Source organism: Mobula hypostoma, chromosome 15 (assembly GCF_963921235.1).
Source record: "Mobula hypostoma chromosome 15, sMobHyp1.1, whole genome shotgun sequence".
NCBI lineage: Eukaryota > Metazoa > Chordata > Chondrichthyes > Myliobatiformes > Myliobatidae > Mobula > Mobula hypostoma.
This window is the reverse complement of record NC_086111.1, coordinates 22,746,253-23,281,134: the sequence shown is the minus strand read 5'-3', so window position 1 is coordinate 23,281,134 and position 534,882 is coordinate 22,746,253. Positions and strand designations below refer to the sequence as shown.

Genomic DNA, 534,882 nt, shown 5'->3' with positions numbered 1-534,882 from the left:
GACTGAAATGTTACGAAAGCCTCATGGAGATTTTTAGTTACATGACCAAATACTTACTAAAGGATGTTTTTAAGGCACACCTTAAAATGCACGTCGATGCTTACACGCTTACTCATTCCTGGTCCCAGATATGTAGTATTTCATCTCCAGAAGAACACTGACTCTGAGCCATCTGAGGAACCAAGATCTGTTTAAATTTCAGTCTTTAAGACGTATTCTTTCCATTCCATGCTCCCACAAAAACTTTCCCTATCTATTCACACCAACATTTTCTATTTGTATTATCATACATTTAAAAAGAAACATTAATCAAATCCCCCCTCAAGCTTTCTATGTGAGATGGGTGGTTGGGGTGCAGGGGCCGGGGGGGAGGTGGTGGGGGGAATGGGGAGGAGGTAGAAAAGAACAGCCCTCCTGATCTCTGATAATTTAGTTGTTCCTCTCCAGTGCATCATTCTCAGGAGATTGTCTGGGAGTGAAGCCACTGACAACCTGAATCGATGATATAATCTAGAAGAGGAAAGTGGAAAAAGAGGAAGGCTTCCACATATATGAAATATTACTGTGTGTGCTCTTGACTAAATATGATGCCTGTAAAGTGATGTCATTGTAGGCATACAGCTTGCTTGCCAATTTCAGGGGTTAGACAGTGAAGCTGGTCTCACTAGACTCCCTAAATTAGATAAGGCTTAGCTCTAGTGAAATAAATACTTTACAATGCCCAGTGATTTTCAAAGCATCGCATATTCCGGCACCAATATACCATGCCCACCATTTTCAGCAGAACAACACAAGCAACGACAATAAAAACAAAACAACAATAGCAAAACAAGCCTCTTTCCCATGCTCTGACACATACAGTCAGGCCTCCAACACCAGAACAGGTCGTCTCTGGGCTTCTGCCCACCAGTTCTTGGCCCTGGACCCTCAGACTCGTGGACACTGTGCCTAAAACCTCCAGTCTGAAGACCCTGAACCAGGAGAAATATGATCCCTTCATCAACTCTGTTAGGCCCATTAAGAATGATCCTGGGGACAATCTTAGAGAGGCGTGGAGAATATTGACTTGTGCGCTTGAGACAAAACATTTGAAGGTAGGTCAAACCATTAGACTCAAAAAATACAAATTTAAAACAGATACTGAAAAGGAATTGCTTTCCTTGCTGAGCTAACATGAGCCCGTTATCAGGGATAATTTATGTAGCGGCTGTGGGTAGACATGTCTCATTATTTACCCTTGAGTCATTAGCAGTAATCAACCATAATGGTATTTGTTTAACCCCTTCTCTTGCCTGTCTTCTGACACCGGTGCAGTACAAAAATATGGTTACTTCATCTTTGCATTCCCAAGTAGTGAGAATTCAGACATGGACACACACACACTTTGGAATGTATTATTTAGTGAATTATCTTTTAGAAAAACTCATTATCTCTACTATAATAATTGAGTGCATTGTCAGGTAAGCTACGCACAAGGCACAATGCAAACATTAATGAATTCAGTGAATGTCCAGCACTAACACTTGAATTCAGATTTTACAGAATACTAGCATCATGCAGTTCAAACCATGAACAGCCTGTCAAGCTTAGGAACAGATTCAGCAGTAATTTTCAAAAGGGAATTGCACAAATACAATATGGGAAAAATTATTGGAACTATGAGGAAAGGCAGCAGCAAGGGGACTTCGTAGATAACAATACCAAGACGGCATGACGGTTTCGTTCTCCAACCCATATTGAATAATTTTATTAGCTTTGCAGTAGCAATTGTAACACAGCTGAAAAAGACAATGCTTCACAAATGGAAGGTTTTATTGCACATAATACATTCAATCAATAGTTTATCCCTTTAACATGCACTGTAAATCTATCCAGGCCATTGTAAGCCACTAAATTTGACAAATGCATTGTTCTGGCTATTTGACATAATTTAAACTGCATGCTTGATTTGGTGAAGTACATTGAGAATGGAAGAGAGTCAAGGAATCACCAAGTGATGTCACTAGCAGAGTCATAGTTTTTAAAATGAGTCCAGTATTTGGAAATACTGTGTGTCCATATCACATGTTCTGTATATAATCAATTGGTCCAGACCCTTCTTATGTTACTTGGATGTCCTGGCTTTTATTCCATCACATCATAGAGTTATAAAGCACTGAAACAGGCCCCTCGGCCCACCTCGTGCATGATGAAATATTATTCTGCCTAGTCCCATCGACCCACACCTGGCCCATAGCCCTCCATCCCCCTTCCATCCACATACTTGCCCACACTTCTCTTCAATGTTGAAATCAAACTCACATCCACCACTTCTTCTTGCAGTGTGTTTCACACTCTCACCACCCTCTCATGATCCCTTAAACATTTCACCTTTCATCCTTAACCCATGATCTCTAGTTCTAGTCTCACCCAACCTCAGTGGCAAAAACTTGTTTGCACTTATCCTATCAATATCACTCATAATCTTGTACACCTCTATCAAATTTTTCCTCATTCTCCTACACTCCAAGGAATAAAGTCCTAACTTATTCAATCCTTCCTCATAACTCAGGTCCTCAAGTCCTGGCAACATCCTTGTAAATTTCCTCTGTACTCTTTCCATCTTATTGATATCTTTCCTGTACTGGAGTTAGGTGACCAGAACTGTGCGTATCATTGAGTTGATCACGAATCAGAACCCGAGACTATTTGGACTCTGTCAAAAGCTGTTTTAACTGATTACAACACACGCTCAATTCCCCAAGTTTATACTAACAATTACAAGAAGGTGAAGTAGTGGAAAGAAAGCTGGTGTCTTTCACTCTTAGGCTATAAAGTGATACTGTATGTATCTTGAGCCCCTGGTGAAATCAGTAACTGCACATTTCAAACTCTCTGGGAAATCAACACTGCTGTCCTTAGCTTAAGGTATGAAGCAGGACTAATCAGGTTGGATGCAAAGTAGTTCACATCCCAGGCTCCACTAATATCCCCCTGCCAAAACCACTTCCAACTAGCCACCCCCAATCCAATCCCTGCACACATTTCCCACCACTCACTTTTTCTCTTCCTAGGCCACATGTTTGATGTTCTGAGATTTATATGATTGGACTGTACTTTAAATTGGTCTCCTTCATTTTCTTGGCATTTTCGTTCTTGTGGTCAATTGGCGGGCGGGTGATCAGTTAATTCTTTGTGTGTGAGGGGGGGCGCGGGGTGTAGGGGTTTTTTGACGCTACTGTCACTATTTTTGAGGGGGTCAGAGATCGTCATTGTCACTTTTTTTTCTGTTGGGGGTGATTGGGGATGTGTTGCTATTGTGCTATTTTTTTCTGCAAGTGAGGGGATCAGGGACTATATTATCGTTGTTTTTTTCTGTGGGTGAGGGGCCGAGGATTGTTATCATCACCATAACAGGTGGGGAATTCTGGGGTCTATGAGTTTTGTTTCTTTTTCTTTATCGTGTGTATTTCATGGCTATCTGAAGAAGACAAATATCAGAATTGTATCGTATATGCATACTTTGACAATAAAACGAACCTTTGAACATATCTGCAATACCAGTCATACGTTCTCTCCAAATACTGCTTCCTCACCGATTCTGCTTCTCCATCTCTATTTTGATCCCTACGCTGCTCTCTTCAGGTTTCTACTCTTCCTGGGCCATAATTCTGCTTTGATCTCCTTCCTCATGTTGGCTACGTTTCATGGTTAGCCTTGAAACTCATCACCATCCTGGTCATGCTCTGTTCTTTTGTTTCATGGAGCACCAGGGTCTTGGAGGAACGTTGTTTCATTTTTACTGTGTACTGTACCAGCAGCTTATGGTCAAAATGACAATAATCTTGACTTGACTTCTTGCTGTTACCATCAGGAAGGAGGTACAGGAGCCTTAGGTCCCACAAAAGGTTCAGGAATAACCGTTCCTTAAACCTCAGGCTCCTAAATCAGCATGGACGTCTTCACTCACCACAACACTGATCACTGAACACAACCTATGGACTCACATTCAAGTACTCTACAACTCAACTGATATACAATCAATATTAGTAAATTAATTGCTTGATTGATTAAGTAGTTCTTTTTTTGTATTTGCACAGTTTGTCTTCTTTAGCACATTGGTTGCTTGTCAGTCTTTGTGCGGATTTTTTCATTGATTCTATTGTACTTCTTTGTTCTACTGTAAATGCCTGCAAGAAAATGAATCAGTCTAGTACGCGATGATATACTGTATATGTACTTTGATAATAAATTTACTTTGAACTCTAAAGCTGCATTTCTACTAGAAGTTCAGAAGTTTGTGTAATGTTCACTTCTTCTGTTCCTCCATTACCTCTAAATCTATTTTGCTTTATTTTTCTTCATCATGTGAGCAGTAGCCTGCCTGACCACTCCAGAGTATAGCTAATCTATGATTTTACTCCATATACCTGCTATTGTCCTAAATTTCAAGCCTTTTGGTAAACACCATGTCAATCCTAAAGTCAACAATGACCCTAGCATCAACTGACATTGGTGGAGAACAATTCCAGATTTTACACCACTTTCACTATCCCAACACTTCAGATGTGAAACTGTTTGTTAACATCTCTCCTGAAAGGTCTGGCTGTGATATTTAAAGTATGACTGTCTCCTAAGTTGAGAGTACCTATGAACAACTTCCATTTCAGCAGACCTAAACATCACAAGGAAATTCACTAAAGCATGGTCGAACGAAATTGACACCCTCAAGTATGCACATCTGAAGTGCATCTTAAAGGATGAAAGAGCAGCGTAGAGGAGGCTAAAACTGAAGCATCAAGAAATTGGAGCTTGGTAGTTAAAACCTAAAAACATGAGCGCATGTTCATAGTCTTCTGCTGCTGTAGCCCATCCACTTCAAGGTTCAATAGGTGTGTTCAGTGATGAGTCTTCTGCATACCACTGTTGTAACGTGTGGTTAGTTGAGTTATTGTTGCCTTTCTGTTAACTTGACCAGTCTAGCTAGTCTCCTCTGAGCTTTGTCATTAACAAAACATTTTCGCCCACAGACTGCCACTGACTGAGTGCTTTTTATTTTCCACACCATTCTCTGTAAATTCTAGACAACGTTGTGCATGAAAACCCCAGGAGATCAGCAGTTTCTGAGATACTCAAACCATGTGGCACCAACAATCAATGCACGGTCAAAGTCACTGATCACATTTCTTCCCCATTCTGATGTTTGTTCTAAACAACTGAACCGCTTGACCACGTCTGCATGCTTTTATGCATTGAGTTGCTGCCACATGAGTGGTTGAATAGATATTTGCATTAATGAATACCTTCCCTCTCCTTCTTGTAAAAACTCACACACATCTGTTAGCTGAAATTTTCACTTCAACTTTTTTTCTCTCCTCTCCCGTACATATTAATGGTAATGAGGCAGAATTGGTTGAGGGCTTCATGTTCTGTAGTGTATGTACCACCAACAGCTTGCCCTGGTCCAAGACTACGGCCAAGAGAGTACACCAGTGCTTCTATTTCCTCATAGGCTTAAAAAGATCTTCAGCATGTCCCTAGTAACTCTCACTAGTTTTTACACTTTATGGTAAGTGCTCTGCCCAAAACTACAAGGAAGTTCAGTGAGTTGTAACACCACTCTCCCCTCCACTGATTCTGCCTACGCTCCCTGCGAGGTCTGGAATACAGCCAGCGTAATCAAAGATCCTTCCCTCCCTGGTCATTGGCTCTTCTCTTCCATCAGCCAAAAAAAAATTCAAAAACTTGAACCCACGCACTATCAGGCTCAAGAACAACACTTGTCCCACTCTTGAATGGAACTCTTGCAGGATAAAGATAAACTCTTGGTCTTTCAATCTACCTCGGCATGGCTGTGGCACCATATTTATCTACCTGCACTGCAATTTATTTGTAATGTAAATATATTCTGCATTCTGCTTTCCTATTTGTACTAATAATGTGCTTATAGTTTCTTTTAATATAATTTTTATTGAGTTTTCAAACTTGATTACATGGAATAGTAATATCTACCCTCCCCCCCTACCTAAAAGAAAGAAAAGAAAAAGAAAAAAAAAGAAAGAAAGAAAGACTGCTTGGATATTGGAAGGTCTCCACATGCTCCATGGAATTTGAAATAAATTTAATATATTTATTTGTTACTTTCCCCAAAGGACCAACATCTTTATCATCGGAGCACCTAGATATGCCAACCTATCTTTTGTAAATAAGGGCGCCAAATATTCAAAAATGTATCATATTTATCTCTTAAATTATAAGTAATTTTTTCAAGTGGAACACAGCTAAAAATTTCATTATTCCAACGATCCATACTTAAATACGAATCCGATTTCCAAGTAATTGCTATAGCCTTCTTGGCTACTGCCAATGCAATTTTTATAAATTCTTTCTGGTATTTATTCAATTTCGTTTTTATCCCTTTAATGTCACCTAATAAAAATAATATGGCTTTGTGAAGGGCAGATCATGTCTAACAAGCCTGATAGAGTTCTTTGAGGAGGTGACCAGGCATATAGATGAGGGTAGTGCAGTGGATGTGATCTATATGGATTTTAGTAAGGCATTTGACAAGGTTCCACACGGTAGGCTTATTCAGAAAGTCAGAAGGCATGGGATCCAGGGAAGTTTGGCCAGGTGGATTCAGAATTGGCTTGCCTGCAGAAGGCAGAGGGAGTACATTCACACTGGAGGATTGTGACTAGTGGTGTCCCACAAGGATCTGTTCTGGGAGGATCTGTTCTGGGACCTCTACTTTTCGTGATTTTTATTAACAGCCTGGATGTGGGGGTAGAAGGGTGGGTTGGCAAGTTTGCAGACGACACAAAGGTTGGTGGTGTTGTAGGTAGTGTAGAGGATTGTCAAAGATCGCAGAGAGACATTGATAGGATGCAGAAGTGGGCTGAGAAGTGGCAGATGGAGTTCAACCCGGAGAAGTGTGAGGTGGTACACTTTGGAAGGACAAACTCCCAAGGTAGAGTACAAAGTAAATGGCAGGATACTTGGTAGTGTGGAGGAGCAGAGGGATCTGGGAGTACATGTCCACAGATCCCTGAAAGTTGCCTCACAGGTGGATAGGGTAGTTAAGAAAGCTTATGGGATGTTAGTTTTCATAAGTAGAGGGATAGAGTTTTTAGAATCGTGATGTAATGATGCAGCTCTATAAAACTCTGGTTAGGCCACAATTGGAGTACTGTGTCCAGTTCTGGTCACCTCACTATAGGAAGGATGTGGAAGCATTGGAAAGGGTACAGAGGAGATTTACCAGGATGCTGCCTGGTTTAGAGAGTTTGCATTATGATCAAAAATTAAGGGAGCTAGGGCTTTACTCTTTGGAGAGAAGGAGGATGAGAGGAGACATGATAGAGGTGTACAAGATATTAAGAGGAATAGATAGAGTGGATAGCCAGCGCCTCTTCCCAGGGCACCACTGCTCAATACAAGAGGACATGGCTTTAAGGTAAGGGGTGGGAAGTTCAAGGGGGAAATTAGAGGAAGGTTTTTTACTCAGAGAGTGGTTGGTGCCTGGAATGCACTGCCTGAGTCAGTGGTGGAGGCAGATACACTAGTGAAGTTTAAGAGACTACTGGACAGGTATATGGAGGAATTTAAGGTGGGGGATTATATGGCAGGCAGGGCTTGAGGATCGGCACAACATCGTGGGCCGAAGGGCCTGTACTGTGCTGTACTATTCTATGTTCTATGTTCTATATAGACTATGTCTTGACAGTATGACAAATACAATAAATGTTCGACTCAGATTAGTACAATATAATTTTTTACACCAATTATATATTACACCGCAAAAAATAAATGGATTAAATTCAAACTTATCTGATCAATGTTTTCGGTGTAATCAAGAAATTGGTACTTTTTTACATTCTACTTTGTCCTATTCCAAAATTCAACCTTTTTGGATAAATTTAAGAGTTTTATTGGAACAAATTACCGGAACTCAACTTCCACATAACCCTATATTATTTTTATTAGGTGACATTGCTTATAGTTGAGATGATCTGTCTGGATGCCATGTAAAAAAGGCATTTCACTGTATTAGATTAGATTAGATTAGATTCAACTTTATTGCCATTGTGCCGAGTGCAGATACAAAGCCGATGAAATGCAGTTAGCATCTAACCAGAAATGCAAAGAACAGTGTTATTTACAAAATAACTGCAAATAAAAAGTAAGTGCTATAGCACACAAATATAGAAGTACTAAGACAGTACAATATGGGAGCAATACTGCTTAGCGCTGTGATGTGAGGTTCAGCAGTGTCACAGCCTCAGGGAAGAAGCTCTTCCTGTGCCTGCTGGTGCAGGAACAGAGGCTCCTGTAATGCCTATTGGATGAGAGGAGAGTAAAAAGTCCATGGTTAGGGTGAGATGCATCCTTGATAATGCTTTTCACCCTGCCCAGGCAGCGTTTATGGTACATGTTCTCGATGGTGGGCAATTGGGTGCCGATAATCCGCTGGGCAGTTTTCACCACACGCTGGAGTGCTTTGCGGTCCGATATGGGACAATTGCCATACCACACTGAGATGCAGCTGGTGAGTATGCTCTCAATGGTACAGCGGTAAAAGTCCGTCAGTATCCTGGGACAGAGATGAGCTTTCTTTATGCTCCACAGGAAATAAAGGTGCTGTTGTGCCTTTTTGATCAGGATGGAGGAGTTCAGGGACCAGGTGAGATCCTCAGAAATGTGGACACCAAGGAATTTGAAGCTTGATACATGCTCCACTACAGCTCCGTTGATGTAAATGGGGACATGAGTGTGGCTCCTAGCATGCCTGAAGTCCACAATGATCTCCTTGGTCTTCTGGGTGTTAAGGGCCAGGTTGCTGTCAGCTCACCATGTGGCCAGGTGCTGGACCTCGTCCCAGTAGGCCATCTCATCATCCCCTCTGATCAAGGCAACCACCGTGGTGTCATCTGTGAACTTGATTATGGAGTTAGAACCATGTACAGGAACACAGTCATAGGTGAAAAGGGAGTACAGGAGAGGGCTCAGCACACAGCCTTGAGGCACGCCGGTGTTCAGGGTGACAGTGGAGGAGGAGAGGTTGTCTAACTTAACTGATTGGGGTCTGTTAGTCAGAAAGACCAAGGTCCAATTGCAGAGGGATGAGCTGATACCAAGCTGGTGAAGTTTGGCGATCAGCTTGGAGGGGATCACAGTATTGAATGCCGAACTAAAGTTAATGAACAGCATTCTGACGTAAGAGTTGGGGCTGTCCAGGTGGGTCAGGGCAGAGTGAAGTGCCGTGGAGATGGAGTCCTCTGTTGACCTGTTGGTGCGATGGGCAAATTGATGGGGGTCCAGGGTAGTGGGCAGACAGGATTTCAGATGTATCTCAGTACATGTGACAATGATACATCAATTACCAAAGGTTTTGCAACTCTATATGAAGTCATATACAAAGTCATACTCTCCATTTAGCTATTTATCCTAATTTTTAATTATGTGGAATAAAAACAAGAAAAAATAGTAGAAATACTTAGGTTTTCAATCACCTCACACCTTTATTTCAAGCTTTCGCAATGTTTCCAGATTCACAACTGCAGTTTTAACACACACAGTTAATATCATTAATGGCACACTGGCACAGTGCCCAGCAGCTGTCTCACAGCTAAAGCAACTTGGATTCAATCCTGATCTCCAGTGCTGTCAGTGAGGAGTTAACCCATTCTCCATGACACTGTGGAATTCCACTGTGTGCTGAAGCTCCCTCCAACATTCTAAAGATGTGTGGGTTGCCCACTGTAAATTGCCCCTAATATGTAGGTAAGTGGTAGAATCTGCAAGGAGTTGATAGGAACGTGGGAAAATAAAACAGAATTAGTTCAAGTAGGTGCTGGATGATCTGTAGTGATCTGATGGGTCAGTAAATCAGCGGTCCCCAACCACCGGGCCGCAGAGCAAGTGCTACCGGGCCGCGAGGAAACGATATGAGTCAGCTGCACCTTTCCTCATTCCCTGTCACACACTGTTGAACTTGAACATAGGGTTGCCAACTGTCCCGTATTTGCCGGGACATCCCGTATGTTGGGCTAAATTGGTTTGTCCCACTAAGGTAGAGAGTTCCTATGAAACCTTTCGTTCCGAAATGGCATGAAGCGAAGAAGCAATTACCATTAATTTATATGGGAAAAAGTTTTGAGCATTCCCAGACCCAAAAAATAACCTAACAAATCATACAAAATAACACCTAAAACTGAAAATAAATAACACTAACATATAGTAAAAGCAGGAATGATATGATAAATACACAGCCTATATAAAGTAGAAATAATGCATGTACAGTACAGTTGGGAAGATGAAGGCAAAACCGATTTGTGGGAAAAAAGTCGGCACCTACGTGCATGCGCATATCACATGCGCACACAGGTGCCCATGCAAGGCTTCATGGTCATGGTAGTCTTTCCTGGGGTAAAGTGTGCTGGGATTTGACTGCTACTTTTGCCCCTTATTTGGGAGTGAGAAAGTTGGCAAGCCTAACTGTAAAAGACATGTTGAGGTGAGTTTAACCCTACTTGAACACCCCCCACCTCCCGGTTGGCCGGTCCACAAGAATATTATCAATATTAAACTGGTCCACAGTGCAAAAAAGGTTGGGGACCCCTGGTCTATATGACCTGTGGGACAGAGGGAGTACAGCACAGCACCAGGCTCTTCAGTCTGCCTTGTCTTCACCATCCATGACACCATTCTAAGTAATCCCATTTGCCTACACGTAGCACCATTCCTCCATTCCCTGCCTGTTCAAGTATCTTACCCAATGACTGTATGGCTCTATAATCCTTATAACTTGTGAATGGCCAGATCACTGACCACGACCTGCTTAATTTGAACCACTTCACCTATTAGAGTTAGGGCATAAGTCAGAAACTATCCAACATTCAAGAGAACAGACAGATGGACGAAGAGAACGCGCTGAAACGATGTGGAAACTAATGACAAAGACACTTTGATTTCATTTTCAAGATATGTGCATTCTCGGAAAATCCATTATTGATTGCATATGCCCAGTTGTCATAAAAAAAACTTTCTTGAAGAGCAGTGAGAATACTTTGATATTCTACTGCACTCAAGTAGATGTATCAGATGGACACTCTAGTGCAGTACTCTAAACTCTTGCAATCAAAATCAGAATCGGGTTTATTATCACTGATATATATCTTGAATTTTGTTGTTTTGTGGCAGCATTACAGTGCAAGACCTTATATTAATTAAAAATAGTAAGTTACTATAAAAAATAAGTAAGTGATGCAAATGAGGAACGGTGAGGCAATGTTCGTGAGTTCATGGACCATTCAGAAATCTGAATTCCGAAGGGTAAAAGCTGCTCCTAAAACGATGAGTGTGCATCTTCAGGCTCCTGTTCCTCTTCCTTGATGGCAATAATGAGATGATGGATCTTAATGACGGACGCTCCCTTCCTGAGGCATTGCCCTTTGAAACTGTACTTGATGATGGGGAGGCTTGTGACCGTGACGGAGCTGGTTGAATCTCCAACCCTCTGCAGCTTTTTTCGATCTTGTGCATTGGAGCCTTCATACCAGTCTATGATGCACCAGTCAGAATGCTCTCCACCATGCATCTGTAAATATTTCCTAGAGTCTTTGGTGACACAGCAAATCTCCTCAAACTCCATATGAAGTATAGTCACTGGTATGCCTTCTTCATGATTGCATCAACCTAGTACACCCAGGATAGATCCTCCGAGATGTTGATCCCAGGAACTTCACCTTCGTCAAAGGCTCAAGACTTTCCCTTCACCTTGATGGAGTGAAAATGTGTTGTACAGGAGTGCTGCCGAAGGGTCTCGACCCGAAACGTCGACTGTACCTCTTCCTAGAGATGCTGCCTGGCCTGCTGCGTTCACCAGCAACTTTGATGTGTGTGCCCAGGAGTGAGGCAATTTTAGGGTTGTGGTGTGGCCAGTGTAGGTGCTAGAGATCTGATAGCTGTCAGCCAATTGGGACCTGTGCTATAGTTGGTGGGGCAACGTGGGAAATAGGATCATGCCAGTGTTGTGACTGAGTAAGTGCAGGAAAAAAAAGGGCCTTGTCCAATGATTGACCAAAGATTCATAGTCCAGATCCATAGTCTAGAATCTGGAAGAGAAGCTCATGATCACAACCAAAGATTGGGAGGGGAGCAGAGGGTTGTACTGTATCTTTGGGAAATAATCCAGTAAGGAAGGAGATTGAGAAATGGTTGAGGGCAAAGAGCAAAATGGTCAAGAGGATCAGACTGGAGAATAGGAAAGTTGAAGCTTGGACAGGGCCTGTTTCCAAATCTAGTCAAAGTGGTGAAGCTGACACACATGTGAAAGTGACTTTCAAATTTTAAGAGAAACATATAATGGCTTAGAAATTGCCATTGTTGATTCCACTTCAAACAAAAGTTAATTGTCAACTGGGAAATGCTGAAAGAGTTATGATTGTTTGGGAAACCTGCTCTTAAGTAATGTTTATTTAAGTTTAAATACTAGTTCAAAGGCATCAAAGAAGGTACCATAGTTCATGATTATTTATATTAATCTTGTGGAAAAATAGAGGCTAGTTTTATATCCTATGTAAGGATAGCACCTTTGTGCTGCACTGCTAAATAGAATTTAAGGTCAAATATCTGGAGAAGAGACTCAAACCTGTAACACATTAACTGCAGTGGCATCTTCTCTCTTCCTTCCCAGTCCTGAAAAAGGGTCTTGGCCCAAAACATCAACTGTTTATTCATGTCTATAGATGCTGCCTGATCTACTGAGTTCCTCCAGCATTTTGTGTGTTGCTTTGGATTTCTAACAGAATTTCTCGGGTTTATGATTAACTGCAGTTTATGATGTATAGCATAATGGAAGCTATTGTTCTCAGTGCAGTGTTCCTGTACTTATATTAAATACTTGCACTTTGTTTTACAGGTGACCTAATGCTCTTTCAAGCATCAAAGTAAAACATTTGGATAGCAGTTCCAAGCAGTAACTCATTCTGCTGCTGCCATCTGCTGCCATTGATCCACAATGCAGATTTAGAAGCCATATTTCAACATTTTGTAGAGTCATGGAACGAGATATTCTTCCACTCAGATAAATATGCTAAAGTGCTAAACCTAAACCTGGATTTTGTTATACAGGTTTCCCCTGCCATCCGAAGGTACAGCGCTCCTATGAAGTGGTTTGTAAGCTGGAATGTTGTAAAGCGAAGAAGCAATTACCATTTATTTATATGGGAAAATTTTGTGAGCGTTCGCAGACCCAAAAATAACCTACCAAATCATGCTAAATAACACATAAAACCTAAAATAACAGCAACATATAGCAAAAGCAGGAATGATATGATAAATACACAGCCTACATAAAGTAGAAATACTTTTCCATAATCATTACTGAACTGTTCTCCATAGCGAAAATCTCACGCTAGCGCTCTTGGCAAAAACACGGCGCAAGCGCTCTCCAGTAACCTTTAAGCTATGAAGCTGCCAAATCATACCAAATAACACGTAAAAATACACAGCCTATACAAAGTAGAAATAATGTATGTACAGTGTAGTATCACTTACCGGAATCGGGAAGACAGCGCCGAGCACACTGATGATGGTGTGTTAGACTGAGTCGTCGCAGGTTGGGTGGTGCAGTGGCCCCCACCCTCCAGGCCGCCGAGCGATACATTGCCGCGAAGAACGCAGGGGTGCAACGGTAGCCAGGAGGCACACAGCACATCTTTAAGAAAAAAGCCGAAACAAACATGCTGATTAATTACATGTCAGTGGCACCTAATTAATTAGCATGTTTATTTTGGTTTTTTTCTTAAAGATGTGCTGTGTGCCTCCCGGCTACCATTGCATTCTCCGCGAATCGGTATCTGTCCATGGCCTGGGGGTTGGGGTGGTGGGACACTGGGGTGTCATCTCGTCATCGTCTGTTTCCATTAGGGCAGGCAGGTCATCTTCTCCTATGACTGCTTGCCTTGATGTCGAAGGTCGAGGTTCGTCGTCTGCTGTGGCTGATGTGGGAGGCTTGCTTGACTGCTGAGCCTTGCGCATTTTTCTATCACACAGTTCTTTGTAAGGACTCAAACCATCCTGCAAATATCCCCTAAACCGACGTACCCTTTCAAAATTAAAATCATACTTTATCATTACTCATTCGGTTTCGATTGTTATCCTTTTTTCTTCCAATTGCATCAGCTCTTCATCTGTCAGTTCTTGGTCATGGGATGCCAACAACTCTTCAACATCATGTTTGTCAGCTTCCACAAGCCAAACTCAGTTTGTCCTTACTTCGTTCACCACGATCGAAGCGCTCAATTATGTCTAGTTTTACTGTAAGTGTAACACCCTTACAAGCTCTTTTAGGCTTTTCCGATACCGTAGAACTCATCTTGCAAACGGCTGCTCACAGGCACTTGTTAAAGCAATGCCGTTCCGAATCCGGGGAGAGCGGCTGCTCGGGGCGCGTGCTGCCTTTTATCGCGCGCTGCTTTTTTTTCCATAATAGTGAAAACACCTTCTGAAAGCGAAAACAGGGTACTAATGTAGGTCTTTCGTAACAGTGAGGTTTCGTAAAGCGGACGTTCGAAAAGCGGGGGACACCTGTATTCCTTATGCAAACATGTGTGTATGCTTAAAATGTATAACATCTTTGAGCTTCATTCTGGCATATGAAGTTCACAGTTCAAAGTCAGTTTTATTATCAAAGTACATTTCTGTCACCATATACAACTCTGAGATTCATTTTCCTGAGGGCATACTCGACAAATCTATAGCAGTAACTATATCAGGATCACTGAGAGATCAACTAGTTAATTCAGAAACAAAGGTTCTGAACTTAAAGAAGGGTAACTTTGAAGGTATGAGACGTGAATTAGCTAAGATAGACTGGCAAATAACACTTAAAGGGTTGACGGTGGATATGCAATGGCAAGCATTTAAAGATCGCATGGATAACTACAACAATTGTTCATCCCAGTTTGGCAAAAGAATAAATCAAGGAAGGTAGTGCACCCGTGGCTGACAAGGGAAATTAGGGATAGTATCAATTCCAAAGAAGAAGCATACAAATTAGCCAGAAAAAGTGGCTCACCTGAGGACTGGGAGAGATTCAGAGTTCAGCAGAGGAGGACAAAGGGCTTAATTAGGAAGGGGAAAAAAGATTATGAGAGAAAACTGGCAGGGAACATAAAAACTGACTGTAAAAGCTTTTATAGATATGTGAAAAGAAAAAGATTGGTTAAGACAAATGTAGGTCCCCTACAGACAGAAACAGGTGAATTGATTATGGGGAGCAAGGACATGGCAGACCAATTGAATAATTACTTTGGTTCTGTCTTCACTAAGGAGGACATAAATAATCTTCCGGAAATAGTAGGGGACAAAGAGTCCAGTGAGATGGAGGAACTGAGGGAAAAACATGTTAGTAGGGAAGTGGTGTTAGGTAAATTGAAGGGATTAAAGGCAGATAAATCGCCAGGGCCAGATGGTCTGCATCCCAGAGTGCTCAAGGAAGTAGCCCAAGAAATAGTGGATGCATTAGTGATAATTTTTCAAAACTCTTTAGATTCTGGACTAGTTCCTGAGGATTGGAGGGTGGCTAATGTAACCCCACTTTTTAAAAAAGGGAGAGAGAAACCAGGGAATTATAGACCGGTTAGCCTAACATCGGTGGTGGGGAAACTGCTAGAGTCAGTTATCAAAGATGTGATAACAGCACATTTGGAAAGCGGTGAAATCATCGGACAAAGTCAGCATGGATTTGTGAAAGGAAAATCATGTCTGACGAATCTCATAGAATTTTTTGAGGATGTAACTAGTAGAGTGGATAGGGGAGAATCAGTGGATGTGGTATACTTGGATATTCAGAAGGCTTTTGACAAGGTCCCACACAGGAGATTGGTGTGCAAACTTAAAGCACACGGTATTGGGGGTATGGTATTGATGTGGATAGAGAATTGGTTGGCAGACAGGAAGCAAAGAGTGGGAATAAACGGGACCTTTTCAGAATGGCAGGCAGTGACTAGTGGGGTACCGCAAGGCTCAGTGCTGGGACCCCAGTTGTTTACAATATATATTAATGGCTTAGATGAGGGAATTAAATGCAGCATCTCCAAGTTTGCGGATGACACGAAGCTGGGCGGCAGTGTTAACTGTGAGGAGGATGCTAAGAAGATGCAGGGTGACAGGTTAGGCGAGTGGGCAAATTCATGGCAGATGCAATTTAATGTGAATAAATGTGAGGTTATCCACTTTGGTGGCAAAAACAGGAAAACAGATTATTATTTGAATGGTTGCCGATTAGGAAAAGGGGAGGTGCAACGAGACCTGGGTGTCATTATACACCAGTCATTGAAAGCGGGCATGCAGGTACAGCAGGCAGTGAAAAAGGCGAATGGTATGCTGGCATTTATAGCAAGAGGATTCGAGTACAGGAGCAGGGAGATACTACTGCAGTTGTACAAGGCCTTGGTGAGACCACACCTAGAGTATTGTGTGCAGTTTTGGTCCCCTAATCTGAGGAAAGACATCCTTGCCATAGAGGGAGTACAAAGAAGGTTCACCAGATTGATTCCTGGGATGGCAGGACTTTCATATGATGAAAGACTGGATGAACTAGGCTTATACTCGTGGGAATTTAGAAGATTGAGGGGGGATCTGATTGAAACGTATAAAATCCTAAAGGGATTGGACAGGCTAGATGCAGGAAGATTGTTCCTGATGTTGGGGAAGTCCAGAACGAGGGATCACAGTTTGAGGATAAAGGGGAAGCCTTTTAGGACCAAGATTAGGAAAAACTTCTTCACACAGAGAGTGGTGAATGTGTGGAATTCTCTGCCACAGGAAACAGTTGAGGCCAGATCATTGGCTATATTTACGAGGGAGTTAGATATGGCCCTTGTGGCTAAAGGGATCAGGGAATATGGAGGGAAGGCTGGTGCAGGGTTCTGAGTTGGATGATCAGCCATGATCATACTGAATGGCAGTGCAGGCTCGAAGGGCCGAATGGCCTACTCCTGCACCTATTTCCAATGTTTCTATGTTTCTAGAGTGCAGAAGAGAACAAACTGTAGAAATGTAAATATAACAAAACAGCAATAAATAACAAGAATATGAGATGAAGAGTCCTTGAAAACGAGTTCATTGGTTGTGGGAACATTTCAATGATGGGGCAAGTGAAGTTGAGTGTAGTTCTCTTTTTGTTCAAGAACTTGATGGTTGTGGTGTAGTAACTGTTCTTGAACCAGGTGGTGCGAGTCCTGAGGCTCCTGTACCTTCTCCCTGATGGCAGCAGCGAGAAGAGAGCGTGACCTGGGTGGTGGGGGTCCCTGATGACGGACTCTTCCGCCGCTGATGCTCTACAGTAAATAACCTGTTTGTCCAAGCTCTCCTTCTAGCTCATACCCTTCAATCCAGGCAGCATTCTGGTAAACATCTTCTGCACCCTTTCCAAATACTCTACATCTGTCCTGCAATGGGGCAACCAGAATTGCACCTAATATTCCAAATGAGGCCTAACCAAACGTTAATGTAGCTGCAATATGGCTTTTTGACTCTTACACACAATGGTTTGACCAATGAAGGCAACTCGCAAGGCCATTTTCAGTGATGTACGGATGCATTTGGAGAACTAAATTTGTGTGAATACTCTTGCAGCTCTATTTTCTTACCATTCTCCTTCCCGTGAAAGCAGCAGTCATACAGGCAGGCACTGAGACTGTTTCCTTGATCGCTGTGGTGATGTGTTGCATCAAAAATAAGGACCCAAAGACATGTGATATTGAGATCCAATGTTGTTGCCTCTTACTGAAACACAATCTTGAGTGTGCAGATATATTTCTCAGATCCTCCTAAAGGCAAAGATGGCTTCACCCATCCTGATAGTGAGCCATAATGCCTAAGTACACAAATTAGCTAGAAGATTTATCAATAAATCCCTTATAAATGGAAGAAAGCATCACATGCTCTGAATAATTTTTTGAGTACTTATCTGACATCTAATGGACACAACAAATTTGTTTCTTTTTGCCTTAGTTTCAAAGGCATGCTTCAGGAAATTCTATGAAAACCTTGTTGAATTCAGATTCTGTTTAAAATATTGGTAATTGAAATATTCAAATCAGTTCAAAATACACTTCATTCTTGAAATAATTCGGAAGTATTATTACAGAGCATTTAAGTCAGCAATTTCATTACAAGTCAAGTTACTCATTTTACTTAACAGTTGCACATCATCAGTTGTCATTCACTTACAATCAAAGCTAAATAATTCATGGGGTTTCAACAAAGATTTTAACTAAATTGCGTGCAAAGTCAGGAGCACCTTCATCATTTTCTCTTGCAATGGCTGCCTAAGTTTTAGTGCATTCCTGAGTTTCTGAGTGCCATTCCTCTAATCTAAGAAGGCCATGGCAAAGCACTTCTGTAGAAAACTTTGCCAAGAACAATCATGGTCAAAGACCATGATTGGCCAAGTCATACGACACAGCATCTAATGATGACGATCTCTAATCTACCTCTCTTGCCAGCTCTCCTGTACGTGCTGCTCTTCAGTGTTCACTCCCTGAAAGAAAAGCTGGATTGCCTCTATCTGCAGCTGACCCAGCACAAGACAAGAACTCCTGTGTACTTGTTCTTGCAGAAACGTAGCACCAGGACAACCTCCTACACAGCATTAATCTTCAGGGACTTGTAGTAATATTATTTTGTGACTATGTGCTCTGTTTTGCACTCTTGCCATGGAGGAACAACGTCTTGGTTAGCTATATCCATGGGTTTGGCAAATGACAATTAAATTTGAACTTGAACTTGCGGTGGTGGGACACATGCAGCCAAATGCACTCACGTTCATCTGGAAGTTGGGATGTTGGAGCTTGCCTCTGCAAGTGCTGATATTTTTAGTAAATTGGACTCATCTGCTGGCATGCACGCATTAAATCCACAAAATGGACCTCACTTCATCCCACCCATCTGAAGAGAGGGTTTAAAAGTAAGAGTAAGTCTAAAACATATTCATTTTATGTAAGTGACATCATCTCCATGTTCCCATGACTGTGAAGGAAGCGACATTTTGACATGTCTATCCACGTCCTCCTCTACTGTAAAGATGAAGCCACACTCAGGTTGGAGGAACAACACCTTATATTCCGTCTGGGTAGCCTCCAACCTGATGGCATGAACATCGACTTCTCTAACTTCCGCTAGGCCCCACCTCCCCCTCGTACCCCATCCGTTATTTATTTTTATACACACATTCTTTCTCACTCTCTCCTTTTTCTCCCTCTGTCCCTCTGAATATACCCCTTGCCCATCCTCTGGGTTCCCCCCCCTTGCCTTTCTTCCCGGACCTCCTGTCCCATGATCCTCTCATATCCCTTTTGCCAATCACCTGTCCAGCTCTTGGCTCCATCCTTCCCCCTCCTGTCTTCTCCTATCATTTTGGATCTCCCCCTCTCCCTCCAACTTTCAAATCTCTTACTCACACTTCCTTCAGTTAGTCCTGATGAAGGGTCTCGGCCTGAAACGTCGACTGCACCTCTTCCTAGAGATGCTGCCTGGCCTGCTGCGTTCACCAGCAACTTTGATGTGTGTTGCTAGAAGGCAATACTCCAGATGCAGCCCAACCAGAGTTCTACAAAGGTGCAACATACCTTCCTGACCCTTCAACTTAATGGCTTAACTAATAAAATCAAGCATGCCATATGCTTTCTTTACCATCCTATCAACTTGTGCACCACATTAAGCGTGCTATGGACTTGGACCTCGAGTTCCCTCTATACATCAAGGTTGTTCAGGTCCTGCCATTAACACTGTACGTACTATTCCCTTACATTTGACCTCCCGAAGGGAAACCTCTCACACTTGCCCGCATTACACTCCATTTAGCATTCCTCCTCCTCTGCAGATGATCCATATACTGCTATATCTTTTGGTCATGTGTTTAAGAACAGCACTGCAATGTTATGAAACATGTATTTTATTATTAACAAGAGTCCGTTAGTAATAATGGAGCATTCAAACCAACGCACCCACCTAAATCAGGTAACCAAGCCCGGCTTCGCCCGCACCAACGTCACATCCTGCCCACCGAGCGGAAGTTGTTCTTCTGTCAGGCGGCTGCGTAGACAGTTCCTGGTCGCAGGTGGGGTCCTTGTGACTGGCGCTGACACGAGTGAGGAGAAGGGGAACGACAGGCGGTGGCGGCCCCGGTTCCGGCCTCTCCCCGCACTCTGCCCGTCCCCGAGCCTGGCCGCTGGGGATGGTCTCCCGCTGACATGGGCGGCAGCAGTTCCAAAGGCCGCAGCTTCTGGCCCTTCGGCTCGGGCGCCGTCACCGACACAGCCGACGGCGAACGCCAGCAGAGCCTGGCCCGGTACCGCAGCGGGCGGCTAGGTGCTACCCCCTTCGTATTCAGCCGCAGGAGGTAAGGGGTGGGGGGGGGGTGGAGAGCCGGGGTGGGTTGGGGCGGGGTATGTGGCTGTGGAGACTGATTGGGGTGGGGAAGGCCTCGGGGTGGTGTGGAACCCGGGAATTGAGTGGGGCGGGTGGGTGTGGGTGTAGGTGTAGGTGGGTTTGAAGGCTGGTGCGGGAGGTTTCTCTTGTGTAGGCAGGTGTGAGGCTGGGCGATGTACAGACAAAATATTACAAGCCATATTATTCAGTGGTTTGCATTTGCTACTCGGGTGTTATTAATTTGCACCACACGATGTTTTCAGTCTTATTTGGTTAGTGCTCAGTTTTGGTTTTGCATTCTTGTAGGTGGATCGGTACTCAGAAGTTCGCTCGTTGCCATACTCTCCTGTTTATCTTTCTTTTAATTGCCGCTCTGATGAATTCCCATTGGAGACCCTATGAACCTGTAGTTAATTGGGAGGGAAAGTGACTCTGCACATCTGGCTGTTATGGTAGCAACACTTTTCAAGGCTCACTAAAGGAAACAGTTTCTTCAAATTACTGTCACTGTTGTTCTGTGTAAGTAAACTCAGTGCCCACTTTATGAGGTACACCTCGTTAATGCAAGTACCTATTCAGCCACCACTTTCTTCCTTCTAAACTGCGCAGCATCACAGTCACTACAACACTCCCGTACACATAACCTTTATGGCACAGCTGGAATTTTCTTTTTTATGATAATATACAATGTTGTGCAGTTTTCAAGCCGTGGAAAATGTCCTGTTCAGAGCAATGCTTGGTCTGCATTGCTGTAAAAAAAATTTAGGGGGAATGTTGTCAGCCAATCAGATGGCAGCAGCTCAAGGCATAAAAGCATGCACATAATGTCAAGAGGTTCAGTTGTTCAGACTCTACATCAGAATGAGGAAGAAATGTGATCTAAGTGACCTTGACTGTGGAATCATTGTGCCAGACGGGGGTAGTTTCAATATCTCAGAAACTGCTGGTCTCCTGGGATTTTCACACAGAACAGTCTCTAGAGTTTACAGATAATGATGTGAGAAACAAAACACACTCAATGAGCAGTTCTGTGGGAAGAAACACTTTGTTAATGAGGGAGCTCAGAGGAGAATGGCTGGGCTGGTTCAAACTGACAGGAAGGCAACAGTAACTCAAATGATCACATGTTAACGGGTGTGCGGAACACAATAATATGTTGAATCTTGAATTGGATGGGTTACAGCAGCAAAATATCACAAATATACTCAATGACCACTTTATTAGGTACCTCCTGTACCTAATAAAGTGGCCACTAAATGCACTTATGAGGATTCCTGTTTGCCACAGCACACATTGCTTTGCACTTACAAATATAATGATTTCAAAATCCAAAGTAAATGTATTATTTAGGTATATGATTGTTTATTTGTTAAAGACAACGTTAGTTCTGGTCTTGAAAAGGTTAAAAGACTTATCTAACTGAAAGCTTGTACAATATCTTGGCTGTTTAAAAAAAAATCTGCCTACTGGCAGGCAAATAACATTTTAGGAAAATCATCAAAAATCGCTATCATTCCTTGACTAGTTCTGAGGGATTTGAGGTGTGTATCTGGCTTCAAAGATCTCAGATTTGATTTATGCAGCTATTGATTCATACATTTGTTTCCATAATTAGTTTTTGGTTCATTTTTATTATAACTTACATTTCTGAATAGTCTGTCTACCTGAATAATTTAAGACCTAGCTTTCTGACAGTGCAGTATTGCTTAGTAGTATACTGGCTGTGTTCTTGAGCGCACCAAAGCCTTTTAACTGTACAGGGCTGAGCAAAGACTGGTTTGTGTGGAGGCATCTCAGCCTACATGGTCATGACTTGAAAGTAAAATTGAGTGCATTTGACTGAAAAGCAGTTTACGCATGTGAGAATGCTGACAAATTAATAGTCAAAGGTCAGAAAGTGTGAAATTAAGAAGAACATTGGAAATTAAGTCATGAAAGAATACTGCAAGAGGAAAAATTAAATCCAAAGATCTTGTTTTACATAAAGAAAATCAGGACAACTATCAGAGATTCAAAGTTTCCATTTACCTCTGTCTGGAAGTGGAAAAATATTAATTGGGTTCTTAATGAATATGTCTTAGCTGTCTCCACAAGGAAGATGAAGCCTAACGGGCTTTGACAAGCTCCAGTTGTAGGTTGATCAAAAGTCCATTGTATCCAAAAGGAGAAGGTTATTAATAAATTTGCTCAGTGGCAGGTAGCAGTAGGTAGTTGACACATTTTTAATGACTGGAAGCCTTTTCTTTTCAGTCGAGTTCTACAGGGCTCTTGTGTTTTTTTGTAATATGAGTTATGGAAGGTGCATTACAATGAATGTGCAGAGGGGAAAAAAGCTGGCAAGTTGACTTTAAGCAAGAGAGCTTTAGATAGTTGTTGAAGTATGAAGCAGCACACAGTGGTGGAGAAACTCTAGCAGGCCAATCGGTATCTTTGAGGAGAAAGCAATTGTCATTGTTTCAGATTGAAACCCTGCTCCACAGTGACTCAAGAAAAATGACCTTTCCAGTAGTACCTGTCAGCAGGTTGGGAGATGCTGTTGATCTTTAGTTACTTGCTAATTGCTGTGGGTGCCAGACTTTGGCAAACCAGATTTAATGTAATTTGCATTGCTGTTTTGTTGGCCATTTAAAATTCACTTGTTTGCTCGGGTATGAGCCAGCTTCAATTAACCCAGATACTGCCAGTGGTGAAAACAACAGTTGCCATTTTGGCCTCCTCTACTGTAAAGATGAAGCCACACTCAGGTTGGAGGAACAACACCTTATATTCCGTCTGGGTAGCCTCCAACCTGATGACATGAACATTGACTTCTCAAACTTCTGCTAATGCCCCACCTCCCCCTCGTACCCCATCCGTTATTTATTTATATACACATGTTCTCTCTCCCCCCTCTCCCCCCCCCCGACTATACCCCTTGCCCATACTCTGGGTTTCCCCCCCCTCCCCCTTTTCCTTCTCCCTGGGCCTCCTGTCCCATGATGCTCTCATATCACCTTTTGCCAATCACCTGTCCAGCTCTCGGCTCCATCCCTCCCCCTCCTGTTTCCTCCTATCATTTTGGATCTCCCCCTCCCCCTCCCACTTTCAAATCTCTTACTAGCTCTTCCTTCAGTTAGTCCTGACGAAGGGTCTGGGCCTGAAACGTCGACTGTACTTCTTCCTATAGATGCTGCCTGGCCTGCTGCGTTCACCAGCAACTTTGATGTATGTTGCTGGAATTTCCAGCATCTGCAGAATTCCTCATGTTTGAGTTGCCATTTTGGGCCAACATAAGAAAATGGCATGGGGAAATTTTGACCATCAAATGACAAGATTTTTCAAATAATAGAATTCTAGTTCTGAAATATTCTTGTCCTGAATATTTCTCCACTGATGCTGCCTCTTCTAGCATTTTCTGTTTCTGTGTTGGATTGGCAGTTCTTTGCTCCAAACAGTGTGAGCCATATATTAGGAATTTTGATATTTTTACTTTGTAACAGTTTGATCCTTTTGGATTTTTGATCCTGTCTGAAAATCATTTCAAAATATTTTAATTTCCATTACCCATTTTCATTCAGCAATAGTAAATCCAATTAATGCATATTTGTAACCTTCCTGTTCACAATCCAGAACACATTTTCTATGTGAAGCAGTGATTTACCTATGCAATATTCAGTCATTTGTTCACAATGTGGCTTCTGTATTTGCTTCAGTCCACAGTTGTGGCCCTAAGCTTCTAATCAACTGTCACTTTAATTCTCCATCCCTTTTGTACTTTGATCTGTTTTTGGCCTCCTACATTCTTTCATCAGGAATAACACATTTTTTAGAAATTCAAATTAGAGCCTCCTCTAATATAATTTGTAGCATTCCTTCTGTTGTTTTGATAATTTCAGAATATTCTACATTTACGCCTTTTACTTACTATATCATTCCTCTCATTTACATCTTTCCTCTTTCTAATCATACTTTCCCTCTTCACCCCTTGCCCTTTCTGTATCTTAACCTGTTTCTCTGTTCCTTGTCCTGATGAAAGACCATTGAACTGAACTCTGAATTGTTTCTCTCTTCACAGGTGCTGCCTGACCTGCTGAGTATATACAGAATACTGTTTTTATAATTACATTATTATTCACCTAAGGATACTGGCTTGTATTTGATCTTCAGAAAATATCTATAGCCCATATTTGAGCCTTGGCCTTTAGTTTCAATTACACATTTACCCATAATGGGAAATTGTGAATGGTTTTAATCCTCTTGCCAAGAATCCCACTTCAGCTTTGGAAAAGGACAAGTCAAACGAGCTATAATTGGTTTGTTGATTGGCAGAATGTCAAGTGCAGTCCTTTGGTAAAACCAGCTTAGTTATCATTGAATGAGAATTGAGCCTGTGCTCCAAACACACACAAATCCAGGGAAGTTTACTCACCTAAAGAGCAGTATTCCAAATTGTATCAGTCATATACAGTGGATTCTGGTTAATTGGGCCATCAGGGGACATCTCTTAAATAACAGAACCAAATTGAGAAAATAGCCTGGATTCCTTTTGTTTATTTGGGACTCTATGCCACTTAATTGGGACAGGAGACTGTTGCTGAAGTTTCTGTGCATGTTGTGTTCCTGTCAGAGATTACACTGTGTGTAGAGCGTACGGTTTTTAAATAGTGCCACCTCTGTGTGTTTGTATTTTTAAAAAAAAGTGTTTTATGTCACTGATAGTTGGCAAGTAATAAGCAGTAAGACAGTCTAGAACTGTGTTACTCACTATGGTTTCAAGCAGTCCAGCTCGGAGATGCCAGAAACGGCCAGGCATGAAAATAAAACTACTTCACTATTTCAAGTTAAGAATGGCAAAGAATTTGAAGGTATCAGCAATCATCTTGAATGTTACTATGAAAATGAAGATTTGGAGGAGGTAATCGTCGAAAGTATTGTTTGAAGGCAGTCCATTATCTGCACTAAGTGTCTGTGCTGAATTTGTGCCATTTACAGTCAATCAAAAATACATGGTTGCATCTGTGAATATTAGAAACTAAAGCACAGTTTTATAGTACTGCAGTAGTCTTGGTAAAGTTCTAATTTCTTCTGTATTTCATTTAAACGGCAGTTTGTCTTTTTTGTACTTTTTAAATTATTTCTGTGAAACTTCACCTAATTGGGGCAGCCACTAATTTGGCGACAACGTACTGGTTCTGCTGTCCCAGTTAACCAGAACTCACTGTAATCGCAGATCAAAATAATACATCTAGAGTTGGGTCAAATTATTTAAAAACTTGAAATATAAAAGTTTAGTTTCAATGTTATTTTCTGTTTCAACCTCATCTTAATCAGTCAAATTTATTATCACTGATATATCATGAAATTTGTTGTTTTATGGCAGCAATAAAAAATGGTGCGAAAGAGAATGAATGAGGCCTAGTCAGAAGTCTACAGAGGGGGAAAAACTGTTCCCAAAATGTTGAGTGTTTTTAGGCTCCTGATCTCCTCCCTGATGGTAGGAATGAGAAGATGGCATGTCCTGGACATTGAGGGTCCGTAATGATGGATGCTGCTTTGAGACGTTGCCGTTTGAAGATCCCCTTGATGTTGGAGAGGCTTGTGCCTGTGGAGCTGGCAGCCTCTTGATCTTGTGTGTTGGAACCTCCATACCAGGCTGTGATGAAACCAGTCTGAATGCTCTCCAGCATCTGTAGATATTTGTTAAAATCTTTGACCTAATAAATCTACTCAAACTCTGAATACATACAGCCACTAGCATGCCTTCATGATTGCATCAGCATGTTGGACCCAGAATATATCCTTTGAGGTGTTAATGCCTTTGAAAATGCTCACCTTTTCCACTCCTGTACCTTCAATGAGGGCAGGTGTGTGTCTCCCAATCTCCCGTTCCTGAAGTCCACAATCAATTGTTTGGTATTGCTGACTGACATTGAGTGCAGGATTGTTGTTGCGACACTGCTCAGCCAGCTGATCTGTCTCACTCCCGTACACCACTTCGTCGCTGCCTGAGATCCTGCCAACGACAGTAGTGTCATCAGTGAATTTATAGATGGTATTTGTGCTGAGCCATGTAGTCATGAGTGTAGAGAGATGAGAGCAGTGGGCTCAACATGCAACCTTCAAGTGTGTTTGTGTTGATGTCAGCAAGAAAGCAATATCATTACTGATCTGCACTGACTGGTCTCCTGATGAGGAAGGCCCAGGCTTTGAAGCTTGTTGATTAGTATCACTATTGAGCGGGGTGATGGTGTTAAATGTCGAGCTGAAACACTTTTTTTCATTCCTACAATAATCCAATCATTGATGCAGTTATTAAAAGTGTAGTTAACCAATCATCTGGTATTCTCTCCTGTTCCTACCCATGTGAAATTTCCCTCAGAGTATATGAACTCCTTTATCCTCTGTTTGATCTGTGAAGGGGAATCTTGACCCTCAAAACACGTGTGTTTTAATTATAAGGTAACTTGCATGGCACAACTGCCGTAGCCGAGAGAGGTGTGTTTATTTAGAATTGGGCACTTTTTTTTAAACAGGCGAGGAAAACTTCCTGAATGTTTACAAATCTAAAAATTTGAGACCATCCTGTGTTGGTTTGGTAAGCATTTGCAGTACTATGTAAGGTTTCCAAATACACTGACATTTTTTTAAATACTGATCCAAGCTTGTGCTTGTTCTCATATCAAAGTGAGAAACTTAGCCAAATTCCTGGTCTTACATCTGCTGTGCTGAGAATCAGGTGCATGTCTAGCAATGAGCCTGTCTGTGTGGAGAAGCTGCTTCTGAGAGCTGGTGCCATCATTGTGGATTAATGCTGAACATTGTTGAGCTTGTTACTATGGAGAAATCTCTGGGCTGGGAGAGTTGTGGAGCCACACGGAAGGAGGAAGAAGGCAACTGAAGTTCCCTCCAAAAAGGTGATCAATACACGGAGGAGATGCTGACAGTCCCATCAATGATCTGCACTCATTGCTGTTCTCAGTGTAAAATGGTCACATTACTCTCCTGATCCACCCAACACTGACCCTCAGAGACGACCTCTCCATAAAAGGCTGTGGTCAATTCATTGCTGAGGCAGTATTGGCAAAGGGCAAGATTTCACACCAGCTATCTGGTGCAGCCATGTAAAAAGCAGAGTTCCCAGCCAGTTTTTTTCAGCATGATCTGCAGTTTGAGCCAAGTCGTCTAAAATAATGCATGGCTATTAAGTAGCAGTCGTGTTTGTCGTGTTTGTGCTGGAGGACCATAAGCACTACAGTGAATCGAGTGTACAGATGGTTTGGTGTTGAGTTCTTCTAGAGGTTACTGCTTTGCTTTTCTACTTAAATTGATTCTGTAGTGATTTTATAGTTGCAGAGTACATTACATAATGGATGTCTGCCCTTTATTATTCTAGGGCTGAATTGCTATGCTAATAAACAGCCAACTGCTAATATTCACTGGCAAATTATTACTCTGATAGCAATAAGATTTCAGTCAAATTTTGGATACAAGTAGACAAGCAGAACTGGAAAATTAAGACTAACTAATTGTTGCACAATTCAGGGAATGTTGCCAATTACTTCTGATGATTCAGAGCTGCTTAACGGTGATTTGTTTGCCCATTTCTGATTCTGGATGCAAAGGTCACACATTGACCAAGTAATTGGAGTTCCAGATTCTGTTTACTGAATGATACTGATTTAGTTTAGTTTAGTTGAGCTTTATATCTATATTTTTTCAACATTCATGAAATGGTTTGATAGTTAACACCGTAAGTGCAAAACTCTTAAATGTGCAAAAAGATTCGGTTGATGTGAGGTTTCAAATTAAGTTCAAAACTACATGGCTAGTTGTTTTTTTCATACCTAATTTTCAGAATGTAGGAAAATTATGAACTTTCTGTGTTAAATATCTGAGTTGAAAGGCAAAATAACAGTGGTGAAGGACTTATTTATGTGAAGAATGTGTATGTATTAAATATGAAAGACAAGCAGCATGAATTACAGTCAGGGCATTTAATATTAATGGTTTCTGCATAGCTGCCCACCCTGCCCCCCTTTAATTATTTTCATTTTCAGAATCTGAGTGTTGCTGTCAATGTGAGGTTCATTGCCTATCCCTAATTGTCCTTTAGAAACAGGTAGACAGGCTGACTTAAACCACGTCAGGCTTTTTTTGTGAAGATTCTCCTACAATGATGGGGAGCTCTTAGAGCTAGAGATTGTTTTGGGAGGTGCTGTTGTTGTAGCCTAGATGAATAAATGGTGCATTGTGTTTATGTTGATGTACATTCGTGGTGGTGGTGCACAAGGTACCAATCAAGCAGGCTGCTTTGCCCTTGTGGTGCTGAACATCTTGAGTTGTTGGAACCTCACTCATCCGGGCAAGTGAAGAGTATCCTCACTGCTTGCTAATGCCTCAGGATGTAAGCTGTCAGAAAATTGGGTCTCTGACATTTTGAAGCCATTATTTATGTGAATAGTCTATTGCATTTTTTGTCTAATCATAATACCTAATGAAATGTGTATGGGACAATATAAATAAGTTTCTTTTACCCTTCCAAAACTATGTCCTGACCACTTCTTGCCCTTCCCAACCACATGAGAATGAGTGCAAAAATGGTAAAGCTCAGGATAAATGAAGTTCTTAGACTTTTTGTATGCAGTAGTTAAAACAAATGGCCTGCTGTAACTAGTCAGCTGTGTGTGTGTATGTGTGTGTGTGTGTACGTATATGTATATATATGTGTGTGTGTATATATATACATACATACACACACACACACACACACACACACACACAGAGTTGAGAAATACAATTTGAGACTGTAGCACCAAAAAGTTAAAGGTGAAGTTTATACTTTATAGGTTTTTGTTAATTCGTTCTGGAAGAGGTAGCCTAAGGGTACTTGTTTCCAATGTATTTTGATGTAAGACATTGGACAGTCAGCGTCTTGTGTACTTGGTGTTAGCTGAGCTTGGCAGTGTTCTTCCCCTTATATGGCCTGGTTGCAGATAATCTGGGACAGATTTACTTGTTTTAAGCAAATGTTTTGTCAAGTCAGGTCACTTTTTATTGTCATTTTGACCATAACTGCTGGTACAGTACACAGTAAAAACGAGACAACATTATTCAGGACAGTGGTGCTACATGAAACAATTCAAAACTACGTAAAACAACACAAAACTACACTAGACTACAGACCTACCCAGGACTGCATAAAATGCACAGAACAGTGCAGGCATTACGATAAATAATAAACAAGGCAATAGGCACAGTAGAGGGCAGTAGGTTGGTGTCAGTCCAGGCTCTGGGTATTGAGGAGTCTGATGACTTGGGGGAAGAAACTGTTACATAGTCTGGTTATGAGAGCCCGAATACTTCGGTGCCTTTTCCAGATGGCAGGAGGGAGAAGAGTTTGTATGAGGGGTGTGTGGGGTCCTTCATAATGCTGTTTGCTTTATGGATGCAGCGTGTGGTGTAAGTGTCTGTAATGGCGGGAAGAGAGACCCCGATGATCTTCTCAGCTGACCTCACTGCAGGATCTTGCGATCTGAGATGGTGCAATTTCTGAACCAGGCAGTGATGCAGCTGCTCAGGATGCTCTCAATACAACCTCTGTAGAATGTGGTGAGGATGGGGGGTGGGAGATGGACTTTTCTCAGCCTTTGTAAAAAGTAGAGACGCTGCTGGGCTTTCTTTGCTATGGAGCTGGTGTTGAAGGACCAGGTGAGATTCTCCACCGGGTGAACACCAAGAAATTTGGTGCTGTTAATGATCTCTAAAGAGGAGTCATCGATGTTCAGTGGAGAATGGTTGTTCCGTGTCCTCCTGAAGTCAACAACTATCTTCTTTTGTTTTGTTCACATTCAGAGACAGGTTATTGGCTCTGCACCAGTCTGTTAGCCTCTGCACCTCCTCTCTGTATGCTGACTCATTGTTCTTGCTGATGAGACCCACCATGGTTGGGTCATCGGTGAACCTGATGTGGTTCGAGCTGTGTGCTGCAGCCTGTCGTGGGTCAGCAGAGTGAACAGCAGTGGACTGAGCACACAGCCCCGGGGTGCCCCCGTGCTCAGTGTGATGGTGTTGGGAGATGCTGCTCCCGACCCGGACTGACTGAGGTCTCCCAGTCAGGAAGTCTAGGATCCAGTTGCAGAGGGAGGTGTTCAGGCCCAGTAGGCTCAGCTTTCCAGTCAGTTTCTGAGGAATGATTGTGTTGAATGCTGAACTGAAGTCTATGAACAGCATTCGAACCTGCGTGTCTTTTTTTGTCCAGGTGGGTTAGGGCCAGGTGGAGGGTGATGGCAATGGCGTCGTCTGTTGAACAGTTGGGATGGTATGTGAACTGCAGGGGGTCTAGTGAGGGGGGCAGCAGGGTCTTGATGTGCCTCATGACAAACCTCTCGAAGCACTTCATGTTGATGGATGTGAGTGCAACGGGATGGTAGTTTTTGAGGCAGGACACTGAAGAATTCTTCGGCATGGGGACGATGGTGGCAGCCTTGAAGCACGTAGGAATGACGGCGCTGCTCAGGGAGATGTTGAAGATGTCAGTGAGAATCTCTGCTAGCTGCTCTGCACATCCTCTAAGCACTCTGCCGGGAATATCATCTGGTCCAGCAGCCTTCCGTGGGTTGACCCCGCACAAGGTTCTCCTCACGTCGGCTACGGTAAAACACAGTGTTACATACCTCGTGGTAATCTTGTGACTGTCATATGACCATGATGTAATTGAGTATCTTGTGAGCATGATGTAATGGTCTTGTGATGGTGGGGTGATATAATTTCCCTGCCAGTGTGAGGTGACGTGATGACATGTTCTCAACAGGTATATGTTGTTACGCAGTCGATTCGTTGTTTAATTCATCAGTTACTCCATTATGCTGCGTATTCGTCTCATGACGCAGTTTTGTTTTAAAGTGGAGTTTTACTTTCTATTTTACATCTAGTATTGGAGAGTGAAGACCTTACTAAAGTACGGGAACCTGAAGGATTGAGTAAAGTTGGTGTCGTTCAGCAGTTTCATAAAGGATCGACCTTATTGGATCTTCGTTCAGGAATAGTGACCTGCATCTGAGATAACCCCTGCAAGATCAGGAAGGTTTTTGCAGTGTTCATTCGCCAGGAAAAGTTCAGTTCCTTTAAACCGTTTTACTTCCTTCGTCATGAATCCTTTGGCCAGAATCAGCAGTAACATCATGTCTTTGAAGAAATCCGTTCCCAGAGAAGTCTCTCCTTATTGACTGTGTAAATCACTTGGACTTCGAATTTACCCTTTTAAGAACTGTTCCAGAGTTGCCGTATAGCAGTTAACTTCCAGTTAAGTTATTCATTTGAATACTTTTCGCTATTGTTGAGCAGAGTTTAATAAATGTTTATGTTTGTTTATAAAACTTGACTCAATTGTATATTCATTGTTGCTGATGACGTAACAACAGCACCTGGTCGTTTGGAGGAGGGGTGGTCTTCCTCGCCGCCACGTTATTTTCTGCCTCAAAACAAGCGTAGAAGTTGTTCAACGCATCTGGGAGGGGGGCATCACCAGCACAGACAGGTGGTGTTGTCTTGTAGTTGGTGATGTCCTGAATGCCCTTCCACATGCGCCGCTGTCCTGGAAGTGGCTGTGGATTCGCTGGGCGTGTGCATGCTTTGCCTCTCTGATGGCCCGGGACAGTTTGGCCCTTGCTGTTGTTAGGGCTGCCTTGTCACCTGCTCTGAAGGCGGAGTCAGGGGTCCTCAGCAGCGCACACACCCCCACGGTCATCCATGGCTTCTAGCTAGCGCGTGTAGTGATGGTCTTGGCCACAGTGACGTCATCGATGCACTTGCTGATGTAGCTAGTCACTGATGCCGTGTACTCATCTAAGTTGGTAGAGTCGTCATCGGTTGCAGCCTCCCTGAACATGTGCCAGTCAGTGTGCTCAAAGCAGTCTTGAAGAACAGAGATGGCTCCTGCTGGCCAGGTTTTCACCTGCTTCTGAACTGGTCTGGAGCGCCTGACGAGCGATCTGTATGCTGGGATTAGCATAACAGAGATGTGGTCTGAGTAACTGAGATGGGGGCGGGGTTCCGCCCAGTACGCATTGGGAATGTTTGTGTAAACAAGGTCCAACACGCTCCCCCTCTCGTCGCAAAGTCCACGTTCTGATGGAATCTGGGGAGCACTGACTTAAGGTTCGTGTGGTTAAAATCTCCAGCGAAAATAAACAGTCCATCAGGGTGTACGTTCTGCAGTTCGCTAATAGCCCCATACAGTTCACAGAGTGCCTCCTTTGCATTAGCGCTGGGGGGAATGTAGACACTGACTATAAGGACAGTGGTGAATTCCCTTGGTAAATAAAATGGTCTGCATCTAACAGTCACTAACTCCACTAGCGATAAGCAGTATCTGGAAACCAGCACAGAGTTCTTGCACCATTCTGTATTGATGTAAACACACAAGCCACTACCATGAGTCTTGCCAGAAAGAGCTGCATCTCTATCTGCTCGAAACAAAACGAGCCCGTCCAGCTGAATGGCGGCTTCTGGGATTCTGTCGATGAGCCACGTTTCCGTGAAAACATACGCACAGCAGACTCTGTACTCCCGCTGAGTATTTCATTGGAGTCGGATGTAGTCCAATTTATTGTCCAGGGAGCAGACATTGGAGAGCAGAATGGACGGGAGAGCCGGCCAGCTAGGGTTTGCTTTTTTCCTGGCATGGACTCCTGCCCACTTGCCTCGCTTCCGCTTCCTTGCACACCGCTTACGACGTCCCCACCTCCGGCCCCCAGCATTAGTCAACTCCAAGGGCTGTAGGCTCGATCATCTCAGCAAGCTGAGGTCGAGTAATTTAACCAGCAGGTTTGTTTTTGGGTGGTCTCTGTATTGTAGCAGTATCTGGTGATGGTAGGTAGTGGCTCTGTTATCCATGTGCCCTAATCAAAAATTGTGCCTTAAAATTAAATTAAAGTAACACCAGATCCGAAAGGCTGCTGCTGCCGTGCCATGCCGCCTGTCAGTGGCCTGTCATTTGAAAAGGCAAAATGTTTAATATTACACAAGGTATGACTTGCTTCATTTTGTTCACTGCTTAACTGTAGAGTGCTCTAACTCTTCTGGATATGTCATGCAATTAGTTCCTAGATTATTATGAAATGTGGAGCTTATTTAATAGGGTACATAAAATGGTGTTACTCTTGTCTGTCACCTTTCTAATCATGCTTTTACTATTTTATTACCTTAGCTGTCCTTTATTTGTCGATACCTATTAACGACAGGTTAGGATTAAAGAGATTTGTCAGGAGAAATGTCTACCCTGTGCAGAAATTCTAATGGTGAGTCTTTGTGATTACTAGAAAATACTCATTATCCTGCAGTTTAAATTCTGACTCTTAATTGCCGAATCATGAGGCTAAGTCTTCTAGGAAGCACTGTACTCAAAATATGTTAAAAATCAATGAAGTTCAAGGTGGTTTCAGAAATGCTGAGCCTTGGCACTAGGCAGCATTTACTGATGGAACTTCAGGGTTTGAATTTGGGATGTGCATTCTCTATGGCAGTGGCAACACATAGTAAGTGCACCTAGACATTGAGAGTTTCACTTCACACCAAGTGATTTCTAGCCTTTTTTTTTGCTTTAGGTAATAAGTTGGTTGGAGGATCTATGCATCAACATAGTTTGGTCAGATTTTAGAATAGCTCCTTTCATTTTAAAATCCTGTCTCACTTTTTCTTTCATTCATAACTGGGGAAGGAATACAGTGAATTCCAGTTAATTGAGACATCAGGGCCAGACATTTTTGTCCAATTAGGTGGCTGCCCCAATTAACCAAAGATTCATGGAAATTGTTTTTAAAAAGTATTTTTTTAAAAAAAAGGCAAACTACCATTTAACGGAATAGCTGATTGTGTATTTAAATGAAATACAGAATAAATTAGAACACTACAAAAACTACAGTATTACTGGTTCCTGATCGTTATCGATTGAGGAATTCATCCAGTGTATGCTGCTGTGTTCTTTTGTTTGACAGTAAATGTCCAAGATAGTGCAGGCACCTAGTACAGATAATGGACTAACTTGATACAGTGCTTTTGACAATTGAATATTCCAAATCTTTGTTTTCATTGTAGCATTCAAGATGATTGTTGATACCTTCAAATTCTTCATAGTTCCTAACTTCAAGTAGTGAAATTGCTCAACTTTCACTCCTAGCCCTTTCTGACATTCCAAGCCCGAATGCTTGAAACCGCAGAGGATAAAACAGTTCTGAATTGTCTTGCTGCTTACAACTCACCAACTGTCAGCGACATAAAATACTGCTTTTTGAATATAAACGCACTCAAGTGAAGGTATTTAAAATTGTTAGCTCTAGACACGGTGTAATGCCAAATGACTACATGATGTGCACATGACTGACATTAGTTAGAAAATGTTTGGCAGCAGTCTCCTGCCCCAATTAAGTGGCATAGTGTCCGAAATAAACTAAGGGAAACCCAGCTATTTTCTCGATTTGTTTTTATTATTTAAGAATTGTTTCATCTCAACAGCTGCCCTGATGAACTAATGGCCAATTAACCAGAACTGTATATAGATTAAAAAATAAATTGATTGTTTTAAGTGTGCAAACAACCACTAGTGCAACATGACCCAAAGTTATTGAAATTCTGGGGTGTCTATTAGGTCTTTTGCATCTGTTTATCACAATATTTTGACTTTTTATTTAAGGTGTTCTTTTGCATAATTTTTCCTCCCGTTTTCTTCCCTTCTGAAGGCGCTGACTCTTGATGGGCACGGTTCCATGAGTGCTGGCAGCCATCACCAAAGTGGCCATTCTTCATGTGTGAGCCTAGACAGTGAGTGTTCCAGGCTGTTCAATTGTGGAGGGTATAACAGGCAAACCTGATCCTGTTCTCATCTGGCATCCAATATACACACTCAGTATAGGTAACTGGATAGCTGTTGGGAGCTGAAAGCTACCTGATTTATTTTACTCCTCTTTCCACTCCTCCCTCCTCACGCAACAGTAGGCACTTTGAAACCAATTATATTGCTGAAAGACAGATGTGGAGATTAAACTGGGACATTCTAATTGTTATGTCAGTTACTAAAGGCTGTTTCTTTGATTTTATTCAGTTGTTTAGACTTTAATTTGGAGTGACTTAGCAAAGTATGGAAATGGTAAAGTTAAACATTAAACTTTTAATTTACATTTCTAGCATTAATGAAATTTTCCATAGGACAAAAATTCAGTTGGGTATCCAGCCTTTACAACGGCTGATTGGATGATCTAGTTACAGATACACATACACAAACCTAGCAAGTCCACCACCGTTTTCTTTTATAATTGAGCTGGCATTACTGAAAGATCATCAGGAGAGTTGGTAATATTCTCAGGGAATCAGAACTTTTGTTTGGGAGTTCACCCCAAGAGCTGTATATCAATAATAGCATATTAAACTTGATCTGAGTGGGCACTTTGTTTTCTTAGCAGTAGATATTTGGATGTAAAACCCCTTTGAAAGACAAGCCCCACAGTTCAATAAAAGCACCATTTTCACTTAATTAGATCATTTGGCAGAGAAATAGTGAAGTTTAGATTTTTCAGCTGCAGCAGCCACTTAACAAATATTCATATAATAAAAGATGGCTACAGTTTTGCCCACAGAGCAGAAATATAAATATTCACAACTTAGCTAAACATTTATTTTGCCCATGCAGCTCAATGTACTATGATGAAGATGGCGATTTGGCTCATGAGTTCTATGAAGAAACCTTTGTCACAAAAAATGGAAGGAAAAAAGCTAAACTGAAAAGAATTCATAAAAATTTAATACCTCAGGTGAGAGAGCCAAGTTTTATATTGTTGGTTCATTTTACGTTCTTGGGGCGAAGGACTGATTTAATTTTCATCTTAATAAGGAATGGGTACATTTAGATGATGTGTATTGAATCCCTCAAACTCCTAAATCTAACAGTTTGGTTGGTGACTGGTATTGTATAGGTTAAGCAGAGTGACCATTGCATACAAGTAGTGTGCCACCATTATTGAACCATGGCACTGGAGTGTCACATGGATTGTGTTCGGTCCTGGAAACTTCAAATTTGAGAACAGTTATGTCGGTATCGAATATGTTGCAGGTCTCTGTATAGTATATAGTATTTGTATGGAGCAGGAAGTTTTTCCAGTTTGTTGCCTATTAATTGCTGAGTTTTCCATTCTCAGCCTCTTATATGGTAGTTGGGCTTTAACAATCAGTCTAAGTTGGACTAGCAGGGAGACTAGCTTTACCAGAAGGACAGGCTGTGTAGAAGCTGCTAAAGGCATTAACTAAGATTGAAGCAGGCTTGATAGATTGAGAGAGATTTTTAAAAAGAGAAACTGGGACTTCTTACAATTATAGAAGTGATAAAAGTTCACAATATTGAGTTTTAACCATGTAAGTAAAGAGAAATGCAGCTGGGTGATACTGTAGTTTAAACAAAAGGGTGAACTAAATATTTACATAAAGGTGTTTGGGATATAGAGACAAATGATTTAAAAGGGATGAGTATTGTACAGTGGTAATACATGTTGAAGTCCTATTGTTTGGAATTTTTCATGAGCCTATCAGTTATGTAAAACAGTATGCACTAATTCAGTCTTCCTCTGCGGGAGGGTCCAGAGAAGATTCACAAGAATGACCTTGGGAATGACAGGGTTAAATTATGAGGAGTATTTGATGACTCTGGGCCTGTACTCGCTGGAGTTTAGAAGAATGAGGGGGATCCCATTGAAACCCATCAAATATTGAAAGGCCTAGATAGACTGGACATGAAGAGGATGTTTCCTATAGTGGGGAAGTCTAGGATAAGAGACAGTCTCAAAATACAAGGATATCCCTTTAGAGCAGAGATGAGGGATTTCTTTAGACAGTGCTGAATCTGTGAAAACCATTGTCACAAATGGCAGTGGAAACCAAGTTTTTCAGTGTTTTTAAAGCAGAGGTTGATAGGTTGTTAATCAGGAAGGGTGTCAAAGGTAACTGGGAGAGGGTAGGAAAATGGGGTTGAGGGATAATAAATCAATGATGAAATGGTGAGGCAGACTTAACTAGCTGAATGACAATTTTGCTCCTATGTCTATTTTGCATGACTTTTATAGGGCACACTGCAGCCTCTTTTTTTCATGTAAAATGTGCTAAAACTGTTATAGATTTGTAGCCATACCTTCGTAAATCGGGTATTCTGCCCACACCAATCAAAGGGATCTTTCTTGTAATAATCCCACCTCCTGCACTACTTTGACTAGGCAGTTTAAATGCTTTTGGTGACTCTGCTTTCACAGCCTGACAGTGGTGAATTCCAGGTTCTTGATGCAAAAGGTTGGTTTGCAGGTGCAGCAGGCTTTCAAGAAGGCAAATGAAGTGTTGGCCTTCATTGTTAGAGGGATTGAATTTAAGAGCAGGGAGGTTATGCTGCAACTGTACAGGATACTGGTGAGCCGCACCTGGAGTACTGTGTGCAGTTCTGGTCTCCTTACTTGAGGAAGGATATGCTGCCTTTGGAGGCAGTGCAGAGGAGGTTCACTAGGTTGATTCCAGAGATTTGGGGGGGGTGGGGTTAGACTATGAGGGGAGATTGAGTCGCCTGGAACTGTTCTCGCTGGAATTCAGAATGAGAGGAGATCTTATAGAAACATACAAAATTATGAAAGGGATAGAAAAGATAGAGGCAAGAAAGTTGTCTCCACTGGTAGGTGAAACTGGAACTAGGGACATAGCCTCAAGATTCGGGGGAGTAGATTTAGGACAGAGATGAGGAGGAACTGCTTTTCCCATAGAGTGGGGAATCTGTGAAATTCTCTGCCCAATAAAGCAGTGGAGGCTACCTCAGTAAATATATTTAAGACAAGGTTAGATAGATTTTTGCATACTCGGGGAATTCCAAGGGTTATGGGGGAAAGGCAGATAGGTGGAGATGAGTCCATGGCCAGATTAGCCATGATCTTACTGAACGGCAGAGTCGGTTCAATGGGCCAGTTGGACTACTCCTGCTCCTGTTTCTTATGTTCTTATGACACACTCTGGGTGGAAAAGGTGCAACCCCCCTGAGATCTCCTTTAAATCTCTTGGTCTTTGTGCCAAATCTATGTCCCCTGGTTTTATGACATGGGGAAAAGTTTCCTGTGGTGTACCCTGTCTATGCCCCTCTTTTTGTATACGTCCGTCATCTCCTTTAGGGAAAACAGACCTAGCCTCACCAATCAATCATTTCTCATACCTGAAATGCTCCATCCCAGTTAACATTTTGGTGAATTTTCTCTGCACCTTCCAATGTTATAACATTTTGCCTATTGTTCGGTGACCTGATTTGGCCTTTGTCCTAGTTTTATAAGGTCTTTAAGCAGAGATCATTGGTTTTGGGTTAGGTGCAAGAACACTGGTTGTTACTTCGTGTAAAGACAAGATTGACTTTTAGTTGCAATCAAATTTGAAATTCTAGAAACCTTCCAGTTTCTGTAAGTGGAAAGGGAGATGCCTTCACAGTGAAGACCCCATTCGAAGCTTTTTCTGGTGTTTTGTTTTAATAATTAAAGTCAAAGCTCTTTGTTTTTGTCATAATTCACTGCCATAATGTTCTCATCTCTGTCTGCACCTTCACACTTGGGCCATCAAATGCTGCATTACACATGTGTTCACATCTTTCAGTCGTGCATTTGTGGCACTGGTCTTTTGAAGTTCAAATTGTGTAACAGCTCTTACAGCTTAGAAGCCATTTGGATAATCATGCCTATGTCAACTCTTAAATGAACTAACCATTGAATTCAGTACTAAATAATGCAAAAGATCACACAAAAAAAACTTAACACTACTGAAATAAAACTCACTGGTTTTGACCTCCCTCCTCTCATTGGTTGATCTATGTTCATTATTTTCACAGGGTATGGTTAAGCTGGACCATCCGCGAATCCATGTGGATTTCCCTGTCGTTTTATGTGAGGTGTGACCGGAATGGAAGTTTCTTTCAAAATAAACCTGGACTATAGCAGTTTGCCAGATGCTGAACCTTTGATGGTCCTGTATGTTGGTGATGGAGACTGATCTGACGAGCGTGTGGCATCTGTTTAATTTCCGTGTAGTTTTTAAATGCTAAGAGCCAAACACTCAACGTTTCCTCTGTATGATTGTCTATAGAGTGATCTGTTAAAATTGAATTCATTTATAAGAACACAGTACAGATGTACACTAGAGCTCCAGTGCTATTTCAAGTAATTGTGTTAGATTACTGTGACATATGTTTAAAGACAATGTAAATAGTAGCTTTAATTTAATGCAGTCATTAGGGGTGTTTAAACATTTTGAGTTCTGTATATACACATCTGCACAATATTTGGCAGTAAATATAATGGCATATCTATGAAAATTAGTTGCAAGGTTTTATTTATGAGTGACTGTTTTGTTTGTTAATTTTCTCATACTATATAATAAAAGATTCCACAAAGTCTTTGAACTTTGTGCTACTTGAATGCCACATGAAAAGGAAAGCGCTTGAAAATACAAATGCATACTCCTTCTCTTCCGAAAGTACAAGGTAAAAATGGAAATTTATAGCAAGCTGAGAAAAAAACTGCGATAGTAACTTGGCTGGGAAGCTTCCCATTTCTGCAGGTTTGCACATTTTCACTGGTGCAGTGGCATAATAGGTGGTTTTCCTGTGTCTCAGCTCTAGGGATCCATGTTTGATCCTGATCTCTGTTTGCATGGAGTTTGCATATTCTCACTGTGGCTGAATGAGCACCCTAAAGACCTGCTAGTATGTTTGTTGGCTACTGTAAACTACCTTCAGATGAGTAGCAGGAGAATCAATGATGGGCACAGGAGACATCAAGTTATGGAGATTAGGTGGGAAAATAAGATTTGACTTAGACCTTGATGGGCTTAATGGATTATGGCATAAGGAAATGAGCATGATTAGAAAAAGAAATCCTGGTTTATTTCATTCCTTTGCAGCTCTTTAAATCCATCTGAGCTGAATTCAGCAAATGCGTGATAGATTGTCAGTCAGATTTGTAGCGTGACTTATTTGTAAACCAAACACAAGAGAATCTGCAGATGCTGGAAATCTAAACGACACACACAAAATGCTGGAGGAACCCAGCAGGCCAGTCAGCATCTATGGAAAAGAGTAAACTGTCAAAGTTATGGGCTGAGACCCTTTATCAAGATTCATGAAGGTGCTTTTTAAATATTGAAAATAGTTCTGTCCCTGATGAAAGGTCTCTGTCCGAAAAATCGACTGTTTACTCAGTTCCATAGATGCTGCCTGATATGAGTTCCTCCAGCATTTTGTGTGTGTTGCTTACTTGTAAACCATTCTGATTTCTGTATAACTATCAGGCGGGAAACTGCTTGACCACAGCTACAAGTTTTGACAGTCCTTGTCATTGGCAGCTAATTTTTTCAGACAATGAAATAAAATACTTGCAAATTTAAATATGGTATTAAAGTGGCAAAAAATAGTATTTTAATATCTTGTAAGATGTGAACATAGCAAGAGTAATGTTATATTTCCATCCTATATGTGTTGAGAGGTGAACTGCCATTTTAACTGTTGTATATCATGTGCTGAATATGCTCTACATATTGCTAACAGCTACCGTGCAAGCACTTTGACCTCAAGTAGAAATATCCTTGCAGCCGATCAATTCCCATACATCTACTAATCTTAGCTGCTAGAGGTTGTGGGTTTGGAAGGTTTTGCCACACCCTAGCAAAGTGTCAACTAGGGGTTAAATTCTGTTGGCTAACTGCATTGCAGCAATTTATCCCAGATGAGGAAGGGAAAACACTTTTTACCTTGTGAAAAGTAAATGAACGTGATGATAAAGAAGAGTAACTGTTCACTACGATGTAGCACTCAGTTCAGTAATAAGGAGATTGGATCGGCTGCTTTGTGGCAGAAGAGGTTGAGCGGTGACCTGATAAAAGGTGCACCTGATGTGGTTGGAGGTAAATATTTTTAATATTTAAAAAGCATCGAGAGAAGTATTTGAATCATCTAGGCATGGAAGACTGTGGATATCTGTTTAAATGGGGTTAGTGTAGTTGGGTACAATGGTGGCATAGACATGGTTTATTGAGGAATATGGCTCTGGGGAGCAACTTCAGTGTGCATCTGGCTATTCTAAATTTATGCAATAGGGCCAGACGAGTTTATGCCTCACCAGTGGTCAGATTCCATTGCAGAGTTTCCATAGTCATTCTGAAGTGTGGCATTGAATTTGCAACTTTAATTTTTCATCCCACTCCGTCAGTGACTTTTTCTGTGGCCTGCTCTGGTACCGTCCTCCCTCCTATACCATGGTTTTAAAGTCCCATCATATTGCTCTGGCATTTGGTCTACTGCAGGGTTCCCCAATTAGTTTCCCACAAGGGCCAAATTATGTCAAGCATGCCAAGCCAAGGGCCAATACGTCCAGGTTTTTTTTTTATTGCGCCAGTAAGTTGTTTTATGGGCAGATGTTGTTGCTGCTATTACCATTATTATTAGTAGTGGTAGTAGTAATACAGAAAGAAACACACACACACTCACTCACTCACTCTCCCCCTCCCCCTCCCCCTCTTAATTTAGCTATGTAGCATTTGAAGTATGAAGTGTAGCTCTAAATGAAATTCAGTATTATTGTAATATTATTGTACCACAATAAGATGGACAAAAATAACTTGATTCACTCACCTTGTTGCCATGTTAGTCTAGAATGGCACCCGTCTTTAATAGCTTTACTACTGTTTTCTTGGTTTTCTCATCATAACTTAAAACTTTGCCAACCATATCAATTGCACACGTTTTAATCAACTAGGCATCAGCGAATGGCTTATCTTTGGCAAGGTTCCATGACACACGCAATGATGCAGCTGTTGTGCTCTCTTGTGCAGATGTTGACTTACAGATAGAAACGGAGTGCTTGTATAATGTTATCTTATTTGCAATTTTTTGTTTGTGTTGATCTGATTTTGCAGGGTAGTTGGCATTAAAACTGGCAGCACGCATAGTGTTGAAGTGCGGCTTTAGATTTTCTGATTTGCAGACAGCTACGGACTGCATGCATATTGAGCATGTTGGTTTAGCAATGGTGTGGTCCGGTAAAATAAAACAAAACTGATCAGTCCGGTCAGATTTAAACTGACGGTTTTCCTGGTCGACTTCGTGCTTTTTTGCGCAGGCCATGTTGTTCTTGGTTTAGGGTCTGTGACTTACTACTGGTAACAATTCGCTTAGATGACAGATTCGCTTCTTAGATGACAGACGGGTAGCTGGTGCGTGCTGCTGTCTAGTCGAGGACTATAGAGAGCGCGCAGTAGGTCAAGTGTACGGTGTGGGATGAGGTTAAAATAAATTAGAGCAGTGCGCGCTTTATTTACATGTTACGACAAGGGCGTTCACGTAAGTGCCAATGGGTCGGTGCAGTCCAGACATTTGGTTCTCGTGGTCTGGACCTGGTCCGCAGTCCGCCTATTGGGGTTGTCTGGTCTACTGCCTTACAATCTCTTTTAATATCAAAAGTTGGTTTCCAATGCTCTTCCAATGTACCTGTGGTATTTGCTTTGTTGTAGACAACATTTAATACAAGATGTTACTCTTTTTAAAAAAAAAAAGGATAAACTGCAGTTCAAGTATAGGAAGTCCTAGTTGTCAGCAACAGCTATAACAAGATGTTCAGACTCTAGAACTTCATGTGGACTTTTTCATATAATATTTATGCCTGACTAATCAGCTCAAATCAATCACAAATTTTGGCTTATTCCAGATGAGCTAATTTGCATTGGCACAAATCAAGCAAAAGTTCTCCTGAGAATACTCAATGTTTTCTTATCTTAATTGTGTGTGTGTATGGTTCCTGAACTCTAAATCAGCTAGTACCAGTGTACAAAACAGAAAATGCCAACAACCCAGGAAAGCCACTTTTTTTGGTGATGGGTGGTGGGAGCAGAGGTTATGTGCCCCTGGACCTGTGATTTCAGCTTTTGATAACTGATGAAACAGCAAAATGAGCTTGCTGGATCCATGAAACTAGGTAGTCTGAAGCCCTACGGTTTATTTCCAAACTGTAGTCCAACTGAAATCCAATAAATTCATAACTGATTTGAACTAAAATCTTGTGTTGATTTTTCATGTTCTTTTGCTAGAACTGTAGGAAATCCAGATTTTTTTTTTCCATGAAATCAAAATTCCATCAGGTGAATCCTCCCAGGTTTAGAGGATCAGGCAAAGAAAGCAAATTCCCTTAATAAATTTTGCTGGATAATCTCATTTTATATTCACCATTACTGCAATCAGTGTTACCCTTCGGAACAGTTAATTAACTAAATTTTAATTACTTACCGTGTCTTCTCTCTCCAGATCATTAGGTACTTGTTGACTAGAACATTAGAAAGTTTTTGACAAGAACAGGCCATTCAGCCCAACGAATTTTGCCAAATTCCTATTCACATAGTGTGTTGAAATAACTATCAAGTTTAGATTTGAAAGCCTGTAAGGTACTATTCTGAACTGTGCAACTAGCTAGTTTGTTCCGTGTCCACAACTCGCTGGGTAAAGAAATACTTCCTGATGTTAGTCTGAAATCTCCTTTTAACTAGTCTCCACCTATGGTCCTGTGTCCTTTTTGATGGATTAACTTTGAAGTAGCAGCTGGCATCCACTTCACTTATATCCTTAATGATTTTGAATACTTCTATTATGTCTCCTTTCATCTTATGTCTACTTAGGATAAAAAGATTTAATCCCGTCAGTCTTTCTTCATAGCCCATACCCTGCAGACCTGGATTCTGAACTCTCTCCAATGTCTTCACATCCCTGTCAGAATATGGAGACAAAAATTGAGCACGCTATTCAAGGTGTGGCCTCACAAGCTCATTATACAGATTAAGGAGAATGTCTTTAGAGTTGAACTCCACTGAACGCATATATAGCCCAACATTATATTAGCCTTCTTAATTGCTCTGTGCATTGTCTGTCCAGATGTTGATAGTGATGAGTCTACCAGGATGCCCAAATCCCTCTCATACAGTGCATTTTCTAACTCAAGACCCCCTCAATGTTTGTTTATATCTAATACTTCTACTTGTATATAATATTTTACATTTACTTACATTAAATTTCATATGCCACTTATCTGACCACATCTGTTTGTTTAGATCTAACTATTGATTCTGCTGCCTGAATGTCATCAGCCCATTTCCCCCTAATTTTGTCATCAGCAAACTTTATTTGTGATATACTTATTCAAGTCTTTAATGTAAATTATAAAAAGCAGCAGCCCCAAAACCGATTCCTGCAGAACCCTACTTTTAACATCTAGATGTGAAAATGGTCCTCTCACCCTAACTCGTTTTCTGTTTTTGAGACAATTCTACACTCATTTGCACACTTTACCCTGAATCCTTGCCTCTAATTTGATTATAACCTCTTGTGGGGTACCTTGTTAAAAGCCTTCTGAAAGTCCAAGTAAATGATATCAACCACTCTACTGTTATAATAAATTTTAGTTGACTCTTCATAGAACTCCAGTATAACAGTAAAACATGATTTCCCCTTTCTGAAACCATGCGGGCTTTCTGCTAACATGCCTGTTCTTATTAGCTGCTTTTCCATATCATTCTTTATTGGTATTTCCATCATCTTACCTACAATATACATTAAGCTTATTGGTCTATAGTTACCAGGATCAGCACAGTCACCCTTGTATCCCAGGACAACGTTAGCCCATTTCAAGTCCTTGGAGATTTCATCAATCTAGACTAATTTGAAAAATGCATGTTAGGTGTTTGCATATATAATTACAGACCTCTTGAAGTACCCTTGAATATATGTTGTCTGGCCCTGGAGATTTATTAATTTTCAGCTGAAGCAGAACTTTTATTTTCTAAGATCTCCAAGTCACTTAAAACAACCTTATTTTTCTCTACACTTACTGGCATATTACTAACACCTTCACAGATGAACACTTTAGCAAAATATGAGTTAAGAGTATTTGCTATGTCCTCTGCATAATTTAACACCTCATTATTATTCCTAATTTCCTTGGGGTCAATCTTAGCATTATTAGCAATATCCTTCTCAATGTGCTTTTGGCCATCTGAATTTCCCTCTTGACTATAGCTCTCATAGTTTCATATGCCCTATAGTTAACATCTTTACTATTTTTTCTGTATTCCTTATACAGTTGTCTTTTCAATATTTTTAATGTATATCTTTATTCATCCATGCAGTTGATTTATTGCTTCTCCCGACCATTTCCCGCACTGGGCATATTCTTTAAATTGACCCCATTGTTCCTCAACTGGCTCAACATCAAGCAGTTCCTTCTAGTTTACCTTCTGAGGTCTTTGCCATATCTGCATAAACTTTGCCTTTCTGAAATTCAATTCAATGGCTTTGGTTTTTACTGATATACTATCCCAAAAAGCTTCGAGACCAACAATGGTATGATCACTTATTCTTAAAGGCTTAACAACTTCCATACTCAAAATTCTATCCTGATTGTTACAGAATATCAAATCTAGATAGGCCTCCCCTCTTGTTGGTGCATTAACATACTGGGTCAAGAAACAATCGTTCCATAACTCAATTAATTCACTTTCCTGTAATCCATTAGCCACTGGATTCTCCCACTCAATATTTGGGGAACTAAGGTCTCCCAAAACTATAACATCACCCACAGAACTTGCTTTTTTAATATTTTGATATAGTTGTTTATTAAAATCACTGTCACCAGCATTAGGGGGGCTATAACATACATGCAATGTTATTCCTTTGTCCTTATAGCTTTCAATTCTCACTCAGATAAGTCTTGATTCATCTATCATAAGCAGCTTCACATTTAAATTCTCTCATGTATATGGCTACATCACCTTCATGATCATGCCTATCTTTCTTGATAGTTTTCTTAATGCTATATTTATACTTAGTACTTTAATACTATATTTATCACCATCCTTTGAGGTCAGTCAGATTTGTTACTGCTACTGTATCACTTATATGCACTTGTATATAATTCCAGCTCATTTATTTTATATGGGCCATCTTTAATCTATTACTGATGTTTTTCATCCTATTGGGACCCATTTTTATATTTTTTGAAGCCTATAATTGGTTTATATCTTAATGTTATTCTCCACTATGGTGTTTAGACAGTTGAGCCTGTCCTGTTCTAAGTTCCCTGCTCTCCCCACCCCCCCCCCACCCATTCCTCAACTATCTGAAGCATAAGTCTGCCCAGTATATTAGTGCCCCTCCGGTTCAAATGCAATCTGTCCCAATAATACAGGTTCCATCTGCCCCAAAAGGTGCCCCAATGTCCCCTAAACCTATGCCCCTCTGACCTACACCATGATTTGAACCACGCATTAAATCTTGTAATCTCCATCTTACCTGGACAGGTGTGTGGCACAGGCAGAACTTTCGAGAAGACCACCTTGGCAGTTCTGTCCCTAAGCTTCCCACCTAACTCTTTAAATTTGTCTTGCAGAACTGATAGCCTGGTCTTACCTATGTCATTTGTTCCAATGTGGACAATGACTACTAGATCCACCCCAGCTCTGGCCAGGAGCTTATCTATACATCTAGGGAGGACCACTTACTTGTGCTCCTGGTAGGCAACACACCATACGAGACTCCTTGTCAGTAGACCTGATTCTCAACCTCCCCCTACTATCACAACTTTTTACGGGGTTTATGTTTAGGATTAGAGATGGTCCTGTGGGGCTCCTCTGTCCGTCCTACCACCTCAGAGGTTTCATGGTCATCGTCGAGCATTGCTAGATGTTCAAAATGGTTGAATATTTCTTCTCTGGGGTCAAATGCCCCAGGACAGTGTGAACCTCTTACCCTGTGCTTCCTTCCCACGGTCACCCACCTGTCTCTTTCCTGACTATGTTCTTTGTGGGAAAAATGGACACAGTTAACATGGACTTCATAGAATTCAGAAGCTAGCGAACATGGGGCAGGAGGTGATTGGAAAAGACCTAAATTGCCTTTGAGCAGACAAACTCTTCATTGAGGGTATCATCATAGCATTGTTCAATATACTCAAACATCAACTAAAACACTCATAATTCAGCAGTTACAGTAATCTTCTCTGTAAGAAGCCGTTTGTTTATTTTGTGCGCTCATTCACTAGAGGGTAGTGACAATGATAGAATTAAAATGCTTCATACAAGTGCTCATGTCCTGAAAATTTCCCTATGTCTTCCCCTTAATTTCAATGAAAAGTAAATAGTCAGTCTACCCAATATTAGAAGAAAAAGGAAATAGTTTCTTGCTTACAAATTCATTTTCTGGTTTTCTCAAACATCATATGACATAGATCTGTGCCATCCATGGTGTGTGTCCGAGTTGGCCTCGTAGAGCTTTAACGTTGTGAGGAGTGACTGGAAAAGCTGTCTTTTATACCTAGAATTGATAGGTGAAGGGGGTGATGAATGAGGTATATAAAACTAAGTATATATCAGAATCCCCCTTAAAAAACCCTCTAGATAAAATTAGAGTACATTGGTTTAACCTGGTAGGGGAGAGATTCAGAGGGGATATGAGAGGGACAACTTTCACCAGTGTGTGATGTCTGAGACATGCACTGCCTGAGAAAATTCTTTAAAGTGTGGTCACTGTCATGAAGATGAATATTTGAATCACAGCAGCATTAAAAGGCTATGCAACAAGTGTTGGGCAATGTGATTAACACAGAACGGTGCCCACTAGTTGGCGTGGACAAGTTGAGTTCAAACAGCCTGTTTCCATGCTGTATGATCCTATAAATCTGTGAAATTGAGATGAAGGTCAGATAAATTGATATATTTAAAGTGGAGATGATAAACATTTGAAAGATTGAGGAACTGGGGGTTATGTGGAGGCCAACATTGACTAGCCACGGTCATATTAAATAGAAGGGCAGGCCTGAGAGACCTGGTAGCCAACTTCTGTGGTTTTGTTGTGTTCTTGTGAAAGCAACTGAAGTGACAATGGTGGATTATCTTTATTTAACTATGCCTTGACAGGACTAATGCAAGAGCAAAATATTACAATTCAACTCGTTCTTAGCAAACTGATGCCCACCGCTGCTGAGAAAGCACCACAAAATTTCACAAAAAAATGCAAGCAACACATTAGTCATGAAGTAGTCTTTGTTCATCCTCATCACCATTGTTCAATGTGTTCAACACCACTGAACCAGTTAAAATTTGCACTCTTATCAGTTTACATTTTGAGCTTTCTTTCACTCTAGTGATGAGAAACAGCATTACATATGCCTGAATATGGATTCTCATTTATTGCAGGAGGAATGCTAGATATTCTGTTTTTCATCAGAGGTTTTAATTCTTATTCACCAAAGAACCTGCTTCATTAAATAGCATGCTGACCTGTAATGCTTGAATATTGTAATTTCGTCAAATTATCTTTATTTCATTAGAAATATAAACTCTCTAAATTGTGAAGTCTCAATTACAGGAAAACTATTTCAGATTAAGTTCAACATGATTCCCTTCTATGAGCTCATTAAAATTGGTTAGGATTCCATACCCATGGGCAAATGTTTTCCTATTGGATCACATGATTATTTTTGGCATATGAACTATCATGAGAATACCTTTAAGGTAATTAAATCTTTTGAAATGGAGCAAGGAAATTATTCACAACTCTCTGTCACTTGAATCAAAGGAGTTGATTTAGTTCCACTTTAATCATAGTAATGTGAGGAATACTGACTTAAGACTGAAGTTTAGATGTTATGTATATATTGAAACATAGAGCGAAATGCATCATTTGTGTAAACACAACAAGCAACAGCACAACAGCAAAACAAATAGTAATTTTAGGTCTTGGGCTGCATTCACTTAATATGGTTTGTCCCAGTCCATTACACCAATGAAACCCCAGTAAGTGACCAGAAAATGACCAAACAAATTTTAATACATAGGTAGCCAGACTAAATGTTCTCTTGACTTTGACAGAGTCCTATTTATTTGTGCTTCATCATAAGGATTTGGTGAATATTTAAATGTTTGCTCTGCTCATTGCCAATCCATTCTGATTTGTTTTACTTCTTATCAAAGACATTTAGAATTGTGAACACATGAGATTTCCACCTAATCTTTCTTCAATGGGAACAATGTCTGCTTATCCATCTCTCTATTAACTGAAATCCTCCATACTTGGAGCAGTGCCAGTAATTGCTGAGTATTCAGTCTCATTTTTACCAAACAGATTGGATTGTTCTCTTAAAATAAATGTTATCCAGTATCTTGTGAGTATTTGCTGTTGGTCCTATTCTTTGGTGAATTTTGCTCAGGTCATCATCATGGTTATTTGATGCAACCCTTGGACTGACTTCAAATAGAAATGTGATGAGTATTCCCTGGAACACAGTAAATGCAACAACAAGGAACAAAATACTCAACATTGTGAACTAGAGGGAAGCTGTTTTGTCTCCATTGATGGGAAGAGTGCCTTTCAACACTGCTTGGAGAAAACTCTGATTGTGTGGGGAATGGGCAGTTCTATTGCAAGTTCAAGTTCAATTGTCATCCAACCATACATGAATACAGCCAAATCACACAGCATTATTCCAAGGGCCATGGTGCAAGACACAATACCAAGTCATTCACAGCACAAGGCACACATACTGTCGCACAGATAAAATATCAGTAAAATCCAGACACAGAAAAGATTTAAAAAAATATAGTGCAAGGGCACTATTAGGGAGGTGTGGCATGACATGGAAAAGGGTAAACACTACTTTGCTTTATGGATGGCAAAAAAGAATAATTCTGCCTTGAATAATTTTTACTGAATGATCTAGTGAAGGAACTTCCTGCTTGTAATCCACAACATATAATACTTTTACAGGGAGTCTGCTGGTTTTGGGGTTCAGAGCAGGTTCAGATTCAGATTTATTTATCAGATGTACATTGAAGCACACAGTGAAATGGGTGGTTTGTGTTAACAACCAACACATCCAACAGTATGCTGGGGAAAGCCCAAAAGTGACCCAGAACATATCAATGAAGCTAAACGAGGACCCTGGTTGATGACCCTGAACATTAGATTAGGCCTCAGATGCTCGACTCGCTGATGACAGGGCCTGAACACTAGGCCTTGAACTCTGGTCTCACGGTTTTACATACCTGGGGGGGTCACCGTCACTCATGCCTTCCGACCACATGGATCTCCAATCTTGGAATACACTGACTATTCCTGGTCTGCCAGGAGACCCAGTAGTGATTGTCAATAGAAAATCTCCTCTCCCAAAAGAAAATGTCCATCACAGAGATAACATCAGGAGGACACAGTTATCAGAAAAGTGCTGCATTCAATAGAACAAGATCCCTTGTTCTGAGCTGAAAGACCAGGTTGGGGGTGGGGGGGAGCGAGGTAACACTGAGAAAAAAAAGGCCATCTCCCATCTCTCCATTTGACTGATCTTCTCGCGAAGATGACTCAGCAAGCTATGAACACTATTGCAGTGCCAGAAACCTGGGTTCAGTTCTCACCGTTGAATATAAGGAGCTTGTATGTTCTCCTTGAGACCATGTGGATTCCCTCTGGATGCTCTGGTTTCCTCCCACCATACAAAGACGTGCAGGTGAGTAAGTTAATTGTTACATGGGTCTAATTAGCTGTACAGTCTCTTAGGGCCAGAGAGGGCTGTAACCGGGCTGTATCTCTGAATAATAAAACAAAATCATTGTCCACTCAAGTAAGTCGATTCAACTGGGCTCAGAATGTGACTTAACAATGAAGTCTGGATGCAGGTATCTTTATGAAGCACACACCTTCTTCAGTCTTATTCCACGCCAGGAAACATTCAGGGTCTGGGGCTGCAGAAGCCCTTTAGAAGCTACTTTGTACGTGTGAAAATAAGCAAGGCTGGCAAGTAAGGCTTAGTTTGTGAAATTAAACGTTAATGGTTCCTGAGCAGCCGGTGCAGTAATGAAGATGAATGGGTGCTTAATGTATTTTTTGGTTACTGGATAAGATGGTCAGTTAATGAAAGGCAGCATTTTCCCAACCCACTCTTCACAGACGTGTGTTATTTACTTCGTTAGGTATGCAAAAAGTACTAAGTACGGTATTTATCTTATTTCCTGGAAGTTAAAGTGAAATTACTCTTGATAATGATGAACACAAAAACACGGTACACTATTGTTGTAGGAACCTGTCCGGTTCACTAATGTCCTTCATGGAGGAAGTCTGTTGCCCTTGCACTGTCCATGACTTAAAGGTTTGGAATAAGGCTGAACTCTGAAGTGATTCAGCAAGCCAATCATTTGTATTATCATTAACACAATGAAAGGGCAAAAGCAAAAAGCCTGGCAAACCATATGCATTAACATAGGCACCAATTTCAGACATGTTTGCTCTCTGTATGAGATCATAAGAACATAAGAAATAGTAGCAGGAGTAGGCCATTTGGCCTGTCGGGCCTGCTCTGCCATTCAATAAGATCATGGCTGATCTGACCATGGACTCATCTCCATCTACTTGCCTTTACCCCATAACCATTAATTCCCTACTATACAAAGATCTATCCAACTTTGTCTTAAATATTTTCACTGAGGTAGCCTCCACTGCTTCACTGGGCAGAGAATTCCACAGATTCACCACTCTCTGGGAAAAGCAGTTCCTCTTCATCTCCATACTAAATTCACTCCCCAAATCTTGAGGCTATGTCCTCTTGTTCTAGTCTCACCTACCAGTGGAAACAACTTTCCTGCCTCTATCTTATCTATCCCTTTCATAATTTTATATGTTTCTATAAGACCTCCTCTCATTCTTCTAAATTCCAGCGAGTACAGTCCCAGGAGACTCAATCTCTCCTCATAATATAACCCCCTCACTTCTGGAATCAACCTGATGAACCTCTTCTGCACCGCCTCCAAAGCAAGTATATCCTTCCTTGACTAAGGAGACCAGAACTGCGCGCAGTACTCCAGATGTGGCTTCGTCAGTAACCGCTAAAGTTGCAGCATAACCTCCCTGCTCTTAAATTCAATCCCTCTAGCAATGAAGGCCAACATTCCATTTGCCTTTTTCATGTCCTGCTGCACCTGCAAACCAACCTTTTGCAATTCATGCACAAGGACTCCCAAGTCCTTCTGTACAGCGGCATGCTCCAATCTTTTCCTATTTAAGTAATAATCTGACCTTCCATTTTTCCTTCCAAGGTGGATGACCTCGCATTTACCAACATTGTATTCCATCTGCCAGACCCTTGCCCACTCACTTAACCTATCCATATCTCTTTGCTGACTCTCTGTATCCTCTGCACGATCTGCTTTTCTGCTCAATTTAGTTTCCTGAGCAAACTTAGATACACTACACTCGGTCCCCTCTTCCAAATTGTTAATATATATCATGAACTGTTACGGGCCCAGCACCAACCCCTGCGACACACCACTCACCACTGACTGCCAACCAGAGTATCACCCATGTATCCGAACTCTCTGCGTTCTATTAGTAAACAATCCTCTATCTATGCATCCTTATCTTATGGATAAGTCTTTTATGTGGCACCTTATCCAACTCCTTCTAAAATCAAGTACATAACATCCATCTGTTCCCCTCTATCCACTGCACTGGTTATATCCTCAAAGAACTCCAGTAAGTTTGTCAACAGGACAGGCCTTTACTGAATCCAAGCTGCGTCTGCCTGATGGATCCATTTCTTTCCAGATGCCTCTCTATATCTTCTTTGATGATAGCTTCAAACATTTTCCCAACTACACATGTTAAACTAACTGGCCCAAAGTTGCCTGCCTTTTGCTTACATCCTTTTTTGGACAGTGGCGTGATATTCACCTTCTTCCAATCTGCCGGAACCTGCCCGGAGTCTAGAGAATTTTGGTAAATTATCACCAAAGCCTCTACTATAACCTCTGCCATTTTTTTTCAGTACCCTGGGAAGCATTCCACCAGGACCAGGGGACTTGTCTATCTTCAGGCCCACAGGTTTGCTCGGCACTACCTCTTTAGTGATAGCTGTTGTATCGAGGTCATCACCTCCCACTGCATCTTCGAGATGTCAGACATGTCCTCCACCATGAAGACCAACACAAAATAGTTATTCAAAACCTCGGCCATTTCCTCATTACTACTACTACTACGTCGACTCAGGCCTAGGGGGCCGGCGTCGGGCATGATGATGGACTCTCCACTTCTCCCTCTCCCTCATCAATGTGTTCAGTTCATCTACATTAGCCGCGCCACTGTCTTCTAGGAGCGTGTTGACCATAGTGTTGGAAGGGCGCCCAGGGTTCATCCTCCCATGCTTGGGCTCCCATACAATGACCAGGCTGGCAGGTACCTCGGGATGGTGTAGACAGTGCCCCTCTCATTGTAGTCTTCTCGCTTCGATTTTAGTGGTGAGCATCGGTAGGTCGTTATAGAGCTCGATGTTCGTCATGTGCTGTTGCCAACTCACATCAAGAGCCATCCGGAGCATTCGTGTATAGCAACCATCTGGAGACTTTAGCATAGTCTTGGTGAGTGTCCACGTCTCGCATCCATACATGAGAATGGACTCTATGACTGCTATGAAAATCCTTTTTAAGCCCTCTGGTCAGGTTCGACTTCCAGATTTCCTTCATGTCGTTCATAGTCCTTCACACCAGCGCCTTCCGTATCTTTATGTCCTTCTCCGAATTCATCATTCTTGACCTGAGGTGCTTGTAGTCAAAGACTTTCTTAATGGTATCATTCTTTAAATTACCTCATTTCTCATTACCCTATATCAATTCCCCGTTTTCATCTTCCAAGGGACCTACGTTCATTTTAGCTACTCTTTTCCACTTTATATAATTATAAACACTTTTACTATCCGTTTTTATGCTTTCCTTTCCCTTTCTTTATTGCTCGGCTTAGTGTTTCTTTGTTGCTTTTTAAAGTTTTCCCAATCTTCCAGTTTTCCACTATTCTCAGTGACTTTGTACACATGAGCTTTAAGTTTGACACCTTCCTTTAATTCCTTAGTTTTCCATGATTGGCTCTCCCCACCCTTACTGTCCTTGCTTTTAACTGGAATATACTTCTGTTGAGCACTGTGAAAAATCTCTTTGAAAGTCTTCCATTGTTCCTCAACCATCCACCATATAACTTGTATTCCCAGTCTACACTATCCAACTCCTCCCTCATCCCATTGTAGTCTCCCTTGTTTAGGAATAATACACCGATTTTGGATTGAAATATTGCACCCTCCTTTTGTATGAGAAACTCAGTCATACTGTGATCATTCTTTCCAAGAGGATCCCAAACTACAAGATTGCTAATTTTACTTTTCTCATTGCACAGGACCAAATCCAAGATAGCATGTTCCCTTGTAGGTTCAGTAACATGTTGTTCAGGAAAGCTATCACGTATGTATTCTATGCTGTCCTCAAGACTGCCTCGACCAAGTTGATTCACCCAATCTATGTGCACGTTCAAGTCCCCCATGATAACTGCTGTTCCATTCTTACGTGCCTCAGAATATTTCTCGATTTATCGCCTGTGCCACTGCAATGTTATTTTTCGGCGGCCTGTAGAGAACTCCCAGAGGTCACAGACAACTCCTCCTTACAAACGTCTGGGACTGGTGCTGAACTGAAATTCCTGTCCAACAGCCTGGTCAAGCAACACCTGATATTGTACTCACAGAATCCAGGTGTGTGTAATATGCAACTCCCTATTTATTACAAATTACTATAAATTGCACTTTGCACATTTAGACAGAGACGTAATGTAAAGATTTTTACTCCTCATGTATATGAAGGATGTAAGTAATAAAGTCAATCCAACTGCTCCACCACACTCCTTGAGAACATCACATCCCTACCGGCTGAACTGGTCCATCAGAGGAGGAGACACAATGAGGCACAGGAAGGATGTCATCAGCAACTGCAGTTGATGTAGTCTCGTGGCTTCAGGTAAAGCAAGGATAGTGAAACCTCCTCCTCCTTCTCCCTTAGCTGATGAACAAAGATTCAGGATTCAGATTTATTTATCATGTGTATATTGAAACATACAGTGAAATGCTTCTTTTGCATTAACGTCAACACACCTGAGGGTGCTCTGGGGCAGCCCGCAAGTGTCGTCACACCTCCCGACTCCAATATAGCATGCCCACAATGCTCGGCAGAACAACACCGAACACAACAAGCAACAACAGAGAAAACGAGCCCTGTTTCTCCCTGGCACACTGCGCACATTCACAGTCCCGTAGCCCCAGCACAGGTCTCCAGCTCCGGCCTCCACCAGACACAGACTCACCCTACAGACACCGGGCTTCAACCTCCCAAGCAGACATCCACAGGCTCAGCTCCAGCAACCGGGCCTCAACTTGCAGACTTCCGATTTGTCCTCAGGTCTCACTCCTTGGCATTGATCCCAGGATATGCCCATCACCAAATACCAGGCCTTGAAATCAGGAGTCCCCAGTGGTGGGAACCCAAACACTATGAATCAACACCCCTCCAGGCTCCTCATCATTCATAACAGGTACTGTCTGTAGAAAGAACACAGAACGGACTTTAATATCAATATCTATACCACGAGCGCATAGAAGCTGACCAATTCCTGAACATAGAACATAGAATAGTACAGCACATTACAGGCCCTTTGGCCCACAATGTTGTGCCGACCCTCAAACCCTGCCTCCAATATAACCCCCCACCTTAAATTCCTCCATATGTCTGTCTAGTAGTCAGGCAGTGCATTCCACGCACGAACCACTCTGAGTAAAAAACATTCCTCTAATCTCCCCAATGAACTTCCCACCCCTTACCTTAAAGCCATGTCCTCTTGTACTGAGCAGTGGTGCCTTGGGGAAGAGGCGCTGGCTATCCACTCTACCTATTCCTCTTATTATCTTTTTCACCTCTATCATGTCTCCTCTCATCCTCCTTCTCTCCAAAGAGTAAAGCCCGAGCTCCCTTAATCTCTGATCATAATCCATACTCTCTAAACCAGGCAGCATCCTGGTAAATCTCCTCTGTACCCGTCCCAATGCTTCCACATCCTTCCTATAGTGAGGTGACCAGAACTGGACACAGTACTCCAAGTGTAGCCTGACCAGAGTTTTATACAGCTGCATCATTACATCACGACTCTTAAACTCTATCCCTCGACTTATGAAAGCTAACACCCCATAAGCTTTCTTAACTAACCTATCTACCTGTGAGGCAACTTTCAGGGATCTGTGGACATGTACCCTCAGATCCCTCTGCTCCTCCACACTACCAAGTATCCTGCCATTTCTGCCTGGGAGTTTGTCCTTCCAAAGTGCACCATCTCAGACTTCTCCGGGTTGAACTCCACCTGCCACTTCTCAGCCCACTTCTGCATCCTATCAATGTCTCTCTGCAATCTTTGACAATCCTCTACACTATCTACAACACCACCAACCTTTGTGTCATCTGCAAACTTGCCAACCCACCCTTCAAGCCCCACATCCAGGTCGTTAATAAAAATTCCGAAAAGTAGAGGTCCCAGAACAGATCCTTGTGGGACACCACTAGTCACAACCCTCCAATCTGAATGTACTCCCTCCACTATGACCCTCTGTTTTCTGCAGGCAAGCCAATTCTGAATCCACCTGGCCAAACTTCCCTGGATCCCATGCCTTCTGACTTTCTGAATAAGCCTACCGTGTGGAACCTTGTCAAATGCCTTACTAAAATCCATATAGATCATATCCACTGCACTACCCTCATCTATATGCCTGGTCACCTCCTCAAAGAATTCTATCAGGCTTCTTAGACATGATCTGCCCTTCACAAAGCCATGCTGACTGTCCCTGATCAGACCATGATTCTCTAAATGCCCATAGATCCTATCTCTAAGAATCTTCTCCAATAGCTTTCCTACCACTGACATAAGGCTCACTGGTCTATAATTAACCGGACTATCCCTGCTACCTTTTTTGAACAAGGGGACAACATTCGCCTCCCTCCAATCCTCTGGTACCATTCCCATGGACAACGAGGACATAAAGATCCTAGCCAGAGGCTCAGCAATCTCTTCCCTCATGGAGCAGCCTGGGGAATATTCCGTCAGGCCCCGGGGATTTATCCATCCTAATGTATTTTAACAACTCCAACACCTCCTCTCCCTTAATATCAACATGCTCCAGAACATCAACCTCATTCATATTGTCCTCACCATCATCAAGTTCCCTCTCATTGGTGAATACCGAAGAGAAGTATTCATTGAGGACCTCGCCCACTTCCACAGCCTCCAGGCACATCTTCCCACCTTTATCTCTAATTGGTCCTACCTTCACTCCTGTCATCCTTTTGTTCTTCACATAATTGAAGAATGCCTTGGGGTTTTCCTTTACCCTACTCGCCAAGGCCTTCTCATGCCCCCTTCTTGCTCTTCTCAGCGCCTCCTTAAGCTCCTTTCTTGCTACCCTATATTCCTCAATAGACCCATCTGATCCTTGCTTCCTAAACTTCATGTATGCTGCCTTCTTCCACCTGACTAGATTCTCCACCTCACTAGTCACCCATGGTTCTTTTACCCTACCATTCTTTATCTTCCTCACTGGGACAAATTTATCCCTAACATCCTGCAAGAGATCTCTAAACATCGACCACATGTCCATAGTACATTTCCCTGCAAAAACATCATCCCAATTCACACCTGCAAGTTCCAGCCTTATAGCCTCATAATTTGCCCTTCCCCAATTAAAAATTTTCCTGTCCCCTCTGATTCTATCCTTTTCCATGATAGTTATAAAGGCCAGGGAGCGGTGGTCACTGTCCCCCAGATGCTCACCCGCTGAGAGATCTGTGACCTGACCCGGTTCATTACCTAGTACTAGATCTAGTATGGCATTCCCCCTCATCAGCCTGTCCACATACTGTGACAGGAATCCATCCTGGACCCACGTAACAAACTCTGCCCCATCTAAACCCTTGGAACTAATCAGGTGCTAATCAATATTAGGGAAGTTAAAGTCACCCATGATAACAATCCTGTTATTTATGCACCTTTCCAAAATCTGCCTCCCAATCTGCTCCTCTGTATCTCTGCTGCTACCAGGGGGCCTATAGAATACCCCCAATAGAGTAACTGCTCCCTTCCTGTTCCTGACTTCCACCCATACTGACTCAAAAGAGGATCCTGCTACATTACCCACTCTTTCTGTAGCTGTAATAGTATCCCTGACCAGTAATGCCACCCCTCCTCCCCTTTTCCCCCCTCTCTATCCCTTTTAAAGCACTGAAATCCAGGAATATTGAGAATCCATTCCTGCCATGGTGCCAGCCAAGTCTCTGTAATGGTCACTACATCATAATTCCATGTATGTATCCAAGCTCTCAGTTCATCACCTTTGTTCCTGATGCTTCTTGCATTGAAGTACACACACTTCAGTCCTTCTACCTTTACACCATTTATTTTGCTTCTCTTTCCTCAAAGCCTCTCTGTATGTTAGATTTGGCTTTACTCCATGCACTTCTTTCACTGCTCTATTGTTCTGGGTCCCATGCCCCTTGCAAATTAGTTTAAACCCTCCCGAACCATGCTAGCAAACCTACCTGCAAGGATATTGCTCCCCATCGAGTTCAGGTGCAACCCATCCAATCTGTACAGGTCCCACCTTCCCCAGAAGAGATCCCAATGATCCAAAAATCTAAAACCCAGCTCCCTGCACCAACTCCTCAGCCACGCATTCAACTGCCATCTCCTCCAATTCTTACCATCACTGTCACGTAGCACTGGCAGCAATCCTGAGAACGCCACCCTTGAGGTCCTGTTCTTCAGCCTTCTGCCTAGTTCCCGAAACTCACACTTCAGGACCTCATCCCTCTTCCTGCCTATGTCGTTGGTACCAACATGTATCACGACTTCTGGTTGCTTTCCCTCTCGTACCAGGATGTCGTGCACCCGGTCAGAGACATCCCAGACCTTGGCACCCTGAAGGATGGAGATGCTAAACTGTCTGTGGTAGGTATTGAGAAATAAATCTGCTTGACTTCACTCTCAACAGGTCCTCCCAGGTGGTAATTTCTGCATTGCTGCCTGTGCCATGACCCATTGAGACACAGGATGATTTGGCTGATTAATGTATGGCAGAGAAGCTGGCGCACGGGCTAGTGATTCAGGTGCTTGGATCATTGAGATCTCTTCTGGGGGAGGTATGACCTGTTCAAAAGTGATGGGTTGCACCTGAACCCAAGGGGAACCAATATTCTCACAGGCAGGTTTGTTAGAGCTGTTGGGGAGGGTTTAAACTATTTTGGTAGGGGAGTGGGAACCAGAATAAAGGGACTCAGGATAGGACGGATGGTAAAAAGCAAAGATAGCATACAGTCAGGCTGTGTGGAAGGGCAGGCAGATGACTGGACACAATTGCAACCAGCAGGGTGAGAACCAGTTCACTAGGGATGCAGAATCAAAAAGGGTAGAAATTGCAGCACTCAAAGTGTTATATCTCAGTGCACGGAGTATAAGAAGTAAGGTGGATGATCTTGTGGCTCTATTATAGATTGCCAGGTACGATGTTGTGGCCACCACTAAATCGTGGCTGAAGGATGGTTGTAGTTGGGAGCTGAATGTCCAAGTTTACATGTTGTATTGGAGGGATAGGAAGGTAGGCAGAGGGGGTGGCATGGCTCTGCTGGTAAAGAATGGCATCAAATCAGTAGAAATATGTGACATAGGATCGGAAGATGTTGAATCCTTGTGGGATGAGTTAAGAAACTGCAAGGGTAAAAGAACTCTGATGGCAGTTATACACAGTAGCTGGGATGTGGACCGCAGATTATAATGGGAGATAGAAAAAGGCATATCAAAAGGCCAATATTATGATAGTCATGAGAGATTTCAACATGCAGGTTGAGTGGGAAAATCAAGTTGTAAATGGATCTCAAGAGAGTGAGTTTGTTGAATGTCTACCAGGAGCACAAGTAGGATATCTCCCTGGAGGAGTAGATAAGCTCCTGGCCAGAGCTGGGATGGGTTTAGTAGTCATTGTCCACATAGGAACATAAGACATAGGTAAGGGTAAGGGGGTATATTTAAGGTGGAAGTTGTCTTGCAGAACTGACTGCCTACCTAGGAGTTGATCATTTCCTGATCGGTTGGGGCATCAGGGTGAGAAGGCAGGTGTATGGAATTGAGTGGTATCCAGGTTTAGCCATGATGGAATGGCCTAATTCTGCTCCTATATCTTATAGTCTTATTTACAAAGCTGCTCAATTTAGAAACAAAATTAGTCAGCTTAAGAGCTGATCAAGAAAATATTGAAAGTGATCAGTTAGTGACTGGATAAAAGCATAAAAATCCAGACAATGACATTCTGAAACTCCCTCAATTTGTAACTGTCTGAAAAATCTTGCTGTGGTATTATTAACAGTGTTTTCATTGACATAATTTATGGTAATCATTGTTTCCAGTCTAATTATAGGAGACTATCAGACTTACTGATGGAACTAGTGCTACGTTCATAGCTCTCAAAACCTAAGCCTTCTAGGGGGTCAGCTATATGGATTGGGTGTTATAAATGAACTGGAGGTGATTAAGGAGCTTAAGGTAAAAGAACCCTTAGGAGACATAAGCACAATATGATTGAGTTCAACTTGAAATTTGATAGAGAGAAAGTAAAGTCTGACGTAGTAGTATTTCAGCGGAGTAAAGGAAATTACAGTGGTATGAGAGAGGAGTTGGTCGAAGTATATTGGGAGGAGATGCTGGCAGGGATGACAGCAGAGCAGCAATGGCATGAGTTTCTGGAAAAAATGAGGTGGATGCAGGATAGATGCAGGATGTATTCCAAAAAAGAAGGAATACTCAAAAGGCAAAAAAGTACAACTGTGACTGACAAGGGAAGTCAAAGCAAATGAAAAGGCAAAAGAGAGGCTACTCAGCTCCTGACTTCAACACCTCCTTGGCCCAAACATGGACCAAAGAGCTAAATACCAGAGGGGAGGTGAGACAGATAGCTCTCAACATCAAGGCAGCATTTGACCAAGTATGGCATCAAGGTGCCCTAGCTAAAATGGAGTCAATGGGAATTATGGAAAAAACGTTCCTCTGGTTGGAGTCATACCTGACACAAAGGAAGATGGTTGTGGTGGCTGGAGGTCAATCATCTCTTCCTCAGGACATCACTGCAGGAGTTCCTCAGGGAAGTGTCCTAGGACCAACCATCTTCAGCCGCTTCATCAATGACCTTCCTTCTGTCGTAAGGTCAGAAGTGGGGATGTTGCAGATGACTGCACAATGTTAGAAACATAGAAAATCTTCAGCACAATACAGGCCCTTCGGCCCACAAAGCCGTGCGAAACTTGTCCTTACCTTAGAACTACCTAGGGTTACCCATAGCCCTCTAATTTTCTAAGCTCAATGTACCTATCCAGAAGAGTCTTAAGAGACCCTATCATTTCCTCCTCCACCGCCACCGCCGGCAGCCCATTCCACGCACTCACCACTCTCTGTGTAAAAACTTACCCCTGACACCTCCTCTGTACCTACTTCCAAGCACCTTAAAACTGTGCCCTCTTGTGCCAGCCATTTCAGCCCTGGGAAAAAGCCTCTGACTATCCACACGATTTGCACCATTCATGACTCCTCAGATAGTGAAGCAGTTCATACCCAAATGCAGCAGGACTTGGACAATATCCAGGCTTGGGCTGACAAGTGGCAAGTAACATTCAGGCCACACAAGTTGCAGGCAATGACCATCTCCAACAAAAGAGGATCTACCATTGTTCCTTGACATTCAGTGGCATCACCATCACTGAATCCCCTACTATCAACATTCTGGGGGTTACCATTGACTGGAAACACTGTGGCTACCAGCGCAGGTCAAAGGCGAGGAATCCTGCGGCGTGTAACTCACCTCCTGGCTCCTCAAAGCCTGTCCACCATCTTCAAGGCTCAGGTCGGGAGTGTAATTGAATACTCACCACTGGCCTGATGAGTGCAGCTTCATCAACACTCATGAAGCTTGGCACCATCCAGTACAAGGCAGCCCACTTGATTGGTACCCCTTCCACAAACATCCAATCCCTCCACCATCGATGAACAGTTGTAGCAGTGTGTACTATCGACAAGATGCACTGCAACAACACACCAAAGTTCCTAAAGCAGCACCTTCCAGACTCACAACCACTCCCATCTAGAAGGACGAGAACAGCAGATACCTGGGAACACCACCACTTGGAAATCCCCCTCCAATTCGCTCACCATCCTGACTTGGAAACATATCGCTTTTCCTTCACTGTTGCTGGGTCAAGATCATGGAATTCCCTCCCTAACAGCACTGAGGGTGAACCTACACCTCAGGGACTGCAGCGTTTCAAGAAGGCAGCTCATCACCTCCTTCTCAAGGGCAACTAAGGATGGGCAATAAATGCTGGCTCAGCTGGTGATGCCCACATCCCGTAAATGAGTAAATTTTAAAAAAGAGAGGGCATACAACAAAGCAAAATTACTGGGAAGACAAAGGATTGGGAAGTTTTTAAAACCCTACAGAGAGCAACTAGAAGAATCATTAGGAGGGAAAAGGTGAAATATGAAAGCAAACTAGCAAAGTGGGTAGTAAAAGCCTTTACAAGTATAAAAAATAAAAGAGAAATGAGAGTGGATATAGGACCTCTAGAAAACGAAGCAAGAGAAATAATAATGGATGACAAAGATATGGCAGATGAATTAAATGAGTATTTTGCATCAGTCTTCACTGTGGAAGGCACGAGCAGTATGCCCGATGTTGTAGTGTGTGAAGGAAGAAAAGTGAGTGCAGTTACTATTATAAGGGAGAGGGTGCTCAAAATGCTTAGAGACCTAAAGGTACATAAGTCACCCAGACCAGATGAACTGTACCCAAGGTTCTGAAAGAGGTAGCGGTAGAGATTGTGGAGGCATTAGTAATGATCTTTCAAAAATCATTGGACTCTGGCATGGACTCTGCCAGAGGACTGGAAAATTGCAAATGTCACTCCACCCTTTAAGAAAGAAGAGAGGTAGCAGAAAGGAAATTATAGATCAGTTAGCCTGACCTCAGTGGTTGGGAAGATGTTGGAGTCAATTGTTAAGGTTATGGAGTAGTTGCTAACACAGGACAAGATAGGACAAAATCAGCATGGTTTCCTCAAGGGAAAATCTTGCCTAACAAATCTGTTGGAATTCTTTGAGGGGATTACATGTAGGATAGATAAAGGAGATTCAGTGGATGTTGACAAGGTGCCACACATGAGGCTGCTGACCAGGTTAAGAGCCCATGGTATTACAGGAAAGTTATTAACATGGTTATAGCATTGGCTGATTGGTAGGAGGCAGTGCGTGGGAATAAAAGGATCCTTTTCTGGTTGGCTACCAGTGACTAGTGGTGTTCCACAGGGGTCGGTGTTGGGACCACTTCTTTTTATGCTGTATATCAATGATTTAGGTGATGAAATAGATGGCTTTGTTGCCAAGTTTGCAGATGATACACAGATTGGTGGAGTGTTGAGGAAACAGGAAGGCTGAAAAAGAATTTAGGCAGATTAGGAGAAAGGGCAAGAAAGTGGCAATGTTGGAAAATACATGGTCATGAGCTTTGGCCGTAAAAATAAATGTGAGAACAGACTATTTTCTAAATAGGGAGAAAATCCAAAAATCTGAGATGCAAAGGGACTTGGGAGTCCTTGTGCAGAACACCCTAAAGGTTAACTTGCAGATAGTAAGTGGTGAAGAAGGCAAATGAAATGTTAGCATTCATTTCAAGAGGTCTAGAATACAAGAGCAGGGATGTGATGCTGAGGCTTTATAAGGCACTGGTGAGGTCTCACCATTTTGGGCTCCTCATCTTAGAAATGATGTGCTGGCATTGGAAAGCGTTTGGAGGAAGTTCACAAGGATGATTCTGGGAATGAAAGGATTATAATATGAGGAATGTTTGAAAGCTCTGGGCTGTATCGCTGGAATTTAGAAGGATGAAGGGAGAAATCATTGAAACCTTTCGAATGTTGAAAGGCAAGAGTAGATTTGGAGAGGATGTTTTCCATGGCGGGGGAGCCGAGGACAGAAGGGCACAGCCTCAGGATAGAGGGGCATCCATTTAAAACAGAGATGCGGAGAAATATCTTTAGCCAGAGAGTGGTGAATTTGTGGAATTTATTACCACAGGCAGCTGGAGGTGAGGCGAGCTTGATAGCTTCTTGATTGGACACGGCATCAAGGGTTACAGGGAGAAGGCCAGGGAGTGGGGCTGAGGAAGGAAGAAAAGGATCAGCCATGACTGAATGGCAGAGCAGACTCAATGGGCCAAATGGCCTAATTCTGCTCCCATGTCTTATGGTCTTATGTCTGTAGAGGAATGCTCTGACTGGCACATTCCAGGCTGCAGGAGTACGTGCAGAGGGATGCACTGAAGTTTGGTGCAGCCAATGCGAAGCTCTGTGGGGAAGGACCACAGTCTGGGCTCCTTCCACTATCACTCACAGAGGGGCAGATTTGGGTGGGGAAGCCCCTCGAACAATGAAAGGTGTGTCACCTTGGAGCCAGCTGAGTGGCAATGTCATGGTCTGGTCCGTGAAGTCTGCATTCCGGTTCACAGTCCGGTCCATCGTTCCTTATTCCAGGTTTTCCAGTTTTCCCTTGTCCTGTTTTGCACCTTAATTGAGGCACATGATTCCCATTTTGGGCTGGCTACGTAAACAGCTCCTCGGTTCAGCTTCAATTGCTGGACTGTTCCCCTCCCTTCCTTTCACCTTCCTCCTGAAGCCTTGCCTGCAACCTCTGCCTGAAGCCTTGCCTGCAATCTTGCCTGTATCGCTGTCAAGTTCTACTACTGGAGCAAGACCAGAGCCTTGCTGTGTCTAGACAAGGAACTGTCTTTTGTTGTTTGGAACTGTCTCTTTGTGTCCATGCCTTCGCTCGGTAGGTCCGGCCGTTTGCCGCTACCTTGAGTTGGGAACCATCTCTGTGTCCATGCCTTCGCTAGGTAGGTCCGGCCGTTTGCCGCTACCTTGTGTTGGGAGCCGTCTCGTCATGTTCAGCATTCTGTTTATGAGTCCCAGCCCTATGTCCTGTTCCCAAGGAGGGGTCCTGGCTCTGTATTCCATGTTCCTGTCTCCCAAGATTACCAAGGCTCTGTGTTCTGCGTTCCTGTCTCCCAAGGTTACCAAGGCTCTGCATTCCTGTCTCCCTCAACCAAGTCAAGGCTTCATGTTCTCATCCTGTCCATGTGCCTCGCCCAGCCCAGGAGTACCTCACCCAGCCTGATGCCAGAGTTCCTTCATCCTGTGCTACGGTTCCCTCGTCCTGTCCAGGAGTCTCACATCCAGTCCTGTTGCCGCTCCTCATCCTGTAGCTACGTCTTGTCCTTGCTTGGATCTGGGATCCGAGCCCGAGTCAAGACCTAGGTTCCGGGTGCCTGTCCAGTCTTTGGCTCGGAGTCCTTGTCCAAGTTCTAAGTTCCTAGTTCCTCATCCAGGTCCCACTTTCCTAGTCTAGTCCTAGCCCAGGCCCTGTATCCTAGTCTCGTCCAGGGCCTGTGTCTTGTCCAGCGTTGTTTCTTCCCCACTTCCCTTGCTTTCCTGACACACCTAGTCCTGTTCCTAGTACTTCAGTGTCCGTGTCTTGCATTTGGGTCCACCACCAGCGCCCCCCTTATGACAGAACAGTCCAGCCAAATATGGACCCAGCGACACAGACACTGTCATTTTACTCTTGCCACCTGGGTTTCCCTTCTGTTAACTACCCTCCCACCCGCCTGTGTTGTCCTTAGTCCTGGAGTCCTGAAGAGCCTGTTCGGTTGCCAGGATGCTCCTGGGGGGGGGGGGGGGTGATACTGTCATGGTCCAGTCCATGAAGTCCACATTCCGGTTCATGGTCTGGCCCATCGTTCCTTATTCCAGGTTTTCCACTTTTCCCTTGTCCTGTTGTGTGCCTTAATTGAGGCACATGATTCCCATTTTGGGCTGGCTTCATAAACAGCTCCTGGGTTCAGCCTCAGTTGCTGGACTATTCCCCTCCCTTCCCTTCACCTTCCTCCTGAAGCCTTGCCTGCAACCTCTGCCTGAAGCCTTGCCTGCAACCTCACCTGTATCACTGTCAAGTTCTACCACCCGAGCAAGACTGGAGCTTTGCTGTATCCAGACAAGGAACAGTCTTTTGTTGTTCGGAACTGTCTCTTTGTGTCCATGCCTTTGCTAGGTAGGTCCGGCCATTTGCCGCTACCTTGCGTTGGGAACCATCTCTGTGTTCACACCTTCGCTAGGTAAGTCTGGCCGTTTGCCACTACCTTGTGTCAGGAACCATCTTGTCGTGTTCAGCATTCTGTATATGAGTCCCGGCCCTACGTCCTATTCCCAAGGCGGGGTCCCGGCTCTGTGTTCCATGTTCCTGTCTCTCAAGACCAAGGCTCTGTGTTCTGCATTCCTGCCTCCCAAGATTACCAAGGCTCTGCATTTGTCATGGTCCGGTCCGTGAAGTCCACGTCCGGTCCATCGACCCTTGCACCAGGTTTTCCTGTCTACCCTTTCTGTTCTTGTTGAGCTCTAATTGAGGCAGCTGATGCTCATTGGGGCTGGCTGCTTAAATACCTTCAGAGACCAGGGCGTGGCTGCTGGATTGTTCTTGTCCTTACTCCTTGTATCCCTTCCCCTGCCTTCTGTTTCCTCCCCTGCCGGTAACTCTCGCCTCGCCTGAAGTTCTCGTTTCGCCTTGCAATGCCTGAAACCCTGCCTCGTCTTGCGGGTAACTCTCACCTCGCCTGAAGTTCTTGTCTTGCCTTGCATTGCCTGAAGCCTTGCCTTGTCTTGCTGTCTTGTCCTGGAGCCACCCCGTACCTAGCTCCCTTCCTGTCCCTTGCCTCCGTCGGGTAAGCCAGGCCATCTTGCCGTTACCTGCCGTTGGTTCTGCCCCTTCCTGTCCCTTGCCTCCATCGGGTGGAGATCCATGCCCTGCCCAGGAGGAGCTTCCAGTCTCCTGCCACCAGCCTCCAGCCTCACCTCGCCTCAAGTCTCCTGCCTCCAGCCTCCAGCCTGCATAGCCTCAAGCCTGAAGACTCCAGCCTCCTGCCTAGCCTCAAACCTGAAGACTCCAGCCTCCTGCCTAGCCTCAAACCTGAAGACTCCAGCCTCCTGCCTAGCCTCAAGCCTGAAGACTCCAGCCTCCTGCCTCCTGCCAAGCCTTGCCTCAAGTCTCTAGCCTCAAGCCTGAAGACTCCAGCCTCCTGCCTCCTGCCAAGCCTCGCCTCAAGTCTCTAGCCTCAAACCTGAAGACTCCAGCCTCCTGCCTCCTGCCAAGCCTCGCCTCGAGTCTCTAGCCTCAAGCCTGAAGACTCCAGCCTCCTGCCAAGCCTTGCCTCAGGTCTCTAGCCTCTAGCCTCAAACCTGAAGACTCCAGCCTCCTGCCTCCAGCCAAGCCTCGTCCTTGCCTAGTTCTGGGGTTTGAGCCAGAGGCAAGACCCAGGTACTGGGTCCTTGTCCGGTCTCTGGCTCGGAGTCCAAGCCCGGGCTCCTAGCTCTCTCGTCCAGTCCTGTTCCGGGTTCCCGGTTTTCGTGTCCATGTCCTTGCCCTCACCCTGTATCCTAGTCCTGTCCCTAGTACTTCAGTGTCTGTGTCTTGCACTTGGGTCCATCCCCAGCCACCTCCGTATGACAGCATTCCCTTCTCCCTCGACCAAGTCAAATCTTTGTGTTCTCGTCCTATCCATGTGCCTTGCCCAGCCTGGTGCTGGGGTTCCCTCGTCCTGTCCAGGAGTCTCACGTCCAGTCCTGTTGCCACTCCTCATCCTGTACCCACGTCTTATCCTCGCCTAGATCCGGGGTCCGAGCCCGAGTCAAGACCCAGGTTCCGGGTCCCTGTCCAGTCCCTGGCTCGGAGTCCTTGTCCAGGTTCCAAGTTCCTAGTCTAGTCCTAGCCCAGGCCCTGTATCCTAGTCTCGTCCAGGGCCTGTGTGTTGTCCAGTGTCATTTCTTTCCCACTTCCCTTACTTTCCTGGCACACCACGTCCTGTCCCTAGTACTTCAGTGTCTGTGTCTTGCATTTGGGTCCACCACCAGCGCCCCCCTTATGACAGGCAATGGCATTTTGCTTAAGTTTTTCTCTTTTCTCTTTAAAGTTTACACTACTGAATGTACAGAACACAAGTGTATTGTTCCTTTGAATATATTTAATGAATTTTAAACAACTTCACGAATATTAAAATTTATCAATGAACATTTTATTATACAATTTTATAATGCATGCAGTGTACTTTTGATACAAACAAGAAAGATCCTGGATTTGGCTGCAATCCCAGCCCATAGTCCAGATCCCTGGCACTGATGACACACTCCATGCACACTCAGAGCTGAGGAGTTCATCAGACGTTGAACTATCAGAATTTTCAAAGAATCAGATGCTGGGTTATCAGAGCTATAATCAACAAACAGTGCAGATCCTCTCTGAGTTACAGACACCTGACTTTGTACGAATGAAGAGATGTTTTAGAGACATCGGGATGGGTGGGATGGATTTGCCAGCTACTGTGGGTCTGCAGGCATCTTCTGCCGTGTGGGACGGGGCATTTCCATGTACCTTCTCTCCTCACACCGCACCCCTTCCCTGAGCTGCAACAGTCGGGGCTGTCTGGAGCCGAGCAGGGATGGGAGTCTCTGAGTTTGAAGAGCTTTGCTCTGTCCCTAAAGACTCCAGCACAATTCTACAGATGTACGGTGGAGAGTATGTTGACTGATTGCATCAACGTCTGGTACGGAGGGCTCACTGCACAGGACCGGAAAGTGGAGAGGGTTGTAAAATCAGCCAGCTCCGTCATGGGCACTAGGTTCCCCACCACCGAGGATATCTACAAAAGGCGAGGCCTCAAAAAAGCAGCATCCACCACCCCGGACAGGAGCCTGAACGGTTTAGGAACAGCTTCTTCCCTTCTGCCGTCAGATTTGAACCCATCAACACTTCCTCACTTGTTACATTTCTTATTTTATATATTTCTTATCGTAACTTACATCAATTTTTATGTATTACACTGTGCTGCTGCCGCAAAACAAACCTGATACTGATTCTAAATTCTGAGCGTAAAACAGACTCCCTCCCACACTCCCGGAGTTGCTGAGGCTGGCTGGCGGCAGTTCTTCCCGCACCTGCTCCCTCTCCCATCACAAACGCTTTATAATCTTTTCCCATACACTATTTTTGTTCATTTCTGATTTATGAACAGTCCACAGGAACAAAGTCTGGCGTGAACTGGGGCCAGCCTATATTCATTGGAGAGTTTGGCTGCTAATTTTTTCCACATGAAGTGACTGCACTTCAGAAGTACTTCACAGGGTGTGAAGTATGTCCCGAGGCAGTGAGTACAGCTGTGTAAAAACAAATCTGCTTCAAATTAATTCCCTCACGTCAGCCTCAGCCAATCCTGGATCATGTGTCATATCTCCTCTTTGCCAGGAGATGGCGCTACAACCCCATTCTGCTCAGCCTGTGGATCAGCCTGAAGCATTGACCCAACGAGGAGAAGAGGGTCGATATCCATTCCAAAGCCTAATGGAAAATATTTTGATTTGATTCCCAGCCTTTAAGCGAGACAAGGGATTGGAAGAGCCTTCATCCCACAACCAATACTTCAAAAAGGTATAGGTTAAATATGTTAGGAATACCATCGACAATGTCAAGAATATGGGTGGTGGGCAGTGATAGATTAAATTTGAAAAGTGGCCTAGATTAAACAAAGCATTTTAGGATCAGGGAATATCTTTGTGAAGCATTCCCTTGGAAGGCAATGGGTGAGTTGCATATAATCTATAGAAAGTCTAGTCTTAATGGGATGAGACTGTGGTGTCTATAGTTCCACTGAGGGAGAACTTGGGTGAATCATGCAGACTATTCAGTAGAGAGAGACTTCTTAATGTTAAGCTACTGTTAATTTATTGTGTTGTTTGCTTTCATTTTTAAGGTTAGGAATAAATATGTTCATTCCATCTTCTATGTATTAAATTTGAAATGCAAAACATGTTTGCAGCTTTAAGTTGAAGTTGAGGACTTGGTTAATGACCACTTAACCTGGTCATCTACCGTTGCACTTTAACTCTGTTATGGTTTCACTTGCTTCTAATTCTCTTCTTTGCCAAAAGGCTGCCTAATTAGACATTCTGGTGGTCTTGCACATTGGTGCAATGTTGCCAGTTAATTTTCTCATCCTCCCCAGCACTGGCGTACAGTGGTGTGACAGTGATCTGAAATCTTACCATGGCCCAAAGTAAAAATGAACATAATTTTATTGATTGTCATAAAACCAATGTATATCGGGGCTAGATACAGAGTAATATTTACAGTCTACAATTTCTTTTATAGTAGAAATCCCTTAATGCCCACAGCATGACCCTGAGTATACTCATTACCTATCTCTGTCTTCAGAGACTAATTGGCAGCAATACCTTACAGTCACCACTTGGGGCACCCATGAGCCCATTCCACTTCGACCATGTTTTAAAAAAAGCAAACCTCTACAGTAGACAGTGTCGTGTTGGCATAAAATATCCCCTTTTTGTAGTGTTGTAGTTTTGGGAATGATCCCTCAATCAAGACTTAAAACAAATCATTGATTACTGCTCTTGCTGTGTAGAGCTTGAACACCTAAATGTAGTGTGTAGGTCATTGGTGAGGCCACACTAGGGTTAGTGGCACAGTTTTGTTTACCTAGTTATAGGAAAGAGTACAGAAAAGATTTATGAGGTTGTTGCCAGGACTAGATGGCCTGAATTATAGGGAGAGATTGGTGAGATTAAGTTTCTCTCATTGAGAATGAGGGGTGGCCATACAGAAATGCTTAAAACCATAAGAGGCATAGATAAAGTGGACAGTAACTTTCCCCAGGGTAAGAGAACCAAAACTAGGAGGCATGGGTTTAGGGTGAGAGGGGAAAGATTTAAAACGGACTTGAGGAGCAACTTTTTACGCGGAGGGAGGTGAGTATGCGGGATGAACTGCCAGAGCAGGGGGTTGAGACAGGTGCAATAGCATCAGTTAAAAAGCAATTGCATAGGTACATGCAGGAACGGGGCTCAGAGGGATATGGGTCAAACATAGGGAATTGGAACTGAGTGTCATACGTTCCAACTGTGGCTCCTTACCATCAAAACTTCAGCTGTGCTTCCTAATTACGTTTGAAACAACGGGGAGACCAATGAAAGGATTCATTTGTTAACACCAATCTGGTACCTCGTAAGGGGATGTGGGAATGGTTAGTGGACATGGGTGGTACATAGAGATATCGCATGGAAATAAGAGGCAAAACTAGAAGATACACTGAAATCCCCTAATCCTAGTAAGAGATGTAATGAAATGAAATGAAGTATCTTTATTGTCATTGCACAGTACGATTTGTCATGCACCAATACAGCGAAAATGAGTTTGCAACTCTCGTACTCAGTGCTATGAAACAACAAATAAAATAAATAAACAATAAATAAAATCAAGTAACCAGCCAGCACAAGCGATGTTCAGCAGTACAATAGCGCAACTCAGATGCATGACAGCCATAAAACCAGTATTAAAGTAGCAATATAACAAATTTATGGATGATGCTTGATCGATTGGTTCAGAGCAATTATAGCTCTGGGGAAAAAGCTATTTTTCAGTCTAGAAGTGCGGGAATAGAAAATCTTATAACGTCTGCCAGATGGAAGAAGTTCAAACAGATGATTGCATGGGTGTGTATTGTCCTTACAGAAGCTTGTAGCTTTCCTTAGGCAGTGAGAGCTGTAGGTGTCCTCCAGGGCTGGGAGCTGAGTCCTGAGTCCTGATGATCTTCTGTGCACTAGAGACGACCCGCTGAAGTGTTTTCCTATCAGCTGCTGTACAACTGCGATACCACACAGAGATGCAGTATGTTAAGATGCTCTCTATGGTGCAGTGGTAAAAAGTCACCAGCATCTGGTCAGGTAGATCATCTTTCTTCAGCGTCCTGAGGAAAAATAAGCGTTGCTGTGCTTTCTTAACTATTGTAGTAGCGTTAGAGGACCACGTAAGGTCTTCTGAGATATGTATTCCCAGAAACCGGAAACTGGACACTCTCTCCACTATGTCTCCATTAATGTAGACTGGAGCATACTCGTCAACCTGTGACTTTCCAAAGTGGATTATTAGCTCCTTGGTCTTTGCTGTATTAAGAGACAGGTTGTTCTCTGAGCACCAGCTCACTAAGTTCTGTACCTCCACTCTATACGCTGATACGTCTGTTGGAGATCAACCCGACCACTGTTGTGTTGTCTGCGAATTTGACGATGGTATTGGTGTTAAATGCAGGTACAAACAGTCGTAAGTGAAGAGGGAGTAGAGTATGGGACTCAATACACAACCTTGTGGTGTACCAGTGTTCAGGATAGTAGTGGAGGACAGGTGAGGGCCCAGTCTCACTGCCTGAGAACGCTCTGACAAGAAATTCAGGACCCAGTTGCAGAGTGATGAGCTGAGGCCTAGCTGGTGGTGTTTGGAGATGAGCTTGCTGGGGATGACGGTATTAAAAGCAGAGCTATAATCAACAAACAACACCCTCACGTATGTGCCCTTCCCCTCCAGGTGTGTCAGGACAGTGTGAAGAGCTAATGAGATGGCATCCTCCGCGGACCTGTTTGCTTTATAGACAAACTGGTGTGAGTCCAGTGTAGCAGGGATAGTGACTTTAATGTGGGAGAGGACCAGTCTCTCAAAGCACTTCATTATTGTTGGTGTGAGGGCAACCCCCTGGACGATAGTCACTCAAATTGTTGATGTATGTTTTCTTCATTACAGGCAGTATGATGGCTGACTTCAGGCACTTGGGGACCGTTGCCTGAGGTAGAGACAGATTGAAAATTCTCGTAAATACATCAGCCAGTTGTTGAGCACAATCTTTAAGTACCTGTCCTGGACCCCCATCTGGGCCTGCAGCTTTTCGTGTATTGACCCTCTGCAGCGTGTGCTGTACATCATGTGTGCTCAGTGTAAGAACCTGTTCATCCTCTATGGCCGGGATTCTTGCACTCCTCCCATTGCTGTTAATCTCAAACCGGCAAAAGAAGGTGTTGAGTTCATTGGCCAGTGTGACATCACTGTGGGGACAGACAGGGTTACTCTTGTGGTCAGTAATAGCCCTGACGCCTTGCCACATACTCAGATTGTTAGCACTATTAAAGTGGTCCTCTACCCGTTGCCCGTGGATGTCTTTGGCCTTTTTCATGCCTTTTTTCAGGTTTGACCTGGCAACACTGTATGCTGAGGCATCACCAGATTTAATAGCAGATGTATAAGTGAAAGTCGGGATACTATGTGACTCTGATTGTATTTGTGGTTAATCTAGTACAGGTTGTGTAGAAGTAACAGAATACTCTACTGAACTGAGTCAATAAATCAATAACCCACTTCTTTGTGAGCATCAGAGCGACAGAGATAAATAATATGAATATACACTCAGTGGCCACTTCATTAGATCCCTCCTGTAGCCGATAAGTTCATGGTCAAGTTCAGTTTATTGTCATTCACATATATATCACCAAATAAGACACTGTCCCTCTGGACCAAGGTGCACAACATAGTACACATATACCTCACACACATAACAAAAGTAATATTACCACAAACAAATTAACAAATAATAAGATGCATATGCGATACAAGTTAGAAGTAAACAGTATAACTCTTCTGACGCTTCATACGTGATGACACCTGGGAGGTGGCAGGGAGGTCAGTAGCCTTATGGCCTGGGGGAAGAAGCTGTTTCCCATCCTAACAGTACTTGTCCTAATGCTATGGTACCTCCTGCTGTGATGGCGGGGGGACAAAGAGATTGTTGGAAAAACGGGAGGGATCACTAACAATGCTAAGGGTTCTGTGTATGCAATGCTCCTGATAAATATCTCAAGACGGCAAGGAGAGACCCCAATGATCCTCACAATCCTCTGTCAGAACTGTGGTCAGATGCCTCGCAATTCCTGTACCAGAGGGTGATGCAGGTTGTCTGGACATTCTCGCTGGAGATCCAGTAAAAATGGTTAAAATGGGTGGTGGGGGGGGGGAGCCTCATGCACCTCAATCTCCTCAGGAAGTGGAGACACTGCTGTGTTTACTTGACCAAAGGAGCAGTGTTGAGGGACCAGGTGAGATCGTCCATTATGTGCACGCCCAGAAACTGCTTCTAACTCTCCCCACAGAGGTCACTGGAGCCACTGAGCGTATGTTCATGGTCTTCTGCTGCTGTAACCCGTCCACTTTATGGTTCAACATGTTATGCATTCAGGAATGCTCCTCTGCTCACCAACCTTGTGATGTGTGGTCATTTGAGTTGCCTTCCTGTCAGCTCAAACTAGTCTGCCCATTCTTCCCTTTCATTAACAAGGTGTTTTCTCCCACAGAACTGCCACACACTGGAAGTTTTTTTTGAATTTTGCACCATTCTCTATGAACTCTAGAGAGTTTTGTGCGTGAAAATCTTAGGAGATCAGTAGTGTCTGAAATACTCAAGCCACCCTGTCTGGCACCAACAATCATGCCATAGTCAAAGTCACCAAGATCACATTTCTTCCTCATTCTGATGTTTGGTCTGAACAACAACTGAACCTCTTAACCATGTCTGCATTCTTTTATGAGTTAAGTTGTTGCCAAATGATTGGCTGATTAGATATTTGCATTAACGAGCAGATTTACAGGTGTATCTAATAACATGGCCACTGAGTACATAATGCACTCTTTACAAAAATGGAAAGTGTTGTAGTATATGTCGATGTGTGAACTATGTGTGCTGCGTGATTAGTGAGAGAACAGAATAGTCATGTTAATTGCCACATGTCTTATGGACAAGTTCATATACACACTGGCACAATGAAATACATTCTGGCAGCAGCATCACAGGCTCAGTGCATTAGAGACACAAGACTCTAAATAAAAATGGAAATTAAACATAAATTGTACAAGTTATATGTAACCCTGGAAATGGTTTCACTGCTATTGTAATGGTCTTTCTGTAGCAGCAGTGTTTGGGTTATGGCTGGAGATAACGGGGGCTTTGAAATGTACACCGTCCAATGAAGGGAATGTTTTTTTCTTTGTTTTTTGCCTGAGAATGAGGAGCTGGATCTTTTGTTTGGCAGAAAATGGGGAGAGAAGATGCCAGAAAGGAGAGGTCATAGACACCAAACAGGAGTGGACTCAGAGTGGGGCCGGGAGTCGATGAAGCCCGGAGAAATCGATGGAGGACCGGCGGAAGGGAAGCCGTGAACTTGCACACATTGAATTGTTTCATTAAAATGGGCCCTTTTCTTTTTGTTTTCCTTTAGTCAAATAAAGAATTATAAAGCTAAATCGTTGAATTGCATATGGCGCGCTGTCTGTTAATTTGTGGTACTGGTTTGTAACGGGGGAACAGATCACACAGCATCCACACAAACAAGAAGGTTTGCACCTCAGATTTCACACGTTTGGTGGGGGCAGAAAATGTCTCCCCTAGACTAACGCCGCCGGCAGAACCTGAGGGTTACGTATACAAGAAAGAACTTAATTGGAACAAAAATTAAACAAAGTATAATGAATCACCATGAACAAGGGAAACTGGTAAAATTCATGTGCATCATGTTTCTTCAGCCATCAATTACTGAAACAACCTACACAGTAGTAACACTGTCACCACTGTGCTACAAGGCTCTTGGCCTGTACTCACTGAAGTTTGGAAGAATGACGGGGGATCTCACTGAAATGTTTTGAATATTGAAAGGCCTAGATAGAGTGGACATGGAGAGGATGTTTTCTTTAGTGCAGGAGTCAAGGACCAGAGGGTAAAGCTTCAGAATACAAGGACATCCCTTTAGAACTGAGATGAGGAGAAATTTCTTTAGCCAAAGTGTGGTGAATCATTGCCACAGACAGCTGTCATTGGGTCCATTTAAAGCAGAGGTCGATGAATTCTTGATTAGTAAGGGTGTCAAACGTTACAGAGAGAAGGCAGAAGAATAAGGTTGAGAGGGTTAATAATGGAACAGCAAAGGAGGAGACTTGATGGGCCAAATGGCCTAATTCTATCCTATGTATTATGGTCCTATGGTCTAATATTCACTGATCCAAAGAATGAGAGTTTATAAATAACTTTACAGCTTCATGAAGTAAGAACACATGGCTGGGAGCTAACCAGAAACCCTGGATAAACCAAAAAATCTGCAACCTGCTGAGCATTCAGGTCTGGTAACCAAGTCCAGGTACAATCTCTGGTGTAGCAAGCTCGCAGGCGAAGTGACAATTCCGGACCAAAGTTGAATCTCTGAAGGATGCTCGACAGCTGGGGCAGGGCTCGACTGCTATCACCTCCGACAAAGTGAAACCAAGCAACAGAGGCGACAACAAGGTTTCGTTCCCAGATGAGCTCATCCTTTTTATTCTCGCTTTGACCGTCAAAGCACGAAGGCAGCTTCATGAACTCCCACAGCCCCGAAAGACACTGTGATTTTTGTCTCTGAGACAGACATGAGAGTGTCCATTAAATCAATGCAGATTTTATATCTATTTGTTACAGTGCCTGTAATTTATTAATTTGAAAGTTCTTGCCATATTGGAACAGGGATTAGCAAAGCAATGATCTATTTTTATTACAGAAAGTGCATGAATCATTCCCAATGACCAGCTGCCTCACTACGGGCAGTACTGTCTAACTAACAGCATTTTAAAACCTCCTGTGCCGAGATTTCTTAGTTCAGTAATTTAACAGAACTATTATCACAAACTGCTGAGGTAAAAGGACATTTCTTAAGAGGCTCCAGCACGCACAATGTTAAATAGCATACCCCAGTTAATCCGGTTAAAGCAAATTATGTTAATATTATTTCCTAGCATTAATTAAATATCTAATGACATAATGAATGGAGACAGGTAATTATGAATCCTTGTTTTGCCAGTCACAATGTAATATGGGTCATTTTCGTAGTGAGAGAAGACAGTCCCCTCAGATATGTGTCTTTTTATGTCTGGATGTTCATTACAGGATGACGGATGGGTCTGCTTATGAACAGAAATGAAAGAAACTAAATGATTTAAAATATCTAAATCTAAGCTTTTCATTACCGCTCTGACATGCTTTCCGTATTTCCCAGTGTGTATTTAAATGACATGTCCCTTGCCTAGAGCAGCAAACAAAAAGTATTGGGTAAACTCAAGTGCTGAAGACTCTCAATGTGAAATGTTGACTGTCCATTTGTCTCCACAGATGCTGCCCGACCCGCTGAGTTCCTCTGGTGTTTTTATTGCTCCAATTCCAGCATCTGCAGTCTTGAGTGAGATTTATCCAGACGGTGTTTCATGTTGGAGGTCTCCTCAAACACGAGGAGATCACCTAGAAAGTTAAAAAGGTTTGGTAGGTCACTGAACACTAATAAACTCCCCCATATTTATCGTTGAAAGTGTCCTCACCGATTGCATCGTGGTCTGAAAAGACAATTTTGAATGCACAGAGACATAAGAGATTCATGGACTCAGCCCATCACATCCGTCCCCAATATCGTAAATATCTATGTGAGCTGCTCCTTCTAAATAGCAACATCAGCAGGATGCCCACCATCTGGAGCATGCCATCATCTCAAATATACCATCGGGCAGGTGGCACAGAAGCCCACAGGTGCACTTCTGCACATCATTGTTGTCCCATCTGGTAATTTGAGTTCCTGTTAGCTTCCTGTCAGCTTTCTCTTCTAACCTTTCTCTTTAACAAGGCATTTTTGCCCACAGATCTGCTTCTCACTGGATTTTTTGTTTTTTGCACAATTCTTTGTAAACTCTAGAGACTGTGTGAAAACCGTAGGAAGTCAGCAGTTTCTGAGACACTTAAACAATCATTCCATGGTCAATCACTTAGACCACAATTCCTCCCCATTCTGAAGTTTGGTGGTCTGAACAACAATTGAACCTTTTGACCATGCCTGACTGGTTCTATGCATTGAACTGTAGATATTGCGATTTCTTTGTGTTTGATGCTACAGAAATATTTTAATATGTGGCATCAATGTACATAAAATGGGAGGGTCGCATGTTTGAAAATTCTGATGGATCCATTGATTTATGGAATGGGATTTATAAATTCACACACTCAAGACAACTTCACAGGCATATAAATACTGTATTTGTAATGCATAATCATGTCATGACATAGCTCAAACAGAAATGGGATAATGACTAGTCATCTGTATTTGTGATATTGTACGATGGATTGCCCAAGAGAAAATTGATCTATTCTTCCTTAATGGAAAACGATTAGGACTTTATATCTACAGGAAGCTGATGGGATTTCATCCTGCTTTATTTAAAAGGGGCCACGTCTGACATTACTGCAGTGAGAGTGACATTTAGTTTACGTGTTTGGGTTCTAGATGAGGCTCAATCCACATAGTTTTGAGTCAGTCTGACATTACTTCAGCTTTTGGAGAAACATTCTGTGTTACAAGGATGTTTTGATTACCATTATTCATAAATCACAGTCAACTTAATCTGGCAAACCACTGACAGAAAGACAAATGTTGGATTTACTAAGCTGAAGTGGTTTATAATTATCCATTCTGATTCCCTTAATAGAAAAGTCAATTTCAATTTTCTTGCCATTCTGACTCTTATCGATTGACTTTTACTTGCAGGTGATTTATGCTGGTTTGGACTTTGTTTCCCCAAGTTGCTCCTTACAGTTTTCTTTGTGTGGTGTGGTGTTAATGCCATTAATAATTAATCCTTCAACATTTTTGATGAGCATCTAATTATCCCATTTCCACTGCCACCCAGTACAGAGTACCGTCTTCAGCTGAGATATTAAACAAGGGTTCCACCTGCTGCCTCAGGACAATGGAGAAGATGGCAGACTGGTGTTGTGGTCGATATCTTTCTCTTATGGTCAGCAAAGAAGTTTATCTGGTTATTGCCACAGTGTGATCTTGCTTTATGCAGAGTAGCTGCCTTATTTCATATATTACAGTAACGACTACATTTGAAAGAGTGCTTCATTGACTGGGAGGTGCTCTGGGGATGCCTCAGGCTGCGATATCCCAAAATCTAAAGGCAAGACAGACTTTTCTTTCTGGCAAAACTAGCGTTTTTAAGTGGAATAGTCGAGTAGTGTGGTGGCAGTGTGAGAGGAGGACAAAATTCCAGTAGGAAGTTTGGTATTAATGAACTGTTTTAATATTGTATTAATTCAACGTATGTTGAAGTAATTCATGTTACTCTGCTGGGCAAGTTGCATATCTGCACAAACTGAATCAGAATGGGGGGAGCATGCAGATCTTTCACTGGGACTGTGCATGTCCCATTCCTGTAATCCAGGAATTTGGCTGATATATATTGCTCAACAAATATCACCAAAATGAGTTATAATAGCTGTGATAATCTGGTATCTGATCTTTCAGAAATCCTGGTGGTTCAGCCGCTGAGTCACTCATTAGTCAGCTGTGCAGCAAAGCTCACAGTCTGGAGTGGTTCCAGAATCAGAAATGTGGGCTGGATGCATGGATGGGGTTTGGAACACCTAGTTTAGAATCGGAACCAGTGTCATTTAAAAGGCATCTCAATATGTACCTATATGGACAGGAGGGGTTTAGAGTGCTATGGGTCAAACATGGGCAGATGGGACTAGTTCACTGGGCAACACAGTTGGCATGTGCCAAAGGCTATGTATGACTCTAGGATTGAATATTTTTTAAAAGGCAAATAAAAGTTGTTACAAGAGATTTCTGTCCAAAGGATCATGGATATGACTCTTCAGCAAATGGAGGAGATCACGGATGTCCTGGAATGAACAAATGTGGCAGAGACAGAGGAGATGAGAGAAGGAGGGGATAGCAAATGGCTGGACGGGAAAAGGTGCAGTCACAGTAAGTGGAAGTCAATGGGTTTATAAAAGATGTTGGTAGATAATCTGTCTCCAGAGATGGAGGCAGAGAAGTCAAGAAAGTGGAGAGAGGCGTCAAAGATGGACGGAGTGAAGTGGAACTGGAGGTGAGGTTGATAAAATTGATGAGCTCTGTATTCACGTAGGAAGTGGCACCAGGGCAGTTGTCGATGTAGCAGAGACGGCGTTGCGAAGAATAACCAGTGTAGGTTTGGAACATGTTCTGTTCCTCATATGGACAAAAGGCAGGCAGAGCTGTGGCCCATGTGAATGCCCATGGCTTCATCTTTGTTCTGGAGAAAGTGGGAGGAGCTGAGAGAGAAGTTGTGAAGGTTATGAGGTTATGGAGGGCTGACGGGGCGTTGCTTTGTCAGAGGTGCAGCTTTTTGGATGAGACACTATGTTCTCATGTGGACATAAGTCTGAAGAACAGCAAGACGTATCTTAGTCAGTATTTATGCCTCAACCAACCCCCTTGAACAGATTGCCCGATTATTTATTTTGTTTGTTAGACTTTGGCAAACTTAAATTGACTATTGCAATTCCTAATTTACAGCAGTGAATACTCTTCAAAACCTTATTGGTTAAAAAGCCTCAGAGGGAATTATGAGAGCATCAAGAAATATTAGTAGTAGTTGTGTGATCACTCAAGTCGAATATGATGTTCTCCAAAGAGCTAGTTTATTGGTATGTCCTCAAGTGTCTGTAGATCCGGAAATCCACATATCCAAGATTCCCTTAATGGGGAATACCTGTGCGTGACTTTGTTTAATGTGGAGAGCCTGATGCATGGGCAGCTACACACAGCCCTTGACAGATCAGTGTCAGGATCCAGCGATGTGGGATGCAAGACCACTGGGGACCCTTCATTGCTACAGCCTTCCTCCACTTCACTGCCATTGTGGATGTGTTATTATCTTATTGGAACACTCCTTGTCTGGAAACTCCCCCTTGACCCTTGACCTTACCATCGTGGGTCATCCTACCAGGAGCGAAGCGTCAGATGGCTAAACTGCAGATCATATCACTCTTGGGATCTCAGGAACTCACAAGCTTCTCCACCATGACAAGGTGACAATCCTCGTAGAAGCAGAAGACATTATTGCATGTAAGTAAAGGTACCTTCTTCACACATACAGTGTCACATTCCAGTTCATTACAGGATCTCCACCCAGGTTCTTAGACAATAATGAATCAGTAGAATTTGTTGCATTGCTACAAATAAATTCACAGCTTGAAAATATTTTCTTAATATTTACTTGCTAATATATTACACTGTTTGTGCATGTCTGAGAAAGTAATTAGGCAGAGTCTATGGTGTTCTCATAGAATCAGCACAGAAGGATGCCATTTGATCCATCATGCCTGTCTAAACTCATTAAAAGAACAATCTACGACATGTAATCCCAATCTCCTGTGGTTTTCAAGTAGCTCAGTAAAGTTATTTTCAAATGTTTATCTAGTTTTCTTCTGATCACTTTTGAATTTGCCTTTACCATCCTTCCAGACAATGCTATTTAGATCATTGTTTGAAACTTCTTCCTTAAGGCACCTCGGATTCTTTTGCCAATGATCTTAACTCTGCCTACCAACACCTATGTCATGAAAAAAAGGTTTTTTTCTTATTTGCTCTTTATGATTTTAATCCACTCTATTAAACCTCTGCTTAACCCTCACTTCTCCAGCAAGAACAAGTCCCAGTTTCCTTTGTTTTTCTTATTAAGTGAAATCTCATGCCCCTGATCCTATGCTGACAGATCTGGTCTGACCTGGAATTTTTGTTTGTTTGTTTGTTTGTTTATTAGATTATTATTGAGAAACAGGCGCCACCCAACAACCCCCGATTTAAACCCAGTTTAACCACGGGACAATTTACAATGATTAATTAACCTACTGACTGGTATATCTTTGGAATGTGAGAGGCAACCAGAGTACTTGGAGGAAGCCCACGCAGTCCCGGGGAGAAGTCTAAATTCCTTACAGGCAGCAGTAAGAGTTCAACCTGGGCTGCTGCCACTGTAAACTGTTGTGCTAAGCACCACACTACACTGATATTCTTCCCAAAGTGTGTAGAACTGCATAGGCCACACATCTCTTGCAGTGCCCTAACTAATGTGCATAATTTATGATAAGTTAAATTACGTTTGTCCTGATCTTGTAATGTGTTGTGCTGCTGCTGGTGCAAAAAGCTAATTTCCTTGGCATTTTTACCCTGACTACGTATGCCTGTGACAATAAATTGGAAGTTGAGCTGGACTGGAACTTGCTTACTTTTGGCATATTCCTCCATTTAAAAAAAAATATATTGTATGCCTTTTAAATAGACTTCTCACCCAAAGCTATCACCTCAAAGATGTAACACACACAAAATGCTGGAGATACTCAGCAGGCCAGGCAGCATCCATGGAAAAGAGTACTGTCGATGCTTCAGGCCTTTTATATCTACTCCTCATCCTTTTTTCTCTGGTCCTGCCGAAAGGTCTCAGCCTGAAACATCGACTGTTGGAAGTAGGTACAGAGGAGATATCAGGTGTATGTTTTTTATGCAGAGAGTGGTGAGTGCATGGAATGAGCTGCCAGTGATGGAGGTGGAGGCGGATACGATAGAGTCTTTTAAGAGATTCCTGGACGGGTATATAGACAGCTCAGAAAAATAGAGGGCTACGGTAATCCTAGATAATTTCTCATGTAAGGACATGTTCAGCTTTGTGGGCTGAAGGGCCTGTATTGTGTTGTAGTTTTCCTATGTTTCCAATCATAGAATCATAGAGGGGATGTGTTCCTTCAGTTTACCGAAGTAATGCCAAACATCAAACACTCATTTATACCAAACCTACCTTCATCCCTTTGTTTGCTTTCATCGCATCCTCATCAATACCCTGCAGGTAAATTGCTTATCTTTTGTTGTCTTCCCACCAACTGCTCTGCTTCACATTTCTCTCCAGGTGACAGGCCATTTTCCCAATCTACTTATGTTCTTAGACCATAAGGTCACGAGACAGTAATGCATAGGATCAGAATTAGGCCATTCTGCCCATCGAGTCTGCCCCACCATTCAATTGTGGTTGATTTATTATCCCTCTGGCGGCTGTGGAGGCCAAGTCATTGAGTATATTTAAAGTGAGGGTTGATAGGTTCTTCATTGATAAGGGTGTCAGAGGAAACGGGGCAAAGGCAGAAGGATGGGATTGAGAGGGATAATAAATCAACTGAGATTTCCTCCCATAAGCTCCAGTTCCCTCCCACAGGCCAAGGACATACCGGTTGGTGGTTAATTGGTCATTGTAAATTGTCCCATGATTAGGCTAGGGTTAAAAAAATGGGGGATTGCTGGGTGGCGTGTCTCGAAGGGCTGGAAGGGCCCATACTGTGATGTATCAGAATAAATAAATAATCTGTCTGTCTAGGTACCATATCCGATGCGGACGTTGGTGACCATGGTTCTCCATATAGATCTATCCCTTGTTCTTTGGATGACTTCCATTTCCTCGATGTGTAGCCATCTGGCTAGGTTTCTGATGTACATAAGCTGAGATCTTCCTCTAGGTTTGCTCCCCTCAATCTTTCCAGAGAGTATGAGTTTTTCTAGTTCACTTTTCCGCATGATGTGTCCTAGGAATCTGAGTTGTCTTTCTCTTATTGTTGGTATGAGTGATCGAACTGCTTGGGCTCTTCTGAGAACTTCTTCATTTGATGTGTGTGTGGTCCATGATATTTTTAACATTCCCCTGTAGAACCATAATTCAGCTGCTTCTAGTCTCTTTTCCATTGCTGGAGAAATGGTCCAGCATTCATTTCCATAAGTCAGGATAGAGTAAATGTAGCACTGCTGTATTCTGTTTTTAGTGTACATGCTCATCTTTCTGTCTGTTAATATGGTCTTCATTTTTTAATTTCAAAAAAATATAATAAATAAATAAACAAACTTAATGACTTGGCCTCCAGAGCAGTCTGTGGAAATGAATTCCACAGATTCACCACTCTCTGGCCAAAGAAATTACTCCACATGTCTGTTGGAAAGGGCCAGCCTCGTTTTCTCAGGCTGTGCCCTCCGGTCCTAGACTCCCCCACTATAGGAAACAATCTGTCCAAGTCCACTCCATCTAAACCTTTCAATATTCAATAGGTTTCAATAACCCCCCACCGCCCCCCCCCGCCAATTCTGCCGCTGCTTCCATAACAAGCTTGTTTTACCAGTCAGGGTTGTCGGCCCTGAACTGAACCCCCAAACCTGGAAGACCAGTGGACCACTCTTGGTCTGGCCTCTACCCTTTGACCTGCTAGGCATGGGTGACCCTACCAGGAGCCAAAGCATAAAGCTCTGACTCCAGCCAGCATCGCTCTCTGGGTCTTTGAGGGATGCAAGCCTCCAAACCCGGCGGCAAGGTTGTGGTCCTCTTGGAGGAGGGCTGCCTATCCCTGTATTGAACTACCTGCGCTGGGAAAAATATCATCTACTCTGTCATGCCAGCAACAATTTTGTCTGTGATCTGTGGACTAGAATATACATACAGATCATGTCACAGAGATCCATTCTACACCCTCTGCACTCTGACAGGCAATCAGTAAGTACCCCTGCTTGCTAAACAGAGGAAGGGATGGAGAGTTTAAAGATAATCCCCAGATTACATGTGTGAGTACAGGACTATCGCTGCAGTTTCTGTCCCACACTTCAGTTATATCCTTTACTTTCACTGCTCATGAATTATTAAATTGAAAAAAATGAGTTAATATAGTTAGAACTGAACAAAATCATGAATAGCCAACAGATGCCATGAATATTTTTAGAAGGTGCGCATGATTGAGATGTGATCACCACAGAAATTTACAAAAATCATCCAGGGTTTTGGTTAACAGTTGATTTTCCAGAGGCTGGGTTGTCTAGAGTAAGGGAGGGTAGTGACAAGATAAGGGGTTGGCCATACGGGACAAAACTGGGAAGATATTTTTTCACCCAGTGGGTGGTGTATCTTTGGAATTCTCTATCCAAGAGAGCTGTGGAGACAAAGGTAGATGTTTGGATATTGAGGCTATTAAGGGAAATGGTTTAGGATGGGAAAGTGCTTGTGATCTTATTGAATAGTGGAGCAGGCAAGAGGGAGCAAATTTATGGCTTCAAAGGCATCAAAAAATGTAAAAGGCGACATCTTCCTGGTAAATAAATGAAGTTATGAATCACGGTGGCATTAATGCACAGGTCATTTGTCAGGTTCATCTGATGAAGAGCTATTTGATGAGTTGCGCACCTCCAGAGCTTTCTGCTTTATTAAATTTCCTGCAAAATTTTCATTGAGCCGGCAGCTCATTTAATGATGCTGACAGTTGGGTTAATAATTAATACTCTTTAAATAATGTGATACTTGTTAATGGAATGCAGATCAATGTCCTTGGCCTAAAGAGAGAACAATTTCAACTCGTACTATTCACCAGTATAACATATAGGGAAGGGGCGCAAGCTTACGAATGTTTCAATCACTGCCTGACTTTAAAAGGTCAGAAATGTAAACATTGGTAAATGCTAACAAAAGGCCATTGCTATTTCCCCTTTGGCCTCATTGCTGGACCACACAACTGAAGATGTCGTCCTTCAGACGGTTCATGAAACTACTTTTGTGTCTTTTCTTTCTTCTTCTTTCAAATATGACTCTGCTACCACTGGAACCTGTGGTTTACATTTTGATGACGTGTATTCAGGCCGATTGAGCGACCTGGTGCTTTGCTGTCTCTGAGGGAGTTCGGTGAGGTTTCACGTGGAGTGTGCAGCCTGGAGGACAAGAAGACTGGAGACGGGACGCGACCCCATGATCGACTCCATTCCTCGCCGATCTCACCTACTGAAACGTTGAGCAAAATTAAAATCAACAAGGACAAGAGCAGAAGGCAAGCGGGTGTTCTGCGCCATCTGCCTGCGTTTGACCAGTCTGTCTCTCTCACTCTCACTTGCTGCTGCTGGCTGAAGGTACCTGAGTGTGACTGCTCTCTCTCTCTCTCTCTCTCTCGCTCTCTCTCTGTCCCGGAGGAAGGCGCATACATTTGGCCAGTATCTCTTGAGACTACTGCAGGATGGTGCCAGAATTCTGGGTCTTGGGCAAGATTTTATTGACGCGGTTTGTGGATTGGACTCTGTAGTTCATGCTACATTGTGTTTTTGGTTTCTGGTTAAACTTTTTTAATTGTTTTTTGTTTGCATGATTTTGATCAGTGCAGTCCAACTCTGCAGCCTGCAGTCAACGAACGACAGAGTGCTAGATTGAACTGAACTGAACTAAACCAAACATTTCTAGACTTTCAATTACTTTGCACTTTGATGTTTTATTTTCTGTGTTTTTCACTCGTGTTTTGCCGTTTTTGTGATTTGTTCTTTTTCTTTTGCATGTAGGGTGCTTGATGTTTTCTTTAAACTATGTGGAATAAGTTAAATTTTGTTCTCAAGCCTGACTACCTTAGTGTTGCTCAAGGCTTGGGCCATGAGGGCATCAGGATACGATGCAGATCCTGCCTTGCTTCTGCAAGATAACAGTAGCTAGCAATACATCATGCCAGTGATGAGGTATTGTTAACCTTTGTCTGAGATTACCCAGCCAATAGAGGAACTGACTGTAAATGTGCAACTCTAATTTTGAGTATCACATGGGAAATTTTGTAAATTTGTTGATACCTTATAAGTGCTTCATGAAATCGCTGACCAAGTATATTTAGCTATTGGCTGTTGCCCAAAATTTACTGTATAAACTTGAGATGTAACCTGATATTGGTGGAGTTGTAAGGCAACGGCTCCCCGTGATCACATGTACTGAGGTCTGTGTCTTTACTTCTGTTCCCTGATAGAGTAAATTCTCTCACAATAATTTGGTGACAAAATTCTTTAACAATAATGTACAGTAAATCAGGGTAAACTCTTCAACAAACAAGTTCCATGGAGTTTCTTTGTTTCATGACTGTCTGTGGGAAGACACAACTCTGGGTTGTATACTGCATACATAGTTCGATAATAAATATACTTCAAACTTTGAACTTTAATGTGACATGGCTAGAATGTCAACCGACAAGAGACCTGCCAACCAGAAGTCATCCGGTGACAGTGTTTCAAGTAACATGGTGGCCTCAGTTGCGTACGGTAGATGCATTTGCCATTCAAGGCCAAAGCAATCCTATCAAACAATCATATTAACAATAAGGGAACCTTCCACGACAAATGTGCGGCACCGTATCATAGTGGTTAGCGTAACACTATTACAGTGGCAGTGACACGGGTTCAATTCCCACCGCTGTCTGTGAGAAGTTAGTATGTTCTCCCGGTGCCTGTGTTGGTTTCCTCTGGGTTCTCCAGTTTCCTCGCATATTCCAAAGACATCCAGGTTTGTAGGTTAATTGGTCACATGGGTGTAATTGTTCACGTGGGTGTAATTGGGTGGCGCTGGTTCATTGGGTAGCAAGAGCCTATTATGCACTGTATCCCTTAAATAAAAAGTAACAACGTAGCAAAGGGCTGTGTGAAATGAAATAGAATGTCCAGTAAGTATTTTCCTATCCATTAATACTGCTTGTCTGTATAAGGGAAATTATGTAGACCGTGCGCACTCTTATTGCAAATTTAATCAAAGTTGTCCCACAATGTAGCAGTGGATTGCAATCTCCTAAACGATCTGCGTGTTGTAGTTTTATGTTGACATTACTCGTACCCCAGCTTTCTCTCAATTCTTCCACTGGCAGACCAGGAAAAATTGAGTGAATGCCACAGATGTAGCCCCTCAGAGACAATTCAGGGCTTAGCGTTGCTTGAATCCAGAACTGGACGAGGAACTGGCAATGGACCTGTTATCACCCAGTTGACTGAAGAGAAACTTTCTTCAAAAGAGCAATGGACAAGTCAATTAGCTGTGAGCCAGGGATTAGAATCAGTGGGGTGAATGTGTAAAATATCAGCTGACTCAGAAGATCCAGCAGGTAAATCATATCCATCTGAGAGAAACTAAGGTGCTGTGTGGATCAAGGTACAAGATTCAAGTTTGTTACGTGTACACAGAAACGTCCAACATCCAAACACCTATATCCCACGTCTGCATCACTGGTCATTGATGACTGACCTCTAAACCGGAACCTGACCCCCATCTCCCCTCTCTGTCCCCAAAATCATCCTCATGAACAATTAAAAATTAAATAATTAAACAACTAAATCTGAGCTGCGATTCAATGGAGATTGCAGCTTGGAGCCATCTTGGCCAGATTGGCTGCTTAAATCTGCCTTCAATCTGATGCTTGAATCAATAGATATCCCATTTATGGAATGACAGGATTTTAGCCAGTGGCAATATTTTTCTAACATTTGGTCTCTTCCTACATCGTGACCTCCAGTAGCTCCATAGACCTTAGCAAAGCATCTGGTGCCCAAGATTGCTAACAATATTAACATGGAATATTAGGAGTCAACTTTTAGGGTAGGAAGGTGTTCAGAAGTAAGCGTTATATTTGGCATAAAACAGAAAAAGACTGCCGGGAAGTAATGCCTGGTGTTCCCCAGTAATGAAGCTGGGACTCCAGCAATCTCCCTATAGCTGGATTGGGGAATATAGAGAGAATGATCAAGTTTAAAATAGAAGAAAAAGGGGAACAAAAACTCATAAGTGGACAGTGTTAGGCCGAGCAGATCAGCTGATGTTTTACAGATATAATTTATCTTCACCCAATGTGAGCGAGCATACATTTGAGGAGAATAATTTAAATGTGAAGACTATCCAGGAGAGTAGTAACACACGCAAGGACACAGATATCCTTTGACTTGTGTCCAACATGAATCTTCACTCCATCCAGTTAATTAGCATCCTATCCACAACCTCAAAAATTTACACCATTCATCATCCATGCGCTATAGCAACAGAATGTTTAATCTAAGTGATGCTCCACAACAACTAATTAAAGGTTCTTCAACAGTGCTTCCCAAACCCATAATCTCCACTTTTCAACAAGGATAATGGCTGCAGGCACCTGGAACACCTTTCTCTCTCAGTCAACCATCACCATGACGTGGAGCTATGTCAATGTAATGACGTTGTCTCTTATTCAAACTGTTAGGAAAGCTACTTTTGACTTATGTTGTGTCTTGGCAAGTCTACCGCACCAGCGTAAAACTGTCCTAATGTGTTATAAATAGAACTGTTTCAAATATATAATCCAAAATACAATTCACTCCAAGTGACATTCCTCTACCTGTTTCGAATACACTCATCAGAAGGTGAAATCTTTCGGCTATCTGTGGTGTGTGAACACCAAGTTAAGCAATGTTCATAAGATCTGGACAAAATAAAAATCCTCTGCCAAAGGCATCAATTCATTAGAAGATATGAAATGCCTTTCAGTCTAAGGAATGACCTTGAATAAGGACAAGGGTCCATTGTTATTTGTCATCTATACCAATGATCTGGATGATAATGTGGTAAATTGGATCAGCAAATTTGCTGATGATACAAAGATTGGAGGTGTAGTAGACAGCGAGGAAGGTTTTCAGAGCCTGCAGAGGGACTTGGACCAGCTAGAAAAATGGGCTGAAAAATGGCAGATGGAGTTTAATACAGACAAGTGTGAGGTATTGCACGTTGGAAGGACAAACCAACGTAGAACATGCAGGGTTAATGGTAAGGCACTGAGGAGTGCAGTGGAACAGAGGGATCTGGGAATACAGATACAAAATTCCCTAAAAGTGGCGTCACAAGTAGATAGGGTCGTAAAGAGAGCTTTTGGTACATTGGCCTTTATTAATCGAAGTATTGAGTATAAGAGCTGGAATGTTATGATGAGGTTGTATAAGGCATTGGTGAGGCCGAATCTGGAGTATTGTGTTCAGTTTTGGTCACCAAATTACAGGAAGGATATAAATAAGGTTGAAAGAGTGCAGAGAAGGTTTACAAGGTTGTTGCCGGGACTTGAGAAACTCAGTTACAGAATAAGGTTGAATAGGTTAGGACTTTATTCCCTGGAGCGTAGAAGAATGAGGGGAGATTTGATAGAGGTATATAAAATTATGATTGGTATAGATAGAGTGAATGCAAGCAGGCTTTTTCCACTGAGGCAAGGGGAGAAAAAAACCAGAGGACATGGGTTAAGGGTGAGGAGGGAAACGTTTAAAGGGAATATTAGGGGGGGGCTTCTTCACACAGAGAGTGGTGGGAGTATGGAATGAGCTGCCAGACAAGGTGGTAAATGCGGGTTCTTTTTTAACATTTAAGAATAAATTGGACAGATACATGGATGGGAGGTGTATGGAGGGATATGGTCCGTGTGCAGGTCAGTGGGACTAGGCAGAAAATGGTTCGGCACAGCCAAGAAGGGCCAAAAGGCCTGTTTCTGTGCTGTAGTTTCTATGGTTCTATGGTTCTATTTAGAGATACAGCACAATACCAGGCCCTTCTGGCTCAATGAGCCCACACTGCCCAACTACACCCACGTAACCAACTAACCCACTGATCCATCACTGCCCAATTACACCAGCGTAACCAACTAACCCACTGATCCATCACTGCCCAATTACACCCATGTAACCAACCAACCCACTGATCCATCACTGCCCAATATACTAACATAACCAACTAACCCACTGATCCATCACTGCCCAATTACACCAACGTAACCAACTAACCCACTGATCCATCACTGCCCAATTACACCAGCGTAACCAACTAACCCACTGATCCATCACTGCCCAATTACACCCACGTAACCAACTAACCCACTGATCCATCACTGCCCAACTACACCCACGTAACCAACTAACCCACTGATCCATCACTGCCCAATTACACCCACGTAACCAACTAACCCGCTGATCCATCACTGCCCAATTACACCCACGTAACCAACTAACCCGCTGATCCATCACTGCCCAATTACACCAACATACCCAACTAACCCACTGATCCATCACTGCCCAATTACACCCACGTAACCAACTAACCCACTGATCCATCACTGCCCAATTACACCCATGTAACCAAATAACCCACTGATTCATAGGACTTTGGAATGTGCGAGGAAACCAGAGCACCCAGAGAAAACCCACGCAGTCATGGGAAGAACATACTGACTCTTTATAGACGATAGCGGGAATTGAACCCGGGTTGCTAGCAATGTGATATTGTTGTGCTAACCACTACAATACCGTGCCACTCAGGTAAACGTAAAAGATCTCATGGGATTTGTCCAGGAGGTGTGACTGATATTCACCACTTACTGACCCTGGGAATCCTCGACATTGACTTCAGCACATGTTCTCATGTGATCAGATCAAACTTGGAAGGCTGGACGATGACAGGTGGAATCGAAAAATGATGGCTGGGTGAGGGGCATGGATGAATGGCAGATGGGACAGGTGGGGTGGGAAGAAAGGGAAGGGGTGGAAAAGGGGAAGCAAGCTGGCTGTTGGCTGTGTGCCCAGAGACCTGAGTTGTTTGGGCACAGTGCTCGGAAAAAGCGACACAGCAGACTTTTAACGTTGTAAAAGTTGTTTTGTTATGTCTCTCCTCTCACTGCGAAACAGGCACGCCTCTTTTTCCCTTATTAGGGAGAGAGAGCCTATGGTATGTCGAATTACTGAGTGAACAAGTAGTCTCTGGGGTACTGCAAGTCTATATCTTTATTAATGCTTTGCTGCACGCTTGAGTGCTCGGTGGAGGGCACCAATGCTTTTTTTGCTGCTGGGGAAGTGGGGGAGGGGTTGTTGCTCAGCTGCTTCTTATGCGTGGGAGGGGGGAGATGGGTGGGCTTTGTGGTTCTTATATTTAACTGTCTCTCCTCTGTTTTAGTGGATGGTTGCAAAGAAAAGGAATTTCAGGATGTATATTGTATACATTTCTCTGACATTAAATGTACCTTTGAAACCTCTTAGCATTAGGTTGTAAACTATCCAAGCAGAATATGAGAAGTTGTGCTTTCAAGTTACACTTTGCCTCACTTTAGTGATGGAGAATGGTGTGGGAAGGAGAGTTAAAATGGCATCCAACCAGAAGCTTGAGCTGGCCATTGTGGATGCAGCACAGGTTTTCTACAAAATGGTTGCTTAGTCAATGCCTGGTTTCGGCAATGTAACGGAGGCCACAATGTGAGCACCAATGACAGTAAACCAGGTTGGGAGAGATGCAGGTGAACCTCTGCCACACATAGGTCTGTCTAGCTCCCTGGATAGTGGTGAGGTTGGAGGTGAAGGGACAGTTGTTATACCTGCTTTGGTTGCAGGGAAAAGTGACGAGGGATGAGTGGACCAGGAAGTCATCCTTCCTAACTTCTGGCAACTCATTTAAATGTTTGTTCTTAACTTGGACCATGTCAATAAACTGCTTCATGAATATTTCATGGTCACTCCCGATTATACTCTTACCCTTATGAGCTAGGTAGTCAGATGGGAAGATGCTGGCTCAGCTTCCCTTCTTCAACTCAAGCCTGTAAAACTAGTTCAGTATCTTAATCTCCACCACAGCATGATCAACATGTACAATACAGGCAAGGGGTTTCAAAAGCTTGTCTTAGCCACTTGTTGCCTTAAACCGTGGATCCAAACCCTGAGAGCATAACGTTATCTGACAGAGAAATCCCTCACCCTCACCCACATTTCCTCCATTTCCCGAACATCCATCTCACCACATCTCCCCACCACCTCAACAGTGATAGAATTCCTCTTGTCCTTATCTACCATCCCATCAGTCTTCACATCCAACACATCATCCTCTACAACATCTGCCATCTCCAAAGGGATCCTACCACCAACCTATCTTTACTTCTGCTTTCCACAAGGATTGCTCCTTTCATAATTCCCTTATCCATTTGTCCTTTCCCACTAATCTCCCTCCTGGCACTTTTACCTGCAAGCAGCCAAAGTGCTCCACCTGCCCCTACACCTCCTCCCTCACCTCCATTCAGAGCCCCAAACAGTCATTCCAGGTGTGGCAGCACTTCACTTGCAGATCTGCTGGGGTCGTCTACTGTGTCCAGTGCTCCCAGTGCAGCCTCCTATACATTGGTGAGACCCATCGTTAATTGAGGGATTGCTTTGTTGAGCACCTCCACTCCATCCGCCAAAAGCGGAACTTTCCAGTGGCCAACGTTTTAAGTCTGATTTCCATTCCTGTTTTAACATGTCAGTCCATGGCCTCCTCTTGTGCCAAGATGAGGCCACCTTCAGGGTGGAGGAGCAACACCTTATATTCCACCTGGGTAGCCTCCAACCTGATGGCATGAATTTTGATTTCTACTTCCAGTGAAAAAAAATCCCTCCTCCTCCCTTCTTATTCTATTTCTCACTCTGTCCTGTTTCCTCTTCTCACTTCCCTATCACCTCCCCTGGGTCCCCACCTCCTTCCCTTTCACCTATGCTCCACTTTCCCTTCCTATCAGATTCCTTCCTCTCCAGCCCTTTATCTTTCCTACCCACCTAGGTTCACCTATCACCTTCCAGCTATCTTCCTTCCCCTTCCCCTCCACCTTATTATTCTGGCATCTTCCCTCTTCCTTTCCAGTCCTGAAGAACGGTCTCAGCCTGAAATGTAGACTGTTCACTTCCACAGATGCTGCCTGACTTGCTGATTTCTTCCAGCACTTTGTGTGTGTCACTGTGAAATCCTGTTGAATGCTGTTGTATCAAATGTGCTGTCTGTTGGAGGGTTCAATTATTCCTCTCAAATGAATACAAGTGATCTATTGCTCAATAGTAGGGTGTTCCACATTTACAGAACAATGCCATTTTCACTATTATTTGTAGGACCTTACAATGGAAGAATAGTGCTGCTTTGGAAGTAATTCACTTATATCCCAATATCCAAGGATCAGGATCAGAATCAAGATCAGGTTATCACCAACTTGTGTAATGAAATTTGTTGTTTTGTGGCAGCAATTCAATGCAATATGTAAAACAGGCTATAGATTACAATAAGAAATATACAATTCGTGCAAAAAAAAGAGCAAAAATAGTGAGTTAGAGTTCACAGGTTCATGGACCGTTTAGAAATCTGATGGCAGAGGGGAAGAAGCAGTTCCTAAAAAGTTGAGCGTGCATCTTCAGGCTCCTGTTCCTCCACCCTGAGAAGAGGGCAAGTCCTGGCTGGTGGTGGTGGGGGGGCGGTTCTGTAATATATCAGGTTCACGGGTCTAGCAAGTGAAGCAGGAAATGCACGGACTTCGAAGAGGTATATTAATCATTTATTTACAAACAGTAAAAATTTGACCAAACATTCATGTTCCCCAAGTTACAGACACTAGAAAGCTGAATATTCAATAAACGTGTGTATATTCAGCAAACGTATTTAGTTAAAAGAGCACGCACATCATACCTTCCCAATGGTCATGTCTTAAACAAAGCAAGAGGGAGCAAGCCCCTTCCATGTGCTTCTTTATACACCCCGACTATTTGAAACAGGACACCAGGCAGTTATCCAATGGGAAAAGCAGCTGCAGCTTCTAAACTAACCAATCACAGCGGAAGCCCCTTCCACGTGCCACCAGGCAATTATCCAATGGGAAAAGCAGCTGCAGCTTCTAAACTAACCAATCACAGCAGAAGCGACTTTCGACAAGCAGAACAAGACGCGCCCCCGCAGGATCGGGTCCTTAGTGATAGGTGCCACCCTTTCGAGGCATCACCTTTTAAAGATGTCCTCACCGTTGGGGAGGCTGTTGCCCACGATGAGGTTGTTTGAGTTGATCACTCTCTACAGCATGTTCTGATCTTGTGCATTGGCCCCTCCATACCAAGTGGAGATGCAGCCAGTTAGAACGTCAGGGTGTGAAGGATATTTGTTGCTTGTAACTTTAGTGCTGTCCAATTCAAAAGAGGGCGCATGTCAAATGAATGGAAATAATTCTCATCTATACACAGCATCAGATAATAAGTAACTCGAGTTTAGGTGGGAATAGAGTGGAGGCTTACACGGCAGCATGGATTATAGTTGGAAATTGTGCTTGATCCCTAGCAGTGTACAAAAACATCAGCAGGACCCTCTGAACACCACTTCCAACACTCCTATGGGAGCCAGTAATTTAGGAGTAGACCATCCTTCACCCTGTAGCTCGCCTCATCAGGGAATGGAATCATTTGATGATTTGTGCAGCAAACAATCCTTCACACACATTTTCATAAAAAAAAGAAATAATGATCACTCTGCGTAATTGGAATTAGCAAAATTATTGGAAATGTAGTGCGCTTATGAGGTGCTGAATTCATCAAATAATTATGAAGCTCTCACTAATAGTGTGTAAATAGCTTTGAAATAATACGTGATGTCTGCAGCAATTTCACCTCCTGGTCACAATCAGGAACAAGTTCCTAGCAACTACTTGTGAATATGGCTAGATGACAAGTTATCTGAATTTTACACTCTTGGCTACCAGCAGAATGAAAATCTAGGAAGTGCTAATTGTTATGGACAAGAGGGATTTTGCTATTTTGCAAAGAATCATTTTACAATTTATCTGGATCCAAAATGCTGGGAGGTTGATAATACTTGTTTATGAACTGGTATCACCATTGAGTGAGATGAACCTGAGTATTAAACACAGTAACATGCTGAGAAAAACTCCCTTCATAGGGTCATATAATGAACTCCCAAGAGAGGTGCAGTGAGATTAAATTGGAATGTTTATAGCAAATATCAGCCTTCGCCAATAATGTGCTCTTCTCATATGCCAATGATACAACTACTTCCTTCATTGGATTAATCAGGCTTGAGGGTTCTCCTAGCAACAAAAAATCTCCTGGAAGAGCTCAATGGGTTGAGGCAATAAATTCTTCCAGCAGACTGTTGCACCTACAGTTTCTTGTCTGTCCCTTGATGGGCCACTATCTGCCCTCCTACTGCACGTTTGTTTGTGCCAGAAGATGGCAACCATGTACCGAGTACAGTCTGGAACAACGTCAGTTCAAAAGGGAGAACTAGCATATTGTACCGATGCACCCCTGTGAAAATGCAGACCAGTAGCTCAATAAAGTACCACAAAGTTCTGCTGATGCAGTGCGTCAAATGATTATCCAGATTCAACAATTCCTTAACAGGCAAAGAATGAGAAACCACTATGGCACAGGAGCCTGATATTGGAGCAAAGATTTGTGGCTTTGTGTAAGCAGCCTGGTTGATAGCCTGCATAGCCTCAATATCCCAGTGTATAACCATAACCATATAACCATATAACAATTACAGCACAGAAACAGGCTATCTCAGCCCTTCTAGTCCATGCCGAACTCTTACTCTCACCTAGTCCCTCCGACCTGCACTCAGCCCATAACCCTCCATTCCCTTCCTGTCCATATATCCATCCAATTTAACTTTAAATGACAACATCAAACCTGCCTCAACCACTTCTGCTGGAAGCTCGTTCCACACAGCTACCACTCTCTGAGTAAAGTTCCCCCTCATGTTACCCCTAAACTTTTGTCCTTTAACTCTCAAACCATGCTCCCTCGTTTGAATCTTCCCCACTCTCAATGGAAAAAGTCTAACCATGTCAACTCTATCAATCCCCCTCATAATTTTAAACACCTCTATCAAGTCTCCCCTCAACCTTCTACGCTCCAAAGAATAAAGACCTAACTTGTTCAACCTTTCTCTGTAACTTAGGAGATGAAACCCCGGCAACATTTTAGTCAACCTCCTCTGTACTCTCTCAATTTTATTGACATCCTTCCTATAATTCAATGACCAGAACTGTACACAATACTCCAGATTTGGCCTTACCAATGCCTAATACAAATTCAACATTACATCCCAACTCCTATACTCAATGCTCTGATTAATAAAGGCCAGCAAACCAAAAGCTTTCTTCACCACCCTATCCACATGAGATTCCATCTTCAGGGAAATATGCACCATTATTCCTAGATCCCTCTGTTCTAAAGCATTCTTTAATGCCCTACCATTTACCATGTATGTCCTATTTTGATTAGTTCTACCAAAATGTAGCACCTCACATTTTTCAGCATTAAACTCCATCTGCCATCTTTAAGCCCACTCTTCTGTCCTAAATCTCTTTGCAAGTTTTGAAAACCTACCTTATCATCCACAACACCACCTATCTTAGTATCATCTGCATACTTACTAATCCAATTTACCACCCCATCATCTAGATCATTAATATATATTACAAACAACATTGGACCCAGTACAGATCCCTGTGGCACAACACTACACGCCGTCTCCAATCTGACACACAGTTATCCACCACTACTCTCTGGCGCCTCCCATCTAGCCACTGCTGAATCCATTTTACTACTTCCATATTAATGCCCAATGATTGAACCTTCCTAACTAACCTTCCATGTGGAACCTTGTCAAAGGCCTTACTGAAGTCCATATAGACAACATCCACCGTTTTACCCTCGTCAACTTTCTTAGTAACCTCATCAGTGTGTAGACATCTCTCTCTTCTACTTATCAATCTCCTTCTTCTATTTATTTTCCTAAACTTCATTATTTCTTTATGCATTAGTTGGAAACAAGATAACCAATTTTGGCTCCCCTTTTATCCCTTTTCTTCTCACCTGCCTATCACCTCCCTCTGGTGCCCCTCCTCCTTCCCTTTCTCCCATGGTCCACTGTCCTCTCGTAGCAGATTCCTTCTTCTTCAGCCCTTTGCCTTTTCCACCCATCACCTCCCAGCTTCTTACTTCATTCCCACTCTCACACCCACCCATCTTACCCCTCACATGATTTCAGCCAGTTTGTACGCCTTCCCTTCTCCCAGTCTTTTTAGTTTGGCTTCTCCCCCCTCCTCTCCAGTCCTGATGAAAAGTCTCAGCCCGAAACATCAACTATTTATTCATCTCCATAGATGCTGCCTGACCTGTTGAGTTCCTTGAGCACTTTGTGTGTGTAGGAATAAATAATATTGGTCTTCAAAGTGAAATATTAACACTGTTCTCTTTTCTTCCTACTTGCAGTCAACCCTGTGAAACAGATTAAAGGACATTGTCGAGAAGGATGATTGCTTCTTGAATAATTTACGCTGTAAGAAATTTCATAGTTGTTGGGTTGTAATAAATCAAAATGAACTAGTATATAGAATATCACAATATTAAAATTGGGAAGAATTACATATCTGTCACCACACACTTTCAACCAGTATGCAATTTGTTGTGGAGCAGTACTGAGCTTCACAGGGAATAGTTAGCATCTGCAGTGAGTTACTGTCTGATCTCAATTGTGCTGATGCTCTGTATGCCTCCAGGAAGTGACCGAAACGAGACAGAGGTTGTCTCATACAGAAAGTGAATGAGTTCACATGGTCCAAGGGATCTGAATTCCTTCTCAGAATCTGCGAAAGGATTTCTCTGGTTTTCCTTCCTCTTTTTGATCTCTGTATTACTTTTGTGCTTATTATTTGTTCTTTAGTAAAGTATCTGAAAATGAATGCAATTTACTATTACCAGCTGTTACATCGGGGTTCAATTCCTGCCACAGTCTGTAAGGAGTTAGTGTGTCCTTCCGATAAATGCACGAGTTTCCTTTGGGTGCTCCAGCTTCTTCACGCATTCAGAAGATGTATGGTTAGGGGTAGAGTTCATAAGCTGTGGGTGCACATTGTTGATGCCAGAACTGTGGCAACACTTGCATGTTACCCAGCACAAACTTTGCTGATTCGATGTGAGACAAATGACACATTTCATTATATGTTTTGATGTATATGTGACAAATAAATCTAATCTTTAAACTTTATTTATGTTTTTAAAATTAGTTTTATTATATTGATAATATAATCTATAATGTCTTCTAATATTTTTAAGTATTAATAACACCATTCTTTTTTTTTACAAAAGCTGTTCTCTAAGTCTGAAAACTCTTTAGTTTTCAGTTACATAATAATGCCAAATAGTTTTTTAAAAATTAAAAACAGAAAATGCTGAAAACAGCAAGTTCTTTGGAAAATGAAACAAGATTAGCATGTCAGAGTGAAGACTTCTTCAAACCTATCTTTGCTGTTTTGATATTTCTTTGTATAGAATAACATGTTGAAATTAAATTCTACACTCTTACACTGGGAAGATTGAGTGGTTATGATGCTCCATCCACCATAGGCAATATAGATCTGATGGACTATCTCATTTGTCTCTTTTTTATATCATTTTTATTCACATAGTGGCCATATCACTAGCTACACCATAAGACCATAAGAAATAGGAGCAGAATTAGGCCATTTGGCCCATTGAGTCTGTTCCGCCATTCAAATATGGCTGATCTTTTTTACCCTCTCCTCAGCTCCACTCCCTGACCTTCTCCCTGTAACCTTTGATACTGTGGCCAATCAAGAACCTATCAAGCTTCACTTTAAATACACCCAACAATATCGCCTCCACAGCAGCCTGTGGTAATAAATCCCACGAATCCACCACCCTCTGGCTAAAGAATTTTCCCCACATCCCTTCATTAAATGGACGCACTTCTATCGAAAGTCCTAGACACATCTACTCTGTGTGGACACGTCCTTTCCAAATCTCCTCTGTCTAGGGCTTTCAACATTCAAAAGGTTTCAATGAGATCCCCCCTCATCCTTCTAAATTCCAGTGAGTACAGGCCCAGCGCTGTCAAACGTTCCTCTTATGATAACCATATCTTTCCCAGAATCATCCTTGTGGAGCTCCTCTGAACCCTCTCCAATGCCAGCACACCTTTTCTTAGAGGAGCAGTCCAAAACTGTTCACAATACTCAAGGTGCGGCCTCACCAGTGCCTTATAACAGTGGTCCCCAACCACCGGGCCGCGAGGAAACGATATGATTTGGCGATATGAAACGATATGATTTAGCTGCACCTTTCCTCATTCCCTGTCATGCCCACTGTTGAACTTTAACGCACGCAAGGTCATCAGTGACATAAGACGCAAATGACCCAAGACGTGCAAAGGAATGGGTCCGTGACCCATTTGTGAATGTCCCCGGTGAATCTTCCATGTCAGTGTGGGAAAAAGATCAACTCTTCGAGCTTGCAAATGACGGTGGGCTGAAAGGTATGTTTGACATAACATCTCTGCCGGCATTCTGGATCAAAGTCAAGGCTGAATATTCTGAGATAGCCACGAAAGCACTGAAAACTTAGCTTCCATTTCCAACATCATATCGCTGCTAAGTGGAGTTTTCTGCAATGAATGCAACGAAAACTAAATTGCGGAATAGACTGGACATAAGGAACTCCCTTCGAGTATCGCTGTCTCCCATCACCCCTCAATAGGACCGTCTTGTTGCAGGAAAACAAGCCCAGAGCTCCCACTGATTCAGCGATATTGGTATGTTGCAATGATTTTTAAAAAATTTTTATTGAAGGAATGACACGATACAGAATATATAAAGGATTACATTTTCCTCCATTTTGCTTTTATATCGTACCCCCAAACAAACCTCCCCCCACCCGCCCTCCCCGAACATATCATGGCAGCTAATATATTTACACCACAGTTCACAAATACAAGTACGGACATTTCACAACCATACCCCCACACTACTTCAAGATGACGGCTCACACACATCTGCAACATGTCAGATGATCCAAAATACACTCACATTTACAATTCATCAACCACCCTGTGAGGTAAATTATAAGCGTGTTAAATGGGCGGCAACTTCCCAAGTACAATCAAATGCCCTCAACTAGTAGGTAATTCCTTAAGACTCCCAAAATATGACAAGGAAGGTCCCCATTTCAAACAGAACTTTTTCACAGACCCCCTCAAAGTGAATTTAATCTTCTCTAATTTCAGAAAAAACATTACATCTTCTAACCAAGCAGCAGCAGTTGGGGGAGTGGCAGATTTCCAAACCAGCAAAATTCTCCTACGGGCCAATAGCGATGTAAATGCAATGATATCCGACTGGCTTGCATTTAAACCCAAATCATCATTTGCCACACCAAATACAGCTATAAGCGGGCAAGGTCTCAGTGTCACCCCCAAAACCTCACTGATAATTTTAAAAACCAGTGCCCAATAGTCATCAAGCCAAGGGCATGACCAAAATGCATGTACTAAACCAGCCGGAGAGAAGGAACACCTGTCACAGCCAGCGTCTGTCCCAGGGTATATGTCTGCAAGTCTGGCTTTACTTAAATGTACCCTGTGTAAAACTTCAAATTGTATGAGCCCCAGTCTAGCACATGATGATGAGAAATGAACCCTATTCAATACTTTTGCCCAATATTCCTCAGCCAGATCCATACTGAGGTCATCCTCCCACCTATTCCTAGTTTTGTTTAGATCTTGAACTCCCAAAGACATCAGCTGAGAGTATAGTTCAGAGATCAGCCCTTTATTGTTAAAGCTAAGAGTGAGTTTTTCCCATAACGTAGCAGGTGGTAGATCAGGAAAAGAGGGAAATTTTTCCTTGACAAAGTGGCGAATCTGCAGGTATTTAAAAAAATGATTATGCGGAAGGCCATACTTACCGCGCAGGTTATCAAAACTATCAAATATGTTATCGGTATACAAATCCTCAAAGCACCTAAGACCGTTCAAACCCCATTGTCTGAAAGCTGAATCGAATGTGGAGGGAGGAAATAAATGTTTTTTATGAATGGGGCCCAGAACTGAAGCTGATATGAACTTATAGTGGCAGCGAAATTAATTAAAAATGTTGAGGGTGGAGAGCACGACCGGGTTAGATGTGAATTGAGAGGATTTCAATAGTAAGGAAGAATACACCAAAGCTGGGAGAGACGAGGAGCGGCAAGACTGTGACTCAAGCAGGCACCAGATTATATCTGGCCGGTGGAGCCAAAATAATACTTTTTGAATGTTTGATGCCCAGTAATAATGAATAAAGCTGGGAAGACCCATTCCACCTATGTCACGACCTCTTTGGAAAGTGTGTTTATTAACCCTTGGGACCTTATTTTCCCAAATAAAGGAGGTTATAGCTTGGTCGACTGATTTAAAAAATAACTTAGATAAGAAAACTGGCAAACACTGAAACAAATAAAGAAATCCAGGAAGTATAGTCATTTTCACTGTTTGAATTCTCCCAGCTAATAGTAAGGGGTAAACTGCGTTATCTCTCAAAATCAGCCTTCATTTGGCTAACCTGAGGCCTGTAGTTAGCTTCAAACAGAGACGTAAAAGAACGAGTAATATGTATTCATAGGTATACAAAACCATCTTGAGATAAAGGAAAAGGCAAAGATTCCTGTCGGATCTGTAGGGCCAAGTTATTAATGGGAAAGCATTTGCTTTTTTGAAAGTTCAGTTTATAGCCAGAGAAGGCTCCAAATTGACCTAATAATGACACAATAGCAGGACTACTACCTACAGGGTCGCTAACATAAAGTAAGAGGTCATCAGCATATAGGGATACACGGTGTTCCATGTCCCCTTTTCTAACACCCTGAAATAATGTAGTTGACTTAAGTGCAATAGGAAGAGGCTCAATTGCAATTGCAAAAAGAAGAGGGGACAATGGGCAGCCTTGGCGAGTGCCACGTGTTAATGGGAAATAGTCAGATCAAAAATAATTTGTCTGTATACATGCTAAAGGTGAGTGGTATAATAGCTTAACCCAAGCTACAAATATTCTGCCAAATCCAAATTTCTCCAAAACACTAAACAAGTATACCCATTCCACTCTATCAATCGCCTTCTCCGCGTCCAAGGAGATAACAACCTCTGGACTTGGAGAATCACTGGGTGAATAAACCACATCAGCCAGTCGACGGATATTAAAAAAAGAATGGCGATTTTTAATAAAACCTGTTTGATCGTCTGAAATTATCTTGGGAAGCGGACGTTCTAAAATGGCATGCAAGCACTTTAGCCAAAATTTTCACATCTACATTCAAAAGTGAGATGGGGCGATATGATCCACATTGAGTCAGGTCCTTGTCCTTTTTAAGAAGTAGTGAAATAGCTGCCTGTGAAAGAGAAAGGGGTAAGGAGCCATTCTTATGAGCTTATCCTTAAATTTCTTATAAAATTCTATTGGATAACCATCAGGACCTGGGGACTTACTGCTCTGCATAGCCATAATGGCATTATTAATCTCTTCCTGCCCAAGAGCCTGACCTAGGTTCTCCACCTCCTCTGGTTCAAGAGTTGGTATTCCCAAATTATCTAAAAAAAGTTCCATATTTGTTTTATCTGAGAGGAACTCTGAGGCATACAAAGAGGAATAAAAAGCTGCAAAGATGTTATTAATCTCTTTTGGATTGCTTGTCAAGTTCTGGTGCGTGTCTCTTACCTGAGGAATAAGTTGTGATGCAGCTTGATGTTTCAACTGATGAGCCATAAGCCGGCTCGCCTTGTCACCATATTCATAATAGAGGCCACGTGTCTTAAGAATTAATTGTTCTGATAGGTTTGTAGATAGAAGATTAAAGTTCACTTGCAAATCAACCCGGCTTTTATATAATTCCGCAGTGGGTGCCTCAGAGTATTTTCTATCCAGGTCCAAAATAGATTACAATAACACTTGCATTTCCTTCCTACGCTCTTTATTGGCATGTGAAGCATAAGATATTATTTGACCCCTCAAGTAAGCTTTTAAAGTTTCCCAAAGTAAAGAGTATGTTACCGACTCAGTTTTGTTAGTCTCAAAGACTGTGTCAATGTTAGCCGATAAATAACTACAAAGTTTCTCATTAGAAAGCAAAAGGGGGTTAAGTCTCCACAGAGGCCGTTCTCTAACGTTTAAAGGAAAACATAGGTCCAGTTTCACGGGCGAGTGATCAGATATAACTATAGCAGTGTATTCAATTTGTCTAATCATTGGTATCAAGGAGTTATCTATAAAGAAATAGTCTAGCCTGGAATAGGAGTAGTGAACATGAGAGAAGAAAGAGAATTGCCTAACTGATGGATTCAAAAATCTCTAAGGATCCATATAACCATTTTCTTGCATAAACATCGAGAAGGCCTTTGCCATACCAGAAAATGTTCCCCTAGGGCAAGACCTATCAAGCAATGGGTCAATAGCACAGTTCAAATCTCCAGAAAAGATTAGTTTATGTGCATTCAGGTTAGGTATTAATGACAAAACCTTATTTGTAAATTGGACATTGTCCCAATTAGGGGCATAAACATTTACCAAAATAACAGGTATCTGAAAGAGAGAGCCAGAGACTATAATAAAGCGATCATTAGGGCCACTGATTACATCAGATGCTGTGAACTGCATTCTTTTGGTGATTAATATTTCCACCCCCCTGGACCTACTATTAAATCTGGAATGAAAAACATGACTAATCCATGCTTTACGAAGTCTACTATGGTCCTCCACTCTTAAATGTGTCTCTTGTAGAAATAGTATATCTGCTTTTAATTGTTTCAGATGAGAGAAAACTTTAGCTCTTTTAACCGGACCATTGAGCCCCTTTACATTCCAAGAAATAAACCTCACAGGGTGGCCTCCATCAGCTGCACTCATGTTAACCATATCAAAAGGCACACAGGGCCTACAATCCAAAACAATGCGAGAGCATAAATTGCACACAATAACGCACAATAAAAAGAAAGTCTGATCAATCGGTAACACACAAAAGAATAAACTGCCACGGTAATCCCCCAAAACACTCCCCCCACCCCTTTACACAAACAACAGAAAAACCCAATTAACCCCCGAAACCTAGATCTACCTCCCCAATTGAGGATGATCGCAGGCAGTACCCAACAAAAAACTTCCAAGGTGTTCCCCATACAGCTCAATTTTCAATCTAATCTAGGGTGGCTCCCCTCCTTAACATTTATCCTATCACTTATACTACCTTTAATATAACATATAGGCTAAAGATGACACAGGTCAAGCTAAGCATTAAAAACAAAAAAAAAACACTAGGCAACTTAAACACCCGAGATATAAATCCCAAATATTTACATTTTGCTGGTTGAAAGTTTTTGTTAATCAGTTTCGGCAGCATAGCAGTTCGACCCGATCGCGTTCCACAAATTAAACTGGAAAAAATGAACAAAGAAGTGGATTATGAAAATTAACAGTTTGCTTCGGCATGAGGCCCCTTCAATGCTGCACGAATAACCTAAAAAAAAAAGTCATTGCTCTTCTCGTTCTTGTTCTCCCCAGCGTGAATGGTAAAACTCTTTGGCCGCCTCTGGTGTATCGAAATAATGCTTTTTACCTTCATGTATGACCCAGAGCTGGGCAGGATACAAGAGGCCAAACCTGACCACTTTCCCGTAGAGCAAGGATTTCACCTCCTTGAAAGCTGCTTGTTATCTACCCAGCTCCGCACTAAAATCTTCATTAAAAAACACCCGGTGTCCGCGGAAATACAGCTCCTGCTTCCGTCTATTGATGATGCGTTGCTTATCTTGAAAGGAGTGAAAGCAAACCAGGAACGTTCTTGGTCTTGTTTGCTTGGCTCCAGAGACACCGGATGGTTTATGTCTGACTTGGTGAGCACGCGAAAGTACGAACGGCCTTGGGAAAAAATTTGTCCCCAGCACTTCGTCAAAAAACTCGGTCATAAATTTAACAGGGTCCGAGACTTCCAAATTTTCAGGAATGCCGACCACTCTCAAATTGGATCTCCGCGACCAATTTTTGAGGTCATCTAGCTTTCCCTTCAGACATACGTTTTCGCTCTGCAACGTTGCAATGGCAACTTCGACGCTCACCAGTCGGTCACTGTAATCATTCAGGCCGTCTTCAACCCCACGAATGCGTTCGTCGTGCAACTCGTAAGAAGACATAATTTGTTCCATGGTAGCATTCACTGGTGATAAAGCATCTTCAAGTTCTCTTTTTAGGGCAGAATGCACCGCTTGCGTCATGTCAGTAATAAGTACTAAACGAAGCCTCCCCTAGTCATTAGGTAGCGCAGGTCTGGGTCCAGCTCCAGCAGCGTGCAACGGCGCCATTACTGCAACATCAGCCTTCTTGCTTGAGGCTTCGCTATCTTTTTCCCCAGTTTTACTTCGAAGGTACATTCTACTTGCCATTTCAATGTCCAGCTATGTCCCGCGTTGTTCACAATGGTAAATATTCAGTTATCTCGAGCATAAGGCAAAGATAAACAGGTAGATTTTCAATAAAAATCGGGAGCCACACTCACACGCACCGACTCATGCCATACTCAACCCCGGAAGTCCGTGTTGCAATGATTTTATATGTTCATACGGGGAAAATATGCGCTGTGTGTTTAATATCCAAACGTTACTTAAAGTGTTATGATGCTATTGACTTATAAGTGACTTATAATTCAGTTGTCCCCATCCTCCGGGCTGCGAAGAATGCAGTGGTACAGCAGTGGCCGGGATGCACCCAGCACATCTTTAAGAAAAAAAGCTGAAATCAACAAGCTAATTGATTAGGTGCTGCCCGGCACGTAAATGTCGGCCCAGATCAGAGGTGATTGCCGATTGCATATAGGTGACTTATCACGTATATTCCGTTCGTGATTAACACACACCACGCACCGTGCCCCCCCACCCCCGGGCGGCCAGTCCACAAGAATATTGTCAATATTAAACCGGTCCGTGGTGCAAAAAGGTTGGGGACCCCTGCCTTATAAAGCCTCAGCATCACATCCCTCCTCTTGTATTCTAGACCTCTTGAAATTAATGCTAACATTGCATTTGCCCTCCTCACCATCTACTCAGCCTGCTAGTTCACCTTTAGGGTATTCTGCATAAGGACTCTCAAGTCCCTTTGCGTCTCAGATTTTTGGATTTTCTCCCTGTTTAGAAAGTAGTCTGCACATTTATTTCTTCTATCAAATTGCATGATCATGGATTTTCGAATATTGTATTTCATTTGCCACTTTCTTGCCCATTCTCCTAAGTCCTTCTGCAGCCTATCTGTTTCCTCAGCACTACCTGCCCCTCCACCAATCTTTGTATCATCTGCAAACTTGGCAACAAAGCCATCTATTCCATCACCTAAATCATTGATATACAACATAAAAAGAAGCAGTCCCAACACTGACTCCAGCAGAACATCACTAGTCACTGGCAGCCAACCAGAAATGGATCCTTTAATTCCCACTTGTTGCCTCCTACCAGTCAGCCAAAGCTCTAACCATGCTAGTAATTTTCCTGTGATACCATGGGCTTGTTAAGCAGCCTCATGTATGCACCTTGTCAAAGGCCTTCTGAAAATCCAAATATACAACATCCACTGCATCCCCTTTATCTATCCTCCTTGTAATCACCTCAAAGAATTTCAGAAGGTTTGTCAGGGAAGATTTTTCCTTTAGGAAACCATGCTGACTTTGTCCTATCTTGCCCTACGTCACCAAGTACACCATAACCTCATCCTTAACAATTGACTCCTACTTCTTTCAAACCACTGAGGTCAAACTAATTGGTCTATAATTTCCTTTCTGCTGCCTCTGTACTTTCTTAAAGAGTGGCGTGACACTTGTTCGCTAAGCAAGTATCTAATCAGACAATCATATGACAGCAACTCAGTGCATAAGAGCATGTAGACACGGTTCAAAAGGTTCAGCTATTGTTCAGACCAACATCAGGACGAGGAATCTAAGTGTGTGATCTAAGTGACTTTGACTGTGGAATAACTGTTAGTGCCTGATGGGGCAGTTTGAGTATCTCAGAAACTGGTGATCTCCTGGGATTCTCACGCACAACGGTCTCTAGTGTTTACAGAGAATGGTGCAAAAAACAAAGACACTTCCCTTGTCTCCACTCTATAAAAATACTTCATAATTTGAATGGCCTGTGCTGGAGCTCAAGGAAAGAGTGCAGGTTCCTGAGCTCATTGTCCCAGGAACTTCCATGGTTACACACCGAAAACTGTGGATCTCCAAAGGGGAGAAATAACAAACTGTACTAACAAAAAGCCAAAAAAGCCGAAAACCCTTTTTGTGTTCTCAAATTGTAAGGGAAAAGCAGTTATAGAATGAAATTTGTCTACAATGTCGTGTGCATCCGTGACTCATGGGGAAGTCCATTACTGCTCAGCTTGCCATTTTGCAAATGAATTCCATGAAGCATTAAGCAAGTCTCCACAAACTGACTTTGTAAATGTGCCCTGACTACCTGAACGTGGGAGAATGCTGGAAATCACCAGAAGGAAACACCTAACAAGGAAAGACAAGCCTTCAGATATATTTGGTTGTCAGCATAGCTTATAAATCACAAACTTAGCAATGAGAGAGAATACATTTCACATGAGACACACAGAGGAAACATAAGAAACCACGAAATGGATCAGTGCATGGCTGACAAATGAGAAATCCAGACTTTCCACTGGTGAGAAGAAAACGATCTGTGTGAGAGTTGCAGAGGCACGAGAGAGAGAAAGAACTACACATCTGTATAAGAGAGACACTACTTGATATACGTCTACACAAACAGTTAAACGCCAGCTTCCTGTCAGATTGCCAGCAGGTTGTAGGAGTGGGCTCCCTCACCTTCAGCCCTCTGACTTTCAATACAGGAGCCCCTTAGGGCTGCGTACTGAGTCCCCGCGTTTACTCCCTGTATATCCATGACTGTATCGCCACCCACAGCTCCAATCTGCTAATTAAATTTACCAAGGACACTACACTGATTGGCCTTATCTCAAACAATAACGAGGTGGTTTACAGGGAAGAAGTCATCTCTCTGACACAGTGCTGTCAAGAAAACAACCTCTCCCTCAATGTCGCAAAAACAAAGGAGCTGGTTGTGGATTACAGGAGGAGCGCACACGGGCTAACCCCTATTGACATCAGTGGATCTGGGGTTGAGAGGGTGAACATCTTCAAGTTCCTCGGTATCTACATCACCGAGGATCTCAGGTGGTCTGTACACACCAGCTGTGTGGTGAAAAAGGCACAGCAGCGCCTCTTTCACTTCGGACGGTTGAGGAAGTTTGGTATGGGCCCCTAAATCCTATGAACTTTCTACAGGCGCACAATTGAGAGCATCCTGGCTGGCTACATCACTGCCTGGTATGGGAACTGTACTTCCCTCAATCGCAGGACTCTGCAGAGAGTGGTGCGGACAGCCCAGCGCATCTGTAGTTATGAACTTCCCATGATTCAGGACATTTACAAGGATAGGTGTGTAAGAAGGGCCCATAGGATCATTGGGGACCCAAGCCATCCCAACCACAATCTATTCCAGCTACTACCATCTGGGAAACAGTACCGCAGCATAAAAGCCAGGACCAACAGGCTCCGGGACAGTTTCTTCCACCAGGCCATGAACTCACCCTGATTTGAGTGTACTCTATATTACATTGACTGTTCTGTTTATTATAAATTATTATGTTATTATGATTGCATATTGCACAATTAGATGGAGACGTAACGTAAAGATTTTTACTCCTCATGTATGTGAAGGATGTCAGAAATAAAGTCAATTCAATTCAATTATAGATTTGATGAGTATGAGGGACACAGAAGGGATACGTAAACTGCTGTACATATATGCAAACATTCACATTAATATTCATGATCCTAAATTTCTTTACACTTACATACCATTAGGTTTTATTATCCCAGCTGTCATTTTGATGATGCAGGTAATTAGGTGTCTATATAGGTCCTTGTGTTACTTGGTATCATATGCATTTTATGTATTTTAGGTAACCATGTAGAATGAGTTTGAAGTCAGAATCAAGATTTTTTCACTGACTTGCATGTTGAGAAATTTGTTGTTTTGCATCATCAGTATAGTGCAAAGACATGAAACTACTGTAAGTTACAAAATAAATAAATAAATAATGCTAAACCATTCAGAGTATGGTGGGGTGGGGAGGAACTACTACTACTAGGGAGGAAGCTATTCCTATATTGTCGCTTGCGGGTCTTCAGACTCCTGTACCACATTCCTGTTGGTAGTAATGAGGAAAGGGCATGTCCTGGTGAGGGTCTTGGTATTGGATGCCGACATCTTGAGGGACCACCTCTTCAAAATATCTTCGATTCTGGGGAGAGTAGTGCCTATGATGGAGCTGACAGAGGATACAAATCTTTGCGGACACTTGTGATGCTCTGCATGGGAGCCTCCATACCAGGCGGAAATGCAACCAGTCAGGATGCTCTCCACTGTACATCTGCAGAAATTTGCAACAGTCTTTGGTGACATACCAAATCTCCTCAAATTCCTAACAAAGTATAGGCTTTGGACAGGGGCTAAACAGCGACTACTTGGAGCTCATCTGTCGAAACAGTTTAATTTTTACTGGTAATGTCTCTCTGTTTCCTTTTCAAGGTGGATGGGGGTTCTGTTGAAGACCCTGACCTAGAACTGCACTCAAACTTCGGTTCTTTACGATGCTGGTTTCTGCTCTCGGGGCTCACTGACCAGATATTTCTCAATACTGTATCCCAAGGATGCGGCCTAGAAGATGAGCACGTCTTCAAGGTTCTGAGCCTTAGTGGCTCTGGGGACGAGCTGATTCTATGCCGGAGCTGCTGACAGAGGCGTTGCGGAAAGAAAGTGGAGTATCAGGAACAGCAGGCCAGTTGTCAAGGGCTCTGTACTCCGTGAATCATGTGCTCTCTCATTTTCTCTCGTTGGTGGGGAAGAGTTTGTTGCCGATTCTCGAGTTTGACAACTCGGTAAAAAAGCAATGACTGTAACACCATAAATCAGTGAGTTATTTTGTATGTCTCCTCTCTTGCTGAGTGACACCTCTCTTCCCCTTTATTAGGGAGAGAGAGACAGCCTGTGGTATGCCGAATTGTTGGGGTGAACCATTAGATTTTGTTGTTCTGAGATCATGGTCTCTCTTGGGGAGTCTGCTAATGCTTGCTTGGTGGGTGGAGGGTGCAGATGCTTTTTGCTGAAGTAAGTTGGAGGGTTTGTCGATGCTTTGCTGCTGCTTTGCATGGGGGAAGTTGGGGAGTTTTGGGGTTCAAACATTTCTACTGTCACTTATTCTTTGGGGTACTTTTCTGTTTTTGTGGATGTCTGTGAAGAGCATGAATTTCAAGTTATATATTGTATACATTCTCTGATCTTAAGTGGAGCTATTGAACTATTGGAGAGCATTCTTCATTATTACGTTAATGTGTTGGGCCCAGGATAGATCTTTTGAGATGTCGTTGTCGCAGGAAGTTGAAGTTGTTCAGAATTCTATCTCTGAGCTCTCAAAGAGGACCGATTTCCCCATCCTGAGGTCACAATCTATTCCTTGCTCTTGCTGATGCAGAGTGTGAGGTTGTTGTTGTTAGGACTGACTAAAACTGAGCCACATGCAAGTTGTAACTGGGAAATATAGAAGTCTTTATTCAGCCAGTGAACCCTGCAGGAGGGAAGGGGGGAGAGACAGAGAGAGAGAGAGTCCAGGAGGATCCGAGAGACACAATATTTTATACTTCTCCAACACAAAGATAACAATAAATGATTAACCACAGTTTCAATTGCTAAAATGACCTACTTAACTGTAAAATTTTGAATATATTCAGGTAAATTTACAGAATTACGTATTCCAACAATCAGAACCCTTTTGAATATTCAAGTCAAATCAAGTCACTTTTTATTGTCATTTCAACCATAACTGCAGGTACAGTACACAGTAAAAATGAGACAATGTTTTTCAGGATCATGGTGCTACATGAAACAATACAAAAACTACACTGAACTACATAAAAAACAACACAAAACTACACTAGACTACAGACTTCCCCAGGACTGCATAAAGTGCACAAAACAGTGCAGGCATTACAATAAATAATAAACAAGACAATAGGCACAGTAGAGGGCAGTAGTTTGGTGTCAGTCCAGGCTCTGGGTATTGAGGAGTCTGATGGCTTGGGGGAAGAAACTGTTACATAGTCTGGTCGCGACAGCCCGAATACTTTGGTGCCTTTTGCCAGATGGCAGGAGGGAGAAGAGTTTGTATGAGGGGTGTGTGGGGTCCTTCATAATGCTGTTTGCTTTATGGATGCAGCGTGTGGTGTAAGTGTCTGTAATGGTGGGAAGAGAGACCCCAGTGATCTTCTCAGCTGACCTCACTATCCGCAGCAGGGTCTTATGATCCGAGATGGTGCAATTTCTGAACCAGGCAGTGATGCAGCTGCTCAGGATGCTCTCAATACAACCTCTGTAGAATGTGGTGAGGATGGGGCTGCGGGGTGGGAGATGGACTTTTCTCAGCCTTCGCAGAAAGTAGAGACGCTGCTGGGCTTTCTTTGCTGTGGAGCTGGTGCTGAGCGACCAGGTGAGATTCTCTGCCAGGTGAACACCAAGAAATTTGGTGCTCTTAACAATCTCTGCGGAGGAGTCGTCAATGTTCAGCAGAGAGTGGTTGTTCCGTGTCCTCCTGAAGTCAACAACTATCTTCTTTTGTTTTGTTCACATTCAGAGACAGGTTGTTGGCTCTGCACCAGTCTATTAGCTGCTGCACCTCCTCTCTGTATGCTGACTCATCATTCTTGCTGATGAGACCCACCATGGTCGTGTCATCGGCGAACTTGATGATGTGGTTCGAGCTGTGTGTTGCAGCACTGTTGTGGGTCAGCAGAGTGAACAGCAGTGGACTGAGCACACAGCCCTGGGGGGGCCCCCATGCTCAGTGTGATGGTGTTGGAGATGCTGTTTCTAATCCAGACTGACTGAGGTCTCCCAGTCAGGAAGTCTAGGATCCAGTTGCAGAGGGAGGTGTTCAGGTCCTGTACTGGTGTCTGTTCCAAAAGCCTTTTGAGTACAAACTCCAGACACCCAACTATACCCCTTTTGTTATAGTGTTGAAGGATGGCTCCATGAATATATAACCAGGCAGAAGTTTAAAGGACAAATGAACTGGACATTAGGTGTCAGTGATACACCTTTAACAATGTGCTATTAGCAGGAACATTCATCTATTCTCTTTCCCTAAGTAGTTTCAATGGGACAGAGAATATCCCACACCCAATGATAGCCACTAAGTATGAACTGGAAGTTAAATAATGTTCAAATTTTATTTCCTGAAGTCTGGTTCTCTTTTCATTAAGAGAATAGAGAACTGGAGAGGAGATGGAAGAGCTATAGGCTTGGCCCCAGGCAAATAACTTCTTTTTTTTATAATTTATTTTTTATTTAATTTCATCATCAAACAAACATTTCCATAAGAGGTATTTCAGATACTGTACATATATATCATATACATTATGAGAACACTCAGTCCTCTTTCATTGTCATTTAGAAATGCATATATGCATTAAGAATTGATACAATGTTTCTCCGGAGTGATATCACAGAAAACAGGACAGACCAAAGACCAACACTGACAGAACCACATAATTATAACATATAGTTACAGCAGTGCAAAGCAATACCATAATTTGATGAAGAACAGACTATGGGCACAGTAAAAAAATTCTCAAAGTCCCGAGTTGATTGACTCCCAAGTCCCCGATAGCAGGCGGCAAAAGGAAGAAACTCCCTGCCATAAACCTCCAGGCACCATCAACTTGCCAATACCTCGGAAGCAGCCGGCCACAGCCGACACTGAGTCCATCCGTCCGAAAACTTCGAGCTTCCGGCCAGCCTCTCCGATACAGCCTCCCGAGCGCCATCCTCTGCCGAGTGCCTTCGACCTCACCCCGGCCGCTGAAACACACAAAGCCGCGGATTCCGGAGCCTTCTGCTCCGGAGATTCCAGTCACCACACAGTAGCAGCGGCGGCGAAGCGGGCATTTCAGAAGTTTTCCAGATGTTCCTCCATGCTCTCACATCTGTCTCCATCAAATCAGAATTGTGCACGGTTCCCTACTTGACAGATAACAGATATTCATCACCGGTGGCCGCGCGCACTGCCATCGCATCCGCCATCTTCTCCCTCCTCCCGGGAGGAGTTTTCCATAATAATCATAGTTGTCACAAATCTCCACATAATATTTATCTGTTGTATACACTTATAGAAAGGAGAGGAAAGAAAGAACAATCGAAAGAAGAGAACTATGTACAGAGTAGGGAGTGATTTTTTTAAACAACATATTCATTGACTTGTGAGAATAAAATCAGGTCTATGAGGTGTTATGTAGTTAAACCATTTTTTCCAGTATGAATAAAATTGCTCCAACTTAATGATTAACAGATGCTGTTATCTTCTCCATTTTGTAAATGTCCATTGTAATTTCCATCCATACATTTAAAGTTGGGCTCTCCTGTGATGACCATTTCCTGGTAAGGGTCTTTTTACCAGCCACCAGCAGTACATTCATTAAATATTTATCTCTTTTCAACCATTCTTGAGGTATATACCCAAAATGTATGGTCTTACTTTCTAAGGGTATTTCACATTTAAAGATGTCTTGTAGGGCATTATGTATCCCACTTCAATAATCTTCGATAACGTGGCATTCCCAGAAATTATGATAATGGTTTGCATTTTGATTTCCACAATTTCTCCAGCAAGCAGGGGTGTTACTATTATAATGGGATTTCTGAGAGAGTGTAATAAAATATCTTATCAAGTTTTTCCACCCGAACTCCCTCCATTTCTGTGAACTGGTACACTTCCATTGATACCTCCATATTATTGTCCAGTCTTCCTCAGATATTGTTATCCCTCTTTCCTTCTCCCATTTTGCTTTAATGTATGAAGTCGGATGTGTTTTAAGATTTGACAAACCCTTACAAACACTTGAAATTATTCTACTACTGTTGTCTGAATTACATGCTTTTCTAAATAGCTCTATCAGACATGTACTTACCTTGGTTACATTTTTAACCGTCCTATTAACATACTTCTAGCTTACTTGAGATGAGAGTGAAACAGGAATAGGGGAAGGGAGGGGGAGGGAATTACTGGCAGCTGGGGGGTTCCCTCCCTTCCTCTATCCCTATTTCACTCTGCCCCCTCTGCCAGCTGCCTACTACCACCCTCATGGTTCTGCCTCCTTCTACTATCCATTGTGCTTTCCCCTATTCCTTCTTCACCTTACCTCCCTACTTCCCCTCCCCCACTCCTTTATCTTTCCCCTTACTGGTTTTTCACCTGGAACCTACCAGCCTTCTCCTTCCCACCTTCCCCCACCTTCTTTATAGGGCCTCTGCCCCTTCCCTCTTCAGTCCTGCTGAAGGGTTCCGGCCTGAAACGTTGACTGATCGTTTCCACGGATGCTGCCCGACCTGCTGAGTTCCTGCAGCGTGTTGAGAATGTTGTATATCAGTTGTGAACTCTGATATGTCGACCAGTTGGCGTTGCCGCTGTGCAGACCAAGGATCTGATATTTTGGCCATTGCTGGCACGAGGGGTTTGTAGTCAATGAAATGGCAACCCTCTAGAAGAAAACAAAAATAGCAGACCGACAGATAGAGACCCAGAAGCTCACAGTCAAATGTGCTGTAATTCCTTTTGTGGGGGACGGAGCTGCCGGCTGAAGAAGGCAAGCGGCTACCACATGCCTCTGACCAACCGTTCACGCACAGCACCCACAGCCTAGATTGAAGCGTCTGTAGTAATGACTATAAGTGCATTGGGAACTGGGTGAGCCAGTAGGAACATGTTTAAGAAGGCTTGTTTGGTATCATAAAATGACCTGGTCATGTCTGCTTACCAGTCAAGCACGTGATTAGGGGTCTTGCCTTTAACTGAACTATACAGGGGGAGCATAAGTTCATCAGCTCGTGGAATGTAGGTTTTTAGTAGTGTGGGGTGGTGGGAAATCCACAATAATGGCTACTTTTGATGAGAGGGGTTTCACACTTTCTGCGGAGATGTGATGGCCAAGAAAGTCAATGGTTGACAACCCAAGCTGGCATTTAGTAGGGTTAATAATCAAACAGTGTTGGCTTAAGTTCTCAAAAAGTACATAGAGATGAGATATGTGTTTGAGTTGAATGCACTGGTGACGAGTATGTCATCTTGGTTAAAAAAAAATCCAGGTCTTTTAATACAGAGTCCATCAGCCATTGGAAAGTCTGTGCTGCATTTTTCAGCCCAACATTATGACGTCCCTGACAGCAAAACAGATGGTCCTGGGCCTCTGTTTTTATTGTGCTCGCTTTGGTAAAAGTACTGGGAAATTCAACAGTACCAGCGCATCAAGATGTCAGAGGTCCCATGCAGGTCAAAAGATTTCATTGCTGTTGAAGCTTTCTTATCCTTGTGGGATAACATCCTTCCTGATAAGGGGGATCACTCTGCTTGGCATGTGAGACTTACGGCTGTGAAAACAATCTCAGGTTCTGATGCCTCCTCTGAGGTAGTTGTAGGAGTTGACTTTGAGGCTGCAGGAAGTGGTTCAGACAGCTCTGGGTACCTTTCTTCTCCCTTTTCCTCTCTGGATCTACTTTCACCCCATTTTTTTCTCATGTTCCTTCCCTCCATCTCTGCTTTCCTTTTTCTTTTTCTCATTCATGTACCTTGATCTTGGGAAGGTGCATTTAGTTCACTGGAGTATTCTCTTATTAATCCTTCTATTGCTCCCTTTATGACCTGATCTCTCCTTTTGGTTTCTTCATCCACAACATCATCTGATGAATTGTCTGTTTTCCTATCTCCATTGACTCTTTGCTCTTTGGCCTTCCATTCATCTAGCTGAGCTTTGGTCTTTGCATTTACTTTTACAAGCAGCTTTTTGTCTCCCACTTGAATTTCACGCAACAACCTTAATGCACGCAGAGTGGATTCTGGTTCCTTATACTCACAAAAGCTGGACACTAATGTGCATGCTGTTGATGAAGAACCTGATAATGAAGAGAATGTCAGAGGATTGTGTAGCCTTGAGATTTATAGTGTAAAAATTAACAATAGACAAGCAATATGACTTATACCAGAAGTGAATGGCAAATTAAATAAAGTGGAATTGGACACTGGCTCAGCTGTTTCAGTCATTCCACAAAATAAGTTTGAATGGCATTTCAAAGATACTGAACTGAAGCCTTCAGATATCCAATTAAGAACTTATACTGGAGAAAAGACAACTCTAGTGGGAAAGAAATCTGTAGCAGTGAAATACAACAATCAATAAGCCACATTGAGTTTGTATGTGGTACAAACTGAAACTCGACTTTTTAGCGTTTTCTCTTCCCTGTGAAGACCATTTATTTTTGTCTGCCCAACATGCTTTTTGTATATGACCTAATTTGTTGCATTTTCTGCAAGTTTCCCCTTTCAACCTGCATTAGTCAGATGTACCTGACCCTCTGCTGCAATGATAACACAATTTGTTCAGCCAGTCTAGTTTCTGTTTAGATGATGCAGTTTCATTCAAGCTCACTTTCATTCCTGACTGCAACTCAATTGCGTCTGTCTGTGGTTTCCATTGGAACAGTGACTTCTAATCCTTGTTTGACGGTAAGCTGTACTTCAGTTCGGAGCCATTTTTGAATGCTTTCCTGCCGAAGGGTTTTGGCCCGAAATGTTGACTGTACTTTTTTCCATTCATTCTGCTTGGCTTGCTGAGTTTCCAGCATCTGTAGATTTTCTCTTGTTTGTGTTTGAATGCTTTCTTGCAAGATTCCACAAACTAAATGATCTCTTAGTGTATCATTAAGCCCATTACCAAACTGACATTGCTCAGACAATCTTTTCAATTCAGCCACATGTGCTAAAATCAACCCCCCTTCTTATTGGTTCTGCTATGAAAGCTAAAGTGTTCTGCAATCAACAATGGCTTTGGTTCTCACTGTTCCTGCATCACTTTTACAATAGTTGCAAAGTTCACTTCTGAAGGTTTAGATTTCGAAACAAACTGTATGCTTTTACACCTAATGCACTTCCCAAAATTGGCACTGTATTCTCATTGGCTGTTTCATTTGCTTCAAAATACTGTTCCAATAGCTCAGCATACATGTGCCAATTACCCATTGTGTAATCAAAATCATCAATCTTTCTGATGCAGCCAGCCATTTCTGATTTAAAAAAAATTATCATCTGGTGTTCACTCCTTATGATTCTATGAATTCTTTTGTTTATGGCTTTTTAAAACCTTGATCTTTTTTCCCTTCCAAAGAACAGATGTTATTCTATTTCAACATCGCTCACACTGCATTTTATTTAATTTTGAATGTCTTGCTGCAATGGTCAAATGTTGTGTTGGGTTTATTTTAAAAATACCTTGTCGCCAATGTTATGTTTTGTAACTTCAAAACATTAAATTAATTCAAAGGAATTCGCAGGAGTCTGAAATGCAGATCTAGTTTCGTCTTTACTTTAAGTAGGCATACACTATCATGTGGTAGCGTGATGATGTATGCAATTGATGTATTTTTACATATAATCTGTAATTAATCATTTAAATGAACAAGAATGTTTAATAAAAAATACATATACAAGATTACTCAAACAATGATTGAAATATTGAATACATAACATATGTGAGCCCCTACCACAATGGTAACAGAATTTGTTTGACCAGCATGGTTTCTGTTTAGACATTGCAATTTTGTTCACGCTCACTTTCATTCCTGACTGCAACTCAATTGCGTCTCTGGCTGCCATTTCTATTGATACGGTGATTTCAACTATCATTTTAAATGTGAGTTGTGTCTCAGATAGGAGCTGTTTTTGAATGTTTTCTTGTAAGAGTCCAAAAACTACAGTAAATGTTCTCTCAGTGCATCATGAAGCCCATCACTGAACCGACAATGCATAGACAATCTCTTCAACTTAGCCACGCACGCTAAAGCGGACTTCCTTTCCTTTTGGTATTGCTTATAAAACCCAAAACCTATGGTAGATGTAGGGAGGCAGCGGAAGATCTATGTCCATATAAGCTTGGTTTAAGAAGGATACTTACATAGGGATTTTACATAGAAAGCTGAAATATTGTAAGTCATGGGAAAGGCATGTGTCCCAATATGAGTTGTATTTATGTTAGGAAGATAAAGGAAGCATATGTAAGTTTAGGAAGCTAAAATCAAACAGGGCCATTGAGGAATATAAAGAAGCTCAAAGAAAACTCAAGAAGGGACTTAGGAGAGTGAGGAGGTGCCATAAAGAAATCCTTGGCAAATAAGATTAAAGAGAATCCAAAGGCTTTCCATACATGCAGCAAGAGCAAGAGGATAACTAGGGAGGGGGCAGAACCACTCCAAGATAAAGATGGAAACGTGCTTGGAGTTGGAGGATTTGTGTGAGATCCTACATCAGTACTTTGTGTTGTTATTCACCAAGGAGGAGGACGTGGAGAATATTGAGATTAGTGCAGAGCATGCTATTATGTACGTTTTTTTAAGATAATGAAATAAATGGCTGGATCTCTTGAGAATATTAAGATGGATATTAAGACACGAAGGAAGGGGAGGTGGGGTGGCGTTGCTGGTTAAAAAAGAGATTAACGCAATAGAAAGGAAGGACATAAGCCGGGAAGATGTGGAATCGATATGGGTAGAGCTGCGTAACACTAAGGGGCAGAAGACGCTGGTGGGAGTTGTGTACAGGCCACCTAACAGTAGTAGTGAGGTCGGAGATGGTATTAAACAGGAAATTAGAAATGTGTGCAATAAAGGAACAGCAGTTATAATGGGTGACTTCAATCTACATGTAGACTGGGTGAACCAAATTGGTAAAGGTGCTGAGGAAGAGGATTTCTTGGAATGTATGCGGGATGGTTTTTTGAACCAACATGTCGAGGAACCGACTAGAGAGCAGGCTATTCTGGACTGGGTTTTGAGCAATGAGGAAGGGTTAATTAGCGATCTTGTCGTGAGAGGCCCCTTGGGTAAGAGTGACCATAATATGGTGGAATTCTTCATTAACATGGAGAGTGACATAGTTAATTCAGAAACAAAGGTTCTGAACTTAAAGAGGGGTAACTTTGAAGGTATGAGACATGAATTAGCTAAGATAGACTGGCAAATGACACTTCAAGGATTGACGGTGGATATGCAATGGCAGGCATTTAAAGGTTGCATGGATGAACTACAACAATTGTTCATCCCAGTTTGGCAAAAGAATAAATCAAGGAAGGTAGTGCACCCGTGGCTGACAAGAGAAATTAGGGATAGTATCAATTCCAAAGAAGTAGCATACAAATTAGCCAGAGAAAGTGGCTCACCTGAGGACTGGGAGAAATTCAGAGTTCAGCAGAGGAGGACAAAGGGCTTAATTAGGAAGGGGAAAAAAGATTATGAGAGAAAACTGGCAGAGAACATAAAAACGGACTGTAAAAGCTTTTATAGATATGTAAAAAGGAAAAGACTGATAAAGACAAATGTAGGTCCCCTGCAAACAGAAACAGGTGAATTGATTATGGGGAGCAAGGACATGGCAGACCAATTGAATAATTACTTTGGTTCTGTCTTCACTAAGGAGGACATAAATAATCTTCCAGAAATAGTAAGGGACAGAGGGTCCAGTGAGATGGAGGAACTGAGCGAAATACATGTTAGTAGGGAAGTGGTGTTAGGTAAATTGAAGGGATTGAAGGCAGATAAATCCCCAGGGCCAGATGGTCTGCATCCCAGAGTGCTTAAGGAAGTGGCCCAAGAAATAGTGGATGCATTAGTGATAATTTTTCAAAACTCGTTAGATTCTGGACTAGTTCCTGAGGATTGGAGGGTGGCTAATGTAACCCCACTTTTTAAAAAAGGAGGGAGAGAGAAACCGGGGAATTATAGGCCGGTTAGCCTAACGTCGGTGGTGGGGAAACTGCTGGAGTCAGTTATCAAGGATGTGATAACAGCACATTTGGAAAGCGGTGAAATGATCGGACAAAGTCAGCATGGATTTGTGAAAGGAAAATCATGTCTGACGAATCTCATAGAATTTTTTGAGGATGTAACTAGTAGAGTGGATAGGGGAGAACCAGTGGATGTGGTATATTTGGATTTTCAAAAGGCTTTTGACAAGGTCCCACATAGGAGATTAGTGTGCAAACTTAAAGCACACGGTATTGGGGGTAAGGTATTGGTGTGGGTGGAGAATTGGTTAGCAGACAGGAAGCAAAGAGTGGGAATAAACGGGACCTTTTCAGAATGGCAGGCAGTGACTAGTGGGGTACCGCAAGGCTCAGTGCTGGGACCCCAGTTGTTTACAATATATATTAATGACTTGGATGAGGGAATTAAATGCAGCATCTCCAAGTTTGCGGATGACACGAAGCTGGGTGGCAGTGTTAGCAGTGAGGAGGATGCTAAGAGGATGCAGGGTGACTTGGATAGGTTGGGTGAGTGGGCAAACTCATGGCAGATGCAATTTAATGTGGATAAATGTGAAGTTATCCACTTTGGTGGCAAAAATAGGAAAACAGATTATTATCTGAATGGTGGCCGATTAGGAAAAGGGGAGGTGCAACGAGACCTGGGTGTCATTATACACCAGTCATTGAAAGTGGGCATGCAGGTACAGCAGGCGGTGAAAAAGGCGAACGGTATGCTGGCATTTATAGCGAGAGGATTCGAGTACAGGAGCAGGGAGGTACTACTGCAGTTGTACAAGGCCTTGGTGAGACCACACCTGGAGTATTGTGTGCAGTTTTGGTCCCCTAATCTGAGGAAAGACATCTTTGCCATAGAGGGAGTACAAAGAAGGTTCACCAGATTGATTCCTGGGATGGCAGGTCTTTCATATGAAGAAAGACTGGATGAACTGGGCTTGTACTCGTTGGAATTTAGAAGATTGAGGAGGGATCTGATTGAAACGTATAAGATCCTAAAGGGATTGGACAGGCTAGATGCGGGAAGATTGTTCCCGATGTTGGGGAGGTCTAGAACGAGGGGTCACAGTTTGAGGATAGAGGGGAAGCCTTTTAGGACCGAGGTTAGGAAAAACTTCTTCACACAGAGAGTGGTGAATCTGTGGAATTCTCTGCCACAGCAAACTGTTGAGGCCAGTTCATTAGCTATGTTTAAAAGGAAGTTAGATATGGCCCTTGTGGCTACAGGGGTCAGGGGGTATGGAGGGAAGGCTGGGTTCTGAGTTGGATGATCAGCCATGATCATAATAAATGGCGGTGCAGGCTCGAAGGGCCGAATGGCCTACTCCTGCACCTATTTTCTATGTTTCTATGTTTCTATGATATACCCCAGGTTATTAGGAGAGGCAAGAGATGAAATAGCTGAGGCCTTGACCGAGATCTCCGTGTCCTCCCTAACCACTGGAGGACGGGCGAGTAGCTGTTGCTTGAGAAGGGATTTAGGGATAATCCTGGAAAATAAAGGCCAGTGAATTTCCTGACAGAGGCAGGAAAGCTATTGGAGAGGATTCTTAGGGATTACATGCATGTGTATTTGGAAAAGCATTGCCTAAATAGGGACAATCAGCTCAGCTTGGTGTGAGGTAGATTATGCCTTACTAACTTGATTGAAGTTTCTTGAGGAGTTGACCAGGATGACTGATGAAGCTAGAACAGTAACAATGGTTTTACTAAGGTATTCAACAAGGTCACTCATGGTAGGCTCATCAGGAGATTAAGATGCATAGAAACCATGTCGACGAGGCTAATATTGCTGGGCTTATTCTGGCTGGAGGTCTGTGAAGAGTAGTGTTACACAAGGATCAATAACTTGTCTGTGATATACATAAATGACTTGGATTAAAATGTGGATGGTTGGTTTGTAAGTTTGCTGATAACACCACGATATATGACACTGTGGATAGTGTAGAGGTTACCAGAGGAAAGAGTGCGATATAGATCAGTTGCAGATATGAGTCGAGGAATGGCCAATGGAGTATAATTGGGGCAAGTGAGGTGTTGTACTTTGGGATATCAACAGGACCCTTAACAGCACTGACGTACATAGGGATCTTTGTGTTCCCCTCCACAGCTCCCTGAAAGTGACTGCATAGGTTGATCAAGTGGTTATAAAAGTTCTAGGACATGTTTGCCTTTAACAGTCATGGCATTAAATTCATGAGCCAGTAAGTTACAGTATATTGCAAATTTATAAAACTCTGGTTAGATCACATCCCAAGTACTGCATTCATTTCTGGTTACCCCACTGTAGGAAAGATGAGGAATATTGGAGAAGGTTCAGAGGAGTTTTACCAGGATACCTGCTATAATAGACTTGGGTCATTTTCTCTTGAACCATGAAGGCTTCAGCCAAGACCTGACATAATTTTATAAAATTATGAGAGGCATAGTTAGACAGCTGGGTCAAAATGTTTAATAGCAGGGTAACAAGTTCAAAGGAGGTGTGCAGGACAAGTTTTTGCACAGAACAGTGGGAGCCAGGAATGCGCTGTTAGCAGGGGAGGTGGAGGTGCATTTATAGAGACGTTTAAAAGATTTTTAGAGAGGCGCAGAAATGGAGAAAATGGAGGGGTATAGACCATGTGCAAATAGGAGGGATTTGGTGTCATTAGTTTAGTTCATTTGGCACAACCTCATGGCCCAAAGGGTCTGTCCTGTGCTTTACTTCTCTGTCATTGTTTCAATACGTAAATATATCCTAATCCAAAAATAATTCTATTATTGTTCCACTGGTGATCTGTGCAACATTTCTTTTGTCTAATGCTTTGGAAAGGAAAAGTTCTCTGCTCAGAATGTTACTGGAAGAAAATGAAACATGATGCACAGTACTAACTGCTACTTAAATTTATGGCTCAGTCAGTAGGTTCCCTGCTGTATATGCCCAGAAGCTAAAAACAAGCAATAGCTTGCATCTGTGACTCACTGGTGAATATATTACTGCACAGTATGCCATTTTGCAAATAATTTCAGGAAGTGTGATCAATCAACTAGTGGGGTATTGCTTTTTCTGTCTTATTATGGAGTGATGTGCTAAATATGTACCATCTGACATTTTGGGGGTCAAACATTTACCAGTTGGAATTATTCAATGAAGGAAGAAACTTTTGGATAGATCTTGCTCCAGGCATAGCTTGTAAATCACACATCAAGCAGTAAGTCACCTTATATCCCAACAATGAGTAATTGAAATCATGTTATTCAGAATTCCCGCTGGTTCAGCCAATTTCAGTTGAAGAGATAAATGAGTATAGTTCCTATTTTGTAAATAATCTATTCCATATTTTGCTTCCCTGCAGTATTTTTTCTCTTGTCCTTTGACATTAAGTAAGGCTGTGTTCTCGCCCCAACGCTCTTCGAGATCTTCTTTGCCTTTCTCCTGAGGCATGCATTTGGCACTGCAACAGAGGGAATCTACCTCCACACTAGATCAGAGGGCAGGCTTTTAACCTCTCCTGCCTTAGAGCCAAAATCAAAGTCCTGACAACAGCAGAACACAAATGGCCCACAGAAAGGTACACTGTATCTCCAGAAGAGCTGAGCCCACTTTCCACCAGAGACTGCCTCTCTCGCATTTGTCTCATCAGCCACAGATGGCACTGCATTGACAACGTAGATAGCCAGGACTCTAAATTCAAGGTCTACCTAGACCAACAGAGGACCACGAAAGGTGGAGACGAGATGAGTTACAACTGCATAGCCCAGTCCCTAGTTCTCACGTACGAACCCTGACGATGAGAATATGACATGTGTTTGATTGTGGGGAACACATATCTGGGTTGGACGTTAACTAACATGACTTTACAGAGGACAGCAAGTGGATAGCTAGGTGAATTACTGCCCTTTGTAGGCCCTGCGACTCAAACTGAAGTTGAGTCATTTAGTTAAATATCTAGACCCTAGAGGTCAGTTAATCAGTTATAACGAATGCAATATTCAAACAAGGTGTCCAGACAACTGTGCTGCTCCAAAGAGCACGATATGAGGTCATTCTTACCCTTGGCCATTAGGCTGTATAATGAGCGGGGAAGTGATGAACCTCCCCTGTTAGATGTTTGAGGTAACTTTTTTTTGACTCTTTCTTACTTCTCTTCTAATATTTGTATATCTGTGCACTTGTAAAGCTACTGTGACACTACTTTCCTTTGGGATCAATAAAGTATCTATCTATCTAAACACAGTTGATGATGAATAATAGAACCAACATGCCAGATAGACAGACCATGGTCACATGTACCTGTGAATGGGAAAGAGAAATATATTTACATGACAAATTTTATGCCCTTAGTGAGAATGGAGTCCCAAAATCTCGTGCGAAAAATTAAGTACAGTGGATTCCGGTTAATTGGGCCATCAATTAATTGGAGCAGCTGCTTATTTGGAACAACTCTTAAAAAAACAAAAACTAATCGAGAAAATAGCTGGGATTCGCTTCACTTATTTGGGACACTTTACTATTTAATTGGGACAGAAGACTGTTGCCAAACAGCTGCTAACTGTTGTCATTAGACACAAAGCTATGCTTCAGGCAAAGTTTTTAAATAGGGTCAGTCGCATGAGTAAAAAGCACCAATATTCATTCCTGATAGCTAGTGAGAAGTAAGCAGTATGACAATTCAGAACTGTTTTGCTCACTGTGGTTTCAAGCATTTAGGCTTGGAGATGCCAGAAATGGCCAGGAGTGAAAATGAGACAATTTCACTTCAACAAGTTAGAAACTATGGAGAGTTTGAAAATATCGACAATCATCTTGAATTTTACAACATAAATGAAGATTTGGAGGGTTCAATTGTCAATTGTATTGTATGAAGGCAGCCCATTATTTGCACTACACTGTTGCAGAACACACTGATAGGTGGAGATAACTTCAGTCATAACTGTGAACTAGTATTTACAACCTACAGGCTCTCTTTCAAGGTCCCTATAACTCATGTCCACAGTATTATTTATCTTTCTCAAGGTTGTATTTGGTGACATATACAGTGGTGCTAGAAAGTTTGTGAACCCAGTAGAATTTTCTCTTTTTCTGCATAATTATGACTTAACGTGATCAGATCTTCACATAAGTCCTAAAACTAGATAAAAAGAACCCAATTAAATAAACACAAAAACATTACACTTGTTCATTTATTTGTCGAGAAAAAATGGTCCTATATTTACATGTATTTGCTCGAGAAAGTACATGAACCTCTGGGGTAACACCTTCTACAAAAGCTATTTGGAGTTAGGTGTTCCAATCAATAAAACATTCTGGTACCTCCAATGAAAAATCATGAGAATGGAGGTGTGGGTTGTAGAGGTGCCCTGCCCAATAAAAAAGATACACAAAGTCAGTTTACTGACAGAGCCTGCTCTTCTCAAGAAAGATCTGTTTATGTGCTCCATGACTCGATCAAAACAACTTTCTGGGAACCTTAGAAGGAGCATTGTAGAGATGCAGGAAGCTGTAAAAGGCTAAGAAAACGTTTCTGAAATCTGAGCGTTCATCAGTCCACAGTAAGAGAAACTGTCTACAAATGGAGGAAACTCAGTACTGTTGCTACTCTCTCTAGGAGTGGGCATCCTGCAAAGATCACACCAAGCGCACAACATGCAATGCTGAAGGAGGTGATAAAGAACCCGAGGGTAACATCAAAAGACCTGCAGAAATCTCTAGAACCTGCTAAAGTCTCTGTTCATGTGTCAACTTTAAGAAAAATACTGAACAAGAATGGTGTTCATGGAAGGACACCACGGAGGAAACCACTGCTCTCCAAAAATAATCATTGCTGCACATCACAAGTTTGAAAAAGACCACTTGGATGTTCTACAATGCTTCTGAAACAATGTTCTGTGGGTGGATGAGACAAAAGTTGAACTTTTTGGCAGAAATGCACGTGGCTATGTTTGGAGGGAAAAAGCACATCAACACCAAATCCTCATCCCAAATGTGAAACATGGTGGAAGGAGCATCACAGTTTGGGGCTACTTTGCTGCCTCGGGGCCTGGACAACTTGTAATTGTTGAGGGAACAATGAATTTAAAGTTGTATCATGACATTTTACAGGAGAATGTCAGGGTAGCAGTCGGTCACCTAAAGCTTAATAAAAGTTGCATAATGCATCAAGACAATGATCCGAAAGACAAGAGTAAGTCAACAACCAAATGGTTTAAAAAGAAAAAAGTTCATATTTTGGAATAGAGGAGTCAAAGACCTGGACCTTAATCTTATAGAAATGTTGTGGAAAGACCTGAAGCAACACTTCATGCAAGGAAGCTCACCTACATCCCAGAGTTGAAGCAGTTTTGTAAGGAGGAATTGACTAAAATTCCTTTAAGCCGATATGCAGGCCAGAAACGCCTGGTTGAAATTATTGCTGTATAAGGGGGTTACACAAGTTACTGAAAGAAAAAGTTCACATACTTCTTCCAACAAATACATGTAATATTGGATCATTTTTCTCAATAAATAAACGAACAAGTATGATCTTTTTTGGGTTATTTATTTAATTGGGTTCTCTTTATCTAGTTTTAGGTCTTATGTGAAGATCTGATCACATTTTAGGTCATATTTATGCAGAAATAGAAAAAATTCTACAGGGTGCACAAACTTTTTAGCAGTACTGTACATACTTTGATACTAAATTTACTTCGACTATTGTTAATGCCACATGCGTGCCTGTTGTGGGGAAGTCAGAGTGAGATGCTACACGGTGGCTAATGCAGAGGACACAGGCTCTAGATATTGCACAAGCCCTGGCGCAGGGGATGCAAGTATACATGGTGCAGGATGCAGACTGCACAAATTGCAGGACATGCTGGTGGAGCAATGCTGGATGCAATCAAACTAAATCAAGTTTATTTTATCATTCAAACCGTACACAGATACAGCTGAATGAGACGGAGTTTCTCTGGGGCCGAGGTGCAAAACATTCAAAATAGCAAGCAAACATTCAAAGATAGTAGTATCATAATTCAAAATAATGAGCAAAGAAGTTGAAAATAAAACATATATCATCCAAGACTCTGAGCAATTGATGTATATCTTCAGTGAGAGTACAGATGTACACAATCCAGCCTGTCACTCCACCGCTCGAACATAGGAGGGAAGCACTGATGGGCAAGGTCAGGCCCCAGCCAAGCTCAACCATGCTGGAAACTAGTGGTTGCCAACCTTTTTAGGCCCAAGATCCCCTTCCTCGACCTTACTGAAAGGCAAGTTCGACCTACTAAATCGGTTAGTCACCATGCATGTGCACCGGGCAGAAAAGACCAGAAGCGTTTACTACCGTAAATGCTTCAGTGTCCCTTACCTGGTCTGCAGCAGCAGGAAAGCCCAAGGCTTGCGGCCTAGTTCTCACTACAACTGAGGCTACACAGCCCCCATGTTTACTGATCCTCCCCTAGACAAGGGTAACAGGCCGGCGGCTACTTACGTTGTCACTGTCCACCAGAGTCTTGTGATTGCAAGTAAACTGTCTGAGACAATCCCCCACAGTTAAACTGCACCAACTCTGATACTTCTGAGTAGTGGTCTGCAGCCAGGTACCATCTCCTCTGATATCCTGTCCACCTTGGACAATCCCTTTGACACCACAGCTGGCTCCGCTGTTGACACCAGACCAGCTACTCTGAACAATGAACAGCTCTCTGATAGTCCCCAATGTTCTTGGAGTTGAATTGGCTTTGGATTGTAAAAAAACAAACTTTACAAAGAAAAAAGCACCTTTGGCTGGCCCCTGCATTCACGTGCGCCGCCATCTTACCGTAAGTTCATTAGACAATGCACCTGCTGGATGAGATGCAAATCTTTTTAGGATGAGATGCAGTTGATGGCTATTGCACAAAGTCAGATAACAGAGAATGTAACCACTGAACATTGTAGAGTACCTGGGGTAGATGATGCAGCTAGCAACACGGCAATATGCCTGGTAAGGAAGTTGAATGACACAATGCCAGATGAAGGGCAGACAGTGTGGTAAAGGTATGTAGATGGCGGATGTTGCTCTGTTTGGTGCAGAGAATGCAGCACCATGCTGACAATGAACATTATACAGTACCTTAAGTGTGGGGTGGGGTGGAGAGTGGAAATGGGGCTGACAATGCATATTCTATGGAGCCTGGTATGGAAGGGTAAAGCAGGTTAAGCTCATCACTGTTTTCTGCAGGGGAACAGGCACTGAATATCGCGCAGCAGTTGAACTGAACTGACTTTATTTCTTACATCCTTCACATACGAGGGGTGATCAATCACCCCTTGTACATGAGGAGTAAAACTCTTTATGTTACGTCTCTGTCTAAATGTGCAATCATAGTAATTTATAATAAATAGAGCAGTCAATGTAACATAGAATACACTCAAATCAGCGTGAATTAATCAGTCTGATGGCCTGGTGGAAGAAGCTGTCCCAGAGCCTGTTGGTCCTGGCTTTTATGCTGTGGTATCGTTTCCCAGATGGAATCAGCTAGAAGATTGTGGTTAGGGTAACTCGGGTCCCTCCCCAATGATCCTTCGGGTCCTTTTCTCACACCTGTCTCTGTAAATGTCCCGCATCATGGGAAATTCACAACTACAGATATGCTGGGCTGTCCGCACCACTCTCTGCAGAGTCCTGCGATTAAGGGAGGTACAGTTCCCATATCAGGCAGTGATGCAACCAGCCAGGATACTCTCATTTGTGCCCCTGTAGAAAGTTCATAGGATTTGGGGGCCCATACCAAACTTCCTCAACCGTCTGAGGTGAAAGAAACGCTGTTGTGCCTTTTTCACCACACAGCTGGTGTGTACAGACCAGGTGAGGTCCTCGGTGATGTGGATGCTGAGGAACTTGAAGATGTTCACCCTCTCAACCCCAGATCCACTGATGTCAATAGGGGTTAGCCCATCTGCGTTCCTCCTGTGATCCACAACTGGCTCCTTTGTTTTTGCAACATTGAGGGAGAGGTTGTTTTCTTGACAGCACTGTGTCAGGGTGGTGACTTCTTCCCTGTAGGCTGCCTCGTTATTGTTTAAAATTAGGCCAATCAATGTAGTGTCGTCGGCAAATTGAATTGAATTAGATTGGTGAAAAGAAAGCGAATGCTCTGCACCCCCAGGTTCAGGAACAGCTATTACCCTTCAACCATCAGGCTCCCGAACCAGTGTGGATAACTTCACTCACTGCGACTCTGAAGCGATTCCACAAACTATAGGCACACTCTCAAGGACGCATGTTCTCAGTAATATATATTTACTTTATATTTGAACAGTTTGTCTTCTTTTGTACATCAGTTGCTTGTCAGTCTGTGTGCAGTTTTTCCACTGATTTGATTGTATCTCTTTGCTTTCCTGTGAACACCTGCAAGAAAATGAATCTCAGGGTTGTATATGTTGGCATGTGCGTACTTAGATAATAAATTTACTTTGAATGTTTTTCGACAATGAGCAGAGCTGTGGTTGCAGGTGGCAAATGTTGCAGAGTGGAGAGTGGACGATGAAGGCCACTAATGAGACAGAATCTGGCATGTAACGTGTAGATGATGAAGGTTACACAGGCCCTGGAATGAGGACTGCAGCCAATAAATGCTTCAGTACCTGGTGTATTTGAATGCAACTAGTGAATATTGCAGGGAATACAAGCGATGTGGATGCTGTAGCCAGTCAATAGTACTGTACATATTAGTTAAAGATTAGGTTTATTTGTCATATGTACATTGAAACATCAAAATCTACTGTGAACTGTGTTGTTGGCATCAAATCAAAGTGCACTGTGCTGAGCAGCCCGCAAGTGTCATCTCACATTCTGGGGCCAACATATCTAGCCCACAACTCACTAACCCTAACAGTACATCTTTGAAATGTGGGAGGGAACTGGAGCACCTGAAGAGATCAATCAAATCAAATGAAGTTTAATTATCGTTCAAATTATCATGGATGCATTTGAATGAGACAGTGTTCCTCTGAGGCCAATGTGTATAACATGTATTCAAAATAGCAAGAGAGAAAAAAAAACTCATTATTCATTATGCAAGAATACACACGTGACCTGGGTGACATGGAAATTGATGGTACAGCTCCCGGCAAACCAGCCTGTCATTCCACCAATTGAGCACTGGAGGGCAGCACTGGCAGGAGAGGCCAGCTCCCAACCGAGCATTGATTCCATACTACCCTGCAGCGGATAGTGAGAGCAGCTGAAGGGATCATCGGGGTCTCTCTTCCCGCCATTACAGACATCTATACCACATGCTGCATCCGCAAAGCCAGCAGCATTATGAAGGACCCCACACACCCCTCATACAAACTCTTTTCCCTCCTGCCATCTGGCAAAAGGTACCGAAGCATTCGGGCTCTCACGACCAGACTATGTAACAGTTTCTTCCCCCAAGCCATTAGACTCCTCAGTACTCAGTCTACACTGACACCAACCTAGACACACACACACACACACAAACTGAACACCACTCCACTCCCTTTGCAATTTTTGCTCAGTTCTTTCTCAATTTCTGCTAAAACATTGTTTACATTTACATCATTTATTATTATATTGTAATTTGTCCATTACTGTGCCTATTGTCTTGTTTATTAATTATTGTACTGTTTTGTGCACTTTATGTAGTCCCATGGAGGTCTGAAATTTAATGCAGTTTTGTGTTGTTTCATGTAGCACCATGGTCCTGGAGGAACGTTGTTTCGTTTTTACTGTGTACTGTACCAGCAGCTCATGGTTGAAATGACAATAAAAGCAACTTGACTTGACACTGCCTCGAGTGTCTTCCTACCCGGACTGCAGCAGCAGGCAGGTGTGCAGCTGGAGGCCTAGTCCCTACAACTGAGGCCACGCTGCTGCCTTGTTACCTGTCTCACCACCAAACAAGGGAAACAGGCCTGCGGCATCTTACATTATCAATATCCAATAGGGTCTTGTGATTGCAAGAGAAACGCCCAAGACAGTCACTCAGTTACTCTGCACGCTGCTTTTGTGCACTAATTCCGATGTCTTTTGAGTAGCAGGCAACAACACAGTCTGCTCCCAGGCCAGCTTCTCTGAACCCTCTCTGACCCGTCCGCTGGCTTCTCCTTCTCCGGCCCAAGTGTCAGATTCCCCTTCTCCGGCCCGAGTGTCAGATTCCCCTTCTCCGGCCCGAGTGTCAGATTCCCCTTCTCCGGCCCGAGTGTCAGATTCCCCTTCTCCGGCCCGAGTGTCAGATTCCCCTTCTCCGGCCCGAGTGTCAGATTCCCCTTCTCCGGCCCGAGTGTCAGATTCCCCTTCTCCGGCCCGAGTGTCAGATTCCCCTTCTCCGGCCCGAGTGTCAGATTCCCCTTCTCCGGCCCGAGTGTCAGATTCCCCTTCTCCGGCCCGAGTGTCAGATTCCCCTTCTCCGACTCATCCATTGGTTCCTTCGACTCCCCATCCAGTTGCTCCAAACAACGAACAGATCACTGTAGATCTGCTGTACCCTTTGACTTGGAGTCCACTATAGTCTTATGATCATAAAAAAACCCACAATTTTAAAAAGAAAAGTACACCTTTGGTTGGCCACCGAGCAGCCGCTGTGTTCGAATGCGTTGCCATTTAACCAGAACTTCCTCAATCCCATGTTCCCAGTTACTGGAGTTTCCACAGAGGAAACTCCCAGAGTCATAGGGAAAACACACAAAGTCCCGACAGGCAGTGGTGGGAACTGGACCTGGGTTGCTGGTGCTGTAATAGTGTCACGGTACCTACTGTGCTACCTCACCACTCTAATTTTACCCTGCATGCAGGATGTAACCACTGCAATAGTGTCACAGTATCTATTGTGCTACCTCACTCTAATTTTCCCCTGCATGCAGGATGTTACCACTGCAATTGGACAAACTGCAGCTGTGGCACGGTCAGCACGCCACTACTTCCTATATGATGAAACCTATCATAATAAATGTCAGTGATGCTTCTCTCCCAGATGAGCTCAATGCCTTTTATGAAAGCTTTGAAAGGGAGAAAAACACTACACCTGGTGAATCTCCACCCCTGTGATCTTTTCGGAGACTGACATCAGGGCATCCTTCAAGACGCTGAATTGGGACCCAACACCGTACCTGGCAGCTTCCCGACAACTGGCTGGAGTGTTCGAGGACATCGTCAGCCTCCAACCGTCGCAGCTGGAGGTTCCCACTGTTTCAAATGGGCATCAGTTGTACCTGTAGCAAGAGCAGGGTCAGCTGCGTTAGGGAATATTGCCCAGTTGAGAGATCATCATGGCAAGAATTAAATCCTACCTGAGCAAGGAGCTGGACCCACTACAATTTGCATCCTGCCACAATAGGATTACAGTGGATGTAATCTCATTGGTCCTCTACATTCAACTTTGGAGCACCTGGACAACATCAATACACGCATCAGGTTACTGACAACAGCGATACACACGTCAGGCTACTGACAACAGCAATACACGCATCAGGCTGCTGACAACAGCAATACACGCGTCAGGTTACTGACAACAGCAATACACGCATCAGGTTACTGACAACAGCAATACACGCATCAGGCTGCTGACAACAGCGATACACACGTCAGGCTGCTGACAACAGCAATACACGCGTCAGGTTACTGACAACAGCAATACACGCATCAGGCTGCTGTTTATCAGGAGGTACAGGAGTCTGAAGACCCACTCAATGTTTTAGGAATAGCTTTTTCTCCTCCATCGTCAGATATCTAATGGTCCATGAACACTTCCTCACCATTTCACTATTTATTTTTGTTACATCTTGCACTGTACTAGCGCCACAAAACATTTCATGACGTTTCAATGATAGTAAAGCTGACCCTGACATTGGCGCAGAGTTGCGACCCTCAGGAAGGGATGCAGGCAATGAATGTCAGACAGTGCTTGGTGTGGAAAATGCAGCAGTGGATTTTCCACAGCATCTGGCATGGAGGATGAAGCTGCATCGTGCCTGCAGTATCAGGAGCAAAGGATACAGGTGCTGAAAGCTGCGGCCATTCAGGATTCAGGTTTATTTGTCACGTCATACACATGAGAAATTCTGCAGAGTAACACATACAAAATGCTGGAGGAATTCAGCAAGTCAAGCAGCATCTATGGAAATGAGTGAACAGTTGAGTTTGAAGGAGGATCTCCACCCAAAATATTGTTTATTCATTTCTATAGATGTTGTCTGATCTGCTGAGTTGCTCCAGCATTTTGTGTTTGCTTGTCACCTGTACAGCAAAGCATACAGTGAAATGTACCATCTGAGTTAACAACCAACACACCCAGGGGGCCAGCCCGCAAGTGTCACCACACATTCCAGCGCCAACATAGCATGCCAACCACATTTGGCAGGACAACACAGATCACAACAAGCAACAAAACAAACAGCAGAACAAGCCTTGTTCCTTCCTCCCACTCACACACATGTACAGTCCTTTAACCCCTGCAGAAAATGCAGCCATGAATGTTGTCAGGTCCATGGGATGCTGCTGGCGAGCGCTGCACAGTGCCGTGTGCATTTGATGCACCTGGTGCAGTGCATGCAGGTACTAGATGAATGGTCAGCCTGTGAAGGCATTGCTAGTGACAATATGTGGTGCAGCTACTGAATGGAACATTGCCTCCTGAGCAGGATGTAGGGATTCAGATATTGAATGCATTAAGATTTGGTGAAGCTGTTCCCTCGGTGTTACACAGTGCCTGGGGAAGGTTAGGCAGCTGCTGGAGTGGCTGAAGCCGACCAATGGTGCCCAGTGTCGAGAGTAAGTGACGTACCCAGCGGCTATCACAGAGGTAATAACGTGGCGGTGTCCTTTTTAACAATGGAGCGTTTAACGAGGATTTCCAGCTGGAAGTTATGCCTCGAGTGGACGATGTAGTTGAAGTTTCCACCTTGCATGTAGCCTACTCCCTTGTGCTACGTGCAACAGTGCACACTGCTCAGTGCGGAGAATGTAACCGCTGAAGATGCTGCTGCTGCAAAACGTTGCCTTGAACCGGCCGCTGAGGAATGCAGGTGGTGAAGACGGCACAATACCCGGTACGGAGAATGCAGTCAGTAAACACTGCATCCAGCCTGTTACTGAAAACACGGCTAGTGAGCAACGCCGACTACCCGGTGCATCGGCTATATTGCACACACTTCCCTGCGGCGGATACAAACGCTGAATACTGTTTGGTGCGAAGAATGCGGTCGGTAAATTTCCCCCCAAACTTACTGCGGAGGACGTAGCCATGGTGACTGAAGCCCATTTCCGGTTACAGGATGTCAGCCTCTGGCGGGGCAGACTGAGCGCCAGCTGGCGTGACGTACATCCGGCTGTGCGAAGCGCGCGCGTTTCGGACGGTTTCTCAGCGCGGGAGTCGGGACGATGTGGCGTCCGGAGGGACGGGACCGGCTGCTGGCGGTGAGTGAGGGGATCGGCAGGCCCCCCCGTTCCAACCCGCCGCCTACTGGCTGGGACGCTCTGCCCCGAGCTCCCTACGGCTGCTGTCGGGCGCTGACAGCCGGCCCGCTGCAGGAGCGGAGGCTCCGGGCCGGGCAAGCCAGTTGCTGCCCGTGGCGTTAGTAGTCGACAGGCCAGCAGGAGCCCAGGATCTGCGTGTCCCCGCTCCCTCCTGCCCCTGATTCACACCACGGTCCGGCACCAACACCTTGTCAAACTTCCCCTTCTGGGCAAGTCTCTGTCCCCAGCCCCACCCCCATTTCGTTTACTCTCCCCCTTCTCCCCATCTATTTACCCTCCCTATGCCCCATTCACCCCCTTTTCGGCTTCTACCACATGCCCCCCCACCCCCGACTTCGGTTTTCTTCAAGTAATGCAACCTATTCTGTCCAATTTTGTCTGACAAGGGCATTTTACAGGATTAAAGGCCCTAAGTAAATACGCGCTGTTATTATGAGGTACATTCTCCAATTCTGGTACGGAAATAGTTTCTGAATTGTATTAAAATATTATACTTTATATTGATTTTCCATCATCTTATATTTGAGGCTAAAACAAGGCTGAAAGATTTGCTGTCAGACTATGTCAACGCTCATAGATCTCGTACATTGTCAATGTGCAAGCTCTGCCAAGAAATTTGGTCAAGAATAATGAAAGGCAGAAATGCATGTTTGAGATGGGAAGATTTCTGCTTTGCCAAAATAGCTTTTTGCTATCTTTGTAACTCGTGTATGGAAATGTTCTGTGAGTTGATATTTTTATGCAACAGATATGAACCAAGGTCATCACAGATGGTTAGATCTTTACATTTTCAATCTTAAATGTGATTTTAATAATACACGCACAAGATGCTGGGAATCCAGTATAAAACATACAACATGTTGGAGGAGCTCAGCAGGTCAGGTAGCATCTATGGCACTGTGTAACACCGAGGGAACAGCTTCTGAAATATCCATTTCAGAACTGGAATGGAAGGCGGGAAGCAGCCAGAATAAGAAGAGGAAGGGAAGGAGTACAAGGTGGAAGGAGATAGATGAAGCCAGGTGAGGGGGAAACCACCCAATGAAGTGGGTGAACTGAGAAGCTGGTATGATGTGCTACTTAGTGCTAGTACACCTGTCTACATTTAATAGTTAACTATTACAGTTGTGCCTCTTTTTTCAAATTTTAAACTTTTTTTTGAAAGGTACATTAAATCTTCCTTCTCTTTTGATGTACCAGATTTGAAGATTAATTCAGCATTCCAGCATACACTTTTCTCCAGCTGTCAGTTTTACAATCCAATTGCTTAAGGTGAAATATCAGTTTGGTGGTTATCTTTGCCTCAGGTACTCTATGGAAGGTATCACCATCTGTACTTTACACCTTTTAAAATTTGGAGCATAAAATGTATTTGACATCATCACAGGCAATGGCAAGACTAACTTACTGCAAGTATATGGGCCATTATTTTGAGAGAGGGACTGGTGTTACTGTCATTCTGTTTCATTGCATTTTATGTGTGGTTGTAAAATTAATTTGCATTGATGTCAAAGTGTTAGGCAGGTATTTTAACTTGTATTAATTTATTATTGTATGTGTTTAAGAATCATCAAGTAAATTTAGGCCTCTAAACTTTAACACAACTTTATATGTCAATATGTCTAAATTATCTGTAGTTAAATCTTTCTGCAGGTAAACTTGCGCTTAATATAGCAATTACAACATAAATAGGTCATTTGAATGAACCAATACTTTAGTGTTCACTTCCAAAGAATCCTAGTCCATTTCTTGCATTTTTATAACTTGTCTTTTTCCTCAAGTACCTGGTTAGCCAATTCGACTATAAATTACTTTGTCCGTAAGTATAAAACAGCCTATTAAGTAGTAAATAGATCAAGTGTTCACAAACGTTAATGTACGTGGAGCTTTCAGCAAATGTTGACATTCCCTGCTAGTCATTGCAAAGTGAAGCATTCTGAACTGACTATTGAAACCACTGTCACTCTTGAGACTCCATATCTTAAAGTTGATGGCTGAGAATTATCCAAAAAATTGTAATCACCTTAGTAAAATGATTTTGTTTCAGTGAGCCATATAAGTTAAATGGTAAATACAAATACATGTAGGTTGTGCACATATTCTATGAGAGAGGGGATATAAATGATATCTACAAGATACAGAGATTGTAGCTCACACGTGTTACAGATCTAAGCCAGAAGAGCAGAGGCATGAGAAGAAAACAGAACTTGTTGTGTGCATTAGAGTGATTAGGCCAAGAGGTGCAGAGACATGTGTGACAGAAATAAACTGACTTACAGATGAGAGTTAGAGACGGGTATGCAGGCAGGAATGACGAGTACCTCAGGATTTATCTTCATGTATTTGGCTATATGCAGATGCTGCCCGTCTACAAATGCCTGACTTATGACACCATAAGACATAGGAGCAGAATTAGGCCATTCAGCCCATTTAGTCTGTACCAGCATTTCATCATAGCTGATTCATTATCCTTCTCAACCCCATTCTCCTGCCTTCTTCCTGTAAACTTTGATGTTCTTACTAATTAAGAATCTATCAACCTCTGGTTTAAGTATACACAATGACTTGGCTTCCACAACTGTCTGTGGCAATAAATTTCACAGATTCATCACCGTCTGGTTGAAAAAATTCCTCCTGAACTCTGTTTGAAAGGGACGTCCTCATATTCTGAGGCTGTGCCCTCTGGTCCTAGTCTCCCCCACTACAGAAAACATCTTCTCCACATCTACTCTATCTAAGCTTTTCAATATTAGATAGGTTTCAATGTGATCTCCCTTCATTCTTCTAAATTAATACAGGCATAGAGCTATTAAATGCTCCTAATACATTAACCCTTTCATTCCTGGGATCATTCTTGTGAACCACCTCTGGACCCTTTCCAATGCCAGCGCATCCTTTCTTAAGGGGCCCAACACCACATGCTATACTCGAAGTGCAGTCTGACCAATGCCTTATGAAGCCTCAGTATTATAACCTTGCTTTTATATTCTAGTCCTCTCAAAATGAATGCTAACATTGCATTTGTCTTCCTCACCACGATTCAAGCTGCAAATTAATCTTTAGGGAATCCTACATGAGGACTCCCAGGTCCCTTTGCACCTCTGATTTCTGAACGTCTTCCCTGTTTAGAAAATAGTCCACGCCTTTATTCCTTCTATTGAAGTGCATGACCATATGTGTCCTGACATGGTATTCCATCTGCCACTTATTTGCTGTTTCTCCTAATCTGTCCAAGTTCATCTGAAGACACCCTGCTTCTGCAACACTACCGGCTCCTCCACTTATCTTTGTAACGTCTGCAAACTTTGCTACAAGGCCATAAATTCCGTCATCTATTATATTGACATATACTCTGGCCACTCTTGTATGTCTGTATACCTGCTTGTTAATGTAAATATCAGATCAGCCAATCATGTGGCAGCAACACAAAGCATAAAAACATGTAGATTCAGTTGTTGTTCAAACCAAACATCAGAATGGGGAAGAAATGTGATCTAAGTGACTGGCTGTGGAATGATTCTTGGTGTCAGCTGGACTGGTTTATTCCCGTCTAGATTCTGTACATTTTACAGAGAGTGGTGTGAAAAAGTAAAAGAAATATCCAATGCACAGCAGTTCTGTGCGTGAAAGTGCCTTGTTAATGGGAGAGGTCAGAAGAGAATGGCCAAACTGTGACAGTAACTCAAATAACCACACATTACAACAGTGGTGTGCAGAAGAGCATCTCCAAATACACAACCCATTGAACCTTGAAGTGGATGGGCTACAGCAGCGGAAGACCACAAACATACACTCAGTTTCCACCTTAGGTACAGGATATATGGCTTAATAATAGCCACTGAGTGTATAGGTGGTATGTGTATGTACAGTTTTCCTAATTTATTGTATACTTTGTGTATTGCACTGTACTGCTGCCAGAAAATAAAACATGGCATATAAGTGATCTACTTCTGAATAAGCACTATTCTTACATTGTAAGATCCTACAAATAATAATGAACTAGTGACATGCACAAAACGCCAGAGGAACTCAGCAGTCCAGGCAACATCCATGGAAAAGAGTAAACAGTCGGCGTTTCAGGTTGAGACCTTTACTCAGGTCCTGAAACGTCGACTTTTCATAGATGTTGCTTGGTATGCTGAGTTCCTCCAGCATTTTGGTTTGGATTTCCAGCATTTGCAAATTTTCTTGTGTTTGTGATAATGTAATAGTGTTTTGCATTGTTAATGTGGAATACCCTACTATTGAGTCACAGATTGTTTATATTTATTTGAGAGGAAGAATTGATACCAAAAGAAGACTAATGCAAAATACTTAAGTTCTTCTGTCCTTTCTTTGGCCGCATCATTTTCCAGTGGTCTGATATGCACTTTCATGTCTCTTTTAAACTTTATATATTGGAAAAAAGTTTTGGAATCTTCTTTTATATTATTGGCTAACTTACCTTCATATTTCAATATTTCTTTTCAGTTACCTTTTGGTTTTTGAAAGTTCCCCAATTTTCCAACTTCCCACTAAATTTTGCTACATTATATGCCCTCCCTTTTGCTTTTATGGTGTCTTACATCTACTAGCTTAAATCTCCAGTGTCTCAAAACTATTCATTACAATACTGCAGAGTGTGGTTAATATTGAGCAATTTTGTGTATTTACCTATTTATGGCCAAAATCAACTTTTGGATTTCTGATCATAACATGGTGAGGTTTCTTTTCTGTGGCCACTAAGTGTAAATCTCAGAAAGTCTCCCAACTGGTTGCAGTAATTTCAGTGGCTAACTTACAAGTATTGAAATATTCACTCAGTATGCAATAACTTCAGATTAGATTTTTAAATATTTTTTGTTTCTTTGACAGCCCATGGATGAAATCTTGCGATGTGGCATTTGTTTTGATTATTTCAACATTGCAATGATGATACCTCACTGTTCTCATAACTGTAAGTACTCTGAACACTACATTCATAATCCATGCATCTGAAAGCTATAAACCAAAATGGAGCTGTCAGTACAATTTCACTAAAATTAAAGTGAAAAGAGAGATCTAATATATTTCTGTTCATTGGCATTATAAAAAGCATTGATTTTGATCAATATGTAAGGATACTTTAAACTTTCATGTGCACTAATGACTGGTGGTTATAGGTCTTCCTCTGACATGTAATAAAATGTGTCACAATAAACGGAATTGAATTAAATATGATTTTTCCTATCAAGTATTCACATTGATATTGCTATAACTCAGTTGATTTAAACAGAGCGGACGGTTCTTTCATTACTCCAGTGCATTTGAGAATTTGTTATAATCCATTGTACCAATTATGTAGTCATATTTATGTAATACCTTCAATGCAGAATGATTTCCATGGCTGTTTCATGGTTCCAGGTTTCTATGTTGTTAGGTCCCCATTAGCCACAGGTAATTGCGCAGCATTCCTCTTGTGTGCTGATGATTGTGAATAGAAAATGTTTGGTTTATAATGCCAGTGGTGGGTTAATGAGAGAGGCTCTAGTAAATACTCCATTCTGTACCCATCTGGGAGGAAATTACCAGATGGACAGAGAAAAAGATTCACAGGTGTGTTCAAAGCTTTCTTGAAGAAGTGCAACATTCCACTTGACTTCTGGAGTCTCTGAGCCTTGACCACTCAAAGTGGAGGAGAGATATTCTGGATCATTGAGAACCTCAAGGCCATGGATCAGGAGTACAGAAGCCCACTGCAACTGACAGGAGGAGTGCTTAACATCACAACTCATGCACCCTCCTGCCCTGTCAGCTGCCTCCTCCTCTACGGCTTTGTTACCCAATCAGAATACTCGAAGCCAGGGGAGAAGCAAGTCATCCGTGATTCTGAGAGACCGCCAAAAGATGAAGTGTGTCTATTTAAAGAACCTAAACCAAACTAGTTGTTTTGGCATATTGTGTATTATGACACTCATTGCCCTTTCTTCCTGGAGCAACCTCTGATGAAAAACTAGTCAGTATCAGAAAAAATATTGGCTTCTGTAAATTAATTTTCTGTTCTGATTTCATTGGAACCTGCTATGTTTCTCTATCATTTTCTGTTTTAAATAAGTTACATTGTTAATCTGTATCCCTCCAGTCATTTATGTTTTAGAAGCTTTTAGTACTTTCCCAATGATGTGTGGTTCCACAACTTGAACAGCTTCCTTAGTAGACATCCAGGTTATCCTGTTGTACTACAAAACTATCAAGAACAGTGCTCAAATCCACCCACTTGCATACATGCCCGAGTTTACTAAATGTTGCTCCCTGAATTATGAGGTGGGATTCTTGTATGCTTATGTAGAAAATTCAGTAGGGACTTAAATTCCTGACTCCTAAAGTCATCAAGAAAACTTTTGTGCTCTAATTTTCATCAATCAATTTGAAGCTGAGATCTGGTTATGCAAAATTGGCCAAAATCTGGCTTCCAGCTGCAATGGAAATATTGGATGACATTGAACCATACTCTAGAGGTTGTGGAAGGTATGCCTATTTATTGAGGTGTCATGGACTTGGAACAAAGCGTTAATGAGAAACAATAAGTGTCTCCTGAATTTACGTATCATGTTGTCACGGTAAATCGACCCGATGCAAGAACAACAGTACCACAAATACACTAACACACACAATTCTTTCTCAAACTTTTACTCTTTATTCATAGCATGCTATGGGGGAAGTTACAGACTGATCTCCCAAAGAGCCAGTCCAGACACTGCCCCCGAATTACACAATTCTCCACAATTTATAACATTGATCATGTAGCAGGAAATCTTACGATTACAAGTTTAGACAATATTAGAATCATTTCAATCACATGCTAAGATAAAATTAGATGTAAAATGATCATTGGTTAGTTAGTTATAATTATTTTAAGCCAAAGCTAGCCCATCAGTTCCTCATTCGGACACCTTCTCCTTTTCTCTAGAACATTCTAACCCCTGCACTATTCTTCCCATATTTAACTATACCTTGAGATGCTTCTGCATGATCAGATAGTTCCTTATTTGAACCTTTGCCTATCTTTAGAGAACAATGGCTAGTACGTCATCTGTTGCTGGGTAAAGTTTCTTTTTGGCTTGTCCCAGCGACAGTATTGATCACTAGCTAATCATTGTTCTTAGTCTATACCCCTATTTACCTATCCCTCTACTCCATCAATGTGACGACGAAAACAATCTACTTAATATGCTCAGATTTCATCAACTGCCTAGCAGACATGAATATACAACTTTAAATTGCACCTTTCCTGTTCATACTTGTACTTAAAAGGTTGTGGAGGGTATTGGGATTGAATTGCACTTTGACTACATTCCACAGAAAATGCTGGGGGATCTCAGTCAGGCAGCATCTATGGACAGAAAAATTCAGGCCAAGACCTTTCGTCATGTCAGTGTTCATCTGTCAACTGTCCTTTCATAGATGATGCCTGACTTGCTGAGTCCCTTCAGCATTTTATGTGGGTTGCTCAAGATTTCCAGCAGCTATAGAATCTCTTGTGTCTCCTTAACTGTATTCCAGATGTGTGATCAGGAAATGTGATGAAGTGATATATTCATTCCATCTTTCCTTAAGCTAGAGGACTATCTCATATCGTATCCCACATTGGTTGAGGTTTGCTGATTTAGCAAATCTAGGTTTGAACTTGTTTTATGATTTTGTGGGCTGCACTGTAATATCCAGTGAGAACAAATTCTGAAACTGCCAACCTAGCTGCTGGACTTAATCAACAATATCGATATTGATTAGTTTCTTTTCCTTGTGACTGCCCAGGATGTAGTTTCCAAAGATGTGAGGAGGGAAGACATCCTTTTTCATTAAATTCACAGGTAATGCATTTTCTTCCTGGCCAGCAATTGATGAGTTAACTTTGTAAATACTTCAATAAAAGTGGAGTATTTCTGCATGACTTGGAAGAAAGGACATGCTGGAGTCCCTGCAGAGGGGGGTTAATATTGCTTAATACTCAAAACAAAGTTAGGCAATTTTAGTCTGTGTGGGAGAGATAGTAAGGTGACTCAAGCTCATGAAATTAACATTTTATTACAAATACTTTATCTGGAGAAGCAGAGCATGAGTCACACAGCTGTCTAAAGGTATTGAAAGACAGAGCTGTTGTTCTCCAAATAAGTTTGATTTTTCACTTCATATCACATTTTTTTTCTGTATACATCGTATCAGGCAGATGTTTTTCAGATAAAGGGATAGCTATGCAGATTATTTCTCATCTTGTGCCTTTATATGACTTATATTTTTCTGAATGGAAAACAAGATGATATGGTACTTGTTATACTCTTTGGCTTATTATTGTTGCATGTACTGAGGTATAGTGAAAAGTTATCTTGCGTACTGTTTACCGCACATTAACTATCTGTGATGCACTTTCAGTGAACCTTAACGCTTGTACTCCCAGCTCCCTCTGTTCCATTACACTCCCTAGTGCCTTACGGTTCATAGTGTAAGACTATCGGCACCTCCTAACTTTATGTCATCTGCAGACTGACTGATCAAGCCATGTGCATTTGCATTCAAATCATTTATATCAATAATGAATAACAAGGATCCCAACACTGACCCCTGCTGCACATTACTAGTCACCATTCTGAGAAACAGCCTTCAAACACTATCTTTTGCTTCCTACTTCTAGCCGATTTTTGAATCCACCTAACATTTACTGCCCTACCCTCACCTACACCTTTTATTACCTTTTTAAAGAACTGTTTAAAAAGTTCGAAGTACATTTATTATCAAACGATGTATAAATTATACAACCTTGGGATTCATCTGCCTACAGGCAGCGACAAAGCTAGAAACCCAAAGGAACCCAATTAAGGAAAAGAGACTAGGGGGGTGTCACGTGATGACGTGGGATTGAGACGTGTAATTCCAGCTCTCCCGTAAAAAATCAGCAAAGTACCGTTTAAACAAAGTAAAGTTAATAAATACTTTCCAAAAACTACTTTCGAACTTTGTAAGACTACTCTACGATATGTCTCGTAAACCGCAACAGAAGAAGTCTGTTGTTGTGAAGTCGCCGCGAGATGGGAAGAAAAAAGGGCCTACTGCAGCGATGGAGCCTCGGATTCAGGTTGGATCTCCTTTGGAGGAGACGCATTTTAATCTCTGGCGTAGAAGAACAGGGAGCAATGGCCGCGGTAGCGGTCTCTCGGAAGAAGATGCCGGAAATGCAGCTGCGCAAAGAAGTACGCATGCGCAAATCGACACAATTTAAACTACAAGAACCGACGGCCACTGCAACTGAAAGTGACTCAGAGTCAGAATTGGATATCGCAGAGAATACAGATGAAGAAGAGGAGGAAGAACTGGAAGAGACTGGAAGTAAAGGAGACGACGGAGACATAAAAGAGGCTTTATTGCAATTAATGGCTGAACTAAGAAAATTAAGAACAGCTTAGAGACATGAAGATGTGCTATGATAAAGCTATGAAAAGACAGGATAAAATGGATAAGAAAATTCAGAAGATGGAAAGAACAATGGAGCATATTAACGATAGACTGGAAAAAACAGAAAATGATGTGACAGTCGAACACGGAAAGAAATCGACTCTTGAAGAAAGTGGACGTGTTGGAAAATTTTAGTAGACGTAATAATATTAAAGTTGTTGGTCTTAAAGAAGGTATAGAGGGAGATAATCCAATAGAATTTTTTCAAAAATGGATCCCGAAAACCTTGCAAATGAAAGAGGAAGACTGATCAATTGAAACTGAGCGGGTACATAGAGCTCTAAGACCAAAACCACAAGATGACCAATATCCACGATCAATTTTAATAAAACTCATAAGATTTCAAGACAAAGAAAGGATTCTACAGGCAGCTGCCCCAGCTGCCAAGAAGAGAAAGGGCCACTGATGATAGAAGGTAGAAAAAAATTTTCTTCCCCTGACATAAGTTAAGAACTTTTGAAGAGAAGGAAGAAATTTAATCCAGTGAAAAAAGCCCTATGGGATCACGGTTATCAATTTATATTGCGTTATCCTGCAACCTTGAAGATGTTTTTGGCTGGTGGAGAAAAAAGATTTTTTGACGATTACTGGAAAGCGGAGGAGATTGTGCGAGATTCTTTGAATATTCATTAGATACAAGAACAAACCTAGGGGAGCGAGATGGATTGAAGATGAAGGCTGGATCAAGGATTAGGCCTGCTGGATTTTTGGGCGGATGAATATATAAATATATTATTAATTATATGAGGGAGGGGAAGAAAGGTTAAAATTTGAGGAATATTAGCTGGGAATAGTGACATTAATTTTTTTAAAATATATATACAATTTTTTGTTACGGGGGAGCTGGAAGAAACACTGACCAATCGCTACGTTATTCATGTGTGCAAGTGTGGCAATAGCCACGACTCACACAATGGAGGGGGTAGTGTTGTGTACCTTTTCATTCACAACATTAGTGGGGGGGTATTTTGTTTTTTCTTTTTTTGTATCTTATCTATTTTTTTTTCTCTTTTTGCCTGGATGATTGGGAGGGAAACACATAGCAACATGGTGAAGTTCAAAGAGATTCCTCAGGGAACTATGAGAGTTGAGGAGCTAAGTAATGTTTTAGATTTTAAGAGATAAATATGAAACATTTTTGAATATTTGGAGCCCTTATTTACAGCTCCGATGATAAAGTTCTTGGTTCCTTGGGGAAAGTAACAAATATATATAAAATTTATTTTTAATCCCATGGAGCATGTGCAAACCTTCCAATATTCAGGTGGTTCTTTTTTTTTCTTTTCTCTTTAGGTAGGAGTATATATCGGGGGGGGGAGAGTTAAGGGGAGGGGGGAGGGTAGATATTATTTTCTCATGTGTTTACTTTGAAAACTCAATAAAAATTATATAAAAAAAAGAAAAAGAGACTAACACCCAAAGCGCGGAGAAAGGAAAGAAAAACACAAATCATGCAAGCAACCGCATTCCGAACCAAATTGAGTCCATAGACCCGAATCCCGGAGCAGCTGGAGTAGGACCATCATCTCAGTTCATCATATAGCAGGGAAAATTGCTGCGAAGTTCGCAGACGCAATGTGTGCAGCAGAAGAGCAGTCCCACGGCCTTAGCCTCAGCGCTGCGGAGAATGGAATAAAATGTCGTGGAGCTAACCGTCCCTGACCCCCTGCCTTTTCGGTCTATCTGGCCAGGCGTTTAAATTGTCCCTGCACCTGGAAGTACCCTACACTTGGACCTGGACCCAGCCACAGTGAAACACTTCGGTCCACTTCTGGCCTGTACTTGACCTTTCCAAATCGGTGTGCTGCTTAGATGGATCAAACCTCGCTCCCTGTTTAGGTGGACGGGCTCTGAAACAACTCCGCTTCAACTTTTCTCAACTCCACTCTGTTCGCTCCAACTCCGTCTCCGAAATTCCAACCTCTTAACTTTTCTCCAACTTTTCCTGGAACATGCCTTGATCTTGCTCCGACTTTGTCTCGCACCTGCATGCCTCGACCCTTGGATTAGCCTTGCCTCCGCTCGCCTCTTCATTGTTTGCAGTGATCATTTACCACAATTTGTTTACCAAAGTTTGTTAACAATGACTTTCCATGCAAAAAAATCATGCTGACTCTTCCTAATCAAATCTGTCTATCAAATGCTGGTAGATCCTTTTCCTCAAGATTCCCTCTTGTAACTTCCCCACTACTGACATCAGGCAGACTGGCGTGCAGTTCCCTGCCTTGTCATTCCGCCTTCAACCCTTTTTAAACAATGGAATAAAATATTCATCTTTCAGTCTTTGGCATTTTCACCGTGGCTAATAATGAAGGAAATATCTCCACAAGGGCCCCCACAATTTCTTCTACAGCCTTCCACAATGTCTGAGGATATGCTTAATCAGGTCCTGAGGATTTATCTACCTTAAAGCTGTAAATACCTTGTTCCTGGTAATATGAATTTGCTCTAAAATGACTAGTTTCCCTTATCTCATGAGCAACCATGATTAGGCCTTGTGTTTATGATTAATCCTCATTAAATATCGAGAAATATTCTTTATGAATCCCACACATCTACTGAGGGTCGAGACACCAGTGGCCTCTCCTGATCTCAAAGGGGACCTACTCTCTCCCTAGCTGTCCTTTTACTCTTTATGTAGCTGCAGAACCTCTTGGGATTTTCCTTAACTTTATCTGCCAGGGAAGATTACTCTTTCTTGAACCATCCTCGGTGCTGAACATTTCAGCTTTGAATTTGTAATAAGAATTCGCTGAAGCAGATAGGAAGGCAACAATTGGGACTGTTGGAATGCTGCTCCCTCTCAATAACAGGGAAGAACCAGGTCATTGGGTGAGGAATATTCTTGTGGTGCTGTAGATGTAGCCTGTTCGCTGCTTCTCTGCCTTGCAAATCTGGCCATCTTCTGGTTCATCTCCGGATCCAAGATGGAACAAGTCGGATTAGTCACGATGCACAATGGGGAAAAAAGATATACCTCATCCTGATGAACATCTTTGTGTGCGTCTCTGCTTGGAACCAAGGGATGTGGGCATGAAGTGTCACTACATGCTACAGTTCTACCTGACCCCAGTCTCTCTCCATATACAACCCTAAGATTTGTTTTCTTGCAAGCATACACAACTTTTATGAAGAATAAGTCTGGTCCCATTGCCATTGTGAATTTGACCTTTATAGGTACAGGTTTCCTCCACATCCGACGTAAAGCGTTCCTATGAAACGGTTTGTAAGCCAAAATGTCGTAAAGCGAAGAAGCAGTTACCATTTATTTATATAGGAAAATTTTGTGAGGGTTCGCAGACCCAAAAATAACCTACCAAATCATGCCAAATAACACACAAAACCTAAAATAATAGTAAAAGCAGGAATGATATGATAAATACACAGCCTATATAAAGTAGAAATACTTTTCCACAATCATTACTGCACTGTTCTCCATAGCGAAAATCTCATGCAAGCGCCGTCGGCAGAAAATCTTACTCAAGCGCTGTTGGCAAAAACACGGCGCAAGCGCTCTCCAGTAACCTTTAAGGTATGAAGCTGCCAAATCATACCAAATAACACGTAAAAATACACAGCCTATATAAAGTAGAAATAATGTATGTACAGTGTAGTATCACTTACGGGAATCGGGAACACAGCGCAGAGCACACTGATGATGGTGTGTTAGACTGAGTCGTCGCAGGCTGGGGTGGTGCAGTGGCCCCCACCCTCCAGGTTGCCGACCGATACATTGCCGCGAAGCATGCAGGGGTCCAGCGGTAGCTGGAAGGCACACAGCACTTTTTTAAGAAAAAAGCTAAAATAAACACGCTAATTAATTAGGTGCCGCTGGACACGTAATTGTCGGCCCAGATCAGTGCCGATCGCCGATTGCATTGCCTCTGATCTGGGCCGACATTTACGTGTCGGGCAGCACCTAATTAATTAGCTTGTTTATTTTGGCTTTTTTCTTAAAGATGTGCTGTGTGCCTCCTGGCTACCGCTGCATTCTCTGCGAATCGGTATCTGTCCGTGGCCTGGGGGTTAGGGTGGTGGGACATAGGGGTGTCATCTCGTCGTCTGTTTCCATTAGAGCAGGCGGCTCATCTTCTCCAATGACTGCCCATCTCGATGTCGAAGGTCGAGGTTCGTTGGCTGCTGTGGCTGATGTGGAAGGCTTGCTTGACTGCTTAGCCTCGCGCATTTTTCTATCATACAGTTCTTTGTAAGCACTCAAACCATCCTGCAAATATCCCCTAAACCTACGTACCCTTTCAAAATTAAAGTCGTACTTTATCATTGCAGCAAAAATCTCACGCAGTTGCTTCATGTTCATTTCGCTACTGCATTCAGTTTTGATTGTTATACTTTCCTCTTCCAATTGCATCAGCTCTTCATCTATCAGTTCTTGGTCATGGGATGCCAAAACCTCTTCAACATCACGTTCGTCAGCTTCCACAAGCCAAACTCACGTTGTCCTTACTTCGTTCACCACAATCAAAACGCTTAATTATGTCTAGTTTTACGCTAAGTGTAACACCCTTACGAGCTCTTTCAGGCTTTTCCAATACCTCAGAACTCATCTTGCAAATGGCTGCTCACAGGCATGTGTTAAGCAATGCTGTTCCGAATCCGGGGGAGAGCGGCTGCTCGGGGCACGCTCTGCCTTTTATCGTGCGCTGATTTTTTTCGTAACAGTGAAAACACCTGAAAGCGAAAACAGGGTACTAATGTAGGTCTTTCGTAACAGTGAGGTTTTGTAAAGCGAACGTTCGAAAAGCAGGGGACACCTGTATTGTTTTTTTTTCTCTCTACAGTGTCTGGTACCTTGTCAAGTATGAGCATCAAAAACAATCGAATCTCAAAGCATATTATTTTCCTTGAAATATTTTGAATCATTGTTGTCAAGAATGCTTTGCAAACACGTCTTTTGTGAATTACTTACAGAGAACAGTCAGGCCTTTCGGCCCATGAGGATGTGCCGATCCTTTAACGTACTCCACGATCAATCTAACCCTTCCCCTTCACATAGCCCTTCATTTTTTTCTTATTTTACTATATATATATTTGATTGATACTCTTAGAATCTTTAAATGATTGAAAACATTAAGCAAATAACAAATAAATTAGGAACAAAACCCAACTTCTCTACTTTCTACCCCTTCAACCGCCATGGCCACTCTACTCTGCAGTCCCCTGCAACGTACATTGAAATCAGTGGAGTCACTGATCTTGCATGAGGTTGAATCCGGTTTAGAATCCAAGGTTGGGATTTAATTCTGTGGTTTAATAGGTATGATGTTTCAATTAATTTGTTCTGAATGATTCAGTAGATAATTCCAAATAACATCAGCTAATTTATTTCAGGTGATATTTGGTAAACAGCCTGTAATTAGTGCTGATAAAAATTCATCTGGATCTGAACAAAGAACATACAGGTGTCCCCCACTTTTCAAACGTTCGCTTTAGGAAACCTCACTGTTACGAAAGACCTTCATTAGTTCCCTGTTTTCGCTAACAGAAGGTGTTTTCACTGTTATGAAGAAAGGCAGCGCGCGAAAAAATCAGCGGGCGATTAAAAAAAAGCAGCGCGTGCCCCGAGCAGCCGCTCTCCCCTGGATTCGGAACGGCATTCTAGCCGGCATTGCTTAAACATGTGCCTGTGAGCATCGGTTAGCAAGATGAGTTCTAAGGTATCAGAAAAACCTAAAAGAGCTCGTAACACTTAGCGTAAAACTAGATATAATTAAGCGTTTCGATCGTGGTGAATGAAGCAAGGACAAAGTGAGTTTGGCTTGTGGAAGTTGACGAAGATGATGTTGAAGAGATTTGGCATCCCATGACCAAGAACTGATAGATGAAGAGCTGATGCAATTGGAAGAGGAAAGGGTAACAATCGAAACTGAATTCAGTAGCGAAAGTGAAGTCGTCCAGGAACTGAACGTGAAGCAACTACGTGAGATTTTTGCTGCAATGATAAAGTACGACTTTAATTTTGAAAGGGTACGTCGGTTTAGGGCATATTTGCAAGATGGTTTGAGTGCTTACAAAGAACTGTATGATAGAAAAATGCGCGAGGCTCAGCGGTCAAGCAAGCCTTCCACATCAGCCACAGCAGACAATGAACCTCGACCTTCGACATCGAGGCAGGCAGACATAGGAGAAGATGACCTGCCTGCCCTAATGGAAACAGACGACAATGAGACGACACTTCAGTGTCCCACCACCCCAACCCCCAGGCTGCGGACAGATATCGATTCGCGGAGAATGCAGCGGTAGCCAGGAGGCACACAGCACATCTTTAAGAAAAAAGCCGAAATGAACAAGCTAATTAATTAGGTGCCGCCCGGCATGTAAATGTTGGCCCAGATCAGAGGTGATTGCCAATTGCGTCGCCTCTGATCTGGGCCAACAATTACGTGCCCGGCAGCACCTAGTTAATTAGCTTGTTTATTTTGGCTTTTTTCTTAAAGATGTGCTGGGTGCGTCCCTACTACCACTGCACCCCTGCATGCTTCGCGGATCGGTATCGGTTTGCTGCCCGGAGGGTGGAGGCCACTGCACCACCCAAACTCCGACAACTCAGTCTAATACACCATCATCAGTGTGCTCGGCAAGCTGTCTTCCTGATTGCCGTAAGTGATACTACACTGTACATACATTATTTCTACTTTATATAGGCTGTGTATTTTTATGTGTTATTTGATATGTTTTGGCAGCTTCATAGCTTGAAGGTTACTGGAGAGAGTGTTTTTGCCAACAGAGCTTGCGTGAGATTTTCAGCCGAGAGTGCTTGCATGAGATTTTCGCTACGGAGAAGGGTGCGGCAATGATTGTGGAGAAGTATTTCTACTTTATATAGGCTGTGTATTTATCATATCATTCCTGCTTTTACTATATGTTACTGTTATTTTAGGTTTTATGTGTTATTTGGCATGATTTGGTAGGTTATTTATGGGTCTGCGAACGCTCACAAAATTTTCCCATATAAATAAATGGTAATTGCTTCTTCGCTTTACGACATTCCGGCTTACGAACCGTTTCATAGGAACGCTCTACCTTTGGATGGCGGGGGAAACCTGTAATGCTAAAACGGTCATCTCTAGACTATACAGTATAATGTTACTTAACATAGAGTCAGAAGAGTACAGCTCAGAAACAGGCTCTTTGACCCATCTAGTCCAGGGGTCCCCAACCTTTTTCGCACTGCGGACCGGTTTCATATTGGCAATATTCTTTTGGACTGGCTGACTTGGGGGGGGGGTTGGGTTGCCAACGGATGAGAGTAGCAGTCAAATACGCTGGGTTTACCAAAAGAAGACTACACTGACCATGAAGCCTTGCACGGGCACCAGTGTGCATGCGTGAGTGCGATTTTTTCCTACAAATCGTTTTTGGCGATTCTGTTCAGAGGCGGGCGGGGAGGGGGTGTTAATCATGACCGGAATATCGGTGATAAGTGGCTAATACACTCAATTTCCTTTCTAAAAGGGTTTATCTAACGAATTTAATATTAAACACACAGCGCATATTTTCCTCGCATGAATATAGTGATAAGTCAATTATCGGGGAAGACAGGGGAGCTTGAAGTAAGTGTTGAACGAACTTCCAGTAGAAGTGGTAGAGGCAGGTTCGATATTATCATTTAAAGAAAAATTGGATAGGTATATGGACAGGAAAGAAATGGAGGGTTATGGGCTGAGTGCAGGTTGGTGGGACTAGGTGAGAGTAGCGTTCGGCACAGACTAGAAGGGCAGAGATCGCCTGTTTCCGTGCTATAATTGTTATATGGTTATATAAGTCAATAGCATCATAATATTTTAAGTAACGTTTGGATATTAAACACGCAGCACATATTTTCCCTGTATGAACATATAAAATTATTGCAACACACCAATATCACTGAATCAGTGGGAGCCCTGGGCTTGTTTTCCTGCAACAACACGGTCCTATCGAAGGGTGATGGGAGACAGCGATAGTCGAACGGGGTTCCTTATGTCCAGTCTATTCTGCAATTTAGTTTTCGTTGCATTCATTGCAGAGATATGTTGGAAATGGAAGCAACGTTTCAGTGCTTTCGTGGCTATCTCAGGATTTTTAGCCTTGACCTTGATCCAGAATGCCGGCAGAGATGTTATGTCAAACATACTTTCCAGCCCGCCGTCATTTGCAAGCTCGAGGAGTTGATCTCCTTCCCGCGCTGAAATGGATGACGCGCGGGTAATGACCTCGCATGCGTAACGGCTCAACAGTGGCCGTGACAGGGCATGAGGAAAGGTGCAGCTGACTCATATCGGCAAATCATATCGATTCCTCGCGGCCCGGTAGCGCATGCTTTGCGGGTCGGTATCGGTCCGCGGCCCGATGGTTGGGGACCGCAGATCTAGTCCGTGCTGAACCATTTAAACTGCCTTCTCCCATCGACCTACACCAGGACCATAGCCCTCCATACCCCTACCATCCATGTACCTATCTAAACTTCTTTTAAATGTTGAAATCATGCACCACTTGTGCTGGCAGCTCGTTCTTCATTACCCTCTGAGTGAAGAAGTTTCCCCTCATGTGCCCCTTAACTTTTCACCTTTCACCATTAACCTATGACTTCTAGTTGTAGTCCCACCCAACCTCAGTGGGAAAAGCCTGCTTTCATTTACCCTGTGTATGCCCTCAGAACTTTGTATACCTCTATCAAATCTCCTCTTAACTTCTACGTTTCAAGAAATAAAATTCTTAACCTTTAATCTTTCCTTATAACTCAGGTCCTCCAGACCCGGCAACATCCTTGTACATTTTCTCTGTACTCGTTCAAATTTATTTACACTTTTCCTGTGGGTTGCTGACCAAAACTGTACACAATACTCCAAATGTCTTAGACCACTTTATCATAGTATCCCATCTCATGTTCTCAATACTTTGATTTATGAAGGTCAGTATGCCAAAAACTTTGACCCTATCTATCTGTAATGCCACTTTCAATGAATTATGGACCTGTATTCCCAGATCCCTTTGTTTTACATACTCCTCTGTGCCCTACTGTTCACTGTGTAAGACCTACCCTGGCTGGTACTACTGAAGTGCAAATCCTCACATTTGTCTGCATTAAATTCCATCTGCCATTTTTAGCCCATTTTCCCAGCTGGTCCGGATCCCGCTGCAGGCCATGATAGCCTTCCTCACTATTCACTACAGCCCCAATCTTGGTGCCATCCGCTAATTTGCTGATCCAGTTAACCATATTATCATCTAGATTGCTGACATCGATGATAAACAACATTGCACCCAGCACCGATCCCTGTGGCACTTCACTAGTCACAGGCCTCTGGTCAGAGAGGCGACCATTTACTACACCTCTCTGGCTTCTCCCATAAAGCCAATGTTTAATCCAATTTACTACCTTATCTTGAATGCCGAGTGACTGAACCTTCTTGACTAGTCCCCTATGCGGGACCTTGCCAAATGCCTTGCTAAAGGCCATGTAGACAATGCCTTGCCTTCATCAACTTTCCTGGTGACTTCCTTGAAAAACTCTAAAAGATTGGTTAGACATGACCTACCATACATGAAGCCAAGCCGACTATCCTAATCAGTCCATGTTTATCCAAATCCTTCAACTTAAACGGTTTAAGTATCTCTGCTAGAGCCATGGCAATTTCTGCCCTTTTCCCCCATAGGGTCTGAGAGAACACCTTGTCAGGCCATGGGGATTTATTCACCCTGATTTGCCTCATGATAGCAAATGCCGCCTCCTCTGTAAACTGTATAGGGTCCATAAAGTTGATGCTCCTTTGCCTCACTTCTGTAGATTGTGTCCATCTGCTGCGTAAATACAGATGCAAAAAATTAATTTAAGATCTTCCCTATCTGTCTTGGCTCTACTCATGGATTACCATTGTGATCTTCCAGAGGACCAATTTTGCCCTTTGCAATCCTTTTGCTCTCAACATATCTGTAGAACCTCTTGGGATTCTTCTTCAACTTGTTTGCTAGGGCAACCTCACACCTTCTTTAAGCCCTCTTGATTTTTTTTTCTTCAATGTTTGCTTGCATTTCTTGTATTTCATAAGCACCTCATTTGTTGCTTCCTGCTATGCATCTCTTTTTTTTAAACCAGGGCCTCAATGTCTCTTGAAAACCAAGGTTCCCTATACCTGTTATATTTATCTTTTATTCTGGCAGGCTCATAAGGCTTTGAATTCTCAAATTTTCACTTTTGAAAGCCTTCCACTTACCAAGTATACCTTTGCCAGAAAACAAGCTGTCCCAATCTACACATGCCAGATCCTTTCTGATACCATCAAAATTGGCCGCCTTCAATTTAAAATCTCTTACAGGAAAAAATATGTTTTTTGGATACAGCAGGACATATTTGAGACAAATATAAACCAAGTGCAATGGAAATTATTAAGAACCATGAGACTATAAATACTGGAGCATAGCTAAGAAGTTATGTAAATTATTGAAGGAGTGGAACAGTGCTACTGAATCATTACTTCTAGAGAGCATCGTAGGTCAATAAATTGATAATTACAGCAATGGTCATCAGTGTGTCAAAATGAGATCAAATAAATTGTTATGATCTACAGTTCACAGTTGTAATGACTGCAAGCCAGTCATTTATTTTATGGACTCTTGGAACTAACAGCAATTTGTGGGATACAAATAGTGCTATTTTGCTTGCTTTGTAAGTCTAACGACAGGCCTTGAGATCTCCTTTATGTTGAAGGCATTTGCAAACTAGCCTGAGATGTGGCATTTATCATAGCCTACTTCCTCATGAATTTTGCTCTGCTCACATTATTGACTTAAAAAGTTGAATTTTTTTGTAAGTACAATATGGTGCCATTATTTTGGATAAATATTTTTAAAATGTATTTTAAAAGTTTTGAATTTCTTTTCACTTTATGAAATAATCAGGCATATGTCTCAATCTGTATTTCACACTAAAGTGTATTGGAATATGAAACACCCCGGTTTCTTTGGCTGCGTAAGTCTAGGGAAGACACTCTCCAGTCCCGCCAAACTCGTGAGATTGAGACGGCTCTTCCCACCCCAAACCCCAGTTTGTGTAGATGCTGTGTAATTTGCTACCCTGTTACAAATTAGTACCGTGAAATAACAGACAGTACACTGAATATGATTAAAGGAATTATATTTACGAAACTTAACTATAGGATTAGTAAAGGATAACAAAAAGAAATGGGCCCATTCTAGTTAAACAGTTAAATGTGCACAAGTGGGAGCTCATCTTGAACTTCTCTGTCCCTCATGTGCTGGGCCCTTGGTCAACGTGAAAGCACACACCACCTTCTGAATGTTGCTCGCAATCCACCTTGAACAAATGGGTCTCCCACTGGATCGTCTGCTATGACTGGTTCTCCCCAGCGTCTTCTCTCCAGCTCCCGCCGAACACAAGCCCAAGACCAATCTTGTTGTCTCTCACCAAGAAAAGCTCCCGCTAATTGGATGGCACACATTCCACATCATCCCTTATCTTCAACAATAACCCAAACTGCTCTTACAGAGCTACTAAATGAAATACCTACAGCATAACAGTAAAGGTGTGAACCAGGGCATTACAAATACATTAGGTAAAATATGTGTGTTTCTTTTCCTGGTTTTATTGCCTTTGAGGCTTTAATGTTTTGAATGCCACATCACAGCTGCTGAACAGCAGGACTCACGTTGAACTGATCAAAGGTATCAACCGCTGCCAGGAAAGAAACATTCCTTGCAACATAGGTTATGAGGTTAAAATTAAAGTAGCTCTTCACAAAGTCAATAGTTAATGTCATCACTCTGTTACTGATACTAAAATTCAGGTGAATGAATGTATTGTTGGATTCTGGTGTTTAAATCCAGGGTTCATTTAGAAGTCAGAAATGAGGCATAAAACTTTTTGCTTCAAGTTTGTTTTATTAAGAGTTGATAGAACAAAGAACAGAACAGTGCCAGGGGTCTTACTACCTGAAGAAGAGAGAATCTAAACATGGTGCCTAGCATAAAGCAGCTACTTTTATACACAAAAGATAAGGAAATTGCATAGATAACAAGAATCCAATTAGAAAATACTTCTTTAATACAGTACTGTAGTAAAATTGACCAATAAAAAAAACAACCCATTTCATGAAAGAACAATGAAGTTTTAGAATTATAGCCACTAGAGGCATACTAAACTGTTGTGTATATAAAGGCTACTTAAAGTGCAAGCAGGTAATTGATTGTTAAACTACAAGGAAAATGACAATTAACATTAAACATTCGGATCCAACAGTATTGATAGAGAAAATAAAGTGACAATGAATAAAAGATAAAGCAGTAGGCTCTAGTGTAATCACAAACACAAGAAAATCAGCAGATGCTGGAAATCCAAAGCAACACTCGCAAAATGCTGGTGGAACTTAACAGACCAGGCAGCATCGATGGAAAAGAGTAAACAGTCGACATTTCAGGCTGTGACCCTTCATTAAGGCTGGCCATAGAGCACATATGTCCAAAGATAAGTTAGCGCGTTTTTACTCGCATATTAATCCTTTCTGTGATAGATGTTCGGGGCAGATAGCCTCTTTAACTCATATGTTTTGGTCTTGCCCTACTTTGGAAACTTTTTGGAGAGATATTTTCAATATTATTTCTAAGGTATTAAATATAGATATCTCTCCTCACCCTATTACTGCTATCTTTGGACTACCTAAAATTTCTAGTAATCTTTCCCCTTCAGCCCGTAGAATGATTGCATTTCTTACTTTAATGGCGAAAAGATGTATTTTACAACATTGGAAAGAGCTTAATGCTCCAACTACCTTTTTTTGGTTTTCTCAGACGATTTTATGTTTGAATTTGGAGAAAATTAGAAGTAACCTTTATGATTCTTCATTTAAATTTGAACAGATTTGGGGACCTTTTATTCGATATTTTCATTTAATGTAATATTTACCCTTCTTGTTTTTTTTTCACTGTTTTAATGGAGGTCTGGATTGAGGACGTGATTTTAAGTTTAACTCTGTTTGGTTTCAAGTTAGCCCATTGCTTTGCTTTGCTTTTAGTTAGCTGCACGGTGGGTTTTTTTTTGGGTTTTTTTTTCTTTTTTTCCATTGATATATATAAAATCTAGTATACTATTATGTTATCTTGGTTTCTTATGCTTAAATTACATTGTTTGTAGTATTTTCTTTTTGGTATTGTTATCTTTTGGAATTTTATTATACTTTAACATTGTATTAATGTTTATATGGCTTACCTTTTTTGTATACTTACTCAATAAAAAGATTTAAAAAGAAAGAAAGAAAGAAGGGTCTCAGCTGGAAACACCGACTGTTTGTGGTTCTGCCAGCATTTTGTGTGCCTTGCAGTGTAATCATAAAGTCATAGGAAGGTAAATTCAGCACAAAAATAATTAATAAATCACTGATGGCAATGAGTATCATAAACAGTGAAGTTTCAGTCACACCTAATGATTAATGAATTAAAAAAATACAGATACAGCATTAGTGCAAAAAACGCCCGAGTAGCAGGCATATTAGCAAACAAAATGTTTGGTGGAGAAGAGAAACTTCTATTTATCAGATACCTGTCATCACAAATTCCTCTTGGTCCACTCATTGACATCGCCCAGGTCACTAGATAGCAATGACTTACCATGTTTTGAAGAAAGATCACCAACTTGAAATGTTAACTATTTCTCACTCTACAGATGCTGCCTGTTCCGATGAGAATTTCCAGCATTTCTGTTTCTGATTTCCAGCTTATGTAGTGTTTAGTTTTTGAATAAATATATGCTGCACACTTAAAAAAAAATGCATTTCTGCTGCTTCCAAAAGATTCATTTTTGCGTTCATGTAGCATTTCCATGTCTGATTACACTTAGAAAAAAGCAACACATGTAAAACCACATGGAGAACCAGTGGATGTGGTATATTTGGATTTTCAAAAGGCTTTTGACAAGGTCCCACTCAGGAGATTAGTGTGCAAACTTAAAGCACATGGTATTGGGGGTAAGGTATTGATGTGGATAGAGAATTGGTTGGCAGACAGGAAGCAAAGAGTGGGAATAAACGGGATCTTTTCAGAATGGCAGGCAGTGACTAGTGGGGTACCGCAAGGCTCAGTGCTGGGACCCCAGCTGTTTACAATATATATTAATGTCTTAGATGAGGGAATTAATTGCAGCATCTCCAAGTTTGCGGATGACATGAAGCTGGGCGGCAGTGTTAGCTGTGAGGAGGATGCTAAGAGGATGCAGGGTGACTTGGATAGGTTAGGTGAGTGAGCAAATTCATGGCAGATGCAATTTAATGTGGATAAATGTGAGGTTATCCACTTTGGTGGCAAAAACAGGAAAACAGATTATTATCTGAATGGTGGCCGATTAGGAAAAGGGGAGGTGCAACGAGACCTAGGTGTCATTATACACCAGTCATTGAAAGTGGGCATGGAGGTACAGCAGGCGATGAAAAAGGCGAATGGTATGCTGGCATTCATAGCAAGAGGATTTGAGTACAGGAGCAGGGAGGTACTATTGCAGTTGTACAAAGCCTTGGTGAGACCGCACTTGGAGTATTGTGTGCAGTTTTGGTCCCCTAATCTGAGGAAAGACATCCTTACCATAGAGGGAGTACAAAGAAGGTTCACCAGATTGATTCCTGGGATGGCAGGACCTTCATATGATGAAAGACTGGATCGACTAGGCTTATACTCATTGGAATTTAGAAGATTGAGGGGGGGATCTTATTGAAACGTATAAAATCCTAAAGGGATTGGACAGGCTAGATGCAGGAAGATTGTTCCCGATGTTAGGGAAGTCCAGAACGAGGGGTCACAGTTTGAGGATAAAGGGGAAGCCTTTTAGGACCAAGATTAGGAAAAACTTCTTCACACAGAGAGTGGTGAATCTGTGGAATTCTCTGCCACAGGAAACAGTTGAGGCCAGTTCATTGGCTATATTTAAGAGGGAGTTAGATATGGCCCTTGTGGCTAAAGGGATCAGGGGGTATGGAGGGAAGGCTGGTACAGGGTTCTGAGTTGGATGATCAGCCATGATCATACTGAATGGCGGTGCAGGCTCGCAGGGCCGAATGGCCTACTCCTGTACCTATTTTTTATGTTTCTATGTTTCTAAAATACTGGAGGAACTCAGCAGGCCAGGCAGCTGGAAAAGAGTAAGAGTAAGCAGTCGACATTTTGGGCCGAGATTTCAGCAGGTCCCCTGCTGAAGGGTCTCGGCCTGTAACATCGATTGTACTCCTCTAGCATTTTGCATGTGTTGCTTGGATTTCCAGCATCTGCAGATTTTCTCTTGTTTGTGACACCTAGAAAAAGCTTTTTTTTAAATCTATAAAAGAAATATCTTATTCATATATGAATTTATTGCTCAGATAAATAGTCCCGTATTAAGTTTGGTGGCATTTCTAATACAGCCATACCAAGAGGAAGAGATTAATATAGGAGAGTTTAAAAAGAGAGGCATTGGGTGGAATCAGCAATATCAATATAGGACTGTTGGAGATGACCTTTCTGCTGATAGGTAGGAAGTCACCTACTGTATATTATGGAAAGAAACTGTGAGAAAGCCAAGTTTTAGGTGGGTGAAACTGAAAGGACCAACGGGAAAGAAGGAAAGGAAGTCTTTCAATTCAGTTTTTGACATCTCTTTTAACTTGTAACATGGTGTTAAATTTTGTTTTTCAAAGTTTCTTTAAAGCACCTTGACATTTTTACTGTGTTTAAGGTATTGTAAAAACCTACCTTGCTTGACAGCTACCAATTTGAATGTTCTCTTTTACACTACCTTTACATTTCTGCAATATTTTGTGTCAGAATTATGTTGTACCTTTTTCCTTAAGTCATAGGCTTACTGGCTATAAAATCCATCAAATATTTTAGAATCTGTGAATGCAAAAGCATCAAAGATATTCAAAATCTTGAGAATTAAATCCACATTAAACTTAATTATAAATATTCATTCAAACATAAGCATTGGTAAGTACAGCACTGGAAAACACTAAAAATGCAATTAGATACTTAAAAATAAAAAGATTATTTGAATTTAGATCATGCAATTTTAAAAATAATGTAAGTTACTCAAAGCTTATCTATCTCCCTCTCAGCTATTCCTCTGCATTGAGGTAAATGGCATAGCTGAACCAGTAGTCGGTTTAACCTAACACAAATTTCCCTGAGCAAATACTAGGAAATTGGAAGGTAGCTACCTGCTACTAAGCTCCTGAAGTAGGAGATAAAGAAAGTACTATCTGTTCAAAACATAGCTAAGTCTTTTTGGAATTGACTGTGTTTCTAAAATCAAAATCTTTTTGTAATCTGAAAACTAATTTAATCATGGTTCTAGTGCCACTTGCTTGAAGATTAGCAGATTTGGGACAATTCTTGGTGGAATCCACTGACAGCATGCCTTGAGGGGATGAATTGTGTTTCAAGGTGATAGTATCTCTGACTACATGATTGGAGTCAATTTTTAATCCAACTTTTTGTTTTTTTTTAAAACTGATATCATTCTTCTATGAGAAGAAAAAGGTAGGAGGATATGAATTCAAGAGATTCTGCAGATGCTGGAAATCTAGAACGACACATGCAAAATACTGAAGGAACTCAGTAAGTCAGGCAGCATCTATAGTCAGGAATAAACAGTTGGCATTTTGGGTTGAGACTATTAGGAGTGGAATGGAAGGGGGTAGAAGCTAGAATAAGAAGGTGGGGTGAGGTGAAGGATTAAGAAGGGAGTAGGGAGAAACTACCGGAATTTAGAGAACTCAATGTTCATGCCGTCAGATTGGCCATGGATAGATAACAGAATGGATATTGGAAGTTGAATTGAAATGGCTTGCCACTGGAGATTCTGTCTCTTGCGGAACACAGAATGAAGGTGCTTGACAAAGTGGTCCCCTCATCTGTGTCAGGGCTCACCAATGTGGAGGAGGTCACACCAGGAGCACCAGATACAATGAATGACCCCAACAGACTTGCAGGTCAGGTGTCGTCTCACCGGGAAGGAGTGTTTGGAGCCCTGAATGGTGATGAGGGAGACCGTGTTGAGGGCAAGTATAGCATTTATCATGAGTTGTATAGTATAATTATTGTATCTGGTGCTCCTGGCGAACCCTATGCTATATTGGTGGGATCGATTGGGGAACTGCTGTGTCAAGCACTTTCACTCTGTCTGCTGCAAGAGGCAGGATCTCCCAGAGATTTCCCATTTCAATTTGACTGCCCATTCCCATTCCCATTCTGACATGTCGGTCCTTGGCTTCCTTTATTGCCACGATGGAGGCCAAGCTAGGGTTGGAGGAGCAATACCTCATATCCATATATTCTGTCTGGGTAGCTTCCAACCTATTGGCGTGAACACTGACTTCTCTAACGGCTGATTATTTCATCCCCTCCCCCCCACCTACCTTTACTCCTTTCCCCTTCCCCCATCTTCTTATTGCAGCCTGTGCCCCATTCCTTTCCAGTCCTGATAAAGGGTGCTACGATAGTGTAGTGGTTAGTGCAACGCCACTACAGCTCAGTTTGTTGGAATTCGGAGTTCAATTCTGGAGTCCTCTGTAAGTCGTCTGTGTGTCCTCCCCGTGTGTTTTTCCTGGGTGCTTTGGTTTGCTCCCACAGTCCAGAGACGTACTGGGCAAGTTAATTAGTCATTGTAAATAGTTTGGTGATTAAGTTAGCATTAAGTCGAGGTTGTTGGGGATTGCTGAGCGGGATGGTTGGAAGGGCCTATTCTGCATTGTATCTCGAAAAATAAATAAATAAATAAATAAATAAAACATCCATGCTGCAAAACATTGACTGTTTATTCCCCTCCAGAGATGCTGCTTGATTTGCTCAATTCCTCCAGCATTTTGTAAATGTTGCTCTAGAAGACTGAATGTAGTGTGCTGGTAAATGTTTAGTAACAAAATAAATAACTGATTTATGACTTGTACAAAAAATGTGGATATAATTGCAGAACATTAAACCTTAAACATTGTATGAAAATACTTCATCTTATTATCCAGATTAATTCAATTTCTACTGTATTGCCTGAGAGGATTTATGTGAATTTTCAATAATTTTATCTTTTCACTTTCTAGATTGTTCACTTTGTGTACGGAAATTTTTATCATACAAGACCCAATGTCCGATATGTTGTGTGGTAAGTAAGATCTTTACTGTCCCGTTAAGGTTGAGGAGACAGCCATTCTTGAATATGCATGAGGAAGCAGAATATTGAATTTAATATTTTTCTATGTTAGTCCATGGTCAACCTGCTCTGAGAGTTTGAAAATCTTGGGATTTATATAAACATTATATGATGTGGCTGTATGTCAGATGTTATATAGCCATGACTGCAACATATTTGGCATAAATATGTCCACAGGATTTATTATGATGTATTTATGTAATGCACCTATAATAGGAATACATATTGAGAACTGAGGTCCAATCCTTTTATTCTTGAAATTGAAGGGCTGTCTGAAGTGTAAACAAATGTAATAAAAGCTGCCAAATAAACATGAAAAAAATAAACCGGAGAAAACTGCTTCCATTAATAAAAGGGCATCTTTTAAAATCAGCCTTTATTTATGGACATGGTCTTCGTGGTCTTTATTGGGGCTTTACTGCTGCAAGCTTGGTGGGTGGAGGGTGCTGAAGCTTTTTTTGCAGAAGTGGTTGGGGGTGGGGTCGTTGCTTTGCTGCTTGTGCATGGGAGGTGGCTGTAGGGGGCTTTGAGGTTCTAACATTCTATCTGTCACTTATTCTTTGGGGCACTCCTGTTTTTGTGGATGCCTGCGAAGAACAAGAATTTCAGGATGTATATTGAATACATTTCTCTGATATTAAATTGAACGATTGAGCCATTGAATTAGGAAAAAGGTGAAAGGCAGAAGATGCAAAGCAAAGGAAGTGTAAGACATTGAGAGAAGCAATCGGTAAACAATGTGTTCTGGTGTTAATAGACTGATGTATCATTTAAAGATCAAAAGTGGTAGAGAAATAAGGTGTTATGTGAGGATGAAAGAAATATCAACACTAAGGACAAAAGGAGAGCAAAAGAAAATTTATCATGAATATTGGCTGGGACTTTGTAAGATTTGATTTTCAGTGAGTGTATGCATTCAGTGTATGTAACATTTGGAGAATTTTGCATTCTATATATTATTTGTATGCTCTTATTATGATCATTTGTTAGTATTTTTTTACTATGGTAGTGGAGCTAACAGTATTGGGAAATAGGGTCGAAGGTTTGTCACCATTTGCTCTGACTAAGAAAAACGCCTGCTGTTAGATCGAATGATGTGTCTGTCTAGAGCACAGGAATGGACAATGGATTCCCAGTGAACAAACTTTTTATATGCCATCAGCATAAGCTTGATTTGCACAGGCAATGAGTTTAAGTGTTGTGATCTCGAAACAAGCTTCATCTTATCTTTAGTTTGAATAGTTATTTTCATATTGGGAGTTGGTGTCAAATCTTATAGAACTTCATCTGTATCTCCTCCTCATTCACAGACCGTGACCGAACCAGAGCTGCTGAACAACAGAGTACTGGATGAATTAGTGAAGTGTTTTCGCACAGCAAGGTATAATTATTTTTTGTTTATTCTGCCCTCACTCAAGCATTTCCCCATTTTCTTAAACTAGGCAGATAGGTAAACTTCAGTCCCGTGTAGTTGCAGTTTGAAGATGGCTTTACTATTCACCAATGCATTACAGTACGCAAGGAGCTGATGTAAAAAGACGGTACTTCTTGATGTTCTCATGAAAGGTAGATTCAAATATTAATTGAAATTCCTTTGACTTCTAAGTGTTTCTATCTACTACTGACTAAATGAAATGTACAAATGATATACAATGGCCGACCTGATGTTGAAAGCTAATTGCTTAACCATGTGATATTGAGTAATCATCAACTGTAAACTCACAATTAAGCAATGATATCTAGTAATTAGAAATAACAAACTACATTAGGTAGGACATAACATTGTTATTAAATAATTGGAATACAGGTTTCCCCTGCCATCAGAAGGTAGAGCGTTCCTATGAAACGGTTCGTAAGCCGGAATGTCGTAAAGCGAAGAAGCAGTTACCATTTATCTATATGGGACAAATTTGTGAGCGTTCGCAGACCCAAAAAATAACCTACCGAATCATGCCAAATAACACATAAAACCTAAAATAACAGTAACATATAGTAAAAGCAGGAATGATATGATAAATACACAGCCTATATAAAGTAGAAATACTTTTCTACGATCATTGCCGCACAGTTCTCCATAGCGAAAATCTCATGCAAGTGCTCTCGGCAGAAACACTCTCTCCAGTAACCTTTAAGCTATGAAGCTGCCAAATCATACCAAATAACGCATAAAAATACACAGCCTATATAAAGTAGAAATAATGTATGTACAGTGTAGTGTCACTTACCGGAATTGGGAAGACAGCGCTGAGCATACTGATGATGGTGTGTTAGGCTGAGTCGTTGGAGGTTGGGGTGGTGCAGTGGATCCCAACCTCCGGGCAGCAAACTGATACCGATCCGCGGAGAATGCAGGGGTAGCCGGGACGCACCCAGCACATCTTTAAGAAAAAAGCCAAAATAAACAAGCTAATTAATTAGGTGCCGCCCGGCACGTAAATTTTGGCCCAGATCAGAGGCGACACAATCGGCAATCGCCTCTGATCTGGGCTGACAATTATGTGCCGGGTGGCACCTAATTAATTAGCTTGTTTGTTTCGGCTTTTTTTCTTAAAGATGTGCTGGGTGCGTCCCGGCTACCGCTGCATTCTCTGCAGCAATGTATCGGTCCGCGGCCCAGGGATTGGGGTGGTGGGACACTGGGGTGTCATCTCATCGTCGTCTGTTTCCATCAGGTCAGGCAGGTCATCTTCTTCTATGTCTGCCTGCCTCGATGTCGAAGGTCGAGGTTCGTCATCTGATGTGGAAGGCTTGGAAAATGACAGTATGCTTGACTACTTAGCCTCGCGCATTTTCCTATCATACAGTTCTTTGTAAGCACTCAAACCATTTGCAAATATGCCCTAAACCAATGTACCCTTTCAAAATTAAAGTTGTACTTTTCTGCAATCACTGAAGTGAAAAATCTCACGCAGTTGCTTCACGTTCAGTTCCTGGACGACTTCACTTTCGGTCCGTTCGCTACTGCATTCCGTTTCGATTGTTACCCTTTCCTCTTCCAATTGCATCAGCTCTTCATTTATCAGTTCTTGGTCATGGGATGCCAAAACCTCTTCAACATCATCTTCGTCAGGTTCCACAAGCCAAACTCACTTTGTCCTTACTTTTTTCGCCACGATCGAAACAGTTAATTATGTCTAGTTTTACGCTAGGTGTAACACCCTTGCAAGCTCTTTTAGGCTTTTCTGATACCTTAGAACTCAACTTGCTAATGGGCATGTGCCGGCTAGAATGCAGTTCTGGGGGAGGAGCTTGGCTGCTCAGGGCGCGCACTGCCTTTTATTGCACGCTTCCTTTTTTCGTAACAGTGAAAACACCTTCTGTTAGCGAAACAGGTATCTAATGTAGGTCTTTCGTAGCAGCGAGGTTTTGTAAAGCGAACGTTCGAAAAGCAGGGACACCTGTACAGTATGTTCTCTCATTTTGATGGCATTGGCCTGTTGTTCTTTTGATTGTATAAAGAATTTTAGAATTTTGCTTCCTTTCAGTGGATGAATATACAAATAAATGGTGGCACAGTATGTATATCTCAAGTCTATCAAAACTTAGGCACTTAGTATATCGTGGAATTTTATTCTTTTGTTTTGTTAATATTGATTTGTTGCACCGTATTTTGTGCCAGCTTTTTCACCTTTCTCTTCTGGAGTTATTGTCTAAACCTGCAGATGTATCTGCTGGTAGTTGTTCTAAATGAACTTTCGGGTGGGGACTTCCGGGGTTGAGTATGGTGTGAGTCGGTGCGTGTGAGTGTGGCTCCTGATTTTTATTGAAAATCTACCTGTTTATCTTTGCCGTATGCTCAAGATAACTGAAAATTTACCATTGTGAACAATGCGGGACATAGCTGGACATTGAAATGGCAAGTAGAATGTACCTTCGAAGTAAAACTGGGGAAAAAGATAGCGAAGCCTCAAGCAAGAAGGCTGATGTTGCAGTAATGGCGCCGTTGCACGCTGCTGGACCTGGACCCAGACCTGCGCTACCTAATGACTAGGGGAGGCTTCGTTTAGTACTTATTACTGACATGATGCAAGCGGTGCATTCTGCCCTAAAAAGAGAACTTGAAGATGCTTTATCACCAGTGAATGCTACCATGGAACAAATTATGTCTTCTTACGAGTCGCACGACGAACGCATTTGTGAGGTTGAAGACGGCCTGAATGATTACAGTGACCGACTGGTGAGCGTCGAAGTTGCCATTGCAACGTTGCAGAGCGAAAATGCATGTCTGAAGGGGAAGCTAGATGACCTCAAAAATTGGTCACGGACATCCAATTTGAGAGTGGTCGGCATCCTGAAAAATCGGAAGGTTCGGACCCTGTTAAATTTATGACCGAGTTTTTTGACGAAGTGCTGGGGACAAATTTTTTCCCAAGGCCATTCGTACTTTCGCGTGCTCACTGACTCGGACGTAAACCATCTGGTGTCTCTGGAGCCAAGCAAACAAGACCAAGAACGTTCCTGGTTTGCTTTCACTCCTTTCAAGATAAGCAACGCATCATCAATAGACGGAAGCAGGAGCTGTATTTCCGCGGACACCGGGTGTTTTTTAATGAAGATTTTAGTGCGGAGCTGGGTAGATAACGAGCAGCTTTCAAGGAGGTGAAATCCTTGCTCTACGGGAAAGAGGTCAGGTTTGGCCTCTTGTATCCTGCCCAGCTCCGGGTCATACATGAAGGTAAAAAGCATTATTTCAATACACCAGAGGCGGCCAAAGAGTTTTACCATTCGCACTGGGGAGAAGAAGAACGAGAAGAGCAATGATTTTTTGTTTAGGTGATTCATGCAGCATTGAAGGGGCCTCATGCTGAGGCAAACAGTTAATTTTCATAATCCACTTCTTTGTTCATTTTTTCCAGTTTAATTTGTGGAACGCGATCGGGTCAAACTGCTATGCTGCCGAAACTGATTAACAAAAACTTTCAACCAGTAAAATGTAAATATTTGGGATTTATATCTCGGGTGTTTAAGTTGCCTAGTGTTTTTTTTTGTTTTTAATGCTTAGCTTGACCTGTGTCATCTTTAGCCTATATGTTATATTAAAGGTAGTATAAGTAATAGGATAAATTTTAAGGAGGGGAGCCACTCTAGATTAGATTGGAAGTTGGGCTGTATGGGGAACGCCTTGGAAGTTTTTTGTTGGGTACTGCCTGCGATCATCCTCAATTGGGGAGGTAGATCTAGGTTTCGGGGGTTAATTGGGTTTTTCTGTTGTTTGTGTAAAGGGGTGGGGAGAATGTTTTGGGGGATTACCGTGGCAGTTTATTCTTTTGTGTGTTACCGATTGATCAGACTTTCTTTTCATTGTGCGTTATTGTGTGCAACTTATACCCTTGCACTGTTTTGGATTGTAGGCCCTGTGTGTCTTTTGATATGGTTAACGTGAGTGCTACTGATGGAGGCCACCCTGTGAGGTTTATTTCTTGGAATGTAAAGGGGCTCAATGGTCCGGTTAAAAGAGCTAAAGTTTTCTCTCATCTGAAACAATTAAAAGCAGATATACTATTTCTACAAGAGACACACTTAAGAGTGGAGGACCATAATAGACTTCGTAAAGCATGGATTAGTCAGGTTTTTCATTCCAGGGGGGTGGCAATATTAATCACCAAAAGAATGCAGTTCACACCATCTGATGTAATCAGTGACCCTAATGGTCGCTTTATTATAGTCTCTGGCTCTCTCAGATACCTGTTATTTTGGTAAATGTTTATGCCCCTAATTGGGCCGATGTCCAATTTGCAAATAAGATTTTGTCATTAATACCTAACCTGAATACACATAAGGTAATCTTTTCCGGAGATTTGAACTGTGCTATTGACCCATTGCTTGATAGGTCTTGCCCTAGGGGAACATTTTCTGGTATGGCAAAGGCCTTCTCGATGTTTATGCAAGAAAATGGTTATATGGATCCTTGGAGATTTTTGAATCCATCAGTTAGGCAATTCTCTTTCTTTTCTTATGTTCACCACTTCTATTCCAGGCTAGACTATTTCTTTATAGATAACTCCTTGATACCAATGATTAGACAAATTGAATACACTGCTGCAGTTATATCTGATCACTCGACCGTGAAACTGGACCTATGTTTTCCTTTAAACGTTAGAGAACAGCCTCTGTGGAGACTTAACCCCCTTTTGCTTTCTAATGAGAAACTTTGTAGTTATATATCGGCTAACATTGACACAGTCTTCAAGACTAACAAAACTGAGTCGGTAACGTACTCTTTACTTTGGGAAACTTTAAAAGCTTACTTGAGGGGTCAAATAATATCTTATGCTTCACATGCCAATAAAGAGCGTGGGAAGGAAATGCAAATGTTATTGCAATCTATTTTGGACCTGGATAGAAAATACTCTGAGGCACCCACTGCAGAATTATATAAAAGCCGGGTTGATTTGCAAGCGAAGTTTAATCTTCTATCTACAAACCTATCAGAACAATTAATTCTTAAGACACGTGGCCTCTATTATGAATATGGTGACAAGGTGAGCGGCTTATGGCTCATCAGTTGAAACGTCAAGCTGCATCACGACTTATTCCTCAGATAAGAGACACGCACCAAAACTTGACAAGCAATCCAAAAGAGATTAATAACATCTTTGCAACTTTTTATTCCTCTCTGTATGCCTCAGAGTTCCTCTCAGATAAAACAAATATGGAACTTTTTTTAGATAATTTGGAAATACCAACTCTTGAATCAGAGGAGGTGGAGAACCTAGCTCAGGCTCTTGGGCAGGAAGAGATTAATAATGCCATTATGGCTATGCAGAGCAGTAAGTCCCCAGGTCCTGATGGTTATCCAATAGAATTTTATAAGAAATTTAAGGATAAGCTCATAAGAATGGCTCCTTACCCCTTTCTCTTTCACAGGCAGCTATTTCACTACTTCTTAAAAAGGACAAGGACCTGACTCAATGTGGATCATATCGCCCCATCTCACTTTTGAATGTAGATGTGAAAATTTTGGCTAAAGTGCTTGCATGCCGTTTTAGAACGTCCGCTTCCCAAGATAATTTCAGACGATCAAACAGGTTTTATTAAAAATCGCCATTCTTTTTTTAATATCCGTCGACTGGCTGATGTGGTTTATTCACCCAGTGATTCTCCAAGTCCAGAGGTTGTTATCTCCTTGGACGCGGAGAAGGCGATTGATAGAGTGGAATGGGTATACTTGTTTAGTGTTTTGGAGAAATTTGGATTTGGCAGAATATTTGTAGCTTGGGTTAAGCTATTATACCACTCACCTTTAGCATGTATACAGACAAATTATTTTTGATCTGACTATTTCCCATTAACACGTGGCACTCGCCAAGGCTGCCCATTGTCCCCTCTTCTTTTTGCAATTGCAATTGAGCCTCTTCCTATTGCACTTAAGTCAACTACATTATTTCAGGGTGTTAGAAAAGGGGACATGGAACACCATGTATCCCTATATGCTGATGACCTCTTACTTTATGTTAGCGACCCTGTAGGTAGTAGTCCTGCTATTGTGTCATTATTAGGTCAATTTGGAGCCTTCTCTGGCTATAAACTGAACTTTCAAAAAAGCAAATGCTTTCCCATTAATAACTTGGCCCTACAGATCCGACAGGAATCTTTGCCTTTTCCTTTATGTCAAGATGGTTTTGTATACCTATGAATACATATTACTCGTTCTTTTACGTCTCTGTTTGAAGCTAACTACAGGCCTCAGGTTAGCCAAATGAAGGCTGATTTTGAGAGATAGCGCAGTTTACCCCTTACTATTAGCTGGAAGAATTCAAACAGTGAAAATGACTATACTTCCTGGATTTCTTTATTTGTTTCAGTGTTTGCCAGTTTTCTTATCTAAGTTATTTTTTAAATCAGTCGACCAAGCTATAACCTCCTTTATTTGCGAAAATAAGGTCCCAAGGGTTAATAAACACACTTTCCAAAGAGGTCGTGACGTAGGTGGAATGGGTCTTCCCAGCTTTATTCGTTATTACTGGGCATCAAACATTCAAAAAGTATTATTTTGGCTCCACCGGCCAGATATAATCTGGTGCCTGCTTGAGTCACGGTCTTGCCACTCCTCGTCTCTCCCAGCTTTGGTGTATTCTTCCTTACTATTGAAATCCTCTCAATTCACATCTAACCCGGTCGTGGTCTCCACCCTCAAAATTTTTAATCAATTTTGCTGCCACTATAAGTTCATATCAGCTTCAGTTCTGGGCCCCATTCATAAAAAACATTTATTTCCTCCCTCCACATTCGATTCAGCTTTCAGACAATGGGGTTTGAACGGTCTTAGGTGCTTTGAGGATTTGTATACCGATAACATATTTGATAGTTTTGATAACCTGCGCGGTAAGTATGGCCTTCCGCATAATCATTTTTTTAAATACCTGCAGATTCGCCACTTTGTCAAGGAAAAATTTCCCTTTTCCTGATCTACCACCTGCTACGTTATGGGAAAAACTCACTCTTAGCTTTAACAATAAAGGGCTGATCTCTGAACTATACTCTCAGCTGATGTCTTTGGGAGTTCAAGATCTAAACAAAACTAGGAATAGGTGGGAGGATGACCTCAGTATGGATCTGGCTGAGGAATATTGGGCAAAAGTATTGAATAGGGTTCATTTCTCATCATCATGTGCTAGACTGGGGCTCATACAATTTAAAATTTTACACAGGGTACATTTAAGTAAAGCCAGACTTGCAGACATATACCCTGGGACAGACGCTGGCTGTGCAGGTGTTCCTTCTCTCTAGCTGGTTTAGTACGTGCATTTTGGTCATGCCCTCAGCTTGATGACTATTGGGCACTGGTTTTTAAAATTATCAGTGAGGTTTTGGGGGTGACACTGAGACCTTGCCCTCTTATAGCTGTATTTGGTGTGGCAGATGATGATTTGGGTTTAAATGCAAGCCAGTCGGCTATCATTGCATTTACATCGCTATTGGCGCGTAGGAGAATTTTGCTGTTTGGAAATCTGCCACTCCCCCAACTGCTGCTGCTTGGTTAGAAGATGTAATGTTTTTTTCAGAAATTAGAAAAGATTAAATTCACTTTGAGGGGGTCTGTGAAAAAGTTCTATTTGAAATGGGGACCTTTTTTATCATATTTTGGGAGTCTTAAGGAATTACCCACTAGTTGAGGGCATTTGATTGTACTTGGGAAGTTGCCTCCCATTTAACACGCTTATAATTTACCTCACAGGGTGGTTGATGAATTGTAAATATGAGTGTATTTTGGATCATCTGACATGTTGCAGATGTGTGTGAGCCGTCGTCTTGAAGTAGTGTGGGGGGTATGGTTGTGAAATGTCCGTACTTGTATTTGTGAATTGTTGTGTTGTAAATATATTAGCTGCGGTGATATGTTCGGGGAGGGTGGGTGGGGGGAGGTTTGTTTGGGGGTATGATATAAAAGCAAAATGGAGGAAAATGTAATCCATTATATATTCTGTATTGTGTCATTCCTTCAATACAAATAAAAAAAGAAAAAAAGAAAAAAATAAATAAATGAACTTTCGTGTGTCGGATGCATAATATTTACTGATAGGGGCATCATGTATTAGCCACGTCTTGATAGCTGCCTAAGCTTTTCACCAGGATGCACTGAAGAGAGGCCAGAAATAAAAAGTTAAGTTGTGCATTCTGTTCTCAAGGTAAATTAAATCAATTCCAATGAATTCTAGTTGCACTATTTCTGAGACTGGCTAGCTTCCATGCATTGAAGAATTGAAAGTGAGATCATCTGGTTGCTCTGGGTCTTTTGTACTCTGTGGCTGGCAACTGTGTTATCATGATGTGTTACTAAAAGAAATAGAAAAGTGATGACATCAAAAATTTTTTCCCATCCAATTGAGTACTACTGAAGTGGCGGTACAGTGGTGTAGAATCGTAGTACACGCCAGCTATAAGATCGGGGTTAAATTTCTGCCACTGTCTGTAAGGAGTTTGTACATTCTCCCTGTGACTGCTTATGTTTCCTCCAGGTGCTCTGGTTCACTCCCACATTCCAAAGATTTACAGGTTAGGGTCAGTGAGTTGTGGTTGTGCTATTTTGGTGCTGGAATCATGGCATCCTCAGTACATCCTCACTGATATAATTTTTCGCAAATGGCACATTTCACTGTTTTTATATAAATGTGACAAATAAAGCAAATCTTTAATTAAACATCAGTCTTTAATTTAAGTGTGATCACTATTGAAATGATGGAATTACCAATGACAAGTTAGACCATTGTGTACAAACTGCGTTGATTTAATAAGTATGTAACACCCTGGTTAAGATTTTGCTGTTAATGTGTAGGGTGGTTCATTTAATGGCTTTCTGTAGAAGCAGTGTGTTCTGCTGGTAGTGTTTGGGTTACTGTTAAAGGTAAGGGGTTGTGATGTTCAGCTTGGGAATGTCAAGTCAGCCAGTTAGGATGGTGAAATTAGGAGAAGGTTCCAATTCTAGAGAAGGCTGAGTGAAGAGGTTTTGTGACAGACACTGGGGTGGGTTGAGGTCTTTTTCAGCGGGAAATGGAGAGAGAAGACGCCGAGAGAACTGGCTGTAGGATTCGATCCAACTGGAATGCACGATTCGATAGAGTCCAAGATAGGAAATTCTACCAGTGATCAGTGAATAGGAGTTGGTGCTCTGAGTAAAATGAAAACATCCAGCTTCTGGAAGATCTGAGCTCTTACCTTGTCCAGATTTCATGATTTTAATTATAATGAGCCCTTTTATTTTCTTTCTTCTTTAATAACTATTTGAAACCTCATGGCCTCTTTTTTTTCTTAAATCATCCATATGGGTGCACTGTTTAGCTGTCACTAACTAAATAAAGAATTGAGTCAAAGAATACCACAGTATAGAGATAGCCCCACCTTGTTCATGACGTTCATCAAGTACCTATCTATACTAATCCCATTTACCAGCACCTGTTCTGTAGCTTTCCATTCCTTACTGATTGGAGTATTATTCTAAATACTGCTTAAATGTGAGAGTAGCTGCTTTGATTAGCTACTTGGTCGGTACATTTCAGATTTCCTTTGAATGAGAAAGTTCTTCATTCCATTGTCTCTAAACTCTTACTCCTTACTCTAAACCTATACCCTCTTGTATAACATATCTTTGCTATAGAGAAAAGTTTCCTATCTGTGCTCATCATAAATTCTGTTAGGGTCCCCTTAACCTCATCTACTCAGCGGAAAGCAAACTCAGTCCATCCAGTCTCTCCTTGTAACTAAAATGCTCATTGCAGGCAGCATCCTGACAGATCTCACCTGCAAGCTTTCCACTGCAATAAGATCCTTTCTATAGAATGGCAACCAGAACTGTACGCAGTAATCATCTGTAGTCTTACCAATATTTTATTAAGTTGTATCACAACTTGAAATATTGTGGAATATTGGTAGCTTGGGTTGGCTATTTGGAAGTTTGGTTGACTGCGGAGCTTGACATAATGTTTGCAGGCGTTTCGGCTCCAATCGACAAGCCATCACAGTACACAGTTGAGGGTGTTGTCTCCTCAGAATGACGGCTTGTACACTCTGCAGTCTGAATTGATAGAGATTAGGTTGGCTGGGTCAATACGCTGTTTACAGTTTGGCAGTAGAAGATTCTGATTGGCTAGCTTCGAGGGAGGTCTGATGAAAGTGTTTGCTTCATTGTCCAGATGCGAGATTACCAGCAATTCGTTGATTGTTGACATCATTGTTTCTCTTTTCTCTGTAACGGTTCATATACCAGATCTATGTGTGTTTGTTGATGGATCCTTCTATAGAAAACCATGTTTCGAGAGATTCTCATTCTTGTTGTTCAGTTGATATGGTGTCTTCCTTCATCTTCATGACTTGATTCTAGCAGGAGTGGGTCATGCCTTCTGCTTGTTAGCTGATGTGTAGCCTGGTCAATAGTTTTGTTCCTGTTTGACCAACGTAATGTTTGTCAAAGTCACTACACTGGATTTTGTAGATAACATTTGTTCTATCAGTTACATTTTGTTGCGCTTTGAGTTTTGGTAAGTTCCTTTTCAAATTTGTAGCCAGTTTGTAAGAAACTGTGATGTTATGTTGCTGCAACAGTCTTGCTGTCATTTCCGAGACGTTCTTTATGTACGGCAATACAATTCGTTTATTGGTCATTCGTGTAGTTTGTATATTCGGATTTCTGACCTTGAAGTACCTTCAGATGAAGCTTCTTGGATATCTGTTCTGTGGAAAGATTTTGAAGAGGCACTTTTCTTCCAGTTTTATGTCTGTGGTGTTGCAGTGGGACTCAATCCTCTTGAATAAGGTCTTCATGCAGTTTGTTACATTTTGGGTGATTGCTATTGAAGTTCAGAATTTGATCGGAGTGAGTCGCTTTCCTTTCGACTGATGTCTATAACTGACCAGTGATAGTTCTCTTAATAACATCCAAGAATGTGAGCTGACTTTACTTTTCAATTTCCATTGTGAACGTTGTCATTAAAGACATTATTCAGCAGTCGATGGTTTGTACATTGTCTTCCTTGATAATCACAAAGGTGTCGTCCACATATTGCACCTGGAGTTTGAGTGTAATTTCTGATATAATTGCATTTTCTAGTTTCTGCATTACAACTTCTGCATCTAGGCCAGAGACAAGACCTCACATTGGTGCACCTGTCATCTGTTCATAAATTTCTCTATCAAACTTGAAGTAGGTTGATAAGCACAGATCAAGAAGTTCACATATGACGCCTTTTGTGAGTGTCCTGCTTATTGATTTTTCTCCATTCAGTTCTGTAACTGCTCCTTGTACAAATTTGAAATTGACAGACGTATACAGTCATGTGACATAGAAGGATGTTGTTCTTTTTGTGTTGTTGATTGATTATTGGGATCCAGTGACCAAATGTTTCAGCCATCTCCACAATTCCTATGCTAATTTGTATGCATGTGTGCGGGGAGTGACACAATTAGTCATAGTGGTATGCCTCTGTGTGTTTTAGGTAGTCTGTAGAACTGAGCAATGTTTGATTCATCTGCTTTCGTTCTCCACCGTTCTTCTTTTGTGATCTGTTGTAAGTCTTGCAATTTCTTCAAAGTTATGTTTATGCATTTCTTCAGTTTCATTGTTGGATCACTGTCTAGGCAATGACAGGTCATTGTGCTGTTTCGTAGTTGCTGAGCCTTGGTGATGAAGTCAGCTTTCTTGTATACGACAGTCATGCATCCTTTGTCAGCAGATATTACGTATTTTGATCTGTTTTCAGGCTGTTTAATGGCTCCTTTTCAAATTTTGAGAGCGTGTTAAAGTGTCGAAGTTGTATCACAACTTCCTTGCTCTTTTGTATGCTATGGTTAATAAAGGTAAAGCTCCTGTTTGTTGTATTCACCATCTGTCTACCTGTGCTACAAGTTTTGAGTATTCTTGGATATACACTAAAGTCCCTCCGTTCTTCAGTAGTTCCTCTGGCTTTACCATTCATTGTGCAAGTCATTAGTTCTGACAGGTTATACCGACAACTTACCTTGGATCCCAAGGATTTTAACTTTTTGGACCAGTGTCTTAGGTTGGAATATTGCCAAAGGGCATACTGAAATCCAAGTAGGCTATACCAACAACACTGCTGTCATCAATTCATTTTGTTACCTCTTTGAAAAGTAAAGTCAGGTCATATAGGATCTCCCACTGACAACTGAGATTAGTTTGTTTTTGTAGTCCTTTCCCAAGCCTGCAGTGTTGAGACCAATTATATCTGCCATAGTGACATTTTTGCTGATTCATACAAGCATGTCTAAGAATGACCTTTTCGCTTGAATGGTTACTACAGCAAGAAAAATTGAATTAATCTCCAGGCAACACATTTGTCATGATTGAACTCGTGAACTCACAATGAATTAATTGTGATTAAGGTGGGTACATGGAAAATAATAGCACATTACAGGCCCTTAGGCCCATAATGTTGTGCTGGCCTTTTAAACCTATTCTAAGATCAATCTTATTCTCTTCTCCCCGTGCATCCCCGCACTGCACTGCAGAGGCCCCGCCCCTCCCACTGAGGCCCCTCCCCTCCCACCGAGCCCCCTCCCCACCCCAGGCATGACCTGCCCATCAGAAAGCCATGCTGACTATCCTGAATCAGCCTATACTTCATCAAATGCTTGTAATTCCTGTCTCTAAGAATTCTCTCCAATAGTTTGTCCACCACTGACTTGGGACTCATTGGTCTATCATTCCCAGGGTTATCCCCATTACCTTTCTTGAACGAAGGAATAGCATCTGCCACCTTCCAACCATCTGGTTGTACACCTGTGGCCAATGAGTACATAAAAATCATTGTGAAAGGCAGTCTTTTTCCTTGCTTCCTGTAGTAACCTGGGAATGTCCCATCTGATCCTAGGGAGTTATCTATCCTCATGTTTTTCAAAAGTTCAGTACATCCTCTTTCTTAACGCCAACTTGCTTTACATGTCACCCTGTTTTATGCTGATCTCACATTTGTCAAAGTACCTCTCATTGGTGAATGCTGAAGCAATGTATTAAGGATCTCTCCTACCCTCTTTTGACTCTAGCTAAGTTTCCGCTCTCACCCCTAATTGGTGCAACCTTCACTCTAGTCATCCTCCTGTTCCTCATGTATATGTAAAACATCTTTAGCCTCTTCCTTAATCCTACTCACTAAGGCCTTTTCATGTTTTCTTCTAGGTCTCAGAAGTCCATTCATAAGCTCCTTCCTGACTACTTTGTACCTCTCTAGAGCCTTGTCTGATCATTGCTTCCTGAACCTTAAGTATACTACTTTCTTTCTCTTGACCAGATGTTCCTCATCTCTTGTCAACCATGGTTCCTTCACCCTGCCATCCTTTCCCTGTCTCAAAGGGTCAAACCTATCCAGAAATAAACCTATAAATTATACTCTTGTTCCTGCCTAATAGCACCTTAATTCATCCTCCCCCAATTAAATATTTCCCATACTGTCTGCTGTCTGTGTCCAAGGCTACAGTAAAGGTTAGTGAGTTGTGGCCACTGTCTCCGAAATGTTCATCCACCGAGAGATCTGTTATCACACTAGTTTCATTGCCTAATACCAGATCCAGTATAGCCTTCTCTCTAGTTGGCCTGTTTCCATACTGTGTCAGGTGTCCTTGGACACCCGAACAATTTCTGCCCAATGTAACCTTTTGCACTAAGGAGGTGCAAATCAATATTAGGGAACTTGAAGTTGCCCATGAGAACAACCCTGTTATTTTTTATCATCTTTCCAAAATCTGCCTCCCGATGTGTTCCTCAGTGTCTATGTATCTATTAGGGGTAGGGGATTTGTAGGATAGTCCTAATAGACTGATGTTCACTTCCTGTTTCTGACTTCCACCTGCACTGCCTTAGTTCTACATCATCCCCCTTTCTCTAGTTGTGATGCCATCCCTGATTAGCAGTGTCACTCCACCACTATTACATTCCTCCCTGAGTCTTTTGAAATATCAAAACCCCAGAACAACTGGCAGCCATTCCTTCTCTTTTGACAGTCAAGTTTCTGTAATTGCCAAAATATTGTAGTTCCATGTACCGTTCTATGCTCTAAGTTCATCACCCTCGTTCCTGATTCTTTCATTAAAATAGATGCATTTGAACCCATCCTTCTGACTGCAATTATGCCCTATCTTATCCTTTTTCACGGTTTCTCTATACATTGTACATATCTTTACACAAGCAACACACATAAAAGTTGCTGGTGAACGCAGCAGGCCAGGCAGCATCTCTAGGAAGAGGTGCAGTCGATGTTTCAGGCCGAGACCCTTTGTCAGGACTAACTGAAGGAAGAGTGAGAAAGGTATTTGAAAGTTGGAGGAGGAGGGGGAGATCCAAAATGATTGGAGAAGACAGGAGGGGGAGGGATGGAGCCAAGAGCTGGACAGGTGATAGGCAAAAGGGATACGAGAAACCCACCGATAAGGGGGGAGCTGTTGTAGTCTGGCGTACTGACCTCTACCTTGCCGAGGCACAGTGACAACTCGTGGATACCTCCTCTTATTTACCCCTCGATCGTGACCCCACTAAGGAGCACCAGCCCATTGTCTCCCACACCATCACCGACATTATCCGCTCAGGGGATCTCCCATCCACTGCTACCAACCTTATAGTTCCCACACCTCGCATTTCCCGTTTCTACCTCCTACCCAAGATCCACAAACCTGCCTGTCCTGGCCGACCTATTGTCTCAGCTTGCTCCTGCCCCACCGAACTCGTTTCTGCATACCTCGACATGGTTTTATCCCCCCTTGTTCAATCCCTTCCTACCTATGTTCGTGACACTTCTCACGCTCTTAAACTTTTCGATGATTTTAAGTTCCCTGGCCCCCACTGCTTTATTTTCACCATGGATGTCCAGTCTCTATATACTTCCATCCCCCATCAGGAAGGTCTCAAAGCTCTACGCTTCTTTTTGGATTCCAGACCTAATCAGTTCCCCTCTACCACCACTCTGCTCCGTCTAGCAGAATTAGTCCTTACTCTTAATAATTTCTCCTTTGGCTCCTCCCACTTCCTCCAAACTAAAGGTGTAGCTATGGGCACCTGTATGGGTCCTAGCTATGCCTGCCTTTTTGTTGGCTTTGTGGAACAATCTATGTTCCGTGCCTATTCTGGTATCTGTCCCCCACTTTTCCTTCGCTACATTGATGACTGCATTGGCGCTGCTTCCTGCACGCATGCAGAGCTCATTGACTTTATTAACTTTGCCTCCAACTTTCACCCTGCCCTCAGGTTTACCTGGTCCATTTCTGACACCTCCCTCCCCTTTCTAGATCTTTCTGTCTCTGTCTCTGGAGACAGCTTATCCACTGATGTCTACTATAAGCTTACTGACTCTCACAGCTATCTGGACTATTCCTCTTCTCACCCTGTCTCTTGCAAAAACACCATCCCCTTCTCGCAATTCCTCCGACTCCACTGCATCTGCTCTCAGGATGAGGCTTTTCATTCTAGGACGAGGGAGATGTCTTCCTTTTTTAAAGAAAGGGGCTTCCCTTCCTCCACTATCAACTCTGCTCTTAAACACATCTCCCCCATTTCACGTACATCTGCTCTCACTCCATCCTCCCGCCACCCCACTAGGAATAGGGTTCCCCTGGTCCTCACCTACCACCCCACCAGCCTCTGGGTCCAACATATTATTCTCCGTAACTTCCGCCACCTCCAACGGGATCCCACCACTAAGCACATCTTTCCCTCCCCCCCCTCTGCATTCCGCAGGGATCTCTCCCTACGGGACTCCCTTGTCCATTCGTCCCCCCCATCCCTCCCCACTGATCTCCCTCCTGGCACTTATCTGTGTAAGCAGAACAAGTGCTACACATGCCCTTACACTTCCTCCCTTGCCACCATTCAGGGCCCCAAACAGTCCTTCCAGGTGAGGCAACACTTCACCTGTGAGTCGGCTGGGGTGATATACTGCGTCCGGTGCTCCCGATGTGGCCTTTTACATATTGGCGAGACCCGACGCAGACTGGGTTACCGCTTTACTGAACACCTACGCTCTGTCCGCCAGAGAAAGCGGGATCTCCCAGTGGCCACACATTTTAATTCCACATCCCATTCCCATTCTGACATGTCTATCCACGGCCTCCTCTACTGTAAAGATGAAGCCACACTCAGGTTGGAGGAACAACACCTTATATTCCGTCTGGGTAGCCTCCAACCTGATGGCATGAACATCGACTTCTCTAATGCCCCACCTCCCCCTCGTATCCCATCTGTTACTTATTTTTATACACTTTCTTTCTCTCACTCTCCTTTTTCTCCCTCTGTCCCTCTGAATATACCTCTTGCCCATCCTCTGGGTCCCCCCCCCCCGTCTTTCTTCCCGGACCTCCTGTCCCATGATCCTCTCGTATCCCTTTTGCCTATCACCTGTCCAGTTCTTGGCTCCATCCCTCCCCCTCCTGTCTTCTCCTATCATTTTGGATCCCCCCCTCCCCCTCCAACTTTCAAATCCCCTACTCACTCTTCCTTCAGTTAGTCCTGACGAAGGGTCTTGGCCTGAAACGTCGACTGCACCTCTTCCTAGAGATGCTGCCTGGCCTGCTGCGTTCACCAGCAACTTTTATGTGCGTTGCTTGAATTTCCAGCATCTGCAGAATTCCTGTTGTTTGTATCTTTACACAAACTGCCCCGTCCTCTGACCTATAACTCTGGTTCCCGTCTCCTTGCTTATCTAGTTTAAACCCTCCCCAACAGCTTCAGTAAGCCTGCCTCCAAGGGTAATGATTCCCTCTTAAGTTCAGATGTAACCTGTCCCTTTTGCAGGTTATACTTTCCCCAGAAGAGATCCCAATGATCCACAGATCTGAAATCCTGCCCCCTGCACCAATTCGACAGGCACGCATTCAACTGACAAATCATACTATTCTTATTCTCACTGGTGCATGGCACAGATAACAATCCAGAATTACAGCTTCCTACCTACTCCCAATATTCTGTCTTCAGGGCCTCATTCCTTTTTCTACCTATGGCATTAGTATCAATATGTACAATGTCTTCAAGCTTATCACCCTCCTCCTTAAGGATCTCATTTGAGATATCCCTTACCCTAGCACCTAGGAGGCAACATATCATCCAAGAGTCTCTTTCACATTCACAAAATCTGTCTGTTCCCCTAACTACTGAATTCCCCATTCTCTTCTCACCACTTCATCAACATAGTTGGTGAAGGAGGTGAGGAAGCCTGTTTCCTTCATGTAGGTTAAATAGCACCAGCAATTAGTTAAACAGAATTAAGTCATTGAATAAATATAGTGGATTAATCAAAGTAGCAGAACATGAATAATTGAGCTTAGAAGGGAAGACTTGAGAGAATTTGGGGTAGAATATGAAAAGAAAATGATGGAGGTATTCCACAGTGCTATCTGACCTGATGAATGTCTCTAGTATTTTCTGTTTTTTGTTTATTATTTCTGGCATCCAGAGTTAGGGGCAGAGTAGCAGAGCACCACAGAGGTACGTGTGTAGTCATATCTGTGCGTTCTATTTTTGAAGAGTTTAGAGGTTGAGAAGGTCTGACTGTAGGACTTCAAGCTGCATTATATATTAATTATCACAAATGCTCATGGGATGCCAAAAAGCAAGTGGAAAGATCCACATCTTGTATGAACAAACATTTGGTTATTTTCAATAAATCATCAAAGTCTATCTTTATAATCTTGTCTGTTAATACCGCTGCCCAGGGTGAAGCTACATGAGACATTTTGCAACTTAAAAGACTGCATTTGAATAATTACTGAACTGGACTTGTGCAGAGTTTATCCCTTATATCAAAGACTTGTGCTCCAATGTATGATTCGCATGTGTTAATTATGTGTCAGTTTTTATAGAGGAACTGGTAATTGGGTGTTGCATAACACCTGTTTATATTCTATGTCAGAATGTCTTGCAGGCAGAAGTGGTCACTTGAAGTTCACACTAATGTTGTGTCTGTATTATATGACTAATTATATTTTCCTGCCCTGATCCCTGTAGCCACAAGGGCCATATCTAACTCCCTCTTAAATATAGCCAATGAACTGGCCTCAACTGTTTCCTGTGGCAGAGAATTCCACAGATTCACCACTCTCTGTGTGAAGAAGTTTTTCCTAATCTTGGTCCTAAAAGGCTTCCCATTTATCCTCAAACTATGACCCCTCGTTCTGGACTTCCCCAACATCGGGAACAATCTTCCTGCATCTAGCCTGTCCAATCCCTTTAGGATTTTATACGTTTCAATAAGATCCCCCCTCAATCTTCTAAATTCCAATGAGTATAAGCCTAGTCGATCCAGTCTTTCATCATATGAAAGTCCTGCCATCCCATGAATCAATCTGGTGAACCTTCTTTGTACTCCCTCTATGGCAAGGATGTCATTCCTCAGATTAGGGGACCAAAACTGCACACAATACTCCAGGTGTGGTCTCACCAAGGCCTTGTGCAACTGCAGTAGTACCTCCCTGCTCCTGTACTCGAATCCTCACATTTATCCACATTAAATTGCATCTGCCATGAATTTGCCCACTCACCTAACATATCCAAGTTACCTTGCATCCTCTTAGCATCCTCCTCACAGCTAACACTGCAGCCCAGCTTTGTGTCATCTGCAAACTTGGAGATGCTGCAATTAATTCCCTCATCTAAGTCATTAATATATATTGTAAACAACTGGGGTCCCAGCACTGAGCCTTGCGGTACCCCACTAGTCACTGCCTGCCATTCTGAAAAGGTCCCGTTTATTCCCACTCTTTGCTTCCTGTCTGCCAACCAATTCTCTATCCACATCAATACCTTACCCCCAGTACCGTGTGCTTTAAGTTTGCATACTAATCTCCTGTGTGGGACCTTGTCAAAAGCCTTTTGAAAATCCAAATATACCACATCCACTGGTTCTCCCCTATCCACTCTACTAGTTACATCCTCAAAAAATTCTATGAGTTTCGTCAGACATGATTTTCCTTTCACAAATCCATGCTGACTTTGTCCGATGATTTCACCGCTTTCCAAATGTGCTGTTATCACATCGTTGATAACTGACTCTAGCATTTTCCCCCACCACTGATGTTAGGCTAACCAGTCTATAATTCCCCAGTTTCTCTCTCCCTCCCTTTTTAAAAAGTGGGGTTACATTAGCCACTCTCCAATCCTCAGGAACTAGTCCAGAATCTAAAGAGTTCTGAAAAATTATCACTAATGCATCCACTATTTCTTGGGCGACTTCCTTAAGCACTCTGGGATGCAGACCATCTGGCCCTGGGGATTTATCTGCCTTTAACCCCTTCAGTTTACCTAACACCACTTCCCTACTAACATGTATTTCCCTCAGTTCCTCCATCTCACTGGACCCTCTGTCCCCTGCTATTTCTGGAAGATTATTTATGTCCTCCTTAGTGAAGATAGAACCAAAGTAGTTATTCAGTTGATCTGCCATGTCCTTGCTCCCCATAATCAATTCACCTTTTTCTGTCTGTAGGGGACCTACATTTGTCTTAATCCACATCTAAGCTACTTCTAATCGAGAAGTTGATCAGGATCACAGATGACTTCCCCTCACTTCTATTTTGTACATTTGGAGGCAGCTAAAGACAATTTGGAACTTCAGATTCTGTTGTACATAGAGTAGAAGGTGCCTGAAGGGACAGTGACTGGCTAATTTTTTTCCACCTTTCACATCGGGCTTGTGTCTCATTCTTTTAAAGTCTGGTGAATTAGAGTTTTTTTTTGTTCTCCTTATACAACCTATTTTCTCATCCCAGGGATCTGTACTGCATTGATTCCCATTTAGGTATGTGGGTCAAAACTGCACATGGTAATCCAAGTGAGCTCACCTCAGATAAATATTGAGTGCATGTTGATTATCAGATAGCCGGATAATTATCCATTTTCAGATAGCCAGATAAGTATCCATTTTCAGAGGGCCTTTTGCATTAGACATACACAAAACTTAAAACAAAGGAATGCTAATTTTTGGAAGAATCCCATCTGTTAAATAACCTTACTCCAAGTTCTAATAATATACTGACTTGCTTGGTCATTGCATGATAAACGTATTTTCACCTACTTAGGACCTATCACCATAGTAGGTGTGTTTTGAGTGTTCATGAATTCTTGGCAAAGATATTTAAATATTATTAAGAACACATCATGACCCAGTTGTGGAAAAAGAAACCTGAACTCCTTTATGCCTTTATGTTCATCTAACTTAATGTGTGTTTTTTCTCCATTTCTTTCACCATCATAGCCACTAATCCATGGTGTTGTTTCTATTGATCATTCACTGTTACCCAAGATATGATTATATTCCCACTAATAAGCTTCTACTTCTTATCCATCAGAGCATTGTTTGTGCATAAACTGAATCCACTAATACTGGTAACACACACAAAATGCTGGAGGAACTCAGCAAGCTAGGCAGCATTTTGTGTGTGTGGCTCGGATTTCCAGCATCTGCAGACTTTCTCTTGACATTAATACTAGTAGAGTATTCACTTGTAGGAACCTATTAGCTAAGAACAGGCTCTGCCAAAAACAGGTGTGGGTGGGATGAAAGTTGGTAACTGCTTTATGGTTATGGTGGATTTGCAATTTAGAACTTAATTTGCTATTTCTTAACTTTTGAGATCTGAGGGCAATTACTATGCCTAGTTAAGATCAGCTAATTCATCACAGACTGGCAATTAGCCCCACCCATTCGTAAGTATATTGTGCCAGATATTAAATAAAGCTTTTTTTTTCCTTACCGAAACTGACTGCGTTACAATTCTGACACTCTCTTCTGTCTTTTCAACTTAGAACAGCTGTTGTTCCTTTTGTACACGTCTAGAAATTCCATCTGTCTGTTTTGTTGCTGGCCAAGCTGCAGTCTTTTTCTCGTTGAGTTATTTTGTTCCACTCTGGATATTATTCTTTGAAATTAAGTGATATTTGTTCATGTAATCCTAAATAAGCTATCTGATTTACCAAGGACATCACAGTTCTACAACATATCAGCTGGTATCTCCACTCTGTTGTTGGATAACTTGATACAAATCAGGTCTTTTTAATACATCTCAGAAATCTTGCTACTCTCTTATTTAACTCCCAAATCCCATGGTGAACAAATTACAGGGAGAGCATCAGGAACCCCCGTGGAGTGAAAATTGATTCATTACTGGTTGAGACAGATTAATCCAATTATTGTCAATTATCCTAGACAAAATGGCTTTTCATTTCCAGCAGCTGATAAAACAGATACTTTGACTGGTTAATATTTCCATATCAGGGCATTGAGGTCTATAATAACCAACGCCTGTGATTTTCACTTGATATGTAAGGATGATATTTTTATTCTCCTGTTTGTGTTGGTGGCCAAGTAAATTTAAAACACGTCTGAATGCCATGAATCAATGAGGATGGTGATGACGTCACTCCTGTAAGTGGATGTTGTGATCCACCCGCACCCCCGAGGTTTAGAGAATGGCTTTAAAAAGCAAGTATGGACCATTGAACCCAAGGGACAGGGGACCAGGAAATTGGATCCAAAGTGGCTTAGTGATAGAGGCAGGGGTTGTAGTTGATGGATGTATCCGTAAAGTGTACCATAGCGATAGCTGCATATGTGGGACCTTGATTTTTTAAAAAAATATTTTAAGTTATTTGGATGGGGATGAGGCTGTTATGATTAAAAGTTTCCTGAAGCATGAAAATTGGTGGAGTTGTAAATAATGAAGATTATCTGGGATGCAGTGGGACATGGATCAACTGGAAAGTTGTCAGAATGGTGCTGGATGGAATTTCATTCAGTCAGGTATGAGTTAAAGAGGTTTGGGAAGTTTTATTCTGGTAGGACATACACTCAGTGGCCACTTTATTATGTACACTTGCCCACCTGCTTGTTAATGCAAAGATCTAATCAGCCAATTATGTGGCAGCATTCAATGCATAAAAGCATGCAGGCGTGGTCAAGAATTTCAGGTGTTGTTTAGACCAAAACAACAGAATAAGGGAAGAAATGTGATCTAAGTGACTTTAACAGTGCTATGATTGTTGGTTCTGGACAGGGTGGTTTGAGTATCTTAGAGATTGCTGATAGACTGAGATTTTTATGCACAGCAGTCTCTAGGAGCTGCAGAGAATGGTGTAAAAAGAAAAAAAAACAAACAAAAAAAAAATCCAGTTAGCAGCAGTTCTGTGGGTGAAAATGCTTTGTTAATGAGAGAGGTCAGAAGAGATTGGCCAGACTGCTTTAAGCTGACAAGAAGGCAATGGTAACTCAAGTAACCACACATTAGAGCTGTGGTGTGCAGAAGAGCATCTGTGAATGCACAACACATTTAACCTTGAAGTTAATGGGCTACCTCAGCAGAAGACCACTTTATTAGGTACAGGAGGTACAAAGGGAAATAGAAAAGGCATGTCAAAAGGGCAATGTTATAATTGTCATGGGGGAATTTCAAAATGCAGGTAGATTGGGAAAATCAGTTTGATGCTGGATCCTGAGAGTGAACTTGTAGAATATCTAAAAGCAAGAGAAAATTTGCAGATGCTGGAAATCCAAGCAACACACACAAAATGCTGCAGGAACTCACCAGATCAGGCAGCATCAATGGAAAAAAGTACAGTCGACGCTTCAAGCTGAGAGCCTTTGGCAGGACTGGAGAAAAAAGGATGAGTAGATATAAAAGATGGGGGAAGGGGAGAGAGAAACTCAAGATGATAGGTGAAACCGGGAAAGGGAAGGATGGAATTGAGAGCTGGGAAGTTGATTGGTGAAAGAGGAACAGGGCTGGAGAAGGAGGGGTCTGATAGGAGAGGACAAGGCCATGGAAGAAAGAAAAAGGAGGAGGAGCACCAGAGGAAGGCGATGGGCAGACAAGGAGATGAGGTGAGAGAAGGAAAAACGGAATGGGGATGGTGAATGGGGGAGGCATTACCAGGAGTTCGTGAAATCGATGTTCATGCCATCAGGTTGGAGGCTACCCAGAAGAAATATGAGGTGGTGTTCCTCCAACCTGAGTGTGTCCCCATATTGACAGTAGAGTAGGCCATGGATTGACATATCGGAATGGGAAGTGGAATTAAAATGGGTGGCCACTGGGACATCCCGCTTCTTCTGGTGGACGGAGACTAAGTGCTCAGCGAACAGTCTCCCTATCTACTGGTCTCACTGATGTACAGGAGGCCACATGGGAGCACCGGACACAGTAAATGACCCCAACAGACTCAAAGGTGAAGTATCGCCTCGCCTGGAAGGACTGTTTGGGGGCCTTGAATGGTAGTGAGGGAGGAGGTGTAGGGGCAGGTGTAGTACTTGTGTGTGTTGCTTATAATATCTTCAGGATTGCTTTTTCGAACAGCTTGTTGTTGAGCCCAGGCAGGGATTAGCTATTCTGGATTGGGTGATGTGTAATGAACCAGATTTGATTTGGGAGCTTAGGGTAAAGGAACCCTTAGGAGACAGTGATCATGATACAATAAAATTCACCCTGCAGTTTGGGTGGGACAATCTACAGTCAGATGTATTAGTATTGTCATTGATTAAAAGGAGTTAGAGGAGCACGAGAGAGGAGCTGGGCAAAGTTGATTGGAAGGGGGTACTAGCAGGAATGATGGTAGAGCAGCAATGGTTGGAGTTCCTGGGAACAATTCAGAAGGTACAGGATAGATACATTGCAAAGGAAGAAGAATATTCTAAAGGCAGGATGACATAGCCATGGCTAACAAGGGAAGTCAAAACCAAAAGAGGCCAAAGAGATAGCATGAGCAAAATTTAGTAGGAATCTAGAGGATTGGGAAGCTTTTAAAAACCTATTGAAGGCAGCTAAAAAAGCCATAAGGAGGGGAATAATGAAACATGAAGGTAAGCAAGCTGACAATGTCAAAGAGGATACCAATTGTTTTTTAGATATTATGAGTAAAACAGAGGTGAGAGCAAGTATTGGATTGCTGGAAAATGACACTGGAGGATAAGTAATGGGGGACAAGGGAATGGTGGATGAACTGAATAAGTATTCTTCACTCTGTAAGACGGTAGCTGTATGCTGGAAATTTAAGTGTGTCAAGGGGCAGAAGTGAGTGCAGTTACTATGATGACCCTGTGATTTCAGTCTCTGAGGCTGACGTGAAAGTACCCTTCAAAAGAGTGAACCCACGGAAAACATCCAGCCCATAAAGGGTACCTGGCCGAGTATTAAGACCTGTGCTGATCATCTGGTTTGGGTGTTCACGAATATCTTTAAGTACTCACTTTGGCAGTCCGAGTTACCCACCTGCTTCAAGCAGGCTTTAATTATACTGGTGCCTAAGAAGAACGTGGCAACCAGCCTCAATGACTGTCATCCAGTAGCACTTGCATCCACAGTATGTATCCACTGCTCCTTGAGAAGTGACTTGGATCCACTCCAATTTACCTATTGTCACAGCAGGTCAACAGCAGATGCCATTTCATTACCTCTTCACTCAACCCTGGAGTATCTGGATAGTGAAGGTGCTTGCATTAGGATGCTCTTTATGGACTACGGTTCAGAATTCAACACTAACATCTGCTGAAAACTAATCAATAAGCTTCAAGTCCTAGGCCTCGATACTTCCTTGTGCAAATAGATCCTCAATTTCCTCACTCACAGACCCTGTCTGGGATTGGCAATAACATCTCCTCCACAATCTCCCTCAGCACAGGTGTAGCACAAGACTGTGTGCTTAACCATCTGCTCTACTCGTTTTACACCTATAACTGTGTGACTAAGCACAGCTCCAATATCATATTTAAATTTGCTGATAACACCATGTCATTGGCCGAATTAGGGATGGTGATGAATCAATATATAGGAGGGAGACTGGTGTATATATCAGGCAGAGTGGTGCCACAATAACAACTTCACACTCCATGCCAGTAAGACCATGGAGCTGATTATTGACTTCAAGAAGAGGGAACTAGAAATCTGTGAGGCAGTCTTCATCTGAATATCAGAGGTGGAGAGGGTTAGAAACTTTAATTTCCTCAGTGTTATTATTTCAGAGGATCTGTCCTGGATCTGCATGTAAGTGCCATTACAAAGAAAACATGGCAGCACCTCTACTTTCTCAGTAGGTTGTGAAAATTTGGCATGTCATGTAAAACTTTGCTAACCTTCTATAGATGTGTGGTGGGGAGTATATTGACTGGTTCAGTCATGACCTGGTAGGGAAACAGCAATGCTCTTCTATGGAAAAGCCTACAAAAAGAAGTGGATATGGCTCAATCTATTACAGATAAAGCCTTCCCCACCACTGAGCACATCTATGTGGAGTGTTGTTGCAGGAAAGCAGCAGTCATCATCAAGACCCCCCACCCGCGCGGGCCAGGCCATGCTCTCTTCTCATTGCTGCCATCGGGAAGAAGGTACAGGAGCCCCAGCACCCGCACCACCGGCTTCAGGAACAGTTATTACTTCTTGAACCAGTGGGGATAACTTCACTCGCCCATCACTGAACTGTTCCTACTGAACTGGAGTTAATTTCAAGGTTATGGATAATAGTCTTTCATTGATTTTATTGTGTTTCTTGTATTTACTGTGATTGTCCACAAGAAAATGAATCTCAGGGAGTGCCTGGTGACATATATGTACATCGATAATCAATTTACTTGTACTTTGTACATTGTAATGAGTACAGGAATGAGATTGATTTCATTAGGGATTTTGAGTGTTCCTGCACTGTGGTACAAAATTGTACGAATTTAAGAAAATCCCAGTTTTAACTGACTAGTAGAATTTCACACAAATGTAAATTTATAGATGTAAGGAAAACTACTTAGTTTAGTGGTAAATGCTTAGAACTACCTACTTTATAAAATAAGAAGGAATCAAGCGAGGTGATTTTTCAAAATATAATTGGGCAACTTGATACTATAATAATGTTAAAGTAATGGATAAATAAATGTCAAAGCAAATCATTGCCATTTGTTGCAAACATTTATTGATATGGTGTTAGCCTGGATTAGACATGAGGCCTTAACAATGGAAAGGCAAACTGTGTCGCTTGAGTTAGATCAGTACAGACATATTAATCGTTTATTTTTTTTTTCCACAGAAATTTGCAGTCCAAGTATGATTTGCAGTCCCCTCCAGTCTCACCTCGGGCAGCACAAACAGTGAATACATCCAAAAAGAATCAATCATCTGGTTACAAAGTTCATACCAAGATGAAGAAGGAGATGAAATACATGGACAGATTTCTGTCTCGGAGCCATTCCTCTATAAGGCAATCAGGAATACAATCCACAGAGGAGCAGTGTGAAGAAGAACAAAATGACACCTGCACACAATCAGTTACTGAGAATTGCTTGGCAGAGCTGGCTGCAAAGGATAATGATGCCGAACCCTCGACTTCTGGACCAAAGGAAATAGTGAAAGGTTGTTGTCAAAAAAAAATGACTATAAATAAGTGTTATGTGAACTAATGCAAGTGTTCAGTTGGCATTAACTCCTTTGGCAGTAAACAAACTTGTATTTCTGCAGCTGCTTAAAATAATGATTGAAGATTTCAGTTTAAGTAGAAAACCTAGGGAATTTGGCATTAATTTCCTATAGAGAAGAGGTTGAGGAATATTTAAAAGAGACGTTCATTGTAAGTTAAATATTTTAAGATTGTGAGACCGTAAATAATAGGATCAGGAGTAGATCATTCAGTCATTTAAGCTTGCTCTGACATTCTCACTCTTCCCCATAACCCTTGCAGATTGAACATCTGTATCTTTCTCAGCCTTAAGTATACACAAAGAATTGGCGCTCGCAGTTCTGTTGAAAAGATTCTTAACCTCATGCAAGAAGGAATTCTTTCTCATCTTAGTTTTAAAGAGCACCTCCTCATTTTGAGGGAGAGAAGCATAAGCCAAATGTATCAGTGTCGCAATGGAATAAAGGGAATTACAGAGGCATGAGAGAGGAGTTTGCCCAGGTGGATTGGAGGATGATACTGGCGGGGATGATGGTGGAGATGGCTGAAGTTTCTGGGAATGGTTCACGAGGCGCAGAATAGATATGTCCCACAGAAGAAGTACTCAAATGATAGGGTAGGGAGCTGTGGCAGACAAGGCAAGTTAAGAACTGCATAAAATCCAGGGGAAGGGCATATAAGGTAGCAAAAATGAGTGGGAAGTTGGATGATTGGGAAGCTTTTAAAATCTAACAAAAGCCATAAGAAGGGAAAAGATGAAATGAGGGCAAACTAGCCAATAATATAAAGCAGGATACCATAAGTTTTTTCAGTTGTATAAAGAGTAAAAGGGAGGTGAGAGTTGATATTGGACCACTGGAAAATGATGCTGGTGAGGTTGTAATGGGGGACAGAGATGGCAGATGAACTTAATGGGTACTTTGCATCTGTCTTCACTGTTGAAGACACTAACAGTGTGCCAGAGGTGCATGAGTGTCAGGGAGCAGCCGTGAGTGTCAGGGAGCAGCAGTGAGTGCCATTGCTATTACAAAGGAAAAAGTACTAGGCAAACTGAAAGGTCTTAAGGTGGATAAGTCACCTGGATCAGATGGACTACGTCCCAGTCTTGAGAGAGGTTGCTGAAGAGCTAACAGATGCATTGGTCATGATCTTTCAAGAATCACTTGATGCTGGCATGGTCCTGGAGGACTGGAAGATTGCAAATGTCACTCCACTCTTTAAGAAGGCAAAAGAAAGGAAATTATAGGCCAGTTTGGAGACTAATGATGAAATAAGTTAAGGTCAGCATGGTTTCTGTAATGGGAAATCTTGCCTGACAAATCTGTTAGTGTTCTTCCAGGAAGTAACAAGCAGTGTGGTCAAAGGAGAGGCAGTGGATGTAATTTACTTGGATTTTCAGAAGGTATTTGAGGTTGCTTAACAATATACAATCCTAATGCGTTACAGGAAAGATACTAGCATAATAGAGGAATGGCTGACAGGTAGGAGGCAGCGAGTGGGAATTAAAGGGGCCTTTTTTGGTTGGCTGTCAGTGACTAGTGGTGCTCCTCAGGGGTCAGTATTGGGACCGCTACTTTTCACATTGTTTGTTAATGATTTGGATAATGGAATTGATGGCTTTGTGGCAAATTTTGTGGATGGTGCGAAGATGAGTGGAAGGGTAGGTTGGAAGACTTAGACAAATTGGAAGAATGGGCAAAAAAGTGGCAGATGGAATAAAGTGTTAGGAAATGTATGTTAATGCATTTTGGTAAAAGGAACAACAGTGCAGACTAATGTCTAATCGGGGAGAAGGTTCAAACATCAGAGGTGTAGAGGGACAGGAGTCATCGTGCAAGGCTCCCAGAAGGTTAATTTACAGGTTGAGTCTGTGGTAAAAAAGGCAAATGCAATGTTGGCATTTATTTCAAGGGGAATAGAATATAGAAGCAAGGAAATAATGCTGAAGCTTCATAAGACACTAGTCAGGCTGCGCGTGGAGTATTGCCAACAGTTTGGGCCCCATATCTCAGAAAGGACGTGTTGTCATTGGGGAGAGTCCAGAGTAGGTTCACAAGGATGATTCCAGGAATGAAAGGGTTAACATATGAAGAGAGTTTGGCAACTTTGGGTCTGTACTTGCTGTGGGGGCGGGGGGAACCTCATTGAAACCTACCGAATGTTGAAAGGACTAGATAGGGTGGATGTGGAGAGGATGTTTCCTATGGTGGGGGTATCCAGAACTAGAGGGCACAGACTTAAAACTGAGGTGCGAACTTTTAGGAAGGAGGTAAGGAGGAATTTGTTTAGCCCGAGAATAGTGAATCTGGAATGCTGTGCCACAGACTACGGTGGAGGCCGTGGGTATATTTAAGGTGGGATCTGGGATCAGCCATGTTAGAATGGAGAAGAAGACTTGATGGGCTGAATGGCCTAATTGTGTTCCCATGTCTTATGGTTTTATTCTGAGACAATGCCCTCTGGTCCTTGACTCTCCCAGGAGAATAATCATTCTCTCCACATTTACCCCTGTCTAGACATTAAGAATCTTAGTTGTTTCAATAACGTTGCTTTACATTAAACTGTAGTTAGTACAGTCTCATCCTGTTTAACCCTACCTCATAGGGCAATCTGGAATTATCCACATGAATCTTCTCTAAACCAACTGTAATGAATTACCTTTCCTTAAACAGAGGGACTAAGGTTGTTTACATTACTCCAGACATGGTCTTACTAGTAGCTGTACTGATATCGTAAAGCTTTCATATTTAATTCCTTTAAAATAAGGCCCAGCATTCAATTATTTTCCCTGTTGCTTGTTAAATATATCGTATTTCATGCACAAGGGCACCATAAATCCCTTTGTTCTGCAGCTTACTGTAAGTTTTCTCCATATAAAATTATTTTTTCTTCTGAATTTTCTTCTAAACTGAACGTTTTCTCATTTCTACATTATACTCCATATGCTAACTTTTTATTTGCTCATTAATCTATCAGTTTCTATCTGTACACTCTTACAGTCCCGATAGTGATCCTGTGCTTTCCCACTGATAGCTTGCTAAGCTGAAGATAACCAGCTTATCTCTACTCACTGCTTCTTTGGGACCTCAAAGCAACCTTATTGAAACAACTAAGATTCTTAAGGCCTAGAGAGAGGGTAAATAGGGAGAGAATGATTATTCTCCTAGTATATCTGCTCGTTCTCTTTATCCACTCATATTGAGACTTAGAAACATAGAAAACCTACAGCACAATACAGGCCCTTCGGCCCACAATGCTGTGCCAAACATGTACTTGCTTAGAAATTACCTCGGGTTACCAATAGCCCTCTATTTTTCTAAGCTTCACGTATCTATCTAGGAGTCCCTTAAAAGACCCTGGTGTATCTGCTTGCACCACTGTTGCTGGCAGCCCATTCCACGTACTCACCACTCTCTGTGTATAAAGAAAACTTACCCCTGACATCTGCTCTGCACCGACTTTCAAGCACCTTAAAACTGTGCACTCTCGTGTTAGCCATTTCAGCCCTGGGAAAGAGCCTCTGACTATCCACACAACTGATGCCTCTCATCATCTTATGCAGCTCTATCAGGTCACCTCTTATCCTCTGTTGCTCCAAGGAGAAAAGGCCAAGTTCACCCAACCTATTCTTATAAGGCATGCTCCCCAATCCAAGCAACATCTTTGTAAATCTCCTCTGCACCCTTTCTATAGTTTGCACGTCTTTTCTGTAGTGAGGTGACCAGAACTGAGCACAGTACTGCAAGTGGGGTCTGACCAGGGTCCGATATAGCTGTAACATTACCTCTCGGCTCTTGAACTCTATCCCTCGGTTGATGAAGGCCAATACACACAGTCAACCTGTGCAGCAGTGTTGAGTGTCCTATGGACTTGGACCCCAAGATCCCTCCGTTCCACCACACTGCCAAGAGTATTACCATTAATACCATATTCTGCCATCATATTTGACCTCACACTTATCTGGGTTGAACTCCATCTGTCACTTCTCAGCCCAGTTTTGCATCCTATGGATGTCCCGCTGTAATCTCTGACAGCCCTCCACACTATCCACAAAACCCCCAGCATTTGTGTCATCAGCAAATTTACTAAACCATCCCTCCACCTCCTCATCCAGGTCACTTATAAAAATCACGAAGAGAAGGGGTCCCAGAACAGATCCCTGAGGCACCCCACTGGTTACCAGCCTCTATGCAGAATATGACCTGTCTACAACCACTCTTTGTTTACTCAAGAAAACTCTAATATTCTGTATTATTCATGAAACCATTGCTGACTCTGCCAAATTAAATTGTGGTTTTTCAGATGTGTTGCTTTTATTTCAATTCTAACACACACAATGCTAGAAAAACTCAGCATCTGTGAAGGGGAATAAACAGTTACCGTCTCAGGAGGAAGCCCTTTATCTGGCTAATTGTTTTATTACCTACTTTTTGTTGGAGGTGCAACACTGACAGTTTTCCAACCCTCTGGTACATCTCCAAAATCCAAGGACATTTGGACATTTATAACTAAGACATCCACATCTTGGTAGTCATTTATTTCAGAGCGATTTGATTGAAATAATAAGCTGACACTGCTTCATTTGGCAGGATTTTAGTAATTAGAGTGTACACATTCAGAAATTGATATGAGAGTTCCTATTTTAATGAATGGCTCTGGAAAGTGGCATATGAAAGATTGGGTGGAAGCAGGTTAGATACTTGTACAGGAAAAAAGATGTAGAACTATGGGGAATGACCAGTGGAATGGGATGAATTGGATAGCACTTTAAGTTGTTGTTGTAGGTTGAATGGTTTTCTGTGTTGCATGAATCAACATTGAATTTTACTTTTGTTTCTGTATTAGCCACATAGGGCATGACAGAGAATATATGATGTGGATATGGTTGATAGTCAACCTCCATCTGTGAACAGGAAGCTTGAAACAGCATTTCTAGGACAATGGCACATGCTACACTATGCTGTATAACCTCCATTTTCTCTTCTTTTTTCATGTAGTGGATTGTCCTGTTTGTGCAGTTGCTATCCCTGAAAAGAACATTAACAGGCATCTCGATGGCTGCCTAATACGAGAAGATAAAAAGGAAAGTCTTCGAAGGTACTACATTCAGATTGGCTCATATATTACTGTTCTGCAAAATGTTATCTTGTCTTATTCAGGTGCTTTCTTATTAGCAGTCCTTCAAGCACATTAAAAGAGTGATTCTTTCATGTTGGATCAGCAAATATTCGTTAAGATATAGCACAAGGACAAAGAATTTGGAATAGCTCGTTGTTTATAATTTAGCATTGTTTATGTGGAATCTTTGATTTTCGGCTCATTACTTTGGGTGTTAATATTGGAAGTAGGATTATTTTCTTAAACATTCATCAGCAGTAATAATTTATACTTTAGTGCATAATTCAGGAATTGTGAATAATATACTTGTGCGCTGTTCTCGCCTCTTCATTCGGTCATCTGCAAATATAATTGGATTATAATCTTAATGGCAGATGTTGGGCAATGATATTCTGTAAATTCAAGAACTCTGCGTTTATCAGTTACTCTGCCCAAGGCCATCACACTTGGAGCCAAGTATTTGGTTAGTTGGAATTCACTGACATGTGTCATGAAATTTGTTGACTTTGAGGCAGCAGTACAATGAAATACATAAAACCAGAGGAAAAAAAGCTGTGAATTAGTGGGTTAGTACCTCCAGGATTACTCTGGTTTTAACCTTCCACATCCTTTCTATCTGTTCTTTCAAGCCCTGGCATTTCTCCAGCTTCTCATATTCTTTCTTCCTGATGTTACTGTCATTCAGGATTACCAAATCTATTACTATTACTTTCTTCTGACCCTTGTCCAAAATTACTATGTCTGGTTGGTTAGCCAGTACTTTTGATTCAGTCTGTATTTGGAAATCCCACAGGATCTTAGCTCTGTTATTCTCCACTACCTTCTCAGGTGTTTCTGATTTGTCCAATCCATACTCAGCGCAGATGTTCCTGTACACAATTCCTGCAACTTGGTTGTGTTGTTCAGTGAATGCTGTCCCTGTCTGTGTCTTGCGCTCTGCTACTGTCTGCTAGATGTTTCAGTGAATTTCTTGCACAGTCTGCATCATGGGTCTTGTCTGGTGTGATAGAACCTTGCTTCTGTTGCTCTAGTGCTCACCGCCTGTTCTTGTGCAGCCATGAGCAGTGCCTCTGTGTTGTCCCTCAACCCTGCCATTTCCACCCATTGGTAGGACTTTATGCCAGTCTCCTCTGATATCTGGCGATGATACATCCTGTACAGTGGCTTATCCTGCCATGGCCTCTGGTCCTCTGGCTCTGCTTCACCTACTTCCATTCCCATGTTCCCTGCCTGCTGTCCGAGGTTTGAGGTAGTCCTTAGGGGCCATCTTCCTGACATACTCATAGGCGTTGTGCATTTCTTCCAGGACTGTGGCCTTGACACTTCCAAGTCCTCATCCTCCTTTATTCCGGTGGGTATATAGTCGCTCAACATTGGACTTTGGGTGGAATCTTCCATGTATTGTTAGTAGTTTCTGGGTGTTGATATCAGTGGCTTCCAGCTCATTCCTTGGCCAGCACACTATTGCGGCTGGGTATCAGATGCCTGATAGGGTGAATGCGTTAATGACTCTGATCTTGTTCTTCCCATTCAGCTAGCTTTTTAGGACCTGTCTCACCCTTTGGAGGTACTGAGATTTTGCGGCCTTCCTTGTGTCCTCATCGTGGCATCCATTTATATATTTGCTACCCATTGCTAGACATCTACTGCTCTGATAGTGACTGGTTCTTCCTCCCGGAGGTTGCAGAAGCTTGCTGTAGGTCTTTCAGCCATTGGGCACTAGTGTTATGTGATATATACACATATACTCTTCCAATACTTCTTGATTGCTGTTTAGGTTGGTTCAGGTACTGGCATGTTGTTACCCTGGAACTATACAAATACTTTTCCTGGTTCTTGGAGAAGGGTGCATATATTTGCTTAGCCTCTACATCCTTAGGGTACCTCTGTAGTCTAGTAACCAGAGCTGGTAACTGTTACTTGGCAGTTTCCAGCACTTCGGCTGTAGACCTACCTCTGTACTTCCTTGATAGCTGAGATGAGTCTTTGATCTTCACACCTTTCTGCAGCTCATTTAGTTTGCTGACCTCTGCCCTTGTTATCATCTTGGCTTCCATTCGTTGTCTCCAGAGGGGTTATGACAGTACTCTCCATTGTATTTAATTTTGTAGCCCAGCATTTCTTGGGCTGCTGCTGCTGATGCATTTATTATGTTATTGGTCTCAGTTTCGTTGGAGGTTGCAATTATGAGTAGTGCTTCATTGGCTGCTTCTAGCATGTTGTCTGATGGAATTTTATCCATTCTGAAATTGCTGGATCAGAAGACTCTAAGAGGATACCCACGTGCAGGGACAGGCTGGCCTGCCTATTATGACCCATTTAACCATCAGCTTTTTAACTTTTTTAACCATTTAACCAAAAAGCTTGCTGCAGTGCAGCAAAAACAACCTTAAACTTATACTCCATGCCTTATGAATAGAAGAATAACTGTCAGTTCCAACATGCGGATTATGGAACTTAATCTAATTTGCTTTTAGAAACTCTTCTGATAAACTTGAAAGTTTGAACCAATGCTCGCAGTCATTTTTTTCTGTTTCGCTGATAGTTACCCTACTGGATCCCTTTGAGAATGTTTGCTAATCCTCAGTTATAAAGTGCTAATTTTCTAATATGCATGTGGATTGATGATTTTGCTATTGCCATTTAAAAAAAAAGTTAATTTGAACATCTCTGTTTCACAAAACTGTAAGTTACTCTGGTGAATACTTACATTCAGAAGGCTGGATAATTTAAGCATGAATAAGGGGGAGATGTAGCTCATTGGGAGTAAAGATTATATGCATTTAAGATGGGTATATACAAGAGGAGTAAATGAAATTGTGAATTAGAGTTAAATGCCTGGATTAGAGCAATCCATCTTCGTACATCCAAAGCTAGTTGCTCTGTTTATTAATGTCATTCCTTCACTTTGTTTGGTTAGTCTGTTTATTATCTCGTTTTCCCAATCAAAAATATGTCCTTTGTGCTGTGCTGTGTATCCTGTTTTACCATTCATTGATCTCATAAATTGCTGCAGTTTTTTAATAACATTTTAACATTCTTAAAGGCACTCACTTGTGCTGAGGTATGGTATCTTGAAGGAAATGCCATGTTGACCAGAATGAAGTGATTAATAGATGTTTCACAATTAATCCTGAAGATGGCAACAGCTACCCATTAATGTTTTGTCATGGTCACAGATTCTCATTCAGGAGTGGGAGCTGCAGCTGAGTTTCTGATTAGTTTTAGAACTGCACTTACTTTGCTTTAAAATTATGGATTAATTTTAGCATCTAGACAGAGAGCATGTAAATCAGCCTAAACCAGTAACAGTTTTGACAGCAGGTGATCCTGCAGGCAGGGTTCAGAGAAGCCCTATGTGCTGATGAACCTCTCTGATTTGCAGGGACTGGCCTTCCAATGAACAACTGGATCCAGGATTGTGCTGAATGGTCCAGTGGAAGGCAATTAGCACGTTGGAGGTCTCAGCAGTCACTCAGAGATCTACCTCAGTGACTGAGCTTTCTTCCCATTTACAAGATTTATATCCTGGCCTGCAGACGAAGAGTCAATATTTCCATTCCAATTTATTTTCAAAATGTAAGCATGAAAACAGTAACAGAAAATTTTATTACCAGGATTCCTTCATCCCATAGTTGGTCAACTGTTGCCTTGACATCAAAGCCAGTCATTTTTACCATCCTCCTAGAATTCAGGTCTTTATTTCACCTTTGGCCCAAGGTTGTGGTGAAGTTCACACTATATGTGGATGAGCAGGATTTGAATGAGTAAGTGCTCCACTATAGCACTATATTTGACATATTTCATCACTCAGCAAATAATTCAGAACCGACTGGGTGATAATGGATATCTGGCTGAACATGATTGCACTCTTCGATTTTATTTTTAACACTTTTATATTGTCTGAAAGGATGTTGTAGGTTCTAGATTCAGTGGGAACTTTTAAAGACCACAGGCCATAAGAGAAAGGAGCAGAATTAGGCCATTCAGCCCCTTGGGTCTGCTCCACCATTTAATCATGGCCAATCCATTTTTCCTATCAATGTTATTCTTCTGCCTCCTCCCTGTAACCTTTCACGCACTGACTAATCAAGAACTTACCAATCTCTACCTTAATCATACCCAATATTCTGGCCTCCATAGCCACCTGTGGTAATCAGTTCCATAGATTCACCACTCTCGGCTAAAGAAATTCCTCCTCATTTCCATTCTAAATGGACGGCCCTCTATTCTGAGGCTGTTCTCTCTGGTGCTAGACTCCCCCATTATAGGAAACATCCCCTCCACATCCACTCTATCTAGCCTTTCAACATTTGATAAGTTTCAATGAGACCCCCCCCCCCCATTCTTCTAAATTCCAGGGAGTACAAGCCCAGAGCCATCAAATGCTTCTCAGAAATAACTGTTTCATTCCTGGAATCATTCTCATGAACCTCCTCTGAACCCTCTCCAATGTCTGCACATCTGACTGTAAAAGCTTTTATAGATATGTAAAAAGGAAAAGACTGGTAAAGACAAATGTAGGTCCCCTACAGACAGAAACAGGTGAATTGATTATGGGGAGCAAGGACGTGGCAGACCAATTGAATAATTACTTTGATTCTGTCTTCACTAAGGAGGACATAAATAATCTTCCAGAAATAGTAGGGGACAGAGGGTCCAGTGAGATGGAGGAACTGAGCGAAATACAGGGAAGTGGTGTTAGGTAAATTGAAGGGATTGAAGGCAGATAAATCCCCAGGGCCAGATGGTCTGCATCCTAGAGTGCTTAAGGAAGTAGCCCAAGAAATAGTGGATGCATTAGTGATAATTTTTCAAAACTCTTTAGATTCTGGACTAGTTCCTGAGGATTGGAGGGTGGCTAATGTAACCCCACTTTTTAAAAAAGGAGGGAGAGAGAAACCGGGGAATTATAGACCGGTTAGCCTAACGTCGGTGGTGGGGAAACTGCTGGAGTCAGTTATCAAGGATGTGATAACAGCACATTTGGAAAGCGGTGAAATCATCAGACAAAGTCAGCATGGATTTGTGAAAGGAAAATCATGTCTGACGAATCTCATAGAACTTTTTGAGGATTTAACTAGTAGAGTGGATAGGGGAGAATCAGTGGATGTGGTATATTTGGATTTTCAAAAGGCTTTTGACAAGGTCCCACACAGGAGATTAGTGTGCAAACTTAAAAGCACATGGTATTGGGGGTAAGGTATTGATGTGGATGGAGAATTGGTTAGCAGACAGGAAGCAAAGAGTGGGAATAAACGGGACCTTTTCAGAATGGCAGGCAGTGAATCGTGGGGTACCGCAAGGCTCAGTGCTGGGACCCCAGTTGTTTACAATATATATTAATGACTTGGATGAGGGAATTAAATGCAGCATCTCCAAGTTTGCGGATGACACGAAGCTGGGTGGCAGTGTTAGCTGTGAGGAGGATGCTAAGAGGATGCAGAGTGACTTGGATAGGTTGGGTGAGTGGGCAAATTCATGGCAGATGCAATTTAATGTGGATAAATGTGAAGTTATCCACTTTGGTGGCAAAAATAGGAAAACAGATTATTATCTGAATGGTGGCCGATTAGGAAAAGGGGAGGTGCAACGAGACCTGGGTGTCATTATACACCAGTCATTGAAAGTGGGCATGCAGGTACAGCAGGCGGTGAAAAAGGCGAATGGTATGCTGGCATTTATAGCGAGAGGATTCGAGTACAGGAGCAGGGAGGTACTACTGCAGTTGTACAAGGCCTTGGTGAGACCACACCTGGAGTATTGTGTGCAGTTTTGGTCCCCTAATCTGAGGAAAGACATCCTTGCCATAGAGGGAGTACAAAGAAGGTTCACCAGATTGATTCCTGGGATGGCAGGACTTTCACATGAAGAAAGACTGGATGAACTGGGCTTGTACTCGTTGGAATTTAGAAGATTGAGGGGGGATCTGATTGAAACGTATAAAATCCTAAAGGGATTGGACAGGCTAGATGCAGGAAGATTGTTCCCGATGTTGGGGAAGTCCAGAACAAGGGGTCACAGTTTGAGGATAAAGGGGAAGCCTTTTAGGACTGAGATTAGGAAAAACGTCTTCACACAGAGAGTGGTGAATCTGTGGAATTCTCTGCCACAGGAAACAGTTGAGGCCAGTTCATTGGCTATATTTAAGAGGGAGTTAGATATGGCCCTTGTGGCTACAGGGATCAGGGGGTATGGAGGGAAGGCTGGGGCGGGGTTCTGAGTTGGATGATCAGCCATGATCATAATAAATGGCGGTGCAGGCTCGAAGGGCCGAATGGCCTACTCCTGCACCTATTTTCTATGTTTCTATGTTTCTATCTTTTCTTACACAAGGGGTCCAAAACTACTCTCAATACTCTTAACTGCAGTCTGACCATTGTCTTACAAAGCATCAGGATTACATCCTTGCTTTTATCTTCTAGTCCTCTCGAAATGAATGGTAACGTTGCATTTGCCTTCCTCGTCAGTAACTCAACCTGCAAGTTATCCTTTAGGGAATCCTGCACAAGGTCTCCCAAGTCCCTTTGCACCTTGGATTTTTGAATTTTCTGTCTATTTAGTAATAGTCTCTGCTTTTATTTCTTCTATCAAAGTGCATGACCATACATTTCCCAACACTGTATTCCATTACCACTTCTTTGTCCATTCTCCTAATCTGTCTAATCCTTCTGTAGAGTTTCTGCTTCCTCAACACTCTCTGCCCCTCCACCTATCTTTGTATCATCTGCAAAATTGGCATCAAAACCATCAATTTCGCCACGGGGGCGGTTGGTGGTCAGTTCTCTTGCGGGATCTGTTCCGATCTTTCCTCTCTAAGGCCGGCCTGGCCCAGCACACGCGACATTGTCACCCTGTCGAGCATAACATCCGGCGGTTGGAGGAGCTGCAGGTTCGGCGGGGCCGATGGACCGACCAAGAAGATCAGGGTCTCACGCGTGCTGCGAGTGAGCTGTGGTTGCATGGACATGTAACGTAAAAGGAAACACTCCCCACATCAACTCCTGCGCAACAACACTAGTCCCCGGCAGCCAGCCAGAAAAGGCTGCTTCTATTTGCACTCCTCGCCTCCTGTCAATCACCAACTTGCCCCTCACATCTTTGAAAGTGCCCTCTCTCACCTTAAATGTATACCCTCTTATCTTAGATGTTTCATTGCTGGGAAAAAGGTGCAGTGGATTCCAATTAATTAGGCCTTTGATTAATCAGGCAGCTACTTGGGCAATTCTTAAAGAACAAAAACTAATTGAGAAAATACCTGGGATTTGCTTTGTTTATAGCATCAGTTGCTTGATTTTTTTCACTGATAGTTGGCGAGAAATAAGTAGTAAGACTATTCAGAATTGTGTTGCTCACTGCAGTTTCAAGCATTCAGGCTTGGAGATGTCAGAAGCAACTGGGAGTGAAAATGAAATAATTTCAGTTTCAACAACTTAGGAACTGCAGAGAATTTGAAGGCCTTATGTTACGTACCCCGTAACTGGGTTGCCAAACCAGCAGAAATGGACCACTCGTTGGAGTCTGGATTACTAGGAACTAATAAAGTTTTATTAAAGAAATAAGTAACATAGTACTCTAATCGTAAGGATATAAATGCAACAGATTAGCAATGATAATACACACATGTACACAGAACTAGGGTAATAGGAATCAAACCAAGCTCTATCGCAGTCTAGGGGTAAAATGATCAGTCTTAAGTGACGCAGGGTTCAGTTTAGCTTAGTACAGTTCGCAGTAATCGCTGTTGTGCCGTTGGGGTGGGGTGCAATTTGATTCAGGCAGACCTTTGATGCTTTCGCAGTTGGTTTTTGGGCGGACCCTTTTACGTCTTCTATCCCGCTGTGGTCACCGACTGTGACCCCTCCGTTCCGGATACGACCGTTCTTCCACGGTGAACCCGGCACCCAGGCAAGGGCGGACACGCACACCAGGTTCCCACCGATCGTACCTTTACACCCTGTGAGTCTATGGTCGGTTCCTGCGAACCGGACCTCCAAACTTTAACCAACTTGTGGGGACACACCGCTCTTCCAGGGTCTTGTTATCTCGTGATCTCGTGGTGTGTCCTGTGCCTTAGTGAACCTGTTCTTTTTATCCCCCTGCTGGGGTATTACCTGTCCATCAAACTTCAAACGGTTCAGGTTCAAAGCAACCGGTCTGTCAATATTCTGAATTGTGTTTCTTTTCCGTTAATCTCTCTCACCTCTCTCATTAACATTTTGAACGTTTCTCCATTGTCTCTCTTATCTCTTTCATTAACATCAATCGTCTGATAACTTGGTTTGGCGTCACACTTGACAATTATCTTGATTGTTACAATGGAAATGAAGATTTGGCAAGATTTAATTGTCAAAAGCAGTTCATTATCTCCACTTGGTGTCTGCACTGATTTACAGTCAATCAAAAGAACATGCAGCGTACACTGTCTATAACTTTTAGGAACTAATACAATTTTATAGTACTGTATTAGTAGTGTTTTACCTTATTCTGTATTTTGTTACTCAATTAAATGATTGTCCTTTTTTGTATATATACCTTTAACAAATTCCATGGAACTTCAGCTAATTGGGGGCAGCTGCATAATTAGGCCAAAATGTACAGGTCCTGATGTGTCCCAATTTACTGGAATCCACTGTACTGTCTGGTTGCTCTATCTATGCCTCACATAACTTCTAACAGATTTTCCTTCAGGCTCTGCTGCTCCAGCGAATACAATCCAAATGTGTCCAACCTCTCATTCTAGCACATGCTTTCTAATCCAGGTACAATCCTGATAAACCTCTTCTGCACCCTCTCCAAAGTCTTGACATCCATCCTGTAATGGGGCAACCAGAATTGTATGCAATACTCCAGATGTGGTCTAAGTAGAGGTTTAAATCTGCAACATACCTTCTTGAATTTTGAACTTAATGCCTCGACTAATAAAGGCAAGCATGTCGTATGCCTTCTTAACCACTCTATCAATGCTTTACTAAAATCCATGCAGAGAACATAGCTCTACCTTCATCAATCACTCTCGTCACCTTATCAAAAAAGTTCAGTTAAGTTAGTAAGACAGACACAATTAGCCTTAAACCATCTCTCTCTAATTAGGCCATGGGGTTTTCCAGACATCATAGATTCTTTTGCTAAGAATTCTCTTCAATAACTTTGCTACCACTGGTGAGATACACCAGTGTACAGTCTCCTGAATTATCCTTTGTTTCCTTCTTGAATAACGGAACAATATTAGGTACTTACCAGTCCTTCAGGACCTTGCCTATAGCTAGAGAGGACACAAAGATATTGGTCAAGGTCCAAGCAGTCTCTTCACTTGCTTCTATCAATTAATTAGATACATCCCGACAGTTCCTGGGGACTTATCCACCTTAATATTCTTGAAGAGACCCAGCATTACCTTTTCCTTTACTTTGAAATGCCCTAGCATATTAATACTCTAGGCACTGCTCTCCCTATCCTCCATGTTTTTCTCCTTTGTAAATACTGATGTAAAGTACTCATTAAGGACCTCACCACATCCTTAGCATTCAAGCAAATGTTTCCCCCTTTATCCTTGAGTGGTCTCACCCTCTCCTTAGTTATCCTCTTGCTCCTGATGTATGTGTAGAGTGCATTCGGATTCTTTTTAATCCAATTTGCCAAGGACTTTACATGACCTCTCTTGGATTTGCTAATTCCATTCTTGGGTTATTTTCTGGCCTCTTTATAATCCTCAAGGGCTGTGTTTGATTCTAGCTTTCTACGATTTGTATACTTCCCCTTTTCCTTCTTGACTAAATTCATCATATATCTTGACATCCAAGGTTCTCTTACCTTGCTATGCTTGTCCTTCCTTCTGACGGGAACATATGTCCCATAGACTTTGCAGTTCGTCTTTAAACATCCTCCACGTGTCAGATGTGGACTTGCCCAAAAATAGCTGTTCTCAATTTACTCTCCCTAGTTCCTGCCTTATGCTCTCATAATTTACCCTGCTCCAATTTAATACTCTCCCACTAGGACCATACTTATCCTTATCTATAGCTACCTTAAAACTTAAGCTGTGGTCAGTGTTCTCTAACTGCTCACCTACTGAAAGGTAGGTTACCTGACCAGGCTCATTACCTAACACTAGGTCCAGTATAGCTCCTCCTCTTGTTGGACTATCTTAAATCAGATGATTTAAGAAACCCTGCTGGATGAACTTTACAATTTCTGCATCATCCAAACCTCTTTCACGAAGAAGATTCCAATTTATTTTAGTGAAGTTGAAATCCCTGAAGACAACAACCCTATTGAGTTTACACCTTTCCTTAATCTGACTGCATATTTGTACCTCAATGTCCCAGTGACAATTGGGAGTTTGTAATACAATCCCATAAGAATGATTGCACTCTTTCTATACTTAAGTTTTACCCATGTAGAACTCAGTGGACAAGCCCTCCATTATGTTCCTGCTGAGTGTAGCCGTGTTATTGTTCCTGCTTAGTAGTGCAGTTCCACCCCCATCTTTTATCTCCCTCTCTAACTTTTCTAAAACATTGAACCCCTGAAAAATTAAGTGCCGATTCCTGACCCTCTCTCAACCAAGTCTCTGTAATGGCCACAACATCATAGTTCCATGTACTGATCCATATCCTAAGTTCATCACCTTTATAATATTCCTGCTATTAAAATACACACTATTAAAAGGGTCTGACCCATTGTATCTATTACTTTGCTCCTGTCTGTTTACCTAAATTCTACCTTCCTCTCCATCCCTCCAGTTTCTGACCTGGTACTCTGGTCTCTGGTTCCCATCTTCGTGACAAACTAGTTTAAACCCTCCTGAGTAGCACCAGTGAATCTCCAAACCAAGATCTTGGTTCCCTTCCAGTTTAAGTGCCACCCATCCCTCCTGCACAGATCACCCCTGCTGCAGAAGAGGTTCCACTGATCCAACAACCTGAATCCCTGCCCCCTGTACCTGTTCTTCAGCCACTCTTTCATCTGTACTATCATTCTATTCCTGCCCGGACTAACACATGGCACTGGGAGTAATCCAGAGATTACTACCTTGAAGGTCTTGCGCTTCAGCCTCTTTCCTAACTCCCTACACTCGCTGCACAGGATCTCTTTCCTCTTTCTACCTATTTCATTGGTACCAATATGTACCATGACCTCTGGCTGCTCACCCTCCCCCTTGAGAATATTCTGCAGCTGCTCTGAGACCTCCTGGACCCTGGAACCTGGGAAGCAACACATCATCCTGATTTCTCTTTCACAGTCACAGAATCTTCTGTCTGTACCCCTAACTATGAGTCTCCTATCACTATCCCTCTGCCTGATTTTTATCCTTCTGTGCTGATCCTCAGAGTCAGCTACTGTGCCACTGCTGGCTGCTGCTGCTACTACTGTGCCCTGATAGCTCATCATCACCAGCAGTATCCAAGAGGTATACTTGTTGCTGAGAGGAATGGCCATAGGGAACTCTGCATTAACTGCTTATTTCCATTCTTCTCCTGGTGATCATCTAGCTACTGTCTGAAGTCTGTCTCTGGGTGTGACCACCTCAATAAAAGTTTCATCTTCCTGGATGGTCCTGAGTACATCAGCTCCAGCTCCGCTTACTTGACCTTGTCAGTTAGGAACAGAACTTGGGTGTTTTTCCTGCACAGATGGTCATCAGGGAGACTGTTGGGTACCCTGAAATGTCATACCTCACACAGTGAACATTCCATTGCTGCAACCATCCTGCCGACACTGAACTAAGGGCCAAGGATTTACAGACAAAAAAAACGCTTGCCTGTACTTTCTCTCTGAAACCTTCGAGTTTCGCACCACCTGGGTCACTTATTCAGCCTCTTCTGGCTGCCCTTGCTGTATCTCTAGGTCCAACCTCTAAAGCCCAAGTTCCACAATCTAAAACGAATTACTCGGCATCCTTTGCCTCCACCTGTAAGTGCTGAAGCCTGTGGAGCCAAAGGCTGCTCACTCTAATAATGGCTGCTGCACTTACATCTCACTTATTTTTATTGGCTCAAATAAAACTCACTCCTGATGAGACATCCTGTTTTCAGAAAGCTCAATATGAGTTGCAGCATCCTGAAAGTGAGTCTACAGGCTATGGAACAAGTTCAACGCTGAGGTGTGTGAAGCCATTCCTGATGGCTGTAGGACAACAACTGCTCTAGAACTAGGTGGCGTGGAATGGGACCCAAGACCCCTGCAGTTCCCATCTGATGGTAGTAGCAAGAAGTGAGGGAGATTGGTCAAATGCAGGCAGTCGGGACAGACTCAGGTGGGGGATCTTGGCTGGCACGAAGTAGTAGGGCTGAACACTGGTTAGTTTTCCACTCTCAGGCCTTGACTCTTTAATCTGGCTTGAAGTCTGCCTTGACCATCTTTTCTGACGACAATGGTTGAATACCGTCTGCTTCAAGGTGCCGTACCTGCATTCCTGAGAGTCAAGTTCATCGAATCCTTCAGGAGACTGTTGCTAGTTTGTTTAGACGGTTCAAAAGTATATTTCTTGAAGGGAAATTACAGGCTGTGGATTGCAGTGATCATAGTACAAAAGAAGTAAATCTAGTGGTTTTGTGAGCTACCTGTAAAACATCGCTGTATATCATTTACGCCATCTTAGGTAATAGCTGAAAGCATAAACTCAAACAGTTTAAGAATAACTGATAGCTTTAGGAGAAACAGTTAAAGTTTCAGGTAGCATCAGTTCTGAAGAACGTTTTCTAACCTGAAACATTAATTTCTTTTCTCTATAAATGTTGCTTGACCTGCGGAGTGTTTCCAGCATTTACGCTTGCATGGTAGTGGTCTGCTTCACTTTGGGTGAGAAGTTATTGCAAAGTTTTAACTTTTTTGTGACATTAAAATTGATGGTGTCCTTGGTAAAACTACATCATAAATACATCACTTACCCCTTTCAGGTTGTTTTGGTCGATGAATTGTGGAGGAGCTTCTTGTATCATGTGCTTTGTAATTTATTTCACATGCTGTCTTAGAGACATGTTGGGTCTGCAGGCTTCTAAACAGAAGCATTTGGTTAAAACAATGGTAAATCCAATAAACTTGTCACTTTCAATTCACTGTCTGCCTTGGTTCTAATATCAGTATTCTGAACATTACCGGATTGTCTAGTAGACCTTGCAGTTGTCTTTTATTTTCTCAGATCAAAGTTGTAACTCTATGAGCTGCATTCTGCACCATTCTTAATCCGTTATTCTCTCCAAGCTGACTCTTGGTGATTTTTCTCTCGTTTTGGAAGTATTATTCAGAGAGGTTTGATCACAGTTAGGACATGGCTAGAAGATGCCTCAAGGCCAGATGATTAAAGAGCCTCAAGTTATAATTATCACATGTTAGCAATTCAGTTTCAGCAAAGGTCTGACACTCTGGAATACACCTGGTAGAATATAGCTTTCTTACAGATTTGAGAATTGCATGTGGGCTTTTCTTTTTTCGCTACTACCATCAGCCAGGAGGTACAGGAGTCTTGGGTCCCTCCCCCAAGGTTCAGCAGCAGTCGTTGCCCTGCAGCCATCAGACTCCTGGACCAGCTTTACTCATCTCAGTGCTGAACTGGCTTTGCAGCTGTGGGTTCACTTTTGGGGACTCTGCAGTTCATGTTCTAATTAATTGTCTACTTTTTTTTTAAACTATTTGCACTATTTGTCCTGTTTGCACAATGGATGTTTGTTGGTCTTTGTGTGATTTTTTTCATGGATGTTATAGTGTTTGAATGTTTTGAGTGCCTGCAAGAAGTTAATCTCAAGGTTGTATATGGCATACATACTTTGATAATAAATTTGAATTTTTAATTTGTAAAGATATACAAATTAATATCAACCACACTAAGGTGAATTGTGTCCAGAAGTGTCTATTCCAGTTTTTGCAATGGGTGTGATTTTACAAGAAATGATTATATTGTGTTAAAACATGCATGAAATTGTTTCTCTTTTCAAATATTTCATAATAAACAAAAATTATTTCACACTTTCTTTTATTTAGCTTTCTTTATATACATAAATGAATATTATTTCATGGAAGGAAAATGAAAATAAGGAATTAGTCATTCTGCTGTTATGATAATGCTGCTTATTGTAAGATTTTACATAAGCAAGTGCTTTTTAATAGAAATTTGAACTCTGTCACAAACAGTCCAATGTGTATAAGGCATAATTTTCTAATTTTTCTGGAGGAAAAAGTATATCATAAATATTTATTAGCTCGGGATAGCAGTGAGATTCAACATTAACTATATTTGATCTTGTATTGACAGTGCAGCAATCAGCAATCAATTAAAGCTGTCACTTCAGCTACAGTAACCTTGTGGGAATGATTAAAATAAAAGGGTAAAACCTCTTTAAATGTTTGCTATATTATCAGCTGGCAACAGTATACATGCTTAGAAAATAAGTTGTGCAGTTTTGTGATTTTGAGCACTATTCTGTTGAATTTATATGATTTGTGATTAAGTAGCAAAAATTTGATCATCCTGTAAATGTGCAGCTTTCAGGCCAAAATTTTTAAGTGTGATGGTTAGAATTTTTCAGCTGTAATGATTGATCAGAAGTTGAAAATAGATCACGTTTTACATCGTTGGAAAGATTAAAAGTGCTGCACTGCAGGTGTGCTATTTAAAAATCAACATAGCCTAAGTTTAGAGAGGCTGGCTTTATGCTCAAGAACACTGTACATTAACATGATTTTGTATGGTGGGACACGGTAGTGCAGCAGTTAGTGCAGTCACTTTACAGCGTCAGCTGTAAGATCAAGGTTGATTCCTGCTGCTGTTTGTAAGGATTTTGTATGTTTTTCCTGTGACCATGTGGGCTTCCTCTAGGTGCTCTGGGTTTCCTCCCACATTCTAAATATGTACAGTTAAGGTTAGTAAGTTATGGGTGTGCTACGTTGACGCCAAAAGCTTGGTGACACTTGCAGGCTGCCCAGGACAATTCTCATTGATTTGATTTGACACAATCAACGCACTTCACTGCATGTTTCAATGTGCATGTGACAAATGTGACTCTCTACACCCATGATTGTGTGGCTAGGCACAGTTCAAATGCCATCTATAAAATTGCAGATGAATGAACTGTTCTTGGCAAAATTTTAGATGGTGATGAGAAAGTAAACGAGCGAGATACCTCAGCTGGTTGAGTGGTGTTGCAGCAATGACCTTGCGCTCAATAAGACTAAAGAGCTGATTGTGGACTTTAGAAAGCGTAAGATATGGCAACACACACCAGTCTTCATAGAGGGATCAGAAGTGGAAAGAGTGAGCAATTTAAAGTTTCTGGGTGTCAGTATCTCTGAGGATCTACCCTGGACCCAAAATATGAATGCAGCTACAAAGAAGGCATGATGGTGGTTATATTTTATTAGGAGTTTGAGGAGATTTGGTACGTCACCAAAGACACTCGAAAATTTCTACAGTTGTACTGTGGATTGCATTCTAAGTGGCTGCATCACTGTCTGGTATGGGGGGGGGGTGTGGCTACTACAGCAGATCGAAATAAGCTGAAAAGAGTTGTAAAGTTCGTCAGCTACATCATGAACCTTTGTAGTATCCAGGACATCTTCAGGGAGCGATGCCTCAAAAAGATGGCATCCATCATTAAAGACCCCCATCACCCATATCAGGCCTTGTTTTCATTGCTACTATCAGGAAAGAGGTACAGAAGCCTGAAGGCAAACACTCAATGATTCAGAAACAACTTTTTCCCCTTTGCCATCCAATTTCTGAATGGACATTGAACCCATGAACACTACCTCACTACACTTTCTCTTTCTATTTTCGCATACTATTTAATATATCTACTTACTGTCATTCAGTTTTTTTCCATTATTATGTATTGTATTGTACTGCTGCTGCAAAGACAAATTTCACAACATATTCTGGTGATAGTAAACCTGATTCTGATACAGCTTTAAAAAAGAGAAAATCTGCAGATGCTGGAAATCCAAGCAACTGCTGGAGGAACTCAGCAGGCTAGGCAGCATCTATGGAAAAAAATACAGTTGACGTTTCAGGCCGAGACCCTTCCTCTATGGAAAAAAAATATAGTTGATGTTTCGGGCCTTGTTTGTACTGTACTTTTTTCTGTAGATGCTGCCTGGGCTACTGAGTTCCTCCAGCATTTTGTGTGTGTTGCTCTGATACAGCTAATTTTATCGTATTACATTACCTCTTTGATATGCGCACTTCCTAATAGATTGGCTGCATCTGGAGCATGAGATGACTAGAAGAAAAGGAATCAGAAATAGGGCAGATATATTCTGGCACCCTGAGAGATCATCGGTCGAACCCTTCAAGACTATTTAGGCAGCCACGTTTCCTCTCTCCAGTTCTCCAAAAGGATATAGTGACTAAAGTTTTCAGAGTTAATAGTGACAAGGCTTTATGAGCTTTTGCATCAGAACTACAATTAGCAGTCCTTTCTTCACCAACTCTCCCTTTCCTCATGACAGGTGAAGCTGCTGCATAAAATTAAATGTTTGGAGAATAATCAAGCCCTTTAAACTTTAGATAGATTCCAGTTGCATCATCAATCACTGTACTAGATGTTGTGCTAGTTTTCGTATATGCAACAAAAGATAGGAGTAGATTTATTGTGCTGTAGGCAATTTTTTCAATGCCCAGGACATTCCAATGCAGAAAACAATGCATTGTTGACCATAATGCACATTAGGAGGTTGACTTCCTGTGGCTCAATGTGTCTCTGGAATTGTATTAGAATCAAGTTTATTATTGATGTTTATATGTTGTGATTTTTTTTGTTTTGTTGCAGCAGTTCAGTGCAAATTTTAAGTTTCCTCTCATTTAGTGTTCTCATTAAAGATCTTTTTGTATGGGCATGTTGGAGTACTGTCTCATTAGACGGTAAATGAATAAAATCAGCGCGGGCACCTTGTACAGATAATGGACTGCCATCCGATTCAGATTTAATATCAGTGGTATATGTTGAGAAATTTGTTGTCTTTGTGGCAGTAGTACATTGCAATACATACTAATAGGAAAAAAAGTGAATTACAGTAAGTAAGTATATAGATATTGAATAGCTGAATTAAATAATAGTGCAAAAATAGAATTAAGAAAGCAGTGAGGTAGTATTCATGGGTTCAATGTCCGTTCAGAAATTGGATGGAAGAGGGGAAGAAGCTGTTCCTGAATCATTGGGTGTTTGCTTTCTTTCCTCTTTCCTGATGGTAGCAATGAGGATAAGGCATGACCTGGGTGATGGGGTCCTTAATGATGGATGCCACCTTTTTGAGGCATTGCTCCTCGAATGTGTACTGGATACAACGGTGGCTAGTGTCCATGATGGAGCTGACTAAGTTTGCAACTCTGCAGTTTATTTCGATCCTGTGCAGCAGCCCTCTCATACCAGATAGTTCTCCTGCCACTTAAAATGTTCTCCATGGTACATTTGTAGAAATTTGTGAGCGTCTTTGATGACATACCAAATCTTCTCAAACTCCTAATGAAGTATAGCCACTGTCAAGCCTTCTTCATAGCTGTGTCGATACGTTGGGTCCAGGATAGATCCTCAGAGATATTGACATCCAGGAACTTGAAGTTGCTCACTCTTTCCACTTTTGATCCCTCTGAGGACTGGAGTGTGTTCCCTCGCCTTGCTCTTTCTGAAGTCCACAATCAGTTCTTTGGTCTTACTGACGATGAGTGTGAGTTCATCGCAGCAACACCACTCAACTAGCTGAAATATCTCATTCCTGTATGCCCTCTTGTCACCATGTTAAATTCTGCTAACAATAGTTGTATCGTAAAAAATTTAAAGGTGGTATTTGTGCTGTGCCTAACCACACAGTCATGGGTGTGGAGAGAGTAGAGCAGTAGGCTAAGCACACATCCCTGAGGTGTGCCAGTGTGGTTGTCAACAAGGTGGAGATGTTATTTCTGATCTGCACGGATTGTGGTCTTCCGGTTAGGAAGAGAGGTACAGAGGTCCGGGTTCTGGAGCTTTTCAATCAGAGCTGTAGGAATAATTGTTTTAAATGCTGAGCTGTAGTCAATACACAGCATCCTGACATGGGTAATTGTATTGTCCAGTCAAACAAAACTTTCTGCAATTGCATCCTCCATATCTTCATTTTTACTCTAACATTCAAGGTGATTGTTGATATCTTCAAATTCTTCATAGTTCCTAACTTGTTAAAGTAATGAAATTGTTTCATTTTCACTTACAGATGTTTCTGGGCTCTCCAGTCCTCAATGCTTGAAATCACAGAGACCAACACAGTTCTGAATTGTCTTAGTGTTCATTTCTTACCAGTTATGAGTGACTAAAATCACTGGTTTTTGAACACAAACATACACAACTGGCGCTATTTAAAAACTTTGCTCTAAGCATGGTGTAGTGTCTAATGGCTACACAAATGCACACGACTGACCCTTGTTCAAAAAAGTTCGCCAGCAGTCTCCTGTCCCAATTAAGTGGCATCGTGTCCCAAGTAAACTAAGGATTAGTTTTTGTTTTTTCAGAGTTGTCCCAAATAAGTAGCTGCCCCGATTAACCAATGGACTAATTGACCGGAAACCACTGTATACAACTTGACCTTTTTGCTTCTATCCACTATGGTCATTATATCCTCAAAGAGCTCCAATAAGTTTGTCAAACAGGGTCTATTGTTCATGAATCTATGATGCCTCTGCCTGGTGGAACCATGCTATTTCTTCCTTAATGTTAGCTCAAACATTTTCCCAACTGCAGATATTAAGCTAACTGGCTTGTAGTTACTTAAAAACGCAAACAACAGGAATTCTGCAGATGCTGGAAATTCAAGCAACACACATCAAAGTTGCTGGTGAACGCAGCAGGCCAGGCAGCATCTCTAGGAAGAGGTGCAGTCGACGTTTCAGGCCGAGACCCTTCGTCAGGACTAACTGAAGGAAGAGTGAGTAAGAGATTTGAAAGTTGGAGGGGGAGGGGGAGATCCAAAATGATAGGAGAAGACAGGAGGGGGAGGGATGGAGCCAAGAGCTGGACAGGTGATTGGCAAAAGGGATACGAGAGGATCATGGGACAGGAGGTCTGGGAAGAAAGACGGGGGGGGGAGGGGGAGCCCAGAGGATGGGCAAGGGGTATATTCATAGGGACAGAGCGAGAAAAAGGAGAGTGAGAGAAAGAATATGTGTATAAAAATAAGTAACAGATGGGATACGAGGGGGAGGTGGGGCATTAGCGGAAGTTAGAGAAGTCGATGTTCATGCCATCAGGTTGGAGGCTACCCAGACGGAATATAAGGTGTTGTTCCTCCAACCTGAGTGTGGCTTCATCTTTACAGTAGAGGAGGCCGTGGATAGACATGTCAGAATCTGTTACTTATTTTTATACACACATTCTTTCTCTCACTCTCCTTTTTCTCCCTCTGTCCCTCTGAATATACCCCTTGTCCATCCTCTGGGTTCCCCCCCCCCTTGTCTTTCTTCCCAGACCTCCTGTCCCATGATCCTCTCGTATCCCTTTTGCCAATCACCTGTCCAGCTCTTGGCTCCATCCCTCCCCCTCCTGTCTTCTCCTATCATTTTGGATCTCCCCCTTCCCCTCCAACTTTCAAATCTCTTACTCACTCTTCCTTCAGTTAATCCTGACGAAGGGTCTCGGCCTGAAACGTCGACTGCACCTCTTCCTAGAGATGCTGCCTGGCCTGCTGCGTTCACCAGCAACTTTGATGTGTGTGGCTTGTAGTTACCTGCCTTTTGCCTATATCCTTTTTAAAAAGGTAGTGCGATATTCACTGACTTATAATTTGTTGGGATCTCTCCAGATTCCAGAAAATTTTGGATGCATTAGACCAATACCAAGTTTTCGGTCTTTTCCCTATTACCCAATATTAATTTCCCCTTCTCATGTTCCAAGGGACTTACATTCACTTTTGCCACACTTTTCCACTTTTTATAATGATAAAAACTTTTGCTATCTGTCCTAATATTTTGTGCTAGTTTACTTTCATATTCTGTCTTCCCCCTTTCCTTATTGCTCGCTTAATGGTTCTTTGTTGCTTTTTAAAATTTTCCCAGTCTTCCAGTTTCCCATTATTCTTGGTAGCTTTGTATCCATGAGCTTTTAGTTTGATGCTTTCTGTTATTTCATTAGTTATCCAAGGCTGGCTGTCACCACGCTTAACTGGAATATGCTACTTTTGCACATTGTGAAAATCTCTTTGAAAGTCACTGTTCCTCAACCGTTCCACCATACAGTGTTCCTAGTCTACATTAGCCAGCTTTACCCTCATTCTGTTGTATCTCCCTTATCCTGAAAAAGTGATTGGTAAATCTGTTTGGTCTCCCCTTTTATTTTGGAAAATGTAGTATGAAAAACTAAGATAGCATACTATATTGTAAAACCAGAAATGTGCGGCAATAATTTAGATGTTAATTATTTGGGACTCTGGCTGCTGGGAAGGATGGGGGTATAAACTGGATCTCCTGCAGCTGTATTGGTGGGCAGCTTGGGAAGTGATTAGGTGTGTTAGTTATGATGGAGAAGTAAATCAATGTGTCTCAGAGGAAACAAGGTCTTCTGTGCATATTGTGGGAATTTAATGATCTCAGGCAATTGGATAATGATTTGACTGGTCCTGGCATCAGAAAAAGTGATTGGAAAATTTGCCAGGGAAAAGCACAAGTACACTATTTTCACTCTCTAAACTGATATTGATTCAAGTCACGCAATTTGAATCAGTTCAGGTTCACTAGAAATCCCTTTGGTGTTATAATTCCATATTTACATACTCATTCATTTAAAATAATCAGTTTATTCTTTTCATACTAAATGCCCAAGTTATTTGAAACTGTATGAAAAATAACTTTCATTTCTTTTCACAGTAAACAACTTGCTTAAACTGTGCTTTTTCCAGAGACATAGAAAATCATTGAAATGGATAGCAATATTGTTACTTGTGATTTGTGGATTGTTAAACTGCTGAAATTACAGACCAAGTCAGATATGGAACAATAAATAAATAAAACAGGCACTTAGAATGAGCAATGACCGTACCATTTACTTGATTAATGACCAGTTTATTTAAGCATATAAGTACAATTCACATCACTTCTGATCAATTGCCACATTTTCCTAAAAACATCCTTCTGCTTATAGATCTTAATTTTTTGTTTACTCCTTATGTGCTTTATTCTTTATTTGAAAGCAAGCTGCTAATTTAACACATAATGCAGGTGCTGTTGTATCTTGGTGTCTCTTAACATCCTTTATTTATTTTACGCAGAGTTTTTTCCCTGCTGTCTGGCAACAGATCTTTTTTAGGAGAACTTCCATTTCTGCTGCAGTGGAAGGCCCCCCCCCCCCTTTCCAGGTTGATAATAAATTTGATGAATCATTGACAATATCAAGTTTTCAGTCTTAGTATGCAGAATTGTAGGTACAATAGAGCTAATAAGGTGACTAAGGTTGGGGAGGTTGTAATTTGGCATATTATATTTGTGCTCACTCTAATTACGGTTATTAAAATCTAATCTCACTACAGTTTCTCTTCATAGTCATGTAACATTCATGAGAATTTATAGTGCAGTACAAAGGTGCAAGTCAAATTTTTTGAATTCTGGAAGTTTACAAAAGAAGTTTCAGAAGACAATAGAATACATTTATTTTTATAGAATTTAGAAGTGGATAACAAGACCAATCTATATTATACTTCCTGAGATGGTAGCTATCTTCATTAACTGTTATATGCCACTTCTATGCTGCTGGTGAGTAGGGCGTTCCTGTAAGTACTTAACCACAATTAAAGAAAATCCTTTATTTATCCATTTCCCTGGTGAAAGATACCATTGAATCTGCTTCCAGCATTTTTGGGCTATTGCATAGCAACTTGTTAAGCTTATTAAAGCTACTGCTAGTCTTTTCTTTGCCATTTAAACCTGTACCCTCTTTTTACTTATCATACTGTCAATGGAAACTGTTTCTATCTGTATTTAAAAACTAATTGTTTTTAATCTTCTTTGGAGAAAAGTCAGTTTCTCTTATTTCTCCATATACCTCTAACTGCACATCCAATATAGTACCATTTGTGATTTGATTTTTTTTGTCTGTTCAGTTAAACAATAGTAAACAAATTTTTTTTTCTAGGAAGTGATATTAATAAGATGTTTTTTTTCATTTTTCCATTCAAGCTGTATGAACAGAAGGAAACTGTTGCCAAAGCTGGTTTATAATTTGCTTTCTGACCGGGATCTGAAAAAGAAGTTGAAGGACTATGGACTTTCAACTCAAGGCAGCAAAGCACAACTGATTAAACGACATCAAGAATTCATACAAATGTACAACTCACAGTGTGACTCCTTGAACCCCAAATCAGGTGAGCAAAACTGTTAGATTGCCAGAAGTTTAAAAGAATGTTCAAGTCCTCCTTTCTATAAGTTTACTGTGTATGTGCAATTACAATGAAGTAACTATGTAACAACTCATCCCACTAAAAAAATGTGACTTAATGCAAAAAATAAATTAGAATAAAAGATCATCAATTTTGAATGTAACTTTTGGAAATGTAAACAAACGGCAAAAAACCTCTTGTGGAAAATGGAAACACGAGGAATTCTGCAGATGCTGGAAATTGAAGCAACCCACATCAAAGTTGCTGGTGAACGCAGCAGGCCAGGCAGCATCTCTGGGAAGAGGTACAGTCGACGTTTCGGGCCGAGACTCTTCGTCAGGACTAACTGAAAGAAGAACTAGTAAGAGATTTGAAAGTAGGAGGGGGAGGGGGAGATCCAAAATGATAGGAGAAGACAGGAGGGGGAGGGATGGAGCCAAGAGCTGGACAGGTGATTGGCAAAAGGGATATGAGAGGATCATGGAACAGGAGGCCCAAGGAGAAAGAAAAGGGGTGGGGGAGAAACCCAGAGGATGGGCAAGGGGTATAGTGAGAGGGACAGAGGGAGAAAAAGGAAAGAGAGAGAAAGAATGTGTGTATATAAATAAATAAGGGATGGGGTACAAGGGGGAGGTTGGGCATTAGTGGAAGTTTGAGAAGTCAATGTTCATGCCATCAGGTTGGAAAATGGTTCGGCTTTTACAGCAGTCCATTTGACCAACTTGCATTTTCATTGATACCATCAATCTCTATTGCCTCCAGTTACCTTTTGTTAACCTATCAATGCCTGCTTGTTCACTGGTAATCTAAATCACAAACCTCTTTTTCATGGGGTGAAGCTGTTCCACTTAATTGACTCTAGCTTCCTAAAATTTTGAGTTCTGATAGTATGATGCTTCACATTTCATTAACAATCTATTTTTAATATAGCAGTTCCATAGTTTTTCCATTCAGACATTCAGATCAATGAGTAAATGGGTGTGGTAATCAGATTTTCTACTCTGTGCTCATCTTTCTGTGCTACGACAACAAGCAGAATTAGGACTTGAGTGTTATAGGTGGGATAACAAACAAGTGGAAAGTAGATGCTGGAGAAATTAAAGTGTATTACCTTTGTTGCATAGACATGTAATAATCCAAGAGATTTTGCAGATGCTGGAAATCCAGAGTAACACACAAAATGCTGGAGGAACTCAGCAGGTCAGGCTGAGACCCTTCATCAGGATCTCATGTAATAGCCCATTGTGTTGTATATAAATGTGTGAGAAAGTGAATGAGTAATTGGGGAGTATTTTAGATGTCTAAGCTGCGAACCCAGGCAAACCGTTCTCAGAATTTTGTTTTGCACTCATATTTTGTCCTGGGAGTTTAACAAGGGCTGCTTCGTAAATCCAATTATGATTTCTGGTAGTGTTTGCAATTTCAGGTATGATGGGAATATGAATACAAATCTTTGTGGTGCTCTGACACAGCACTCTTGTCGCACTCTTGTTCCCCTGAGCTGGAACATCTGATGATTAAGTGCTGACTGTTTTACTTTCCAAGAGAGTTCTCCAAGATCCTGACTGCAGTTTACATGCTGCCAGACACATATATTGAACAAGCATTCGGTGTATTGAATGTCACAATTGGCAACTGGAAACAGTCTACCCTGACATCTTTCAAATCATTGTCGGGGACTTCAATCAGGCTTGCTTGAAGATGACTCTGCCGAATTATCATTAATATATCATCTACAGCACCAGGGGGTCCTAACACACTTGACACTGTTACATTACAATTAGGAATCCTTGTTGTTCCAAGCCTAGACTGCATATCGGGAAATCTGTTCACTTAGTTGTTCTCTTCCTACCTGCATACAGGCAGAAGCTAAAGGGCAAGGCTGCAGACATGAGGACAGCAAAGAGATGGTTGTAGGAGCCTGAGCGGATATGGGATTGCCTCAAGTCAGTAGACTGGGCCGTATTCAAAACTTCCGAAGTTCTGAACAAATACACCACAGTTGGAGACAAGTATGTTGCCACAAAATCATGCAGTCTTTCCTAACCAGAAGCTCTGGATGAACCATGAGATCCATGGTCTGCAGAGAGCCAGATAAGTGGCATTCAGGTCTGGCCACCAAGTTAAATATAAGAGGTCCAGGTAGAATCTCTGGAAAGCAATCTCACGTGTGAAGCGGCAATTCTGGACCAAACTTGGATCACTGAAAAATGCTCGACAGCTGTGGCAGGGCTTGAATGCTATCAGCTCCTACAAATTGAAGCTAAGTGACATAGGTGACAACAAGGCTTCACTACCAGACGAGCTCAATGCCTTTTATGTTTGCTTTGACCATCAAAACACGGAGATACCTTCACGAACACCCACAGCCTCCGATGATCCTGAGATTTCACTCTCTGAGGCCACCATAAGAGCATTCTTCAGGAAAATGAATCCATGGAAGGTATCCAGCCCAGACAGAGTTCCTGGCCAAGAACAAAAACCTGTGCTGATCAACTGACTGGAGCATTCATGATATCTTTATCCTCTCAATTCGGTAGTCTGAGGTACCCACCTGCTTCAAGCAAGTTTCATTTATTCTGGTGCCTGAGAAGAATGTGGTAACCTGCTTCAGTGACTATTGTCCAGTAGTACTTAGATCCACTGTGGTGAAGCTGGTAATGAAACATCAGTTCCTGCCTGTAAACTAACTTGGATCCACTTCAATTTGCCTGCCATCCCAGTCCCAGACTTTTCCAAAAAGCAAAGCAACCTCTCTACATCCACCCTGTGAAGACTGCTCAAAGTTTTTATCTCTGAGGATTTAACCTGAGCCCAGCAGAATGATGCAGCTGTAGAGAAGGCAAGACAGTGGCTATGTTTCAGTATGAGTTTGAGGAGATTTGATTTGTCACCTAAAACACTCAAAAGTATCTACAGGTGTACCTTGGAGAGCATTCTGACAGGCTGCATCACCGTCTGGTATGAGGGAAGTGGACTTACTGCACAGGATCAAAAGAAGCTACAGAAAGTTGTAAAATTAGTCAGTTCCTTCATGGGCACTTGCCTTCATAGTATCCAAGACATCTTTAAGGACCGGTGCCTCAGGAAGGCGGCATCCATTATTAAGAACCCCCACCTTGGTAGGAGAGACCCTTTTCTCATTGTTACCATCAGAAAGGAGGTACAGAAGCCTGAAAGCGCACACAGTGATTCAGGGACAGCTTCTTCCCCTCTGTCATCTGATTTCTAAATGAACTTTGAACCCATAAACGCTACGTCACTTCTTTATTATTTCTGTTTTGCACAATTTTTAATTTAACTAGTTAAAATACATATATACTTAAGGTAATTAACTTATTCTCTATTTATTATGTATTGCATTGTACTACTGCTGCTAAGTTAACGAATTCCCAACATATGCCAGTGATACTAAACCTGATTCTGATTCTATTTCATTCAAGCCCGATCTCAGTCTTCTAAACTTCACCTCATAAACCATGGCATGTCTAACATTTCCTAATAAGGCAACCTTCCTCATTAGAAGGGAATAATGTATTAAGGAACAAAATTAAGCTCTGTCTGAAAGTTGGTAGATTTTTATCACTAGTGAGATCATGTCCAGTTCAATCTATAATTATTAATAAACGGTAGCAATTAAAAAGAACTTGGCTTCAATCTTCGGAAAACACATTGCAGTTGTTTATATAATTGGATGGAGGGAGAGAATAACCTTACAAACAAATCCAAATGAAGTGATAGTCCTTTGCTTTGCTGAACATCTACGCTCTGTCCGCCAGAGAAAGCAGGATCTCCCAGTGGCCACACATTTTAATTCCACATCCCATTCCCATTCTGACATGTCTATCCACGGCCTCCTCTACTGTAAAGATGAAGCCACACTCAGGTTGGAGGAACAACACCTTATATTCCGTATGGGTAGCCTCCAACCTGATGGCATGAACATTGACTTCTCTAACTTCCGCTAGGCCCCACCTCCCCCTCGTACCCCATCTGTTACTCTTTTTTATGCACACATTCTTTCTCTCACTCTCCTTTTTCTCCCTCTGTCCCTCTGAATATACCTCTTGCCCATCCTCTAGGTCACCCCCCCCCCGTCTTTCTTCCCGGACCTCCTGTCCCATGATCCTCTCGTATCCCCTTCTGCCTATCACCTGTCCAGCTCTCGGCTCCATCCCTCCCCCTCCTGTCTTCTCCTATCATTTTGCATCTCCCCCTCCCCCTCCAGCTTTCAAATCCCTTACTCACTCTTCCTTCAGTTAGTCCTGACGAAGGGTCTCGGCCTGAAACGTCGACTGCGCCTCTTCCTATAGATGCTGCCTGGCCTGCTGCGTTCACCAGCAACTTTGATGTGTGTTGCTTGAATTTCCAGCATCCGCAGAATTCCTGTTGTTTGAAGTGATAGTCCTCCTTTCTGATTATTTACATTGGTACTTACTTACATCTATCTAAATCAAAAGTCACTCATCCCATGGCAGTGCAGTTCTTTAAATGTCTTTAATGTAACAGTGCCAGTTCGCAGATACAATTGAGGAGTAAAATGATGTTGTGATATTAACCAATGAGAAAATCTGCAGATGCTGGAAATCCAAGCAACACACACAAAATGCTGGAGGAACTCAGCAGGCCAGGCAGCATTTATGGAAAAGAGTATAAAGTCGACATTTCGGGCCGAGACCCTTCAGCAGGATATTGTGATATTAATTTATGACGAAATACACATGTATTTTTATTTTCTAATTTGCTGCACACGGATCTCCAGATCAAAAAAATATTCTCACTTATAGACGTTGCATGGTGTAAAGGCAAGTATCAGATGTGCTTCGTTATTCTCTACTTAACATGAACACATCACGAACAAGTGGATATTAGGCTTACTGGCTTATGAAGAATCTTAAGTTAAATTTCCATTTTATAATGTGGGATTCATAAACCTGTTACTATTTAAGGAGCACATTCTAATGCTTAATCCGCTTTTGATTACAGCTATTGATTTCCAGCAGGTGGGACAAATTCCATTTTTATTATTAGAGATTATAGGCTTGCATTCCACACATCTGCTTTTCTGTGTAAATCATACACTGATGAGTGCTACCTATTCACTGGTTGCACTAGATATTCCCTTCAGTATAATTAGCTGGAGGTGGGACTTTGAGGACGAAGTAAGTGAGAAGGCAGGTGTACATGCAACCAAGGAATATTAGTTTAGCCACCGGGATAGCCATGTTTACAGTAAAAGGGCAGACAGGGCCACTGCTTTAAATAGCATGTATTTCAATGCACTTAGCTGAACAGGTAAGGTGGATGAACTGAGGGTGTGGATTACCTGTAGGGGCTGTGAGTTTATGGCCATAACAGAAATGTGGCTGAGAGAAGGGTAGGACTGGCGGCTCAGTGTTCCGGATACCAATGTTTTCAGCATGACAGAGGAACACATAGATTAAGAGTGGAGGGGGTGATGCCTTTTTGATTAGGGAGAAAATAACAGCAGTGCCTAGAGAGGATATTCTTAAGGGATTTTTTAAAGAGGCCACTTCTGTAGGACTTAGAAATACAAAGTATACAGTCACCTTGGTAGGGCTATATTATAGACCTAGAGGATCAGATATGTCAAGATATTGTACATAGTTATGAGAATACTAGGTTAGTGCTAGAAGGAGATTTCAATTTTCCTGGTGTTAACTAGGCCACCAGGGCTTGGATAGAGGTGGAATATGTGCAGTGCATCCAAGATAGTTCCTCACTCACTATATGGAAGAACTGACTTGGGAAGGAGCAAAACTGCATTCCGCTTGGGGAGTGAAGCAGGCCAAGTAACTGAAGTGGCAGTTGAGAGCACTTTGGGTCCAGTAGCCCTAATTCTGTTAGTTTTAAAATAGTTATGGAAAAAGGTGGTTAAGCACAGCTTCAAGACCATATAAAATTTGCTGATGACACCACTATTGTGGGCCGTATCAAAGGTGGTGATAAATCAGCATATTGATGCTGATTGAAAATTAAGCTGAGTGGTGTAATAACAACAATCTCTCACTCAATGTCAGCAAGACCAAGGAACTGATTATAGGCTTCAGGAGAGGAAAACCAGAGGTCCATAAGCCAGTACTTGTCGGAGGATCAGAGTTGGAGAGAATCAGTAACATGGCTGTCACTATCTCAGATGACCTGCCCTGGACACATCATATAAATGTAATTGCAAAGAAAGCGCAACAGCACCTCTACTTCATTAGGAGTCTGTGGAGATATGGCATTTCACCAAAAACCTTAATAAACCTATAGATTTGTGGCAGAAAATCCTCTAAAAGGTAGTGGATTTGGCCCAGTACATCATCGGTAAAACCCTCCCAACCATTGAGCACATCTATGTGAAACGTTGCCGTAGAAAAGCAGCATCCATGATCAAAGATCCTCACCACTCAGGCCATGCTCTTTCCTCACTGCTGCCATCAGGTGGAAAGTACAAGAGCCTCAGGACTCGCACCACTAGGTTCAAGAACAGTTACCACCCCTCAGCTATCAGGCTTTTGAACAAATGAAGATAACTACACTCATTCTATTTCTGGTGTTCTCACAACCGATGGTCTCATTTCAAGGACTCTTTATCTTGTTATGTCATGCTCTTGACTTATTGCTATTTATTTATATTTGCATTTGCATAGTTTGTTCATTGATCCTGTTTGCCGTTACAGTTCTATAGATATGTCCGCAGGAAAAAGAATCTCAGGATTGTATCTGGTGACATGTACAGTATGTACTCTGTTCAATTTTACTTTGAACTTTGAGGTGGAACAGGTCCACAAGTTAAAGTGCTGAACTGGAGCTGGGCAATCTGTATCTAGGGCATTAGGCTGGATCTAGCTGGGGTCAACGGAGTGACTCTATTAAAGGCAAAGGAATAGTTGGCAGAGTGGGAGGCTTATAAAAGGGTCATATCAATAGTCTTGGAGCAGCATGTTCTTGAGTTAACCCTGGCTGACAAGAGGTAGCAAGGCTCTGGTTAGGGGAAAGAAGCGAAAATCGTGTTTTGGCAACTGGGTACAAATAAATCCACTGAAATATATAAAAGGTTTAAGACTAGGCTTAAGAGTCAAATCTTGGCGGGAGGAGAAGATGGCGGCGCACCGCGCGTGCGCAGCCCTGCGGTGAAAAATGATATCGTATCTGTTAAATAGGGGCCGTGGACAATTCTGATTTGATGGAGAATGGACGTGAAAGCACAGAGGAACATCTGGAGGAATTTCTGAAACGCCCGTTCGCTGCTGTTGTTACTGTGTGGTCGTGAATCTTTTAGAGGGTAGGCCTCAAAGTCCCTGGCCTTGCCTGCTTTTGGCAACTGAGAAGGAGGTCAAATCTTTCGGACAGAGATGGCGCTCAGTACTCGGTGTCGGAGAGCTGATCAGAGCTCGAAGTTTTCGGATGACTCAGAGTCGGATTGTGGTCGGCATGGCAGGGAGAGTTTTTATTCCTTCACCCATCTGCGTAAGATGTGGGACATTTGAGAAACTTTGAACTATACTGTGCACACGGACTTCTTCATCAAGTTATGGTATTGTTACACTGTTTGTAACTATATGTTATAATTATGTGGTTTTGTCAGTTTTTTTCAGTCTTTGTTTGTCCTGTGTTTTCTGACAGCACATCGGAGGAAATAATGTATCATTTCTCAATGCATGCATTACTAAATGACAATAAAAGAGGGCTACGTGTCTTCATAATCATAAATCAGAAAGGCAAAAAGAGGGTATAAGATGGATTTGGTAGGCAAGGTTAATGATAATCCCAACAGCTTTTTCAATTATTTTAACAGGAAAGGGGTGACAATGGGAGAGACTAGATCCTCATAAAGACCACCTTATACTGCAAGCAACTGGTTTGCAGCATGCGCTGACAGATGGTATCACTGACTGAGCGTTAACCATTCACCATGACCCAAGAATCCATCTGTATTTCCTCAAGTAATGCAATGTGATCATTTATATCTAACTGAGAAGGCTTTGGTTCAACTAAATGACTGCCTAAATGATTGACTCTGAAAACATGAGGAAATTACATCACGTGCTGCTTTATAAGTTGTCCTTGCTGCTGAAAGTACTAAAAAGAATGAAGGAGAAGACTTTGAGTCCTGTTGGACTGAGAAAAGGTAGTTGCACAGCAATAAAACCAGTAGATACATTTTTGCATTTAAATGACTCTTAGATATGCAGATGGATGTAAGTAAAATGGAGGGTTATAGACTGGGTAGGAGGGAACGGTTAGATTGATCGAGGAGTAGGTTTCTATATGTCAGCACAGCATTATGTCAAGTCAAGTCAAGTCACTTTTTATTGTCATTTCGACCATAACTGCTGGTACAGTACACGGTAAAAACAAGACAACGTTTTTCAGGACCATGGTGCTACATGAAACAATACAAAAACTATACTGAACTACGTAAAACAACACAAAAACTATACTAGACTACAGACCTATTGAGGACTGCATAAAGAGCACTGAACAGTGCAGGCATTACAATAAATAATAAACAAGACAATTGGCATAGTAGAGGGCAGTAATGTCTGTAATGGCGGGAAGAAAGACCCTGATGATCTTCTTAGCTGACCTCACTGCTGGGTCTTGCGATCCGAGATGGTGCAATTTCTGAACCAGGCAGTGATGCAGCTGCTCAGGATGCTCTCAATACAACCTCTGTAGAATGTGGTGAGGATGGGGGGTGGGAGATGGACTTTTCTCAGCCTTTGCAGAAAGTAGAGACGCTGCTGGGCTTTCTTTGCTATGGAGCTGGTGTTGAGGACCAGGTGAGATTCTCCGCCAGGTGAACACCAAGAAATTTGGTGCTCTTAATGATCTCTACGGAGGAGTCGTCGATGTTCAGCGGAGAGTGGTCGCTCTGTGTCCTCCTGAAGTCAACAACCATCTCTTTGTTTTGTTCACATTCAGAGACAGGTTGTTGGCTCTGCACCAGTCTGTTAGCTGCTGCACCTCCTCTCTGTATGCTGACTCATCGTTCTTGCTGATGAGACCCACCACAGTCGTGTCATCGGTGAATGGTTCGAGCTGTGTGTTGTAGCACTGTCGTGAGTCAGCAGAGTGAACAGCAGTGGACTGAGCACACAGCCCTGGGGGGGCCCCGTGCTCAATGTGATGGTGTTGGAGATGCTGCTTCCAATCTGGACTGACTGAGGTCTCCCAGTCAGGAAGTCTAGGATCCAGTTGCAGAGGGAGTTGTTCAGGCCCAGTTGGCTCAGCTTTCCAATCAGTTTCTGAGGAATGATTGTGTTGAATGCTGAACTAAAGTCTATGAACAGCATTCGAGCATACGTGTACATTTTTGTCCAGGTGGAGGGTGATGGCAATAGTGTCTGTTGAACGGTTGGAATGGTATGCAAACTGCAGGGGGTCTAGTGAGGGGGGCAGCAGGGTCTTGATGTGCCTCATGACGAGCCTGTCGAAACACTTCATGATGGTGAATGTGAGTGCAATGGGACGGTAGTTGTTGAGGCAGGACACTGAAGACCGGCACGGGGACGAAGGTGGCAGCCTTGAAGCACGTAGGAACAACGGCGCTGCTCGGAGCTATTGAAGATGTCAGTGAGAATCTCTGCTAGCTGCTCTGCACATCCTCTGAGCACTCTGCCAGGAATATTGTCTGGTCCAGCAGCCTTCCGTGGGATGATTCTGCACAGGGTTCTCCTTACATCGGCCATGGTAAGACACAGCACCTGGTCATTTGGAGAAGGGGTGGTCTTTCTCACCACCACGTCATTTTCCGCCTCAGAACGAGCGTAGAAGTTGTTCAACACAGCTGGGAGGGAGGCATCACCAGCACAGGCAGGTTGTGTTGTCTTGTAGTTGGTGATGTCCTGAATGCCCTTCCACATGCTCCTCGTGACGCCGCTGTCCTGGAAGTGGCTGTGGATTCGCTGGGCGTGTGCATGCTTTGCCTCTCTGATGGCCCGGGACAGTTTGGCCCTCGCTGTTGTTAGGGCTGCCTTGTCACCTGCTCTGAAGGCGGAGTCACGGGTCTTCAGCAACTCACGCACCTCCGCGGTCATCCATGGCTTCTGGTTAGCGCGTGTCGTGATGGTCTTGGCCACAGTGACGTCATCGATGCACTTGCTGATGTAGCTAGTCACTGATGCCGTGTACTCATCTAAGTTGGGAGAGTTGCCATCGGTTGCAGCCTCCCTGAACATGTGCCAGTCAGTGTGCTCAAAGCAGTCTTGAAGAGCAGAGATGGCTCCTGCTGGCCAGGTTTTCACCTGCTTCTGAACCGGTCTGGGGCACCTGAGCGGTCTGTATGCTGGGTTTAGCATAACAGAGATGTGGTCTGAGTAACTGAGATGGGAGCGGGGTTCCGCCCGGTACACGTCGTGAATGTTTGTGTAGACAAGGTCCAATGCGTTCTCCCCTCCGTTGCAAAGTCCACGTTCTGATGGAATCTGGGGAGCACTGACTTAAGGTTCGCGTGGTTAAAATCTCCGGCGACAATAAACAGGCCATCAGGGTGTGCGTCCTGCAGTTCACAGAGCGCTTCCTTAGCATTAGCGCTGGGGGGAATGTAGACACCAACTATAAGGACAGTGATGAATTCCCGTGGTAAGTAAAATGGTCTGCATCTAACAGTCACAGACTCCAGTAGTGATGAGCAGTATCTGGAAACCAGCACAGAGTTCTTGCACCATTCCGTATTGATGTAAACACACAAGCCACCACCGGAAAGAGCTGCATCTCTGTCTGCTCGAAACAAAAGGAGCCCCTCCAGCTGAATTAACACACATCAAAGTTGCTGGTGAACGCAGCAGGCCAGACAGCATCTCTAGGAAGAGGTACAGTCGACGTTTCGGGCTGAGACCCTTCGTCAGGACTAACTGAAGGAAGAGCTAGTAAGAGATTTGAAAGTAGGAGGGGGAGGGGGAGGGGGAGATCCAAAATGATAGGAGAAGACGGGAGGGGGAGGGATGGAGCCAAGAGCTGGACAGGTGATTGCCAATTGAAATTTGTTAAATTTGTTAGCAGCGGCAGTTCTATGCAAAACATAATATAGAAAAAGAAAAAAATAAATAAGTAAATCAATGACAGTATATTGAATAGATTTAAAATTGTGAAAAACAGAATATATATTAAAAAAAAAAGTGAGGTAGTCTTCATGGTTTCAATGTCCATTTAGGATTCAAATGGCAGAGGGGAAGAAGCTGTACCTGAATCACTAAGTGTGTGCCTTCAGGCTTCTGTACCTCCTACCTGATGAGAAAAAGGCATGCCTTGGGTGCTGGAAGTCCTTAATAATGGATGCTGCCTTTCTGAGACACTGCTCCTTGAAGATGTCCTGGGTATTTTGTCGGCTAGTACCCAAGATGGAGCCGACTAAACTTGCAACTCTCTGCAGCTTCTTTCAGTCCTGTGCAGTAACCACCCCCACCCCTCCATACCAGACAGTGATGCAGCCTGTGAGCATGCTCTCCACGGTACATCTATAGAAGTTTTTGAGTGTATTTGTTGACACACCAAATCTCTTCAAGCTCCTAATGAAGTATAGTTGCTGTCTTGCCTTCTTTATGACTGCATCGATATGTTGGACCAGGTTAGGTCCTCATAGATCTTAAGTAGACTAGATTAGATTCAACTTTATTGTCAATGTACAGAGTACAGATACAAAACTAATGAAATGCAGTTAGCATCCTACCAGAAATGCAAAAAATAGTGTTATTTACGAAATAACTGTGAATAAAAAGTAAGTGCTACAGCACACAAATATAAAGGTACTGAGACAGTACAATATGGATGCAATATTGCTTAGTGCTGTGATGTGAGGTTCAGCAGGATCACAGCCTCAGGGAAGAAGCTCTTGCTGTGCCTGCTGATATGGGAGCGGAGGCACCTGTAGCGCCTACTGGATGGGAGGAGAGTAAAAAGTCCATGGTTAGGGTGAAATGCATTCTTGATAATGCTTTTTGCCCTGCCCAGGCAGCGTTTATGGTAGATGTTCTCAATGGTGGGCAATTGGGTGCCGATAATCCGCTGGGCAGTTTTCACTACAGTCTTCAGGACTCTCACTACTAGGTGAGGAACAGTTATCACACTGCAACCATCAGGCTCTTGAACCAAAGGGGTTAATTTCACTCAACTTCACTTGCCCCATCATTGAAATGATCCCACAGTCTATGGACTCACTTTCAAGGACTCTTCATCTCAGGTTCTCGATATTTATTGCTTATTTATTTTTTTTGTATTTGTAATTTGGTGTCTTTTGGCATTAGTTGAAAGCCCAGGGTGGTCTTTCATTGATTCTATTACAGATTTATTGAGAATGCCTGCAAGAAAATGAATCTCAGTGACATATATGTACTTTGATAATAAATTTATGTTGAATTTTAATCATGCTTGCTTAACGAATAGACTGATTTTTATTTGCATAGTGTAGAAATAAGCAGTGTTATGCACTTCATGGACTTGAATTTATCGACAGTGTATAATCACTCTCCTGTGTTGTAAACTACAGCCTCAAAAAGTCCTGCTTTCAGTTTTTGGTTTAAACCATGGTTGACTTTGCATTGTTTGAAAGTTATCTTTAATTAATTTCTGTTTTAATCATCCTTCAGAAATATAATAGATGTGACTTGTTTATTAATTTTGAATTAGTCTAATGAATTCCAGATATTTGCAGCTTTTAAGGGAGAAAAACATCAAACTCAAACTTAATAATAAATTATCTATCATCAATGCTTTTTAAACTTGTATGCCGAGTGCATTGAAAATACAGTTTTTAAAATAACAGCATTTAAATTATAGAGTGAACCTTATTTAGTAAATGCTGTACCGTCCTTTAACAATTTGAGGCAAAAAAGCACTCTTAATGTGCCTCTTATGATCCATTGAGCATTGTTTCAAAGTTCGTAAAACGTTTGCTTGTTTAATTTGTTAGTTAAGCTAAAATATCTTGCTCTTAATCAAACCACTGCTGCTTGTTTGAAATTATCATCCTCACTATCTTCAATGTGAATCTTTCAATGAACTTAGTCATTGTGGATTCTTTTCTTGTACTGTTACCATCTTCTATTTTGATATTTTCCTAGAAGAACAAAATGAATAGTATGGTTCTTTTTAATACCAGTAGTAATTAGAGTTCCTGTGCCCCTCTGGACCACAGTATGCCCACAAAACTCATATGATATACGTTTTGTGGGTATACTGTGGTCCTGAGGAACTTTGTTAATTTGGTTGTATATATGTACAGTTAGATGACAATGAACTCAAAGAGTGAGTAAATTTCCAGGCAGAAAAGTATTTCTTCAGCATTAAGAAATATTGCCTTCTGATTAATAGTGATGCATTATAATTGCCAAAAGCTGTCTTCTATGGACCTCTAAGTTAGCCAAAGCTACTGTGCAACTATGTAGAGAAATTGTTAGTAGTTATAAAAATAATAGGGCTGTAATTGTGGGCCATTTTTGTTTCCCTAGTATTGATTGGACTACCCAGGGTGTTAAGGGCCTTACTCAGGAAGATGTAATACTAGACCTTCTCTTGGAGAACAAGACAAGACAAGTAACTGAAGTGGCAGTTGGAGCATTTTGTCCCTAGTGACCATAATTCTATTAGTTTTAAGGTAATGATGGAAATGGTTAAGACAGGTCCAAAGGTTAGGGTTCTAAACTGGAGCAGGGATAATTCTGGGGGAATTGGGCAGGACCTAACAGCATTCAATGAATGAGGCTCTTTAAAGGGAAAGGAATGATTATCAAGTGGGAAGCTTTTAAGTGTGTGATGTCAAGACTCTAGGAGTAAACATGTAGCTGTTAGTGTGAAGAGTAAGCTAGGCAAGTTTAGAGAACTCTGGCTGATGAAATATATTGAGGCCCAGGTCATGAAGAAGAAGGAAGCACAACGCACAATGAATGCTTCCTTCTTCTTCATGACCTGGGCCTCAATATATTTCATCAGCCAGAGTTCTCTAAACTTGCCTAGCTTACTCTTCACACTAACAGCTACATGTTTACTCCTAGAGTCTTGACATCACACACTTAAAAGCTTCCCACTTGATAATCATTCCTTTCCCTTTAAAGAGCCTCATTCATTGAATGCTGTTAGGTCCTGCCCAATTCTCCCAGAATTATCCCTGCTCCAGTTTAGAACACAATGTGTTCAGGGGGTTGGGGACAAGTGAATCCCTTGATGTCAATAAAAGATTAAAAATGCATTTGAGGGAAATCAGGGCAAAGAGAGGGTATGAGATGGATCTGGCAGGTGTAAGGTTAAGGAAAGTCCCAAGAGGTTCTCTAGCTACATTAAAAGAGTAGCCAAGGGGAAAGTAGGCTCCCTTCGAGATCAGCAGAAGATGGTGTGATTTTAAACAAATATTTCTTCTTCATATTTACTGAAGAGAAAATCGTGGTTGCTCAAGAGGCGAGGAACACTTGGAGGTGTATTGGAGGACATTCATATAACCAGGGAGGAGGTATTTGTAGCCTTGCAGCAATTAAAGGGGATGAATCCTCACAGCCTGCCTATGTGCATCCTCAGTCTTTATGGGAGGCTAGAAGAGAAGTGACCCTTGTGGACATACTTGCTTTATCATTAGCTACTGATAAAGTTCCTGAAGACCAGAAGGTAACTAATGTTCTGTTGTTTAATAATGACAAACGAGGGAATTAGAGACTGTTCAGCCTGACATCATTTATTGGAGGGAATTCTGAGGATCGGAACTATCAGCAGATAGATATCTGATTGGGAGGAATTAGCATGTTTTGTGTGTGAAAAATCATGCTTGATGACCCTTTAGAGCTTTTTGAAGAGGTGACCGAAAAGGTATTTGATGTCTTTTTGGACTTTAGCGAAGCCTTCAACAAGGTCCCATATGGTAAGCTTGTTTGGAAGGTTGGGCCCCATGGAATCCAGGGAGAGCTAGTAAGGTGAATTCAAAGTTGGCTCAGAGGTAAGAAGGAAAGGGTGGTGGTTGGAGCTTGTTTCTTGAAAAGGAAGCTAGTGGTGTGCTGCAGGTGTTAGTGTTGGGATGCTTCTTATTTGTTTCTTATATACATGATTTAGATATGAATGCACAAGGCTTGATCAATAAGTTTGTTGATGACATGAAATTAGGTGTTGTTGATAATGAAGAAGGTTATTATAGATTACAGGGAGAACTTGATGAGTTAGGGAAATGGGCCGAGGAGCTGCAAATGGATTTCAACTTAGAAAAGTTTGAATTGATGCAGTTAAATCAGGATAGAACTTACCCCAACCCTAACCTCAGATCAGTCTAACCCTTACTTGCTACATAGCCCTCCATTTTTCAACCCTCCATGTGCCTATCTAAGAGTTTCTTAAACATCCTCAATGTTCCATGCACTTCCATATAAATGAAAAACTTGCCTCTGATATTCCCCTATACTTTCCTTCAATTATCTTAAACATATGCTCCCTCATATTACCCATTTCTGTCCTGGGAAAGAGTCTCTGGCTGTCTACTCAATCCATGCCTCTTATCATCCTGTACATTTCTATCAAATCCCCTCTCATTCCAAAGCGAAAAGCCCTAGCTCGCTCAACCTTTCCTCACTAAACATGTTCTCTCATCCAGGCACCATTCTGCATTTGAGAACAGTGAATGGCAGGGCAAGGGTTGGTGTTGTAGAACAGAGGGCCATGGGAGTACAAGTGCTCAATTCGTTCAAAGTGGCTGTACAAGTAGACAGGGTGGTGAAGAAAACATTTAGCTCACTTGCCTTCATCAAGTTTGGGAGGAGGGATTTTTATGTTGTAGTTATGAGTCATTGATGAGGCTGCACTTGAAGGTTTGGTCACCCTGTTGTAAGAAAGACATTTTCATGATGGAGAGGATCCAGAATAGATTTACGAGGCCGGTGCCTGGACAAGAGGGCTTGAGTTACAGGGAGAGGTTAGTTGGCCAGTTGATCTTTATTCCTTAGTGTGTAGGAGGACGAGGGGTGATCTTATCTATGTTTACAAAATCATGAGGAGCATAGTGAAGGTAGATGGTAGCAATTTTTTCCATAAGGTAGGGGAATCTGAAATTAGGTGGCATAGATTTTGGGTGAAAGGGGACAGATTTAAAATAGAACTGAGGGGCAACTGTTTGATGCAGAGGGTGGTGAGTATGTGGAATAAGCTGCCAGAGGAAGTGGTTGAGGTAGGTAGAGTTGTATAATTTAAGAAGCATTTGCATAGGTATAGGCAGGAGCAGAGCTTAGAGGGATATGGAACGAGTGTAAGGAATAGGGATTAGATTATACTTGGGATGGATTTGGGGTGAATCTGTGCTCTATGATTCCACTACCTGCTTTTTCATCATGTCGACAAAATATTTAACTGATGCATCCAAATCACGTCAGCACAAAGCATGCCACTACTACTACTACTATGTCAATTAAGCCTAGGGGGCCGGCGTCGGGCACGATGATGGACTCTCCACTTCTCCCTCTCCCTCATCAGTGTGTTCAGTTCATCTACATTAGCCGCGCCTCTGTCTTCTAGGAGCGTGTTGACCATAGTGTTGGGAGGGCGCCCAGGGTTCATCCTCCCCTGCTTGGGCTCCCATATGATGACTAGGCTGGCAGGTAGCTCGGGGTGGGGTAGACAGTGCCCTGCGAGTTGCAGTCTTCTCACCTCGATTTTAGTGGTGAGCATTGGTAGGTCGTTATAGAGCTCGACGTTCGTCATGTGCTGTTGCCAACACACGTCAAGAGCCCTCCAAAGCATTCGTGTATAGCAACCATCTAGAGATTTTTGCATAGTCTTGGTGAGTGTCCACGACTCACATCCGTACGTAAGAATGGATTCTATGACTGCTATGAAAATCCTCTTTTTAAGCCCTCTGGTCAGGTTCGACTTCCAGATTTCCTTCATGTCGTTCATAGCCCTCCACGCCAGCGCCTTCCGTATCTTTATATCCTTCTCTGAACTCATCATTCTTGACCCAAGGTGCTTGTAGTCAGACTTTCTTAATGGTATCATTCTTTAATAAAGCATGCCAGTCATGAAAAATCTTGTACATTGTAGTGATTAAAAACTGCATGCTGTAAGAGAGGCTGTGGAATAATGATAGCTGGATGTAAATAGCATTTTTAGTTTAATAGGATGTTGATTTAACCTTCAGTTTTCACAGATGCATAAGTAGTGACCTAGCTTGGGAGGTGGATTTTAATATATTTAATTTACAAATAAATCTTGGAATGTTAAATAAGCATTTTTGGAAATTGAAAAATGTAATTCAGTCCAACAGCTGAAGGGCTTTTTGTTTCCATAGACTATCTCTGTTTATCTGGCCCGTATATTTACATTCATGCTCATCTAAAAACACTTTTCAAAATGCTGATTCCTAAATTCATTCTTCTACTGTATGAGCTCATCATCAAAATGGTCATTTTACACTTGGATTGAGTTAAGTATTATAGAACATTAACAATGAGCCGATTAACAAAATGGCAGTTTTAAAGTTTGTAAAGAATGTTTAATTGTATTGTGCTTTATTTTCTCTCACTGTGATTATAGTCAATATGGTGCTGTTCATGTTGAACGTATTTAGATTGTTTTTCAGAGAAGTCAGCATTAAGGAGAATGTAATTTAGGATTTGGAGATTAGTTACATGCTAAGATAATTACTTCACACATGGATGATAAAAAAAAAATGGAGGGCTTTGTAGGAAGGAAGGGTTAGATGATCTTGGAGTGGGTTAAGTGGTTGGCACAATGTGTTGAAGGTCCTGTACTGTGCTTTAGTGTTCTAAGATAGGTATATTTTTAGGAGCAAAGTTGTATGAGAACAAAAGAAATAAGAATAACAGTTGGCCATATGTACTTCCAAATCTCCACGGTCATTCAAAAGGTTAAAGTTGATGTGATTGTTGTCCTCATCTGCTCTTTCCTACCTGGTCATATGTCTTGATTTCTCCTTTTTCAAGAATCTGTCTACCTCATACACAGTTAATGACTTGTAGCTTCAACACCAAAGAGAAGAGAAATTCCTTCTCAGTCTTAAATGAGAATCTCATTATCCTGAGTCTATATACCCAATTCTAGATTCCTCCACTGGTGTAAAGTTACTTATAACATCAGAATCTTTTATTAGCATCATTTGTCATACTTCTGTACTCATTTCAATATAGCCTGTGTACTTAATTGTTCCTTGTGGACTACAACTGTGCTGCTCCAAATAGCACTATATGAGGTCATTTTTACCCTCGGCCTTCAGGCTCTATAAAGAGTCAACATAAAGCTGAGGAAATGATGACTCCCTCCTGTTAGACTGTTTTTGGTAACTTATTTTCTGTTCTTTTTACTTCTCTTCTAATATTTATATCTGTTCACTTGTAATGCTACTGTGACACTGTAATTTCCTTTGGGATTATAAAAGTATCTATCTATCAACCCCTTTATCCCTGGAAAGAATTTAATGAAAGTTCTTGAACTAACTTTTGCAGGTCACATAAGAACTCCAAAGGTGTATGTACTAGGTGTATGTGTTGCCTCACCAAAACTCTGCGCAGTTGTAACAAAATTTCCATACCTTTACGCTCTGTCACTCTTGCAATGATTGCCAATATTCATTTCCCTTGCTAATTACCTGTGGTGTTCATATGCTAACTTTGTGTTTCTTGTACGAGGGAAAGTAGTTTTCTCTAAACTCATTGGAATCACACCATTAAAATAATATTCTTCAGTTTTCTTCATGTGCAAGTAATAAGCCTTTTATTTCCTCACATTATACCCTGATGTTTGCTTACTTCCCCTCCTTGGAACTTTTTTGCAAACCATCTGTGTCTCTCTCAAGTCTCACGTTACATCTTCATTATTGGAAATCTGGATGAAATGCATTTTGTTTCTTCATCTCAGTTATTAATATTTATTAATATTATGGTATTTATTAATACCACTGATCTTTGTGACACCTGGCCATATATAGTTTGCAAACTTGAAAATGAGCCACTTTCTCACATTACAGATTTCTGTCAATGAATCAATCCTCTATCCACGTTGATAGATTTGCTCTCACTGCCATGACTTTTTATTCTTGTGCAATAGCCTTTAATTGACATCTTACCAAACAACTTTTGGATATCCAAATACACATACGGGAGAACATCTGCAGATGGTGAAAATCTAAGCAACCCACACAAAATGTTGGAGGAACTCAGCAGGCCAGGCAGTATCTATGCAAAGGAGTACAGTCAATGTTTCGGGCTGAGACCCTTCTTCAGAGCTGGAGAAAAAAAGACGAGGAGCCAGTTTCAGAAGTTGGGTGTGAAGGGGAAGAAGAACCACGAGGTGATAGGTGAAACTGGGAAAGGGAGAGGTCAAGCAAAGAGCTGGGAAGTTGATTGGTGAAAGAGATACATGGCGGGAGAAGGGTGAATCTAATAGGAGAGAAAGAAAAGGGGGAGGAGCACCAGAGAGTGCAGGCAAGCAGATAAGGTGAGAGAGGAAAAAGGAGGTGGGGAATGGTGAAGTGGGTGTGGGGGGGGTTTTACTGGAAGATTGAGAAATCGATGTTCATGCCATCAGGTTGGAGGTTACTCAGACAGAATATAAGGTGTTGCTCCTCCAAACTGAGTGTGGCCTCATCGTGACAGTAGAGGGGGCCATGGATTGACGTGTCAGAATGGGAATGGAAAGTGAAATTAAAATGGGTGGCCAATGGGAGATCCTGCTTTTTCTAGGGAATGGAATGTAGGTGATCAGCAAAGCAGTCTCCCAATCTATGTTGGGTCTCACTGATATACAGGGGACCACACTGGGAACACTGGATACAGTAGAAGACCCTAACAGATTCACAGGGGTGAAGTGTTGCCTCATGTGGAAGGACTGTTTGGGACCCAGAATGGTAGTGAGGGAGGAAGTGTAGGGGCAGATGTAGCACTTGTTCCACTTGCAAGGATAAGTGCCGGGAGGGATGAATGATCAAGGGAGTTGGGTAGGGAGCGATTCCTGCGGAAAGCAGAAAGTGAGGGGGAGGGAAAGGTGTGATTGGTGGTGGAATCCTGTTGGAGATGGTGGAAGTTTTCAGAGAATTATGTGCCAGTGGGATGGTAGCTGAGGACAAGAGGAACTCTATCCCTGCTGGGGTGGTGGGAAGATGCAATGAAGGCAGAGGTGTGTGAAGTGGAAGAGATGCAGTTGAGGGCAGTGCAGATGGTGGATGAAGGGGAGCCCCGACACTTCTGACGCGACTTCCTTGTCCAATGGTCCCTCCCCACAGCTTTCCCTCCTGGCACTTAATCTTGCAAGCGCAGCAAGTGCTACACCTGCCCCTACACCTTCTTGCTCACTCCCATTCTGGGCCCCAAACAGTCCTTCCAGGTGAGGCATCACTTCACCTATGAGTCTGTTGGGGTCATATACTGTATCAGGTGCTGCAAGTGCTAAACTGCTGCAGTTATATCTTGGGATGGGGTAATCAACCCTCTCCTCTCCCCCTCAACAACTGCAGCCATTGATGACTTTCTGAAGAGTGAATTTTGAGTAACTGACTAGGAGAATATAGGCAAGCTGACATTATGAAGATGATAGTAGAAATTCTGAAGATGAGTTTTATAATTGGCAGCTCATTGTAGTTTTGTAAAGATTAGTTGATTATCAGCAGTTTGTTTTTGCTCTGAATTGGTGACATTGGAAGGAAGATGCAATCAGTGGACACAATGTGGAATATTGGCTGATTGCAAGCAAAATGACTGAGCTTACTAGCTAGAGGAATTTACTGCTGTTCCAGGAAAGTCTGTTAGAAAAGAAGTCTGACAGTCATGTTGAAGGTAAGGGAAAAGACATTGAGCTATGCTTATTGAAACTGTCCCCAGTGATGTTGTTTGCAATCAGTTGCTCAGTCTTGAATGGAAAGAGGTGGCTGAAGTGAGCGCATTCAATGGTAACATTTAAGAGAAATTTGGATAAGTATATGGATGGGTGGGAAATGGAGGGCTATGGTCCAGGTGCAGATTGATGGGGCTAGCCAGAATAACAGTTCAACATAGACTAGATGGGCCAAAGGGCCTGTTACTGTGCCATAGAAACATGATTCAAAACACTGTTAACCTTAATGCTTTATACCATGTGAAAATGAAAAAATATTCCAGATACTGGGATACTGAAATAGATAGCTGTTTAAGCTCCCAGTGTTCAGACACCATCTGTGGAGGGAAAAATTGAATTAAACTTTCAGATTTTCAGTGTGCTCTAACAGATTAGATAGCAGATTCGATATCCTCCTCTTTCCAAGAATGGGGTTTCCCTTCCTTCATCATTGATGCTGCCTCATCCACGTCTACTCGATTTCCCAAACATCCATACTCATCCCATCTTACCGCTGGCTTAACTACCTCCTTGCCCTTATCTACCACCCCACAAGCCTCTGCAGTGAACACATCATTCTCCGCAAACTCCACCTTCTCCAAAGGATCCCATGACCAAGCATATCTTTATCTCTCCGCCCCTTCCCCCGCGCCCCCCCCCCACTTTCTGCAGGGATTGTTTCCTCTGTGATTTTCTTATCTATTTGCCTCTCCCCACTGATCTCCCTCCTGGCACTTAATCCTGGCAGATGTTCACACTTGCCCATTCACCTCCATCCAGGGCTCCAAACAGTCCTTCCAGATGAGGCAACACTTCACCAGCAAATATGCTGTGGTTATCTATTGTGTCCAGTGCTCCTGATGCAGTCTTTTCTACTAGTAAATTAGGGGACCGCTTCATTGAGCACCTCTGCTCCATCTGCCAAAAGTGTAACTTCTAGATGGCCAAACATTTAAATTCGTATTCCCAATCCCATTCCACCACGTTGGTCCATGGTGTCCTCTTGTGCCATGATTAGGCCACCCTTCGGGGTGGAAGAGCAGCACCTTTTATTCTGTCTGGGTAGCCTCCAATCTGATGGCATGAATATTGATTTCTCCTTTCAGTAAAAACAATTCTGATCCCTTCCCCCTTCTTCTGTTCCCCACTCTGGCCCTTTGCCTCTTCTCACATGCCTATCACCTATTCCTGGGTCTCCTCCTCCTTCCCTTTCTCCTATGGTCCACTCTCCTCTCCTATCAGATTCTTTCCTCACCAGCTCTTTATCTTTCCAACCCATCTGGCTTCACCTATCACCTTCTAGATATCCTCTTTCCCCTCCCCCCATTTTTTTATTCCCAGTCCTGAAGAAGGTGTCTCAACCGGAACGTCGACTGTTAGATGCTGCCTGACCTGAGTTCCTCCAGCATTTTGTGTGTATTGCTTTGGACTTCCAGCATTTGTACAATTTTGCATGTTTAAGATTAGATAGCGGATAGGGCTCAGGAATAAAATTTAACTCCATCATCGATTAGGAATTTTTTGCAAGTAAAAAGGTCTTTCATCCATAAACAAGAGAAAATCTGCAGATGCTGGAAATCCAAGCAACACACACAAAATGCTGAAGGAACTCAACAGGCCAAAATGTCAACTGCACTCTTTTACAGAGATGCTACCTGGCTCACTGAGTTCCTCCTGCATTTTGTGTGTGTTGCTGGGTCTTTCATTCAATAACTTTTCCTTCGAATTTTCAAATTTTCAGACTTTTCTTCAGGGAGTACCGACTCGAGTCATCTGATAGTGAAGCAAGGTGTAACTACTCATTCAACTTCACTGGTATTTGGCTATCACAAGAGCAGGAATGGATGCTGAATGTTCTGGGGTTTAGAATTTTCTAAAGGGACAGAGAAGAGGGTAAAAGAAGTGGGGAAACAGCATTACTAATCAAGGATGGTATCACAGCTGCAAAAAGGGAGAATGTCATGGAGAGATTGTTTACTGAGTCAGTGTGGGTGGAAGTCAGCAACAGAAAGAGAACAATAACTCTATTGGGAGTATTCCATAGAATCCACTACCCCCCACCCTCCCTATAGTAACAGAGACATTGAGGTACAGGTCAATAGACATATTTTAGAAAGGTTGAAAAATAACAGGATTGTTGGCATGAGGGGCTTCAAATTCCCTAATTGTCGCCTCCTTAGTGGACAGGGAAGAAGTAAAAGAGGCTTAGATGGATGTAAGAGGCCAGATTGGATCTGGTGCTCGGCAACGAAACAGGTCAGGTGTCAGATCCCTCAGTGGGTGGCATTTCAGAGACAGTGACCACAGCTGCCTGAGATTTATTATCATCTTAGAAATTAATCCTAGAGATAATCTTGGAGGAAGAAGCTTTCTTAAGGTTTAGAAAACAAGGATCGGTTAGGACCAATGTTCCCTCTAATTTGTAATGACCAGTGTGTGCAAAACACTTGTACTATGCAATTTTTTGCCCAGTGACAAGAGATAGGATGGCTGTGAGAGGAATACTTAATTTTTCAGCCGAGTTCCCATTGAAAAATGACATCACCACATCTAGAGATGATGCAACTGTGAGTTTTGAGCATTGAATAATTTTCACTTTTGATACATGGTTTGCAACTAAATAAAGATGCTTTATCATACTTAATTAATTAACCAATTAAGGACCTCTGCTGTTAACCTATTGCAGCCTTTGAAGTTATGTACAAAGCTTAACTGTGAGTTTTGCACATTGTTTCTACATGTATTTTTCAATCAACATCTTGTTTGAAAACTGCACCTGAAAGCTGTTGTGGATGCATGGCTGGATCATACCTGCTGGACTGTGCATGCTTCTGAATTAAGGGGCACCCTCATATCATTCCAGAGGACCACTAATCATGACCCATGCTTTGAAAATCACTGACCTTGAATGTACTGCTTTTAAGATGATGCATTTTCAGTTGTAATTTTCAAAAGGGCAAAGGAAATTGGATAAATAGTTGCGAAATAAAAATGTTCAGGGCTGTGGAAGGTGTGGCAAATGGAACTGACTGGATTTGTCTGCCAACAAGTTCAATACTAACTTTGAGACTGTTAAATCAACCGAGGCTGAGGTCGAAAAGTTCGGATAGAGATGGTGCTCGGTACTCGGTGTCGGAGGGCTGATCAGAGCTTGAAGTTTTCGGACGACTCAGAGTTGGACTGTGGTTGGGCATGGCAGGGAGAGTTTTCTTCCTTCTCCCGTCTGCGTGAGATGTGGGACTTTGGAGAAATTGAATTTTTTTACTGTGCTTTATCATGGACTGTTCTTCATCAAGTTTATGGTATTGTTGTACTGTTGTAACTATATGTTATAATTGTAGTTTTGTTAGTTTTTCAGTCTTGGTCTGTCCTGTGTTTTTGTGATATCACACCGGAGGAATATTGTATCATTTCTTAATGCATGTATGCATTACTAAATGACAATAAAAGAGGACTATGTGTCCTCATAGTCTAAAAAAAAATTATTACACATTTAACTGTTAAAAAGAATTTCAATTTTTAAAAAATCTGAATTTTTAAAAAAAGCTGCTTGGGTCAATGAAAAACCAATTACTTGCTAATGTCAACCAATTGTTTGAAAAGAATTGATATTTCAAAGACTGATAGTTCAGTCAGTGTGAAATTTATACTTTTATTGCTTTTATAAAAGTATACTTTTATTACTGTTGGCTAAACCTAATATTAGCCAATTAAAAATCATGGTAAATCAATACTTTGTTCAAGCTTTTTAAAAAAAGGAATAACACAGAGCAATTTAGTTTACATGACATTCCTTGAAATTTACTGCATCTGCTTGCATATCCTACTTCAAAAGCATCGAGAGGAATGGTAGCGGCCACTTTTAGCACCACTTTCAGATTGCACATCATTTTGAAATAGATATATAGATAGATATACTTTTTTAATCCCGAGGGAAATTTAGTTTCGTTACAGCCGCACCAACCGAGAATAGAGCGTAAATATAGCAATACAAAAACCACCAACAATCAAACAACAAAATGCAAACTATGTCAGATGGAACGTAAGTCCAGGATCAGTCTATTGGCTCAGGGTGTCTGACCCTCCACGGGAGGAGCTGCACATTCGATGACCACAGGCAGGAACGACCTCCTGTGCCGCCAAGTGTTGTATCACGGTGGAATGTGGCCGAAGTCCAACAGTAAAAAGTTCAATATCCAGTCTGCAGACACGTTCCTCGATCGTAATATGCCCCGGATTGCACCATCTGTTGTTAACCAGATCAGTAAGCACCCAACTCCTTTACGCTTACCGCTCTCAGTTCACTTCCGGTCAGCCGGAACGGTATTACCCACTGAACTCCTCTTCTCCATAAGTCTCTGTTGGCTCGACCTGGTCCTCTTTCCTCGACTTTGTGATCCCCCTCTGCATCCTCTGTGTGTTTTCCTCCGGATTTCAGCAGGGGTGTCTGCCGCTCTGCTTGCTGAACCAGCCGGCATTAGCTGGTTTCTGGAATACACAATGCGACTGTGCTTCTGTCCCGCGTGTCGGGATGTAACCATTTCCAGCGCTAAAAAAGACCCAAATAAAACTCTCTGTACTGCATGTTAGAGAGGGTGCAGCTTCCACGTGTTACCATGAGAAAAAAAAATACAAAAAATAACGTAAATTAAAAAGTAAGAAGAAGAAAGTAAGAATAGGTTGGAACGGCTGTACCAGGCTGCATGCACAACCGGCTCATGCGCACTAAATATGTTGCTTTTCCTTCATCATTGCTGGGTATAACATTGGAATGCAACAACAACATTGGAATATCTTCACCAGAAAGACTACTGATTCAAGAAAATGGCTTATCACCACCTTCTTAATGCAGACCTAGTCAGTCAGCTAAGTACTGAAAAAATAAATAGTATTAAAAAAGTAAACTTATTCTAGGCAAACTAGAGAGCTTAACAATGACACAGTTTTGTTTAACAAGAGATTGTATGCAGTTTTTCATATAGTTGTAAAGAAATAGAAAATACTAATATAAGATACGGCTCTACAGCTGGATTATAAATTTAGCACCAGAGGGCACAAGTGCGAAATGAAACAGAATTGAAGCAAGAGCAGTCAGGATGCGGAACCGTTCCATTTAAAGCAGTTGCTTATCAATTGCTGCAAAGCAAGATTTAGTAAATATCTGCCTTAAACAAGGCTGAAAATGACAAGCATTATGACTATGCAATTATGATTTATGATGGAGGAATTCTTGGAAACAAAAGAATACCTTTGCATGAAAAGCATCAAATTGAAGATGAGCAATGTATACTGTGAGCAACAGGCACAAGATGCGGAAAGAACTCAGCAAGCCAGGCAACATGTATGGAGAGAAATAAGTAGTTGACGTTTTGGACCAAGACCACTCTTCAGAACTGGAAAGAAAGGGAGCAGAAGCCAAAATAAGAAGATGGGAGTGCAGGGAAGGAGTATAAGCTAGCAGGTGATGGGTGAGACCAGGTGATGGGGGATAATGTGAGATATTGAGTGGTGATGAGTGGAAGAGATAAATGGCGGAAGGAGGAGGAATTTGATAGGAGAGGACAGTGGACCATGGAATAAAGGGAAGGATGTAGGGAAGCTGAAAGAAGTGATGCACAGGTCATGAGGGGGGGCAGAAGGGAAGGGTTAAAAGGCTCCCTGGAATGGCAAAAACAAAAAAGATGGGGGCCGAGGTAATTAGTGGAATGGTTACTGGAAGTTAGAGAAATTGATGTTCATGCCTTATACACTCTGGCTACTTTATTTAGTACAGAAGTGTACCTAATAAAGTAGCCACAGGAGTGGAATCCAGTGTGGTCTTCTAGTGCTATAGTCCTTCTACTTCATGGTTTCACTTTTTGTGCATTCAAAGATACTCTTCTGCATCTGTTGTAACTTAGTGTAAATTACTGCTGTTATTTGGCTTACTGTTGCTTTCCTGTCAGCTAGAACCAGTCTGGCCATTCTCCTCTGACCTCTCTCATTAAAAAGGTGTTTTTGCCCAAAGAGTGCCAGCTCTCTGGATGTTTTTTTTTGCTTTTCACACCATTTTCTGTAAACTCTAGAGCAGGGGTCCACAACCTGGGGTCCACGGTATCCTTGGTTAATAGTAAGGGTCTGTGGCATATAAAAGGTTGGGAACCCCTGCTCTAGGGACCGTTGTTTGTGAGAATCCCAGGAGATCAGTAGTTTCTGAGATACTCAAACCACTCCGTCTGAGATCAACAGTCACTCCATCAAAGTTATTTAAATCATATTTCTTTCCCATTCTGATGTTTGGTCTGAAGAACTACGGAACTTCTTGACCATGTCTGCATGTTGCTGCCTCATGATTTGTTGACAAGATATTTGCATTAATGGGCAGGTGTACAGGTGTGCCTCATAAAGTGGTCAATGTGTTTATACGGTAAAGCTGGACATAAAGATCATGGTTTTGCATTATATATTTTGCAGAACAGATCAGAAAGCTCTTTGGAGTGACAAGTTAGATCTTCTCAGATGTTTATTTGCTTTCTATCTGCCTGTAGCACTCAGAAGGTAACTGTAGTAACTTCTACTTTGAAAAAGGCACACTCGGCAACTTCATGCGCAAGAAACAACTTTATCTCGAACTTCAAAACTGTTGTGTATACACAGAGACTTTTACAACCAGTACGGCATGTCAGGCACACTATATACAAAGCCCACCGGAAGTAAAAAAGAACGGAAGTAAAAACCCCCATTATCCTAATTAGTATTAACTTACTTTTAGTAATGCTCACATTACAACATGTCTCCCCCTTTAAAATCCAACATCCCCAAATGTAGAAAACTAGGAAATAAAAACAGTGGTGCCATTAACTTGTGTACTCCTGAAAACTTATACTAGTATCTCAGCAACAGTTTATCAATATAAAACATCTGGAAAATATGATAGATTCAACATTCAATCTAACAACAACAAAAAAAAGAACTGTCCCGTCAAAGATTCAGTCTGTCAGGAGGTCTACGAGTGCGCTGTGATCTACGCATTACCCCTGGTGACCCAGCAGGCACTGCTGGTGAGGGTATTTTGGGTGGATCTGGTGTTGGGGGCATGAGAGGGGTCTGTGTGTCTGCATGAGAATGTCCATCCTCCTCAGGGGACCCCGGCCACACTGCCAGCGTCTCGCCCTCCGGCAAAGTCACTGGTGGGCATGTTTTCACCGTAGTCTGTCTCACAAATGGAAACTCCATGGAACTGTCTGCCTCTGAGCCGATATCATGACGCAGGGGCACATGATCCTGATGTCTGCAGAAAACACACCCATCAGTCAGCTTAACAACATCGGAGACGGGACCACTCTGCTTAAGAATAACCCCAGGCAGCCATTGCTGATTGTTTCTCACAAAGACATTGTCATCCGGTTTTAACTGTCTCTCTTGCGCGTGTTCATCATGTCCCGCCTTCTGCTTTTCCTGCTTTCTCTCCACTTTCGCCTTCATGTCCGGGCGCAGCAGGTCCAATCTTGACTTGGGCCTTCGCCCTGTCAGCATCTCTGCTGGAGTGCAGGCAGTCGTAGTCTGTGGCATGAGGCGGTATTTAAACAGGAAACGTGAAAGCAGAATGCTAAGAGAGTCCCCTGTCATCAGCTTCAGGCCTTCCTTCACTGTCTGAACAGCCCGCTCAGCCAAACCATTGGAGGCTGGGTGGAAAGGGGCCGTCCGAATGTGACGAATGCCATTCTGCTGCATGAACTCACTGAACAGCTCACTGCTGAACGTCAGGCCATTATCAGTGACCAGTGTGTCAGGCAACCCGTGGACTGCAAACACTTGCCTGCGTTTGTCTATGGTTGAGGGGGCTGTGATGTTGCTCATGATGTGAACTTCGATCCATTTAGAATACGCATCTACCATTACAAGAAACATCTGCCCCATAAAAAGGCCAGCAAAGTCCAAATGTAGCCTGGACCAGGGGTGGTCTGGCCACTCCCATGGGTGCAAAGGAGCTGGTGGTGGCATATTCTGATTAGTTTGACATTGCGTGCATGATTTTACCTTGTTCTCCAGTTCCTGATCCATTCTTGGCCACCAAACGTAGGATCTTGCAAGGTTTTTCATTCGAGACACTCCTGGGCGAGTCTCATGAATTTGCTCCACAATCTGTGAACGGCCAGGGGGAGGCACGATGACCCTCGCCCCCCAGAAAATGCAGCCATCCTGCAGACTCAGTTCTGTCTTGCTTTTGACATAAGGCCTCAGTTCCTCCCCTTCCATGACTCTGGGCCAGCCTTGTAAGAGAAATGTCTTGACTTGGGACAGGACTGGGTCCCTCTCTGTCCACTGCCTGATCTGGGTCGTCCTTACAGGTGTCTCTGACAGCCTCTCCAATGAAAACGTAGTCTCTGGAGGCACATATGTAGTAACAGGTGTTTCAGCTGAAGGTAGTCGACTCAGTGCATCGGCATTTGCAGTGTCCCCACCCGCTCTGTACACTATTGTATACCGGTAGGCTGACAATGTAAGAGCCCAACGCTGTATCCTGGCTAAGACTAGCGGTGGGATGCATCTAGTCTCACTGAACAGGCTCATCAGTGGTTTATGGTCCATATAAATTGTAAATACGCATCCATAAAGGTACTGATGAAAGCATTTGACTGCAAAAACAATGGCCAGACCTTCTTTGTCTAACTGTGAACATCCCTTCTCTGCAGCTGTTAGGGTACGTGAAGCAAAACCAATAGGCTTCTCTGAACGGTCCTCCATCGTGTGTGCATACTTAATTTCATTCCAGTTTAGCCGGATTTTGCGAAGCCAATCGCGACCCAAAAGGCTGGGTCCCCTGCCCTTAGCTATCACTAGCGTAGCTTCAGCCTTCTGACCCCCGGCTGAAATGTCCACATATACCACCCCTAAATGAGTTATGGGCTGCCCCGTATAGGTCCTAAGTTTGAGCTTTCACGGTCTAATGGGAGGCAGGTTGGACCCCCATGTCCTCCTGTAGGTCTCCTCACTAATGACCGATGCAGTAGCACTTGAATCAATCTCAAACTCAATGTCCTTTCCCCTGACAGTGACTGTTCAGGTGGTTCCTCATCAGTTTCCACTGCAAACATGTTGTAGGCACACGCTGCCTCTTCATCTGCTTCTTCTAGATGGTCTGTGGCTGCCTAAGCCTGTTGAACTTTCCCCTGCCCAGGCTTAACCTTACCCTTTGAACTTCTGCACTTTTTAGCTAAATATCCCTTTTTGCTACATGCATGGCAGACAGTGTCTTTGAATTTGCAATCATTTGCATAGTGCGTCCCTCCACACCGGAAACATTCCACCCGCTTTGCCTGTTTACCAGTCTCCCTCCTGACTTGATGCACTGCCGCCGACTGCGACCCCCCCCCACTTTCTGGATATCCTTGACATTATTAGCAGCCACCTCCATGCCTTGGGCAATCTCTAAGGCTTTCTTGAAAGTCAGTGGTGGGGTTTCCCCTAACAGGCGGCTTTGTATGCCGTCATTATTAATGCTGCATACCAATCGATCACGGAGCATGTCTTCTAACACCGCTCTGAAATCACAATGCACCCACAGCTGCTGAAGTTCGGCCACGGAATTGGGCACAGACTGACCTGGCTTCCTGAAATAGCTGTGAAACTTAACACCGTTGGACTATCACAGAAGGTTTCGGATTGTAGTGGTTCCCCACGAACTTGACCAGTTCATCATATGGAATGTTCCCCGGTTTCTGTGGTGTGGCTAAGTTCGTTATTAGCTTGTAAGTATGTCTTTGCCCCACACACACTCAGCAGAATAGAGCGCTTCTTAGCCTCCTCAGTAATTCCATTAGCACAGAAAAAGTGTCCCAACCTTTCCTCATACTCTGGCCAGTCCTCCGTTATGTCCACAAAATCAATGATAGTTCCAAGCGTAGCCATCCAAACGTGAGGCCCCTTTTTGGCGCTGCTGCTCCCGCTCGAAACATGCTGCCATGTCCACAAAACCAGTTTACCTCATCGCCAAAAATATGTAGTAACTTCTACTTTGAAAAAGGTACACTCAGCAACTTCATGCCCAAGAATCAACTTTATCTCGAATTTCAAAACCGTTATGTATATACAGAGGCTTTTACAATCCGTACGGCATGGCAGGCACACTATACACAAAGCCCACTGGAAGTAAAAAGAACGGAAGTAAAACCCCCCCATTATCCTAATTAGTATTAACTTACTTTTAATAATGCTCACATTACAACAGTAACACACATATGGGAGGCCCCCTGTGGCATTCTTCCCACTGAGGGAAGCCAGAAATCCTAGCCATTGAATTCTGGTGGTCTAGCAGTGTGTGGAAAGTCTCAACTGAGACTCACTTTCAGTATGTAGGTGAATATGACTGATGGGAAAGCCACAACTTGCTGCAAGTTCAACGTTTTTATTTATTAGTGTCTACCTTAATTTTTCTTTGTTGGACTGTGGGGATGAGGACTACAAATGTGGAAGGCATTATGGCAAAATATTCACGGTAATTTGATTGACTTTCTACTCCTCTAGCATGTAGTGTGTGAATTAATTAATTATATCATACTAAGTACTTCTCCTTGTAAGTTGCAATGAGAAGGCATGTAGAAAGAATACCCTACAGTTTAGGAAGGATTAAAGATTAAAGAATAAGTTTGAGACTTAAATCATTGGTTGTTGGTACAGTCTAAATGACTACATAAAAAGTCAGTGATTATTCAGTACAAAACGGGATCCGTAAGAATAAGCTTTTCAGGTGATCTAAACTGTAATTTTATCTGCTCCCGTCTCAAATAAGATATTTTAGCTTTGGGGAAGATGCATAGGAAGGCAAGAAAAAGCCTCTCTGGATTTATTGACTGAGATGTGAAAGGGATCTGAGTCAAATCCATATACCTGTAATTATTGATTGTATCAATGGACAAAGTTTGTTTTTAGGTGACAAAGCTAGTGCAGGTATCTTGTTGTTTAAGTGGAGAACTCAGGATGAGATTGTGCAGAAGATTGTTTCAGAAAGTATGAGCTCTGTGGTGTGGTAGTCTGTGGGCAGAAGCACTTTTAGTTGTAGCACTTTAGCAAGATATACACAGGCAAGTGGAATGTATAACTTACATGTTAAAATTTTGGGTAACTGGATGATTTTGTAGCAGAGAGTAATTTGACGGGCTTCCTGAATTAGCTACAATATGGGGTAATTGCTTACCTCTCCCTGGTGAAGGGAGATAAGGAATTGAAATTGGTTTATTTTTGTCATACTGTATGTGCCAAGGTACAGTGAAAAGCTTATCTTGCAGACTGTTCATACAGAACAATTCATTATGTTCATGGACGAAGTACGAAATAAAGAAATAACAGAATGCAGAATAAAGTAACTACAGAGAAAATGCAGTGCAGGTAGACTGTGTTGACAGCGGAGGTGCGATGTCATAACGAGGTAGATTGTGAGGTTATGAGTCCGTTTTATCATACTAGGGAATGATTCAATAGTCTCTTTAACTGGATCTTGGACTTTGGTGCCAGGAAGACACCAGTCAGTCCAATCTGGCAGCAATATCTCAAGTTCCATCACGCTGAGCACTGGTGCCCCCCAGGGCTATTTACTCAGCCCGTTGCTGTTCACCCTGCTGACTCGTGACTGCACTGCTAGATCCAGCTCAAATGACATCATCAAGTTTTCTGATAATAACAGTGGCTGGCCTCATCAGCAACAATGGTGAGCTGGTATACAGAGAGGAGGTAGAGAGCCTTGTCAAATGCTATGAGAACAACAATCTGAATCTCAACATGGACAAGACAAAAGGGATGATTGTGGACTTCAGGAAGTCACAGGTTGACCACACTCCACTGCATATCAATGGCTCTGCCTTGGGGTGATTGTAATGTTTCGTAAAGTTTCTAGCTGTGATTGTAATGGATGATCTAACCTGGACCCACAACACCTACGCGCTAGTCAAGAAGACAGCAGTATCTACACTTTCTGAGGAGACTGAGGTGTGTAAGTCTTCCCATCCTTATTATAACAACTTTCTACAGGGGCACCATCGAGTGTGTTCTATCTGGCTGCATCATTGTGTGGTACGGAAGCTGTAAGGCCCCTGCCGAGGATGGTAATAGCCGTTGAGAGGTTCACTGAGTCTCCCTCCCCCCCTCCCCATTTGTGACATTTACTAGGAGCATTGTATACAAAGGGCCTGAAGCATTGTTGAGGATCCCTACCACCCATCCTACAAGCTCTTTGACCTATTACCATCAGGAAGAGGGTACAAAACATCAGGATTAGGACTGCCTGACTGGGTTATAGCTTCTTTCCCCAGGTTGTGAGACTAATGAATACGCTGCCATCACTGAGGCCTCACCACTATGATAGCAAACTGTTTACTATACTGTTTACCTGTGCTGCTAACTACAGGCATTTTGAATTATATTTTATTAACTTATGGTAATTATTTTGTTTTGTCTTTTGTGTGATACATGTATTGCAGGTGCACCGTGGTTCAGAGGAACATTTTGTTTGGTTGTAAATTGTATATGTATAGTTAGGTGATAATAAACTTGAACTAGAACAACTGGGGTAGAAGCTTTTCCTTTTTACTGAATAGTTATACTTTTCTCTTTCCACAGATGTTGACTTCAAAAGTTCAAAAGTTTGAAGTAAATTTTATAATCAGAGTACAAATGGCACCACATAAAACCATGAGATTCTGAGATTGCTGAGCCTGTGGAATGTTCCAAATTTCTTATTTTTATTTCAGATTTTGTTTTTTATTACATTAACCTTTAGATTCCTCTTGATCTGCCCGTCTAAATTAAATAAATGGTACTCTAAAAGATTTCATATTTTGTCCTTCACTGTACTGCCAGACCATCAGTCGACTATAGCAGCGGTAACATATTTAAATGTTCGACTCAAGACCAAATGTATGAAGCAACTAAGTTCAATTTAATATGTTTGAGCATATTGCCATTAAAGCCAAACTTGAAATATATGGTACATTTGATTAGGAATTCAGCATCTCTTTATATTTTAATAGTGGTTTTTATTTTGCAGTTGATTTGAGAAATATGGAATGGTTTAATTTCTTGTCAGGAGTATCCTGTTTGATACTGTATTGATTTATGAGGAATTCCAGGTAGTTTCAGTATTAATTATCTTTTAAATAGATTAGATTTTCCTGCGTTTACTAAATATATTAAATATGTTATTTGGCACTTACCATTTAATCATGTTCCATTTACTATAGAACAATTTAAAAATGCTTTATGCTTCTGAGCTAAAGCCTGAAACTGACCTGGATGTTTTAATTTGTATTCCTGACCAAACAGTAACCTACAAATAACCAAGGACTATTCGTTAGACTTTGAGGGCTTAACATGAGAGGCAATCTTAAAAATGGTTTCATCTTAGTTGCATCTAATTCACGTGTATTGATATCAGTGCTCTATGAAGTAATCAGCTGATATAATGTAAGAGGGTTTGGAGGAAATAAACTGGAAATATTATAGAGTTTCTGCTTTTTTATCCACTTTATGAACGTACTTTCAGGAAAGCTGGGTGAATGTTTTCTAGGATATTGGGATCAGAACGATAGATAGTTGGGTCTGAATCTCCCAAACCTTGGGAAGTTCAGACTGAACTCCACGAAGGAACTCAAGGCTGTATAATCTGGAAGTTGTGATCAACAATATTTTGTTCATTTGTTGTGAAGTTAAGACCTCAAAATTCAGTTGTGGCGTCAAATAGTGAGGTACTGTAATCCTGTATTGACAGCACAGTGCTCACAGTTTATATCTCTTGTCAGTCTCATGCCTTCTGCAATTTACTTGACTCATCAGTTTGTTTTCTTGCCATCTTAGTTTCATAACTGACCCATTACATAGCAAACAACTGCCACTCTATTTCAGTTTCCCTCCAGGTAGATTCTGTTAAAGCTTTCTTTCTCATTGCATACCATTTAAAATTATTTCAAGCTAATTTTTAAAATAAAGCATCTTTCTTTAACATGCCAGTACTCTGAAACCCAGTCACCAATAAATCCAATAGAAGTAATTAAGCTGCTCTCTTCTGCAAACAGCTCAAAACACCAGATAAAGACCATGAATGTAATAGAGTTCTCCACTCTTTACATCAATAAAGCTAGAAATGGAACATGATAGCAAAAAATATATAACTTGCCAGTCCAATAATTTTCCCCTGTTGACCTACTGCAATTCATCATACTTTTTAAATATTCATGAGTTTGGAAATAACTTGGTCTGTGATACTTAACTGTGTAGTTTGGAATGTTTAGCTGTTCTCTGACTTTGGTGAGATGCATGTGAAGTCATATGTGCACTGCAACTTTATGTTTCAGACACAACTTTGTAACATCTCCCCACTCTTAAAGAGTGAGGATTTAATTTCTCTGACATTTACAAAATGGGTATTTTTCATTTAAAATAAAAGTTGATGGGAAGTACATGACAACAAAAAAATTGTAGTTGCTGGTTGGTATCAAAAAGTGAATGAAGTTCATGTGCCATCTGCTGGTCACACAGAGTTAGGAGAGTGGAATTGAATCAGGGCAGAGAACTTGGCAATCAAAGCTGGAGAGGTAAAATAGTGAGTGACGATGAAATGACAAATCAAAAGGATGACAAGATATGGCAGTTTAGAGGTCAATAGAACAGGTAGATATCTGCATGAGCAGCAGAATGAGATATCAAACTTGTAAACATTATAAAAGAAATGGAGCATTGAAAAGACCATTAATGAAAAGACCATGGAGAACTTGCAATGTCTTCTGATTAATAGTGATATATCAATTTTATGTTTTATGCCAGATGTTGACAGGGTAGCTGTACTGTTCCAGTACTTTCTGTTTTTTTTTTAAATAACAAAACTTAACAACAAAATAATGTTATTTGCAAAATTGTCATAGTTCGATCGGCTTTCTCATAGCACGAGCACTTACAGTTAATAGAGAGAATTCAATTTGAATAACGAGTCCATGAAATTGAGTGGAATATTTCTTATCTGAATGCTTAATCTTTTGAGGATTGTGGTAAAATGGTTATAAATATATATTTTTTCATGATCATATACCACATAAGCAGCTTGGTGATTTTCTTTCATACTTGAAGGAACAGGAGGTTTTTCAGTCACTTGAGTCTGTTTGACCATTAGTTGTTACAGCTTTAGACCAGGTACAAACTAGATCTATTACAGAAAATTTGGATTTCTCTAAAGAGATGCAAGAAGTCAATTACCAAACTATAAAAATATAAATTAATTAAATCTGGATTAGCCTGCTTAATCAGAAGTTAATTTCATAGCATATTATTTGTTTATCATTATCAATAAACCTTACTGGTGTTGTGACTTACTAAAATGAGCCACATGGAAGCTGTAACTGGAAAATATAAAAATTTTCATTCACAGAAGACCTTCGGAGGAGAGGGGGAGAGTGGGAGAGGGAGAGTGGAAGAGGGAGATCCATGAAAATCTCATTCCCTGACACAATGCTTTATAGTACCACAAGTGCTTTTGGGTAGGGAGCTCCAGGATGTAGACCAAACATCATTGATAGAATCAGGATACTGGACACTTCACACACTTTCAGTGGAAATCTGAGGAACTGCAAACATCCAATGAAGCCATTCATCACCACCTTCTGGGGGCAATTAGGAAAGTGCAATAAAAGTTACCCTTGTTTTTGTAGACTTCATTCCAAAGTTAATTAAAAACTCCTTGAACATAGCAGTTGTTAGATCATGCTTGACTAATATTCACTAGCAGTGCAAAAGCTCTTATTTGGAACCCAAGTGGGGTTAGCAGGCGCATGGAGTACATTGATTGGGGTAATGAAAAAAAGGCATCTAGCAGTAGTATTTGATCTTCATAATTTTTGGAAGCATTTGAAGTTAGGAGGAGTAAAAAGGCAAGACTAAAAGTAAATGGAGTGACTAAGTAGATAAAATCTTGGCTAGTTTTATATTGTGGGAATTACAATATCATAAGGTGTGTTGAATTAAGGATAATGAAAATATGAATGAAGTGTTAAAATTATGAATTTTAAATGCCTGGGGCATTAGGACAAGTATTTAGTTTAGAAGATAGGTTCCCATGCAAGGCTCATGGGTAACTTGGCAGGCATAGCTTTGATGTCAGTGATCAGGGCTACATTGAACCATCATCATCATCGTCATCAGGTGCCATGCCCAGTTTGAGCTTTGACTGCCACGGCCCACACACTCCTGTTTCGGGTCAAGTGGATCAATTCGTTGGTATTTATTTCCAGTTCTCTGGCTGCTGTCTCCATCATCATTTGTCTTTGTCTTCCTCTTGCTTTCTTCCCTTCAATCTTTCCCATAATTACCGTGCATTCTAACTCCTCTTTTCTAATCACATACCCAATGAAGTTACGTTGCCTTTTCATGATCTCATACATTATTTCCCTTTTTGTTTGCTCTGTTCATGACATCCTTGTTAGATATTTGTTTCGTCCATGATATTCTTTGCATCCTCCTCAAAAACCACATCTCTGCTGCTACAATTTGTTTAGTCATGTTACTAGATATTGTCCAACATTCTGAGATATATATCATAACTGGATAAACGTAACATTTCAGTACTCTGAGGCGGGTTGTCATGCCTAGTTTAGTATTGGTCAGTATACTCTTCATTCTCATAAAGGTGTCTTGCCATCCCTATTCTTCTTTTGATGTCCAAGTCGCACCTGTACCATATTTGAGAAGAAGTAGAGAATCAGTTAATAATTCAGGTGGAAAGAAAAGACAGGGGAGTATGCATCTTATTGGACTGAAAACCAACAGTGCAGGTTAGAGGAGTGGTTTGGAGATGTGGAAATGTGCAAGACTGGCTTCAGACACTCCAGTATGTAATGGAAGGAATTTTCTGCTGATCAAAATTAAGCAGCATGAACATCTTTATCTGGTGGACAGGTTAAGAAGGGTGGTAATGCTGGATTTGTAAATTATCAGTTTGCATATGGAATTGTATATTGTGTTTTCAGATAGTGAGCTTGAAGAACAGCATGTAGAAGGAAACCCAGACTGCTATGTTGAAAATAATTGACCGCAACACATTACATTTTCCAACAACTGAATCTTCATTCCTGCCAAGCCATCTGCTTAATTTCTTTTGCTGGATAAATCAATCTCTCAGATTTATTTGAGTTATCTAATGTATTATTTTTTTCTTTAAATGTTGCAGACCTGATGAGAAAGTGAATTGTAAGATTAGAATTTACAATCAGGTTATTAAGGAAGACTGACTCTGATTCATTGCTCCATGATCAGGAGCTGGTCACCATGGTGCTTTAAAGCTTCAGACAGTTTGTAAAGAAATGTAATCTGTCTCCTTTTGTTGGCAGACTTTTTTTTAAGATTGCCATTATGTGCAGAACTCCCGTAGCTGGTTATAGGTGTCCTGCAGGCAACAAGAAGGGTAGAATTCACCTGTTTTTATAATTGGTGAAAATATTCTGGAGATTAGCAGGGAGAGTTTGGTCATTGTCAGTCATTGTTACAAAGACCATGTGCAGTGCAAAATGGGCTTTAGCATCTTTGTTCTGCATACTATGCCTCAAAGATTAAATTCTTTTATTAGATTTATTTTAGATCTCATCATTGGTGCATTGTCCTCTTAGTTTATGTTTCATAAGAAGTGGGCACAGTTTGTACCAAGCAACACACACAAAATGCTGGAGGAACTCAGCAGGCTAGGCAGCATCTCTGGAAAAAGGTACAGTTTTGGGCTGAAACCCTTCGGCAGGACTGAAGAAAAAAAGTTGAGAAGTAGATTTAAAAGGTGTGGGGAAGGGAGTGAGAACCATCAGGTGATAGGTGAAACCTGGAGGGGGAGGGATGAAGTAAAGAGCTGGGAAGTTGATTGGTCAAAGTGACAGAAGGCCATGGAAGAAAGAAAAAGAGGGAAGGAGCACCAGAGGGAAGTGATGGGTGGGCAAGGAAATGAGGTGAGAGAGGGAAAAGGGGATGGGAAATGAAGAGGGGTTTGGGGGGCATTACTGGAAGTTTGAGAAATTGATGTTCATGCCATCAGGCTACCCAAACGGAATAGAAGATGTTGTTCCTCCAACCTAAGTGTGGCCTCATCACGCCAGTGGAGGAGATCATAGAAGGACATATCGGAATGGGAAGTGTATTTAAAATGGGTGGCCACTGGGAGGTTCCACTTGTTCTGCCAGACAGAGCGTAGATGCTTGGCAAAGTGGTCTCCCAATCTGCGTCGGGTCTCATCGATGTACAGGAGGCCATACTGGGAGCACCGAACATAGTAAAAGACCCCAACAGAGTCACAGGTGCAGTCTTGCCTTACCTAAAAGGACTGTTTAGGGCCCTGATGGTAGTGAGGGAGGTGGCTGCAAGGACTGGAAGATCACCTGTCTGCAGACCACTGAACCTGCTGTTTTGAACGCCGACAGGCCCAGATATCTCCAGACAGTGATCCCTGCTGCTGACCTCAATGGCTCTAACAATCCAGAGCAGACTCAAAACCTGGACTCCACCACCGTCAATGCAGGTTCCAATGACCTCGGACACCTCCAAAGTGCTGATTGTGCAACCTCCAACTCCCTTTTCTGCCTTGACCTCCAGGCCGGGTTTTCATGCGCTGCTGCTGGAACCCCCGACTCCCCTTCCCTCACCACCACTCCGCAGTCCCGTGTCTCTCAGGTTCCACTGCCAGCTCTTGGGCCCTAAGTGACTCCATTTTCCTCTCATCTTACCATTCCTGAACGCTCCAAACCTCCTTTCTCCTCAGACACTTCCAAACCCCTTCCCAGCTCTCATCCGTGCCGGGTCTTCACCATTCCCTCTAACCCTCCCCTCTTTGAGGCCGAATGTTCTGTCCACAGTAAAGGCCTCACCTTTGTCCCTGGCACCCACCCTTCAGTGAGTTCTGCACTCACCAGGACGCTGAGTTCTTCTTCTGCTGCCTCCACCTCTGAGCTTACTTTTTTGTCAAGGAGTCTCTACCCCACACCGATGACCCCTTCTCCTGTCTTCAACCCTTCTCCTCTCCCTGGACACCCCACCCTGGTCTTCTGCCTGCTCTGGACCTTTTCATTGCCAACTGCTGATGGGACATTAATCATTTAGACTTTAACGCTCCTCTCTCCTATTCCAACCTCACTTCTTCCAAACGCTCTGCTCACCACTCCCTCTGCACTAATCTTAACCTCACCATCAAACCCGCGGAAAAAGGAGGTGCTGTAGCAGTCTGGCACACTGACCTCTACCTTACCGAAGCTCAGCGCCAACTCTCAGACACTACTTCTTACTTACCCCTCGAACAGGACCCTATTAAGGAACATCAGGCCATTTCCTCTCACACTATCACCAGCCTTATTGTCTCCACTGCCACCAACCTCATCGTTCCCGCACCCCGCACCTCCCATTTCTATCTCCTACCCAAGTTCCACAAACCCGCTTGTTCAGGTAGACCCATTGACTTAGGTTGTTCCTGCCCCACTGAACTCATATCAGTATACCATATAACCATATAACAATTACAGCACGGAAGCAGGCCATCTCAGCCCTTCTAGTCCATGCCAAATCTGTTCTTGAATACCTTGAATCTGTTTTATCCCCCAAGTTCAGTCCCTTCTGCCTACATCTGTGACACGTCATACGCTCATAACCTTTTCAAGGATTTCAAGTTCCCTGGCCCCCATCATCTTATTTTTACTATGGATGTCCAGTCCCTTTACATCTTCATTCCCCACCAGGAAGGCCTCAAAGCTCTCCTTCTTTTTCTGGACACCAGACCTAACCAGTTTCCCTCCACCACTACTCTCCTCTGCCTAGCGGAACTTGCCCTCACTCTAAATAATTTCTCCTTTGGCTCCTCCCTCATCCTTCAAACAAAAGGGGTAGCTGTGGGTACTCGCATGGGTCCCAACTAATCTTGCCTATTTGTTGGCTAAGTGGAGCAGTCTGTGTTCCAAGCGTACACTGGTGACCGTCCCACACTTTTCCAATGCTAAATCGATGGTGCTGCTTCCTGCACAGTGCTGAACTTGTCGACTTCATCCACTTTGCCTCCAACTTCCACCCTGCCCTCAAATTCACCTCGTCCATTTCCAATACCTCCTTTCCCTTTCTCAATCTCATTGCCTCTATCTAGGGAGACAGCTTTAATACTGATGTCTATTACAAACCCACGGACTCTCACAGCTACCTAAACTACACCTTGTTCCACCCTACTACTTATAAAAACGCCACCCTCTTTTCTCAATTCCTTCGTCTCTGTTGCATCTGCTCTGAGGATGAGGCTTTTCATACTAGAACAAAGAAGATGTCTTTCTTTTTCACAGAAAGGGGCTTCCCTTCCTTCACCATCAATGCTGCCTTCAACCGCATCGCTTCCATTTCACGCACGTCTGCTCTTACTCCATCAGCCTTCCAGGGTTAGGGTTCCTCTTGTCCTCACCTACCACCCCACCAGCCTTCATGTCCAGCACATAATTCTCTGAAACTTTCACCACCTCCAGTGGGATCCCAGCACCAAGCACATCTTTCCCTCCCCCCCCCACCCCAACCCCAACTTTCTGCTTTCTGCAATGATCACTCCTTACACAACTCCTTTGTCCCTCCCTACTGATCTCCCTCCTGGCACTTATCTTTGCAAGCGACACAAGTGCTACACCTGCCCCTACAACTTCTCCCTCACTACCATTCAGGGCCCTAAACAGTCCTTTCAGGTGAGGTGACACTTCACCTGTGAGTCTGTTGGGGTCATTTACTGTGTTTGGTGCTCCCGGTGTGGCCTCTTGTACATCAAGGAGACCCAACATAGATTGGGAGACCGCTTCACTGAGCATCTATGCTCCGACTGCCAGAACAAGTGGGATCTCCCAGTGGCCACCTATTTTAATTCCACCTAATTCTCATTCCGATATGTCCATCCATGGCCTCCTCCACTGTTGTGATGAGGCCACACTTAGGTTGGAGGAACAACACCTTATATTCTGATTGGGTAGCCTGATGCATGAACATCGATTTCTCAAACTTCTGGTAATGCCCCTCAAACCCCGCTTCTCAATTTGCCATCCCCTTTTCCCTCTCTTTCCTCATTTTGCCCACCCATCGCTTCCCTCTGATGCTCCTTCCCCCTTTTTCTTTCTTCCATGGCCTTCTGTCACTTTCACCAATCAACTTCCCAGCTCTACTTCATCTCTTCCCCTCCAAGTTTCACCTATTGCTTGATGGTTCTGCCTCCCCTCCCCCAACCTTTTAAATCTACTCCTCAACATTTTTTCTCCAGTCCTGCCGAAGAGTTTCAGCCAGGAATGTCAACTGTACTTTTTTCCATAGGTGCTGCCTGGCCTGCTGAGTTCCTCCAGCATTTTGTGTGTGATGCTTGGTACAAACTGTGCCCACTTATGAAACATAAACTGTGTGTGTTGCTTGAATTTCTTCAGATTTTCTCTTGTTTGTGGTTTGTTTACAGTTTGTACCAAGCTTTTTTCGCTCAATAAGATGATTGTATTGTATGTAACATATTTGTCAAATATGATTTTGAAGTGCCCTAAAGATTTAAAAAATTAACTTTATTTGTCAGAAGTACATTGAAACGTACAGTGAAATGCTTTGTTTAGTATCAACGACAACACAGTCTGGATATGTGCTGGGGCAGCCCTCAAGTGTTGCCATGCTTCCACGCTAACTTAGCATGTTCACAACTTTATTAACTTTAACCCGTATGCCTTTAGAATGTGGAAGGAAACTGGAGCACCCAGAGAAAACCCACATGGTCACTGTGAGAACATACGCATTCATCACAGACAGCTGCTGGAAATGTACCCCAATCTCATAACTGGCTCTGAAAAGCATTGCGCTAACTACTTTGCTGCCGTGCTGCTCTGGTCTGCATTGCTTCCTTTATAGTAAATTGACAAATTTGGAGCTTGGCAAATGTATCCTGTAATATAATAATGACTGGTAACTATTTATCTCAACTTAGTCCAATCATAATTATTCCTATTTTGTCTCTTTTTTTCACTTAATTAGAGTCTCAAGTTATTTAATGATGTGTGAATAATAGTTGTTTAATCAGAATCAGGATTATTGTCACTGACATAAGTTGTGATTTTTTTTGTTTTCTGTTGTTGTGAAATGGGCGAATTGATGTTTACAGTATGGTTTTAACTTTCTAGGAGGAGGTGGTTGCGTCTTTCTTAGGTAATCTAGCATTGTTTGATGGGTAATCTTTAATTCCGAGCTGTGATAGGAAGAGCTTTTATTGGAGATGTTGTTTCTACTCCAGTACTCCTTCCATCAGAACTCAAGTCAAATGTTAGTGAATAGTAGCATTCCATTAGTCCTAAAAGTGGTTAATTGACTAAAGTTGAGGTTTAAGAGTTTTATGGATTTGGTTTCCTCTGCAAGTGTTATCAGGGATGGTAACCATTTAGCCAGATTTCCTTGTGGTTACTTGTGACATTTCTAATCGCCCTCTTAACACCATCTGAGCACAGCAGCTAGCAGTACGGTATGGTCAAGTCAAGCAACACCAGCACTGTAGTCTTAATCATCTACACATGTGGCTCTCTGTTTAGGTTTTAGTAAAAAGTCAGACATATTAAAATATCCCCAGCGCATTAGGTAAATTATAGCGAATAAACAACAAAAGCTTGATTATGTTTGGAGGATTAAGTGCATATTTCTTTACAGACGGGATAAGATTGTGAGGGATTTAAAAGCAAGGATGGCCACTTGAAAATGATGATATTGTTAGAGCAGGGTGTCAATGTGGCTCTAAGTGTAGAAATGGACTGGAGTCTAGCCAGAGAGGGCATTTTCAGAATGTTTTATCTATATAATGCTGTGACTATTAATGCATCTCCAGTGGCTTTCTGTTTTTATTACAAATGATTCATCCTGATTTTGCTTCCTTAAAACTGAAAATGCACATATTTGTCTTTGTTGCTCAGGTCAACAGGTTTCAACAATTCCCTGTGACAATGAGAAACCTTATTGGTGTTCCCATGCTGGTTTCCTTTTGATCTGCTTTGTGAATCACTGATTTTCAAACTGAATTATATTTCAAGAGCATTTGGTGTAGGTGGAATGCTGGCAATTAATCACACGTACTTTGTTAAAATAAATGAAATTTTTTGTGACCTTTGGCTATTCATGGGAAATAAATCTTAAATCTTCCTTGGCATTTAATTTTATTTTATTTATTCTGTTAATATTCTCTTTAAAACCATGCGTCTTTAAAAAAAATTATGAACCTCAAAAGCTAATTTATGACTTCAAAATACTCCCCGACCTTTCCCATATATTTTGGATGGTTGTAGCAAGTCAGTGCATCCTATCCAATGGTCTTGTGCTCGCTTGAGCAGCAGAATGGAGATCATTTAGGTTTTCAAATTGTGTTTTGTTTACCCTATTTAGTATTACCATGAAAGCTGGTTGAAAGTCAGCTGACAACTTGATGCTGTTCGTTATTAAATAAGCTGGCAATAAATGTTGTTCAGGCTATTAGAGTGTTGGCCATCTACCAGGAGGTATTGGTGTGATTCTGCTGATCATTAGCCATGGAGAACTGATGTCCAACTGCAATGTATGTATTAGTGTGTGCCAATCTTCTGTGCCTGCGCAGTGTAGCGCGGAAGAACAGAGCATACAGATGCTGAGAAGTAGTTATACCTGACCTTTTGCTTCAGGCTGTAATAGTTTGAGCCAAGTAAATGGATGCACTTTGAATTTGGTTCCCAGTTTTATACCAGACATCGCAGGTGCATCTAAAATGGCTGGCTTCAAACGTTTAAGTGTGTTCTCTAACTTGTATGAATGTTCTTTTTAAATTATATTTCTTTACTTCACCTCTTGGTCCTCCGTCCCAGGTTAGAACCTGAACAATTCTCAAGTCAGTATTCAAATTAAATTACCACATCAAAAAATATCCATTACAGTAGCCAAAGTCATCTTGAAATCTCCCAAATCTCATTCATATATACATGGGTTGTATTTGATGGCCATTTGTAAGCTGTGGGGGCCATTATTCACTGTATATTTTTAAATTAACAGCAGTTTTATTTATTTTTAAATATTTTAATTTTGTTAACTTGTTCTTTGGGTTTTTGATTACTTAAATGCTTCTGATGTCTCAGAACCAGATGTATCAGGTTTTTGATTACTTAAGTGTTTCTGATGTCTGGTATGGGAGTGGGGTGGGGGGCTACTGCACAGGACTGAAAGATGCTGCAGGGTGTTGTAAATTTAGTCGGCTCCATCGTAGGTACTAGCCTGCAAAGTACCCAGGACATCTTCAAGGAGCGGTGTCTCAGAAAGGCAGCGTCCATTATTAAAAACCTCCAGCACCCAGGGCATGCCCTTTTCTCACTGTTACCATCAAGTAGGAGGTACAGAAGCCTGAAGGCATGCACTCAGCGATTCAGGAACAGCTTCTTCCCCTCTGCCATCCGATTCCTAAATGGACATTGAACCCATGAACACCACCTCACTTTTTAAATTTATATTATTTCTTTTTTTTTGCACAATTTTTAATCTATTCAATATAGAGGGGAGGAGAAGATGGTGGCGCGATGCAGTGTGCGTGGCCGCTCCGAATGATATCGTATTTGTGAAGTAGGATGCCATGCACAATTCTGATTTGATGGAGACAGACATAAAGAAGCACAGAGGAACATCTGGAGAAACTTCTGAAATGCCTGTTTCGCTGCCACTGCTACTGCGTGATCGAGAGTCTCCGGAGGGAAGGCCCCAAATCCTCAGCTTTGCCTATTGCCTGTTGCCAGGACTGGGGTCGAAGCACTCGGCAGAGATGGTGCTCGGTGCTCGGTGTCGGAGGGCTGGTCGGAGGCTCGAAGTTTTCGAAAGGACTCAGAGTCGGACTGTGGTCGAGGTGCTTCCAGGGTGCTGCATTGGCAAGTTAGCGGCGCTGGAAGCTCATGGCAGGGAAAGTTTCTCCCTTCAACTGTCTGTGAGAGATGATGGGACTTTCGAGAGACTTTGAAAGTTTTTTTACGTGCCCATGGTCTGTTCTTCATCAAATTATGGTATTGCTCTGCACTGTTGTAACTATATGTTATAATTATGTGGTTTTTGTCAGTTTTTTGTCTTGGTTTGTCTTGTGTTTCTGTGATATTCTAGAGGAACAAATTGTATCATTTCTTAATGCATGCATTACTAAATGACAATAAAAGAGGACTGTGTGTCCTCATAATCTAAATACGTATACTGTAATTGATTTACTTATTTTTTTCCCTTCTATGTTATGTATTGCATTGAGGTGCTGCTGTTAAGCTAACAAATATCACGACATATGCCAGTGATAATAAACCTGATTCTGATTCTGTAAATAGTTTAGAGACATTGACATGGCCTTCTGACAGTTGCGCTCAATGCTAGTTTGGTCCACAAGCGGATCAGAAACAGATGTGTTTGCATGCCAAGGAAACTTTAACCACAAGTTTAACATTTCATATTTTATTGTTACAATTCAGTCATGTATGAGATGTTTGAGATAGTGAAAAGGAGAGAAAAATACAGGCTTTTTTCATGCTTGAAATGATTTTCAATTGCTTTTTTTCATTCAGCCAAGGACATTGCCAAAGAAATTGAAAAGAATGAAAAGACCCGAGCTCAGCTTGAAGCCAAAGTGGTTGAAAATGTAAGTGTACTTTAATGCTTTCTCTGTATTTTAATCTACCTGAAGGAGAAAGAAAAAAGTTATAGCTCAGTTGTTTTCATTAGGCAATGAAATTCACGAAGGATCAGTCAGAAGAAGAAATTGATGCGCTCCACAAGGACTATCGTAAGTATAGGATTTTTTTAAACTAGTGCCTTTTAGAGTTTGGAACCTTGTATTTGAATGCATAAACAATGACAGTGTTTACAGCTGTCCTGTGACCAGCACTCGTAAACCTTGAGAGACACAAGGATGTCCCCGGAGAGGGAACAGTGAAGATTTACTGGCATGGGGTGAAGGAAATGGGTCATGTGGAGAGACTATGGCTGGGATCTTTATCAGAGCAGAGCAGAATACAGGGGGGATTTGGTAAATATGTTCAAAATTATAAAATATTTTTGAGATTGGGAAAAGCTTCTACTGCTGGCTGTTGGTAAACAGGACATAAATGTTAAACAATTGTTGAAAAGGTAATGAGTTAAATATTCTTCCAGAGTGATTTGTATTGTTTTGGTATACATGGAAGCAAATTTAATAGAAATTTTCAGAATTGTATTAGATAAATACTTGAGGGAAAAAAACATTCTGCAGGGCTGTGTGAGAGGAGCTGGAGAGTAGAATAAATAGTTACAGGAGATGACGCTGATAGTATAGGCTGAATGCTTTCTGTTTGCCACTATACAGGCCTAGAAGGTGAAAATGAGTTTATTGTCATAGCACAAGTACATATATGCACTTACTTGCAGCTGCAGCATAGGCATATTGCATCATATAAGCAGCATCCGTAAGAGAAGTTTAAATTACATATAACCTTTACAAGTAAGAGCATAGGGGGTGCTGATGCTTTTTTTGCTGAGGGGGTGTCTTTGCTTTGCTGCTGTTTATGTGTGGAGGGTTTTTGGGATGGGGCACTCCTCTCTTTTCGTCAATGTTTGCGAAGAAAAAGAATTTCAGGATGTATATTGTATGCATTTCTCTGACATTAAATGTACCTATTGAAACAATTTAAACAAAAGTTCAACTTCAAGTTTATAGCCATTTACCTGTACACGTGTATACAGTTAAATGAAACCATGTTCCTCAGGGACCAAGGTGTAAAACACATTACATATATCACATACAGTACATAAAATAAAATTAAGACAATAATATGAACAGATAAATGAAGTATTCTGTAGCTGTATAAGTTGACATAAAGTGTATATACAACATATAATTAAATATACAACAGCATAATGCTACTGGCACTGTCATAACTAATGTGTACAGGGTTGTAGCACACTGTTCAGAAATCTCAGTCTGGGAGAAGAAGCTATTACACAGCCTAACAGTCCTCGGTCTTGCATTGCGGTACCTTCTGACTGAGTGTAGGAGGTCAAAGAGATTGTGGGACAAATGGGAGGGATCGTTGGCAATGCTGAAGACTGTGAATGCGGTGCTTTTGGTATTTGTCTTGGATGGAGGAGTGAGAAACCCTGGTGATTCCCTCAGCAGTCCTCACAATCAGTTGCAGGATCTTGTGCTCAGATGCCTTTGATTCCCATACTAGATGGTGCTACAGTTGTCAGGACACTCTCAAAGATGCTCTGGGAGACTGTGGTTAAAATGGAGGTGGGGAACCTTGCTCACCTCAATCTCCTCAAGAAGTAGAGGCACTGTTGTGCTTTCTTGACTGAAGAGAAGGTGTTGAGGGACCAGATGAGATCACCCGTGATGTATACTCTAAGAAACTTGGTTCTCCTGACTCTATCCACAGAGAAGCCATTGGTGTGCAATAAGGAGTAGTCAGCCTGCACCTTCCTGAAGTCCACAATCACCTCCACCTGTTTGCGGCAGTCCATGAGCTTCTCTACCTTCTCCCTGTGTGCTGACTCATCATTGTTGCTGCTGAGGCCAACTACTGTTATGTCATCAGTGAACTTAATGATGTGGTTAGAGCTTGGATCTAGCAGTACAGTTATGCGTTAGCTGCAGCTGAGTACATAGAAAGGCTGCTCAAATCTTTCTGTGCTACTTTGATGACTGTATTGGTGCTGTATGATCTCTAGAGAGATTGTTTACGATAACTTTTATAAACCTACTGACTCTCACAGATGTCTTGAGTATACATCGCCTCCCACCCTGTCACATGTTTAAAAATGCTATTTCCCTCTTGTCAGTTCCTCTGAGTCTGTCACATCTATTCCCCGAATAAGACTTCCCTTTCTAGGGCATCAGAGATGTCCTCCTTCAGAGAATGGGATTTCCCTTCCTCTACCATTGATGCTGCCCTCACTCACATCTCCATTTCTGCCATCTACCTACACCCCATCTTCCTGTTGCCCTAACAGGTTTGGAGTTCCCCTTGTGCTTAGCTATCACCCCATGAGCCTACACTTCGAGCGTATCATTCTCCACAACCTCCACCATCTTCAATAGGGTCTCACCATCAAACACATCTTTACCATACATGTGCATGCACACACAGACATAGCCACACAGACAGACAGACACACTCACACACTCACTCACTTACTCACTCACTCTCTCTGCTTTTCGCAGGGATCACTCTGTGATTCTCTTGTTTATTTATGCCACCCCACTAAATTCTCTCCTGGCATTTATCCCTCCAAGCGGAAGAAGTGGTACATATGCCCTTTCACCTCCTCCCTCACATCCATTCAGGGCCTCAAACAGCTCTTCCAGGTGAGACAACACTTGATCTATCGTATCCCATGCTCCTGGTGTAGCACGATGCAGATGCTGGAAATCCAAAGCAACACACACAAAACCACGACTCATGAATCCTGATGAAGGATCTTGGCAAAGTTCCACTCCTGTGTTGACATTCTCCAACTTAATGTATCATGTTTTGTTGCTCAATGTGTAACTATATTAGATTAGATTAGTTTATTGACATATACAGCAGGGTGCAATGAAAATCCTTGTTTTAATGAAGTTCACAGAATAATCAGTGTGTTCCTTTGAATATTGTTGTATTTATTTTATTTTTATTTTATTGAGATCCAGCACAGTTGACCTTGGATTCAATTCCCGCCACTGTCTGTAAGGAGTTTATACGTTCTCCCTGTGACTGCATGGGTTTCCTCTGGGTGCTCCGATTTCCTCCCACAGTCCAAAGATGTACCGTTGGTCGGTTAATTGGTCATTGTACATTATCCGGTGATTAGGCTAGGGTTAAATTGGGGCAATTGCTGTGCAGCGTACCTCAAAGGGCCAGATGGGCTTATTCTGCGCTGTACCTCAACAAAATAAAATAAATACAACAGTATGCAAAAGAACAGAATGGTGCAAAGATTGTAATACAATCTGGAGTAGTGCAAATCAAAACTAAAATGACAATAGCAGAGTAACCAATAATGGGAAAGTTAAGCATATGAATACGTGCCTGTATCTCCAAGAAGGGAGTGTGAAAAATGTGATTGGTACAGATGTCTGATAGTATTGGAGGTGGGGGGAGATTTTTTTTAAGTCAGGACGTCTGGGCTTTCAAGCTCCTGAATCTTCTCCCAGAAGGTAGAAGAGAGAAAAGGGAATGACTATAGAGGCAAGCAGCCCAAAAGTACTAGCCTTCCTTAAGCAATGCATCATGAAGAGGGAGTGAATGGAAGTAAGTGATGAGCCTGTCATGGACTGGGCTGTATTTACCACTACCTGCAGTTTCAGTCAATCAAGAGCAGAGCAGTTGCCATAGCAGGCTGAAATGCAAACAAATCAGAATACTTTACACTCATGGACATCCTAATCCTGACTCCCAATCTGACAGACTCAACAGAAACTTCAGGATTGGTGTCTGTCAACCATAGCATATAATAAAAGGTCTGTATTATCCTCAGATCTTGACCACATTCTCCCATTTTCTTAGAGAAACATAGAAACGTAAAAAACCTGCAGCTCAATACAGATCCTTTGGCCCACAGTGCTGTGCTGAACATGTACTTACTTTAGAAATTGCCTAGGGTTACCCATAGCCCTCTATTTTTCTAAGCTCCATGTACCTATCCAAGAGTCTCTTAAAAGACCCTATTGTATCCGCCTCCACCACCGTCGTGGCAGCCCATTCCACGCACTCACCACTCTGTTTTAAAAAAAACACTTACCCCTGACATCTCCTCTGTACCTACTTCTAGGCATCTTAAAACTGTGCCCTCTCATGTTAGCCATTTCAGCCCTGGGAAAAACCCTCTGACTATCCACATGATCAATGCCTCTCATCATCTTATACACTCCTATCAGGTCACCTCTGTTCCTCTGTTGCTCCAAGGAGAAAAGGCCAAGTTCACTCAACCTATTCTTATAAGGCATGCTCCCCACTCTGGGCAACATCCTTGTAAATTGCCTCTGCACCCTTTCTGTAGTTTTCACCTCCTTCCTGTAGTGTAGTGACCAGAACTGAGCACAGTACTCCAAGTGAGGTCTGACCGGCGTCCTATATAGCTGTAATATTCTTGTCCATTGCGGGGAAGATTCTGGCCCACATCCTGCTCAACCGCCTTCTCCAACATCTTGGGCAAGGTCTGCTCCCAGAAAGCCAGTGCGGCTTCCGTGCTGAACGTGGGACCGCGGACATGATTTTTGCTGCGCGCTAACTCCAGGAAAAATGCCAGGAGCAACACAGCGACCTCTTCGTGACCTTTGTCGATTTAACCAAGGCTTTCGATACGGTCAGCAGAGAAGGCTTGTGGAAGATCATGGAGAATTTTGGCTGCCCCAGCAAGTTCATCACAATCGTCCGGCAGTTCCACGACGGTATGATGGTGAAAGTTCTGGATGACGGTGACGAGTCGGAGGCCTTCCCAGTGACAAATGGCGTCAAACAAGGCTGCGTTCTTGCCCCGACTCTGTTCAGTATGGTATTTTCTGCCATGCTGACAGATGCCTTCCGTAACTACGAAGAAGGAATCCACTTCAGGTACAGGACTGACGCAGGTTGTTCAACCTTAGGCACCTGCAGGCAGTTACAAAGGTGCAAGAGACTGTCATCAGAGACTTCTTGTTGCTGATGACTGCGCACTCAACGCCAGCTCAGAGCAGGAGATGCAGCGTGAAATGGACTGCTTCTCACAAGCCAACAACTTCAGTCTCACTATCAGCACCAAAAAGACCGAAGTTATGTACCAGCCTGCCCTGGGAAAGCCATACCAGGAGCCGCGCATCACGGTGAAGGGCCAGAACCTCCAGGCAGTCAACAACTTCACCTACCTGGGCAGTATACTCTCTCGTGCAGTGAACATAGATGCTGAGGACAACAACAGGATTGCCAAAGCCAGCGCCGCCTTTGGGAGACTCCGTGAGAATGTCTGGGAGCGGAGAGGACTCAGCCTTACCACCAAGCTGAAGGTCTACTGTGCAGTGGTCCTTACCACCCTCCTTTACGCCAGCGAGACCTGGACTGTCTACAGCAGACACGCCAAACATCTCAACCACTTTCACCTGAGCTGTCTCCGCAGACTCCTCCACATCAGGTGGCAGGACAAAGTCCCCGACACGGAAGTCCTGGAACGAGCTGGGCTCTGCAGCGTCTACACCCTCCTGCTGAAAGCCCAAGTCAGGTGGGCTGGACGTGCGGTCAGAATGCCAGACAGCCGATTGCCTAAGCAGCTGCTGTACGGAGAACTGTGTCAGGGCAAGCGCTCAGTCGGGGGGCAGAAGAAACGTTACAAAGACTGCCTCAAAGCCTCCCTCAAAGTCCTGGGTGTCGACATCAACACGTGGGAGATGCTTGCCCTCGACCGTCCAGCTTGGCGCAGCAAGATCACCACAGGAGCCCGTGCAGCTGAAGCCAGGCTCATCATCGAGGCACAACGAAAGCGTGCTGTGTGCAAGGCCCGAGCAGCATCCACTGCCACGACAGCACCCACCCACTTGTGTCCCACATGTGGGCGAGCCTTCAGGGCCCGGATTGGCCTCATCAGTCACCTCCGGACCCACAGCCACCAATCTCCCATTTGACTTTGAAGCCATGATCATCTTCGATTGCGAAGGATGAACAACAATATTACCTCTCTGCTCTTGAACTCAATCCCACGGTTGATGAAGGCCAATACACCGTATGCCTTCGTAACCACACAGTCAACCTACGCAGCAGCTTTGAGTGTCCTATGGACTCAGACCCCAAGATCCCTCTGATCCTCCACACTGCCAAAAGTCTTATCATTAATACTATATTCTGTCATCATATTTGACCTCCCTAAATGGACCACCTCACACTCATCTGGGTTGAATTCCATCTGCCACTTCTCAGCCTAGTTTTGCATCCTATCAATGTCCCACTGTAACCTCTGACAGCCCTCCACACTGTCCACAACACCAGAACAGATCCCTGAAGCACACCACTGGTGACCAACCTCCATGCAGAATATGACCCATCTACAACCACTCTTTGCCTTCTGTGGGCAAGCCAGTTCTGGATCCACAATGCAAGGTCCCCTTGGATCCCATGCCTCCTTACTTTCTCAATAAACCTTGCATGGGATACCTTATCAAATGCCTTGCTGAAATCCATATACGCTACATCTACTGCTCTACCTTCATCGAAGTATTTAGTCACATCTTTGAAAAATTCAATCAGGCTCGTAAGGCACGACCTGCCTTTGACAAAGCCATGCTAACTATTCCTAATCATATTTTGCCTCTCCAAATGTTCATAAGTCCTGCCTCTCGGGATCTTCTCAATCAACTTAACCAACCACTGAAGTAAGACTTACTGGTCTGTAATTTCCTGGGCTATCTCTACTCCCGTTCTTGAATAATGGAACAACATCCGTAATCCTCCAATCCTCCAGAACCTCTCCTGTCCCTATTGATCATTGCTAGAGGCTCAACAATCTCCTTCCTCACCTCCCACAGTCGCCTGGGGTATATCTCGTCCGGTTCCGGTGACTTATCCAATTTGATGCTTTGCAAAAGCTCCAGCACATCCTCTTTCTTAATGTCTATATGCTCAAGCTTTTCAGTCCACCAAAAGTCATCCCTACAATTGACAAGGTCCTTTTCCGTGGTGAATATTGAAGCCAAGTATTCATTAAGTACCTCCGCTACCTCCTCCGGTTCCATACACACTTTTACACTGTCACACTTGATTCACCCTATTCTCTCACATCTTATCCTCTTGATCTTTCTTTTGAAGTGCAGGTTCTGTTTTTACCAATATTCTTTATTGTTTTTTCAATTTATGGACGTAAGGTTAAGAAGAGATTTACTCCTTTTAGACCATTATTTAGTTTGATCTTAAACATTTACCTATTTGGTTAACGCTCTATGTACCTGAACAATAATCTTTCATTCTTAGTCCTGAATTTGTGAGTCAATCCATTCCTGTTGGTATGTGCTGCAACTTTTCACTTTGCTTGTGCAAGGTACTTGTGTTTAAATGGTTTTCAGTTTGCTCATGGCTCTGATCTTTTCTATTTCTCATCTCAGAGACAAAAGAATAATTGCAGTTAGGGTACTGGATCAAAGAACATTAAAGCTGAGATTTTATCATCCATTTCAAAATAAGTATAGTAAATGTAAGCACCGGCAGAAATCCATAAAAATCCCGTGAAAGAAACCTACCATATGTGTCTCTTGTTCCTACACCAATATGGTGAACACATCTGTCTTGTTCAGTGTAATGGCAGATTTATTGATTATATTCTGCTGCAACTGCAAGCATTCAAGAACTTCTTTTCAGGACAACCAGGGATAGACAATGTGAGGACCTTGCCTGAATGCCCATAAACTGAGATTAATTTAAATATGAATTATTTCTTGTAGGTACCTTCCCATATGTGATTGTGTAATTTTACATAGAGATGCATTTTTTTAGGGCTCAACTCCAAGTAAGAACTGAAATAAAAATTAACTTTTCTATTTTCTGTTGTTGCAGTACAGTTTCCCTCTTTTTGTTTAGCTGTGGGTTAGCTGTTATTGCTTTGAATTTGTTTTTAACCTATTCTGGCAGCAATCAATATTTCCAGAGCAATTCTGATCTCCAATTTTTTAAACTCTTTACCTTTCTCTAGTCAGTTTTATTTTGCCAGAGGTAGTATCTATAAGGATTTTTAACTTATTGGATTGAGATAATGTTGAGGAATTTAGCCTCCCCCCCCACCGCCCCATTGATCAGGAATATGTAAATTTGAGCCTCGCTATGTTCTGATATTTATTTGATAAGTAGAAGAAAGTCCATTCCCAGTAAAAATGCTATTACAGACATAATGCAATGCATGGTTGCTTTTGTATGGCAGAGAACCGTGTGCTTTCAAATTTACTGTAAAGGTAAATAAAAAATTAGAAGTTAATGATTCCATAACCTGTGAAACAGAATTTACAACCCCAATATATTTCATTTTATTCACTTCAAAAACAAGAATTGAGGAAGTGATAGATTTATGCTGCAAGGTGTTCTTCAATAATTATTTTGTTCTATTTAATCAGTGATATTGAGGGCTGAGGAAGGAGGCCCAGAAATGAATAATGTAAAGCGAGGCCTTGGAACTAAATTGCCTCATAAATCAAATGTTACCTGACAAGAAATTAAATAATTGTTTCTTTGTAGTGTGGAGCTATTTAGCTTTGAGTGGAGATGAATCTGCAAATTATCTCATGTACTTCTAGGTCTGTTATTCAGTACTCATGATCTAAATTCTTCACTGTTTCTTTCAGTGGTACCTGAGTTTTCTAATCCTATTATTAAACATACTTTAAGAATTTGGTTTCAGTTTCATAGATTTTTTGAGTTAAATAATTTTGTTCTTTCTAGTAATATCCATTTAAATTATTTTTTTAAACTATCAATTTTGGATAAGACCTTTTTAATTTAGAAAACCAAGGGAATAACAACTTTTTCAGATTTGTTTTTACGGGACTATTTAATGTCTTTTTCTCAGTTAGTGGATAAATATGGTTTAGCTAATGTACATTTCTTTAGATATTTACAAATTAGGAATTTTTTACGTGGTTTGCTGCCAAATTACCCCTCTGCTTATCCACCTAGTATGACAGATGCTCTTTTTCAGCTTAAACCACTTCCAAAAGGGTTGATAGCTATAATTTATAAATGGATATTGAATTTACAAATGATATCTTTCTTTTTTAATCTTTTTATTTTCAAGTTCATAAACAAAATAACAATAGTAATACAAAGAGATTGGAATTACCTTATTGTTAATAAACGTGTACAAAAAGGACTTCAAATAGTACAGATGTAATAGACTTCCAAACTCTTGATATGATTAATCATGAAGAAAAAAAGAAATAAAAAGAAAAGGAGATTACAAAGCAAAACCCCACCCCCCAAAAAATAGAACTGATTGCTAAACCCCAAAAAAAGGAAACAGAACAAAACAAGGCTGAACCAATATCTTAAATCGAATACATTCAATAATGTCATCAACACCGCTCCCCTATTCATATATTCTAAGTTAATAAAAAGGATTCAGAAAAGGTCAAGCTACATCATATAGAAATGTTGAATAAATGGCTTCCAAGTCTCTTCAAATTTAAGCGAAGGATCAAAAATGACACTTCTGATTTTTTCTGAACTTAAATATGATATAGTTTGGGAAAACCATTGAAATGTAGTAGGAGGGTTGGTCTCTTTCCAATTCAATAAAATGGATCTTCTGGCCATTTATGTAACAAATGCAATCATCTGACAAGCTGAAGAGGATAAAGATCTATGTTCTGTCATTGGCAAACCAAAAATTGCTGTAACAGGGTGGGGTTGTAAGTCAAAACGCAATACAGTTGAAATAATATCAAAAATATCTTTCCAGAGTTTTTCCAAGAGAGGGCAGGACCAGAACATATGAGTCAAAGAAGCCACCTCAGAGTGACATCTGTCACAAATAGGGTTTATATGGGAATAAAAACGAGCTAGTTTATCTTTAGACATGTGGGCCCTATGCACTACCTTAAATTAAATCAGCGTATGTTTAGCACATATAGAGAAAGAGCTAACTAATTGAAAAATTTTTTCCCATTTCTCTATAGGTACGCAAAGTTGAAGTTCCCTTTCCCATTTTTAATTTTATCGGATATACCTGGCTGTAATTTCATAATTATATCATAAATAGTTGCTATTAATCCCTTCTGATAAGCATTTAAACCTAAAATTTTATCTGTGATGGTAGGCAGCGTGGTATTTAAAAAGTTTCTTATTTGTAAATATCTAAAAAAAAATGGGATCTGGGCACATTCTGATTTGATGGAAATGGACTTGAGAGTACAGAGGAACATCTGGAAAACTTCTGAAATGCCCGCTACGCTGCTGCTGCTACTGTGTGGTAACCGGAATCTCTGGAGCAGAAGGTCCCGAAATCCTCGGCTTTGTTTGTTTCAGCGGCCGGGGCTAGGTCAAAGGCGCTCGGCAGAGGATGGCGCTCGGGAGGCTGTTTCGGAGGGGCTGGTCGGAGGCTCGAAGTTTTCGGACGGATGGACTCAGTGTTGGCTATGGTCGGCTGCTTCCAAGGCATTGGCAAGTTGACGGTGCCTGGAGGTTTATGACAGGGTGTTTCTCCCTTTTGCCACCTGCTACTGGGGACTCAGGAGTTGATTGACTCGGAAACTTTTGAGACTTTTTTTTATGATGCCCATGGTTTGTTCTTCATCAAATTATGGTACAGGTGTCCCCCGCTTTTTGAACGGTCGCTTTATGAAACTTCACTGTTACGAAAGACCTACATTAGTTACCTGTTTTCGCTAACAGAAGGTGTTTTCACTGTTAGGAAAGAAGGCAGCGCGCGAAAAAGGCAGCGCGCGCCCCGAGCAACCGCTCCCCCAGATTCGGAATGGCATTCTCGCCAGCATTGCTTAAACACGTGCCTGTGAGCAGCCATTAGCAAGATGAGTTCTAAGGTATCGGAAAAGCCTAAAAGAGCTCGTAAGGGTGTAACACTTAGTGACTAAACTTAGTGACTAAACTTAAACTTAGTGACTACACTTAAACTAAGAAATAAACAAGCTAATTAATTAGATGCCGCCTGGCATGTAAATGTCGGCCCAGATCAGAGACGATTGCCGATTGTGTGCCTTTGATCTGGACCGACATTTACGTGCCGGGCAGCACCTAATTAATTAGCTTGTTTATTTTGGCTTTTTTCTTAAACATGTGCTGGGCACGTCCTGGCTACCGCTGCATTCTTCGCGGATTGGTATCAGTCGGCGGTCCGGAGGGTGGGGGCCACTGCACCACCCCAACCTCCGACGACTCAGCCTAACACACCATCATCAATGTGCTCTGCGCTGTCTTCCTGATTCCCGTAAGTGATACTACACTGTACATACGTTATTTCTACTTTATATAGGCTGTGTATTTTTACGTGTTATTTGGTATGATTTGGCAGCTTCATAGCTTAAAGGTCACTGGAGAGCGCTTGCGCCGTGTTTTTGCCGAGAGCGCTTACGTGAGATTTTCGCTACGGAGAACAGTGCAGGCAATAATTGTAGAGAAGTATTTCTACTTTATATAGGCTGTGTGTTTATCATTATTCCTGCTTTTTCTATATGTTACTGTTACTTTAGGTTTTATGTGTTACTTGGCATGACTTGGTAGGTTATTTTTGGGTCTGTGAACACTCACAAATTTTTCCCATATAAATAAATGGTAATTGCTTCTTCGCTTTATGACTTTCCGGCTTACGGACCATTTCATAGGAACGCTCTACCTTCAGATGGTGGGGGAAACCTGTATTGCTTTGCACTGCTGTAACTGTATGTTGTAATTATGTGGCTCTGCCAGTGTAAGTCTTTGGTTTGTTCTGTTTTCTGTGATATCGCTCCGGAGAAACATTGTATCATTTCTTAATGCATGTATGCATTTCGAAATGACAGTACAAGAGGACTGAGTGTTCTCATAATCTAATCTAATCTAATTATATTTATTAGAGAACTGTTCAAAAGACATGAAACAGTTATTCTGAAATAGTAACGGAAACATGTTATACCTTTCATTTTCCATATCAAAAAGGCTTGATCCATAACCAAGGGTTGAAAAAAAATTAGATATAATAGGGCTTGATAGTATAAATTTGTTCAAACCAAAAAATTTACGAAATTGGAACTATATTTGTAATGTATGTTTAATTATTGGATTAACCATTTGTTTATTCAATTTAGAGAATACAAAAAGAAGTGAAGTTCCTAAAATGGAAACCAAAGAGAACCCTTGTACAGAGTAACCTTCAAGGTTTACCCATTGTGGACTTGGAATTATATCCCAATCTTGTGTCCAAAGTATTAAATATCAAATATTAATTGCCCAGTAATAGAATCTTCGATTCAGCAATGTTAAACCACCATCTTTCTTGGACTTCTGTAAATATTTTTTTACTTAACCTGGGATTTTTATTCTGCCATATATAAGAGGAAATTTTAGAATCAATAGTATCAAAAAAGATTTAGGAATAAAAATTGGTATCGCTTGGAGTAGATATAAAAATTTAGGTAGAATAATCATTTTAATAGCATTGATTCGACCAATGAATGATAGAGACAATGGGGACCATTTAGTAATCAGTTGTTTAACCTGACTAATTAACAACAAAAGATTGAGCTTGAATAAGTCCTTATGTCTCTTAGCAATTTTAACCCCCAAATAAGTAAAATAGTCAGTAATCAATCTGAATGGTGAACATCTATAAATGGGAACCTGCATATTTAATGGAAAAAGTTCACTCTTGCCAAGATTCAATTTGTAACCAGAAAAACTGCTAAACTGAGCAAGCAGAGATAATACTGCTGGAATGGATTTCTCAGGGTTAGAAATATATAATAGTAAATTATCTGCATATAGTGATAATTTATGTATCTCATTCCCACGGGTACTACCAAATATATTAGGAGAGTCACAAATAGCAATAGCTAATGGTTCCAGGGCAATATTGAATAATAATGGACTAAAGCCTGATTTATACTTCTGTGTTAACTGGACGCTGTAACCTACGCAAGTGACTTACGAGTGTTGTGAGCATTTAGACTTGTGCGTTGGTGTGTCTGCGCCGCTCTGCAATTTGTGCACGTCACGCATGCGCACTCAGCTGCCCGCGCAAGGCTTCATGGTCATGGTAGTCTTTCTCGGGGTAAACAAGACGCGAGTGTCTTTTTTCGTAAAAGCGAAATGTGTCCTCTATAATTTCAGAGGTCTGTAAAACTTTATGGAAAGCATTGCAGTCAGAGTTTCTTCCCTGCCCTTCAGTCGCCCAATGGGAAGCTATTACAGCGTAAGATGACTTGCGATGCTACCAAGCGGACCAATCACAGCTGTTGCGTTCTGCGTTGCTGCGATTTTGGGAGAGGTGCACATTGCAGCAACGCAGGCTCTCGCGTAGGGTTCCGCGTCGGCTTTGCGTAGGGTTTGTGGCGACGCAGTACTTACGGTGACGCGCTGATGCAGAAGTATAAATCAGACTTAAGAGGGCAACCCTGCCTAGTACCATGGAATAACTGAAAAAAGGGAGATCTTTGATTATTAGTAAATACCGAAACCAAAGGAATAAGGTATATGAATTTAATCCAAGATATAAATATCGGACTAAAATTACATTTTTCAAGTGTATTAAACAAATATGTCCATTTGACTCTATCAAAAGCTTTCTCAGCGTCCAGTGAAATGACGCATTCTGGAGTTCTAGGTGAAGAAGTATAAACAATATTCATTAATCTCTTGATATTAACAATAACAATAAATAAATATTAATATTAATAAATTATAACTCCGAAAAGCCATTAAGGGCGCCAAGAGGCAATAGCCAAGTTGGAAGCCCAGGCTAACCAGAGGGATTCCAGTAGATGGCAGGGTCTAAATGAGATCACTGGGCACAAAGAAAAGGCCAGGGATATCAATAAATGTGACACTTCTCTTCCTGACGAACTTAATGTATTCTACGCAAGATTCGAACAGAAGAGGAGCGTCCCGCTCCCTCCAGATGAATCGGACCTGGTGGCATCGAGATTCATCGTCACCGAGGAGGACGTTAGAAGGGCCTTCTGGAAGATAAATCCAAGGAAGGCGACGGGCCCAGATGGCATCCCGGGGCGGGTTCTCCAGGCCTGTGCAAGCGAGCTAGCTGGAGTGTTTGCTGACATCTTCAACTGCTCTTTGCTTCAGTCTAAGATCCCCTCGTGTTTTAAGAAGGCAACGATAATCCCAGTGCCGAAGAAGAGCAAGGTGGCATGCCTGAATGACTATCGACCTGTGGCTCTGACATCAATTGCTGTGAAGTGTTTCGAGAGATTGGTTATGGCACACATCAACCGCAGCCTACCGGTCAACCTCGACGCTTTGCAATTCGCCTACCGGAGCAACAGGTCAACGGCAGAAGCCATCTCTCTGGCCCTACATTCCTCCTTAGAACACCTGAAGAATAAAGACACATACGTAAGGCTCCTTTTCATTGACTATAGCTCTGCCTTTAATACCATCATTCCAAATAAACTGATTCCTTAGCTCCAAAACCTGGGCCTTAGCACTCAGATCTGCAGCTGAATCTTCAACTTCCTCACAGACAGGACCCAGGCTGTAAAAATAGGGGACAAGCTCTCCTCTACAATCACTCTGAGCACTGGTGCCCCACAAGGCTGTGTACTCAGCCCCCTGCTGTACTCACTGTACACCCATGATTGTGTAGCCAAGTTTCCATCAAACTCAGTATATAAGTTTGCTGATGACAGAATTGCAGGCCATATGTCGGGTGATGATGAGTTTGAGTACAGAGAGGAAATTAAGAACCTGGTGGCATGGTGCGAAGACAATAACATATCCCTCAACGTCAGCATCACAACCTGATATGTAAGTTGTCCTGTCCGAGACCGAAAGAAGCTGCAGAAGATAGTGAATGCGGCGCAGCACATCACACAGACCAATCTTCTGTACTTGGACTCACTTTACACCGCACACTTTCGGAGCAGTGCTGCCAGGATAATCAAGGACACAACCCACCCAGCCAATACACTTTTCATCCCTCTTCCCTTTGGGAGTAGGCTCATGAGCTTGAAGACTCGTACGGCCAGATTTGGGAACAGCTTCTTTCCAACTGTGATAAGACTGCTGAACGGATCCTGACCTGGATCTGGGCCGTACCCTCCAAATATCTGGACCTGCCTCTAGTGTTTTTTTGCACTACCCTACTTTCCATTTTTTAATTTTCTATTTATGATTTATAATTTAAATTTTTAATATTTACTGATTTTTTCTATTTTTAGTATTTAATATTTGTAATCCAGGGAGCGGGAAGTGCAGAATCAAATATTGCTGTGATGATTGTACATTCTAGTATCAATTGTTTGGCGACAATAAAGTATAAAGTATATTAAAGAAAGAGTAACGATTTTTAATAAATTCAGTCTGATCAACAGAGATAATTTGAGGCAATACATTCTCCAATCTCATTGCCAATATTTTAGAAAAAATCTTAGAATCCACATTCAGCAAAGATATAGGCCTATAAGATGTACATTCAGTAGGATCCTTATCTTTTTTAAGAATTAGGGAAATAGAAGCTCTATAAAAAGATTGTGGTAGTTTACCTATAGATATTGCATCCCTAAAGATTCTACATAACCAAGGAGAAAGTATAGTACAGAAAAATTTAAAAAATTCTACTGTATAATTGTTTGCCCCAGGTGCTTTACCTGAATTCATCAAAGAAATAGCATTTTTTATTTCTTCTACAGTAACAGGTACATCTAGTTTTAAAAGTTCATTGTGTGATAATTTTGTAATATTCAATTTCTTTAAAAATTCATGCATTATAGTGGAGTCATCAGGAAATTCTGATTGGTATAGAGAGGTATAAAATTCTTGAAAGGATTTATTTATCTCATCATGATCAACTGTCACGAGAGTACCGTCTTTTTTACGAATCTTAACAATCTGGCATTTAACTGAAGCCGATTGCAATTGTTTAGCCAATAGGTTCCCAGTTTTATCACCATGTATATAGAATTGACTCTTAGTTTTAATTAATTGATTTCCAATTGAAGATGATAGTAATAGACTATGTTCCATTTGAAATTCGACTCTCTCTTTGTAAAGCTCCTGATTAGGAGCAATAGAATATTTCTTGTCAATTTCTTTGATCTTGTCAACCAGCTTAAGTATTTCATTATTAGTTCTCTTTTTCAATCCAGCAGAATATGAAATAATTTGTCCATGAATATATGCTTTAAAAGTATCTTATAGTACCCCGCTGGAAATACCCTCCGTAAAATTCGTTGTAAAGAAAAAATTATTCTGTTCCTCAATAAAATTAACAAAGTCCGAGTCCTGAAGCAAAGTGGTATTAAATCACCATTGTCTAGTACTAGAAGATGTATCCATTGACTTAATAGATAGTTTCAACGGTGCATGATCGGATACAGCAATGGAGTCATATTTGCAGTCAATAACACTTGGAATTAATCGAGAGTCAATAAGAAAATAATCAATTCTGGAATAATGATGATATACATATGAAAAAAATACATATGAAAAAACTCTTTCTCGTTGGGGTGTAAGAATCTCCAAATTTCTGAAATTCCAGAGTCAATCTTAAAAGAGTTAATAAAAGTAGCCAATTTGTTCGGAAGTGCCTGATTGGACATAGATCTATCCATCAAAGGATTTAATCAACAGTTAAAATCTCTGCCCATAATCAACATATAATCATTTAAGTTAGGAAGGGATGTAAAGAGATGCTTAAACAATTCAGAACAATCAACATTTGGAGCGTAAACATTAACTATAACAACTTCTTCGTTAAATAACAGATGAGTAATTAACAAAAATCTACCATTGGGATCTGAAATAGTCTCATGATGCACAAATGAAATTGACGGAACTGTAAAAATAGAAACGCCTTTCACTTTGGCCTGTGAATTTGAATGGTACTGTTAGTCCTTCCAAAACCTAAAAAAAAGCTGGTTATCCTCTTTCTGGACATGAGTTTCTTGTACGAAAATAATATGAGCATTCATCCTATGGAATACTTTAAAAATTTTCTTCCGTTTAATCGGGTGGTCTAAACCATTTGTATTCCAAGAAACCAAATTAATAATCTTAACCATAGTACTGAAATCGAACATAAGGTATGTAAAGGGTTAACCAGAGTACAAACTCATGTCAGCCCGTTTAAAGAAAAAGTCTAAATTAAAAATAAGAACAAAGATACCACCCCCTCCCACAGAAATCCAGAAAAAAGCCAGAAAGTGGCCAATGCTAAATCTAACCCCATCTCTCCAGAAGGCAACCCAAAAGAAATATGTTTTTCTTAAAAAACACCACCCGTGGTCATAAAAGTAAAAAAGCAATTACTATAAATGTAAAGAAAAGATTACAACAATTACAAACATAAAATAGTTTCTTCTTACTCATATTTCAAAAAAAAAGATTAAACACCAATTCATATGATTAGTTTTTTGTATATAAATGATCGGAAATGACACAAGAAGGAAAAATAAATTCTGAGAAGGAGGAAGCAATCCACCATCTTAAGATGTAATACTTCTCCAACAAAGTTTCAAAGAAAAGGAAACTCAAACATTGAAACTATTACTAAATTACTCTCAAAAGCAAAATGATTAAAAATGAAATATACAAAATCACTAACGAAAAAAGACTATTTTCATTCAAAAATACGAAAAATACCTACACTACAAAATCAAGGCAAGAACCCTCAAAATGTAAAAATCTGAATCTGTAAGCTAGATATGAGCTTTTTTTTAAAAAAAGGGAAACAAAAAACAAATTAGAAAAAAGAAAGAAGGACAGTGCATTAATTAGTCCTTAGCAGAGGAAGAGAGATTGTCGAGAAAACTTTGAGGTTCGCCTGGAGTCTTAAACATACCACAAGAGTTATCCGCCATAACAATTCTCAGGCTGGGAACAGCAATGCTAATGTGAAGCCTTTACGATAAAGTTCTGACATCTGTGGTTTAAAAGCCATCTGTTCCCACAATACTTCCAGGCTGAAATCCTCAACGATGCGAAATTCAAAACTTTGAAATTTGGTAATGCCTTTCCGCTGAGCAGCTCGTATCACTTGTTCCTAGTGAAACCAAACAATAATGGGTCTCGGTTTAAATTCTTTAGAAAGTTTCGGGTGTAAAGTACGATGCGCGCGGTCTAGCAATGGGGGTTTCTCCAAAACTTCTGGACCAAACACATCCATTAACAATTTGGAAAAGTATTTAGTGGATCGCCTGTCTCAACATCTTCAGGAAGCCCGATTATTCGCAGATTCTGTTAGTGAGAACGATTTTCAAGATCAATAATCTTTGATTTATAACATTCCAACTGCTGAGTTGTGGAAGCTAGATTTTTTTCAAGAGATTTAGTTTTTCGATCTCTTTTGCGACCAGCGTCATCTAGCTCCGAGATTCTAATTTGTTGTTGATCGACTTTGCGTCTAAACTATTTAACGTCATCTTGAATCGTCTTCAAGACTTCCTCAAACACAGCAAATCTTTGGTTAAGTATATTCTCTAGGAGTTTCGACATCGTTTCAAAAGTTAATGGAGTCTCTTCGATGCTTTGGGATCGCCATCTTTTTTCCCGTTCCCGCCGGCGTCTTTCTCATTTTTAACTTCTCGTCCTCTGGTCAGCATTTTCAGTAAGTTAAAATCGAAGTTCAAAGATATATATGTGGTATAAACCCTTTAATGTAGGTATAGATAAAGTAAATAAGGGTGGTTACAAGTAAAAGAAGTAAAGGGAATGGAGCAAAGCCAAAGTGTACCTCATGCCATGAGTGCCTCCTGGAAAGTCCATAAATGATTTCTAACGATAAAGTTAAACGTGCTTGGGAATTGGAAGTTCAAGAGTCATTTTCAGATAATCAATAGACTAAAATTCTTCATTTGGTTAATAACTCATCTATTTGTGCCCATCATTCCTTGATAAAGTTCAAGGTAGTGCATCAGGCCCATATGTCAAAGGATAAACTAGCACGAATTTTTTCCAACATCAACCCTATTTGTGACAGATGTAATAGTGAGGTGGCCACTTTAACTCATATGTTTTGGTCTTGTATAAAGCTAGACAATTTTTGGAGAGATGTTTTTAAAACATTATCAAAAGTCTTGGATCTGGACCTACAACCTAATTTACTTACGGCAATGTTTGGGATTACCCCATCGAAACCAGGAAATATTCCTGCTTCTGCTCAACGTATGATGGCCTTTTCAACTTTATTGGCTAGGAGAGCCACTTTACTGAAGTGGAAGGATTCTAATGCACCCACCGTCTTTTATTGGCTTTCCTCCATTATGTCCTGTTTAAGTTTAGAGAAAATAAGAAGTTGGATATTTAATACATCCTTTAAATTTGAGCAAATCTGGTGACCTTTGATTCAATATTTTCATTTAATTTGATTTATTACTCTTCCAATTTTTTTTCAAAGTTTTAGATTTGATCAGAAAGTCTTTCTCTTTTTTTTTGGTGGTATCCTCAGAATGGAATGCCCAGTCCCTTTTTTTCCCTTTTTTTTTGTATAGTGTAGGGTTTTTTTTTCTTCATTTAAAATTCAGTTTTTTCTTTCCTCTTCATGAACTGATAAGAGGAGAATTGCTGTTTTCTTTTTTATTATAATATACTAGCTTAACACTAAGTATGATTTTGATAATGTCTATTTCAATCTCTGTTTGTATTGTTATTGATATATATATATATTTGAGATAATTCTCCTTTTGTTTGTATTTATGTTCCTTTTAAATCAATAAAAAGATTAATAAAGAAAGAAAGAGTTTTCTTACTATGCAAGAAAATGTAAATGTTAATATTTTCTGATTAACCTTCGGTGATACTATATCCTGATTTTCACCTACTGATCCTCTTGAGTTTATGACCTGTTGTTCTGACCCCTTGTGTATCTTGTATTTAATATATTAGAGATCTGTACTGTAAAGGCAATGATTCTTTAGAATTCTCTCACATATCAGAATCAGATTTATTAACACTGTCATACGATGTGTGATTTGTTTGTGGCAGCAGTAAATCTTTCTTGTCTACATCCAATTTACATCTTTAAGACTCTTAGGACCTATCCCTTCAGCTAAGCTTTTAGTTAGATCGCCTAATTTATCAGTTTTTTAGCTAGCAGTATTTTGCTATATTGAAAATCTAAAATACAGGCTGTTGAGACTGGAGAGGCTAGTCTTTTTTCCCCTTGTGCAGGAGATTAATAGGGGACATGCTTGAGGTATATGAAATTGAGGAGTATAGATGAATAGATTGTACAAGACTTTATCCTTTATCAATGGTGAATAAAACTAGAGGACGTAGATTTAGGGTAAGAAGTGAGAAATTTAGATGGGATCTGATGGGGAGCTTTTTGTTATAACTGAACGAAGTTACCAGAAAGATGCAACTGGTAGATAGAAAACTAATAAAAGTTGTTATTTGGAACACACACAAGCTGGCAGCCTTTGGAGTCACAACAGAGAGAGAATGGGGAGGGGTGGTTGGTAGGGGACTCTCTGACCCAACATTTCAGCATATTTTTATATGTTAAACAACAAAGGTAACAGGACATTTTCTATAGTTACAATGTCCTCATAATGCTACTTTTGAGTTACATGCAAGTTTTCAAATGCCTGGATCTTCCCACCAACACCCAAAATGAGTGTTAATTACTGTGGTCTCTAAGTTGTATTCATGTAATGGGGAGTTGATTGCATTCATGCATGTGCAGACATCTCAATTGGATGTTTCCTGTTCCGAGCTGTATTTAAAATTTAATCTACAATCCATATTGAGGTCTGAAGGTTGGTTGCTGTTGAATTAATATTTTCTATTTTGCATCTCTAAAAGATGCCCTAACAAGCTATATTGCATCTCCAAGCTACAGCCTAACAAGCTATATTGCATCCCCAATATATACCCTTTTTCACCCAGAGAGCGGCAAGCACCTGAATGCACTGCTAGAGAGAATAATGAAAGCAAAGTCACCAACAGCATTTTAGAAGTATCCATGTTGAACATTGTCACCTTGGCATTGTAACCGAAAGACCATGTGCTTAATTTGGCCTTAATATGGTTGGGGGCCTACTGATTCGGGGAGAAATGGTGGACAGGATGATCTGTTTCCATGCTGTATGACTTAATGCCATGTCCTTGACAGATATCTGGAACCAGACTGCCACTAAAATGGTGGCCTAATGTGATTGTAGGGTATGAAGGGAAAGTTTGCTGAATTTGATTGTCCAATTAGTTTGAAAGGTCATAAATGGAGGACAGTTAGATTGTATGGTCCATCAAGCCTGTTCCACCTTTTGATCAAGGCTGGTTTCCCTCTAAACCCCATTCTCCCGCCTTCTCCCCAGAACCGTTGATGCCCCAACTGATTAACAGCCTGTAAACCTCTGCTTTAAATATAGTCAATGACTTGGGCTTCTTAGCTGTGGCAATAAGCCTCTTCTTCATGTCCACTTTATCTAGGCCTTTCAATATTCGGTGGGTTTCAGTGAGATTCTTCTCATTCTTCAAAACTTCAGTGACTGCAGGCTCAGAGCCATTAAATGCTCCTTGTATATTAACACTTACATTTTTGAGATCATTCTTGTAAACCTTCTCTGAATCCTCTCCAATTCCAGTACATTTTTTTAATATAGGACCCAAAACTGCTCACAATACTGTAAATGCGGTTTGACCAATACCTTGTAAAGCCTCAGCATTACATCATAGCTTTTTTTTAATACTAATCCTCTTGAAATGAATGCTGATGTTGTATTGGTCTTTCTTACTATCAACTCAGTCTGTAAACTAGTCCTGAATCCTACACTAAGACTCAAAAGTCTCTTTGTACCACTGACTTCTGAACTCGCTCCCCATTTAGAAAATTGTCTACACCCTTTTTCCTTCCACCTAAGCACATGGCTTTATGCTTCCTTACACTATATTCTATCTGTCACATCTTTGTCTGTCTCCTAAATTATCCAAGTCCTTCTGCAGACTCCTTTCCTCAAAATTACATGCTCCTCTACCTATTTTTGTATTAGCTGCACACTTGGCTACAAAGCCATCAGTTCTGTCATGCAGATCATTAACATATAATGAGAAAAATTGTGGACCCGCTATACTGCTCCTCATGGAACACCACCTGATACTGGCAGCCAATTAGAAAGGCTCTCTTTGTTCCCACTCTGCCTCCTGCCAATCAACCAAACTTACATCCATGCTAGTATCTTGCCTATAATACCATGGACTCCTATCTTGTTTAACAGCCCTATGTGCGGCACTTCGTCAAAGCCTTCTTACAATCCAAGTCAACAAAACCCACTGACTCCTTTGTCTATCTTGCTTGATACTTACTCAAAAAATTATTACTGATTGGCCAGGCAAGATTTTCACTTGAGGAAATCATGTTCATTTTGGCCTATTTTATCATGTGCCTCCAAAGTACCCTGAAACATCACAGAAGTCAGGCTAACTGGCCTATAACTTCCTGTCTTTTGCCTCTCTCCTGTCTTAAAGCATGGAGTGACAACTGCAATTTTCCAGTCCTCTGGAACCATCACTAGGGGTGTAGTTCATCTGGTCCAGGTGACATCTACCTTCAGACCTTTCAGCTTCCCAAGCAACTTCTCCTTCATAATAGTGACTACACTCACTTCTGCCCCGTGATTCTCTCGGATTTCTGTCATGCTGCTGGTGTCTTCCACAGTGAAGATGAACACAAAATACTTCCTCAGTTCATCCTCCATTTTTTTTGGCCCCATTACTACCTCTCCTGTGTCATTTTCCAGCAGTCCAGTTTCCACTCTTGCCTCTTTTACTTTTTCTATATCTGAAGTAACTTCTGGTATCCTTTTATTTGGGTAGCAAAAAAAATTATGCCACTGCCAGATGTTTCATTAAGTATATATTTTTTCTCAACAAGGATATGTACTATTGTGGAATAATGGTTGTGTGTGAAAGGTGATCTATATTAAACTAGCTAAAGAAGTTGAGATGCAGTTAGAATGCAGGAAAAAAATTATAACATTGGGAATAATATTGATTCCAGTCTGAGAACTGGAAGAAGTTTAAAAACAAAAAAGTTAACTGAAAACTGATAGACAAAGAAAATAAAATGAGATTGAACCTTAAGGAATACAAACAAAGATTATTAGAGTTTACACAAATATATGAAGAGGTCAAGAGTAGCAAAATCAAATGCTGATATTTTACAAGTTGAAGGAGAAGCTTTAATAATAGGGAAGAGATATTGAAAAGGTACTTTGCCTTGGTTTTCATGTTAGAAGGTATAAAGTCAGATCAGTAATGAGAAATAAGGGAGCAACTTAAGAAAAAACTATTATACTCTATGTTGAAGACAGCAAATTCCCATGTCCATGTTATGGGTGTCTATTAAAAGAATGGCAGAGATCTTTCAGAATTTCCACTTTTGGAAATCAGATTGGAAAATTGTAAATACAACACCACTATTCAAGAAAGGAGAACAAGTGGGTAGGGACTTGCTCGTTCCGTTTCATGTATTTAAGGTTGCTGACAACACAGCTGTTGTAGGCTGAATCAAAGGTGGTGACAAATTGGCATATAGGAGGGAGATCTGGCTAAATGGGGCTACAACAACAACCTCTAACTCAATGCCAGCAAAACCAAACAGCTGATTATTGACTACAGAAAAAAGAATCCAGAGGTTCTTGAACCAATCCTCATTAGGAATCAGAATCCTCAGAGGGTCAGTAACTTAATTCCATATCAGAAAATTTGGATCATATCTGAGACCAGCATGTAAGTGCTATCACAAGGAAGGTACAACAGCGCCTCTACTTTTTTTTAGAAGTTTGCATCTATTTGGCATGTCACCAAAAACTTTGTCAAACTTCTTTAGATGTTCAGTGGAGAGTATCCTGACTAGTTGCATCATGGTCTGATATGGAAACAGTAGTGCCCAGGAACAGAAATGCCTATTTAAAGTGGTGGTTAAAGCCCAGTCCAGCACAGGCAAAACCCTCCCCACCACTAAGCACATTTGCGTAGAGTACTGCTAGAAGAAAGCAGCATCCATTATCAAGCACCCCCACCATCCAGGTCATGCTCTCTTCTCGCTATTATAATTGGGCAGGAGGGCCCACACCTCCAGGTTCAGGAACGGTTATTACCCTACACCCATTATGCTCCTGAACCACTGTGAGTAACTTCACTCACTGCAACTCTGAACTGATTCCACATCCTACAGACTCACTTTCAAGGATTCTACAAATCATATTTATGCCGTATGCCTTCTTTTGAACATTGACTACTTGTCAGGCTTTGTTTATATATAGATTTTAATAAATCATTTTTAGATTGAAGTTGCAGGATAAATTTAGAACAACTAGCAGGTGAAGTACATTTCAATTTTGAAAATGCATTCACTAAATGTTTATTGGATAAGATAAACAGTCATGGTGTTAATAGTAATATAGAAGCTGGTATCAAGGATTCATTCACTAGTAGAAAACAGTAAAGGTAAATTGACAAGATGTAATTAGTGAGTTGCTGTTGGTGTTAGTATTGGGGCCATATTTATTAGCTATATTAATGATATAAACATTGGTGAGTTGGTAAGTTTTGCAGAAGGCAAAAAAATTCTTTGAGGTATATTTTTACACTGAGTAGATAAAAAGATAATAATGAATGTTGAGGTTATCCATATGGTAGGAGGTAAAAAAGGCAGAAAATTACTTGAATAGTTTGCAACAAATGAATGCTGGTTTTCTGGGAAATCTGGGTGTACAAGAAAGGCTATGTTAGTTTCAGGTACAGTAAGTAATCAGGCAATGGATATTGTGTTCATTGCTGGAGGAATGGAGCACAAAGCAAGAATGGTTTTGAAATCACACCAGGACAACATACACGTTTGGTCTCCTTACCTAAATACTTCACCCATTTATGTGCAATTTAAGTGTGCAAATCACATGTGAAAGCTATTTTGCACTTGTTAGATTGGATGAGCAATAATCTCTAGATCAGAAACTAGTCCAGGCTCTTTCTTGCATGTTTCAACTCAACACCATTCACATGTGTTTTGTGTCAGTTATGCAATTAATGGCATCAAAGCTCAGACAGAATTTGCATCGCAGGCACCAGCCTACACACCATCAAGGACATGTATATAGAAAGGTGCTGGAGCAAAGGCCAGCAACATCATAAAGGATCTCACCCTCCCTGCTTATGGACTATTTGTCCTACTCCAATCTGGGAGGAGGCTACATAGCATCCACATCATGATTACCTGACTCACAAACAGTTACTTTCCCCAAGCAGTAAGGCTGATCAACACCTTCAACAACTAATTCACCCACCATCACTACTTTGTCAATTCCTGGTAGAGTCACCTTATGTACAGACTCTACTGAGGCTAGAATCACTTTATGGACATACAATCAATCTATGTGTATAAACTATTGTATATATTTATATATTTTTTTACTCTTATTTTTTTTGTGCTGCATTGAATCCAGAATAATAATTATTTCATTCTTCTGTGTACTGTACTGGAAATATTATATAATGTTGAATTTTTACAGAGTTAGCGAAGCCTATATCCTTTGCTGTTCACCTACAGGAAAACTAGGAGCAACACGCTATCTTAAATGACATGAAAATGTCTGCACCGTTGCATCAATGCCTTGCACACTACATTTCCTAGCCACATCATTCTATGCCTGCTGTTTTGTTAGATAATTCATTTGAGTAAGAAGGAAAAAAGGCAAGGTTTGAAACGGAGAGGAATAAAGGACTGGCTAAATGACTGAGATGGTAAAGAATAAGCAAAGGAGCAAAAGGTGAAGCTTTGAAGCATTCTTTGAAATGGTTGAATCCTGATCAACAAAATACCTAATGAAATGATTTTGGTTTAGATCTTGAAATTGCAATTCAGAAAGGGGTGTGTGATCACCCTGATAGAAATTGATAAAATGGGTACGACCACTTGTGGTTTTACTGTTGAAAATTCAAAGAGGCAAAACTAACTGGAGAGAATTGGTAAGATCGATCAGGTTGACTCTGCTGTGGTGAAGGAGTGAAATCATAAAGAATCTGTTAGTAAATTAGAAATAAGAGTTAAAATTAAAAGAACTTGGAGGAAGTTTTATCATTATAAAGGAGGACAGATTTGGGCTTCAAGTTTAACAGTATCAATATCCTGAGCTGGATCACATAATTTTTAGAGGCAATGGAAATGTTTCTTGGAAGGAGTTTAGGAGTCTGCGAAAGGGCTGTTGTGAAATAGCAATAGCAGCTTATACTGTGTTTCAGGAATTTTTGTTTTCCTTAGGAACAGTGATCATAGTAACAATAAAGATTGAGTCTGGTTTTCTGATGTTTTAATTCCATCGTGCTCATATAAATTGAAAACCACCAGAACAGCAGCTGTCTGCAGATCAGTATTATATAAATGAATAGAATATAATATAATAGAATATAATAGCCTGAATGACTATCGACATGTGGCTCTGACATCAATTGCTATGAAGTGTTTCGAGGGATTGGTTATGGCACACATCAACCACAACCTACCGGTCAACCTCGACGCTTTGCAATTCGCCTACCGGAGCAACAGGTCAACGGCAAATGCCATCTCTCTGGCCCTACATTCCTCCTTAGAACACCTGGAGAATAAAGACGCATACATAAGGCTCCTTTTCATTGACTACAGCTCTGCCTTTAATACCATCATTCCAAATAAACTCATTCCTAAGCTCCGGAACCTGGACCTTAGCACTCAGATCTGCAGCTGGATCTTCAACTTCCTCACAGACAGGACCCAGGCTGTAAAAATAGGGAACAAGCTCTCCTCTACAATCACTCTGAGCACTGGTGCCCCACAAGGCTGTGTACTCAGCCCCCTGCTGTACTCACTGTACACCCATGATTGTGTAGCCAAGTTTCCATCAAACTCAATATATAAGTTTGCTGATGACACAACAATTGTAGGCCGTATCTCAGGTAATGATGAGTTTGAGTACAGAGAGGAAATTAAGAACCTGGTGGCATGGTGCGAAGACAATAACCTATCCCTCAATGTCAGCAAGACGAAGGAATTGGTTGTTGACTTCAGAAGGAGTAGCGGACTGCACGACCCAATTTACATCGGTGGTGCGCAAGTGGAACAGGTCAAAAACTTTAAGTTCCTCGGGGTCAGTATCACAAATGACCTGACCTGGTCCAACCAAGCAGAGTTCACTGCCAAGAAGGCCCACCAGCACCTTTACTTCCTGAGAAAACTAAAGAAATTTGGCCTGTCCCCTAAAACCCTCACAAATTTTTATAGATGCACCGTACAAAGCATTCTTCTAGGGTGCATCACAACCTGGTTTGGAAGTTGTCCTGTCCAAGACCGAAAGAAGCTGCAGAAGATCGTGAACACGGCGCAGCACATCACAGAATCCAATCTTCCGTCCGTGGACTCACTTTACACCGCACGCTGTCGGAGCAGTGCTGCCAGTATAATTAAGGACACGACCCACCCAGCCAACAGACTTTTCGTCCCTCTTTCCTCCGGGAGAACATTCAGGAGCTTGAAGACTCGTAAGGCCAGATTTGGGAACAGCTTCTTTCCAACTGTGATGAGACTGCTGAACGGATTCTGACCCGGATCTAGGCCGTACCCTCCAAATGTCCGGACCTGCCTCTTGGTTTTTTTGCACTACCTTACTTCCCATTTTTCTATTTTCTATTTATGATTTATGATTTAAATTTTTAATATTTACTAATTTTAACTATTTTTAATATTTAATATTTGTAATCCAGGGAGTGTGAAGCGCAGATTCAAATATCGCTGTGATGATTGTACGTTCTAGTACTAATTGTTTGGCGACAATAAAGTATAAAGTATGTTCAGTATTAGTGACTGGTTGTAACTTCATTTAGCACTCATAGTTTACCTGTTGTTTTGAATCAATTGAGTACGGAGAGGAAATTAAGAACCTGATGGCATGGTGCGAAGACAATAACCTATCCCTCAATGTCAGCAAGACGAAGGAATTGGTTGTTGAGTTCAGAAGGAGTAGCGGACTGCAAATCAAAATCAAAATCAAATCAAACGGATCACTGGGCGCAAAGAAAAGGCTGGGAATATCAAGAACTGTGGCGCTTCTGTTCCTGATGAAATTAACATATTCTACGCAAGATTCGAACATAAGAGGAGCATCCCCCTCCCTCCGGATGAACCAGACGTGGTGGAATCGAGATTCTTCATCACACAGGAGGACGTCAGAAAGGCCTTCCTGAAGATAAATCCAAGGAAGGTGACGGGCCCAGATGGTGTCCCGGGACGGGCTCTCTGGGCCTGTGCAAGCGAGCTAGCTGGAGTGTTTGCTGACATCTTCAACTGCTCCTTGCTTCAGTCTAAGATCCTCTCGTGTTTTAAGGAGGCAACGATAGTCTCTCCGGTGAAAAATGATGTTGTATCTGTTAAATAGGGGCCGTGGACAATTTCTGATTTGCTGGAGACAGACGTGAAAGCACAGAGGAACATCAGGAGAAATTTCTGAACGCCCGTCTGCTGCTGTCGTTACTGTGTGGTCAGGAATCTTTCGGAGAGTAGGCCTCAAAATCCCTGGCCTTGCCTGCTTTTGGCGACGAGAAAGAAGTCGAATCACTCGGACAGAGATGGTGCTCAGTATTCGGTGTCGGACAGCTGATCAGAGCTCGAAGTTTTTGGATGACTCAGAGTCGGATTGTGGTCGGCATGGCAGGGAGACTTTTTCTTCCTTCCTTCTCCCGTCTGCGTGAGGTGTGGGGCATTTGAGAAACTTTGAACTTTACTGTGCTCACGGACTTTCTTCATCAAGTTATGGTATTGTGCACTGTTGTAACTATATGTATAATTATGTGGTTTTGTCAGTTTTTTCAGTCTTGGTTTGTGCTGTGTTTTTGTGATATCACACCGGAGGAAATAATGTATCACTTCTTAATGCATGCATTACTAAATGACAATAAAAGGGGACTACGTGTTTTCATAATCTAATCCTAGTGCCGAAGAAGAGCAAGGTGGCATGCCTGAATGACTATCGACCTGTGGCTCTGACATCAATTTCTATGCAGTGCTTCGAGAGATTGGTTATAGCACACATCAACCTCAGCCTACCGGTCAACCTCGATGCTTTGCAATTCGCCTACTGGAGCAACAGGTCAACGGCAGAAGCCATCTCTCTGGCCCTACATTCCTCCTTAGAACACCTGGAGAATAAAGATGCATACGTAAGGTTCCTTTTCATTGACTACAGCTCTGCCTTTAGTACCATCATTCCAAATAAACTGATTCCTATGCTCCGAAACCTGGGCTTTAGCACTCAGACCTGCAGCTGGATCTTCAACTTCCTCACAGACAGGACCCAGGCTGTAAAAATAGGGGACAAGCTCTCCTCTACAATCACTCTGAGCATCGGTGCCCCACAAGGCTGTGTACTCAGCCCCCTGCTGAATCAAAATCAAAATCAATATCAAAAAAATCAATCTCATTGCAGCTTCTGGCTCATCTCTAGTTACTAAAAAAAGACTTTCTTTGTGGTTGTGTGTATCAACAGTGAGTTTCAATTGAGCTACAGAATACATACAATGCTTGTATTTGTGTGTGCTTGTCTGAGCTCCAAGCCACCTTCAGCTCCTTTACTGAAGCATGCTAGAGTATAGGCCATTAGCTTCATACTTGCAAGTAAAGTTATGGGCCCTTCAAAACTAACGATTAGAAGTAGAGACCTTGAAAAGTTCAGACCACTTCTTGTATCTCAAGAGTTAAGACACTATCGTCTTTTCTTCGCCAAAACAGCCTTTGAATTCAGGAAAAAAAATGGTTATTGAAGATCAAAACCTCAGACTTCATACAAAACTCATGGTCATACTGGGCAGCAAGGGCTGCTGCTCAGCAGTGTGCTACTGAGATATGGATTATCTACAACAGGCCCCTCAAGCCACTGGAGAGGAAACATTAATGTGACCTCTGCAGAATCATCAAATCACTGGAAAGCTAAGTGAATCAATGTCAGTGAGCTCTCCTATCACCAACTTTTCTTATATTGAGGACAGCTAAAGTCAGTCCTCAGTTTAGGGCAGGGCACATTGTTTTCATCTGAGCACCACGCTTCTGAAATTGGCTCTCCTATTCCAAGCTGAGTGATGAGAACAGATTAATAATTAGACAGATGAAAAGATCCAAGGATGTTTGCAAAGCCTACTTGGAAAAAGTGCAACATGTCCATTGACTCTGAGGAAGCCTTAGCTCACAGCTGCTTGAAGTGGAGTGGGTATGAGCAGAAAGCTATTGATAACCTCAAGCCCGTTCATAGAGAGCACACAGAGGTCTTGTGTAATCATACGCTGTCGAACCTGCTTAAAGGACATTTTTAAGTGGCAGTGCAATGTAAAGTGTAAGTAGTGGTACCATGTGATTGAATGGGTGCAGAGCAATAGCAATTACCTTTTACTGTTAGCAAGAGTTTGCAGTAGAATTTCAAAGAAATATGGTATAAATCACTTCATCTGAGATTTTTTCCTCTGCTACACTTCACATCATCTAGTATGGGTGGGGGGGTCGGTGGGCGGTGGCGGCCACTGCACAAGATTGAAGTAAGTTGCAGAAACTATTAAAATTAGTCAGCTCCATCATGGGTAATAGCCTCTGTAGTATCCAAGGCATCTTCAAGGAGCCCTGCCTTAAGAAGACAGCGTCCATCATTAAGGATCCCCACCATCCAGGACATGCCCGCTTCACACTATAAACCTTTGGGAAGGAGGTACAGCAGTCTGAAGGCATATACTCAGCGATTCCGGTTCTTCTCCTCTGCCATCCGATTTCTAAATGGGCATTGAACCCATGAGCACTACCGCAGTACTTTTTTATTTCTGCTTTTTTTGCACTACTTACTTTAATTTAACTATTTAATGAAAATATATAAACTTAATGTAACTCAGTTTTTTTCCTTCATATTTATTTATAATATATTTCATTACACTACTGCTGTAAAGTTAACAAATTTCATGACATATGCCGGTGATATTAAGCCTGATTTTAATTCTGAATATTGTCAAATCCTGATAATCTTCCATGCTCGCTTTAAATTTATCAGGTCCCTATTTTCCACACTCCCTTTAGACTTACTAGATTGCTACAATTGTGAATAATAATTGCAAGTTAAGTTTGCTACTAAAGTTATGCCTAATACTTAAATAAATTAAGGGATTAATGTTTCTGCAGTGCTATCCAACCTTTGTAGATGTGGCAGAGAGCAGCTACAATTGTATGTTCCATGCAGCATATATTAAATTATTAACAATTTGCAAATTAAGTTTTTTTTATAGTTGGATTTCCTCACTTAATCCAATCTACATCTCTTTCCGCATGTCATTCAATTCTTACTTACTTTAGTTCTCTTTGTGCATTTCTTGGGGCTTGCTCATTAAGAACATCTCTGTGCAACACATTTCATTGAACATCTAGCCTCCCAAGCTCGCCCACCAGTAGCTTAAAAAAACACTTCATTAAACAGATTGATTTTTAGTGATGATATATTAGATGATAGGTCAAAAATTTAATATGGACATGAGATAACATTTTTTGACCTTTTCAAACTAAGTCTACATTATTTTGAACTTTGTTTCAAATCAAGCTCAATTACCAAGCATGTTCTTGCGCTATGTCTGCAAATCTAAGAAGGATTTTGGCTGCTTGATCAGAAAACATTTGGCAATTGCTAATAAGTACCAGGCCGTCTTAATTTGTTTCTCATTCAGTCTTCAAAATTGGACAAAGGTACAAGACCTTGTTTAAAATTGAGGTGTAAAGGCAGTTTATTATGTACACTACTGTGCAAAAGTCTTAGGCATATATGTATAGCTAGGGTGCATTTGACTTTTGCACTGCATATTGGTTAAAATAGGAAGGTGGTTGGGAAACAGAATAAGAGTAAGTAGTATTAAGTGTTACTTGGTAACTGGAAAGACATTATATATAGTACTATGCATAAGTCTCAGGCACCCTAGCTATATATATTTGCCTAAGACATTTCCTTAGTTCTGCACATTTAGCAAGCTTAACCATTCCAGTGCAGGGGTCAGTCCTGGCACCTTCTCTGTGCCAGAGTCAGTTTATCAATGAAATATGCTGATGTAGAAAACCCTAATAGGCGATAATTATTTTAAATTAACAGCTGCCAAAATATTTGGATAAAGATTAATAATTTTGTCCCAGAAGTGTTCGATGCAGTATTTAGTTTTTTGTGCTCAATATCAGCAAAGTGTTTTATCTTAAGAGATCCTGTTGTGTTGTATATTCTCCCACAATAGCTGTCCACATGAGCTCGTGTCATTGTCGATTAACTGGACTCAATCACACTTCTATTTTGCTTATGCACAACAGCATGGCCCATGTCATTTTTATAGAGAAATTGAGTAGTTAGATACAACCTTGAGGATGTTCAGATTTCTTATTTGTATAACCAATTATCAATCACAGGTATTAATAGCCCTGTTATGATATCCATGCTCTCTTGTTCTTTAAATTAATGGAATTTAATACAGTACTATGGACCTATTTCCACTAATGAGACATAGGTGCAGACATTTGGCCCATCGAGTTTGCTCCACCACTCCATCATGGCTGATTTAATATCCCTTTAAATCCCTTTCTCCTGCCTTTTCCTTGTGACCTTTGACGCCCTGAATAATCGTGAATCCATCAATGTCCGCTTCAAATATACTTAATGACTTGCCCTCCTCAGTTTGGGAACCTCTGCTTTAAGGAAACCATGCTGAATTGAGCCTTTTTTAAAAAATCATGTACTTCCAAGTATCCCAAAACCTCATCCTTAATAATGGATTCCAACATCTTCCCAACCACTGAAGTCATGGTAACTGGCCTATTATTTCCTTTTTTCTGCCTCCCTCCTTTCTTAAAGAGTGGAGTAAAATGCGATTTTTCAGTCCTTTGGAACCATTCCAGAATCTAGTGTTTCTTCAAAGATCAGTACTAATGCTGCAACGATCTCTTTGGCTACCTCTTTCAGAACCCTGCCGTGTAGTCATCTGGTCTAGGTGACTTATCTACCTTCAGACCTTTTAGGTTCCCAAGCAGCTTCTCCTTAGTAATAGCAACTACACTCACTCCTGCCCCCTGGCACTCTTGAATTTCTGACATACTGCTAGTGTCTTCCTCAGTGAAGACTGATGCAAACTACTTATTCAGTTTGTCCCCCCCCCCTCCATTACTACCACTCCAGCATCATTTTCCAGTTGTCCAATATCCACTCTTGCCTCTCTTTTGCTCTTTGTATACCTTTTTGTATTCTCTTTTATTTTACTGGTTAGCTTTCCTTCATATTCCATCTTTGTTCTTCTCATGGCTTTCTTAATTACATTCTGTTGGTTTTTAAAAGCTTTCCAATCTTCTAACTTCCTACTATTTTTTGCTCTATTATATGCCCTCTCATTTCCTTTTATGCTGTCTTTGACTCACGTATCAGCCTCAATCCTTCTTATAGAATTCTTGTTCATCTTTGAGATAGCTGCATAAAGACTGTTATGTAACATCATTATGGTTGACATATGAAGGAGATCAATTCTGTCTGTTATGAGTGGGTTTAAACTAAATTGCTAACTTTGGAAGAATCTTGTGATAAAGTATTGAACCACACAACTCTGAATTGAATTATCCAGCAAAGATGAGGTCAATCAGTTGAATTTGTTTGAGCCAGATTTGAAAGCATATCCAAGTAATTCTACTTCCAAGTTATTTCCCATACTGCATAAAAGTAAGAGCTCTCAAGCCAAAATCCAGTCTGATCTTGTTGTCTTACTCACTTCCTTGCTTGATCCCCATAACCCCTGGTTCCCCTTGTGTACAGAATTATAACCTCAGCAACTGAAAATCCATTGCTCTTGGGAGAAGCAAGTGCACAAAATTTACTGGGTGAAGACACTTCTCTCATCTCATTGTTAAATAGCAGATTCCTTATCCTGAGACTATGCTATCACCATTATCACTTCCAGTTCAAGATTCTCTAAAGCTAGGGGCGTCACATGATGACGTAGGATTGAGACGTGTAAATCCAGCTCTCCCGTAAAAAATCAGCAAAGTACCGTTTAAACAAAGTAAAGTTAATAAATACTTTCCGAAAACTACTTATAAACTTCGTAAGACTACTCTACGATATGCCTCGTAAACCGCAACAGAAGAAGTCTGTTGTTGTGAAGTCACTGCGAGATGGGAAGAAAAAAGGGCCTACTGCAGCGATGGAGCCTCGGATTCAGGTTGGATCTCCTTCAGAGGAGACGCATCTTATCTCTGGCGTAGAATAACGGGGAGCAATGGGGGCAGTAGCGGTCTCTGGAAGAAGATGCCGGAATTGCGCATGCGCAAAGAAGCACGCATGCGCAAATCGACACAATTTAAACTACAAGAACCGACGGCCACTGCCACTGAAAGTGACTCAGAGTCAGAATTGGATATCGCAGAGAATACAGATGAAGAAGAGGAGGAAGAACTGGAAGAGATTGGAAGTAAAGGAGACGATGGAGACATAAGAGAGGCTTTATTGCAATTAACGGCTGAATTAAGAAAATTAAGAACAGAGCTTAGAGACGTGAAGATGTGCTATGATAAAGCTATGAAAAGACAGGATAAAATGGATAAGAAACTTCAGAAGATGGAAAGAACAATCGAACATATTAACGGTGGAGTGGAAAAAACAGAAAATAATGTGCTTGTCTGGAACACGGAAAGAAATCGACTCTTGGAGAAAGTGGACGTGTTGGAAAATTTTAGTAGATGTAATAACATTAAAATTGTTAGTCTCAAAGAAGGTATAGAGGGAGATAATCCAATAGAATTTTTTCAAAGATGGATCCCGAAAACCTTGCAAATGAAAGAGGAAGACCAATCAATTGAAATTGAGCGGGTACATAGAGCTCTGAGACCAAAACCACAAGATGACCAATATCCACGATCAATTTTAATCACATTCTTAAGATTTCAAGACGAAGAAAGGATTCTACAGGCGGCTGCCCAAGCTGCCAAGAAGAGAAAAGGGCCACTGATGATAGAAGGGAAGAAAATTTTTTTCCAGCCTGACATAGTTATGAACTTTTGAAAAGAAGGAAGAAGTTTAATCCAGTGAAAAAAGCCCTATGGGATCACGGTTATCAATCTATATTGCGTTATCCTGCAACCTTGAAGATTTTCTTGCCTGGTGGAGAAAAAAGATTTTTTGACGATTACCGGAAAGCAGAGGAGTTTGTGCGAGATTCTTTGAATATTCACCAGATACAAGAACAAACTTAGGGGAGCGAGATGGATTGAAGATGAAGACTGGATCAAGGATTAGGCCTGTTGAATTTTTAGGCGGATGAATATATAAATATATTATTAATTATGTGAGGGAGGGGAAGAAAGGTTAAAATTTGAGGAATATTAGCTGGGAATAATGACATTAATTTTTTTTCTACATATATATATAATTTTTTGTTACGGGGGAGCTGGAAGAAACACTGTCCAATCGCTACGTTATTCATGTGTGCAAGCGTGGCAATAGCCACGACCCGCACAATGGAGGGGGGTAGTGTTGTGTATCTTTTCATTCACAACATTAGTGGGGGGGTATTTTGTTTTTTCTTTTTTTGTATCTTATCTAGCTTTTTTTTTCTTTTTGCCTGGATGATTGGGAGGGAAACACATAGCAACATGGTGAAGTTCAAAGAGATTCCACAGGGAACTATGAGAGTTGAGAAGCTAAATAATGTTTTAGATTTTAAGAGATAAATATGTAAAATTTTTGAATATTTGGAGCCCTTATTTATAGCTCCGATGATGAAGATCTGGGTTCCTTGGGGGAAAGTAACAAATATATATTAAATTTATTTTTATCCCATGGAGCATGTGCAAACCTTCCAATATTCAGGCGGTTCCTTTTTTTTCCTTTTTTTTCTTTTCTTTTTAGGTAGGAGTATATATTGGGGGGGAGGGTTAAGGGGAGGGGGGAGGGTAGATATTTTTTTTCTCATGTATCACTTGAAAACTCAATAAAAATTATATTAAAAAAAGAAATGCTTTCTGTTTTAAAAATGGTTTGTAATTTGGAAATGTTTAAGATAGAAACTTGTGAGTTTTGAATACATTTGGATTTAAATATGCATTACTGAAAATAAATGAACTATATTTTAAGCTAAAAAAAAAGATTCTCTAAAGCTGAAGAATACACCCTTCCAGTGACAGCCTTTGTAAGTCTGTCTCAGAATTTTGCATGTTTCGATCAAATCACCTCCATTGTTCCAAACATTTTTTGTGTCCATTGCAATTTACTCTGTATGAGAGCTATATTTATTATGTTATATTCTTGCTTTTTACATAGTTTATTTTTCATTTTGCCAGTTTGTTCTCTATCCCTGTCATCATTGTTAATATGAACAAGTCACTGCTTCCTAAAGTTTCACCAGTCCTGTTATAATGCTTAGAAATATAAATTATACTAAGCAATTATTAATTATTGCCTTTTTGTATTGTGTATCAACATCCTTTTTATCTACTTTCTAGCCTACCTTCCTCAATTAGCCCTTTGTGCCTAAGTATTGACTTTATTTAAGTTCACAACACTAGTTTCGGAAAGGATTTTGTCTCCTTCAGCTTGAATATAAAATTGCGCCCTACTAAAATTAGCAACACACACAAAAATTGTTGGTGAATGCAGCAGGCCAGACAGCATCTATAGGAAGAGGTACAGTTGACGTTTCGGGCCGAGACCCTTCGTCAGAACTAACTGAAAGAAGAGCTAGTAAGAGATTTGAAAGTGGGAGGGGGAGGGGGAGATCCGAAATGATAGGAGAAGACAGGAGGGGGAGGGATGGAGCTAAGAGCTGGACAGGTGATTGGCAAAAGGGATACAAGTTTGGAGAAGGGAGAGGATCATGGGATGGGAGGCCTAGGGAGAAAGAAAGGGGGAGAGGAGCCCAGAGGATGGGCAAGGAGTCACAATGAGAGGGACAGAGGGAGAAAAAAGAGAGAGAAAATAATAAATAAATAAGGGATGGGGTACGAAGGGAAGGTGGAGAATTAATGGAAGTTAGAGAAGTCAATGTTCATGCCATCAGGTTGGAGGCTACCCAGATGGAATATAAGGTGTTGTTCCTCCAACCTGAGTGTGGCTTCATCTTGACAGTAGAGGAGGCCGTGGATAGACATATCAGAATGGGAATGGGACGTGCAATTAAAATGTGTGGCCACTGGGAGATCCTGCTTTCTCTGGCGGAATCATTACTCAAGATGAAGTCTAACATAAGTCGGTCACTTACATTAGACTTCATCTTGAAGTCTTAACATTGAGGTACATGTGACATTATTGTACTAGGGAATTGTCATGAGTGCCTATCATGAGCACTTTTCTGACTATGTCTGCCAATTTGTTTGCCCAGTATGTGTGAAAGTTATATTTGACCATAATTCTTGTATTTTTGTTGATTTATTTTAATTTAATGTCTCTTCAACAGTATTGCTGCTGCTATGAGTCCTATAGATTGCTGCGGCAGATCCTTTTTTGTCTGTCTTCATTATTTATTTACACTTCTGTTGATTCCACCTTCCTTTCTATTCCTAGCTGTCCACAGGATATACAGTGGCATGCAAAAGTTTGGACACCCCTGGTCAAAATTTCTGTTACTGTGAATAGTTAAGTGAGTAGAAGATGAACTGATCTCCAAAAGTCATTAAGTTGAAGATAAAACATTCTTTTCAACATTTCAAGCAAGATTAGTGTATTATTTTTGTTTTGTACAATTTTAGAGTGGGGTAAAAAAGGAAAGGAGCACCATGCAAAAGTTTGGGCAGCTCAAGAGATTTGAGCTCTCAGATGACTTTTACCAAGGTCTCAGACCTTAATTAGCTTGTTAGGGCTATGACTTGTTCACAGTCATCAATAGGAAAGGCCAGGTGATGCAAATTTCAAAGCTTTTTAAATATCCTGACTCCTCAGACCTTGTCCCAACAATCAGCAGCCATGGGCTCCTCTAAGCAGATGCCTAGCACTCTTGAAAATTAAAATAGTTGATCCCCACAAAGCAGGAGAATGCTATAAGAAGATAGCAAAGTGTTTTCAGGTAGCCGTTTCCTCAGTTCGTAATGTAATTAAGAAATGATAGTTAACAGGAATGGTGGAGGTCAAGTTGAGGTCTGGAAGACCAAGAAAACTTTCTGAGGGAACTGCTCATAGGATTGCTAGAAAGGCAAATCAAAACCCTTGTTTGACTGCAAAAGACCTTCAGGAAGGTTTAGTAGACTCTGGAGTGGTGGTGCATTGTTCTACTGTTCAGCGACACCTGCACAATTATGACCTTCATGGAAGAGTCATCAGAAGAAAACCTTTCCTGCGTCCTCACCACAAAATTGTTTCAGAAGTTTGCATTTTTATACAAGCTATTAAATCAAATCAATTTTTACTTGAATGTTTCGTACATTCAGATATAATGCTTTTAATTTTAATGATTTTAACACTTTTCTTAGTAACTTTGTAATCCAGGGAGTGGGAAGCGCAGAATCAAATATCACTGTGATGATTGTACATTCTAGTACCAATTGTTTGGCGATTATAAAGTATAACTTGCTTTATAAATACAATATTATCAAATCTGTTTATTATAACCCAATTTTCTGCTTTGCTGTTGATCTTTACGTTCCCACCACTCCATTCTTCCCCCATCTCTATAGATTATCCTCTCCCCATTCAAATTCCCTTAATTAGTTCAAAACTCTATCTACAGTTCCTAGTTTGATTCCCAAAGACACTTGTCACAGTCTTATTTAAGTAAAGTCTCTCCTAATGGAATAGCTATTTTCTTCGGTGCTAGTCTCAGTGTTCCATGAATGGCATCGCTACTCTTCTCTTTGAATCATGCATTCAGTCCCGATCTATTCACAGTATTCTGTAGAACTTCCTGTTAGCTCAGACAACAACTTAAAGATTATTAGCTGTAATTTTCTTCATTTTGCTCCCAACCTAACTTCTCAAATTCTCTCGGCAGAACATCATTCTGAGTCTTTCCTATGTTGTTGCTTTGTATTTCAGCAGCAAATTTCTGGCTTGAGGAGTTTTCTTTAACTCTAGCATCAGGCAGGTTCTTTCCCTTGTGAGACAAAGAACATACTTACCCCATTGAATATACTATCTCAAGTTGTAAAGAGTAAAATGTTCCTGTTTATACCTCCTCACTTGTACCATCATCAGATTTCCTATCATTCCTGTACGTTGTTCTCCCCTGTATCTCTGCATCCTGAGTCTGCATGTCTGTTTAATGTAGTCACATTCATTTGAAGTTAATCACCAACCAATTCTGGGCAGCTACCCAGTTCCGATGTGTGAAAATCTCTGAAAATTGAGCTGTACAAATAGCTCTTGCAACTGTACCACACCAATTCCTGAAAACGTGGATTTCAGCTTTGTAATTCAGTCAAAGATTGTTGAACTGCAGACAATGACTGAAATGTGATTCACCATAAGACACGAGCAGAATTAGGCTGTTTAGTCCATCGAGTCTGTTCTGCTAATCCATCATGGCTGATTTATTATCCCTCAACCTCATTCTCTTGCCTTCTCCCGGTAATCTTTGATGCTCTTACTAATCAAGAACCTATCAAGATCTGCTTTAAATATACCCAATGAATTGGCCTCCATGACCATCTGTGCCAATGAATTCTGCAGATTCACCACCCTCTGGTTAAAGAAATTCCTCCTCATCTCTGTTCTAGGGCGAATTCTTTCTATTATGAAGCTGCGCCTTCTGGTCCTAGACTTTCCCACTATCAGAAATATTCTCTCCATATCCACTCCATCTTTATTTGATAGGCTTCAATGTGATCCCCCACCGCCCTTATTTTTCTAAACTCCAACAAGTATCGGCCCAGTGCCAGCAAATGCTCCTCTAACCTTATCATTCCCAGAATCATGAACCTGCTCTGGACCATCTCCATTGCCAGGACATCCTTTCTTCCATAAGAGGTCCAAACTGCTCACAATACTCCAAATGCAGCCTGACCAATGCCTTATAAGGCCTCAATAGTACATCCTTTGCTCATGATCATAACAATTTCCATCGGTTCAGACATACTAAAGCTATGGCTTGCCACTCAGCACAAACTGCTTACTCATTTTATGACTGTGATGTCATACCTTGATTTGTTTCCTCATTGCAATCTAATTTCATCTTCTTACTGGTGCTTTTAAACTCTTGATGTTGGTCATTCCTGCCCCAACATCATCTTGCACATACTCTTGCAAGTACTGAATCTATTTGTACCCTCTGACTTTTTATCCTGGATCATAACAGTGAAAAAAGAAAAATAAAATTAATTCTCAATTCTTCCCTGGATCTTACCCAAAATTCCTTAAATCTATATTTTCTGGTGAGTGAATTTTCTGTCAGATCGTTTTCTGGTCAATAGTTTCAGTAGGTTCAATAGGTACATTTAATGTCAGAGAAATGTATACAATATACATCCTGAAAATCTTTTTCTTCATAAACATCCACGAAAACAGAGGAGTGCCCCAAAGAATGAATGACAGTTAAATGTTAGAACCCCCCCCCCAGCACTCCAATCCCACGCGCAAGCAGCAAGTCAACAACCCCTCCTTCCCCTACATGCAAAAAAACATCGGCACCCTCCACCCAGCACTCAAGCGTGTAGCAAAGTGCCAATATCAAGGATAGTTTGAAATGAAGTTAAGAATTTCTGTGAACTTTTCTTTGGTGCATTAGGTGCTATAGTTGCTTGAAGCACTCTATCTTTACACTATCTTTCTGAGGAAGGGATGATGTCGGCAGGAACTTGCCATCTATCCATTTGATGCTGACTTTCTTCTGTAGTGAGGCATTATTATATATTTCCACAATGTTGTACTATAGTATTGTTTTAGTTATAATCTATTTTTGATTGCAAAGGCCAGGACTCGGTGTTGTCCCATTATTTTTCTTGCTGAAGTGAGAGATGCTTAACAAATATTCTTTGAAGCAGCTTCAAAATAACAAATCTCAAAATGTTATCATGTTTGCAACATCTCAGCAGTTTTATTTAGTCAAGTTCTCTTGTATTTTGGAGGGTGTAACGGTCTCCCATTGTACCTCTTTCTGACTTTGGAGGAGGAAAATGGCAGTATGTGGTAGCTACAACAAGCAAGGTCGGAGACTAGGAAGAGATTAGAGATGGAGATGGGATTTATAGAATAAGCTCAGTATTCTTAGGCAGTTCATATATGTTTCTTTTGAAAATAGGCATTTCCTTAAATTCTTTTTCCCTACATAATAAGAATTATGGATTTTCTCCTCAGTATCCGCTTATATAGTTGCTTTTGTAGTATGTTGCTAGTGATAAGTTTGAACAAGTCCATGTAGAGGTTTGTGTTATAAGATATAATTGAATATAGATCAATACACGCAAAGTACTGGAGTTACTCAGCAGGTCAGGCAGCATCTATGAGAAGGAAAGAGCAGTCAACGTTTTGGGCTGAGACACTTCATCGGAGTTTAGATTTTGTCTTCCAAAACCTAATCTTGCAGATTTATAGAGCTGGCAAACTTGTTCAATTCAGGTTGTTTTTAATTGTCTTGAGAGGAAAATGATCATTATAAATTTCTAGAGTAATGATCTTGCTATTTAATTCCCGTTGTTGATAAGCACAGTATAATGTGTTACAATGGGATTTCGGGACCGTTCTTATAGCCAAACTTGTAAATATGCTAACAATATTTATCACATTGCAGGTATAAAACACAAGGGGGAGTTTCAAAAGCTGATCACTGAGGTGAAGAAACGGTGGCAGTCCAAGGTAAAGAAGTTAAAGAGTGAACAAGATGAAGAGACTGAAGAACAGTGTTTAACCGTCACAGGTAAAAAGAATATGGATTTTTTTTCATTGAAACAACATTTAACCTTATCGATGTTCCATCTCGTGTTGGAATCATGGGTCCAGCAGAACTACAGATACCAATATTCCCAGCAGAATGATGGTGTAATGTAGACTGGTTTTACTGTTTATAAGTTGTGATCCTTTTAAGATTTCATCTGTTAATATTGATAAACTTATTTCACATATGAAGCTGTATAAAGCACTCATACTGGGAGGTATCCATGCACCTGCATTAAGCCTGGTATCTAAATAAGAGTCATCCCTTGTTGGAGAAAAGGCGGGTTAGAGGAATCCAATGCAAAATACAACACAGGGAAGTTGCTATTGTGCTCCCAGCAACACCGCTCTTCCACCCCTCTCCACCCCTCTGAGCAGGAGCTGGTCTCGTCTGCAGAGGAGATGAGGGGCACTGCAATAAAGTTCAAAGTAAATTCATTGTTCAAGTACAAATATATCACCATATACTACTATGAGATTAAATTTCTTGCAGCCATTCACAGCAAAACACAGAAATACAATAGAATCAACAAAAACATATATATGTATGTGTGTGTGTGTGTGTATGTATATATATATATATATATATATACACACACACACACACACACACACACACACACACACGTATTATATGTTAAAATATATAAATAATATTGAGAATATGAGTTGTGGAGGCCCTGAAAGTGAGTGTTGGCTTTTCCCTTCTGCTTTGGCCCTTTACTTCTCAGCCTCTCTTAACAGGGTTCACTCTAGAAACACTGGAAAGATTGACATACAACTACAACACAGGCAAGTATCAAGGCGAATGACTTAGTGTCAGCAGGTTACTGTTCCTGAACAGGTAATCAAGCCTTTGCTATGCCCTATCACACAGGTGCCACTGTACTTGAGGACACAAGTAATGGAATGTTTTTTAGTTTGAAAGTTTAAGAGTAGTCACGCTAACTCAATTACAATTAGTCCACCAGAAGAGATACTGTATGAAATGGATTGAGGTAGTTGGCTCAAGTTGAAATTTAGCAGATATAAACAAATGGGAGCTCCTGGGACCCATTCCTGCCCTTCAAGCACTCTGTATCTCAGTAAGGGGATGTAAGTATAATATCACCTCTAAATCTGCAGTAGTTGGCTTTGTCAGTTTAAAAACTTAAAGCAATTTCTTGTAGGTCACTTTTACATAGGACTGTCATCCCAGATATTGTAAAACATTTAGAAGGTTGAAAGCAAGTCAAAGGATAGAGACTCACAATTGTCAAGAGAATGACTGACTGTCTGCAGAATCTTGTCTTTGAACATATAATTAAAAGCTTTGCAATGCTATCACCTAAGTGCAATATTTGGAGACATTTTAAGGAATCTCAATGGAAATGTGAATGCATATTTTTGTCAAAATTGATTAAGAAACTGTAAGGAACTCTTTCTTTTCTTTTCAAATCTTTTTATTATTATTATTATCCAAAATTAACACGAGTACATCGAAGTTAGCAACACTTACAATGTCTCAAGAAAAAAATCATTAAGGAACTCTTAAAAAAATTTGAAATGCCCTTTCAATTTTTAATGATGTTTGGCCTTTTTTTTAAATCATTTTTATTACCCCCCACCCACTCCAATTCATTTATAGGCTTTATCATGGCTGATTTTAAAAAAAGAATACTTGCTTCGTAGCAATATGGGTATGCTTAGAGATGCCGCTGATACAAAGAAGAACTGTTCTCACACCTGTTCTCATTGAAGCAACTAATCTAATTGTTATAGGTCACATGGGTATGGATGATAGGTAGGATTACCGGCGTACCATAATTTATAAGGTTAGCACAATTGACAGAAATCCAAATTGCAGAAAGACTTACTTGTAGCAGGTGGATTATTTGGTAATATGCGGTAAATTTGGGTTCAAGGGACTAACTTTGTTTGCTAAGAGTGGCAAGATTAACATTCTTGATGTATTATATCTGAAATATTTAAATCTCTCAAATAGTTTCAATCTCTTTCTTACTTGTGCAATTATTTATGTGTATGATTACTTTATAATCATCATACAAGTAACCCATCTCCCCCACCTCCCCAAACATTACCGCAATTTGGGCACAGAAATTGGCCCCTACTGAATCACACCTGAAAACTTGTGTAATGAAATTCACTCATAAAATTTGTCTGGGAAAAATAATATCAATTACATTTTTTACACAGAGAGAGGTGAGTATGTGGATTGAGCTGCTAGCAACTGTGGTGGAGGCAGATGCAATAGGGTCTTTTAAGAGGCTCCTGGATAGGTACACGGAGCTTAGAAAAATAGAGGGCTATGGGTAACCCTAGGTAATTTCTAAAGTAAGTACATGATCGACACAGCATTGTGGGCCAAAGGGCCTGTATTGTGCTGTAGGTTTTTCTATATTTCTATTGACTTTCTGGTTAATGGGATTCTGAGCTACTATTATAATTGTGTAACACTGGTAAAAAGTCATTTAAAAAGTGGAATAAAGAGTCAATGAGCATTAAATTATGACTAAGTAATGAAACTAATTGGCAAGTCTGACTTGCAGGAGAGGAATTTCCAGAGTGCCAAACCATGGACTGCAACCCAGAAGAGGCATGCCAGAATGAGCCACATTTGCCAGAGATGACAGGCTCACTTGTGACAAACGATACTTTGAAATGTCAGCCTTATTCATTTGATGTGGTTCTACCTTCAACTTTGTCAACATCCAGGTAAATCTTCTCATGATTTCACAACTCCCTCCCCCTTCACAACAATGCATTAAGGTGATACAAGGTAAAACAATAACAGAATGCAGAATAAAGTATGCAGTGCTGGTAGACAATGAAGTTCAAAGCCATAACAAGGTAGATTGTGAGTGTAAGAGTTCATCTTACTCTGCTGAGAGACTGTTCTAATAATAATGGGATAGAAGCTGTCCTTGGTCCTAGTATTATGTGCTTTCAGGCTTTTATATCTTCTGCCCAATGGGAGGGAGGAGAAGAGAGAATATCTGGAGTAGGTAGGACCTTTGACTATGTTGGCTGCTTTATTGAAGCAGTAAGAAGCATAGACAAAATCCATGTGGGTTGGTTTCCGTGATGTGATGAATTATATCCACAGCTCGAAGCAGTTTTTTGTTGTAACCGGGAGGACAGTTAGCACACCAAGCTATTAGGCATAAGAGCAGAATTAGGCCATTCAGCCCATCAAGTCTGCTCTGCCATTCCATCATGGCTAACTTATTATCCCTCTCAATCCCATTCTCCTACCTCCTCCCTGTAACTTTTGATGACCCAACTAATCCAGAACCTATGAACCTCCAATTTAAGTATAGCCAGTGATTTGGACTCCACAGCCACATGTGGCAACGAATTACACATTCCCTTCCCTCTAGCTAAAGAAATTCCTCGTCGTCTCTGTTCTAAATGGATGACCCTCTATTCTGAGACTCTGCCCTCTGGTTCTAGACTCTCCAACTCTGGGAAACATCCTCTCCACGTTCACTCTATCTAGGGCAGTGGTCCCCAACCTTTATCGCACCGCGGACCGGTTTAATATTGACGATATACCTGTGGATCGGCCGACGGGGGTGGTGGAGGGGTGGGGTTGGTGTTCAAGTTCAACAGTGCGTGACGCTGACTCATATTGTTTCAAATCGCCAAATCATTTCCTTGTGGCTCGGTAGCGCATCTTTGCGGTCCGGTGGTTGAGGACCACTGATCTGGGGGCCTTTCAGTATTCTACCCCTCCCATCTCATTCTTCTGAATTCTAGTGAGTAGAGTCACAGAGCCATAAAACTCACCTCATACATTTTACCTTTCATTCCTGGAATCATTCCTATGAACCTCCCCGGACCCTATTCAATGCCAGCAGATCTTTTCTTAGATAAGGGGCTCAAAACTGTTCACAATATTCGAAGTGCGGACTGCCCAATGCCTTATAAAGCATTACATCCTTGCTTTTGTATTCTATTCCTCTTGAAATCAATGTTAAAATTGCATTTGCCTTCCTTACCACCGACTCAGCCTGCAAGTTAACCTTTAGGACATCCTGTAGGAGGATTCCCAAGTCCCTTTGCATCTCCGATGTTTTTGAATTCTCCCCGTTTAGAATATAATCTGTGCTATTATTCCTTCTACCAAAGTGCATGACCATACACTTCCCTACACTATGTTCCATCTGCCACTTCTTTGCCCCCTTTTCCAATCTGTCTAATTCCTTTTGCAGACTCCCTGCGTCCTCAACACTACCTGTTCCTCTGCCAGTGTTTGTATCGTCCACAAACTGGGCCACAAAGCCATCAATTCTGTTATCCAGATCATTGACATATAATGTGAAAAGAAGCCAGCGGTCCCAACACCGACTCTTGTGGAACTTGTGGCAGACAACCTGAAAAGGCCCCCTTTATACACAGGAGAAAATCTGCAGATGCTGGAAATCCAACTCCCTTAATAAAAGACCCCCTTTATTCCCACGTTTTACCGCATGTCATCCAGCAATCTTCTATCCTTGTTAGTATCTACCCTGTAATACCATGGGCTGTTAACCTGTTAAGCAGCCTCATGTGTGGCACTTTGTCAAAAGCCTTCTAAAAATCCAAGTTCACAACACTGACTCTCCTTTGTCTATCCTGTTTGTTATTTCCTTAAAGAATTCCAAAAGATTTTTCAGGCAAGGTTTCTCCTCCAGGAATCCATGCTGACTTTGGTCTATTTTATCATGTCCATCTTCCCAACCATTGAAGACGGGCTAACTAGCTTATCATTTCCTTTTTTTTTTGCCTCCTTTCTTTCTTAAAGAGTGGAGTAACATTTGCAATTTTCCAGTCCTTGGGAACCATTCCAGAATCTAATGTTTTTGAAAGATCATTACTCATGCCACCATAATCTTTTTAGCTACCTCTTTCAGAACTCTGGGGTATGGTCCATCTGGTGCAGGTGGCTTATCCACCTAGAGACCATTTAGCTTCCCAAGCACTTTCTTTTTAGTTTTGGCAACTTCACTCACTTCTGCCCCCTGACGTTCTTGAATTTCTGGCATACTGCGAGTGTCTTCCACAGTGAAGACTGATGCAAGCTACTTAATCAGTTCATACGCATTTGTTTGACCCCATTACTATCTCTCCAGCATAATTTTCCAGCGGTCTGATACAGTATCCACTCTCGCCTCTCTTTTCTTCTATGTATATCTGAAAAACGTTTTGGTATCCTCTTTTATAATACTGGCAAGCTTGTCATCATATTTCATCTTTTGTCTCCTTATGGCTTTTTTATTTGCCTTCTGTTGGTTTTTAAATGCTTCTCACTAATTTTTGCTCTATTATATACCCCCCCCCTTTAATAAACCTTAATGATTACGGATAGAATGCTTTCTATGATGCATCAATAAAAATTGTTGAGTATCATATAACATATAACCATATAATAATTACAGCATGGAAACAGGCCATCTTGGCCCTTCTAGTCCGTGCCGTATCAAAGGAGACATGCCAAATTTCTTTAGTCTCTTAAGGAAGCAGAGACACCATGGTGTCTACATGGTTTGACCAGGATAGGCTGATGTAATTTTTGCTGATGTTCATTCTTAGGAGCTTGAGGTTCTCAACCTTGACCTTGGTACCATTGGTGTAAGCAGGTGCATGTATGCTGCCCACTCTTCTGAAGTCAATGACCAGCTCTTTTGCTGACATTGAGAATCAGATTGTTGTCATGACAGCATGTCACCAGATTCTATCTCTGTCTGTTCTCCGACTCATTGTGATTTCAAATATGGCCCATTACAGTGGTACTATCTGTAAATTTGTAGATGGAGTTAGAGTAGCATATGGTCACAGTCATGAGTGTACAGGGAGTAGATCAGGGGACTGAGGATGTAACCTTGTGGAGTATCAGTATTTGGGATAATGATCAATTTTTGTTGCCAAAATAAAGATTACCATCTTTTGATCAGGAAGTCAAGGGTTCATTTGAAAAGGGAGGTACTGAGTCCCAGGTCTAGGAGTTTGTAGATTAGTTTGTTTGGTATTATAGTGTTGAAGGCTGAGCTGAAGTCAATTCATCAGGACTAGGAACAGAAGAGGGAAGAAGCCAGAATAAAACTTTTTTTTAATTCTGGCTTCTCCCCACTTCCTTTCCAGTCTTGATGAAGAGTCTCTACCTGAAATGTCGACTGCTTATTTCCTCCATGGATGCTGTCTGACCTGCTGAGTTCCTCCAGTATTTTGTGTATTTTATTTTGCATTAGAGTTGCAGTCCACATCCAACTGAAGCAATTAGCATGGTGACTTTGCAACTCAGACATATACACAGGAGAATAAAAAAATTTTGATGCTGAAACAAAAATAGAATTGCAAATCTGACAGTGAAGAGAGAGTGTACGAGGAGAGAGTTGAATGATAGTTGAATGATTCTTCATCGGAACTGGGAAAATTTAGAAATCAGATTAATTGAGAGAGTTTCTGCATTCTGGACATGGATGTGAAAAGGCACCAACATCAATAGCAAAGTACTGGCTTCTTATGACAAAGAGCATTACTTGCCCCTGTTCATCTTCTGTCTAAGGTACCACATCTTAAGTGATTTTTAAAAGCAGCGTCAGAGAGATAGTCTTTCAGAATTTTTTAAGGTAATCATTTTTCCACAAGTATCCTTAGGCAAGCTGATTGACTATGAAGCCCATTATAATTAAACCTTTTCCCATTTTTTCTTTGTTCAAGGTATTCATGCTGAGTCTATGTTTGTACTTGACAGAATATAAATGTCGGAGAGCAACACATTTAATGGTTCTTCTTAAGCTCAGCATGTAAAAGCAATCTTCAATAAATCAAACTGCATGTCGACAATCTAATTGTGTTTAAACGCAATGTTAGCGAGATGTAGAATGTTGTATTTTATTCTCATATACCTACAAAATCCTGACTTTGTGATGCAGATGTTAATTCAAATAGAAACAATACTTTCACAACGTGCTATAATTATTTTAAGTATTAGTCACTATGACCTCAGACTGCTAAATAATCCTTTGCAACTCTGTCTATTTTAAGGAGCATAACTGGATCCAGATTGTATTCAGTCTTCCTCAGCACTACCCTGTCCAGGCATCAAGATTGATTACAGTACTAGTTGAATGGAATTAATTTAGATTTGTGCATCAGCCTGTTTTTCCTTAACATTTTTTCCAGAGACAGCAGACTGCTACTGCTTCTGATGTACATAGTGTTAACTGATAAAGAAACTGCTTGTTTCTGAAGTAAACAGAACATGCTGTTAAATTCATCAAGCTATTATTTGTAAAATAAAGTAAGAGAGTTTGTATTTAAAGTTCGTGACCTTTCTACGGAGCCGTAATTTTAACAATATAGCGCAAGTTGCTTCAGGGTGGGAAAGAGGATGAAAGTGACTGGTAGGTCCAAATGGCAAAAAGTGCTGTGGTAAAATGGAGCACCTATAAAAACCATTCGACTGGTCCAAATGAGAAGAATAGAAAGGAGCTGAAGTTGAATCCTTTGAGGGGGACGATGCTGGAAATGGAAGAGAAGCCTTTCTGTGGTTTGGAGAAGAAAATATAGAACCAGCCAAGTGACATCCCACCCAGCTGGAGGACCAGAGGAATATCACTGTATCATAGGCCACTGAGAGATCAGGAAGACACACAGAATTATATCTGTGACTTTGTTTTATTTTTGTGCTAAGGCCAAAAATCTAAGTGTAAAATTTAAATGTGGACATGGATTTAGGAGATGACAACACATTCAAGAACTTTGGAAAAGAAGAGAAAGTTGGAATTGAATAGTACAGTGTATGGTAAAGGATCGCTGATTTTGTCTTTTGAGAGGAGTGACAATGACAGGTTTAAAAGGGAAGACTTTTGAAATTCTTAATGGAAGAATGACCATTAACTGTTTCAACTAATAAATGGTGGGGAAAGAAATGATGTCAACAGTTTACTTGAAATATTGCCAAATTGATTGTAATGCTGTACTTCAGTATACAGTGCCTGTAAAAAATATTCACCCACTTGAAAGTTTTCGTGTTTTATTTTACAATGTCGAATTACCGTGGATTTAGTTTGGCTTTTTGGACATTAATCAACAAAAAAGACTCTTTCGTGTCAAAGTGAAAACAGGTCACTACAAAGTGAGCTAAATTAATTAGAAATATAAAACACAAAGTAATTGATTGCATAAGTATTCACCCTCCTTTAATATGACACACCAAATCATCACTGGTGCAACCATTTGCTTTTAGAAGTCACCAGTGGAGATCTGTTTTTGGAGACCTGTGTGTAGTCAAGGTGTTTCAATTGATTGTAGTAAAAACATACCTGTATCTGGAAGGTCCAACTGCTGGTGAGTCGGTATTCTGACAAAAACTACACCATGAAGACAAAAGAACACTCCAAGCTACTCTGTGAAAAGATTATTGAAAAGCACTAGTCAGGATTTGGATACAAGAACATTTCGAAGTCACTGAATATCCCTTAGAGTACAGTTAAGTCAATCATCAAAAAATGGAAAGAATATGACACAGCTATAAATCTGCCTAGAGCAGGCCGTCCTCAAAAACTGAGTGACCGTGCAAGAAGGGGATTAGTGAGGAAGGCTACCAAGAGACCTATGGCGACTGGAGGAGTTACAAGCTTCAGTGGCTGAGATGAGAGAGACTGCCGATACAACTACTGTTGCCTGGGTGCTTCACCAATCACAGCTTTCTGGAAGAGTGGCAAAGAGAAAACCACCAGCTGATAAATAAACACATGAAATCTTGGCTAGAGTTTGCCAGAAGGCATGTGGGAGACTCTGAAGTCAGCTGGAAGAAGGTTCTATGGTTTGATTAAACCAAAATTGAGCTTTTTGGCCATCAGACTAAACACTATGTTTGGCATAAGCCAAACAACGCACATCATTGGAAACACACCATACCTACCGTGAAGCAGGCTGCATCATGTTGTGGGGATGCTTCACTGCAGCAGATCCTGGATGACTTGTGAAGGCAGAGGGTAAAATGAATGCAGCAAAATATAGGGAAGTCCTGGAGGAAAACCTGATGCAGTCTGCAAGAGAACCGCGACTTGGGAGAAGATTTGTTTTCCAGCAAAACAATGACCCCAGGCATAAAGCCTAAACTACACAGGAATGACTTAAAAACAACAAAGTTAATGCTCTGGAGTGGCCAAGTCAGAATCCAGATGTCAATCCAATTGAGAATTTGTGGCTAGACTTGAAAAGGGCTGTTTACTCACGATCCCCATGCAATCTGACAGAGCTTGAGCAGGTTTGTAAAGAAGAATAGGGAAAAATTACAGTGTCCAGATGTGTAAAGCTGATAGAGCTATCCACACAGACTCAAGGCTGGAATTGTGACCAAAGATGCATCTACTAAATACCGACTTGAAGGGGATGAATACTTATGCAATTAATTATTTTGTATTTTATATTTGTAATTAATTTAGATCACTTTGTAGAGATCTGTTTTCACTTTGATACAAAAGGGCATTTTTCTGTTGATCAGTATCAAAAAAGCCAAATTAAATCCATTTGATTCAATGTTGTAGGGGGGGTGAAAACTTTTTTTCGGTACTGTATTGGGTTCTGACTGATTGTTTGAATTATGCGAAAACATTTAAAAAATGGTTACATTTCTTCACTACCAAGCTACCTACAGGACTACTTTAAAACATGTGAGGCCTACTGAAGCTAGGGGTGCGAGTTCAAAAAGAGCTGACTCGGGTAAGGCTGTTTTTTTCTCGGCCGTTCAAGCGAGCGGATTTGGATGGTCAGTATCAGCCCTACAGAAGTCGGGAGAGAGAGGATAAAAGGAGTAGATTAGGTCAAAGCTGGTCTTTTTAGACTGCACAGGTGTGGAAAGTGTTGGCGTCAAAAGGTCTAACCTTAAAAGGAGGATAGGCTGAAGTAGAGTGGCCATTGTTTGAGTGTTCCAGTGATAGAATGTGAAAGCTTTGGCTTAACAGGTATGGCGTGAACAGGTGGAGGCACAGTTAAGAAGGTACAGAGTTGTCAGGATGGAATGCTCCTCTTGTCAGATGTTGGAATTCAGGATACCTGATAATTTCCCTCGTGATTGCAGGAACGTTCACCCAACATCACTCTAGGAACTGGAGGTGGAGTTGGATGTACTCAGGATTATTCAGGAGGCTGAGGCTTTTGAAAAGGTGGTCACACCCAGAGTACAGGCTTCGACCAGTAGATGGGTGACCACCAGGAGAGGTAATGGGGTTAAGAAGTCAGTGCAGGGTTTCCCATGTGGCCATTCCCATCAATGAAAGAATACTGCTGGGGGGATGAGCCATCAGATTTCAACAGCAGCTGCTAGACTGGTGACACTATGAGAATCGAAAGAGAAGGGTAATGTCAGGCAGCACAGTAGTTATAGGGGACTCTGTAGTTAGAGCGACAGAAAGGATATTCTGTGGCCGCAAAAGGAACACCAAGATAGCGTGTTGCTTTCTGGGTTCTAGGGTCCATAATCTATCAGAGCGGCCGCAGGATATTCTCCTGGAGGAGGGAGAACAACCAGAGATCGTGATGCATATTGGCCTCAATGACATGGGCAGAAAAGGGGAAGAGGTCCTATGCATTGAGTGTATAGAGTTCGGAAAGAAGCTGAAGAGAACAACCTCCTGATTACTCCCTGTACCCCAGACTAGTGCAGATAGGATTTGGGTGATAGAATGAATCAATGAGTGGCTGGGGAGATGGTGCAGAGGACAGGGTTTCAAGTTCTTGAATCATTGGAACCTTTTCTAGGGAAGGAATGACCTGTAGAAGAGGGGTGAGTTGCACCTAAATTGGAGAGGAACTAATATTTCAGCCACAAGGTTTCCTGATGCTACTCAGGAGAATTTAAACTAGTTTTGCAGGGGGCTGGGAATCGGAGCCCCAGGTCAGTAAGGGAAGGTTTGGACCAGAAGGTAGATATCAAGGTAGGTGTGGAAAAGCAACATTGAAATAACCAGTATGACGGGTCGGATAGTTTGAAGTGTGTATATTTTAATGCTAGGAATATTATGGGTAAAGGTGATGAATTTAGAGCATGGATCAGTACATGGAACTATGATGTAGGGGGGAGGGGATGAACTGGAAATGTAAGGATGGAGAGAAAGGGAAAGTGAGAATAAGAAAAGTTAAGAAAGACAGCAGAATCAATAGAGCAGAAAGCTCGAGAAGGGATCGTACAGTATGGCCAAGTGAAATAGGAATTGATATAGGAGGTGAGGGGAGTAATGAATTAGAAGTATTATATATGAATGCACGGAGTATAAGAAATAAAGTAGATGAGCTTGAGGCACAGTTGGAAATTGTTAAGTATGATGTGGGAATAACAGAGGTATGGCTTCAAGTGGACAGGGCCTGGGAAATGAATATTCAAGGGTATGCGTCCTATCGAAAGGACAGACTGATGGGCAGAGGGGGTGGGGTGGCTCTATTGATGAGGAATGCTATTCAGTCCCTTGCGAGGGGGGACATAGAATCAGGAGACGTAGAGACAGTATGGATAGAACTGAGAAATTCTATGAGTAGAAAGACCCTAATGGGAGTTATCTACAGGCCCTCAAACAGTAGCCTGGATGTAGGGTGTAAGTTGAATCAAGAGTTAAAATTGGCATGTCGCAAAGGTAATGCTACAGTTGTTATGGGGGATTTCAACATGCAGGTAGACTGGAGGAATCAGGTTGGTACTGGACCTCAAGAAAGGGAGTTTGTGGAGTCCCTCTGAGATGGATTCTTAGAACAGCTCGTACTGGAGCCTACCAGAGAGAACACAATTCTAGATTTAGTGTTGTGCAATGAACCGGATTTGATCAGGGACCTCGAGTTAAAGGAGCCATTAGGAGGTAGTGACCATAAATATGATAAGTTTTAATCTACAATTTGAGAGGGAGAAGGGAAATTCGCAAGTGTCAGTATTACAGTTGAACAAAGGGAACTATGGTGCTATGAGGGAGGAGCTGGCCAAAGTTCAATGGAACAATATCCTAGCAGGGATGACAGTGGAACAGCAATGGCAAGTGTTTCTGGGAATAATGCGGTAGGTGCAGGATCAGTTTGTTCCAAAGAGGAAGAAAGATCCTATGGGGAATAAGGGGAGGCCGTGGCTAACAAGGGAAGTAATGGACAGTATAAAAATAAAAGGGAAGAAGTGTAACATAGCAAAGACGAGTGGGAAGCCGGAGGATTGGGAAACTTTTAAAGAGCAACTGAAGGTAACTAAAAAGGCAATACGCAGAGAAAAAATGAGGTACAAAGGTAAACTAGCCAAGAATATAAAGGAGGATAGTAAAAGCTTCTTTAGGTATGTGAAAAGGAAAAAAAAGACCAAAATTGAGCCCTTGAAGACAGAAACGGGTGAATTTATTATGGGGAACAAAGAAATGGCAGATGGGTTGAAAAGGTACTTTGGATCTGTCTTCACTAGGGAAGACACAAACAATCTCCCAGATATAATAGTGGCCAAAGGACCTAGGGTAATGGATGAACTGAATAGAAATTGATATTAGGCAGGAAATGGTGTTGGATAGACTGTTGGGTCTGAAGGCTGATAAGTCCCCAGGACCTGATGGTCTGCATCCCAGGGTACTTGAGGAGGTGGCTTTAGAAATCGTGGACACATTGGTAATCATTTTCCAATGTTCTATAGATTCAGGATCAGTTCCTGTGGATTGGAGGGTGGCTAATGTTGTCCCTCTCTTCAAGAAGGGAGGAAGAGAGAAAACAGGGAATTATAGACCAGTTAGCCTGACGTCGGTGGTGGGAAAGATGTTGGAATCAATTATAAAAGGTGAAATTAGGACACATCTGGATAGCAGTAACAGGATCGGTCCGAGTCAGCATGGATTTACGAAGGGGAAATTGTGCTTGACTAATCTTCTGGAATTTTTTGAGGATGTAACTATGAAAATGGACAAGGGAGAGCCAGTGAATGTAGTGTACCTGGACTTTCAGAAAGCCTTTGATAAAGTCTCACATAGGAGATTAGTGGGCAAAATTAGGGCACATGGTATTGAGGGCAGAGTACTGACATGGATTGAAAATTGGCTAGCTGACAGAAAACAAAGAGTAGTGATTAATGGGTCCCTTTCGGAATGGCAGGCGGTGACTAGTGGGGTACCGCAGGGTTCAGTGCTGGGACCGCAGCTGTTTACAATATATATTAATGATTTAGATGAGGGAATTAAAAGTAACATTAGCAAATTTGCCGATGACACAAAGCTGGGTGGCAGTGTGAAATGTGAGGAGGATGTTATGGGAATGCAGGGTGACTTAGATAGGCTGGGTGACTTGACAGATGCAGTTTAATGTGGATAAATGTGAGGTTATCCACTTTGGTGGTAAGAACAGGAAGGCATATTATTATCTAAATGGAGTCAAATTACGAAAAGGGGAAGTACAACGAGATCTAGGTGTTCTTGTACATCAGTCACTGAAAGCAAGCATGCAAGTACAGCAGGCTGTGAAGAAAGCTAATGGCATGCTGGCCTTCATAACAAGGGGATTTGAGTATAAGAGCAAAGAGGTCCTTCTGCAGCTGTACACGGCCCTGGTGAGACCACACCTGGAGTACTGTTTGCAGTTTTGGTCTCCAGATTTGAGGAAGGACATTCTTGCTATTGAGGGATGCAGTGTATGTTCACAAGGTTAATTCCTGGGATGGCGGGACTGTCATATGTCGAAAGATTGGAGCGACTGGGCTTGTATACTCTAGAATTTAGAAGGCTGAGAGGGGATCTTATTGAATCATATAAGATTATTAAGGGAATGGACATGCTGGAGGCAGGAAGCATGTTACCGCTGATGGGTGAGTCCAGAACCAGAGGCCACAGTTTAAGAATAAGGGGTAGGCCATCTAGAACGGAGTTGAGGAAAAACTTTTTCACCCAGAGAGTGTTGGATATATGGAATGCTCTGCCCCAGAAGGCTGTGGAGGCCAAGTCTCTGGATGCTTTCAAGAAAGAGATGGATAGGGCTCTTAAAGATGGCGGAATCAAAGGTAATGGGGATAAGGCAGGAACTGGATACTGATTGTGGATGATCAGCCATGATCACAGTGAATGGCGGTGATGGCTCGAAGGGCCGAATGTCCTACTCCTGCACCTATTGTCTGTTGTCTGTTACTGAAACTTGGTTGTGAGAGAGGCAGGAATGGGTGATTAATGTACCAAGTTTTCAAACTTTTAGCAAAGTTAAAGGAGGAGTTAAAAGAAGGGGCGGAGTTGCACTACTAATCAGGGACACTATCACAGCTGCATTTGGAGGAGACATAATGGAGGGGTTAGACACTGAGTCCATTTGGGTGGAACTCAGGAATAGGAAGGGTCCAAATCACACTGATAGGATCGTAGTACAGTCTCCCTACTAGCCATCAGGACATTGAGGAACAGATATATAATCAGATTAAGGAAATGTGTAAAAATAATTGGGTTGTTGTCATGGGGGATTTCACTTTCCATAATATAAACTGGGACCTTCTTGGTGTAAGGGGTTTATATCAGGCTGAATTTATTAAGTGCATCCAGAAAGGTTTCTTAAATAAATATGTGGAAGGTCCATTGAGAGGGGAGGCCATACTGTTGGGTAATGAGCTTGGCCAGATGACTGACCTTTCAGTGGGTGAACAGCAAAGGAACAATGACCACAGCACCATAGCTTTCAGGATAGCTATAGATGAGGATAGGTGGGAAAGTTTAAACTGAGTATGGAAAATTAAGAGGCCATTCGGCAGGATCTAAGCAGTGTTAATTGGGTACACCTGTCTCTGGCAAATCCACATCAGTCATATGGAGGGTGCTTAAAGATCAATTGCAGAGTATAGGAAAGATATGTTCCTGTTAGAAGAAAGGATGAGGATAGAAAGATAAGAGAACGTTGGATGTCCAGAGAGATGATGAATTTACTCAAGAAGAAAAAGGAAAAGTATGTAAAGCTTCAGAGGTTAGAATGAAACAAAGCACGAGTGGTAAAAAGAAGCCAGAAAAGAACTATAGAAGGGAATTAGAAAAGCCAACAGGGGCCATGAAAAGTCCTTGGCAAGTAAGATTAAGGTGAATCCTAAGGCATTCTATTCATACATCAAGAGTAAGAAGATACCTTGGGAAAGCATGCGACCACTGAATGATTGGGGGGTGGGGGGAGGATGCGGTGAATGTGAGTGAGGTACTTAACAAGTACTTTGCTTCAGTGTTTACCAAGGAAAAGGATATGTCGGACCAGGAGATCAACGGTGAGAATATATACCTTAGGGCATTTAGGGGTCAAGAAGGAGGAAATGTTGGGCTTTCTAATGAGTATCAAGGTGGATGAATCCCCAGGGCTTGATAGGATTTACCCCAGGTTATTGAAGAAATCAGGAGACGAGACTGCTAGGCTCTTGACCTGTATCTGGGTCCTCTCTAGCCACAACGAGGCCCTGGAGAACTGTCAAGTCGCTAATGTATCTCTGTTTGAGAAGGGAACAAGGGAAAATCTTGGTTATTAGATACCGGTGAGTCTTAAATTAGTTGTAGGGAAATTGCTGGAGAAAATTCTTAGGGATAGGATATATGAGCATTTGGAAATCGTGGCTTAATTAGGGAGAGCCAGCATGGCTTCATGTGTGGCAGGTCATACCTTACCAACTTAATTGTGTTTTTTTGACAAGGTGACAAGAGAGATTGGTGAGGGTAGAGCACTGGATGGTGTCTACATGGATTTTAGTAAGGTGTTTGACAAAGTCCCTCATGGGAGACTAATCTAGAAGATTAAGATGCATGGGATCCACACCGAATTGGCTTTTTGAATTCAGAACTGGCTTGTGCATAGAAGACAGGAGGTAGTTTTTGAAGGTACTTGTTCGAGCTGGAGGTCTGTAATTAGTGGAGTTGCGAAGGGATCTGAGCTGGGACCTCTGCTGTTTATAAATGTATATAAATGGCTTAAATGAAAATATGGATGGGTTAGTAAATTTGTGGATGATACTAAGATTGGCAGAGTTATGGATGGTGTAGAAGACAGGCAAAGAAGAATACAGCATAATATAAATCAGTTGCAGATTTGGGCTGAGAAATGGCAGATGGATGGAGTTTAACCCAGATAAATATGAGGTGTTGTACCTCTGTAGGGTAAATGCATGGAGATAGTACACTGTTAAGGGCATGGTCCTTAACAGTGTTGCTGAGCAGAGAGATCTTGGGATCCAAGTTCATATTGTGCTTGGAAGTTGCTACACGGGTCGATGAGGTGGTTAAGAAGGCTTATGGAATTCTTGCTTTTTTTAGTTGAGGCATTAAGTTCAAAAATTAGGTGGTTATGTTGCAACTTTATATAACTCTGGTTAGGCCACAGCTAGAGTATTGAGTACAGTTCTGTTCGCACCACTATAGGAAGGATGTTGAGGGTGCATAAGAGATTTACCAGGATGCTGCCTGGTTTAGAGGGCGTGTGCTATCACGAGAGGCTGGATAAACATGTCAAACAGGAGAAAATTTGCAGACACTGAAGTTTTGGGCCGAGACATTGGGATGAAGGAGATCTGATAGAAGTTTACGAGGGATGTGAGGGGTAAGTTTTTTACTCAGAGTGTTGGATGCCTGGAATGTGCTGCCTGGTATGGCAGTACAGGCAAATACATCAGAGGCTTTTAAGAGACGTTTGGATAGACACAGGGATGTAAGGAAAATGAAGGGATATGGATATTGTGTAAGTAGGAGAGAATAGTGTTGGTGGTTTTGATTTACCTTTTAGCTGGTTAGGCACAACATTGTGGGCTGAATGGCCTGTTCTTGTGCTGTACTCTTCTAAGTTCTATATTCTTGAAACTTAAATTAGCATAGAATTGCAGTTTCATGCCAACATTTGTCCAGTCAGCACGGGTAACTGAAGTTGAATCATTATTCCTATTATTCATGACTTTAAGGGCTGAATTGGATATTGTGTAATGAACCAGATTTGATTAGAGTTCTTAAGGTAAAAGTACATTTAAGAGGCAATAATCATAATTCTGTAGAATTCACTGAGCAGTTTGAGAGGGAGAAGCTAAAATCTGATGCATCAGTATTTCAGTGGAGTAAGGGGAACTACAGAGGCATGAGAGAGTTGCTGGCAAAATTTGATTGGAACGGGACACTACAGTAGCAATGACAGCAGAATAGCAATAGGAGTTTCTGGGAGTAATTCGGAAGGCATCCCACACAAGAAGTATTCTGAAGGGAGAAAGAGGTAACCCTGGCTGACAAGGGAGGTCAAAGACAGCATAAAAGCAAAATAGAGGGCATGTAATAGAACAAAATTTAGTGAGAAGCTAAACGATTGGGAGCTTTTAAAAACCAACAGAAGGCAACTTAAAAAAAAGCAATATGGAGAGAACAGTTGAAATATGAAGATAAGCGAACTAATAATATAAAAGAGTATACCAAAAAGTTTTCTCTGGTATATAAAGAGTAAAAAAGCGGCAGGAGTAGAAATCACTCTACTGGAAAACTTTGCTGGAGTGATAGTAATGGGGACAAAGAAATGGCAGAGGAACTCAATGAATTTTTTGCATCAGTCTTCACTGTGGAAGACAGCAGCAGTACCCTAGAAATTTGTGAGTGTTGGGGGGCAGCAGCGAAGGTACTTACTAAGGAGAAGGTGCTTGTGAAGCTGAAGTGGCTGAAGGTAGATAAGTCACCTGGACCAGATTGACTACACCCAGGGATCAGAAAAAGGTAGCTGAGGAGATTGTGGAGGCATTGGTAGTGATCTTTCAAGAATCACTAGATTCTGGAATGGTTCTGGAGGACTGAAGAATTGCAAATATCACTTCACTCTTTAAGAAGGTAGGGAGGCAAAAAACAGAAAACTATAGGCCAGTTAACCTGACTTTAGTGGTTGGAAAGATGTTGGAGTCCATTATTAACAATAAGGTTTTAGGGTGCTTGGAGAGAGACCTGATAAAATTAGCCAAAGTTTTGCCTGTCAAATCCATTAGAATTCCTTGAAGAAATACTTTATACTTATACTTTATTGTCGCCAAACAATTGGTACTAGAATGTACAATCATCACAGCGATATTTGATTCTGCGCTTCACACTCCCTGGATTACAAATACTAAATATTTAAAATATTAAAAATAGTTAAAATTAGTAAATATTAAAAATTTAAATTATAAATCATAAATAGAAAATAGAAAAATGGAAAGTAAGGTAGTGCAAAATAACCGAGAGGCAGGTCCGGATATTTGGAGGGTACGGCCCAGATCCGGGTCAGGATCCGTTCAGCAGTCTTATCACAGATGGAAAGAAGCTGTTCTCAAATCTGGCCGTACGAGTCTTCAAACTCCTGAGCCTTCTCCTGGAGGGAAGAGGGACGAAAAGTGTGTTGGCTGGGTGGGTCATGTCCTTGATTATCCTGGCAGCACTGCTCCGACAGCATGCAGTGTAAAGTGAGTCCACAGACGGCAGATTGGTTTGTGTGATGTGCTGCGCCATGTTGACGATCTTCTGCAGCTTCTTTCGGTCTTGGACAGGACAATTTCCATACCAGGTTGTGATGCACCCTAGAAGAATGCTTTCTACGTTGCATCTATAAAAATTAGGGTTTTAGGGGACAGGCTAAATTTCTTTAGTTTTCTCAGGAAGTAAAGGCGCTGGTGGGCCTTCTTGGCAGTGTACCCTGCCTGGTTGGATTAAGTCAGGTCACTTGTGATATTGACCCCGAGGAACTTAAAGCTTTTGACCTGTTCCACTTGCGCACCACCGATGTAAATTGGATCATGCGGTCTGCTACTCCTTCTGAAGTCAGCAACCAATTCCTTCGTCTTGCTGACGTTGAGGGATAGGTTATTGTCTTTGCACTATGCCACCAGGTTCTTAATTTCCTCTCTGTACTCAAACTCATCATTACCCGAGATATGGCCTACAATTGTGTCATCAGCAAACTTATATATTGAGTTCAATGGAAACTTGGCTACACAATCAAGGGTGTACAGTAAGTACAGCAGGGGGCTGAGTACACAGCCTTGTGGGGCACCGGTGCTCAGAGTGATTGTAGAGGAGAGCTTGTCCCCTATTTTTACAGCCTGGGTCCTGTCTGTGAGAAAGTTGAAGATCCAGCTGCAGATCTGAGTGCTAAGGCCCAGGTTCCGGAGCTTAGGAATCAGTTTATTTGGAATGATGGTATTAGAGGCAGAGCTGTAGTCAATGAAAAGGAGCCTTACATATGCGTCTTTATTCTCCAGGTGTTCTAAGGAGGAATGTAGGGCCAGAAAGATGGCATCTGCTGTTGACCTGTTGCTCCGGTAGGCAAACTGCAAAGCATCGAGGTTGACCGGTAGACTGTGGTTGATGTGTGCCATAACCACTTCATAGCAATTGATGTCAGAGCCACAGGTCGATAGTCATTCAGGCATGCCACCTTGCTCTTCTTCGGCACTGGGATTATTGTTGCCTTCTTAAAACATGAGGGGATCTTAGACTGAAGCAAGGAGCAGTTGAAGATGTCAGCAAACACTCCAGCTAGCTCGCCTGCACAGGCCCAGAGATCCAGTCCTGGGACGCCATCTGGGCCCGTCGCCTTCCTTGAATTTATCTTCAGGAAGGCCCTGCTAACGTCCTCCTTGGTGACGATGAAGCTTGATGCCACCAGGTCCGGTTCATCAGGAGTGAGTGGGATGCTCCTCTTCTGTTTGAATCTTGCATAGAATATGTTATGTTCCTCAAGAAGAGAAGCGCCGCAGTTATTGATATTCCCAGCCTTTTCTTTGCGCACAGTGATCTCATTTAGACTCTGCCATAGTCTACTGGCATCCCTTTGATTAGCCTGGGCTTCCAACTTAGCTTGATATTGCCTCTTGGCTCCCTTAATGGCTTTCTGGAGTTCACGCCTGGATTCCGTGTAGCGACTGGTATCCCTGGACCTAAAAGCCGCAGCTCTAGCCTTTAAAAGGGACCTGACCTCATAATTCATCCAAGGTTTCCTGTTAGGGAATACCCGGATTGTCTTGCAAGACATACAGTCCTCTGTGCATTTCCAAATAAAGTCCATGACAGCTGAGGCATACTCATCGAGGTTAGCTGCCGAGTCCTTGGATACTAACCAGTCCACTGATTCAAAGCAGTTATGGAGGACCTCATCCATTCCCTCCGTCCAACGCGACACTACTTTTGATACCGTGACCTTCCGCTTCAGTTTCTGTTTGTAAGCTGGGAGGAGGAGTACGGCCTGATGGTCCGATTTTCCGAAGTGAGGTCGTGGGACGGAACGGTTGGCATCCTTGACTGCTGTGTAGCAGTGGTCAAGTATATTCAGGCCCTAGTGGGGCAGGAGACATGTTGGTATAACTTTGGCAGCACCTTTCTGAGGTTGGCCTGGTTAAAGTCCCCGGCTGTAATGAGCAAAGCCTCCGGATACCTGGTCTCAAGTTCACTGATGTTGGCATACAGTATGTTCAGAGCACACTGCACGTCAGCTTGGGGGGGAATGTAGACCGCTGTCAGTATGACCGAGGTGAATTCCCGTTGCAGATAGTAGGGACGACACTTCACCGACAGGTGTTCCACGTCCGGGCTGCAGGTTGGCAGTGCCACTGTGTCCGAGCATCACGCAGTGTTGATCAGTAGGCAGACACCACCTCCCCTCGTCTTGCCCGAAGACGCCGTGCGGTCCATCCGATGGATCGAAACTCCCTCTGGTCGGATGCCACAGTCGGGGGTGGCAGGGGAGAGCTAGGTCTCGGTGAAACAGAATACACAGCAGTTCTGCATTTCCCTGCAGTAGGTGAGTCTCCCTTTAAGATCATCCACCTTGTTCTCTATGGCTTGCACATTAGCTAGTAGGATGGTGGGCATAGGGACCCCGAAGCCCCTCAGCTTCAATCTGACCAGCAGCCAAGCTCTTTTGTCACGCTTCCTCGGTAAGTAGTGCATCTTTCCAGGTTTTCATCGATGCAGTATGTTGTTGTCAGCTCTTTGAGGTAGGTAGACGTGTCCCAATAGACAATAGACAATAAGTGCAGGAATAGGCCATTCGGCCCTTCGAGGCAGCACCGCCATTCACTGTGATCATGGCTGATCATCCACAATCAGAATCCAGTTCCTGCCTTATCCCCAGAACTTTTGATTCCGCTATCTTTAAGAGCTCTATCCATCTCTTTCTTGAAAGCATCCAGAGACTTGGCCTCCGCAGCCTTCTGGGGTAGAGCATTCCATATATCCACCACGGGAATCAATCGGGGGGTCGCGTCGTCATGCACTCCGGGTTGGGCCAAGTAATGGGGGAGGCTCCGCTGCCACTTCCAGCTGCCGGGGGCCTGGGCTGTCAATTGGGTCAGGCCCCGAAGCCGACACTTAATCCCGGATGGCTGGGCTCCTTGCTGAAACAAGTTCTTAAGCTGAGTCACGGTTGCGGAGGCCTCCGCTCCAGCTGAGCCTCGGGCTCGATTTCCGAGGTCGGCGGCGGAGGCCTCACTTCCGGCAGCTGTGGATAGCCACCAACGGGGCTTTACGGTGGTCGCTCCGGGGAAGTGTCTGGGGCACCTTAGGGTCTCCGCCGTCACCTCTGTTGTATGGTCATCTGCTCCGGAAAGGTGCTGGTCGGAATGGGCCATGTTTCCAAGCACTTCGGCACGGTAGCAGACCGTGGGTCTCCGGGAACGTGGTGGGCCTTGCCGGTCGGGTCCAGATGCGGTCTGGAGTTTAAGATGCAGTTCTGGTGCGGTGGTCTCCAGCTGGGTCAGTAGCTTCGCCAGGGTGTTGTTGATCTTGATCTTGCTAAATTGGTTTAGAAGGGTTTCTGGGGTATGGGATAGTGGAGAGGGCAGTTTGCTCGAGAGAGCACGTGCAAAGTCGCTAGTTACCGGCACCATCTTTTTTAACAGGTAGTATAGACAAAGGAGAGTTAGGGAATGTTGTTTAAAGAAGTTTAAATCTTTCCTTCGGAAGTTCAGTGAAACCCTCTCTCACTGCTCCCCCTCTGTGATCTCTGCTGCCCTCCAACTCTTTGACCACGTGCTCACCCAGACCTGCTACCACAGCCATGTATCCTTCCTGGGAGCATGTCTCGCTGCCATCTTGTACCACATGGCTTCCAGATCTGTTTTCTAGCTTCTTGATTCAGACTCTGAGGCCCCCAGGTACTAACATTCAATTGACTGCTTCTCCCACTGTGCTGTATGTGCCAAGCTTTCCTCATGAGAAAGTACCTGGTGTCCCTATCCCAGTCACTTCCACAACTCTGAGACTCTCTCTCCATCGCCTGCAATGGACCTGTCCGCTACTTTATCCTCCGCCAGATCCTTGCTTTCAGTCGCCGGTTCTTCAACTTTCTCACGTCCTCCAAGGATAGGAAGATCACCTGTCTACAGACTACAGAGCCTGCCAAAAAGAATTTCCATAGATGCTGCCTAGCCTGCTGAGTCCCTCCAGCATTTTGTGTGTTTCAAGGTATTATTCATATGGTTGTCTCTAATTTGATGCCCTATTTTCGTCTGATTCAGTAAATTAGAGGGCGGGTTTAAAGCTAGACAAAACCATAGTTGGCTATGATAGTCCTGGAAAGTACTTGGGTTTATTTTGATAAGGATGGTGTTACTGTTTTGGTTGTTAATAGGGTGATTGAACTGGACAACAATTTTTTTAAAGTGTTGTTTCTTCAGATTTGTTTTTGTTTATGATAGACCACTTGAAGCTGAACACAAATACAATTTCAGACTACTTGTATCACGTAAGAAATTGGAGAAAGAAGGAACTTACTTTTATTGAACATAATGTGTTTAATTGCATTACAGTGCTGATGCTTTGCAATGGTTCAACTCAGTTAAAAATGTTTTGTTCATGATTTTCATTTGCATTTAGTGTCTGAGGCTTCTCCCTCAAGTGTCCAACAATAATCAGCCAGCATTGATGGATTTCAGCATTTCAGTTGCCCTGATACTGCTTCTCCATAACTGCAATGTTCTAGTGAAACCTTTCACCATGCTTGTCATTGACAGTGCCAAGATTTTCAGGGAAAAAGTCTAAATGGGAATGCAGAAAATGAATTTTTAGTGACATGTTGCACTTCATGGTTTTGTATGCTTGAAGCATGTTAGGTTGTTCATATCTTGTGTGGACCTTGCATTTCCTTAGTATTTCCTTAGCATTTCTCTCACCTTTCTTGCTTGGGTTATCCATTTCGTACTCCAAAAGGCAGGCTATTTCTGCTCTTAAAGTTTCAATTTTGTTTCTTAATCTCTTCTACCATTTCGGTATTCTCATTTCTTTACTCGGTTTTGTGTTTCTGTTAATGAGTGCCCCTATTTGGGAGCCATTGCATTGCTGCTAATGCTGCACAGTATGTTATTGTGTGTAGCTCTTCAAATCTTTCAAGTTTTCCCTAATATTGTGATAATATAATATTGTTGAGTATTAACAAATTAGCAAATTTTGATGATGTGTTTTGTTTTGGTATGTAGGATTTTTTTGTTGGGTTAGTGACCATGTATTCTGTTAGCGTGATGTTAAATATTAAGATAATTTTGTCAGCTTCGTCATCAGCGTTCTCTGGAGGCTCTGCATCTGGTTTGCTATAATCTTCAGGTTGTGGAGCAGTTGTTGAAGTAATTCTATTTTCATCAGTACTTCAGGGGTCATCATTACTTCCTTGAAGAGCAATGTTGTGCCCTTTAAGTTGTTTCTTTCTTGTTTTTGTGCTCTTTCATGTTTTATTTGGTTTAGCATGCCAACAAGCTGCACATCAGAAGTCCTGGTTATGCGACCACTGCACCGAACAATCTCTGACAATCTCTAATGGCTAGGGTCACCTGTCTTATAAAGACACTTCCCAGAAGAAGGTAATAGCAAACTGCTTCAGTAGAAAAATTTGCCAAGAATAATCTTGGTCATGGATGGAGAAAAGATTAAGAACAGCAGCATGAAGGGGGTCTTCCCCCTAGGCAGATTAAACCCAGATGGAAGACCATGAACACCATGTCATATGACACGGTTCATGATTATGATGATAAGGATTTATTATCCCTCTACGTTGATCTGCTAATTGTTGTGCATATACTTGTAGGAAGGGTATTGCCCTATAAATTGTTGATGAAATTGTCCCGGTCTGCTGTCACGTCAGTCTCAAATTCCTTTATTTTATAATATTACAAGCATTATGAATGTGTTTACTTCTATTGACCATTTCATGCGATCTTTCTTCTTTTATCTGCTTGAGTGGTCTTAGATGTAAGTGGACAGCACCTCCTAGGAATACCTGCAGCAGTTGCAGCCTGTGGTGTTGATGGGCTACTTTGAATGCTGGCTGTATCTTTTTTTTTCAGATTTTCCAGTGCCTGCCCACCTGTCCAGCAGGACACTAGTTAGCAGTTTGCTTACTGTCATGCCTATCGCTAGTTCCAGGCAGTGGCTGTATTACTGTATTCAATAAACATCTCTCAATTTCTAAGTCAAAGGGTACAGGTTTTTATACCTACAACTAGGTTTCGGTTTCAGCTGTCCCAATCATGGAGAGCAGATGCTGACCAGAGCACTGCCAGATCTGGGTATAGACATGTCTGGATTTGTTTCTGTTTTGGACCACGGGTGGTATTTTATTCCCCAGCAGGCCTGCATATCTGCAGAGTTTTCCCCAATCCACTACCTGGAGATGTGTCAAATGGAGGACAGAAAACCCCTCATGGGTTGTTATTATTATTATTATTATTATTATTATTATTATTTCCTTTTCTTTAGTCATTTACGCAGTTTGTTGTCCTTTCCACATTGGTTGTTTAACCAGCCTGTTGGATGCGGTCTTTCATTGATTCTGTTGTGTTTTTTTACAGTGTCTATAAAAAGTATTCATCCCCACCCTCCCACCCCAGAATTGTTTATGTTTTATTGTTTTGTAATATTGAATCACAGTGGATTTAATTTGGCTTCTTTTTTTACATTGATCAACAGAAAAATACTCTATCGTCTCAACAGATCGCTACAAAGTGATCTAAATTAATTACAAGTATAAAACACAAAATAATTGATTAAGTATTCACCTCCTTCAAGTCAGTATTTAGTAGGTGCATGTTTGGCAGCAATTACAACCTTGAGTCTGTATGGATAGGTCTCTATCAGCTTTGTACATCTGGATACTGCAATTTTCCCCCATTCTTCTTTACAAGACTGCTCGAGCTCTGTCAGATTGCATGGGGATCGTGAGTGAACAGACCTTTTCAAGTCCAGTCACAAATTCTCGATTGGATTGACATCTGGACTCTGAGTTGGCCACTCCAGGGCATTAGCTTTGTTGTTTTTAAGTCATTCCTGTATAGCTTTGGCTTTATGCTTAGGGTCATTGTCTTGCTGGAAAATAAATCTTCTCCTAAGTCGCAGATCTCTTGCAGACTGCATCAGGTTTTCTTCCGGACTTCCCTATATTTTGCTGCATTTATTTTACCCTATACCTTCATATGCCTTCCAGAGATTGCTGCAGTGAAATATCCCCACAGCATGATGCAGCCACCACCATGCTTCACAGTAACTATGGTGTGTTTTCGATGATGTGTGTTGTTTGGCTTATGCCCAACATAGCGTTTAGTCTGATGGCCAAAAAACTCAATTATGATTTAATCAGACCGTAAAACCATCTTCCAGCTGACTTCAGAGTCTCCCACATGCCTTCTGGCAAACTCTGGTTGAAATTTCTTGTCTTTATTTTTCAGCTTTCTCTTTGCCACTCTCCCATAAGCTCTGACTGGTGAAGCACCAGGGCAATAGTCGTTGTATTCACAGTTTCTCCCATCTCAGCCACTGAAGCTTGCAACTCCTCTAGAGTTGCCATAGGTCTCTTGGTGGCCTCCCTCACTAATCCCCTTCTTGCATGGTCATTCCGTTTCTGAGGATGGCCTGCTGTCTGCAGACTTACTGTTGTGCCATATCCTTTCCATTTCTTGATGATTGACTTAACTGTACTCCAAGGGATGTCAGTTACTTGGAAACTTTCTTGTATCCATCCCATGGCTTGAGCTTTTCATAACCTTTTCATGGAGTTGCTTGGAGTGTTCTTTTGTCTTTGTGGTGTAGTTTTTGTCAGAATACTGACTTACCAACAGTTGGACCTCCCAGCTACAGGTGTATTTTTACCACAATCAATTGAAACACCTTGACTCACACAGGTCTCCAAAAACTGATCTCCATTTGACAATTATGTAACTTTCTAAAAATGAATTGGCTGCACCAGTAATGATTTGGTGTGTCTTATAAAGGGGGTGAATACTTACGCAATCATTTATTTTGTGTTTTATATTTATAGTTAATTTAGATTACTTTGTAGAGATCTGTTTTCACCTTGACACAAAAGAGTTTTTTTTCTGCTGATCAGTGTCAAAAATGCCAAATTAAATCCACTGTGATTCAATGTTATAAAACAATAAAACATGAAATCTCTTTGGGGGTGGGCAGTGAATAGATGAATACTTTTAATAGGCTCTGTATATTTGGCATTTTACAGGGCCGGTGTTAGGAACACTTCCTTTCAAATTATGTCAGTGATTTGAATGATGAGAATTGATGGCTTTGTGGCTAAGTTTGCAGATGATACAAAGATAGGTTTAGTGACAGGTACTGATGAAAAAGCAAGGAGACTGCAGAAGAGAGTAAGACAGATTGGGAGAATGCGTAAAGAAGTGGGAGATGGAATGCTGTGTAGGAAAGTTTTTGGCCATGCACTTATGCACTTTGCTTGAAGTAATAAAGACAAATTATTTTCTAAACAGAGGAAGTTCAAAAATCAGAGGTAAAAAGGGACGTGATTCCTTGTGCAGGATTCCCTAAATGTTAAAGCAAGGATGAAATGCTGAGGCTTTATAAGATATTGGCCAGACACTGAGCAGTTTTGGGCCCCTTGTTTAAGAAAGAATGTGCTGGCATTGGAGAGTGTCCACAAGAGATTCACAAAAATTATCCTGGGAATGAAATGGTAAACATATGGAGAACATTTGATGGCTCTAGGCATGTACTCGCTGCCGGTTAGAAGAGTGAGGTCCATGAGGCAGTTGTCATCGGGGGAATCAGAGGTGGACAGGGTCAGCAACTTTAAATTCCTTGGTGGTATCATTTCAGAGGATCTTTACTGGACCCAGCACATAAGCAGTGCCTGTACTTTCTTCGAAGTTTGCAAAGATTCAGCATGACACCTTAAGCTTTGATAAACTCCTATTACTGTGTGTAGTGGAGAGTATATTGACCGGTTGCATCACAGCCTGAGTATTTACTGGGTATGCCTGCAAGAAAACGAATCTTAGGGTTGTACAATGTCTCATAAATGTACTTTGATAATAAACTTACTTTGAATTTTGAATGGGGCGGGGGAATCTCATTGAAACCTACTGAATATTGAAAGGCCTAGAGAGAGTGGACATTTAGAGAATGTTTCTTATAGTGGAAGAGTCTATGACGAGAGGGAACAGCCTTAGAATAGAAGGGCATCATAGAAACATAGAAAATAGGTGCAGGAGTAGGCCATTCGGCCTTTCGAGCCTGCACCGCAATTTATTATGATCATAGCTGATCATCCAACTCAGAACCCTGCACCAGCCTTCCCTCCATACCCCCTGATCCCCGTAGCCACAAGGGCCATATCTAACTCCCTCTTAAATATAGCCAATGAACTGGCCTCAACTGTTTCCTGTGGCAGAGAATTCCACAGATTCACCACTCTCTGTGTGAAGAAGTTTTTCCTAATCTCGGTCCTAAAAGGATTCCCCTTTATCCTCAAACTGTGACCCCTCGTTCTGGACTTCCCCAACATCGGGAACAATCTTCCTGCATCTAGCCTGTCCAATCCCTTTAGGATTTTATACGTTTCAATCAGATCCCCCCTCAATCTTCTAAATTCCAACGAGTACAAACCCAGTTCATCCAGTCTTTCTTCATATGAAAGTCCTGCCATCCCAGGAATCAATCTGGTGAACCTTCTTTGTACTCCCTCTATGGCAAGGATGTCTTTCCTCAGATTAGGGGACCAAAACTGCACACAATACTCCAGGTGTGCTCTCACCAAGGCCTTGTACAACTGCAGTAGTACCTCCCTGCTCCTGTACTCAAATCCTCTCGCTATAAATGCCAACATACCATTCGCCTTTTTCACCGCCTGCTGTACCTGCATGCCCACTTTCAATGACTGGTGTATAATGACACCCAGGTCTCGTTGCACCTCCCCTTTTCCTAATCGGCCACCATTCAGATAATAACCTGTTTTCCTATTTTTGCCACCAAAGTGGATAACTTCACACTTATCCACATTAAATTGCATCTGCCATGAATTTGCCCACTCACCCAACCTATCCAAGTCACCCTGCATCCTCTTAGCATCCTCCTCACAGCTAACACTGCCGCCCAGCTTCGTGTCATCCGCAAACTTGGAGATGCTGCATTTAATTCCCTCATCCAAGTCATTAATATATATTGTAAACAACTGGGGTCCCAGCACTGAGCCTTGCGGTACCCCACTAGTCACTGCCTGCCATTCTGAAAAGGTCCCGTTTATTCCTACTCTTTGCTTCCTGTCTGCTAACCAATTCTCTATCCACATCAATACCTTACCCCCAATACCGTGTGCTTTAAGTTTGCACACTAATCTCCTGTGTGGGACCTTGTCAAAAGCCTTTTGAAAATCCAAATATACCACATCCACTGGTTCTCCCCTATCCACTCTACTAGTTACATCCTCAAAAAATTCTATGAGATTCGTCAGACATGATTTTCCTTTCACACATCCATGCTGACTTTGTCCGATGACTTCACCGCTTTACTGATGATTTCATCAGTATAGAACAAAGAATAGAAGGAATTTCTGTCACCAGAAGGTAGTGAATCAGTGGAATTGATTGCCACAGGTAGCTGTGGAGGCAAAGTCATTTGAATATATTTAAAGCAGAGGTTTATAGGTTCTTGATTAGTAAGGGAATCCAGGGCTACAGGGTGAAGTTAGAAGAATGGGGTTGAGAGGGATAATAAATCAGCCATGATGTAATGGTGAGAAGACTTGCTGGGCCGAATAGTTTAATTCTGCTCCTAAGCTTAATGTCTTAAATTTTCTCACTCGCTGGCTATGTTTCCAAGCTATCTGAGCCCTCTCTAAAATGTTCTCCATAAACGCTCTGCCTCCTACTGAGAACCCCCTTAAAACTGAATGTTTTAGCCATTTGATTTGGTGCCTCCTTGTAGGGCCTGGCCATTGACGTTATCTGATTACATCCCTTCAAATTGCCTTGGGATGCTAGAGTTCATTTATGAAGATGCAAGTTGTTAAAGATCAGTGATAATCAGATGTATTAATTGCTTAGATTTATTTCTTTTTTTAGGGTTGTTTGTTTGAAATTAATTTATTAACTTACAAATTGACTGGAGGAGCAGCATGAAAAGAATCAGCATCAGATTTAATATCGTTGGGTTATATCGTGAAATTTGTATTCTATAAAGAAATATACTCTATAAAGCACTATGGATGGATTGAAGATGGAAATTTAATTTCTCCACTTAAAGCCTAGAAAACTGGACCACTGTCAGCAAACTGGAAAGGCATCATTTTGTGGTGATTTGATTTTCTTTTCCGTCATGTGAAATTAGTAACTTTCAACTTGAGTCAAAATGGTACTAAGCACATAACAGGATTTATTGCAATATTGACATAGACACATCTGTACATAACAACAGATTAGTTGAGATTTCTGATTGAAAGAGAAGATCACAGTCAAGAAAGCATGCGCAATTCTCCAGCTGAAATTGTATATAATTTTCAATGTCATGGTGGATCACGAATGACTAAAAATAAGCGCATAAGAGGCAATGCAGAGTACTGGACTTGACTGAACTTGATTATCCTGGAGCCAGTCCCTTGCATGTACTGGTGCCTGGCTGCCTGGTTTTGTTTTTCTTGTACAAAGTCCAAGCTTAGCATCTCTTTGCATTTGAGAAGTATCTGCTACGGTAGAATGGGCTTCAAACATGAAGTTAATTCGAAAGAGAAATTTAAAACTCTTAAGATCATTTCAAATAATAAAATATTAACTAAATAAAATGTAAGACCTATTTAAATACTAACAATAATGAAAATATTCAAATAAAGTAAAATGACTGAATACTTACCTGTACTGATCTTTTGCCAACTGTTGAAGTGAAAGGGGTCACCGCTAGGTGGTGTAAAGTGAAGGTTGGGATATGGAATACTTCTAACCCCTTTAATCAGCATGGTCAATGCTTTGTTACTGAAATCAATGAGAAATTCAGTGGCAGAGTTGGCATCTGACTGCTATCTTATCTCAGACTTCTGAATTGGCAGAGAATGAGTGGGAGTTCATAATGTGCTGAATTTTTAGTGGCTGGCAGCCAAAATTTCCTTAGAGAGCAGCCAGCTGTCTACTAGCTTGATTCAGGCCATTTACAAATGAAATGTTTTTGGGATTTTAGGGAGTGTAAGTAGCTTGTTTATGTAATTCATAAGATGTGGGGCGAGGCTTGGCTTGCACTTATGGGGTGGTTTCATTTGGAAAGAGGTTGGGAATCAGGACTTAGAAGGATTGTTGGGGAAGACTACATACCCTGGTATTAAAAATAGTATTACCTGAGAGCAGATGAAGATGAAAAGCAATCCAATCAATCCACTCTCTGTGAATAACTCCCTGCAGAATTTTAAATAGATATTTTGGTGAAGATATAAATAGCCACAATGGATTATGATGGTGTGCTAAAATGCACCTAGCTCAACTAGGGAAAGTTTGAGTTCTGTATTTTTCTGAATATGACATTCTGGAAGAATAGCAAAGGAAAGAAAAATGAGAGATAACTATACTGATCAAGAAGAATATTGTAGTACAGGAAAAAGACAATGTCAGAAGGGCAAATGATGTAATTAAGAGTTAGAAACTACTAATGTTATTGTACCACTGGATAAATTCTATTGTCAACAGTTGAAGGAAAGACCAAATTTATGTGGAAATTACGAAGAAGTATAAAATGTGATAATGAGGGCTTCAATTATGGTAATAGTATAGACGACAGAGAGGGAAGTAATTTACAATGCCACTAATACTGTCCCCTTCTCTCAATTCCTCAGTCTCCCCCACATCTGCTTTCAGGATGAGGCTCTTCATTCCAGAACTAAGGAGATATCCTCCTTCTTCAAAGAAAGGGGCTTCCCTTCCTCCAACACCAACGCACCCCTCAACCGTATCGCTTCCATTTTACGCACATCTGCCCTCACCCCATCCTCCCGCCACCCCACCAGGGATAGGGTTCCTCTCATACTCACTTACCACCCCACATGCCTCTGCAACCAGCACGTAATTCTCTGTAACTTCCGCCATCTCCAACGGGATCCCAACACCAAGCACATTTTTCCCGCCCCTTTCTGCTTTCTGCAGGGATTGCTCCCTATGTGACTCCCTTGTCCATTTGTCCCTTCCCACTGATCTTCCTCCTGGGACTTATCCTTGTAAGTGGAACAGGTGCTACACCTGCCCCTACACCTCCTCCCTCACTACCATTCTGGGCCCCAAATAGTCCTTCCAGGTGAGGCAACACTTCACTTGTGAGTCTGTTGGGATCAATCACTATATCCAGTGCTCCCGGAGTGGCCTCCTGTACATTGGTGAGACCCAGCGTAGATTGGGATACCACTTCACCGAGCACCTATGCTCCGTCCGCCAGAAAAGCAGGATCTCCCAGTGGCCACCCATTTGAATTCCACTTCGAATTCCCATTTTGACATGTCAGTCCATGGCCTCCTTTACTGTCATGATGAGACCACACTCAGGCTGGAGGAGCAACACCTTGTATTCCACCTGGGTAGCATCCAACCTGGATGGCATGATCGTTGATTTTTCAAACTTATGGTAATAGCCCCCCTTCACCATTCCCATTTCCCTCTCTCACCCTATCTCCATACCTGTCCATTACCTCTCTGGTGCTGCTCCCCCTTTCTCATTCTTTCAAGGCCTTCTGTCTTCTCCTATCAGATTCCCCTTTCTCCAGCCTTGTATCTCCTTCACCTATCAACTTACCAGCTCTTTACTTCACCCTTCCCCCCTTCCTGGTTTCACTTCCCCTTTCCCCACTTTCTTAATCTGATTCCTCATCTTTTTTCCTCCAGTCCTGATGATGGGTCTTAGCCCGAAGCATCGACTGTACTCTTTTCTATTGATGCTGCCTGGCCTGCTAAGTTCCTCCAGCATTTTGTGTGTTTTGCTTGAATTTCCAGCATCTGCAGATTTTCTCTTGAAGTAATTTACAAATTGTATTTGGACTGCACTCTTGATCAGTAGAGTCATAGACACAGAATGGGAATTGGCCATTCAACCCACCCAGTCCACATGGCACTCATTATTATTAGACGTGTTATTAGTGGTCATGAGGCACATAAATGTGCATAAATCCCCAGCGTCAGCCCAGGTGTACCTTAGGATACAGTGAGAAGCAAAGAAGGAGATTGTTGAGATTCTGGCAGAGATTTTTGTTTTTTTTTCAGACAAGATGAGGTACCAAAAGACTGGAGGACATCTAATGCTGTGCCTTAGTTTAAGGAAGTCTGTAAGGGTAAGCCAGCGAACCACAGGCTGGTGAACCTTGCATTGTTGATGAGAAAATTACTTGAAGGAATCTGCTGATAAGAATTTATTCATATTTGGAAAAGCAAGAACAGCTAATTAGTTGGGAAAGATGCATGTGAGTGACTAAAAGCATAGGTATATGATAAAGCTCCATATTAATGACTTAAAATTCATGGAAATGAGTGCATATTTTTAGCCTAGTGAGATGTCTGGCTATGAGCTAAGTAACAGACTAGTGATATTGCAATGGGGACAATAATGGGTATGTTGTGTCCAGTAGCATCCCATAGAGATTTACCGTAGTACTTGCTTTGGTGGGCCAGAGAGCCACATATCTTAAATCTTCCAGTTAGAGATGGTTGTCATTGCTAAAATACAGATAAAAGATTAAATGGCCAGAATTTAATAGGTTGAGTGAAATTTTGTGGTAGATGGCTTTCAGTTTTGTCAATTGTGAGGCCATCAATTTCATACCCTGAAAAGATAGAATACAGTTCTTTCAAACTGGTGAAGGTACAAATATGCTTCCAGCCCATGTGCATGGGATCTCATAGAAACACAGAAAATGATGAGCAAGGTGTGCTGACCTTTATATCCAGTAGACAAAATGCAAGTGTGCAAAACCTCTGGTGTAATTATGCACAACCACTGTTGACCCAGCTGGAGTACGACAAACATTTCTGTTTTCCAGAAATGCGTTACAGTTATTTAAAAGTTTGAGGTGTTATTTTTATCCCCTTGTTCTCATGCTTCTCAATAATACTTTTGTGGTACAGGGACCATATCTCGCAGGCTTCTACCTCTTAGGTGACAGGTTGCCAAATCAATCACATTACAGTGGATTCTGGTTAATTGGGACGCATTGGGACCAGCACATTTTGGCCTAATTAAGTGGCTCCTCCAATTAACCAGTTTCATGAAAATAGTTACAAAGGTATATAGAGACAAACTACCGCTTAACTGAGTAACAAATTATGTATTTAAATTAGATATTGAACAACTTAAAACACTACTACAGTACTATAAACAATACATACAAAATGCTGGAGGAATTCAGCAGGCCAGGCAGCATTTATGGAAAAGAGTAAACAGTCGATGTTTTGGATTGAGATCCTTCATCAGGACTCTACAATACTATAAAGCTGTGTATTACTTCTTAATAGTTATAGACAATAATTCATCCAGTATATGCTTCCATGTTCTTTGATTGACTGTAAATGAACAAAATCAGTACAGACACCTTGTGCAGATAATGGACTGCCTTCACATAATGCTTTTGACAATTGCATCCTCCAAATCTTCATTTTAGTTGTAACATTCAAGATGATTGTTGATACCTTCAAATTTTTCATAGCTCCTAAATTGATGAAGAAGTGAAATCATTTCATTTTCACTCCCAGCTGTTCCTGGCATCTCCAAGCCAGAATGCTTGCAATCTCGGTGAGCAAAACAGTTCTGAATTGTCTTGTCGATTATTTCTCACCATCTATTAGTGAAAAAATGACTGCTTTTTGAACACAAAGACATGCAACTGATGCTATTTATGAACTGTTCGCTCTAAGCATGGTATAGTGACTAATGACCACACAAGTGTAGGTGACTGATGCTAGTTAAAAACTGTTTGGCAATAAGGATGTGGATACTGTAGAGGGAGTGCAGAGGAGATTGGAGACCATGCCTTATGAGAATAAGTTGAGTCAACTTGGTCTTTTTCCCTTGGAACGACAGAAGATGAAGGGTGACCTGATCGAGGTGTATAAGTTGATGAGAGGTATTGATCGTGTGGGTAGCTGGAGGCTTTTCCCCAGGGCTGAAATGGCTAACACGAGGGAACATAGGTCTAAGGTGCTTGGAAGTAGGTACGGTGGGGGGGGGGGATGTCAGAGGTAAATTTTTCACACAGAGAGTGGTGGGTGTGTGGAATGCACTGCCAGCGACGGTGAATGGTAGAGGAAAATTATAGGCAGTTTCTAGAGTGGGTTGTATGGTCAGCACAACATTGTGGGCTGAAGGGCCTGTGATGTGCTGTAGATTTCTATGTTCTATGTTTAGTCATACTTTATTGATCCTGGGGGAAATTGGTTTTCGTTACAGTTGCACCATAAATAATAAATAGTAATAGAACCATAAATAGTTAAATAGTAGTATGTAAGTTATGCCAGTAAATTATGAAATAAGTCCAGGACCAGCCTATTGGCACAGGGTGTCTGACCCTCCAAGGGAGGAGTTGTAAAGTTTGATGGCCACAGGCAGGAATGACTTCCTATGACGTTCTGTACTGCATCTCGGTGGAATGAGTCTCTGGCTGAATGTACTCCTGTGCCCACCCAGTACATTATGTAGAGGATGGGAGACATTGACCAAGATGGCATGCAACTTAGACAGCATCCTCTTTTCAAACACCACCGTGAGAGAGTCCAGTTCCATCCCCACAACATCACTGGCCTTGTGAATAAGTTTGTTGATTCTGTTGGTGTCTGCTACCCTCAGCCTGCTGCCCCAGCACACAACAGCAAACATGATAGCACTGGCCACCACAGACTCGTAGAACATCCTCAGCATCATCCGGCAGATGTTAAAGGACCTCAGTCTCCTCAGGAAATAGAGATGGCTCTGACCTTTGTAGACAGCCTCAGTGTTCTTTGACCAGTCCATTTTATTGTCAATTCGTATCCCTAGGTATTTGTAATCCTCCACCATGTCCACACTGACACCCTGGATGGAAACAGGGGTCACCAGTACCTTAGCTCTCCTCAGGTCTACCACCAGCTCCTTAGTCTTTTTCACATTAAGCTGCAGATAATTCTGCTCACACCGTGTGACAAAGTTTCCTACCGTAGCCCTGTACTCAGCCTCATCTGCCTTGCTGATGCATCCAACTATGGCAGAGTCATCCGAAAACTTCTGAAGATGACAAGACTCTGTGCAGTAGTTGAAGTCCGAGGTGTAAATGGTGAAGAGAAAGGAAGAGAAGACAGTCCCCTGTGGAGCCCCAGTGCTGCTGATCACTCTGTCGGACACACAGTGTTGCAAGCACACGTACTGTGGTCTGCCAGTCAGTAATCAAGAATCCATGATACCAGGAAAGCATCCACCTGCATCGCTGTCAGTTTCTCCCCCAGCAGAGCAGGGCGGATGGTGTTGAACACACTAGAGAAGTCAAAAAACATGACCCTCACAGTGCTCGCTGGCTTGTGCAAGTGAGCGTAGACACGGTTCAGCAGGTAGACGATGGCATCCTCAACTCCTAGTTGGGGCTGGTAGGCGAACTGGACGGAATCTAAGTGTGGCCTGACCATAGTCCGGAGCAGCTCCAGAACAAGTCTCTGCAGGGTCTTCATGATGTGGGAGGTCAATGCCACCGGTCTGTAGTCATTGATGCTGCTGGGGCGCGGCGTCTTCAGCACAGGGACGAGGCAGGACGTCTTCCACAGTACAGGAACCCTCCGGAGCCTCAGGCTCAGGTTGAATACATGGCGAAGTACTTCACATAGCTGAGGAGCACAGGCTTTGTTTAACAGTCCCCTCTCCCAATTAAGCAGCATAGACTGCGAAATAAACAAAGGGAATCTTGGCTATCTTCTCAATTGGTTTTTGTTCTTTAAAAGTTGTACCAATTAAGCAGCTGCCCCAATTTACCGATGGCCCAATTAAGCAGAATTCGCTGTATTAGCCTATTCGGTCTTTTCTTCAATAGGTACAGGACATTTACTAAAATGTTGCCTGGGTTTCATCTCCTAAGTTACAGAGAAAGATTGAACAAGTTAGGTCTTTATTCTTTGGCGCATAGAAGGTTGAGGGGGGACTTGTTAGAGGTATTTAAAATTATGAGGGGGATAGATAGAGTTGACGTGGATAGGCTTTTTCCATTGAGAGTGGGGGAGATTCAAACAAGAAGAGATGAGTTGAGAGTTAAAGGGCAAAAGTTTAGGGGTAACATGAGGGGGAACTTCTTTACTCAGAGTGGTGACTATGTGGAACGAGCTTCCAGCAGAAGTGGTTGAGGCAGGTTCAATGTTGTCATTTAAAGTTAAATTGGATAGATATATGGACAGGAAAGGAATGGATGGTTATGGGCTGAGTGCAGGTCAGTGGGACTAGTGACAGTAAGAGTTCGGCACAGACTAGAAGTGCCGAGATGGCCTGTTTCCGTGCTGTAATTGGTATATGGTTATATGACCATATTTTGTTCACTGATCTTTAGTGCTGGTTTGAGAACAGGTTAGCCTGATCCTCTCAGTCCTCGTGACATTGTTTTGCAAGGCCTTGACTGCCAGGCATCTGCAGTGGATGTCTACATGGGGAAGCCAAATGTACTGTTTCAGGGACATTGCTTTTAATCTGTCATTAAAAGGAAAATAGTGAGGTTTATGTTTCAGTTTGTCAGGACTTGAGTAAGTCATGGCAATCAATAATGAATTGCAAAACTGGTGGTTAAAATTGAATTATCACACCTACTCATTTTATTGGCACAGCCAATTGTTTTCATCTTTTCTCTGTGGGAAACCCCCTCACATTCTTTATTAATGATGAGCTTTATAGGAGAAGCTGACATTGTCAGAGAACTGAATTAATATCAGCAAATATGAGAAGTGACTTGATTGAGGTGCACAAGATGATAAGAGGCATAGATCGAGTGGACAGAAAAAACATTTTTTCCCAAGGTGGAAACAACTAATACGAGGGTCATAAATGTATGGTGATTGCAGGAAAGTTATAGGGGGAATGTCAGAGGTGAGCTTTTTTAAACACAGAGTGGTGAGTGAGTGGAATGCCTTGCCAGTGGTGGTGACAGGCAGATACATTAGAGGTATTAAAAAAAAATCTCTTAGGTAGGCACATGGATGATAGTAAAATGGAGGGTTACAGTATTGTGCAAATGTCTTAGGCACATATATAGCCCTTTCCCTGTCCTCTTTCCACTCTCAGACTACAGTAGAAATCCATATCCGAATCTGGTTTATCATCACTCACATACGTCATGAAATTTTTTTTTTTGTCGCAGTAGTACAGTGCAATACATAGAATTACTACAGTACTGTGCAAAAGTCTTAGGCAGCCTAGCTATATACATGTGCTTAAGACTGGTAAATATTTTGCAGCCCAGCACTACTGTTAACACTCTCATCTTTGAATTTAGTAATCTAAACTCTTACATACAGCTCATTAATGTATTTAATCAACAACAAGGGTCCAGCCACTTTACTGTATATTTCACTGGTCTGTGGCTTCACAATAACAGCTCTCAACCATCACCCTCTGGCTTTGTTTAACACAGTGGTCCCCAACCACCGGGCTGCAAAACACGTGCGAGGAAACGATATGATTTGGCGATATGAAATGATATGAGTCAGCTGCACCTTTCCGCATTCCCTGTCATGCACTGTTGAACTTGAACACCTCCCCCCCCCCCCACCCCGTCTGCCGGTCTACAAGAATATTGTCAATATTAAATCGGTCTGCGGTGCAAAAAAGGTTGGGGGCCCCTGGTTTAACAAAACCAATTCTAGGTCTAATTTGCCACATTACTTTGGATCTTACCATTTCTTACCGCTTGAATTATTTTCCTTTGTTGAACTTTAATAAAGGCCTTACTGGAATCCATGTTATTTCCATTGCCCTCATTGACACACTTCAAAAGCAGCTTGAATGTCTGAAAAGATCCCTGATCAGTCCCTTCCCCTCTAAGTCCGCAATAATCCTGTCCGTCAGAAATGTATCCGAAAATTTCTCTGTCATGATGTTTGAATCATCAGCCTGCATTTACCTGGCTTATCCATGCCTTCCTTCTTGAATAAAGCTACTATATTTACTCTCCTCGTCTCTGCACCTTTGCACCTCTTCTCTGGCCAGAGAAGATTTGAAAATTTCTGACGAGGTGAAATATAGAAATGCATGACATTGATAGTCATGGGATAATCAAGAAATATAAATTCAGAGTCATTAAATGATTTTGAATGGAAAAGCTTATATCAATATGGTGACCACTGGATTCCTGGTAAACATACCTGAGTTACTGATACTCTTAAGATGTTATTTTTATTATATGCGGAAAATGTGTGCCTTAACACTCTGTACTATGATATTAAATTTAAGGTTAAATAGGAGTAGATATTTAATGCTTTCTTTGCTGGGAAATTTTGCATCTTCAAAATAAATGGAGAGTTTCCATTTGAATTTTTCATTCTGGGCCTTGATTGTGTATGTAAATGTGTATGGGATACCACAATAGCATATTGGTTAGCGTGATACTACTACGGCCGTTGGCGTTCAGAATTCAATTCCAATGCAGTCTGTAAGAAGTGTGTACGTCCTTCCTCTAAAACACGTCGGTTTCCTCCCTGTGCTCCAGTTTTCTCCCACATTCCAAAGACGTACCAGTTAGTAGGCTAATTGGTCATCGTAAATTGTCCTATGTTTAGCTAGGGTTCAGTAAGTCGGTTGCTGGGTGGTGCAGTTTGTTGAACTGGTAGGGCCTATTTCATGCGGTAACTCTAAATAAATAAATTCCTTGCTTGTATATTCAGTATGCATATCGAGTGACTGGTGTACAGAGATGGACTTATGTATACTGTTCTACTGCTAATAATTTCTGTGTCTGCACTATCACCAGTTGTACTAAATCCACTGTTATTTTGGTTAAATTAAATTGGTCATTGGGACAGTTGGAACAGGTGGTAGATCAGAAATAGTTGTACAATACTATTTGAAAAACTGGGAAATGCATCTTTTGTACTTGGTCTGTTGGAAAATTTGTGGAATTACCCTTAAAAAAAACTTGAGAAATTGAGTAAGCTTCTCCCTGTCCTGGACTATTCTATAAATGTAGTAAGAGCTTCTCTGCAGAAGTCTCAGGCACTTAAACCTGATCTCTATGCACTGGGAAGATGACCTCCACTACAGCTGTCATTTAACAATCTGTAACACTCCAAAAGTTCCGAACAAGCAAAGGTGTAAATCTTGTTTTGTTGGAATTCTTTTGATGTTCAGCTTAAATTTATTATCAAAGTATAGACATGTCTCCATATACAACCCTGAGATTCAATAAATCCGTAATAGAATAATAACCATAATAGAATAAATGAAAGACGGCACTGACTTGGACGTTCAACTGGTGTGCAAAAGACAAGAATTTGTGCAAATACAAAAAGAAATAATAATAAGAAATTAGTGATAAACATCGAGAGCATGAGATGAAGAGTTCTTGAAAATGAGTCCATAGGTTGTGAGAACATTTCAATGATGGGGCTAATGAAGTTACCTCTTTTGGTTCAAGAGCTGGCTGGTTGAGGGGTAATAACTGTTCCTGAACCTGGTGGTGTGAGCCCTGAGGCTCCTGTACCTCCTTCCTGATGACAACAGCAAGAAGAAAGAATGTTGTGAGTGGTGGGGGACTCTGATGGTGCAAATTTCTTGCAAAAGTGCTTCATGTACATGTGCTTAATGTTGGGGAGGGCTTTACCCGTGATGGACTGGGCCATATGCACTACTTTCCACTCAAGGGCTTTGGTGGTTCCATACCAGGCTGTGATGCACCTGTCAATATACTCTCCACTACACATCTACAAGACTTTGCCAAAGTTTTAGATGTCACACTCTTAAGGAAGTAGAGGCGCTGTTGTGCTTTTTGTAATTGCAGTTACATGCTGGCCGAGGACAGGTCCTCCAAAATGATAACACTGAGGAATTTAAGGTTGCTGATCCTCTGATGGAGACTGGCTCATGTACCTCTAGTTTCCTCCCTGAAGTCAGTAATCAGTAATTAGCTCCTTGGTCTTGCTGACATTGAGTAAGAGGTTGTTGCCATGGCACCACTCAGCCAGATATTCAATCTCCCTCCTTTGTACTGATATGTCATCACCTTTGATTCAGCCTATGACAGTGGTGCAATCAGCAAACTAGAATATGGCATTGGACCTGTGCTTAGTCTCACAGTCATGAATGTAAAGCAAATAGAGCAGGGGGCTAAGCACACAGCTTTGTGGTGCACCTATGCTGATGGAGATTGTGGTGGAGATGTTGCTGCCAATCCAAACTGACTGGGGTCTGCAAGTGAGGAAATCAAGAATCCAATTTCATGGTAGGCAAATTAGAACAGATCCAAGTTGCATCTCAGGCAGTGATTGATATGTTTCATCACCAATCTCTGAAATACTTCAGCACGGGATGTAAGTGTTATTGGACAGTAGTCATAAAGGCAGGATACCAGATTCTTCTTAGGCACCAGTGTAACTGAAGCCTGCTTGAAGTAGGTTGGATACCTTGGATTACTGAAGCGAGAGGTGAAAGATCTTAGTGAACACTCCAGCCAGTTGATTAGCAAGGGTCTTTAGTACTTGGCCAGGTATCCCACCTGGGCCAGATGCTTTTCGTGGGTTCACCCTCCGAAAGGCTGCTCACATATATCTTTGCACAGAATGTAAAGTGAATTTCATGCAGACTTCTCTGTTATTTGTTGAAGCATAGCTATTGAAAAATTGTTGATTTAAACTTATCAAATGTTTCACTTTATGCAGGAATTTTTAACTTCTCAGCAAGAGTCTCAAGAATTAGATTTGAAAAAAATTTATGAAACATGGCTTTTTTTAAAAGAATTTTTAAGGCATTTGTAATAATAAAAATACTAACTAATAAAATGTAAACAAGCTCTGAGATGAAACATCTGGGGAAAGTACAGAAATTGAAGTCCAGTGAATCTGAAGACACGTAAGGGGCATCAAAACACCCACTAACCTGTGTTTGTGGAGCCCTTTCGATTGTTTTTGTCATACTTCATTGCATTCAGAAATGTGTTGCGTTACTTCTACTGAACCATTAGTGCTAATTTGCTCCAATTTGGATTGGCCACGAACAGCAATTTACACTCAATGGCCACTTCATTAGGTACAGGAGTAGAATCTTGTATGGCCTTCTGTTACTATTTCAAGGTTTGACATGTTATGCATTCAGAGATGCTGTTCTGCACACCTCTATTATAACACGTGGTTATTTGATTTACTGTCGCCTTCCTGTCAGCTTGAACAAGTCTGGCCATTCTCCTCTGACCTCTCTTATTAACAAGGCAATTACACCCACAGAACTGCTGTTCACTGGATGTTGTTTTCGTTTTTCACACCATTCACTATAAACTCTGGAGTCTGTTGTGTATAAAAATCCCAGGGGCTCAGCAGTTTCTGAGATCCTCAAACCACCTCGTATGGCACCGATAATCATTCTACAGTTAAAGTAACTTGGGTGATATTTCTTCTCCATTCTGATATTCGTCCTGAACAATAACTGAACTTCATGGCCATTTCTGCATGCTTTTATATACTGAGTTGTTGCCGCATGATTGGCTAATTGGATATTTGCATTAATAGGTAGGTGTACCTAAGGAAATAGCCACTGAATGTATATTCATGACGTAATACATAAACGTATAAGTGAATCTTAATAGTGATGATTAGGATTGAAAAGTTCAACTCATCCAGTGTTATTAACAGTGTCTTTCACTTCACTAATTGCTGTTCATTAAACATGTATGCTAGAAACTGGATTAGCAAAAATAAAACTACTTGCTCCTGTTTCTCTGTTTAAGTCACACTTGAGAAAATTGTACACATTTTGAAGAATTTGCGTCAATTTCTAAGACAAATTTCTGCACTAGTTAAGGCTAATGGTGCTGTCCTATACCATTTGCACTGTGTACCACTTGACATTAATTGTTCACTCAACAGGGGAGTCCTGGATTCATGGAGAAAGTTGGGACCATGCAGAGATTCCCCAGGTCATTTATTTTATTTTCACTGATTGTCCCATGTTGATTTATATGGGACCCAGCCAGTGAAGCTGCCTATAGAGTGGGATAACCCCATGTTTCAATGCTGCACCTTTAACCCTCCCCCCATTCCATTTTCCTCTTTCTTTCCTTCCTTCCCCCTCATTTTCCATCCTTTCTCTCCCTCCCAATCTACCAATCTCTCTATCTTGCCTCTCTCTTTCTCTGTCTTATCCATCTTTGCCAGTTAAGTTAGTAGTTGTCATCAGTGAATCTACATTGCCTGTTGTAAATAGAAAACAAAATGCATTAACAATATCAATGATTTGTTTTGTACTTATTTTGTGCGATACCTGAATTGGCAACTTTGCAAAACTTAACATTCATTAACACACCAGAAAAGAGTGATATCTAAATAATAGGCTGCATTCTTGTTAACATTCCAAGAAGGCAATGGGCAGTATTTTCCTAAAGGTTTGTAACATTTGCTGTAGGAACAAAGAGATGGAAGTAGATGAGCAAAAACTGTTCCCAGAACATCTTTGTTGCAGCACTGGTGCAAGTGAGAGCAGTGTGTTGAATGACTGCGGTGTCAAATACCCAATTCTAATACAAAATCAATAATGAGAGATTATAATAGGGTTGATTCTTCTAGCCATAAGCAGACTTTTAGTGAGCTTTCGAATTAGAACTTGCTATGAATTGTTTATGTTAGATAGTACCCTCAGTAGTGTAAGCATTGCCAAAAAACAGCTTTGATAAAAATAGAAAATGCTCGAGATAATCAGTACATCAGGAAGCATTTGTGAGGAGAGGGAGATAGAGTAATATTTAATCTTAATCATAAACAGAAGAGATTCTGAAAATTCTGGAAATCAAGATAAAAACACACAAAATGCTGGAGGAATTCATCATATCAGGCAGCATCTGTGGTTTCAAAGTAACATTCAATGTCAGAGAAACTTGGGTCTCTGGGCACACAGCCAGCAGCCAGCTTGCTGCTTTCGATCTTCCGTGTCGCACAACACACCACTTTCCTGCGGAGGCACCAACCTCAAGTCCGCCCGCCTTCAGAGCCACAAAATCCTGGAACCCCAAAGGCATGCTAGTCCTCTAGGCTGCGTCCTTGGTATGTCAACTAGCGGCTCGTCGTGAGACCCCGAGAGCAGATCCTATTCCCGCAAAGAACCGAAGTCAGCATATAACTCCAGGTCAGGGTCTTCAAAAGGACCCTGAAAGGGAAAAATAGAGATGTTAGAGATAGAAATAGAGCTGCTTTCGAAGATGCAAGCAAAGGAGTCACCGTTAGGTGCCATCGTCTCATGAGCTCCAGCTCAGGCAGTGGAGAGGAATAAATAGTCAACATTTCAGGCCGACATGCACAAGATGTCGACTGCTTATTCGTTTCAGCTTAATAGAAGGTTAGGTTTTTCTCGGTTTGCAGATGGTCCCTCTTCAACTTTTTCTGTTTTTATTTCACACTTCCAGCATCTACAGCTTTCTGCTTCTTGAAGTAAAAACCTTTAATATGCTGTGAAATCTGAATTAGAGAATGTCAGTTAAAAAATTTAATTCTAAGCTAAAGCATCTGTAGAAAATAACATAAATTCCGTAATTATTAAAAGGCAAAAAAAATCTGGAAATCTGAAGTAAAAATAGTACTCAGCCCATCAAGAGTATCAGAGGAAAAGGAGATGTAGCTGACGTTTTAGGGCACTGACCTTTCACACAAACTGATTAGTGGTTATTGAATTGAAATGTTAAAACTATTTCTCTTTCCAGATTTTGACTGACCCAAGGAATGTATTTACAGAATTTTCTGTTTTTACTCATATTTCTTTTTAAATTATTGTAGGTTTAAAATGATTGATTCCACATTTAAGTTAATTTTGAATTCTAGTGAATATATTTAGCAGTTACTGTAATCTGAGACTAAATCTGGCTGTTAGAATATTGGCATGATATTTGATGCAGACTGATATCTGACTCAAACTTATCTCCATAACACACAACCCATCTCACTCAACCATTGCAGAAATTCTAACCATTCCACTGTTACCTGCCCAGCTTAACAATGCACTCATGACAGGCCACCCATCTTACACATTCAGTGCTTAAAGATTTCTCCATTCTGGTGAATTAACAGGTATGTATTACCTAATGTACCACAGGTTCGTGCTATTCCATTTTTTTCAATAATGAATTTTAAAGTCTTCAGCAGGACTCAAGCAAGTTGGATGGCAATTTTTTTCCATTCTACTTTTAACTGCACTTTTTTGCACTCAACAGAAACTGATGTCCATTTCACTCTTATTAGTGTGAATATTGATAGCCTCATTTTTTTTCCTACAATACTCAGATCAAATTATTTTCTGTCAGCTACTGGGTATAATGTGTTTTGAGCATTTCCATGTGTTTTGAAAATTTCCATTCAGTTGGCAGTCTGACTTAATCTAAGCACTTCATGGATCTTAAGCAGCTAAGGATATTGCCCTTATGGAAAAATAAATCCTGTTCTCTCTGTTTATGTGTCATCCAGACTGTACAAGTTCTAATTTATATTTTTTGTATACCCTTGAAATGATATTTTTACAATCAGCATATTTTGATATAATGCAATTGGACGTTAAAATATAAATAACACACTGCAGTTAAAATATTTGTCTCAGTCGAGTGTCTTTACTATTGCAATGACTAAATGAGATATTAATGATCATTAATATTATATTCGTAAAAGTTTATGATGTCCAAATAATCCTTTAGTAAAAGATGTGTGTGATGTTAATGTTCACAGGCAACAGTGACTGTCTAGGACAAAGCTCATGAATTTAATCAAGGACCGATCCATTGACTTCACCAAGTTGTGTTTTTGTATGCACTCAGTAACTACTTTATTAGAAACTTCTGTACACTGCTTGTTAATGCAAATATCTAATCAGCTAATCATGTACCACTAACTCAATGCTTTAAAGCATGCAGACCTGGTCAAGAGGTTCATTTGTTGTTCAGACATGGGGAGGAAATGTGACCGAAGTGACTTTGATGTGGAATGGTTGTTGGTGCTAGATGGAGTGGTTTGAGTATCTAAGAAGCTGGTGATCTCCTGGGATTTCATGTACAACAGTCTCTAGAGTTGACAGAGAATGGTGTGATAATCAAAAAAAAAAATCCTATAAGTGCAGTTCCGTGGTTGAAAATGCTTTGTAAAAAGGAGAGGTCAGAAGAGAATGGCTAGACTGGTTTAAGCTGGCAGGGCGACAACAGTAACTCAAATAACCACATGTTACAACAGTGGTATGCAGACGAGCGTCCCAGAATGCGCGACATGTTGAACCTTGAAATGGGTGGGCTACAGCAGCAGAAGCCCACAAACATACACTCAGTGACCACTTTATTAGGTACAGAATATACCAGATAAAGTGGCCACTGAGTGTTTCATGTCAGGTTTCTGTCCTGGTAAGGTTCTAGAACAGTGGGTCCTTAACTTATTTGGGTTACAACTCCCTTGGCTACCAGACCATATCCTCAGTGCCCCCTCTCCTTTAGCGGCCATTAAATAAAAACAATAAAGAATTTTGATTTACAATGCACAGTAAAAGAAAATAGGAACTGCAATTTCAAATTATTGCAAAATTTATTTAAATCTATTTGAAGCTACAAATAAAATTATTCATTTAATTACAGTAAAAACTATTCTGACCAGCAATTATTAAGCGTACAGTGCATTAGTTCAATAATTCACTATTTCATTGCTTTTTCACCTTTCAATGCGATGGATAGGCTTTGTGCAGTGATACCTGCTTCTGAATGTCACTCGGAAGGAGTCTCAGATCCCCATGTTCAGTAATTTGTGGTCTGTTTTGTTGCTTTGAAAGAAGTTGCTCTGAAACTGCACTCCACTAGATATGAAGTTGGAAAGGCAATAACGAACATCTTGACCTTTTTCATAGTGCAGGATAGAGTTCAGAGATTTTCTGCACGCAGAAGTCTTGATATGATTTGTTTTAAACCTCTGCTTTAGTTCAAAGTGATTTTGTAACGAGGTCAGTTTCTTCTCCATCCTTCCTGTTAATTCTGCATTACAAGTGTCCAGGAATAGATTTATTACCCAACCTGGATGAATGAAGCATTCATTCTAAATGAAGTATTTGAGTCTTCAAAGAATTTTAGCACAGTTTGAAAAAGAGCATGATAGTGTCTCAGACAGCTTCCTTTAGAGAGCCATCTGACTTCTGTGTGCAATGGTAAGTGTTCCAATTGTTTATCATTCTCAATACAAAGCTCTCAAAATACTCAAGAATTGAAAGCATGGGATTTGATTTTACTTACTACTGTGATAACAGTATTTCATGATTTGTGCATCCAATCACTTGTTTTTTGCCGTAAGATGTCTGTGAATTACGCAGAATAGTAAATATGTTAAGTACAGCTTTTTTTCAGGAAAGTAATAACCCCATGGTGGCGATGGTGGCATCCTGTCATTGATGGTGCCCCATCTGTTGCACAAGCACAAATATTGGTGAGCAGAATTTCCCTCTTTCTGAAAAATTGCTCAACAACCCCTTCCAAATAACAACTCTTGAGCCATGCTTTGATCTTTTATGAAGAGAACATAATCAAGAGACGAAGATTTGTTGCCTGGCAAAGTTGACTTATCCAACTGCAAAGAAAATTATTCTGTCCTAAGTATGATGCACAATGTGTCTTCTACATTCTTAGACATTTCATCTATCTGTCTTTGAACAGAGTTGTTACTGAGTGAATCAATTTAATTATTTGATCTGATGACTTATGTAAAACCGTACTCAGAACCTTTCTTACTGCTAACAGAATCAGTTCTTCTCCAGTTGTATGGGGCTTTGCAGGTTTAGCAATAAGCAGTGAAATGTTGTATGACGCATGCAAGCCATCACTGTTTTGTTGTGAAGTGCTGGCAAACATGTTTTGAAGTGTTTTCCCTTTCTGAAAGTTTTCACAAAGTGACTGAAAATGTGCCAACTTATTTGCTTTATCAAAGCATATTTTTTCAAATGTTTAAGGAACCTAGATGGTTTTATTGCTTCATTTGAAAAAAAATCTTTTTCACACAACAGGCATTGGCTGCTGTTGGTTGCTTGGCGCCAGTGTAAATCCTTATTTCAGATACTTTACACTATACGGTATGCACTTCTTTTTTGTTTGGTCTGCTTCTGCCACTTTCATTATGGATTAATGACCATGGTCAATCACTTATTGTTTAAGTCCAACCTCAAGCGCTGCAATCAATAAAAGGGAAAATTATGACATCATCATAACTCAGGGAAAACCTGACTCTTTGCCTGAAGGTACATAAAGTGAGGCAGTGATATCTTGGTGAGCCTGTGGGCTACAGAAATGTGGCCAAGGCCATTTGAAAGGGCAAATTCTGAACATATTCCCATTGAACACCATACCCTAATTCATAGGAATTACGTCAGTAGGGGAATCATACCAGCTAACAACTATACTACAGTAGTGAACAGCAATAATGCCTGGGCTGGGTCCAGAAATAACACAATTTCTTCTGTGCAGATTTCTCATGACTTGCCAAATAAAGAAGTTTCATATTTTTTTCTACAATTATAATCCACTTTGAACAAAGTCTAAGAGAACAGTGGTGAAGTGATTATGTGAACATTCTAACATTCTAAACAATTATGAGCCACTGAGGATAAAATGCTATAATAATTTATTTCTTGTTAAACCTGTAATTACTTAGCTGATGCCCTTGCTACTGAATACCCCCCCCCACTGCCCTCTCTATCACCCCCAGGGAGGGGATATCACCCACTTTGGGAACAACTATAATCTAGAACATTTGTAGCATTATGGGGACATGCCAATGAGCTCCAGTGGGCCCTTATCTTGTTTTGCAGGTATGTGTGTGGTTCCAACAATGTTGAAGATTGATTAATAATGAACACTAGCAGGAGCTTTTGCTGATTTTTCTCTCTCTCTCTATGCAAGAATATTGAGACTCAATGCCACATTATTTGAGGTCGTGAAGCATGTAGTGATTGTTATTTTTTCTGTAAAAGGATGCTGCAGTAAATCTCTGTTAGTCTAGCATGCTAGGGATTTTAGTAGTGCAGAACCAGTGTTTTTTCTATGCTATCAAAGTTATTTGTTAATACTTCAATACACTTCCAATTCACTTTGTGAGTGGTGTTACTCAGTAACATTTTAGTGAACCTGGTAAATCTCAAAAGAAGTCTGCAGGAACAAAGGTCCTATGAAGTAGCTGGAAAAGTGGGACCCAGAATCCTGGTGAATGAAAGAAGAGCAGGAACCGGGGCCCTGGTGAGGTAAAGGGAGCATTGGAACCAAGCTTTCGTTGAGTGGAAAGTGCAAACCTTACCTGGTGAGTGTGATGTTGAAGCAGTGCGATTTACAAATAAGTGAAAATCAAAATACTGTAGATACTAAAAATCTAAAACAAAAATAGAAAATATTGGAAATACTCAGTATGCCATTTATTTGTGGGAAAGAGAACAGAGTTAACATTTCAATTCTGACTACAGGTCCTACCACATGGAAATTAGTTGCCTGGAAAAATATTCTCCTCTTACGATGATGGAATTGATAGCTTTGTTGCAAAGCTTGCGGACAATATGAAGATAGGTGGAGGGGCGGGTAGTTTTGAGAAAGTAGAAAGGCTACTGAAGGACTTAGATTAGGAGACTGGGCAAAGAAATGGCAGATGGAATACAGTGTTGGGAAGTGTATGGTCATGCACTTTTGTTGAAGAAATGAAAGGGTTGACTACTTTCTAAATGGAGAGAAATTACAAAAAACTGAAGCACAAAGGGACTTAGAAGTCCTTGTGCAGGATTTCCTAAAGGTTAATTTGCAGGTTGAGTCTGTGGGGAGGAGGCAAATGCTTTGTTAGCATTCATTTCAAAAGGACTAGAATATAAAAGCAAGGATGTAATGTTGTGATTTTATAAACCACTGGTGAGGCCTCACCTGGAGTATTGTGAACAGTTTTGGGCCCCTTAGTTTAGAAAGGATGTGTTGGAACTGCAGAAGGTTCAAAGAAGGTTCACAAAAGTTGTACCAGGATTGAACCCGGCTTGTCATATGAAGAGAGTTTCATGGCTCTGGGCCTGTACTCACTGGAATTTAGAAGAATGATGGGTGACCTCATCGAACCCTATTGAATGGTGAAAGGCCTTGATAGAGTGGACATGGAGAGGATGTTTCCTGTGATGGGATAGTCTAAGACCAGAGGACAGAGCCTCAGAATAGTGAAGTATCCTTTTAGAATAGAGATGAGGAGGAATTTCTTTAGCCAGAGAGTGGTGATTCTGTGGAATTCTTTGCCACAGGCAGCTGTGGAGGTCAAGTCTTCATGTATATTTAAGGTAGTGGTGAGAGATTCTTGATTGGTCAGCACATGAAGGAATATGAGAAGAAGGCAGGAGACTGGGGCTGAGAGGAAAATTGGATCAACCATAATGAAATGGCAGAGCAGACTTGACGGGCTAAATGGCCGAATTCTGTTCCTCTATCGTGTGATCTTATAGCCCCTGGTATTTTGCTAATCATTTTTAAACCTTCTCTGTTCGAAGCAGGGTAATTTCTAATTGTATAATTTGCTTCTAAATAAACCCAGATACAGACTTTATCCTATTTAGTGGTCTCTTCACTCCTCTGAGATGTGGTGAGTGTCCCACATAAGCTTATGAGTAATTTATGGTGATTCAGATTTATTTTTAATTTTGAGCTAATCTACCTTAAAATGCCACAGATGTAGTTCTCAGAAGACTTGATTCACTCATGGAAACTTGATCAAAATCACCAAGAACAAAATTATTTGCTCAGCATTATCTGGCTGCTTTCTTCCTTAATCCGCCAATGCATGAGTCATCCTTATTCCAATAAAAATGTAAAAAAATAAGTGCTGACCTTGGCATGGAAAGAGTGACTGAGCTGAATTATGAGCAGGATTCCTATCCAAATAAGTAATGGTATTTGGAATTGATTATTAAATCATATGCTTCTTGTTCTATCAAAACAAAATGGAGATGTGTTTGATTTCTGTGCTGGATCACACAACATGATGTCTGCCCATCACTTATTGCAAAGATGGTGCTGCTCAGTTTCTTTGATTAGACTGCTAAACTCCGTGCAGGGTTTGCTGGGTCAACACTCTGGTGCTCATCAGCACACCTGGAAGTAAGTGACCACCAATAAAAATCATTTCCTATATTTCACAAGCAAATGAGATAACAATGAATGTAGTTATTTTTGGGGTTGAGTATACTTCCATTTGCCCCCCAACCCAAATAATAAATGTGAGTGAGAAAGTCTCCTGGGATTTCCATGGCCTAAGGGAAAGCAAAGCTTAAACCATTTGAAAAGGCCTGGGTCACTCTCAGCTGGATGCCTTTCACCATTAAAATGTTCAGTTAGGCTAAAAAGTTCTAGCAGAGCTGAGTGCTTAATTGTGGTGGCCAGCAGCTAATGTGAAGCTGGGAGATTTGGTGAATGACTGCATGGAAAGTGGCTCATCGGTTAGTAAACAATTTTGCAAATCCAGCCAACTTGCATCCAGAACTAAAGGTAAATCCAAGCTGATGTGTGCTTGGACAATACAGCCTATTATATACAAAATAAATAAAACACTGTATGCTGAAGGCTGTGGTAGAGTTTGATTTAATTTGTAACCTGCACTCGCAAACTTATTCAATGTGAAATAATGTAGTCATAAAATTTAGTTAGAGCTCAACTGACCCATATCTATGTTTGTATCCTTTATGAAACTCATACCAATACTCCATCTGATCCTGAATGGATCATGTCATTTATTTTGACACTGCTGATATTCAACATAGTAATCACTTCAAAAGGTGACTGTATGTCAATTTTGTATTGTCACTTCAAATATTTGTTTTACCCCTTGTTTTGTCCAGACTGTAAAAAGTTGTAACAGGCATCAGCAAAATCCTCATCTGTTATGTGACTTATATGACAGGATCTTAATTATGTTCTTGCATAGTAATCTGAAATTGATATTGTACAGAACAGATGGTTCATATTGCTTCTGTCTGTGATGCTGACTGAATAATCAGAAAGCAGGAACAGAGCTATGGGAAAGTGTATAGGTATGTCCAGTCTCTCTAAAAAGAATAGGCCTGTGTTAGTTCATATCTTTCCATGCAGTTTATATATGCACATTGTGAAGATCACTAATTAATTAATTACTGGCTTCTGAAATCATCACTTTTACACAGACAGTATTTAGTTTTATAGTTTAGAACATTTAATTTAATACATTGTGGAAATTTAAATTTCCAACATAAAGTGATTTGCATGGTCAATTTGCTTATCATGTTTTGATAATTGTAGCTCCAGAGTATTTAAAGATATCATCCACAGTTACAGTTATTGTGCTTTATCTAATCATAATGTAATGTAATGAAAGTGAAACCACTTTTGTAGCACTAAATTAAAGGTCATATCTCTTTCATCAGAAAAATAAGCCTAAGCAGAATAGATGGGATTCGGATTCATGTTTTTAAAATTTCTTTCTTGCTCACTAAAGTTTCTGCCCGCTTCATGAAGGTACTACCATAGCAGGGGAGCGATTTCTTGGTATTAGCTAGACTTCTAAGACACTGGAACTTTCCTCATATCATTTTGAGGACAGGTGTGAGCTAATTAATGGTGTTTTAATTTGCCAGCATTATCGACTAGAAATGGTTGTTGTTCAGATCGAAATACATCAGAGAATAGTAAACACAGATTCTGCAAATGCTGGAAATTCAGAGCAACAAACACAAAATACTGGAGGAACTCAGCAAATCAGGCAGCATCTATAGAGAGGAATAAACAGTGGACATTCAGGCTCAGACCCTTCACCAGGACTCATGATCCTGATGAAGCGTCTCAGTCTGAAATTTTTACGGTTTATTCCTCTCCATAGATGCTGCCTGACCTGCTGAGTTTCTCCACTGTTTTGTATCTGTTGGTAGAGAATGATGTTCCACAGGGATTAATACTGGAGTCACTTAATCAGAGGGTTTTTCGTTTTCATTAAAGATTTGAATTTAGAAGCAAGCAATAATACCAGAATTTACAATCTGTATCAATATGGGTGGTTGGTGATAATAGATGAGGAGTTTGACATACTGCATTAGAAAATGTTCAGACTCCAATTAGATGTTCCTGAAGTTTGACCTCGGAAAATTAGATGATACACTTTAAAGGGAAAAGCAAACTTAATCCACATTTTCAAAAAATAAGTAATTTTAGATTAGATTATGAGAACACTTAGTCCTCTTTTATTGTCATTTAGAAATGCATACATGCATTAAGAAATGATACAATGTTTCTCTGGAGCGATATCACAGAAAACAGGACAGACCAAAGACGAACACTGACAGAACCTCATAATTATAACGTATAGTTACAGCAGTGCAAAGCAATACCATAATTTGATGAAGAACAGACCATGGGCGCAGTAAAAAAAAAGTCTCAAAGTCCCGAGTCGATCGACTCCCAAGTCCCCGATAGCAGCGGCAAAAGGGGGAAACTCCCTGCCATAAACCTCCAGGCACCGTCAACTTGCCGATACCTTGGAAGCAGCTGACCACAGCCGACACTGAGTCCATCCGTCTGAAAACTTCAAGCTTCCAACCAGCCTCTCTGATACAGCCTCCCGAACACCATCCTCTGCCGAGCGCCTATTAAGATTATAAGTTAAGAAATATTAAACTGATTGGAGTTTTTTTTCAATAAGCAAAGAAAGTCTTAAAGATAACATTGTTAAGTGTTATGCGATTATTTTGGATTGATAGTAAGTGGAAAGAAAAGTCCTACTTGGGCTAATCTGAATCTTTGATCTATAAATACTGTACCTTCATCTGACTTTAAAAACTGAATAGAGAAAAAAGTAAACACTCCTTGTTTAGAATGGTTAGAGTGTAGAACCCACTGCATGTCATTCTTGACATGGCTTAGTTTAGATATTCACATAGAGAGAAGAGGGATTAAGAAAAATAGGGTGATGTAGATTAATAGTAGATTAAAAAGGTAAGGTTTTCTCTTCAGGAAAACTTTCTTATTTATGAGCAATTCTGACTGAAAGTGATCCTTTACTGGAAATAAGGTGCACCAAGTAGATAAAGTTTAGCATCACAAAAGTTATTAGATATAAACTAGCTTATTGGCAGAGCAAAACACAATCTAGAGTCCAAAGAATAATTGGAGTGACGGTTTCATTGAATTAAAAATTAATGTGGGCAAAATAAATTGGTAACAGCAATTGGCAGATATAACTGTAAGTATTCAGACAATGAAACAATCTTTAAAAAGAAGCCATTTGTGTACAGTCTAATTACCTTCCTACATGGAAAAACATAAGACAACAAAAACCAAAGATTCCTTGTGTGAGGATGAGAATGAAATGAAGCAGCGAAAGCAGATATTTAGCTGATATTTGGTGGATAATATGTGAAGAATATATTTGAAGACTAACTTCTGGTTTAAGATGGCGCGATCGAAGATGTGTGACAGCTTACTGGTGAATCATAAGGCAGGAGAATCGACTAAAAACATTACTTATAACATCTTTCATGAAACAAATTGTGGCGAACTATTACCACAGACAGTGAGGACGCAGGTGGAGGCGATTGATTTGGGTGATGAGCTATGCTGGGGCATTGCGTGGCACAATGTGTTCGAGCCGTCAGGTTCATAGAGTTCATTTTGCTACCATAGATGGAGTGAGCAATTTGGAGAGGAGTCGATGTGGAAGATTTTCAATGCCTGTCCACCTAACTCAGGTGCGAGGTTGGATCGCTCTGAGGTTGAGCTGATTTGGTGAGATCAACAGTGGCTTCGGGCAGGGCAGCCCAGGCATATCAGGGCACCTGGATCCGAGTCCTAGAATGTGGCACTGCTTGGTGCTTGGACAATTTATATGCTGTGCCAGATAGGTTGGAAGCCCAAGTGTCAGGTGTGGAGGCGAGGGTCAGGCTGATTTCTCTCACTCTCCCAAGAATGTTCATTCCTTTCTCCGCAGCTGTAAACTGATCTGGCTGCTGTGTGCTTCTGCTCCACTAGTGTGAAAACTGGGTACTGAGGTTTGGCTTGAGCTTACTCTGACTATTCAGAGAGCGATTCTGGGACTCCTGGTCTGTGATGCTGTTAGCTTGCTTCTTTTGTTTGCATGAAGTTATTTTCTCTCTCTTTCTCTGCTCAGTGGTTTTTAGTCTTTTCAAATTTTTTGCATCGTGGCTGCCTATAAGCAGACAAATTACAACGTGTATAATTTATACATTCTTTGATAATAAATGTGCTTTGAATCCTTGATAATGTAAGTGACAAGCAGAGTCAATATTAGAAAGACAAACTGATCTCAAAAGCACATGCTCACCGACACAGGTCTTGATAAAATTGGTGATGACTGTGCCCTATTCAATTGGATATATAGATGAATCCTTGAATATGGTCCAGTCCACTGTTACGTACCTCGTAACTGGGTTGCCAAACCAGCAGAAATGGACCACTTAGTTGGAGTCTGGATTACTGGAACTAAGAAAGTTTTTATTGAAGAAATAAGTTAAAGAAATAAGTAACACAGTATTCTAATAGTAAGAATATAAATGCAACAGGTTAGCAATGATAAAACACGCATGTACACAGAACTAGGATAAAAGGAATCAATCAAGCTCTATCGCAGTCTAGGGGTGAATGATCAGTCTCAGGTGACACAGAGTCCAGTTCAGCTGAATACAGTTCGCAGTGATCGCCGTGGTGGAGAGAGAGAGAGAGAGAGAATATGAGAATGATGATATTCAAATCGGATTCAAACAGACCTTTGATATTCCTCGCAGTTAGCTTTCGGGCGAGCCCTTTGTAATGTCTTCTGAGGTCACCGACTGTGACCCCTCCGTTCCGGATACAATCATTCTTCTGCGGTGAACCCGGCACCAAGGCAAGGCCGGACACACACACCAGGTTCCCGCCGATCGTACCTTCTCAGCCTGTGCGTCTATGGTCGGTCCCGCGACCAGACCTCCAAAAACTCCCACCAACTTGTTGGGGGGCACACTGCACTGTCAGGGTCTCGTTACCTTGTGATCTCGTGGTGTGTCCCTTGCCTTAGCGAACCTGTTCCTTTTATCCCCCTGCTGGGGTATCGCCTGTCCATCAAACTTCAAACAGTTCAGGTTCAAAGCAACCGGTCTGACAATACTCGGAACTGTGTCTCTTTTCGTTAATCTCTCTCCTCTCTCTCTTATTAACATTTGGAATGTTTCTCTCTTTGTCTCTCTTATCAGCATCAATCTTCTGATAACTTGGTCTTTTGTCACACCCCTATCCTTCAAAGGATTTTTACCGGGGTAAAAATTATAGGCATGAATGCATTATTAGATACACACAAATATACATGTTCATCAGCTATTTGGCTAATACAAAGAACTTTAAGTTGTCAACACCTTGACAAACAGTCAGCAATCACATTTTCCGTTCCTTTTATATGTGTTATTTTAATAATCCTCTAAGACCAGGCTCCAATTTAGCAAACTTCACAGTGGCCAAAAGCACTAATGAGTTGTGATCAGTGTAACTTCTCAGTGGTTTTTGTCCCGGACACAGATAACAAGGGTCGACGCACACCAACTTAGCATTCTTTGGCAAGGGCTTAGTAAGAGGGTGGGTAATATCCGCAAAGTTTTTTTTTTTGCAAAACTTCCGATAGTACCCCATCATCTCCAAGAACCTTGTCAGGGCTCTCTTGTCTGTCGGGGTGGGGACTTCAGAGATAGCCCACACCTTAGCTTGCATTGGAGCCAGCTGCCCCTGTCCTACCACAAATCCCATATAAGTGACCTTCGCGTGGCTGAATTCACTTTTTGCGAGGTTCACTGTCAGGCTGGCTTCAAACAGCCGTTTAAACAGTGCCACACTGTGCTCCTCCCACATGTCACTCCAGACTACTACATCGCCAATATACGCTTCTGCGTTCTTTAGCCCTTTTCTCACTGAATTAATCATCCTATAGGGGTGTTGCTCACTAGGCTGACCTGATGTGACGACAACACCATGTCCCGGCTCTTTGCATCACCTCGGGACATCCGGATATACGTGTGCGTGCTGTTTAATTAGCTCTCTTAGCGGGTCGCTTTGTTTGGGCATGAAGGGAGAGACCTTATCAGCAAAGCTGGCCAAAACAATAGACTTCTCCCATCTGGTCGGCACCATACTTATCTTTTCAAAATGGGTTTTCCCCTTATCAGGTGGCACACTAGCCTCACTAATTTTCATGATAACACCGACTAGGTCTGTTCGCCTATTGTGGCAAGCTGTTAGCATATCAATAGGCTGTGTTGGCTCACGTCTACAATAGTCAATAGCATCCTTCCTCCTGTGCTGCCAGTAAAACTCTTTCATGATTCCGCCGACTGTTTTCTTCCCCCCAAAATGTCCACCGAGGGGTATCTTGTGGGCCAGATTACGAATCTCATCCCCATAAATTTTTGGCACCACCCCCCATTCCTCATCTTGGGGCACGGTACTTGGTCTCCATTTCTTCCTTAGTACTCCCTCCTCCACACAATAGCCCACTGGCTCCCTTTTTAATTCTGCTTCGGAGAGAGCTGGCTCCGTCAAAACCATCAGCTCCTCGTCTTGCTCCTGTGCCCGTACAAATTCCTTCCTTGCTAATGATAAATCTACCTTAATTTCTGTTTCACTATGCTGCTCCTCACTTTCTAACCCCTTCTGATACAAGGCTGGTAAAAACGTCTCAGCCAAAGCTATATTTACTTCGGCAGCCTTTCTAAACGTGCCCTGAGTCACTGCGCAAACGGGATAAACCTGTGAGTCCATGGGCGGGGCCTCAATCCTGTCAGGCTGGCTTGTCAATCTTCCTGCTGGGTACACCTCTCCGCCAGCGAGGTCATTACCGAGTAAGACCTCCACGTCTTTCATCGGTAGTTCGGGCCTCACCGCGATCGTGACCGGTCCAGAGACCAAGTCGCTTTTTAGGTGTATCTGGTGCAAAGGTACTGCTCCAGTCCCTTTCCCAATACCTTTTATCACCCTGACCTCCCCAGTCTCGGTCTCTGAACTAAAGTCTAAAACACTCCTTAAGATCAATGACTGACAAGCTCCCGTGTCTCTCCAGATCCATACTGGAACTGGGTTTAATCCCTCCTTCACTGACACCAATCCGGCCGAGATAAACCTCTCGCACCCTTCCTGAACTTTATCAGACCTCTTCTCCCCCAGCGGTTTGTTTACTAGCTCAATACAGCTAGTCAGAACCGCCGTTTTTCCTTTCCCCGTCTCCTTCTTTGGAGCAAAGCACCTGGACGCAAAGTGTCCGGCTTTCCTGCAGTTATAGCATACGACCCCAGGAGACTTCCTACCAAATTGCTCCCTGTCTACCTTATCCTTCTCACTAGTCCCCAGCTTACTTTCTGACTTTTCTGGCAGACTCTCCCCGCCGTCCTGACTACCCTTCTGGTAGCCTTTACTCGGGGTAAACTTCGTTTTATGTGTCAACGCGTACTCATCGGCTAATTTAGCAGTTGCGGCTAAAGTGTCTGCCTCTTTCTCATCTAGGTAGGGTCTTGTACCTTCAGGGACACAACCTTTAAACTGCTCAATCAGGATTAGCTGTAGCAGTCTGTCATAATCCCCATTGACCCCTTTCGAGGCGCACCAATGCTCACAATATGTCTGCATCTCACGGGCAAACTCTAAATACGTGCGGCCCCACTGCTTCCTTGCATTCCGGAACCTCTGCCAGTATGCCTCTGGGACCAACTCATAAATCCTGAGTATGGCCTCTTTCACCACCTCATACCTCTGGGCATCTCCTGCGGACAAGGCCGAGTAAGCTTGTTGTGCTTTTCCTTTAAGTACACTCTGAAGCAAAACAGCCCACTTATCCCTCGGCCAGTCCTGACTTGCAGCAACTTTTTCAAAATGGAGAAAGTACCGATCAACATCGGTCTCGTCAAATGGGGGAACCAACCTAAGCTCCTGGGTCACCCTGAACCCTCCACCTTGGTTTGGCATGGGCCCCTGCGCTGCCATCATCTTTAACTTCTCCAGCTCAAATTCCCTTTCCCTCTGTTTCTCTAACTGCCTCTCTTCTCGCTCCAACTGTTTGTCCTTCTCTTCTCGCTCCAACTGTTTTACCCGGAACTCGTGCTCGAGTCTCAATTTTTCAATCTGCAGCTGTACTGCTTCTGCACCAGGTTTTCCCATAGATACCACCTCCAGCTCCCCTTGGGGAAACACACCTTTAGATACATAATGCTCTGTGATAGCTCTGTGCATCTCCGCTCTCCTCATTGTCGACTTCCCCTTAAAAAGATTCAACCGTTAGGCCACAGCTGCCAATTCTGCTTTCCTAGCATCCTCTAATGCCTCCAAGGTCGGCGCCTTTAGAAATTCCTCAATCTCCATTTCTGCTGTTTGCCTTTTCTTTCTTTCTGGAATTTTAACCCAATCAATTTACCCAGTCCCAAATTTAGCGTTCAAAATCCCGGACGAGAACCCCACTTATGTTACGTACTCTGTAACTGGGTTGCCAAACCAGCAGAAATGGACCACTTAGTTGGAGTCTGGATTACTGGAACTAAGGAAGTTTTTATTGAAGAAATAAGTTAAAGAAATAAGTAACACAATATTCTAATAGTAAGGGTATAAATGCAACAGGTTAGCAATGATAAAACACGCATGTACACAGAACTAGGATAATAGGAATCAATCAAGCTCTATCGCAGTCTAGGGGTGAATGATCAGTCTCAAGTGACACAGAGTTCAGTTCAGCTGAATACAGTTCGCAGTGATCGCCGTGGTGCCGTTGGAGAGAGAGAGAGAGCGTGAATGATGATATTCAAATCGGATTCAAACAGACCTTTGATATTCCTCGCAGTTAGCTTTCGGGTGAGCCCTTTGTAATGTGTTCTGAGGTCACCAACTGTGACCCCTCCGTTCCGGATACAATCGTTCTTCTGCAGTGAACCCGGCACCCAGACAAGGCCGGACACACACACCAGGTTCCCGCCGATCATACCTTCTCACCCTGTGCGTCTATGGTCGGTCCCGCGACCAGACCTCCAAAAACTCCAAAGGGTCTCGTTACCTCGTGATCTCGTGGTGTGTCCCTTGCCTTAGCGAACCTGTTCCTTTTATCCCCCTGCTGGGGTATCGCCTGTCCATCAAACTTCAAACAGTTCAGTTTCAAAGCAACCGGTCTGACAATACTCAGAACTGCATCTCTTTTCGTTAATCTCTCTCCTCTCTCTTATTAACATTTGGAATGTTTCTCTCTTTGTCTCTCTGATCAGCATCAATCTTCTGATAACTTGGTCTTTTGTCACACTACCAATTCAAAGCAGTCCTGTAAGCACCCTTCTATCTCCCTTGGCTATACTTTACAGTCCCCACCAATGGTTCCGTGGTCCTCAGTCTCTGACCGTATGTCGGGAATAGGACAGTCAGATGATCAAATCTGCCAAAGTGATTGCAGGTGACATTGACTTCCTATTGCACAAAATATATAGTTGTGTTTAAGGAATCTGTACCACAATCCCATCCTTTTTCCTGTTAAACAGCACAGTGATAAAGTAAATGAAAGTAATTTTTTATCCTGTAGAATTATAGGATAGTTTAGGACCTTAACCAGTGTATTTTGAGAATGGAATCCTGTAATTCCATTGGTTTTTTGTGCAAAATTATATATCAGGACCTAATTTCACATTTTGTAGCACTGAGAAGATAAAATAAATTTTGTGAGGCTTCCCTTTCGCTCATAGTGAAATTATAAACCCAGACTGCAAATCTGCATGTACAGTCTTACTACAAAGTAATATATCGAGTAAATGTCCTTCCATGAAAGGTCTCAATTTTAACATCTGATTTAGACTGTTCAGAGAGTGATGGAGATGCTACAATTGACCTTGTGTTCCCTGGTTATAGAGATGATGATATAAGCAATAACACGGGCTGCTTCTACTTCCACCTTACCACCACTAAAACTCTTTACTTATGTCTGTGTCATCTCTCAGTTCAAACAATTCAATGTCTTTCTGGACTGACTCCTGTCATTTATCTAGCAGAAACCTTAGTTGACTCAATTTTTAAACACAAGATCCTGCAGATGCTGGAAATCCAGAGCCACACACACAAAGTGCTGGAGGAAATCAGCAGGTAAGGCAGCATCTATGGAAATGAATGAACAGTTGACATTTTGGGCAGAGACCCTTCTTTTTATTCTGTCATCTTGCCCTTCCTTTACTCTCTTAAAGAAGGGTCTCAGCCCGAAATATTGACTGTTTATTCATTTCCATAGATGCTGCCTGACCTTTTGAGTTCCTCCAGCATTTTGTGTGTGTTGACTCAAATTTGCTTGGACCCAGTCATGCATCATGTTTTTAATAACCAATGTCGGGTTCTATTCCCTGAGCATCTTGAATTAAAAATTATTTTTGTGTTTATATTCTTCTATAGCAACAACTTCTTCTATTCCACTCTCCTGATAGCTTTTCTGTGAGATTAGCTTCTATCTTTCCTCTGAAGAACTTGGACATTTTTTCCAAATTATAACCTTTAGACGGGGCTTTTGGTAGGAATACGGCTAATGGATGTAATCTGCCCAGTAGGCGTGTACCTATTGAATCGCTTTTAATGGAAAAAGTACTAAAGTGAGTGTGTATAGAAAAGATCAATAGTCATTCAACACAGTGACAAAATTCCTTTTGATAGTTCTCCTGTAAATATGCTATCTTCAGATTTGTTAATAAATTTGTTGAAAATATTTTTAATTTTTGCAGAATAACTTACCTTTACAATATACCCTGAGAAAAATTTGTTTCCCTCATAGCTGTATACAGCAATATGATACCATATATGTGTTGCTGCTTTTTGTGTAAAATGCTTTCTTTGCCTCTTGAGATTAATTCCAGGTGATGAACATTAACAAACAAAGCTCTCAATGTCTGCTTACGACTGTATATCACTTTAAATCTCTGATAAACAGAACTTATTCCAGAGAAGGTATAATTTATGAAGTTTCATGAATATATAAAATGGGAATGAATTAGGTACAGTGCCAATATAAAGTATTCACCCCCTTGGAAGTTTTCATGTTTTACTGTTTTATAACATTGAATTACAGTGGATTTAATGTGGCTTTTTTGACACTGATCAACAGAAAAAGACTCGTGTCAAAGTAAAAACAAATCTCTACAAAGTGATCTAAATTAATATTAAAAAAATAGTTGCATAAATATTCACCCCTTTTAATAGGACACACCAAGTCATCACTGGCACAGCCAGTTAGTTTTAGAAGTCACATGATTAGTTAAATAGAGGTAAGTTTTTGGAGACCTGTGTGCAGTCGAGGTGTTTCAATTGATTGTAGTAAAAACACACCTGTATCCGGAAGGTCTAACTGCTAGTGAGTCTATATCCTGGCAAAAGCTACACCATGAAGACAAAAGTACACTCCAAGCAACCCTGCGAAAATGTTATTGAAAAGCACAAGTCAGGAGATAGATACAAGAAAATTTCCAAGTCACTGAGTATCCCTTGGAGTACAGTTAAGTCAATCATCAAGAAATGGAAAGAATACGGCACAGCTGTAAATCTGCCAAGAGCAAGCTGTCCTTAAAAACGGAGTCACCATGAAGAGAATTAGTGAGGGTGGCCATCATTAGATTTATGACAACTCTGGAGGAGTTACAGCTTCAGTGGGTGAGATAGGAGAGACTGCCGGTACAACTACTGTTGCCCGGTTGCTTCACCAATCACAGCTTTTTGAGAGAGTGGCAAAGAGAAAGCCACCGGCTGAAAAATAAACACATGAAATCTCAGCTAGAGTTTGCCAGAAGGCATGAGGAAGACTCTGAAGTGAGCTGGAAGAAGGTTCTATTGTCTCATGAAACCAAAATTGAACTTTTTGGCCATCAGACTAAACGCTATCTTTGGTGTACGCCAAACAACATACATCATCAAAAACACACCATTCCTACCGTGAAGCATGGTGGTGGCTGCATCATGTTGTGGGGATGCTTCACTGCAGCAGGCTCAGAGAAGACTTGTGAAGGGAGAGGGTAAAATGAATGCAGAAAAGTACAGGGAAATCCTGGAGGAAAACCAGATGCAGTCTGCAAGAGACCTGCGGTTTGGGAGAAGATTTGTTTTCCAGCAAGACGATGACCCCAAGCTTAAAGTCAAAGCGACAGAAGAAAGGCTTAAAAACAACAAAGTTAGTATCCTGGAGTGGACCAAATCAGAGTCTAGATGTGCAAAACTAATAGAGACCTATCCACACAGACAGAAGGCTGTAATTGCTGCCAAAGGTTCATCTACTAAATACTGACTTGAAGGGGGTGAATACTTAGGCAATCATTCATTTTGCGTTTCATATTTGTAATTAATTTAGGTCACTTTGTAGAGATCTGGAGATCTGTTTTCACTTGGACATGAAAGAGTCTTTTCTGTTGATCAGTGTCAAAAGAGTCAAATTAAATCTGCTGTGATTCAATGTTGTGAAACAATAAAACATGAATACTTCCAAAGGGATGGGGGGGGGGGCGAATGAATGCTTTCATAGGCACTGTAAGTCATGTACTCAGTGACCACTCTATTAGGTACACTGTGCAAATATCTAATCAGACAATCATATGGCAGCAATTCAATGCATAAAGCATGCAGACATGGTCAAAAGGTTCCGCATTGGTCAGACCAAACATCAAAATGAAGAAGAAGCATGATCCAAATGACTTTGCCCGTGATTGTTAGTGCCAGATTGGGTGGCTCAGAAACTGCTGATCTCCTAAGATTTTCACGCATAACAATCTCTAATGTTTACAGAGAATAGTGCAAAAAACAAAAACATCCAGTGAGCAGCAGTTCTGTGGGCGAAAATGCCTTGTTAATGAGAAAGATCAGAGGAAAATGACCAAACTGATTCAAGCTGACTGGAGGGCGACATTAACTCAAATAACCATACGTTACGAGAGTGGTGTGCAGAAGAGCATCTCTCAACGCATATCATGTCGAACCTTGAAGTGGATGGGCTGCAGCAGCAGAAGACCGCGCCGAATTCCAATAAAGTGGCCATTGAAAGTATGTTGCAGATTGACCCTCAGTCAATTATGTTTTGATTATCTATACGACATACATATAATATTATATTAGGAAGATATTTGATTTCTTGTGATCTGTAAACAGGGTTTTCCTTTATATATAGAAAAGAATGAGAAACTGGGACCTAAAAGAGACCAGTGAAGATTAGGGCAGGATTGATTCTTAGCTGGGAGATGGTTCAGAGAAAGAGCTAGATGGTGGCAGACTGATGTAAAGTAAATCATTAACTTAGTTGACAAGTTTCCGGTCTGTTCTTCAATGACATTTCTGCATATTGTGATTTCAAGAGCTATAAAGTAATACTGTTTGTAGGCTTGGGCCAGAACCAGTGAGAAGCTGGCGCAAGTCAGTCAGGTGAGCTTAAGCCAATAAAATCAGAACAAGACGGATTGAACTGATAAGGCAAAGGATAAGAACGGAGAATTTCAGGGGTACAGGCACTACATCTCTGTGGAGACCAGTCATTACAGAATTGAATGACTCCCACGTTGGAAATGTGAAGATTACATCGAGATCAAGAGGAATGCCTGGATAGCATAGACTCCTTCTCCTGAGTATTACCTTTCTATTCTTGGACTGTTCACAGAGGGTCAGGGAAACATAGTGGGTGTTTACACAAGTTTATAGTTTTGTAAATTCACTTGCTTGTTAACTGAGCCAGTACTTGTTACTAAATACAGCTTCTCTCTGTGCCTTACTGATCATTATTGTTGAGGGTTAATTCCTGTAACAACTGTATGTTCCATTGCCTTTAGTGAAGAGGATATGTAGCATCCATGGCAGGACCATTAGATTCAAAAACAGTTATACGCAAGGTGTCAAGCTGATTAACACCTTCACGAATTAACCCAACCCACCACCCCTTACCTGGACTAGATGCACATCATCTAATGTCACTTTATGTACATACAGTCTGTCAAAATATTTAACGGTTACTCGTACATTGTGTTTTATACAATTGCTTTTATAATCGTGGATTTTTTGTGTTTTATGCTGCATCAGATCCAGAGTAACAATCATTTAATTCTCCTTTACACTTCGTGTGCTGAGGAATGACAATTAACAACCTTCCATCTTATATGAAAATTCAATAACTTCTGCTAGCTTCTGATTTCAGTGAAGGTAGCCTTTGTTCTTTGTTGCCCGACTTGTTTCAGAAAAATAAATCTCTAGCTAATAGTCACATTGAGTTTAATCCTTTTCTGCCGCAGAATGACACCATTATAAATTGTAATCAAAACTGACTGTTCATATTCCTTGTGTTTACTGTTCATATTACAGTCTTATAGAAATTTGATATAAGCTCATTGGCATCACATCCCACTTAGCTAATGCATCTTGGGAGAAAGAGTTGCTGACATAGATTTAATCAGTTTTGTAAGATGCTGTCAACTTTAATTAAGATACGATTTTCTTTTGGGAATTGAGAGGTTCATACTCCATAGTTCATTCTTTAAAGTTATGAAGCAAAATTGAAAACCATTTTTTGATATTTATGTTAAGAAACATTGAAAAATAGAGTGAAATATGCCATTTGCGTCAATGACTAACACAGCCCAAGGATTGTGCTGGGGGTGAGAACATGTATGAGGAAATATGACAGCACTGTAATATAAATTCTCTGCACATTTGGGTGTTCTACTAAACTGGCAACATTCTCAGAATGGTTACAGCAAGAAGGAGCCTATTTGGTCCATTGTGCTCTTATTATCTGTTTGTAAGAGTAGTTTAAATAGTCTCTCTGCTCTTTCATTTCTGATACATATCCAGCTCCCTTTTGAAAAGTGCAACTGATTCTACTTCTAATTTCCCTGGCAATGCATTACAAACCCTAAACCATTTACTGTGTAAAGCTATTTTTTTCTTTTCTTTTACCAATTGCTCTAACTCTGTGTTTCTGGCTCTTCAGCCCTGTACCAACGGGAGCAGTTTCTCTGAATCTGCTTTGACAGCATCTTTCATGATTTTAAACTTTCCTGTTGGTTCTCCTTTGAGCTTCCTTGTTCCATGGGTGAATATGTTTTTTAGTCCATTCACATAATTAAAGTCTAACAACTCAAAATTATTCTGGTAAATCTCTTTTGCACCTTCAGTAAGGCCTTCACTACTTTCCTAACATGTGATGCCTAAGCTGTATACTATGTTCTAGTTACCATCAACTAGTGTTTTATAGAGATTCATGTATTCCATGCTTTTATTTATGCCTAGATCCCATAGCTTTTTATAATCACTTCCTCAAATTTCCCTGTGTACAATGCTCCTTTGGTTGACATCTTCTGGATACCATCTTTTATGTCTTTTACATTTATTTTTCATCTTGAATGTGATTCTGAAACTGTTTGGGGATAGTTTGTGTGCTTCAGTGCTCCGTAGTCTCTGAGAGGATTACGGGAGGCAGGGGAAGAGTGCGCGGAACTCGTGGCAAGAAGCCTCATGCGAGCCAATGCTTGACCCCATTTCGCTGATTAAAGCTTCCATTGTTTGCTGATTAAAGCAAAGAGGTTGATTGAAACATCAAGGCAAATGCAGAAAACAGCAGGAATTCTGCAGATGCTGGAAATTCAAGCAACACACATCAAAGTTGCTGGTGAACACAGCAGGCCAGGCAGCATCTATAGGAAGAGGTACAGTTGACGTTTCTGGCCGAGACCCTTCGTCAGGACTAACTGAAGGAAGAGCCTTTTCCTTCTCCCTGGACCTCCTGTCCCATGATCCTCTCATATCCCTTTTGCCAATCAACTGTGCAGCTCTTGGCTCCATCCCTCCCCCTCCTGTCTTCTCCTATCATTTTGGATCTCCCCCTCCCACTTTCAAATCTCTTACTAGCTCTTCTTTCAGTTAGACCTGACCAAGGGTCTCGGCCCGAAACGTCGACTGTACCTCTTCCTAGAGATGCTGCCTGGCCTGCTGCGTTCACCAGCAACTTTGATGTGTGTTGCTTAGGCAAATGCAGAAGCTTGGAGGTTGTTTGGGTGTACAAGTGCTGTGCAGTCTCCGAGAGGATTCTGGGAGACGAGACAGTATGCAGGAACTTTGTTGTAGGCAGGTTGAAGGACGAGCTGCAAGCGGATGTTTGGCTCCATTTCACGAATTAAAGCTCCCATTGTTCGCTGATTAAAGCGATGAGGGAGACTGAAGCATAGAGATGAATGTGGAGGGGTGAGCACCAGCTGTCTGTCTTTGATCGCTCTTTACTGGAGAAGGAAAGGTTTGCCGCTCGGCCTGGAGAGTGTTCCCTGGGCTTTTCTGTATTTTTGATTTGTACTTTGGTCTATAGACTTTTTTTCAGCCTTATAGTTTTTATACTATTTTACCCTTTTCCACCTGGATTTTCTCATTTATTATTTTGTGCAGGAAGGGGGATTTGGGGGTTGATGTGCCTGATCAGTTTTGTTTGTTTTTTTTGTGTGGGAGGAGGGATTTGGGAGTTGGTGTGCCTGATCCATTTTGTCAGTCTTTTTTTATGCAAGAGGAGGGATTTGTGGGTCGATGTGCCTGATCCGTTTTGCTTGGTTTTTGTGCAGGAGGAGTGATTTAGGGGTTGATGTGCCTGATCCATATTTTGTTCATTTTTTTTTACATGGAGGTGGGATTTGGGGGTTGATGATGGTGCTGCTTTTCTTTTCCTTCGTGGCTATCTGAAAAATACTTTGATAATAAGTGAACCCTTGGACCTTCAGCCCTCTCTGTCCTGCTATCTTGATTAGATGTAAACCCCTCACCACCCCACCCATTTTAGATTGCCATTTCTCTTTCTTCTTACAAAAACGTAACATGTCACATTTCCTGAAATTCAATTCAATCAACTGCCTTCTACCAGTCTAAATTTTTCTCATTGAAAGAATCACCCAAGGCATGTGTGGAATCTAAACCTCTGATAGTGAAAGAATCAAAATATTAAAAACTTATTTCAGTACCAACTAAGATAATTCTGATAAATGTAGTAAATAGGTTGAGATTAGAAATTATAACTGAATTTAAGACTTGGTTGAAGTAACATAGGAACATTAATTTGGATAGCTCTTGAATGTTGTCTTAAATGTTGTTCATTGGAATTGAATCAGAATTGGGTTTAATATTAATGGCATATGGAATATCGTCAAGTCTGTTGTTTTGCAGCAGCAGTACATAGCAGTACATAATAATGAAAAGTGAAATTACAATAAGTATATAGATAAAAATATGTAGTCTAAAAAGCGAGCAAAAATAATAGTGAGATTGGGTTCCTGGCCCATTCAGAAATCTCATGAGGGAGTGGAAGAAGCTAATCCTGAAACATTGAGTGTATTCGTTCAGGGTCCTGCGCTACCTCTTGACAGTAGCGATGAGAAGAGGGCATGTCCTGGTGACGGGGGTTCCTAATAACAGATGCCACCTTTTTTGAGGCATCACCTTTTGAGGATGTTCCTAATGCTGGAGAATCTAGTGCCCATGATAAAGCTGGCTGAGTCTAGAATTCTCTGCAGCTTTTTCCCAGTCCTCTGAAGTGGCCTCTCAATGCCAGCTGACGATGCAACCAATTAAAATGCTCTCCTGATACATCTGTAGAAATTTGTGAGAGTCTTTGGTGACATACCAAGTCTGCTCAAGCTCTTAATGAAATATAGCCCCTGTCATGCCTTCTTTGTAAGTACATCAATATGTTGGGCCCAGAATAGATCATCAGCGACGTTGATACCCAGGACCTTGAAACTACCGATCCTTTAATTGCTCTATAAATCTACTATATAATCTGATTAGAAAGAGCCTGTTGTTATTTATACCCTCTAAAGATAGTTCTAGGTATTGTGTTGGTTACTATCAAAAAAAAGAAATATATTTATACAGTGTGTATGCATATTTTAGACCCTTAGAACATATCAAACACTTAATCACTAATAAATCAAGGTGGCTTTACTTTTGTAAAATAGGTTGGTCCACATCTGTTTCATCAATAATAGTTAAATAGCATACGTTGGCCAGGATTCTGCAACTCCATTGCTCTTTATTAAAATCTGTATTCATTAATTTCCAGCTGTGAGGATGCATAGAGACATGATGTAACGTTGGACCCACCTTCAACAGTGCAAGAATTTCCTCAGTTCAACCCTGAAATGTTGGTGTAGATTTTGGGCTCAAAAGTTTGCTGTGTGTCTTGAACTCTCAGCTTTTAACTTAGGCCAGAGTGCTGCCAACTACACCTTGGTAACACAATGGCTTTTAATAAGAAAAAAGAGATCATCTGAGGTTCTGTTCAATAGCTGGAAAATCGCTATTTGCAGGATTAGGGAACGGCAAGGTTGTGTTAAACACTCCGAACCTTCTATCCATATTTCAAAAGATTAGCAGTATTTTGAGCAGTGGCTCAGTGCCTCCAAACTCTGATCGAAATGAGTCATGAGGCTAGCATGAGAGGATGAATCCCAATTGATCTATGACTATCATTTCTGTGGTGAGCTTTCTCATCACATGGAGTGCTGCTCTTGTTTAGAAAGTAAAATACTGTCAAGTCCTTTTGCTTTTTGGAAATATTCACACGTAATTTTGAGTTTGACTATACAGAATAGTGCTCAATTAGATTCAATCCCTTTATTCTGTTTCTGCAGCTCTGACTCTGATATTTGCAGAGATCCTGAATATTCCCGGGATCCAGAAGAATCAACAGATATGTGAGTACACTGTTTCAGCTTTTCATGGACAGAATTGCTTTTCATTTTTAGATCCATTCCTTAATTTTTCTATGGATTAATGAGTGAATGTTGTTTACATTAAACAAATTTGAAGTAGCCAGGCAGGTAACTACTCACTAAAAACTTGATTTCATTTGCAATCATTCTGGTTCTTCAGCTGTCTGGTATCATGCTGCTGAGCTTTATGAAGATCGGTTTAAAAGGAGGCTATAGATGAGGATTCACAATGCAGTAATTATAGATGCAGATCTTGTTCAATTTAAAACATAAAAATAGAACAGCACAGGAACAGGCCTTTCATCTCACCATATTGTGCCAAATTAATTACGTTAATAATTAAATGCCCAATTACACTAATGCCTTCTGCCTACACAACCTACGTATTCTTTCCTGCACATTCATATGCCTATCTAAGAGCTTCTTGAACACCTATATTGTAGTTGTTGCTATCACCATTGCAGTGCATTCCAGGCACCCACCATGTTTGGTTGGGGGGGGGAATCTTGCCCTGCACATCTCCTTTGAATTTACCCACACTCACCTTAAACTCATGCCCTTTGGTATTAGACATTTGAACCCTGGGGAGAAGATACTGGTTGTCTATTTTCATCTATGCCTGTCATAAGATTATAAACCTCCAGCAGATTTCTGTCAGGCTCTGCTGCTCCAGAGAAAGATAACACAGGTTTGTCCAATCTTCCATTATAGCACATGCCCTCTAATCCAAACAGCATCTAGGTAAGCAAAGCAACTTCTGTACCTAACTAAAGCCTGGGCATCAGTGTGGAATGTAGAGCAAGCATGGCTCCTATAATAAAGGCAGATACGGTGAAGTGCTTTAAAATACTTGAGCAAAGAATATAAACCAATAAAAAAGTGGACGCTATGTCAAGTCCACAAAAGACTGAATAGACAACATAGCGGAATGTATCGCTAATTGAGGTGCTTTCTGAGCCATCATCCATGAGAAGGATGTTGATTCATTGATTCTAAGCTATGACTAGGAAGTGTGTTTAGCTCAGCGAAGGAAGGAAGAGTGGCTGAAGAGAGTGAGGAGGGAAGATTAGCTCCAACCCAATGAACTGATAGTATATTTGCCTGCAGAAAAGATGAGGTAGTTAACACTACTACTGGTGGTAAGCTGCAAATAGGGATCAGATGGGCATGCCACAGAATGCTGTGGAACAGATACAGAGAAATGATGAGTGTATCCTGGAAGAATTGGGTTAACAGTGATGGGAGAAAATTAGAGATAAATCGTTTGATTGACTAATGTATTCCAAATGAAGAATTGAAGAGTGATTAGCAGAAATTCAAGATCAGAAAGTTCCAGGTTTCATACCTGGTCTGCACTTTCAACCAAATGGAATTGTTGCTATAACTTCTGTACTACCACAAGGTTGGGAAGAAGTTACATCATAAGCATTTCTCCTCCCAATTGAGATCATGATTAGAAAAAACATGTCTTGAAAGGAGAGAATGATTTGATGTGTTATTTTGCATGATTAAAGTACCCACCAAAAATTAATATTTGGGCTTTCGTTCAAAAGGATTTAAAACTGCCAGTAGGAGGAAGCATAATAAGGAACAAGAGGTGTTATCACCCCTATCTTTTAGCACGAAGTGAATTATCTCAATTATGAAACAGTTGGAAGAATTAGGTCAGTTGAAATTGACTTCATAACAACAATCAATACCTGAAGAAGTGTTGAGTTTGGTGCTCTCAAAAATGTATCCTTTTTATAGGAAGATAGAAAGTATATGCTACCAACTCCAGCTAAGCCCATATTCCTGACGTTGCTTTGCTATTGCTTGGTGGGTGGTGGGCGCTGATGCTTTCTGTTGAATAGGTGGTGGGGAGGAGGTTGATGTCTTGCTGCTGGTTGAGCGATGGAGAGGGGAGAGAAGGAATTGAGGTTCTAAGATTTTTCTATCATTCCTTCTTTTGGGGTTCTGTTTTTCGTGGATGTCTGTGAAGATTAAGAATTTCAGGTTGTACATTGTATACATTCTCAGATAATAAATGGAACTATTTGACCACCATTTGTAGCATCCCTCGTGATCATTTTTACTTAATTTAATTTCATTGAGTTCACTTAAGTTGCTACCCATGCATCAAACGCTTAATTGACTGTGAATTACTTAACAACGAATAATCAGTAACAGAGGTGTTTCCGGAACATTAACATGGGCGTTGGGGGAGAAAAAAAGTCTCGTCTGTTATTAATAACTTGTATTTCACAGACTGACAAACTGTTCTGTGCTTAATGATGATCAATCTTTCCTGCCCATTAGTGCGTAACATTGCTGTACTTAACTTGGTGTTTTAATGGGAAACCCAAGCAAATTAAAGGTAAACTCAACAGTGAAAATTTTAAAAGCAGGAACCAAAACATTTGAATAGAGTGGGGCGTTGATGGAGATGGAACTGTTGCAGTGCATACATTCTTCTGGAATGTTCATTTTATTTTCCAGTTACTCCAGGTGGTTTTATAGACAGGAAAGTGAATTTATGGGAGATTAATAGAAAATGAATCATATTTTAATATATTAACATGCATACGGGTCTTAAGGATCTGATAAATATCTTCTCACCTCTGTTGTGAATGCCCAAACCCTCATTTTGAGTTTGTGACCACTAGGTTTTGAAACTTAATTTGGGTGTAATGCCCTGATTAGGAACATGTATTTTGTAATCCTACCGTTATGTTGTTAGGTGTCTTATTTACTGCAGCTTTTCTGTAAAACGCAGTGTGTTCTGTTAATTAAGCTTCACAGCCCATTATTTTGGTTGCTACTAAGATAAGGAGTCATTTGCTCAGCTTTAAGAATGTGGTGTAAGCCAATCGGGTTTGTCTTGATAACATGCTGTCCGGTGGGATACTATGGAACGTTCGAGAGAGCTTGGTGGCATCAGATTTCTAGGAGTCGGGTTGGTTTTGGATCTTCATTGAGAGAGGTATTGGAAGGAGGAGGAGGTGTGGGGAACAGCACAAGGAAAGATGCTCACAGAACTTTGCCCAAAGGAAAAACCCTGTTGTAAGAAGTGCTTTGTGCAGATGAGTGGTTCCAAGGAGGAGGTGCCAATACTTTGAGTTAACTAGTTTGTTCATGCATTCTTCGAGGGAAATTTGAACTGTGGCTGGTGTCTTTCACACAGAACTGGTTCAGCGCCATGAGTAATTAAAGGAAAGCATTTGACTACCCAGCAATAAGCTCCAACATTTATGTGCACATTTAGACTGGTTTAACCTTAATGGGGCTTTTTCTATTAAATGTTTGTTGAAGTTGAAGTAACTGTAAATATACTTCCACTTTAATTTTGTGCTGGTGTAAGATCCATTATTTCGTGATGAATGAAAACTTCCAATGGGGCAGTACTTATATAGCATACACCATAATTTTCATTCCTTCAACAGAACATTCCAACTTTCTTGTTAGGTTGAACCCAAATCATATCAACTCTAGACTAGAGTTGCTTATTGAAGGTGGCCTTCTCACCATTACCTTTGCAATGCTGAGTCAGTTAACTGTTAGCCAGAGTTAACTAATGAGCCTAGTTGACAAGTCACGGTAAGAAGGTTATATTTTTGCGGGCTCATCCGGGATGAAATGCTCTATAAGGATCGGTTAAGTAGTTTCTTTGTGTTTAAGCCAGTGTTTAAGCTAGTGTTTTGTGGAAAGTAAGGTACACCATAATTGAGATATGTTATTATGGATGCCATGGAGATTAAAGTCTGGGGTGATTCGAAGAGATTATCCTCTCGAACTTCTTGTGTTCTGATTAAGGTTTCTGTCTGAGTTCCTGATCAACTGCTATGCTATACAGAACACTGAGTTCTGTAGAAGTATTGGGGAAAGTTACACTGATCAGCATTCTGACGAATCAGCTGATAAGATTATCATGTTAATGCAGACTACCAGTGACTGAAGTCATGCTGCCCCATAGGTTAGGGGCACCTGGAGAGGCAGGGTTATGGCCAGTTAATATCTTCAGAGTTGGCAAGAATGCAGCTGAGGGTGAAGATTTTTAAAGGCAAGTTGTTCTCTTTTCTGCGGAGTGAGGGGAAGATGTGAAAAGTCTAATAGGTCCTTCAGCTGTCAATTTAAATTCGGAACTGGTTTCAGCTATTACATCGCTGGTCAGTAAATGCCAAAATGTACCTTTGGAGAGCCAAAGTTATCAATGGCTGAGAATGTTCTCTGGAGTCAGCCCACACCCAATGGGGAAGAAAAATATGAGGCTTGGACTGAGCACACCTCTCAGTTATTGGATAAATGGCAGTGCTCAGAAGCAGAGACTGGAAGAGTGTAAAGGGTCAGGCCACTGATGTAGTGTGGTTCTTAAAAGTAGAGAATACTTTAGCCATGTCAGCTAACTATATGCAAGCTCTGGAAAATGCTTTTGGCTCTACTGAAAGTTCAGCTGATCTCATGATGAAGTTCAGACACACATTTCAAGTGGAAGGAGAGAAGCTCTCTGCCTACTTTTTCAGGTTGGAGAAACTGCTGCACTCTTTGTGCTGCAAAGGGGGCATTCAACTGTCTGAGAGAAATTGCTTGAGAGTGGAGCAAGTCAACGAAGGGTGCTCTGTGACATGAGATGACCCATGAGATACATCCTCCTCCATCTTTTACTGAGTTACCTAGACAAGTAAAAGAGGAGGAAAATATGATGGAGGAATGGAATGTGTCCAACAGTCAAGTAATGCCTTCATTTGTAGCTCTTCCTGCTAAGGCAACGCCCTGATGTCATACAAATGGAGGTTTTGCAAAATGAAGTGGAAAAACCTGCAAGCTGAGATATCTTGGTTGATATCTGCTAGTGCTGCAGCTGGACGTGGCACATCTGTACGACACCTGACCCATCTGTGGGACTTACTAAGCAGAGGAATACTGCTGAAGAGAGTCTTCTGACTATGGAGACAACTGCTATTTTCTGTTACAACTGTGGAGAAGATGGATACTTCAAGCAAAACTATGAGAGACAGGAAAATCAGTGATTAATAAAACACAAAAAAGAAGCAAAGTTACACAGGGACCCAGTAAAGGAATGGCCTAATATACTGGATCAAATATGTTCCAATCAGTGTATCACCAGAAATACTAAAGTGCAAAAAACTATTCCAGAAGGCTTAGTGGGACTATGCTCTGATGTATCCATATGGATTGAAGGTTATTTATGCTAGAGTCATACTTGACACAAGTTCTCAAGTTACTTTGTTCTGCAGATCTTTTTACAATAGGTATTTGATGCATTTAGCATTGAAGCCACTCAGCGCACTTGAGATCTGGGGGCTGAGTGCTGATCACCAATACGATGGTTACTTGTCATTGAAACTGGAGTTTTCAGAAGCAGATATTGGAGTAGCTAAGACTATTGATACACTGGTGTTGGTTTTCCCAGATCTGGTTGGAAAAGATGAAGCTTCCATTCCTGAGAGAACAAATACTTCCATTTTGAGAAGGCTCATGGGGGCATGCAAGGAGAGAAAGGGAGAGTTTCTTTTAAAACCTTGTCCATTTGCGCTGTGTTCAAAGCTGCTTTTGAGAAGGTGCAAGTTGATGAGCATAAGTGAGGAACTGTATGATATACCCAGTCTAAACCTGTCAAGTTACATCCTGGGGAAGTAGCTAGAGTGATGGGAACCCCCAGTTTTGCCAGAATGCCCAATATCTCAGCCCTCCTGGTGGATGCTCCGGAAGATCAAGAAGAAAAGCCATGCTTACTTGCAGGAGTGCTGGTGAGACCTGAACTGTAGAAATTTTCAGCTATCTATGCAAACAGGATGACAGTAATTGTCAGGAATACCTCAGGAAGAGATGTTACCCTCAGACATGGAAAGCCAATTGCACATCTTTTTCCTATGACAATAGTGTCTAGTTTTCCAGTGAGAAAAACGGAAGAGAAACAGTCTCCTACATTGGGGAAGTTGGCATTGAAATCATTCAACTTTGGTGACTCACCGATAGCTGAAGAATGGAGAAGGAGATTAACTGAGAAGACGATGGGACACGAAGATGTCTTTTCTACTAACAAGTTTGATGTTAGTTGCTCCAAGAGTACTCGCCATTAAAGTGACAGAGAACATACCTTTCTGAGAGAGGTCTTGCTGGTTAGCACCAGCAGAGGCTGAAGATGTTTGGCAGCACCCGCTGAAACTGAAGTAAGCTGGAGTTATCACCAAGTCAAGAAGTCCCCATGCGTCACTTATAGTTGTGAGGAAGAAGAAGGGGAAGGTATGAATGTGTGTTGATTACTGGACAGATGTACAGTGCCGGACTAATATACTATTCCTTAGATCGAGGGTGCTCTGGCCTGCTTAAGTGGAAGTAAGTGGTTCAGTGTGTTGGATCTAAGAAGTGGGTGTTACCAAATACCTATGAGTGAAGCTGATAAAGAAAAGATAGCATTTATATGTCTGCTTGATTCTTTCAGTTTGAAAGGATGCCTCAGGGCATAACAGGAACCCCTGCTACTTTCCAACATCATGGAGCAGACCGTTGGTGACGTAAACTTGCTTGTGGACCTGATGTACTTGGATGATCTCATAGTGCTTGGGTCAACACTGGAGGAGCATGAGACAAGACTACTGAAGGTGTTAAACCCCCTGAAAGCTGAAGGTTTAAAATTGTCACTGGGCAAGTGCCAACTCTTTAAGACGTTAACAATGTGGGATACATAGTCTCTCAGGATGGAGTGGCTATGGATCCATCTAAGATAGAGGCGATAATCACCATGGCCAAGGCCCAGGAATATGAGTGCTCTACATTTATTCTTTGGATTCTGTGCGTACTATCAGAAATTTGTAAAGGACTACTCTAGAGTAAGGCACCCTTTGAATCAAGTCTTGTGTGGTTATGCTCCCTTAACGAAGAAAGGGAGGAGACCAAGGGGAGAAGAAGGCAAGCTTTATTTTGACCCTTCGGAGCCTTTTGGGGAAAGATGGAATACAAAGTATGAAGTGGCATTTTAGCTGCTAAAAGAGTCACTGAATGAAGCAGCTGTCCTTGCCTTTGCAGACCCCCAATTGACATATGTACTGCTCACAGAAGGGTTAAGCGGTGTTTTGTATCAAGACCAAGATAAAGAGTTGAGATGTTACTTTTGTCAGCCAGAGTCTACCACCATCCAAATGAAACTATCCTGCGCGCAAATTGGAGTTTCTGGCATTGAAATGGACAGTGGTGGATAAGTTAAGTGACTATCTTAATGGTGCCTAGTTCGAGGTGAGGTCCAACAGCAATCCACTGACTTACTGTATATTTTGACCTTGGCAAAATCGGATGCCACAGGTTACCGCTGGTTGGCGGTGTTGTCTGCTTATGATTTCAGCCTTAAGTATCAGCTGGGAAGTCAGAACATTGATGTAGATGCATTGCCATGACGTTCTCATGAGGTGCTGGTAACAGACAGGGAATGGGAGGACGTTTCAGCCTCTGGTGTTAAAGCAATATGCCAATTTTCCACAGTTAGGAAATCAGAGCAAAGACTATGTCCTAAAAGTGCTGTTGATTATTTAGGAGCTTCTATCCCTGCCATTTCGCAAGTATATTGCAACTTTACAGTGCTGAATACAAAGCAGTTGCCTGCCTTGAGTCCTGCGAAATTGGCAGCAGCCCAGCAAGATGACCCTTATATAGGTCCCATCTGGTCATTTGTTGTCAAAGGGAATATGGCCCAAGTTGAGAAGACGAGACACCCTACCATACCCCTACTGATGAGGGAATGGAACTAAACTGGAGATGAGGAACAGAATTTTATACAGGATTGTGTCTCCTCCAGATAGACCTTGGTGTACCCAGTTGGTTTTGCCTGAGACGTAGGATTGTGCTGAAGTCACTTCATGATGACTCAGGGCCATTTGGGGTTTGACAAGATGTATGGATTCGTTCACGATCAGTTCTATTGGCTTCGAATGAAACCTGAAGTTAAAGAGTGCTGTAAGTCATGCATCCAATGTATATGGAGAAAGACGCTACCTAAAAGACTTGCTCCCTTATCTCATTTGCAAAGTTCAGGACCACTTGATTTAGTGTATATGGATTTCCTTTTCATAGGGCCTGATTCCAGTAACGCTGCAAATGTCTTGGTCATCGTGGACCACTGCAGCAGATATGCTCAAGCTTTTTCCACAAAGGATTAGAGAGCATCCACAGTTGCAAAAGTGTCATGGGAGAAATATTTTATTCATTATTTCCTCCCAAGAAGGATATACAGTGATCAAGGAAGGGATTTTGAGAGCCTGCTCATACATGAGTTACTGAGCATGCTTGGAGTCGAGAGGTCAAGGACTATGCCATATTCACCCTCAGGGTGATTCTCAGCCTGAATGATTCAACAGGATGTTGCTAGACATGCTTGGAACTCTGGATGCCATCAAAAAGAGCAAATGAAGCCAGCATGTTGGACATATAGTACACTGCTACAACTGTTCTCAGAGTGAAGCTACTGTCTACTCGCCATACCAGTTGATGTTCAGAAGCGAAGCATGGTTACGTGTAGATCTTTGTTTTGGAACCTCCGGGGAGGACTTGCCACAGAAGATGTAACTCAAGTATGTGTTTGATATGAGGAAAGAACTGCTAAAAGCTTATGAGGTAGCAGCGAGAGGTGTTGGAAGAAGAAGAAAGTGCAGAGAAGAGCACAAGGGAAGATGCTCACAGAATTCCGCCTAAAGGAGAAACCCCATTGTAAGAAGCGCTTTGTGCAGATGAATAGTTCCAAGGAGGAAGTGCTAATAGTCCTGAGCTAACCAGCTTGACCGTAACGGTCTTCGAGGGAAGTTCAAACTGTGGCTGGTGTCTTTCACGTAAAATGTGGGTTCAGCACTGTGAGTAATTAAAGCAAAGCAGCCGACTACTCAGCAATGAGCTTCAGTGTTATGTGCACATTTAGACTGGTTTAACTGTAATGGGCCCTTTTTCAGCTAACTGTTTGTTGAAGTTGAAATATCGGTAAATATGCTTCCACTTTAATTTTGTGCTGGTGTAAGGTCTGTTATCTCCTGGCGAACAAAAACTTTGCATGGGCCTTTACTTATACAGCATTCACCTTTATTTTCATTCCCTCAACAGATTATTCCAGCTTTCCTGTTTAGCTGAACCCGAATCATAATGATCCTGGACATGTGTTGCTTATTGAAGATAGCCTTCTGACCATTACCCATCCAATGCTGAGTCACATGGGTGTTAGCCAGAGATTAACTAATAAGCCTAGTTTATTAAGAGCCACATTTAGAGGGTTACACTGGGAAGATCTCAATTCTGCATTTACATTGTTACATCCTTTAATAATTTTGTCATATGAGAGATCAAGCAAAAAGAATCTCCAGTTTACCAATAAGAATGGCAATACTGTACATTAAAAGGAGGGAGGTTTTGGAGGTGAAATCGAGCTTCAAGTGTGTGAATTTGAACTTGAGCCCCTTGCGTCTGTTGATGTATAATGAACAGAGTTTAAATATTAACCTTTGGCCCTCCAGTGAATACCTTGAAATTGTTTTGACTAAGCAGAGCAGCATCTATTTGCTTGCTTCTTTGCTTTCCCAATCCTTTTTTTCAAATTGATGCCCATTTTGAATTACAGTACAGCTTCTCCCTATGTATGTGGAAGGATTAAGTGCAGCTGGCAACACTGAGTATTTTAATTAATTCATTCTGTGCTATTTCACCATGTCTAAATGAATCATTGCCCATATACTCAACACTTAAAGAATCCCTACTGTTGCTTTGTGTTCAGAATCAACTTAAATTTCACTCCTTGATGAAAGCACCTTTAATGCCTTTTTAACCTAATATATTTTGAAAAAGTATTTATTCTAGTAACTGGTAATAGAATTAGTGGTGTGGTACCAGATTAGAAATATGTACAGGATGACAATTTATGATGCATCAGATTTTTTTTTTGAATTTCCATTTTCCTAAGCATAGTATAATGTGAAAAGCAAGAGAATAGAGGCTAATCAAATGTTTCTGTATGCCACAAAAAGAGACTCTTTGGCCAATCAAGCCTGTGCATTTCCAATAGTCCCTCTCTCCTACTTATTTCCCCATAAACAGTTTTCTCTCTCTTTATCATCAATCCTCAACCATTACCCCGGGGGTATTTTATTATTAGAAATAACTGATTAAATGAAATGTCATGATAGAACATGGAATAAAATGAGCAATGCTTGAATTTGTGACTGACTGGGTTCCAGTTTACGTTAAGTTTAGAAACAAAATGCTGTACCTTCATAGTATTATACTGTTGGAGGTCCCATCTTACAATCAATACCAAGTCATAAATAGAAAGATACATCTTGCGATGCACTCAGACATATCATCAATGATGTAACCTGGGTCACAGTGTGTTTCGGGTCTTTCAATATCAGACACCCTCACCCAGCTAGGGTTGATCAGGCCCTGACTTGTGTTTGAGTAGCATTCTATCACGGATCACTCCTTCTGATCCACAGCCATCTCGAGGCTGCTGCCTCTGTCGTGTTCCTTATGGCTTTCCTCTTCTGAGCTCCTGCGATGCCCATCTGGCTGTAGGCTAGGCCAAGGGATTGACCAGCTAACCCTCTGCAGCTCACCTCTATGGGCATACAATGTGCCCAGCACCCCTTGCTGCAGCACTCCTCCATCCAGTCTTCCCAGGGAACTGTCAGCTCCAACATGATCACCTGTCTGGATGACTCTGACAGCAGCACTGTCTGGCCTAAGCATTGTCGAGAAGATGTGCTCAGGGAATCAGAGCTGTTTCCCTGGGTCGACTCTCGGTTGCCAGTCTGTTGCTGTTCCTAGGAGGCCAGCATGCTCCTTGGTCTGGATTTGAGCCTTCTCTCCTGCCTTAATAAAAGCAATTGCTTGCTTTTCTGGATGATAGTGTTTGGCCTGGGCGGTGGCTGTGCTCAAGGTGTCTGCCTCTGTCTTCGGCACCTGGTTATGGTGCCAATGGTAATGCCCCTTCCCCAGGGCTTTTGGACGGCAGCTGAGGATGTGTTCTAGTGTCCCCCTTCACTCGGCACAGAGAGCATGTTGGTGTTTTGGCCTTGCCCCAGCAGTAGAGGTTCACTGGGCTTGGCAATATGTTATAGACCAACTGGATCAGGAACTTGATGCAGTGGAGTTCAGCTTGCCAAATTTGCCCCCAAGAGATGTGCCCCGCACCTGGTTCCATCTTGTCCATGCACCTTGTTGCCTTATGCCAGCAATCTAGCTGGCACATACCTCCTCCACAGCAGCTCACACCTCCTGCTAGACCAACTGGCTCCTTGCTCTTCCTTGTACCTTATCATAGTGGACTGTTGGGAAGCAACCCAAGCCTGCCCATCCCAATGCCACTGAGCCCACCAGCACACTCGGGCACAGCCATGCTTCGGCTCGTTCAACTGTATCCTGCGCCCTCCACCTCCTGCCCATCCTCACCGCAATGCTAGCGTACGAGACCTTTGGGTCACTGGACTCTCTGTATTGCAGCACTACTCTTGCATGGGTGACCATGACCTCCTTGCTCACACTGCATATGGAGAGTTTCAGTCTGGTCTTCTTCTCATACAAGGCGATACTGCTTAGGCTTCTAAGCTGACCCAGCCCCCTCCGTAGGTGCTGGCTGATTTTCCTCTCAAAGTTCTCAACTGTTGACAGTGGGACATCATAGTCTAACAGGGGCCATGGGATCCGAAGGAGAATACCATGTTGGTAAATCCAAGCCTTGAATTTACCCGGCCGCCCTGACTTGTCAACCATTGCTGCATTGATAGATGTTGTGTCCGTCAGTGAGCTGTTAAACACCTTGCCAAGGCTCTTCACTGGCTTCTATGATAGGCTTGGAATTTGGGCGCCTCCCTGGTTAAAGTGGAATTTGTTAATCACCTTTCCTGTCTTAAATACTAGGAATCTGGATTTCTTAGGTTTGAAGCTCATGCTTGCCCAAGTGGTGAGCTTCTCCAGACCCTGAAGGATCCGTCTGCATGCTGACACTGACATTGTTGTTACAGTCAGATCATCCATGAATGCTCTTGCAGGTGGTTGACAGACACCAGACCAGGACAATGGTTCTCTGCATTCTATCTCTGCTGACTTGGCTAGCATGCCAAGGAAAAGATGATCACAGACACTGTACATCCTGTGATGATCCCCTTCTCAAGTCAATGCTGATCAGATGTGACTGTCCCAGAGGTAACTCTTAGACTGAAATTGCTGTAGTAGTCCAGAATGAATTCCCTGATCCTGACTGGGACATGGTAGTGCTTGAGGGTGATTTCAACCAGCTTACGCAGTATGGAACCATGCGCATTTATGAAATCCAGCCAGAGCATGTAGAGATCTCCCTCGCCTTCCTGTGCCTCTCTGACCAACTGGGTGATCACTCCTGTATGCTCTTTGCACCTGGAATCCACGCTATCCCACCCTTCTGCACTGAAGAGTCAACGTAATGATTCTTCTGGAGGTACTCCATTAGGGGTCGGGCAGCGACACTGAAAAATATATTCTCCTCGACGCTGAGCAGAGAGGTGCTCAAAGCATTCTCCTTCTTGGGAATCCAGACACCATTTGCAAATCTCCTTTGGTGGACCATGCTCCCCCTCCTCCAAACCATCCTGAGGATCCTCCACAGCCTGTACAGAAATTTGAGACACCACTTGTATGTTACTCCACTTGGGCCAGGTGCCGAGATCGCCCTAGCTGTTCTTCCTGTTTCTGGGACCTCTTACAAGCTGGGCTCCCTGCTGTCAAACTCGGCAGTAGGTGCTGATGGACATATTAGGTCCCTGCATGCCCCCCAAGTCTTGCTCCCTGGTTGCGTCTGATTAGGTGTCCCGGAGATGCTGATCAATTTCCTCTTTTGAGCAAGGTAGGTGCCCACTCCACTTTTGTCTTAAGAAGCTTCTTGGTGAAGCTAATTGGATCAGCTAAGAAGGCACTCCTCTTTCGGGTCCTCTCTCTCCTGCGCTGTCTGTGCCATTCTGCCCTGTGGATGGTGAGGAACTTCTTCTTCACAATGTGATGAAGCTCCTGCAGTGCTTGCTTTCTCCTCTGCTGCCTCCTTGAACTGCCATTTATGTGACCTCAGCTCCTGTCTCAGTTGGTTATCTTATTGGCCCACTAGTTCGTCACATAGGGTGTGCTCTCCCGATGCTTCTCCTCCATGCCAAACCTCTCAGCAACGAAACTGATGATGATCGCTAACATAGAACTTACATAGAAATTTACAGCACATTACAGGCCTTTTGGACCACAATGTTATGCCGACCACGTCACCTATGTGAACCTGAGCCTTCTGTCTGCATCCCCTCTGGAAGCATTAAGTATCTTGTCCACATTGTCGTCAAACTGATGCCACTCATCCTCCTTGCTTGCTGGAGGCCACTTCACCGGTGATGTTCTGATGGTATAGTTGAGCTTGGGGTTTTGGATACGCAGACGTTCTGGGGTGACTCAGAGCCTGGCTCCTCCTGAGTCTCACCAGGGGTGATCCCTGTGTGCTTTACCTGCTGTTCCTTGCTCAAGTGTCTCATCTTGGCCCTGTGAATCCTCAGACCATGTGGGTTCTTACATACTTTGCTACAGACACATTCCCTACTCGTGGTCGGTTGATCATTACTGTAAGTCTTCATCCGCTGGTACGTCTGGTCGGGGTTCTTGTTCTCTCCCTCTCCCCATCCCCTGGAGGTATACTTCTTTAGATCTTTCCATAGCTTTGATGGGTTCTTCTTTACTGAAGAAGCAGCTTGAGTTGATAGCCCTTACTGCCCCTGGTGCCATCTTTCCGAGTTGTCCACTGTCTCCAGAGCCGCCACTCTTTTGTGTTAGCCATACAGTCTCTTCCTAGACGCTACTGGCCTGGCCAGGTGGACTGACAGAATGATACATCTTGCAATGCACTCACGACACACCACCAGGGATGTAACCTGGGGTAACAGGGTGGTTTGTGTCTTTCAACATCAGGCACCCTCACCTGGGCGACCCTGCTGGGGTTGATCAGTCCCCGACTTGTGTCTGAGTAGCACTCTGCCTCAGATCACTCCTCCTGATCCACAGCCATCTCGAGGCTGCTGCTCTATCATATTGCTGATGGCTTTCCTCTTCTGGGCTCTTGAGATGCCCATCTGGCTGTAGGCTAGGCAGAGGGATTGGCTGGCAAAACCCTCTGCAGCCCACCTCTGTGGACATACAGTGTGCCCACCACCCCTTGCTGCATCATTCCTCCACCAAGTCTTGGTAGTATGTTTTACAATCAATGCCAAGTCAGAAGACCCATATTTTTGAAAATGCTATGGAAACACTTCAAAGGAGAAATGTGTTCTTTGTCTGATATCAGATAATTTTGTTAACTTGACTCATTCAGATTTGTGTTACATTGTTGCATGTCTCCACACAAATGTTTTCTCACATTGAAACATTGTCTATACTTCAGAAGTACTTCATTAGCTGTGTTTAAGGGTTGCTGAGGTTGTGGAAAGCCTTGTAGGTATAAGTTTATTATTTTTAAATGCACTTCTATTCCATCCCACCAAACAGAAAATTCGGCTGACTAATTTCATTGCCAATAAAATCCAGGAATGGGGTCCTGCGGTAATTATTTGTATAGTCATCAACATTGAAAATATTTTGTGTAGTAATCTTCTCATTGAATATTTCATCAGCTATGTTGCGTTTGAACCTGGATGAGAATTTCATTTACCACAGTTGGTCAAAACAAAAAAAATGAGTGTCAGCAATTATGTGAAGAAGGGGTGTAGTTTTGATGGCTAGTTTGGTTTCATGTGATTTCTGTCATAGAGGACTCTCTCCTCTAATAGTTGAATTGCAGAAATTCTGAGACTGCTAGTGCATAGCATAGGCATCCGTCAGTCTTGCGAGACCATGGATCTGTGCCTGGAAAGTCTTCACTCTCCAGGGCGCAGGCCTGGGCAAGGTTGTATGGAAGACCGGCAGTTGTCCATGCTGCAAGTCTCCCCACTCCACGACACCGATGTTGTCCAAGGGAAGGGCAAGGGCCGATACAGCTTGGCACCAGCGTTGTCGCAGAGCACTGTGTGGTTAAGTGCCTTGCTCAAGGACATAACACACTGCCTCGGCTGGGGCTCGAACTCACAACCTTTGGGTTGCTAGTCGAACGCCTTAACCACTTGGCCACATGCCCACACTACTACTGCACCTATCAGCTTATTGAATTTATTTTAAATTTTTCTGTCTATTTGTGCAGACCACCCGTTCTCTGATTGATAACTACCTTTCATTCTGCACCAGCATGGGCATTCCCAAGGAAAGCAAGGATCCTTCGAAGATCAGGAGATGAGCATATACCAAGAGTTCTCTTTAATCTTATATTCAACAGATGCAAAGTTATTTGATACTTCTCAACTCCTGATTTAATGGAGAGTGTTACCTTCTAATTTTGATCAAATGAAACTCAGTTCAGAATAATCAGAGTAATTTTTGGTTCCAGTGCAAGTGTTCACTAGAACAGAAGCTATCACTAGTGTCAAGTGATAAACTTTGGAGGCTGAACTTGTAGACAGAATACGGGATTAATGGCAGGATTCTTAGCAGTGTGGAGGAGCAAGGGAATCTCGGGGTCCCTATAAATGGATCCCTCACATTGCTGCACAAGTTGATTGAGTGGTTAAGAAGGTGTATCTTGTATTATTCCTTCATTAGTCAGGAGATTGAGTTCAAAGCCTTGAGGTCTGTTGCAACGCTTTGAACTCAATCTCCTGACTAATGAAGGATCGATGTGGAGGCTATTGAGAGGTTGCAGAGGAGATTTATCAGGATGCTGCCTGCATTAGAGAGCATGTCTTATGAGGATAGGTTGAGCAAGCTCTAGGACTTTTTTTCTTATACTGTAAAAAGACTAGATGGGATAATTTGCTAAATGTGTTCAGGGGAGTTTGCTTAATAAATATATATAGATCCCAACTTGAGAGAGCAGAATACTGGATCTCCTATTAAAGAACGAGACAGTGCAAGTGACAAAAGTGGTGTGAATGATAACGTAATAATCTGGATTAGCAGATTTGTGAATGATACCAAGATTAGGGGCATAATGGACAGTGAGGAAGGCTATGAACTCTTGCAACACACGCAAAATGCTGGAGGAACCTAGCAGGGAAGGCAGCATCTATGCAAGAAAGGACAGTCAACATTTCAGGCAGAAATGTTGATCGTACTTTTTTCCATAGATACTGGCTGGCCTGCAGAGTTCCTCCAGCATTTTGTGTGTGTGGCTTGGATTTCCAGCAACTGCAGATTTTCTCTTCTTTATGAACTCTTGCAGCAGGATCTGGGCAGGCTGCAACTGGCAGATGGAATTTGATGTAGACAAATGTGAGGTGTTGCACTTTGGGAGGACAAACGAAGATAGAGCATACACAGTGAATAGCAGAGCTCTGAGGAGTGCTGTAGAGCAAAGGGATTTGTGAATACAGATCCATAATTGCTTGAAAGTGGAGTCACAGATAGATACAGTCAGAAAGAGAGCTTTTGGCACGTTGGCCTCATAAATCAGAGTATTGATTACAGGAGTTGGGATGCTACATTGTAGTTGTATAATACATTGGTGAGACCAATGTTTTATTGGATTATATTTGGTTTATTATGTGCTCATCTGATCACTTGCTACAGGAAAGATATCAATAAATTGAAAGAGTACAGAGAAGATTTATAAGCATGTTGCCGGGACTTGAGGAACTGATTTATAGGGATACGTTGAATAAATGAGGATAATTTTCCCTGCAGCATAGGAGAATGAGGGGAGATTTGATAGAGGTATACAAAATTATGATGGGTATAGATAGAGTTAATGCAAGTAAGCTTTTTTCCATTGAGTTTGGGTGAGACTAGAACTAGAGGTCATAGGTTAAGGGTGAATGTTGTGATATTTAAGGTGAAACTGTGGAGGAACTTCATTCAGATGCAACTATGGAATGAGTTGCCAGTGAAATTTATGGACATGGGTTCATTTGCAATATTTAAGAGAGGTTTGGATAGATACATGATTAGGAGGGGTATGGAGGGCTATGGTCCAGGTGCAAGTTGATGGAACTAGGCAGAATAGCAGTTAAGCATGATCTAGATGGGCCAAAGGGCCTGTTTCTGCGCTGTAGTACTCCATGACCCTAGAATATTGGCTTTGTTTGCTTAATTTCTTTTCATAGAGGACCTCACTATGCTATGAATTAATTCAAGATTCATTCATTATCAAAAAATGTATAACTTATACAACCTGGAGACGTGCTTGCTCGCATGTAGCCACAAAGCATGAAAGCTGAAAGAATCCAATTAAAGAAAAAAAACCATACAAATAAATACAAAAAACCAACACTTGATGCGCAAGAGAAAGAAAAAAAAATTAAATCACGCAAACTATTGAAGCGAATCAACAGCATTCCAAACCAAAATTGAGCCTTTAGATCCATACCCCAGAGTAGGCTCAAAGTCTTGCTTATCAGTTCATCAGATTAGCAGGCACAGAGCATGGCAGCCAGGGCAGTCTTCATAGCCTCAGTGCCATGGAGATGATGATTGTTGAGAGCGAGCAAAATTGGCTCTTGTCCAATTTTCAGTTAATCTGGGCGACTATTTAAATTGACCCAACAACAGAACAGCCAAAGGCTACGTGCCCTGGAGAGAGGAGTGAAGATCCCAGCGAGCGAGCAAAATCGGCTCTCACCTCTGGTCTGGGCCGGCGTTTAAATTGTCTAAACAGCGTAAGGACCCAGGCACTGCTGCTGTGAAAGGCTCTGGGCCCAGATTACACCACCCAGCGACTTACCCCAGGACCAGATTCCATTACCTAGCCTGAAGCCTCCTTCAAGCTCTTCAAGTCAGCTCGGTGCCCAGTGCAATCCAACTTCGCACCTGGGTCAGTTGTATGGCTACTGGTTCTCCTCTGCACAGGCCCTAACTTCTCTTTTCGGCATCCAGTGATCCAGCCTCGTTCTCGAGCTAGATGTATGAGCATCGGAACTCCATCCGCAACAATTCTGCACAACACCATCTTGGCTCATCCCCCGAACTCGCCTCACCATTGCTCACCACTTCACGTTTGCGGTGATAATTTAACACAATTTACCTCAGAGAGGGTATTTTTAGTGATGTTTTTAGTCGAATTTCTTTACTTTTTGACTACCAAAGACCTGTTGTACTCGTTCCGTAGCACCACCTTAACTGGAAGTGTAAACTGTCGATTACACTTCCCCTGTCACAAGAATATCTATCCTTGAGTAGGAGGATCAGAAACCCTTCCATGTATGGTTTATCAAGACCTATGTAATGAGACCAGGGTATCTTGATTTATGTATTCAAAATCTCTTGATGTTTTGACCAATGTATTATTGCCTTCCTAATTATTTTCTGTATCTGCTTATCAATTTACGGTAATTTATGAATTAGGACAACTAGATCTCTGAGCACCAGCACTTTACAGTATCTTACCATTTCAAAGAAAAACTTGCTTTTTCATTTCTTTTTCAGCAAAATGACTTAAAAGATTTGTCCTTAATATTTGCATGTCTGGCCCATTTACTTACCTTGTCTGTATTCCCTTAAACTCCTCTGCATCCCCCGCACAATTCTTATCATGTTTGGTCTTATCATTGAAACTAGTGATACAAATTATGATTAGCTATGGCATCAGTCCCTGTAGCAGACCACTAATCATAACCTCCCAACCCGTAAAGTGCCCATTTATTTCTACCACCAGATTTCTGACTATCTTCACTTCACACCTGAACATTATCCTCAATCCCATGTGTTCTAACTTGCTTTAATAATGTCTTTTCTAAAACTTTACTGTTGACTTTCTGAAAGTTCAAATATACCAAAACTCCTTGCTCTACATATTATACTAGCTGCAACTTCAGAAAGCCTTAACTGATTTCTCAAACATAATTTTTCTTTCATAAAGCTATTCTAATTCTCTCTAATCCATTTATTTTCTAATTGCCCTTTTGCCATTTTCCTTGTTGTAGATTCCGATAATGTCCATACAATTGGTATCAGGCTATTAAAGCTGTGGTTCACCATATTCTCTTTTCCTCCTTTGTTTTTGAATAGTGGGGTTGAATTTTCTACTCTTAAGCCTATGGAAACCATTCTGGAATTTACATAATTCTGGATGATGACAAGCAGTACAGGTCACAGGCCATGGGAATTCCTCTAGATTTTAGTCCTTTTAACATGTTAAATGCTACTTCCTTACAAATAGCAATTTCTTTCTGCTTCTTACTCACTCTTATTCTCCACCAAGTCGAGAGGATCTTTGTGTTTTTTTCTTCCCTGTAAAGACATATGCAAAACACAGTGGATGCTGGTTAATTAGGCTATCAGTTAATCGGGACAGCTACTTATTTGAGAAAACTCTTAAAGAACAAAAACTAATTGAGAAAATAGCCAGGTTTTCCTATGTTTATTTGGGACACTATGCCACTTAATTGGGACAGGAAACTTGCCAAATAGCTTCTGACTCGCATCAATCATGTGTACTTGTGTGGCTACAGAGACTACACTGTGCTTGGATCATACTGTCTTTAAATAGCATCAGCTGTGTGTGTTTTTGTTCAAAAAGTGGTGGATTTTGTCACTGGTATTGACAATCATCTTGATTGTCGCAATGAAAAAGAAGGTTTGGAAGATGCAATTGTCGAAAGTATTTTATGAAGGCAGTCCATTATCTGCATTGGGTGTATGCGCTGATGTTGTTCATTTACAGTCAATCAGAAGAACACGGTAGCATGCACTTAATTAATTCTTCATGGATAACTATTGGGAACTAATACAATTTTGTAAAACTGTAATAGTTTCAGTAGTGTTCTAATTTGTTCTGTACTTCACTTAAATATGTAATTTATTACTCAGTTAAATAGTAGTTTTACCTTCTTTTTACCTTTTCATCTATTTCCATGAAACTTCAGCTAACTGGGGCCAAAATGTACTGGTCCTGATGTGTCCCAGTTAACCAGAATCCATTGCATTTGTTTAATTTCATTGCCATTTTGCTATTTACCAATATAATTTCTTCTCTGTCCATACTAACTCCTGGGATGTGTGAAGATAGAAGAGTCTGAAGATAATGATGAGCTGAAAGAATGTGTCAGTAAACAGGTAGTAATAGAGCGACTTTAATGAAACTGAGAGTGATAAATCCCCAGAAGGACGACCTCTAGTGGGTCACAGTAGGAACAGCAGCATAGTTAGGATGAATATGTGGCTTGAGGCAGTGGTGCAGGTAGGAGGGTTTCGGATTCCTGGGACATCCAGACTGTTCCTGCAGGAGCTGGGACCAGTACACACCAGATGGTTTACTCCTGGACGGGACTGGGATTTATGTCTTAGGGATGCTGTTTGCCAGTGCTGTTCAGGAGGCATTAAGTTAATATGGCAGGGGAATGGAAATCCAGGCAGAAAGACAGAGGGAAGCAATGCAGAGATCAAAGCAGTTATTAGAAAAGAGGAAAGTCAGAGTGGATTACAAATAAGTCAAATGCAAGGGGCGCAAAGATGACAATGAGTGTAAGAGCACTTTATATGAATGCCTGTAGTATTAAAAATAAGGTCAGTGAGCTTGTAGCACAAATCAGTACAAAGGGGTGTGGTTTCAGAAACGTGGCTGCAGGATGGAGATGATTGGGAATTAAATATCCAAAGGCAACAGGGAAGGATAGAGAGGAAGGTAAGAGAGGAGGGGTAGTGCTCTTAATTAAGGATGTGATCAGAACAATATTGGGAGACAATATAAGATTTAAGGAGCAGAATGTTGAGTCCATTTGGATAGAGATTAGGAATAGTAAAGAGAAAATATCACTAGAGGAAGTTGTCAATAGACCACTGAATAATCACATTACCTCACCAATAACTGATGCATGTAAGAATGCACTTTTCATGGGGGCCTTTAACTTGCTCATAAATTGGACAATTCAAATTCAAGGCAATCTCAAGAAGGGTTTAAATAGAATGCATGCTTCCTTGAACAGCATATTAATGAACCTACAAGGGAAAATGCCATCTTAGATCTGATGCTGTGCAATGAGACAGGTGAAATTAACAGTTTTGTAGTTAGGGATCCTTTTGAAGTGAATGATCACAGTATGATTTAGTTTCTTACACAAATGGATCATGCAATTGTTCAATCTAAAACCATTTTATTATGCCTAAACAAGGGACACTACAATGGGATGAGGGAGGAACTGGTTAGCGTAGACCTGGATCACAGGCTATATGGTGGGAGTTGAGGAACAATAGAAGAATTTCACAGAGCTCCACAAAAGTACATTCAATTGCCACTTTATTAGGTACATCTGGACACCTACTCATTAATACAAAGATCTAATCAGCCAATTATGTGACAGCAACTCAATGCATTAAAGCATGCAGATATAGTCAAGAGATTTACTTATTCGGACCAAACATCAGAAAGAGGAAGAAATAAAATCTAGGTGACTTTGAACCGTGGAATGATTGTTGGTGCCAGATGAGGTAGTTTGAGTATCTCAGAAACTGCTGATCTCCTGGGATTTTTGTACACAGCAGTCACTACAGTTGATAGAAAATGGTGCAAGAAACAAAAAGCATGCAGCAAGCAGCAGCTCTGTGGGAGAAAACACTTTCTTCATAAGAGAGGTCAGAAGAGAATGGCCAAACTGGTTCAAGCTGACAGGAAGGTAACAGTAGCTCAAATAACCACTGAGTGGCCACTTTATTGGGTACTGCCTGAAGCCCAGTCCAGTTAAAAGCAATGACTTTAGGGTGGGGAGAGCCAGTCTTTGATAGCTAAAGAAATAAAATATAGCCTCAGACTAAAAGCTCGTGAATACAAAGTCAGCAAGAGTAGAGGGAAACTGGAAAAATGGAAGAACTTTGAAAAAGCAACAAAGAACCACTAAGCAAGCAATAAATAAAGGGAAGATAGATTATGAAATTAAAATAGTGCAAATTATAAAACATATTGTAATAAATTACAAAATAAGTTATTGTGTAACGGTTAACACAACAATTTACAGTGGCAGCTGCAAGTTCGGGATTTAATTCCCACTGCTGCCTTTCGGGAGTTAGTACATTCTCCCCATGACTGTAAGGTTTTCCTCAAGATACTTCAGTTTCTTTCTATATTCCAAAAATGTTTGGTTAGGGTTAGTGAGTAAAGGGCATGTTTTGTTTCTGTGGAAGCGGGGTGATACTTACAGGCTGCTCAGCATAATCCTTGCTGATTTGATTTGACACAAAATTACGCATTTCACTCTATGTTTTGATGTACATGTGACAAAAAAAAGTTCATATTTAAAATCTTTAAAGCAGAAAAGGGTGGCTAAAGTGAATTTAAGTCCCTTGGAAGATCAGAAGGGGGGATTACTATTGGGTAATTTTAAAATGGCCCAGACCTTGAACAACAATTTTGTGTTGGTCTTCATGGTGGAGGAGGGGCTGAGCATGCCAAAGAGAGAAATTATAGATGTGATGGGAGATGAGGTAGTTATTAAAGAGGTAGTGATTTTTTTTTTAATTTCAAAATATACTTTATTCAAAAATAGATATATACAATAAACCATTCAATAACTTTTCATCCTTTACATACGTTTCCATTATACACAGTACATATCCCTATTTATAGCCACCCACGTGGCACTCCAGTAGTTCAGCTTACCATATCATTTCATTGTTGAGGGGTATACTCCCCGCCCTCCGACCCCTCCCACTCCCACGGGTGGAGAAACCTATACTGTGGTCCTTCCCCACCGGGCCCTTGCGGTGGCTGCACCAAGTTTCAGTGCGTCCCTCAGCACGTACTCCTGCAGTCGAGAATGTGCCAGTCGGCAGCATTCTCCCACGGACATCTCCATGTGCTGGTAGATCATCAAGTTTCGGGCCGACCAAAGAGCGTCTTTCACCGAGTTGATGATCTGCCAGCAGCACCGGACGTTGGTCTCCGTGTGTGTCCCCGGGAACAGCCCGTAGATCAGAGAGTCCTCTGTTACGCAGCTGCTGGGGATAAACCGTGACACTAGCCCGTCCATCCTCCTCCACACCCTCTTTGCGAACTGGCAGTGTGCAAAGAGGTGGGTCACAGACTCCTCCTCACTGCAGTCCTCCCGTGGGCAGTGGGGTACGGAGATGACGTTCCGGGCGTACAGGAGGGCTCTGACTGGGAGGGCCCCTCTCACCGCCAGCCAGGCGAGGTCTTGGTGCCTGTTGGTTAGATCTGGCGATGAGGCATTTTGCCAGATGAACTGGACAGTCTGCTCAGGGAACCACCCCACTGTGTCCATCACGTCCTTCTCCTGCAGTGCCTGCAGGACATTACGTGCCGACCACTGCCTGATGGCCCTGTGGTCAAAGGCGTTCTCCTGGAAGAACTTTGCTACGTAGGACAGGTATGCCGGCAACGACCAGCTGACTGGGGCGTTGCGCGGGAGTGGGGCCAGACCCATCCTTCGTAGCCAGGGCGACAAGTAGAACCTGGGCACATAGTGGTACTTGGTGCCCACATACCTGGGCTCTACACACAACCTGATGCAGCCACATACAAAGCTGGCCACCAGGGTGAGGGCGACATTGGGGACGTTCTTGCCCCCGTTGTCCAGGGACTTGTGCATGGCGGTCCGTCTCACCCGCTCCATCTTGGATCCCCAGACGAATCTGAAGACAGCCCGGGTGATTTCCGAGCTGTAGGAGCGGGGGACGGGCCAGACCTGCGCCAAGTACAGCAGCCCTGAGAGCACCTCACACCTGATGACCAGGTTCTTTCCCGTTATCGACAGGGAGCGCCCTCCCCACAGTCCCAGTTTCTGTTTCACCTTGGCAGTCCGCTCCTGCCAGTTCTTGTTGCACGCCTCCGCCCCTCCGAACCAGATCCCCAACACCTTCACGTGGTCAGACCTGATGGTGAAGGGGACGCTGGATCGGTTGGGCCAGTTGCCGAAGAGCATGGCTTCGCTCTTCGTTTGGTTGACCCTGGCCCCCGACACTAGCTCGAACTGTTCGCAGGTGCCAATCAACCTGTGAACTGACCTCGGATCAGAGCAGAAGACGGTGACGTCGTCCATGTACAGGGAGGTTTTCACTTGGGTCCCTCCACTGCCTGGCAGCGTCACCCCTCTTATGCCCTCATCCCTCCTGATGGCTTCCGCAAAGGATTCTATGCAGCAGACAAACAAGACAGGGGAGAGGGGACAGCCCTGCCTGACTCCAGACCTGATGGGGAAGCTGTCTGTTTCCCACCCGTGAACCTGGACTGCACTACGGATGTCTGTGTAGAGCAGTCTGATCCAATTCCGGATTCCCTCCCCAAATCCCATTTTGGCGAGCACGTCCGCCATGTACGTGTGCGATATCCTGTCGAAGGCTTTCTCCTGGTCCAAGCTGACCAGGCAGGCGTCCACCCTCCTGTCCTGCACGTAGGCGATGGTGTCCCTCAGCAGCGCGAGGCTGTCTGAGAGGTAGTGATGAGCATGCTAGTGGACGTAAAGGTAGACAAATCCCCTGGTTCTGATGGTATACATCCCAGAGTACTGAAAGAAATGTCGGAAGTTATAGTAGATGCATTTGTGTTAATTTACTAAAATTCTCTGGGCTCTGAGCAAATCCCAATGGATTTGAAGACAGTGAATGTCATGCTCATGTAAAAACATGTCATGTAAAAAAAGGATGTAGGCAAAAGGCAGGTAACTATAGGCCAGTGAGCTTAATGTTTGTAGTTGGGAAAATGCTTGAAGTTATTATTAAAGAAGAATTAGCGAGACATTTGGACATAAGTAGCTCAACTATGCAGGCGCAGTATGGATTCATGAAGGGCAGGTCCTGTTTGAAAATACAATGAGCACAATAAATAAAGGGAAGCAGGTGCATGTTGAACACTTACATATACAGAAGGCGTTTGATAAGGTGCCATGTAAAAGTCTTATCCATAAGATAAGTATCTATGGAGTTGAAGGTATTGTATTAGCATGAATAGAGAAAAGTGGTTGGCAGTGTAGCCCCCCTCACTGGGTTTGTATAGAAACTTGGTTCGTTAACCGGCTCTGCTGACAGCCACTGGACTCAACAGTGAGAAAGCCACCATTTTCAAACAATATATGTCTAGGGTTGGTGAGATTTGGGTCCCACCAAACTGGAAAGTTGGGATGTTTCGACTAACGGAACTCTGACTTGATCAAATACTGTGTGAATACTGTCCATATGCAATTATATTTCAGCAAATAACACATTGTACACCATATACAATTATAAAGAAAGTGTATTTACTAATTTCAGCTTATTCAAACAGTTATTAAGAGGAAAAGAAAAATCCAAATGTGCACATGGTGGAGCTCATATCTTCCAAAAGCTGGGTGTGTCACTTACCCACAGCACCGACTTCCCATCACCAATCATCAGTAGAACTTCCTATCTTGGATTCCTTCAAAACGTGCTTTCACGTCAGATGGAATTGACTCCTATACCTGTCTCTCCCGATCTTCTCTTCTTTGCATCTCCCGCCAAAAAGCCACGAACCCTACCAATGTCCATCACAAATCCTGTCTTCCCAGCTTTCTCTAGAACCTTCTCCCATTCCACTATCCTGATTGGCGGACACAGCATTAAGTTGAACCTCACAGCCCCTTATCTTTAACTGAAACCCAAACATTATCAGGAGGACACACTGCTTCTACAGAAAGCTACAAAGTGAAATACCCTACAGCATTAGCAGTAAAAATCTTAACCAGGGCATTGCAGCAGTCAGTGGTGAGCATGTTGCCGTAGAGGTCGGTGCTGGGCCATAACTGTTTACAATATGCATAAATGACTTGGAAGAGGGGGCTGAATGTAGTGTATCTAAGTTTGCTGATGACACTAAAATGAGTGGAAATGCAAATTGTGTCGAGGATGCAGAGCGATAGAGATAGGTTAAGTGAATAGGCACGGGTTTAGCAGATGGAGTTTGTTGGTAAATATGAAGTCATTGACTTTGGAAGGAAAAATGGAAGATCAGATTATTATTTAAATGATAAAGTCCTGGGTAGGTCTGTAGTCTAGTGTAGTTTTGTGTTGTTTTACGTAGTTCAGTGTAGTTTTTGTATTGTTCATGTAGCACCATGGTCCTGAAAAACGTTGTCTCGTTTTTACTGTGTACTGTACCAGCAGTTATGGTCGAAATGACAATAAAAGGTGACTTGACTTGAAAGTTTGCAGCATGTTGCTGTGCAGAGGAACTTGGGAGGTCTTGTGCGTGAATCACAATAAGTTGGTTTGTAGGTGCAGCAGGTTATCAAGAAGGCAGATAGAATGTTGACCATTACTAGAGGGATTGAATACAAGAGTGGATAGGTTATGCTTTAATTGTACAGGGTTCTGGTGATGCTTCACCTGAAGTACTGCATGCAGTTCTTTTGTTTTTGGCTTAGGAAGCAAAGAAGATGATGTTTGACAGGTTGATTCTGGAGATGAGGGGATTAGCCGGTGAGGAGAGATTAAGTTGCTTGGGATTATACTCACTGAAATTCAGAAAAATGAATCTTATCGAAACATGTAAAATTAAGAAAGGCAAAACTAAGATCAGAGCAGAAAAGTTGTTTCCGTTATTGAGTTGGACGAGACAAAGCTCAAGATTTACGGAAATATATTTAAGACAGAGATGAGAAGAAACTGCTCTTCCAAGAGAGTAGTGTATCTGGAATCTCTGCCCCAGAAGCAGGCTCGATGGACTAAATGGTCTACTCCTGCTTGTATTTATATTCTGATGTTCATATTTTATGAGTGCAATTAAAGTATTCAGCTACATCCAGCTAAGCACCTTCATTGCATTTTAACTAATAGTAACACTGATATTATCATGTCCATATTCTAGCTGTGAAATTCAAGTTACTTAATCCCATTTTCGGCTAGCAATTCAGAATTCAGTTTTATAATTGTCATTAATAGAAACAGCTCTTTATGTACTGGGAATTTTCATTAATATTCATGCCAAGCATTCTATTATTATAGTGTAAGCTCTGATTAGAAAGTAATTACCAATGGCAGGGCGTTAGACTGATCAGTAGGTGTTGTAATTATTTTCTCCAGTCATTTCCTACCCATCTGTGCTACTCCCCGCACTGGTTATTCCAATTTGTGATACATTTCCTGAGAGCCACTGAATTCCATGATGTGGAAGCAGAACCCAGACCTAAAACTGACCAAGTCACTAATGTGCATTCACCACAAGATGGTTATTGAAAAGTTGGTCATTGTTTCATTTATTCACCCTGTATCAACTCTACACTGCCTACCTTCACATTCCTACCTCAGTGCAACATAAGTAGTCGGTTCTTTTATCCATTAAGCAACACCTACAAGAATTTTTTTACTGCCAATAGAACATAGGAGAGAAGTGGACCTCGTATTCTTATGTATGTATATATTTCATTACAACAAAGAAGGAGGCCATTTGCCCTCCATATATAATGACTTTAATGTCTTTTACTTTGCTTACATGAATTTTGTTAAGTGCTGTTGCCAGATTCAGTATTAGATTTCTTTGGGTGTCCATCATGCTGATTCCATGCACTGTCATCATTATTAGTTTTCTAACACCCCACATTCCACCCTTTCTCTTCCCTCAATTCTAGTTTGCCAGTCTCTACTCCCAGTCACCATTCGATGACCTTGCTCCTACCACTGATGCTGGTCTTCTTTCCAGTAGGGAATGATGACCTGGGATTGGGGCAGGGAGTAACACTGGGATCCAGAAAAGGCACTGCCATATTGGGATTCGGGATGCAGAACAGCAGGTAGTGTTTAGGTACTGGCAAATTGGAAGAGGGAGCACAGAGTTCCAAATTATGATCTGAATTGAGAAGCAGTCAGGTTTTCTTAATAGATGAGGCCTAAATTTCAGGTTAGAAGATAATTGATGGGTAAGAATTATAATTCTCTCCCTATCTCTCTCCAGATCGTAGTAACCTCCCAACCCTCCTTGATTCCTGTCCCATATTCCTCCCCTTCCTGATATCAGCCCTCACCTGCTAGTCCTTGATTCCATTCCCAATTCATTGATCTCTCCATTGATGATCCCTGTTCACTACATTCCTGATCCTTAATCTCTACTCCCAATGCAAATTTCCATTTTCCACTCCAAAATCCATTTGCTGATCTCTGCTGCCCCCCTGCCTCATCCTAGCACAGGTCAGCTTTGGTTTGCCAGCTTTCTGTATCCTGTCTCAGGAGAGGAAATAGGATTATTTTCATCTGTGAAAACATGAATTTCCTTACCTTTTTGCAACTTGGGTCCAACTCATGGGAATCCCCTGCCCAAGGATGCAAAATGATGGAATAGGAACCAGGAAGGCTCCGAGCACAAAAATAGCAAGACCAAGTACAAGGAAGGAGCTTTAAGTACACCCTCCCCACTTCAGTCCACCTTTCCATAAAATTAGTATTGCCTGTTTAGGCTGTGGCAGGATCTTTGGATCCCGTAATGGACTTTTTCAACCCACACAACTGTAGAGGAAGCAAGTCTTTCTTGACTGAAAATGGAAATGCTGAAGGAATGAAAAGCTGCAATACTAGATGTATTGCCTAAACGAGACCTTAAATGAAAATGTTTTCCCAGATCAAAGAGATATTTCTCAAAATGTAATGCCAGCTATTAAAACCTTTCAAGTAGCTTACAGGTGAAAAATGCAAATTAACATTCTTTATTCTCTTTGCGATCCCCGTACACAACATTACCCTGCTGGCAGTGAATATGCAAAAGGGACAAAATTACACAGTGAATAACATGTACAATGTACCCTCTCCATTAGTTAATCTCTTTTCCATCCTTCATGCTTCATAGCTTCATAGCGCTCAGTCGTACATTATTAAAAATGCACTTTGTTTTAACAATTTGTGAAGATTGAAAACCTACATCAGCTGCTTTCGTTATGTGTCATAACCAAGATTTATCATAATCTTACTGCACTTAGTTGCTACTTACTGCATCCTGAAGGAGTAATAGCTGGAAATTTCAGATAAAGTATCAAATGAATAACGGCATATTTTGCAAAATCTTGTCTATTTCCTATTTGTGCTTATTCTGCTTGTTGCAGCTCTCAAGTATTCATCGTGAATTTCTTGATAAATGTAAAAGAGAAAGTGGATGATTCTTGCATTTTGTTGTAATTTTGATGAAAATATTCTCATTGAGTTTATGTACATGCCGGGAAGTCTGTGTGGTCTGATAAAATGCAGATCAGCAATGGTAGTTTTATTCATGTATGAAAACACTAATGATAATACTCACAAAGAGACTACCTTTCTAATAAATTGTAAGTGAGATTGGTGTTGTGCAAGTCATTCCACCAGACAATGAAGGGGTAATTTTGTTTTAAGTTGATTCATGTGTTTACTTTTAAGTCATTTAGCAATTTAAGTCAGACTATTTAATACTGCAGAATAGAGATTCTTGGTTCTCCCTTTGGTTTAGCTATGATATGCTAAGTTGGTCAACTTGTCTATGAGTAGAACCTCCTCTCTCATTTACTGTATAATATTTGATAAAACTGCAGTAAGGATTTTAATAAATGCAGCAGTTGTCATTTGACACCTTGAGCTTGATCTACCATTCTGTAAGCTCACAGCAAATATTTTAAGAAACTAAACAGAACATTTCACATTTTTAAAGTGATCACCTGTCTAAAGTCTTAATTTTATGTTTCATTCTCCTGGAAGGTAATGTTATTCAGCTGTTTATCTTTCCTTGAGAGAGTTCATATATAAAAAATAAAATAATGGAAAATGTTATTGAGTCCATCCTGCCTTATAAATTTCTTGGACAAAAACTTGCAGTTGTTAAACTTCAAAACTACAAACTTTTGTAGATCTGTTGTTTAAATCTAAGGTTGACTATAATTGATTCTTGCCTGAGAGTGGAGTCCAGTTATTTTCCAGAATTTGAACTGGCACACGTTATCTCACATCTGACTCGTAGCTTAGTTCTTGATAACAATGTATTCCAAAGTGAGGATTTTATATTTTCAGTTACAAACTAATTTTAACATTAACTTCCACTGTTGCTACATTGAGACATTTGGCTGCATTCCATTTTATATCATTCATTCTTAAGGTCGGCTGGTGGCACAGTGAGATCAGTGCCGGGCTTGAGAACAGAGGTTCCCGAGTTAGATCCAGTGACAGACCGCCCCCATGTGCGCTCTCCATCCGCGCCGGGTTGATGTCAAGCTCGCAACTCGGCCTCGTAAAATAATACTGCGAAATATCTGTACGAGGAGTGGCACCCCACACAGCCTTTTGAACTACGCCTTGTAAGGCATGAGAAAGCCCGACGCTGGCCTCTCAGGTCTGAATCGACGTCATCATCATCATCATCATCATCATCATCTTAAGGTCACAGCATCAGATTTGCACGTTAGTGGGTTTAAACATACATTTGAATTCCCAAACATGCCAAAGGTAGCTAGAACTGTTGGCCCATTAATCATATGCATATTAATTCTCTCCATGGGAAATTATTTCCGTTTGGTGATGATTGTTTCTGTGATTCTCCAGTCTTGCAGGTATAATATATATCTATATGGTTTCATGTGCTTGATAATCACTAGAGTTTGATTGTATTGATCAAATTTGCCTCAAATATTAATGCTATTTCAGGACAGATTTTTGTAGATTATTATGTTAACATGTTTTGGTTGTGTTCTGTTTTGAAACTGTGGACAATAATTAGTGCTCTGCTGCTCTGTAGTTAAATTGAACAAAATTCACTTTGCAAACATGGAATTTGCAAAGCAAATTTTTTCTATTTAATATTTATACCTGTCAGAAGGAAAATACTTTTAAATGAACGCAAGCCTGGGAACCTGTTGCTCTATCTCTCCCTCAGCCATCTGTTGTATCAAACCTCAATGATTTTATCAACTTTACTTTTTCAATCTTCTTTACATGTCTTTTCCTTATCATCTGCATAATCTGCTTCTCCTGGCCCACCAGCCATATCCTGTATTCACCTTCCCAAACCTTTAGCAGTGGTTCATAATGCTAGCTTTAAAGAAGCTAGTTTTAAAGTGTGAATATGTTATTCAAGGCCACCTACCATCAGTCTCCTGACTATAACGTAATAAGGTGTTTAGCCTTCCCAAATCAACATACTGACTGGAAAAGCCCTGCAACAGTGTGTGTCAATTATTCAGAGTCATGGAGATGCAAAGAAATGGTCTTTCCAGCCCACTGTGTCTAAAGAACTAGTGTTCATCAGTACAGTGTATGAGAAATTGTCTACAAATGGAGGAAACTCAGTACTGTTGCTACTCTCCCTAGGAGTGGGTGTCCCGCAAAGATCACACCAAAAGCACAACGTGCAATGCTGAAGAAGGTGAAAAAGAACCCAAGGGTAACAGCAAAAGACCTGCGGAAATCTCTAGAACTTGCTAAAGTCTCTGTTGATGTGTCCACCACAAGAAAAGCACTGAACAAGAATGGTGTTCATGGAAGGACACCTTGGAGGAAACCACTGCTCTCCAAAACAAAACTTTTGCTGCACGTCTCAAGTTTGTAAAAGACCACCTGGATGTTCCACAATGCTTCTGGGACAATGTTCTGTGGACAGATGAGACAAAAGTTGAACTTTTTGGCAGAAATGTACACCACTGTGGAGGAAAAAGGGCACTGCACACTAACAGCAAAACTTCATCCCAACTGTGAAGTATGGTGGAAGGAGCATCATGGTTTGGAGCTGATTTGCTGCCTCAGGGCTTGGACTGCTTGAATTCGCTGAGGGAACAATGAGTGAAAAATTGTATTAAGACATTTTACAGGAGGATGTCAGGGTAGCGGTCCATTATCTGAAGCTTAATTGAAGTTCAGAATCAGGTTTATTGTTACCGGCATGTGACATGAAATTTGTTAAACTTAGCAGTAGCAGTTCAATGTAATACATAATCTAACAGAGAGAAGAAAAAATAAAATTAAAAAAAAATAAATAAACAAGTAAATCAATTCCATATATTGAATAGATTTTAAAAAACATTCAATAACAGAAATACTGTATATTTTAAAAAAAGTGAGGTCGTGTCCATAGATTCAATGTCCATTTAGGAATCAGATGGCAGAGGAGAAGAAGCTGTTCCTGAATCGCTGAGTGTGTGCCTTCAGGCTTCACTACTTCCTACCTGATGGAAACAGTGAGAAAGGGGCATCCCCTGGGTTCTGGAGGTCCTTAATAATGGACTCTGCCTTTCTGAGACACCACTCTCTAAAGATGTCCTGGGTACTTTGTAGGCTAGTACCCAAGATGTTGACTAGATTTACAAGCTTCTGCAGCTTCTTATGGTCCTGTGCAGTAGCCCCTCCATACCAGACAGTGATGCAGCCTCTCAGAATGCTCTCCACGCTACAACTATAGAAGTTTTTGAGTGTATTTGTTGACATGCTAAATCTCATCAAACTCCTAATGAAGTATAGCCACTATCTTGCCTTCTTTATAACTACATTGATATGTTGGGACCAGGTTAGATCCTCAGAGATCTTGACACCCAGGAACTTGAAGCTGCTTACTCTCTCCACTTCTGATCTCTCTGAGGATTGGTATGTGTTCCTTTGTCTTACCCTTCCTGAAGTCCACAATCAGCTCTTTCGTCTTACTGACATTGAGTGCCAGGTTGTTGCTGTGGCACCACTCCACTAGTTGGCATACATCACTCCTGCACGCCCTCTCATCACCTCCTGAGATTCTACCAACAATGATTGTATCATCAGCAAATTTATTTGAGTTATGCCTAGCCACACAGTCATGTGTATAGTGGGCTAAGCACACACCCCTGAGGTGCATCAGTGTTGATCATCAGCGAGGAGGATATGTTATCACCAATCCGTACAGATTGTGGTCTTCCAGTTAGGAAGTCGAGGATCCAATTGCAGAGGGAGGTACAGAGGCCCAGATTCTGCAACTTCTCAATCAGGATTGTGGGAATGATGGTATTAAATGCTGAGCTATAGTTGATGAACAGCATCCTGACATAGGTGTTTCTGTTGTCCAGGTGGTCTAAAGCCATATGGACAGCCATTGAGATTGCGTCTGCCGTTGACCTATTGTGGCAATAAGCAAATTGCAATGGAACCAGGTCCTTGCTGAGGCAGGAGTCCAGTCTAGTCATGACCAACCTCTTAAAGCATTTCATCATTGTCGATGTGAGTGCTACTGGATGATAGTCATTAAGGCAGCCCACATTATTCTTCTTAGGCACTGGTTTAATTGTTGCCTTTTTGAAGCAAGTGGGAACTTTCACCCATAGCAGTGAGAAGTTGAAAATGTCCTTGAATACTCCCACTAGTTGGTTGGCACAGGTTTTCAGAGCCTTACCAGGTACTCCATCGGACCTTCCGCCTTGCGAGGGTTCACTCTCTTTGAAAACAGCATAACGTTGGCCTCTGAGATGGAGATCACAGGGTCATCAGGTGCAACAGGGATCTTCACAGCTGTGTAGTTGTGTTCTCCCTTTCAAAGCGTGCATAGAATGTGTTGAGTTCATCTGGTAGTGAAGCATCGCTGCCATTCATACTATTGGGTTTCGCTTTGTAGGAAGTAATGTCTTGCAGACCCTGCCAGAGTTGCCGTGCATCCGATGTCACCTCCAACTTTGTTTGAAATTGTCTTTTTGCCCTTGAAATAGCCCTCCACAAATCATACCTGGTTTTCTGGTACAAGCCAGAATGCAACAAGACAATGATCTGAGACACGAGAGTAAATCAACAACAGAATGGTTTAAAAAGAAGAAAATTCAATGGCCAAGTCAGAGTCCAGACCTTAACCCAATTGAGATGCCGTGGCAAGCTGTCTCAGAAATATTGATGAACTGCGACAGTTTTGTATGGAAAAATGGTCTAAAATTCCACCTCACCGTTGTGCAAGTCTGATCAGCAGCTACAGGAAACATTTGGTGGATGATATTACTGTTAAAGAAGATTCTACCAGTTATTAAATACAAGGGTTCACTTACTTTTTCCAACTTGGACTATGAGTAATTAAACAATGTGTTCAATAAAGACATGAAAACTACAATTGTTTGTACGTTATTGTTTAGGCAGATTGTATTTGTCTATTATTGTGGCTTAGATGAAGATTAGACCACATTTTATGAGCAATTAATGCAGAAAATCAGGTAATTGCAAAGGGTTCACAAACTTTTACTTGCAATTGTATATATGTGCTTATGACTTTTGCACAGTACTATACTTCTGTTTAAAGGTTGTTTGTCAGTAATTCATTTTTATTTCCTAGTGCCTTCTATATTTTGAATGACATTCCTTGTTTGAGTTCAGAATATTTTGAATGCCAAATATTTAATCTTAAAAATTTCAAACCAAAAAATTAAGAAACATTGGAAAAAAATCTCCTCAGTATCATTCTTCCACTATAAACACTTACTTGACCTAATGTTATCATCGTTGGCACCATGGTTTTTACAATTGATTGGAAATTTCACTAAGCAAGCTAGATGCAAGTCATAGACTGGGCATTCAACAGTGAGTGAACTAGCATTTGATGCTCCAAGACCAATGAACAATCTGCAGGGAAACAAGTAAAAAAAAATAGAAAATATCTCCTTATACGTGGATGATCACAGTTCCAACCAGGCTTGAGAGACTTATACAAGGAAATCTACAGATGCTGGAAATTCAAGCAACACACACAAAAAATGCTGGTGAACGCAGCAGGCCAGGCAGCATCTATAGGAAGAGGTCTATCCCAGCATGTGAAGACAGACTCCGGCGGATTGAGCGGACGAGACCAATGGAAGGTCCAACGGTCAAGGCGGCGGTCTCTGCAAGCGTCGTGGAACATGTAGAGCAGGACAAGACACAGAAGACGTCCTGGTCATCCACTGCACCTAGTCCCATCTCCAGCCGTCTAGACTCTGTCTTGCCACTGGATCCAGATGGGAATTGGGAAGAGAGAGTGAGGCTGATGCTGCGCAACTCTCCCTCACTTAAATCCAAATCACGTGCTAGTCTCGACACCATCATAATGGTGTCGAGGTCCTCATCGACGTCAACGATGGACGAACAACAACATAGGAAGAGGTACAGTCGACGTTTCAGGCCAGGACCCTTCGTCAGGACTATCTGAAAGAAGAGATAGTAAGAGGTATTCCCACTTTCAAATCTCTTACTGTCGCTTCTTTCAGTTAGTCCTGACGAAGGGTCCCAGCCTGAAACGTCGACTGTACCTCTTCCTATAGATGCTGTCTGGCTTGCTGTGTTCACCAGCATTTTTTGTGTGTGTTGCTTGAGGGGCTTATGACACCTACAATAAAGAAGCCCTTATGATAGGTACTTCCAACCACCTTAAATATTCACACCTCCCATTAACAGTGCAGCATAGTTGTTGTGTGTATTGTCTCCAAATTGCTTTTGCAGTTATTCACTAAAGATACTCCAACGATTAATCCCAAACCTGTGACCTACCATATAGAAGATCCAGTGCAGAAGCTATGTGGAAGCCCCACTGTGTGCAGTTTCTCCATTTCCACACCAGGCATCTGTTGCTGATTCCAAACTCTGAACACCTACTCAACAGAACCATCTTCTCTAGAGAAGTAAATGCTGGCCATGTCAGGATCATCTAAAACCCACAATTAATTATGGAAATCATCTCTGTACTCAGGAGTGATGAAGGCTGTTGGCCTGAATCATTGACTTTGCTCCTTTCCATGGATGTTGTCTGACCTGCTGAGTTCCTCCAGAGTTGTGTGTATTACTCTCAATTTCCAACATCTGCAGAATCTCATTTTTTTGTTTTTCTAGAACATGTCCAACTGTTTATACTCCATATTCTATTGTAAAGCAAGCTAATATGAATAAGTTCAGATGAAGGGACATGACCCAAAATGTCAACTGTCCATTTCCCTCTTAAGATGCCGCTTGACCCACTAGGTTCTAGTTTGGTTTCTTGCTCCCAATTCTCACATCACAGTCTCCTGATTTAAGTAACTGTTTAGAAAACAAATAAAATTGCAAATGCTAGAATCTGAATTGCTTAAGGGTCTTGCTTGGAAATGATGTACAGTGAATCAGATACCAAACTAGCAGCCTTCATCAACTCATTTTTCAATACTGAAGGACTTCCGTGTTATTGAAGATGTGTTGCATTTAAGATAAATCTGATACATTTGATTGAAAGTAAAAGTCTGTATTGTTTTGAAGTGTAGCAAAATTTTGCCAATATCCTGGGCAATACGTTTTGTTTTAAACGTACTTATTAAAAACAAATTATCTGATCTTTATCAGTGTTTCTGCTAAAGAGTTTTGCTGTCCAAGTGTCTGTGTACATTTCTTACCATGCTACAGTGACTGAACATCAAGAGTATTTTATTACCTGCAAACTATTTTTGAAATTTCCTGAAGTCGTGAAAATCTTCTATAGAAAAGTCTTTCTTTTATCTCTAGGACAGAATTATCATTGATTAACTAAGGCGCGATCTCTTTGGGTGGATCCCAGTGATGCACTTCAAGGAGTTCCTCATGTGGCTGTCAGGTTCATTTACCAAATGAACAGTAACTACTCTTCACATTTTTTATTCATTGGGTCTCAGGTGGTTTGGATTGCTTTGGGATATGTAACATATATTCAATACCTTTTTCATCCACTTATGCTTTTCTCTCTGAAAAATGTGCCAAACTGTGAAAACGCCATGATAATTACTAACTACAGGTTTTGAGACAGGTGCCTGGAGAGTTTCCAAATCTCAGTTGCAATATTCAAATTCTAGGTCAATATTTTGACTCTACTCAATATTTCCCAGAATTAGCATTAATGAGTGCATCCTTTTTAATACAAACCTGAATGATTTAAGCTTATTTGTGGCCAAGTTTTAGGTTGCTAAAAGAATAATTGCTGGAAGATTGTGAAATTTACTTTATAAATTATGAATGAAGATTGTTAACAATAGAAGTGAAGTTATTGGGAATTTGGAAGGATTACTTCTTTATATATATTTATAGTACATTAGTTTATTTTTAAATGTAACAAGGTACAGTGAACAATTTTGTTTTGCATTCCATCCATACAGATCATTTCATCATGTTACTGCATTTGGGTAGTACAAGGGAAAACAAGAACAGTATAAAGAATAAAGTTTAAGGTACAGAGGAAGTGCAGTAACGAGATAGACTGTGAGATTAGGAGCCTATTTCACCAGGGGACCATTCAGTATTCTGGTTTAAAACAGCAGGATAGAAGATGTCCTTGAGCCTAGTGTTAATGTGATATCAGGCTTTTGTATTTTCTGCCCTATGGGAGGGAGAATAAGAGATTAAGATGTCCAAGGTGGTGGGTCTTTGTTTATGTTAACATCTTTACCCAGACAGAGGCTGTGAAGGGGAGGCAGGCTTCCATGACGTGCTCAGTTGTGTTCACAATTCTCCATGGTTCATGCATTACAGAATTGCTATTTGCCATTAGCAAACTGATAAATAAAAAGGTCTTGTTGTTAGCTCTTCTGGACTTCTTTCTGTTGAACAAATGTGTAGAAATATTGTAGAATTCAATGGCTGTAAGAACACAACGACCAGGCCACATCTGAAGTATTTTTAAATAACCAGTGAAACATTTGAGGAGTTTGATTTTAGCCATCATTTCCAACAGAAAGCAGTTAACCCACTGGCTTTACATGCCCCTCCCTAACCCTCCTCCCCTCAATCCTTCCTCCTCCAAATCTTCACTCCTCCAATCCTCGCTTTGTAAAGCCATGGGCCAAGTGTTTATTCAGTGTATTTGTGGCAGCACCTACACTTGAGACCAATTGTGGATATTTGCTTAAAGTGAAAGTAACTTTTGTTCTTTCTGAATATCAGCTGGTTTGACTACATCATTTCAAGTACTTGGAAGGAAAAGGATAAATAATAAATGAAACAGAATCATGTGAATGTGGAAAAAATGCAGCAGAGGCCACAAATACCAAATCAACCACATAATATTGTAATTGTTCCTTTGGTAAAGAATATATTTAAACTTAATCACTGTGCCCTAAATTAGCTGTATTAATTCCCAATCAGGTATTATGTTACCACTCCGCCACTCTGCATTCTCAGTCTGATTAATGTACAATCCACACCCATTGTAACTTACTAAAATTAGTTCTTCAGTAATCAATTTGGGATGTGCTTTTCTAATGAACTCTGATTATCTTATCTATGAAATTTACGTTTGAAGTTGAAGACAATATTTTTATTCACATGAAATTATTTGAAAGTTGCAAAGAGGCAAAAGTAGTCTTGTCCATGTTGATTAAAGCATTTGAAGGTTATGAATTTTCAAGGTGAAACATTTTATTCCTATTATTCTCAGCTGATTTTATGTAATTACTGCTGCAGACAAGATTGCATATTTATTGAGGGAAGCACATCATGTACTAGTGATTTTTTTTGTTCTTTCTCTTACACAATTTTAACCCCTCCCACCTCTACTCCTGAGGATTGTAGCTATTCGGACATTCTAGGTATTCATAAGTAAAAACAAAATGCTGTGAAAAAATCAGCAGATCATCCAGTGCCTGTGGAAAGAGAAAATGTCAATGTTTTAGCATTGCTACTTTTGTTAGATTTCAGATTTCCATCATCATCAGTTTTTCTTATGATTTTCATTTTCTTCTGAAAACTGCTCAGGCCTTCCCATTATAAGCCTGGACTGCAAGTGTTAGCAGTATTAAAACTACAATGTCTTTATTTCAAAATGAGTAACAAGATGCAGATTGGGAGTAGGACCCATTACTGATCATATCCTTTCCTCTGTGCTAAGTTTATTTGTGATACACTATCCCAACTGAACTCTGTTGACTTGACATAAACCAATTATAAAAATCTGACCTTGTGACATAACAATTTCCATCTAAATTTACCAAGCTTTTAGGGGAGCTCTTCTTTGTCAATGGCTTCAGAGTAGGGGGTGCACAGGAGCACAATTAGTGTGATTCTCTGTCCCACTTAATAAGAGCACATTCACTTGGCTCTCCCAGCATTGACCCACCTTCCCTTTGAGGTGATAAAATTTTGTGAGTATTTGTACTTCATCAGCCAAGCAGTTTGTATGCCACTGAGCAAAGTAAAGTATGTTATTGATTTAATTTCCTTTGTATTTCAGACAATTTTCAAATGTGAGCACAGGGAAAAGGAAGATGAGAGAACTGTTCGGGAAAAGAAGTTCTAAAGATAAACGGGCAAGGATGTGAGCACTGCATCAAGAAATGGAACACAAACTTTCATTGAGTACTGGAACCATTTGTTAACAAAGAAAACGTTGTTTTATCCTGTGTACATTAAATATTTCACAATTGTATAGATAGATACTCATCTTTAAAGGTGTGAAAATGTTATGTGCTAGACTCTTTCCCTGAAGAATGAGCCTTGCCATTTACCTGCAGTTTTAAGATAAAGATAACCCTGAGCATTCAAAATTGAGAACATTAGAAGGTGACTCAAGTGACAGGAATAGTGAGAAATTAGTATAGATGCTTCATGGTATCAATATGGCTACAACTAACAATAGCGTGTGTGTGTGTGTGTGTATGTATTACATGATTCATACATTTGATTGCTGTTGTCCACTGCCTGATACCTCTTGATATTTGCTAACAGTTCCTTTGGTACAATCTTTTTGAGCTGCAGTCCATTGTCCCCCATCTTTGTATTATTTCACTCTTTCTTCTTGCACTTTAGCTAGCTTATTATTGAGTTTAATTGAAGGAAATTTGGGAGAAAATCAAGTTTAGTCACCAGTACTACATGTGTTACTCGTGATACTCAACTTCTCAGCTTTCATTTCACAGTGGAACTGAATGCTTGGATGATATATACCTATAACTGTAGCTAATTCTGTTTGTATTCAGGGCTAGTGATGACAGGTCTATAAAGTTAAATTGACAGTATTACTCTTAAGCAAGATGAGTAGTACATACCATTTTAAAAAAACCTTAAAACTAAGGTACAAGCATACAAACTTTAAACTAGGGTTGCCTTTGAAGCACCTACACTGGTAGAATCAGAAGATTCACCAATGTTATTGATGTAAAGGTTAGTCAGATGTGTCTGCTATGAGTTTGATCCTTAATTGGTGATATGAGGTGGGATGATCGTAGTAGGGGTCAATTGGCATCTGCAATCTGTGATAATGATAGAGAACATAATTAGGTTTTAATCACTCAGCTTTAATTGCTGGTTGAATGACTTGATTTTACTGTACCGTCAAAAGAAAGTTGAAAGGTTACGTGGAGGAAAATAAAGGACTGACAGGGAATTTAAGTACAGTGATTCTCAACCATTTTTTGGCCACGGCCCCCTTAGGAGCTCTTCTCAGGTTCCAGGGCCTTCCTTTCAAACAGGGATACAACACGAACAGATAGACAGAAAATCATTTATTATTGAACACCAAGAAAACCTGAACATTCCGACATACTGGACAGAACTTAAAAAAAAAGACTATGAGATTAAACATCTATCAGGCCTAATGCAATCCTTGAGGTTGGTGCTTTTCTGCAAGTTTCATGATATCGGGCTCCAAATTAGACAATGACAGTCGGAGGTCACCTCTTGTTGCGATTTCAATTCTGTTCCTGGATTTTGTCAAGAAAACTACCTTGCAGAATCCGCTGTCAACCAAATATGTTGAGGGAAAGGCAATAAAAAAACTTTGGGCTTTTTCCCACAGTGTTGTAAATTTATTCGGCAGATCACTCTTGATCCAAAAATCTTTTTGAAACTGACTGAACTGATGACGTGCAGTTATATCACTCTGAAGATCAATCAAACTCTCTTGAATTTCTGCCTCAACTTGGGTGAGTTGTGCTTCAAATGGATTCAGAATCCAATCCGGGATACCGAGGTTTAACAGGTCATTAAATCTTTCTTGCATATCCTTGTGTATCTGCTTGAGACGTTTCACATAAACGGTAAGGTCATCGTCTTTCAGTGCCTCTGCGATCATCTTCAGGTTTGGAAATTGTAAAAATTCCTGACGTCCCATATTGTGGCAATAGTCTTCGAGATTCTTAAGGAAAGAAACAATGTCTTCCTTACAATCTACAAGGTTACTGTTTTTGCCCTGTAAGGTCTTGTTTAACAAATTAAGTTTCTGAAAGATATCTGCCAGATAAAATATGTCTGCCTTAGCATCAACGAGTCTTTCTCCATGCTCTTTATCAGACATGAAGGAAACTTTGGTGTCCCAGAGTGTAACAAAACGTTGAAGACAGTTTCCCTTGGAAAGCCACCTCACCTCGGTATGCAGCAGCAGCGTCTGGAAGTCTTCATCATTTTCTTCACACAGCTGCCGGAAAAGACGATCCTGAAGTGCATGGGATTTGATGAAGTTTACAGCCTTTATGACAACTGAAAACGAAAGATTGAGATGTCCTCCTAAGTTTTTAGCTACTAGGTGCTCCCTGTGAATGACACAATGAATAGTAAAGATAGAAGGTATAATTCTTTTTAGATGAGCGATGAATCCTCTGTATCGATCAACCACAGAAGTGGCACCATCAGTTGCACAAGCAATTATATTCTCTATTGGAATATTGTTCTCGCTTAAGTAACTTCTGACTTCTTCAAAAATAGACAGTCCCTTAGTATCCGTTTCAATCCTCATGGCAAACAACATCTCCTCCATCAGTTCGTTTCTGTTCCAGAATCTCACATAAGCCATGAGAAGAGTGTCGTTATCTTTTTTTTTAATATAATTTTTATTAAGTTTTCAAAGTGAATACATGGAAAGATAATATCTACCCTCCCCCCCATATATACTCCTACCTAAAAAAGAAAAGAAAGAAAAAAAAAAGAACGTTGTTATCTTGTAAAGTAGTTTTGTCTGATTGTAATGAGAATTTCTTGGATTGTAATGAACTGACCAATCCCTCTTCAATGTCCCGTGCCATCTCATCGATTGTTCTGGCAACAGTAGAATAATTACTCAAAGGAATTGCCTGGATTGTTTCTTAGGCACTCAAATTCATGACGTCAGATATTATGGACACTGAAGGCAGGATAAACGGCTCGCCAATGTTGTGAGCATTTCTAGTTTTAGCAATTAATTTACTAATTTTGTATGATGCAACAACACCTTTCTCTAATTTCTGTGAAGTTTGAGTAAACATTTATTTCGGCATTGCCTTTCTCTCAAAATTATCTCAGAGGTTTTTGAAGAAATCTAAGTGTTTATCCTTCTTCTCTGGATGTGAGGTATCCAAATGTTTTTTTCAATTTGCTTGGCCTCATGCTTTCATTTGACAATGTAGTCATGCAGTTCAAACACATGGGCAAAGATGGGTTTTGTGGAGATGCACTGAAACCATACAATAAGTATTCCACTGAATACTGTCGACACTTTTCTTTCGCCAAGGAACTCATGTGTAGAATTATTTCTGAAAATAATAAGCACGCAAAATACAGATACATTACTGACAAAAAATGCTGTCACCTGGAGCCAGGGGGTTTTTTTTCGGTGACTTCATATGCAGTAAAAATCACTTTTCACAACCTACCTGAACATATAATATATCCAAACACATATACTTTAAAGTTACTAGGCTAAAAAAGGCCTAGCAAGACACGCTGATCTTCGGAGAATAAAGTATGGTGATAATGGATGCGAAAACCCTTGACTGAATACGTTCACCCGATGCAGTCTGATTCGCGACTGACTCTGAAGTGAGGCTGTGTGGGAGGAGCTTAAGCAATGAATTTACCAGGTGCGCCAAATTCAAATGGTGTGTTGGAAAGATATTATAAATAGGAGGGAAACTATGGACTCCAATGAAGGTTGCTGCTTGGGTATTTCATTGGCTCAGTTACCAGGGCCCCCATAAACCCTTGGGGCTCCCCTTCTCACGGTTTTCAATTGGTGCCCCCTTCAAATGTGCCAGGGCACCCAAGGTGGCCATATGGCCCCTGTTGAAAATGGCTGTTTAAGTACATAAATGGCACAGGAGGTTCAGAAGCAGCTACAGGTTACTCTGCGAAGTTGTATTGTTTTCCTAGTGAAACAATAGCCACTGATCTCAAGGGATCCATTTGGTTAGCCAGTCTATTATTGGATAATGTTTTGGGTTGCAACTAGATAGATAGCTTTAGCCATTATTATTCAACTGATTCAAACTTTATGGTAAATGAGAACATCAAAAAAAAACAAATTGATAGATTACCTTACAAAGGATTTTTACTTTAAAATTGTTTACCTCTTAAAGATATAGCATATTTAATATATACACTCTATTTGTGGTTAAGCTTAGGTCAGTTAACATTGTAGTCAATGTAAAAAGTTAGATGACACTTTCTTTCTCTGAAAGCATTTTTTTTGCTATGTTCATACTTCAAATGGGTATGAAATACCCTTTGAGAGCTAACAGTGAGATCTCTTTTCCCCCTCCCCCCCACCTCCTAACCTTTCTGTACATAAAGCTGAGGGTTTTTGCTTGAGTACTAGATCAAAATAAATTAATCTGAACCTTAAAATACTTGGTAATTTCTTAGTAAATGTATAAAGAGCTATCTTAGCATTTTTACAGGCATTTGCTTGAAGTTAGGCCATGATGGCATACTTCAAATATTTCTATGATTTAGACATTAAATGGATTATTTTTTAGGAAAAAATATTTAGCAGTAGGGAAGAAAGGAAAGAAAGTATTCTGTAGATCAAGAGTGTGTTTGCTATAGTTTGTAGAGAATGTAAATAAATTGTTTGCTGAATAATTTGTCAGTTGTTTGCATACCACATTCTGCGAGTGTACTAAGTATCTCTATACTTAATTATATAAGTATAATTACATGTGCAGATGTGCAGAATTAGAAGAAAAGAGAAGAAAATGGAAAGAGGGGCAGCAACAACCAAAGCCCGATCTGTCATCTGGAACTACCTGTCCTGAATGCAGAAGAACTTTCAAAGCCAAGATTGGACTCATAAGCCACTTGAGAGCCCATAACTAGATCAACAGAACAAAGACCATTATCCTTGACCTCAAGGGATATAGCCAGGGCTATATAACTGTTGTTAAGACAGCTCTCCCATTTTTCTACTGCACTATTGTAATGCTTGTTAATATGACGTATGACAATGAGTCCTGATGAAGAGTCTCAGCCTGAAACATTGACTATTTATTCCCCTCCTGTAGATGCTACCTGATTTGATGAGCTGTTTGTGTGTCTTGCTCAAAATTCCAAGGATGTTCAGAATCTTTTGTAAAAATTACATAGTTTGAGTTTGTGAATATATCACTTTCTTTGTTCCTTTTTATTAAGCTGGGATTGGGGTGGGAGAGGAATAGTCAGGGCATGTTTGAATGTGCTTACCATCACCTTTGTGGTGTTAGGTCTCCTTAATTTTAAAAGATAATGAATCTTTTTGGTTGCTTTATAAAGAGTAAGATGTTTGGGATTATTTCAAGTTCCTGGATGTACTGACAGTCCTGTAACATCTATTCTAGGACAATCTTACTACAAGAATTTCAAAAATAAGTTTGTTGTAACAAAGTCTATTTATCTATCAGTCTCTATAAGCAGCAGCAAACACAACCCATAAAATAGAGGGTCCCTTTTTAAAAGGTGACGTGGATGATGGGAATTTACCCAGTTATCTCCAATAAAACTGAGACTTATGGTATCATGGATTGTAACCCATGTTATCAATAAACTATCATTCAAATATCTATTATCAATATCTCCTGTGCAATATTCTTCTGAAGTTTATGCTGCTTGCGTTTAGGGCAGCGAAGAAGATCCTCCATCTCTGATTGTAAGAAGGATTCTTCATTGCTGTTTTCATAACATTTTTTTTTGAGCAGTCAGGGTTGTTAGCCCTGAACGAAACCCCTGAACCTGGAGGACTGGTGGACCACTCTTAGTCTGGTCTCTAGCCTTTGACCTGTTTGGCATGGGTGACCCTACCTAGAGCCAAAGCACAAGGCCATGACTCCTGCCAACATATCTCTCTGGGTTATTGAGGCATGCATGTCTCCAAACCCTATGACAAGGTAGAGGTCATCTTGGAGGATAGTTCTTTACATGCATGAATAATCAATTGGCCTTTGAACATTTTTTCAAAGGGCCTAGGATTATAAGAATATCAGTCTGATTTGAAAAATGTGTAGGTTTCCATTTCTCTGTAATACAGGACAGTATTTATGTAAACTTCAATTGATACTTACATGGCCATTAGACTGTAAGCTGTCGGAGCAGAATTAGGCCATTTGACCCATTAAGTCATCTCTGCCATTTCATCATGGCTGATCTACTTTCCCTCTCAGCTGCAATCTGCCTTCTCCCCTATTCTGACTAATCAAGAATCTATCAACCTCTGCTTTAAATATCCCCAATGACTTGACCTCCACAGCTGCCTGCGGCAACAAATTCTTATGATTTGCCACTCTCTGGCTAAAGAAATTCCTCCTCATTGCTGTTCTAAATGGACACCCCTCTATTCTGAGGCTGTATACTCTGGACTTATACTTCCCCACCATAGGAAACAGCCTCTCCACATCCATTCTATCGAGGTCTTTCAACATTTGATAGGTTTCAATGAGCTCACCCTTCATTCTTCTGAACTTGAGATTTCATTTCAATTGAATGGCTGTGGTGAATCCTGCCAACAGGAAGAACAGTGGGCAGATTTTGCATCTTCCTTAATGCTGTTCAATCAATTAATCCTCATGTCATTCAATATAATTATTACTGACAATGCTTGGTAATGATTGTTAAACTTGGTTGGCAGCCAAACCAGCAATGAAACAAAATCAAAAGCATGTTAGTTAATTTGCAATTCCTGCTTCTACTGGTTCAGTGATTCAATTTTGTTTCTTTGTTCTACAGTGAATGCCTGCAAAAAATTGAATCTCAGAGAGTACATGGTAATATATATGTAATTTGATAATTAATTTGCTTTGAACCTCAAAAGTAAATGAGCAAAGTTCAAAGTAAAATTATTATCAGAGTATATACATGTCACCGCATTCAACCCTCAGATTCCTTTTCTTGCAAGCGTATTTAGCAAATCTGTAGAATAGTAACTGTAAACAGGATCAATGACCAACAAACTGTGCAAACGCAAATATAAATAAACAGCAATAAATACCAAGCTTGAAGTAACAAGATAAAAGGGTCCTTAAAGTGAGACCATCAGTTGTGGGAATAGCAGAATTAGAAAGAGTTTAGTTATCCCCTTTTGTTCAAGAACCTGGTGGTGCAAGTCCTGAGGCACTTGTACCTTCGACCTGATGGCAGCAGCGAGAAAAGGTCATGGCTTGGGTAATGAGGATCTTTGATGACAGATGCTGCTTCTCTACGGCAGCGTTTCATGTAGATGTGCTCAATGGTTGGGAGGGCTTCACACATGATATGCTGGGCCGAATCCACTACCTTCTGTAGGATTTTCCGCTCAGGCATTGGCGCTCCCATACGAGGACGTAATGCAGCCAGTCAGCACATTTTGCGCCACATATCTATAGAAGTTTGCCAAGGTTTTTGATGACATGTCAAATCTCTGCAGACTCCTGAGGAAGTAGAGGTGCTGTTGTGCTTTCTTTGTAATTATATTTATATGATAGATCCAGACTAGGTCCTCTGAGATAGTGACACCCAGGAATTAAAAGTTACTGACCCTCTCCACCTCTGATCCTCCGATGAGTACTGGTTCATGGACTTCTGGTTTCCCTCTCCCGAAGTCTACAAGATCATTGTTCAGGATTTGACAGAATACATTAGTTTGTAAAATGAAAACATCAGTATCCCAATCCATTGTCAGAGCTTCACGTAACTGCATTTGCCAATGGATTAAGCAAGTAAAATATTATTAGGCTTAGCCTCCAACCTGATGGCATGAACATTGACTTCTCAAACTTCCGCTAATGCCCCACCTCCCCCTCGTACCCATTCCGTTATTTATTTATTTATTTATTTATTTATTTATATGCACACATTCTTTTTCTCTCTTTCCTTTTTCTCCCTCTGTCCTTCTCAGTATACCCCTTGCCCATCCTCTGGGTTTCCCCACTCCTCCTTTTCTTTCTCCCTAGGCCTCCTGTCCCATGATCCTCTCATATCCCTTCTGCCAATCAACTGTCCAGCTCTTGGCTCCATCCCTCCTCCTGCTGTCTTCTTCTATCATTTTGGAACTCCCCCTCCCCCTCCCACTTTCAAATCTCTTACTATCTCTTCTTTCAGTTAGTGCTGACGAAGGGTCTCGGCCCGAAACGTCGACTGTACCTCTTCCTAGAGATGCTGCCTGGCCTGCTGCGTTCACCAGCAGCTTTTATGTGTGTTGCTTGAAATTGCAGCACTGGGAACTAATATTTCAGACAGTTTATCTAAAAGATGTTAAGCAAGTGAAAAGCCATAGGAAGTTAGTTGGGGGAAGGTGTGAACCTGGGAGGAGGAAGAAACCAACAATGCTCCCTGTCTTAGGTTAGGAAATTGGAGAAATTTCAGGATATCAGTGTATTAATTTTAGCTGCATTGTAGTGCTAATGGAATTGAGAATGAGTGTTGGCAGTTCTCCAATGCAAACATCTTTATGAAAGAGCATTTTATGGTTGGCTAGCATTGTCTTTGCAATGTATTTATATGAGTCTGAATATTGGGCAACAGACTAATTATTTCTTCATTTAATGGCTGTTCCTCTGAGATATTGCCAAGTTATTTAACTCTCTAATAATCTTAATTCCTTAACATTCTTTCAACTTATTTTTTCCCCTCAGCTGTTGACAGAGCCCGAGTGTGAGCCAGTAGTCATAGAAACATAGAAAATAGGTGCAGGAGTAGGCCATTCGGCCCTTCGAGCCTGCACCGCCATTTATTATGATCATGGCTGATCATCCAACTCAGAACCCCGCCCCAGCCTTCCCTCCATACCCCCTGACCCCTGTAGCCACAAGGGCCATATCTAACTCCCTCTTAAATATAGCCAATGAACTGGCCTCAACTGTTTCCTGTGGCAGAGAATTCCACAGATTCACCACTCTCTGTGTGAAGAAGTTTTTCCTAATCTCGGTCCTAAATGGTCCTAGTCTAAGGTGAAACTTCAGTACAATACTGAGGATGTACTATCCCTGTTGGATATGCTGCCTCTCTGATAAACTCACACATGAGCACACAATAAACAAAAGTTACAATAATTCCTTTCAGTGGACATTAAACACCTGGAGGCATACCTTGAAGAAGTGATGTTTGCTGAGCGCTGTGGTGAACATTCCTCAATCAGTATCACCAGAAGCAGCTTAGCATAACAGTCTTCACATCACTTAGTCTGGAAACGTGGTTTATGTGAATTGCTTTCACAGTGTTTCCCAAAGCAACAATATTTGCACTTCACAAGAAATTCATTGGTGATGAAGGCAATACTGGGGATGTGAAAGGCAGTATATAAGTGTAAGGTAGTTTAATTACCTTATTGTTTAGATTTTCAGCGCTTCCACTCTTTAAAATGAATATGAAGCCTGTTTTCCCCTTTTATTTGTTTATTTAGCAATATGGTACAGGGTAGGTCTTTCTGTCCCTTTGACCCACACTGCCCCAGCAATTCCCAACAAACCCTATTAACCCTAACCTAATCACGGGACAATTTACAGTAACCCATTAACCTACCCAGTACATCTTTGGACCGTGCGAGGAGACCAGAAAACCCGGGGAAAACTACACATTTCACAGGGAGGATGCTGGAATTGAACTCTGAACTACGAAACACCCTGAGCTATAACAGTGTCGTGCTAACCACTGCACTGTTGTGGCAGCGGCAGGTTGATACAGCCATTCAAGAGTGTGCTCTCACAGCCATATATGTCCTCTACTTCTCACTTGAAATAATGTGTTGGATCTGGAGATGGCACTGTCCAGAAGGTTTTTTGGAAGTTAAAAATGAGGCATAAATCTTGTGGTCGCACTGGTTTTATTCAGTGTTTATAGCAAAGAAGTAACTAATAAAACTTACTCCACTATAAGTAAGAACTGAAGGAATAAGAAAGATTAAAAATAGCAAAGAACAAAAAAGTTATGGTTGCCTTATACTGAAAACCAGCTCAAACTGGACAGATAAGGAAACTCCTTGATACGAATAACCCTTGAAATAGTTTGATTTATGGCATGACGCAGGCTGCAGATAAAGAAACTACAAAAGTTATAGAACCAGCTCTACAATAAATTACTAAAAATACACTGAACATTTACAAACAGGTGATTATACAAACATAGAAGCAAGTATAAAGCAAGTTAAATTACCAGAGAAATGACAATTCAGACCCTAATCCAACAGATATCAAAGCCTTTGCATCAGTAGCTTCCTGAAGAAAACAATTACATGCTGTAATAATTTTGCATCAAGATATACTTATCGATCCTTGGCAGTCTTTTGGTTAAGACTTCAATGGCTTCTTCACAAAACTGATGAAGGCATCTTCCTCAATTTATCAACGAACCAGAGAATTTTAAAAACCTTGAGTAAATTTAACTTGTTAATTGGGAAATAATGCAAAATGTATCACTCCAGAGCACAGTCCCCCAGAATGAACATCCTTAGGATCGGTATTGATCAGAAATGCATTTGAATCAGTCAAATACAGTAAACAGTGGGGCAATATGGACAGATACTGCAATGAATAAGTCACTAAATAACATCTGAAAACTTTATCATTATCTGCAAAGCACTATCAAGAATGACAGGAATGCTCTCCACCTATCTGAATGAGAGAAGCTCCAACTCCCAAGAAGCACAACACCACCGAGGACAAATTAGCCACTTCATTTATTCCTCATTCACTACTTTAGGTATTCATCCTTTCCAACACTGGCTGTTGTATCTACCAATATATAGTTAATCATACAAGTTACCCTGATGGCACCTCCCAAACATGCAACCACTACAAAAAACGATTTCTGATGCATGGAGACACCACTACCAACATGTTTCGTTCATGTTAAATACCATTCTGACTTGGAAATATAATCCTTCATAGTTACTTGGTTTAAGTCCTGGAAAGCCTGCTTTGTGAAAATACCATCAGAAGATTCACAGCTTTTCCTATCTTCCAATGTGCAAGAATTGTTCCATGATTTACAGAATTTGGTGGTGCTCTGCGATTCTGATCTCAGTCCCTGAGGAGTTAGTAGCAGTCAGTGCTAATAATTTAGTCATAGTCATACTTTATTGATCCCGGGGGAAATTGGTTAAGATAGTACCGTTGTTTATTTTCCCTGATACATCTCTTCCTTACCCATTTTATGTTACTACTGCGTCACCATCTTTTTTGTCTTTTTAATTCACGTTGTGCCATTTTATTCTCCCCACTGGTTGACCCTCTCTTTATATCAAGTTTCAAGATTCAAATTTATTTATCATGTTTACATCAAAATGTACAGTGAAATGAGTGGTTTGTTAAGGATGTGTTGGGGCAGTCCACAAGTGTCGCCACACATTCCAGCACCAACATTAGCATGACAATACGTGGCAGAACAACACAAACAACACAAGGCCTGTTCCTCTCTTCCAACCCCAGGACAGGCAGTCTTCAGCCTCCAGCAGACTCAGACTTGCAGATCCTGGGCCCTTAACTTCCTGAGCGGACTTGCAGAGATTCCCAACAGCCTTGGCATCAATCCCAGGACCCGCTGTTTGCCAAATACTAGGCTTTGAATTCTGATCCCAGTAATTCGCATACACAGAAGTTCATCAGAACTCATTCCTCCTGCCTGCATGCACTCCGACTCCAGAACCCGTCATCAACCCTCGTCCATGCTAGTCTGGCAGCCCAACTTCTGACATCTGACCACAGTGTTCCAGGTCTGCTTTGCTGACTTCCAAATGCGGAGCAAAGGCCTGACCTCTAATTATCCTCACATCCTTGTCCCTAAACCCAAAGCTGACCACTAATTTCCCCTCTGTCCCCAAAACCAACCCTGTGAACCGAAAACAAACAACTGAATCTGAGCCATGACCTGGATGGAGACTGCAGCTTGGCACCATCACAGCCAGGTTCTTTGCATTTTCTCCCTTACTTTCTAATTTACTCAACCAACACACATCAAAGTTGCTGGTGAACGCAGCAGGCCAGGCAGCATCTCTAGGAAGAGGTGCAGTCGACGTTTCAGGATGAGACCCTTTGTCAGGACTAACTGAAGGAAGAGTGAGTAAGGGATTTGAAAGGGGGAGGGGGAGATCCAAAATGATAGGAGAAGACAGGAAGGGGAGGGATGGAGCCAAGAGCTGGACAGGTGATAGGCAAAAGGGATACGAGAGGATCATGGGACAGGAGCTCCGGGAAGAAAGATGGAGGGGGGGGGACCCGGAGGATGGGTAAGGGGTATATTCAGTGGGACAGAAGGAGAAAAAGGAGAGTGAGAGAAAGAATGTGTGTATAAAAATAAGTAACAGATGGGGTACAAGGGGGAGGTGGGGCATTAGCGGAAGTTAGAGAAGTCGATGTTCATACCATCAGGTTGGAGACTACCCAGACGGAATATAAGCTGTTGTTCCTCCAACGTGAGTGTGGCTTCATCTTTACAGTAGAGGAGGCCGTGGATAGACATGTCAGAATGGGAATGGGATGTGGAATTAAAATGTGTGGCCACTGGGAAATCCTGCTTTCTCTGGCGGACAGAATGTAGGTGTTCAGCAAAGCGGTCTCCCAGTCTGCGTCAGGTCTCGCCAATATATAAAAGGCCACATCGGGAGCACCGGACGCAGTATATCACCCCAGCTGACTCACAGGTGAAGTGTTGCCTCACCTGGAAGGACTGTTTGGGGCCCTGAATGGTGGTAAGGGAGGAAGTGTAAGGGCATGTGTAGCACTTGTTCCGCTTACACGGATAAGTGCCAGGAGGGAGATCAGTGGGGAGGGATGGGGGGGACGAATGGACAAGGGAGTCGCGTAGGGAGCGATCCCTATGGAATGCGGGGGGGGGAGGGAAAGATGTGCTTAGTGGTGGGATCCCGTTGGAGGTGGCGGAAGTTACGGAGAATAATATGTTGGACCCGGAGGCTGGTGGGGTGGTAGGTGAGGACCAGGGGAACCCTATTCCTAGTGGGGTGGCGGGAGGATGGAGTGAGAGCAGATGTACGTGAAATGGGGGAGATGCGTTTAAGAGCAGAGTTGATAGTGGAGGAAGGGAAGCCCCTTTCTTTAAAAAAGGAAGACATCTCCCTCGTCCTAGAATGAAAAGCCTCATCCTGAGAGCAGATGTGGTGCAGATGGAGGAATTGCGAGAAGGGGATGGAGTTTTTGCAAGAGACAGGGTGAGAAGAGGAATAGTCCAGATAGCTGTGCGAGTCAGTGGGCTTATAGTAGACATCAGTGGATAAGCTGTCTCCAGAGACAGAGACAGAAAGATCTAGAAAGGGGAGGGAGGTGTCGGAAATGGACCAGGTAAACTTGAGGGCAGGGTGAAAGTTGGAGGCAAAGTTAATAAAGTCAACGAGCTCTGCATGCGTGTAGGAAACAGCGCCAATGCAGTCGTCGATGTAGCGAAGGAAAAGTGGGGGACAAATACCAGAATAGGCACTGAACATAGATTGTTCCACAAAGCCAACAAAAAGGCAGGCATAGCTAGGACCCATACGGGTGCCCATAGCTACACCTTTAGTTTGGAGGAAGTGGGAGGAGCCAAAGGAGAAATTATTAATTCTAATTTACTTGTAACTTTCCTTGGCAAGCAACATGACAGATCACCAGCCTCCATGCCTTTGGGACATGAGAGGAAACTGGAGCACCTGAGACAGCCCACACAGTTGCAGGGTGATTGTGCGAACTTCGCACAGAAAACGAAGATCGGGATTAAACTGGGGTTACTGGGGCTGTGAGGCAGCAGCTCTACTAGCTGTGAACTCCTAAGGATGAATTGTCAATGTGGGAACTCATTGAAGGCAATGATGAATTTCAAAATTGGCATCTGCCCTGCTAGGATATGGTCCCCAAGATATGAGAAATGTTCCATGATTCTAGGGCCTCACGGTGATCTGTTATTGTTTGGGAAATCCTGTTTAATAGGGCCAAGCAGTTTAATAGAGGGACTTGATATTGAGATTCAGATTTATTTATCACATGTGCATCAAAACATACAGTGAAATGCATCATGGGAGCAGCCTGAAAGTGCCACCGTACATTTCAGCACCAAAATAGCAAGCCTGCAAAGCTCAATAGACCAACAAGGAACAAAACAGCAACTACCCTCTCACACACTTGGGCAGGGCTCCAGTCTTCAGGCTTCCACCAATGCCTACGGGCTTCGACTTCTGATCGACCTTCGGGCTCCTGTATCAATTCCAAGTCAAGCCAATGATGGGATGTCAAACTCCAGATATTGAGAGTAAGACATTTGCTCCATGGAACAACACAATGACAGCTTGAACTTTGACCTCAGAATACACACAAAAATGTGCATGGTCTGTAGGCTGAAGCTATATTGTCGGGATTCTGCTATCTAGTTACCATAGGTTTCTCATGAGCTCCTTTCCTGCTGGTTTGGTTTTGGATGTGGTTGAGGGGGCTGACCTGTCAGAGGACAACCACGGCGATCGGATCTCGGGCACTGAGGCTGGCTCTGTTGTGCAGAAGGGAAGGAGGAAGGTGAAGAATGCAGTAGTCATAGGGGATTCCATAGAGGGGAACAGACAGGAGGTTCTGTCAGCCTGATAGAGATACCCGCATGGTGTGTTGCCTCACAGGTGCTAGGGTACAGGATGTCTCGGATCGGGTGCAGAGTATTCTGAAGGGAGGGGGTGAACAGCCAGAAGTCTTGGTACACATTGGTAACAATGACATAGGTAGAAAAAGAGAGGAGGTCCTGAAGAGAGAATTAAGGGAGTTAGGTAGGAAGCTGAAAAGCAGGACCTCTAGGGTAGTAATCTCAGGATTGCTGCCTGTGCCACATGCTAACGAGTGCATGATTGAGTGTGGCTAAGAGGCTGATGTAGGGGGCAGGGCTTCAGATTCCTGCATTATTGGGACCTCTTCTGAGGGAGGTCTTGGAGGCATCCGTTAGTCTTGCGAGACCATAGATCTGCGCCTGGAAAGCCTTCACTCTCCAGGGTGCAGGCCTGGGCAGGGTTGTATGGAAGACCGGCAGTTGCCCATGCTGCAAGTCTCCCCTCTCCACGACACTTATGTTGTCCAAGGGAAGGGCATTAGGACCCATACAGCTTGGCACCAGTGTCGTCGCAGAGCAATGTGTGATTAAGTGCCTTGCTCAAGGACACAACACATTTTCTTGGCTGGGGCTCGAACTCACGACCTTCAGGTAGCTAGTCCAATGCCTTAACCACTTGGCCACGTGCCCATGAGGGAGGTACGACCTGTACAAAAAGGATGGATTACACCTCAACCCAAACGGGTCCAATATCCTAGCGGGCACATTTAATAGAGCTGTTAGGGAGGATTTAAACTAATTTGGCAGGGGGATGGGAACCGGAGTGACAGGGTTGAGGAGGAGGAAACAGAAATAAATCAAAAATAACATGCAACAGAGATTATAGAAAGAACAGGCAGGAGATGAGGCTTAATCACAGCCATTGAATAGAGTATGGTGCAGTTAAAACTGAAAGCAACAAATACTGGACTGAGAGTGTTATATTTAAATGCACGTAGCATAAGGAATAAAATGGATGATCTTGAAATTCAGCTACAGATTGGCAAGTATGACGTTGTGGCCATCTCTGAAACTTGGCTAAAGGGTGGCTGCCATTGGGAGCCGAACATCCAAGGATATACAGTGTATCAGAAAGATAGGTTAGTCGGCAGAGAGGGTGGTGTGCCTCTGTGTATAAGAAATAATATTAAATCATTAGAAAGTGATAACACAGGATTGGAAGGTATAGAGTGCCTATGGGTTGGGTTAAGAAACGGCAAGGGGAAAGGACCCCAATGGCAGTTGTATAGAGGCCTCCAAACAGCAGCTGGGATGTGGATTACAAATTACAGCAGGAGATAGAAAAGGTGTGTCAGAAAGACAATGTCATGATAGTCCATGGGTATTTTAACATGAAAGTGGATTGGGAAAACCAGGTCAGTACTGGACCTCAAGAGAGAGAATTTGTAGAATGTCTAAGGGATGGCTTTTTAGAACAGCTTGTTGTTGAGCCCACTAGGGGGTTGGCTGTGATGGATTGGGTGTTGGGCAATGATCCGGAGGTGGTAAGAGAGCTTAGGGTTAAGAAACCCTTAGGGAACTGTGATCACAATATGAGCGAGTTCAAATTGAAATCTGAGAGGGAAAAATAAAATCCAATGTGTCGGTATTTCAGTGGAATAAAGGAAGTTACAATAGCATGCGAGGGGAACTGGCAAAGTTGACTGGAAAGGGACATTTGCAGGAAGGACAGCAGAGCAGCAATGGCTGGAGTTTCTGTGAAAGATGAGGGAAATGCAAGACATATATTCCAAATAAGAAATTTTCAAAGGGAAGAAGGACACTACCGTGGCTGACAAGTGTAGTCAAAACCAAAATAAAAGCAAAAGAGAGGGCATACAAGGAAGCCAGAGCTAGTGGGAAGATAGAGATTGGGATGCTTTTAAAAACTTGGAGAAGGAAACTAAGAAGGTCATTAGGAAGGAAAAGATGAATTATGAAGGAAGCTGGTGACTAATATACTAAAAGCTTTTTTAAGTATGAACCGTGTCTACGCCCACCAGGACAAGCCAGCGAGCACTGTGAGGGTCATGTTTTTTCACTTCTCCAGTGGTTCAACACCATCTGCCCTGCTCTGCTGGGGGAGAAGCTAACAACGATGCAGGTGGATGCTTTCCTGGTGTCATGGATTCTTGATTACCTGACTGGCAGACCACAGTACATGTGCTTGCAACACTGTGTGTCGGGCAGAGTGATCAGCAGCACTGGGGCTCCACAGAGGACTGTCTTGTCTCCCTTTCTCTTCACCATTTACACCTCGTACTTCAACTACTGCACAGAGCCTTGTCATCTTCAGAAGTTTTCTGATGACTCTGCCATAGTTGGATGCATCAGCAAGGCAGATGAGGCTGAGTACAGGGCTACGGTAGGAAACTTTGTCACATGGTGTGAGCAGAATTATCTGCAGCTTAATGTGAAAAAGACTAAGGAGCTGGTGATAGACCTGAGGAGAGCTAAGGTACCAGTGACCCCTGTTTCCATCCAGGGGGTCAGTGTGGACATGGTGGAGGATTACAGATACCTGGGGATATGAATTGACAATAAACTGGACTGGTCAAAGAACACTGAGGCTGTCTACAAGAAGGGTTAGAGCCGTCTCTATTTCCTGAAGAGACTGAGGTCCTTTAGCATCTGCCGGAAGATGCTGAGGATGTTCTACGAGTCTGTGGTGGCCAGTACTATCATGTTTGCTGTTGTGTGCTGGGGCAGCAGGCTGAGGGTAGCAGACACCTACAGGATCAACAAACTCATTCGTAAGGCTAGTGATGTTGTGGGGATGGAGCTGGACTCTCTGACGGTGGTGTCCGAAAAGAGGATGCTGTCCAAGTTGCATGCCATCCACTACATAATGTACTGGTTGGGCACAGGAATACGTTCAGCCAGAGACTCATTCCACCGAGATTCAACAAAGAGTGTCATAGGAAGTCATTCCTGCCTGTGGCCATCAAACTTTACAACTCTTCCCTTGGAGGGTCAGACACCCCAAGCCAATAGGCTGGTCCTGGACTTAATTCCTGACATAATTTACATATTACTATTTAACTATTTATGGTTTTATTACTATTTAATTATTTATGGTGCAACTGTAACAAAAACCAATTTCCCCTGGGATCAATAAAGTATGACTATGACTATGACTATATAAAGGGTAAAAGAGAGTCAAGGGTAGATATAAGACCAATATAAAATGGCGCTGGAGAGTTCTTAATGAGAGACGCAGAGATGGCAGAGGAACTGAATGCGTATTTTACATCAAGCTTTGCAATGGAAGACGTCTGCAGTATACCAGACATTCAAGAGTATCAGGGAAGTGAAGCTTGTGCTTGAAAATTACGACTGAGAAGGTGCTCAGGAAGGTTAATGGTATCAGGGTGGATAAATTCCCTGGACCTGATAGAATGCGCCCTCGGGTTCTGAAGGAAGTAGCTGGAGAGATTGCGGAGGCATTAACAATGATCTTTCAAGAATCAATAGATTCTGGCATTGTACCGGATGACTAGAAAATTGAAAATGTTTCTCCGCTATTTAAGGCTGGGAGGCAGCAGAAAGGAAACTATTGACCTGTTAGCCTAACATCAGTGGTTGGGAAGTTGTTGGAATCAATTGTTAGGGATGAGATTACGGAGTACCTGGAGGCACATGACAAGATAGGCCAAAGTCAGCATGGTTTCCTGAAAAGAAAATTCTGCCTGACAAACTGACAAACCATTCAGTTCTTTGAGGAAATTACAAGCAGGGTAGACAAAGGAGATACAGTAGTCGTGGTGTACTTGGATTTTCAGAAGGCCTTTGACAAGGTGCCGCACATGAGGGAAGTTACTAGCGTGGGTGGAGCATTGGCTGATCGGCAGAAAACAGAGAGTGGGAATAAGGGGATCCTATTATGTCTGGCTGCTGGTTACCAGTGGAGTTCCACAGGGGTCAGTGTTGGGATCGCTGCTTTTTACGATGTATGTCAATGATTTGGACTACTGTGTTAATGGATTTGTGGCTAAGGCAATGATGCAAAGATAGGTGGAGGAGCAGGTAGTGTTGAGGAAACAGAGAGCCTGCAAGGAGACTTACATAGTTTAGGTGAATGTGCAAAGAAGTGGCAAATGAAATATAATGTTGGAAAGTTTAAGGTCATGCACTTTGGTGGAAGAAATAAGTAGGCAGACTTATTTAGATGGGGAGAGAATTCAAAATGCAGAGATCCAAAGAGGCTTGGGATTCCTTGTGCAGGATACCCTAAAGATTAACCTCCAATTTGAATCAGTTGCGAAGAAGGCAACTGCAATGTCGGCATTCACTTCTACAGGTATAGAATATAAGAGCAGGGATGTGATGTTGAGGCTCTATAAGGCACTTGTGAGACCACACTAGGAGTATTGTGTGCAGTTTTGGGCTCCTTAAATTAGAAAGGATATTCTGGCATTGGATAGGGTTCAGAGAAGATTCACAAGAATGATTCCAGGAATGAAACGGTTACTGTATGAGGAACGTCTGACAGCTCTTGGGTTGTATTCCCTGGAGTTCAGGAGAATGAAGGGGGATCTCATAGAAACATTCCAAATGTTAGAAGGTCTGAACAGATTAGGGATGGCAAAGTTATTTCCCATAGTAGGGGATTCTAGGATAAGACGGCACAACTTCAGGATTGAAAGACATCCATTTAGAACTGAGATGCAGAGAGATTACTTTAGTCGGAGGGTGGTAAATCTGTGGAATTTGTTGCCACAAGCGGCTGTGAAGGCCAAGTCATTGGGTGTATTTAATGCAGAGATAGATAGTTTCTTGATTAGCTAGGGCATCAAAGGGTATGGGATGAAGGCAGGGGAGTGAGTATGACCGGAAGAATTGGATCAGGCCGTGACTGAATAGCGGAGCAGACTCGATGGGCCCAATGGCCTACTTCTGCTCCTGTGTCTTATGGTCTAAGTCTGTGGGAGGCGTGATGCAACATTGCAGCGAGGGAGACTGAGGTAACTGTTGAGACATTGATGCAACCTTGTTTGATGGATGTCTTCACTGGTGGTGCTTCTGTTTTAGAATTGATGGTAAGGACCATGGTGCAGAAAGTTCAAAAATATGACACTGCTTATACTAGCTAGTGGATGATGTCATAACAGACTGATCTACAGTGATCACAGTGAACTATGATCTCGGTCTTGTATACAACAACCTTGCAATAAAATCAACTGATACAAACAAGCTATTACTATTCTGCAGTTGCAGGGACAAAGCAAATTCCATGTGTTGGCCCAGAGTGGCTGTCATAAGTATTCCAGGTGGAGTTAGGAGAGGAAAAGCCTGGATATTGGGATTGGTTTACAAAGTGCAGACTCGTCCTTCATATCACAACAAGTGCATTAGATTTAAGATGTCAACAGCACCTGTACCCAGGGCCCAGCGTGCTCTCTATAATGATGAAACTAAAGAAACACAAGTAATCCCATTAGAGTAGCAAATCATAGCAAGAGCTGCCAAGGCGAAAGCTTGAGACAGTGAGCGCTCACCACTTGCCTTCCAGATGATAGGTCATCTTAGCTGCAGGGCTGATATTTCCAGCAAGCTTGCAGATTCCCCAGATACCAGCTCTTGCTCTGCTGTCTTGCTGCCTCTGTTTTGTAGTGTGTTGAAACCGACAGTGTAGGTTGTCCAGGAACCTGCAGCTATTGTCAGACAATGAAATAGATGCAGTAAAACAGCTTACATACAGGTAGTGGAGTATTCCCAGCAGGCTGGAGAAGTATTTAATATTTAAGAGTGAAAAGGGAGATGTCTTCCAGATGACTTCATTACTATACAGAAGAGGTTGTCCATCAAGGGGATGAAAGGGAGACCATGTAAAGTGGTACAGCATTGAAACAGGCAATTCAGTCCATTAAGAATCCGGAACTGGCAGCCACTAATTTCACAAATCCTAAATTAATCCTATTTCTTTTATTCTTTCCATATTCTCATCAGCCCAATTGCTATCACTCACTTACACACAAGGGGAAATTTACAATGGTCAGTTAACCTGCTAATCCACACACCTTTGGCATGTGGGAGGAAACCCATGCAGGGAAATTGTGTGGTCTACAAATTACGGCGGGAGACAGGAAAAGCATGCCAAGAAGACAATGTTACATTAATCATAGGTGATTTCAAAATGCAGATAAATTGGGAAAATCAAGAGAGAATTTCTGGAATGCCTCCATAATGGCTTTTTGGAGCAGTTTGTGGTTGAGCCCACTAGGGGGTCAGCAGTTCTGGACTGGATGTGTAATAATCCAGATATGATCAGTGAGCTTAAGGTGATGGAACCATTAGGAAACAGTAATCATAATATGATAGAATTCACCCTGCAATTTGAGAGGCAGAAGCTAAAGTGAGATGTATCAGTATTACTGTGGGGTAAAGGGGGTTATAGAAGCATGAAGGAGAAGTTGGTCAAAGTTGATTGAAAGGGGACACTAGCAGGGATGACACAGCAGCAATGGCTGGAATTTCTGGGAGAAATTCGGAAGGCACAGGATAGATACATCCCAAAGAAGAAGAGGTGTTCTACAGGCAGGATGATGCAAGGGAAGTCAAAGCCAACATAAAAGCAAAAGAGAGGGCATATAATAGAGCAAAAATTAGTGGGAAGTTAGAGGATTGGGAAATCAAAAAAAAACAAAAGGCAACTAAAAAAAGCATAAGGGGGGAAAAGATGAAATATGAAGGAAAATGAAGACTTTATTAACTCTAGGGTTCATCCTTCCATTGCCACCACTCTCATAGTTCCCTTACCCCACAGCTCCCATATATACCTCCTTCCCAAGATCCATAATCTTGCCTGTCCAGGTAGACTCATTGTTTCTGCTCATTCCTGCCCCACCAGATTTATATCTGCATACCTTGACTCTGTTTTGGCTCGCTGGTTCAGTCCCTTGCGACCTACATCCGTGACACTTCACACGCTTCTGATCTTTTCAAAGACTTCAAGTTCCCTGGCCCTGATCATCTTATTTTGACTAAGGATGTCCAGTCCCTGTACACCTCCATCCCCCCACCAGGAAGGCCTCAAAGCCCTCCCCTTCTTTCTGGACATCAGAACCAACCAGTTCCCTTCCACTACCACACTCCTCCATTTGGTGGAACTGGTCCTCACTTTCGATAATTTCTCCTTTAGCTCCTCCCACTTCATTCAAACAAAAGGTGTAGCTATGGGTACTCGCATGGGTTCCAGCTAAGCCTGCCTTTTTGTCGGCTACATGGAACAGTCTATGCTCCAAGCCTACACTGGTATCACTCCCCAACACTGCATCGACAGCTGCATTGGTGCTGCTTCCTGCACCCATGCTGAGCTCGTCTACTTCATCAACTTTGTCTCCAACTTGCCCTCAAATTTACAACACCTCCCTTCCCTTCCTTGATCTCTCTGTCTCTGTCTCCGTCTCTGGAGACATTTTATTCACTGATCTCTTTTATAAACCCACCGGTTCTCACAGCTACCTGGACGATACCTCTTCCCACACTGTCACTTGCAAAAATGCCATCCCCCTTCTCTCAATTCCTCTGTCTCCACCGAATCTGCACTCAGGAAAAGACTTTTCATTCCAGAATTAATGTGATGTCCTCCTGCAAAGAAACAGGCTTTCTATCCTCCACCATTAATGCTGCCTGCTACCCTCACCCACATTTCTTCCATTTCATGCACATACCACATCCTTCCACCACCACACCAGGGGTCGGGTTCTTCTTGCCTCACTTACCACCCAATCAGCCTCTGTGTCCAGCACATAATTCTCTGTAAACTCCGGCACCTCCATCCAAGAACATCTAACCACATCCCCCACTTTCCATTTTCAGCAGGGAATGCTCCCTATGTGACTCTCTTGTCCATTCATCCTTCCCCACTGATCTCCCTCCTGTCATTTATTGCAAGCACAACAAGTGCCACACCTGCCCCTACATCTCTCTCACTACCATTCTGTGCCCCAAACAGTCCTTCCAGGTGAGGTGACACTTCACCTCTGAGTCTGTTGGGGTCGTCTATTGTATCTGGTGCTCCCAGTGTGGCCTCCTGTATATCGGTGAGATCCGACGTAGATTGGGAGACTGCTTCATGGAGCGCCTACACTCTGTCTGCCAGAAAAAGCGAGATCTCCTGGTGACTGCCTATGTTAATTCCACTTCCTATTCCCATTCTGACATGTCAGTCCATGGCCTCCTCGACTGCTGCAATGAAGCCACACGCAGGCTGGAGGAGCAACATCTTATTTTCCTTCTGGGTAGCCTCCAACCTGATGACATGAACATCTATTTCTTGAACTTTCAGTAATTATTCCCCCCCCCCCCGGTCTTCTCCTTCACCATTTCCCATTCCCCTCTGTCCTTGCCTGTCCATCAGCTCCCTCTGGAGCTCTTCTTCCTTCCCTTTCTTCAATAGCCTTCTGTCCTCTCCTATCAGATTCCCCCTTCTCAAGCCCATTATTTCTTTCACAAATGGACATCCCAATTCTTTACTTCACCTATCACCTACCACCTTGTACTTCTTCCTCTCCTACCCCCACCTTCTTACTCTAACTTCTAATCTCCTTTTTCCCAGTCCTGATGAAGGGTCTTGGCTTGAAACATCGACTGCTTACTCTTTTCCATAGCTGCTACCTGAGCTGCTGAGTTCCTCCAGCATTTTCTGTGTATTATTTAAATATAAAGGGAAGCTAGACAACAATATCAGAAGTGAAACCCAAAGTTTTTTTTCAAATATATAGAGTAAAAGAAATGCGAGAGTAGATATTGGACCACTGGAAAATGGTGCTGAAGAGATAGTAAATGATGGACGAACTGAATAAATATTTTGCATCAATCTTCATTGTGGAAGATGCTAGTAGTATGCTGGAGGTTCGAGTATCAGGAGACAGAAGTGGGTGCAGTTGCTATCTGGACCTGATGGACTACACCCCAGGGTTCTGAAAGAGCTAACTGAAGAGATTGTGGAGGCCTTAGTAATCATCTTTGAAGAATCAATAGAGTCTGGTATGGTTCTGGAGAAGTGGAAAATTGAAAATGTTACTCCATTGTTCAAGAAGGCAGGGAGGTAAAAGAAAGAAAATTATAGGCCAATTACAAGCAAGGGAAAATCTGCAGATGCTTGAAATCCAAGCAACGCACACAAAATGCCTGAGGAACTCAGCAGGCCGGTTCTCAGGAAGGGTCTCAGCCCAAAACGTCAACTATACTCTTTTTTGTAGATGCTGCCTGGCCTGCTGAGCTCCTCCAGCATTTTGTGGGTGTTATAGGCCAGTTGCACTGACCTCAGTGGTTGGGAAGATGTTGGATTTTATTGTCAAAGATGTGGTTTCAGGGTACTTGGAGGCACATGACAAAATAAGCCAAAGTCAGCATGGTTTCCTTAATGGAAAATCTTGCCTGACAGATCTGTTGGAATTCTTTTAAGAAATGACAAGCAAGATAAACAAAGGAGAATCAGTAGATATTGTATACTTGGATTTTCAGAAGGCCTTTCACAAAGTGCCACACATGAGGCTGCTAAGCAAGATAAGAGCCCAGGGTTTTACAGGAAAGATACTTGCATAGATAGAGCATTGGCTGATTGGTAGGAGGCAAAGAGTGGTAATAAAGGGAGCCTTTTCTAGTTAGCTGCCAATGACTAATGGCGTTCCACAAGGTTGGTATTGGAACCGCTTCTTTTCACATTCTATTTCAATGATTTGGATGATGGAATTGATGGTTTGGTTTTATGGCCAAGATTGCAGATGAAACTGTGACGGGGTCCTGAATTACCCCTAAGAACTGTGCTTCTGAAAAGAGAGAGAGAGAGTTGTTCAACACCAGACACCTTGTTAATAAGAGAGAAAGAAAGAGAGAGAGAGGCAAAGACTGCTCACAGTTTGTTTATACTTTCTACAAAGACACTAGCAGCTTCTAAGTTCTTACAGAGACGGAAGGGAGGAGCTGCTTGATGGACAGCTAGTATTCAGCACGGTGAGATAAACAGAAGGTCAGCTGTTAGACCCGGAGACACATGGTTTTGGACACTGAATGAGCTTTGTTGTGCCCACAGAGAAGGTGGGTTTTGGAGGATTGATCAGGCTGATCGATCAGTGGCTCTCACAGTGTGAAAAGGGAGTGACCGGTGGGGAGTTATGTGCGTGTCCAACCCTCGCCTGGGTTGATAATTCCACCACAGAAGAATGGTCCCCTTTGTGGTGGTCACAGTCGAAGACTTCTGAAGGATTTTGGAGGACAACGGGAAGATCGATGGCTTCAGCTCACCTGAAGACTCAAATCTCTCCCTCTCTCTCTCTCTCTCCATCACTACTCAACACAATACCATGAACTGAACTGAACTTTACTCACCATCGTAAGACTATCTATTTACCCCGAGACTTGAACAAGCTTGGTTTTCATATATTTCCACACTTACTTATATATAATCATTGCTAACCTGTTTGATATATCTGCATTTATGTTACTGTATTGCATAGTTACTAATAAATACCATTAATAGCAATACTGGACTCCAAAGTGTTTTCCATATCTGCTGATTCTTTAACCCAGCACAGGGTACGTGACAAAATAAAGATAGGTGGAGAGGTAGGTAGCTTTGAGGAAGCAGAGAAGCTGTGGAAGGACTTAGGATAGGAGAATGGGCAAAGAGGTGGCAGATGAATATAGTGTCAGGAAGTGTATAGTCATGCACTTCGGTAGAGGGAATAAAAGCATAGACTTTTTTCTAGATGGGGAAACAATTATAAATAAACCTGAGGTGCAACAGGACTTGGGAGTCCTTCTGCAGGGTTCTCTAAAGATTAAATTGCACCTTGAATTGCTGATGAGGAAGGTGAATGCAATTTTAGCATTAATTTCAAGAGGATTAGTATATAAAAGCAAGAATGTAATGCTGAGGCTGTAAAGGCATTGTGAGCAGTTCTGGGCCCCTTATTTAAGAAAGGATGTGCTGACACTGGAGAGGTTCAGAGTACGTTCACAAGAATGATTCCAGGAATGAAAGGGTTATCATATGAGCAGCAGTTGAAGGCTCTGGGCCAGACTCGCTAGAATTTAGAAGAATGAGGGGCGAGGGTCTCATTGAAACCTATCGAATGTTGAAGGGTGTGGATAGAGTGGGTGTGAAGAGGAAGTTTCGTTTGGTTGGGGGAGTCTAGGATCAGCAGGCACGGCCTCAAAATAGAGAGATGTCAATTTAGAACAGAGATGAGGACGAACTTTCACCAGAATGTGGCAAAGCTGTTGAATATGTTGCCACAAGCGGCTGTGGAGGCCAGGTCACTGGGTGCATTGGAGCTTGATTGGTTCTTCATTTGTCAGAGCATGAAAGGTTATGGGGAGAAGGCAGGAGAATGAGGTTGAGAGGGAACCAGCCATGATGAAATGGCAGAGAAGACTTGATGGGCTGAATGGCCTAATTCTGCTACTATGTCTTATAGTCTTATTTGGTGATATGGATTGCCTGATGACAGAATTAAATGCTGGTCTCCAGTGCTACAGTGCTGTGAGACTGTGGCTCGACCCACTATACCGCTCAGAATCCATATGGCTGAGGATGGATGCCAGTGGAAGAGAAATGACTGCAGGTCATAAGGAAATCTGCAGATGCTGGAATTTCAAGCAACACACAAAATAGTTGCTGGTGAATGCAGCAGGCCAGGCAGCATCTCTAGGAAGAGGTACAGTCGACGTTTCGGGCCGAGACCCTTCGTCAGGTCTAACTGAAAGAAGAGCTAGTAAGAGATTTGAAAGTGGGAGGGGGAGGGGGAGATCCAAAATGATAGGAGAAGACAGGAGGGGGAGGGATGGAGCCAAGAGCTGGACAGTCGATTGGGAAAAGTGATATGAGAGGATCATGGGACAGGAGGCCTAGGGAGAAAGAAAAGGGGGAGGGGGGAAAAAAGCCCAGAGGATGGGCAAGGGGTATAGTCAGAGGGACAGAGGGAGAAAAAGGAGAGAGAGAGAAAAAGAATGTGTGTATATAAATAAATAAGGGACGGGGTACGAGGAGGAGGTGGGGCATTAGCAGAAGTTAGAGAAGTCAATGTTCCTGCTATCAGGTTGAAGGCTACCCAGATGGAATATAAGGTGTTGTTCCTCCAACCTGAGTGTGGCTTCATCTTTACAGTAGAGGAGGCCGTGGATGGACAGAGCAGAATGGGAATGGGACGTGGAATTAAAATGTGTGGCCACTGGGAGATCCTGCTTTTTCTGGCGGACGTTGACTGTACCTCTTCCTAGAGATGCTGCCTGGCAAGACTGCAGGTGTTTGTTTCCCAAATGCTTGAATTTTTCGAAATTTATTTTTGCTTCAGCTTGTGGGAAGTATTTCCAGTTTTTATTAGTACAAACGTTGTATTTGACAAAATTAATATTTTCAGTAGTTTCAAAAGTAACAACTTTCAAAACGCCACTAAATTGAAGTCAGCTTCACAGCAACTGCAGACAAGCCCAAGCTTTATTTGAAGTTTTTCTCACACAAAATCTGCATCTCCCCCTGTGTAATTGCAGTCTGCCCTTTGTTCTAGTTCCATGTGTGCCTTCATCCTTCTGGGCTTTATCACCCAGCCACCTTAGTCTCCCAGATGACTGGTCCAGCTCACAGACAGACATGTAATCCGTGTATGAATTTTGAAAGGGATGTGTGGCATTCTTAAAGCAAAATAAATGAAAATGTAAATTCAGCATTGCTTGAGCAAAATTCTATCAGGAAAACAAATGAAGAATCATTATTTTGCAGGGCCTCAGGGCTTTTTTTTATGACTTTGTATTGGTTAAAATTTGAAAGATAAAAAGTCAATAATTACTTATTTTCAATCCATGTTCATTTTATGAGAATCAAGAACAAAAAATGATTCCCTAAAGCAAGAGGTACAGTCGACGTTTCAGGCCGAGACCCTTCGGTCTCAGCCTGAAACGTTGACTGTACCTCTTCCTATAGATGCCGCCTGACCTGCTGTGTTCACCAGCATTTTTTGTTTGGCTCAGATTGATGATCAGGTAGGAGGTACAGAAGCCTGAAGGCACACATACAGTGATTCAGGAACAGCTACCAGATGATCAGTTTGGCTCATCTCCAAAGACCAGGAAACTTCGTATGACAGTGTGGCTACATACCACAAAATCCGACATTTTTGAAAAGCATTTTTGCTTCTTCATCATTCTGAAATTTGATAATTTCTTCTTGCAAGCTCTCTTCCTGTTCTTCCACCTTGCAAAGAAATGGGTTAATTGCCCAGTCCAGAATTTCAAGATCAAATTCTTGAATCAATTCTGAAAATCCCTCTTTGGTGACTGTAGGTGTAAGCAGTACTCTTGCAAATCACCATCTGTGAAAGAGAGTGCCATGCTTTCCATGCAGGGGAACTGAGAAAAAAAATTTCTCCCAATATTTTGTTTATATATTTCCAATTTTCTAATTAAGAGTAGACACTGCTGCTTTTGCCTGGATTGAATCAAAATTTGCAACCTGCAGTTTCATTTTTAGAATTTTAATTTTGTCCTACAGATCAGCTGGGTATGCCATATCTCCATGTAGAAGTTGAATCTCGTTTCCCAAACTCTTGTCAATCTTGAGCAATTCAACCACAATGTCAGAAAGATCAAAGAAACATTTTAAGCAGCAGCTATTTGGCAGCCAACACACTTCAGTGTGAAGAAGCAAGTGTTCAAACGCTTTATCGTTATCTTGGCATAACTGGTGGAATATCCTGTTTAATGGATGAGCTTTAATTTTGTTGATAGCAGATATTACAAGAGTCACGCTTGTAAAAAAAGTCGCTGTCTGAGGTTTTTGGCTGTGAGATGTTGACAATGAATTACACAAAGGATTGCAAACAGACTTGGAAGTTCTTTTTTCTTAAGTGCCATAAACTAGCATGGCAACCTGTCACATATGGTGCTCCATCTGCTGCACATGAAATCATGTTCCTAACAGGAATACTTTTATCCTCAATATACAATTTGAGCTTATCATAAATTGATTCTCTGTTGATATTTGCTTTTAAACTTTCTACAAAAGAGAATTTCTTCATAAACTTTTCCATTTTTGATAAACTGTACATATGCCATTAGCAGTGCCTCGTGGTCTCGCGCACTCACCCAGTTTTATCCCAAATTCTGCTTTTTGTAGCTCTGTGCATAGTTGAGACAGCAGCCAGAGAACTAGAAATGAATACCAATGAATTGATCCACTTGACCCGAGACAGGAGTGTGTGGGCCATGACAGTCAAAGCTCAAACTGGGCACGGCACCTGATGATGACGATGATGATGATGATGATGATGATGCATAGTTGATACTCAATCACTTCACTCATTTTGTCAATACAATGATCTACAGAGTCATTATTCAGAGGAATTGATTTTGAAATACTGGTATCCATTTTGAGAACAGTGGAGAGCACTTCTGATTCAGAATCAAATCAGGTTTATTATCACCGGCATGTGTCGTGAAATTTGTTAACATAGCAGCAGCAGTTCAATGCAATACATATCGAAGAAAAATAAATAAATAAATTACAGTAGATGTATATTAGAGATTAAAAATAGTGCAAAAACAAATAATATATACTGAAAAAGTGAGGTAGTGTTCACGGGTTCAATGTCCATTTACGAATCGAATGGCAGAGGGGAAGAAGCTGTTCCTGAATCGCTGAGTGTGTGCCTTCAGGCTTCTGTACTTCCTACCTGATGGTAACAGTGAGAAAAGGGCATGCCCTGGGTGCTGGGGGTCCTTAATAATGGACGCTGCATTTCTGAGACACCGCTCCTTGAAGGTGTCCTGGGCACTTCGTAGGCTGGTATCCAAGATGGAGCTAATTAAATTTACAACCCTCTGCAGCTTCTTTCAGTCCTGTGCAGTAGCCCCACCCCCCATACCAGACAGTGATGCAGCCTGTCAGAATCGCTCCACAGTTCATCTACAGAAGTTTTTGAGTGCAGAAGTTATTAATCTTTCACCAATTGTATGAGATTTTCCTCACTTTGCTATCATTTTAGAAATGTTATAAGAAGAAATGAGACCACGATCAAGGTCATTTTTAGCTTTCTTGGCAAATGACTTAAGTGTGCAAGGCTTTTCAAATCCTTCTTTCATCTTTTGGAACTGAATAATACCATAAGTAGCCTTTTCAGGCTGTCCTTTATGGAAGTGTTCCTGCAATTTTGATGTTTCATGGCTTCATTAGACTGCATAGTATTACAAGTAAGACACATGGGGTGTCGCTGATCTGATGGAAATGGAATAAAACCATACTCCAGGTGTGTAACATTATATTGACGCACTTTCTGCAGTTTCTGTTTCTTAGCAGGATTAGAATTCAAGGCTTTACACTCTTCAGACTCAGAGATCGCACTGTACATATTTATCCATCATTAACAAGACTGAATTAAAATAAACAATTAACACAAACTGGGAATGCCTATTGGATGGTGATGAAGACAGCGAGTTGACATGAATGGAACGATGTAGCGGTATGCAAAGGATGGTGAGGCGAAGATGAAGACGATCACAACAGTGAAAACTACGTTGATGAGGATTCAGATTGGAATCCGAATGTTAGTCGGGATAGAGCTGGTGTTCAGCAAGCCATCTTTATACTACTGCAGTTAGCACGATTGACCAATCACGTAGTCTCATAATCCCCACCAATGATCCTTGGCTACACATATGAAGCTCAGTTTGCTTTGGACACCTCAGGAGGGATCCTCGGGGTCAGCAGGTTCACTGGTTGGCTCTATTTCACTGTTTGGTTCTGGCCAGTGCTGTTCTGTTGCGCTACCTGTTTTCCATAGATCTGTAGAGAAAGTTGAGAGAGTGTACTTGACTTACCAACTGTTAAATTGCATGAACTTGTTCCATGCCGCAAGTCAAGGGGAACTGTTGGGCATCCGGGTTGCTAATTTACGCATCCTCAATAATGTCTGTTTGGTTGGTAAGGGCGGATGAGATTGCCAAGTTTCAGTCGTGTTGTGACAACTGGTGCTCATGCTGCAAAGCCACGGCTCTTCCTGTGTTCTAGTGCCTCATAATTTTTTTCTTTGAAAGTGCCTGCTCTATTAACAGTCAGTCAGGTCTCATGTCTCAAGTTAGGGTGCCACTTACCACCCCTTCCCAAGAGTCTTGAACGCCCCCTGATGACTTCTATTTCCCCTAACGTCCCTTTAGGACATGTAACCACCCCCATTGAGAATCACTGACTCAGCCTATTACCTGTTGGATGAAAGAGGTCCTATCTCATTTTACCTACAATTAGTATCTTCCTTGTTCTAACTTAACCTTCCTGGTTGGAGAATTTTGCTTAGAATGGAACTATTAATTCCCATGCATCTGATGCCAACACCATTATAATTGAACAGAAGTCTAAGGGAAAGCTGCAAGTTTTTATTTGAATTACAGCATACTGTAGATGCGGTACCTAATTATGTGGCCACTGAGTGTTGAGTCTTCTGCTGTTGTAGCCCATCCACTTCAGAGTTCAACATGTGCATTCAGAGATGTTTTCTGCACACCACTGTTGGAACACATGGTTATTTGAGTTACTGTTGTCTTCCTGTCAGCTCGAACCAGTCTGGTCATTCTCCTCTGACCTCTCATTAACCAGGCACTTTTTTCCCACAGAACTGCCGTTGACTTGTTTTTCACACCATTCTCTGTAAACTCTACAGACTGTTGTGCACAAAAATTCCAGGAGATCAGCAGTTTCTGAGATACTCAAACCAGCCATCTGTCACCAACAATCATTGTGTGGTCAAAGTCACTTAGATTATACTATCAGTTAGTCCTAACGTAGAGTCTCGGCCCGAAAGTTCGACTGTACCTCTTCCTATAGATGCTGCCTGGCCTGCTGCGTTCACCAGTATTCTTTGTGTGTGTTGCTTGAATTTCCAGCATCTGCAGATTTCCTCATGTTTAGATTATATTTCTTCCCATTCTAATGTTTGGTCTGAACACCAACTGAACCTCTTGACCATGTCTGCATGCTCTTATGCATTGAGTTGCTGCCACATGATTGGCTAATTTGATATATGCATTAATGAGCAGATATATCTTTTAATGTGGCCACAGAGTGGATATTTACTTACATCCCAGATAATTTTGTTGAGGAATTTTATCCTGTGACTGAAACTTAAGAGGAAATACATTGTTTAACTGTATCCTCTCCCCTGATTATTTTCTAAACATGGAGTGAATTCAGAAATCAGAGATGCAAAGAGTTCTAATGCAGGGTTCCCAAAAGGTTAACTTGCAGCTTGAGTCAGTAGGAAGGAAGGCAAACAAAATGTTAGTATTCATTTTGAGAGGACAAGAATGTAAAAGCAAGGACGTAATGCTGAGGCTTTATAGGGCATTGATCAGACTGCTTTTGGGGTACTGTGAGCAGATATCTCACCTTCTGAAAATCTTGATGTTAAACTTTATCCCACTGAATTGCCTAAAACTATACTATGTGTTTCTTTCAGATTCTTTTAATCCTACTGATGAAAGAATATGTCCTGGTTTTAACTACATCCAGAAAAACCACGTTCTGAAAATCTGAACTAGAAGCTGAAAACGTTTGCATCTTTGGATGCTTCTTCTTAGACAGTGGCTTGGTATCGAGAGTGGTGGGTTCCTTCAGCTCAGGCGGCATCTGTAAGAGAGAAACAGAGTTGTTAACAAATTGGCTAAAGAGACAATGAATCTCACCTCTGCTCCAAGGAACAGTGTCCCTAATGCTCTCTCGAAGCTAAGCCTCACTTTAGCTCCAGTTATAGTCATGTTGTCATTTCCTATGAATTTCTAAGCAGTAATCACTGATTTTAATTACGGCTAAAGTAATTAAAAATGCAAAGAAAAATGTTTAATCTTATGAATTGATTTTGTTACATTCCATTAAAAACTTTAAAGCAGAGCTTTAAAATAGCTTTATTGACAGTTGCTCCTAGCAATTTTGCCTTTGTGTCATTTTAAGCATTCCTCTGCAGTAATTGGTAATGATTTAGTTGAAAGATGCTGCAGATTAAAGAGCAACAGACACAGACTGTTGGAAGAAATTAGCAGATTAGGCAGCATCAATGGAGAGGAATAAACAGTCAAAATTTTGGGCCAAGACCCTTCATCAAGAGAAAGGAAGGGGAAGGGAGAGATGTCAGATATCAGGTGAGGGCAAAGGAAGGGGTACAGGCTGGCAGGGGATAGGTGAATCCAAGTAAGGGGGAAGGTGGGTGGATGGGTGAATAGGGGAGTGAATGAAGTAAGGAGCTAGGAAGTGATAGGTGGAAGAGGTAAAGGGCTGAGGAAATAGAAAAGGACAGTGAGAGAATGGGAAGGTTGAGGGGAACCTGAGGGAGATAATGGGTAAGGAGAAGAGAAAGGGTGAGAATGGAAAGAGGAGGGAGGAGGAGAAATTACCCAAAGTTTGAGAAATCAATATTTGTGCCATTAGGTTGGAGGCTATCCAGACAGACTATGGAGTGTTACCCCGCCAACCAGAGAGTAGCCCTAGTTGTGATTCAAAATCGAGGAGTGTCACAACAACTGACTTGAGCTGAACACTTCAGATACTCACCCAAATGCATCACAGAGAACAACACAAACAGCAATCAACAAGCCAAGTATCCTGTTTCATACTTATTGTATCTTCTGGCATTGTGTGGGCACCTGGCCAAGTGGTTAAGGCATTCGACTAGCGATCTGAAGGTCGTGAGTTCGAGCCCCAGCCAAGGCAGCGTGTTGTGTCCTTGAGCAAGGCACTTAACCACACAGTGCTCTGTGGCGACACTGGTGCCAAGCTGTATGGGTCATAATGCCCTTCCCTTGGACAACATCGGTGTCGTGGAGAGGGGAGACTTGCAGCTTGGGCAACTGCTGGTCTTCCACATAACCTTGCCCAGGCCTGCACCCTGGAGAATGAAGATTTTCCAGGCGCAGATCCATGATCTCACAAGACTAACGGATGCCTTTACTTACTTCTGACATTCTCTAATACTTTTCCAGGCCTCTGCATTAAACACTCCAACCATCACGTTAAGACGTGAGAGAATAGGACCAATCAAGTGTGACCGTGGAAAACTGTGTATGGAACCGGAGGAGACAGCAGAGGTACTTAATGAATACTTCACTTCAGTATTCACTACAGAAAAGGATCTTGGCGCTTGTAGGGATGACTTACAGTGGATTGAAAAGCTTGAGCATGTGGACATGAAGAAAGAGGATGTGCTGGAGCTTTTGCAAAGCGTCAAGTTGGATAAGTCTCCGGGACTGGATGAGATGTACCCCAGGCTACTGTGGGGGGTGAGGGAGGAGATTGCTGAGCTTCTGGTGATGATCATTGCATCATCAATGGGGACGGGAGAGGTTCCAGTGGATTAGAGGGTTGCAGATGTTGTTCCATTAATCAAGAAAGGGAGCAGAGATAGCCCAGGAAATTATAGACCAGTGAGTCTTATTTCAGTGGTTGGTAAGTTGATGGAAAAGATCCTGAGAGGCAGGATTTATAAACATTTGGAGAGGCATAATATGATTAGGAATAGTCAACATGGCTTTGTCAAAGGCAGGTCGTGCCTTACAAGCCTGATTGAATTCATTGAGGATGTGACTAAACACATTGATGAAGATAAAGCAGTGGATGTAGTGTATATGGATTTCATCAAGGCATTTCATAAGGTACCCCATGCAAGGCTTATTGAGAAAGTAAGGAGGCATGGGATCCAAGGGGACCTTGCTTTGTGGATCGATAATTGGCTTGCTCACAGAAGGCAAAGAGTGGTTGTAGGCGGGTCATATTCTGCATGGAGGTCGGTGACCAGTGGTGTGCCTCAGGGATCTGTTCTGGGACCCTTTCTCTTTGTGATTTTTATAAATGACCTGGATGAGGAAGTGGAGGGATGGGTTAGTAAATTTGCTGATGACACAAAGGTTGGGGGTGTTGTGGTTAGTGTGGAGGGCTGACAGAGGTTACAGCGGGACATCGATAGGATGCAAAACTGGGCTGAGAAGTGGCAGATGGAGTTCAACCCAGATAAGTGTGAGGTGGTTCATTTTGGTAGGTCAAATATGATGGCAGGATATAGTATTAATGGTAAGACTCCTGGCAATGTGGAGGATGAGAGGAATCTTGGGGTCTGAGTCCATAGGACACTCAAAGCTGCTGTGTAGGTTGACTCTATGGTTAAGAAGGCATACGGTGCATTGGCCTTCATCAACGGTGGGATTGAGTTTCAGAGCTGAGAGGTAATGCTACTGCTAAAGGACCCGGATCAAACCCCACTTGGAGTGCTGTGCTCAGTTCTGGTCACCTCACTACAGGAAGAATGTGGAAACAATAGAAAGGGTGCAGAGGAGATTTACAAGGATGCTGCCTGGATTGGAGAGCATGCCTTATGAGAATAGGTTGAGTGAACATGGTCTTTTCTCCTTGGACTGGTGGAGGATGAATGGTGACTTGATAGAGGTGCATAAGATGATGAGAGGCATTGATCTTGTGGATAGTCAAAGGCTTTTTCCCAGGGCTGAAATGGCTAATACGAGAGGGCACAGTTTTAAGGTGCTTGGAAGTAGGTACAGAGGAGATGTCAGCGGTAAGTTTTTTTACACAGTGCGTGGTGAGTGTGTGTCGGTGATGGTGGTGGAGGAGAATACAATAGGGTCTTTTAAGAGACTTATGGATAGGTACATGGAGCTTAGAAAAATAGGGGTCTATGGGTAACTCTAGGTATTTTCTAAAGTAAGCAGATGTTCAGCACAGCATTGTGGGCCCAAGGGCCTGTATTGTGCTGTGGGTTTTCTATGTTTCTATGTTTCTGCTATTCATCACTTAAAACTTCTATCACCATTTACACTTCTATCACTGAGCTGCAACCTCATGTTGCAGCTGTATTAAGACTGTAAGAGATAGGAGCAGAATTAGGCCATTTGGCCCATCAAGTCTGGTCCACCATTTAAGCATTGCTGATTTATCATTGCTCTCAACCCCATTCTCCTGCCTTCTCACCATAACTTTTGACACCTCCACAGCTGTAAGTGGCAAAGAATTCTACAGATGCACCACCATTTGGTTAAGATATTCCTTCTAATCTTTGTTCCAAAGAGATATCCTTCTATTTGGAGGCAGTGCCCTCTTGATCAGAACTAAGACACTACTTCAGACAACATATCACCACACTACAGGAAAGGTGGCTCATCTAGAGAGGGTGCAGAAAAGGTTCACAAGGGTGTTACTTGGTTTGGAGGGTTTGAATTATATGGAAAGACTGAATAGGCTGTTGTCCCTGGACCAAAGGAAGCCGAGAGGTGACATGACAAAGGCATTTAATATTATGAGTGCCACAGTGTCTGTTTCCCATCATAGGGGAGCCTAAAACTAGAGGGCATTGGTGTAAGGTGAGAGATAGGAGGTTTAAAAGGGATCCGAGATACATTTTCACACCAAGAGTAGTTGTAATGTGGAAATGAGCTGTCAAAGCAGAACCAATTAAGAGATATCTGCACAGGTACTGACAGGGCTTTCAACACATCCACCACTCTCACCTACCTCTGACAATTCCTCCCTTATACTTTTTTCCAATCACCTTAAAATTTCCACTGTGGAAAAAAAATCTCTGTCTATCCATTTGATTTACAGTATGCATCTTTTCATTTTGTATACCTCAATCAGGTCACCTCTCACCTTCACCCTCCTTCACTCCAAAGTGAAAAGCTCTAGGTCACTCAGTGTATCCTCATAAGGCATAAGCTCTCTATTCTAGTTAGCATCCTGGTAATTCTCCTCAGTATCCTCTCTACGGCCTCCATATCTTTCCTATAGTGGGGCAATCGGAAAAGAACACAATATTCCAAGTGCGATCTAGGCAGAGTTTTATAGAGCTGCAACAGACCTTGCAGCTCTTCATCTTCAGCCTTTCTCCAACATTCAATATATTGTTCCCTCTATTGTATCTCCCTTTTCTGAAATTGTGGTTTTGTTTGTTGTCTTCCAATCTGCTGAGAGAATATCAGATTCTAAAGAATTTTGCAAGATCATCACTAACGTCTTCATTGTCAATGCAAGTCACCCTTTCAGACACTTGGGATTACAGCTATCAGGACAGTTAGATTTTTTGAGCTTGAGTTTCAGTAGTAGTTGCTCCACAGAAATAACATTTATGGTTTCTCATTTTTAATGTAGGTTTTACTTCTTCCCCACTCCTGCTACATTTATTTACCCTCTCCAGTGAAGCCAGTATGTATTCAAGGTCTCCACGATTTTTTTATTTTCCATAGCAATTTTACTTACATGTCTCCAAAGGATCTACAGTTATTTTTGCTGTTCACTTCTTCTCACAATATTGTTTCTAATTTGCTCTCAATTTATTTTCTCCCTCATTGATATTCCTTGTTGATTGTTGCTGCTTTCTATTGTCACGTACCCCGTGACGGGTTAAAGAACCAGCAGAAATGGAAAACACTTTGGAGTCCAGTATTGCTATTAACTAGTTGTATTTATTAGTAACCACACAATACAGTAATATAAATGCAGATATATCAAACAGATTAGCAATGATTATATGTAAATACGTGTGGAAATATATGAAAACCAAGCTTCTTCAAGTCTAGGGTAAATAGATACAGTCTTATGATAATGAGCAAAGTTCAGTTCAGTTTGTGGTATTGAGTTGAGTAGTGATGGAGAGAGAGAAAGGGAGAGATTTGAGTCTTCAGGTGAGCTGATGCCATTGATCTTCCCGTTGTCCTTCGAAATCCTTTAGAAGTCACCGACTGTGACCACAACAAAAGGGGCCGTTCTTCTGTGGTGGAATTATCAACCGAGGCGAGGGTTGGACGCACACATAACCCCCCACCGGTCACTCCCTTTTCCACACTGTGAGAACCACTGATCGATCCGCCTGATCGATCCTCCAAAACCCACCTTTTCTGTGGGCACAACAAAGCTCATTCAGTGTCCAAAACTGTGTGTCCAGGTCTATCCTCTGACCTTCTATTTATCTCCCCATGCTGAATACCAACTGTCTTTCAAACAGCTCCTCCCTTCCCTCTCTGTAAGAATTTCCAAGCAGGCAGCATCCTTGTAGAAAGTATAAACATGCTGTGAGCAGTCTTTGCCTCTCTCTCTCTCTCTCTTTCTTTCTTTTTAACAAGGTGTTTGTGTTGGGCACCTCTCTCTCTCTCTCTTTTCCAAAAGCACAGTTCATAGAGGTAATTCAGGACCCCATCACACTATATCCTTCCCAGATTTTTGACTTACTACATTTTTGTCAATATAAACCTCTTATCTTCAACTAATGTCATTCTGAATCACTTCATTTCTCCATGAATAGATCTTTATTCTTGTTGAACTGTGCTTTTTTGACAGGATATATATTTATAGAGAATTTTTAAACATTTCTTTAAAAATTTTCCAGTTCTTGTCTAATGAAGTTTCCCACATAATTTTAGGCCATTCATGGGGTCATAGAGTCCTTCAGCATTTAAACAGGCCCTTAAGAATACTGCTCCCATGCCAACTATCAAGCACTGACTTACATTTATCTTATAATTATCTTATTTTGATCTCCCCACGTTCCCTTCACCTCCCCTCTTACTGTATGCTTCCATTGACTTGCATGCTAGGAGCAATTGGTCAATTAACCTACCAGAATTAGAAGCAGATTTATTATCAATGTCTTATATGATGTGAATAAGACATAAAAAAAACTATGTTACAATAATAAAAGATAGATAGTGATAAAGAGGAATAGCGAAGTAGTGTTCGTGGATCTTACAGAAATCTGATGATGGAAGAGAAGAAGTTGTTCCAAAAAAAGAAGTTGTGTCCTTGAGCAAGGCACTTAACTACACAATACTCCAGCCTACTCAGCTGAGAATGGGTACCGGCGAAAATGCTGGGGGTTAACCTCGCGATAGACTGGCGTCCTATCTGGGGGGGGGGGGGGGAGTCTCATACTCTCAGTCGCTTTCATGCCACAGAAACCGGCATAAAAGTTTAATCTTTGTGACATAGCATATCTCTTCAAATGCCTAATGAAGTAATCTGATCACAAACAAGAGAAAACGTGCAGATGCAGGAAATCCAGGCAACACACTCAGCAGGCCAGGTGTTAATGATGGAAAAGAGTAAATTGATGTTTTGGTCCGAGACCTTTCAGCAGTTCTGCTGAAGGCTCTCAGCCTTAAACATCGATTGTACTCTTTTCCATAGATGCTGCCTGGCCTGCTGAGTTCCTCCAACACTTTGTTGCCTAATGATATATTGCATCTAACGTGACTTCCTTGTGATTGCATCAATACGTTGGGCCCAGGATAGATCCTGTGAGATGCTGACACCCAGAAACTTGAGGCTGTTCACCCTTTCCACCACTGACTCCTCGATGAGGACCGTTGTGCATTTTCCCTGTTTCCCCCTCCTGGAGTCCACGATCAATTCCTTGCTCTTGCTGATGTTAAGTGCAAGGTTGTTGTGACACCAGCCAATTTATCCCTCTTCTCTACACCCCCTCACTGCCATCTGACATTCTGCCAACAAAAGTGATGCTAAACAGTATGCTATTGGGATGTGGGAGAAACTGGAACATCAAGGGGAACCCATATGGTCACAGGGGGAATGTGCAATCAACCAAGCATCACTGGAGATCAGGATTAAACCTGGGTCACTACAGCACAAGGCAACAGCTGTACTAGCTGCACCTCTGCAGAGCCCTTAACTTCACAATGGTTCTCCTTACATTTGAAAAGCTAGTTTTCTTTTGGAACTTTGTCTCTCTCGAACTATATTCAAAATTCTATCAATTTTATTCACCAGATAGTGGCAAATTCTGGACAATCACTAACATTAAATGCCAAATACAGGAAAATAGCAATTGGTCTGCTATGCATGTGGTTGATGCTCTAGATACAGACAACATATCCTCCAGCAGATTGTTTGTTGCTTTATAAAAGGAGGGGTTGTCTCAGTTGGTGTTATTCTCTACCAAGATAGATAATGAGTCTAAGTTGGCGTAGTTAAGTATATTGTGTGGGTCGGCTGTCTCCATTCCTTTGAAACCTATCTTCACCATAACCAAAACTACCTATACATGTGAATGGTTCCTGAAACATGCAACCTGTTTGAAAGGGTGTTATTGTTGTGTAGCTGAATGACTGGCACAGAGCTCCAGTCAGGTCTGGCTTTCACTCTGATCCTTTACGCATGGGCACTGCATTTGACAATACAGTTGCTTTGCTTTGAAATAGCCTGAGTTTTTTTGTCACTATGGCAACTAGCACTTGACTTGAATTGATCTTACATAAAAAAAATCAGATATTTCCAGACAGCATGAGAAGAACAAGGTTGGGACTAACTAATATTCATTCAAAGAGTTAGCCCGGCTGTATGACTCCTCGTATGTTTATGGATTTTATGATTTTGGCCTCACTGATGATGAAGAGCAAAAACACGGGTATTGAAATGGTCTCATTCAATCAGGGCTGTTCGTTGTCCCAGCCTCTGTCTCAGGACAAGAATATTGGCTCTCATGAATCATGTCCAGTGAGAAACTAGTTGCAGCTCAAAATGTATTATTGTGAACTGTGACCAATCATGGTTAACTGTTTGTTGCACTGACTATCAAGACTGCCACTTGTCATGTAAGTTGGATACTGTAGGCAATAGGTATTCTAATAGGTATAATTGGGGTGTTGGTGCATGACCAAGTGGTTAAGGCGTTCGTCTAGTGATCTGAAAGTTCGCCAGTTCGAGCCTTGGCTGAGGCAGCGTGTTATGTCCTTGAGCAAGGCACTTAACCACACATTGCTCTGTGACGACACCGGTGCCAAGCTGTATGAGTCCTAATGCCCTCCCCTTGGACAACATCAGTGGCATGGAGAGGGGAGACTTGCAGCATGGGCAAATGCTGGTCTTCCATACAACCTTGCCCAGGCCTGCGCCCTGGAAATCTTTCCAGGTGAAAATCCATGGTCTCATGAGACTAATGGATGCCTAAAAAGAAAAAAGAAAAAGTAAGGTATTTGGGGTGGTAAAGTGGCTTCTCAGTTTCAGTGACCTGCAATCAGTCCCGACTTCCAGTGCATGCACCATTTGTAACTGTGTGGGTTTCCATCCCAGAGCAGGGGAGTTTAAAACTATAGGACATAGGTTTAAGGGGAAAGGAGAAAGATTTAAAAGAGAAGGATAATCCAAAGAGTTTTTACAGGTATATTAAGAGCAAAAGGATTGTAAGGGATAAAATTGGTCCTCTTGAAGATCAGAGTGGTCGGCTATGTGCGGAACCAAAGGAAATGGGGGAGATCTTAAATAGGTTTTTGCATCTGTGTTTACTAAGGAAACTGGCATGAAGTCTATGGAATTAAGGGAAACAAGTAGTGAGATCATGGAAACTGTACAGATCGAAAAGGAGGAGGTCCTTACTGTCTTGAGGAAAATTAAAGTGGATAAATCCCTGGGACCTGACAGGGTGTTCCCTCGGACCTTGAAGGAGACTAGTGTTGAAATTGCGGGGGCCCTGGCTGAAATATTTAAAATGTCGCTGTCTACAGGTGAGGTGCCGGAGGATTGGAGAGTGGCTCATGTTGTTCCGTTGTTTAAAAAAGGATCGAAAAGTAATCCGGGAAATTATAGGCCAGTAAGTTTAACGTCGGTAGTAGGTAAGTTTTTGGAGGGAGTACTAAGAGACAGAATCTACAAGCATTTGGATAGACTGGGACTTATTAGGGAGAATCAACATGGCTTTGTGCGTGGTAGGTCATGTTTGACCAATCTATTGGAGTTTTTCGAGGAGGTTACCAGGAAAGTGGATGAAGGGAAGGCAGTGGATATTGTCTACATGGACTTCAGTAAGGCCTTTGGCAAGGTCCCGCATGGGAGGTTAGTTAGGAAAATTCAGTCACTAGGTATACATGGAGAGGTGGTAAATTGGATTAGACATTGGCTCGATGGAAGAAGCCAGAGAGTGGTGGTAGAGAATTGCTTCTCTGAGTGGAGGCCTGTGACTAGTGGTGTGCCACAGGGATCAGTGCTGGGTCCATTGTTATTTGTCATCTATATCAATGATCTGGATGATAATGTGGTAAATTGGATCAGCAAGTTTGCTGATGATACAAAGATTGGAGGTGTAGTAGACAGTGAGGAAAGTTTTCAGAGCCTGCAGAGGGACTTGGACCAGCTGGAAAAATGGGCTAAAAAATGGCAGATGGAGTTTAATACTGACAAGTGTGAGGTATTGCACGTTGGAAGGACAAACCAACGTAGAACATACAGGGTTAATGGTAAGGCACTGAGGAGTGCAGTGGAACAGAGGGATCTGGGAATACAGATGCAAAATTCCCTAAAAGTGGCGTCACAGGTAGATAGGGTCGTAAAGAGAGCTTTTGATACATTGGCCTTTATTAATCAAAGTATTGAGTATAAGAGCTGGAATGTTATGATGAGGTTGTATAAGGCATTGGTGAGGCAGAATCTGGAGTATTGTGTTCAGTTTTGGTCACCAAATTACAGGAAGGATATAAATAAGGTTGAAAGTGTGCAGAGAAGATTTACAAGGATGTTGCCGGGACTTGAGAAACTCAGTTACAGAGAAAGGTTGAATAGGTTGGAACTTTATTTCCTGGAGCGTAGAAGAATGAGGGGAGATTTGATAGAGGTATATAAAATTATGATGGGTATAGATAGAGTGAATGCAAGCAGGCTTTTTCCACTGAGGCAAGGGGAGAAAAAAACCAGAGGACATGGGTTTAGGGTGAGGGGGGAAAAGTTTAAAGGGAACATTAGGGGGGGCTTCTTCACACAGAGAGTGGTGGGAGTATGGAATGAGCTGCCAGACGAGGTGGTAAATGCGGGTTATTTTTTAACATTTAAGAATAAATTGGACAGATACATGGATGGGAGGTGTATGGAAGGATATGGTCCGTGTGCAGGTCAGTGGGACTAGGCAGAAAATGGTTCAGCACAGCCAAGAAGGGCCAAAAGACCTGTTTCTGTGCTGTAGTTTCTATGGTTTCTATGGGACCAAAGGGGTACATTTCTTCACACAGAGGATGGTGGGTAGATGGAACGAGTTGCCAGAGGAGGTGGTACAGGCGGGTGCTTGGAAAGACACTTTGATAGGCAATGGAGCAATGGATAGGAAAGGATTAGAGGCTTATGGGACAAATGCAGGTAAATGGGAATAGCTCAAATGGACAACTTGGTTGGCGTGGACAAGTTGGGCTGATTGGCCCCTTTCCATGCTCTGTAACTATGACAACCCTAAAGACAGGGGGGTGTTCGATTAACTGGGCACTGTAATGTTGTCTCTAGTGTGCTGGTGAGTGCTGATTAGGGGTTGGAGGAGGTGGGAGCTGAATTATCGAATCTGGAAGGCAATGAAGGGATTGTGGTGGGGGTAAAATGGTTCAGATTCACATTCAGAATCGTATTCAGATTTATTTATCACATTGAAACCATCAGGGAAATGTGTCCCTTGTGCCAACAACCAACACAACCTAAGAATATGCTTGGGGCAGCCCACAAATGTTGCTACACCTTCCTGCACCAACATAGCATGCCCACAATGTTCAGCAGAACACAACAGACAACTAAACAACAACAGCAAAACAAGTCCCTTTCCTCCCTGCCACCCAGCCATACAATGGGACAGTCCTCCAACTCCAGAACAGGGTATTAGTGTAAGATCAATGTAAATGGGTGGTTGACGGCCAGTATGGATTTACTTGGGCAGAAAAGACCGTTTCCATGCCAAATGTTGTGGGCTGCTTACAAAACTTCTAAATATAGTTCTTCTGAATACTCTCACTGTAATCTGCCGTCTGTAATTTCCTTTTAAGCAATGTACTTTTGAACCGTCCAATGAACTAGTCATCTTATGATCTTCTGAAGGATTTGGTGACTTAACATTAAAGCATGCAGACACGGCACCTTTTAGCAGATAAAGGTACATCACCATGGTTGGAATAAAGGAAGGAAATGAGGACTTCAAGCTAGTTTGAAACACCAAAGAATGAAAGTTCCTGTACCCAGCATCTTGCTAGCAAATATACAGCCACTGGAGAACAAGACTAAGGACCTAAGGAAACCTTGGTGTTTCAGAGGGAGATGAGAAATTGCTGTGTTTTATGTTTCATGGAGACATGGCTCACTTCGGATACGCCGGTAAGCCATGTTTCTCGATACGTAGGATGGACCAGACTACAGAGAAAGCCGGAGGTCCGTGTTTCATGATAAACACTACATGGTGCCAGAAGCAGTGGACTTGTCACACTATTGTGCTCTCAACCTGGAACGCCAAATGATTAAGTGCTGGCTGTTCTACTTACCATGAGAGTTCTTGACTGTGATCCTAACCACAGCTTACATACTGCCAAAAGCTGACTTTTATCTGGCACTCAAGATATTGAATGGCGCCATCACCAAACAAGCAACAAACCACTCTAACACATTTCAAATCATAGTCGGGGATTTCAATCAAGCTTGTTTGAAGAAATCTCTGCCTAATTATCATAGTATATAACCTGAAGCACCAGGGGTCCCAACACTGGACCACTACTATACTACAATTAGGAATGCCTACTATTTCAGGCCGAGACCACATTTTGGAAAATCTGATTACTTGGCTATCCTTCTTCTACCTACATACAGGCAGAGGATAAAGAGAAAGGATTCAGAGTTAAAGACAGCAAAGAGATGGTTGTGGGATGCAGCAGAGCAGCTGCAGAATTGCTTCAAGCTGGTGGATTGAACCCCGTTCGAGGACTCATCAGAGGATCTAAACGAATACACCGTGGTTGTCACAGACTTTATTAAAATAATCATAGATGAGTGTATCCCCACAAAATCATTCAGGGTTTTCCCCAACCAAAAGCCCTAGATGAGCCATGACATCTGCAATCTGCAGCGGGCCAGATCAGTGGCATTCAGGTCTGGCAACCAAGTGAGAAGCAAGTGGTCCAGATATGATCTCTGGAAAGCCATTTCACATGCAAAGTGGCAATTCTAGACCAAATTGGGATCACTGAAGGATGCTCAACAGCTGTGACAAGGCTTGAATGCTATTACCTCTTACAAAGTTAAACCAAGCGACATAGGTAACAACAGGGCTTAGATCCCAGATGAGCTCAATGCGTTCTTGGCTCGTTTTGGCCATCAAAGCATGGAGGAAGCTTCATGTACTCCTAAGTTCCCTGGCTGAGTTCTAAGGACCTGCACTGATCAAATAGCGGTAGTGTTCACCAATTTCTCCTGCTACAAGCAAGCTTCAATTATGCCGGTGCCTAAGAAGAACTTTGGAACTGCCCTCAGTGACTATCATCCAGTAATACTTGCATCCACTGTAATGAACCATATCAACTCCTGCCTGAGAAGTTACTTGGATCCCCTCCAATTTGCCAACCTGTCACAACAGGTCCACAGCAGTCGCCATTTCATTGGCTCTCACTCAATCCTGGACACCTGGATAGCAAAGGTGCATGCTTCAGTGTGTTCTTCATCGACTACAGCTCGGTATTCAATACTATCATCCCCTCAAAACTAATCAATATGCTTCAAGACCTTGGCCTCAATACCTCCTTGTGCAAGTGGGTCCTCAGAATCCTCACTTGCAGACCCCAGTCAGTTTGGTTTGGCAATAACATCTCCATCAGCACAGGTGCACCTCAGGCCTGTGTGCTTAGTCCCCTGCTCTATTCGCTTCCTACATTTGAATTTGAGGCTAAGCACTGCTCCAATGCTGTATCTAAGTTTGCTGACTACACCACTGTTGTTGGCTGAATGAAAGATGGTGACGAATCAGCAGATAGGAGGGAGACAGAAAATCGGGCTGAGAGGTGTCACAACAACAACCTCTTACTCAATGTCAGCAAGACCAAGAAGACGATTATTGACTTCAGGAGGAGAAAAGTGGAGGTCCATGAGCCAATCCTCATTGGAGGATCAGAGGTGGGGAAGGTCAGCAACTTTAAATTCCTCAGTGTTAACAGTTTAGATCTGTCCTGGGTCCAGCACATAAGTAACGTTACAAAGAGAGCACAGCAGCATCTCTGCTTCCTTGGAAGTTTGCAAAGATTCAGCATGACATCTAAAACTGTGACAAACTTCTATTGATGTGTGGTGGAGAGTATATTGACTGGTTATATCACGGTCTGGTATGAAAACACCAACGCTCTTGAACGGAAAAGCCTACTATCGTGGATAGAGTCCAGTCCATCACAGGTAAAACCTTCCCCACCATTGAGCATATCGACATGCAGCGCTGTCACAGGAAAGTAGCATCCATCACCAAGGGCCCCCACCACCCAGGCCACCCTCTCTTTTCACTGCTGCCTTCAGGAGGAAGGAGGACAAGCCTGAAGACTCATGACACCAGGTTCAGGAGCAGTTACTACCCCTCTTGAACCAGAGGGGATAACTTCACACAATCTCACTTGCCCAATCTCTGAACTGTTCCCACAACCTATGGACTCACTTTCAAGGACTCGTCATCCTGATATTTATTGCTTATTTATTTATTATTCTATATTTTTTTCCTTTTGTATTTGCACAGTTTGTTATCTTTTGCACATTGTTTGTTCAGTTGGGTGTGGTCTTTAATTGAGTTTATTATATTTCTAGTACTTACTGCGTATGCATGCAAGAACATGAATCTCATGGTTGTATCTGGTGACATATATAAACTTGGATAATAAATTTACTTTGGACTTTGAAAGGACTCTGACTATATCAATGAATCGATGACCTTGTGCAGCAGACTCCATATCGCTGTTGATCCAGACCAGGAAAAAAAAACACTACCACAATCAGTACCTCATCCGAGCCGAGCTTCCAGAAAGCTGTGGGGCACCTCCAAGCAGAAAACATCTATAATTCTGATACTACTTCCCCAAACTCTCTCCTGATACATAAATATCACTTCCATAATTCAGAAGTATTGATCGCCCATGGAGGATGGCTGGGGTTGTGGGATGTATTCACAGTGTCAGTCTCTCTTATCTGATTGCAGAACAAAGTTGGCAGAAGCAAAAAAGAAGTACGCTTTTTTAAATGCATTATAAAGCAAATACAACTAAGAGCAAGGCATATCGGGGCCGTCAGCATCGGGTGGCGTTTGGATGGATGATGGAGATTGAAGTCCCATTGGCAAATAGAAGGGGCCATATTGATTTTGCAGCAACATGCCAAAGCAGGTCATAATTTTCAATCAAAATGAGCGATTGTCTCACTTCCAGAGGTAGTCTGTGTGCTGAAGAGAAAATTGATGTTTTTAAACTTGGTAGGAATTTTAGGTTGGAAAGAATCAATCATGAATCTGTTTTACATTTTTGAAACTCTTAATCACTTAACAATTATATACTGCAAACTGCAACGAGAAAGTTAGCTCCTTCTGAATAGACGCTACTCCCGAGGCAAAACAGCCTTTCCCTCTGGAAAAAAAACACAGTAGCCAACACCATTCTTGCTAATATACAACAAGTTTACCTCACAAACACTTTGTATTGGAGAAAATCAAACCATTGTTTTACTTTAATTATCTACCACAACAACAATTCTTGGGCGGAACGGTAGAGTAGCGGTTAGTGGGCCGTTATTTCAGGTTGGGGCGCTCCGGAATTCATCCAGTTCCGGTGCCATCTGTAATCCTCTCCGTGGAATGTGTTGGTTTTGATGAGGTGCTCTGGTTTTCTCTTTAATTGCTCATTGTAAATTGTCTAGTGATTAGATTAGAGTTAATTAGGTTTGCTGGGGGTTGCAGAGCAGCGTGACTCCACGCTGTATTGTTATAGTCGGGGGTGGTTATGAGAACAAGCTCCCACCTCCCTCTTACAGGCCCCCAATGGTGTGTGCCTCAAATAGCCTCTGACAACCAAATTCCACTCCTGGTCTGCACAAGTGGCTTAGCTACTAAGCCTGGCGGAACTGTTTCTGCGGATAGGAGAAGGGGCAAAGGCGGGTTACTGGTGCCTTAAACCAGTCGCTTCGGGCGGAAGGGGTGGGCAGCTCATCTAGAAGGAAAACTGTCTGTCTGTCTGTATCTTGTTTTACGGCGGTCGGCATCCAGCTTAATGGTGCATTACCGCCACCCTCTGCTCCAGAATGTGCACTAGACATACATTCTAAATCCCTTCACCCAATCTCACACACACACACACACATATACAAACCTGCACTTCACCCTCCCATCTTTGACCATCCTAGTATCCTATTCCTGTTTATTCGTCATATTCTATAAAAAACTCCTGTGCCCCTTAAAGACGCTAAAAATACCCGGACTTGTGCTCTCTCATCCATGCCCAGCAACCCTTTTAATGTGAATTCCTGCATCCCCAACTCCCTTAATTTATTTCTCATCATCTCTCTCTGTATCCCATACTTCCTGCAACTCAGAACTACATGTTCTACTGACTCCTCTTCCTGACATTCCTCACACAATCCTGTCTGGTGTTTTCCTATCATTTTCAATGTTTTGTTTAATGCACAGTGTCCCAGCCTTAACCTAGTCCACACAATTTCATCTCTTCTGTTTCCATTACCTACCCTAGTAACTGCAACACTCTTTTGTATTTGACATAAATGCCTCCCTTTCCCCTCCCTGTCCCATCTTTCTTGCCACATTCGGTTGACTTTTTCCCAGATTACACATTTAACCTCTGCTTTACTGATACTAATGTGCATTTCCACATTTTCTTTCTTTAACGCCCTCTTTGCCAACTCATCCACCCTCTCATTCCCCTTCACCCCTACATGTGCTGGAACCCATAGAAATTTTACCTGACCTCTCTGAATTGCAATTCTTGTAACTAACTGAAGGACTTCATAAAGTACATCTTGCCGACTGTTTGTGTGAAAAGACCTTAAACTTGCTAGAACTGAGGATGAATCTGAACATAACAATGCTTTGACTTGTCTGGCTTTCTGCACCCATTGCAACGCAACCAACACTGCCAGCATCTCCACTGTAAACACCCCTAACTTATTAGATGTTCTTCTGCTGATTCCAATTTCTTTTGCTGGTATTACCACCCCAAACCCTGTCACTCCTGTTTCAGGTTCCTTCGCACCATCCATATAAATGTGAGTATAATCACTATACTTTTCCATCACATGACAGTTAAATGCATTTACCAAATCTGTTTTATATCTTTCTTTCCTTTTTACCTCTAACAAATGCCAGTTTATGTCAGGCCATACAATCTTCCATGGAGCTACAACCGGATAAACTACTGAAGGACTTATCCTCAGATCAAACACTCCACATTCTTTCGCGATATCATTCCCTACCCGACTAAAGGTATCCCTCTGAAACCTCCCATTTTCCCAGCACTCCTGCAACACTCCTTTAGTAGGGTGAGAATCATTGTGCCCCTGCAAGTTAGCCCAGTAGTTTGCCATCAGTTGCATCCTTCTTAGTTCCAAAGGCATTATTCCCATTTCTACCTGTAGGACTGACACTGGTGACGTTTTAAAAGCCCCACTGCACACTCTCAAGGCCTGAGCCTGAATCACATCCAGTTTCCCTATAAGAGACCTAGCTGCTGATCCATATACTATATTTCCATAATCCAATACAGATCTTACTAAAGCCACATACATTCTCTTCAAAGCTGAACAACTTGCTCCCCATTCCCTACCAGTCAAACATCTCATCACATTTATTACTTTTTTACATTTCTCCTCAACTTTCCTGATATGGTCTGCCCATGTTAATCGTGAATCAAATATAATTCCCAGAAATTTAAATGATGCAATCCTTTCTAATTCAACCCCATACATCCTTAACTTCTTCCCTACCCCAACCCTTTTCCTGGTAAAAAATACAGTTTGAGTTTTATCTACTGAAAATCTACATCTCCAATCATAACCCCACTCCACCACTTTATCAATTGCTTCTTGTAGTTTCCTGATTATATAGTCCATGTTCCTGCCTCTTTTCCACAAAGCCCCATCATCCGCAAACAGTGACCTACCTATATCCACTGGTACCTTTGTGAAGACATCATTGATCATAATGATGAAAAGTAACAGGCTAATCACACTAGCTTGAGGTGTGCCATTTTCCACTATGTACTGTTTTGATAATTCTGATCCAATCCGAACTTGAATTTTTCTACCAAACAAAAAATCTTTAATCCAATTAAAAACTCTCCCACCAACCCCCATCTTGTGCAGTTTAATTAATAATCCTTCCTTCCACATCATATCATAGGCTTTTTCAATGTCAAAGAACACTGCCACTACTGACTCTTTATTTGCCTGGGCCTTCCTTATTTCAGTCTCTAACATAATCACTGAGTCCATGGAATTCCTTCCCTTTCTAAAACCACTCTGATAACTTGCCAGCATTCCCCTTTTCTCAAGCTCATATGATAACCTTTCTGTTATCATCCTTTCCACTATCTTACATATACTTGATGTTAATGCAATTGGTCTGTAGCTAGTGGGTTTTGACAGATCCTTGCCAGGCTTCCTTATTGGAATTACTACTGCTTCTTTCCATGCACTTGGTAATCTTCCCTCCTCCCACACTCTGTTATAAAAATGCAGCAACTTCAAGAGCGCTCCTTCTCCTAGATTTTTTAGCATCACGGAGCATATCAGATCTTTCCCTAGGGAGGTTGGTCTCGATCTCTTTATTGCTCTCACCATTTCTGCTAACGTAAATGGATCATCAATTATATCATCTGTTCCTTCCCTCCTGCTTAACACACCTGGGTGTTGGCTCATTATTCTTTCCCTTCTTCTTCTCCCTTCTTCAGACAAATTTTCTGAACTGTGTATCAGTACAAATGACTTGGCCATGACCTCAGCCTTATCCCTACTGGAGACTGCAGTTTCCTCCTCAGATATCATTACTGGATATTCCCATTCCCTTCTATCTCCTCCCATTCTCTTAATCATTCCCCATATCTCTCCCACAGGTGTTGTTCTTCCTACCTTGTCGCAAAAACTCCTCCAACTTGCCCTTTTAGCTTGACATATAGTTCTTCTCACCACTGCCTGTGCTTTCTCATATTGAACGAAATGCTGCATATTATGGGTTCTTTTAACTAGCCTGAATGCTCTATTTCTGTTTTTTACGGCCTGACAACATTCCTCTGTCCACCATGGTACCAGTTTTCTATTCATCCTACTTTTACTCCTAGGTATAGATCCTTCTGCTGCCATGATAATTGCTGAAGTCACCTGACTGTTTAATTCATCTACATTTCCAGAAATATCAATCTTTGTCAACCCTTCTTCACTCAACTTCTGGAACTTACCCCAATCAGCTTTTACAAAGACCCACTTTGGGGTTCCGCCACCTGGTCTTACTTCAACTCTTTCACCCACTGAACATAAAACTGGATAGTGATCACTGCCTACTGTTGAAGCAGTCCAAACTCCCCAGTTACTAATGCCAGCCAAGGTATTAGACACTAACGTAATATCTAACACTGACTCAGTTCCTGTTGTTATATCTATCCTTGTGCCGCTACCATCATTCATACACACCAAATCCCTTTCTTCCATCAAATCTTCAATTACCTTTCCATTTGGATCTGTAATCTGATCCCCCCATATTGTGCTATGAGCATTGAAATCTGCACACCACACTACTTTATGTCTGTTTTGTCCTTGTGTCTTTAATAGGCTGTCCAAATCCAACCTTGTACATGGATTGTAGTAGTTAATTATAACCACTCCCTCCCCTCTCTCCCACACTTCCACCACTATGTATTCCTGATCATCTCCTTTTTCCAGTACCCTATATGGTATACCTTGCTCGATTAACATAGCACAACCCCCTCCTCCCCCTAGATTTCTATCTTTCCTTATCATTGTATACCCATATACCACAAAGTCTAAAGTTGGTTTCAACCAAGTTTCCTGAATACACACTACATCCGGTTTTACAACCATTTCTTTAATAAAGTGCTTGAATTCCTGGCTATTGGCCAGTAAGCTCCTTGCATTCCATTGTAAAAGAATCACCATAATTAGTATTAACCAACACATGACACTTCCTGGCTTGACTGATTACTGAGGTTCTCCCTCACTTCCTCCCATGTCAGTCCTACTAACCCTAAATGGTTTACTGCTGCTTTTACCACCAGCTGAATTTTGTCACATTTTGACTTTACCTCAGCAGTACTATTAATCACTCCTGCAATGAATGTTACTAGAGCCTTTTTGTCTACATAAATCCTGTCATTTGTTCTTTGTTGAATCTCTCGTATCCCTATTGCTCCCTGTTCATTAGGAGCATTATTCTGTTCTCTTGACATTCTTACAGCTTCTGCATAAGTGATCTTTCTTTTCACTCTTATTTCTTGAATTTTAGTCTCCCGTCTGACAACCTCACACCCACTATATGCCACATTATGAGCTCCTCCACAATTGCAGCATTTTGGTTGAACTCCTGTTCCGCACTTTCCATATTCATGATCACCCCCACATCTAGCACATCTCCTCTGCCTTTTACAGTTTTTAGCCACGTGTCCAAACCTTTGACAATTATAGCACCTCAGTGGCTTTGGCACATACACCCTTACTGGGTAACTCATGAAACCCAGGAACACTTTCCTTGGCACTCTTTCTTCTTCAAATTCAATCAATACTGAAAATAAGGAAATAAGGAAAACTCTAACCTCAAACCTCCGCTGCCTTGCGGCTATACCCACTCATGGGGAAGGCTTCGGGAGTAAACCGAGAGGTAGTCCCATGTTGAGTTCAACGCTGACTGGCAACTCCTGCGAAGCTGTTGGTACCAAACTGCATTGGTCTCTGCCGTTCCTTTGGGTTCATCAGATGCGTGGAGAGGGGGAGCTTGCTACATGGGCAACAGCTTGCTCTCCATATCGTACTGCCCAGGCTCACGCATTCAGACAGATAGGACGCAACGCCCAGGGTCGACCCTGACTGATGGAGACCTCTCTCATTACTAAATAAACAAAATAATAATAAAAAAATAAATTAAGACTGTCCTGAATTTGTTTGCAGATCTAATATGTAGCCCTCTGTTGTGTACTGCACTGTAGAATGTTAACTTCGTTGAGAATCATTGAATTATGCAGGTAGTTCCTTCAGTCTACGGGGGCGGGGTGGTGGGTGGGCATTATCTTAAGGTTAAAAGGCTTTGACAAAATTGTTGATTAGAAGTGTGTGTGTGTATGTGTGTGGGGGGGTCGGTTTGGGGTGGCTAATTACATTCCATTTCTACTTCTGTGTTCAGGCCTTCTCTATTATGCTAATTAGATTAGGTAAGAGAGCACATTCTGAGTGTGGATTAGTGAAATCCAGGTTTTCATACTCAGATGTGGACAGTGGGCTCTCTCCTCCAAACTGAGAATGTTATGAGTGAATTGTGAGTGATGCACGAATGGATTAATTCACCCAGGTTTGCAAATACAACAATGAGGTATTGACCATGTAATCCACCTTTGAGGACAACACACACAAAATGCTGGTGGAACGCAGCAGGCCAGGCAGCATCTATAGGAAGAAGCACAGTCAACATTTTGGGCCCGAAACGTCAACTGTACTTCTTCCTATAGATGCTGCCTTGCCTGCTGCGTTCGCCAGCATTTTGCGTGTGTTGCTTGAATTTCCAGCATCTGCAGATTTTCTCGTGTTTGCACCTTTGAGGGCAGTTTGATTTTGCTTGTAAACTCAAACTTAATCTTTATTCCACACTTTTTACAATTGCAGGAATGTATTGTCATTGAAGGGCTGAGAAAATCTTGATTGTAATAGATGAACTTCAAGCAATAGGCCAAAAAGAAGGGCAAAACCAAGCATCTCCTAACACACAGCAAGCCAGTGCAGAAAATGCTATACAAACGTCAATAAAATTGCATTAGTTGTAAAACATATGCAGAAAGTTAAGTAACAAAGAGTTTGCTTTGTATTTGACCAGACCTGTGCACATTTGAGAGAACACAAGGCCTATGATTTCTTGCGGTAAGAAATAAGATGCTGGAGGAACTCGGAAAGTCAGTCAGCATCTGTGGAGGGAAGTGGATGGTCAACATTTTGGGTGAAGACTCTTGACCTGAAACATTGACGGTTCCCTCCACAGATGCTGTCTGACTCACTGAGTTCCTCTAGTTTTTTGTTTAATGTTCCAGATTCCAGCATTGTGTAACCTATGATTTCATGTTCCCTCCTCAACCATATTCAGTTGTCAGGACAACATGGTGTTACACAGCAGTCGTGCTGGTACCGGCCATCTCCGATAATAGATCACATAAGACCGTGGATGGCTGAGTAGCACTTCTGGTAGAAATGTAGCTTCTCAGTGCCAGCAATGGGTTCAATGCTGACCTCTTGGTGCTATCTATGTGTGATTGCATGTCACCCGGAGTTGTTAAAGACAGCCACTTTCTGAGACAATGGAGATGTCCCCCTGAGCTTCCAGCTGCTGCACTCACTCCCTGAGTGGACTGGAGTCCCCAGTCTAGCGGGTCTGAAGAAGGATATTTGTTTTAAATTAATTGAAGCAATATTGCACAATACAGTGTCTGTGGCTGGAGATTTCAGCTGTACTAGTCGCAGACAAGAATATTCAATGAGTTCCTTGGAAGCTGTGCTCAGAAAGTTGCCCTCCTCAGAAAGACCATAAGATAAGGGAGCCACTTGGGCCATTAAGTTTGCTCCAGCATTCTGTCATGGCTGATTTATTACTCCTCTCAACGTCATCCTCCTGCCTTCACCCCTTAATCTTTGAGGACCTTCCTAAACAAGACGTATCAACCTCCACTTTAAATATGCTCAATGACCTGGCCTCCACAGCTGACTGTGGCAATGAATTCCATAGATTCATCGCACTCTCAATAAAGAAATTCCTCTTCGTGTTCTAAAAGGGACATCCTTCTATTCTGAGGCTGTGGCCCTTGGTTCTGCACTCTCCCACGACTGGAAACATCCTCTCCATGTTCACTCCGTTTGAACACTGGTCATGAACACCACAGATCTAGCCCTCAACAGACTGAGAACCTCTTGGTTCATCCAGAACTTCTGGCTTGGGAGAACTCAGCATGTTCCCAAATGCATAGACTCTTCCACACAGGTTTTCATAAAGTTGGGGACAGCTATTGCACTTTCATTCAAATTCAAAAATGAATGCCTGGCTTTGCTGAGGTCCACTGATTCAAGGCAGTCCGTATGCGCTCCTCCACCTCCCTTAACCATGCACTTGTGTCCTCAGTGGAGTCAGGGGTCTGGACATGTCAAAGTGTGGGTGTGAGATAGCACGGTAAGCATTCGTGACGTTTGTGTAACTATGGTCAAATGTGATGGCTCCTTTGGTTTCCCTGCTGACGTGTTGATGATAGATGCCGGCCTGGCTGAAGTACCCTGCTGTGATTGGGAAGGCATCAAGGTGTGCTGTTTTGTGACTGCTGAATCTGCGTGCCCCTCCAGTGTCAGCTTGACACTCGCTAGGGGTGGAACATATACTGCCACCAGGATGATTCACCATCCACCAGGATGACGGTGGAGAACTACCAGCAGATTCAACAGATGAGAATTGATTGCCAGGTGTTCCAGGTTGGGAGAGCAGGACTGAGAAAGCACCACCACAATGCCAGTGCCAGTAACTGAAGCCGCTGTCTAGTCCACGTGCTGCAAGATGAAGCCCACCACCAGGAGTACTGTGTCTGCAGTGTTTGGGGGTGAGTGATGTCTCTGTTCAGCAGAGTACACAACAGCCCCTGATGTCGCTCTGGTACTGCAATCTTGCTCCAAGGTCTTCAGGCAGTGCTGGTCTCTACCGAGGTGCTGCCTGCACCCTCACATCTCCTGGCGCAGCTTTGCAGACAAGTTGAAGAGCCCAACACAAGATTTAATTGGTTCAGCACAAAGTTGAAAGCTGGAAGACCTGTTCCTGTGCTGTTCCTATATTCACCCCAGGCCCAGCTAATATTTATCCCTTGATGATGGATTACTTGGTCATCACTTCGTTGCTCTGGGTGCAAACTGCTTGGCCATTTTCCAATGACATCTTCATTTGCCAACAACCATCTTTGTCACAACCTGAGATCAATACAAGTGTCAAAGTAAATATTCTTTTGTCAATCTAAATAATCCACATGAGGATGGAAAGGACCTTTTGCAAATTAAAATTTAGCCACAGACAGCACTTGCTCAGTATTTTTTAAAAATCATTTTTCTTGAGAGATACATCACTGTAACAGGCCCTCGAGCCCATGCCACTCAGTTACACCCATGTGACCAATTAACCTTCTAACCTGCGTGTCTTTGTCACGTGGGAGGTAACCGGAGCACTCAGAGGTAACCCCCGCAGTCACAGAGAGAACGCATGAACTCCGAAGCAGAATCAGAATTAGGTTTATCACTGGCATATGCCATGAAATTTGTTGTTTGTGGCAGCAGTACATTGCAGTGCATATTAAAAGAACTATAAATTACAATAAGAAATATATATATATGTAGAGAGAGGGAAAAATAGTGAGTTAATGTACATAGGTTCATTGTCCATTCAGAAATCTGATGATGGAGGAGGAAGAAAAGCAGTTCCCAAAATGTTGAGTGTATATCTCCACACTCCCGTACCTCCTCCTTAATGAGAAGAATCAGATTTATTATCACCGGCATGTGATGTGAAATTTATTAACTTAGCAGCAGCAGTTCAATGCAATGCATAATACAGAACAAAAAAAAAGTAAATCAATTACAGTGTACATATATTGAATAGATTAAAAATAGTGCAAAAACAAATAATATGTATTTAAAAAGTGAGGTAGTGTTCAAGGGTTCAATGTCCATTTAGGAATCGGATGGCAGAGGGGAAGAAGCTGTTCCTGAATCGCTGAGTGTGTGCCTTCAGGCTTCAGTACCTCCTACCTGATGGTAACAATGAGAAAAGGACATGCCCTGGGTGCTGGGGGTCCTTAGTAATGGACACTGCCTTTCTGAAGATATCCTGGGTACTTTGTAGGCTGGTACCCAAGATCGAGCCAACTAAATTTGCAACCCGCTGCAGCTTCTTTCGGTCCTGTGCAGTAGCCCCTCCCCCCACCCCTGCCCATACCAGACAGTGATGCAGCCTGTCAGAATGCTCTCCACGGTACGTCTATAGAAGTTTTTGAGTGTTTTTGTTGATATACCAAATCTGGGCACTTTCTGGGTGATGGGAGTCCAGTATGATGGATTCCTTACAGACGGGTGGGAATTGAACCCAAGTTGCTAGTGCTGTATCGTTCTACCCCACTGCTGTTACACAAGTGCTTGGCCAGAAAATGAGGTTTGGATAGATCTGCCAGTTATCAAGAGGAGAACTTGGCTCTTCCACCATTCCCTGCTCTATCTTCAAGGAGAAACATGAATTTAGTTACCTTTTACACACACACACACACACACACACACACAATCTTGTAGGGGCCGCAAGCCATTGATTGGCTCCTGTCATGCTGTCATCACTGATTGACTGGAGTCTGAAAACTCACACTTCTTCCTCAATCACAGTTTATTTACTTGTGCATAAGGAGAACATCATTGCCCCTGGCACCACACTGTTCTCAAGACTGAACAAAGGAATGACATTTTTATACAGAATTTACTGTTGGATATAGATATTGACCAACTGGTAATCTTGTGTATGTTCAAACTCCTTATTTGCATGATCAATTGCCAATCATACTTTAATAATACAGCTATTAATTGCCAATTGAACCTACAGATTAAAGGCTAATAATACTTCAGAATTATAAAAGTAACTTGACCAATAGTAGAATCGCCTTTGATTCTTTTGTTTCCATCCTTATCTTGTCTTTGTATGCCAAAAGGGCTCTAGCCCCATGCTGTGCGAAGCAAAGTTAGACTTTTCAAAGGTCTCGTTTGTTGGGGTTGACTGCAAACTATACCTACCAGGAAATTACATTAACCCTTGCTTTGCTGCAACCTCCACAAGACCACAACCTTGTTCAAGCACAGGAACTGGAACTGGAATTAGAATTAGTTTATCATTGTCACATGTACCAAGATACAGTGAAAAGCTTGTCTTACATAGTGTTCATACAGATCAGATCTTAACACAGTGTATTGATGTGGGACAAGGCAAAAAAGTAGTAACACAGAATAAAGTGCAACAATTACAGAGAAACTTCAGTGCAGGTAAACAATAAGGTGCAGGATCATAACATGGTAGATTGTGAGGTCAAAATTCCAATCTATCACGCTAGGGAACTACTTGGTAGTTTTATAACAGCAGGGCAGAAGCTGGCCTTAAGCCTGGTGGTACATGCACAGGACCAAAAGAAGCTGCAGAAGGTTGTAAATTTAGTCGGCTCCATCTTGGGCACTAGCCTACAAAGTACCCAGGACATCTTTAGGAAGCGGTGTCTCAGAAAGGCAGCGTCCATTATTAAGGACCTCCTGCACCCAGGGCATGCCCTTTTCTCACTGTTACCATCAGGTAGGAGGTACAGAAGCCTGAAGGCACACACTCAGCGATTCAGGAATAGTTTCTTCCCCTCTGTCATCCAATTCCTAAATGGACATTGAAGCTTTAGACACTATCTCACTTTTTTTTAATATACAGTATTTCTGTTTTTGCACATTTTAAAAAATCTATTCAATATACCTAATCAATTAACTTGTTTATTTATCATTATTATGTTTATTTTTTTTCTCGCTGCTAGATTATATATTGCATTGAACTGCTGCTGCTAAGTTAACAAATTTCACGTCAAATGCCAGTGATATTAAACCTGATTCTGATTCTGATGCATTCAATCTTTTGTATCTTCTGGAGGGGAGGGAAGAGAATACCCAAGGTGGGTGGGGTCTTTGATTATGCCGGCTGCTTTACTGATACGGTGAGAAGTACAAACAGAGCCCACTGGGGGAAGCTGGTTTCTGGTCACGTGCTGAGCTGTGTCCGCAGACTCTGCAGTTTCTTGTGGTCACATGCAGAGCAGTTGCCATGCCAAGTGGTAGCACATCCAGATAGGGTGCTTTCTGTGCTGCATCAATCAAATTCGATAAGGGTCAAAGGGGACGTGTCAAATGTCTGTAGCCTCTGAGGACGTAGGGGCATTGGTGAGCTTCCTTGGCCATGACGTCCATGCGTTTGGACAAGAACAGGCTATCGGTGATGTTCACGGCTAGGAGCCTGAAGCTCTCAACCCTGACTAATTACTTGTTGCTGTTACTACAAAGCCTGCAGTCAGGCATAGCATATGAAGTCACCTACGAATCTGAGCTTAGCGCTCCAATTTCAAAAAGATCTCACTATGCCCTGCCACAGGCCAATAATTTACTCCTCAACCAGTATCTTTTAGAAAAAGCAATGATAATCTGGTTATTATCACATTTTCGACTGTTGGGTGCAAACTGACGGGACACGCCTCCCACGTTAAAACACTGACTACACTTCAAAGGTAGTTCGTCAGCTGGAAAGTGCATTGAACTGCCCTGACCAACAGAAATGTATTTTATTTAATATATCAAAGCTCAAGGTTCAAAGTACATTTATTATCAAAGTATATATACATTATACAACCTTGAGATTTGTCTTCCCACAGGCAGCCACCAAACCAAGAAACCCAAAATAAACATAAAAAGACCACCCAACGTGCAGAGAGAAAAAAATCGTGCCCTTAATAAAAGAACCCCTTAAATAATAAAAGAACACAGATATACAAGGAAGACCATCGAACACCCAATGTGCAGAGAAAAGAAAACGCAAGCAAATAGTGTTCTGAACTGAAATCTGCAAGAAAGTCCCATAGTTCAGCACAAGAGCCGAGGAAACTCTATGAAGCAGCGATCTGAATGGGCCCGAGCCCCGTCCCGAGCCCCAACACCCTGATCTTTTTAATATGGCCTGGCACCTAAATTGATGATCAAACACTGGGTTTAATTGCCTTGATACACTCTGGGGCTGGACCTCGCCGCCTTAATTCGGCCTGTAACCAACCTTTCCGATTAAGCAGGGCGCTTAAATCTCTGTCCACGCATGGAGTTCAGTTGAATCATTATGCTCTGGGGCCTGGGGCCTGGACCCCACCCTGATTTGGTGTGGAACGAACCTTTCCAATTTGGCACGGCAGTTAAATCTCCATCCAGACATTGAGTTCCGTCGAATTGGTCCATTTTGGTGTCTGCACCTCGCCGCCTCGATTCGGCTTTCAGCGCGGTGCTTCAGTCGATCAGACCTCGGGTCCTCCTCATTTTCAGCAATGGGCTCCCCTCACCTCAATTCTGTCACTGCTAATTGCCCTCAAGTCCAAAGGGAAGATGCAGATTATTACTTGCAATGACCGTTTGACAAAAAGAAGTTGGGATAAACAAAGTATTTAGTTGTAGTTGTTTTCCTTGTTTTGTTAGTCACCAGCCCGAAGTCGCTGAAGTTCACCAGTCCACCACCACTCCGCAGTCCCGTCTTCCTCAGATCCCACCGTCAACTCCTGGGCCCTCAGAGGCTCCATCTTCCTCTCACCCCAACCCTCCCCTCTCCATTGACACCCCCAGCCTCCCCCCTCCCCCCTCTGATCCCAGCTCTCATCCGTGCCGGGTCTTTACCATCCCCTCCGACCTTCAACTGTCGGAGGCAGAACGCTCTGTTCTCAGTAAGGGCCTCACGTTTGTCCCCCTTCGCCCACACCTCAACGAGTTCCGTGTTCGCCATGATGTGGAACTTTTCTTCCGCCGTCTCCGTCTCCGAGCCTACTTCTTCGGCAAGGACTCTTCCACCCCCACCGATGACCCCTTCTCCCGTCTTCAACCCTCCTCTTCTTCATGGACACCCCGCTCTGGTCTTCTGCCTGCTCTGGATCTCTTTATTGCCAACTGCCGACGGGACATCAACCGTCTCGACTTCACCGCACCTTGTCCCCATTCCAACCTCACTCCTTCGGAACGCTCTGCTCTCCACTCCCTCCGCACTAATCCTAACCTTATTATTAAACCCGCTGATAAAGGGGGTGCTGTTGTAGTCTGGCGTACTGACCTCTACCTTGCCGAGGCACAGCGACAACTCGCGGATACCTCCTCTTATTTACCCCTCGATCGTGACCCCACTAAGGAGCACCAGGCCATTGTCTCCCACACTATCAACGACTTTATCCGCTCAGGGGATCTCCCATCCACTGCTACCAACCTTATAGTTCCCACACCCCGCACTTCCCGTTTCTACCTCCTACCCAAGATCCACAAACCTGCCTGTCCTGGCCGACCTATTGTCTCAGCTTGCTCCTGCCCCACCGAACTCGTTTCTGCATACCTCGACACTGTTTTATCACCCCTTGTTCAATCCCTTCCGACCTATGTTCGTGACACTTCTCACTCTCTTAAACTTTTCGATGATTTTAAGTTCCCTGGCCCCCACCGCTTTATTTTCACCATGGATGTCCAGTCCTTATATACTTCCATCCCCCATCAGGAAGGTCTCAAAGCTCTACGCTTCTTTTTGGATTCCAGACCTAATCAGTTCCCCTCTACCACCACTCTGCTCCGTCTAGCGGAATTAGTCCTTACTCTTAATAATTTCTCCTTTTGCTCCTCCCATTTCCTCCAAACTAAAGGTGTAGCTATGGGCACCCGTATGGGTCCTAGCTATGCCTGCCTTTTTGTTGGGTTTGTGGAACAATCTATGTTCCGTGCCTATTCTGGTGTCTGTCCCCCACTTTTCCTTCGCTATATCGACGACTGCATTGGCGCTGCTTCCTGCACGCATGCAGAACTCGTTGACTTTATTAACTTTGCCTCCAACTTTCACCCTGCCCTCAAGTTTACCTGGTCTATTTCCGACACCTCCCTCCCCTTTCTAGATCTTTCTGTCTCTGTCTCTGGAGACAGCTTATCCACTGATATCTACTATAAGCCTACTGACTCTCACAGCTATCTGGACTATTCCTCTTCTCACCCTGTCTCTTGCAAAAACGCCATCCCCTTCTCGCAATTCCTCCGTCTCCGCCGCATCTGCTCTCAGGATGAGGCTTTTCATTCTAGGACGAGGGAGATGTCTTCATTTTTTAAAGAAAGGGGCTTCCCTTCCTCCACGATCAACTCTGCTCTTAAACGCATCTCCTCCATTTCACGTACATCTGCTCTCACTCCATCCTCCCACCACCCCACTAGGAATAGGGTTCCCCTGGTCCTCACCTACCACCCCACCAGCCTCCGGGTCCAACATATTATTCTCCGTAACTTCCGCCACCTCCAACGGGATCCCACCACTAAGCACATCTTTCCCTCCCCCCTCTCTCTGCATTCCGCAGGGATCGCTCCCTACACAACTCCCTTGTCCATTCGTCCCCCCCATCCCTCCCCACTGATCTCCCTCCTGGCACTTATCCGTGTAAGCGGAACAAGTGCTACACATGCCCTTACACTTCCTCCCTTACCACCATTCAGGGCCCCAAACAGTCCTTCCAGGTGAGGCATCACTTCACCTGTGAGTCGACTGGGGTGATATACTGCGTCCGGTGCTCCCGATGTGGCCTTTTATATATTGGTGAGACCCGACGCAGACTGGGAGACCGTTTTGCTGAACATCTACGCTCTGTCCGCCAGAGAAAGCAGGATCTCCCAGTGGCCACACATTTTAATTCCACATCCCATTCCCATTCTGACATGTCTATCCACGGCCTCCTCTACTGTAAAGATGAAGCCACACTCAGGTTGGAGGAACAACACCTTATATTCCGTCTGGGTAGCCTCCAACCTGATGGCATGAACATTGACTTCTCTAACTTCCGCTAGGCCCCACCTCCCCCTCGTACCCCAGCTGTTACTCATTTTTATGCACACATTCTTTCTCTCACTCTCCTTTTTCTCCCTCTGTCCCTCTGAATATACCTCTTGCCCATCCTCTGGGTCACCCCCCCCCCGTCTTTCTCCCTAGGCCTCCTGTCCCATGATCCTCTCGTATCCCCTTTTGCCTATCACCTGTCCAGCTCTCGGCTCTATCCCTCCCCCTCCTGTCTTCTCCTATCATTTTGCATCTCCCCCTCCCCCTCCAGCTTTCAAATCCCTTACTCACTCTTCCTTCAGTTAGTCCTGACGAAGGGTCTCGGCCTGAAACGTCGACTGCGCCTCTTCCTATAGATGCTGCTTGGCCTGCTGCGTTCACCAGCAACTTTGATGTATGTTGCTTGAATTTCCAGCATCTGCAGAATTCCTGTTGTTGAAGTTCACCAGTGCTTTCTTAAACCAGAACATATAAATCTCATTGTTTAAGTGAAATGTCCCAAACCATCGCATTTTGAGAGAGATTAGTGGCCTTTCTCCTCCTAGGCACTGCTCTTTACAGCTCTCTTGGCTCTCCCTGTAACTGCAGTAAATCTGACATCTGAAAGTTACCTTGAGATCAATACAGGTGGCAAATGAAAACAAGGCTTTCTTTCCTGTTGATCAGCAGAACCCTCAGCATCATAGCCAGAGGTGGCGTTATGACCAAGTGACTTGGGGTTAGCACACTTCTCTGGAAATTCAATTCCTTCAAGCTGTTCTCTTTCCATTCAGATTCAGAAACAGGTTTATTTTCAGTGATATAGATCAGGAAATTTGTTGTTTTGTGGCAGCAGTAGATAAAAAATAAAATCAATAAAAATACCCGTTCCCGTCCCTCCTCTCTGATGAGAAGAGGGCATGTCCTGGTTGGTGAGGGTCCTTAGCAATGGATGCCATCTTCTTGAGGCACTGCTTTTTGAAGGCATTATATGATTGAAAATTGATTTTGTTTGCCAGCATGAAACAGGATTATAACTGTATCTAGACTACTCCATGTAATTCTGAAAATTTGACCCAGCAAAACCTGTCTTTATGCATCTTTCCAACCCTGAAATTACTTCTACGCCAGGTTGACGTGGGAAGATGCCATTCCTTGTACAGTGTTGCTTGTGCAATGTTATGGGAAATTTGGGCTAGGTTGTCCAGGAGGTGTTTATTGTTAGACACTCCCATAATAAAATGATCCAATACCCTCACTGCCAAACTAGGAAATCTACAAGCTAAGTAAATGGTTACCATGTTCCATGAACTGCGCCTTCTCCCCAAAAGCCCCCCTCCATCCCACTGGAGTCTGCTGGAGTGTCAGTTCCTGCTCCTGATTCCAGTCCACCCTCCCCCCTCCCCACCGTCAATTTTGATGCAGAATGTTACTCTGACTCCTCACAAATCACTCCCAAAGCAAATGTGTCTTCCGCCCCATTCCGCTGATGCCAAGTGCAGATATCTGGTCTTCCCACCTTCCCCAGTTCCCAGAGCAGAATACTCTGAACACTGGTCCCTCAGCACATTTAATGGAACCTCACATAGGATGCCATTCCATGTCCCTTCCCAGTGATTTCTGTCGCAAAATCTTCCTTCCTGCTAATTCCAATGCAGAATACCAGTCCCTCCCTCTCTCTACAGATTGCTGCTCACAGAATCCCAGTCCTTCTCCATGAATTTCCAGGGCAGGTTTTCGGTCTTTCCTTCCAACCTTTCTTCTCATTTAATAGTACTGTACCAGCACCACCCCTGCAACTGGCTGTGATGAAATCTGAGGCCTTAACTGAGCTTTCATATTAAAGACCCACTAGACAACAATCACACATGTATCCAGACGGGGAGATTTCTCTGTTTCTATGTGGAAAGCCAGACAATCTCCAAGCAAACTATTTCATGGTTCAGCTGAATCAGGTCATCATAAAGTAGGACGATTACTCATTATGAATCTATTTTATGACCCTGGCAAAGAGTGGTTGAGCTTCCACAGAGTGCTATAAAGTCTGAAAGCCTTAACTACAATATTCCACGTTCAAATGGCTTTCACTTCTGCTAGTTTATATTTAACATCGTTCCCCCTGGCCGTGTATCCTTGACAAAATCCAGTTCTCCTTTCATTGATGACTCCCCAACCACTTCTCTTGTAGACTTCATAATGTAGACAAAAGCTGCAAGGAAAAGGTTGCGAGAGAACACTAAAAATTTACCTGTGGCTGGAACAGCAATATTTTACATCTACAAAACTCCCCTGCTGCATCATGGCCTGGTATGGAAACACAAATGGCTAGGAACAGAACAGTCTACAAAGAGTGCTGTATCCAGCCTAGTCCAACACAGGAAAAGCCTCCCCACCACTGAGCACATCTACAAGTAGAGCCGGCACAAGAAAAAAGTATCCATCGGCTAGGACGCCCACCACCCAGGCTATGCTCTCTTCTCACTGCTGCCATTGGGAAGGAGGTACAGGAGCCTCAGGACGCACACCACCAGATTCAAGAACGGTTATTACCATTCAACCATCAGGCTCCTGAACCAGGTAACTTCACTCACCTCAACACTGAACTGATTCCACAACCTATGGACTCACTTTCAAGGACTCTACAAATCATGTTCTCTGTATTATTTATTTACTATTCATTATTATTACTATTATTGAAGTTTGTCTTCAGTTTAATACATTGGTTGTTAGTCAGACTTTGTGGGTAGTTTAAGTCATTTTATTGTTTTTCTTTATTTTACTGTGAATGCCTGCAAAATAATTAATCTCAAGTTAGTATATGGTGACACATACGTACTTTGGTAATACATTTATTTTGAACTTTAAACTTGAACTTTGAGTCTGAACCTCCAGCAAGCTGAACTTTTACTGACTTTCAGTCCTTCTCTTTGGATCGATGGTGCCATTTGATGAAGTCTGGTTACATTGACCCATTGTGCTCACAGTGAGATAAGCAACAGGCCCTATAATACTAGGGGACAGGACCTGACTTACCACTAGAGGCCGCTCTCAAGGGAGGGCATTGAGTGAAGGTGAAATAAACGACAAGAAGGCAGGAAGATGGAGACTGGCGGTGAAAATGGACTGAAGAAATTAGTAAAATGGAGCTTGGCAACTTTTGTCCTCTCTTCATGTTGAATTGCTTCCTTGAACTAACATGTCCAAAATATAAACAGCCCTGTGGTAAACCATGAATATATGTTGTAACTCGGTTACCTGTCTGGACTCACCCCTCTGCTGACTGCCCCTGTGGCTCCTCCCACAGAGTCCTGTATAAAGGTGTTCGCCTTGCCCCTCCCCCTCAGTCCAGGGGCAGACACTCACTGTGGAGGTCGTATTGTACAGCGAGTAAAAGCCTTTCAGTATTTTACCAAACCTCAGTCTTTTGGAGTTACTGAAGGTGCTTCAATTTTATTCGCTGTATGTTTTAAAACATGGAACAGGCCCTGAGACCAGAAAAATTAGACCTCAATCCGCAAACACCTGAAGCTGGAAACGCTTTCGAATTCTGGCTGGCCTGCTTCAAAGCGTATCTAGAGGAGATTAAAGCGACCGACCCCGTAGTGAAGCGCAGAGTTCTACTCTCCAGGGTCAGTCCATGGGTTTATTCGCCGATCAGAGACCAGCCGAACTACGACGGTGCAATGAACGCACTCAAAAGACAATACCTGCGGCCGATAAACAGCGTCTATGCTCAGCACTGTTTAGCGACACAGCAACAACGGTCCGGGGAATCGAGTGCAGAGTTTGTCCAGGCACTATAGATGCTCGTGCGAGCCTGCAATTGCCAGGAACTGACGGCGGCGCAGCATGCAGAGCTCCTAGTGAGAGACGCCTTTGTCAAGGGGACCAGGTCAGTGTACGTGCGCCAGCGGCTGCTGGAAAAAGCCGATCTTACCCTAAATTCGGCGATGGAGCTGGCTGATACGTTGGAGGCCGCTCTGCGCAACTCCAAGGCTCTCCAGGCACGCGATCCCCCGATGGCCTCGTGGGCGCCGCAGACCCCGCAACCTGCCGGCGAATCGACCTCGGCTGCCGCCAGTCGTGAGTCCGCGAAGTGCTACTTCTGCGGAGTGGAGAAGCACCCCCGGAAACGCTGCGCGGCCCGACAAGCTACCTGTTCCAGCTGCGGAAAGAAGGTCCACTTCGCCAAGGTCTGTAAGTCAAAACCGCGAGTGGGATCGAGCAGCACCGCGTGCGAGACGTGGGGGTCGCCATCTTCCCTGCACACTGCCACCACGTGCGAGACATGGGGGCCGCCATCTTCCCTGCACACTGCCACCACGTGCAAGACGTGGGGGTCACTATCTTGCCTGCACGCCACCACCACGTGCGAGACATGGGGGCGGCCATCTTAGTCGGTGCCACCTCCCACCGCCTACGACCAACAGGTGCTCACGGGGCACCCCACCATGCTGGACCAAGACAGCGACCCCACACTGGCTTCCGTGACCCTCGACCAAAGCGCTCCCCACCAGCTCGCAAGGTCAATGATGGACATCCTGGTGGAGGGGCACAGGAGAAGCTGCCTGTTTGACACAGGCAGCACGGAGAGTTTTATCCACCCGGCCACGGTGCAGCATTGTGGACTCATGATACGGCCGTTAAGTCAGAGGGTCACCATGGCCTCCAGGTCGCATACAACAGACATCCGGGGGGGGTTATGTAGCGACACTAGTGGTGCAGGGCACAGAATATCGAGACTTTACGTTACTGGTCATGCCTCAACTGTGTGCCCCTGTGCTATTGGGGCTCGACTTCCAGAGCCACCTGAAAAGCGTGACAATGAAGTATGATGGGCCCCTCCCGCCAATTACTGTCATAAATCCCCTGTTTTGTAGAGATATGTCATGTACCCTGCTACTGACCACACACACACACCGACCCGCGCATCCCACCCAACATCATGCCAACTGCTACACTACTGACACCACTTGCAGCCTCTCCACCCTCGAGATCCCTCCCCCACTGCTGTTCGTCAACCTGACCCCCGGCTGTAAACCTGTGGCAACTAAAAGCAGGAGGTACAGTGCGGGGGACAGAGCTTTCATTAAGTCGGAGGTGCAGCGGCTGCTCAGGGAGGGGGTCATTGAGGCAAGCACAAGTCCTTGGAGGGCGCAGGTGGTGGTTGTTCGGAACGGGGAGAAGAATAGGATGGTCGTGGACTATAGCCAGACCATCAATAGGTTCACGCAGCTCGACGCGTACCCTCTACCCCGCATCGCAGATATGGTCAATCAGATAGCACAGAACAAGGTGTACTCGACCATAGACCTAAAATCCGCTTACCATCAGCTCCCCATCCGCCAGGAGGACCGCCCTTACACTGCCTTCGAGGCGGACAGCAGGCTTTATCAATTCCTGCGCGTCCCCTTTGGTGTCACGAATGGTGTATCTGTCTTCCAGAGGGCAATGGACCAGATGGTGGACCAGTGCCAACTGAAGGCCACGTTCCCATATCTGGATAACATTACCACCTGCGGTCACGACCAGCAGGATCACGACAACAACCTCCAAAAATTTCTCCAAGCGGCCAAATCTTTCAACCTCACCTATAACAAGGACAAGTGTGTATTTGGGACCACCCAACTTGATATCCTTGGGTGTGTCGTGGAGAATGGATTCATTGGCCCTGACCCCGACCATATGTGCCCCTTGTTGGAACTCCCTCTTCCCAATACCCTCAGAGCCCTCAAAAGGTGCCTGGGCTTCTTTTCATATTACGCCCAATGGGTCTCTAACTACGCAGACAAGGCCTGCCCCTTGGTCAAGTCCACCACACTTCCCCTCTCAGCCGAGGCCCACGCGGCCTTCAGCTGCATAAAAGGGGACATTGCCAAAGCAGCAATGCGTGCGGTGGATGAGGCCATTCCCTTCCAAGTAGAGAGTGACGCCTCCGACTTTGCGCTGGCTGCTACCCTCAACCAGGCAGGAAGACCAGTGGCGTTCTTCTCCCGTACCCTTCAAGGCCCTAAAATTCAGCACTCCGCGGTGGAGAAAGAGGCCCAGGCCATAGTGGAAGCTATAAGGCACTGGAGGCACTATCTTGCCGGCAAAAGGTTCACCCTGCTGACTGACCAGCGCTCAGTCGCATTCATGTTTAATAATCAGCAGCGGAGCAAAATCAAAAATGATAAAATTCTGAGGTGGAGAATCGAACTCTCCACCTACAACTATGACATCATGTACAGGCCTGGGAAGCTCAACGAGCCCTCCGATGCCCTATCCCGGGGAACGTGCACCAGCGCGCAGATCGACCAGCTATACGCCCTACATGTAGACCTTTGCCACCCGGGAGTCACCCGGCTTTTCCACTTCGTGAAAGCCCGGAACCTGCCTTACTCCCTTGAGGAGATCAGGATGATGACCAGGGACTGCCAAGTCTGCGCAGAGTGCAAACCGCACTTCTACCGACCCGAAAAGGCACAACTAGTCAAGGCCACCCGCCCCTTTGAGCGATTGAGTGTCGACTTGAAGGGCCCCCTTCCCTCCACCGACCACAATGTGTACTTTCTTAACGTAATTGATGAGTACTCGCGGTTCCCCTTCGCCATCCCCTGCCCCGACACCACTACCACGTCAGTTATAAAAGCCCTGCGCAAGCTCTTCACTCTGTCCAGATACCCATGTTATATCCACAGTGACAGAGGGTCCTCGTTTATGAGTGATGAGCTGCGCCAATACCTACTGGCTAGGGGAATTGCAACCAGTAGGACCACGAGCTATAATCCCCGGGGGAATGGACAGGTAGAGAAGGAGAATGGCACGGTGTGGAAAGCCACACTCTTAGCCCTCAGGTCAAAGGGACTGCCGGTCTCCCGCTGGCAGGAGGTCCTTCCCGAGGCACTCCACTCCATCCACTCCCTGTTATGCACAGCCACCAATGCCACCCCTCATGAGCAGCTCTTTTCTTTTCCCAGAAAATCAACCACTGGAACTACCCTACCATCTTGGCTGACGTCCCCGGGGCCAGTGCTGCTCCGGAAACATGCGAGGAGAAATAAATACCCCCCGATCGAGAGGGTTCACTTACTCCATGCGAACCCCCAGTATGCCTACATGGTTTTACCTGATGGGCAGGAGGACACGGTCTCCATCTGCGACCTGGCACCCACAGGAGCTCCGGGCCCCTACCCTGAACACTCTATGGTGACTATTGACCCCGTACCCACCAATGTATGTACCTACGAGACACTGTGCACCCCAAACCCTATATAGACACCACACGACTCTCCCATACCAGGCGCGACGCACACGCACGAGGGATTACCGACGCCTAACGAGCTGGCACCTCGAGTCAGGCCGGAGCCAGCACAACCGTCATTGCCGACGCAATCACCGCCGGTGCTACGTAGATCACAGCGACGGACTCGACCGCCTGATAGACTTGACCTGTAAATATACTTCTTGTAAATATTGTCAGTCACTTCACCCCGCAGGACTCTTTTTTTAAAAAAGGAGGGGTGAATGTGGTAAACCATGTATATATGTTGTAACTCGGTTACCTGTCTGGACACACCCCTCTGCTGACTGCCCCTGTGGCTCCTCCCACAGAATCCTGTATAAAGGTGTTCGCCTTGCCCCTCCCCCTCAGTCCGGGATCAGACATTCACTGTGGAGGTCGTATTGTACAGCGAATAAACGCCTTTCAGTATTTTACCAAACCTCAGTCTTTTGGAGTAGTTGAAGGTGCTTCAAGCCCACAGAATGGATTAATTGTACTGTGCACATTGAGCAGAGTGGCATTTCACACCGGGAAATAATAAAAGCCCAAACTTAATCTCTACAGGCAGTTGCGCTGTCTTCCTCCCAGTACAAACTATGATCAAGGGTTTTGGAATTTGAGATGAGGGAAGTGGCAGTGAGTTCACTTATCACCACAGTAAGTTGTGCAATAAATGTAGCCCTGCTGTGTGGAACAGCAAAGGTTCCAAATTACATTTTCTGCAAATGGAAACCAGTCGCTCTGCAAAATGCAATCAGAGAAATCAATGTCGCATGATCCCTGGAGAAGGCGTTCCTGTATCTACAGAAGGAGACATTTCTTGAGACAGAAAAAAAGGAAGAACTCAATAGAAACTGCTCCCCTGACCTCTACATTCCTGTTCAATTAGCACAATTTCACCTACTGAAATTCCACATAATGCCATCCTCATATGCAGCATGTCAAAGTGGTCAGACTAGTTTCTAGATGCTGCATTCTGCCTCATGACTGAGGTCAGACTTATCCAGGCAGGATTTTTGTTGGATATCCTGTCGCAAGGAGGCGCTTGGGTTCCTCGTGAGTTTGAACCAGATTCCTCCCATTCTGTGGCAGGTCTTCAAACCGCAGTTCCATCCCCACTTTCCACACACTAACCCCCCTGCTCTGGCTTTAGATGGTTGCATTGTGTTCCCACACTCGAGGGTAGAGCTGGGAGTGGTGTCATGCACCATGAATCATTCATTTGGCTCATTAATGCAAAAATTTACTAATTCGCATGTTTTCACATGGGCACAAGCAGGAATACTTGAGACAAGCTGGATGAAACTTCACTGTGTAAAGCAGTATAAAGCTCACACTCCCTAAGGATTTCTCCTGGACAGTACAACAGTTAACATTTCAGGTGAAGGGTCTGACACTTTAACTGTTCCCCTTTCCACAGATGCGCTCTGAACTATTGAATAGTTCCAATTTTTATTTCAAATTTCCAGCATCTGATTTTCAAGCTCCCTTTTGTTCGACTTCGTAAACAAAGTCATTAATGAAAATTCCGCAGCTTAACTCTTAACCTGGTATTGTAGCGGTTAGCGTAATGCTCAGCTGTAATATTAGGGTTTGATTTCTGCCACTTTCTATACAGAGTTTGAATGTTCTCCCCATGACCATGTGGGTTTCCTCTGGGTGCTCCAATTTTCTCCCACCTTCCAAAGACATGCAGTTAGGGTTAGTGAGTTGTGGCTATGCTACATTCGCAGTGGAACTGAGGCAAAACTTGTGGGCTGCTCAGCACAATTATCGCTGATTTGATTTGACGCAAGTGATGCATTTCGCTGCATATTTAAATGTACATGTGACAAATAAAGCTAATCTTAATCTAATTTTAATATTACTTTGCATAACTGTACTGGTCAGAGCTAATGCCAGAGATTTCATCACAAGATCTCTTGCTTTCAGGTTCTCTGAATTCCGAAAGAGGTGGCTGAGGGATAGTGGAGGCATTGGTAATGATCTTTCGAGAATCACTAGATTGTGGAATGGATCTGGAGGACTGGAAAATTGCAAATCTCTCCACTCTTCAAGAAAGGAGAGAGGTAGAAGAAAGGAAACTATAGGCCAATTAGTCTGTCCTCAGTGATTAGAAAGGTGTTGAAATCAATTATTAAGGATAAGGTTTCAGGGTGCTTTGAGGCACATGATAAAATAGACCATAATCTGCATGGCTTCCTCAAGGAAAAATCTAGCCTGAGAAATCTGTTGGAATTCATTGAAGAAATAACAAGCAGGATAGAAAAAAGGAGAATCAGTTGGTGTTGTGTACTTGGATTTTCATAAGGCCTTTGATAAGGTGCCATGCATGAGGCTGCTTAACAAGTTACGATCCCATGCTATTACAGGGAGGATCCTAGTATGGATAAAGCAGTACACATAAAATTTACTGGTGAACGCAGCAGGCCAGGCAGCCTCTCTAGGAAGAGGTGCAGTCGACGTTTCAAGCCGAGACCCTTCACCAGCAACTTTTATGTGTGTTGCTTGAATTTCCAGCATCTGAAGAATTCCTGTTGTTTATGGATAAAGCAGTGGCTGATTGGCAGGAGGCAAAGAGTGGGAGTAAAAGGATCCTTTTCAGATTGGCTGCCAGTGACGAGTGGTGCCTCCTAATGGTCTGTATTGGGACTGATGCTTTTTATGTTATATGTCAATGATTTAGATGATGTGTGGGCACGTGGCCAAGTGGTTAAGGTGTTCGACTAGTGATCTGAAGGTCTTGAGATCGAGCCCCAGCCGAGGCAACGTGTTGTGTCCTTGAGCAAGGCACTTAATCACACATTGCTCTGCGATGACACCGGTGCCAAGCTGTATGGGTCCTAATGCTCTTCCCTTGGACAACATCGGTCTCGTGGACAGTGGAGACTTGCAGCATGGGCAACTGCTGGTCTTCCATACAACCTTGCCCAGGCCTGCGCCCTGGAGAGTGAAGACTTTCCAGGCGCAGATCCATGGTCTCGCAAGACTAACGAATGCCTTTACTTTATTATTAGATGATGGAATTGACAACTTTGTTGCAAAGTTTGCAGACAATATGAAGACAGGTGGAGAGACAGGTAGTTTTGAGGAAGTAGAGAAGCTACAAGGACTTATATAGATTAGCAGAATGGGCAAAGAAATGGCAGATGGAATACAGTGTCAGGAAGTGTATTATCATGCACTTTGGTAGAAGAGATGAAAGGGTTGATTATTTTCTAAATGGAAAGAAAATGCAAAATAATGCAAGGAACTTGGGAGTCCTTGTGCATAATTCCCTAAGGGTTAATTTTCAGGTTGAGGCTCTGGTGAGAAAGGCAAATGCGATGTTAGCATTCACTTCAAGAAGACTAGAACATAAAAGCAAGGATGTTATGCTGAGACCTTATGAAGCACTGGTGAGGTCTTATTTGGAGTACGTCAGCTCCTTATCTTAGAAAGGATGTGCTGAAACTGGAGAGGGTTCAAAGGAGGTTCATGAAAATGATGTTGTAATTGAATGATTTGTTATATGAAGAACATTTGATGGCTTTGAGCCTGTATTTGCTGGAATTCAGAAGAATGAGGGGTGACCTCATTGAGACCTATCAATTGGTGAAAGGCCTTGATAGAGTGATGTGGACAGGATATTTCCTATGGTGGGAGAGTCTAAGGCCAAAGGACACTGCCTCAGACCAGAGGAGCGTCCTTTTAGAATGGAGATGAGGAGGAATTTATTTCACCAGAGAGTGGTGAATCTGTGGAATTCTTTGCCACAGGCAGCTGTGGAGGCCAAGTCTTTCTGTATATTTAAGACAGAGGTTGATAGATTCTCGATTGGTCAAGGCCTGAAGGGATATGGGGAGAAGGCAGGAGACTGGGGTAAGAGGAAAATTGGATCAGCCATGATGAACGCAGACTCGATGGGCCAAAAATCATAATTCTGCTCCTGTATCTTATGGCCTCATGGTCTTTCCTTTGGTTAAGTAGGATTGTATCACGTCACCCCAACACCTGATTTGTGTGCTTTGACCACATTTGGCCTCTGGCATAGCAACTCACCACATGAGAAGTTAGTTTGGAAAATGGAATGTAGGTGATTATGCTGCTCTGACACCAAATATTGATCACAAACGTGAACGAAGTTTTGCATCCGTTAGTTACTCTATCATTACGTGATAACAATACCAACCATTTCTGTCCATTGAAGGAAGCTTAATGGGAATTCTGATGGACTGAAGTATACAGCAAGCAATTTGTGGATAACAAGGTTCCTCAACCTCAATGGGACTCTTACCAAAATCTACACACTTGCAGCTTAGGGAAGAGCGTAGATCTGCCAGGACATTGTCCAACCCATGAAGGGGATGGATAATGGACACAAACTGAAACTGGGTGTGTTGCCCTTCAAAGGTATGTGTTGGGCTGAAGCTATAAATGGCTTATGATGTAATGGAAAGCCACTAATTTGGATCAGCTAATTACACAAAGATATACCTCAAAGCCAGCTGTGTAGGCAGCAGCATTAGATCACAAAGAGGAATTAATAGACTGAATGAGTGAATCTAGAAGTTCTAGTAACAGATTTCATTACATGCAAATATGAAGCCATCCAACTTAGACCTAAAAGGGACAGTCCATTTCTTAAAAGGGAAACATTAGAAGGAATGGAATTCTAAAGAAAATTGGGTCCATGTCAATAGATCAACAAATTGTCCTGGACAAGAATCATAAGTAAATAAGCCCATAGACAATTGACTGTTGTAGCTAATAAACTGGAGCACAATAGTAATAGAGATATGTTGCACTTCAACAAAATCCGAATCAATCTCAACCTGGAGTATTGTATTCCAGGACGGAGGATATATTGGAGAAAGTATTACGTTGATTTTAGATTAGATTATGAGAACACTCAGTCCTCTTTTATTGTCATTTAGAAATGCATACATGCATTAAGAAATGACACAATATTCCTCCACAGTGATATCACAGAAAACAGGACAAACCAAAGACTAACACTTTCAGAACCACATAATTATAACATATAGTTACTGCAGTGAAAGCAATACCATAATTTGATGAAGAACAGATCATGGGCACGGTAAAAAAATGTCTCAAGTCCCGATCGACTCCTGAGTCCCTGATAGCAGGCGGCAAAAAGGAGAAACTCCCAGCCATAAACCTCCAAGGCACCGACAACTGCCGATGCATTGGAAGCAGCCGACCACAGCCGACACTGAGTCCATCCATCCGAAAACTTCGAGCCTCCGACCAGCCCCTCCGATACAGCCTCCCAAGTGCCATCCTCTGCCGAGCGCCTTCGACCTAGCCCGGCCGCCGAAACAAGCAAAGCCGACGATTCGGGGCCTTCTGCTCCGGAGATTCCGGTTACCACACAGTTTACCATTACAGAGTAATACATGGAATCCAATGGCCAAATTATGAGTGGAGATGATTGAAAATAAGACAATCTTCCCTGGAATTTAGGAAATCAAAGGGAAGTTTGTTGGAAGCTTTCAAATCTGAGAGAAAACAAAGTGAATTTGTAGAATTATACTTACTGAGGATGGCAACTGGCTCAATCCATCCATGCCATCTAAGGTGCTAGTACCATTTGTCTATGTTTGTCCTCTATCCCTTCAAACATTTTCTATTTGTGCATCTGTCCAGATGTCTTTTAAATGTTATTATTAATCTGCTCAACCACATTCTGACAGCTCATTCCATTTATGCACAAAGCTCTGTGGGGAATAATCTGCCTATTAAATCTTACCCCTCTCATCCTTAAACTTATGCCTTAAGTTTTAGTCTCCCCTACCCTGGAAAGAAGGCTGACTCTTCACCTCCCATCTGAGCCATATAGAATGTGGAGTCCAGGATTAGGCCCTGGAGTCTTGTCTTTCAGGAATAAAGTTAGTAAACACAGACGAAGGTATAAATGTGGAATTCACTTACACAAACAACAATAAATGCAAGGCCAACAGTAAATTCCTAGATTGTAATTGATACTCCATTAATCCCTCTCACACCTTGGAACTCAACCAAATCCCAAATTTTGTTGCTCTTACCCATACATTCTCCAAAGTTTTAAAGTCTGTTGGACAGCTCATTTATTGAAAATAAAAGACCAAAGGTGGATGTTCAGAATTAGGTTAAATGGTGAAACAGTTTGAAAGGGCTAAATGGTTTTCCCCTAGTCTTAAATATGCTATGACCATAAAATCTCCATAAATGATTGCTGAGGGATAAACGTTGCTCAACGACCCATCTTGGAACTGGTGTCATTTAGCCACATCTGTAGAGAGGCTGATTGCCAGTCTCTTTAATTTACTACTTGTGTTCCTCAGCTCTGCTTGCATAATTCAAGTTGAATTACTTTTACTTATTTACACTGCCCAGTCCTCATTGAAAAACCTGATGAACATCTTGCCTCCATCTAATAAACAAGTTTCTCTCTCATACCTTGGAATTCAACCAAACCCTAAATTTTGTTGCTTTTTCCTGTGTATTTTCCAAAGCTTTGAAGGCTGTTGGGCACCGTAGGCTCATAAACAACAGGAAATATTTCAAAGATCATATCATCACTGATACACAAGTTACAATAGCATCACAGTTACAGGATATAGGTGGTTTTCTAGTTCATAGCAAATTAAGAGCAGTTGTGGGCTATAGGTCAATACCCAATCAGAACTGGAACACTTTTTTTCTAATGTATACCACTATTGATACTGATAATTTTTCCCCTCAGTGATTTAAGAAGATGATGTGGTAATCAATGAAAATTCACCCTTAGTTGAAATGTTTCATCTTCTGGAATTCTACAAAGGTCATGAGATGACATTTAGTGTAACCTTGCTTTCATTGTTTGTTGAGAAGAAATAATGAGAGAACTCATACAGAAAACAGTGAGATAAATCTTGTACAGTGGTATGCAAAAGTTTGGACACCCCTGGTCAAAATTTCTGTTACTGTGTATAGCTATGCGAGTAAAAGATGACCTGATTTCCAAAAAGCATGAAGTTAAAGATGACACATTTCTTTAATATTTTAAGCAAGAAAACTTTTTTTATTTCCATCTTTTACAGTTTCAAAATAACAAAAAAGGAAAAGGGCCCAAAGCAAAAGTTTGGGCACCCTGCATGGCAGTACTTAGTAACACCCCCTTTGGCAAGTACGTATCACAGCTTGTAAACGCTTTTTGTAGCCAGCTAAGAGTCTTTCAATTCTTGTTTGGGGGATTTTCACCCATTCTTCCTTGCACAAGGCTTCTAGTTCTGTGAGATTCTTGGGCTGGCTTGCATGCACTGCTCTTTTGAGGTCTATCCACAGATTCTCGATGATGTTTAGGTCAGGGGACTGTGAGGGCCATGGCAAAACCTTCAGCTTGCACCTCTTGAGGTAGTCCATTGTGGATTTTGAGGTGTGTTTAGGTTCACTATTCTGTTGTAGAAGCCATCCTCTTTTCATCTTTGGCTTTTTTACAGACGGTGTGATGTTTGCTTCCAGAATTTGGAAGTTCTATTTTAACTTCATCAGTCCGCAGGACTTGTTTCCAAAATGCATCAGGCTTGTTTAGATGTTCCTTTGAACTTTTTGAATAAAACTTTTTGGCCGCAATGAGCAAAGGTATGTTTGGAGAAAAAAGGGTACAAAGTTTCATGAAAAGAACAGTTAAGCATGGGGGTGAATCGATCATGCTTTGGGCTTGTGTTGCAGCCAGCGGCACGGGGAACACTTCACTGGTAGAGGGAAGAATGAATTCAATTAAACACCGGCAAATTCCGGAAGCAAACATCACTCTGTCTGAAGGTTTTGCCATGGCCCTCACAGTCCCCTGACCTAAAGATCACTGAGAATCTGTGGCTAGACCTCAAAAGAGCAGTGCATGCAAGATGGCCCAAGAATCTCACAGAACTAGAAGTCTTTTGCAAGGAGGAATGGGTGAAAATCCCCCAAACAAGAATTGAAAGACTCTTAGCTGGCTACAAAAAGCATTTACAAGCTGTGATACTTGCCAAAGGGGGTGTTAAGTACTGAGATGCAGGGTGCCCAAACTTTTGCTTTGGGCCCTTTTCCTTTTTTGTTATTTTGAAACTGTACAAAATGGAAATAAAAAAATTTTCTTGCTTAAAATGTGTCATTTTTAACTTTATGCCTTTTGGAAATCAGTTTATCTTTTACTCACTTAGCTATTCACAGTAACAGAAATTTTGACCAGGGGTGCCCAAACTTTTGCATGCCACTGTATATGCTTTTACCAATTTTAGACTTAAAAATTTGAAAACTCAAAGCAAGTTAAGCATGATGAAACTTTGAAACTTGGCAGCCACTTTATCAAAGCAGGGTATGTGTTGGGAGATGCTATCGGAGTGGGTGGGTGCAACACAGTCAAAATGCTAGAGGAATTCAACAGGTCAGGCAGCATCTATGGAAAAGAGTAAACAGTCAACATTTTGGGCCGAGACTCTTCATCAGGACTGGAGAAAAAAAAGAGCAGTTCGAACAGGAAGGTGGGGGAAAGGAGGAAGAAATACAAGGTAGTAGGTGATAGGTGAAACCCGGAGAGGGGGAACGGTGAAGAAAAGAGCTGGGAAGCTGATAGGAGAACGAGATAAAGGGCTGGAGAAGAAGTAATCTGATAGCAAAGGGTAGAAAACCGTGGAAGAAATGGAAGAAAGAGGAGCACCAGAGGGAGGTGATGGGCAGGCAAGGAGATAAGGTGAAAGAAGGAAATGGGAATAGGAAAGATGAAAGGGGTTTGCGATTACCAGAGGTTCGAGTCATCGATATTCATGATTCGGGCTGGAGTTGGGTGAGTGACTAGCACATTTTGTACCCACAGTCTGCTGGTGGATAGCAGTTGTTATAACTAAGGTCCACTACAGAAGTAATGTAATATAGCATTATTGATATATGTAAATGATTTGGATTAAAATGTAGATGGGTGGGTTAGTAAGATTGCAGATGATCTGAAGATTAGTGGCATTGTGGATAATGTAGACGACTGCCAAATAATATAGTAGGATATAGACCAGTTGCAGACTTGGGCCAAGAAATAGAGTGCTCACTGATGCTTTTAACCTCTCGCTTCAGCAGTCTGAGGTACCCAACTTCTTCAAGCATCCTTCAATTATACTGGTGCCTGAGGAGAATGTAGTTAGCTGCCCCAAACAAGAGGAAAACTGAAGATGCTGGAAATCCGGGCAACTCACACAAAATGCTGGAGGAACGCAGCAGGCCAGGCAGCACCTATGGAAAATAGTAGTCGATGTTCCGGGCTGAAACCCTTCGGCAGGACTGGAGAAAAATGCTGAGAAGTAGAATTAAAAGGTGGGGGGAGAGGAGAGAGAAATACAAGGTGATGGGCGAAATTTGGAGGGGAAAGGATGAAGTAAAGAGTAGGGAAGTTGATTGGTGAAAGAGACAGAAGGCCATGGAAGAAAGAAAAGGGGGAAGGAACACCAGAGGAAGGCAATGGGCAGGCAAGGAGATAAGGTGAGAGAGGCAAAAGGTGATGGGAAATGGTGAAGGGGGGGGGTGAGGGGCAATACTGGAAGTTTGAGACATTGATGTTCATGCCAAAAAGTTGGAGGCTAGCCAAATGGAATATGAGGTGTTGTTCCTCCAACCTAAGTGTTGCCTCGCCCACCTTTTAAATCTACTCCTCAGCTTTTTTCTCCAGTCCTGCCAAAGGTTTTCAGACCAAAATGTCGACTGTACTGTTTTCCTAGATGCTGCCTGACCTGCTGGGTTCCTCCAGCATTTTGTGTGTGTTTGTTGGTTAGTTGCCCCAATGACTATCGTCCAGTAGCACTTACTGTATATCCACTGTAATGATGTGCTTTGAGAGGCTGGTGATGAAACATAACTAAATCCTGCCTGAGAGGTGAATTGGATCCACTCCAATTTGCCCACTGTCACAACAGGTCAACAGCAGATGCCATCTCACTGGCTCTTCAGTCAACCCTAGGACATCTGGACGGTAAAGATGGATGTTTGGGATCTCTTCATTGACTACAGCTCAGCATTCAATACTGTCATTCCCTTAAACCTAATCAATAAACTTCAAGACCTAGGCCACAACCTCTCTGTGTAATTGGGTCCTCAACCTCCTCACTTGCAGATCCCAGGCAGTTCAGATTGGCAAGAACATCTCCTCCACAATCTCCATCAGCACTGGTGCACCACAAGGCTGTGTGCTTAGACCCCGTTCCACTCACTTTATACTCGTGACTTTATACTTAAGCCCAGCTCCAATGCAATTTTTAAGTTTACTGATGACGCCACTGTCTTTGTCCCAGTCAAAGGTGGTGACAAGTCCGCATATGGGAGGGAGATTGAGTGATGCCACGACAACAGCCTCTCACTCAAAGTCAGCAAGACCAAGTAGATGATTATTGATTAAGGAAGAAGAAACTGGAGGTCCATGTGTTAATCCACATCAGGCGATTAGAGGTGGAGAGGGTCAGAATTTCTCGGTGTTGTCATTTCAGAGGATCTGTCTTGGGTCCCGCGTCTAAGTGCCAGCACAAAGGAAGCATGGCAGCACCTCCCCTTCCTCAGGAGTTGCACAGGTTTGACGTGTCATCTAAGACTTTGACAAACTTCTCTAGACGTGTGGTGGAGAATATATTGACTGGTTGCATCATGACCTGCTATGGAAACATCAATGCCCTTGAATAATGAAGCCAAAGAAACATAGTGGGTAAAGCCCAATCTATCATTGGTAAAACTCTTCCCACCGTTGAGCACATCTACGTGGAGTGCTGTCACAGGAAAGCAGTATCCATCAAGGACTCCATCCATCCAGGTCATGCTCTCGTCTCACCGCTGCCATCGGGAAAGAGGTACAGGAGCTTCAAGTCCCACACCACCAGGTTCAGGAACAGTTATTACCCCTCAACCATCAGGCTCTTAAACCAGAAAGGATACTTTCATTCAACTTCACTCACCATTACTGAGCTGTTTCCAAAAACAATGGACTCATGTTCTCAATATTTATTGCTTATTCATTTATTCGTTTATTACTAATATATTTTTTGTCTCTTTTTACACTTGCACGGTTTATTGTGCTTTGCACATTGGTGTTTGTCATGCTCGTTGTCTGTCTTTCATTGATTCTATTGCGTTTCTATGTATTTACTGTGAACGGCTGCAAGAAAATACATCTCAGGGTTGTACATATATAGTGACAGAAAAGTACTTTAATAGTAAATTTACTTTGAACTTTGAACTTTGAAATATAATGTGTAGTACTTAGGAAGATTAAATGAAGGAATGGGACGGTGAGTAGGCAGTTACTGCAGAGCACACCTGTGGCCATTCCCCTCAATAATAAATATACCGTTTTGGATACTGTCATGGGGGTTACCCCCACCCCAGAGGAATGCCATGGAGACCAGGTTACTGCCACTGAGCATGGCTCTGTGGTGCAGAAGGGAAAGAAGGAGGTATTTGCAGATGCGACATTATGTTCATAGGATGGTGAAAAATGTAACTGAGACAAGTACATGTTTGATGGAACTGTTTAGAGAAGCAATATAATTCAGATAATAGTAGCAGAATCATTTCAAGTGTGTACAAGGGTCTGTCAAATCTTAAAACACACTTGACTTCATACATTAAATCAAAATGGGAGAAGGAAAGAGGGATAACTATATCTGAGGAAGAATGGACAATAATATGGAGGTATCAATGGAAGTGTACCAGTTCACAGAAATAGAGGGAGTTAGGGTGGAACAACTTGATAGGATATTTTATTATACTCCCTCAGAAATCCCATTTTGATAGTAACCCCCCTGTTTGCTGGAGAAATTGTGGAAATCAAAATGCAAACTATTGCCATATTTTCTGGGATTGCCCCGTTATCAAAGTCTATTGGAGTGGGATACACAATGCCCTACAAGACATCTTTAAATGTGAAGTACCTTTAGAAAATAAGACCATATATTTTAGGTATATAGCTCAAGAATGGTTGAAAAGAGATAAATATTTAATGAATATACTGCTGGTGGCTGGTAAAAACACCCTTACCAGGAAATGGTTATCACAGGAGAGCCCAACTTTAAACGCATGGATGGAAATTACAATGAACATTTACAAAATGGAGAAGATAAGAGCATCTGTCGATCATAAATTGGAACAATTTGATGCATACTGGGAAAAATGGTTTAACTACATAACACCCCATAAGCCTGATTTTATTCTCACAAATCAATGATAATGTTGTAAAAAAAAACCACTCCCTACTTGTTCATAGATTTCCTTTTATTTGTTCTTTCTTTTCTTTTCTATACGTGCATACCTCAGATAAATACTATGTGGAGATTTGTTGCAAACATGAATGTATGATATATACATACAGTATCGGAAATATATCTTATTGAAATGTTTGTATGATGCTGAATTTCAATAAAAAATAAATTACTAAAAAAAAGGAGAGGAGGGGAGCAGTAGAGAACCATAGAACCATAGAAACTACAGCACAGAAACAGGCCCTTTGGCCCTTCTTGGCTGTGCTGAACCATTTTCTGCCTAGTCCCACTGACCTGCACACGGACAATATCCCTCCATACACCTCCCATCCATGTATCTGTCCAATTTATTCTTAAATGTTAAAAAAGAACCCGCATTTACCACCTTGTCTGGCAGCTTATTCCATACTCCCACCACTCTCTGTGTGAAGAAGCTCCCGCTAATGTTCCCTTTAAACTGTTCCCCCCTCACCCTTAACCCATGTCCTCTGGTTTTTCTCTCCCCTTGCCTCAGTGGAAAAAGCCTGCTTGCATTCACTCTATCTATACCCATCATAATTTTATATACCTCTATCAAATCTCCCCTCATTCTTCTACGCTCCAGGGAATAAAGTCCTAACCTATTCAACCTTTCTCTGTAACTGAGTTTCTCAAGTCCCGGCAACATCCTTGTAAACCTTCTCTGCACTCTTTCAACCTTATTTATATCCTTCCTGTAATTTGGTGACCAAAACTGAACACAATACTCCAGATTCGGCCTCACCAATGCCTTATACAACCTCATCATTACATTCCAGCTCTTATACTCAATACTTCGATTAATAAAGGCCAATGTACCAAAAGCTCTCTTTACGACCCTATCTACCTGTGACGACACTTTTAGGGAATTTTGCATCTGTCTTCCCAGATCCCTCTGTTCCACTGCACTCCTCAGTGCCTTACCATTAACCCTGTATGTTCTACGTTGGTTTGTCCTTCCAACGTGCAATACTTCACACTTGTCTGTATTAAACTCCATCTGCCATTTTTCAGCCCATTTTTCCAGCTGGTCCAAGTCCCTCTGCAGGCTCTGAAAACCTTCCTCACTGTCTACTACACCTCCAATCTTCGTATCATCAGCAAACTTGCTGATCCAGTTTACCACATTATCATCCAGATCATTGAAATAACAATGGACTCAGCACTGATCCCTGTGGCACACCACTAGTCACAGGCCTCCACTCAGAGAAGCAATTCTCTACCACCACTCTCTGGCTTCTTCCATCGAGCCAATGTCTAATCCAATTTACCACCTCTCCATGTATACCTAGCGACTGAATTTTCCTAACTAACCTCCCATGCGGGACCTTGTCAAAGGCCTTACTGAAGTCCATGTAGACAATATCCACTGCCTTCCCTTCATCCACTTTCCTGGTAACCTCCTCGAAAAACTCCAGTAGATTGGTCAAACATGACCTACCACGCACAAAGCCATGTTGACTCTCCCTAATAAGCCCCTGTCTGTCCAAATGCTTGTAGATTCTGTCTCTTAGTACTCCTTCCAATAACTTACCTACTACTGACGTTAAACTCACCGACCTATAATTTCCCGGATTACTTTTCGATCCTTTTTTAGACAACGGAACAACATGAGCCACTCTCCAATCCTCCGGCACTTCACCCGTAGACAGCGACATTTTAAATATTTCTGCCAGGGCCCCCGCAATTTCAACACTAGTCTCCTTCAAGGTCCGAGGGAACACTCTGTCAGGTCCCGGGGATTTATCCACTTTAATTTTCCTCAAGACAGCAAGCACCTCCTCCTTTTCAATCTGTACAGTTTCCATGGTCTCACTACTTGATTCCCTCAATTCCATAGATTTCATGCCAGCTTCCTTAGTAAATACAGACGCAAAAAACCTATTTAAGATCTCCCCATTTCCTTTGGTTCCGCACAAAGCCGACCACTCTGATCTTCAAGAGGACCAATTTTATCCCTTACAATCCTTTTGCTCTTAATATACTTGTAAAAGCTCTTTGGATTATCCTTCACTTTGACTGCCAAGGCAACCTCATGTCTTCTTTTTGCCCTCCTGATTTCTTTCTTAAGTATTTTCTTGCACTTCTTATACTCCTCAAGCACCTGATTTACCCCCTGTTTCCTATACATTTCATACAACTCCCTCTTCTTCTTTATCAGAGTTGCAATATCCCTTGAGAACCAAGGTTTCCTTATTCCTATTCAATTTGCCTTTAATCCTGACAGGAACATACAAACTCTGCACTCTCAAAATTTCCCCTTTGAAGGCTTCCCACCTACCAATCACATCTTTGCCAGAGAACAACCTGTCCGAATCCACGCTTTTTAGATCCTTTCTCATTTCTTCAAATTTGGCCTTCTTCCAGTTCAGAACCTCAACCCTAGAACCAGATCTATCCTTGTCCATGATCAAATTGAAACTAATGGTGTTATGATCACTGGAACCAAAGTGCTCCCCTACACAGACTTCTGTCACTTGCCCTAATTTGTTTCCTAACAGGAGATCCAATATTGCATCCCCTCTAGTTGGTCCCTCTATATACTGATTTAGAAAACTTTCCTGAACACATTTTACAAACTCTAAACCATCTAGACCCCTAACAGTATGGGAGTCCCAATCAATGTATGGAAAATTAAAATCCCCTACCACCACAACTTTATGTTTCCTGCAGTTGCCTGCTATCTCTCTGCAGATTTGCTCTTCCAAGTCTCATTGACTATTGAGTGGTCTGTAATACAATCCCACTAATGTGGCCATACCTTTCCTGTTTCTCAGCTCCACCCATAAGGACTCAGTAGACAAGCCCTCTAATCTGTCCTGCCTGAGCACTGCTGTAATATTTTCCCTAACAAGCAATGCTACTCCCCCACCTTTCATTCCTCTGCCTCGATCACATCTGAAACATCGGAACCCTGGAGTATTAAGCTGCCAGTCCTGCCCCTCCTGTAGCCAAGTTTCACTAATTGCTACAACATCATAATTCCACGTGTCAATCCACGCCCTCAACTCATCCGCCTTCTCCGCAATACTCTTAGCATTGAAATATATACACCTCAGAAGATTTTTACCACCACTCACAACCTTTCTATCAGCGGATTTGCTTAGACTTTCAATATCATTTAGTTTCACCCCAGCCACACTGTCAGCTCTGGCACTCTGGTTCCCATCCCCCTGCAAATCTAGTTTAAGGCCTTCCCAATAGCACTAACAAACCTCCCTGAAAGGATATTGGTCCCCCTGTGGTTCAAATGTAACCCGTCTCTCTTGTACAGGTCCCACCTGCCCCAGAAGAGGTCCCAATGATCCTGAAATCTGAAACCCTGCCCCCTACACCAGTTCCTCAGTCACTTGTTCCTCCTCCAGAGCATCCTATTCCTACCCTCACTGGCACCTAGCACAGGTAGCAATCCTGAGATTACCACCCTCGAGGTCCTGCTTTTCAACTTCCTACCAAGCTCTCTATACTCACTGTCCAGGACCTCTTCACTCTTCCTTGCTATGTCATTGGTACTGATGTACACCACGACATCTGGCTGATCACCCTCCCACTTCAGAATGTCATGCAATTGATCAGAGACATCCTTGACCCTGGCACCTGGGAGGCAACAAACCATCCTGGATTCTCTGTCATGACCACAGAACCTCCTATCTGCACCTCTAACTATCGAGTCCCCTATCACTACCGCTCTCCTCTTTTCCCCCCTCCCTTCTGCACTGCGAAGATAGGGGACTCAATAGTCAGAGGAAAAGCAACATACATCAAAGTTGCTGGTGAACGCAGCAGGCCAAGCAGCATCTATAGGAAGAGGTGTAGTCGACGTTTCAGGCCGAGACCCTTCGTCAGGGTCTCGGCCTGAAACGTCGACTGCACCTCTTCCTATAGATGCTGCTTGGCCTGCTGCGTTCACCAGCAACTTTGATGTATGTTGCTTGAATTTCCAGCATCTGCAGAATTCCTGTTGTTTGTAGTCAGAGGAAAAGACAGGAGATTCTGTGGATGTGAATACGTCACTCGGATGGTATGTTGCCTCCCAGATGCCAGGGTCCGCAACATCTTGGATCACATCCACAGCATTTTGGAGGGGTGCAGACAGATGTCTTAGTACATATTGGCACCAATAGGAAGGAAAGACAAAGAAGTCCTAAAGAGAGAATTTAGAGACCTGGGCAGAAAGCTGAGAAGCAGGACCTCCAGGGTAGACATTTCTGGATTGCTACTAGTGCCATGCACCAGTGAGGGTAGAAACAGGATGATTTGGCTGAACGCTGGTGCAGGGGGCAGTCTCAGCTTCTTGGATCATTGGGATCTCTTCGAGGGGAGGTATCACTTGTACAAAAGGGACAGGGTGCACCTGAACCAGGGGGGAACCAATATTCTCATGTGCAGATTTGTTAGAACTGTTGGGGAGGGTTTAAATTAATTTGGCCGGGGAGGGGGGGTGGATCCGGAATAAAAGGACTCAGGACAGGTGGTAAAAAAAGCAAAGAAAGCATGCAGTCAGGCTGTTAAGAAGGGCAGGCAGATAATAGGACAAAATTGCAGCCAGCAGGGTGAGTATCAGTGCACTAGGAATGCAGAATCAAAAATGGGTAGCAAATACAGTACTTAAAGTGTTATATCTCAGTGCACGGAGTATAAGAAATAAGGTGGATGAACTTGTTGCTGTCACAGTGGGGGCACTGAGAACAGATCCAGATGCAAGACACAGACACTGAAATACAAGGAACAGGACTTGACTAGAGTAGGGACTTGACAGGATACAGACAAGGAGCAGGGACAAGAATGCAGACTTAGGCTTGAACCCCGAGCCAGAGACTGAACAAGGACCCAGAACCTGGGTCTTGCCTTGGGCTTGGGCCCCAGAACCAGGCGAGGACATGACATGACTACAGGACAGGAGGCTGGGGTCTTGAGGCTTGAACTTGGAGACAGGCTGACGTCTTGGATCTTGAGCTTGGAATCAGCATGGCATCTTGGATCTTGAGCTTGGAGACAGGCTGGTGTCTTGGTCTTGAGGCTTGAGGCTGATAACTCGGAGGCTGGAGCTCAGAGATAGACTGGGAACTGAACATCAATATAGAGCCCGGACTTCTCTTACGAAAAGCCGGGACTCATCTTTAACACGACACTAACATGAGACGGGACAGTACATAAACATAGAGCCAGAACTTATCCTTAGACAAGCCGAGACTCAACTTTTTCTCCACACCAAGGTGGGACAGGACCATCCACTGGGTAATGGCAGAATGGCCAGACTTACCCAACAGAGGCAAAGACAAGACAAGACAGGTCCCCCCACAGGGCAACGGCAGAACGGCCTAACCTACCCCACAGAGGCAAGGACAAGACAAGACAAGACAGGTTCCCCCACAGGGTAATGGCAGAACAACCTGACTTACCCCACGGAGGGGAGGACAAGACAAGACAAGCACCGAAGAACGACAGACAGTTCCATCTCTGCATTGGGGTTGTTCCGAGTCGCAGTTCGGCCAGCAACCTCAGCTGGCTACGGAAACAGCCAGATTCCTACCTAGCTTGGAGTGACTGGCAGCCACTCAGCTGGCCCGGGAAACAGCCGAATCCATACTGCAAAGACGGCTCCAACTACCGACAGCAAGGCTCCATGAAGCGATGGTTCTCTAACACGGCCTAAAGATGGCAAGATGGCCGCTCTAGCCTTCCACCAGCAGGTTGCTCCCAGGGAATCTTGACAAGACAAACCAGAAGCCCACAGTCGTCCACAAGGCTACTTATATTCCAAGCCCCAAGATGGGAATTAGGTGCCTATGATTAACCCAACCGAAACAAGGGGCAGTTGGAAGACCCGGAGTCCTGAGTCCATGGACCAGACCGTGAACCGGAATGCGGACTTCACAGACTGGACCATGACAATTGCACTATTACAGATTGTCGGGTATGATGTTGTAGCTATCACTGGATCACGGCTGAAGGAGGGTTGTATTTGGGAGCTGAATGTCCAGGGTTATATGTGGTATTGGAGGGATAGGGAGGTCAGTGGAGGGGGTGGTGTGGCTCTGCTGGTAAAGAATGGCATCAAATCAACAGAAAATGTGACATAGGATCGGAAGATGTCTAATTCTTATGTGTTGAGTTAAGAAACTGCAAGGGTAAAAGGACCCTGATTGGAGTTATAACAGGATGTGGACTACAGAATAAAATGGGAAATAGAAAAGATGTGTCAAAAGGGCAATGTTATGATAGCCATGGTAGATATTAATATGCAGGTAAGTTGGGAAAATCAGGTTGGTAATGGATCTCAAGAGAGTGCATTTGTTGAATGCCTATGAGATGTCTTTTTAGAGCAACATGTTATTGAGCCTACTAGGGGATCGGCTATACTGAATTGAGTGTTATGTAATGAAATGGAGGTGAAGGTAAAGGAACCCTTAGGAGACAGTGATCACAATATGATTGAGAAAGTAAAGTCTGAGCTAACAGTATTTCAGTGGAGTAAAGGAAATTACAGTGGTATGAGAGAGGAGTTGGCCAAAGCAAATTGGAAGGAGATGCTGACATGGAAGACAGCAGAGTAACAATGGCTTGAGTTTCTGGGAAAAAATGAGGAAGGTGCGGGATAGATGTATTCCAAAAACAAAGAAATACACAAATGGCAAAATAATACAACTGTAGCTGACAAAGGAAGTCAAAACTAATGTAAAAGCAAAAGCAAGGGCATACAACAAAGCAAAAATTAGCAGAAAGATAGAGGACTGGGAAGCTTTTAAAGACCTACAGAAAGCAACGAAAAGAATCATTAGGAGGGAAAAAATCAAATATGAAAGCCTGCTAGCAAACAATAGCAAGGTGGATAGAAAAAGCATTTTCAAACAATTCAGAGATGAGTGGGATCTCATAAATGTGGAAAGGATGTTTCTGATGATAGGGGAGTGTCGGACAAGAGGGCACAACCTCAGGAGAGAGGAGCATCCATTTAAAAAAGAGATGCAGAGAAATTTCTTTAACCAGTGGGTAGTGAAATTTTGGAATTTGTTCCACAGGCAGCTGTAGAGGGCAGGTTGTGGGGTATATTTAAGGCAGAGATTGATAGGTTCTTGATTGGCCATGAAATCAAAGGTTATGGGGAGAAGGCTGGTGTATTGGCATGCTTGTCTTTATTATTCAAGGAACTGAGTTCAAGGGTCAAAAGTTATATTTCAGCTTTATAAAACTCTATTTAGGTCACATCTAGAGTTTTGCAAACAGTTCTGGTTCCCCTATTACAGGAAGTATACGAAGAAGGCTTTGGAAAGAATGCAGAAGAGGATGCTACCTGGATTAGAGGGCATGCGCTATAAGGAGAGGTTGAATAAGATTGGGTTATTTTCTCTGGAACAGTGGAGACTGAAGGGAGATCCAATAGAGCAGGGGTTCCCAATCTGGGGTCCACAAATCCCTCAATTAATTGTAAGGGTCCTTGGCCTAAAAAAGGTAATGAGAGGTATAGAAACATAGAAAATAGGTGCAGGAGTAGGCCATTCGGCCCTTCGAGTCTGCACCGCCATTTATTATGATCATGGCTGATCCTCCAACTCAGAACCCCGCCCCAGCCTTCCCTCCATACCCTCTGATCCCCCTAGCCACAAGGGCCATATCTAACTCCCTCTTAAATATAGCCAATGAACTGGCCTCAACTGTTTCCTGTGGCAGAGAATTCCACACATTCACCACTCTCTGTGTGAAGAAGTTTTTCCTAATCTCGGTCCTAAAAGGCTTCCCCTCTATCCTCAAACTGTGGCGCCTCGTTCTGGACTTCCCCAACATCGGGAACAATCTTCCTGCATCTAGCCTGTCCAATCCCTTTAGGATCTTATACGTTTCAATCAGATCCCCCCTCAATCTTCTAAATTCCAACGAGTACAAACCCAGTTCATCCAGTCTTTCTTCATATGAAAGTCCTGCCATCCCAGGAATCAATCTGGTGAACCTTCTTTGTACTCCCTCTATGGCAAGGATGTCTTTCCTCAGATTAGGGGACCAAAACTGCACACAATACTCCAGGTGTGGTCTCACCAAGGCCTTGTACAACTGCAGTAGTACCTCCCTGCTCCTGTACTCGAATCCTCTCACTATAAATGCCAGCATACCATTCGCCTTTTTCACCGCCTGCTGTACCTGCATGCCCACTTTCAATGACTGGTGTATAATGACACCCAGGTCTCGTTGCACCTCCCCTTTTCCTAATCGGCCACCATTCAGATAATAATCTGTTTTCCTATTTTTGCCACCAAAGTGGATAACTTCACATTTATCCACATTAAATTGCATCTGCCATGAATTTGCCCACTCACCCAACCTATCCAAGTCACCCTGCATCCTCTTAGCATCCTCCTCACAGCTAACACTGCTACCCAGCTTCGTGTCATCCGCAAACTTGGAGATGCTGCATTTAATTCCCTCATCCAAGTCATTAATATATATTGTAAACAACTGGGGTCCCAGTACTGAGCCTTGCGGTACCCCACTAGTCACCGCCTGCCATTCTGAAAAGGTCCCGTTTATTCCCACTCTTTGCTTCCTGCCTGCTAACTAATTCTCCACCCACACCAATACCTTACCCCCAGTACCGTGTGCTTTAAGTTTGCACACTAATCTCCTGTGTGGGACCTTGTCAAAAGCCTTTTGAAAATCCAAATATACCACATCCACTGGTTCTCCCCTATCCACTCTACTCGTTACATCCTCAAAAAATTCTATGAGATTCGTCAGACATGATTTTCCTTTCACAAATCCATGCTGACTTTGTCCGATCATTTCACCGCTTTCCAAATGTGCTGTTATCACATCCTTGATAACTGACTCCAGCAGCTTCCCCACCACCGACGTTAGGCTAACCGGTCTGTAATTCCCCGGTTTCTCTCTCCTTCCTTTTTTAAAAAGTGGAGTTACATTAGCCACCCTCCAATCCTCAGGAACTAGTCCAGAATCTAACGAGTTTTGAAAAATTATCACTAATGCATCCACTATTTCTTGGGCTACTTCCTTAAGCCCTCTAGGATGCAGACCATCTGGCCCTGGGGATTTATCTGCCTTCAATCCCTTCAATTTACCTAACACCACTTCCCCACTAACATGTATTTCGCTCAGTTCCTCCATCTCACTGGACCCTCTGTCCCCTACTATTTCTGGAAGATTATTTATGTCCTCCTTAGTGAAGACAGAACCAAAGTAATTATTCAATTGGTCTGCCATGTCCTTGCTCCCCATAATCAATTCACCTGTTTCTGTCTGCAGGGGACCTACATTTGTCTTTACCAGTCTTTTCCTTTTTACATATCTATAAAAGCTTTTACAGTCCGTTTTTATGTTCCCTGCCAGTTTTCTCTCATACTCTTTTTTCCCCTTCCTAATTAAGCCCTTTGTCCTCCTCTGCTGAACTCTGAATTTCTCCCAGTCCTCAGGTGAGCCACTTTCTCTGGCTAATTTGTATGCTTCTTCTTTGGAATTGATACTATCCCTAATTTCTCTTGTCAGCCACGGGTGCACTACCTTCCTTGATTTATTCTTTTGCCAAACTGGGATGAACAATTGTTGTAGTTCATCCATGCAACCTTTAAATGCTTGCCATTGCATATCCACCGTCAATCCTTTAAGTGTCATTTGCCAGTCTATCTTAGCTAATTCACGTCTCATACCTTCAAAGTTACCCCTCTTTAAGGGACAGGGTATGCAGCCAGTATCTTCTTTTTCCCCTGGGTTGACGTATCTAATACCAGACAGCATGCACTTATGTTCAAAGGAGATGTGCTGGGCAAGTTCTTTGCACAGAGAGTGGTGATGGAGGTAAATACGATAGAGGTGTTCAAAAAGCCGTGAATATGCAGGGAATGGAATGTTATGGACATTGTGTAGGCAGAAGGGTTGGGCATTTGATTACTAATTTAATTACTTTGGCATAACGTCATGGGCCCAAAGGCGTGTTTCTGTGCTCTGCTGTTCTATGGGGTGGCACAGTAGTATAGTGGTTAGTGCAGTTGCATTACACCGCCGGCTGGGTTTCATTCCCGCTGATTTTGTACGTTCCCCCTGTAAACATGTGGGTTTCCTCCGGGTGCTCCGGTTTCCTCCAACTTTCCAATGGTGTACGGCTAGGCTTAGTGAGTTTCGGGTATGTTATGTTGGAAGTGTGGCAACACTTGGCTCAGCACAACCCTCACTGATTTGATTTAATGCAAACAACACATTTCACTGTATGCTTCAATGTACACGTGGCAAATAAAGCGAAACTTTAATCTCTGTTCTAGTTCTCTCCCATTGTCAATGCTACAACAGTAGGAAACCGTATAAATACACTTAATCAAGTACTCCTGTACAACTGCTCGTTAATGCAAATATCTGATCAGCCAATCATGTGGCAGCAACTCAATGCATAAAACATGCAGCCATGGTCAAGGGGTTGTTCAGAATGGGGGAAAATGTGTGATCTAAGTGATTTTGATTGTGGGAATAATTGTTGGTGTAGGACAGAGTATCTCAGAACCTACTGATCTCCTGGGGTTGTCACACAGAGTTTACAGAGAATGGTGAGAAAAAACAAAAGGCATCCAGTGAGCAGCATTTCTGCAGGTGAAAAGACCTCGTGAACGAGAGAGCTCAGAGGAAAATGGCCAAATTGGCTCAAGCTGACGGTTAGGTGACAGTAACTCAAATTTCCAAGCATTACCATACATGCCATACACATACAACTCATGCAGAAGAGCATCTCTAAACGCACAACATGATGAACCTTGAAGAGAATGAGTAATAGAAGAGCATGAACATACACTCAGTGATCACTTTACCAGGTTCAGGAGGTAGAATAGAACCTGAGTCTTCATGCAGAACAGCCAAACAATGCTGAGCTATTACTCCTGAGAGCAGACATCCAAAGATTAACCCAGCCATTAAAAGTCTTTGGGGACATGAAAGGTCCTTGGCACGTAGGATTAAAGAGAAGCCCAAGGCATTCTCTCCATACATCAAGAGCAAGAAGATTATCAGGGTTAGGGCCCTTCAAGGATAAAGGAGGGAACATGTGCTTGGAGGCAGAGAATGTGGGTGAGGTTCTGAATGAATAATTTACATCAGTATTTACTAAGAAGTAGGTTGTGCAGGACAGGGTGATTAATGTAGAGTGTGCTGAGATGCAAGGACATTTCATGATCTCTTAAAGACCATTAAGATGGATAAACCCCACGGCCTGATGGGATGTACCCCAGGTTACTAATGTCATTGTCTGGTCCAGGTTTTCCGGTCTTCCCTTGTCCTGTTGTGTGCCTTAATTGAAGCACATGATTCTGATTTTGGGCTGCCTACATAAATAGCTCCTGGGTTCAGCTTCATTTTCTGGACTCTTCCCTTCCCTTCACCTTCCTCCTGAAGCCTTGGCCTGAAGACTTGCCTGCGTACTCGCCTGTATCGCTGTCAAATTCTACTGCTGGAGCAAGACCAGATCCTTGCTGTGTCTAGATAAGGAACCGTCTATCGTTGTTTGGAACTGTCTCTGTATCCATGCCATCGCTAGGTAGGTCTGGCCATTTCCCACTACCTTGTGTTGGGAACCGTCTCTGTGTCCAAGCCTTCGCTAGGGAGGTCCAGCCGCTAACCGCTACCTTGTGTTGGGAACCGTCTCTGTGTCCATGCCTTCACTAGGTAGGTCCAGCCATTTGACGCTACCTCGTGTTGGGAACCGTCTCTCTGTGTTCTGTGTATGAGTCCCGGCCCTATGTCTTGTTCCCAAGGAGGGGTCCTGGCTCTGTGTTGTGCGTTCCTGTCTCCGAAGACCAAGGCTCCGTGTTCTGTGTTCCTGTCTCCCACGACTAAGGCTCTGTGTTCCTGTTCCCTCACGACCAAGTCAAGGCTTCAGGGTCTCGTCCTGTCCTTGTGCCTTTCCCTACCCACAAGGACCTCGTCTAGTCCAAGCCATGTCCAAGTACCTCATCTAGTCCAAGCCTCGACCATTCCTATAGCCATGTCATGTCTTCGCCTAGTTCTGGAGTCCGAGCCCGAGTCAAGACCCAGGTTCTGGGTCCTAGCCCAGTCTCTGGCTCGGAATCCATACCCAAGCCTTGAAGAACCCAAGCCATGTCTAGTCCAGTTCCTAGTACTTCAGTGTCTGTGTCTTGCATTTGGGTCTGTTCCCAGTGCCCCCCTTATGACAACTAAGAGATGAGATTGCTAGAGTTTTGACCAATATCTTCATGTCCTCTTTAGTCACAGGTGAGATCCTGTAGGTCTAGTGAGTAGCTAATGTTGTTCCTTTATTCAACAAGGGAAAACAAGGATAATGCTGGAAACTATGGCCCAGTGAGTCTAATGTTAGTCGTAGGGAAGTTACTGGAGAGGATTCTTCTGGTGACGATTTGTGAACGTTTGAAAAACTATGGTTTAATTAGGGACAGTCAGCATGGCTTTAGTCTATACACGGTTTTTATTTACATAAGATTCCATATGTTTCTGATGCGTGAGGCTCTCATATTTTCCTGAATGCTGCTTCTTTATTTTGAGTGGTCATGCCCTAGAGGTAAGTGGGAATGTTGCAATTTATCAAGAAGTCTTTGAGCACATCTGTAATTCTTTGCCTCAGTCTGCCTGATAATTTCTTCATGTGACAGTGTGTCTGTTTCAGTAGCCCAGAGTCTGACTTGGAAGTGGCATGAACTGCCAAAGGGAGCTGACTGAGCAAACGCAACAGACAAATTCCTGTGGACATCCAACTTGAATTAAGGATGCAAGGTACATTTGTTAACAAAGTATGTATGCAGTATCCAACCCTGGGATTTGTCTTTGTAGAATAACAGAAGCAGGAGACGGTCAGTCAAGCGATGGCAGATTCGCAATTCCAACCTGTTTACCTGGCTTTGATCCATAACTTGAGACTCAATAAAACTCTGCTGAATTCATTCTTGGCAATTTTAATTGGCATAGCATTCATGGGCTTTCAGTGGAGACTGTAACAAGTTCCAAAATTTAATCCAGATAAAAAATGGCACGGAGATGGAAAATCACAGACCACATAGAATTTGGGAAAGTTATGAGTGCACAGCATGGAATTTTTCAGCAGGGTTTTGATTAGCAGAGCTGTAATATTTAAGCTTTTTATTGGAGATGGATCTCAGCACGATCCTACAAATGTGAGCAGTCTTCATGCGCTTTGACCTTAGGGGCATCCAGAGTATACGCAAGCCACATTCTGAATATAATGAAGATACAGTTTTCACTCCCAGTCATGTCAATCAGATTTGACATCAGAATCAGGATTATTATCACTGATATATTCTGGGATATTTGATATTCTATAGCAGCAGTAGGATGCAAGACATAAGAATGATTATGTTACAGGAAAAAATATAAGAATAGTTCGAAAGAGGAATTGCAAGGCAGTGTTCATGGACCGATGGGAATTCTGATGGCAGAGGAGAAAAGCTGTTCATAAAACATTGAGTGTGGGTCTTCAGCCTCCTGTAGTTCTTCGCTGATGGTAGGAATGAGAAGAGGATCCTTAATGATGGATGCTGCCTTCTTGAGGAACTGCCTTTGGAAGATGTCCTTCATGGTGGGGAGGCTTGTGCCTGTGATGGAGTCTACAATCGTCTGCAGGTTCTTTCAATCCTGTACACTGGATCCTCCATTCCCGGTGGTGGTGCAGCCAGTCAGAATGCTCTCCACCGAAGATCTATAGAAATTTACGAGTGTCTTTGATAATACACCAAGTCTCCTCATACTCCTAATGAAGTATAGCCACTGACTAGTCCTCTTTATGATTACATCAATAATGTTGGGCCTGGAAGAGATCCTCCGACGCCCAAGAATTTGAAGATACTCAGCCTTTCCACTGCTGACTCTTCAATGAAGACTGCTGTTTGTTCTCCTGACTTCCCATTCATGAAGTCCACAATCAGTTCTTTGGTCTTGCTGACATTGAGGGCAAGGTTGTGACAAACCTTTGCAAGCTGATCTATCTCGCTCCTAGATGCTAACAGCAGTGGTGGCATCCGCGTTTTTATAGATGATGTTTGAGCTGTGCTTAGCCACTGAGTTGTGAGTGTAGAGAGAGTAGACCGTTGATTGTCAGCAAGGAGGTGTTATTGCTGACCTGCACTGATCATGACTTCCTGATGAGGAAGTCATGGAACCAGTTGCAGAGGCCCAGGTTTTGAAGCTTGTTGATTAGTAGTGATGAGATGTGGTGCTGTATGCCAAGCTTTAATCGATAAACAGCAATTTGACAGAGGCATTGCTGATGTCCGGGTGTCTCAAGGCCAAGTGAAGAGCCAGTGAGATTGCATCCACTGTGAACCTGTGTGGTGGGAGGTAAATTGCAGTGAGTCCAGGCCCTTACTCCCCCAGCAGTTAATTCAAGCCATGCCCAACCTCTCAAAGCACTTCATCACAGTAAATGTGAGTTTTGCTGGGCATGGCAGCTCACTCCGTTCTTCTTACGTATGGAGTTCTAGAACTCATTTGTCATCATCGGCGAGCTTTAGATATTAAAAATCGATGTCCAAGGGTCGGTCAGAGCTCTGGAAATCGAGGCCCAATGGCTGGAGCCCTAGTCTGTGAACCTCTGCAAGTTTGCTGTGGAAGTAAAAGGGCCAATGTCTGTAAGTCTAAATCATCTGCAATACACATCAAAGTTGCTGGTGAACGCAGCAGGCCAGGCAGCATCTCTAAGAAGAGGTATAGTCGACGTTTCGAGCCGAGACCCTTCATCAGGACTAACTGAAAGAAGAGCTAGGAAGAGATTTGAAAGTGGGAGGGGGAGAGGGAGATCCAAAATGATAGGAGAGGACAGGAAGGGGAGGGATGGAGCCAAGAGCTGGAAAGTTGCTTGGCAAAAGGGATATGAGAGGATCATGGGACAGGAGGCCGAGGGAGAAAGAAAAGGGGGACGGGGGAAAAAAAACAGAGGATGGGCAAGGGGTATAGTGAGGGGCACAGACGGAGAAAAAGAAGAGAGAGAAAAAGAATGTGTGTATATAAATAAATAACAGATGGGGTACGAGGTGGAGGTGGGGCATTAGCGGAAGTTTGAGAAGTCAATGTTCATGCCATCAGGTTGGAGGCTACCCAGACGGAATATAAGGTGTTGTTCCTCCAACCTGAGTGTGGCTTCATCTTTACAGTAGAGGAGGTCGTGGATAGACATATCAGAATGGGAATGGGATGTGGAATTAAAATGTGGGAGATCCTGCTTTCTTTGGCGGACAGAGCGTAGGTGTTCAGCGAAACGATCTCCCAGTCTGCGTCGGGTCTCGCCAATATATAGAAGGCCACATCGGGAGCACCGGACGCAGTATATCACCCCAGCCGACTCACAGGTGAAGTGTTGCCTCACCTGGAAGGACCGTCTGGGCCCTGAATGGTAGTGAGGGAGGAAGTGTAAGGGCATGTGTAGCACTTGTTCCACTTACAAGGATAAGCACCAGGAGGGAGATCGGTGGGGAGGGATGGGGGGGACGAATGGAGAAGGGAGTCGTGTATGGAGCGATCCCTGCGGAAAGCGGGGGGGGGGAGGGAAAGATGTGCTTAGTTGTGGGATCCCGTTGGAGGTGGCGGAAGTTGCGGAGAATAATATGTTGGACCCGGAGGCTGGTGGGGTGGTAGGTGAGGACAAGGGGAACCCTATTCCTAGTGGGGTGGCAGGAGGATGGAGTGAGAGCAGATGTGCGTGAAATAGGGGAGATGCATTTGAGAGCAGAGTTGATGGTGGAGGAAGGGAAGCCCCTTTCTTTAAAAAAGGAGGACATCTCCTTTGTCCTGGAATGAAAAGCCTCATCCTGAGAGTAGATGCGGCGGAGACGGAGGAATTGCGAGAAGGGGATGGCATTTTTGCAAGAGACAGGGTGAGAAGAGGAATAGTCCGGATAGCTGTGAGAGTCAGTAGGCTTATAGTAGATATCAGTAGATAAGCTGTCTCCAGAGATAGAGACAGAAAGATCTAGAAAGGGGAGGGAGGTGTCAGAAATGGACCAGGTAAACTTGAGGGCAGGGTGAAAGTTGGAGGCAAAGTTAATGAAGTCAGGGAGCTCAGCATGCGTGCAGGAAGCAGTGCCAATGCATTCTTCGATGTAGCGAAGGGAAAGTGGGGGACAGATACCAGAATAGGTTTGGAACATAGATTGTTCCACAAAGCCAACAAAAAGGCAGGTATAGCTGGGACCCATACGGGTGCCCATGGCTACTCCTTTAGTTTGGAGGAAGTGGGAGGAGCCAAAGGAGAAATTATTAAGAGTAAGGAATAATGCCGCTAGACAGAGCAGAGTGGTGGTAGAGAGGAACTGGTATCTGCAGATTTCCTTGTGTTTGCGATTCTAAATCTTCTGTAGGCCAGAGGCTAAAGATGGTCTGAATTAGGGTTGGAGGTCTGTGTGTGTGCATGGATGGATGGGTGGGATAGTAGAAACGGGGTTTGTTTTGCTGTTGTTTGGTCTCTTGTTGTGATCTGTTTTGTTGTACTCTGTTATTCTGCCAAGCATTATGGGAATGCTATTGTAACAGTCGCTTTGCCTAGTGGCATGATCTCGGGGTGATAACCCCCTGCCCGGCCAAACCTTAGAACTCTCGTTTGGGTGAATGCTGTGCGATGTGTCCCTGTTTCAAATCAGTAACCCGTAATGACAAGCCGTACACAGGATGCTGTTAAATAATTAAGATTTGATCATTCTTACTTGAACTATGGGGATAGTAGAGAACCAAAATATAAAATTTAAAAAAGCACCACTATATCTTTATTCAATCCGTGCATAATTAATTCGTTGGAGCTCACGCAATATCTACTCTCCACCATTTGATCTCCTCCGAACTCCGCCGGGTCCAGAGCCCCCGCTCACCGGGTCACAGCATCTCTTCGGGTGCATCTTCTCTCTTCTTTCCCATGGCACGTTCTCTCAAATCCCATGCAAACAACAGCTTACAGACACACAAGAAAGAATAACATCTATCCAGTTGGTTAGCAAATGAATACAAGTCCCGTTATCAGTAATTATAACCCAAACATGCTGCTAACAGAGAACCCCTTACCTCAGCAGTTAACATTACAAAGAAACAATTTTATTATAACACTATGGAGAAGCCATTTTATTGGCCTTAGCAAGTAACATGAAAGAAGAAACCCCTTACACTATGTTGGCGACTCTTGCGGGCTGCCCCCAACACATCCGAGGCTTGCGTTGGTTGATTTCGGCAAACGACACGTTTCACCGCATGTTTCAATGTACATGTGATAAATAAATCTGAATCTGGATCTGAACCTAGTTCACATCAGAAGGGCCTTATTACAGATGTGATAAATGGCTGTGATGAGGGTTTGCGGAGGATGTGTCCCCTTGAGGGAGCATCTAAAACTAGGGGACTGGTTGAGCAGTCAGTTGACAAAAAGGTGTTACCTACTGATGATGGAGATGAAGTGAAATTATCTGAGAGAAACTGGGTTTAGAGTCTTTGAAACTCTTTCTCAAAAGGCAGTGGAAGCAGAATGAATATTTTTAAGACAGAGTAGACAGGTTCCTGGTAACATTGGGCCAACCAGGTCACTTATGATCATATTGAATGTCAGAACACGCTACAGGGACCGCATCACCTACTTCTGCTCCTAAATGATATGAAGGTAGCAAATAGAAAAGTACAAGTAAAATATTCCAGGGTTCCGATGTTTCAGATGTGATCGAGGCAGAGGAATGAAAGGTGGGGGAGTGGCATTGCTTGTTAGGGAAAATATTACAAGTGCTCAGGCAGGACAGATTAGAGGGCTTGTCTACTGAGTCCTTATGGGTGGAGCTGAGAAACAAGAAAGGTATGGCCACATTAGTGGGATTGAATTACAGACCACCCAATAGTCAACGAGAATTGGAAGAGCAAATCTGCAGAGAGATAGCAGGCAACTGCAGGAAACAAAGTTTTGGTGTTAGGGGATTTTAATTTTCCATATATTGATTGGGACTCCCATACTGTTAGGGGTCTAGATGGTTTAGTGTTTGTAAAATGTGTTTAGGAAAGTTTTCTAAATCAATATATAGGGGGACCAACAAGAGGGGATGCAATATTGGATCTCCTGTTAGGAAACGAGTTAGGACAAGTGACGGAAGTGTGTGTAGGGGAGCACTTTGGTTCCAGTGATCATAACACCATTAGTTTCAACTTGATCATGGACAAGGATAGGTCTGGTCCTGGGGTTGAGGTTCTGAACTGGAAGGCGGCCAAATTTGAAGAAATGAGAAAGGATCTAAAAAGTGTGGATTGGGATAGGTTGTTCTCTGGCAAAGATGTGATCGGTTAGGTGGGAAGCCTTCAAAGGAGAAATGTTGAGAGTGCAGAGTTTGTATGTTCCTGTCAGGATTAAAGGCAAAGTGAATAGGAATAAGGAACCTTGGTTCTCCAGGGATATTGCAACTCTGGTAAAGAAGAAGAGGGAATTGTATGACATGTATAGGAAACAGGGAGTAAATAAGGTGCAAGAAAATACTTAAGAAAGAAATCAGGAGGGCTAAAAGAAGACATGAGGTAGCCTTGGCGGTCAAAGTGAAGGATAATCCAAAGAGCTTTTACAAGTATATTAAGAGCAAAAGGATTGTAAGGGATAAAATTGGTCCTCTTGAAGATCAGAGTGGTAAAAACGATCGAAAAGTAATCCGGGAAATTATAGACCAGTAAGTTTAACGTCGGTAGTAGGTAAGTTATTGGAGGGAGTACTAAGAGACAGAATCTACAAACATTTGGATAGACAGGGACTTATTAGGGAGAGTCAACATGGCTTTGTGCGTGGTAGGTCATGTTTGACCAATGTACTGGAGTTTTTCGAGGAGGTTACTAGGAAAGTGGATGAAGGGAGGCAGTGGATGTTATCTATATGGACTTCAGTAAGGCCTTTGACAAGGTCCTGCATGGGAGGTTAGTTAGGAAAATTCAGTCGCTAGGTATACATGGAGAGGTGGTAAATTGGATTAGACATTGGCTCAATGGAAGAAGCCAAAGAGTGGTGGTAGAGAATTGCTTCTCCGAGTGGAGGCCTGTGACTAGTGGTGTGCCACAGGGATCAGTGCTGGGTCCATTGTTATTTGTCATCTATGTCAAATATCTGGATGATAATGTGGTAAATTGGATCAGCAAGTTTGCTGATGATACAAAGATTGGAGGTGTAGTAGACAGTGAGGAAGGTTTTCAGAGCCTGCAGAGGGACTTGGACCAGCTGGAAAAATGGGCTGAAAAATGGCAGATGGAGTTTAATACAGACAAGTGTGAGGTATTGCACGTTGGAAGGACAAACCAAGGTAGAACATACAGGGTTGATGGTAAGGCACAGAGGAGTGCAATAGAACAGAGGGATCTGGGAATACAGATACAAAATTCCCTAAAAGTGGCGTCACAGGTAGATAGGGTTGTAAAGAGAGCTTTTGGTACATTGGCCTTTATTAATCAAAGTTTTGAGTATAAGAGCTGGAATGTAATGATGAGGTTGTATAAGGCATTGGTGAGGCCGAATCTGGAGTATTGTGTTCAGTTTTGGTCACCAAATTACAGGAAGGATATAAATAAGGTTGAAAGAGTGCAGAGAAGGTTTACAAGGATGTTACCAGGACTTGAGAATCTCAGTTACAGAGAAAGGTTGAATAGGTTGGGACTTAATTCCCTGGAGCGTAGAAGAATGAGGGGAGATTTGATAGAGGTATATAAAATTATGATGGGTATAGATAGAGTGAATGCAAGCAGGCTTTTTCCCCTGAGGCAAGGGGAGAAAAAAACCAGAGGACATGGGTTAAGGGTGAGGGGGGAAAAGTTTAAAGGGAATATTAGGGGGGAGCTTCTTCACACACAGAGTGGTGGGAGTATGGACTGAGCTTCCAGACAAGGTGGTAAATGCAGGTTCTTTTTTAACATTTAAGAATAAATTGGACAGATACATGGATGGGAGGTGTATGGAGGGATATGGTCCGTGTGCAGGTCAGTGGGACTAGGCAGAAAATGGTTCGGCACAGCCAAGAAGGGCCAAAAGGCCTGTTTCTGTGCTGTAGTTTTTCTATGGTTTCTATGGTTTCTAACATGGTAACAGGCCTTTTGGTCCACAAAGTCCGTGCAGAACCATGCCAATTTGATGCTCAAATTCTGAGGCCCAAACAAGGAAGACCTGAACTTCTGCAGCTGGAAGTTCACATAAGTAATTTTACAGGTTGGATCGAATGCCCAAGGAGCAGACTGTTGCTGACATTTTCTTTAATTTGATCTTCTCTCCTATGGCCTTGCAGATGCTAAATACTTGTTTAATATCACATGGAATATTGTAATGTGCACATTGGAGCAGGTCTTGCTGGAAGGGTGGAGTCTGCTTTAGTTTTAATTACTTAGTCCCACCATACTTGGACCATTGTCAGGGAGCCAAAATCTAGCTTCATTACAGAAGTTGCCTTCTTGAACTAGCTGTTTTAATTTATCATTTGCTTAGTTAATCAAGAAACCTGTAAACATAGCTCAATAGATCTAAATAAGGTAGAAAATACCCATCTTTCCCCAGAGGCCTTTTTAACTCCAACTCCAACTCAAGCCTGTTCAAGACCATCACTCCACAACACCTGCAGCTCTATAATGCCTACACCACCCTCCAATGTCTGTTCTATCTTACACCTCCTTCCTAAAGTCAGCTCCATCCTGTTTCACCCCCCACCTCAATCCTTCTCCAATGGCCATCCTACAACCCTCTTCTAAGTCCAACTCTGTACCCTTCCTATAAACAAGTTCCTATTCTTCCTTCTCCATTCCCAATACACCCTCCTCCTCCCCCTCCATTCCACACAACTCTCTGCCGCATCCACCTTCAACCAAGATATAAACCCACATTGCTGCCCAACGCACGGCTTCCAAAGTCGAAGTAACTTTATAATCGAAGTGTCACTATACACTACATTTAGATTCATTTTTTACAGGCATTTGTAGGAAAATAAAGAAACAATATAATTTATGATGAACTATACATAATTTAAAATTGACAAACAGTCAATATGCAAAAAAGGACAAATTATGCAAATAAAAACATAAAACAATACAGCAGAGAAACAGGTCATTCGGCCCACAATGTTGTGCTGAATGAATTAAATTCGTAATCAAATCACTAACTAAAATAACCTCTTCTGCCTATACAATGTCCAGCTCCTTCCATTTTCCTCACATTCATGGGCCTATCTAAGCATCTCTTAAAATACTCTAATGCAGCATTGCTCAACCCTTTTTCCCTGGAGGAAACCTTGAAATAATTTTCAGGTCTCAGGAAACTTCAGTATAAAAATTATTATATCTAGAGCTCATGGTACATTAGCGTGATCAGTAAGTTGTGGAAATAATAATCCAAGATTAATTGTCAATGCCCTTTTGAGTGGAGAATGAATTTTTAGCCAACTTTTCTTGGAAAAAAAAGATAGTTAAACTTAGTTTACCTTTCTTGCAATCCCTCTTTCTTTCTGTTTCATAAATTTAAAAACTCATAAGGCAAACATAATAAATTTCTCAATTTTGGGTTGAACTTGAGATAGGCACACATGGATTTCACCTTCAACTGAAATGAGACAACTTCTATCCTGACTCTTGATGCTTGTTAAACAAGAAAAAAGCTTGCTCACACATGTAAGCCGTTGAAAACTACAGCAAAATGTTCGTTGTTTTCCTATGAATGGCAGGATACTCTTTCACAGAAATCCAGAACTTGGCCAGGGGCAGGTCAGTAAATCTCATTTTGAGTGTCTGATCAGAGTGCAGCTCACTAAATTCTTCCTCTTCTCTCAAAGTCAAGTTCTTAGGCAGAGCAGAAGATTCAGAGAAAGGGGCCCTCACCCAGTCATGCACTGTGTTGGAAGGGAGGGGAAATACTTTCCAATTTTGTTCCACAGTTCTTCCAGGTGGTTTTCAATAAGATTCAAAGCTTTCTGATATCCTTCCTCACTCTCAAGCCGAAGCAGCAGTGGAAACATTTCCATATTTCCTATTACAGCATGATTTTTCCAAAGGTTTAGTTTCCTTTTAAATTCAAGAATCTTGTCACTTGAAGTCAAAGCATTTTCTCCAGGGCCTGGCAGAGACTTCTTTAACTGATTCAGATGATGAAAACTGTCTGCTAAATAGGCTAGTTTCTGCAGCCATTCTTCATCTTCAAAGCACTTGGCAAAATCTGGCCTGCTATTTTCTTGGAAGTACCCCTGCAATTCACCTTCCAGCTCAGACACCTAGTTGAGAACTCTACATCTGCTAAGCCATCGGATTTCTGTAAGTGGCAAGAGATTTGTGTGCTCTTTGTCCAGGTTTTTGCACAGTTTTTTTAAACATTCTTGAGTGAACTGGTCTTAAAGTTACTAAATACATTGCTTCCTGAATCCTTTTACTGACTGTGACTTTATTTTCAAAAGCTTTAATCTGTTTGTTTTATTCCAATAATCATTTAAAATACCCAACACTTTTATGTGTCATATGGCTGTGACTTGTAGTTAAGTGTCATTTCAATTTTGCTGAAGCCATTGCTACATTTTGTAGATTGTTTGCCACAATGGAATAGGGCAACTTGGATCACCAGTCCATGTAAAACGCATTGATAAGTAGCTTTCATTGCACTGACATGGTACTGGCTGATTACTTTAGTCCTGCCCACTGCTTTTGTTTCCAGGACCCAGAAGAGGCTGGTAAACTTCTTTTGGGCAACATTGGGTCTCTGTTGTGGTTCTGAGTCTTCCGATTGCGGAGGGCGGTCAGTCATTGGTGAGTGCACGTACCCAGCTGACAGCTCTGCACCTCAGGACCCTACAGAGATACACGAACAGTGACCGCCCCCGGGAATGCATGCACTGGTGACACATTTTCTCTGCTGGGAACATGGCCTGCAGGAGGACACGCAGCTTCCGGCGGACGGCGCCAGCTTCTGGCGGACGGCATCAGCTGCGCTGCTCTAAGGGAATGGTATCGTTTTTGCCGAGAGCTGTTGAGTGCAATGGGGTCTAGTCTCATCCAGACAGGGTGCTCCTGTGCCAGTGGGGGATGGTGCTCTAGCTCCGAGGGGGCTGGTCACCATCCGATCCGGGCAGGTGTCAAAGGGCCTCAGGGAAGTGGAGGGGTTCCGGCTGCACCACCACCTGATGGGCCGTAAGTGGTCGTCGGACCCAGGCCTTGGGATACCATGCTGGAGAAGGTCCCAAACAGCATGAGCCATCTCGTGGCGATTCCTACCATGTCCTTCTGTGATGGTCCAAAGTGTATCTTGTACCGGCTGCTCTGCACACCTTTCACTTCCTTGCCTTCGTCTCCCTACTAGAATTCCCTCGGCGGTTTGCTTTATCTGTCGGCGGAGGTGGTCCCTAGTGGAAATTTCTTAATGGAGGTGTCTTTCCCCTGTACATTGGGGACCTGGGGTGGAAGGTGCTGTATAGGACAGTACCGTACAACAGGTTTTTAAGCAGATTCACTGACACCCCGTCCACCTGTCCATTCTGTGGCCGGGAGGAGTCAGTGTACCACGCTTATATGGAGTGTGAGAGGTTGCAGCCCCTGTTTGAGTATCTGAAGGGGCTGCTCCTCAGGTTCTGGTTGCACTTCATCCCCGCGCTCCTTGTATACAGGCACCCAGTACGGAAAGGGGTGGGTCACGAGGAGGTTCTACTGGTGGGGTTACTCCTGGACCCGGCCAAGATGACCATTCATGGGTCCAGGCGGTGTAAAGTCGAGAGCTCAGTCAGGGCTGACTGCCTGCCCTTCTTCCGAGAATACGTTCATGACCAGTTGTTCTTGGAGAGGGAGCCTGTGGTCACAATGGGTACAGTGGGGGATTTCCGCAAGCGGTTGCCCCCCAGGGTATTGAGACAGTAGTAATCTTATTTTAATTTGAATTTATTGACAGATTTGTAAATAAATATTTGTACTTTGTATATTTGTTGTGTAAATTAACTTTTGTAGTTTTCTAAAAAAAGACAGAGTTTTTTTCGTGTCTGTTGTTGCACTAGTGCAGTGAAATGACCCAGAGATTGTAATGCAGCATCACTAACCTTATCAGAATTGTCTGTAGGCCTAGGCTTAGAATACTTCTCTGCTATCTCAAACCTCCTCTTCAAAAATCGCCACACTGGACCATCCCTAGAATGAAAATTTCCTGCCACACTGCTAGTTTGTTCTCTCCAATAAGTCAGTCGGTGGCATGAAAGGGGAAGTTGGGGGAGGTAATTCGAGAGGGAGAGGTTGACATCACAGCCCAAATTGGGCAAAAACCACTTCATGCTCCTCAACAGCCTACCGTCCTCCCCTCCGTGCAATACGGCGCTCACCGATTATCAATGGCCCCCCCCATCTTGCGTCAAAAACTAAGAATGGACTCAAGCAAATGAACACAGTCCTACTGTGCACTGCCATACCGGGCTGAGGTTGCTAACAGGGCTGCTCGGTCACTACCCACCACACCAGGAGCGTGTGTTGTGCAAAGTTCAAACAATGATGTGGTTTTTTAATCACGATCTCTCATGGAAGCCCGGTTGAGAAATATATCTGCCTCTACTGCCATTCCAGGCACCCACCGCTCTCCGTGTAAAAGACTTGCTCCACACATCTTCTTTGAAATTATCCCCCGCCTTAAATGCATGCCCTCTGTTATTAGACATTTCAACCCTTGACAATATCTGTATACTATGCCTTTGCTTCTCATAATCTTATAAACCTCCATTGGATCTCCCCTCAGCCTCTGACACCCCAGAGAAAACAGCTCATGTTTGTGTAACCTCTCATTATAGCACACGCCCTCTCATCCAGGCACATCCTGTTAAACCTCTTCTGCACTCTCTCCAAAGCCTCATTATCCTCCCTATAACGGGGTGACCAGAACTACATACAATACTCCAGATGCAGCCAAACTAGAGCTTCATAAAGCCGCAACATAACTTCCTGACTTTTGAAGTTACTGCCTCGACTAATGAAGGCAAGCATGTCATCTGCCTTCTTAAACACCTTATCAATCTGTGTAGACACTCTCAGGGAGCTATGAACTTGGACTCCATGATCCCTCCGCTCATCAACACTGAGGGTGTTTTCCTTAACAGCGTACTGTTTCTTTGCATTGGACTATCAAGGTGCAACACTTCTCATTTGGCTGTATTAAACTCCATTTGCCATTTCTCTGCCCATATCTGCAACTGATCTATATCCTGCTGCATTCTTTGCCAGTCATCTATGTTATCCGCAACACCACCAATCTTGGTATGATCTATTAATCTACCCATTACATTTTCATTCAGGTCATTTATATATATCACAAACAGCAGAAGTCTCAGTACAGATTCCTGCAGAATACCACTAATCACAGACCTCCAGTTAGAAAAAGACTCTTAACAACTACCCTCTGCCTTCTACAAGCAAGCTAGTTCTGAATTCAAATGGCCAATTCACCATGGATCCCATGCATCGTAATCTTCTGGATGAGCCTCTAATGAGGGACCTTGTAAAACACCTTACTAATACTAACAGCTCTTCCTTCATCGATCATCCTTGTCACCTCCTCAAAAAACTCAATCAAGTTAGCAAGACACAATCTGCCCTGCACAAAGCCATGCTGGTTTTCCCTAATTAGGCTACAGCTTTCCAAATGCTCATAAATCCTATCCCTACTAATTCTCTCCACTATCTTCCCGAGATTCACCGGTCTATAGTTTCCAGGATTATCCCTTGTTCCCTTCTTGAATAATGGAACAAGAGTAACTACTTGCCAGCCCTCCAGGATCTTGCCTGTAGCTAGAGAGGACATGCAGATATTGGTCAAGGCCCAGCAACTTCTTCTCTTTCTGCTCTCAAGAATCTGGGGTAAACCCCATCAGAGCCTGAGGACATCCGCGTTAATGCTCTTGAAGAGAACAAACACTACTTCCTCCTTTACCTCGAAATGCCTGAGCATATCAATATGCTCAGCACTGATCTCCCTGTTCTCCAAATCCTCCTCCTTGGGAAGTACTGATGTTAAGGACATCAACCACATCCTCTGCATTCAAGCAAATGTCCCCCCCACCCCCACTTTATGCTTGCGTGTTCCTACACTCTTCTTAGTTATCCATTTGCTCTTGGTGTTTGAATAGAAAGCCTCAGAATTCTCTTTATTCCTACTTGTCAAGGCCTGTCCTGGCTTTCCTGGTTCTTGAGTTCTTTTCTGGCTTCTTTATAATCCTCAAGGGCTGTGTTTGATTCTACCTTCCTAAGCTTTACATCTTTTTCCTTTTTCTTCTTAACAAATGTCATCACCTCTCTCGACATCCATGGTTTTCTTAGCTTGCTATCCTCATCCCTCCTCCCACCCTGTACTCTGCGCAGTTGGCCTTTAAACACCCTCCACGTGGCAGATGTAGAGTTGCCCAAAAACAGCTGTTCCCAATTAACTCTACCTAGTTCCTGTCTAATGCTCTCATTCTTTGCCCTGCATTAATTTAATATTCTCCAGCAAGTTCCATACTTATCCGTATCAAAGTTAGTTGTAAAAGTCCCCGAAAGTTAGTCTTTAAGTTGTGGCGAGTGAATGCTGATTCAAGAGCCTGATGGTTGTGGGCTAATCACAAGTTCCAGACCTCAACCTGTGAGCACAGAGCCATTCAGATTCATTTTGCAGTTACCAGTGTTCTGAGCTGCTTGGCTTTAGACTGCAGGAGAAAGAGTTAGTGCTGGGAAAATAGTTAGCCCCTTTGCTTTGAAGTGACAAGCATTCTGTGTGCAAATATGACCTACTTCACAATAAGCCACTCTCTCATCAATAGGCTGGCTCAAAATAGGCACCTTTCCCAAAGATGAGCACATAAAACTCGCTCTGCAAAACAAGAAGCAGGAATTTAATGCATTCAGAGTCAACAAACTAAATTGTGCTAGACTACAGTAATTTATCTTTCACCAGCACCTTAAACAAATTAATTCTCGTGCATCTCACATCAATGAAGGGGCAATTAGTCAAGACTCCTTGATGCACAGAAGCAGTCGTATTGCCTCCTCTGCCTGAATTAGGATGAAGAAGGAAATTTCGGAATCTAAGATTCAGTCTTACAAGTGGAAGAACTTGTGAACAAGTGGAATAATTTGAATTTAGAGCATTCTCAATATAGGAAATATATCTGCGGGAGTTTTTTTTATTTGCACAAATTGTCTTCTATTGCACATCGGTTGTTTATCAATTTTTCGTAAGTATACCGTTTCATGAACTCTATTATATTTATTTTCCTGTACTTGCCTGAAAGAAAATGACCCTCAAGGTGACATATACATACTTCAATAATAAATTTACTTTGACTTTGTGAGTGACATATCAGGTGCGTATAGATGGATATTAAAGCTTAGGTAGAGAGGTCACTTTTGAGGAGCATAATGTGGTATACAACATGGACAGGGCTTTCGGCCCATCTAATCCATGCCAACCTTTAACCATCCATCTACAGTAATTCTACACACACATCCTACCACTCTCCTACATTATAAATGTATTTTACAGGGGTTAATTATTTGAGATGTGGGAGGAAACCAGATCACCAAATGCGATCCAATGCAGTCATGGGGAGAACAGGCAGCACCCAAGGTCAGGATTGAGCCCAGGTCTCTGGTGTTGTGAGGCAGCTGCTCCACCAGCTGTGCCAGAGACCAGAGTTCAATCCTCATCATTGTGCTGCCTTAAAGGAAGAGTGGAGGAGGGAGGGAGAGAGAGATGGTGGAGATTTCCAGAGCTTAGGGTCTTCATTATCGGTTGCCAATGGAAATGCATTTAAATCCAAAAGATCACAATTGGTGGAGTATACTGGGACATTGAGAGTCATCTATAAAGGGTTTAAATGTAAGGCTGATATTTTTAGCATTAAGCTGGCACTGAACCAGGAAGCAGTAGAGGGCAACAAGCATGGGTGTGGAAGAGATGAATGGGACATTGTTGTTTAGGATTTAGGTCCCAAAGTCTTGCCAGCTAGACTTTGGGACTGCTCAGTAGCATAGTGGTTAGCATAATGATATTACAATGCTGGCTGTAAGATCCGGGTCCAATTCCTGCCCCTGTCTGTAAGGAGTTCGTGTATTCTCCTCACGACCCCTGTGTGGTTTCCTCTGGGTGCGCCAGTTTCCTCCCACATTCCAAAGATGTACGGTTAGGGGTTAGTGAGTTATGGGTGTGTTATGTTGGCACCAGAAGCGAGGTGTCACTTGCAGGCTGCCTAGCACAATCCTCACTGATTTGATTTGATGCAAACGATGCATTTTGCTGTACTTTTGATGTATATGTGACAAATAAGGCTAATCTTCATCCTTTTTTGATATCTTGCTGAAGTACAGGAGTAATCATAGCCTATTAATTAAAGGGTTTGGGTATCAAAGGCTGTTTAAACTGAAACAGACAATTAACCCATTCCCTGCAGGAGAGTGCATCACTATAATGTGGCTGCGTATCTGGACTTCCCTGTTTTCACACCGATCCGCGACCCCCACCCCCGTAACTTATAAATGTCCTCCTTTACATATTGTCTGCCTCCTCCTTCCCCCACATCCCACTTACTTATTACAAATAAAAGAAGGCCTTTTGGCCCTTCACATCCACGTTGGCTTCCCTCAGAGCAATTCCATCCATCTCATCCCCCTCTTGGTCCCCAATGCTGTGAGGATCACCAACAGTTTGTACTGCTCCGGTCACATAGCCATAAAAACACATTAGGACCTCTATGTCTTCAGAAGGCTAGGGAAATATGTTGATTTCCCGATAACTCTCCTCGGCGGGAGGAGAGATAGCAGTGCGCCGTGAGTGCGCAGCCCTCTGGTGAAAAATGAGATCGTATTCGTTATATAGGGGCTGTGGACAATTCTGATTTGATGGAGATGGACGTGAAAGCACAGAGGAACATCTGGAAAAATTTCTGAAACGCTCGTTCGCTGCTGTTGTTACTGCGTGGTCGGGAATCTTTCGGAGGGAAGGCCTCAAAATTCCCGGCTTTGCCTACTGTTGGCGACCAAGATGGAGGTTGAATCATTTGGATACTCGGCGTTGGAGAGCTGATCAGAGTTCGAAGTTTTCAGATGACTCAGAATCGGACGGTGGTCGGGTATGGCAGGGAGAGTTTTTCTTCCTTCTCCCATCTGCGTGAGATGCGGGACATTTGAGAGATTTTGAACTTTTACTGTGCTCATGGACTTCTTCATCAAGTTATGGTATTGTTGCACCGTTGTAACTATATGTTATAATTATGTGGTTTTGTTAGTTTTTTTCAGTCTTGGTCTGTCCTGTGTTTTGTGATATCACACCGGAGGAAATATTGTATCATTTCTTAATGCATGCATTACCAAATGACAATAAAAGAGGACCGCGTGTCCTCATAATCTAAATATTTAAACATAAAAAGCATCGGATCCAGATACATCACGGCTTGGTACAGCTAATGTTCTGGCCAAAACCAAAGCAACTGCAGAGAGTTGTGAGCAAAGCTCAGCACATCATGGAGAGCCGTCTCCCCTCTGCGGGCTCTGTCTAAATTTCCTACTGTGTCAGAAAATCAAGGACCCTTCCCACTTTCTTACTCTCTCTTCTCCTCCCTTCAACCAGGCAGAAAATAAAGAAGTTGAGAACACTAGGCTCAATCCCACAGTATCAGAATTGAGTGATAAAGGTGAGTTCACAATCTACCTTGCCAAGGCCCTTGAACTTTTAATTGTCTACCTGCACGGCACTTTCTCTGTATTGTAACACATAAAATGCATTCTGCATTTTATTTTCCTTTTGTACGACCTTGATGAAAAACAAATGCTTTTTCACTGTATCTCTGTACAAGTGACAATAATAAGCCAATTATCAACGACCAATTTATTTGCGCCCACACTGTCACAGTGGGGGAGGGGGCATTGATGGCGGACCCAAATGCAAGACACAGGCACTGAAGTACTAGGAACAGGACTTGACTAGAGTAGGGACGTGACAGGAGGCAGACAAGGAGCAGGGACAAGAACGCAGACTTGGGCTAGGACATGGACATGACAGGGAACCCAGACAATGAACTATACACTAGGAGCCTGTGCTTGGACTCCGAACCAGAGACTGGACAAGGACCCAGGACCTGGGTCTTGCCTCAGGCTCGGACCCCAGATCTAGGCAAGGACATGACATGGCTACAGGACAGGACATGGCTGGGGTCTTGGTTCTTGAGGCTTCAGGCTGGGGTCCTGGAGACGGGCTGGGCTCCTGAGGCTTGAGCTCGGAGACGGGCTGGGCTCCTGAGGCTTGATCTCGGAGACGGGCTGGGCTCCTGAGGCTTGAGCTCGGAGACGGGCTGGGCTCCTGAGGCTTGAGCTCGGAGACGGGCTGGGCTCCCAAGGCTTGAGCTCGGAGACGGGCTGGGCTCCCGAGGCTTGAGCTCGGAGTCGGGCTGGGCTCCCGAGGCTTGAGCTCGGAGTCGGGCTGGGCTCCCGAGGCTTGAGCTCGGAGTCGGGCTGAGCTCCCGAGGCTTGAGCTCGGAGTCAGCTGGGGTCCTAAGGCTTGAGCTTGGAGTCGGGCTGGGCTCCTGAGGCTTGAGCTCGGAGTCGGCTGGGGTCCTGAGGCTTGAGCTTGGAGACAGACTGGGAACTGTACATCAATATAAACCTGGGACTTATCCTTCAAAAAGCTGGGACTCATCTTTAAGACAACACCAACATGAGACAGGACAGTACATAAACATAGAGCCAGGACTTATACTTAGACAAGCCGGGACTCAACTTATTCTCCACACCAAGGTGGGACAGGACCATCCGTCGGCTAACGGCAGAACAGCTGGACTTACCCAACAGAGGCAAAGGCAAGGACAAGACAAGACAGATCCCCTCCGCAGGACAACAGCAGAACAGCCTGACTTACCCCATGGAGGCAAGGGCAAGAAGAGACAAACATCAAAGAACAGCAGACAGTTTCATCTCTGCTTTGGGGTTGCTCTGAGTCACAGTTACGGCCAGCAACCTAGGTTGGCTGTGGAAACAGCCGGATCCCTACCTAGCTCAGAGTGAATGACGACCACTGAGCTGGCCCAGGAAACAGCCAAATCCATACCACAAAGACAGCTCCGACCACCGACAGCAAGGCTTCATAAAGCGATGGTCTCTAACGCAGCCTAAAGATGGCATGGCCGCTCTAGCCTTCCACCGGCAGGTCGCTCCCGGGGAATCTTGACAAGACAAACCAGCAGCCCACAGTTGTCCCCAAGGCTACTTATATTCCAAGCCCCGAGATGGGAATCAGGTGCCTATGATTAACTCAAACAAAACAAGGGTCAGCTGGAAGACCTGGAGTCCTGAATCCACAGACTGGACCGTGAACCGGAATGCAGACTTCACGGACCAGACCATGACACACACACATACTCAGATTAAGTGTCCCTTACCACTGGGGATAATTTACAGATGTCAATTGCAAGCACATCTTTGGGATATAGGAGGTAACCAAAGCATGCAGGAGAAACCCTCATGGGCAAAGGGAGGAGAAGATGCAACCCACACAGACAACACCAGAAGACAGCATCGAACCAACACTCCTGGAACGATAAGGTAGTAGCATAGATTGCTGTGCCAATATGTCAGGCTGACTCAATAATAATCATAAACTGTTGGTAATAATCATGATTACTAATAGAAATCATTATCATCATTAAGTGTTTCTAGTCCTCAGATTAAACTTGAGTCTCGAGTTCATTATTCAATGCACCTAAGTAGGGCTGAGGAAGCAGAAAATACTCCTGTCCTTCATACAGCGACGGTTGCAAGCCCTTGTGGAGACAAAATCAGGTTGTTAGACCAGTGCTGTCTTGTGAGAAACATGAACCAAAGGAGTCAGGTCAGACGCAAACTCTTTGGATGTGGTAGCTTTAGAGAGTGTGCAGAGGAGGTTTACCAGATGCTGCCTGGATTACAGAGAATATTTTATGAGGAAAGGTTGAGTGAGCTAGGGCTTTTCTCTCTGGAGTGAAGAGGGATAAGAGGTGACTTGTTAGAGGTGTACAAGATGATAAGAGACATAGATCGAGTAGAGAGTCAGAGCCTTTTGCCCAGGACAGAAATGGCTAATACCAGCAGGCATAAGATGATTGGAGGAAGGTATAGAGGAGATATCAGAGGTAAGTTTTTCTCCACAGGGAGTGGTGATGCATGGAATACCCTTCCAGGGTGGTGGTAGAGAAAGATCTATGAGGAACATTTAAGAAACTCTCAGAGAGACACATGGATGACAGGAAAATGGAGGGCTATATAGGAGAGAAGAGTTAGATTGAAATTAGAGTAGGTTACAAATTTAGCACAATATAATGAAGGGCAGTACTGTGCTGTAAAGTTCTATGTTCTATGTTCTAAACTTAAAAAAAATCTCAATTCAGAGTCTGCTGCATTTCTTACTCACACTTCTAGTTTTAGACCATAAGACTTTGGAGCAGAATTAGACTATTCGGCCCATCAATTCTGCTCCTTCATTTCATCATGGCTGATCTATTTCCCCCTCAACCCCATTCTTCTGCCTTCTCCCTGTAACCTTTCACGCCCTGACTAATCAAGAATCTGTCACCCTCTGACTTAGATATCCTCAATGACCTGGCTTTCCACAACCGACTGTGACAATGAGTTCCACAGATTCACCACCCTCTGTCTAAAGAAATTCTTCCTCAGCTCCGTTCTAAATGGATATCCCTCTATTCTTATTCTCTGCCCTTTAGTCCTGGACTCCCCCACCATAGGAAACATCCCCTCCACATCCACTCTATCTAGTTCTTAACTAAGGCAGGAAGCCAATGAGTCCTAGGTGAAAGAATGCCCTTAAAATATTATAATATATTGTGCCAGACCTTATATTTAATCTTCTTCACAGGTTTAATGATGACTGGATGAGCTTGCAAGGTCTCTGGAAACTTTACAGTTTGAGGGAGGTGTTGATTGAAGAAGGACTACCTGTTGGTCAGGAGCTGTAGGAGCTGTCTCCCTCCGCCAAGCCCATTTACACCTCCACTGTTTGAACCTTGCGTCTAATGGAGCACTGCAACTGGAACAACACAAACAAAGGAGGAACTCAGTAGTTCAGGCAGGATCTACCGAGGGGAACAAACAGGGCTGAGGCCCTATATCAGGACTGGGAAAAAGAGGAAGAAGCCAGAGTAAGATGGTGAGAGGTGGGGGAGGAGTACAAACTGGCTAGTGATAGAAGAGACCATCCCCCCTCCCCCAATGAAGTGAGAAGCGAGGAAGGGATAGGTGGAAACGGTAAAGGACTGATGAAGGAGGAATCTGACAGAGGAGAGGAGAGTGGACCGTGAGAGAAGGAGGGGAGGGGTGGAGGTAACCAGAGAAATGTGATGGGCAGATGAGGAGAAGAGAAGGAATAAAAGTGGAGACAGAATGGGAAATTGAACAAAAGAGGAGGAAGGGGGAAGAATTACCAGAGGTTTGAGAAACCAATGTTCATGCCATCAAATTGAAGGCTAACCCAGATGGAATATGAGGTGTCGCTCCTCCAACCTGAGAGTGGACTCATCATGGAAGCAGAGGAGGCCATGAATTGGCAAGTCAGAGTGCGAGAAGAAAGTCAAACTGAAATAGGTGGCCATTGAGAAGTCCTGCCTGTTGTGGTGGGTAGAGTGAAGGTGCTTGATAATGCTGTCCCCCCAATCTATGTCACAATTCAATTACACTGCAATTGGATTCCCCTACTCACTGGCCACTCCAGAATCAAAAATCAAATACCCTGCTGCGTTTGTCGAGTCATCAGCCATAGACGAGCAGATTCTGACCCTGATGTGTTTTTCCACTGTTAATTTATTGCCTTTAGCAATTCTGCTTTTGCTATTCTTTGTCACTCTCCGTAGTCTTCTATTCTGGTAGAAATAAAACACCAAGACTGAAAATCAACACCAGACATATACACCTCAAGGATATGTGTTTAAATCACTGCGCTACTTTTTCAACACTCAATAACTGTGCAGCTAAGCACAGCTCAAACACCATTTATAAGTTTGCCAATGACACTATTGATTTTATTAGACCTTAGGTAGCAATGAAGAGTCCTTCAGGAGTAAGATACTGTATATTGGCTTGTTGAATGGTGTCTCAACAGCAGCCTTACAAGACCAAGGAATTGATTGTGAACTCCAAGAAGGGGAAGTCAAGAGCACACATACCAGCAACACACATCAAAGTTGCTGGTGAACGCAGCAGGCCAGGCAGCATCTCTAGGAAGAGGTGCAGTCGACGTTTCAGGCTGAGACCCTTCGTCAGCACACATACCAGTTGTCATTGAAGAGTCAGCCGTGGAAAGAGTGAACAGCTTCATATTCTGAGTGTCAAGATCTCAGTGGCTCTATCCTGGGCCTAACACATTGGTGTAATCATGAAGAAGGCATGAGCACAGTTGTACTTTGCTAGTAGTTTCAGGAGATTTGGTCTATAGAAACATAGAAAATAGGTGCAGGAGTAGGCCATTTGGCCCTTCGAGCCTGCACCGCCATTCAGTATGATCATGGCTGATCATCCAACTCAGAACCCTGTACCTGCCTTCTCTCCATACCAACTGATCCCTTTAGCCACAAGGGCCATATCTAACTCCCTCTTAAATATAGCCAATGAACTGGCCTCAACTGTTTCCTGTGGCAGAGAATTCCACACATTCACCACTCTCTGTGTGGAGAAGTTTTTCCTAATCTCGGTCCTAAAAGGCTTCCCCTTTATCCTCAAACTGTGACCCCTCGTTCTGGACCCCAACATCGGGAACAATCTTCCTGCATCTAGCCTGTCCAATCCCTTTAGGATTTTATACGTTTCAGTAAGATCCCCCCTCAATCTTCTAAATTCCAACAAGTATAAGCCTAGCCGATCCAGTCTTTCATCATATGAAAGTCCTGCCATCCCAGGAATCAATCTGGTGAACCTTCTTTGTACTCCCTCTATGGCAAGAATGTCTTTCCTCAGATTAGGGGACCAAAACTGCACACAATACTCCAGGTGTGGTCTCACCAAGGCCTTGTACAACTGCAGTAGTATCTCCCTGCTCCTGTACTCGAATCCTCTTGCTATGAATGCCAGCATACCATTCGCCTTTTTCACCGCCAATGACTGGTGTATAATGACACCCAGGTCTCGTTGCACCTCCCCTTTTCCTAATCGGCCACCATTCAGATAATAATCTGATTTCCTGTTTTTGCCACCAAAGTGGATAACCTCACATTTATCCGCATTAAATTGCATCTGCCATGAATTTGCCCACTCACCTAACCTATCCAAGTCACCCTACATCCTCTTAGCATCCTCCTCACAGCTAACACTGCCGCCCAGCTTTGTGTCATCTGCAAACTTGGAGATGCTGAATTTAATTCCCTCATCTAAGTCATTAATATATATTGTAAACAACTGGGGTGCCAGCACTGAGCCTTGCAGTACCCCACTAGTCACTGCCTGCCATTCTGAAAGTACTTGGAAAGACAGGGACTGATTAGGGATAGTCAACATGGTTTTGTGTGCAGTAGGTCATGTCTAACCAATTTTGTAGTGTTTCTCAAGGAGATTACCAGGGAAGCTGATGAAGGAAAGTCACTGGACATTGTCTAAGTGGACTTTAGTAAGGCCTTTGGCTAAATCCCACATGGGAGGTGAATCAAGAAGGTTCAGTGTTATTGGCACTCAAGATGATGTAGTAAATCCGATTTGACATTAGCTTTGTGTGAAAAGTGGTAGTAGAGGGTTGCCTCTCTGACTGGAGGCCTGTGACTAGTGGTGTGCCTCAGAGATCTGTGCTGGGTCCATTGTTGTTTGGCATCTATATTAACGATCTGGATCATAATATGGATAACTGGATCAGCAAATTTGCGGATGACGCCAAGACTTGGGATGCAGTAGACAGTGAGGAAGGCTATCAAAGCTTGCAGTAGGATTTGAAATGGGCTGAAAAATGGCAAATAGAATTTAATGCAGATAAGTGTGAGATGCCGCAATCTGAGAGGACAAACCAAGGTAGGTCTTACACAGGGTACGGTAGGGCACTGAGAAGTGTGGTAGAAGAGAGGGATCTGGGAATTTAGATCCATAATTCCTTGAAAGTAGTGTCATAGATAGAGTTATGAAGAGAGTTTCAGGCACATTGGCTTCATAAATCAGAGTATTGCTAATAGGAGCTGGATGTTATGTTGAAGTTCCAGATGTTCTTGAGGCCTAATTTGGAGTATTGTGTGCTATTCTGGTCATTTATCTACAGAAAGAATATCAATAAGTTTGATAAAGTACAGAGAAAATTTACAAGGATGTTGCCGGGACTTGCGGACCTGAGTTATAGGGAAAGGTTGAATTGGTTAAGACTTTATTCCTTGAAGCTAGGAGAATGAGCATAGAATAGATAGAGATATTAAAAATTATGAGGGGTATAGTTAGGGTAAATGCAAGTAGGCTTGTTCCACTGAGGTTGAGTGAAATTAGAACTAGAGGTCATAGGTTAAGGGTGAAATGTGAGATATTTAAGGGGTACCTGAGGTGGTGAGAGTGTGGAACAAGCTGGTGGATGTAGGTTCGATCTCAACATTTAAGAGGGATTTGGATATGTAATGGATAGGAGGGGTAGTGAGGGCTATGGTCCAGGTGTGATTCTGGGAGAATAATAGTTTGGCATGGACTAGATGGGCCAAAGGGCCTGTTTCTGTGATAGGGTGCTCTATGAGTCTTGCATATTTCTATAGATGCACTGTGGAGTGCATTCTGACTGGCCGCATCACAGCCTGGTATGGAGGTTCTAGTGCAGAGCATTACAAAAGGCTGCAGAGTTTTAGATTCAGCTAGCTCCATTACAGGCAGTGTTCTCCCCACCATCTTCAAAAGGTGTGTCTTTGAAAGGGTGGCATCCATTACTAAGAGCCCTCACCATCTGGGACATGTCCTCGACTGAAGGCTGAAGATACACATTCAATGGCTTAGGAGCAGCTTCTACCCCTCTAACATCAGATTTCTGAATGGCCCATGAACTCATGAACACTACCTTGTTATTTTTTTCACCAACACTATTTATTTTATATTTTATAGTTATTTCATGTCCTTGCACTGTACTGGTGCCACGAAACAACAAACTTCACGTCATATTCAACTAATAATAGATTGGATGCTGATTCTTGCAGAACTTGATAAGGTAGATGCAGGAATGATTTTTACCCCTGGTGAATTGTCCAGATCAGGGAGTCAGTCTCAGAATAACAGTTTTACATCTCTTCACATCATCAAATCGACATTGACTGTGAAGCAACCAATTACACTAACCCTACACTCTCAGTCCTGCTGCAGGATTACAACCAGAAACATCGACTATTTCTTTGCTCCCACAGAAGCTGCCTGACCTGCTGAGCTCCTCCTGCAGTTCTTTCTCACTCCAGGTCCCAGCATCTACAACAACTTGTGTCTCCAATCCCATACTAAACTCAATTTGATTTCCATCTCCCACCCCGCCAATTCTGTCAACATTCCCAGGATTCCCACACTCATCCACAGACTAGGGGCTAGTTAGAGTGGCCAGGTAATGTAGCCTCACATTCCTTTGGAGTCAGCTGTTCAGGACAGAGTTTTGGAGAAATTGATTCATCTCTGATGAATTTTTATTGAAATAATTAATTAATTTAGAGGTACAGCCCAGCCCAGTGAACCGCGCTGCCCAACAGCTCACGTATGTAACACTAGCCTAATCACAGAACAATTTACAGTTACCATTTAATCTACTGGCTGGTACGTCTTTGGACTGTGGGAGGAAACTGGAGCATCTGGAGGAATTCCACGTGGTCACGGGGTGGATGTACAAACTCCTTATAGACAGTGCCAGAACTGAACTCTGAACTCCGACTTTGGAAACTTGTGGAGGCTCAGTAACTGAATACATCTAAGAAGGAGATGAATATCTCTTTGGATTTTAAGATGGTTGGGGAATTTACTAAAGTAGTGCTCTGGTAGATGATTGGCCATTATGTTACTGAATGATGAACTGGCATGAGGGACTTAATTGGCTGTTCGCTGTTCTATTCTTTATTTGCTGTGTTTAACCATTCCCTGCACCAAAATATTCAATGGCTGTAATTTTATCTCACCTCATCTCTCCACATTCTCTTAATGACAATTTTAGATGGTTGACTCCCTATCACTGCCTCTTTCTTTATTCATTCAACAAACAATTTGCAAAACCTCCAATAGCCATTGCCCTCAGAATCTGTTCACGTGTCTCTGGCTTCGAAAGGGAATGCAGTAGAAAAGCTTTGATTTTATGTCTGAGTTATCTTCCAACATTTCAGAGTGTCTCGTTCCAATCCTGCCAAGCCACATGGAAGTCTTTTAACAGCTGTTTTTCTTTGTTTGTGTGCTGGCCTGAAGGTGTTGAGTGCAAAAAAAAAAGGAATCAAGACCTTTATCTTTTTGGCTCACCTAAGAATATCCTGTGAATGCATGGAATGAACTTTATGCTCCCAGTATTCTGCTTCAAATGGAATTGCCATGAGGAGAGGCCTGTAGAGAGGGGAGGTCTATCAGCAGTAGAATCGGCAGAGGTGTTGTGATATCTAAGAAAGCTGGAAAGCAGCAAAATGAAAACAATGAGAGAATTAATGAGCACTTATTATTCAGATGAATAATAGTATAATTGCTATTTAAAATAGCATCAATTCTATTTGTTTTTAGAACATAGAACACTACAGCACAGTACAGTACAGGCCCTTTAACTCACCATGTGCCAACCTTTTAATCTACTCTAAGATCAACCTAATCCTTCCCTCTTACATAGCCCTCCATTTTTCTGTGATCTATATGCCTG

General features: G+C 42.2%; 3 protein-coding genes and 1 long non-coding RNA gene across 6 annotated transcripts; 3 read left to right on the top strand and 1 right to left on the bottom strand.

Moving 5' to 3' along the window:
* The first annotated feature begins 20,073 nt into the window (after positions 1-20,073).
* On the top strand, positions 20,074-43,730 carry LOC134356749 (tumor suppressor candidate 2-like). 2 transcript variants are annotated; one of them, XM_063067844.1, is made up of 3 exons: positions 20,074-20,392; positions 36,083-36,203; positions 39,284-43,730. In XM_063067844.1, exons 1-3 carry the CDS (start codon positions 20,244-20,246, stop codon positions 39,347-39,349), a joined length of 336 nt encoding a protein of 111 aa, XP_062923914.1. In that variant the 5' UTR covers positions 20,074-20,243; the 3' UTR covers positions 39,350-43,730. The 2 variants fall into 2 exon arrangements, with proteins under 2 accessions (XP_062923914.1, XP_062923915.1); XM_063067845.1 differs by lacking the exons at positions 36,083-36,203; positions 39,284-43,730 and adding an exon at positions 20,728-20,928.
* On the top strand, positions 21,017-35,193 carry LOC134356751 (uncharacterized). Its single transcript, XR_010020415.1, has 3 exons — positions 21,017-27,698; positions 33,608-33,698; positions 35,136-35,193. It is a non-coding gene; the product is annotated as an uncharacterized LOC134356751 (long non-coding RNA).
* A 91,174-nt stretch (positions 43,731-134,904) lies between the features above and the next one.
* rad18 (RAD18 E3 ubiquitin protein ligase) lies at positions 134,905-419,976 on the top strand. Of its 2 annotated transcripts, XM_063067843.1 has the most exons (14): positions 134,905-135,017; positions 139,932-140,013; positions 162,608-162,669; positions 164,028-164,098; positions 190,208-190,530; positions 195,571-195,670; positions 217,821-218,005; positions 264,379-264,452; positions 264,536-264,596; positions 306,154-306,279; positions 308,846-309,011; positions 375,310-375,372; positions 414,473-414,597; positions 419,154-419,976. In XM_063067843.1, exons 1-13 carry the CDS (start codon positions 134,982-134,984, stop codon positions 414,558-414,560), a joined length of 1,437 nt encoding a protein of 478 aa, XP_062923913.1. In that variant the 5' UTR covers positions 134,905-134,981; the 3' UTR covers positions 414,561-414,597; positions 419,154-419,976. The 2 variants fall into 2 exon arrangements, with proteins under 2 accessions (XP_062923913.1, XP_062923912.1); XM_063067842.1 differs by lacking the exon at positions 419,154-419,976 and having other exon boundaries at positions 414,473-414,612.
* LOC134357169 (SCAN domain-containing protein 3-like) lies at positions 415,832-416,992 on the bottom strand. The gene has a single exon (XM_063068463.1). The coding sequence runs from the start codon at positions 416,990-416,992 to the stop codon at positions 415,832-415,834; it is 1,161 nt and encodes a 386-aa protein (XP_062924533.1).
* Positions 419,977-534,882: the final 114,906 nt, after the last annotated feature.

Excerpts from the sequence above, each read along its gene's own strand:
- LOC134356749 (XM_063067844.1), top strand. The coding sequence starts at position 20,244 with ATGGGCGGCAGCAGTTCCAAAGGCCGCAGCTTCTGGCCCTTCGGCTCG. Across the intron at positions 20,393-36,082 it reads TTCGTATTCAGCCGCAGGAG|CTCAATGTACTATGATGAAG; the intron begins GTAAGGGGTGGG and ends TTGCCCATGCAG. Across the intron at positions 36,204-39,283 it reads ATAAAAATTTAATACCTCAG|GGTATGGTTAAGCTGGACCA; the intron begins GTGAGAGAGCCA and ends TTATTTTCACAG.
- rad18 (XM_063067843.1), top strand. The coding sequence starts at position 134,982 with ATGTGGCGTCCGGAGGGACGGGACCGGCTGCTGGCG. Across the intron at positions 264,597-306,153 it reads TGCGCTCCACAAGGACTATC|GTATAAAACACAAGGGGGAG; the intron begins GTAAGTATAGGA and ends ATCACATTGCAG. Across the intron at positions 309,012-375,309 it reads TCAACTTTGTCAACATCCAG|CTCTGACTCTGATATTTGCA; the intron begins GTAAATCTTCTC and ends CTGTTTCTGCAG.
- LOC134357169 (XM_063068463.1), bottom strand. The coding sequence starts at position 416,992 with ATGGAGGAGATGTTGTTTGCCATGAGGATTGAAACGGATACTAAGGGA.